The sequence below is a fragment of the Geotrypetes seraphini genome, chromosome 11 (assembly GCF_902459505.1).
Source record: "Geotrypetes seraphini chromosome 11, aGeoSer1.1, whole genome shotgun sequence".
NCBI classification, from domain to species: domain Eukaryota; kingdom Metazoa; phylum Chordata; class Amphibia; order Gymnophiona; family Dermophiidae; genus Geotrypetes; species Geotrypetes seraphini.
The window spans coordinates 116,789,559-117,318,532 of record NC_047094.1 but is presented as its reverse complement, the minus strand read 5'-3'; the positions used below and the strand labels follow the sequence as shown (position 1 = coordinate 117,318,532).

General features: G+C 43.6%; 4 protein-coding genes and 1 long non-coding RNA gene across 9 annotated transcripts; 2 read left to right on the top strand and 3 right to left on the bottom strand.

Annotated features, from left to right (window-relative positions):
* Window positions 1-24,419: 24,419 nt before the first annotated feature.
* LOC117345681 (apolipoprotein C-II-like) lies at window positions 24,420-50,896 on the bottom strand. Its single transcript, XM_033914693.1, has 4 exons — window positions 50,834-50,896; window positions 50,496-50,581; window positions 44,936-45,086; window positions 24,420-25,307 (listed from the first exon to the last, which is right to left on the bottom strand). Exons 2-4 carry the CDS (start codon window positions 50,545-50,547, stop codon window positions 25,220-25,222), a joined length of 291 nt encoding a protein of 96 aa, XP_033770584.1. The 5' UTR covers window positions 50,548-50,581; window positions 50,834-50,896; the 3' UTR covers window positions 24,420-25,219.
* A 56,291-nt stretch (window positions 50,897-107,187) lies between these two features.
* CXCR3 (C-X-C motif chemokine receptor 3) lies at window positions 107,188-109,137 on the top strand (the record flags this gene model as incomplete). Its single annotated transcript, XM_033962614.1, has 1 exon — window positions 107,188-109,137. A coding segment is annotated over one exon (960 nt), but the record flags the coding sequence as incomplete, so codon positions are not given.
* A 23,628-nt stretch (window positions 109,138-132,765) lies between these two features.
* LOC117369007 (nectin-2-like) lies at window positions 132,766-295,631 on the bottom strand. 4 transcript variants are annotated; one of them, XM_033962879.1, is made up of 9 exons: window positions 295,403-295,608; window positions 229,345-229,701; window positions 224,249-224,542; window positions 222,298-222,415; window positions 221,953-222,101; window positions 176,427-176,565; window positions 173,349-173,409; window positions 165,624-165,710; window positions 132,766-133,584 (listed from the first exon to the last, which is right to left on the bottom strand). In XM_033962879.1, the coding sequence occupies exons 1-9, from the start codon at window positions 295,506-295,508 to the stop codon at window positions 133,396-133,398; spliced, it is 1,500 nt and encodes a 499-aa protein (XP_033818770.1). In that variant the 5' UTR covers window positions 295,509-295,608; the 3' UTR covers window positions 132,766-133,395. The 4 variants fall into 4 exon arrangements, with proteins under 4 accessions (XP_033818770.1, XP_033818772.1, XP_033818773.1 ...); XM_033962881.1 differs by lacking the exon at window positions 295,403-295,608 and adding an exon at window positions 275,361-275,631; XM_033962882.1 differs by lacking the exon at window positions 295,403-295,608 and adding an exon at window positions 228,514-228,632 and having other exon boundaries at window positions 229,345-229,477.
* On the bottom strand, window positions 280,314-282,046 carry LOC117369008. Its single transcript, XR_004541058.1, has 3 exons — window positions 281,774-282,046; window positions 281,464-281,595; window positions 280,314-280,372 (listed from the first exon to the last, which is right to left on the bottom strand). It is a non-coding gene; the product is annotated as an uncharacterized LOC117369008 (long non-coding RNA).
* A 6-nt stretch (window positions 295,632-295,637) lies between the features above and the next one.
* On the top strand, window positions 295,638-523,531 carry ASXL1 (ASXL transcriptional regulator 1). Of its 2 annotated transcripts, none has more exons than XM_033962878.1 (12): window positions 295,638-296,227; window positions 328,552-328,634; window positions 349,580-349,688; window positions 363,837-363,960; window positions 364,893-364,990; window positions 383,203-383,296; window positions 420,086-420,220; window positions 420,521-420,684; window positions 433,055-433,151; window positions 448,287-448,392; window positions 486,225-486,822; window positions 519,867-523,531. In XM_033962878.1, the coding sequence occupies exons 1-12, from the start codon at window positions 296,171-296,173 to the stop codon at window positions 522,753-522,755; spliced, it is 4,554 nt and encodes a 1,517-aa protein (XP_033818769.1). In that variant the 5' UTR covers window positions 295,638-296,170; the 3' UTR covers window positions 522,756-523,531. The 2 variants fall into 2 exon arrangements, with proteins under 2 accessions (XP_033818769.1, XP_033818768.1); XM_033962877.1 differs by having other exon boundaries at window positions 363,834-363,960.
* The last annotated feature ends 5,443 nt before the right edge of the window (window positions 523,532-528,974 follow it).

The window sequence follows — 528,974 nt, the reverse complement described above, 5'->3', positions numbered from 1 at the left end:
GTCCTAAATACATATTTTGAACTAAAATCTAATATCTACAAAATCCTAAGTGGAGTAGAACAGGTACAAGTGGATCGATTTTTCACTCCGTCAAAAATTACAAAGACTAGGGGACACTCGAAGTTACAGGGAAATACTTTTTAAACCAATAGGAGGAAATTATTTTTCACTCAGAGAATAGTTAAGCTCTGGAAAGCGTTGCCAGAGGATGTGGTAAGAGCAGTTTTAAGAAAGGTTTGGACAAGTTCCTGGAGGAAAAGTCCGTAGTCTGTTATTGAGAAAGACATAGGGAAGCCACTGCTTGCCCTGTATCGATAGCATGGAATATTGCTACTCCTTGGGTTTTGGCCAGCTACTAGTGACCTGAATTGGCCATGGTGAGAACGGGCTACTGGGCTTGATGGACCATTGGTCTGACCCAGTAAGGCTATTCTTATTTTCTTATGTTCTACCATCCAGCTCAAAATATCAATTACTGTGTTCATGAACTTGTTCTATACCTCCAGTATTCTTTTTTTACAAAAATATTTCCTTGAATTTAAATAGCAAACTTTATTTACTAGCTATAATAGTGTAGCTCACTCACCTCATAGTTTTAAACTTGAACTTTCTGTCTAGAAGGCACAACAGGGCCTAGTTCAGTCTTCCTACTAGTCACCCACCCCCAGGCATATCTCTTCATTTGTAGTCTTATAATTTGCAATCAATCCTATAATACAAAGTGAGCAAACTGATTGTGATCTTGAAAATGGCTCTAAGAATTTTGATGAAATTGGGTCAATCTACAGTTTTCAGTGTGAAAGCAATTTAGCTTCCTCTCTTTGCAGTCCATTGGTCTTGGCCCATTGTTTTGGCCAATCAGGGACTTCCTTAGCCTCCTACCTAAGGAAGTCACTGATTGGCTCAGGCTCCTCCTTCGCCTAAAAGCCCTTGTTTTGAACATTTGGGGCTTAGGCTTTTTTCAGGTTGATTATATGGTATAAGTTTAGACGTAGTGGTGGTCTGGGCATTTAAACAGCTGAACGTAGAGGCAGGCCATTATAAAAAAAAACCTCCTTTTGGACGTTTATTTTGATAATGGATAGTTTCCCTGCTTCTACTTTCAACGTTTAAGGCCTTAAGCCAAAAGGGGACTTAGACGTTTTTTTTATTATGCCCCTCCACATTTCTAGGCATTTAAACTAGAAGGTGGGGGTGGTGTATGTATGAAGGACAATTATACAGACCACCCCCGGCAAAAGAAAAGATGTGATAGTAGTAAAGATTGCAACATAAACAATATCAGCAACTCATTTCACAGTATTGCAACGGAAAGTGAAACGAAACAAAAATCCATATGAAAAAGGAGAATATAGCTGGAAAGCGATGACCACAAATGCTCGCAGTCTAAGCAACAAAGTTCATGATCTGCAAGCCCTGATGTTAGAGGCAGATCTAGATATTGTCGCTATCACAGAGATAGTTCAGTGAATCACATGGATGGGATGCAAACATACCGGGATATAATCTTTTTAGGAAGGACAGAGATGGTCAAAAAGGTGGAGGAGTAGCTCTCTATGTAAAGATCAATATCAAGCGACTTAAATGCAAGGGACCTGGGGAGAGGAAGAAGCGATATGGATCGCTTTGAAAAGACCTTCGACTCAATCACAGAAAATTGATAAGGATCTGATTATGGATATCCAAAAGTTTGGAAGGAAAGAGGAGGTGCTGCTGTTGGGAGATTTCAACCTGCCGGATGCAGACTGGACTGTTCCATCTGCGGAATCGAAAAGAAGTAGAGAGATTGTGGATGCCTTTCAAGAGGCTCTGCTCAGACAAATGGGGACGGAACCCACAAGGGAAAAAGTGATATTGGATCTGGTCCTCACAAATGGAAAGAGTATCTCTAGAAACTCAAGCAGCAAAAATTGACCCCACCATCACCAAACTGATGATCAAAACAACAGACATCAAAGTGTTTCGGAAAGAAATCAAAACATTTCTTTTCAAAAAACATGTCCTTACTTAATATTCCCCTCCCCAATCGCACATGCACTCTCCCCAGCAAATGACACACTAGTCAACCCCTTGAACCTCATTTACCAAAAATATCCAAACTCCTAAATAAGCACCTCCCTTAGGTATCCATTTAACCTTCTCCTAAATAAGCATCTCCCTTAGGTATCCACTTAACTGATTCCTTCAAAGTTAGGTACCTCTCTTCAGTTGCCTATTTTGTTTTCCCCACTGAACCTTGTAACTACTTGAACTCTGTCAAGTTATTCTATCGATAAATCCAGATATCTTATACTTGTATTTCTATACCACAACATGTAATTTACTTAAATCGTTGTAATGTAATTCTCTCGGTAATGTCCTGATCTCTTTTAATTGTAATCCGCTTAGAACCGCAAGGCACAGGCGGAATAGAAATCACAAATGTAATGTAATGTAATGTTCAAGTGGGTGCTCACCTGGGAAGTAGCGATCATCAAATGGTTTGGTTTGATATAACGGCTAAAGTGGAGAACGGCCGCACATTACTTAAAGTCCTAGATTTCAAAGAACGGACTTTAATGCAATGGGAGAGTACCTGAAGAAAAAGCTGTTAGGATAGGAGGACATAAGAGAAGTGGAAAGACAGTGGTCTAAGCTGAAAGGAGTGATAAAAATGGCTATGGACCTTTATGTGAAGAAAATCAATAAAAACAACAGAAAAAGGAAGCCAATATGGTTCTCCAAACTAGTGGCGAAGAAAATAAAGGCGAAAGAGTTGGCGTTCGTGAAATATAAAAAAAAAAACCAAGAAGAGGAGTGCAGAAAGGACTACAGAGTGAAACTGAAAGAAGCCAAGAGAGAGATATGTCTGGCGAAAGCACAGGCGGAAGAACAAATGGCTAAAAATGTAAAAAAGGAGACAAAAATTTTTTCAAATATATTGGTGAAAGGAGGAAGATGAAAAATGGAATTGCTAAACTAAAAGATGCTGGGAACCGATATGTGGACAGTGATGAGGAAAAAGCAAATGTACTAAACAAATACTTCTGTTCTGTGTTCACAGAAGAAAATCCTGGAGAAGGACCGAGATTGTCTGGCAAAGTTACATGAGAAAATGGAGTAGATTCTGCGCCGTTCACGGAGGAGAGTATTTATGAGCAACTTGAAAACTGAAGGTGGACAAAGCAATGGGATCAGACGGGATCCATCCCAGGATACTAAAGGAGTTCAGAGAGGTTCTGGCAAGTCCTGGGAATTGGAGAAGAGCGGATGTGGTACCTATTCATAAAAGTGGTCACAGGGATGAAGCAGGAAACTACAGGCCAGTGAGCCTCACTTCAGTTGTTGGAAAAATAATGGAAGTGTTGCTGAAAGAAAGGATAGTGTAGTTCTTGAATCTAATGGGTTACAGGATCCAAGGCAACATGGCTTTACAAAAGGTAAATCGTGCCAAACGAACCTGATTGAATTTTTTGATTGGGTGACCAGAGAGCTGGATCGAGGACATATGCTAGATGTAATTTACTTGGATTTCAGCAAAGCCTTTGATACAGTTCCTCATAGGAGGCTGTTGAACAAACTTGAAGGGCTGAAGTTAGGACCCAAAGTGGTGAACTGGGTCAGAAACTGGCTGTCGGACAGACACCAGAGGGTGGTGGTTAATGGAAGTCGCTCGAAGGAAGGAAAGGTGACTAGTGGAGTCCCTCAGGGTTTGGTGCTGGGGCCAATCCTGTTCAATATGTTTGTGAGTGACATTGCTGAAGGGTTAGAAGGAAAAGTGTGCCTTTTTGCAGATGATACCAAGATTTGTAACAGAGTAGACACCGAAGAGGGAGTGGAAAATTTGAAAAAGGATCTGCAAAAGTTAGAGGAATGGTCTAATGTGTGGCAACTAAAATTCAATGCAAAGAAATGTAGAGTAATGCATTTGGGGATTAATAATCGGAAGGAACCGTATATGCTGGGAGGAGAGAAGCTGATATGCACGGACGGGGAGAGGGACCTTGGGGTGATAGTGTCCGAAGATCTAAAGGCAAAAAAACAGTGTGACAAAGCAGTGGCTGCTGCCAGAAGGATGCTGGGCTGTATAAAGAGAGGCATAGCCAGTAGAAGGAAGAAGATGTTGATACTCCTATACAGGTCATTAGTAAGGCCCCACTTGGAGTATTGTGTTCAGTTTTGGAGACCTTATCTGGCGAAGGATGTAAGAAGACTTGAAGTGGTCCAGAGGAGGGCGACGAAAATGATAGGAGGCTTGCGCCAGAAGACATATGAGGAGAGACTGGAAGCCCTGAATATGTATACCCTAGAGGAAAGGAGAGACAGGGAAGATATGATTCAGACGTTCATACTTGAAGGGTATTAACGTAGAACATAATCTTTTCCAGAGAAAGGAAAATGGTAAAACCAGAGGACATAATTTGAGGTTTAGGGGTGGTAGATTCAAAGGCAATGTTAGGAAATTCTACTTTACGGAGAGGGTGGTGGATGCCTGGAATGCGCTCCCGAGAGAGGTGGTGGAGAGTAAAACTGTGACATAAGAATATAAGCAGTGCCTCCGCCGGGTCAGACCATAGGTCCATCCTGCCTGGCAGTCCGCTCCCGCGGCGGCCCAAACAGGTCACGACCTGTCTGAATCACCAGAAGGGGCTCCCTTGCCACCTTGGTTTCTCATTGAAGTCCTATCTTCCCATCGAAGTCCTAACCCTCCAGTCTTGCACATGCACGACCTGGTTGGGTTTCTATACTTATTACCTGGTCAGCTTTCTATACTTGTGTTACATCCCAGCTCCTCCCTCAGTATCCCACGATCCCTTTATCCCTCAGGAATCCGTCCAATCCCTGTACCATACTCTGCCTGATCACTTCCTCCGGTAGCGCATTCCAAGTGTCCACGACCCTTTGGGTGAAAAAAAACTTCCTTGCATTTGTTTTGAACCTATCTCCCTTCAGTTTCTCCGAATGCCCCCTCGTACTTGTTGTCCCCTTCAGTCTGAAGAATCTGTCCCTATCCACCCTCTCTATGCCCCTCATGATCTTGAAGGTCTCTATCATATCTCCCCTGAGCCTCCTTTTTTCCAGAGAGAAGAGCCCCAGCCTATCCAACCTCTCGGCGTATGGGCAGTGTTCCAGCCCTTTTACCAGTTTCGTTGCTCTCCTTTGGACTCTCTCAAGTACTGCCATGTCCTTCTTGAGGTGCGGCGACCAATACTGAACGCAGTATTCCAGATGTGGATGCACCATCGCTCGATACAATGGCATGATGACTTCCCGCGTCCTGGTTGTTATGCCCCTCTTTATGATGCCCAGCATCCTGTTGGCTTTTTTCGAGGCTGCTGCGCACTGTGCAGATGGCTTCAGTGATGCATCCACCAGCACACCCAAGTCTCTCTCAAGTCTGCTGTCTCCCAACAATGCTCCCCCCCCCAATTTGTAGTTGAACAACGGGTTCTTTTTCCCTATATGCATGACCTTGCATTTTTCCACGTTAAAGCGCATTTGCCATTTGTTTGCCCAGTCTTCCAGCTTGTCCAGGTCCCTTTGCAGGTCCTCACACTCCTCCCTAGACCTAACTCTGCCGCACAGTTTGGTATCGTCTGCAAATTTTATAACCTCGCACTTTGCCTCCTTTTCCAGGTCATTGATAAATATGTTGAAGAGTAACGACCCCAGCACCGATCCCTGTGGCACACCGCTTGTGACTCCCCGCCAGTCAGAATATTGGCCCTTCACTCCAACCCTCTGCAGTCTACCTGACAACCAGTGCTTGATCCATCTGTGCACATCCCCCCCACCCCGTGGTTCCACAGCTTCCTAAGCAGCCTTTCATGTGGCACCTTGTCGAAAGCCTTTTGAAAATCGAGGTAAATGATGTCTATGGGTTCCCCATTGTCCACCCGACTGCTTATTCCCTCAAAGAAGTACAGAAGGTTCGTTAGGCACGACCTTCCCTTACAGAATCCGTGCTGGCTTGTTCTCAGTAGGCCATTCCTCTCGATGTGCTCGCAAATGCCGTCCTTGATCATAGCTTCCACCATCTTCCCTATAATTCAAGTCAGGCTCACCGGCCTGTAGTTCCCGGGGTCACCCCTCGATCCCTTCTTGAAGATAGGTGTGACATTCGCCAATTTCCAGTCCTCTGGTACCTCACCAGTTTTCAAGGATAGGTTGCAAACATGCTGGATTGTGCCCGCTATTTCTTGTCTTAGTTCCTTCAGAACCCTTGGGTGGATCCCGTCCGGGCCCGGTGATTTACCGCATTTTAACCTGTCTATCTATTTGAGGACATCCTCCTTACTTACCTCTATGTGCTCCAATTTTTCGGCTCCTCTGAGTCCGGTATATTAGATGTGTCTTCGCTCGTGAAAACCGACGAGAAGAACGTGTTCAACCTCTCAGCTACCTCTTTATCCTCCTTAATCACTCCCTTCCTATCCCCATCGTCCAACGGCCCCACCTTCTCTCTCGCAGGTCGCTTCCCCTTTACGTAACTAAAGAATGCCTTGAAGTTTTTCGCCTCCCTGGCCAGCCCCTCTTTGTATTCCCCTTTCGCTTTTCTAACCTCTCGGTGGCATTCCTTTTGGCATTTCCTGTGCGCCTGGTGATTTTCCTCCGTTGGGTCCTTTTTCCATCTCCGGAAGGATACTTTTGTGTCATTTATTGCCCTCTTTACTTCAGTTGACATCCAAACCGGGTCCTTTGATCGCTTGTTCTTGCAGCCTTTCCTGAAACTGGGGACGTACATTCTTTGTGCTTCCTGCAGGGTGACCCTGAATAGGGTCCAGGCGCTTCCCACAGTCTCCATCCTAAAGATGTTTCTGAGCTTCCTCCCCACCATTTCCCTCATAGCAACATAGTTCCCTTTCTTGAAGTTGAGCGCAGTTGTTGCGGTCCTCCTTACTATGGGTGTCATAAGAACATAAGAAGTTGCCTCCACTGGGTCAGACCGAGGTCCATCTCGCCCAGTGGTCCGCTCCCGCGGCGGCCCATCAGGTCTGCGACCTGTGAAGTGGTTTCTGACCACTTCTATAACCTACCTCAAGTTCTATCTGTACCCCTCTATCCCTTTATCCTCCAGGAACCTATCCAAACCTTTCTTGAATCCCTGTACAGAGTTCTGGCCTATCACTTCCTCCGGAAGCGCGTTCCATGTGTCTACCACCCTCTGCGTAAAAAAGAATTTTCTAGCATTTGTTCTAAACCTGTCCCCTTTCAACTTCTCCGAGTGACCCCTAGTGCTTGTGGCTCCTCTCAGTTTGAAGAATCTGTCCTTATTTACTCTCTCTATGCCCTTAAGGATTTTGAAGGTTTCTATCATGTCCCCTCTAAGTCTCCTCTTCTCCAGGGAGAACAGCCCCAGCATTTTTAACCTGTCAGCGTATGGAAAATTTTCCATACCTTTTATCAGCTTAGTCGCCCTCCTCTGCACTCCGAGTACCGCCATGTCCTTCTTGAGGTACGGCGACCAGTATTGAACACAGTACTCCAGGTGCGGGCGCACCATTGCGCGATACAGCGGCATGATGACTTCCTTCGTCCGGGTTGTGATACCCTTTTTGATGATGCCCAGCATTCTGTTTGCTTTCTTTGAGGCTGTCGCATATTGCGCCGATGGTTTCAGTGATGAGTCGACCATCACCCCCAGGTCCTTTTCTAGGTTACTCACCCCTAGCAGTGTTCCCCCCATTTTGTAGTTGAACATCGGGTTCTTTTTCCCTACATGCATGACCTTGCATTTCTCTACGTTAAAACTCATTTGCCACTTTTTTGCCCAGTCTTCCAGTCTCGTTAGGTCCTTTTGTAGGTCTTCGCAGTCTTCCGTGTTTCCAACCCTGCTGCAGAGTTTGGTGTCATCAGCAAATTTGATAACCTCACATTTTGTCCCCGTCTCCAGATCGTTAATAAATATGTTGAATAGTAGAGGTCCCAGCACCGACCCCTGCGGAACTCCGCTCGTGACCCATTGCCAATCTGAGTATTGGCCTTTGACTCCAACCCTCTGTTTCCTGCCCGCTAGCCAGTGTTTGATCCATCGGTAGATATCCCCTTGCACCCCGTGGTTCCACAGTTTTTTAAGTAGACGTTCGTGAGGTACCTTGTCGAAGGCTTTTTGGAAGTCAAGGTAAATGATGTCTATGGATTCACCCTTATCCATCTGACTGTTTATTCCCTCAAAGAAGTACAGCAAGTTCGTGAGGCACGACCTTCCCTTGCAGAAGCCATGCTGGCTCGCCTTCAGTTGTCCATTGTTTTTTATGTGTTCGCAGATTGTGTCCTTTACCATTGCTTCCATCATCTTTCCAGGAACCGAGGTCAAGCTCACAGGCCTGTAGTTTCCCGGGTCACCCCTTGATCCCTTCTTAAAGATGGGCGTGACATTTGCTATTTTCCAGTCCTCTGGGATCTCCCCAGTTTTTAGGGAGAGGTTACATATTTGGTGAAGTGTCTCTGCTATTTCGTTTCTCAGTTCTTTGGACTCTTTAGACGCAAGTTAGGCATGCTTTCTGCTTTTGCAATTATAATTCCTATAGTGAGTTTGAATAGGTTTTTTTAATCTTCTTTCTCCATCCTAATAAATTTAATAAGTCACCATATCAATAGAGCACATCAATATAAACATATTGCATGGATAACAAAGTACTTTTCTGCCCAAACAGTAATATGATTTACTCATTACATCACCTTTGGCTTTCCTGCTTAAAAAGAACCCCTGTTTTTTCTCAACAAACAGTGCTGCAATCAGCTCTTTCTTGAAAGCAAAGAAAGAACATGAAAACATATCATTATTGCACACATTACTTCATTTCTCAGCACTTAAAAAGAGAAAAACAAGATACAGACCTTAACATGCATTTTCCCTCATTGCAAAATGGAGCTCTTCAGCTTCATAAAGCTGACCTCATTGTGAGATCATCAAGCTGCACCTTCAAGGTAGTACGCCACAATTAAAAGATGTGCTGGGTGTAGAACTCACCACCTCTGTATGAATAACACAGGCTTTTAACCCATAGAGCTACAGCAGCTTCTACTTAGGTGGATCTCACTGCCCTTTCATATCATACTTGACTGACCTGCCTATGTATCATCTGATTAGCTATCATGTCATATTCAGCACAAAGAAAGCATATCTGGCTCACCAGGTTAATGCGCCGTGTCCATCTTCTCAAGCTCACCGGTTCAAATCCCACCTTCACTCATTTTAATAATGTCCTAACAGCTTCCTATTAGCTGTTATAAGAGGGTCTAGATCAGGGATCTCAAAGTCCCTCCTTGAGGGCCACAGTCGGGTTTTCAGGATTTCCCCAATGAATATGCATTGAAAGCAGTGCATGCACATAGATCTCATGCATATTCATTGGGGAAATCCTGAAAACACGACTGGATTGCGGTCCTCAAGGAGGGACTTTGAGACCCCTGGACTAGATGGTGGACTTTGCCATTTTTATGTGCACATTTCCCTTTCCAGGCAAACATATTTTCTCCTTACCATGGCTAGGACATTCTAAGCTGTCAAGGGAGGAAATTTTTCCTCTGACAGGAAGATGGCATTTGTGGTTCACCTGGTTAATGTGCTCTATTACAACTTGTCTATCTTTTCAAGCTCACCAGTTCAAATCCCACCCTCACCATCCCTCTTTTTCACAGCTTCCTATTAGCTCTCAAAGGAGTATATATATATGGTGGACTTAGCTGTTTTTCATCAGCATTGTGCATCAGATACATTCATCTGCTCTCAGCTATAAGCCATTGTGGTAGGAATGGATTTCCTGCTATGCAATATCCACACAGGGCAACAGATAGAAGAATTTAGTAAAACTTCAGAGGGCTTGGACAGGTATTGAATGACAGTAAATGGTTTTGAGATGTATCCTAGAGACATTCCTGTTGGTATATTCAGCTTGGCTGGTTGTGGTTTTATGCTGCAGGAGTGTGTGTTGGGGTGGGGGAGGGGGTTTAGAATGACAGACAACAGGCTGCTGAGAATTGCTGCAGATCATTTTAAAGATCAACTCAAATATGTTTAAGTAAAGGAATGGCTAAAGATTTTAAAGGTTTTCTGGTAGAAAAATGAGTATCAAATATTTGCTAACCGCACTTGAGACTTGAACCCCTGATGTATGGAAGACAAATGCAGTGCTTTAGGGCAGTGGTTCCCAACCCTGTCCTGGAGGAACACCAGGCCAATTGGGTTTTCAGGCTAGCCCTAATGAATATGCATGAAGCAAATTTGCATGCCTATCACTTCCATCATATGCAAATCTCTCTCATGCATATTCATTAGGGCTAGCCTGAAAACCTGATTGGCCTGGTGTTCCTCCAGGACAGGGTTGGGAATCACTGCTTTAGGGAATAGAGCTATAGAGGGAACTTCATTTAGAAGTTGGTAACAGAGCTTCTACAGACTAAGCAAATGACAAATGGCTTCTAGTAAAATCTTTGAGAAGGGAAGGAATTGATTCAAAGTCAGGACAGGTGTGTTTGCCCAAACCACACCTAAAGAACGCCCAATCAGATTTGAATGTTTTCTGGTGGGAAGTCCAAACGGTGCCTATGACATCAGAAGCTACTTAGGTATGCTTAGCATAAAGAGGTCCATCAGAGCAGTGTTTTTTCTTTTAGGGCTTCTATTGTGTATGTTATTGCTTATACTGATTTCTGAGACTTTACTTTTCTTGATTATCTTTTAACCTTTTCATTCCTATATCTGCCACAGCTCTCCATTTCATAGGACCATTAGCAGCTATAGTAATGTACAATTTTGATGTTTGTCTAACCTTTTACATCTTTCCAGGAACAAATCTAGGTGAGAATTATATCTTGGTAGCTATTTAGGTGTCTTTGTTAGAGAAAAGCTCAGGCAGAACTGATTTCTTCTTTTGGTGATTATCCATTCACTTTTTCTCCATTCCCCAGGGTCATTAGCAGGTCTGAGAATTAGTGATGATGATAATAATTGTTTCCAGGAGTCCTTGCTGAAAAGAAAACCCATGCTGTTTGAAACTTTGGTGCCAGCAAAATGGATATGCAAGTTACATGAAAATGTGAAACCTATAGCAGTGCTTTTCCTCATAGAGCTAAAGGTAAATCTTTTTAGAGTCATAATTGTTAGGTATCCATATTAGAAAAAGGGAACAGTGTTTTTTGTTTTGTTTTTTTGCTTCTGTTCATTCTAGCTGTTATTCTGAGAATGCTGCTTCTTATTTTTGCCACATATGTCTTCATTCCCCCCCCCCTCCCCCTTTCTCCTGATTTCAGGTTCCTAGCGTGGCCTTGTGTTTTTCCAAGAGGCCAGAGCTCAAGTACCAAAACAGAAAGAATAGGTGAGAATGATGTAGTGCAACCTTTCTTTGCCCTTGTGATGAATTAGCTAACATTTCACAATATTAACACGTGTCACACTTTTTTCCCCTTCACAGGTTTATAGGTTATAGAAGATTTAATGAGAAAACAGTAAATTGGTGCATTTTAGGCTCCCTTTTACAAAGAGAAATTAACCAACCAACTCTTCATTGTCTCAATCCATCTTCCTTTTTCTTCATCCATATCATTGAACTACATCTGCCTGATACTACACTTACATGCTGCTTTCCTGGACTGCAATTAAAATCTTATACCATTTTGCACCTTGTGCTTATTTATTCTTAGATTATACATCTCCATGCCTAGGAGGTAACACAATTACAGAGACTTATAAAGATCATCACACCTTTACTAAGTCACCTTGTTCTTATTTTGAAAGGGAATGACAGGACCCATTCAACAGTACCTCCAAAGAGAAAACCACACAGGAAACCTATAAACCAATATAAACTTTTTAAATAAAATATTTCAAATATATTTTTTTAAAACTTTGTAAGCAATAAAAAAAACTATTTACAGGGGGAAAGAGAGGGTGGGTCCCCCCAAGAGAAGCTTGAGCTACCTCAGGAGGAGTCGGGAGGTATGAAAAAGGCCAGTCATGGAGGGAACGCTGGCACATGGGTGGATGCATGCCCTCATTCCCCATCCTGGAGTCCAAGGGCATGCTCCACCCTAGCCAGGCGTTCCCTGCATGACTGGACCTCCCTAATTAGTGTTACCAAGGCCTTCTCTATAGCCGTCAACCTCTCCAACACAGTGTATTCAGAGGCAGGAGCCCCTACCCCTGGATCTCTCTGGGTTGGAAAGGTTGAGGGAGCATGGAGGAGACCACCCTCTTCCTGAGGCTGGTCATGCTGCTCTGGGGGGGAGAGAGCGAGGGAAGGGGATGGGGGTGGGGTGTAAAAACAGAAGGGGCGGAAAGGAGTGGGAAGGGGTGTGGAGGGGGGAAGGGGTGTGGGATGGCTGCTGCTGGGCCTCTGCCCTTGCCCAGGCCTCGCCCTCGGCTTCGGCCCTCTCCCAGGCCTCGGCCTCCTGGGCCTCAACCACTCCTTCTGGGCCTCCACTGCTGCTGGAGCCTCCCCCTCCTCAGCCTCTATGGCCTCCTCATGGCCGGCTCCTGGACTTTCAGGGGGTGTATTTACTGTAGCTGCTTCATCTAGACAGGAAGGAAATGGGATACCACCATCAGGTAGGTGAAGTACAGTTTTGAACATGACATGAAATATTAATAAAACTCCAAAGCATCCACCTCCTAGAAGGAAGTTTATTAACATTTGGGAGACAGGCAAGACTCTGTGACATCTGCAAGCCCTGCTGCTAGCTCTACTTGTGCCAAAGTAGTGCCTATTTGTGAGGAATGAGACAGAATTGTAAAGTCTTGACAATAGCCAATAGCAAATGGTGCAGTGCAAGTTCTGAGTTCTACTATTATACCTTGCCCACATCAAAGCAGCATGAAAAATAGAGGGTTTAAGTGAGAGGGGAGAAAGGGTGGGAAATTCTGGTGCTTGAGATCTCCTTGTAGGCAAGGTTTTCAGGATATGCATGAGAGAGATTTGGCTGCACTGCCTTCTTGGTATGCAAATCTCTCTCATGCATATTGTTTTAGGTGAGGCAAAATCTTTTCACATGATTTCATGAAAAAGCTATGACTACTGTGCTCTCTGAATTGTTTATAGTATTACTCATCAGCTTGCGCAGCAAGTTCCCGCCGCACCCACTGTAAAAAGCCCTGCTCCTCCCGTCTCAGGAGCTGGCCACGTTTGTGTAGGTCCTCCATCTGCATAATGGAGAAGGAGAGGGGGAGAGGGAGGATGAGTGTCATATTGCAGTGTGACCTAATAGTCTTATTTATGTCTTGACCTCTATAACACAGAAAAATGGGACAAGATATGCTGGCCTTCAGTGATATTAGGATAGGGAGGACACATGAATGTTGGCAGGCCACAATGCTGCAGCCTGGGCTGTAGAAATCAACATTAATAAATTTACGTTTGTACACCATTATGCCAATAGTTTAAATAAATGTATTCAGGCTTCTTATCCTGGTGTGGCAATTAAATGAGTTGGCCAGGATGAGAAGAAGCAGCATGGTTATGAACTTACAAGCTCAGGGTGCTGAGGGTGTGCTGCGGTAGATTGCTGTGTACATATGCCAAAGAGAAACTACAGGTACATATATGTAATCAGGCAGGCACTTTAATATTTAACATTTTTGATTTTTTTAAGTGGATGTTAATAAGTTTCTATTATATAGGGGCTGTTTGGTATCACTTGCATGTGGCACAAAGATTAAAAGCAGCACCTTGTGAATGAACATGATGAAGAACTGGAGGTTGTAAGTTCAAATCCCACTCTGCCACCTTTGAGGGGGTATTTGTAAAATGAACTATTTTGTACAGGTTTATATAAAGAAAATAGTTTAACATTTTTCTTTGTGATCACCGGAATATGAATACTTACATTCCTTGGAAAGGAAGCCAGTTGATTAAACCTCCTGGTTAGCCACTCCCAGGAAGCTCTATACTGGAGGAAGGTCCTCCTCCTTCCTGCCACCTTGAAGTAGTGATGTTCCTTGGAATCCTCAGTGCCAAAGTTGGAATTCCTCCTGGCTGCCATTTTTTGCAAAATGAATTGCGTTGTAAAAATCGGCGATTCTGTGACGTCACAATGCTGAAACGGCATGACATCACTCGGCGCTGCTTAGGCGTGCTTATAGATCTGCAGTAACGCCAATATTACAGCGCTACTGACACCGATCGTTAAGCACAAAGGACACCACATTTCCGCATACGACGCCTAAACAGAACAGAATCAAATTTTTACCTCATTCAGTAGCACAGTGGTTAGAATGAAAGTTAGCGTGTTTGCATGATCTTAGTTCGACTCCCTCAAGTCCTTCAGCTGACACAGTACTCATTTTAATAAAAATAGCATAATACAGACCAATCGCATCTAATTTTCATCTCAAACAGCACATTAGCAATACCAGACACAAAACATTACAAAAGTTGAATTTTCCAATGCAAGTCCCAGTCTCGCCTGCCTTTATTTTAACAACTCCCCTAACCCTAACCCTAACCCACGTTCATGCAAAAGCTTTGACAACGCCCATATATCGTCCAATCAGATTTGAATGTTTTGGTGGGAAGTTCTAACTGCGCCTATGACGTCAGACGCTAATTAGACGTGCTTAGTATATATAGGGCTCTAAAACAGCATATTTTTGTCTCCTTTAGACTCCCATGTGTTCATGCTTCTGGTGCTTGATTTGTGATATTGTGACTATGTGCTGTGATCTCACTGTTTCTTCTTTCCCCCATCTTCTCCCTTTTGTTGTATACTTGTCAGTTGGTGTCTTTGGTTTGGTGTTGGTTTGAGAGATGGCTGAATACTTTGAGTTTGTCTTACGTGTGGATGCCCACCATAGATTGTTGCGCAGAGGAAGGGGTCTGGCCCTGGCCCTGGGGCTTGGCCAGGTTAGAGGCAGAGGCCCAAGCCGACACCGATGCCAGGCCCCCAGGGTATATAGGCCCAGGGCGAACTTCCTTGATATGACAGATGATCAGTGTATTGGTCTCTTTCGATTTAATCGGGAGACCATAGTTCATCTATGTGAGCAACTGCAGGAGGATTTGGAGCGCACCACTCTTAGGGGATATTCCCTTCCAGTTTATGTACAAGTAACTACAGCCCTGGGGTTTTTGGCTACAGGAACCTTCCAAAGGCCCCTGGGAGCTGGGGCTGGCATCAGTCAACCTTCTGTATCCAGGGTCATCAATAAGTTTTTGGATGTCTTATCCAGTTTCCGATGAGTGAGGCAGAGCAGCAACGCACAATGAGGAGTTTTGAACAACTCTTACGTTTCCCCTCTGTCCTGGGAGCTATAGACTGCACACATGTAGCACTCAGACCACCTGCCGAGACTGAAAGGCAATTTAGGAACCGGAGGGCATATCATTAGAGGAATATGCAGGTGGTCTGTAGTGCTACCATGGAGGTGACGGATGTGTGTGCCAGCTTCCCAGGGTCCTGCCACGACGCTTATATCCTGGCCCACTCTGGCCTAGGTGGCAGGTTCCAGAGGGGAGAAATCCACGGTGGATGGCTGGTTGGTGAGTTAACATACTACTGCAAATAAAGTTTTGCTACATTAACCACCTTTCTCTCATTTTACCACAGGGTCATCACAAACTTTGGAGGATGATGCAGAACAATGGACAACAGATATGTGCCCCTTTTCTAATATTGTTTCTCCTTGCAGGTGATCGTGCCTATCCCCTGAGGGCATGGTTGATGACCCCAATTGTGCGTCCCCAACAGCCGGAGGAGGTGCGGTATAACTGGGCTCTGAACACCAGAAGGGCCATCGTAGAACGTGCGTTTGGGTTGCTCAAGTCCCGCTTTAGATGTCTCCACCGCTCAGGAGGGCAACTGCTCTACAGCCCCGACAAGATGTCCAAGATTGTTTGTTGCAGTGATGCATGCTACATAACCTAGTGGTGAGAAGAAGGATGCCAGACCCTCCTGAGCCGGTCCAAGACAGTGATGATGATGAGGACATCCAACCTAGACAGAGGCCTCTACCTGAGCAAGAGGAGCGTAGGAGAGGGCAGGTGGTCAGGGACCACCTAATAAGAGCCCATTTCTTGGGATAATGGTGAGTATATATATGTGAATCCCAAAGAGCTTCTCTCTCTCTGTCTGTCTCTGTCTCATGTGACTGAATGTGATCATGCCTCTTTCTCTAGGCAGCAGTTAAAGCTCAGATATCCCTGACCACCAAAGTAAGAAGTTATCGGTAGCAGCTAAAGTATTAAAGGTGGAATAATAGGTGAGAATCGAATATAGATATCTTTGTTTTTGGCCTGATTCACTATGTTGCTCCTGTATATCATTCCATTAGCAGGCTTTATGATGAATTGCCCATATTTCAAATAGCTAACAGCTTTCATACTCTTGTTGCAGGTTGGATGTCCAAGACTTTCATTGTCACCATACAAGGGTATCGTAATGTGCTTCTTGATGGCCTGGTAAGAGCTAGCAGTTTAGGACCTCTTGGTTTTTTGGTTTTTTACCAACAAGTCCTACCAACAACATGCTGGTGTTAGTTTAGCTTGATTGAACACCCCCTTAGTTTTAAGTATAAATCGCATCTATAGTTCTAAAAACCCTCTCTCAATAAACGTCTTTGGTAAGCTCAGAGAAAGCTGATTGGATGACCTATACTGCTAAAATGTTAAACTACAGCTATCAGAAGCCTATATGGTGTTCAGTTTTCCACTTCTTATAGGAGTTAATGATGGTATTGGTCTATCAGTTTCTGTGTAGCATAAGACTAAAGCACCCCCCCTTTTTCCATGCTGATAATTCAAGTTCAACTGAAGCTATAGGTTAACTGTAGGTGCTCTGACAGTTTGAGGTGGGGGACTTTTCCAATGTATTAACATGCTTCCCCTCTTTGCAGGTGTTCGGACCCAACTGACCTCCTCCTGTGGCTAGCATCTCATCGTGAAGCTGTTCCTGTGATACGGGCGGATCCTGTGACCTATTCCTGATACTTGTGCATAGGTAGGTATGAGACATTTGTGCTCACTTCCACTAACCTTCAACATTCCAAACAGTGTGTCTAGGTTCCTAGCTCTCATATGGACTCTGAAACAAGGAGGACGGCTTTTATTTCCCTTGCTTCAATGGCAGAAACCTCTGGCCTTTATTCTCTGACCTCCTTACTTCCCTTTCTTCCAGTGCAATGAAGAACATCCTACATCTCTGAATGCATCTTCCTTTTCCTACAACCTGCCTTATCCTACCGGGGGTCCATGAGGAAACCTTAATAATTAAAGCGCACTGACATTTTACCCTCTCCTCCTGTAGGCTGGCAGTTGATTTGGACCTAGGAGTGGCTTACTCTATATACCGATGTAGCTGTGATCCATCTCATCGAACTGCAGTTGCATGATGTTACACTTCCACACCGCTCCATCATCCTCTCCAGATTGGATTATTGCAATTCTATCTACCTCAGCCTAACCAAGAAAAGCCTCCACAGACTTCAGCGGATTCAGAACGCCGCAGCTAAGCTTGTTTTTGCGAAAAGCAAATTTGATCACGTCTCACCACTCCTGTCTAAGCTCCATTGGCTCCCAGTAATCCCCAGGATCCACTTCAAATGTGTGTGTCTGGCCTACAAGATCCTACATGGCATCCTTCCTGCCGTTATCCCTCTATCCTGGAACTCCCCAACCCCTACTTCCTCCAGATCCTCCCAAATTTTTAAACTATCCTTCCCTTCCATAAAAGGTATTTCCCATGTAGGCAAACTTGGGTCATCCCTCCCCTTTAGAATCACTGAGATCTGGAATAACCTCACCTCCCCTCTCCGAACCTCAAGCTCCCTCCAACTCTTCCGCAAACACCTAAAAACCTGGCTATTCTCAAAACTGTAACACTTCCCCCCTCTTAGGCCTCTCACCTTCCCCCTTTACACCTAACTCTTTAATCTCTCCACTGTAGTTCCTCTCTCATCTTTCTTCCTGTAAACCGTGCCGAGCTCCGCATTCGTGGAGATGGTGCGGTATATAAACCCAAGGTTTAGTTTAGTTTAGTTTAGAAAGTTGAAAAGTTACAAAAAAAGTTCCAACATTCTACTGATTTATCAAATTGTCCTGCGGATTTAACAGTCCAGACATTAGGATCAACATGTTCTTCTTTTAATATCCCATCAATAGAGTCAGTCAAGAAGATCTTAAGTAATGTTCATGTTACTGCATGTTCTTTGGATCTGATTCCTTCTCAATGGTTGAAGTTACCACACTTGGGACTATTGTCGACTATTCATTCGATTATATCTCAAAGCTTACAAACAGGTATTGTTTCATCAGGACTGAAAGAGGCTGGAGTTAAACCATGTTTAAAGAAGCTGAAAGCAGATTCTTTTTGCTTAAACAACTATCGCCCAGTTTCTATTTTGCCTTTTATTGTGAAATTATTGGCAAAAGTGGTTTTTGATCAATTTATAGAATCATGTTGAGTCTGTTAATGCCCTTCATTCAAGACAGTCAGGTTTTAGAATAGGACACAGTATGGAAACAATAGTGACAGCTTTGGTTAGCAAGCTTCAAAGTTTGAAGGTTTATTAAAAATTTGTTATGCCACTTAATCTAAAATTCAAAGCGGTGTACAATAAAATTCATTGTCAGTATATAATGACATAAACAATCACTATCAGCATACAATGACATAAAAACAATTGATTAGAAACAGAACTTATCCTTACGGGGGATTTGGCAGTAAAAACATATGTCAGTAAAAACAAACGTATATACACCAGACAAACAGAAGTAACAAGAAGAAAAAGGGAAGAAGTACAATCAGTAAAGGAAAGAACAAATAAGGTCGAATAACATTGCTTGTCTCGGACTTTTCCTCTGCATTTGATCTAATTAATCATTCACTGCTTCTAAATCAACTTCAGACATTGGACATTACAAACACAGTGTTTGAATGGTTTAAATCGTTCTTGTCAGATCACTCAAGCAAGTTGAATACATTTCAATTAATCATACACTAAAATGTGGTGTTCCACAAGGGTCAGTACTTTCTACTCTGTTGTTCAACTTGTTTCTTAGTCCATTAGCGTTACTTATACAATCTTGTAACATATGCTTTTTTTCTTATACTGATGATATATTGCTGGTTTATTATACTTCACCGAATTCATTGGATCTTTCTTCTTTACAGACTTGCTTATCAAAGATATCACTTTGGTTGGTCCTTAATCCCCCCCAAATACTATTTGATGGGTAACAGGTGAGAAATCAATTCCTTCTTTAATTCCCACACTTTGGAATAAACAAATCCAAGTAGTTGATTCATTCCATTATCTTGGAATAATTATTGATTCAGCGTTATCATTTACTGCATAGATAATAGCTGTGGTAAAATCTGGCTTTTATGCTCTACAAAGGCTTAAAGCGATTTTAAACTTTGTTTCTAAAGAATCTCTGTTGGAACTCTTCTATGCGTTTATAAATTCAAAATTGGATTTTTTAAAATCTTTATTGATTATCAAACTTCGATACAATACAAATGGTAAATCAGAAACTGCACAAAACACACTATTCACTATACAATTATTACATTAAACAATCATTTTCTCCCATCCTCATCTTCATTCTTAATATAATAATACATATGATGTGATTACAAATTATAAATAATTTAACTATTCAAAATTGGATTATTATAATGTGATCTATGAGGGTTTGCCCAAATCACAATTAAAACTTCTTCAGACATGCCAAAATACGACAGTGAGAATATTAAGTAATGCTCATAAATACGATCATGTAACACCTTTATTTAAACAATTTCATTAGTTACCTGTTTATTTTCAGTTACAGTTTAAAATCCTAACTTTGACACATAAAACTTTATATTCGGCTGTTCCTGATTATCTGGCAACTTTAATTATTCTATATTCTCAATCAAGGGCTCTCTAATCTGTAATAGATAATAGACTAGTGATTCCGCACCCTTTGAAAACAAAATGGGAGAGCACCTGAAATTCAGCATTTTTCGCCATTGCACCAGCACTATGGAATTCTTTACCTGTAAGTTTATGTTTAAAATCTTCATCTACTCTGTTTCATGTATTTCTGAAAACTTACCTCTTTGAACGAGCTTTTGCATAATTGTGAAAACTAATGGAGAGAACATTTTTGCTGTGTTGGGACTTTGAATGTTTTTAAGTTTCTTTGGTATGAATGTAGTATACTATCCTATTTTCAATGGCATTTTATTTTCATTTTATTGATGCATTTTATTGTAAACCACTATGAACTGTGCTGCACTAGGGCAGTATATTAAGTTCAATAAACGATTACCTTCAATAATCTTCTTTCTTTTAGTCCCTGAAGGATTCCATATAGCGCGCCCTCTCTGTGTAAGCTCAGTTGTTCAGAATCGCCTGCCTCATTCTGCCTCGGTTCTTCTCCTTACAGGCTTAAGGATCTTCCAGCCAGTTGACAGTTCCTGTGAGGAGTTCACTTTTCTGTGAGTTTTCATATTACTGATGGCTATTTCGTATTGGTGCTCATTGCACACAGCAGGTTAGTTCTACATTGTTCCTAAATGTTTTTCTATGTTGCCTTTTGTCTGTTTATTACTTGTTTTTATATTTTGCAGAGCAGACCATAAAAGAAATTATGTTGCTGGAGACAGTGGCGTACCAAGGGAAGGTCAGGGGGTGTGCACTGCCCCGGGTGCCAGCCCTAGTGGGGTGCATAGCCAGCCGGTCAGGGCCAGAACCTCCCACACTGCTCTAAACGGTACCTGTATCTCAGTGAGGCTGCCATACTTATTCCGAAGCAGAGTCGGCAGCCACGCTGAAGTGCAGGAAGGTCCTGCGATGACTGCTTCTGCTGCCTCTGCTCCGGAAGATGTAGGTGACGTTGGAGGGAGTGGACCGGTAGCCACAGTCATCGCGGGACCTTGCTGCAACTCCATGTGTCTGCCAGCCCACACCCTCTGACGTCACTTACGTTTTCCGGAGCAGAGGCAGCAGAAGCAGTCATCAAGGGACCCTGCTGGTTTGGAGGGAGAGAGGAGCATAGAAAGATGGTGGAGGGAAACAAGAGGGATCAGGCTGATATGGAAGGGTGGTGGAGGGAGAGAATGGGGGTCAGGGTAGTATGGAAGGGTGGTGGAGGGAGAGAAAGGGGCAGATGCTGATGGAATTAGTGTGCAGGGAAAGGAAAGAGACATAAGAAGGAAGGACACTGGATGGAATTGGGTTGGAGGGAAAGAAAGGGGGCAGATGTTAATGGAATTGGTGTGCAGGGAAAGGGGAGAGAGACATAAGGGGGAAGGATACTGGATGTAATTAGGTTGGAGGGAAGAAAAGGGGCAGATGCTGATGGAAGTGGGAAGAGGGGGAGGAGAGGGTGAAATGCCAGACCATGGGGGTGTGGGAGAGGGAAGGGAAGAAGAGGAAAGGAGAGAGATGTCAGAACATTGGAGGAGGGAAGGGAAGAGAAGAAGATGGATGCCAGACCAATGGGGGTGAAGGGAGAGATGGAAGGGGGAAGTTTCTGGAAGGGGAATAGAAGGAGAGAAGATGCCCTATAGAAGGAGCAGAGAGAGGGTAGACAGTGGATGAAAAGAAGAGAGTGTCAAGAAGATGAAGAAAGCAGAAACCAGAGAAGACAAGGTAGAAAAAAAAATTATATTTATTATTTTTTTATTGCTTTAGGTGAGATGCATCGCTGTTTCTGTGGTGTTGCATTGTATGCAGAGTCCAGCTACTTGATGGTTCAATATAACTTTTGCCTACGTATTTCTATATTAGCCCCCTTTTTACAAAACTGTAGAGCGTTTTTTAGCACTGCCCGTGGTGGTAACAGCTCTGATGCTCAGAATTCTATGAGAGTCTGAGCTGTTACCACCATGGCTAAAAACCACACTACAGTTTTGTAAAAGGGGGAGTTTGTGATTACATATTCCATACTAGGCGAAGGTGTGTTCTGTGTGTTTGAAAGACATAGTTTTCTGTTAGGACTGATCTGTACTAGTCTGGCTTGTTTAGTTTTACAATGGGTGTATTGATGTTGTACTGCTCACTGCAGTATGTAAAATGCTGCCTTTTCCTAGGTACACTCTTGTGTGATGTGTGGATTGCTACTAAAAATCATGTTTTTCATACAGATGGGGGGTGTCAAAAAAATGATGGGCCCCTGGTATCACACACACCACTGGCTGGGGAGGTACCCCCATGGATTGGTTCCAGTATAGTTGTTTGGCTTTGGGACTGAACTACCGGGGGCTCTAACTCTCTCTCTAAGATAGGAGGAGCACATATTCAGAAAAGTGTTCAGATTTCTGCAACTCCTGGATTGCGGGAAGGGATTAAAGACCTAAAGCAGTGTCTCTTAAACTGTGTACCATGGCAGAGATTCCGTGTGTGCCATGAGAGATTCCAGAATTTTACTTTACTTTTAAAAATTCCCTTAAGTATACACTAGAATAGATGACATGTACGTTGCATACGCAAGAATCTGTCAATGTTATGAGCACCTGTGTACATAAGGATACAACCGCCCAGACAATGTGATGTGATTGGTCCTTGAAAACTAATGGCAAACAATTTTAATTTTATTTTTTATGTAGTAGTTATCCTAACTTGAGCAACAAAGCAATCAAGGCTTTGTTATCGTTTGGATCTTCTTATCTTTGTTAACTCTGATTTTCAGCTCTGACAGAAATTAAATTACAAAAAAAAAGAATGACTGCAGATGGTGGATGATGAAATGTGCATTTGCTTGTCGATTATCGACAGGACTGGATTAATCAATAGGCCCAGTAGGCACATGCCTAGGGTCTGAAAGTGTGAGGGGGGCCCGCTGAAGGACGACTCACCTTGCCATTTTTTTAAACAGCAATGGCCCTCTCCCGGCATCAACGGCAACGGGCCCACCCCGCAGCAACGGCAACAGGCCCCCCCCCCCCGCAGCAACAGCAATGGACAGACCCCCCCCCGCAGCAACAGCAACGCAGCTGGATCTGTTACAGGAAGGTCCCGCAATGACTGCTTCTACCGGACCATCCCACTCCGACGTCACTTGCTCCGGAAGAAGTGACTTCGGAGTGGGATGGACTGGCAGAAGTAGTCATCATGTAACAGATTCGGCCGCATTGCTGTTGCTGCAGGGGGGGCCTGTTGCCGTTGCTGTAGGGGGGATCGTTGCCATGGGGGATAACCCGTTGCCATCAGCTATTCTAATGCTGCTTTCGGCAAAAGAGCTCAGCGGGCAGAGCCGGCAGCTGCAATGTTTGGAGGGGAGAGAGAAACGAGCATAGAAGGGTGGTGGAGGGAGAGAAAGGGGGTAGGGTGGTATGGAAGGGTTGTGAGAAGGACGGTATGGAAGGGTGGTGGAGGAAGAGAAAGGGGGCAGGGTGGTATGGAAGGGTGGTGGCGGAAGAGAAAGGGGGAAGTGTGGTATGGAAGGGTTGTGAGAAGGTTGGTATGGAAGGGTGGTGGAGGGAGAGAAAGGGGGCAGGGTGGTATGGAAGGGTTGTGAGAAGGATGGTATGGAAGGGTGGTGGAGGAAGAGAAAGGGGGCAGGGTGGTATGGAAGGGTGGTGGAGGAAGAAAAAGGGGGTAGGGTGGTATGGAAGGGTTGTGGGCAGGGTGGTGTGGAAGGGTGGTGAAGGAAGAGAAAGGGGGCAGGGTGGTGAGAAGGATGGTATGGAAGGGTGGTGGAGGAAGAGAAATGGCAGGGTGGTATGGAAGGGTTGTGAGAAGGATGGTATGGAAGGGTGGTGGACAATGAGAAAGGGGCAGGGTGGTATGGAAGGAGAGAATGGGGCTGATGGAATTGGTGTGCAGGAAAAGGGGAGAGATATAAGGGGAATAGAACAGGAATAGAGAGGAATAGAGCAAGCTTTAAACTAAGAAGAAGGGGAAAGCTGACAGTCGACCAGGTGTCGATGATTCGGAAGAAGGTATCCCAAGAAGATACTGAGTGGAAAAAATGCTGGGAACATTTGCTCCATTTAGTGTGCCAGAGCTAAAATGGTTTGAGAGACAGTGACCTAGAGTATGGAATCCTACAGGGACTAACAGAAAGGAGATTATCAAAGGTAAAAATCTAATCTTCCATTATTTGATCAGCATCTGATTATTATTGAAGGAAATGAGGGAAAAGATGAAAGAAAAGAAAAATCAGAGTATTAACATTAGGTTAAGGCAGATCCTGTTGGTCCACTAATAATGAAAGATGATTGAAATAACAAAGAGAAACAATGAGTAGAATAAGAATTATCTATTGAGAAATTTCAAAAATATTAGGGTAGATTTTCAAAGTGGTTGAGCTAAGTCAGTGGTCTCAAACTCACGGCCCGGGGGCCACATGCGGCCCACCAGGTACTGTTTTGAGGCCCTTGGTATGTTTATCATAATCACAAAAGTAAAATAAAAATTTTCTTGATCATATGTCTCTTTAGCTATAAATTACAATATTATTATTAAGACTTAGCCAAAAGTAAAGATTTATAAACTCTAAAGAGTTTTACCTCATGCAAAATTGTCATTTCTTTAATAAGACATTAACTATTTTTTTCTGAGGCCCTCTAAGTACCTACAAATCCAAAATATGGCCCTGCAAAGGGTTTGAGTTTGAAACCACTGAGCTAAGTAATCCAGGGGTTTAGTTTGGATTTGGGTACAGCCACAACTTAGCCATTTAGTGGTGATATTCAGTCCACTAACCAGCTAAGTAGGCAAATAAAGTTAAGACATCAAAAAGGCTGATTTAACTTTATGTACTGGTTTGAATATCGGCTAGTGCCTGGTTAACTTCCAGGTCAGTGCACATACCCAGATATTCTACTACTACTACCACTATTAATTTTTTCTAGCGTTCTACCAGACATACACAGTGCTGTACAGTCATGAAGGAGACAGTCCCTGCTCAAAAGAGCTTACAATCTAAACAGACAAACAGGATGTCAGGGTGAGGGATACAGTTAGGGGAGATGGTTAATCTGCTGGCTAGAGTGGTGAGCAGTTGGGAATAGAGTTATGGATTGAAGGCTATATCAAATAGGTTTTCAGTCTCAGCATGCAACAATATAAAGTCTACCAGGCAAATTACCCTATCCATTCAATATCAATTCAAAATTCGATGTCAGGAGTTGCACATGCCCCATCATTGACTATTTGGGATTAGTTTGGTTTGCCACTGTAAGTGGTTTAGAAGTTGCTTACCACTGTGGGCTGAATATTACCCCATTATGTAATCATTAAAGCATATTAAGGAACAGCAAAGAATAAAATTATTGTGATGTCAAAAAGAGTATGAAATAAGAGGTGTGGAGATCACTGTCCATACCACCAGTGATAAATCTGATCTGAGATAATATTGGTATATGGTCCAATGACACTTGTGCTCTTCTCAAAAGTTTCCCTGTGAACAAACACAATTAAGGATAAATCACAAAGATCTGGGAGGGGCATAGGTTGGTCATGAAAATTCCTACAAGTTTTAGATGCTCTGTTATAGAATACATTGATGGGGAGCAACATCCACTGCTTGGTGAAATGATTAGTTCAATGATAAGCTATTTTGTCAGTTTGCTGTCATTCTAAGCACCAAGGCTTTCCTTGTATTGAGGCAAAAATATCAGGTAAACACTGACCACCACAGGCCAAAGAGAATCTGGATAATTTAATGCTGGGCCTAATCCAGGCACTGGCATTGAATATCTGAGTCATTGCAGCCACTAGGAATTATCTAGGTTCACCCAATTTACAGACTGGTCCCTGGATAACAACCCAAATAAAATCAGGACAGTCTTTTTGCTGCCTTAACTTAATCTAAGGACTTGCCCAGTTAGTGTATTGAAAATTATCACTAACAGGGTAGTTCCCAGCTTTACACTAGATTCACTTCTGGACTGCTCCTATACTAACTGGATAGTGTTAGGGTAGTCTGCCTGGATATTCAGTGGCTTCCTCTGAGTAAGAGGGAAGTTATCAAAATGGGCTATAATTATGATGGCTTATTTTACTGTAAATTTGACTTCATTCCATAAAATGGGACCCATTTTAATTTGCATGTTGATAACCACCCCCTTAAGTGCTACTGAATATTAGGGTACAGCCCAGTCAGTCAGAGATAAACTAGTAGGTGCCTCTACTACCCTGTTATCTCCCTTTCAGTTTAGATCCTTTATACCAGGGGTGCCCACACTTTTTTGGCTTGCGAGCTACTTTTAAAATGACCAAGTCAAAATGATCTACCAACAATAAAATAAAAAAAAAACACAAAGCACACTATATGCAGAGAAAATGTTAATTATCATTTATATTTAGGAGGGGGGTTCAAAGAGGTCAAGGCAGATGACTAAAATATGCAATGTCACCACAGTAACAACTATACAAAAATAGACAAATATACCCCCTCCCCTTTTACAAAATCGCAATAGCGGTTTTAAGCACAGGGAGCTGTAAAAGGGGGCCATAGTACAAAATATAGACAGGAGATATAAATTCTCAAAATGGTCACATTTTGATTACTAAATTTTAAAATAAAATCATTTTTCCTACCTTTGCTGTCTGGTGATTTCATGAGTCTCTGGTTGCACTTCCTTCTTCTGACTGTAAATCCAATATTTCTTTCTTTCTGCCTCCTGCATGCTTCCTCTCCTCCAGACCTCATTTCATTCCCCAACCAACATCTCTCTCTGTTCCTCCATGGGTCCAACTTTTTCTTCCTCTCTCCATGCCCCCTCCCCTTTCTTTTTTTCTTTCTTTCTCTAACCCTGCCCCCTTTCTTTTTGTCTTTCTTTTTCTCTCCCTCCTCCTAAGCCACCGCCGCTGATTTCTTCCTGCTTTCCCAATGCCAGGCCAGGTGCATACAAGCCCGCGAGTCTCCCCCCCACCCCCCCACCCCAAATTGGCTGGCCAGGAACTTCCTCTCCAACGTCAGAATTGACATTGGGAGGAAGGCTTGTACACGCCTGGCCTTGCATCGGGGAAGCAGGGAGAACAGAACACAAAGGCAATGCGAGTCTATCACGGAGCCTGGATGAGCCTGGATGGGATCGACCTTTTGGGCAACCCCTGCTCTATACTTTAGAAAATGAAATATTTTTTGAAAATCAGCCCTTAGGGACCTATTAATAACTACTACAGTATTTCACTTTTGGGCATAGCCATAGTTGCAGTAAAATAATACACATACTAAACTAGTAGCCCACATTTATAAGTATGCCTGTAAATCTAAGAAAATTAATTTGCTAGTTTAGTTGCGTTTTAGATTTCTAATTTTTCCTATTTGTAGGTAAAAGATTTTCTACTGAAAATGTAGAAATCTAAATCTGTATTTAAATTTAAATATCTAAAACTTCCATAAGCACTTATGTAAAAAGCAGCAACAAACAAGTTATACTTTCAACTAGGGATAGGCTGAAACAAATATGTACACATTTAGTTGTCAAGGCAACTCACACTAATAATTGCCAATTAACAAGCAATTATTGGCACTAATTAGAATTTAACTCACAAACAATAAATATGACAATGCCAGAAAAAGCAGAAGCTGTATGCATCTTGACAAAAAGAACCGATAAAAAAAAATAATAATAATAAGGTAGAGGAGTATGAGATATACCTGAAAGAAGAAGAAAGCCCACTGTAAAACAGCAAGAAAAGAACTGTGGGTGGCCGAGGAGGGAACAGATAGCCGAGAGAACAAACAGACCCAGCAACCAGCTAAACAGTATTGTGCAAATAGTAGCTCTAGCTGCACGCTCAATTTATTAAAGCAAACAGCAGGGTCAAGAAGTCCAGGTACTGTAAAGTGAAGCAACTGAGCCAACAATGGCTAAGTAACAGCAACCAGTGTAAACTAATGAATCAGCAGAGCAATGAGGCACATATAGTGTCCAGTAAACTAAAGGAGCATGCTGTGAAAGCAACATTTTAGGAAAGTGCTAAGAATGATAGGCATAAAATAGTAATTCAGAAGATGTCCCTATAAACATAGTGCGTAGGATAGTATAGCATACTAGTTAATGATAAAAGAGAGAACCATATCGAAGGAAAAAAAAAAAAAAAAAAGAAGAGTCCCTGGTTGATCCAAAACCGCACCCCCCAAAAACTCAAGGCCCGCACAGCAGTAGGCCCGCCCGCGTCCCCCCTCCCCCACGGACTCCACGGAGCCGAGCCGCATCCCACACACCAAAAAAAAAAAAGAAATAACAATAATAATATAACTCTCTCCTACTGATTCTCTTTCGCTTACTTCTCCTTTCACCTCTCAGGAACTTACGGATGCCATTAACTCCATGGCTCCAAACAAATCTCCGGGTCCTGATGGCCTTACAATTGAATTCTACAAGGCCTTTTTGCCCATTCTACTTCCCTATATGCTACCTTTCTTTCACTTTTTATGTAATCAGGGTCATTCCACGGGTTCTTTTACTGAAGCTACCCTCATTGTTTTCCCTAAACCGGGCAAGGACCCCCAAGATGTTAAAAATTACCGCCCCCATCTCATTAATCAACGTCGATGCTAAAATTTTTGCCAAGATCCTCGCTTCCCGTCTACAATCGGTACTCCCTCTTCTTATCTCTCCGGACCAATCTGGTTTTTTTTAATAATCGCTACTCTTCTAATAATACCCGACTTTTATCTCATATTATCCATCATTCCACATCTCATTCAGACAGACTCTTAATTATGGCTCTTGATGCCGAAAAAGCCTTTGATCGTCTTGAATGGCCCTATCTTTTTCATGTTCTTCATTGGTATGGCTTTCCTGATTCCTTCTTATCTATGATTAAAGTTCTTTACTCTAACCCGACGACACGGATTATGATTAACGGACATCTTTCACAACCCTTCTCTCCATCCCGAGGCACGAGGCAGAGCTGCACCCTATCTCCCTTACTTTTCAATCTTGCCCTTGAACCACTGTTATCTGCTCTTCGGAATGATTCTCGGATAGATGGCTTCCATTATAATGACTTTTCAGTCAAGCTATCGGCATATGCTGATGATGTTCTTCTCTACGTCACTCCGGAGTCTCTCATCTTTGTTCTTGAACAAATTAACTGCTTTTCGGACATTTCTGGATACAAATTGAACGTCAACAAATATGAACTTCTGCCACTAAATTGTATCGATATTCAATCTGACTCCTCCCAATACGGTTTCATCTGGTCCCCCTCCAAGATCAAATATCTTGGACTGTATTTTGAGCCCTCTCTTGAATCCACTTCACGACTTAACTCTGACTATATCTTCTCTATTATTCGCTCTTGCACTTCTAGATGGTCTCCCCCTAAATCTCTCCTGGTTGGGTAGACTGTCTACAGTTCGCATCGGTTTAACCTCCGGGCAGTGTTCCCACCCTCCCACCCTACAATAATACGATCTAACACACGCCACTTCAGATCCTTTAACGTGTGGCCACAACTTATCCAGTGACGGACAAGCGGGGAGGATTCATTACGAGTATAGACTCTGGATTTGTGCTCTGTAAGACGAACCCGTATAGGGCGGGTCGTTCTGCCCACGTATAACTTGGGGCAGGGGCACTGGATTACGTATATAACATTCTCAGAGTTGCATGTGGTGTTAAGCTTGATCTTAAATATCTCCCCTGTACTAGGGTGGGTCCAATTTTCCCCAGTTATGGTGAAACTACACCATTGACATTGGCCACACGGGAGGTGACTCCCACCTTGGGAAAAACTTCCCACTGCCCGGAGGTTAAACCGATGCGAACTCCGGTGGATGTTCACTTTAGACACTATGTCCCCTAAGGGGCTTAATGAGTCCTCCGATTGGTTAGCTCAATCGGACCTTTAATTCCATGCTTTTCTCTTTAAATGCAGGCAAATTTGTTTATAGTATGACTTGATGAGTCCTCCCCCGGATATGTCGTCATTCAGGCGGGGGTTTTTAAGTCCAGAGTTTGGACGCCGCGGCTTGTCTTTTGATAAGCTTAGCGACGGTATGCAGTGTATGTTCACCTTAGTAGGTAAGCTATGATTTTGAAGTAATAGGAGGGCTATGTTTTTAGTAGTAGAATCTTTTTAGCGGAGTGCTAATCATGATGTTTTTTGGGTTTCAGCTTTCCTCATGTCGCCTTGACAAAGAACTCGAAATGCGTTGGCGTGCAGGATACCTGTAGAAGATACCCGAAGAGGAGGGGGGGTATTTTCTACCAGTGTCGGTGGGTGGACGAGAGGTGGAGGCATTATTAGACTCCGGGGCTGATCAGTCAATGATGGCCCATCAGTTCTGGTGGAAGGTGTTTCCCAGAGAGGGAGAAATGGGAGGCAAAGGAAAAGTTAGGATAAAGTGTATACATGGAGATACCAGACAATACCTGGTAAGACCTACCCTAAAAAGATACAGAGATACGGTGTATAGAATCTCTCTAGCCATTGTTCCTGAGGCCCCCTTTGAAATCATTTTAGGATGCAATTGGCAGGGGTTCCCGGAGGTTATAAAAGAGAAACAGTGCTTGGTTAATACGCGTTCACAGGCACCCATTGAAGATGGGGAGGAAACACAGTTAGGAGCGATTTTTCCCTTTACAGGAGAAGCATTTCAAGAAGCCCGGCAGAAAGGAATGCAAGACACGTGCTCAGAAAAGGAGGCAGCAGCAAAGGAGGGGTAGGGCAATGGGACAGGTGAGAAGGACTAAGGAGGTCCCATGGCTGCCCAGAGAAGTAATAGAAACTTTCCCTATCTTTAGAGCTGAACAAAAGGATGATCCTACCCTAAGGGAAGGATGGCAGAGAGCAGGAGATAGACAAGAAGGGGAAACCCGGTGGATGCGAAGACAGGGGCTGTTATATAAGGAAGGTCCTGGTAGTGTCCCGGGTAGTAAAGAACAGCAGCTGGTAGTGCCCCAAGGGTTTAGAAAACTGGTACTGAGGGTAGCTCATGACCACCCTTTATCAGGACATAAGGGGGCGGAGGCCACCTTTACCCAGGTGACTCAAAGATTCTTTTGGCTGGGGATTAGGCAGGAAGTGATAGAATTCTGTCGGTCCTGTCCGACCTGCCAGAAGCTGTCTTTGGCAAGGCCGGCTAGGGCACCACTCATACCCATTCTTATAATTGAAGAACCAGTAGGGCGTCTGGCGATGGATATAATAGGGCCCCTGGAAAAGACCCCTAGAGGTAATGCTTTCATTCTTGTGGTAATGGACGTAGCTACCCGTTTTCCTTGGGCATTTCCTCTCAGGAAAACGACATCCACGGCCATTATGAAGGAATTACTGGGTCTATTTTGTCTGGTAGGATTTCCCAGGGAGGTATTGACCGACCAGGGGAGCAATTTTCTATCAGCAGAGATGAAGTTGTTCTGGGAAGGGTTTGGTATTAGACACATCAAAACTTCCACTTACCACCTCCAGGCTAATGGTATGGTAGAAAGGTTTAATCAAACCCTCAAACAGATGCTTAAAAAAGGGGATAGGAGAGGAACCAAGGGATTGGGACCTACTAGTACCCTTCGTCTTTTTTGTTGCTCGAGAGAAAGTCCAAGACTCACTAGGCATAAGCCAATAGAACTAATGTTTGGGCGTTCCCCAAGGGGGGGTGCTAGACATGCTTAGGGACAAAAGGGACTTCCTGGAGGAAACAGAAAGTAATATTATAGCATATTTAGCATGGCTTAAGGAAGGGTTGAGGCGCACTCTGGTTCAGGGGAAGAAAAGTTTAGAGTGGAACCAACAGCGACAGAAGACCTATTACAATAGGAAAGCAAGGGCACATCAACTACAGGTGGGAGACCAGGTATTAATGTTAGTACTGACCGACTCTCACATATTCTTGGCCCAATGGAAAGGACCAGGGACGGTCACAGAAAAAATAGGGGACATGGATTATAGCGTAAAAGATAGGCGAGGGCGTGTGCAGACATACCATATTAACTTGCTCAAGCCCTGGAAAGATAGAGTGGCCCTTACACTACTCACATAGCAGGGGCAGGAGGATGACATGGGTCCACAGGTTGCAGAGTTTCACACACAAGGGGAGGTGAACATAGGAACAGACCTCTCCCAAAGGCAATTCCGTCAGGTGCAGGCAGTGGTCAGTCAATTTGGGGATGTGTTTTCCCCACTGCCTGGCAGGATGGAAGTGGTGGCTCATGATATTGTGACCAACCCAGGGAAGGTGATACAGGTATGCCCTTATAGATTGTCAGAGGAAAAGAAAATGTTGGTGGAAGTGTTAGTCCAGGAAATGCTCACCTTAGGGGTGATAGAGCCTTCGCAAAGCCCCTGGTACAGTCCAATTGTGATCGTCCCCAAGGCAGATGGGACACCCCGTTTCTGCATCAACTTTAGGCAACTGAATGAGGTGTCTCAGTTTGACGCATTCCCAATGCCAAGAGTCGATGAGCTGTTGGATAGACTAGGCCAGGCCCAGTTTTTGACAACCCTGGATCTTACAAAAGGGTACTGGCAGATTCCCCTCACAGAGTCCATGTGGCTGAAGACAGCGTTCAGCACCCCGTGGGGGTTGTTCCAGTAGTTCAGGTGCATGCCTTTTGGCCTTCACGGGGCAGCTACAACTTGCCAACGTTTAGTCCACGAGGTGCTCAGGGACCACCATGAGTACGCGGATACATACATTGATGACATCGTGATGCACTCCACAACGTGGGAACAACATCTAGTACACCTAGCTATGGTACTGAGAGCAGTAAGGAAGGCAGAGATGACAGTGAACCAAAAAAGTGTTTCCTAGCCCAACAGGAGGTTAAATATTTAGGGTACATTATAGGGAGGGGACACATAAGACCTATGGTAGATAAGGTCGAATGCATCTGGACCTATCCTCGTCCTAGCAATAAAAATCAGCTTAGAGCTTTCCTGGGGCTGATTGGTTATTATAGGCGATTCATCTCACATTTCTCAGCCCGGGTAGGGTCCCTCATGGACATGCTAAGGAAGGGAAGCCCAGAAACCATGAACATGCTAAGGAAGGAAAGCCTTCGAATCCCTGAGAGAAAGTCTGTATACACACCCAGTATTGAAGGCCATCGATTTCACTCAACCTTTGGTCTTACAGACAGATGCATCAGGGACAGGGCTAGGAGCAGTCCTTAGCCAGGAAAGTCAGGGGGTGGAACACCCATTTTGTACCTTAGCAGGAAACTTCACCCGAATGAATGCAAGTATGCAACTGTGGAACAAGAATGTTTGGCAGTGAAATGGGCAGTACAAATGTTGCAACATTACCTTCATGATAGGGAGTTCACATTGGTCACTGATCATGCAGCATTAAAGTGGCTAAATACCATGTGGAATAAAAATGCACGGCTTACCCGCTGGTATTTAGCACTGCAGGCATTCAAGTTACGGTGGTTCATAGGCCGGGGAAATTAAACACTAATGTAGATATCTTGTCCCGGATCCCAGAGAACACGGGGGGTTCTCCGACTTTAAGCAGGAGTCAGCTTTTAAGTGTGGGGGAATATGACAAACCCAAGTCCTTTTCGGGTCTTGTCTTTAACAAACCTGAATCCGTCCTGGGTTTTGTCCCAGAAATGAAAAGGAAACATGTAGGAGAGCTAATCAGGTGGAATGCCCTTTTACAGATTAGCTGACTATTGCTCAGATAGTGAGATGGAGTCAGAGGAGGCATGGAAAGAAATGGATAGGCAAGAAAGCTGTACCCAGTTCAAACCTGTTCCTGCCACTGCTAGAAGTTTGCTACTTTTTGAATAGCCTGTGCCGGTTAGAACTAGGGCTAGAAAGAATCCTGCCTGTAATCATAGGGAGCAGGCTAGTATGTGGAAGGCCCTTCCCCCACTCAGTCTGAGGGGAGTGGCTCTCCACAGGATAAAATGAGTCTCTTCAGAACAGGAAGAGGAAGGAGGCACACAGAAGAGAAGCAGCGAGGAGAGAGACAACCAGCAGGGGAGGATAAGTTCCTCTCTACCCTACCAGCAGTGGCTGGGGATATAGATTGGCAGATGACTGAAGCAGAGGAACTGGGTCCACCCTCTGTGCTTTGGGAGCAGGATCTTTTTTTTTAAATTCTTTATTTAAATTTTAAACAACAATTCACAAGCGTAATCTTGTTCCATGCAATACAGAGAAAGAAAACAGATTTCACCAAAATAATATATCAGATTTGAACAAAATATTTCAAATTTGAAATAAAACATTTTATCCCTTCCTTAGACCACAATGAAAGGGGTGTGATAATCATATAATATTGGAGACATAAATTAAAGAATTTAATTCAGAGGAAAAGGCTTAGTGAGGCACGGCTACCCTCTAATTATATTATATTCCATTCTACATCATACCTTGGTAATCTTTTAACTCTTAGTAATCTTTTTAACTCTTAGAAACTCCTTTAAATGTTCTGAAGAAAAGAAAACATATTTGACTCCCAAGTACCTTACCAAACATTTACAAGGGTAAGCTAGTAGAAATGTAGCACCCAATTTAAGAGTTTCTTGTCGTAAGGAAAGAAAATCTTTCCTTCGCTCCTGAGTCACTTTAGAGATGTCTGGATAAATCCAAATACGTTGTGCTCCAAATAATTTTTGAGAATTTTTAAAATATAATCTTAAGATCATATTTAAATCTTGCTCAAAAACAAAAGATATTAGAAGTGTGGCGGAATACCAGGTGAAGTTGGGAAATTCAGTATATGAAGATTCAATCTTCTGTTATAATTTTCAAATTGCTCTAATTTCCTATGTATAGAGGAATTATCTTTAATTATTGCTGTTTTAAACATTTGAAGCTGCTGTATATCCTCCTGTATCTGTTTGTTTTGGCTTGAGAAATCCAATTTAACTGAGTCAATAGTTTTAGTTAAAGTATCAATCTTAAAGTTAATATTTGTTACCTCCTCAGTGTTTTTAGCCATAGAAGCCTCCATACGTTGTAGAAGCAACCAAATGTCTCCCAAGGAAGCCTCCGTTGATGTTGGTGTAGATGTACTTGTTAGTTCTTTCAGCTTCCCTGCACTTGCTGGTTCCGGTTCAACGCCCTCACCGGGCAGCCCCATGGATTCCCTTCCGGGGTCATGACTCTCCCGCAGCTGAACTCCGGCAGTAGCTGGACACACGGGAGTGAATGGATCCGGAGGGGACAAAGATATTTCGCTCCCCGAAAGGGGGAAAAGCTCTCCACCGCCTTTTCCCAAAACCGGGTCACCTCCTCCGATAGCGTGGGTTGCTGTCGTTTGAGCCGCAAAAAAGCGGTCAACCGTTTGCTGGATGGCTTGCTGCATGGGTGTCGAAGAGAGGGCCGGCGAGGGAACGGCCCTCAACACCCCTTTCCTCTTCGGCGGCATCTGTGCTCAGGAAAAAGGTAAGAAGAAAAACGCCTGTAATCGTCCCGATCGTCCTGCTCCGCTTCACTGTGACTCACTCATCGCCGCCATTTTGTCACACCCCCCTTGGGAGCAGGATCTTGAAGAAGCCATGGACATTCAAGAAAGCTGGGTAGGAATTGAGTCTTACCCCATAGCCATAGAAGTGCAGTGAAACACAGGAGTTTGTTTTCTTCCTGCAGTTTTGAGCTCTCAAATTATCTGTATTTTGTTGTGAAAGAGTTTAGGGTCTCTCTGTAAGAATGAACTTTGCATTTTACCTTAAAGTCTTGAGGTTTGCTGCCAACAATTGTGTGTATGTTTTCTCAGCTACTTGCCAAGCTAGGACATTATGTTTCTCCTTCCCAGCTGTGTGTGATTGCTACAGCAATGTTTCAGGCGTGATTAACAGACCAAGTTCTGGCAGTGTTCTTATGTATAAACTGTATAGTAAATGCTGCAAGACTGAAATATAACTGCTCTGGTGAAGAGGACTGTTGAATTACCTGGATAAAGCCCAGAAGCAGGGGACTGTACTTACTCTAGTGCTGACAAACTGGAACACCCTGATTGTGATGTTTTTTTATGATTTCATGAAATGTATGGTTTCTTGCAACTGCCAGGCTGAAGCCTGTATTTTGATTTATTGGGCCAATGGCCAGAATAAAGCATTTTGTTTTTGCCATATCTGACTGGACCTCATTTCCTTGCATGCCCACTAGGCAGATACCTTGTCTGAATCAAGTCCTGAAGGGTCACTTAGTAGTAAGGGATATGCTGGCTCCGAGCTTTTGTCACCTTCCCGTGGGCTCGCTGCGCCTTGCAGGAGTGCGGGTGTGACAATATTTGATAATCTTCTTTCTATTAGTCCCTGGAGGATTCCATAAATTAGGTGTTCAATCCCAACCAGCAGTCCGGGTGTTGCAGAAATCCACATCTTTTCTGAACACATGCTCCACCCCCACCCCTAGGCTGCGAGTCAGCAAACAACCTTAGTTCAGTCCCAAAGCCAAGTACATACTTACAAATCTAGGACAAGGGGGTACGGGGGAGAATCCCCATCAACACAAGTAAATCATGAACTGGCTTGCTCTGCAAAATATTAACAAGTGAGAAACAGGCACAAAGGCAATTCAGAAAAACCATTGAGGAACAATGCAGTACTAACCTGCTGTGTGCAGCAAGCACTGCAAGAAAGGCCTTCAGTAATGTGTATACTCACAGAAACTCCCCACAGGATCTGGCAACTGGTTGTAAAATCTTCAAGCCTGTAATGAGAGTAACCGAGGCAGAAAAGAACAGGTTACTCCAAACAACTGAGTGAATACAGAGAGGGCAGGTCATATGGAATCCTCCAGGGACTAACAAAAAGAAGATTATTGAAGGTATGCACCTAATCTTCCATTCTGTTTCGTCCCTTCTGGATTCCATACACTAAATGACATACCAAAGACATGGTAGTTAAGGAGGGACAGAAGAGCCTGCCTTCAAATCCGAGGTCGAAAAATGGCATCAGAAAGTGCTTCCACAACAACTTGGTAAAACCGGGTAAAAGTATGAAGAGAGGATAAGAAATCGCCTTGGAAATTTCATCAGGATGAATCATGCAAAATGCTCCCCATGACGCAACCACACTTCTTGTTGAATGCTGTAAACGAGATCAGTGGCTGCATGCTGCAAACAATGTAAGTCACAGAAATGGCCATTGTAATCCTTTGATTGATCGAGGACTTGGACGCCAGCCTACCATGGTGAGGCGCAGCAGTGAGAACAAAAAAGGTGATCAAACAGCCTGAACTCAATTGTTCTTTCCAAATAAAGGAGCAAGACCCTCCGGAGCTTCAGGAAAACTGAAAACCTTCCTCTTCACAAACCCAGCACCCTAAGGACATGCACCCAGAAATGCCATTCAGAGTCAACACACCTACACCACCAACTCTCATTGGAGCTGCTTAGTGGATATATTTTTTGTCATGTCTATATTGTAAATTATGTAATCCATGTCCTGTCTTGATTATATTATAGATGTATTTGTAACCTGTTCTGGGCTCCTTTGGGAGGATAGGCTAAATAATTGAGCAAATAAATAAATAAGAACATAAGAATTGCCGCTGCTGGGTCAGACCAATGGTCCATCGTGCCCAGCAGTCCGCTCGTGAGGAGGCCCCTAGGTCACAGACCAATGCTCTAAATTAGTCCAGCCTCACCTGCGTACGTTCCAGTTTAGCAGGATCTTGTCCAACTCTGTCTTGAGTCCCTGGAGGGTGTTTTCCCCTATAACAGACTCCAGAAGAGCGTTCCAGTTTTCTACCACTCTCTGGGTGAAGAACTTCCTTATGTTTGTACAGAATCTATCCCCTTTCAACTTTAGAGAGTGCCCTATCGTTCTCACTACCTTGGCGAGGGTGAACAATCTATCTTTATCTGCTGTCTATTCCCTTCAGTATTTTGAATGTTTCAATCATGTCCTTTTCAGTCTCTTCTTTTCAAGGAAGAAGTGGCCCAGTTTCTCCAATCTCTCACTGTACGGCAACTCTTCCAGCCCCTTAACCATTTTAGACGCTCTTCTCTGGACCCTTTTGAGTAGTACCATGCCCTTCTTCATGTATGGCGACCAGTGCTGGATGCAGTTCTCCAGGTGAGTGCGCACCATGGCCCAGTACAGTGGCATGATAACCTTCTCCGATCTGTTCGTGATCACCTTCTTAATCATTCTAGCATTCTGTTCACCCTTTTCGCTGCCGCCACACATTGCACAGATGGCTTAATCGACTTGTCGATCAGAGTTCCCAAGTCTCTTTCCTGGGAGGTCTCTTCAAGTAACTTCCCAGACATCCTGTATTCGTGCATGAGATTTTTTTCCTGACATGCATCACTTTACACTTATCCACATTGAACCTCATTTGCCGTGTCGATGCCCATTTCTTGAGCTTGATTATGTCACGTTGCAGATCTTCACAATCCCCCTGTGTCTTCACCTCACTCGTCGTACCAATGTCCAGATCATTTATAAAGATGTTGAAGAGCACAGGTTCAAGCATTGAGCCCTGCGGCACCCCACTGGTGACGCTCTTCCAGTCAGAGTATTGTCCATTTATCCCCACTCTCTGTTTCCTGTGCTCCAGCCAGTATTTAATCCACGTGAGTATTTCACCCTCGATTCCATGGCTCATAATTTTATGAAGTAGTCGTTCATGTGGAACCATGTTGAATGCCTTCTGAAAATCCAGATATACAATGTCGACTGGGTCACCCTTGTCTATGTGCCTGTTTACTCCCTCGAAGAAGTGCAGCAAGTTCATCAAACAAGATCTGCTTTTGCTGAAACTGTGCTGGCTGGTCCTCATAAGACCGTGTCCTTCGAGGTGATCAATGATGCGGTCCTTTATCAGTGCCTCTATCATCTTTCCCGATACCGAGGTCAGACTCACTGGTCTGTAGTTTCCCAGATCTCCCCTCAAACCTTTTTTGAAGATTGGCGTAACATTTGCCACCTTCCAGTCTTCCGGAATCTTTCCCAATTTGATCAACAGATTGGCTATTAGTTGAAGCAGTTCAGCTATAGTCCCTTTCAGTTCCTTGATGACTCTCGGATGGATGCCATCCAGTACTGGGGATTTATCGCTCTTAAGCCTATTGATCTACCTGCATACCTCTTCTAGACTGAATGTCAACCCTGTCAGTTTCCTGTCTTCATGTCCAGCATATAGCCTGATGGGTTCCGGTATGCTGTGTATATTCTCTTCGGTAAATACAGAAGCAAAAAATATATAGATTTTGTACCTTGATGACTGTGTCCTTTAAAAGGGACCAAGCTTGCTCTAGTGTTTTTACAGTGCTTATCCTCTTCTTAATCTTCTTCCCCACCATGAGTCTCATCCCTTTGTAATTCCCTTTTCGGAAGTTCAGTGTCATGACCGTTGTTCTGGACTGATGTTTCGCCCCTGCGTCCAGGTCAAAGCAGATCTAATCTGTGCGCTCTGAACCTGTCGGATGAAATGCCGGCAACCTAACCTCATGATTGACTAGGAAAGCTGAGACCACTTGTGGCAAGAAGGAAGGTACAGTATGGAGAAAAACACCTGCATCTGAAACACGGAGAAAGGGTTGGAGCAGAAATCCTAAAATATACCACACTGAGACAATGGTTACCAGAAAACCTGTCTTTCAAAGGGGGTCTCACCACGGCCCTGTAAAATGATGTTAAGATTCCACAAAGGGAATTTTATACACCTGGTCACATCTGAAAGAGCAGTAAGCGAACTAGAGCCTCAGCACACTCGAAAATGTACAAAGCCTGCAACCTGAACTTTCAGGGAGGCCACTGCCAGCCTTCTGTCTAAACTCTCCAGAAGGAAAGCCAGAACTACCTAACTAGAAGCCTTCTCAGGCTCTACCCGATTCTTAGCACTCCACTATGAGAAAGCCTACCAGGCTTTGGCAGAAGAAGTTATAGCAGAGGGAATGAGTGCAAAAGAGTCGAGAAAACTACCTCCACATAGCTGCTCATCATCAAGGCTGAGTGTTAAGAGCCATGCCATAAGTCCAAAATGCCAAGGGTTCTCCATGAACACCATTCCTGACTGAGAAGATATAGAAAAAAGGGGACCAGAGCCTCGCATCCCACTAAAGACATACGAGAACTGCATTCAACGGGCGGCAAGGCCAATCCGGAGCCACTAGATATACCAGGCTGGGATGCATCATTGTCCGACAGAAGACCAGGCCAACCAGAGGCCATGGAAAGAACTCCATACAGGAACTCATGAGTCAGCCAGGGCAAAACCAAGGCTGTGCTGTTCATTGACCAAGAAGGCACCTGGCCTTCGAGATCTCTGCCAAAGCCAACAAGACCCTCTGAGACAAACCCCAACTTTTATAAGAGCAGACAGAATAGCTCGTGTGAGAGGAACCATGCTCCTGAGGCCAGGAGCTATCGGCCGAGGAAGATTTCCAGAACATTGTCAACTCTGGCCCCATGGGCCGCCAAGAAAGATAAAAGAAGCTCTTCTGTCCACAGGAATACCACCGAGCTTTCTGGTCCAAGAGAGAGAGCACTAGAGTTCCCTCGTGAAGTACATACACCATCGCCATGATGTCAAAGAAACTTGTACCGCTGGTCTTTCTAAAGGGGCTGGAGAACGAGTAGCAGCATCTGAATTTCCCGAAGCTCCAGAATATAGGTCAATCAACATTCTGGACCAGGAGTTCACTACCCCTGAATGGAGAGGGCCCCCCACAATGAGCCAGCAATTCAACAGGCTGGCATCCGTGCTTAGTTATCTACTCTGAAATCCAAAGAAGCTAGCCCTGGCTGAGAGCCATCTCCTGATGCCATGAGCTCAAATTGCTGTTAGTTAGCCCTGTCCAGGAGAGCGGCCTCTGAAGGTAGAAAACCTAGCGTAGATCACCACGATAGGAGGGACTCCCTTCAAGGGCGCATGGGTGCTCTGACCCAGGGGATCGCCTCCAAGGAGGCTACCTGAGACTCAGAACCTGCAGATAAAACCAGGCCAGTAGCCGGCCAAATCCAAGAGAATTCTATCTGTTGACAAAGTTTCTGTCTATGTGCCCTGAGAAGAAACACGCGACCCTGTCTGGAGATAAAGAGAAGCCCCAGAAACTCCAGCGACTGGGAAGACGCCAAACATCTCTTCCTGAACTTACCAATGCCTGCAGCAGAGACACTCCCATCCCCACCGCGCCTTCATACGCCCAATTTATACCCGAATCTCAAAATAAGAAATGTTAGGTAATAATTTATGAAGAAACAAAAAACAATGTGGAGAAATGATGTTCCTGAGATGGACTTTATTAATATTAAAATAATATTAAAACTTGGCAAACCACATAAAAACTCTAGGAAGCAGTCTGCTGAAAAGCTTTGGACCCTGGACCCAACACAGTCCGTGTTTTGACAAAATGTCTTCTTCAGGGGTCCCTATGAAATCCTATGGTAAAGATATGTGGATAAAAATGCCAGACGGAAATAAACTGTTCCATAGAAGCTGTGTGCAGGACATGGGCTCAAAAACATTTAATATGAGTACCTTGCAAATTTATGTGTAATTCAGAATTCCAGATTATGAATAGGGACGGTATTTTAACCTCCCTTGAATACCTTGTATGAACAATTTAGTTTTCATTTATCTTCACGGCCCTCAGAGATGCCACCAAGGGTTCAATAAAAGATCATAACCCCTGGCTTTATGCACCCAATCGTCACTGGGTCGGTTTAAATATAAAACTAGTTGAGTCTTAATGTGAATTATTTTGTGTTCTCTTATTGTTTTAATAACTTAAGGTTAATATCATAATTTGCTAAGAAGTTTTAAATCAATACTTAGCTTAACCAAGATGGTGGTTGACAAGGGATATAAAAGCCAACATGTTTCACCCGTAGAGGGGGTTTCCTCAGGGCTACTATCCCTTTTTAATACTGGCTTCTCACGACGTGACCACCCGATCAAAATTCTCAAGATCTCACAAATTACCTATGCTAGGTGGTGGAACCGGATTTGTTTGCTTTACAGATATGAGCTTATTACCAAAAACTCCAACTCTTTTATTTCTTTTAATAAGAAATAGTCGACTCTACAGTCACATGACCTAATGTCTATTCTAATTCTTTCCGATGATGTATGCATCTCTTATTTCTGCTCACTGTTATTTGTTTATATTGTATTTTATTGTTGGTTTAAATAAACTAAGACATTTAAAAAAATCAAAACTGTCAGAAGTAATTGTTGCTTTTTATGGGCACAGGTAACTTTTATGGGGGGGATGGGTAGGGACAGAGGAGATTCCTTGCGGGGGGTCGGATGGGGACAGAGGGGATTGCTCGTGGGAATGGGCGGGGATGGAGGGGATTCTGGTGGGGATGAGTGGAGATGGATGGGATAAAGATGGGGACGGGTGGGGATGGGCAAGGTTTCTGTCCCTGTGCAACACTCTAGTTCAAACTTATCAGATCCAGACAGTATTATGGAATTCTGAGCCACCTGTAATGCATACAAACATGTTGCTGGGAGACCCTAAAACACAAGATTACAATAATCCAGCCCAACAAGAACTACAGTCTGAATAACTTTCTTAAAATCATACATTGTCAAATATGATTGAAGCTGACTTATCTGCAATTTAAAATAAGTTTTTTGATTACACTTTGTATATGCAACCCAAAACTGAGTTGAGAATCCAACCAAACACCTAACTAGGTCGCACTTTTTACCTGGCATCCCTCCTGCCATTCGTTGGCATCAGGTGGCAGGAGGGAGTAGGTACCCCTCCTGCTATATTTAATAGTTTGATGGCTTCGGCAGGCAGCAGCGAGCAGGCAGCGGACAGCGGATGGAAGGGGGGCGTCTGGTGGCAGGAGGGAGTGGGCATCCCTCCTGCCATACTATTGGGGGCAGCAGCGGCAATGCCAGAAGGGAGTGGGCATCTCTCCTGCCATTTTTTGGGGTTCAGGAGGAGAGAGGGGGGCATCTTGTCAAGGGAGGCTTTTTTCTTTTTTAAAAATCTGGGCAGGTATTTTGCATGTATAATACATGCAAAATATCTGTGCCATAAAAAAAAAAAATGAAAATAAACTTGACAGAAGCCCTGACAGCAGAAAAATGAACCCCCCCCAGCAGAAGCCTAACAGCAGTGATAGGGGGTTCATTGAGTGATTGAGTTGGGGAGTTTGCATGTAAATGATTTGCACCTCCGTGCAAATCATTTGCATGCAAACAAGATAGTGAATCAATCGCTGTTTCTAAATCGGCTAGAGAATCGGCCAACAGTCGCTATCTTATAGTGAATCTGGGCTTAAGTCCCCTTTTGGTCTAAATCCCTAGGTGCAGAAAGTAGGCAAGAGGGAAATGTCCATTCTCAAAAAAAAATGTCCAAAATTAGTTGTTTGTTGTTTTTTTTTTTAGAATGACCTACTTCTACGTTAAGTATTTTAATCGCCCAGACCGTCACTATGTGTATACTTATAACACATTCCTGACCAAAAAATCGCCCAATACCCAAATGCCCAAAACAAGATCTTTTAGACTACCCCCTCCCCCCCCCCAAATCTTCTCTGGCAGGAGAGATGCCCAAACTTTCCTACTTTCCTACAACCTGCCCCAAATCTTCCCCGGCAGGAGAGTTGACCAATCCCCCAACACCTCGCGTGGTTACCAATTAATGGCAGGAGGGTGGCCAGTTCCTCCTGCCAGACAACCCCCCCAACACCCTGTGCGATTACCAATTTCCGGCAAGAGGGTACCCAATTCCTCCTGCCAGACAACCCCCCCAACACCCCGCACAATTACTGATTACCAGCAGGAGGGTGCCCATTTCCTCCTGCCGGACAGTCCCCCCAACACCCTGCACGATTACCAATTACCAGCAGGAGTGTGCCCAATCCCTCCTGCAGGACAACCCCCCAAACCCTCCGCTTTCCCTGACTGCGTATCCCCCCTGGACCCCCCCGGAATCCCCCAACTCCCCCCCTCCCGGATCAACCCTCTAACATTAATAGATGGCTGGACGGATGGGTCCATGGCCATCCGGCAGGCCCATCTTACTCTGAATGGCGTGCCTGCCCCTTCCCAGTGAATTGTGGGATGCACTAGGGAGGGGCTTAATTGGCCCAGGCACCTAATGCCCCCACCCATAGGAGGGGTCTTAGGTACCTGGGCCAACTGGAATTGACCCAGTTGCCTAAAGCCGCTCCTATGGGCGGGACCTAGGATTCAGTTAGCCCATGTGCCTAAGGTCCCGCCCATAGGGTGTGTGTGGAGGGGAGTCCAGGGGAGTGGGTGCATGATCAGGGGAAGGGGGTTTGGGGGTGTTGGGGGGTTGTCTGGCAGGAGGAATTGGGCACCCTTCTGCCGGTAATTGGTAATCACGGAGGGTGTTGTCCGGAAGGAGGGATTGGGAACCCTCCTGCCAGAGAGGTTCAGGGGGATCGCAGCAGGAGAGATTAGGCATCTCTCCTGCTGCGATCATTACTGGTGCAGGGGGACGGGTTGCCAGGGCCGCTGAGCTGATCACAGAACTTATACCTGTTTTGACTTGGCCTAATCAAAACGTATAAGTTCTGTCTGGCAACCTGTCAAAGTTTTTTGGTTATGGCTACCAGACAACTAAGTCTGGGTCGGCCCACCTCCCACTCTATCCACTCCTCCAAAAACACTCCTTTTCACTCTGGGCGTACAGAGGCAGTGGAAAGGCCTAAACTGGTTTTAAATACATCTACAACCAGTTTTGATTATTGGTACTTAGGTCGCTTTTTGGACTTTTTAAAAATTATTATTATGAGCCCCTTAGGCTCCATAATTTGGCTGAAGATAGGAATTCAGTTTATTTTTGAATATCAGGCCCATAATTTTTAGATGAATTTTTAACTGAAAACTTTGAAGTTTAATAAATAAACTCTGTTAAGACCTCTGAGTTTTCTTTTTGAAATCCCTCAGCTTGATACTCAACAGCGCTTATCCATATTGTAGTACCTATTAAACAGTTATATATGGATAATGCTACTCAAAATACTTACAGACTATCTAGGTGCTATCTAGTCATAACCAACTGTCCTGTTTCCAAGCCACTGGACTAGACAATCTATAAAAAGCCTCATCATAAGAAGTTCTATAAATTATATTATCATTTGGTACTATCAAGATATTAGTTATATGGTTACATCTGATGTGTGTATTCTCTAAAGCTTATGAATTGTTTGTATCACTCACTTGATTTTCGTGTCAATTTCAATGGATTTGGCTGTATTTATCCAATTCTGGGTTGTAGAACTCATTTGGGCCCAAAATCTCCAGGGCAGATCTTTTATTTGGTCTAGGTAAGAAGGAACCTCTTGCTCTTCTGCTCTGTTACCTTTGATCTCTACAGATACAGAAACAGATTATCTCTGATATAGCTTTTGAATAAATGCAATTTAAAAAAGAAGGAAAAAAAACAGATGAGCTCAACAAGGTTAGTAGCACTACTCAGAGAAAGGGAGAGATAAAAGCAAGAGAGGAACCCATTCTTGCAGAAGCTCTCCTAATGATCAGAGAAGTAGTAAAGCCAAACTTCAAATTCCACTGATGCCCCTTATGACCTAAAGTAAGTTACTTAACCATCCATTGCCTCTGTAAAATGTAATAGCCTCATGTTAGTGAAAATGAAAACAAATCAATTATTTTCAGTGGGATACAATATTCTAAAATAGCTGACCCCTCAATATTCAGCTGGCGACGGTCAGCATTGTTTAAAACTCTGACCATGGCCAGCTAAATTAGCTATACTCCTTTTCCTTAAACACAATAAGATAATCACTCATAACTGAATTTCAACAACCACAGTTTCGATTTTGCTTATGAATCTTGGTAGCTTTTTGTGCTCAGAATCATGAAGACAATAACTGGGGCGAAACCCCGACACTACTGTCTCACCACTCAATCATCGCATCTTAAAGCACCATTTGTAGATAGCATAAATATTTAAATTGAATGACTTGAAGTACCACTAAGGCAAGACTACTTCTTCATCTGTATAGGTTTAAACAAAACCATAACTTATCTTGTAGCTTGCGAGTGTCAGATTCCGATGTGACATGTTTCATATCTGCTTCAGGGAACCCACAAAATAGCGAGGTTTTTACTTATGAGCGGTATAGACTCATTGAAAGAACACTTTTTGCTTTACTGATTAACCTAACATATTTAGGCTTCCTCCTCTGATGACATTCAGAGGTTAATCAGTAAATCATAAAGTGTTCTTTCAGTGAGTCTACGCCGCTCATAAGTAAAAACTTCTCACAGACACCAAAATTCAATTTGTGCCTAAGATTCACAAGAATTTGGATGCTCCCCCGGGTAGACCAATTGTAAATACTATACACAGTATCCTTGAACCTTTATCCAAGTTTGTGGATACATTCCTCAAACGAGCAGCTATGCAAGTCTGATCTTATTTAAAAGACTTGTCTCATTTTCTTAGGACACTTACGGAAATCTCAAATCTACCCCAACAATTTTGGATGGTTACTTTAGACGTAGTGTCTCTGTATACCACAATTCCACAGGAGGGTGCTTTGGAGATCATTAGGGATTCCTTAATGGCGAGGGAAGGCCAACAAAGAATAATGACGGACTTTCTTCTCACCCTCGCTAAATGGGTGATTCAGGAAAATTATTTTACATTTGAAGGAGTATTTTATAAACAAGTTCAAGGGGTGGCGATGGGAGCCACTTTAGCTCCCTTGGTAGCTACCCTTTATGTAGGTAAATTTGAAGAACAAGTAGTCTACCTTTCAATACAGTATCACACTCATATTTTAATGTGGAAGAGGTTTTTGGATGACATATTTTTTCTATGCGATGGCAAAGAAGTAGAATTCTAAGAGTTTATATCTTGGATTAATACAAAAAACAAAAATTTACAGTTTACAGCAACTTATAATACCACAAGAATAGAATATTTGGACATTTTGGTCATTAGGGAGGGTAACCAATTTAACAGCACCTTATATAGAAAATCTGTAGCTCGGAACATTTTGTTACATTTTTCTAGTTTCCATCCATACAAACTCAAATACAGTCTCCCTGTTAGTCAATTCCTAATGACCCGGAAAATATGTTCGGATTTGGCAGAATTTAAGAGGGTGGCAGGAGACATTAGCCAACGGTTCCGTATGAGAGGGTATCCAGAAAAGTCTATATATCAAGCATACCAAAGACGGGACCTACTATTGCTAGATAAGTCTAGGGAAAATCAACTAGCAGCAGAGGAATTGAAATTGGTATGTGTGTTACCCTATTCAGATGCGGTCATGGTGGGTTATATCAGACAACATTGGCCCATATTGAGCAGTCTAAGAGGTTTGGATGAATTTCCTATGATTGCTTATACTAAGGGTAGGAAGATAGGTCAATTGTTAGAACAACGGGGGGATCCCATTCAAAAACATGGTTCCCATACCAAATGTTCATGTTGTCAATGGTGTGAGAAAACCATTGAGGGCACCCGGTGGCAAGACCCCCAGACCAAATTAATGGTATATGCCCGGGATAACACTAACTGTAAGACAGATTGGGTTATTTATATCATAGAGTGTCCCTGCCCTCTAGTATATGTGGGCCGTACAAAGCGACCTGTTCAGTTACGCCTGAACGAGCACAAATCTCTAATTTCCACAGACACCCTCTCAGCCCCTCTGGTCCAACATTGGAGATCGAAGAATCACTCAGTAGATCAAATCAAATGGAGAGTTATCGACAGCTTGAGGGACCAGAGGGGGGAGAAAAACAGGGAGGAAAGATTGAATTTTCTTGAACAGAGGTGGATATACCACCTCAATACAGTAATCCCCTTTGGTCTTAATTTAGAATTGGAATGGCTATCTTTAATATGAGGGGTCTTTCTTTTGGGGGTCTCCAATCTTTAGTTTTCAACAAGAAAGCAAGAATGGTATATAGGGGAGTGCTTTAGCAACATAGTTTTCGATAAACATTACCCCCCCGGCCAGTCTGATGGTATCGTCCTAGTGATGTCGCGCACAGCTGACCGGGAGGTATTTAGAATGGGGAGATGCATGCCGCGGCCATCTTGATAACAGGAACTCGGTGGTCGCGACATGGAAGATTAGCTTCACAAAGGTGAGAATCACATTTTTATATGTATTGACATAAGGATACAGTGAATATGTCGATTTGAAATGATAAATTTTATAAATTTCATTAATTACGAGGTTTTTCTTCATTGTAGGGATAGCAGCCCTGAAGAAACCCGAGGGGTGAAACAAGTCGGCTTTTATATCCCTTAGAATTCGACCACTTTAAGCTAAGTATTACAAAAATTACTAGCACAAAAGATATTTATTATAAATTATTTATTGTTTTGAAAGACATAATTACATTCAAAGAAAACATTATAAACCACTATAAGAGACCCGGTGAAGATTAAATGCATAAAGCCAGATACTATGAAACACACTTGAGTATCTTGGTGGCATTTCTGAGGGTCTGGTGACTAAAAATATTGTGATGGGGGTTAGGAGGTAGTCAAAGTTGGACTACTCTCGAAGTATCATACTCCTTTTCCTTAGCATACAATTGATACATACATAATCATGCCAATCTTCTTTACCACGAACCTCTTGCAGGTCTAGGGCACCTTGCTCTTCACATCCAGGCATGTCATGGCACTGATAAGTCTGTAATTTGGCCCTGTTGTTTCTGCATGATCATCCATATTTGGGTCCAATTTAAACATATGGCCATTGCCAGTCAGATAACAAACCAAAGGGTTTTTACTAATCTGAAATACAGTACTCCCCCGATATTCGCGGGGGTTCCGTTCTAGGAACACCCGAGAATCTTGAGAAACCGTGAATATGGTTTTTCATGGGGGAGACTGGAGAGGGCAGTGGGAGAGGCAGGAGAGAGCAGCCAGAGCAGCCGGAGCGCCAGTGAGTGCAGGAAATCACTCGCTGTATGCTCTGACCGCCTCTTCCTGCACTAAGTCGGGCCTTACCAATCAGGAGCTGCGTGTCAAAGCAGCTCCTGATTGGCTAAGGCCCGACTTAATACAGGAAGAGGCGGTCGGAGCATACAGGGAGTGATTTCCTGCACTCGCCGGCGCTCTGGCTGCTCTCTCCTGCCTCTCCCGCTGCCCTCTCCTTGTTGGCAGTTCGCGGGCGGAAAATACCACGAATGATCGGGACCGCGAACCACCAACCGTGAACGACCAGGGGAACACTGTACAACTAAATTAAGCAACTCAAGCCTGTCAGCCATTTCCAGAGGGAGACAATTTTTACCCTTGTCATCCATTTTAAAGTTAGCAACTGTCTCACTAATCCTGTTATCCCCAATTATAAAAGAATAAAATAAAAAATAATATTCCGGTACTTAGTTCCTTACAAGCTGTATGGGTATGGCATGGAATAGTGGTTGTACCAGCACACCTTGGAAATCAGGGCTGTTATTTGGACATGACCCATCACATTGTGGTCAGCATTTAAAAACATACAGACCGTTGCAGGCTGAAAATTCATCTTAACTTATGAACTTAAATGTTATGCTTATTAATTAAGGCCTTCCATTCATTTTTCTTTTATAAACCTAATTTTTTGAGGATAGTTCTGAAAATCAATGATAACTTTTTCCTTTGCTCTAAATCCAACTCTATTGCCACCTACCTATAAATTTAGAAGTTTAATAAAATTAGGAATCCACAACAGTAAACAACTTCTAAGTCACTCACAGCCACAGGCTGAACTAACCTCAGATATTCAATGCTGGGGGCCCCAGCACTGAATAGCTCGATTACTGTAGCAACCCAGAGGTTAACTGGGCACCAGCTGACCAGTTAACTTGGAGGATAAAGTTAGGACAGCATTTTTATTTTCCTCACTTTATTTGCCTAGGTTGTTAGGCAGTATAAAATTTTTTTAAATACCCTCCCCCCCCCCCCCCCCCCCCCACCCTTTTACAAAATTGTGATAGCGGTTTTTAGCACAGGCTGACTCTCTAAATGCTCTGCAATACTCCAGATGCTCATAAATACTTGCTGATTACTGGACTGAATATCACTGCGAATCAGCAAAGTAGTGGCTCTGCTCAAACTCTCTCCCCACTCCACTCAGTGGATACAAGGCAGGAGCCTATCTTGCCCATTTAAGCCCCTTTGAGTATTAATTTAGGTACGTAACTCTAATAAATTTTCTCGAAGAGATTGACCTAGGAGTATAAATCCTTTGAATATCAGGCCCTTGTAATCAACTCAAATAAAAATGTCTTAAAGTACATTAATGTCATTAACTCATTAATATATGTGAGAAAAAGAGGTCCTTGGAGGCAGCTGCTGCTGAGGGGTGTGAGCTAACTCCAAAAAATAGAATACTCTTTACAGCACTTCATAATGATACTATTTTTCCAATAGGGGTCATGGAATTTGAATTTCAAATTTCCTGGACTCCATTACTCTGAGCTGAAGGAACAACCTCTCTAAAAATCAGGCTTATGGCACCCTGGCATCTCGCTTGCTTTTATTGGAACTTTACTGGGCATTACACAAAAGCACCAGTGGAATTCCACCCCCATCCCAGGAAACAGATAGAAATATAATATGCAGAAAGTTAAAGAAAGTAATGAAGAGGGTGCACAGAAGACAGGGAGAGAGAAATGAACAGTCCATAAGCGATGGCGTCATTCAGTTTTTCCACAGGAACAGACAGTATTTTTTAAGCAAGGTCCAGACAAACAAATCATTAGCTCTGAAATGTAAATTATAAAATTATCCACCTACCGCAGCATAAAAACAGCAGGACCAAAAAAGCCAGAACAGGTTTCCAATTCATTGTTGAGAAACTGAGTTCAGAAAAAGATCTATTTCTGTAAAGGAATAATGAGGCATTGAGTTATTGAACTATTGGAGATTAGTACTGTGGTTTACGGTTTCAAGGATTTACTTATTGCAATTCTTGACAATATCTTCTTTGTTGGATAAATTACTCTGTGTGTCTAAGATGTTAAACCCTATAAAAACAAAATCACTTAGTAGTATATGCATTATCACAGTATTATGCCCTTCTGAAATTTCTGGTCCATGCACTGTAGCTTAGTCTCCTAGCTTCCTGCATTTACCGGCAAGTCCTCAAGATTTAGAGTCTGCAACCAACTTTGTTCAGAGTGCTTAGCCTTTGGTATGAAAAAAACAAATATGAAACACTGAATAAATGTAGTAGTCTATGCCACAGCTCTGATTTTAGGTCCTAAGTCCAAACAAACAGATAACATTGCTGACTTTACTAAAACTGATTTCCATGTCAGCTTCAAAGAATTCTAAAGGGGGCTGGATGACTCACTGTTAAACCATTAAATGCTTCAGCTTTCATGTCCACATGTCCATTTTCTTACCTTTTTCCTGTTCTTTGAGTATGTCATAATCAGTAATGTCATAGAGACAGATACCATATGCATATTCTGGTGCTACTTGATTCAGGGAAATATTTTTCGATTCAATTTGGCCTAGTGAATCGATTTTTCGATTTGATTCATTTTTCCTGCCTAATCAGGCTTTTTTTTTTTTTTTTTTAACATCATGGTGAGTTTATTTTGTAGCCTTTCCACCCACCCCATCCCATCCCCTTTACCCTCTCTAACTCCATGTCGGCGCTGTGGTGTAAACCATAGGCAGCGGAACGCTTTTTTGTTTGGGGGGGCCTGCAATCTCCACCCCAGACCCTGCCCCCATAATAGTACTAATTGCAATACCATTTTTCCATTCATTTTTCATATATACACACAATATAATCTTATTTACAATACATAAAGGTTAACCACAAAATTAAACTACGCAAAGCACACTATATATTTCTCAACATTCATTTCTACCAGAACACCTGGCCTTGGTCACACATGCAGAACACAGATAACCCTTATGCAAATACAGGACCAGAAACTAAAGTACTAATATATACAAACAAAACCCTAAGATGCAAGACTCTGCATGCAGTACAACCCCCAGAAAAATATAAACAAATGCATTTCTGAACAGTGCAAAATATAGACAGTAGATGTCATTTCTCAAAACTGACACAATTCAATTACTAAATTGAAAATAAAATCATTTCTCCTACCTTTGTTGCCTGTTGATTTTGGTTTTCAAACCATCTTTCCCAGTCTCTGGCTGCACGTCCTTCTGTCTGTGCTCTTAACTGTGTATCCAGGGCACCTTATCCATTTGCTGTTTTTCTTTCCTTCACTTTCTGCCAAACATCTTTAACATTCAACTTTCTTCCATTTTTCTGCTTTCCTCTCAAAATCTACTTTTCCATACCTTCCCTTCCCATCTATCCATGTGTACCATCTCCCTACTCCCCTATTCCCATCTATCCATAAGGAGCATTTCTTCTTATCTCTTCCCTGTTGCACCCATTGCTGTGCACCATCTTCTCCCTCTGTCTCCCCTTCCCCTCCATCCCTATGCACCATCTCATCCCTCTCCCATGGTCAGACATCTCTTGTCTTCCTCCTTCCCCCCTCATATGGTCTGGCATCTTTCTCCTCTCCTTCCCATAGCCTGGAGTCTCTCTCCTCTCCCATGGTCTGCATCTCTCTCTCCTTCTCCCCCCCTCTTCCCGAGGTCTAACAACTCTCTCCTCTCCTTTCTGCGGTCTGGCATCTCTTTCTCCCCCTCCTTCCCTTCCATTCTGTGGTCTGGCATCTCTCTCCCCTTCCTATCCCAGTGGTCTGACATCTCTCCCTTCTTTGGGTCATCTCTCTTCCCTCCCAGTGTAACATTTCTCCCTCCCTCCTCTCCACTACTATCATGTCCAACAATTCTCCCTCTTTCTTCCTTTCCCCATATACATCATCTCTCTTTCCCTCTCACACCACACACCTATGTCCAACAATTCTCCGTTCCTTTTCCCTCCCCCACCAGCATTTCCTTCTCTCCTTTCCCACTACTCCACCTGTGCAACATCTCTTTTCCTCCTTTCCTACCCCCCCAGCCCATGCATTTGTCTTTCCCAACCCTCTCCAACTACTCCAAGTACGTGCAGTATCTGTCTTTCCCAAACCCCTGAGCATCTGTCTTCCCTACCTTCCTAACTCCCTACCCCCTATACCCAGCCTCTCCCTGCCAGGCTCTGTACCCAGCCCCCTTCCCTCCCCCCTTTAGGCACTGCACCTAGCTCCCTCCCCCATCTCCCCCGAAAGGGCACTGCACCCAGCCCCCTTCCTTCCCTCCCCTGTCAGGCTCTGCACCCAGACCCCCACCTCCTGTCAGACTCTGCACACAGCCCCCCACCCCCTGTCAGACTCTACACCCTCCCTCCCCCCCGACTCTGCACCCAGGCACCTTCCCTCTCTATGCACTCTGCCCTGTCCTCCTATCTCCTCTGGCCTGGTGGTCGAGATGCAGCGAGCAGGAGCGAGCTTTCCAGCTCCTGTCCTGCTGCTAACCTGGCCGGTCACAGCTGGTTTCTTCGGCCGCTGAACGGCAATGTGCGGGAGTATGCTTTGATGCTCCTGCTCAGTGCTCAGTGGCTTCTTTGACTGGCTCCCATGAATTCTCGCAAAAAGTCAATGACATCATACAGTAAATTCACCACATGTAAAAGAACAGATACCGGACAAGTTAGGCTGTACAATATGAGAACATCAACAAAAAAGGGGAAACCCCCCCACTCCTCTCTTTCCACCCAAGAAAACCAATAACTCAAAAAGATGAGGTAATAGGAAAATGTTACTTATTCAAAAATCTGCTTCTCACTGTGGAATGAATTCCAAAACATGCTCAAAATTCCTCATACCTCTTTAACGTTCATGTTGTGAGCAACAACTCCAACCTGCTGCTCGCACCAGTGTCGGCTTTTCCTCTGACATCACTTCCTGGACCCGCACCTAGGAAGTGACATCAGAGGAAGTTCCGATGCTGGTGCAACAAGCAAGTTGGAGTTGCTGCTTGTGCTGCAAATATTATAGAGCTCTAGGGGGAAGGGACAGGATGCACGTGTGTGGCAGGAAAGGAGTGAATAAGCAAACGTTTCATCAAATTTTAAATAAAACTTGGAAAGGAGCTTTCATGAGCTGGTTAAGGACAATGTTAAGGTCCCTTGACATGGGGAGGTTTAACCAAGGGTTTTAGCAAAAGCAAATCTCTCATGAAGATAAGCTTATGAAGATAGGTCAGAGATAGGCTTACCTTTTACACAGCAATAAGCACTAATTACACTGAAAATCTGAGACCAGACTTGATTTTGAGACCAGATTTTGAGAGGTGTAGAAGGTATTCAAGTAGGTTCTATGTAAGAAAAGAGAGATCTAGGACCTTGCACTCACACTACTACTATTTATTATTTATAAAGAGATAACAGAGCCCTGATACAGAAACAAGGACAGCATATCGATGAACAGGCGGTGATCTACAGTGTCAAAGACTGCAGATAAATCAAGAAGAATGAAGACGGAATAGAGACCTTTGGATTTGACCAGGAGCAGGTTACTGGAGACTTTAGCAAGGGAAGTTTCCGTAGAATGAAGAGGGCAGAAACCCAATTGAAATGTGTTGAGCATAGCTCAAGATGAAAGAAAGTCAAGACAGTGGTGGTGAATAGTATATTTGAGTAGCTTGGATAAGAAGGGGAAGAGGAAGACTGGGCAATAATTGGAGGGGCAGGTAGAGTCAAGTGATGGTTTTTATGAAGTGGTGTAACTACGGCATGTTTGAAGGAGTCGGACACAGTTGCAGTGGAGAGCGATAGGTTGAGCATCCTTATACTAGATAGGCAGATAGAGGGGATAATAGAAGGAGATACAGACAGACAAACAGCAATCCTCCTCCAGTTGAGGAACCCTCCAAGAGGTTCAAGGAAGCAAATGCTATGCTGTCAACATCCGATTGTGAGTGCCAGAAACTGGAGATTGGTACCAGATTCCTTGTTCTGTATAATGAAGGTCAGAAAAAAGTTCCATCTCCATGGTTCTTCAGAGGATAACTCCAGAAGAACTGGAAACATATCTGTTGAGGCCAATAAGGGGTAATCAGAATTATGATTTCCCAGTCTTTTGCTTGAGTTTTAGTAAAGTCTTCTCTATGAGAGGAAAGGGAGAATACATATACATAAGACCTGTCCCCCCAATGCATGAGGAAGGAAATAATGAGTGACTTTGTGATTGTAAGGAGGGGCAAAAAGATCCACCGAGGGAGTACACTACTCTCAGAAAGTATCCCGAACAACATCCATACTGAGTGAGCACTCATGTAGTTGCATTATCCTGCTCAGTCTGTCAGTCAGGCTGTTAGACTTTTCTACCAGATAGGTGGCTTTGAAAATTATCCTGTTCTGAACAATTCAGTTCCACATCATGACACAGAGGTCATGAGGCCCTGCTTGTTGGTATAATACATCGCAACCTGGTTATCTGTTTGAATGAGCACAATTTGTTTTCACAGCTGATCCTTGAAAGCCTAAAGGAGCTCAGAGCTCCAGAAGGCTGATATGGAGTTCTTTCTCCGGATCTGACCAAGTTCCCCGAGTGTGGAGCCCGTCTAAGTGAGCTCAACACCTCAGGTTGGATATGTCCATTGTCAGCATCTTCCAGGGCTGAATGATTTGGAATGGAAGACCCACAGTCAAATTGGGCTGAATAGTTCACCAGAGGAAGGATTGGACCAATTCTGTGGATGATATTTGCAGGTTTCCTGAGGCTTGATATCATTGGAAAGCTGGAGTCCACTGAGCTGTTCTCATACAAAGGCATGTCAAGGGATGTAACATGCTTAGTGGACACTATACAGCCCAATAACCTCGATATTTCCCAAGCCATGACCTGCTGGCAGTTGCAAACCTGGGTGGCAAAAGTGACAAGAGCATCTGCCTGCACCAAAGGAATAAAAACTCACTCCTACACTGTATCTAGCAGGGTTCCTATTAACACCAGTGATCAGACGATACTTAGGGTCTGGCACCCTAATAGTTCTCCTCATAGACTCCAGAGCACCTTCCAACAATATGTTCTTCACCAGCCAATTATACAGGTAGGGAAACATATGGATTCCCAATCTACATGGCAACACTGAAACTATGGCTATTAATTTTGTTAAAATAGATTTACAAATTATTCAATTCGATATGCTACAACATTACAATATAATCTAAGCGGTTTACAATTTTAAATAAAACTACATATTGGAAAAGAACTCCATATATTAGCTAGAAAAGTCCCCAACCAAATACACAAAAAAACAAGTATTACTTTAAAAAAAAACACCTCTAAACCAATTCAAAGAGTGAACCTGGAAAGGTCTGCCTAAATAAATGTGGCTTAACCTGTTTCCAAAACAAGTTAAAGAACACCCTTCCCGCAAATAAGAAGGGAAAACTTGGACTTGATAAACAAATGATTTATTATGTGTACTGTGACAGGGAAGCCCCTGTCACTGGTTTAAAACCTGCTTTAAACCCTGCCACTAAAGAAAATGTGCCTTTTCCTAAGCCAAGGAAGCTGCCCATTAATCCTGTTCCAAGTGCTAGGATCAGACAGGCAGTGCAGAACAGAGAAGGGATGGCAGAGAGGAACAGAATACCTGTTCCAAGTTGCTATAATCCCTTTTATAAATCATCTGTTAATTCTCTAGCTAAACCTCTGGTCAGGCAATCTGACACAGTAAGGGTTAAGGAAAGGGGTGGAGCTGACAGGCAGAACTGGCTAGAGCAGGAGTAAAAGTTACACAGCAGAATAAATCAAGGCCAGCTGAGAACACCCACAAGCAATCAGGAACAAGGAGGGAAGGACGTTTCTCACAGAACAGGGAACTGAAGGCTAGGAGCTCTGTCTTACTGCCTTCTGCTATGAAACTCCCTGTCCCACAGCACTTCCATATTAACAAAACTTTGCTTTCCAAGCAGAGGCTAATTGGAAGGGAAAAGCTCCATGAGCAGGGCTTGACAAATGCTGCTTCAGAGATAGCCTGTATCCATCCAGCTTCAGAAATGAGGAATCTCTTATGGAGGTAGAGGGAGATATCTCTGAGGGAAATGAAATGGATTGCAGCCCTGAAGCCATGGACTATATGTCTGAATGCAGCATGAGTAAGGTGGCCATATGGCCCGTTTTGAATGGGACTGTCCCCTTTTTAGATCCTCTATATCTTTGTCCCCACGCACAACTTCAGGACGCCGAAATGTCCCGTTTTCAGGAATAGCGTCCCGAAGCTGTCCATGGGGACAGGTGATCGCTTCCCCTCTAATGCTGAAGCCTGCCCCCCCAGCTGCTGTAAGAAGGTAATTTAGATTCGCGGCTACAGGGCAGGGAGGATTGTCGGACCCGGGCTGTTATCGGTCGGTCGGGGAAGTGCCACAAAAGTAAGGGAACCTGGCCGGCTGTGCTGCAACCGGGGCGGGGCGGCCGCCCCTCTCTCTTGGTACCGCGAGGCTACTCTCCTTCTCCTTATCTGCCCTGCCTGCAGCACAGAGCCGAACGGAAGTCTTCCCGACGTCAGCGCTGACGTCGGAGGGAGGGAGGGCTTTGTTTAAGCTTTGTTTAAGCCCTCCCTCCCCTCCGACGTCAGCGCTGACGTCGGGAAGACTTCCGTTCGGCTCTGTGCTGCAAGCAGAGAAGGTAGGGAGAAGAAGAGCCGCGAACATCCAGAAGACTGAGCATCCAGCCCCGCAGGAGCCCCGCGACCCTCGGAGGCGTCCCCATGGGATCCCCGTGACCCTAGGGGGCGTCCCCACGGGATCCCCGTGACCCTAGGGGCGTCCCCGTGCAGCTCTCTAATGTAAAGTAAGGGCATGTAAACAGTACCCGGCGTATAAGACGACCCCCGACTTTGGGGAAGATTTTAAGGTACTGAAAAGTCATCTTATACGCCGGCAAATACGGTAATACAGAGCAAGGATCAACAAAACCCTTGTCTCCCCTCCCCTTCACATATATCCCCTCTACTATCAAGAAAACTGAATAAGCCAAATTATTACAGAATGCTACACAGAAATATCATGCTAACAGAATACCGCAGTCACACATAGCAGGAATAGGGTTAGGGGAGTGCAACTAGGGCAACTGCCCCCCTGGTCAGAGAGAGTCCTAAGCCACTGCCTGGACTTTGCAGTCCCCAGTTATGTCTAACACCAGCTCTAGAAGGATATATATTTCAAATCTGATATATTCTAATCACAAAATAGAAATACAATTATTTGTTTCTACCTTTTGTTGTCTCTGGTTTCTGCTTTCATCTTCTTTTCACTCTCTTCCTTCCAGCGTCTGCCCTCTCTGTCTCTTCAATCCAACATCTGCCCCTTACATCTACTGTCTGACCTCTCCCCCTTCCATATGGTATTTGTCTTCTTTCTATGCCCTCCTCCCCTTTCCATCCAGCCTATGCCCCTCTCTCCTTTTTACACGGGGCGGGGGGCGGGAGCCGGGAGCCAGGTTGCCAGCGCTAGGCTTACCCCTGGCCCCATCACAGAGCTCATTAGAGGGGCAGAGCTGACCTCAGAAACAGCAAGTAAGTTTTGGGTACCAGATCTAAGAGCCTACTGGCACATAAAGGCATCACCAACTTACACGATGGTAGCAAAACTGCAGACTGCATCACTATGGCCTCCTTTTACTAAACTGTGTTAGGCCATTAGCACATAGATTAGTACACAAGAACGGCCACGCAGCTACACGTTAGCAGGGTTAAAGTGTGCTACACGTTAGGAGGGTTAAAACCGCACATTAGGAGGGTTAAAGTATGTATTAGCCTGTGCTGATCCACGAGTTAATGCATAACTTGTACATAGGCAAAGATAGAGGCATGGCAGAGGTATGGTATAGCCGTGTACAAGAAAGTTTTAGTCACCACTGTGCGTGCTGTTAGCGCGTGAGATAACGCAGCTGGTTTTAACACCACGAAAAAGGGGTAATTAATAATATAACACCCTTCAATATGATAGATTTAGCTCCTTTACAGTCTTGTATCAATATGATTGATTGGTTAAATGAAAATAAATTGGTCTTGAATCCACAAAAAACAGTTGGGATGCGAGTCTTTAGTTCATCACAAATACAATCTTTGCCACTTGAAGTATTTAGGTGTCCATTTGGACTCTACACTCACATTTCACTTACAAATTTCATCAGTTGTGAAATCTTGTTTCTGTTCTTTACATAAGATTTGTTCTTGCATCGAGACATTGAGTTGTGAGTCTCTCATTTATGCACTAGTCACTTCCAAATTAGACTATTGCAACATTGTTTATGTTGGATTGACATCAGCTTCGATTAAGAAACTGCAAACTAGCTAAAATACACATTTCTCCTTTTTTAAAGGCATGTCACTGACTACCTGTTAAAATTCACCTTATGCATAAGCGTCTTTTTTCAACATCAAGTGTGTAGACCAAAGAACTCGGGCACTGCACAAGTAAAACGGTCAAAACAATACGACGGCCTCCTAGCCACTCAAGCTGCAAGAATGGATAACCAAATCTCCAACCTACTGTTAACCACCCCAGACTACAAGATTTTCAGAAAACAAATAAAAACTATACTCTTCAAGAAAGCCCTGAAACAGTCCTAACCACACCCACTCTTAAAACCCCTTACTCTTAACAACACTTTTACCTATCAAATGCTATCTAAAACCCATAATTTCACCATATTCTTACCTCCCAAAGACCTCCACTTCCCTTTGGTAACTCTTTATCCAATGTTTATTACCTTAAAAATTCTATGTCATCGCTTATTCTATTCCTTTTAATTTGTATGTAATTCCTGTTTTTTAGTTGGAATGTAATCCGCCTTGAACCGCAAGGTAATGGCGGAATAGAAATCACTAATGTAATGTAATGTAATGTAATATCAGAGATGTCTCTGTCCAAATTGCATTGTAAGCTCTGCTGAGCAGGGACCATCTTTTAAATGTTTTATGTACAGCACTGCATATGCTTCTCAGCACTATAGAAATGATAAATAGTAATAGTGAACAGCTCAATCTTGAACAGTAGAATACACTACAACTGTATATTCCCCCAGATATATTCCTTATTGAGGTTATATTGAAGAATTACTCATACTTTTGTCAACTGTCAGAAGTACAAAAACTCAAGGGAAGAGAATAAACCCAAAGTTTTGGTTGAGCTCAATGCTCAAATGTAGTTATGAACAGCACAGCTACACCCATCCATTCATTCATACATCACAGTCTTCCTGATCCTCAGAGGGGAGTAGTTTCATATCAGCCACTGGCTGTGATTCACCAGACAGAGTGTTAAAAGTGATCTATATATCTTTCTTTGTGGTTGACAGGCAAGGTCTTCCCCTTGCTGGGGTTTGTCTCAGTGATCTTGTGGGAGGCCATTCAGCTGAAGAAAGGGTTTGCCGGGCAGAGAAAGGCTGCTTTTAACATGATGTGGGCTAGAAATAAGCTACCTGCTGTGCTGTGGCTCAAGATTGGGATGGTGATGAGAGAGGGAAAGGTCCTGAGGAAATTTTGAGGACAGATGCTGTACCCTATGCGTGGAACAACCTGCCAGACTCAGTACATCAGGCCCTCACTTTAGTGTTTAGTCCAGGCTACAAGGGGACCTTTTTGAAGCTGCATTTAAGGCTAACCCTTGCAACCCATGTCTGTTGCTATTCCCACTTTACTCCCTACCTTATTCACCTCATATTTCCATGTATAGATAGTAAGTTCTTTGGAGTAGGGAGCATCTGTTGTGTGTTTGCTGTACAGTGGCGTGCAGGTCTCCTAGAGCTATAGAAACTATTAATAGTACTGGTAGATGGTGGACCTGGGGAAAAGGGTGAGGCAAGCAGCATGAGGTGGCAAACAGGAGAGGGGGGTGAGAAAGGCTAATGCAGAAGCTGTAAAGCGATAAGCTGTGGAGTGATAAGGGCATAAAAGAATGCGCGATAAGCTGTAGAGCAACATATTAACAGGGTAGACAAGGTGGGCAGGCCAGATACAAGGGCAAAAGAGAATGAGCGATAAGCTGTAGAGCAAGGCAAGAGGGAATTGGAACAGGAGAGAACAGGGTGAAAGGTGGTCAGTGGGAGATAAGGGAAAAGACACAGGGCCTGTTGGTAGCAGCCACAGGGAAGAGAGAGAGAGAGATGGTGAGTTTGCAGAGTGACAGAGGCAGACATGCAAGACCCTAGGTCAATTACTGTTGGAGGTGCTGGAGAGGGGGAGAAAATGTGGATAGATGGATGCATAGGGATACTAACATGATGCTGGAGATGGTTGGAAGATACAGGCCTAGGTGCCATGTCAAACATGGAGATAACAGTGTAACAGGAATTTTAAGGGCAGCCATGGAGGTGCATGGCAAAAGGGACAAATAAAATAAATGTCTGATGTTGAGGGACATGATAACACTGGTAGATCCTTTGGTGAAGAAGGGAGGGGTGGGGAGACTAGATATAGAAATACAAAGGACTGATGATGGACAGGAGGGGCTTAGACATACAGGAAATATTGATGGAGGGTCATGGAGAAAAAATGGGCAAAGAACAGGAGACCCAGCAGAGAGACCCTGGGACCAACACAACAATCACACAAGAAAGGTACACATGCAAAATCAGTGTCCACATTGGCAAATCCTCAAACTTTTCCTCTCCCCTGGACAGACCATTCCTTGATTAATCTAAACCTTCCCCAAAATCAACGCACTTCTCTATCCAATTTTCAAACATACAACACCTGTGACCACCAATATTATCAATACTCATCTGGAACTTCATATAGAAGAATTCTCTAATCTTACTCTCGATGAACAATCCATAACCTGGTACTGCAAAACACAACAAATGCTAGATTATTTAGCCCCCATTCATGTTCACACTAGCTCTTCTTCTTCAATTAAAAAACCATGGTACAGCCAGGAACTCTCTTTCCTTCGTCGTCAGCTACGCTCCTCTGAAAGACTTTGGAGACGTAAGCGCTCCCCATCCACACTAAAGAAATACAAAGAACAAGCTACTTTTTATAAGAAATCATTACAGGCAGCCAAGAAAAAATACTATGCCAACCATATAGCCCCTGCAAAAAACTCTTCAGCACTATATTCTATTGTTCGCTCACTCTCTCCATATGCCAGAAGAACCAACCAGAATCAACCTACAGCACAAGTCCTTGCTGAACATTTTGGCCAAAAGATCAAATGGGTACGAACGACACTGGTGAGCACGCCAATGTCTAAAACGCCTATTTCTCCTCTACCCAAATACTCACTTCCCTTCAGTTCTTTCTCTGTTTTCTGTTTACCTACACTTGATGAGCTGAAGGCTTTAACTCAGGGACTAAATCCAAGGAATAACTCTTTAGAAAATTTACCTCCTACTATCCTTAAAAATCATTTCAATATTTTTGGTCCATTTATACTTGACATGATTAATAAAAGCCTTTCCACCGGTCACATACCGCTTTCCTGGAAATCCGCTCTTGTATTTCCTAAACTTAAACAAATATATCTGGAAATCAAATCAATAATTACCGTCCTATCACTAATTTACCTTTTCTAGCTAAAATTATTGAAAAACTGGTCTTCAATCAACTGTCCAATTTTGTGGAAAAAACGAATGCTCTGCACCCCTACCAAACAGGTTTTCGGAAAAATCACTCTATTGAACTTTCTTACATCGGTTTAACAACCTCAATCCATTACTTTAAAAGACCATTGTAAATCCTCCATTCTGATTTCCTTAGACCTTACATCTGCTTTTGACACAATTGATCATTCCCTACTTCTTACACGACTAGAATCTATCAGCATCGCTGGTACAGTTTTGCAATGGTTTTCTTCTTATTTTCAGGATTGAAACTATAAAGTCAGTTTCAATGACTCTACTTCTTTCACCATTTACCAAAGCTATGGAGTCCCCCAAGGCTCAATTCTTTCTTCCCTTCTTTTTAATATATTTTTTACACCATTGCTTACTTTGGCCCAATCTATAGGTTTCACTATATTTACATATGCCAATGATATCCAACTTCTCCACCCCTTAAATCCCACATCACCTGATGAAATAACAGAAATCAATCAAAAACTCAATAAAATCAGTTTCTGGCTTCGGCATAACAAACTTTCACTGAACATCCTTAAAACTACTACTGTCCTTTTCTCGCTCTCTCCAGATGAACACTTATGTTTACCTATCTGTATCGATTCCTCCTCAATTCAAACGGATAGTAAAGTCAAACTTCTTGGAGTCATTTTAGACAAGGACCAACAAATTAGTGCAGTTATGCAGAAATGTTTTCATAAGCTTAGGCTCGCCATTCTATTTCTTCTTTTCTTAATCCCCCCTCTCAATATTCTAATTCACTCTCTTGTAATTTCAACCATTGATTATTGTAATGTTCTTTATCAAGGTATAACCCAGAAAGAACTCCGCCATCTACAACTATTGCAAAACATTGCTGTCAAATTAATCTATCATGCAAAAAAAATTAGATCAAGTCATTCCTCTCATCCGTAAAGCACATTGGCTACCTATCACTCATTGTCTCACTTATAAAATACTCCTCCTCACCTTTAAAACAAAAAACTCTAACCAACCAGCATTTATAAATAAACTTTTGATCCCACACTCATCATCCAGGACCCTCCGATCTAACAATCAAAACCTACTTTCCATACTATCAATACGCAAATTGTTTTACAATGCTACTTGTAAATCCATTGTTTCAGTTATTGCCCCTTCTTTGTGGAATGTCCTCCCATTAGATGTTCGATTAGAGAACTCGCTTGGAAAATTTAAAACCAAGCTCAAAAATTTTATCTTTAAAGATGCTTTTACTCTTTAGTACCAGCTTCCACTTTTCAAACTTCTAATTTCTGTGAAGCTCTGAAACATCAAACGCTTCTTCTGAAGCGATCCCCTCCCTAATGTCTTGCCACTCCCCTTTTACCTCCCCTTTTTATTAATTTTACTTTGATGTATTTTAAACAACTTCTTCTTTCCCAACTTCCCTTTTGTCTCATGTACGTTAATGTGAATTTGCCTAGTATTTTAATATATGACAAAATATTTTTGTTTTTATTTACCCATTTTAACAGTTGATTGATTAAATCTTAAAACCTTAAAACCTTACAAATGAAGGGCCGAGGTCCACTGAATTTATTATTTAAACGTGAAGGGATACGATGTGCATGCTCGACTTCAAAAGGTGTGAAAACTGAAGCGATAATATCTTAGGAATGAAATCCTCAATGAAATTAATATGATTAGCTCCTTAAGCTCCCTCCGGTAATCCAAGCAAATGAACATTATTTCACCTGCTACGATTACTCATTTCCTCCAACTCCTTATTCAATCTCAGAGCCATCTTATGCTACATTGATTTAATTTTTTCTCCACTCCTGTAACGCACAGCTCTAAATTTTCCATCCTGGACATGCATAAGAACATAAGAATTGCCGCTGCTGGGTCAGACCTGGGGGGTCCATTGTGCCCAGCAGTCAGCACACGCGGCGGCCCTCTGGTCAAAGACCAGCACCCTAACTGAGACTAGCCCTACCTGCGTATGTTCTGGTTCAGCAGGAACTTGTCTAACTTTGTCTTGAATCCCTGGAGGGTGTTTTCCCCTATGACAGACTCCGGAAGAGCGTTCCAGTTTTCTACCACTCTCTGGGTGAAGAACTTCCTTATGTTCGTACGGAATCTATCCCCTTTCAATTTTAGAGGGTGCCCTCTCGTTCTCCCTACCTTAGAGAGGGTGAACAACCTGCCTTATCTACTAAGTCTATTACCTTCAGTACCTTGAATGTTTCGATCATGCCCCCTCTCAATCTCCTCTGTTCGAGGGAGAAGAGGCCCAGTTTCTCTAATCTTACGCTGTACGGCAACTCCTCTAGCCTCTTAACCATCTTAGTCGCTCTTTTCTGGACCCTTTCAAGTGTCCTTCTTCATACACACCATGAGCTGTTTAGACATATTAGCCACCTCCGTTTGAAGACTGGTAACTTTAATATTAGTATCACCAGGCCAGGAAACATTAACAATTTCTAGATAAGAGCAATGATGAGGCAATCTTGTCGCTGCTCTGAGTGAATTTAGGTGCTTGCTGGTTATAAATAGGGTTCTTCTCACATATCACAGGATACACTTAACAATCATCTTCAATTAATTCCAATATAATTTTAATTTTAAAGTGAAGTGCTCAGACCACCAGCTTACATGCTCAATTAAACACAAGCATAGGCTAGTAAAGGAACCATCATTGCACTTACCGGTCCCAAACCACCAATATGTTCTTTATATTAAATTCACTGTTATTCCACAATAATGTTTACACATTACATATCTTATAATGTGTCATCCTGGTGTACTTGTTTTCGTTATAATGTGCCTGTGCTTGACTAGAATCTCCTCGTTAATCCCCAACACTGTGCACTGAGCCAGGCCGACTCGAATTTAACTATGAAAGCTTCCTCAGGTGGGGACACTACAATACAAATAAAACAGCACCATATTAAATCAAGTTTCAAGTTTATTAGGTTTTTATATACCACCTATCAAGATTATCTAAGCGGTTTTACAATCGGGTACTCAAGTATTTTTCCCTACCTGTCCCGGTGGGCTCATAATCTATCTAGCATACCTGAGGCTATGGAGGACTGAGTGACTTGCCCAAGGTCACAAGGAGCAGCGCGGGGTTTGAACCCACAACCCCAGGGTGCCAAATGATACCAAGTGTTTTCTTGATTTTTTCCAACTCTGAGTTGTGACTTAGAGATGCTGGAGATGTGTGAGTGCAGAAAAGGAAAGATACTGAATAACTGAGGGAGATAATCAAGGGAAGGGAAGATGCAGGGGACAGTGCTAAGGAGCAGCCAGCAGTTTTCCAAGTGCCGGCAATATTGCCAAAATTAGGACAGCTCATTGGCACTGAATATCAGACAGGACCCACTTAAAAAAACATTTGCAAATATCCCTCCAATCCCCCTTCCCACCCCACGATGAGGTCCATAAGCCCCCCTCCCAATTCCCCCATGCGATCTATAGCCCCCTCCACTTAAACAACATATTAATCACTATCTCTTCATTAAATACTATATTTAAATACACAATCTTATTATCTTTGTTTCCTGGCCTGTAGTTTCAAGGAGACTACCAAACTCCTGCCTGCTTTACACAGCACTACAGTGTCCCCCACACCTACTTATTCACTACAAATTCCACCCCTCGACTCCATCCATTGGTCAAACATTATCAATGTGATTTCATTGGTTTCCCAATGTTAAGACCGGGAGGCTCAAACCTGAAACCACTCGATCTCAGCGTTGAGCCCCCCATGGCTACAAGTTTGCCATTCATAAATATATCACTGTTCTCTCCTAAGCAAGGTAAATGACATATCTCCCCCTGCTGGGTTATTGTACTGACATATCACCGTATATTTAACCTCTTCAATTGTTTGTTGGAAGTCATACCAGTAAGAAACAATGGGGGCTTACAAACGCTTTCTCCTGTTATTGCTAAGGTGTTCCGCTATTCTCACTTTTATTACTCGAGCTGTGTGCCCAAAAAATGGTAGACACATGGCCCCACCTCACCCCCACTTCATTGTAACTCTGCCCTCACCCTAGCCAGGCCCTGCCCTCATAGGCAGCAGAACGCTTTTTTGTTTTGGGAGGCCTAAAAGCTCTGCCTCAAATCTGCCCAAGCTCTGCCCCCCATATAAGAGTACTTGTAAATGCCATTTCTTCCATTCATTTTTCATATACTGTACACACAATATAATCTTATTAACAATACATAATGGTAACCACAAAATTAAACTACATATAGCACAGTCATTTTCCCCTCCCCACCCTTGCACAGCATTTCTTCCTCTGTCCTCCACCCCCCATATGCAATGTCTCCCTCTCTTTCACTGTCCACCATCTCTCTCTCTCTCTCTCTCTCATTCCCTCCCTTGCTGCAAAAGGAGTAGGGAGAGAGAGAGGGAAGGAGGGAGGGATCCAGGATGCCTTTCTCCAACTCCCTTTACTGCCACATCCAACATTTCTCCCTCTCTTATCCCCTGAACTGTGTACAACATTTTTTGTCTCTGCCCACCAGCCCCATGCCCAACATTTCTCTTTTCACCTCTCTCCAGCACTATGCCACATCTTTTCCTCTATTTTCTCCACCACCATCCATTTCCAACATTCCTCCCTCTTGCATCCATTTCCATCTGTCCCATTGTTACCTCTCCACCACAACCAACATTTCTCTCTCTCAACTTCACTCCTCTCCCACCACCATGTCCAATAATTCTCTCCCTCCCAATTCTCCTCTTTCTTCCTTTCCCCATGTACACCATCTCTTTTCCTCTCACACCCATGTTCAACAATTCTCACTTTCTATTTCCTCCCCACCTCAGCATCTCTTTCCCTTCCTCCATCCAGAGTTCATATTTGAGGCTGCAGAAGTCTGCCTTGGTTTGTGGGCTTTGCTCATATAGCTATATGGCCCTCTAAATGTCCCTGTCTGTGTGTAGCCTTTGAGATTGAAATGCTCCCACTTATGAAGGAGAGAGACTTTAGTTAATAGGTAGAAAATGAGGTAAAGCGTGTTAGGCAAGAGTCACTGGCATAAAGAATACACTTGTGCCCACACTTGTCCACACTTTAAATACAAAGATTACTACCTGAACTTTAAAGGCAGAAGTTTAACAGGAAAAAATTTAAGAAGTTTGTTAGAAGAGCAGAGATGTCAGTTGCCAGTTCCAGTCCAGTGTGCACTGGGTCTTTCACCAGGGCAGAGACTGACAAGAAATAGAATTAAAAGCACAAAGGAAAAAAAGTAAAAGTTATTAGTACAGATGTGGTGTGTCTTAATGGAGTGACTGCTTTAACTTCAGACCATGCTTTTCTTCAGAGCAGCTCAAATATTCTTACATGCAACACACTCTAGCAAGCCTATAATAGCAAATCATAAAATGCAAACAGGTAAAACTACAAAGACTTTTGATAGTAAAATCTCACCAATTATAAACCCCAAAATATTACTGGAACTTTTCACACATGTGTCATCCAGTCTCAAACAATTTAAGGGTTCCAGAAGGTCTTTTGATTTCTATCTCACTCTGTCTATCAATCAAAAATACAAAGTTTATTGATAAGTAAAATTTCACCAAGTATAAAACCCCACAATATTACTGGAATTTTTCACCAGTGTATCATCCAGTCTAAAGCACAATCTAAGGCAGGGGTGTCCAATGTCGGTCCTCGAGGGCCGCAGTCCAGTCGGGTTTTCAGGATTTCCCCAGTGAATATGCATGAGATCTATTAGCATACAATGAAAGCAGTGCATGCAAATAGACCTCATGTATATTCATTGGGGAAATCCTGAAAACCCGACTGGACTGCGGCCCTCGAGGACCGACATTGGACACCCCTGATCTAAGGGTTTCCCAAGGTCTTTCGATTTCTATCTCACTCTGTCTATACTGCACAAGGCCTTTTGAATGGAAAATACCATCTCTCACCTTGTCTTATGCATCCAATAATCCTATTGCACAGTGCATACAAGAAAAAAATCCTGCCTATTCCATACAAGAAAAAAAAAATTGAATTCTACTTACCCAGATGAAATCGTCAGGAAGGACCAAGACAAGCCTCCAAAATGTAAGGCTGGCACATAGGAAACAGAGAGTGGGGATAAATGGACATTTTTTGGACTGGAAGAGCGTCGCCAATGGGGTGCTGCAGGGCTCGGTGCTTGGACCTGTGCTCTTCAACATCTTTATAAATGATCTGGACATAGGTATGATGAGCGAGGTGATTAAATTTGCGGATGATACAAAGTTATTCAGAGTAGTGAAGACGCAGGGGGATTGCAAAGATCTGGCTCGAGGAATGGACATCGACATGGCAGATGATGTTCAACGTGGATAAGTGTAAAGTGATGCATGTCGGTAACAAAAATCTCATGCACGAATACAGGATGTCCAGGGCAGTACTTGGAGAGACCTCCCAGGAAAGAGACTTGGGAATTCTGATTGATAAGTCGATGAAGCCGTCCACGCAATGTGTGGTGGCGGCGAAAAGGGCAAACAGAATGCTAGGAATGATAAAGAAGGGGATCATGAACAGATCGGAGAAGGTTATCATACCGCTGTACCGGGCCATGGTGCGTCCTCACCTGGAGTACTGTGTCCTGCACTGGTCACCGTACATGAAGAAGGACACGGTACTACTCAAAAGGGTCCAAAAAAGAGCAACTAAGATGGTTAAGAGGCTGGATGAGCTGCCGTACAGCGAAAGATTAAAGAAACTGGTCCTCTTCTCCCTCGAGCAGAGGAGATTGAGAGGGGACATAAAACATTCAAGGTATTGAAGAGTATAGACTTAGTAAATAAGGCAGGTTGTTCACCCTCTCCAAGGTGGGGAGAACGAGGGGGCACTCTCTAAAGTTGAAAGGGGATAGATTCCGTACAAATGTAAGGAAGTTCTTCTTCACCCAGAGAGTGGTGGAAAACTGGAACGCTCTTTCGGAGTCTGTCATAGGGGAAAACACCCTCCAGGGATTCAAGACAAAGTTAGACAAGTTCCTGCTGAACCGGAGCATACGCAGGTAGGGGTAGTCTCAGTTAGGGCGCTGGTCTTTGACCAGAGGGCCGCTGCATGAGTGGACTGCTGGGCACGATGGACCACTGGTCTGACCCAGCAGCGGCAATTCTTATGTTCTTATGCTCCTGCCAGCCAGTCTACCTGCTGCAAACCATTCCCCACCATCTACTCCTCCCCCCCCCCCCCATCTACTTTACATTTTTTGCAAATGTTGCTGGGTGGAGGAAACTTTATTTGGACACCTAAGTCGATGGATGTCCACACTGTGGACGCCTAAAGTTAGACATCCTTTACAGAATCTACCCCTTTGAATCTTTCAATTAGAGAATTCCCCTGTAGTCGGGTGATTAAGGAACAGGCCAAACTGAATATCAGTATTTTTAGATTTGTTCAAGCCTGTTTAGGGGGAAGTGTTCTTAATTGTTTCTCTCTAGGTGATGATTTTTATTGACACATCCTTTTTTTTTTTTTTTTTTTTAAATAAACATTAACCAATATTTTGTATTGTTCAGATAATTCTCATTCTTCAAACCCATATGGAATTACATCAACGTCTTAGCCGATATGACAGTATAACTATCCCAACATAAAAATTCCAACTAATATAAAATACTAGTAGGGGATAGAGCATTAGATACCTGACTAACCTGAAGACTTCTAGTGGGTAAAGTGTAGTAGATTAGTAATTCAAAACTCTTACTATATCACATAAGCATCTACGAACTCAGCCAAAATGGCAACTGCAAACTATCTACAGATAATACCGGGCATAGTCTATTTAATCTGTTACAGTACCAGTTCACCTCTCTTGGTATAGGCCAAGTAAGATGAACAAACCAATGGGTTCACCCCAATTCCTATACAACTGTTCCGAACTATGCCCACTACAAATCTCCATAGCAAACACCATTCACAAACCTTCCAAATCACACAGAAACAAGACCAAGAATAGAAGAATTCAAAAAAAGTTAAAATATACCGAAACCCCTATCATAACACACCAAGGGAATTTCAAGGGATATTACCTGAATGCCCGTTCCGTGAGAAACAAGGCACAGGTGATACATGACTGGATCGAACAAAAGAATCCAGCCCTCCTATTTGTAACTGAAACATTGATGGTCTCTGATACAGATGTCATAATGAAAGAAATGCTACCGCAGGGTTACAAAATCATTCCACTATCTAGAAGCTGGAAAAAAAGAGGGAGGTCTAGCAATAATCTTTAAAATATTCTTTGATTTTAGCAGGATAGATTTTAAAACTACAGAAGAATTGGAAATCCTAACTTGTAAGATCACTAATACTGAACTGGAAGAACCATTAGCTGTGACACTATTCTATATCCCCCCTACCAAAAAAAAATAGGCAAGAGCCAAAGAAGAATTCTTCAAATTCCTCATGGCTAACACCATAAGAGGACCATATAATCTGTTGTTGGGCGACATAAACATACATTTAGAACAAGTGGGAAAACCGGAAGTGATTGATGATTGAAATTGACACATTTCTAACTACCCTTGGCTTTACAATACCTGATACAGAGGAAACACATGAAAAGGGACATCAATTAGATATAGTCACTTTTTCTCACAAAGACATCCCAGAACCAAAAATACAATATTGTACATGAGCATGGGAGAAATGCACATGGTCAGATTATTATATTTGCAACTTTGATTTATGCTGGCAAAAGAAACAATCATTTGCAAAACACATAAGCAAAAATAGAAAGAAAATAAGTCACCAACAGAGGCATCATAAATCCAACTGATTTCTGGGCACATTATGAATTATATCCTAAAACTGAGGAAGAACAGGACTTCCCTACTATATGGGGAAAGTTCACCAAAGAAGTGTTAAACCAAATAGCACCAATTCAAACATACGTAAAGAAAGAGAGGGTATCAAAAGAGTAGTTCGATGCTGAACTACTAGTTCTCAATCAGGAACTCAGAAAACTAGAAAGAATATGGCTCAAAACAGACAAAGAGGAAGATAAAAAATACAGAACTCTGATAAAAGAAAAACGTTCTAAACACTACGCACAAAAAATAGGAACATCTAAAATAAATAGCAGAGAACTGTTTAAACTGGTGAATAGGCTAACAGACAGTACCCAGGTCCTGAAAAATAATAATGAACACATACCATCGGTCGACACCCTTGCCAGCTATTTCAACTAAAAAATTTAGATTTAAGAGCTACAATACCTACACCCACACTCGATTTCAAACTCCAGTTCAGACCGCAGGAAAGGATGCCCAGAGTTGACATGCTATGGGATCATTTTGAGCCCCCCCAATTGGCACCAATTCCTCACTTTGTTTAACAAATACTCCAAATCAAATTGCTTGCTAGATGAATGCCCAGCTAAGATCATGAAAGTTGCAGTACCTGAATTTAAAAGGGATCTATTTAACTGGATAACAACCACTCTCATAAGTGAGACATACCATGAGGAAATGGGACACATCCTGATCACACCCATCCCTAAATACCAGAAGAACTCAATTGCATTGACATCCAATTATAGACCCATAGCGAGTACCCCCTTATTCACCAAACTACTAGAAGGGTTGGTCAGCCTGGAACTAGCGAATCAGCTAGACAAATTTAACCTCCTCAGCGAACACCAATCAGGTTTCAGAAAGGATTCAGCACAGACAGAGTCTTAGGCTCAATCCTCAACCACCTATACGATCTCTTTAGTAAAGGTACCAGTGCTCTGATCTTACAACTAGATTTTAGCAGCGCATTTGACCTAGTAGGCCATGAAATAATGCTACATTGCCTAGACACAATGGGACTCTCAGGAAGAGTTTGGAACTGTTTCCAGAGCTTTCTAACCAAAAGATCATATCAAGTGGTCTGCGATGGGAAACACTCCAATTCTTGGAAAAACCCTTCGGGAGTACCTCAAGGTTCCCCTCTATCACCCACCTTATTTAATATCTACATTTCATCTTTAGGACACCTATTATAAAATCTAAACCTAAAATACTACATATATGCTGATGATATCTCTATTTTAGTCCCTCTGACTAACGTGAATAACGAAACTTTAAAACACATCTCCCATATCATGACTGAAATTGTATAATGGACTATCAATTTTAAATTGAAATTAAACACAGAAAAGACAAAAATTTTCTTGGCAAGCCCAAAGGACAAAATCACTATAACATCAATACACCTAAACGGTCACGATCACCCAATATCAAAAACTATAAAAATATTAGGAGTCACCTCAGACACCCACTTGACCTTGATCGAACACACGAACTTGGTGACAAAAAAGTGCTTCTTTACACTTTGGAAATTAAAAACCATCAAAAAATATTTTGACCCTCTATCTTTCAGACTACTGGTATAGTCTTTGATTCTATCCACTCTAGACTACTGCAACATCATTTATGTGGGTATACCTAAAAAAAAAAAAACATGAGAAAATTAAGAATAGTGCAAAACTCGGCTGTCCGCTTAATATTCGGACTAAAGAAAAACGAACACATTAGTCCTTACTACAAACTGCTACACTGGTTGCCAATGGAGGCACAAATAATATTCAAATTCTCTTGCTTTTGCTATAAACTGGTGTGGGGAATGGCCCCCTACCTATCTCTTACCACACTTCGAACTATACATCCCCACGAGGACAACCAGAAATCGCAATCTCTTTGCCTATCCAAAGATCACTAATTGCAAATATAGGTCCTTTCTGGACAGAACCTTTAAGTTTCAAGCTAGCAAACAGCAGACCTGGCTAGGCAATTACATCAATAGAGCCAGGTTAACCTACGGCGCCTTTCGGAAAGAAATTAAGACAGCTCTGTTCAATAGATTTATCTCCTAGTCAGAAACCCCCTCCCCCTTTTTTAAAAAAACTTTTATTCAACGTGTTGATATTGCGTATTCTCACTAATTGTATTCTGTATTCACTGACTGTTCAGTGACATCTTCATGTGGGAGGGGTATTTAAATTCTCAGAGTTAGCCCGCCGCGACTTGCTTTTTCTAGTCGGTTGGCGGTACGCTGTGTATGTCTGCAAATTCAAATATAAGTAAGTAATGTAAGTTTGATAAGAGGGGGGCAGTGACATCTTCGCCATTTGTACTATGAAATTCGCTGGTTGTCTGGCCTTCTTTACTGTAACATGTTGATATTGTGTTTCTCGCTAATTGTACTCTGCAGTCACTGACTGCTCAGTGACATCTTCCCTATTTGTATTCTGTAATTCGCTGATTGTCCAGCTCTCTTCAGTGTAAACTGCCTAGAAGTCGCAAGATTGTGGCGGTATAGAACATAAGCATTGCCTCTGCTGGGTCAGACCAGGGGTCCATCATGCCCGGCAGTCCGCTCCCGCGGCGGCCCCCCAGGTCCATGACCTGGAAGTGTTCCCTACCTAACCTAAAATATCCATACCCTATTTGCTCAATGTCCTGTAAGGTAACTCTATCTGTACCCTGTAATCCCCTTCGCTTCCAGGAAGTCATCCAGTCCCTTTTTGAACCCCAGAATTGTACTCTGTCTTATCACCTCTCCGGGAAGCGCGTTCCAGGTGTCCACCACCCTCTGAGTGAAGAAGAACTTCCTTGCATTCGTTATGAATCTGTCTCCTCTCAGTTTTTCTGAATGACCTCTTGTTTTAGTTGTCCCTGCTAGTCTAAAGAATCTGTCCCTCTCCACCTTCTCTATGCCTTTCATGATTTTATAAGTCTCTATCATGTCCCCTCTCAGTCTCCGCTTCTCCAGGGTAAAGAGCCCCAGCCTGTCTAACCGTTCGGCATATGAAAGGTTCTCCATACCCTTTATCATCCTCGTTGCCCTCCTCTGGACCCTCTCGAGTATTGCCATGTCCTTCCTGAGGTATGGTGACCAGTATTGGACGCAGTATTCCAGATGTGGGCGCACCATTGCTCGATACAGTGGCAGGATAACTTCCTTCGTTCTGGTAGTGATACCTTTTTTGATAATGCCCAACATTCTGTTCGCTTTTTTTGAGAAAAAATAGTTATTATTATTATTATTATTATATGAAGGCTCACTGTCTCCCCCTTTATAAAGTCGTGCAGCAAAAGCTTCAAAGCCATTTAAATCCTATGGTTTATCGATTTTATTTATTCAATTTTCTATACCGTTCTCCCAGGACAGCTCAGAGCGGTTTACATGAGTTTATTCAGGTACTCAAGCATTTTTCCCTGTCTGTCCCGGCGGGCTCACAATCTATCTAATGTTTCCTGTGTTTATGATTTTAGTCATACCAAAATTTTTTAATTTAATGTAACTGTTATGTTGTAATTGTTTTCTGTTGTTTTTTTATGATAAATATATGTTTATTTAACAGTTAACTTCTGACGTAGCCTATTTTTAGGTGAAACGTGGCCATATCAGGCATAGATTTTAATGCCTATTCTTCAATAAACTATCTGATTCTAATATTTGGTGTGTCTAGTCTGTTCCTTGTCTGCGGTTCTTTGACTTTATAATAAACAATGTGCCAAATAGGATACGTAATATAAAAAAAAATTGGTCTATGTGATTATGTACAAATTTCAGTTGTATGCACTCTAGATCAGGGTAATTCATTCTCTTACATTTCCCTTTTTTTGTTGCTAAAGGTCTCACCGGTACTTTGAGACTTAGAAGCAATTTGTAGCTCAAGTGGACAGCAAAATGAAAAGTAGAGAAAATATATTATCTGCTTCTGGTTATATGATATGAACTCTGAGCTGGAAGTTTGAAGTACATTTCTAATTTACAGTTGTCTTGTTCTGTACTGTTTCATCTTTGTGCCTCTTTGCATCAGGAGTTAACACCCAGACTGCACAAAGAAACAGGATGCCTTATTTATTCATTTTCACACCTTTTCTGCAGGCACAGCTGCTAAACTTTGTTTATCATCTTGTGGTTTCTGCTATAGTCTCACTTGTATTCTCTCTAACTCCAACATTACTAGTAAACAGGCTTTCAGAAAATACTCCCTGCCTTCATGAACAAGTTAGCAAGAAGGAAGTACATATATAGCACTTTAACTTCTTCTTACATAAGAACATAAAAATTACCATATTGGGGCAGACTGAAGGTCCATCAAGCCCACTATCTTGTTTCCAACAGTGGCCAACCCAAGTCAAAGGTATCTGACAAAATCCCAAGGAGTAAAACAGATTTTATTCTGCTTGTCCTAACTATAAGCAGTGGTTTTCCCCCAAGCCATCTCAATAATGGCCTATGGACTTCTCTTTTAGGAAATTATCCAAACCTTTTATAAACCCTGCTATGCTAATTGATTTCACCACATTCTCCAACAACGAATTCCAGAGTTTAATTACATGTTGAGTAAAGAAATATTTTCTCTGGTTTCTTTTAAATCTACTACTTCATCATATGCCCCCTAGGCCTAGTTTTTTTTGGAAACAGTAAACAAGCGATTCATATCTACCCTTTCCACTCCACACAGTATTTTATAGACCTCTATCATATCTTCCCTGAGCTGTCTCTTCTCCAAGCTGAAGAGCCCTAGCTGCTTTAGCCTTTCCTCATAGCGAAGTCATCTCATCCCTTTTATTATTTTCATCGTCATTCTCTGTACCTTTTCTAATTCTGCTGTATCTTTTGAGATATGGTGACCAGAATTGCATACAGTATTCAAGGTGCAGCCGTACCATACAACAATACAAACACATTATAATATTTTCATCTTTGTTTTTCATTCCTTTCCTGATAATTCCTTACATTCTATTTGCTTTCTTAGCCGCCACTGCACACTGAGCTGAGGGTTTCAACATATTCTTAATGACACCTAAATCCTTTTCCTGGTGGCAACTCCTAACAAGGAACCATGCATCACATAACTATAGTTCAGGTTCCGCTTTCCCACATGTATCACTTTGCACTTGCTCATATTAAATGCCATCTGCCATTTTGATGCTAAATTTCAAAAGGTCCTTGTGCAATTTTTTTCACAATCCTCTTGCAATTTAACTTTTAAAACTTTCTGTCATCAGCAAATTTAATTACCTCGCTAGTTATTGCAAACTTTCCAGCCGGCAGCACACTAAATCCAGTGCTCCAGCCGGAAGGCACCCAGAAGTCGACGTGATGACATCACATATGTGTGTGACATCATCTCATCAATATCCACACATGCGCAGAGGCCCTTCTGGCTGCGACCCCGCTGGTGGAGGGATCCGGGAGGTGCAGGGAGAGGAGGAGAGACGCCGGCCAGGAGGAGAGTCATCTGTGCCAACCAATTTCCTACAGGACGTGCCTCTCGCTATGAGAGACATGTCCTGTAGATAGGCAACTGGCGTGTGCAACTCTCCTCATCGCCAGTGTGTCGCGGCACACCAGAAATCTCTAGGTGGCATACAGTTTGCGATACACTGCTCTAGATCATTGATGAATATGTTAAAAATAAAAATTCCAGCACAGACCCCTGTGGAACCCCACTTTTTGCCCTATCCCATGACTTTCTAATTCCTCAGAAGTCTTTCAAGAGGTACTTTGTCAAATGGCTTTTGAAAAATCCAAATACACAATATCAATTGGCTCACCTTTTTCCACATGTTCATTCACCCCTTCATAGAAATGTAATAAATTGGTGAGGCAAGATTTTCCTTGACTAAATCCATGTTGGCTTTCTCTCATTGATCCATGCTCATGTATATGTTCTGTCATTTTGTTCTTTATAATACTCTCTACCATTTTGTCGGACTCAATAGTCTATAATTTCCCACATCGTGTTTGAGTTTTTATGGTTCAGCAGCATTGAATACCATTTCTGGCATCGGTAACTCCACCACATCTTCCTCAGTGAAGACCGAAGCAAGAATTCACTTAATCTCTCCATTATGGCCCCTTTTACCCCTCAGTTGTCTAGTGGTCCAATTGATTCTTATTCTGGCTTTTTGCTTTTAATATAACTTTGAATATTGCAATATTTGGACACTACGGGGCTCATAGTGAAAGGTCAGTTTGGGCAGCCAAAAAACCTAGAGACTTGAAGAAGGCACAGATAGTTTATTAGCATACGTATGCGACTCCCGAGCTCCAAGCTGGCTTCAGAAGTGCCGAAAACAGGACGTTACAGAGATATTTATACATTCTTCTGGCTATACAACTGAATTCTAGAAAAAAATTTTCACGTGTTACTTTTCTTAACAATCATTGGTCCTCAACTCACACTAGCAGGTCACTAGCAAGTCACTTATCTAGGCCCTGCAGTCTTTCTGTTGCATGTCGTTTATGCTGAGATAGCCATAAGAAGTTAGAATGTCCAAGCTAACACCCAGTACAGGCAGGCTAGAACATGAGATAAGTTAGGTCTGCAGCTAAACATAATTCAGCATTTTATTAAAGAGAAAACTTAGTTCAACACTTAGGAAAACCAGACCCAGACTCCTTCAGTACTTGGAAAACCAGTCCCAGACTCCTTCAATAGTAAAAAAAATAAAGACATCTAAAACTATCATAAGTCGGCACTTGGATGCCACCAGGACATCCAAGTGCCAATTTTTGAAGCCAACTTTCTGGACGTCTAGCTGTGCATCCAGAGGTCTAGGAGGCATTCTGAGAGGTGTATTATGGGTGGGATTTGGATGGGTTAGGCTTGGACATCTTGCGGTGATAATTGAATCTTTCCCAGGACATCCTAGATGGAACCTAAACATTTTGGGTTAGACCTATTTTAGAAGAATCCTAAGTGCCACAAGAGTACCTAAACTTACCAAATGACCACTGGAGGAATTAAGTAATGACCCATCCCACACTCCTCCAGTGATCACTAACCCACTTCCACCCCACAAAATCTAAATTAAACAGTACATATCTGTCTCTAGAACAATAGCACTTGGTACGGCAAAGCCTAATAGAGTAGCACACAGGTGTTTTAAATAGCCTGGTGGATGGGCTAGTGAACCATAGAGAAGACAACTCAGACCCAAAATCCACCGAAACCCTACTCTACTGCAATATAAGTGCTACCTGTAGCCATAAGAGCTATTGGGATGGTCGATAGGTGAGTATAGTAGGTTTTGGGGGAGTTTGGGGGACTCTTCATAAATTATAAGGGGGCAATGGTGAGATACATATCTGGCACCTTTTATGTGAAGTTCCCAGCAGTGCCCTCTAAGGTGTCCTGTTGGGATGTCTAAGTGGCCAGTTCATTACAATGTTGGCCCCTCACATGTCCAAATGAGTCTGGTTTTGGATGTTTTGGACTTGGACGTTTTTGTGGTTGAAAATGGGGTTTAAAGTTAGACGTCCTAAGGTTGGACATCCTGTATCGGCCAAGACGTCCAAGTAGGTATCTATAAATTTGTTTTTCAAAAATGGACATTTCTGTCTTGTGCGTTTTTAACCTGTCACCGTCTTGCAGGAAATGCCCAAATCGGGCTTAAACGTCTTTTTCAAAAATGGCCCTCCACACCTGTATGTTCTCTTCTAGTGACCATAGATGTCATTTCCTAATATGCTCATATTCTTATGGAAGGAACAATGAGGGTGATATGCAGACCATCGTAATCAGAGACATATGCCTGCTCAAATGTTCTTTAATTATCTGAAATTGGTATTATATTAGAGTTATTTCTGAGTTCAAATGCATTGTTTGAACAAATCCATGGAATTGCTATGGAAGCATCTTTTGGTGGCTTTATTTGTACTGGATTTTGAAGAACATGTAACACAGTAAATAATGGCAGAAAAAGATCCGCATGCTCTACCCAGTCTGCCCAACAAGGTACACCCACCACTCTGTGCAGGCCCCAGTCACCAATGTTCAAGTGCCAGTTATGAAGTCACCATTCAAACATTTTGGGGATGATACATGATTATAACCAAGATGTCTTAAGTTGCTAACAGTATTCAACTTAGTAGTCAAGATGTCTTCTCCTCCCCCCTAAGGGAAGTTAGGTTAATTTAGGCTTTGCTACAACACTGTCCAGACTAGGCCTGAACTTTTTTTTTTTAAGGAGAATTAAGTTGTCTGTATTATTGATCGAAGCTGGTGTACTGAAAAATATTGTAATGTGGAGTTAGACTGTTTATTCTAGGTGAGATCATGGGACAGAAGAACCATGGTGGAAGGTCATTTAGATCAGTGTTCTTCAACCTTTTTACACCTATGGACCAGCGTAAATAAAATAATTATTTTGTGGACCGGCAGTTGAAGAACACCGGTATATAAATGATGGGGTCTGGAGGATACTAGCATGGGAATTCTGAGCCCAGGACAGATGTTGTTGGGGAATGTAGCATCGGGAGAGTTTGGGAAGAGGTTTTTGGGAGTGGGAAGTGTTTGTGAGGGAGCAGAGAAGGAGGATAAGAGGCCAGAGTGAAGGAATTCGGGGGCGGAGTAGGGCTCCCACGCTGCCCGAAGTCACCGGGCCGAAGAGAGGAGCAACCCCAAAGACAGGGAGCTGCTTCTAAGGAGAGCGATGAGAGTCTCTGGACTTCGGGGGCGGAGCAACGGCTCCCACGCGGCCCGAAGTGGCAGTTGGAGTGAGGAGCAGCACCCGATGGCAGAGGTGCTGCTCTCGAAGAAAACTCGGTCCAGCAGGGGAATTCGGGGGCGAAGCAGGGCTCCCACGCTGCCCGAAGTCACCGGGCCGAAGAGAGGAGCAGCCCCGAAGACAGGGAACTGCTTCTGAGGAGAGCGATGAGAGTCTCTGGGCTTCGGGGGCGGAGCAATGGCTCCCACGCAGCCCGAAGTGGGGGTTGGAGTGAGGAGCAGCACTCGATGGCAGAGGTGCTGCTCTTGAAGAAAACTCGGTCCAGCAGGGGAATTCGGGGGCAGAGCAGGGCTCCCACGCTACCCGAAGTCACCGGGCCGAAGAGAGGAGCAGCCCCGAAGGCAGGGAGCTGCTTCTGAGGAGAGCGATGAGAGTCTCTGGGCTTCGAGGCGGAGCAACTCTCCCCAGGAACTCCTGCTGGTGGCTGGAGGGGGTCCAGTAAAGGCTGTGCGCCGTTGGCGCTTTAGATTTTTTTAATTCGGGTCCCCCGCTGGTCTGGGAGAGGGGCGGAACAAGGGCTCCCACGCTCAACTCTCCCCAGGAACTCCTGCTGGTGGCTGGAGGGGGGTCCGGTAAAGGCTGAACTAAATATGCTAACTAGAAATTTCAAAATTGATTTATTAATTAATTAAAAGATATGTGCTGGCAATCAATCACAGCATACTTCATGATTGTTCCATAAATTCATTTTCCGTTTAGCCTTAATAACAAATCAATCAATAAATACCTATGCTCAATTGAATATACTCAACATCATTGATTAATTTAGAAATCTTATTAGCCGATCATATGCTGGCAATTAGACTCAATAATGTGCTAGCAAATAGACTCAATCATGTGCTGGCAAATAGACTCAACTGCATTAATTCATTTAAAAGTCTTGCTTGCCAATCATGGGCTGGCAATCATTCATAATATACCTCATAACTATTCCATAAATTCATCTTCCTTTAAGCCTTAATAACGAATCAATCATCAAATCATAACTTCTTAAAATACCTATGCTCAATTAAATAGACTCAATAGCGGAGGGGGCGCTAGCGAGCAGCATAGGGAATGGCAAATATTCATCCATAAAAAAGAAATTTAACTTTTGCAGAAACTGCACCTCTAAGGTGATATTACTTATGGCTACATTGAAGGTGGGAAAAAGACACAAACCGGACCCTCCATCTCCTAAAAAACCGACGAAGGAAGGCGAAGAGGATGATAATATCATGGCTGAGTTTAAGGCCCTGCGGCTGCTGCTTACTGAAATGAAGGAAGATATTACTGAAATCAAAACGGATATAGCTGATATGAAGGAAGACTTGACACAATTTCAATCTCGAATCGAGTCAGTGGAAGCTAAACAGTTAGTACATCAGGAAAATATAAAATCACTACAGGCACAAGTTAAAAAGATTACTCAGCTGGAAAGAGACCTTGAGGAGGCTAATTTGAGGTCTCGTCGAAATAATATGAGAATTTGGGGGGTACCGGAAGGTCGGGAAGGTTCTGATATGATCCAATTTATGGAGAACTTTATCCTGAAAATACTGGATATCAAATTTACTAAAGAATTTGAAATTGACAGAGCACACAGAGTCCCATCACACATGCTCACTAATTCTCGTTATCCAAGACCTATTGTGCTTCGGTTACTCAGGTACAGCCAAGTACCTGAAATCATGATGAAAGCGAAGGCTAAAGCACCACTGAAATATGAAGGCTTTAATATATTATTTGTTCCAGATCTCAGCAAACGCACTGCTCAGCTAAGGAAACAGCTCTTTGCTTATAGACCAAAGCTGAAAGCCCTGAATGCAAAATATGGGCTCCTGTATCCTACACGAATGCGGATTACAATTCACAACTCTACAAAAGATTTCACTGACCCAACGGCTTTGGCTGAATACCTTGAAGAACTTCAGCTGTCTAATATAGACGAAGTGTGAGTAAATTGCTGTTGCCTGAATTCGACATGTGGTGCACTGACCTGTATTTCCATATCTCTCCACTCTCCTGTATAAGTATACCATATGTCTCCAATTGCCTGTCTGACCTGCACCTTCTGGGCTCCGTTTGACTGTGTAACATTTGCTGTGCGTTCTCTGCCTTTTTTCTTTATTTTTATTTTTTCTCTTTTGTGTATTTTTGAACTCCGGATCTGAATGTTAACGGATCTAATCTCATCGGTTTTTTCCAGTGTCTGCCCAATATTCTTTTCGCTTCACAATCCAACCGGCATCAATTTATTTTTATTTTTACTCGTGCCTTCTACAATCTTAAGATTTTACCAGTTTATTGTTGTTACTAAAGCACGGAGTTGCTGTTGGATATGGTTACATTGCTGTCACATGGCTTCCACTTCTTTCTCACAGGGGAGCAATGGCGGACGCCATGTGGTTTGAGTTCCTGCACAGTTCCTGCAAATTTCTTCGCTGGCTTTCGTGTCACAGCACTGCTTACAGCTCGATCTGCCGTTGGTAAACTACTGTCAGCATTGTTACACTGCTAGTCCTGCTTCTGTTGCCCCCTTGAATTTTATTTATGTCTTTATTTGTCTCTAAATCGACTTCTCATCTTGTCATCCTGGGATATTGTCTATCGCCACGTGGACCGTACGAGTCTTCAATTGTGGAGACTGTGGATTTTCAGATTAAAACTCTAGTTAATTATTAGCTGATGTTTTGCCAACAAATATGCACTCTGCGTGTCCGATTTTTTGACTTTTTATTATGCTGCAGCAATTACACGTGCCTGTGCTTTCTTTGCTCCTACTTTTGTTCTTTATCACCTCCATACGCTTTCACTTGTAATACCTGTTACCAATATTAATGCACTTCAGTGTCAATAATTTCCTAATATAGCTGGACTGCGAGTTTAGCAATTACAATATGTTCTGATATTTCATTAATTGGAGCCTAACCTTTTCATCCACAGATCTCAAATGTGTCTGAGCTTAGCCAGCTTTTCGTTGTACTATATATTAATTTATGCTTTTAACCCTATTAATTGTCTCCTCAGCTCCCATACCCATGAATTTTGATGGGTTATGTTCCCTAGCATTATTAACTTTTTATTTCTCTGATTTTCAATTTATTAATTGTCTTACTTGCACTCCTGCATATGAATTTAGGCAGGTACTGGTCTAAACAATATTTAAATTCTAGTATCAATGTGCTGCTAGGTTTATCCCTATACTATGATAGGAGGTGGTATTGACTGGAGTTCCACAATTCTTTTTAGCAACAATCAAATGTGCTGAGGCTTTGTATGGTTTTTATTATATTATATATTAATTTTGTGTTACTACTTTAGTTATATGTCCTTTCAGCACCCATACATATGTTTTTCATCTGGGGTAGATCTCAAGTACTATTAATTTTCTAGCACTAGTGGGATGCAAGTTTTTAAACTCAATGTAATTTGGTATCAAATTAGCTGGAAGACCACAATTTTTACTATGCAGCAATTCACTGTACCTATGCTTGGTCTGCTTGTTATTGTATTGGATATTAATTTTTAAGCTTTCTCTTAATTAATTGTCTTTTCCGCACCCGGGCATATGAATTACGTCTAATACTGATTTCTTGCATTATTAATTTTTGGTACCGATGTGTTGGTCTGCTTTTAATTTATTCTTTCTTATTTCTAAGCTTATAACTTAAGTTAATGTCTTCTCAGCACTCGTGCATATGAATTCTGGCTCGCACTGATTTTAAGCAGTATTAATTTTTTAGCACAGGTGTGCCGAGTGTTTTAAAATTCAATAAGATATGCTATGCTATTAATTGGAGTTACAAACTTTTATTCCGCAGCAATCAATTGTGTGTATGATTGGTCTGCTTTTCCTTTTATTATAATATATATTAATTTATAGGCTTTTCACTTAATTAGTTGTCTCCTCAGTACACTTGCACATGACCTCCGACTAGTGCTGATCTCAAGCACTATTATATCCCTGGGGCAAGTGTGCTGTGTGTTTTATAACTTAGTATATATAATATGCTATGATTTTAGTTGATGATCTAAATCTACTCAGCAGCAATCTAATGAGAATGTGCATGTTTTACCTTCAATTATGTTATATATTAATTGCTATTCTTTTGACTTACTTAAATGTTTTCCCAGCACTTCTGCATTTGATTTCGCCTAGTATAGCTCACGAGCTCTATTACTTTTCCTGTATAGTTGTGCTGTGGGTTTCATTATACAGTTTAATATGTTATGCCATTAATTGGAGGCTACCATTTTATTTGGCAGCTATTAATTGCAATATTTACTTATATTATATTCTATCTTATACAGTAATTATTATTATTATGCTTTTAACTTTCCCAATTGTTCCATTAACACTCGTGACTATGAATTTGACTGGTGTTGTTTTCAAGAATTATTACCTTTAAAGCACTGTTGAGCTTTACATACTCTTATGATTACTGATGTCAGCGCTCATGGTACACGGTTAATGTTGTTAATATTAGTGTGATATGTAGTGCTTTCCCAATGAGTTTATATCTTTCCTTGAGGTCATTCTGTCTGGTGCACTTCATTGTCCTCTACAATATGAGATACATCTCTAAAAGTCACTGCTTGGTTAACATTTCAATATTACCATTGATGGTATAGATCAGCGGTCTCAAAAACACGGCCCGTGGGCCGCATGTGGCTCTCCAGGTGCTATTTTGCGGCCCACGGTCTGGACACGATGATCAACTGTAAAGCAGCAGCAGCTCCTCGTGCATTTCTCTTCCCCCTTCCCTTTGTGGAGCAGCAGCGTGTCTGGCCGGCTCAAGTCGATCGATCCATACAAAGCCGTGGATGGCGGCTCCTTGCGCTATCCACTCCTGCATTGGAAGCCTCTCTGACGTCACAACATCAGAGAGGCTTCTGACGCAGGCACGGATCTCGTGAGGAGCCGCCACCCGCGGCTTTGAATGGAACGATCGATTGGGAGCCGGCCAGACACGCTGCTGCTACACAAGGAAGGGAACCTAAGGGGAGGGGAAAGAGAAATGCTCTGCTGCATATGGAAAGGAGGACCCTAGGGAAATGCTGCTGCTGCACAGGGAAAGGGAGAGGGAGGGAAGGGGGAAGAGAAATGCCTCTCCTGCACAGGAAATGGGGGGAGGGAAATGCTGCTTCTGCTGCTGCTGCATAGGGAAAGGGAGAGGGAGGGAAGGGGAAGAGAAATGCCTCTCCTGCACAGGAAAGGGGAAAGGGAAATGCTGCTTTTGTTGCTGCTGCACCCAATTGGGAAAAGAGAGGGAAGGAAGGAGAAGTAAGACAAGGGAGAGGAGAAGAACAAGAGATGCCAAGTTCATGGGAGGGAGGGAAGGAAAGGAGATATCAGACTATAGAGGGGGAGGGAGAGATGCCAGGGCAAGGGGGAGGGAAGGAGACAGATGCAAGACCAGGGAAAAGGAAAGAAGGAGGGAGGGAGAAAAGGAAGGAAAGAGATGTCAGACCATGGAAATAGGGATGGAAGAAGAGAGAGATAGAAGGAAAGGTAAGACATGGAAATGTAGATTTTGAAAAGAAAGCAGAAAAATTGAATATTAAGTTAATGTCAAAGATGGATGCAAGGCAGAAAGTGAAGACGGAGAGAAAAACAGTCAAAGGACAAGAAGGCGCTGGAAACATAGTTAAAAGCACAGAAAAATAAAGTCACCAGCCAACAAAGGTAGTGAAAATTATTTTATTTTCAATATAGTGATTGAAATGTGTCAGTTTTGAGAAAGAAAAGATATTAAACTTTAAATGTGAGGGCTGCAGAAAAAATAGTTAATTTCTTATTAAAGAAATGACAATTTTGCATATGGTAAAACTCTTTATCTATATATATAAAATCGGAGGTATGTATGTGTGTATGTATGTGTGTGTGTATGTGCCGCGATCACGCAAAAACGGCTTGCCCGATTTGAACGAAACTTGGTATGCAGATCCCTCACTACCTGGGGTGATATGTTCTGGGGGTCTCGCTGCCCACCTGCACACGTGGACGGAGCTACAAACTGAAAATCAGATTTCACCCATTCATGTCAATGGAAAAAATGTAAAAAGCTGCCAACGACAAAACGGCTTGCCCGATTTGAACGAAACTTGGTATGCAGATCCCTCACTACCTGGGGTGATATGTTCTGGGGGTCTCGCGGCCCTCCTGCACACATGGGCGGAGCTACAAACAGAAAATCAGATTTCACCCATTCATGTCAATGGCAAAAATGTAAAAATCTGCCAACGCAAAAACGGCTTGCCCGATTTGAACTAAACTTCGTATGCAGATCCCTCACTACCTGGGGTGATATGTTCTGGGGGTCTCGCGGCCCACCTGCACACGTGGGTGGAGCTACAAACAGAAAATCTGATTTCACCCATTCATGTCAATGGAAAAATTGTAAAAAGCTGCCAACGCAAAAACGGCTTGCTCGATTTGAACGAAACTTGCAACACATCTTCCTTTTCAGTTTAAGAGCTTGCAAATTCCAGTGAGACTTGCATTCTCTATCACAATCAACAAATCACAGGGACAGACTATTACATACTGTGGAGTGGATTTAAGATCCCCCTGTTTTTCCCATGGTCAACTCTATGTTGCTTGCTCAAGGGTGGGTTCACCCAAGAATTTATATGTTCTTGCTCCTGGAGTTGAAACTAAAAATGTTGTTTATAATCAAGTTTTGTGTTAGTTGTATTGTATTCATTTTGTCAAATATTTCACATTATAATTTGAATATTGTACTTTTTATAAAGCTGTAAAAAAATAATTTCATTCAACACTATAAAGTATCTTTATTTGAATCCATTTACAGTGTTATTGCTATAATTAAATACCCGTGCAACGCCGGGGCATCAGCTAGTAGTTTATATATCTTTCCTTTTAACTGTTAAAGGAAAGTTTTATAAACTATAAAGAGTTTTACCTCATGCAAAATTGTCATTTCTTTAATAAGACATTAACTATTTTTTCTGCGGCCCTCCAAGTACCTACAAATCCAAAATGTGGCCCCGCAAAGGGTTTGAGACCACTGGTATAGATCTATAACCAAGCACACTGCTCAAATCAGTTTAGACTATCGCACTTGTCACTGTACATGGACTTATATTCAGTATACTACAGGATTAGTGGTGTGAGCTCATGGGCATGTGGTCAATGCTGCAAGATTTATTGTTAACCAGTTTGATATTATCTGGAAAAGATGCTGTGAAGAAATCGGATGAATACTTTAAACTCATCCTGTTACCTAGGACTGCTGGATTGCTGCTGTGCTGTCCTTATCTTCTCGCTACCCGTAGAGTATGGTTGCTTCAGTCTTTTTCTGCAGTTTAGGGCGGAGAGGGGTGAAGCACTTGTTTTCAGTTGTGTGTATATTCAGCCTCATGGTATTGTCTAAAATATGTGTCACTGTACTTGTCTGTCAGCTTCTGGCTAGCTGGGACGGCATGGGGACTGAACATCCTATTGTGGTATCACATGTCTTTAAAATTTATTTCTCTCAATGTCAAAGGATTAAACAATCCGATTAAAAGAAAGAAAATATTAACTTACATATCACGTAAAACACCAGATATAGTTTTCTTTCAAGAAACACACCTCTCTAATTTTGAATCTATTAAACTAAAAACACCTTGGTCACTGCCAGTTTTCTACTCAGCGGCTCATAAGGGCAAGAATGGCACAGCCATTCTTATAAGAAATAGACCTGATTTAAAAGTTATAAATAAAAAAAATGACACAGTAGGTAGATGGATTGCATTACAAATACAAATTAAGGAACATACTATAACATTAATAAATGTATATGCCCCGAACATAGATGACCCCGAGTTCTATGATGAGGTACAGTCCACAGCATTAACTGACTCTTCCCGTTCACATATAATTGCAGGAGATTTTAATTTGGTACTAGAACCGTCCATAGACAGGAAATCTTCTGTTAAATATAAAACCACGAAAGCGTGGCATTCACTACATAATCTGATTTCTACACTTAACTTAGCTGATTCTTGGAGAATAACTCATCTTAATGAATCACAATATACGTTCTACTCTCCGCCGCATAATTCGTATTCCCGATTGGACTACTTTCTCATCAGTAAACCCCTAACGAAGAACATTTCTATGACCAAAATCAATGAAATCTCTATTTCGGACCATGCGGCAATAGAATTACACTTAATCGATATAGCACAAGATATCTCTAAATCTTCCTGGAGATTCAATAATGCGTTACTTGAGGACACTCAGTTCAAAGATTTGGTCACTTCAGCGTTACTAGAGTACTTTATCAACAATAAGGATGATCAAACTAGTAGGATATCTATATGGGATGCGCGTAAGGCTTACCTTCGAGGCGTTATCATAGCGTATCAGGCATCCAAAAAGAAAAATAATATGAAACACTTGTTAGAGTTGGAAAGGACAATTAAGGATCTGGAAATAGCACATCAACACAGACCCGACGATATGAAAACATTGAAAGAGCTTCGCGACATACGACTCAAATATAACTTATTACTAAGTACTCAAGCTGGTAATTCCGTATTTATGCAATCAGCGATTTACCACAGTAATAATAGGAGTGGACATCTTCTCGCTAATTATTTAAAGGTTCAAGAGGAGAGATCAACTATCAATGCTATTAAAGATAGTCAAGGGACCGTCCTAACGGAACCTGAGATGATTATTAATGAATTTAAGCAATTCTATGGTACGCTCTATAAAACGGAATTACCTACACAACAAGCTGAGTCGCTCTTGAATGACTCGTTTTCGCATCCTCTTGTATCCCAGGAGGATAATGAGATGCTCACAGCTCCACTTACACCCGAAAACATTTTAAATTCATTGCACGCAATGGCTAAAAAGAAAGCGCTGGGACCGGACAGTTTTACGGTTGAGTTTTACTGTACATTTCAGGAGATACTTGTCCCTGCCCTACTAGATTTATAAAATTATTTCCTTGATACTGGAAATGTTTCGGGGACCTTCACGGACGCAAGTATAATCGTATTACCTAAGCCTGGGAAGGACCCCCTATTGGTACAAAACTATAGGCCGTTGTCATTGATTAACGTTGACGCTAAAATATATGCCAAACTTATAGCCAATAGATTACAGCGTGTGTTACCTACAATTATAGGCCCTGAACAAAATGGTTTTATGGCGGGTCGTTTGGCTAGTGATAATACTAGGATTTTCACCTCCCTTATACATCATGCACAACACTCCACTCAGCCATATATAGCTTTAGCACTGGATGCTGAAAAGGCATTCGATCGAGTGGAGTGGAGTTTTTTATTTAAAGCTATGGCTTGGTTTGGCTTTAATGATCAGATTATAGCAATGATTACAGTACTATATTGTTCACCGACCACTGTACTTAAAATCAATAATATTCAATCCTCTTCATTTCGCCCTTCCAGAGGAACACGACAGGGATGTCCTCTTTCCCCTCTCTTGTTTAACATTGCCCTAGAACCCTTACTGATCTCTATATAGCAGAACTCTCAGATCTCTTGGATTCTATGTGGCAGTCTTGAACTTAAGATGTCTGTGTATGCGGATGATATACTGATATATACCAATCCCCAACCCCTTCCAGAGTTAATAAGGACTATCTCAGCATATTCAACATATTCTGGCTATAAATTAAACACTTCCAAAATGGAATTAATGCCACTCAATAAATATGTTATTAAGAATGATATAGTGGGATCCAACTTTCACTGGGCCAATACCAAATTAAATATCTGGGTTTAAATTTTGGAAATACAATTGAGGACACGATTACGTTTATATCTATTGATATCATAGATAACATCACTAGATTAACGAAAAGTTGGTCACCATTGAATCTTACATGGTGGGGGAGATTTGAGTCAATCAAAATGGTTATTACACCTAAAATTCTTTACCCTTTAAGTATGCTCTCAATTCTTTTCCCGAAAACATTCTACAATAGAATTGATTGATTATTGACTAAATTCCTCTGGAATAGCAAAGTACCCCGAATAGCTCTACATAAATTGAAACAGTCGCGACAGACTGGGGGTGTGAACTTCCCGGAATTTCTCGATTATCACTATGCTTTCCTTCTTAGACAATGCTCGCGGTGGATTCTTTCCTCTGTTCAAACCAAATGTCATGCACCCTGGATGGAACTAGATCGAGAATTATATCAGTGGATGAAATTGTCTTATTTACCTTTTGTGTCATCTACTGGGAGGATACGGAATAAAGATTATGTATTAGATTCCTATAAAATGGCTATTCAAATGGTGGAAAATTTTATGACTACTTCATAAAATCAGTAAATAAACGACAAAGAAACAATAAACCCCAATGGTTCACCGCGGAGATCTCGCACCTCATTAACGAGAAGAAAAAAGCGTTTCTCTCCTACAAGCGCACGGAAAAAAGAGAGGCAAAGATAGAATATAGGACCAGGTCTACAGTGGTCAAAATGGCAGTTAGGGAGGCAAAACTTCGAGTGGAGGAAATTCTGGCAAAAAACATTAAAAAGGGGGACAAATCCTTCTTCAGGTATATTAGTGACAGAAAAAGGAACACAGGTGGGATAGTACGCCTTAGAAGACCGGACGGAAGTTGCGTGGGAGCAGATTCCGATAAAGCCGAACTACTGAATGAATACTTCTGCTCAGTCTTCACCTGTGAGGCACCGGGACACGGTCCGCAGTTGAAGGCAACACAAAGCACAGAAGACCCGTTTCAGAATTTTGAGTTCACACCAGGTGAAGTTTACAGTGAACTGGCAAGACTCAAGGTGAACAAAGCCATGGGACCAAACAATTTGCACCCAAGAATGCTCAGAGAATTGAGCGATGTCCTGGTGAAACCGTTGGCTGAGCTATTCAATCTCTCCCTAAGTAAGGGGAAAGTTCCCCTGGACTGGAAATTAGCTAATGTCGTTCCTCTGCATAAAAAGGGTTGCAGGGCAGAGGCTGCGAATTATAGACCAGTGAGTCTCACATCAATAGTGTGCAAACTCATGGAAACACTAATTAAAAGCAAATTGGACACGATCTTGAATGAAGGGAATCTTCGGGATCCCAGTCAGCATGGATTCACCAAGGGTAGGTCCTGCCAATCCAATCTCATCAGCTTCTTTGACTGGGTAACAAGAAAGTTGGACTTGGGAGAGTCTTTGGACGTCGTGTACCTGGACTTCAGTAAAGCTTTTGACAGTGTCCCACACCGCAGGCTGCTAAGCAAGATGGAATCGATGGGGTTAGGAGAGACACTAACTGCATGGGTCAATGATTGGCTGAGTGGCAGACTTCAGAGGGTGGTGGTTAATGGTACCCTCTCTAAAACATCGGAGGTGACAGTGGAGTGCCGCAGGGCTCGGTCCTGGGTCCACTCCTTTTCAACATATTCATAGGGGATCTGACTCAAGGGCTTCAAGGTAAAATAACACTATTCGCCGATGACGCAAAACTATGTAATATAGTAAGTGAATGCAGTTTACAGAATTATATGGCGCAGGACCTACTTACATTGGAAAGTTGGTCCTCAACCTGGCAGCTAGGCTTCAATGCTAAGAAATGTAAGGTCATGCACCTCGGAAGCGGAAATCCATGCAGGACGTACTTCTTGAACGGAGAAACTTTAACTAGGATTTCAGCAGAACGAGATTTAGGAGTAATCATCAGTGCAGACATGAAAACTGCCAATCAAGTGGAGAAGGCTTCATCTAAGGCAAGGCAGATATTGGGTTGTATCAATAGAAGTTTCGTCAGCCGAAAGCCTGAAGTCATAATGCCATTGTACAGGGCCATGGTGAGACCTCATCTGGAGTACTGTGTGCAATTCTGGAGGCCACATTACAGTAAAGATGTGCGCAGAATTGAATCGGTTCAACGGACGGCCACCAGGATGATCTCGGGGCTCAAGGGTCTCTCGTACGAAGAGAGACTGAACAAATTGCAGCTCTACACTCTTGAGGAACATAGGGAGAGGGGAGACATGATCGAAACATTTAAGTACCTCACGGGACGTGTCGAAGTGGAAGATGATATTTTCTTTCTCAAGGGACCCTCGGCCACAAGAGGGCACCCGCTCAAACTCAGGGGCGGAAAATTTCATGGCGACACCAGAAAGTATTTCTTCACAGAGAGAGTGGTTGATCATTGGAACAAGCTTCCAGTGCAGGTGATCAAGGCAGACAGCGTGCCAGACTTTAAGAATAAATGGGATACCCATGTGGGATCCCTACGAGGGTCAAGATAAGGAAATTGGGTCATTAGGGCATAGACAGGGGGTGGGTAAGCAGAGTGGGCAGAATTGATGGGCTGTAGCCCTTTTCTGCCGTCATCTTCTATGTTTCTATGTTTCTATGAAGTGGAAGATGATATTTTCTTTCTCAAGGGACCCTCGGCCACAAGAGGGCACCTGCTCAAACTCAGGGATGGAAAATTTCATGGCGACACAAGAAAGTATTTCTTCACAGAGAGAGTGGTTGATCATTGGAACAAGCTTCCAGTGCAGGTGATCGAGGCAGACAGCGTGCCAGACTTTAAGAATAAATGGAATACCCATGTGGGATCCCTATGAGGGTAAAGATAAGAAAATTGGGTTATTAGGGCATAGACAGGGGGTGGGTAAGCAGAGTGGGCAGACTTGATGGGCTGTAGCCCTTTTCTGCCGTCATCTTCTATGTTTCTATGTTACTAAATGGAACAGATCTATGTATCTACCTTTATGGTGCAACCCGGACATTAAAATACAACAACATGTAGTTAGCTGGAAAACTTGGACATCCTCTGGCATTTGGACTCTAAATCATATCTTTGATGGGACTAGTTGGATACCCTACGACAAATTGTGCTCTCTGTTTAAATTACCGCCTTCGGGGTTTTTCCAATGGCTACAACTCAAACATGCACTTCATGACCTCATACATTCAAAAGATAGAATGTGGCTAGTACCGGATCTTTTAAGATTGCCTACCATAAAAAGGAAGCTTCCAACTGGTATAAAGTATTAAGACTTCACCAAGCACACACCCCAGATAAACTGGTGAATACCTGGCATGACGAGTTGAATATGGCTTTGGATTCAAAAGATTGGGAAGGTATATGGGCTATGCCATATAAAATTTCTAGATCGGCTGCTTTGTACCAATCTTATTTCTTGCTACACAGGGCGTACTGGACGCCACAAAAGTTATCAAAATTACAACATACAGATAAAACAGGTCTTTGCTGGTCTTGCAAACTATCCGTGGGGTCTTTGAAACATATGATTTTTGAGTGCCCTTTGCTGAAGGGCTTTTGAGCCAAGATTTGGTCTCATATTACCTCTCTAGTGGGTAGTACTATTCCACTCACATATGCATGCTTAATCACTACTATACATTCCACTCAAGACCCTTATATACATGAGAAGTACCACTCAATACAACTATTATTGTTAATTGCAATTTGTATTATTTTAGCCAATTGGAAAGATTTTTCTAATGTCTCATACACTGAGTGGTGGAACACTGTATGTTTGTACGCCCGCTATGAAAGGGTTGCTGCTGAACGTAATAACTCGCTCCGAAAGTTCACAAAAATGTGGGCACCACTGTCTAGTAAAGTAGCATTTGTGTTGCCCCCATGACTGTCCTGGTGGGCCAGACTTATGAATACAAGAATTGCCTTACTGTATCATCATACTGACATATCTGACTGTATGAACCATCTTATAACTTTATGTGACACCTTTTAATGTTACTATATCCTCTTATACTTGCGTGTTTACCTCAGACCTGTACACATGGCTGATAAGCTTGTTCGTTAGGTTATGTTATTATTCTTTGTTCTGTTTTTGATGACATGTCATGGACCGCCTGTACTTACAATCTGTGAGAACTTCTTATGTATATGAGGTCTATGCTTGTATTTCTATGACAACATGCTAATAAAACTGATTGAACTAAAAAAAAAAAAAATAGACTCAATAGCATTAATTCATCTAGAAGTCTCATTTAAACTACAAACTACTGAAACCAATAACTTGATAAAAACGTGAGTCACACGATTAAAAACAGATCAAAAAGTGCAATCAAACATTAATTCATTTAAAAGTCTTAATAAATTCCCAAACTGCTAAAACCAATGAATAAATGAAAACCGTTAACCCTTTCAGGACCATAAGGATGGTAGGCCAATTTTTGTGGTTTTGACGACATTTTTATGGTAAAAAGGGCTTGCAGATGACAAAAAATTGATTTTTTTTGTGAAATATCATTATTTAAAAAAAAAAAAATCACACTTCTGGCTTATGGACAGTGTGGCAAGTGAATCTTCTCGTCAATCTGGCAACGACGCTGATGAATGAATATCGGAACCAGTTTGTTTACATAAAGGCAGTATCATATGGAATCCGTACATATCAAATTTAGAACTGTAGACTATCCCAATCAAAATTTATAGGATTTTAAAGTTATGGGACAAATATGTCCCTTGGTCCTGAAAGGGTTAAACACCATATTATAAAACTGTCATAAGATAAGAAAGAGTGTATAAGCAGTGGGTCTCACGCCAAAAAATCTTACAGGGATCGGTACTGTTTTAAAACATACATCCCGGGCTTTCAACCATTTAACCCAAAGAAACTTTATCTACCAACCTTATTTTGGTGTCCTCATGATTCCGGGGCAGGAGCTATTGTGTGTAAGGCCGCCCTGATCGCGCGTCATTTATATTGCATAGCGCATGCGCAATCAACATACTGGCTATCTAGCACCCACGTGATGCGGAACTGTCCGCTGAAACTCCACGTCATTATAGTACATCGCGCCTGCGCATTAATAACCACAAACATTCTCAAGCCAATGACGGACTAGGGGTGTAGAAAAAATAAATATATAAAATTAGGCGCTAATGACATCCGCTAAAGTGCAAACTTATCTATATAAAAATAAAATTATATAAAGTGCACACATACCTATAAGGTGCAAAAGTGCCTATAAAGTGCATGAACTCCTTAAAAAATAACCGTATGCTACACAATACAGCACTAGTAAAAATATAAATATATAAATTTGTCCTTGCTTATATAATACTGGTGAACCAATGAAAGAAAAAGGGGGAAAACAGAACCCAAAAAAACAGACAAAAAACAAAAACAAAAAATCAAATGAAGGGTTTCCAATCAATGTATCCATTAAGTCCATTAGGCTCTACTGAATTCAATAAAAAAGTCCATTTGGTTTCTTTTTGTAGTAAATTTCTTCTCCTGTCACCACCTCTCTTACTTGGTTGTACATGATCTATCGCCATACATTTTAATTCTTCAAACTTATGTTGATATTCAATACAATGTTCCACCAGGGGCTCTGAAACCTTAGAACATTTAATGTTGGACTTGTGTTCCAACATTCTAGTTCTAAATGCTCTAGTGGTCATCCCCACATACAATTTGTCAGGAGGGATGGCTCACTTTGCTGGACTTCTCATCTGCATCCAAGACTCCAGGTTCCACTCCCAACCACACTGAAAAAGAACTTCTCTTCCAGCAAGCTATTCTCGGCAGATGCAAGAGCTCCTTCACCACTCCAACCAGAAGCAGTAATAAGAAGAAAGAACACATCTGGGCCTTAATCAGAGTGAGTTCATCTGATCCAGAGTCTGTAACATTATTTATTTTGTGATACATTCCCCTTGTGTAAAGATCCCTAAATTGAGAGCTAAAATTACTTCATTGCCTGCATAATATTATAAATAAACTTGCTCTGTAAAATAAGATTCTAATTCTTCCTTTATGCTCTAAGTATATTTCCATAAATATTATACATTGCTAGTTTATAGTGCAGGTGGTGCTATTCCCCAAATTAACATCAATATATATATAATTTCACATTACATATGGAGCAGACTACATGAACAATTTTAGTTATTTGTATGTTATCATAATGCAATTTTAGATAACCAATCGCCATGCATGCTTTTGTAAACTTAGCCAGTCCCTTCAAGAAAAAAAAAACCTGTCATTGCCTATACAGTAAGAGCTACAGTAGGTACACTTCCCCTCTCGTAGTGGTATAAATAGTAAGAATCTTTATTGGTGAGGGTTAAAACCACATACATATCAAAGAGTGTCTCAGTGTTGAACAGCTCACTTCACAGGGCTGAAACAGCTAAATCTACTTTCTCTAAGGAGAAAAGATTTCCACTATGGCTGATCTGGTATGTACATGAAAAGATTTATTTTTCTATCTATGTGCTGGATTTTAAAAAGAGAATAAATTGAGAGATTGCAGAGGCATTTTCTGTAAAGTTTGTAATGACAAATAAATATAACAAACAGTAAATATATGAATCAAAAAGTAGTGAATATGCTTAATTGCTATAGAGCAGGGGTGTCGAAGTCGGTCCTCGAGGGCCGCAATCCAGTCGGGTTTTCAAGATTTCCCCAATGAATATGCATGAGATCTATGTGCATGCACTGCTTTCAATGCATATTCATTGGGGAAATTCTGAAAACCCGACTGGATTGCGGCCCTCGAGGACCGACTTCGACACCTGTGCTATAGAGCTTCTTCTATTAAACTGCGTTAATAGAAGCCACGCTGCGTTAATGAGCCACGCTGAATGGCCCTCGCTGCTCCCGATGCTCATAGAGTTCCTATGAGCATTGGGAGCAGCATGGGCTATTCAGCGCAGCTCTCGGTGCTAAAAACTGCTAGCGTAGTTTAATAGAAGAGGGGAGCTAGTGTTATATAAGATTTTATATAGTTAGGCGGGAGATAAGGCATGTCTGGGGTGTGGAGGATTCTGTACTAAGTGTAGATACCAGTGTATGATTTTACTTTCTTGTCAGTGCCTGAGCCAATCAGCTGTGTGCCTAGGGATTGTAGGGATATGTATTTACAGGTGTGAAACACTCTGTATCTGGTCTTTAGGATTACATATTGGTAGAAAGAAGTTTCAAAAGACACTGAGCAGCTACATTTTTACTTTCCCACATTATGATGAAGACTTAGGGGCCATTTTACTAAAGCTTGTTGTGTGCTAATGAGCCACGTGGCAGTTAGCACATGCTAATAGCAATTAGTGTGCACCAAGCTTTAGTAAAAGTGCCCCTTTTACAAAGCTGCGCCTGCAGCTGCTGCTGCGGTAACTACCCTGAAGCCCATAGGGATTTAAAAGGCTTTGGGGTCATTGCCACGCAGCAGCCATTTACACGGCTTTGCAAAGGGGGGTAAGTTAGCACTGATTTTCAGTTCTAATCCACTAAGACTAGGCAGTCCCAAGATTAACTTTTTCTGTACTCAAGGCAGATATTCAAAATTACAACCACCCACCCACCCACTTTTTAAAAAATTTGTGAGGATGGGTATAGCATAGATGAGTGATACTGGAGCCTACTAGAGCTCTAAAGAATATGTATAAGTTATAAGATTTTATAATCTCTGTGCATAATTGTGTGCTTTGCTCCATTCTGCTCAAACTCCACTTATCTGTATGCCATCCCCTCCCCCCCATCAACGAACTTACTATTGATTCTACACGTATACTACTGTTTTAATTAGTCAACAAATGATTTTATATTGGAGTGAAATCTGGATTCTATATGATGAAATAGTATATTTTCCTTTCTAACATACCATACAAAATTAATTCAAACTGTAGTGTTACCTCAGGAATAGTAAAAATTATTCTTCCACTGTCAAGATACTTTATAAAATAACACCAAACCCTGCAAAATGACTTTCAGAACCTTCATAGCAAACTCACCAAACCATGACAGCTTTAGCTCACAGAATTCAAACAATCCTATCTTTGAGGAGACAATATTTTAGATATCACAGCAAGTTCTAGAGCATGAAAATGTCTCCTATTGGTAAAATAGAAGCAGGGCTGCAGTACTTGTAGAAAACTTCACTTAGTGACACAAGCAGAACATGGAGGATGGGGGATGGGATTTGATATACTACATGTACCTTTCTGTGGCTACATTTAAAGTGGTTTGCATATTATAATATAGGTACTTATTTTGTGGAGGGCTAAGTCAGTGATTCCCAACCCTGTCCTGGAGGAACACCAGGCCAATCGGGTTTTCAGGCTAGCCCTAATGAATATGCATGAGAGAGATTTGCATTTGATGGAAGTGATAGGCATGCAAATTTGGTTCATGCATATTCATTAGGGCTAGCCTGAAAACCCAATTGGCCTGGTGTTCCTCCAGGACAGGGTTGGGAACCACTGGGCTAAGTGACATGCCTAGCGTCACAAAGAGCTGCAGTGGGAATTGAAGTTCTCAGGTGTAACAACCCTGGTCGCCCTTGCCTTTGCTTCAGGCAACACCCACTTTTGGCCAGAAGAGAAGTTTTAAATTCAGGAAATTCACTCCAGGTTTTCATTCATTTCACAAAACACAGAAAGAACTAGACCAAAGTTCAGGTCAATTTATTATCTTGAAAGGAAAACAACTTCTAGCACAGTGGTCTCAAACTCAAACCCTTTGTAAGGCCACATTTTGGATTTGTAGGTACTTGAAGGGCCACAGAAAAAATAGTTAATGTCTTATTAAAGAAATGACAATATTGCATGAGGTAAAAAACTTTATAGTTTATAAATCTTTCCTTTTGGCTGTCTAAATAATAATATTGTAATTTATAGCTAAAGAGACATATGATCAAGAAACTATTTTATTTTACTTTTGTGATTATGGTAAACATACCGAGGGCCTCAAAATAGTACCTGGTCATTGCAACTGTTTCAATGCTGGTCATGCTCCATATAAGGTTACAAAAAATAAATAAATAAATGTTACAGTCTTGCAACTTCTTGTGTGAAAGTTTTTTTCTTTTTCAGGAGACCCGATCGGGTCTCCTGAAGAAGCAATTGAAACGGGGCCACGTAGAGACCCCTAACCCGCTATGAAGCTAAGTTATCAACTTACTTATAGCTCATAGAGTGATGTTTGCTTGTTGAACACGTAAAAAAAGAAAAAGAAAAAAACTTTCACACAAGAAGTTGCAAGACTGTAACATTTATTTTTTTTTTTTTGTAACCTTATATGGAGCGTGACCAGCATTGAAACAGTTGCAATGACTGGAAGGCAAACTCTGGTCCATCACTAGGGGGGAGCGTTCTTCCCTTGAAGAGTTTCACGTTTCTGAGCGACTCAAAATTTGTTGATCACAATCCATATTTAGGTTGCTCTGTTGAATGTGAGGTCAGTTTATATATCTTTTGATCCAAACATTTTACTGACTTCCACTAGTTTTTTAACTAGTATCACCCCTACGATTCCTGAAGCAAATTAAGTGGACTTTCAGCAAGGTTTATTTCCAGCACCTTTTTCAGGGGATTTCCACTCTCACTTCCTTAAAGGCAATTTCTTAATTTAAAAAAAACCAACCGGATTATTGTATTCTAACTTTCTTCTGACACAGTACCCAAATTAATGGTACCACAGCTTAAAGCAAATGTGGACCTCCCTGGCTGCAAGTGACAGAACTCTTTCTTAACTAAGAGGAGCCTTAAAAGCACAATGTCCATACTTTCACTTTCACTCCTGAGGCATGTTGCCTTCAGCATTGCCATCTTGCTAAGCTTCAGCATTTGAGTCTGGGAAACTGCTACGCTTTGTGCTAGGACTCCTTTTTTTTACCCCTTTCAGAATAATCCAAATCATAGCACCCAAGAAAAAGATCTAGATCTCATCGTAGACAATACATTGAAACCTTCTGCCCAATATGCAGCAGGGTCCAAAACAAACAAAATACTAGGAATTATTAGAAAAGGTATGGTAAATAAGATTATTATCCTAGGACAAGCAGGCAGCATATTCTCACATATGGGTGACATCATCCATGGATTATGAAAGTGAACAGTCATTTTAAGTTTTTAGAAATTTCGTGACTGCCCGCACAACGCATGCGCGAGTGCCTTCCCGTTTATTTCCTGTCTATTAGCCAATTTAGAGTACTCAAAAAAACATAGACATTTGGAGTTTTATCTATTATTTTATGAACTTTGTCTGTTATCAAATGTAGGACATGAGTGATTTATGCTTTTATTTTCATTTAATTATTCTTTACGAACTCCTATGTCTATTAATTTCCCCTGTTGTTTGGTTTGTGTGGAGCTTTTGGGGCTGACTCATGACAGTTTCAATGGCCACATAAGAAGTGTCTCAGAATCGAATACTGGTATCTTTACCCCCTATTCTCTAACCATCACCCATGTCATAGGTGACGGTTACAGAATTGCACCTCAAATGTTAAAAGTAGACGTGTCCAACTGAGCTGATAAGAACATAATATAAGACTTGCCGCTGCTGGGTCAGACCAGTGGTCCATCGTGCCCAGCAGTTTGCTCACACGGTGGCCCTTAGGTCAAAGGCCAGTGCCCTAACTGAGACTAGCCTTACCTGCGTACATTTCGGTTCAGCAGGAACTTATCTAACTTTGTCTTGAATCCCTGGAGTGTATTTTCCCTTATAACAGCATCTGGAAGCGCATTCCAGTTTTCTACTACTCTCCAGGTGAAGAAGAACTTCCTTACGTTTGTACAGAATCTATCCCCTTTTAACTTTAGAGAGTGTCCTCTCGTTCTCTCTACCTTGGACGAGGTAAACAACCTGTCTTTATCTACTAAGTCTATTCCCTTCATTATCTTGAATGTTTCAATCATGTCCCCTCTCAGTCTCCTTTTTTCAAGGGAGAAGAGGCCCAGTTTCTCTAATCTCTCACTGTACGGCAACTCCTCCAGCCTCTTAACCATTTTAGTCGCTCTTCTCTGGACCATTTCGAGTAGTACCGTGTGCTTCATTATATACGGCGGCCAGTGTTGGACGCAGTATTCCAGGTGAGGGCATACCATGGTCCGGTACAGCGGTATGATAACCTTCTCCGATCTGTTCATGATCCCCTTCATAATCATTCCTATCATTCTGTTCACCCTTTTCGCATTGCGTGGATGGCTTCATCGACTTGTCGACCAGTCTCTTTCCCTGGGGGTCTCTACTCGTCTAAACAACCTATCACTATCTACTACCTGCTATCAATTTCTCCTGGAAAAGTCCAGACTAACAATTGTAACTGGACACATTCCTGATTACATGTACTACAATGCTACTGGAAATGTCCAGTCCTCTAACTTGTAATCCGCTTAGAACCGCAAGGCACAAGCAGAATAGAAATCACTAATGTAATGTAATGTAATGTACTACACCGGACATCCTGTATTCGTTTATAAAATGTTTGTTACCGACATGCATCACCTTACACTTATCCACGTTAAACCTCATTTGCCATGTCGCGGCCCATTTCTTGAGCGTGTTTATGTAATGTTGCAGGTCTTCGCAATCCTCCTGCATCTTCACTACTCTGAATAACTTCGTATCATCCACAAATTTAATCACCTCACTTGTCGTACCAATTTCCAGGTTGTTTATAAATATGTTGAAAAGCACGGGTCCAAGCACCAAACCCTGCGGCGCTCCACTCGTAACACTTTTCCAGTCCGAGTATTGTTCATTTACACCCACTCTCTGTTTCCTATTCACCAGCCAGTTTTTAATCCACGTGAGTATTTCACCCTCAATTCCATGGCTCACAATTTTTTGAAGTAGTCATTCATGTGGAACCATCTCGAACGCCTTCTGAAAATATAGATATACAGTGTTGACCGGGTCACCCTTGTCTATCTGCCTGTTTACTCCCTCGAAGAAATGCAGTAAGTTCGTCAAGCAAGATCTTCCTTTGCTGAAGCCATACTGGCTGGTCCTCATCAGATCGTGTCCATCAAGGTGATCAATGATGCGGTCATTTATCAGCACCTCTACCATCTTTCCCGATACTGAGGTCAGACTCACCAGTCTGTAGTTTCCTGGATCTCCTGTCGAACCTTTCTTGAATCCTTCCCGATTTGATCGACAGATTAGCTATTAGTTGACGCAGTTCAGTTATAGCCCCTTTCAGTTCCTTGATAACCCTTGGATGGATGCCATCCAGTCCCGGGGATTTATTGTTTTTAAGCCTATCAATCTGCCTGCATACCTCTTCTAGACTGACCGTCAACCCTGTCAGTTTCCCGGTATGTTATGTATATCCTCTTCGGTACATACAGATTCAAAAAATGTGTTCAGTTTGTCAGCAATGGCTTTGTCCTCCTTTAGCAGTACCTTTATTCCATGGTCATCCAGCGACCCCACCGCTTCCTTCGCGGGTCGTTTCCCCTTAATATATCGAAAGAATGGCTTGAAGTTTTTCGCCTCCTTGGCTATTTTTTCCTCATAGTCCCTTTTAGCCCCTCTTACTGCCTTATGGCACCTGCTTTGGTGTTGTTTGAGCTTTTTCCAGTTTTCGTCCATTTTTTACTTTTTCCATTCCTTAAATGAAGTCTTCTTGATTCTGATCGCTTCCTTCACCACTACAGTGAGCCATGCTGGTTCCTTCTTCTTTTTCCTCTTGGATCCCTTGTTGATACACAGTATATATAGATTTTGCACCTCGGTGACTGTGTCCTTAAAAAGGAACCATGCTTGCTCTAGCATTTTTACAGTGCTTATCCTCTTTTTAATCTTCTTCCCCACCATGAGTCTCATCCCTTCGTAATTCCCTTTTTGGAAGTTTAGTGCCGTGGCCGTTATTCTCGATCGATGTTTCGCTCCCGTATCCAGGTCGAAGCGGATCATATTGTGATCACTGCTTTCCAGTGTCCCTTCTTCTTCTACACCTTGTGCCGGTCCTTGTAGTCCATTTAGAATTAAGTTCAGAATTGCATTTCCTCTTGTGTTTTCCTTGACAAGTTGTTCCAGGAAGTAATCGCCTTCTGCATCCAGGAACTTAGTCTCCCTACTACAGCCAGAGGTGCCTAGGTTCCAGTCTATCCCCGGATAATTGAAGTCACCCACGATAACTGCGTTGCCTCCCTTGCAGTTGTATTTAATCTCCATCAATATCTTTGGACTGCCCTGGGGGTCAGTAGTAGATGCCAATCTTCATTTCCATTCCATTTGTTTCTGGAATTTTGATCCATAGAGACTCTACCTTATTTTTCATTTCCAGCATGTTCTCTCCAGTAGACTCAATTCCCTCTTTGACATATAGGGCAATATCCCCCCTTTTTGGCTCACTTTGTCTCTGTGGTATAGCTTGTATCCTGGTAGCACAGTGTCCCAGACGTTTTCCTCATTCCACCAAGTTTCCGTGATGCCGATGATGTCAAGGTCATCTTTTTGTGCCATAGCTTCCAATTCCCCCATCTTATTTCTTAGGCTCCTTGCGTTCGTGTACATACACTTCAGTTTGCGGCCTGTTACTCTCTTGCATTTCCTTCCCACTTGTGTCCCTTTCGACCTATCAGGATTTCTGTCTTGCCTATGATTCGGTGAGTCTTCCCTGCTGTCTTCCTGCACGGTATCCTCTGGTTATACCAGTTCCCGAACCATCGACTCTCAGTCGACTGTTGGCTTTCCCCATCTTCCTAGTTGAAAAACATCTCAATTTCTCTCTTGATGTTGCTTGCAAGTAGCCTTGTTCTGTCTCCGCTGAGGTGGAGTCCATCCTTCCTGAAAAACTTGTTCTTCATCCAGAACATCGTCCATTTGTGCACAAAGTGGAATTCTTCTTCCTCACACCAGCGCTTCATCCACGCATTGACTGCTTGCAGCTCCATTTGCCTCTTCTCATCGGCCCTGGGTACCGGCAGGATCTCCGAGAACGCTACCCTCAGCGTTCTGGTCTTCAGCTTCCTTCCTAGCATCTGGAAATGGTCATTCAGTACTTCCCTGCTGCAGTTCCTGTTGCTCATGTTGTTTGCTCCCACATGGATCATGATTGCAGCAAAGGAATCCCTGATCAGCTGAGCTGGCAGGATTCCCCAAAGCCGCAGCTTCATGGTGTCCTGCCAGCTCAGCTGATCAGGGGGAAAATACCCCTACTGCAATCAGCTGAACCGACTGCACCTACAATACCCCCCAAATTGGCAGGAGGGATGCCCACTCCCACCTGCTGTTGGCCCCTTTGATCTCCCAAGCTTCCCTGTTGCAGATTGGCAGGACCAATGACCACTCCCTCCTACCAACACCCCTTAGAACCCCTGACACCTCCTCAACTGCTTACTAAACTAAACTAAACCTTAAGTTTAAATACCTCATCCTATCTATGAATATAGAGCCCGGCACGGTTTACAAGAGCTTAATAAAGGAAGGTATAACACATTGGGTTTGGTGGTTGAGTATAGGGGGGAAGAGAGCATTACATTTTTGTGAAAAGCCTAGTTTTCAGGTGCTTATGGAATAGTTGGAAGGAGACCTGATTCCGTAGTGGGGTAGTAATGTTATTCCAAAGCCCTGTGATTCTGAAGAAGAGAGATTTTCCCAATTTTCCCGCTTAGAGGATACCTTTTAGTGAGGGGAAGGATAGTTTAAGATTTTGGGTGGGCCTGGTGTTGTCAGGTCTTGAGGAGTTTCAAGATAGTGGGATTAGGGGAGGGAGGATGCTGTGTAGGATTTTAAAAGCTAGGCAGGAGCATTTAAAATGAACCCTGGAAATTATTTGGAGCCAGTGGAGTTTAGACAAAAGTGGGGAAACATGGTCAAATTTGTGTTTTGCGAAGATCAACTTGGCCGCAGTGTTCTGAATTAGTTGAAGTCTTTGAAGACCTTTTTTTAGTTAGACTTAGGTAGATGGAATTACAATAGTCTTTTTGGAAAGGATGATGGATTGAACAAGGATGGCAAAATGTTGTTGGCGGAAGCAGGATCTCACTTTCCTCAGCATGTGGAGGCTGAAAAAGCATGATTTTACCAGGGAGTTGAGGTGGTCGTTGAAGGAAAGAGAAGAGTCGATGATGATGCCTAGAAGTTTGTTTGAGAACTCAAGCAGCAATGTGGCGCCAGAGGGCAGTGCGAAGAGGGTGGGCAGCTGTTCTAATTTTGGACCGACCCAGAGAAGTTTCATTTTGGACTCGTTCAGTTTCATTTGAACTGAGAGGGACCAGGATTGGAGTTTTGTTATGCAGGTTGTTATGTTCTCAGAGAGGTTGGCATGGTTCGAGTCTGTCTCGAGAAGGACAAGGATGTCGTCAGCATAAGTATAGATTGTTTCAAGGGAAGATAGATGGAAGAGTTTCAGGGAAGACATGTAGATGTTGAAGAGAATAGGGGATAGGGGTGATCCAGGGCACATTTGCAGGATTTCAGTTTGAGGCAGAGTTTAGAGATCTGGGGTTCGGATACGAGTTCAAAAGTAGTCCAGGTTCTGTCTGCTGGGATAGGGTTAGAGTCGTTGGGGGCCAAAGAGTTGTAAGAGACTGCTGGAGGGAAGGAGCTCCTTATGGTAGTGATCTTTTCATTGAAGAATTATGCTAGTTTGTCTGCTGATGGAAAGGAGGGGGGAATGGTGGAGTCATTTTTAGAAGTTAAGGTGCGCCAGATATTAAATAGTGTGCTACTCTGGTTGTTGGATCTGGAAATTTTATCACAATAGAAGTTCTTCCTTGCTTTTTTTAGTACTGAGTTATAAAACTTGATATTGTCCCTCCAGGATTGTCTATCTGAAGGGGATTTGGATTTTTTCCATTTGCGCTCCAGTGTTCAACATTTCTGTTTACACCTCCAGCCCCCCTCAAACATTTAGAACCCCACCCTGCTACCCCCCAAACTCCAGACCCCCACCCCACATTCCTAAGTCCATCCTAACACCCCTGCACTTTTGTCAAAGAAAGGCTGGCCAGAGGTATGCTTACTCCCTCTGGCTAGCAGGCCCATCTCTTCAAAATGGAGGTTTAGGCCACAGCCATTGCATCCCAGTTATTTTGCAGAGGCAGGCCAGTCAGCTGGAGGGAGTAAGCATCCCTCCGGCCGGCCTTTCTTAAACAAAGTTACAGAGGACAGAAACCTATTCTGGAAAGGATGGAACCAGACATATTGGCATCAACATTTATAAAGGAGATAGAGCAAGGAAGCTGGGGAAGGCTGACAGTCGCTCAAAACAGCATGGTTCAGGACAAGGTATCTTTAAACGATATCATCATAAAAGGGAAGACAGAACATGATGATTGCGAGATTGCAATACAGGTCACAGTAGACCAGGTTTCCTTAAATTCAAAGCAGGCTGATTTTATCCATGCCAACTGCTGAGCAAATTGTAAATGGATATAACAAACATTGTTTGCCAGAAGCCTAGGATATAAGATAGGAGAGTTAGAATATATTGCACTAAATGAAAAGATAGATATAATAGTCATCTTTGAAACCTGGTGGAAGGAAGATAACCTAGTCATCTTTGAAACCTGGTGGAAGGAAGATAACCAATGGGACACTGTCATACCGGGGTACATACTGTACTGTAGTGGATTGAATCGGTGGAAGTGTAGCGTTTTATGTGAAGAAGGGCCTTGAATTGAATGGACTGAAAATTCTACAGGAGCAGAAGCACACCTTGGAATCCTTATGGGTAGAAATTCCATGTGTAAGGGGGAAAAGGATAGTGAAAGGAGTGTACTTCAATCCTCCAGACCAGATTCTGAAATGTAATCAGAAATTAGTGAGGCTAACAAACTTGGTAACACAATAATAATGGGTGATTGACTGGGAGAATGTAACATCAGGGCATGCTAAGGAAATCAAGGACTGCTTAATGGAGCAGCTAGTTCAGGAACCGACAAGAGGTGAAGCAGCTCTACAGAAAAAAAAAAAGGGAAAACTGAGTTAGAAAAAATGAAAAACAAACCAAACTTACCACAATGCAAAGAAATGCTATAAAACTGAAAGGCAAAGTCACAGCAGTACGCCATGGTAACATCCCAAAGAACAAGTACCTCAAAACAGCATGGACATGTGCTCAGCAAAACAAGTACGCAGCTGATAGTTTTGCATATTTAAAAATTCATGAATCGGACTCACAGTATGGACTTTGTTCATGTGGGTTGATATAATAAAGTTTCTGCATGAGTGGATAAAGCACTGGATAAAGATCCAAAAATACTTTATACAGCCTTAAACCTGTGCAATGATGATGATGCTGAGGATCAACAAAAGACCACTTTTAAGGTAAACTAGCATGGGGAGGGAGGTGATCACAGTTGGGGAGAAAGATGCTGGATTGCTCCAATGTGGTCCATGTGGAAGAGAGCAAAAGAGATGTTTGGAGGAGATAGGAGATACTGCAATGTGATTAATATTTTTTAATCACAATAATTAATGCATTAACTGCTGAGTTAAGTATGATTAACTTGCATCTCATATTCTTATGGAGAGCTGTGTACAAATGCTGTTATATAAATATTTTAGTCTAAATATATTATCTATTATATTCTTATTCTTCTTTTTCAGACGCTGGATTCCAAGATTATTTTGAATGATGAAGATTTTAATCCAATATTTGAAAACAGCAGCTACTATGAGTACCCTGACACTAACAGTTGCTGCCCTCTTCCTCCCTGCACAGTGTACAAAATTCAAGCTTTTGATAAAATCTTCCTTCCAATATTTTATACCTTGGTTTTCTTGTTGGGGTTATTTGGGAACTTTATAGTGATGGCTGTAATGATAAAGTACAAGCACACTTTGACAGCTACTGACATTTTCATTCTGCACCTTGCTATTGCAGACATCCTCCTGGTTCTGACACTTCCCTTCTGGGCAATCCAAGCTGTTTTAGGCTGGATTTTTGGTGATTTGTCTTGCAAAATTATTGGTTCTGTCTTTAAGATCAACTTCTATTCCAATATATTCCTGCTTGTCTGCATCAGTTTTGATCGCTATCTTTCCATTGTCCATGCTGTGCAAATGTATAAGAAACACAAGACACTGTTGGTGCATATGAGTTGCCTAGCTGTTTGGGGCTTCTGCTTCCTACTGTCTATCCCTGACTTGGTACTTCTTCAGTCAGTGAATGAAATCCGATACAATACCATTGAATGTCTGCATAACTTCAGTTCCAACACCGCTTATTACTGGAGGGCCACTTTACGCTTCCTATTCCATGTGGTGGGCTTTTTCCTGCCCTTGTGTGTTATGGTCTATTGCTATGTTAGGATCATTCTGACCTTGATGGGTTCTCAAGGCTTCCAGAAGCACAAAGCTATGAGAATTATTATTGCTGTGGTTATAACTTTTATTTTATGTTGGGCTCCATATAATGTGGTCCTTCTGACAGACACACTGATAAGTTTCAATGTACTCAACCAAAACTGTGATCTGGATACTCAGATTGATATTGGGAAATCTATCACCTCCAGCCTTGGTTATTTCCACTGCTGCCTGAACCCCTTTCTCTATGCTTTCATTGGAATCAAATTCAGGAACAACTTCCAGCTGCTCCTCAATCAGATTGGTTGTAAGTGTATGAAGAAACATGTGACACCACAGAAGAGAAATTCTACATGGTCTGAGTCTGGAGAGACAACATATTCTGCTTTATAAGTTGGACATAAATCTGTCAGAAAATTTTAGCTGAAAGCAGGTTCTAAATTGTGCAAGAACCTAGAAACCTGGAATTCAAGGCTTTACATTACATGCCCTTTGAGATTATGTAGTCCTTAAAATATCAATAAGCCCCAGCATGCTCAGATTGTTATATCAAAGATAGCATCAACTTATAAAAAAAGATAATGAATATAAGCATGTGAAATGTAACCTTTATTCAATGGTGGCACTGCACAACCTTCTATTTGCCAGATGTATTAAGTAGTAGGGATATGTTTCAATTTTTTTTTCCATTTTATTGTTTCTAATTTTTTTTAAAATTCATTTTGCTTTGCTTATTTTAAAATTAAAAAATATGGGGCAATATAAAAGAAATGGAAAACAATACAAAAAGAGGTCATCCCCTAAAAAATAAATATACCTTGCAAATAAAACAAGGCACTTCTTTGAGATCCCATCCCACAATAAAACAAAATGAGATGGTTTGCCAAGTCTTCCAGGGATAGAAACAATCCCTAGTCATTCCTATTTCACTGATGTAGCTTGTTAAAATAGTACCAACTGACATAAAGCTTGTGCCATTTTGAATATTTGCCATCCATTCACACATTCAAAATGTAGCAGTCTTGGATCCATGTGAGAAACAGTAGGAATGGAGAAATAACTACTTCTTGAAGGCTTGGCAGATAAAGGAGCTTTCCAAAAGCCAAGGGCTCTAACCCCACAATCTGCATTTTTTTCAGTAGACATTCAGGCCCTATACTGGCTTTTGTTCATTTTGTTTTCTAAGCACAAGAAAACAAAATGGGACGTTTTGTTAAAATGCTCTATCTCATTTCAAATGACTTCCCCACAGATATAAAATGGAAAGCCACTTTGGTTCATCTAATCCATTTGATAACAACATACCAACCTAGGAACACATGGAGGAAACCTTCTTTGAAAATTTGTATATAGCATCATTTTACAACTGTTAGAAAGTTTCTGCTGTGCAAAAACTGACTAGTGATATTAAATTGTTGAGATTGAGCTAATAATTCCATATCAAGTGTTTTTCTTTGTGGAAGTTTCTATTTGCTGATAATCTAGTGTCACAGATCAGTTGGGTTTTCAGGATATCTCTTGTTAATATGCACTAGATAAATTTACATATTATTGTATCCAAATTGCTTTCATGCATACTTGTCCTAAAATCTTTACCTCTGGATTGCGGAACTTGGCAGCATAAGGGATTGGCATTTCATATGCTAAATTTAGCAAAAACAATGGATGATCTGGCCTTTTCTGTCTCTTTGAATGCAGAGAAGGCCTTTGATCATGTGGAATGGACTTTCATGTATCAAACAATGGATTGGTTTAGTATAGAATCCAGATTTATTCAAATGATTCAAACCTTGTATAGTTCCCCTTCTGCCAGGCTATATATTAATGACACATTTTCTGAACGTTTTTGTCTGGGGAGAGGAGTTAGACAAGGATGTCCTTTATCTCCATTGCTTTTTTATATTGTTCTGGAACCCTTGTTGTTGACTATACAGCAGGAAAAGGAGGTACAGGGGATTCCTTATGCAGATCGGGAATATAAGATCTCTGCTTATGCAGATGATATCTTACTTCATTTGAAGAATCCTGAATCTACCATTCCGCATTTACTGGAATTGATAGATCAATTTGGTAAATTCTCTGGATACAAAATAAATTGAAGCAAATCAGAGGTTCTTCCGCTAAATGTGCATTGTATGAAAAGATTATTTGATTCATTCCCATTCCTTCGGAAGGAAGAGGGTATAAAGTATTTAGGTATCATGAAACTCTGGACGACACAATGACAGTAAATGAAAAATCTTTATTGCTGAAAGTCAAAGAAATGTGTGAGCATTGGAACCTTTTACATCTTTCTTGGTGGGGGAGGGTCCAAACTGTCAAGATGATGATTCTGCCTGTAGTTTGCTACCAAATGAGTATGTTGCCAGCAGTGTTCCCACTAAGCTGCGCTGGCGTGCGCTGGCGCACAAAATATTACATCGCAGCACACAAGTTTCACGTCACAGCGCACACTCGAGCGGAGGTGAGAGGAAGCGGCGGCGGTCTGCCCTGATCGCCTAAGATGCAGCAGCGGCGGCATCCCCGTAATTTACGGGGATCATGAAAGGAGCCGCCGCTGCTGCATCTTAGGCGATCAGGGCAGACCGCCGCCGCTTCCTCTCACCTCCGCTCGAGTGTGCGCTGTGACGTGAAACTTGTGCGCTGCGATGTAATATTTTGTGCGCCAGCGTGCGCCAGCGCAGCTTAGCGGGAACACTGGTTGCCAGTTTATTTTCAGGGATCCTTTTATAAGAAATTGAATGGCATTCTCACTAAATTTATTTGGCTGGGTAAAACTGCCAGAATTGCTTTAGTGTCCTTGCAAAAACCAATTGTGGCGAGTGGGGTAAATTTTCCCAATTCTATAGATACCATCAAGCTTTTATTATGCAGCAGGGTATGTATTGGATCTTTCCTGAACTCATGGAGCATCTTCCGGATTGGTTAATATTAGAATGGCAACTCCTGTCCCTATTGCGATTGTGTCACATTTTAAGTATCAAGTTACCTAGGATTTATAAGGACAATAGAATCTTATTTGCTACATGACAGACATTGAAATTTTTTAATAACTTAATACCTATTCCGATTCATTTATCCACGTGTCAGTCTTTGTGGTTGAACTCCAAGATTCAAATTGGTGAGTCTAAGATCCTCTGGAAGCACTGGCTGCAGGCAGGCATACGCACACTTGATGATATGTTATCAGATGGAAAGATGCATGACTTTTCATGACTGCAACAAACATTTGGTATTGCAAAGGGCTCCTTTTACTAAGGTGTGTTAGGACCTTAACACACAGAATAGCATGTGCTAGACCTTAACGCCAGCATTGAGCTGGCATTATTCTAGAACCGTACCACACGGTTTAGCGCGCGGTAATTTCGTGCATGCGCTAAAAATGCTAGCGCATCTTAGTAAAAGGAGCCCAAAGTTTCAAGTATATAAGTGGTTGCAGTTGAAGCAGGCCATTCAGAAGGGGTTCCCTGATTGGCGCAACTTAAAAACTCAGTATAGCATGTCGGGCCTGTGCTTCCAGACAGATTTGCTGGGGCATCAGGCAGCCAAGTGGTATAAATTAATATCTGAATTTTTGAATAAGAAACCAAAAACTAGTCTTAAAGACATTTGGAGCATTCAAGTTTCAAGTTTACCTTTATTTGATGAATCGCTTATCACAATATCTAAGCGATGTACAGTTAAAAACCATCAGAGTGTGGTAATACATTTAGTTTACAAAAATCACTTAATAGACAGACATACATTTAGTTTACAAAAAATCACTTAAGAGACCGACAAAGATTGACGAACAAGAAGGGGTGGGAAGAAAGGGGAGAAGTTACAATTTTGTTATCTGTTAGAGTTTGACATCAAAGGGTAAAAACACATTGGGTAGTAATGGGTTAAGATGAAAAAAAGAAGAGTACGGAAACCTAAAATGACTATGTTTTATAAGTCAAATGCGTCCTGGAATAAGTATGTTTTTAAAATTTTCTTAAACGCAACAAGGTCTGTTTCGTTTTTGATAAAGCATTGAGATAAAGCAGCAGATTTCTGCGTCTCAATGGCCACGAATTTGGACTTGGAGGATGAGATGTATAGCGTCAGCATCTATGAGACAAACATGGTGTTTTTTTTTTTGTTGCATAGAAGTTTTTGGACCCCTCTTAGATTACAAAAATTAGATAGTTTTAAGTCAAATAGATGCTGGCACTGTCTCGATATAGGGACACTGGATCATTTGCTGCTCTTTTGTCCCTTGATACTTGGCAATCCATTTGGGGTCAAATAAATAGAATACTGGAAGTTCCATTGGCATTGACGTATGATACAGTGCTGTTTGGTACATTATTGATGGCCATGAGTCCAATAACTCCATATAACAATAAACTAATTCTCATCATGACGGGAGTTGCCATACAGCTTATTTTGAAAAATTGGGACAGGTTAAACTATACTTTTTTGTGGGAATCCTTGTGCCAAACTTATAAATTTGAATATATGAGTGCACTACAATTGGGACACTCTGAAATTCAAAGAAATTTGGGACCCATTAACAAAATTTTGTAAAGATTGATTATTAGTTTTGCCCGTTGATTATACACATCCAGGAAGGGATATGTACTTAATTTATTTTTGAATTGTAATTTGTTTACTTTGACCATTTGTGCTATTCTTGATTGTTTTTATACTGTATGAAAGGGTGGGGGGGGGAGGGGGCAGGGATATGTACTTGTTATATCAATTGATGGAATTGAGTGCTGTCTATTTTGTAAACTGTTTGATAATATGTTGCACTTTGTGTTGGTTCTTAAAATGAATAAAGAGTTTTTAAAAAAAAATCTTTACTTCTGCTTAATAATTAATGATTATCCCAGAACAAGCAGGCAGCATATTCTCACATGTGGGTGATATCATCCACGGAGTCCTGGTACGGATATCTTTAAAAGTGCATCACCACTTTAAGAACTTAAGAAAGTTTGCAAACTACCTGCAAGCCTTCCCTTGGAGACTCAATGCAAAGTGACCTACGATGTTGATTGGAAAGCTGGCGGCATCTGAACTGGCTTACAAGACAGAGCAATGTCTCTTGATGCCTATATCGATGTCTTTAATGACGAAGGTTTCTGATCGATGCCCATGCTGGTCCTGAACAATCTTTCCTGTTGAAGTTCCACTTGGTGTTCGGGGCAAAGGGACTTGAAGCACCAACTGTTGGGAAGAGAAGTTGACCCTGCAATACGTTTTTTAAAGCCCATTTTTGTACAATCCCTCTGGAGTCTGAACTATCAGGTAATGTATCCATTCCAGCCTTGGCTGCAGAACTTAAAAATAACACCAACCCCCTCTGCGATGTCACCTGTGCGGCCACTCCCCTTGAAGTTCAGTTTGATTCTGCAGCCTTGCTGAGAACTTCTAGTTTTCTTCTGCGTGTGATTTTATTTCGCAATGCCTAGTCTTTTATTTTCTTTGGTACCGCGGATTTGCCCTCGTGCTGAGGATCAATTCTGTGCGAGTGATCCTTCGGTGGGAGATCGCAGACATTTTAAAGTTTGTCTGCTTCTGGAGGGTGCTCTGTGAGCCTGAAACTGCAGTAAGCCCTCTGGACAGCCTGCAGATTGAATCGGGTCTCCAGGTTCGGGAGCCATCTCTCCCCTGGTTCGTCCGCAAAGGGGTAGAGCATAGGCTGCTGCGGTTCCGAGGAGGTACGCTGGGATCAGAACCGCACCGCGCATCTTTCCTGATTTCCCTGAGGGGTCCTGGTGGTCGTGATCTGAGGTGACAGGGAAGTTGAGGCGGCCAGAAGTCTGAAATATCCAGTTTAATCAGCTCCTGAGGTAATGATCTCCCTATGCCTGTACTGTGTATTGCTGGCTGCCACCGAAATGCATTGCAGCACATGTCTGTGGTGTCTGTGAGCCACAGCCTTTGCCATTTGGGGGGGGGCTTCAAATTAGGGTTTTTGGGGGGTTTCCCTGTATGCCCTGGTCCCCCTACCTGTAAAATCCTAAAATCACCATTTTTAGGGTTTTCCTGCATTTTTAACGGCCGTTTTTCTGTCAAAATCAGCACCCGCGGTGGCCATCTTGGATTTTCTTAAAAGTTTTAAAAAGTATATTTTTGGGTCTTAGAAGCTTCGTTTTTGCTCCAAACTTCATAGATGGCCACCTCAGGACAGGATGGCGTGGATTTATGCCTTAGATGTGGCGGATGGCGGCTGGATTCGTGGCCGTTTATCCCGTGCGCCGTGGGCCACGAGGGGGGGTGAGACATGAGCAGATCACACGCTCCACTCCTCCTGAGAGGCCCTAATGCTCTTTCATTCCACCGGAGTGATTACTGCATCCGGGGCGCTTAAACTGTGCGCGGATGGCGTTTTTGTGAAACGCAAGTGCAGTTTCAGGAAAACGTCTCCACAGTCTGCTATTCCTGTGAGATCTGAGACGCACAAAGTGGTTCTGGCTGCCGGTGCCTGTTTTTCACCAGATTTTGGGGCTTTGAGGTATCTGACTGTAAAAAACAAAATTAAAAAAAAAACCCAGGAGTAAAAGGGGCTTTGCCTATTTCTCCCACTCAGACTCCAGTATAACAATCTGTTCCACTTTTGGATGCCAGCATGACGATTTGTTCCTTTACTGGGGTACCAGAAAGCAGGCTGCTCGTCCCTGTCCTTGCTTCTGGTTCGGTGTATGTGCCGTTGCTGTCGCCTGTTTCTTCGGCGGAAGCAGCAGATGTGGCTAACTTAGTGGATCTGGGTGTTACCCAGACCAGTGGGTTCCAAGACCTTACAGATCGCCAGGCGGAGTGCCGGCTCTTCAAGACTAGCCGCCTGCCTGTCTTTATTTTTGGGCTACTGTGAACACGTAACCTGGTTTTAGACAATGCGGTTCCAACAGTATGTACAGTTTGGAGTTCTATGCCTCCGCTGTCTGCCTCCTTGCTGCACGGCGGTTTTGGCAGAAGTGCTGTTAGAAGTATGGGAGTCCATGGAGGGTTTCCTTATACTTGAACTTGGCAAAGTTGTATCCCATGGCATCGGACTTCAACTAGAGACTGGTCCCGCTGACGATAGATTCAACTATGGCTCAGGTCGCTAAGCGTACCTCCTTTTCCTCAGATGGAGGACTTGTCCTGCAGGATGTTCAGGACTAATGATTGCATTTTGATCTCCAGCGTCGTTCTGTTTCCGCTACAGTGGGAGGGCGATCTGCGGCGGCCACTTTGTGGCCTGGGAATGTCTGAATTTTATTTGCATGAAACACTCTGTAGCATCTTGAACTAAGCTCGGAGCTTCTTCAGGCTCCGCTCAGCGAATGACTTGGATTCACCAGTGGTTGGGTGCTACTTTAGCTAAAGGCTCAGTGAGCAGGTTCCTTTTACGTGTTCGCTCCTGTTTGGCCACAGTTTGTACGCGAAATAGTAGTCTTGGAAGCAGGCGGACCCCCGACGCGCAGGGCCTGCCAGGACAAACAGATGGTCCGACAGACGAAAGTCGTTAGTGGCCTCCAGGTATCTCAAGAGAAGACGTTGGACATCCAGAGACCGCAGAACACGGTCCTGAGACTTGGAACCCAAAGGAACAAAGGCTGGCAACCAAACTTCATGGTTGATGTGGAAAGAAGAAACCACTTTCGGAAGAAATGAAGGCACAGTCCTCAAAATCACCGCCGACTCTGTAATACAGAGTAAAGGATCTCTGCATGACAAAGCCTGAAGCTCCGATATTCGCCGTACAGAAGTGATTGCCACCAGGAAGACGGTCTTAATGGTAAGATCTTTCAGAGAGATCGCATCCAGGGGTTCATAGGGCAGACGAGTCAGGGAGCGCAGGACCAAATTCAGGCTCCACGATGGACAAGGCAGTCACAAGGGAGGCCTCAGACCCAAACAGGAGAGCCCGCAATCTGAACACGGAGAGAAGAGACTGCCACACCCTTCCTGAGGCCATCCTGCAGGAAGTCCAGAACCTGAGCCACCTGTTCACTGAGGACGCCATCAGATAGAAGGTGGGATGCTCCCAGCGGCGCACTATGGCCCTGAAAGCCAGCTCGGACAGGAACCATTCTCCCTGGTCCAGAGTCTGACAACTGAGGAAGTCTCCCTGAACGTTGTTGACACCGACCACATGAGCCGCGGATAAGGCCAAGAGATGACGCTCCACCCATGCAAAAAGCATCCGAGCCTCCAATCCCAGCCGGGGACCCCTTGTGCCCCCTTGACGGTTGACATAGGCAACAGTCGTCGCATTGTCCGAGGACACATGGACAGCCTTCCTGTGGAGATTCACTTGGAACTGTATCAAAGCTAACCGGATCACTTGTAGCTCCAGCCAATTGATCGAGCATCGGCTCTCTCTCTGTGTCCAGTGACCCTGGACTGGGACGGACATGCAAACTGCTCCCCAACCAAAGAGACTCATGTTTGTAGTCAAGGTCACCCAATCCAAAACCCGCAGACCTGTGGAGAGAGTGACTGGGTCCAACCACCACAGCATACTGCTGCACGCCGCTGCCAACCAAGGCAGCTTCATCCCCAGTGCATCTCTTTTGGGATTCCACCTCAACAGAAGTGAAAACTGAAGAGGACACAGATGAGCTCTTGCCTATGGAATTATGTCTATGGTTGTCACCATGAGACCCAACACCTGCAGGTACTGTCAGAGCAGGGACAGCCAACATGTTCAAAATCGCATTCCTGAGTTTTAGTTTTCTGGATTCTGGAAGAAACACCCAGTTCAGACCCATGTTGAACCGGATATCCTGGGTCGGCACAAGGCAACTCTTCTTCAGATTGATCACCCATCCGAGACACTTCAGTAGAGACACCACCTGGTGAACCACCAAGCGGCCCTGCTTCCATGAGGGAGCTCTGATCAGCCAGTCGTCGAGGTACGGATGCACCAAAACACCCAGAGATCGCAGATGGGCACGCAGAGAAGCTGCAGAACAAACTGGGCAAGACAGGAAGCTCCTGGGCAGGTAGCCCAAAGGGGAGGCATCACCACTTTAAGAACGTAAGAAAGTCTGCAAACTACCCACAAGCACAAGTGCCTTCTCTTGAAGACTCGATACAAAGTGACCTACGATGATGATTGGGAAGCTAGTGGCTCTGAAATGGCTTACAAGATGGAGCGATGTCTCCTGATGCCGATGTCGATGTCTGACGACGAAGGTTTCTGATCGATGCCCATGCTAGTCCCGAACAATCTTTCCTGTTGAAGTTCCACTGGGTGTTCTGGGCAAAAGGACTTGAAGCACCAACTGCTGGGAAGAGAAGTTGACCCTGCAATACATTTTTTTAAAGCCCATTAGTGGCCTGAAAAATGGTCAAAAAGACTGCATTAGACAAAATGATGGCTGAGGAAAAATGAAGGTTTTGGCGGCTGAAGCTCCCAAGGAAAAAAAGAGAGGAAAAAATGTTCCTCTTTTTATTTTCTTTTAAAAGAAGTAAACTTAAATATAAACTAAGAAAAAAATGCGTGAGTGGGAAGGCAAATGGCAAAAAACTGAACAACGTTCAGAGACAAAACTTCTTAGCTCTATGGAAAACTAATTTTGACTTGCCTCAACCTCAAGATGTGCATCCTCATTGAGGTCACCTTCTTCGGGGCAAGCCGCGACACCGATAGTACTGGCAGATAAGCCAGAGGTACCATTGCTTTCTTTCTGGGTACAGCTCAATGCGCTGTTCTGAAAGGATTTGTTTATGTTTATTAAAAACTTTATATACCGCATAATAGCCAAAAAAAGGATCCAAGCGGTTTACAATATATATTTAAAAACAATTAGGAAAAGAACTCCATTCAAGAATTGTAATGTCATCTGCATAGCTATAGGACATGATGCCTTGTTTGTCCAGGTGGGTGCCGAGGGAGGCAGTGTAGAGGTTGAAGAGAGTAAGGGCTAGTGGGGATCCTTGGGTACGCCGCAGGGGTTGGCCCAGGGATCTGATTTTTCTTTATCTAATTTTACTCTGTATGTTCTGGATTTCAGGAATCCTTCAAACCAAGATTATACTTTATCTGTGATACCTATTGTGTCTAAAATTTGAAGTAGGATGGTATGGTCCACCAGGTTGAATGCTGCGGTCAGATCCAGTTGTATGAGCATCATTTTTTTCCCCTGTGCTGAGGTGTTGTCTTGCTGTGTCCATGAGGGATCCTAGTAGTGTCTCTGTGCTGAAGTTGGATCTGAAGCCAGATTGCATGGGGTGAAGTATGTTGTGGTCTTCTAGATAATTGGTGAGGAGTTTAGCTACTAGCCCTTCTATTATTTTGATATAGAGCGGTATCGAGGCAATGGGTCTGTAGTTGGAAGGTTGGTGTGTTGGTCCTTTTGGGTCTTTTAGGATCGGGGTGATGATGATTTCGCTAAGTTCAGTTGGGAAAAGGCCGTTAGTGAGCATAGTTTGTATCCACTGTAGGAGAAGAGCTCGGTATTCTGTTCTGGAAGTTTTTAGGAGATAAGGTGGACAGTGGATGAGGTCACAGGATGCATGGCTGTACTTTTTGTAGAATTTGTTGAGTTCGGGCCATTGTATGTGGACAGTGGATGAGGTCACAGGATGCGTGGCTGTACTTTTTGTAGAATTTGTTGAGTTCGGTCCATTGTATGTTGGAAAAGTGGGACCATATTCTGTCTGCTGCGGTAGAATTTTTTTCTGTGGGGTATATTGTGCATTCAATATAGTGGGTTGTGGTGTCATTTAGGGTAGCTCTGGCATTTGTAATTTTGTTCTGGAAGTGTTCTGCTAGTAGGGTAGCTGAGGGGGGGGTATTGTTCATGGTCAGGTAGGATTTTGTGTCAGTTAGGACTTAAGAACATAAGCAATGCCTCTGCTGGGTCAGACCTGAGGTCCATCGTGCCCAGCAGTCCGCTCACACGGCGGCCCAACAGGTCCAGGACCTGTGCAGTAATCCTCTATCTATACCCCTCTATCCCCTTTTCCAGCAGGAAATTGTCCAATCCTTTCTTAAACCCCAGTACCGTACTCTGCCCTATTACATCCTCTGGAGGCGCATTCCAGGTGTCCACCACACGTTGGGTTAAGAAGAACTTCCTAGCATTCGTTTTGAATCTGTCTCCTTTCAACTTTTCCAAATGCCCTCTTGTTCTTTTATTTTTTGAAAGTTTGAAGAATCTGTCCCTCTCTACTCTCTTTATGCTCTTCATGATTTTGTAAGTCTCTATCATATCCCCTCTAAGTCTCCTCTTCTCTAGGGAAAAGAGACACAGTTTCTCCAATTTTTCAGCATTTGAAAGGTTTTCCATCCCTTTTATCAGACGTGTCGCTCTCCTCTGAACCCTCTCGAGTAACGCCATATCCTTCTTAAGGTATGGCGACCATTATTGGACGCAATACTCCAGATGCGGACGCACCATCGCCTGATACAACAGCAAGATAACTTCTTTCGTTCTGGTTGTAATACCCTTCTTGATTATACCTAGCATTCTATTCGCTCTCTTAGCAGCTGCTGCGCACTTTTAGGATTTGAAATAGTTTTTTGGTGTCTTGGGTTTCTGTACCTATTAGGTTGGTGTAGTGTTAATTTTTTCCAGGTAGTTTTCATATGATCTAGGTTAGTTTTTCTCCATTTTCTTTCTAGTTGTCTACATTGTCTTTTGAGTATTAGTAGTTCGTTGTCAATCCATTCGTCTTTTGAGTATTAGTATTTCGTTGTTAGATCGTCTGCTGGTTCTAGTTTTGGTTTGCAATGGGGCTAGATCATCAAGGGTGTTGGTGCTCAATTTGTCCCAATGTGAAATGAAATCCTTGGGGTTGCATTCTTGGATTGTTTTGTCTATTTTAGTCCAGAATTTGGTGGGTTCGATTTGTTTACGTGATGTGTAGGTTACTTTTTTGGCTTTTGGTGTAGTTTTGTTTTTGGTCCAGTTGATGTTGAAGGTATATGTGTAGTGGTCTGACCAGAGGGAGCGAGACCATGATCCATTGGATGTACAAATTTCTGCTCTGTATGGTTGATGGATCATGAAGGCTGCAATGTCTAATTGGTGACCTTTCTCATGCGTGGTTTGTGAGTTTAATATTTGGAAGGATAAGGCATTGAGAAATGAGAGAAAATTATCTACTTGTTTGGAAGATTGGTCTTCAAGGTGTAGGTTTAGATCTCCTAGGATTAAGTTGTATGCTGCTGTTATTGAGTTTTGATATATGAAGTCTTCAAATTCAGGTCTTACAATATTCCAGTTTCCTGGTGTTATGTAGCAGAGCATGCAGTTTAGTGTGTCTTTTAGTGCAGTTCCTGAAAATTGGCAGGCTAAAAGGTCCATGTATGGGGTGGATGTTTTTTCAGTTATATTAAGGGTTAGGGTGTCTTTGGTTAAAATTGCTAATCCTCCTCCTCTTTTTTGTCTCTGCAGACCACTGTTATTTTGTATCCCTGTGGGCAGACTTCAGTTATTCTGGGGTCCGTGTCAGAGGTTAACCAGGTTTCTGTGAGGAAGAGGCAATCCAGGTTTTCATTTATTATCCAGTTTTTAGAAGGTCTGTTTTTGGGCCTATATTTATGTGGTGCCATTTTTGTGACATATAAGGTGCCCCACTGCTCTGTTGCCATGTCTGGGTGGCCAGCCCATCACAATGCTGGCCCATCACATGTCCAAATGGTCTTGTTTTGGGCGTTTGGGACTTAGATGAATTTTGGGTTGAAAATGTGGTATAAAGAAAGATGCACTGGCGGTCTGGATGATCAATGGCCTGGACGTCCAGATAGACGATTTTTGAAAAAAAAGAAAAAAAAAATTCTAGATGTATTTTTCGAGAATGGGCATTTTTCCACTGCTGACTTTGGGCATCTAGCGCCATATGTCTGAATCGGACCTAGACCCCTCCAAGCTTCCAGAAGGGAGACTACTAGTAGTTTTTTTTGCATTGATGTGCAGTGGTACCTTAAGGCAGTGATTTACTAAAGTCTTAGAAAATTAGTTTGTAAAGGATCTACCCCTGATCATGGAGGGGATCCCTAATATACACTCAAATTTCACTATGGATGATGTTGGGTGTGAGGTGAAGAGAAAAATAAAAGAGGTTGGCTCTTAGATTTTGGGGCTGATTTCTAGATTCAGTGAAAATCTGTTGAGACTTGACTTAGAATAGCACCTAGTGCAAGTAACTGCAGTTTTGTGGGAGAGTAGTATAATGGTTAGAGTACTGTACCAGGCTTACAACAAGAAAAGCCAGGTTTAAATCTCACTGCTCGATTCTTGTGATCTTAGGCAAGTCACTTAAACTTCGAGTGCCTCAAGTACTACATAAATATTCTGATTTCCCTAGGGAGACCCTAGTATACCTGAATGTAGCTTACCTAAAGCTACTACTGAGAAAGATGTCAGCTACATTAAAAAAAAGTTTTGGCACTTACGGTAATTGGATGCATGAGGGATGAGCTCCAGCAACCTTACAACAAAACTCAAACTTTGGCACTGGCAAAATCAAATAATTGGTATACAATCTTACGCAATATTGCTCTGCAATATGTCCTCTGCCAAACCTAGCAAATGGAAGAGCGCCGAACCCTCTTCTCCACTAAAGACTTCGGATGGCAAGATTGATGAATCATCGTCGGCCTCCATAATGGAGGAACTACGCTCAATACGGGAACTATTAATCGACACCAAGCAGGAGATTTCCGAGATGAGAGATGATCTTACCAACTTCATAGAGGAACTCCTCGATGTGAAACAACACACGGATACTTTGGAAACCAGAATGCAGTTGTTGGAAGACTCATTAAAGCTTCTCCACAAACAAACGCTGCGCATCTCCCATCTTGAGGATTTGATCAACCGTGTAAAACGTAATAGTTTACGTCTTCTTGGCCTCCCTGAGGGTCGTGAAGCTTGTGATATCACAGATTTTCTGGCGGTATTACTTCCACAAATCCTTAACTACTGGCAGACACGAAGCTGGATTTCGATATGGTTTTTACGGTTACGCAATACGTGGTGAGGCACAATAAATATCCAAGGCCAATTGTCATCACATTACTGCGTCAACAGCAAGTACAAGTAATAATGCAAAAGGCAAAACTTCATTCCCGACTCTATGAAGGAAACAAACTTTTATTCATCCCAGACTTCTCCAAGGAATCTGCAAAGAAAAGAAAACAACTCCTCTCCTACAGGTCCAAACTGCTAGCCATGGGCGCAAAATTTGACATGCTATACCTTGCACGCATGAGGGTCACGCACAACAACACCAAAGACTACTTCAATCCTACGGACCTGGCTGACTTCTTAGAATCTGTGACCCCTACAGCCATTGATAAGACCTGAACTAAATTACGCTGTATTTGGTGGTAATGCTGCTCTATCACAACTGCGTTTCATTTTTAAGATGTTGCTGGGTTAATTCCTGTTTGAGCATGCTGTTTTCCATTAATACCTTTCATTAGTGCTCACACTGAGTTTACTGTATCTGATGGTGTCCTTTTAAAATAATCATTTGTTAGCTGGTTGCCCTGCTCTCATAATGTCCTTTTCCTCCGCTTACTAACCCTTAGAGTGGTGTGAGTTTTTTCTCTTTCTAATGTTTTTTCATCGCTTGTAGGAACACTTGTTAATCTCTGGCATGTTCCTTTTATCTTTTCTTCTTCCCTTTTTCTTTTATTATTTTTCTCCTCTCACTGTGCTTCTGGCTGTTGCAATGCTGGTAACGCATGTTCAATTTTTGGTGTCAGTTTCACTTAACTATTCACATTCTCATCAGGAGCTTTCAATGCTGAACATAAGTGATAATTCTGGTACTATCTTACTATATTTTGACCAGGTTGCTTCTGTATTATTGCAATCTTATGCCATATGCTTGAATATATATAATAAGATTTTCTCCTTCTCTATACAATTCATATTATTAGTCATATGTGTTGGTTTGAACATGCTGCTGCAGATACTGTATGTTAGGTGGCATTATAAACCACAAACTCTGCCCTTGCTTACTAATGCCTACCTACAAGGTGTGTTTTTTGTGTTTTTTTCCCCTGCTATCCTGGTTATACAAACTGTTAATCCTTAGACCATTCTAGCACATTCTTGCATACGAATTCATGTGTTAATTATCATCTCCTCATCTTGTGTTATTATCACCTCACTATGTCTCTTCTCCTGGATGCTTTATTAGTGATCTGCCTTTCTGCGCCAAGTGGGTATACAATATTGAGCCTCCCTCTCCCTTACATGCAGCTATTATCCCACTTCAAATGTTATATCTATTGTGCCTGCTGACATGTCTATAAAATGCTTTTCTATGAATGTAAAAGGGTTCAATAACCCAATCAAATGAAACAAAATTCTAAAATACACAGATCAATATTGTCCTGACGTTTTCTATCAAGAAACACATCTTACAGCAACTGAGTCTCTCAAAATATCTCCCAAATGGGCATACTCGCCCCTTTTTTCACCAGCGATAGCAGGCGCAGATCAGATATTAAGATACTGTCTCCTACTACAGACACCATGGGCAGGTGGATAAAAGTGGATTTATCAATTGATTCATCCCTTCTCATTGTGATTAATATTTACGTTCCAAACATAGATGACCCAAGCTTTTCCGTTGCTATAACTGACCTGATATCCTCCCTCGGAAACACTCCCTGTGTTTTAGGAGGGGATTTTAATCAGATATTAGATCCAAATATAGATAGAAAGTCACGAGTGAAATATCGCACAACTAAATCCTGGCAAAGTATACAAGACCTAATGTGCCAAATGAAGCTCATTGATGCATGGAGACTTCTACATCAAAAAGAATCCACGTTTACGTTCTATTCACCCCCACATTCCTCATACTCCAGAATTGACTATTTTTTGACTAGTTACTCTCTATCTGCACAGGTTGAGTCAGCAGAAATCAATCCTATCACAATTTCTGACCATGCCGCAATATTGATCACCTTTAAAGGGATGGGCTCATCACGCGCTCAGAGGCTATGGAGATTCAACTCTTTTCTCTTCTATCCGATTCATCATTTATTGAGTATACTAATAAAAATAGCAGAGAATTTTTTGTCAACAACAAAGTCGAAGACACCTCATGGCAATGTACATGGGATGCATTCAAGTCGTACATAACGGGTACTATCATTGCCTATGTATCAAATAAAATCAAAACTGATAAATTGTCTCTTCACCTCCTAGAACAACATATCAAGGAAAATGAACGTTTACACCTAGCAGACTTGAACAATCTGGGTATTCGAACTAAGCTGCATAAATTGAGATATGAATACAATCTTCTTCTTAGCTCTACAGCCTCAAAAGAATTCTTTCTGAAATCTGCTCATTATTACTCATCGATGAACAAATGTGGTCATCACCTGGCTACCTACCTCAAACTACGCTCTGAAAAGACCACGATTCCAGCGATCAAGGACGCTTCTGGAAAGTTGTTATTAAACACAAAAGACATCTGCTCTCATTTTCACGCTTTCTACAAAGACTTATATACCTCTGAAACTCCTAATACAGAACTATTCAATTCATTTCTCCAGGACTTACCTCATCCAGTGCTTAATGAAGAGGAACAGTGGATTTTATCAGTACCAATCTCACAATCTCAAATAGAAGAGGCTCTTCTTTCTATGGCCAAGCAGAAATCGCCTGGCCCTGACGGCCTTACAACGGAATTCTATGTCACTTTTCGGGATGCCATCCTTCCTTTCCTAACAGACTACTTTTCACATCTGTCCATCTCTGGAACAGCATCTGGTTCTTTCACTGAAGCCTTAACCATCGTACTGCTTAAACCTGATAAAGATCCCCTGCAAGTGCACAACTACAGACCACTCTCATTAATAAATGTAAATGCCAAAATCTATGCCAAACTCCTTGCAATGAGACTGAATTCTGTTCTCTCCGACATTATTAACACGGATCAAAATGGTTTCATGATAGGTAGAGTGCCAAGTGACAACACAATACTTTTTACACATGTTATCCTTCAAGCTCAAAAATGCCAGGTGCCTATGGTCGCTATGGCTCTAGATGCGGAAAAGGCGTTCGATTGTGTTGAATGGGCCTTTCTTTTCAAAGCAATGAGATGGTTTGGCATTCCTGAAGTGTTTATCAAAATGGTAGGAGTACTTTATTCAAATCCATCTACTAAACTCCGAATTAATTATATATTTTCTGCCCCCTTTTAGCCATCAAGGGGTACCAGACAAGGATGTCCACTATCGCCTTTATTGTTCAACTTGGCGCTAGAACCTCTGTTGATTGCCATAAGACACAACCCGAACATCTATGGTCTCCAATTAGATGATCTGTCTATCAAACTCTCTGCGTACGCTGATGATGTTTTGATATATGCTTCACTTAACTCTATTCCACACATCTTACAAACAATCAAACAATATGCTCAGATCTCTGGTTACAAACTCAATATCTCAAAAACTGAGGTTATGCCACTTAACTTTCCGTGTAGTGACATTCTCACTCACCATAACCTCAAATATACTCCAACTAAATTGAGATATTTAGGAGTCTTTTTTGGCACTGATATTGCAGAAATACAGAATTATACCACTGACCGCATATTCCAAATAATCAAAGTTTTAACTGAATAATGGTCCCCGTTGAAATTGTCTTGGTGGGGTCGCCTAAACTCAATTAAAATGGTGATATCGCTGAAGATAACTTATCTCCTATCCATGCTTCCTTTGCTTCCTTTTCTTCTTCCCCCTACAACTTATGCCAAGATTGAATCTAAACTAACACAGTTCCTATGGAATAATAAAGTCCCCCGCATAGCACTGAAGAAATTGAAATGTTCAAGAGAAAATGGAGGTGTAAACTTTCCTAGTATGTATGATTATCACATAGCCTTCTTGGCTAAACAAGGTTCTCGTTGGCTTCTGGAACCCAATCAGCAGACCTATCCCACATGGCTAAAATTGAAGCATAAATTGGTAGAGAAAGATCGATTATATTATTTGACTTTTTTACCTACCACTAATATTAAAGTTGACAATGTTATCATACGCTCGACTAGATCTGCCTTACTAGAAATAGACATCTCAGAAATTAAATGGAATTCTACATATCTGATTCCGATATGGCATAATCCTCAGATGAAGATACAGGGCCAGCACATAGAATGGAAAACATGGATTAAGGCTGGTATTTGGTCTCTTACTCAGATAAAGATATTATTATCAAAGATTGTCTTCCCCAAGGATTCAAGATCTTATCCCTAGCCAGAACTTGGGGAAGGGGTGGAGGACTTGCAATAATCTACAGAGACCATCTAAACTGCACCACTCTCAACTCCAAATCTTCTCCCAACTCAGAAACACTAGCCATCTCACTAACCTCAAAGTCATTGGCCTCCTCCCTAACAATCACACTGTTCTATATCCCACCCAATAAATGGACTTTAGCCAAGGAGGACTTCGCAGAATGCCTACTAACTAACTCATTAGCAAGTCCATACAACCTATTATGCGGAGACATCAACATTCACCTGGAGCAGACAGACCAGCCAGATATATCAGACTTCTGGTCACTAATCTCCCAACTAGGATACTTCAAACCCCCGCCCACCAAAACCCACGAAAGAGGCCACCAACTAGACCTGGTGACATTCGCCACCAATGAGCAAACCGATCCCAAATTCCTCTGGAACCAAGACAACTGGTCTGACTCCCTATGGTCCGACCATAAACTATACAGCTTTTCCATTCACGGCCAACAAAAAACCACCAAAAACAGCAAAAAAAGAAACACCAAAACTCACACCTCCAGAGGTAAGATCGACCCGGTCGAATTCTGGTCCCACTATGAAACCACTGTTAAACAAAATGAAGAACTAGACCAACTTATGACCTCCTGGATCAAATTCTCACAGATCTTAGATGTAAACAAGGACAAAATCAACAAAATAACAAAATTCCAGTGATATAGAATATGCTGATATGGGGTGTCAGATTGACCACTTGAAGTGAAAAACACCTCAAAGGTCTGTCAATTCTTCATTTATCCCCTATATCTTTATCATAGTGATATTTTTTTGTACTTTTTTTGCGTTCATTTTTTTATATACTTTTATACTTAAATGCAATTTTCAACTATTCAAAATAAGTTACCTTTTACTATATAACTTAGCTTCTTTCAATTAGTTATTTAGGTCATGTTGTTTTGGATATGCTTTCTCCAGCGTTCAAAGTAGAACGCTCTCCTCTGCCAACGCGTTTCGCCGATCTTTATCAAGGCATGGGGCTCTAGGGAAAGCATACTATTAAAACCTACCATTAAAAACTTGAAAATTACTATTCAGTTACTATATTGAAAAACGTTATCATCAAGCACATACCTGTATCATTAAATGTTCCTAACTTTTGTGTAGGTTTTGGTAGGTTTTAATAGTATGCTTTGTGTGTTTTCCCTAGAGCCCCATGCCTTGATAAAGATCGGCGAAACGCGTTGGCAGAGGGGAGCGTTCTACTTTGAACGCTGGAGAAAGCATATCCAAAACAACATGATCTAAATAACTAATTGAAAGAAGCTAAGTTACCTTTTACTATATAACTTATTTTGAATAGTTGAAAATTGCATTTAAGTATAAAAGTATATAAAAAAATGAACGCTCCTGGATCAAAGACAGCACAAACATTCTAGATGAAATTGCCCCCATAAAAACACGTAGAATCAGAACTCCAAATCAAGAGGGATGGTTTGACTCAGAGCTACTACTGCTAAAAAAGGACCTTAGAAAATTAGAAAGAATTTGGATTAAATCTGGAACCCAGGAGCACAGAGTAGCATGGAGACTCAAACTAAAAAACTACAAAAACCTCATCACAGAAAAACAAAAAAATTTCTACGCCCACAAAATCAGAAATGTCACAATCAACAGTAGCAACCTCTTTAAACTGGTTAACGACCTCTACAACCTAGAGACACTCACCGATAACCATGATGACGAATCTTCATTAACCGCTAACACCCTAGCAGACTTCTTCAACTCTAAGACACAGAAACTAAGATCATCGTTAACTTCCTCCCCCAACCCCCACGGGGACTTCCCAATCCTACCAGACACAGACAGGACTACACGAGACCCAGGGTCCAGAACGGACCTAAGTTGGAATCAATTCACTACCATCGACTGGCACACCTTCAACAAATACTTTAACAAATACACCAACTCCTTCTGCAGACTGGATACCTGCCCCCCACACATTCTGAAAACAGCTCCGATCCACTTCAAAGCCAATATGCTGGCTTGGACAAACCGCCTTCTATCCACAGGGAGCTTTCCAGTAGAACAGGGCCACATTTCGATAACCCCAATCATAAAAAAACACAAAACAACCACCCAATTCACCGTCTAATTACAGACCAATTGCAAGTATCCCACTATTTACCAAAATAACTGAAGGGGTGGTAAACACCGAGCTAACCACATATCTGGAAAAATTCAACATCCTAAATGAAAATCAATCAGGTTTCCGCTCTGATCACAGTACCGAAACCATCATAGCCTCTTTACTAGACAACTTACACACACTCTTTAGCCAGGACTCCAGCGCATTGATCGCAACTCGCATCGAGCGCAACTCGACCTGAGCAGTGCTTTCGACTTAGTCGACCACAACATTCTCTTAGACTGCCTTGCATTCATCGGCATCTCCGGCCAGGTCCTCAACTGGTTCCAGGGATTCCTAAGAAACAGATCATACCGAGTATTTAAGAATGACTCCTATTCATACAGCTGGGAAAACTCCTGTGGGGTTCCGCAGGGCTCCCCCCTGTCCCCCACCCTGTTTAATGTCTACCTTGCCTCCCTGGGTAATCTTCTGCATAGCCACAAACTCAAATTCTTCATCTACGCTGATGACATCACAATAGTCATCCCGCTATCCAGCTTCACACCAGAATTCCTCACCTCCCTCTCAAATACACTCAACCAGATAGAACTTTGGATGCAATCCTACAGACTGAAACTAAACCCCAACAAAACAAAATTTTTCCTGGCTAGCCCCAAAGACAAAATCACAGACACCACAATTCAAGTAAAAGGATCGACCTTTCCCCTCGAACAAACCCTAAAAATACTAGGAGTCACACTGGACAAACACCTAACCCTGGAGAAGCATACCGACACTACAGTTAGGAAAAGCATCTCGGTGCTCTGGAAATTATGCACCATAAAAAAATATTTTGACGACACGTCATTCCGCCTCCTAGTGCAATCCTCCGTTCTCAGCATACTGGACTATTGTAATATCATTTACCTGAGCTCCACGAAGAAAACTACCAGAAGACTCAGAATGATCCAAAACACCGCTGTCCGCCTTATATTCGGCTTGAAAAAATGGGACCATGTTACCCCTTTCTACCACAAACTTCATTGGCTACCATTGGAATCCAGAGTCCTATTTAAATTTGCCTGTTTTTGCTACAAAACAGTATTCGGCCTAGCCCCAAACTACATCAACCCACACTTCATCCTGAATCACAGAAACAAGAACTCCCGCAGAATCCAGTTATTTGCTTTCCCCTCCCTAAAACTCTGTCACTCCAACAAATTCTTCGGCAAAACCCTCGCCTTTCAGGCCGCCAAGCTAAACCCATGGATAACCCAATTAATCCTCGAGGCTCCAACCTACCTCAGCTTTAGAAAACTACTCAAAACACACCTCTTCCAACGCCACGACACTTAAAGGCCCCCTCCCCAAAGAATCCCCCCTCCCCCCTTTTTCTTCCAACTCACCCCACCCCCACCCCCCCGATCCACCTTATCCTACTCCCTTATTTCATCTTCTCCGTTGCCTGCACCCCTGCTCATTTTAACACCTAACTCTATGCAATTCTGTTCAGTTATTACTTAACTGCATATAACTATGTTTAATTAATGTGATCCGCATGTAACGATGCATGTAACTATATTTAATTAATGTAAATCTGTTCAACTAATTCTTAACTGCATGTAATCCATGTTTAACTAATGTGAACCGCCTAGAACTCACTGGGTATGGCGGTATATAAGAATAAAGTTAAAAGTTATTACTCATTTATTGCAAGACAATAAATTAACAGACTTTGCTTCACTTATAACCAAATATGATCTCCCCTCTACCCAATTCTTTCAATGGCACCAGTTACACCATTGCCTTCAATCCCTTATGTCTAGAGTCCCCTTAACTTTAGCTACTCCTTCAATACTTCAATGGTGTGAGCTCTTCGGCTCGAATAAGGGTGAAGCCTCGACCTGGTATAAGCTCCTCAAGAAATCAAAATATGCACCTCCTTATGCGCTATACGACATTTGGTCTAGAGACACATCCTTTGACCTTAATGCAACTGAATGGAGAAACCTTTGGCTCAGCTCTGCTAGCTCACTACAATCTGCGGCAACTAAACAATTGACTGTTTCTCATCATAGAGCTTATTGGACTCCCTACAAACTTTCTAATGTCTCTTCATCTACTTCCAATATATGTTGGTCTTGCAATGAATGTATAGATACCCTAGATAATATGCTATTCTGTTGTAAACGCCTTCAACATTACTGGTCGGAAATCTGGAATACGATTGGTAACATACTTCCCATTACTGACAGCCTTTCCTATTCTATGATAATGTTTGGGAGAATAGCTTCAAGTACAATATTGGATAAATACAATGTGAGACTACTTAAGGCCTTATTACTGATTGCTTTTAAAACCATATTGTCCCACTGGAAAGACTTCTCCTTGAACTATAATGAATGGTGGAATACTGTCTGTCTGTTTGCCAATTACGAAAAAGCAGCAGCAGAAAGGATTAACACTTTTCCATCTTTCAATAAAGTATGGTCTAAAATATTGTCTTGCGATGCTACTGTTTGCCATTAAGCCTGGTTTTCCATGTTTCTTTTATTATGCAACATGCAATGTATGTTATATTGCTATGTAACATGCCATGTACTTTTTCACCTGCTTATCTTTCCTGCAAGCTGATGATATTCATGCATTTTCTGTTTTTCTTACCACAATGTTTTGTTTGTTTGAAAAATCTTCAATAAAAATTATTGAACAAAAAAAAAAAAGAAAGAAAGAAATGATTCACATTATTAGCATAACAACTATGAATCTTTTTCTCAAAGTGAAAGAAATTCAGTAGTTTTCATTGGATTGTGATGATCAGAATCAATTTCACAATAATGAGTTGATAGCATGACATGTGCAGTTTTGTAAATTTAAGTTGATGGTACAAAATCAGCCTTATGCTGGCAAGAGAACATCATGGACAAGGAGCATACAAAGCCAGCAGTAGTTATCTAGTCCAGGGCTGCCCAAGTCCGGTCCTCGAGATCTACTGGCAGGCCAGGTTTTCAGGATATCCGCAATGATTATGCATGAGAGAGATTTGCATACCAAGAAGGCAGTCCAGGCAAATCTCTCTCATGCATATTCATTGTGGATATCCTGAAAACCTGACCTGCCAGTAGATCTCGAGGACCGGACTTGGGCAGCCCTGATCTAGTCTTTAAGAGACCCTGTCTCTTTCCTTTTCATCCTCTTCAGGTACAACTAATACGCCTAAACAGTGAAGGGAATTTAATTGTTGTGTTGCTCCTCTTCCATGGGGGCACTACCATTTATAATTCACTAAATAATTTTCCAAATAAGCATCAATTTCCCCATAGACAATCCTTTGAAGATACTGTAGAGGTCAGTAGTGTGAGCTAGTAATTTGCTTACAGACATGAAATAGGTGTGCACTTGTAAACAATATAACTAATAAAGTGAATTTAAATAATAAACAATGTTTAAAAATCATTAAAAATGATTTTAAGAGTGCTCAGTGTGATATCTTATTCAAAACCAGCAGATTGTAAGAATGAAGATATATGATCTTTACATCATTGCACTCACCTCCCTACCAGCCCTAAACATCTTGTTGAATATAAACTGTTCAAGCAAACTTATAATAAAAGATGTATATAGATGAATACTTAGCTGAATTCACAAGATGTCAATTTGATTGAAAGATATTGTAAAGTTCACCACTCATGAATGAGTTTATTCAAAGAGTATTGTCTTTAAGGGCTGCTCGTTGATGTTAACTTATTTAGTGCAATGAATTATTCCATGTTGTTACTCCATGTTGTTATAGCTGGTTAGGAAATAGTATTGGATAAAGTGAGTCTCCACATCAACCACAAAAACCAAAATGAAAATCAACGTGTAGCTAAAACATCTTAGTCTGAAAGCTAAAGCAAAGTGTCCAACATTTCCTCATTTCCTCAACACCGATCGTGTTTCGCTTTAAATAGCATATAAGTTTGCTTGAACAGTTTATATTCAACAAGATGTTTAGGGCTGGTAGGGAGGTGAGAGCAATGATGTAAAGATCATATATCTTCATTCTTACAATCTGCTGGTTTTGAATAAGATATCACACTGAGCACTCTTAAAATCATTTTTAATGATTTTTAAACATTGTTTATTATTTAAATTCACTTTATTAGTTATATTGTTTAATTTGTGAATTGAGTTTAAAGATTTTTCTCCAACTTATTTAGATTTTGGTGCACTTGTAAACTACATATTAAGTTCTACATAAACCCTAACAAGCTTGACTTGTTTTCTCTCATTTCTACTGAGCAGATAAAGGTCTCTGGATCAATAACTTTTGCTTTAATGGTTCTACTTAGGGTTAACCTTACTGAGAAATGCATAGCCAGGATGCAAGGGGCTGCTAAGGATTTATACTGTCTTTGGATAGCAATAGAAGCAAAAGATATTGAAATTAAAATGGAAAACCACTCACATTAAACCAATTCAAGATGTTGCAATCTATACAGTCCTTAAAGTACAAATATGATTCTAATAATTTCTGAATCACTAAATCCAGCCTAGTTTTTTCACTTCCAGTAACTTGAGTGCTTTTGGTGTCTGTAGTCTCAGTGAAGAGACTCAAAAAGATAACTGGAAATTGATTTAGTTTTAAATATCAAGTCACCTTCTTGTCATTTACCTTCCCAGGCACTGCATCTCTTAACACCAAGGACAAGTCACCCAGACACAGACAAGTAATTTACAGTTTATGGAAAAGTTCACAGATATATCATGAGGCCAGAACCAATAGAGCTGTGGTATTAAAATCAAGTCAGATTCCTAATCTTAAAACATTATATAGTCCAGAGAGTACAGCTTCTAATGGTTTACTACATTAGAGACATATACTAGCAGCTATGAGTAAAATTGGTACTATGTGAAATTTAAACAAAACAAGGCAAGATGGACTATTCCTTTCAGAAACTGAAGCATCTCTGTAAAAAAGAAGTCCATTGGAAATATGTGCAGCAGCTTCTATCATGTTTTAATAAAATCACTCAAGGCTGGACATTTGCTTGTGTAATGCTGCTCTGCCAAAAAGAGGTACTTTTCCTCTTACTGTACAGAAAACACAAGACCAAACATAATGCTTTGTTTCTTTCCTTTCTATCCTCATCAGTTACAGAACCACAGAATAACTCCCAGCTGAAATGCAAGTTTTAAGGCTCTTCTCCATCATGCAATTTCAATAACTTCCAGGATGATGAATGCTTCTATGACACCTTGGTGTTACTTGCAAAATATAACAGCCACTTATTGATGTGTGCAGCTGTGGGAACTAAACAGACCAGAGCGCAGATGCAGGCTGAAGTTTGCTAGACATACATGGCTCTAGACATAACAAAACCCTTGTCTTCCTGACAGGAAACAGAGGCTGGGTATGACAATTCATTATAAATAGGGTTGATCTGCTCCAGATAGTCATCATCCATGTTGGGGTTGGGCATGCACCGGAAATCCATGCAATCCTCAGTTATCAGCACCTCTCGGTATTTGAGATGTTCCTGCAGGCAGGTAGCAGAAAATTATGAAAAAACAAGGAGATGCCTCTTCAAATACAACACTCACAAGATACCAAAGCTCCCCCATCCACCCCCAAAAGAGCTATATCTGCCACTTTCCAGCTCCCTTACTTTATGAACAGTGATTAACTGTACGATGAGAGTAAAATGTGCCTAGCTAGATTCTATGCTGTCTTCTATATTTTTACTGTAATAAGTCCTGGAATTCCTCGAATCTTAGTACCACCAGACCCACCCAAAAATCAAAACTATCCTTCCCCTCATTAAAAGGCATTTCCCACCCAGGAAAACTGGGGACTTCCCTCCTCCTCAGATTCACCGAGCTCTGGAATAACCTTACCTCCCCTCTTCGGAACCTGAGTGCTCTCCAACCCTTCCGTAAACATCTGAAAACCTGGCTTTTCCCAAAAATTTAATCACTCCCTCCTCATCTGTCATCCTAGCTCTTTAACATTCTTCTTTCCTCCGATCTTCATCTAACCCTTTCTCTGGAGTTCCTTTCTGATTACAATCCCTGTAAACCGTGCTGAGCTCTATCACCATGGAGATGGCGCGGTATACAAACCTAAGGTTTAGTTTAGTTTAAGTTAATCTCATACTCTGAGTCAACTTCTTCCCACTGGCACTTTAAATAGGAGGATGAAGGTCTCCCACCCACAGTATTCCACTCTCATTTCTTTTTTATTCTTACTACTACTAATCTTAGAACTTACAATCTAATCAAAACAGACAAGACAAGCAGGAGTTAGGGAATTTTTAAAGCAAACAAAGAAAAGGTCACCAAATTTCTCACAGAGGGAATGATAAAACACACATTAAATATAAGGGGTCAAGAATGTCTCTCCGTCTGGCTGACAAGTGACAAAATAACTAAAATTTAACAGACTGGAATCAAATTTAGTATGAAGAAGAAATATGGGGAAAATAAATATAAAAATCAAACATGGGTCAGCTCAGACTGGAGGTTCCAGAGAAATTAAGCCCCCCCTCCAAAAAAATGGCCCAATGCATCTTTATGACAGAGGCAGTTAAGAGTACAGCGTCTGCAGTGTACAATAATTCACCGTAACATAGTCACAAACAAAAAGTAAACTCCAGAAATGCACATATACACAACACCCAGACTTAGATGTGCACACTCACACAAAACAAAGCCTAGACACATGCATACAGAATTTAAGAACTGTCATACTGGGTCAAATGAAAGGTCCAGCAAGCCCAATATACTGTTTTCAACACTAGTCCATCCACATCATATGTACTTTGCAGGATCTTGAAGAGGAAAGAGTCCATGCTTAAATTTAGAGCAGATAAAGTAGGATGGGCAGTGTTGTTGATTTTTTTTTTTTAATTGCACCTCGTACTGTTACAGCGTATTGCAAAGTATGGCTATATATTTTTGTCAACCAGTGTGGCTCTGTTGCACCTTTCCTAGTGATATTTGGCAGTAGCAGTTGTTCAGTTGTGAGCCTTTGCCGGGCTCCAGATTGCCTGTTCTCACTGTTTCCTCCAAATAATGGGTGGAGGTTTTCCTCAGCATTTTTTTAGAGCACCATTTCATTTTGCCATTTATCTGGGAACCATTAAGAGGGGTGCTATAAGTGTATGCTCTTTATGGTGCATTTTTTCCAAGTTCTTTCATTATTGTTTTTCAAATTATATTTTCTTTTTTGTTACATTTTTTGGTGCTTGACGCATTTTCCAAATGGCTATGTCCTTTGTTTTATTCAATGTATGACTTAGATTTAGAAAAGGAAGCAAAAAGAGCCAAACAAAAGACCCAGCATGGATAACTAAAGAAGTGAAGAAAGCGATAGGCAATAAGAAAAATTCATTCCGGAAATCGAAAAAGGACAAAACTGGTGAGAACTGGAAAGAGCACAGGAAGCATCAAAAAGAATGTCACCTCATGGTTAGAAGAGCAAAAAGAGAATATGAAGAGAAGCTAGCCAGGGAAGCAGGAAATTTTAGACCGTTCTTCAGATATGTTAAAGGGAAGCAGCCGGCAAGGGAAGAGGTGGGTCCCCTAGATGACGGAGATAGGAAAGGAGTGGCGAAGGAGGAAAAAGAAGTGGCGGACAGACTAAACATGTTTTTTTTCGTCAGTATTTACAAAGGAGGACGCATCCAATGTGCCGGAACCTGAAAAAATCTTTTTTTTTTTTATTCTTTATTCATTTTCAAATTTACAGTAAGTGTAACAATATATCCAAACAAATTAACAATAAATATAACACTTAATAATCATCAATGGTACAAATAATATGCTCTTATCTCCCACCCTGCCCACCCATTCTTATCATATAATCAATACCTTATACAATATGTAACAATAAATTTACCCTCCCCTCCCCCCCTCACAATTAAATTTGTAAATTTAAGGGGAAAAAAAAAAATAAAATGTCATCTAATCGGTACAATACTTTGTAAATGGCTCCCACACATCCTGAAATTTCCTGAAAAAACCGTACTGTATTGCAATAAATCTTTCCATTTTATAAACATGACAAAAGGAAATCTACCAGAAATTATAATTTAATCTACTCCAATTTTTCCAATTATACGTAATTTGTTGAATGGCAACCCCAGTCATTATAAGTAATAATTTATTATTATTTGTAAAAATCTGACTTTTTGCTCTCATTGCCCTACCAAATAGCACAGTATCATATGATAATGCCACTGGGTTATCTAATAAACAATTAATTTGGTCCCAAATTGATTTCCAGAAATTCATAATAAATGGACAATAGAATAATAAGAACATAAGAAGTTGCCTCCGCTGGGTCAGACCAGAGGTCCATCGCGCCCAGCAGTCTGCTCCTGTGATGGACCATCAGGTTCATGACCTGTAAGGTGATCGGCGTCCAAGCCCTTTTAATCCCCTTATCCTTCTCTGTAAGCCCTTTCATAACTTATCTCTACCTCTATCTGTATCCCTCAACCCCTGTGTTCTTCAGGAATTTATCCAATCCTTCCTTGAAGCCCGGTAGGGTACTCTGTCCTATTATAACTCTGGAAGCGCGTTCCAGGTGTCCACTACCCTTTGAGTGAAAAAGAATTTCCTAGCATTGATTCTAAACCTGTCCCCTTTCAATTTCTCTGAGTGCCCCCTTGTTCTTGTGGTTCCCAATAGGCTGAAGAATCTGTCCCTTTCTACCTTCTCTATATCTTTCATGATCTCGAAAGTCTCTATCATGTTTCCTCTGAGTCTCTGCTTTTCCAGGGAGAAGAGCCCCAGCCTATCCAACCTGTCTGCATAGGAAAGGTTCTCCATCCCTTTTACCATTTTCGTCGCTCTCCTCTGAACCCTCTCAAGCATTGCCAACATTTATTAGACTTAGAGCTATCCAATTTTTGTAACCGAACAGGGGTCCATAATGCTCTATGTAACAGAAAAAACCAAGTTTGTCTCAGATGCCAACACTGTACATCTCATCCTCCAAGTCCAAATTCGTGGCCATTGAGACGCAGTAATTTGATGCTTGATCTCAATGCTCCAAATGTCTCTCAGACCAGTGTTTGGTTTCTTTTTAATAAATCCAGTCAGCAATTTATACCACTGGGTGGCCTGGTGACCCAAGAAGTCCGCCTAAACGCATACTCCATACTATATTGATTATTAAGGTTTTTCCAGTCAGGGAACCCCCGCCTGAATGGCATGCTTCAGTTGCAACCATCTAAAACTTTCTGATTTATTAAGGCCATATTTATGTGAAAATTCAAGCATTTTACCATTAGAGATAACATCATCTAATAAACATATTCCTGCTATCATCCAATGCTTCCAGGCAAGCCTTTCTCCGCCAATTTGAATCTTGGAGTTCAGCCATATAGATTGATTTGTAGATTTGTGAATTGGAATTGTTGTTAAATTACTTACATAATGCAATGTTTTCCATGTATCAGCTAATATTCTGTTATCTTTACTGTAACTAGGCATTTTGATACTGAGCACATGACAAAGGTGCAAAGGAGACATGAGTTGCCATTCAAGCCACAACCAATCTGGGAGTTTTTCCATGAGCTCTGGGAGGACCCAATACATACCCTGGCACAAAATATAGGCTTGATGATACCTATAAAAATTGGGAAAATTTACCCGTCCCTCTGAAATTGGCCTTTGTAAAGATACCAAGGCTACTCTGGGAGTTTTACCCAGCCAAATAAATTTTATGAGAATACTATTTAATTTTTTATAAAAGGGCCCTTGAAAATAAACCGGCAACATACCCATCTGATAACAAACCACAGGCAAGATCATCATCTTAATAGTTTGGACTCTCCCCCACCATGAAAGATGTAAAGGATTCCATTGCTCACACATTTCTGTGACCTTCTGTAATAACGATTTTACATTTATTTTTATTGTTTCTTCCATTGTATTTTTAATCCAAATACCTAAATATTTTATTCGATTTTACATTTATTTTTATTGTTTCTTCCATTGTATTTTTAATCCAAATACCTAAATATTTTATTCCATCTTCCCTCCATAGAAAGGGAAATGAATCAAACAAACCTTTTGTACAATGGACATTTGAGTGGAAGAATTTCTGTTTTACTCCAATTTATCTTGTAACCTGAAAATTTTCCAAATTTCTCAATCATTTCAAGTAAGCAAGGAATGGTTGTCTCAGGATTTCTCAAATAGAGCAATATATCATCTGGGTAAGACGAGACCTTATATTCCCGATCTCTACGAGGAATACCTGAATCTCATCTGCTTGCTGAATAGCTAGTAACAGGGGTTCCAATACAATATCAAAAAGCAGAGGAGATAAAGGACAGCCTTGTCTAACCCCCCTCTGCAACCTAAAGCCATCTGAGAAATTATTATTAATATACAATTTAGCAACAGGGGAGCTATACAATGTTTGAACCATTTGTATAAATCCTGAACCAATACCAAACCAATCCAACGCTTGATACATGAAGGTCCATTCAACACAATCAAAGGCCTTCTCTGCATCAAGGGATACAGAAAAAGCCAGATCATTTAAAGCTTTTGATAAATTCAACATATGCAAGAATGTCTTTGAGCAACGAATCCAGTTTGATGCATCCAATAATAAAAGGGAGAGCTTTACCCAAATGTATTGCTAAAGTTTTAGCTAAAAGTTTTCCATCAACATTAATTAAAGAAATAGGCCTGTAATTTGAAACCAGAGTGGGATCTTTATTTGGCTTTGGCAAGACTATAGTTAATGATTCCGCCATGGTACCTGTAATACAACCATTAGTTAGTTGATTTTGATATAAATTTAGTAAATATGGTAATAGAGTAATTTGGAATGATTTATAAAACTCTACTGTAAAACCATCTCCACCTGAAAGATCTGTATTCTTCTGAGCCTTATTTAGATAAAGAAAAAGATGGATTGGAATTTTTAAATTTAATCAAGGGGCCGAAAGTTCCTGAGCATATAAAAGAAAGTTTAGAAAAGCCAATATCAATTAAGGAATTGCAAGCAGCATTGAAGTCCCTTAGAGTTGGAACCTGAAAAAATCTTCAAAGGAGATCAAGCAGAAAAATTTAACATCCATGGAGGTTAGCCTTGAAGACGTATACAAGCAAGTTTCAAGTTTCAAGTTTATTAAAAGTTTGATTAATCGCTTAATCTACATTCTAAGCGATGTACATGTTATTAAAAATACAATAAAAAAGGGGAATCATATACTAAATAAGACTGAACACATTATTGACAGAAAAAATACAAAACGAGACAAAACATGATACATAAGGAAAAGGGGGGGTAAAAGTTACAATATATGTTAAAAATAGAAAAAAAAACAGGTAAGGAAAATACATGAGGAAGGGAAAAAACTGAGTACTTCAGTAAAAGATTAGAGGTAAAAGAATTGTTATTAATTTGTGTAGAGAGGATTAAATAGAAAAGGCATCTTTAAAGAGAAAACTCTTCAGGTTACCTTTGAATTTTTCTATGTTTGTTTCTTCCCTTAGATAGATAGGGAGAGAATTCCAGATTTGGGGTGCTGAAACAGAAAAGATAACTTGTCGTCGAGTATTTATGAATTTAAGAGAGGGGACCGATAGCAGATGTTGTTCTGTGGATCTTAATGTTCGATTAGTAGTATATGGAATCAAATATTTGTGAATGAATGCTGGGGTTTTGAAAAGAAGAGTTTTGTATGTAAGCAGGCATATTTTATAAGATAATCGGTGGGTGACTGGTAACCAATGTGCTTCCCTAAGAAGAGGTGTCACATGGTCAAATTTCCTTGCTTTTGTAATCAATTTTATAGAAGTGTTTTGAATAATCTGAAGGCGTTTAAGTTCCTTTTGAGCAATACCATTATACAGAGAATTACAATAATCTATTCTGGATAAAACGAAAGAATGGATAAGAATTTTAAGAGATTTTTCACAAAGAAATTGGGAAATAGAACGAATTTGTCTGAGCCTAAAAAAAGATAACTTGACGACACTGCTAATATGATCGTGAAAAGTGAGTTTATTATCAAATATAATCCCTAAGATTTTTATTTTTTTGACTTCTTGTAACGGGATGCCCTTGATAGTGATTGGGGAATTAATACTTAAATTATCTTTCCAGGGAAAGAGCATTATGTTTGATTTATTTATGTTCAACGCAAGCCGATTGAAATTTAACCAATCTGATATTTTTTCTAGTTTCGTGGTTATTGTTGAAATATCCAAAGGGTTATTAGTATCGATGGGATGTAATAATTGGATGTCATCGGCATAAGCAAAGACATTAAAACCGATGGACTGACATAGAGTAAGAAGTGGTGCAAGAAAAATATTGAATAGTAGTGGAGATAATATTGAACCTTGCGGAACACCGTATGTTAGAGAGACATTATTAGAAATTTCATTATTGAATAACACGGAAGATGTACGATCGGAAAAGTAAGATTGAAACCAGGAAAAAACCTGGTCCGAAACACCAATAGATTGAAGCCTGTTTAATAGAAGCTCATGGTCGATAGTGTCGAAAGCGGCTGAAAGGTCTAGTGAAATTAATAGAACTGACTGGTGGTGATCTAAGAAATAATGTATGGATGTGGTCATACCTAGTAATGAATATTCTGTTGAGTGGTGTTGCCTAAAGCCTGTCTGATTTGGGTGTAAAATATTGGTTTTTTCGATGAAATCTGATAACTGATTAAAAACTGAAAAAATCTTCAAAGGAGATCAAGCAGAAAAATTTAACATCCATGGAGGTTAGCCTTGAAGACGTATACAAGCAGATAAATAGATTAAAAACAGACAAATCTCCGGGCCCGGGCGGAATCCACCCTAGGGTATTGAAAGAACTAAAGGAGGAAATAGCGGAACTACTACAGCAGGTTTGTAATCTATCCTTGAAAACAGGCGTCAAACCGGAGGATTGGAAGATAGCTAATATTATGCCTCTTTAAAAAATGATCGAGAGGTGACCCGGGAAACTACAGAGTTTGACTTCGGTTCTGGGGAAGATGCGGAAGCGCTGATAAAAGGCAGCATCGATGAGCATCTAGAAAGGAATAAATTGTTGAAAACAAGCCAACATGGCTTCTGCAAGGGAAGATCGTGCCAAACGAACTTATTGCACTTCTTCGAAGGAATGAACAAATGGATAAAGGGGACCCCATAGACATCATATACTTAGATTTCCAAAAAGCCTTTGATAAGGTACCCAATGAACGCCTACTATGGAAACTGAAGAACCATGGGGTGGAAGGAGACGTACATAGATGGATCAAAAATTGATTGGAGGGTAGGAAGCAAAGGGTAGGAGTGAAGGGCCACTACGCGGACTGGCGGAGGGTCACGAGTGGTGTTCTGCAGGGGTCGGTACTCAGACCGCTGCTGTTCAATGTATTTATAAATGATCTAGAAACAGGGGCGAAGTGCGAAGTAATAAAATTCATGGACGACATCAAACTAGGAGTTAGGACTAAAGAGGACTGTGAAGATTTATAAAGGGACCTGAACAAACTAGGGGAGTGGGCGACGAGATGGCAGATGAAGTTTAATGTAGAAAAATGTAAAGTCTTGCATGTAGGAAACAGAAACCCAAAGTACAGCTATACGATGGGAGGGCTGGAAATGGGTGAAAGTACCCAAGAAAAGGACTTGGAGGTATTAGTGGACAACACAATGAAGCTGTCGGCACAGTGCGCAGCAGCCACTAAGAAGGCGAATAGAATGCTAGGTATAATCAAGAAAGGTATTACAACCAGAACGAAAGAAGTTATCCTGCCGTTGTATCGGGCGATGGTGCGCCTGCATCTGGAGTACTGCATCCAGTATTGGTCGCTGCACCTTAAGAAGGATATGGCGATACTCGAGAGGGTTCAGAAAAGAGCGACGCGATTGATAAAAGGGATGGAAAACCTTTCATATGCTGAAAGATTAGAGAAACTGGGGTTCTTTTCCCTGGAAAAGTGGAGACTTAGAGGGGATATGACAGAAACTTACAAGATCATGAAGGGCATAGAGAAAGTGGAGAGGGACAGATTCTTCAAACTTTCGATAAATACAAGAACGAGAGGGCATTCGGAAAATTAAGAGGGGACAGATTCAGAACCAATGCTAGGAAGTTCTTCACCCAAAGGGTGGTGGACACCTGAAATGTGCTTCCAGAGGGAGTGATAGGACAAAGTACGGTATTGGGGTTCACGAAGGGATTAGATAATTTCCTGAAGGAAAAAGGGATAGAAGGGTATAGATAGAGGGTTACTATACAGGTCCTGGACCTGTTGGGCCGCCACGTGAGCGGACTTCTGGGCATGATGGACCTCTGGTCTGACCCAGCTGAGGCACTTCTTATGTTCTTATGTTTTTTTCAGACACAGCACTTGGATCCCCTGAAGAAGCTTGCTTGTGAAACGGGTCCTGTTGGGAAATAAGTGCTGGTTTATGCTTAATTACATTCTTTATTGTATCACACATTGAATTGATATGAATACATTAAGGGGTGTTTTTTTTTTTTTGCCAAGGAAAGATATTTATTCCTTAAAAGAAGTGTTATCACACATAATGTAGTACACTCACACAGACCTGCTTCAGTTCCTTGCATTCCAACTATGCACCAGCACTCACTCCATAGCATTAACTCCTCTGGACTTCTGAGGATTTTTTTTCCTCCATTCTACAAATCTCCTTAAAAGACAACAAGCCAAGACCACCTTTATGAATTGATAAAGTCATTTTACATAAAGGGAGACGAGATCGTTTTCCTTGCCACAGAAACCCTCTAAGCATTTTATCCAATTGAGGCTCAACTTGTCATGTAAAAGCTAAAGGCAACATTTGTTAAATGTATAACCATCCATGTAAAATCATCATATTATAAAAGGGCAATGTGTCCCATTAGTGATATAGGAAAATTTTTCCATGTCAAAATCTTTGTTTTAGTCTTATCTAGTAAAGGCTGTACATTTACTTAATGATTCCTAAATATACTATTTTTTCTGATGTCCATGTTAAAGGAAAAGTACCAATCCATCATTTTGGTAATGTAGTTTGAAAAGGGAGAGCCATTGATTTTTGATAATTCAACTTAAAATCAGAATGAAAAACCATATTCAGCCAAAGCATCAAGTAAATGTGATAAGGATCTTTCTGGATCTGTTAAAATCAGCATAAGATCATCAGCAAAAGTCAGTACTTTCAATTCATGACCTTTAATACTAATACCCTTAACATGAACATCTCTTTTCAAAGTGCATAATAATGGCTCTAAATAGAGGAGAAACAATAGCGGGGATAAAGGGCATCCTTGGCGAGTTCCTCTCGATATTTTAAAGGGAGAAGAGAGAGTCCCATTTAGTAATATAAACGCCCGGGGATCTGCATATAGAGCTTATAAACTTCCTAAAAACCATCCAGAAAAACCAATATGACCGAAGCCTGAGAAGTTTAAGGTGGAGGATCCAATTTGAGCTCTTTAAGAACATCAGGAATGAAAAGATGAACAGAACCATGCTTATAAAAAGTCTGTGTACAGAAGGGTCATCACCCAAATCCGAACTCTCAGGGCAACCGAAATGACTAGACCCGCCCGGATCCAAAATAAAAGCAGTGCTGGGAAACAGCAGAGACATATCATCTTAATGGAAACTACTGCAATTGAGATCTACCACCGCAGGACGAGAGGGTTCTCAAACAGGAAGCTCTGCCACTGGCGCAACAGGCTGAGAAGGCCCTGATGTGCTTGCCGGTCGTGTCAAACGAGTGGGGTCTGTAGAATACACTTTCTAGAGAAGCCGAATACATTTTGGTGAAAAGCCACATCCTGCAACCATGGCAAGGATGTGTTGAGGCACATGTGCCCCACCAAAAGAGTCCCTAGACTCAGAACACAGGCGTTTTGCGCCAGACTCCAGAAGAACTGCTAGGTAATATTTTTTTCCCAAAGTCACAGACCCAGGCCGACTCCCGAGCCCTAGAGTATGTAGAGGAGGTGAATTCCGAAGTGACTTCCCACTCCCCTTACATGGATCTGGCGCCATCAATGCACACATCCAGCAGATTAGGGGCTGGGAGTCCATCCCAAATTATTTTTAAGCAAATTGAGGGGTATTGAGGCAGAAATAAAACTTTGAAAAAAAGATAATTGATAATCCAAGATGGCTGCCACCAGCGAATTAACGCCAAAAACGGCAAACATAAACAAGCCCCCCCCCCTAAAAAAAATAGCGATTTGGGGTCTGGGGAAGTGGGGGACCTGAACCCTACCATCTGAAACTGTGCAAAATGACTTAAAGCGTTCAACAAGCCACCCCCAAAGTTCCAATAGGAAATAATGGAGCGTTACTCACAGTTTTGTAGTGCCTTGCCTGTCAGCAGTTTTAACAGTAGCTGAATGGAGGAAAAGGATTTTCTGCCTCAGAAACTTCTCCAAATGACCAAAGTTGAAGATCTTCAGACTGCCAGTCGGCTAGACACCGACTATGACTTCCGACAGATCCTTGCCACATGGTCAGGGGTGGGAAAGACAGCCTGTATCTTGAAACCCTGAAACCCAGGTAGGTTTCACTCCAGATGCATACAGCCTGTGCTTAACACCCATGACAAGGTCAGTGGGCAAGCAAACTCCCAGGTGAAGGGACCCCGAGTTTAGGAAGGGTGGCACACAGCACGCTTGTTCCACAGATCCACCAAGTTTTTCCAGAAAGCATACTAACATTTCGAAATTTGAATGGTAAGAAATATGTCTGAGATTGGCTTGTCTGGAGTGATGTTAAACAAACATTATATTGTTTTCTCTGCCAATTATTTCGCAACAATCTGTGTTGCAACATTAGCTCCGCATCCAAATCTATGCTTGCATCATCAGAAGGATGGTCAGCTGCTGGAAAGTTGCAAAAATTGTTACATTACATTAGTGATTTTTATTCCGCCCTTACCTTGCAGTTCAAGACAGATTACAGAAGAGGATTTCTGGACATGTCCAGAGGTGTTACAGAGTAGAGCGGATTGCTTCAGAGGATTGCAATGTTTCATATGGTATTAGTTAGTCTTCATGGATTTCTTGACTAGCAGGGTTTTAATTTCTTTTCTGAAAGTTTTGTAGTCTGGGGTTGTGATTAGTAGATTGGAGAGTTGGTGGTCTAGTTTTGCTGCCTGTGTGGCTAAAAGGCCATCGTACAGTTTTTTTCCATTTGATGTCTCTGATTAGAGGGTATGTGAATGGTGTCTGGGTTCTCATGTGTCTGGTTGTGGTAGTTTGGATTAGGCAGTTGTCACCATTAGGCAGTTGGGCTGTCACCATTTATGGATTTAAATAATAGACAATAGAATTTAAAAATAGTATTCTTGCTTGAATTGGGAGCCAGTGTGAGTAGAGGTATGCCTCGGTGATGTGGTCGTGTTTTCTTCGTGAATAGATTAGTCTCAGAGCTGTGTTTTGTACTGTTTGTAGTTGTTTTATCATTGTTGCAGGGCAAGGGAGATATAGGATGTTACAGTAGTCAAGGAGACCTAGGACTAGGGACTGGACCATGAGCTGGAATTGTTTTCCGTCAAAGAATTTTCGAACTTGCCTTAGGTTTCTCATGACCATGAATGATTTCTGTATTGTTTTGTTGATTTGTGGTTGCATGGTGCAGCATCTGTCTATCGTCATTCTCAGAAGTTTTTAGAGTGGGTTGAATGCGGTATGCGATTGAGTTTATTACTAGGTTTGTTATGGTTGGGGTTTTATTTTTTTCGAGAAGTATGAATTTTGTTTTATCTGGGTTCAATTTTAGTTTGTGGTCTTTCATTCATGTTGCCACTGTTTCTGGAGTTCTGTGTAGTGTGTCAGTCATGGTGGGCGTTGGCTGATCAAAAGGAAGGAGAATGGTGATGTCGTCTGCATAGCCTAGTCAAGGTTCATAGACAGTGGAGCGCAAGACATCAGCGCGCTGACAATCCAGTGCCGACAATTCGGCGCAAGACAGAAGTACGCGGGGGAAAAAGTAATTTTTAAAGAGCTCCGACGGGGGTTTGGGGTGGCAACCCCCCCTCACTTTATTGGTTAGTGTTCGCGCTGCGGTTGGAGGGGGTTTGGGGGGTTGAAAACCTCCATTATAGCGAAAACAGTACTTTTTCTGATTTTTTTTTGAGAAAAGTTCTGTTTTCTCTATAATGTGGGGGTTTCACCCCCAAACCCCCCCCGCAACGGCAGCGTGAATACTAACCAATAAAGTGGGGGGGTTGCCACCCCAAACCCCCAGTCGGAGCTCTTTAAAAATTATTTTTTCCCCCGCACGCTTCTGTCTTCCGCCAAATTGTCGGCGATGGATTGTCGGCACGCTGGCATCTGGCGCACGATTATCCCGTCACCCTAGTCGAGGTCTGCATAATCGAGGTTTTGGCAGTCGGAGCTACTTTCTTCTTAAAATTTCCATGTAAATGCCTGATATCATATGGAAATGATAAATATGTGTTTTTTGATCCAGCCCAGGTAGAAGATTTTATTAAAGAGAAACCTTTGTTGAAAGTGTAATTCCTAATATTCAGTTTATTTTAGGAGGATGATGTATAATATATATAATAGCCATTTGCCTGTTCCTAGATAGTAGATAGAAAGATTTGCTTTGATGTTTTATTTGTACTGGCGATCAGCTTTAATGTGGACTAGGATATGATTGAAATAGTTTCCTTATATTATGTTAATTCCCGTTAAGGAATTTACATTTGTATTTTTGTGTTCATTCATGCATGTTTGTTACAAAGATATTGTAATGAATAATCTAATAAATAAAGAATTAAAAAAAAAAAAAAAGAAAGTCTTTATTTAGTTGCTTTCTAATATATGCTGAATATAAAATTATGTGTCCTCTCATGGTGGCCTTAAAGGCATCCCATAATGTTTCTATAGAGATTTCTTCCGAAGCATTGATCTGAAAAAATTCATTCATTTTCAACTGAAATTCTTCCATAAAGTTGGAATCTGCCAGCAATGCATTTATTGAACCTCCAAACAAGTCTATTATTCTCTTGTCCATCTATATCACATTCAATCCAAACACCCCCATGATCTGATAAAATAATTGGATCTATTGTTGCCTTTTTACTTGCTGAACTAAATTATCTGATATAAACACATAATCAATTCTTGAAAATGATTTATGAACATGGGAGCCAAATGAAAATTCCCGATCATTGATATGAAGAAGCCTCCAAATATCTTTTAAACCACAAGAATTTACCAAAGTATCCAAACCTAATGATTTTAATATTTTACTAGGTTTTTTATCCAGTACAGGATCTATTACTGCATTAAAGTCCCCTGCCAATTTAAATTGGAGGCAGATGATGGTAATATCAGCTATTGAAGGTTCTTAAAAAATTCAGCCTGATTCGAATTAGGTGCATATATATTAAACAGTAACAAGGTATCTTTCCCTGAGCTCATTTTCACTTGAATCCACCTTCCCAAGGGATCCACAGATATCATGTTAAATGTGGCCAAACATTTTTTATGTACCAAGATAGCAACTTCAGCTTTTTCCCCCTACAGCAGGGGCATAAAAACACTGTTTGACCCAATCCCCTTCTAACTTTCTTGATTCTACTGCAGATAAATGTTTCTTGAATAAAATATATATCCGCCCCCCTGCCTTTTCAGAAAAAATAATGTTTTCTTTCTCTTAATAGGGTGATTGAGGCCATTGACATTTAATGAATATATTGTCAGAGACATTTTATTATTCTATCTATATGGTACCAACCTAATTGACCTAAAATAAACTTCATCCATAGTAAGCTAAAAATCCTATTACACATCCATTCCCCCACCCCTCACTATATACCCTAACCCTCCCCTCAACACCCCCCATAAATAATGATTGCTTGAGAAAGCACATCAAGACAAGCAAACGAAAAGTCCCACCCAGCCACCTCCCCAACTTTTATCCATAAGCATCCCTTTGATTACATAATTATAAAATATACTTTACTCTAGTCACAACATCAGCTAATATTGGAACTATTATATTATTCTACTATTATTAAAGAATTAATAGGGACAATTCATATAGCTATAAAGATATAACTATTATATAAAACTTTCATTACATTACAATATTACATTCTATATAACTTAATAATCCAAAACAGCAGAGTATAATACCACATATGATGTTTTCCCCCTAAAATGCTTTGTTAAAAGTGTAATTAATATCCCAAAACTAATCTCTATTCTCAATAGAGCCCTCAAATCAATATTTCCTAAATTATATAAATCAAAAAGATCACATAAACAATTATACCTAAAGCATCTTAAATAACTAAAATTAAGCACTTATAATTTTCATTAGGTCTAACATATACAGTGGTGCCTCGCATAACGAACGCCTCACACAACGAACGCTTCACACAACGAACTTCATGTCTTGATTCACACAACGAACTTCGTTTCACACAACGAACTTCACACAACGAACTTCGTTTCACACAACGAACTTCGTTTCACACAACGAACTTCACACAACGAACTTCACACAACGAACTTCGTTTCACACAACGAACTTCGTTTCACACAACGAACTTCGTTTCACACAACGAACTTCGTTTCACACAACGAAGTCGCCCGAGCTGCCGATGTATTGCATCCTTCCGCGCAGGCAGTCGTTAGTCACTGCGCTTAACTGCCCTCTCTCACTGTATACAGTCGTCCTTTTAAGATAAACTCAATATTTTTTATATATCATGGCTTCTAAAAAAAGCAGGAAGGTGATTTCTGTTGAAATGAAGCGGGAAATAATTAGAAGGAGTGAATGTGGGGTAAAACAGTGTGACCTCGTCAAAGAGTTTGGCCTCAGCAAGACCACCATTTTCACCATTTTGACAAATTTATCTTTTTTTATGTCATCTTAGCATATTTTATGCTGCAGAACGAATTATTTTTTTTAACATGTATTGTTATGGGAAAACGCGTTTCACATAACGAACTTTTCGCATAACAAACTTGCTCCTGGAACGAATTAAGTTCGTTGTGTGAGGCACCACTGTAATTATTGAATAAAGTTTGAATTAAATTACCCCACAACAATGTAATTTATGACTAATAAAATAAATAATTCATTTAAAATAGTTATCAATTTGTTTAATTCATTAATAAATTAATATTAGTAACATCACTAATAACCCAAAACTCTCCCCATCTTATCAAAATGCGTTTAATAATGAAAAAATAGCACAAATATATTCAATTTAAAATAAAACATATACCAATATATTATATACAACTATATCATGAAAAATCCCCCCATAAAAACATGAATTAAATAACCTCTTCTAAATTCATCCCCTTTAAATTACTTACATTAAATACCCATTAAAAATGTACCTGCAAAAATCTTTGCAATAACACAATCATCCCAAAAATATTCCCCTTCCTCCCTCCTTCCCCTTTCCCTTCTTCCCTCCCATTCTCCTTCCTCCTTTTTTAATACTTATATCATTCATCTGTCAACCATTCAACATTCTATATTCTGTTAGTCTTCAGCACTTCCAGCCATCATTTTCCGATGTCACTCACAGAGATCCATTGTCACTCGCAAAGATTCAGAGATCTCCACTTGCTCCCAATAGTACTGGTAAATATTAGATTTATATGAGATTAGGCTAAAAGCCAGATGTTACCAAATATAAAACTTCAAAGTTAATACCGAACTGGCTACATCACAAAGATTGCTATTAATTTCACTATAATAGCCTCCATACTATATTCCAGTTTAGTAACAGAGCAATGGAAACCATTTGTACACTTCTTAGTGAGATCAACGGGACTGCAATCCACACAAGTTCCTTCAGCAACGCCTCCAAAATGCTTCCTGGCAAGTGCTGAAAACACCAGCTAAATTTTGCCCATTGTTTCTTTAACTGAAGATAAGCTGCATTCAGCTGTGTTCAGGACTGAGAAGAAAAGATTCAGGTTTTCACTTTTATTGAACTCTCAAAAACCTTTGAGCACTTGCGGACCTCACTTGCTGATTAGACCATCTGCAATTAGTTCATCTTCATTTGCAGTTCTACCCTCGAATATTTTCCCCAAGGTCGACGGATTCTTGTATTGAGCCAATCATTCAAGAGTTATCTTTCCTCTTTCTTTTTTCCACTGTATATACTGGAAGCGTTCTTGTCCTGTCATTATTAAAGCTAAAACTCCTGGTTTTTACACTCCTTATCTTCACCTTTACAGCCAAAGGTCCAGGATTCAATCTGGCCAGTACAAATCCCCTGCTTTTGAGGATTGCTGATGATAAATCTGGTGCTCTTTTTACTTAGCTCCTGTTCAGAATGCTTTGCAGTCATATATTATTCCTTTTCTTCATTCATTCTTGTTTCCAGCTTTGCCTTATTGTCCATGAAAATGGCAATCTGCATACGTTCCCCTCTGCCAAAGGTTAACAACTTATCTACAAAGTTAATGCATTCAAAACGCCAGTACGAAGTAAACAAATAGCTGGAAAAGTGCATTAATACATGTAAAAATCAAAATTCGAATTGACTCGTGCCAAACAGATATTCAAATATAAACATTCTAATGTAACAATTCATCACCACTTATATTAAGATCTGATTAATGAAATATTATTAAAAACCTTCAAAAAATAGTGTTACCAAACTTATCTTTTCAAATAACTGGCACTTTAAGAACATAAGAACAAAAGCAATGCCTCTGCTGGGTCAGACCTGAGGTCCATCATGCCCAGCAGTCCTCTCACGCGGCGGCCCAACAGGTCCAGGACCTGTGCAGTAATCCTCTATTTATACCCTTCTATCCCCTTTTCTAGCAGGAAATTGTCCAATCCTTTCTTAAACCCCAGTACTGTACTCTGCCCTATTATGCCCTCTGGAAGCACATTCCAGGTGTCCACCACTCGTTGGGTAAAGAAGAACTTCCTAGCATTCGTTTTGAATGTCCCCTTTCAACTAATCCGAATGTTCTCTTGCTCTTTTATTTTTTGAAAGTTTGAAGAATCTGTTCCTCTCTACGCCCTTCATGATCTTATAAGTCTCTATCATATCCCCTCTAAGTCTCCTCTTCTCCAGGGAAAAGAGACCCAGTTTCTCCATTCTCTCAGCGTATGAGAGGTTTTCCATCCCTTTTATCAGACGTGTCGCTCTCCTCTGAACCCTCTTGAGTAACGCCATATCCTTCTTAAGGTACGGCGACAAATATTGGACGCAGTATTCCAGATGCGGGCGCACCGTCGCCCGATACAACAGCAGGATAACTTCTTTCGTCTTGGTTGTAATACCCTTCTTGATTATACCTAGCATTCTATTTGCTTTCTTAGCGGCTGCTGCGCACTGTGCCATCGGCTTCATTGTCATGTCCACCATTACCACCAAGTCCCTTTCTTGGGTACTCTCATTCAATAACATCCCTCCCATCGTATAGTTGTACCTCGGGTTTCTGCTTCCAACATGCAATACTTTACATTTCTCAACGTTGAACTTCATCTGCCATCTCGCCGCCCATTCCCCTAGTTTGTTCAAGTCCCTTTGCAATTCTTCACATTCCTCTTTAATAATAATAATAATAACTTTATTTTTGTATACCGCAATACCACAAACAGTTCAGAGCGGTTTACAATGTTTTGTATCGTCCACAAATATTATTATCTCACACTTCGTCCCTGTTTCTAGATCATTTATGAATATATTAAATAGCAGCAGCCTGAGCACCAAGCCCTGCGGAACACCACTCGTGACCCTCATCCAGTCCGAGTAGTGGCCCTTCACCCCTACCCTTTGTTTCCTACCCGCCAACTAGTTTCTGATCCATTTATGTACGTCTACGTCCACCCCATGGTTCTTCAGTTTCCGGAGTAGACGCTCATGAGGCACCTTGTCAAAGGTTTTTTGGAAATCAAGGTATATGATGTCTATGGGGTCTCCTCTGTCCATCCGTTTGTTAATTTCTTCGAAGAAGTGCAATAAGTTAGTTAGGCACAATATCCCCCTGCAGAAACCATGTTGGCTTGTTATCAGAAGTTCGTTTCTTTCCAAATGTTCATCGATGTTTTCTTTTATCAGTGCTTCTGCCATTTTCCCCGGAACCGAGGTCAGACTCACCGGTCTGTAGTTTCCTGGGTCACCTCTTGATCCCTTTTTAAAGATGGGCGTGATGTTGGCTATCTTCCAATCCTCCGGGATCATGCCTGTTTTCAGGGATAGGTTGCAAATTTGCTGCAGTAGTTCCGCTATCTCCTCCTTTAATTCCTTCAAAACCCTTGGATGGATTCCGTCCAGACCCGGGGATTTGTCAGTTTTAAGTTTTTCTATCTGCCTGTGTACATTATCAAAGCTCACTTCCATGGATGTTAATTTTTCTGCTTGATTTCCATTGAAGAATTGCTCAGGTTCCGGTATGTTGGTTGCGTCTTCGTTTGGAAATACAGACGAAAAGAACATGTTAAGTCTTTCCGCGACTTCTTTCTCCTCCTTCACCACTCCCTTCCTGTCTCCTTCGTCCAGCGGTCCCACCTCCTCCCTAGCTGGCTGTTTCCCTTTAACATATCTGAAGAATGGTTTGAAATTTCGTGCCTCCCTAGCTAGCCTCTCTTCATACTCTCTTTTGGCTTTTCGAACCACACGGTGACATTCTTTTTGATACTTCATGTGCTCTTTCCAGTTCCCCTCAGTTTTGTCCTTTTTCCATTTCCTGAATGAATTTTTCTTATTGCCTATCGCTTCCTTCACTATTTTAGTCATCCATACCGGGTCTTTTGTTCAACTCTTTTTGCACCCCTTTCTGAATCTGGGGATGTACAGATTTTGTGCCTCGCTCACCGTGTCCTTAAAAAAAGACCAGGCATGTTCTACCGTTTGCCATTTCTTGGAAGTGTTCCTAAGTTTCTTCCTTACCATTTCTCTCATTGCTTCATAGTTTCCTTTCCTGAAGTTGAAAGTTGTCGCTATGGTTCTGTTTCCGTTCGGTATTCCTACTTCAACCTTGAACTTGATCATATTATGATCGCTGTTTCCCAACGGTCCCACTACTTCCACTTCTTTTGCAGGTCCCATTAGCCCATTTAAGATTAGATCCAGAGTGGCATTTCCTCTCGTCGGTTCTCTAACAAGCTGCTCCATGAAGCAATCTTGTATAGCCTCCAGGAATTCTGTCTCCCTAGCGCATCTTGAGCTTCCAAGACTCCAGTCTATCCCGGGGTAGTTGAAGTCTCCCATAATAACCGTGTAACCGCTTTTGCATTCTCGCTTCATCTCGGCATCCATTTCTTTATCGATATCTCCGGTTTGCCCGGGTGGACGATAGTATAGGCCCATCTTTATTTCATCCCCTTTCCTACCCGGTATTTTAACCCATAGCAATTCCAGTTTGTTAGTCGTCTCCGCTGTGTCCATTCTTGTCGATTGTATGCTTTCTTTTACGTATTGGGCTATTCCTCCTCCTTTCTGTCCTGACCTGTCTTGGCGATAGAGCTTGTACCCCGGCAGTGCTGTATCCCATTTGTTTTCCTCATTCCACCACGTTTCAGAGATTCCAATGATGTCTATGTCCTCTGCATTGGCCATGGCTTCTAGTTCCCCATTTTGTTTCTTAGGCTCCTTGCATTAGTATATATGCAATTTATATCCTGGCATTTTGTTGTCTTCATTTCCTTTCCCTGTGCTTCAGTCTTTAGTGTCTTCTCTTTTGTTACAATCTTTCTAATCTCCACTTGTGGGTTAGTTGACTCCTGTAATTTGTCCCTTGTTTCTTTCCAGCCTTTTTTCCCCTTAGTATCTTCACGGGATACCTTCTTCTGAATCGTCGACGCTAGGTCGACTGTCGGCTTTCCCCTTCCTCTTAGTTTAAAGCCTGTTCTATTCCTCTCTTGACATTGTTTGCTAGAAGTTTTGTTCCCGTCGCGCTCAGGTGCAGTCCATGTCTCCTGTAGAGCTTGCTCTTGCCCCAGAACATTGTCCAGTTCCTCACGAAGTGGAACCCTTCTTCCTCACACCATTTCCTCATCCACGCATCTATTGATTGTAGTTCCTCCTGCCTTTTCACATCTGCCCTCGGTACCGGTAGGATCTCTGAGAATGCTATCTTCTGGGTCCTCATCTTCAGCTTCCTTCCCAGAATCTTGAACTGTTCTATCAGCATGACTCTTCTGTAGTCTCTCCTGCTGACATCATTCGTCCCGATGTGGATCATTACCGCGGTCTCTTCAGTCTCCGCTCCTTCCAGGATCTTCCCAATTTTGTCCATGATGTCCTTGGTTCTTGTACCTGGAAGGCAGGTCACCAATCGATCCTCTCTTCCTCCTGCTATGTGGCTGTCCACATGCCTCAGTATTGAGTCTCCCACCAGGATCGCTGACTTTCCCTTCTTCAATTTTCATTTCGGTCTCAGGTCAATCTCCTCGGTGTGCTTCGCTCTCTCTACTTCTGGGCATCGATTATCCAATTCTTCCCCCTTGTGCAGTATTCCTCTGTGGGTGTCTTCTTTAAGGTCACCTGCTTCTTGCTCCCCCTTCCATGTTGGTGTTGGTGTAACTTCATCTCTCATCTGGAGTTCGTTCTCTTCCACCCTCTTCCTGTATGCTTCCTCAATGAATTCCTCGAGTTCCCTGACTTCGTTCTCGATGTGTCTCTCACTCCTGAAGTCTTCAAATGCCTTCATAGGGTCCACTGTGGTGTAAAGTCCTTCTAGCTCCGGTATCTTGTGCTCAAGTCGCTTAAGAAGAACATAAGAACATAAGAAGTTGCCTCCTCTGAGGCAGACCAGAGGTCCATCTCGCCCAGCGGTCTGCTCCCGCGGCGGCCCATCAGGCCCATTGCCTGAGCTGTGGTCCCTGACTAGCTCTATAACATATCTCTACTCCTATTCCTATAACCTACCTCTACTCCTATCCCTATAACCTATCTATACCCCTCAATCCCTTTGTCCTCTAGGAACCTATCCAAACCTTCTTTGAAGCCCTGTAATGTGCTCCTATCTACCACAGCCTCTGGAAGCACATTCCATGTATCCACCACCCTCTGGGTGAAAAAGAACTTCCTAGCGTTTGTTCTAAACCTGTCCCCTTTCAATTTCTCCGAGTGCCCCCTTGTACTTGTGGTTCCCCTTAATTTGAAAAATCTGTCCCTGTCTACTTTATCTATGCCTTTCAGGATCTTGAAGGTTTCTATCATGTCTCCCCTAAGTCTCTGCTTCTCCAGGGAGAACAGTCCTAACTGTTTCAATCTGTCAGTATATGAGAGATTTTCCATACCCTTTATCAGCTTAGTTGCTCTTCTCTGGACTCCCTCAAGTACTACCATATCATTCTTGAGGTATGGTGACCAGTACTGGACACAGTATTCCAGATGCGGCCGCACCATTGCATGATACAGTGGCAGGATGACTTCCTTCGTCCTGGTCGTGATACCCTTTTTAATGATACCCAACATTTTGTTTGCTTTCCTTGAGGCTGTGGCGCACTGTGCCGACGTCTTCAGTGTTGTGTCTACCATCACTCCCAGGTCTCTTTCAAGGTTACTTACCCCTAGTAGTGATCCCCCCCATTTTGTAAGTGAACATTGGGTTCTTTTTCCCCATATGCATGACCTTGCATTTCCCTATGTTGAAGCTCATTTGCCACTTTTTGGCCCACTCTTCCAGTGTCGTTAGATCCTTTTGGAGATCTTCGCAGTCTTCCATGGTTTTAACCCTGCTGTATAGTTTGGTGTCATCCGCAAATTTAATGACCTCACATTTTGTTCCCACTTCTAGGTCGTTTATGTAGATATTGAACAGGAGCAGTCCCAGCACTGATCCCTGCGGAACTCCGCTCGTGACCCATTTCCAGTCTGAGTAATGTCCCTTTATTCCAACCCTCTGCTTCCTGTCCGCCAGCCAGTTTTTGATCCATCGGTGGACCTCACCTTGCACCCCGTGGTTCCATATCTTCTTAAGCAGTCTTTTGTGTGGTACCTTGTCGAAGGCTTTTTGGAAGTCAAGGTACTTGGATAGGTACTTGGAAGACAAAGGGATTGAGGGATACAGATAAAAGTAGAGGTAGATTTTATGGATGGGATTAGAGGTAAGTTATAAAATTAATCAGGGATCACTGTTCAGGCACTAGGCCTGATGGGCCGCCACGGGAGCGGACCGCTGAGCAAGATGGACCTCTGGTCTGACTCAGCGGGGGCAACTTCTTATGTCCTTATAGATTCCCCTTTATCCACCTGGCTGTTTACCCCCTCAAAGAAGTACAATAAGTTTGTAAGGCATGACCTACCCTTGCAGAAGCCATGCTGACTCGACTCTAGCTGCTCATTGTTTTCAATGTGTTCACAGATGCTGTCCTTAACCAGCGCTTCCATCATCTTTCCCGGGACCGAGGTCAAGCTCACCGGCCTATAGTTTCCTGGGTCACCCCTTGAACCCTTCTTGAAGATGGGCGTGACATTTGCTATTTTCCAGTCATAAGAACATAAGAAGTTGCCCCCGCTGAGTCAGACCAGAGGTCCATCCTGCTCAGCGGTCCGCTCCCACGGCGGCCCATCAGGCCTAGTGCCTGAACAGTGGTCCCTGATTAATTTTGTAACTTACCTCTAATCCCATCCTTATAATCTACCTCTACTCTTATCTGTACCCCTCAATCCCTTTGTCTTCGAAGTACCTATCCAAAGCTTCTTTGAACCCCTGTAGCGTGCTCCTGTTTATCACATCCTCTGGTAGCACATACCATGTATCTACCACCCTCTGTGTGAAAAAGAACTTCCTGGCGTTTGTTCTAAACCTCTCCCCTTTCAGTTTCTCTGAATGCCCCCTTGTACTTGTTGATCCCCTTAATTTGAAAAATCTGTCCCTGTCTATTTTTTCTATGCCCTTCATGATCTTGAAGGTTTCTATCATGTCCCTTTCTATTTTTTCTATGCCCTTCATGATCTTGAAGGTTTCTATCATGTCTCCTCTAAGTCTCCGCTTTTCCAGGGAGAAAAGCCATAGCTTTTTCAGTCTGTCAGTATATGAGAGGTCCTCCATGCCCTTTATTAGCTTAGTTGCTCTTCTCTGGACCCTCTCAAGTACCTCCATGTCCTTCTTGAGGTACGGCGACCAGAACTGAACACAGTACTCCAGGTGCGGGCGCACCATAGCACGATACAGTGGCAGGATGACTTCCTTTGTCCTGGTCGTAATACCCTTCTTAATGATACCCAACATTCTGTTTGCTTTCCTTGAGGCCGTGGCACACTGCGCCGACGCCTTCAATGTTGTGTCTACCATCACTCCCAGGTCTCTTTCAAGGTCGCTCACCCCTAGCGCTGATCCCCCCCATTTTGTAAGTGAACATTGGGGTTTTTTTCCCTATATGCAAGACCTTGCATTTCTCTATGTTGAAACTCATTTGCCACTTTTTGGCCCACTTTTCCAGTGTTGTCAGATCTTTTTGGAGATCTTCGCAGTCCTCCATGTTATTGACCTTGCGATATAGTTTGGTATCATCCGCAAATTTAATAACCTCACACTTTGTTCCTGCCTCCAGGTCGTTAATGAATATATTGAATAGGAGCGGTCCCAGCACCGACCCCTGTGGAACTCCGCTCGTGACGCATTGCCAATTTGAGTAATGTCCCTTTACTCCAACCCTCTGTTTCTTGTCCGCCAGCCAGTTTTTGATCCATCGGTGGACCTCCCCTTGCACCCCATGGTTCCATAGCTTCCTTAGTAGTCTTTCATGTGGCACCTTGTTGAAGGCTTTTTGGAAGTCAAGGTAAATGATATCTATGGATTCCCCTTTATCCACCTGGCTGGTTACCCCCTCAAAGAAGTACAATAAGTTCGTGAGGCATGACCTATCCTTGCAGAAGCCATGCTGGCTCGACTTTAGCTGCCCATAGTTGTCGATGTGTTCCCAGATGCTGTCTTTAATCAGCGCTTCCATCATCTTTCCCGGGACCGAGGTCAAGCTCACCGGCTTGTAGTTTCCTGGGTCTCCCCTTGAGCCTTTCTTGAAGATGGGTGTGACATTTGCTATTTTCCAAACTTCCGGAATCTCTCCAGTCTTTAGGGATAGATTGCATATTTGTCGAAGTGGCTCAGCTAGTTCGTTCCTTAGTTCCTTGAGTACACTTGGGTGAATGCCATCCGGACCTGGCGATTTGTCGCTCTTTAGCCTGTCTATCTGCCTGAGGACATCCACCTTGCTCACCTCTAGCTGAACCAGATTTTCATCCTGCTCTCCTTTTACGATCTCCTCGGGCTCCGGAATGTTGGTTGTGTCCTCCCTCTTGAAAACTGACGTGAAGAACTTATTTAGCCTGTCAGCTATCTCCTTTTCCTCTTTTACCACTCCCTTTCTGTCCCCATCATCCAAGGGTCCCACTTCTTCCCTTGCTGGTTGCTTCCCCTTTACGTACCTGAAGAATGATTTGAAGTTTGTTGCTTCCCCTGCCAGTCTCTCTTCAAATTCTTTCTTTGCTTTCCTAACCACTCAATGACACTCCTTTTGGTGTTTTTTGTGTTCCTTTTGGTTCTCCTCTGTTTTGTCCTTTTTCCATTTTTTGAATGATGCTTTCTTGTCACTTATCGCCTTTTTCACTGCATTTGTTATCCAGACTGGGTTTTTTGTTCTATTTTTTTTTTGCACCCTTTCCTGTACTTGGGGATGCACAGGTTTTGTGCTTCGTGCACTGTGCCCTTGAGTATGGTCCAGGCATTTACTACGGACTCCATCTTCTTTGCGCTGTCGTTGAATTTCTTTCCCACCATTTTCCTCATGGCATCATAATTCCCTTTTTTGAAGTTAAGTGCAGTTGTTGTAGTTCTTTTCACCTTTGATGATCCAATTTCTAGCCTGTACTGGATCGTGTTGTGATCACTGTTTCCTAGCGGGGATAGTACCGCCACCTCCTTAGCGGGTCCCCTAGTCCGTTGAGGATCAGGTCAAGGGTGGCATCACCCCGTGTTGGTTCCATGACCAGCTGTTCCATGAAACAATCCCTCGTGACCTCCAGGAATTTGGTCTCCCTCATGCAGTTTGAGTGCCCAATACTCCAGTTTATTCCCGGGTAGTTGAAGTCTCCCATCACCACCACACTTCCGCTTTTGCATACCTGCCTCAGTTCAGCCTCCAGATCCTGGTCGATTTCTTCCGTTTGTCCAGGTGGGCGATAGTACAGACCCAATTTTATGTCTGCTCCAGTTCCTCCTGATAGTTAAGCTTAACCCATAGTGATTCCAAGTCGTCCGCCCTTACTGTTGTTTCCATCCTGGTTGAAGGTATAGAATCTTTTATATATAGCGCTATTCCTCCACCCTTTTTGTGTGACCTATCTCTACAGGAGAGATAGGTCACACAAAAAGGGTGGAGGAATAGCGCTATATATAAAAGATTCTATACCTTCAACCAGGATGGAAACAACAGTGAATCCTGGTAAAGCCACATCCCATTCATTGTCAATAGTCCATCACGTTTCTGTGACTCCAATTATGTCTATGCCCTTTTTGCTGGCTAGGATTTCCAGCTCTCCCATTTTAGCCCTTAGGCTCCTAGCATTAGTGTATAGGCAAAGTAAGTCCCATTTGTTCGTCTTTTTTGCTGTATGTCCTCGTGGTTTGGCGCTCCTGGCCCCCTCGTGAGTTGCCAGACCCCAAGCCTCGTCTCGGTCATCCTCCTCCTGTGGTATGTCTGTTTCGTCCTCAGCCTGTTCCCCTGTTTTTGGTTGTCCCTCTGGAATCCGTTGTTCTCTATTAGTGCTGCTTGCCAGTTTTATTCGTGCACTAGACCCCTGCAATTCTCCCTTAGGTCCATTTTCAAAATATTCCCATTCAGACCTGAGCCCTCTTTTACAGTGTCCTTGCTCAATATCTTTGGCCCGGGTCCCCTGCATTGCGTCCTTAGGTTCTTTTTCCAAAAGTTCCCTCCCAGTCCCAATCCCTTTTTTACAATGTCCTTGCTCTATGTCCATGGCCCTGGGCCCCTGTGTTGTATCCTTAGGTCCTTTTCCCAAAAGTTCCCACTCAGTCCCCAGCCCTCTTTTACAATGTCCCTGCTCAGTATCCTTACTTGATACTTTTGTCCGATGTGTCAGATCGACTGTCGGCTTTCCCCTCTTCCTCAGTTTAAAGCCAAATCAATGACGCTCTGGACGTTGCGTGCCAGCATCCTTGTCCCAGTCGTGCTCAGGTGCAGTCCGTCTCTCCTGTAGAGCTTATTCTTTCCCAGGAAGGTTGTCCAGTTCCGTGAAAAAAAGGAAACCCTCCTCCTCGCACCATCTCCTGAGCCAACCGTTTATTGCTTGTAGTTCGCTCTGCCTCCTTGCGTCCGCTCTAGGTACTGGCAGGATCTCTGAGAAGGCTATCTTCCTTGCCCTCAGTTTCAGTTTCCTCCCCAGGATCCTGAACTGATCGGTTAGTGCAGTCCTGATGTAGTCCCTCCTGCTGACGTCGTTGGTTCCAACATGGATTACTACAGCTGTCTCCTCCATCTCGGCCCCTTCCAGGATCCTCTCGATTCTGTCGGTGACGTCCTTCGTTCTTGCTCCCGGGAGACATGTCACTAGACGGTCCTCTCTCCCTCCAGCTATGTGACTGTCCACTCCTCTCAGGATTGAGTCTCCCACCAGATAGCAGATCTCCCCTTCTTCAAATGTCTCTCTGGTCTTAGGTCTGTATCGGTGGTGCAGTCCTCTAGTCCCTCCTCCAGGTTTTGTCGGGTCTCCTCCTCATCTGCCTGTCCAGATTCTCCGCAAGGTCCTACTCCCATGGCGTCTGGTGGATTTTGTCGTCCGTCTGTTAGCTCCCTCCTGATGTGCTTGTGGTCCTGAGCCTCCACCATCCTGCAGGCCTCCTCGATGAACTTCTCGAATTCCCTAACTTGCTCCGTGATGTGGTCCTCTCTGGCGGTGTCTTCCGTTGCCCAGCACTGCTCCTCTATGTTGCAGAGTCCCTCCAGTTCCTGTACTCGAACCTGCAGTCTCCCAACCTCCTTCTTCAGGCTATCCAGTTCCTGGCATTGACTGCATATGTACACCTGCCTCCCGGAGGGGAGGTAGTCATACATATGACATTCGATGCTACCCAGTATACTGGGTAGCTCTGCTGGGCTCCTACTGCCTCCATTTCTTCTATCCTGTTCCTATGTCCCACGGTGCGTATTGGTGGTGCCTGGTGCGCAGCTAGCTGAAAGAATAGAGAGAGAGAAGAGTGAGAAGAGTGAGAAGAGAAGAAAAGTACCTTAGTTAGATTTTTGCTGCTGGGCTGCCTGGGCTCCTTCTCAAGGCTCCTTCGCAAAGGCGCTCTCGCTAAGGCAAGCGCCTTTGCCGCTCGCCTTCGCCGCGCACCGAACGGCTGCGCGCCGTTGGCTCCTCCCCTTTTATGGGATGGATTGGCTGATGACATCGGGGGTAGGCGGAGCTATCTCTCGCCTCTTCCCCTGGGCTCTACTCTGCCCGTTTCGCCTTAGCCCCTCTCTTCTCCTTGTCCTAGCAGTCTCTGCACTCCTCCGATCTTTCTCTGCATTCCTCTGAACTCTCTCTGCATTCTCCGGTACTGCTCCTCTCCTCTCCGGTTTCTCTCTGCACTCCCCGGTACTCCTCCTCTCCTCTCCGGTCTCTCCCTGCACTCCCCGATATTTCTCCTCTCTGCTCTGGTCTCTCTCTGGTTCCCACGTGCTCGGCTCAGCCCTCCCAGCTACCTGCTGCAAGCCCGAGTGTTGGCTCCAGTGAGATCCCCGCTGTTGGCTCCTCCCCTTTTATGGGAGGGATCTCTCCAGTTTTTAAGGATAGGTTGCATATTTGTCGAAGTGGCTCTGCTATTTTGTTCCTTAGTTCCTTGAGTACCCTTGGGTGAATGCCGTCTGGACCCGGCGATTTGTCACTCTTTAGCCTGTCCATCTGCCTGAGGACATCCTCTTGGCTTACCTCTAATTTGACCAGCTTAACATCTTGGTCTCCATTTACGATCTCCTCTGGTTCCGGAATGTTGGTTGTGTCTTCCCTCGTGAAGACTGATGTGAAGAACTCATTTAACTTGTCCACTATCTCTTTTTCATTTTTTACCACTCCCTTTCTGTCTCCATCATCCAAGGGTCCTACTTCCTCCCTTGCCGGTTGCTTCCCCTTAATGTACCTGAAGAATGATTTGAAGTTTGTTGCTTCCCCCGCCAGTCTCTCTTCGTATTCTCTTTTTGCTTTTCTAACCACTTGGTGACACTCCCTTTGGTGTTCTTTGTGCTCCTTTTGGTTGTCCTTTGTTTGGTCTTTTTTCCATTTTTTGAACGATGCTTTCTTGTCACTTATCGCCTTCTTTACTGCATTTGTTATCCACACTGGGTTTTTTGTTCTATTTTTTTTGCACCCTTTCCTGAACTTGGGGACGCACAGGTTCTGTGCTTCGTGCACAGTGTCCTTGAGTAGGTTCCAGGCTTTTTCTACAGACTCCATCTTCCTTGTGTTGCCGTTGAGTTTCTTTCCCACCATTTTCCTCATGGCATCATAATTCCCTTTTTTGAAGTTGAGTGCCGTCGTTGTGGCTCTTTTCACCTTTGATGATCCAATTTCTAGCCTGCACTGGATCGTGTTGTGATTGCTGTTTCCTAGTGGGGCTAATACCGCCATCTCCTTTGCGGGTCCCCCTAGTCCATTGAAGATTAGGTCAAGAGTGGCATCTCCCCGTGTTGGTTCTGTGACCAGCTGTTCCATGAAACAGTCCCTCGTGACCTCCAGGAATTTGGTCTCCCTCGTGCAGTTTGAGTGCCCAATATTCCAGTCTATCCCAGGGTAGTTGAAGTCCCCCATTACCACCACACTTCCGCTTTTGCATACCTACCTCAGTTCAGCCTCCAGGTCCTGGTCGATTTCTTCTGGTTGTCCAGGTGGGCGGTAGTACAGACCCAATTTTATGTCTGCTCCAGTTCCTCCCGGTAGCTTAACCCATAGTGATTCCAAGCCATCCGCCCTTGCTGTTGTTTCCATCCTGGTTGAGGGTATGGAGTCTTTTATGTAAAGCGCTATTCCTCCACCCTTTTTATGTGTCCTGTCTCTCCTGTATAGTTTATACTGTACAGTATGATTTCCATGAGTGCCCCTCATGATTGCCAGATAAAAGAGGCCATATTTTGCCCCGAGCTGCCTTAGTTGTGGCCGGAGTAATAATCTGGTACAAAGATTATATTGGACCCTTGATATTTTAATTGCCTGTTTTCTTTGGCTATATGTAAAATTTCCAACTTGAAGGGAGAACTGTTGGGAAGAGAAAGGAAGAAATGGTAGACCTGGGGGAGGGAGGCAGGCAGGTAGGAGGAGAGATGGGGTGGGGGGCAGTTGAGAAGAGAAACAGAGAGACGATGGATCTGGGGATGGAAGGGAGGTAGGGAGAAATTTTAGGCCTTTGGATGGAAGGCAGAGAGATGCAGCATCTCTCTTTTTTCCCCCTCCATTTCATTGTTCAGCATCAGGGGGGAGGGAAGAAAAAAAACAGAAAAGAGAGGGAGCAAAATGTTGGACCATGGGGATAGAGGAGGAGAGATGGACCCATGGGAGGGCAGGAGGGAAGAGAGCTGGGAAAAGAAAGGGGATGGAAAGAAAGGGACAGGGAGTTATGGCCTGACCAATGAAGAGAGGGAGGGGGGATTCTGAAAGTCGTGTGCCATGTGAATGAGGTCAAAAGGGAGATGACAAGATGAGTGAGAGAGCAGTGAGCATAGTGGTAGAAATGTGGTAATGGGGAGTAAATAGCAGGAAATAGGAGGCTGGGAAAGGAGTGAGATGGGAAATGGGAGAAGATGGAGAATTGAGAGGTAGCTAATCATTTAAAAAGAAGGTTGAGAAAGAAAGCAAGATTTGAGTGGACAGAGGCAAAAAGAAAAAGTTAAGAAAGCCGAAAGGGAAAAATCAATACACTGGAGACAAACATAAGGAGAGAATGGAACAAGAGAGGAGAAAAAAATAAACAGCAGACACTGGAAAGAGAATTAGTTGAAGATAGACAAAAAGCAGAAAGAGAAACTGGAATCATGATGATGGAAAAACAAAATATCCAGACAACAAGATAGAAAAAAATTGTTTTATTTTGAATTTATTAACTGGAATGTGTTAGCTATGGGATATGTACATCACAATTATTTTTGTATTCAGTGGCGTAGTCATATACAGCTGATTTAGGGGAGGGACTGGAGCCCAAAATTAATGGATGGGTACCACAGTTTCTCCCCACTTGAGTGCAATTTACAAATACTTGAGCTATTGGGGATTCCCGAGCCCTGCCACCTGAAGACATCTTCCTCCAGTCTGGCAACCCGAAATCTCCAAGCTTTGCAGACAATGGCAATATCCTCAAGCTGCCACTGCTTTCATGCATGCATGAAAGCCAAGGAGGGGGGGGGGGCAGGGAGGAGGGAAGGCAGCAGTTCTGCAATATTGCTGCCAGCTGCAGAACTTGGGAAGTTGGAGGGGAGGAGGTGGCCATCAGTTGGTGAGGCTTGGGGGGATTCCTACTAGCTACAGCAGGGGAGATGTTCATTTTTGAGGGAGCCTAAGCCCAAAAAAGCAGTAATATTTGCCCTGACTGAACGATCCACCATGTGCACTGCTGACAGCTGATGCAGCATCCCCGCTCTGATGAGCTCACCTCTGAAGAGGCTCACTGTAGCTGTAATAGAAGTGAATGGGAAAACCAGGAGCGCACATCCCTGCTCATCAGAGTGGGGATGCGGAAGCCTGTGGCTGCTCCCACTGTCAGCGGTGCACATGGAGGATCACTCAGTCACGGTAAGCATTACTGCTTTTTTGGGTTCCTCTCCATAGTGTCCCTTTAATGAAAGTTTATTATTAGATACTTACATCTTCTATATTAGTGATTGCAAATTTGGGACCTGATCAGCCTTTTTTTTTGCTCATCAGCTAGTGTTAGTGCGGCCCCAGAAAATTTTTTTTCGTACAATGCAGCCCAGGGAAGCCAAAAGGTTGGACACCCCTGCCCTACTCCTTCACTGTGAGCAGGGAGGTGTAATTTTCATAGCATTCCAGGCTGCGCACCAACCCTTTTTCCCGCTCCTACTCCTTCACCATAAGCAGGGAGGAGTAATTTGCATAGCACCAAATTTGCACCACCAAATTTCCTCGTCCCGCCCCAACCGGCTACTTTTTCGTGCCACCCGACTGGAAAAAAATTCTGGGGAGAACACTGAAGAGTATCATCTTTATTCTTTTATTGAACTTTTTGGTGTCCTTTTCTAGTTTTAATTCCTTCGCAAGGGAGTTCCACCACATTGGAGCGATGTTAATGTTATTTTTATGTTTCATTTGTTATATTTATTAAAGGCAAAATATAAAAACCAAACCATGATCTGCACACTTTCCCCATTTGTTCTTCTTGTTTGTCTATGTCTTAAGTTTCAATTGAAAATCAGAGGAACTTTGTAAATGTTATTATGGCAGTGAGTTAATGTCACTTGTCTGCTTTGGGCCTATTACCTTCCCTTTTCATTCCCCCTCTCCTTCTTGCAGTTTAACTACAGAGTACAACAGATAGTTTCCCACTGCTGTTTTAATAAGGAGCTAACTTCCACATTGCAGAGTTATCAACTGCCACCATTTCCTCCTCACTTACCCCGTTGCTATTCTCCACCACACTGCTGGGCTCAAAAAGATCTGGCTTCAAAAGGACCTCTGTCCCAGTGTCTAGAGTTTTATCTTCCTGCAATAAGAGGGAAAATAAATATTATGGGAGCAAGTAGGTGCAACATAGAAATTAATAATAATAATAATAACTTTATTTTTATATACCGCCAACAATCTTGCGACTTCTAGGCGGTTTACAATTTAAGAAACTGTTTACAATAAAAGAAGCTGTAAATACAATAAAAATAAAGAGAAACTTTACGTACAGCGAGTTGAAGAGTATAGCAGTGAATATCTCGTACAACGAATTAAAGAGGTAGAGTGGGGAGAAGACGCTGGAAGGGAAGAAGACAGATGCTAGACTATGGGGGAGCGGAGGGAAGAAGATGGGTGCTAGACGGGGACGGTGACGGGGCGGTGAATGGGATGGCAGTGGCGGTGACGGGGCGGTGAAAGAGATGGCGGTGACGGGGCGGTGAAGGGAACGGCGGTGACGGGGCGGTGCAGAGGATGGTGGGCCGAGGACGGTGCAGTGACGGGGACAGATTTTTTCCCCGTGTCATTCTCTATAAAGTATAAAGACTATTGCAGTGATCTAGGTAAGGTAAGATAAATGCCTGAACAAGAAAGGAGAAGTGTTGATCAGTAAAGAATTATTTTATATTACATAATTGATGAAGTCTAAAGAACAGTTTCTACAATATGATTTATCTGGGGTTTAAAAGACAAGAGTCCAGAATGATACCTAAAACTAGCAGTATGTTCTACCTTTAAGGATAAATTTGTTGAGGACCCTGAGGTCCAAAATGGGTCGCAGGTCGCCCGTCTTCTTCGGAACAAGGAAGTACCGGGAGTAAAACCCCTGGTTCAATTGGTCTATAGGGACCGGCTCTACGGCCCAAAGCCGGAGCAAAGCCTGAGCTTCCTGAAGAAGAAGGGCGGTCTGAGTCAAGCTGGAAGGATACTCTCTTGGAGGGTGGTCCGGAGGGACCCGATGGAAATGAAGAGAGTATCCTTCCCTGATGATAGTAAGGACCCAGAGGTCGGATGTTATGGCCTCCCAGCGATGATAAAAATGATGGAGGCGTCCTACGATGGGAAAAACAGGAGGAGGCAGAACGAGGTTGGTTATGCCCTCGACGAAACAGTCAAAAAGGCTGAGTGGCCTTAGGGACAGCAGGCGACTGAGACTTCGGCTGACCCTTCTGAGGAGGCTGACGCTTCGCCGGTTGCCTCGCAGGCGGAGTTTGCCTCGGTTGATAACGCCGCTGATAAATCAACGGTGGACGAGAGGGTCGAGACTGTTGAGGCTTAGGCTTCGGCCTAAGAATGGACTGGAAGGACTTTTCATGATCAGACAATTTCTTCGTGACTGCCTCGATGGATTTGTCAAAAAGATCCGCCCCCGCACACGGGACGTTTGCCAGGCGGTCCTGAAGATTCGGGTCCATGTCAATGGTCCGCAACCAGGCCAACCGGCGCATCGCCACAGAGCAGGCTGCTGCTCGGGCCGAGAGCTCGAAAGCATCATAGGCAGATTGCATCAACTGAAGACGAAGCTGGGACAGCGAAGCAACCACTTCCTCAAACTCAAACCTAGCCTGGGACTCGATGTATGGTGTGAATTTCCGAAGCACAGGCAGAAAAAATTCCAAGTAGGCAGCAAAGTGGAAATTGTAATTCAGGACTCGGGACGTCATCATCGAATTCTGATAGATGCGTCGACCAAACTTATCCATGGTTCTGCCCTCGTGGCCCGGAGGTACTGAAGCATAGACCTGCCCAGGATGAGACCGCTTGAGCGAGGATTCGACCAGGAGGGACTGATGAGAAAGCTGAGGTCCCTCGAAGCCCTTATGATGCACCGTTCGGTATCGAGCATCCAATTTTCCAGGGACCGCAGGGATAGAGTAAGGAGACTCAAAGCACCTCATGAAGGTCTGGTCGAGGAGCTTGTGCAGAGGAAGGCGCAAGGACTCGGCCGGAGGACGAGGCAAGTGCATGGTATCGAGGTACTCCTTGGAGTATTGAGACCCAGCATCGAGAGTAATGTCCATGTCATCCGCCATCTGTCTGAGGAATGAGGAAAAAGACAGTTGGTCCGCCGTCGCCGGTTTACGAGAAGGACTAGAAGAAGACGAGGCTTCGGGCTCCATAGAGGCCTGTGAGCAACAGGGCGAGTAGAAAACCTCGGGGTCCTCAAACTCCGGGCCCAGAGGAGGAGACCCAGCCGAAGCAGCATACCCCATCCGAGACAATTTCTTCTGAGGCGAGACGGTCGAGTGTCGAGAGGAATGCTCGAAGAGTGTCTGGAACGATGCCCCTCTTGATGCCTGGAAGGGGATCGAGCCCGTCTGTGAGAAACCTGGTCAGACGCCTCCAAAGAGCCGATCGGACTCGATGCCGTCGATCGCAGAGGCGGAAGAGTCGATGCCTCCCCCGACGCCGCCCAAGCTTGATAGGGGGTTCGGAAGAACTCGTCCTGCTTCCTGCTATGCCCAGGACTGGGAGGCCTCGAAGGTGGACGCCACACTGAGTCATAGGGCGGGGTAACAGGTTCCAATGGAGGCAAATCGCTAAACGAGGCTTTCCTCGAGGGGATAGGCTCCAAGGGGGGCATGTCACTAAGGGAGGCCCTCTTCGAGGGAATCGGTTCCAAAGGAGGCATAGCACTAACCGAGGACCTCCTCGAGGACCCGGACACCGCTCGCCGCTCCTCCTCGCCGAGCAACGAGGTCGTGCGACGCGGCGGAGGAGGAGGGGGTGGTCCACCCCTCGGAACCGGAACCGGGAGGTCACCCTGGATCGAGGCAATCAGCCGGGGTCCCATGGTGTGCATGAGTTCCACAAACTGAGCCTCCAGAAGGGACTTCAACGAAGCCGATATGGAGGGATCCGCACCAAAAGGGGGCCCTTCCGCACGGTCTCTGCGCTCTTTCGGTATCGCGTGCTTCTGCTTGCCAGCCTTCGGCACTTTAAGCACCACCGGTGGAACTGTAGGTGTCGATACCTGCTCCGACGAGACGGAGGAAGGCACCGGCGCCGAAGTCGAGGCCGAAACCGGCGTGAACGATGCTGGTTTCAGGAGGCCCGAAGCAGCTGGGGAGGCAGCGGGCTTCGTCGACGGAGTCGAAGCACCAGTCGATGTCGATGTCGAAGCTGAAGGATCCAACGAAGCTTCCATCTTGAACATGGACTCCCACAGCAGACAGCGGCGCTTAAACGCTCTCGCCATCAAAGTGGAGCAAGGCCGGCACGATTTCGGGAAGTGATCCGGTCCCAGACACTGTAAGCAGCGTCGATGAGGGTCCTCCATTTTTCGAGTGCTCACCCTATTTCTCTTAAATGAAGTCTACCATATTCTCAATTTTTAAGAATCAGGAGAATATGTTCCTCCATTACTGATTTTAAGATACAGGCTAATGATTTGAAATGTAAATTTCTTCAAACGGGGTATCCCCCCCAAAATAGTTTCAGTGGCCTATAAAAGAGCACTTTACAGTCAGCGTGATGCTTGTTTGCTCCTAAACGCTCAGTAGATCAACAACTGGGGGAACAATGTGTGGTTACATACTCGAGTAAGAGTTATCAAATAGTTAGATCCCTTAGGAAACATTGGGATATCCTAAAAATATCGGGGACATTTAAGGATTACCAGCTAAGGATAGCATATCGCAGGAACCGCAATCTTAAAGAGATTCTGTGCCCCTCAATTTTGCCCATTTCTAAACCTATAGGGGATTCAGTTCATCTGGGACATCAGAAATGTGGGTCATGCCAAATGTGTGAAGTTATGTTGTGTACTGTGACATTTTGTAATCCTAGGGATGGGAAGTATTATAGTCTGAAACATGATTCTAATTGTAAAACATCGGGGATAATTTATATAATACAATGCCCATGTGATAGGCTGTATGTAGGATAGACCTCGAGAAAATTGAATATTCGCCTCACTGAACATAAAAGCAATATAAAAAATCGGAATATAGGGGCACAACTTTACATTTTAGCCACAACTTTACATCTTTAAAGGTGGTCATTATTGAAGTTATGACACCGGGGGTGCGAGGGGGTGATTTTAGACGCTTCCTGGCCCAACGTGAGTAGCGCTGGATCCACAGGTTGGATACCTTGAGCCCAAGGGGCTTAAACAAAAACATGGAGTGGCAACACTTTTATTAGGTGGAAGTAGTGTATTTCTTTTGTAGAATCTATGCATGAACAAGGAGGGAGGAGTCATGTTACGAAGCTCTGACGTTGCTAAGTCATTTGCTGAGCTTGTATAAATAAAAGACGTTGTCGCCATTTTAGGCTGGTTTGAAAATCTTGACGGCTGAATTGAGTGATGTGAGTAACTGTGTGTGTGTTTGAGCAGGTTCTAATTGTATAAGAAGCTAATTTAATTTTTCTAATCTATAGAGCTGTATACCGCAGTGCTGGCCCTGAAGCAGTGGACAAGTAACAAGTCCGCGAAACGCTGGCCGCGTCGGCATGTGTGTGATAAGCACTGCTTGAAAAGCATATCCAAAAACGAGCACTGTTTGAGATAAGTAGTTTGTCAACTTTTTCAAAATTTTGGAGAAGTGCACATGATTAAATAACAGTAATGCGGTTGAAATTGCAGAGACACTGGTGCGAATTTTAAAACGTTGATAATTTATTTAAAAAAAATAATTTTTTAATTCTTAAAAATTTAAAAATATTAATAAGAAATAATTAAGTTATATATGTGGCCAATGATTGGAGCAAGGAGCAAAGATACTACGCTGATCACTCTAGTTTGTGATAACACAACTGCGCGTAGGCTCCAGTTCTGAGGCCTGTGTAATGAAATGCACTTTTCTGGTTGAAGTGGTGTGTGTTATATTGTTTCTATTTCAACCCTTGTGGAACGCCAGATGGGTGGGATCCAGTTTTCAAAGTGTTCTAGAACCAGCATCCAGAAACCTCTTGCCTACTCTGAAAGGCACCGGGACCTCAAGAGACCCCTCCCAGAGAAAGGGAAGTGAGAGGAAAGAGACATGTGAAGGAGTGTCCTACAGGTTAGAGCACCTGAAGTTGTAAATTCGATTGCCTCAGCACCTAAGGTTGTGAGTTCAATTCCCACTGCAGCTCCTTGTGACTCTGGGCAAGTCACTTAACACTTCAATGCCCAAGGTAGGCACTTAACACTTCATTGCCCAAAGTACAAATAAGGACCTATCTAAAAATATGTAAACTGATTTGATTGTGTAAACCAGTGTTTCTCAACCTGTAGTACATGTACCTCAGGGGGGTAGTGGGCCACCATTTGGGGGTACGTGAGCTTGCCACCTCCTAGGATCTCTCCCTGCCTGCACCCCCCCCCCCGGTTGAATTCACTACAACCGCCAATTCCTCTCTGCCCCACCCCCAAAGCCAACCCTGCTACCTGGCACTCTCAACCCCCCCCCCCCCAATGCCGCAGCAACAGGAATGGGCCAGGCAGCAACTACACGCAGCCAGCCCACAAGCCTTGCCCCAACGTCAATTCTGATGTCGAAGACGTAGTTCTTGGCCAGCCAATTGCTGCCTGGCTGGCCCGAAACCTTCTTTCTAAAGTCAGAATTGGGAAGGCTTGAGGGCTGGCCGCATGCAGGTGCTGCCCATCTCTGTTACTGCAGTGGGGGTGGGAATGGAGCGTGTAGGGTGGCAGGGTTGGCTTCGGGGCTGGGGCAGCAGGGAGAAATCGGCGGTGATGGCTTCAGTGGGGAGGGCAGGGAGAGAGGAAGAAAAAGTTAGGGGGGAATGGAGTGTGTCGGGGCAGGGTCGGCTTTGGGGGTGAGGTGGGGAGGCAGAGAGAAATCGGTGGGGGGTCAGGCAGAAGAGAGGAAGAAAAAGTTGAACTCATGGAGGAACAGAGAGAGATGTTGGTTGGGGAATGGAATGAGGTCTGGAGGAGAGGAAGCAGCAGGAGGCAGAAAGAAAGAAATACTGGATGCACAGTCAGAAGAAAGTGCAACCAGAGACTCATGAAATCACCAGCCAACAAAGTTAGGAAAAATGATTTTTTTTTCTTCTATAGTTGTTACTGAGGTGACATTGCATATTTTAAAGTCATCTGCCTTGAACTCTTTGGAAAAACCCTCGAATATAAATGGTAATTAACATTTTTTCTTCGTACAGTGTGTTTGTGTTTTTTTAATTTTATGTTTACCATTATGTATTAATAAGATTATATTCTGTGTGTATATGAAAAATGGATGGAAGAAATTGCATTACAATTAGTACTATTATTATGGGAGAGGAGTCAGGGGCGGAGCTTGGGCGGGGGTACTCGGTTGGTATTTGTTAGGCTTAGGGGGTACTTGGCTTCAAAAAGTTGAGAAACACTGGTGCAAACCATACAGAAAAAGCAATATATCAAGTCCCATCTCCTTTACCTTTACTTGGACCTAGAGAGTCACGCAGGGATAGAAATCAAACCCGTCCCCATAAACTTCAGAAGTAGTTATTTCATGTAATTATGCTACTGAATTAAAGGCTCTAGTAGAGACCCATTTACAAATAAGCAAAGACACTTTATTAATTTGGAAATATTAATTGGGAAGAATACATACTTTATAAATGGGTCTTTGCCAGAGTCTCTAATATAAATACAAAATATAAATACTCCAGCTGATGAGGATCCTCAAGCTATGTGAGCTGAGCATTTCTTCTGAAGGTGGTTGGGGGTCCCTTTTGCCAAGCATGGTAGGCAGCAGTAACATCCCTGAATCACAGAAGCTGGTACCCCAGTGGCTCAGGGATGCTGCCATCGACTGCTACACTTGGTGGAGGGAAGTTCTGGTCACCTTTGTAGGAAGTTATCAGTTGGCAGTGCTTGGGGATTCCCACCAGCCACAGCAAGGGTCAGCAAGTACTTCAGTACTGGAGAAATAAAACCAGAAATGCATTTATTTTTCTTATGAACACAATACAAAGACATCTGCTATATACACTTCCCAAAGCTAACATATTTCAGTCAATAAATTCCTTTTTTTTAACCTTTATTGTCTGGAGATTTATTTTTCCACCAAGTTTTTCCCAGTTTCTCTTTTTTCTGCAAATTCTTCAAGTGGTTGCTGTCCATTGGTTCCTCCTAACATGGTCCAGCATTTCTCTCTTCCTTTCCTCCCATTGTACAGCATCCTCACTCGCTTCTATCCTGGATCATTCTCCCTCTTTTTCCCCTCTCCACTCCTGCACAGCATCCTCTCTCCTCCACCTCCATATGCAACATGTCTCCCTCTCTCTCTCACTATCCATCATCTCTCTTTTTCTCATTTCCTCCCTTTACTGCTACATCCAATATTTCTCCCCCTCTCATCCAGTGGATCATGTGCAGCATCTTTCATCCCTGCCTACCATGCTCATGCCCAACATTCCTCCTTCTATCACCTCTCTCCAGCACCATGCCACATCTCTCCTTCCATTCCCTCCGTGGTCATGAATGCACATCGCTACTCATACTAATTACGTTGTATTGTATTGGTGCAGACCACATTGGGTAGTTCTCTGATGGACCAGAAAGGCCATATATAAACCTCAGATTACAATAACAGAGACAAATAGAGCACAAAATCTAGAAAGAAATATTCAAAAAGACACATGGAAAGAAAACAGCAAAGAGAGAGAGATGTCCAGATACAGATGCATAGTGGATATTGTAATTTTCAAATGTTTAAAGGCAAAGACAATAGAGAAAGAGACAAACCTCTGTGGACTGCAGCTTCAACTCTGGTGGCGGAGGTCTGTAAGCCGGGGGACCTTCCAAACTAAAAAAATAGAAAACAAACAAAAATATTAATAGGTAAAATATTGGGGCACATGTAGGAAAAAACTCTATGGAATGTTTTTTTTGCTGGAGTTGTTGGAAGCATAAATTCCCTCTGGGAATGAATTTTTGCATTAAATTCAGCCTTAACTTGCTTTAGTGTCTCAGCAATGAGGAACCCCAGTAGAGATTTATATTGGTTCTGAATATTCCCCAAAAGAATGTAGGAGATACAATCAGGTTTGCTGTAGTAAAGATCAGGGAATAAGATATCCTTCTGAAGTAACATACTCATCACGTGCTGTCTGGTTTTTCTCTGTTTGCAGAACAAAATATTGAGAAATTGTGGGATTTTCAGGTGTGACAGGTGATATGAAAGCTGAGTTGCTGGATTAAAATAATACTAGGCTTCATGAATAAATCAAAACCAAGTGAACATAACGTAGATTGAAATTTGGGGGATTCAAATGAGAATTTAGAGAAAAGTGCATGAAACGTAATTAAAGATTAATATTTTTAATATACTTTAAGTGGTCCTTTTATTAAGGTGCGCTAGCCGTTTATGTGTGCGCTAAACGCTAATGCGTCCATTATATTCTATGGACAAGTTAGCACAGTGGTTCTTAACCTGGGTTCGACCGAACCCCAGGGGTTCGGTGAGTCAGTCTCACGGGTTCGGCGGAGGTCAAAACACACCTCCGACTCATATAGCGCTTCGGTCACGTTCAATCATCTATCAGTTATTCAGTGATTTTGATCAAGACTGATCGTGTACTCGGTTTCTTGATCTATCAATCTGTAACTAACGCCTTATATACATCAAACAATTCCTGATCAAAATTTGTGATTTAACTGATAGAAGATTGAACGTGACCGAAGCGCTTATGATTCGTGATGATACGCCCCGCTTGTCCATAATTGGCTGCAGGTGATCACGCAATATCGCTTGGCCTATCTGTGCTGCAGGGGATTTGATGCGCACAGTAGTCGAATTGTAACTGTTGTGATGGTACGTCGTGTGATATCTATCTTAATATTTTAATCCCTTATTAACTATGTCGAGCAAAATACGAAAGTGGTCGGACGAATATGTACAATATGGATTCATATGTATAACGGAACGTGATGGGAGTCAGCGTCCTAATTGCATGATTTGCAATGCCAAGTTGAGTAATTCTAGTCTAGCTCCGGCAAAACTAAGGGAATAAAGAAGGGTTCGGTGAACACGCATATGAAACTGGTGGGGTTCAGTACCTCCAACAAGGTTAAGAACCACTGAGTTAGCATTTAGCGCGTGCTAAATTGGCTAGTGTGCTTTAGTAAAAGGACTCCTAAATCTACACTCAAGCTTGTGTAAAGAAATTTTAAAAGGTTGTTTTTGTGATTGGTACTGGAAAGATGAAATCATGAGAATCCATTGTTCATTTACAGTTGCAAATGAAAAAGGATGCATGCAAAAGACGAGAGAGATTTCCTACAAAAAGCAGGAAACAGGCCTGTACAGAAATGATGTTCCCATAGGTCAACAGGTATAAAAGTTATTCAAAGGTTATAAGGAGAAAAAAGTAAAATACTGTCACCTACTGGGTTTAATGTGTAAGTGATTTTGCCAAACTTTACATTATACAATCAAACCTCGGTTTGCGAGTAACGTAGTTTGCGAGACCAGCAAAACACTCCCACAAATATTACCTCGCAAACCGAGCGCCGTCCCGATACATGAGTGAATTAAGCCGTCCGCCGTCCCGATAACGGAAGCAGTCTCCCCTACTCCTGACGCTCCCAGGATGCTCCCTTTGGCAATTGTCAGGTGTTCTTCTCGCGCGCATGTGCCTACGTTCCATGCAATCTTTCTCTCAACTCCCTCCCCTTCTGCCGCCAGTCGCACCCCCAGCCATGTGTGCTCACTTTTAACCAATGAGCATGGGCCGGTGAGCTGCGGCTGTGGCTGTATAGAAGCACACCCTAGAAATCAACGGAGAGGGAAGGTGCTGGTGAACTGTGGCTGTATAGGAGCACGCCCTAGAAATCAACGAAGAGGGAAGGTGTCTGTTCCTCTCTGCCTGGGAAATCTACTGTTCTCCGTGTTGCCTGGCTGTGATAAAGGACTGAGGAGGAGTGGATGCACCATGTCCACCAGCCCGGGACTGTCCTTTCCTGCAAGCCTCGCTGTCGGTGCCAGCAGTAGAAGAGAGGGGTTGGGGCTTCGTTGACTGTGCTGCTGAGAGGGGAGGGGAGGGGAGACATGCCGGTGAGGAACCAGTACAACCTGGTGGAGGACGGAGGAGATGCATTGTCCTGAAGCAGGGGGCAGCTATACGGGGACCCCAATGGAAGGAAGTGACTCTGCTGAAGGGGCTGCGGCACCTGGACATCATTCAGGCAGGTACCCACATCTGGGCCACCATAGAAAACCTATGGGGAAATTTGCTTTGATATATGAGTGCTTTGGATTATGAGCATGCTTCTGAAATGAATTATGCTCGTAAACCAAGGTACCACTGTATTTTACTTTTATCTGGAATACATACAGTTAATTGAATAATTACATTAAAAAATATATGTTTTTGTAAATGTACTAGGCACAGGATGTGCGTGCAAAGATAATGTGTATGCCATGTTTTAGTACTGTATTTTTGGGAATCCTGGCTACATTATTGACAAGGCCATTGTATGCTAATTGCTATAGAATGATGACAGGGAGAGTATAAATGTTTAAGAGTCCATAGCTTTTCTTTGGGAGAAAGGTATAGGAGATTTCAAAGGGTCTTCTTTTCTCCGCTGGATACAAAAGAATGTTATTATTTTTCTTTTACATCTTTTAAATAAATTTGAATATTCTGCTCATTATAGCACACAGCGTTTTGTGTCCAATTTATTCTAACAACCACCAACATGGAAAGTCTTCTCTTCTTCATAAGAGAGGAATTTTCATCCTGTGGAGCTTCTCCTGAACTTGCATCCAGATAAATAGCAGCCCCCTGGATAGGAATAATATATCATCCTGAAGTAACATACTCATCACATGATGTCTGGTTTTTCTGCTGCTGTTTGCAGATCAGCACCACGGTGATAACAGCAGTAATAACTACAATTGAGGCAATAATTCCACCGACGATACCACCTGTGGCTGTAGCTCCTGAATTGTCTGGAGATCCTGGAAATCAAAAGAGAGGACAGGTGTAAAATATATGTTGCATGCACCTAGAACATTAACAGGAAAGCATGATGTAACTTAGCAAATTAACATTGACAATGAGAAGCATTGATCTGTGAGCGCAAAACCCATGCAGATAAAGAGCAGACCATGCATACCAGGTGATGCAAATAGAGTAATTTGATTATTTTTCAATAAATCACTGATATTTGCATCATCTGGTTTGTATGGTCTGCTCCTTATCTGCATAACTTAGCAAATGAAGGCACACAAAAACCAAAATGGTCCATCTAATCTGCCCAGCAGTGATTTGTCCATAAAAATTTCCCCATGGAACTCCCTTTCTATGTGTCCTTCATCTAACTACTAAAATAGTATCAGTACCTTTTAGGATTCAGATCCACTGGTTTTAGGTTTGAAAATGCTGCTCCATACAAGGTTTTATGGAAGAAATGGTAAAATTTAATTCTTTTGAAACCCTGAAAAGAAAATAAGGGTTTCCTAAGCAAGGACTTCTTCTATTGGATCTCAATTAGATCCTGGCCCATATTGGCTAATTAAGGATTATGCTGAAGGGTTTCATTTCTTCAAGGAGGAGTAAAGTGGTAAAAGTTACTTTCAGGTGCCGAGGTGGTCTTGCAGCCCATCTGCATATTCCTCCTAGCATTTCCAGAGTGACTTGCAGGTCCACCCTGATCCATTTAGGGGCTCCATAGCAGGTGCTTATATACTCATATTACCCCTCTCCTCAAATCACTTCATTGGCTCCTTATCCAGTTCCATATACAGTTCAAACTCCACTTATTGACTTACAAGCAGATTCATTCTGCAGCTCCTCAGGGTCTCTTCTCATACTCCTCCCTTACAACTCCATTTATTGGGTAAGTCTCTCTTATCTGTACTCTTCTCCTCTACTACCAGCTTCAGACTCCGTCCCTTCTATCTTGCTACACTGTATGCCTGGAACACACTACCCAAGTCAGTAGGTCAAGTTCTGTCTCTGGCAATATTCTAATATAGGCTAAAAGCCTACTTTATCGAAGCTGCTTTTAACTCCCACTCACTTGTAAATTACTCATATTTGTTTAATCATTCTCTCTGTGAGAAACTCTATTTGTCCTGTTTATCTGATTTAATTAGAGCATAATATTTATTGTGTAGAAATTGTATTTTACATGTTTAATGTACAGCACTGTGTATGTCTAGCAGTACTATAGAAAACATAAGTACTGTAGTAATAATAAAAGTAGTTAATGTAGCTGAGTTTAAAAAGAAAAAGGGTTCAGACAAGTTATAGGAGGTAAAATCTATAAACCATAATTAAAGCAAACCTGGAGAAAGCCACTGCTAATCCCTGAAGTTAAGTAGTATGGAATCTTGTTCTTTTTGGGACTCTACAAGGTACTTGTGATCTACACTGGCCACTGTTAGAAAAAATATACATGGATACATAGAATTTTGGTCAAACCAAGTATGGTAACTTTTATATTTTTTCTGATAAACCTAGAAATTGTCAATCGTGCATACTTTTAACAAAGCAAAAATCCAGTCCCAATAGCTTAAAGCAGGGGTGCCCACACTTTTTGGGCTTGTGAGCTACTTTTAAAATGACCAAGTCAAAATGATCTACCAACAATAAAATTTTTTAAAAACACAAAGCACATTATACACAGAGAAAATGTTAATTATCATTTATATTCTGGGTTTTATTCAAAGAGGTCAAGGCAGATGACGCTATGCAATGTCACCTCAGTAACAACTACTGTATACAAAAATAGATAGAATATACCCCCTCCCTTTTTACTAAACCGTGATAGCGTATTCGGCATATATTAGGAGATTGTTAAAAAAGGAATTTACTAATTTGGAACAAAATATTAAGAATTTATAGTCACAATTGGCCTCGAATTGGGAACAAATTACTTTGCAGGCCCTCTTGAAAGCTAAATATAAATACAATGAGATTTCCTCACAATTGGCTAGGAAAGATTTGTTTTCTCAACAAGCTCTGTATTATGGAAACTTGAATAAAGCAGGAAGATTATTGGCTAATTATCTTAAGGCCAAAAAAAGGAAAGATTGTGGCCATTAAAGATGAGAAGGGTGAAACTCATTCTCAAATTGGACATACAGTCAAACCTCGGTTTGCGAGTGTTTTGCAAGACGAGCAAACCATTCCCGCAAATCATGCCTTGCAAACCGAGCATTGACTCGATTTGCGAGCCCCCCCTTGATCCAGCATCCCCCTCGCTAGTGTTGCCCCCCCCGGCACGCCCAAACACAATCCCTTACCCCAATCTGGCACCAGCACCAACGCACAGGACGTGCTGGTGCCCGAAGATCCTAACTCTTGCCTGGGCTAGGCCTTGAGCATCTGCGGATGCTCAAGGCCCTCTGGTTCTTTCTCTCTCCGAGATTTTCGATTGAGTAAAACAGGATTCTTTCTGTGGCATTTTTGCCACGAGTGTACCAGCTGCAGTGGAGAGTGTCCCCCCGCCAATGGAATCTGGCGAGTCTCGCCGGGGCTGAGAGGAGAACGGGAGCAGAGACGTGGTTTGAGCATTAGGAGCTCACAGTGGAAAGACAGAGCCTAGTTTGGGCACTGGGCCCCCCCCGGTGACTCATGGAGGAAATCGCTGCTCCCGGCATTGTACGGAGCAAATCGCAGATCAGGTTATTCACAGTTTATTATTTTTTTCAGGTCTATTTTACCGAAAACCCGTGAATAACATGCAAAAAGTTATTCGCGGTTTTTCGGTATTCATGGCTATGTTCTGCCCGCATCCCCCGCGAATACGGAGGGAGAAGTATAGTACTAGTGGGCTGTGCAGTCCCAAGTGCACTCAGTCTGCCAAATAGCCAAGCAGAACTAAGAAACTAATAAATGTGAATTATAACAGCAACAACATTCCCCACAGGAGGAACAACAAACAGAGAAAATACTGTAACATAGTAGCATAGTAAATGACGGTCCATCTAGTCTGCCCAACCTTTCATGCCCCATAAATTAATTTAGTTTAAATGGTCCTTTTTGTTAGATATTTCTGGGCCAGTAACCCAGAGCCCTGCCCAGTAGTGTGCTTAGGTTCCATCTACTGGAGTCTCCATCAAAGCTCGCTCCAGCCCATCTTAAATATCCCAGCCATCGAAACCCTCCCCAGCCTGTCCTCAACTGAATGTCCATATACGGGACACAGGCCGTGCAAGCCTGCCCAGTACTGGCCTTAGTTCTTTCAATATATACCCATTATTTTCTGATTAGAGATCCTCTGTGTTCATCCCACGCTCGTTTGAACTCTTGTCACCGTTTTCTTCTCCACCACCTCCCTCGGGAACGCATTCATTGCATCAACTACCCTCTCTGTAAAGAAAAATTTCCTAACATTACTCTTGAATCTACCACCCCTCAACCTCAAATTATGCCCTCTGGTTTTACCATTTTCCTTTCTCTGGAATAGATTTTGTTTTACGTTAATACCTTTCAAGTATTTGAACATCTGAATCATATCTCCCCTGTCCCTTTTTTCCTCTAGGGTATATATATTTAGGGCTTCCAGTCTCTCTTTATACGTCTTCTGGCACAAACCTCCTACCATTTTCGTTGCTTTCCTCTGGACCGCTTCAAATCTTTTAATGTCCTTCACCAGATAAGGTCTCCAAAATTGAACACAATACTCCAAGTGGGGCCTCACCATTAACCTGTACAGGGGCATCAACACCTTCTTTCTTCTACTCATCACACCTCTCTCTATACAGCCTAGCATCCTTCTGGCAACAGCCACTGCCTTACTACTTATTATTATCACAGCTCTTAAAAATAAATACAAATAAATATAATTATAATATTAATAGTGAGGTGTTCAGACCAATACCCGTGAATTCCGTGATCTCACCGAACTGGGGTACTTTGGGACCATCATAACACTTCTCTTGTCCCTTTGCCAGCCTCCTTCATTTATATATCTCAATGAGTCTTATTGTGTATACTTGTAAATAATCAAAATACACTTATCTTGATGACTACTTCAATAGGCTTGGCCTCATTCTCCTTAATTTCCAGCTGCGGTGAGATTAAAGTGCTTAATTCTTAAAGTGCTTGTGCTAATAGTGCTTGCTATCATCATCCGTGCTTGCTAAAATTGAATTTAAGCCCGGCCCCCCGACTCGAGTTTCGGGTCCTTCGTCAGGAGGGGTCCCTGTTAAAAACACAAATTTAATTAAAACCTACTTAAAACTTATAAATCTAAGCGGTACTAAATCTTTATATATTAATTTGGAACTCTCATTACTTGTCTCTTGGACTTAACTTTTAAATTCACACATTTTTAAACGTACCTATTCGGCTTACTTCTGCTGGGTAACCTTCGAAAAGAGCACGCTGAGGGTCTACTTTTTGCTTGCCTTATATATCCTCCGTATTGTTTTTAGTCCCTCCCCCTATAGTCACTGAATTCTAACCGGATGTGACGTATCGATCTTATCAAAAATTTTTTTACAAATTTAGCCATTCTATTTCTGAATTAAGACCATATGGATGCACAGTATTTTTATTGAAGATGAGACGTTGTTCTTTCTGCAGCAAGCTCTTTGTGATATCCCCTTCTTGAAAGTCTAAATGTATCAAGACCGTATATTTTAGGTCCTCCAGAGAGTGCGACTTTTGTAGCCAATGGGCTACCAATGGGGCAGTAATTCTTTCTTTTCTTATATTACTCAGATGTTCAGTTATTCTTGTTTTTATCATTCGACTGGTCTGACCAATAAAAAAGATAACAAGGCATTGGTGTGGTTACTTCTTCTTATGAAGAGGCTTAGCAACCAGTCTCTTCAGTGGTGACCCCGACGTTATCCACTAGGTGGCACTAGAGAGCTGTGAGAAAAGCTTTTGCTTTTTCTTCAGGGAAAAGCTTCTCTTTTTTCTCCACGTTCAGTCTTAGACTGCTCGTAGGTGTGCTAGCGCTATTTTTTCTTGTGTGTGATTACAGGGGAAACTGCACCAGACCTCCATAAGTATTCCTCCCAGCCATTGAAGCCCTTGCTTACTGAAACTTACTGAGCTTAGTCTTAGACGCCGCATCTGCCGACCACCCCCGAGCCACAGGGGGTGGGCCGTCACACCTAGAGCCATGGATTTGACTGAGGCACTCAACAGATCATACATGGCATCAGACAGAAAAGAAGCTCCCAGCTCAAGCTTAAGAACTTCCTGATCCACGAAGGACCAGTCAGCTACATCACAGTCAAGATCTCTCGCAGACCACTGGAAACAAGCCCGGGTCACCAGACCAACACAATTCACCACCTGGACAACCAGGGCAGTCACATCAAAACTGCATTTAAGTAGAGCTTCCATCTTACGGTTCTGAGGATCTCTCAGGGTCGAGCCACCTTTCACCAGCACAGTATGTCTGCATGCAACAGCTAAAACACTGCAAGCAATTTAAAGGTAACATAAGAACTGCGTCTGCTGGGTCAGACCAGTGGTCCATCTTGTCCAGCAGTCCACTCACGCGGCAGCCCTCAGGCCAAAGACCAGCGCCCTGAGACCTGCCCTACCTGAGTACGTTCTGGTTCAGCAGGAACTTGTCTAAATTTGTCTTGAATCCCTGGAGGGTGTTTTCCCCTATAACAGACTCCGGAAGAGCGTTCCAGTTCTCTACCACTTTCTAGGTGAAGAAGAACTTCCTTACATTCGTACGGAATCTATCCCCTTTCAATTTTAGAGAGTGACCTCTCATTCTCACTACCTTGGAACATAAGAACATAAGCAATGCCTCTGCTGGGTCAGACCTGACATCCATCATGCCCAGCAGTCCGCTCACGCAGCGGCCCAACTGGTCCAGGACCTGTGCAGTAATTCTCTATCTATACCCCTCTATCCCCTTTTCCAGCAGGAAATTGTCCAATCCTTTCTTGAACCCCAGTACCGTATTCTGCCCTATTACGCTCTCTGGAAGCGCATTCCTGGTGTCCACCACACGTTGGGTTAAGAAGAACTTCCTAGCATTCGTTTTGAATCTGTCCCCTTTCAACTTTTCTGAATGCCCTCTTGTTCTTTTATTATTCGAAAGTTTGAAGAATCTGTCCCTCTCTACTCTCTATGCCCTTCATGATCTTGTAAATGTCTATCATATCCCCTCTAAGTCTGCTCTTCTCCAGGGAAAAGAGACCCAGTTTCTCCAATCTTGCAACATATGAAAGGTTTTCCATCCCCTTTATCAGACGCATCGCTCTCCTCTGAACCCTCTCGAGTAACGCCATGTCCTTCTTAAGGTATGGTGACCAATATTGGATGCAGTATTCCAGATGCGGACGCACCATCGCCCGATACAATGGCAGGATAACTTCTTTCGTTCTGGTTGTAATACCCTTCTTGATTATGCCTAGCATTCTGTTTGCCTTCTTAGCGGCCGCTGCGCACTGTGCCGTCTGCTTCATTGTCATGTCCACCATTACCCCCAAGTCCCTTTCTTGGGTACTCTCATTTAATAACATCCCTCCCATCGGATAGTTGTACCTCGGGTTTCTGTTTCCCACATGTAATACTTTACATTTTTCAACGTTGAACTTCATCTGCCATCTCATAGTAACATAGTAACATAGTAGATGACGGCAGATAAAGACCCGAATGGTCCATCCAGTCTGCCCAACCTGATTCAATTTAAATTTTTTTTTTTTAAATTTTATTTTTTTTTAAATTTAAATTTTTTCTTCTTAGCTATTTCTGGGCAAGAATCCAAAGCTTTACCCAGTATTGTGCTTGGGTTCCAACTGCCAAAATCTCTGTTAAGACTTACTCCAGCCCATCTACACCCTCCCAGCCATTGAAGCCCTCCCCTGCCCATCCTCCACCAAACGGCCATACACAGACACAGATCGTGCAAGTCTGCCCAGTAACTGGCCTAGTTCAATATTTAATATTATTTTCTGATTCTAAATCTTCTGTGTTCATCCCACGCTTCTTTGAACTCAGTCACAGTTTTACTCTCCACCACCTCTCTCGGGAGCGCATTCCAGGCATCCACTACCCTCTCCGTAAAGTAGAATTTCCTAACATTGCCCCTGAATCTACCACCCCTCAACCTCAAATTATGTCCTCTGGTTTTACCATTTTCCTTTCTCTGGAAAAGATTTTGTTCTACGTTAATACCCTTCAAGTATTTGAACGTCTGAATCATATCTCCCCTGTCTCTCCTTTCCTCTAGGGTATACATATTCAGGGCTTCCAGTCTCTCCTCATACGTCTTCTGGCGCAAGCCTCCTATCATTTTCGTCGCCCTACTCTGGACCGCCTCAAGTCTTCTTACGTCTTTCGCCAGATATGGTCTCCAAAACTGAACACAATACTCCAAATGGGGCCTCACCAATGACCTGTACAGGGGCATCAACACCTTCTTCCTTCTACTGACTACGCCTCTCATCGCCCATTCCCCTAGTTTATTCAAGTCCCTTTGCAATTCTTCGCAGTCCTCTTTAGTCCGAGCTCCACTAAATAGTTTGGTGTCATCTGCAAATTTTATTATCTCACACTTCGTCCCTGTTTCTAGATCATTTATGAATATATTAAATAGCAGCGGCCCGAACACCGAGCCCTGCGAGACCCCACTCATGACCCTCCTCCAGTCCGAGTAGTGGCCCTTCATTCCTACCCACCAACCAGTTTCTGATCCATCTATGTACGTCTCCTTTCACCCCATGGTTCTTCAGTTTCCGGAGTAGGTGTTCATGGGGCACCTTGTCAAAGGCTTTTTGGAAATCTAGATTTATGATGTCTATGGGGTCTCCTTTGTCCATCCGTTTGTTAATTCCTTCGAAGAAGTGCAATAAGTTCGTTAGGCACGATCTCCCCTTGCAGATACCGTTTTGGCTGGTTATCAGAAGTTCATTTCTTTCAAAATGTTCATCGATGTAAATAACCTGTCCCTATCCACTAAGTTTATTCCCTTCAGTATCTTGAATGTTTCGATTATGTCCCCTCTCAATCTCCTCTGTTAGAGGGAGAAAAGGCCCAGTTTCTCTAATCTTTCACTATCTGGAATGGGGTAGAGTCTGGCCACAGGCAGTGTCAATCAAAAAAGTGCATCAAGAACATTCCACGGTGCATGCACCACATCCCGAATATCCTGATGCATAGGGAGAGTGGGATGCTGACTGGATCCTTCTAAAAATAGGGTCCACCACCCAAGGGGGTCCTTAGCTTCCTCTTCAAAGAGTAGAACTGAAGACACCTGAAGAATGAGCTCCTGCAACTCTTCCAGAGGAAAAATGTGCACAACATACGCATCCTTGCCAACCAGCACCTTAGAAAAAAAACTATATCCAAAACATCAGACCCCCTAACAGATCTGGAAAATGCTCCCCAAGATCCAAGTCCTCTTTCAGAGGAAACGGATTAACCAAAAAAGAATCCCTGTCCCAAGACACCCGTAGCTACTTGGATGATGGTCAAGAGGGCCGAATCGCAGGTCCTTAAACTCTGCCTGAAACTGAAATCTTGCAACTGTACCTTGGACCCATTCCCATCCTACCTATTTGAGAAAATTCCCGCACAGGCCATCTCATCTCTTACCAAACTTATAAACTCTGCCCTATTATCGGGCCTTTTCTCCCCAGAAATGGGACATATTGCGTTGACGCCCCTACTGAAAAAAGCTGACCTGGACCGCTCCAAACCATCCAACTATCGCCCAATAGTAAATACTCCTCTCCTAACCAAATTGCTAGAGTCTATTGTATCCTCCTAACTCTCATCCTACCTGGAAAGATGCTCTATTCTCCTACCCTATCCATATGGCTTTAGACCCAACTTCAGCACTGAATCCCTTTTGGCCTCACTAATCTCTAAGGTTCAACAACTTCATTCTCATAATAAATTCGCTGTTCTCCTTCAATTAGACCTTTCTGCAGCTTTCAACGTTGTCTATCATGATATTCTAGTCTTCCAACTCTCCGAGATAGGCATTAGCTCTACAGTCCTTGACTGGTTCTCGAACTTCTTACGTTTCTGTTCTTACACCGTTACCAAGAATGGCACCTCATCCTTCCCATGGAAACCAACATGTGGAGTCCCGCAAGGTTCCCCCCTATCTCCTATTTTTTCAACATTTATATGCCCTCCCTGACACTCCTCCACCTATCCCCCCCTAGAAATACTTTACACTTATGCCGATGACATCCTGGTCCTCCTCGAGACCGACTCGAACCTCACTAAACTCGCAGCGAACATCTCCTCATGCATAACGAACCTCCAATCTTGGGCCCTCACTGTACAAATGAAACTGAACGAGTCCAAAACAAAACTACTTTGGCTCGGCCCTAAATTAGACCAACTACCCATCTCAATTCCATTGTCCTCAGGCTCCTCACTACAGTTAGAGTTCTCAAGCAAAGTTCTGGGCATCACCATTGATTCCTCACTATCCTTCAATGACCACCTCAATTCCTTGATTAAAAAAATGCTTTTTTAGCCTTCACATGTTGAGGAAAGTTAGGTCCTGCTTCCATAAAAAACACTTTGCCGTCCTCGTACAATCCACCATCCTTTCCAGATTGGACTATTGCAACTCTATCTACTTAAGCCTAACAAAGAAAAGCCTCCATAGACTCCAACTAATCCAGAATACCGCGGCTAAGCTTATCTTCTCAAAAAGATAATTTGACCATGTCTCAACACTCCTGTCCAAGCTCCACTGGCTTCCTGTAATCTCCAGGGTCCACTTTAAATGTGCCTGCCTAACCTTCAAGATCCTACACGGCATCCTTCCTCCTTTTATCCCATTATCCTGGAACTCCTCAAATCCAAATTCCACCAGATCCGCCCAAAAACTAAAATTATCCTTCCCCTCTTTAAAAGGCATATCCCATGTTGGTAAACTAGGGTCTTCCCTCCCCTTCAGAATCACTGAGCTCTGGAATAATCTTACCTCCCCACTTCGTAACTTGAGCTCCCTTCAACTATTTCGTAAGCATCTGAAAACTTGGCTGTTCTCTAAAATGTAACTTTTCTTTCCCTCTCTGGTACACTAAGCCCTCTAACCTCTCTTTATACTTACTTCTATTCTATCCCAACTCCTGTAAACCGTGCCGAGCTCCACATTGTGGAGAAGATGCGGTATATAAACCCAAGGTTTAGTTTAGTTTAAAATGTAGTCAGTGCCACATGACACTCTAAACCAGGGATGTCAAACTCAATCACATAGGGGCCGAAATCTGAAAAAAAGGCTGCTAAGTCGCAGGCCAAATTTTTTTTTTTTTTTTTAGATACTTAGGGGTCCTTTTATTAAGGTACACTAACCGATTTAGCGCACACTAAATGCGCACCTTAATAAAAAGACCCCTTAGTCTTAGCAGAAGTATAGGGTTACAACTTCTCCAACCCCACGCTGGCTCTGTGATGTAAACAAAATAAATAAAAAAAGACTTTTCTTATCTCTTTTAGGTCCTAAACAAATTTTGGATTAGGCAGTCTGTTCTGATTTTGTGTATATGTGTGTGCTCTTGTTGAGGCGAAGGTGAATGAGAGGGTGTTGTGCATTATTATTCAATAATATAACTGCAGGGGCCTGGTAGCAAGGGAGTAGGGGTGGGGATGAGGGCAGAGAAGGTTGAGAAGCATGCAGGCAGGTGGGTGTTGAAATAATAAAAACTGTTCCCTGGAATGCATGAGGCTCCTGGACACACCATTGTAATAAATGAATAGAAAATGGAATGTGTGCCTCTCTTTGTGGGCCTCCCTGATCTCTCTCCTTCCCTTTAGGAAACCCCCAAAATACCTTTCCTCAGCTGCAGGTCTGCTTGGAACCTGACTCTGCAGGTTCACGCAGCCTGCAGAGGTCAGCTGTAGTGATCCTAGCAGGCCGCTGTAGCCTCAGCTGCACGTTCCCTCTGGCGCGGTCCCGCCCGCAGTCCCTTACGTCAGAGGAGGGGCAGAACCGCAGCTGAGGCTACGGCGGCCTGCAAGGATCGATACTGCCGACCAGTGATCCTCTGCAGGCCATGTGAACCTACAAATGTGGCGATTGTACCTGCGGGCCAGCTTTGGGGGAAATTTGAAATTGGCTGGCGGGCCAAATTTCAGTACCCCATGGGCCAGATTTGGCCCGCAGGCCATAGTTTGATATGTCTGCTCTAAACTGTACTCAGTGCCGGTATAGGTGGCAAGGCATACAGCTTAGGCTCCTCTAAACACAGAAAATCTGGTGAGCTGGGGAAGGGACTCGATCCTTTTGAGTGTGGCACCCCTGAAGAGGATCCCCCAAGCTCTCTCTGGACAGCAAAAGGGACCAGAAAAATTCCCTAACCAGATCCAACAGGCTCAAACAAATCTCAGCATAGACTGCACAACTTACCACTCCACCAGCTGGAGACTGAGAAAAGAATGACTATAAGAGGGACTGCACAGCCCACTTGTACTGTAGCCAGAAGTTAGTGTCTCAGTCTCCACCTGCTGGCAGAGGAGCATAAACCCATCTGTTTCTGTGCCAGTCTGGAGGGAAGCTAAAGAATGCTATATTTTTGGACACACATACAGAGCCTAATATCAAAAAAAGAGAAAAAAAAACTCTCACAAATATGTAATGTTACCCAAACAAAGATAGAAAGTTAATATGTCAATAGTGTAATCACAAGGAATAAAAAACCCTTGGTTTTGAGAAACTAATTCATAACTTATTTATTTATTCAAAAATTTATATACTGCATAAAAACTATGCGGTTTACAAAATTACATGCATACATATTAAAAATACAAAAACATGTTTTGACAGAACAAACACAATAAAATATTAACTAACAGTATCATTATTAAAACCTTTTTTCAAATTCATCCTAGAAGATGGAAAGACAAAATCCCATAAAGCACAATTACTTACCGTAACAGGTGTTATCCAGGGACAGCAGGCAGATATTCCCACATATGGGTGACGTCAACCACGGATCCCTGATGCGGACAGCTTCACAAGCAGACTTGCTTGAAGAACTTTTAGAAAGTTCGTGACTGCCGCACCGTGCATGCGCCTTCCCACCCAAGGTAGGGCGTGCGTCTCCTCAGCGTCTCCTCAGTTCAGATAGCTAGCTAAGAAGCCAACCAGGGGAGGTGGGTGGGTTGTAAGAATATCTGGCTGCTGTCCCTGGATAACACCTGTTATGGTAAGTAACTGTGCTTTATCCCAGGACAAGCAAGCAGCATATTCTCACATATGGGTGGGCTCCAAGCTAACCAGAATGGGATGGTGGGAGTGTTGGCAATTCAGGAGAATAAATTTTGTAATACAGCCTGGCCAATGTGGCCATCCCATCTGGAAAAAGAATCTAGACAATAAAGAGAGGTGAATGTATGAACTGAAGATCAAGTGACAGTTTTGCAGATTTCCTCAATAGGAGTAGATCTAAGGAAAGCTACAGATGCCACCATGGCTCTAACTTTATGAGCTGTGACTTTATGGCCTGTAGATGCAGTCCAGCATGAGTATAGCAGAAAGAGATGCAAGCAGCCAACCAGTTGGAGATGGTTCTCTTGGAAACTGGATGTCCCAATTTATTTAGATCAAAGGAGACAAAACGTTGAGAAGATCTTTGTGGCTTAGTCCTTTGTAAGTAGAAGGCCAAAGCACGCTTGCAGTCCAGAGTATGAAGAGCTGTTTCTCCAGGATGAGAATGAGGCTTTGGAAAAAACACTGGAAGAACAATGGATTGATTGAGATGAAATTTTGAAACTACTTTTGGTAAGAATTTAGGATGAGTATGGAGGAATACTGTAAAAGGTGGGTCCGCTACTAGAGCTTGTAGCTCACTGACTCTGCGAGCAGACGTGAGAGCAATAAGGAAGACCACTTTCCAAGTCAGATATTTCAGATGAGCTATAGACATTGGTTCAAATGGAGGCTTCAACTGAGCAAGAACAACATTGAGATCCCAAACCACGGGAGACAGTTTGAGAGGTGGCTTGGCATTGAAAAGTCTTTTCATAAATCTGGAAACTACAGGATGAACAGATAATGGTTTCCCCTCTAGTGGCTGATGGAAAGTAGCAATTGCACTGAGATGGACTCTAATGGATGTGGATTTGAGGCCTGAGTGAGATAAATGCAACAGGTAATCCAAAACTGAAGACAGATTGAGATAGATTGAGGCTCTTTGTGATGAAGAGCGCACCAAGCAGAAAACCTAGTCCATTTCTGATGGTAACATTGCCTAGTAGTAGGCTTTCTGGAAGCCTCTAAAATGTCTGCTACAGTTTGAGAGAACTGGAAATTGGCAGTTACGTTGAAAGGTACCAAGCTGTCAGGTGCAGAGACTGCAGGTTGGGATGAAGCAGAGACCCCTGACTGTGTCAACAGAGACAGAAAAACTGGTAGAAGTAGTGGCTCCCTGCTGCTGAGTTCAAGTAGAAGGAAGAACCACGGTTGTCTGGACCACTGAGGAGCTATGAGAATCATGGTGGCATGTCGTGTTTGAATTTGACGTGTGTCTTGAGAATGAGAGGAAATGGAGGAAATGCATGCAGAAACTGGTTTGTCCATTCCAGAAGAAAAGCATCTTCCTTGAGGCAATGAAGAGAGTATATCCTGGAGCAAAACTGAGACAGTTTGCGGTTTGAGATGCAAAGAGATCTATATGAGGAGTTCCCCACTGAGAAAATATGTGAAGCAGAGGTGAGGAATTAAGTGTCCATTTGTGAGACTGTAGAAGATGACTCAATTTGTCTGCTGAAAAGTTTTTCTCTTCTTGAATGTAGATGGCTTTCAGAAAAATGTTGTGAAGAATTGCCCAATTCCAAACCTTCTGAGCCTCCTGGCAAAGAGGAAGAGATCCTGTTCCTCCCTGCTTGTTGACATAGTACATGGCTACTTGATTGTCTGTACGAATGAGGACTACTTGATAGTAAAGAAGATGCTGAAAAGCTTTGAGAGCATTGAATATCGCTCTGAGTTCCAACAGATTTATGTGACACCAACAATCTGTGCTGGACCAATGCCCTCGAGTATGGAGATTATCAAGATGAGCCCCCCCAAGCATAGGTCAAAGAATCTGTCATGAGGACCTTCTGTTGAGAGCTCTGAAATCCAAGATAAGTCGTAGATCCCCCGTCTTCTTCGGGACAAGAAAATAACGGAAGTAAAATCCCATGCTCTGCTGTTCCAGCGGAACTTTCTCGATGGCATGGAGACGAAGCAGAGCTTGAGCTTCCTGAAGAAGGATGGTCTGCGACGGATTGGAAGGATACTCTCTTGGGGGAAGATCTGGTGGAACCTGGATGAAGTGAAGAGAGTAACCTTCCCTGATGATTGTGAGGACCCAGAGGTCGGATGTAATGAGCTCCCATCATTGGTAAAAATGATGGAGATGACCACCAATGGGGAGAGGAGAGGACAGAGGCAGAATGACTGAAGTTATGCTTTGTGTTAGATGGTCAAAAAGACTGAGAGGCCTTAGGTGCAGCAGGAGGCTGAGGTTTATGCTGCAGTTGTTGTTTCTTAGGAGATGGCCTTGAATAAGGTGCTGACTTTTGAGGATAATGTCTTTGGTACAATGGAGGAGGCCTATAACCCTTAGCGGTGAAAGGCTTTGGCCTTACTATGGAGGCAAACAACTCATGCTCAGATAAGCACTTTGTAGCTGCCTCAATAGAGTCATCAAACAACTCATTGCCCTGGCATGGGATGTTGGCCAGTCAATCTTGTACATTTGGGTCCATATTTACGATGCGGAGCCAGGCAAGACGGCGCATTGCCACCGAGAACACAGTGACTCTAGAGGACATCATATGCAGCTTGAACCATATGCATGTGAAGTTGACCCGGAGTGCGATGCATGTGTTGAAACTCTGGAAGTCGATGTTGAGGAAGATACTTGAAAAAATTAGGCATGGTATTAACCAAATGCTTCAGATAAGAAGTAAAGACAAAGTTGTAATTCAAAATTTGGTTTGTCATCCTCGAATTTTGATACAGCCAGCCAAACTTGTCCATAGTTCTTCCCTCTCAACCAGTAGGGATTGTGGCATAAACCTTGGCAAGATTAAATTTTCAAAGAGGATTCAACTAGAAGAGATTGATGTGATAGTTGAGACTTCTCAAATCCTTTACAATGAACCATCCGATATCAAGATTCCATCTTTGCTGGCACAGCAGGAACGGAGTATGGTGTATCAAGATTTCTTTTGAAAGTCTGAGAAAGAATGCAATTCATGTGTAATTTGAGAGAATCCCTAGGAGGATGAGACATACCCAGTACAGTTTTTCCATACCCAGTTTTTCCAAATATTCCTTAGAGTATTTTGAGTCAGATTCCAAAGTGATGTTAAGATCTTTACTCATTTGGCATAGAAATTTTGTACAAAACACCGGATCTGAAGAGGTATGACCTCATTGAGGAGAAGGTGTATGAGAACCCCTCGAGGTACCTTTCACAGCAGAGAACGAAGGTGAAGCCTCTGTGGAGTATTGATACCTGAGATCTGAATCCATAGGCAAAGATGCAGATGAATGCCCACTTCTGGAATTAGTCGAAGAAGCATAACGATTTTGTTTTGAAAAACCAGCTGGTGAAGAAAACCTCGCAGGAGAATAACTCAACTGACGAGAATGGTGAGGCTCCACAACAGATCTCCTCGACAAAGGAGTTGGTGGTCTCAAAGAGTCCTGATGCTTCGATAAACAAGGCCTGTCTCGAAAAGACCTGGGCCTCGATGAATGCCTCGACAAATGATGTGGGGAAGAACTATGCCTCGAATCACAGACCCGTGATTGAGTCGAACCCAGCCTCGAAGTTTCAAGTTTCAAGTTTTATTTTAATTTGATGAATCACTTATTTAGATTTACTTAGCGAAATACATTAATAAAAAATATAAGCATATATTTAGACACCATTTAAAATTTAAAATGATGGGGTTAGACCACAGGTGTCAAAGTCGGTCCTCGAGGGCCAGAATCCAGTCGGGTTTTCAGGATTTCCCCAATGAATCTGCATGAGATCTATTTGCATGCACTGCTTTCAATGCATATTCATTGGGGAAATCCAGAAAACCCGACTGGATTCCGGCCCTCGAGGAGGGACTTTGACACCCCTGGGTTAGACCAACAGACTTACAGACTAATCAATACACAAGGTAAAAGGGGACAGAACTACAATTCAATGCTTTAAAGTACAGAGGAGAACCATAGATGGAAAGAACATTAGGGAGAGAAAAGTGGAACCCTGGAAGGAAACTAATATAAGATTTGAACATAATTCAAAGATTAAAAGCATCTTTAAAAAGGAAACTCTAAGTTACTTTTAAAACGACTCAAATCATTTTCCTCTCTTACATGCTGAGGCAAAGTGTTCCAAAGTTGCGGAGCCATCACTGAAAACATATCATGTCGTTGAGTTCCGATAACTTTCAAAGAGGGGACTACTATGAGCTTTTGATTAGTAGACTGGAGAGAGCGCAACATACTATAAGGGATAAGTAATTTATTAATGAATTGAGGTTCATTAGTGGAAAGGGTTTTAAATATTAAGAGTAAAATTTTAAAAGTAATACGGTGGTTAATTGGGAGCCAGTGAGATTTAAACAGAAAAGGAGTAACATGATCATATTTTTTACCATTATGAATGAGTTTAACGGCAGTATTCTGAAGATGAATGTTGAGGAGTTCTCATCCTGTGCCTCGAAGAAGGCAATGCCTTATGTGTAGAAGTAGGACTGGAAGTCGGAGAGCGACATCCAGACACTGAGAAGGACTCAGCTCCTTGTGTAGAGGTATCTCGAGGCACTCTCAAGGACTCGACTCCTTGTATTATTGCTGAGTGCTCAGGCTGGACTTCAGGAAGCAGGGTCGAGGCAGGAGTCAAATTGGCAAGCATGTTACCAAACTCCTGATGCAGAATAGTTTCCAACAATCTGCAAAGCCAGCACCAAGACCACTGGATCTGGTACAATTGATGTGGTTATGGACTCCAAGGAAGACGACCTTGAGGAAGTGTTGCCTCGATTTTGATACAACAAAACAATACAAACTTCAAATGGTATTATATTCACAAAATATGAAACTATTGAAAACCATTTGCACAATATCAAAAATAGATACTACTTCTATATTCCAACTTTTTAATTAAATTCACTACTTAAATAATTGGATTTAATAGTATAGCTGTTGACTTTTAATCAAATTACATTAATTAACTTCTAATAAGCCTCAGACTTAGGAGTAGAGAGCTGCACGGGAACGGGGACGACAGGAATCCCGCGGTGCCCGCAGGGATCCCGCGGGTTCCCCCTTCGGGTCAAGGGGATCCAGTGGAGACGCCCCCTTGGGTCACGGGGATCCCATGGGGACGCCCCCTAGGGTCGCGGAGACGCCAACGAGGGTCGCGGGGTTCCTGCGGGGCTGGATGTATTCAGCTGCGAGGCTCGTCTCCCTACCTGCCCTCAGCCCTGCCGCACACAGCCGAACAGAAGTTTTCCTGATGTCAGCGCTGACGTCGGAGGGAGGGCTTAAGCAAAGCCCTCCCTCCCTCCGATGTCAGCGCTGACATCGTGAAGACTTCCGTTCGTGTGCTGCGGCTGGGCAGGCAGGGAAAAGGCATTGGTATAATGCGGGGGGCGGTCCCGGGGCGGGTGCAGCACAGCCAGCCAGGTCTCCCGACAGACAATAGGCCCGGTCCGTCAAACCTCCCTGCCCTGTAGTCGCGAATCTAAATTACTTTCTTACAGCAGCTTCAATACTCCAGCTGCTGTAAGAAGGTAATTTAGATTCGTGGCTACAAGGCAGGGAGGTTTGTTGGACCGGGCCTGTTCTGTTGTCAGTCGGGCAGGTAAGTGCCACAAAGGTAAGGGGCAGGGAGGGAGAAAGGGAGGAAAGGTGGAGTGGAGAGGAAAAGGCGCTTAAGGTAAAACTGAGGAGGGAGAAGAAGCTGAAAGCACTGGGGAAGACAAAGGGATGGAGAAGGACGCTGAAAGGACATGGGAAAGATGGGGGGGAAGGACGCTGAAAGGACATGGGGAAGACAGGGGGGAGAAGGACACTGAAAGTACATGTGGAAGACAGAGGGGGGAGTAGGATGCTGACAGAACATGGGGAAGATGGGGGGAGAAGGACGCTGAAAGGAAATGGGGAAGAGAGAGTGGGGAGAAGACGCTGGCAGGGAAGAAGACAGAGATGCCAGACTATGGGGGGAACGGAGGGAAGAAGATGGGCGCCGGATCAATTTGGAAGGGGGGAGAAAGGGAGAGGCACAGTAACAGAGCAAATGGAAGATGCAGAGAGAAGAGAGACAGTGGATGGAAGGAATTGAATGAGAACATGAGGAAAGCAGAAACCAGGCAATAAAGGTAGGAAAAAAATTCTTTTTTTTTTTTTTTTTGCTTCAGGATAAAGTAGTATATTAGTTGTGTTGATAAAAATTTATAAACATTAGAGGCTCTGGTAGAAACCCGTTTACAAAGTATGTATTCTTCCCAATTAATATTTCCAAATTAATAAAGTCTTTTTGCTTATTTGTAAATGGGTTTCTACCAGAGCCTTTAATTCAGTAGCATAATTAAATGAAATAACTTTCTGTAATTTATAGGGACAGGTAGGGACAGAGGGGATTCCTCGCGAGGACGGGTGGGGACGGAGGAGATTCCTCACGGGGACGGGTGGGGATGGGGGGATTCCTCGCGGGGACGGGTGGGATTCCTCACGGGGATGGGTGGGACTTTGGCAGGGACGGGTGGGATTTCTGTCCCCGCGCAACTCTCTACTTAGGAGAACATATTTCCCAAAATGGGATGACTTATTTGAGACACGTTTCCTGGATAGCCTTGGACCCACCGGTTCTAAGGGTGGCATGTCCAGAAGGGTTGACTTAGCTATCTTACCTGATGGAGACACTGAGGAAAACTGCTGCTCAGGAGAAGATTTAGCTGATTTCCCCGAAGACAAAGACTTCCCCATCGAGGAAGGTTTGAGCGAGGTCGAGGTTGAAGGTTTTGGCCCCGTAGAAGATTTTAATGGAGTCGAGGTCGGGGCCAGAATCAGGGTTGAGGTTTTGGTTGAAGACAGATCTATTTCCCTGAAGATTTTCTGAATCTGAACTCGAAAACGTTTAAGGGCTCGATTTTTAAGTGTAGTACAGCTGGCGCACGACTCCGGATGATAATCAGGTGCTAAACACTGTACACACTATTTGTGTGGGTCTGATATGGAGATCACGTGTTGACACCGGCTACACTTCTTGAACCCTGTGACCAGCCGAGACATGGAATGAAACATGGCCGCGGCTAAATCAAAGCCCGCAGGCTGAGGGCATGGAATAGGCCCCACCATGACACGATTTAAAAAACCCCAAAACAAACACTTTTTTAAACAAATACACAGATAAACACAACAACCCTGTAAAGCAGGGGTGTCAAAGTCCCTCCTCGAGGGCCGCAATCCGGTCGGGTTTTCAGGATTTCCCCAATATATGCATGAGATCTATTTGCATGCACTGCTTTCATTGTATGCTAACAGATCTCATGCATATTCATTGGGGAAATCCTGAAAACCCGACTAGATTGCAGCCTTCGAGGAGGGACTTTGACACCCCTGCTGTAAAGAAAATACACGAGCCTTGGTGAGAGAAGGCACGAGTAGAACTAACTCTTGTTCAGAGCCTTGAAACGAGTGCTTCTCAGCTCCACGGAAAACTTAGAGCTGAGGAGATGCGCATCCTACCTTGGGCAGGAAGGCACTCGTGCATGTGTGGTGCAGCAGTCGCAAACTTTCTAAAAGTTCTTCAACCAAGTCTGCTTGTGAAGCTGTCCGCATCAGGGCTCCGTGGTTGACGTCACCCATATGTGAGAATATGCTGCCTGCTTGTCCTGGGATAAAAATATTTACAGGACGGTAAGGCTTCAAAAGGAAAGAGCATTAGTACATGAAGGCATTGACAAATAATCCAGCATGTAGGAGCCTGACATACATGGTAACGCCATGTTTTCCAAGGAATAAATTATATTTCTACATATATCATGATTTTTATAATATGTCCATGATGAAGCAGTTATTGTGAAACGGATGAGCCGTCGGACTATACTTTAAAGATTTGATTAAGCACTTGACTTTAAAGATTGGACCAGAAAGACACTACAGCAGACTGAACTAAGGATTAGACTTTAAAGATTGGATTAAAAGAGATAGGACCAATCAATCAAAGTACTGAATTGGCCCATAAGGATCGGATCAACAGACTGATCCTTACAAGGACTTCTTTGGGGGGGGGGGGGGGGGTTGCCCTATTCCAACATAAAGTACCTTTTGGAACACTATGAATATGTGGATGTATGTTTTAAAATTTTAGTGATGTTTTCACTTGATATTTTTGCACATAATGAATTAAATTGTTAACTTATTAAAAAAAGGTTTAAATAATGAATTAGGTTCTCAAAACCAGGGGTCTTTTTTCCTTGTGATTACACTATTGACATACTGACTTTCTCTCTTTGTTTGAGTGATACACATACAGAGTACCAACTCCAAATACATAATAATGACCAAAATTGATAAAACATAAATTCAACCAAACTCCCAAGAAGCCACACTGCCTCCCTCACTCCCCCCTCCACGGTGTGGGTCTCTCTCCCTCCCTCCCCCCTCCGTGGTGGGTATATCTCTACCTCCCCCCACGGTGGGGTCTCCAACCCTCCCTCCCCATGGGCCCATGAAGTCACATCAGGGGGAAAACCAAGGCAGGCACGAAAAGCAGGTTACAGATGATGCTTGCCGCCAGATGAAAGGATGTGCCAGGCAATCTGTTGTCAGAAAATTGGTGGTGTACTTGTATCATTTAATGCTGTCTTGATTCATTTGCAAAGAAATACTACACTTAAATCATTCTAGATTTATTTCCTGGATATAAAGTCTGAAAAATCTCACTATTTGGTCTTCAATCTCACTCCTTGACAGGGTAAATCTCACTCTTTAGGTTAGTTCACCCTTGGTTATCTCTGTCCTTTGTCTAGTTATATCCCTCACTATAAGAATAAACTTATAGTGAGGGATATAACTAAATACTCAAATACTCAAATACTGAGGTCATTTTAATGAGAGTTGCTATCTTAGAAGCAGTCAATTATCTGTGACTAAGTTATATCCTTAGCTGTGTAAATTAGAATTGGGTAGACTGGATAGGCCAATTGTTCTCTATCTGCTATCATCTACTCTGTTATTACCATACTTAAAAACATTCTTTAAAAAAAAATTACCACTCTTAGGACAGACTAAATTTGTTGCATATCAATGGCATAAGTAAACTGGCTTCATGTTACAGCACTTGCTCTGTTTTCCCTAGCTGGTGACAGACTAAATTGTTCTGAATAAAGACTGAACATTTGGTTGAAAAGATGCCTTCTTGTCTTCTTGTTGTCTACCCATACTCTAAGGCAGGGGTGTCAAAGTCCCTCCTCGAGGGCCGGAATCCAGTCGGGTTTTTTGGATTTCCCCAATGAATATGCATTGAAAGCAGTGCATGCAAATAGATCTCATGCAGATTCATTGGGGAAATCCTGAAAACCCGACTGGATTCTGGCCCTCGAGGACCGACTTTGACACCTGTGCTCTAAGGCAAGGTGTTCTCCTGCTTGCCTGTCTTTTTCTCTACCAGAACAGGAAAACAAATGAGCACTCCCCTGAGCAAAGAAGACAGGATTTAAGAGCTGCATGCATGCTCGGAGTCTCATTTCTACAGTGATGTTTAGCAACAGGAAGGCACAGCATGCAGTTCAGCTAAGTCCCTGCACTATGAGCTGCTGGATTCAGATGCTGCATAAGCATCCCAAGTCATGCTACAATGATATTAATTACTTTCACTCCCACAAGTTTACTCCACTGTGCTAAGGGAGGGTGTATTGGCAGGATGACTGCAAGGTTATTCACAGGAGACAACAAAAAAAAAACCCCAACATTCTTCTGTATCAATGTTCACAAACAAAATGGAAAGGATAGCTTTCATGATGTATCTGAACCCATATGTCCCACAAAAAAATGTAATATCCCCAACATGTGTTTCCAAAAAGTATAAAAGGAAGTCCTCTATTCTGCAGTTCATGAAGAGCAAAGACTAACTCTCCCAAAAAGCATAATCAACAAGTTCCATTAAAACAAAGGATGTTGTAGTTCTGATCAGGTCATACATCAGCCCCTTTTGCTCCATACACACACGCATCCACCCAACTTGTTTAATCCCCAAAACTAGTTTCAATTCAACCAACCTCCCCACATCCACCCACAAAGTCTCAGGGCCTGCTGAGCTCAAACATAGACAGCTGTCTTCGAGATCATGGATCCATCATTCTGAGACTCCATATCATCATCAATGTAAGGACTATACCGAGGACTCTGGGGTCTCAACTGCAGCATGGGTCCCACTTCATTGCATCGCTCCTCCTCCTCCTCCAGAAAGGCTTGGTACTTCTCCTCCTCTTGGTGTGCATGGGCTAGTTGCTGCTGCTGCTGCTGCAGACCTGTGTCAGATGTTTTGAAAGATTTATCCAGCTCAAGATCCTCATGGTAAGCAAAGTCCTTAGTTGTAGCACTATTATCAAAGATCCGGGTCTTGGGGGTATAGAAGCTCTTGGCATTGCTCTCTCTCCTCTTCAATATGATGAAGACAAGGGCACCCAGCAGAAGCAGCACCAGGATCCCCCCGATTACACCACCAGCGATGACTCCAGTATTGCTCTGCTGCTGCATCAGGGCTCGCTCTAGATAAGAGAAATACACGTGTGGACAGATGTAAGAATCATACACACACACGTCCTCACAAATGCAAAGCCATGAAGCAGAAGCAGCACAGGTGGAGCTCCTTGGCTGACCTTCCCCAGCCCCAAAGAGCAAACTTGTTACTAAAGGTCCTAAATTAAAGACAGACATTCAGCTCATCTATGAAACATAGGTAAAGCATGCTCAAAATGTCCTTTTACAGGATCCTATGGCAGCCTAGATTCAATCTGTCAGAAACGCCCCTTAGAAATCTCATAATTTCCTATACCTTTTAATGTTTCCCTTAACACTGCCTCTCCCCCCCTCCCCAACACCCACACGCTATCAAGGTCAATGTATGCCAAAGTTCAAGACAGATCCTTTGCCAGCTGATCACCATGCACAGGATCCCAATGGATGTAGTATAGTCGCTACAACTTAAATGGACAGCTCTTCAAATATACAGACTAGCTTCAGTGTTAAGAGCCCCAGTGGCGTACCTAGCATATGTGACACCTGGGGCCCATCATTTTTTGGCACTCCCCCCCATCTGTACGAAAAACATAATTTTAGTAACAAGCCACACGTCTAGGAAAAGGCAGCATTTTACATATGCAGTGAGCAGTACAACATCAATACACCCATTGTAAAACTAAACAAGCCAGACTAGTACAGATCAATCCTACACCGTCAATCCTAACAGAAAACCATGTCTTTCGAACACACAGAACACAGAAAAAGCACAGTTACTTACCATAACAGTTGTTATCCAGGGACAGCAGGCAGCTATTCTCATAAGTGGGTGACGTCATCCGACGGAGCCTCGATGCGGACGCCTCACAAGCAGACTTGCATGAAGAAACTCGAAGTTTCGAGTCACCTGCACCACGCAGGGCGCGTCTCCTCAGTTCAGATAGCCAGCAGAGAAGCCAACCCGGGGAGGTTGGGTGGGATGTGAGAATAGCTGCCTGCTGTCCCTGGATAACAACTGTTACGGTAAGTAACTGTGCTTTATCCCAGGACAAGCAGGCAGGTATTCTCACAAGTGGGTGACCTCTAAGCTAACCAAAGAGGGATGGTAGGAGAGTTGGCAACCTAGGAGAATAAATTTTGTAATATTGTTTGGTCAAACTGTCCATCACGTCTGGAGAAAGTATCCAGACAATAGTGAGAAGTGAAGGTATGAACCGAGGACCAAGTAGCAGCTCTACAAATTTCCTGAATAGGTGTAGATCTGAGGAAAGCTACAGAAGCTGCCATTGCTCTGACCTTATGGGCTGTGACTTTATTGTGAAGGGGTAATCCAGCCTGGGCATAGCAGAAAGAGATACAAGCCGCCATCCAATTGGAGATGGTACGCTTAGAAATAGGATGTCCCAACTTGTTCGGATCAAAGGAGACAAAAAGTTGAGGAGCAGTTCTGTGTGGTTTGGTGCGTTCCAAGTAGAAGGCAAAAATACGTTTACAGTCCAGAGTATGAAGAGCTGAGATGAGAATGAGGCTTTGGAAAAAACACTGGAAGAACAATAGATTGGTTGAGATGAAATTCCGAGACCACTTTAGGAAGGAATTTCGGATGAGTGCGAAGAACCACCCTGTCATGATGGAACACTGTGAAAGGTGGGCAACCAACTCATGGAGCTCACTGACTCGTCGAGCAGAAGTGAGGCCAATGAGAAATACTACTTTCCAAGTGAGATACTTCAGATGAGCCTTGTCCATTGGTTCAAATGGAGGTTTCATCAGCTGAGTAAGAAAAATATTGAAGTCCCAAACCACAGGAGGCGGTTTGAGAGGAGGATTGACATTGAAAAGTACTTTCATGAATCTGTAAACCACAGGATGAGCAGAAAGGGGTTTCCCTTCAATAGGCTGATGGAAAGCAGCAATTGCACTAAGATGGACTCGTATCGATGTAGACTTGAGGCCAGAATGAGAAAGGTGCAAAAGATAGTCCAAAACTGAAAATAAGGAGGAATGTTGAGGCTCCTTATGATGAGAAAAACACCAAGTAGAAAATCTAGTCCATTTCTGGTGATAGCATTGTCTAGTAGTAGGCTTCCGTGAAGCTTCCAAAACATCCCTCACAGAAAACTGAGAGAACTGGAGAGGAGCTATGTTGAGAGGAACCAAGCTGTTAGGTGGAGAGACTGCAGGTTAGGATGAAGGAGAGATTCCTGATGCTGCGTAAGCAGAGAGTGAAAAACTGGTAGAAGGTATGGCTCCCTGCTGCTGAGTTGAAGGAGAAGGGAGTACCAGGGTTGTCTGGGCCACCAAGGAGCAACCAGAATCATAGTGGCATGGTCAGTCTTCAGCTTGACCAGCGTCTTTTGAATGAGAGAGAATGGAAGAAACGCATATAGAAAGAGATTCGTCCAGTTCAGAAGAAAAGCATCTACCTTGAGGCGATGAGGAGTGTAGATCCTGGAGCAGAACTGAGGCAGTTTGTAGTTGTGGGGGGCTGCAAAGAGGTCTATCTGAGGCGTTCCCCACTGAGAGAAGATGTGATGAAGGGGCGTGGAATGGAAAGTCCATTCGTGAGGCTGTAGAAGACGACTCAAGTTGTCCGCTAAGACATTGTCTGCCCCCTAAATGTAGACAGCTTTGAGGAAGGTGTTGTGGCGAATTGCCCAATCCCAAACTTTCAGAGCTTCCTGACAGAGGGAGGTAGATCCCGTGCCGCCCTGTTTGTTGACATAATACATGGCGACCTGATTGTCCATTCGAATGAGGACCTCACGGTCGTGAAAAAGATGCTGAAAAGCATTGAGAGTGTTGAAAATCGCCCTGAGTTCCAGCAGATTGATATGACACTGACGATCTGTACTGGTCCAATAGCCTTGAGTACGGAGACCATCTAGATGAGCCCCCCATGCATAAGTTGAAGAATCTGTCTGAGAACTAACTGATGGGGGGGGCGTGTGAAAAAGTAAGCCTCTGGATAGATTGGAAGTGAGCATCCACCAGCGAAGAGACTGTGTCAGAGCAGGAGTGACCTAGATGTGTCGAGTCAGAGGGTCGGAAACCTGCGTCCATTGAAATGCCAGGGTCCACTGAGGTATTCTGAGGTGAAGTCTGGCAAAAGGAGTCACGTGTACTGTGGAGGCCATGTGACCCAGAAGAACCATCATGTGTCTCGCCGAGATGGATGGGCGAGAGGAGACTGACGGACAAAGATGGAGAAGAGCTTCCAGACGTTGTGGAGGAAGGAACGCTGAGTTGGACTGTGTCCAGAACAGCTCCGATGAACAGAAGAGTCTGAGAAGGCTGTAGATGTGATTTTGGAAAGATGATTTCGAATCCCAGACTTTGCAGGAACCAGATAGTCTGCTGGGTCGCTACCATGACCCCTTGAGACGTGGAATCCTTGATGAGCCAGTCGTCAAGGTATGGAAATACTTGAAGACTATGGTTCCTGAGCGCTGTGGTCACCACTACCATGCACTTGGTGAAGACTGGGTGACGAGGCCAGGCCGAAAGGGAGTATTCTGTTCTGAAAATGCAGATTTCCGAAATCTGAGGTACTGACAGGAGGCCGGATGGATGGGAATGTGTGTGTAGGCCTCCTTGAGATCCAAAGAGCATAACCAGTTGTTTTGCTCGAGGAGGGGATAAAGAGATGCCAGGGTCAACATGCGAAATTTTTCTCTGACTAGAAATTTGTTGAGATCCAAAATAGGTCGCAAATCGCCCGTCTTCTTTGGAACAAGGAAGTACCGGGAGTAAAAACCCTTGTTCTGCTGAGCCAGAGGAACTGGCTCGATAGCTCGAAGCTGAAGCAGAACTTGAGCCTCTTGAAGAAGAAGGGATTGGAGGTCTGGGAGGGATTGGAAGGATACTCTCTTGGAGGATGCTCCGGAGGCACTTGATGGAATTGAAGAGAGTATCCCTCCCTGATCCCTCCCAGAGGTCGGTAGTAACCGTCGTCCATCGGTGGTAAAAATGATGGAGACGACCTCCAATAGGGGGAAAACGGGAAATGGCAGAACGACTGAGGTTATGCTCTATTCCAGGCAGTCAAAAAGGCTGAGGAGCCTTAGGTACAGCAGGTGGCTGAGGCTTTTGCTGCTTCTGTGGATGCTGCCTCTTGACAGGCTGACGAGTAGAAGGAGCCTGCTTTGGAGGAAAACGCCGCTGATAGATTTGAGAAGGGCGTGTAGGATAAGGAGGAGCCAGCTTCGGTTTCGGTCTGAGAACGGATACAAAAGACTTCTCATGGTCCGATAGTTTCTTGGTGGCTGCCTCTATAAACTCATCAAAGAGGTCATTGCCTGCGCAAGGAACATTAGCCAGCCGGTCCTATAGGTTAGGATCCATGTCGATAGTATGAAGCCAAGCATGACGTCGCATGGCCACAGAGCAAGCAGTAGCTCGAGCAGACAACTCGAAAGCATCATAGGATGACTGAAGAAGTTGCAGCCGGAGTTGTGACAAGGAAGCAAGGACTTCTTGGAACTTAAAGTGCATACGAGAATCCAGATAAGGCCTAAACTTTGGAAGAATGGAAAGAAACAACTCAAAATAGGTGATGAAATGAAAATTATAGTTGAGGACTCTGGAGGTCATCATCGAATTCTGGTAGATGCAACGACCAAATCTGTCCATCGTTTTACCTTCCCTTCCCGGAGGGATAGTAGCATACACCTGGGAAGGGTGAGATCTTTTCAAAGAAGATTTAACCAGAAGGGATTGGTGAGACAATTGAGTATTGTCAAACCCCTTATGATGTACCGTCCTATACCTAGAGTCCAATTTGCCTGGAACAGCTGGAATGGAATAAGGAGTTTCCAGACAGTGGACAAAGGTTTGATCCAAAAGCTTATGGAGAGGAAGCTTGAGAGATTCAGCCGGAGGTTGAGGGAGATGCATGGTCTCGAGATATTCCTTGGAGAACTTCGAGCCAGTAACTAATTGAATATCCAAGTCAACCGCCATCTGACGAAGGAAAGATGAAAAGGACAGCTGATCTGCTAAAGCCTGGCCTCGAGAAGGACTCAAGGACATCAAGGCAGCTTTGTCCAGTGAAGGAGGAGACCTGGATGAAGAAATATAAACCACCGGGTCCTTGAGGTCCGGAAGCAGAAGGATCGATGGAGGTGGTGGAGAAAACTGAAGAAAAGGCTGCTTGCGGTGAGGCGAGGCATGCGAGCTGTGCCTCGAAGCAGGCCTCGAGGATCGAGGAGAACGTGCCCTAGTCGAAGCCCCCAGAGAATGGATAGGGCTGGAGGCTGTGGAACAAAGCAGTGGAGGCTGAGAAGAGGAACCTCAATGCCCTCGCAAAGACTCTGCTCCTTGCTTCGAGTGTGAGGGTTCCAACGGAGGCACTGGCAAAGAATCTGCTCCTTGCTGTCCGTGCCCAGATGCCAGACCAGACACTCGCAGAGACTCTGCTCCCTGCAAAGAGTGTGCATGAGACTGAGATATAGGAGGCGGCTCGACCTCGCGGGAGACCGCGGTATGCCCAGGCTGGATTTGTGAGAGAAGCTTTGGCCCCATGGTAGTAAAGAGCTGAATGAACTGCTTCTCCAACAAGGTCTGGAACGAAGCCGGCAAGGATGGATCTGCGTCTCCAACGGGACCACCTGCACGGGCCTTGTGTTCCCTCGAGGCAATGTGAGAGTGCTTGGACTTAGAAGCCTTAGGCACTTTAAGCACCACCGTGGGAATGGGCTGCTGCCTTATCTGATCTGAAGAGACAGAGGAAGGCATCGCAGCAGGCGTCGAAGACAGAGCCGGTACAAACGAGGCAGGTTTGATGAGACTCGGAGTAGAAGCTGTGGAAGCCGGAATAGCTTCGGAGGAGGTCAAGGGCGAAGTACCCTTCAACGTGGAGAGCTCCATTGAAGACTTCATGCTGAAGAGCTGCTCCCACAGGATACAACGACGCCTAAAAGCACGAGACTTAAGTGTTGAGCAAGGCCGGCACAATTTCGGGAGATGTTGAGGCCCAAGACACCGAAGACAGCGTCGATGAGGGACCATGAGGGAAATCGCAAACTGGCATTGGAACACTTTTTAAAACCGGTTGCAGGCCGGGACATAGGCCGAAAAAGAGCCACCGCAAGATCGAAGCCGCGGGGCTGCGGCCACAAGGCCAGCCTGGTCAAACGAACGGAAGAATTTTTTTTTTTTTTAAAGAAAACAACAAAGAAAAAAACAGCGATTCATGACAAAAAGAACACAAAACCGCGGTCGAAAGAAGGCACAAGTGAAAATACTTCACGCAGAGTCAAAGACGGACTTCTCGGCTCCGCAGAAAAGTAAGAACTGAGGAGACGCGCCCTGCGCTGGGCGGGAAGGCACTCGTGCATGCGCGGTGCGAGTGACTCGAAACTTCGAGTTTCTTCAAGCAACTCTGCTTGTGAGGCGTCCACATTAGAAAGCTGCACGGGAACGGGGACGACGGGAATCCCGCGGGTTCCCCCTTCGGGTCACGGGGATCCCGTGGGGACGCCCCTAAGGTTGCGGGGATCCCGTGGGGACGCCCCCTAGGGTCGCGGGGATCCCATGGGGACGCCTCCGAGGGTCGCGGGGCTCCTGCGGGGCTGGATGTACTCAGTCTTCTGGATGTACGCGGCTCTTCTTCTCCCTACCTTCTCTGCTTGCAGCACAGAGCCGAACGGAAGTCTTCCCGACGTCAGCGCTGACGTCGGAGGGGAGGGAGGGCTTAAACAAAGCTTAAACAAAGCCCTCCCTCCCTCCGACATCAGCGCTGACGTCGGGAAGACTTCCGTTCGGCTCTGTGCTGCAGCAGGGCAGATAAGGAGAAGGAGAGTAACCTCGCGGTTCGAGTGGCTACCAAGGGAGGGGGGCGGTCCGCCCCGCCCCGCCCCGGTTGCAGCACAGCCGGCCAGGTCCCCTTACTTTTGTGGCACTTCCCCGACCGACCGATAACAGCCCGGGTCCGACAATCCTCCCTGCCCTGTAGCCGCAAATCTAAATTACCTTCTTACAGCAGCTGTAAGAAGGTAATTTAGATTCACGGTTAAGGGCAGGGAGGTTTGTCGGACCGGGGCTGTTGTCGGTCGGTCGGGGAAGTGCCACAAAAGTAAGGGGACCTGGCCGGCTGTGCTGCACCCGGGGCGGTAGAGAAGGAGGGGGGAGAAGGACGCTGAAAGGCCATGGTGAAGACAGGAGGGGGGGGAAGGACTCTGAAAGCACTTGAAGACAGAGGAGGGAGAAGGACGCTGAAAGCACATGGGGGAATACAAAGGGGTGGAGAAGGACGCTGAAAGGCCATGGGAAGGGCGGGGGGGGGAAGGACTCTGAAAGCACTTGTGGAAGACAGAGGGGGGAGAAGGATGCTGAAAGCACATGGGGAAGACAAAGGGGTGGAGAATGACGCTGAAAGGCCATGGGGAAGACAGAGAGGGAGAAGGACGCTGAAAGGACATGGGGAAGATGGGGGGGAGAAGGACACAAAGGAAATGAGGAAGAGAGAGTAGGGAGAAGACACTGGCAGGGAAGAAGACAGATGCCAGACTATGGGGGGAGCGGAGAGAAGAAGATGGGTGCCAGACCAATTTGGAAGGGGGAAGAAAGGGAGAGGCACAGTAACAGAGCAAATGGAAGATGCAGAAGGAAGAGAGACAGTGGATGGAAGGAATTGAATGAGAACATGAGGAAAGCAGAAACCAGGCAACAAAGGTAGGAAAAGAATTCTATTTCTTTTTTTTTTTTTTTTGCTTCAGGATAAAGTAGTATATTAGTTGTGTTGATAAAAATTTATAAACATTAGAGGCTCTGGTAGAAACCCGTTTACAAAGTATGTATTCTTCCCAATTAATATTTTCAAATTAATAAAGTCTTTTTGCTTATTTGTAAATGGGTTTCTACCAGAGCCTTTAATTCAGTAGCATAATTAAATGAAATAACTATTTCTGAAGTTTATAGGGATGGGCGGGGACGGAGGGGATTCCTCGCGGGGACGGGTGGGGACGGAGGGATTCCTCACGGGGACGGGTGGGGACGGGTGGGATTCCTCGTGGGGACGGGTGGGACTTTGGCGGGGACGGGTGGGGACGGGTGGGATTTCTGTCCCCGCGCAACTCTCTAGTCCACATCGAGGCTCCGTCAGATGGCGTCACCCACTTGTGAGAATACCTGCCTGCTTGTCCTGGGGTAACACCTTCGCCTAGTATGGAATATGTCATCACAAACTAACCCCTCCCCCTTTTACAAAACTGTAGTGTGGATTTTAGCCACGGTGGTAACAGCTGACGCTCATAGAATTCTGAGCATCAGAGCTGCTACCACCACGGCTGGCGCTAAAAAACACTCCACAGTTTTGTAAAAGAGGGGATAAAATAGAAATACATAAACAAAGGTTAAATTGAACCAGCAAGAAGCTGGATTCTGCATAAAATGCAACACCACAGAAACAGTGACACATGTCTCCTAAAGCAATAAATAAATAGAAAACTTTTGTTCTATCTTTGTCTTCTCTTGTTTCTGCTTTCCTCATCTTCTTGTTACTGTCTTCCTTCCATCCACTGTCTGCCATCTCTCTGCCCCTCCCTATATGGCACCTTCTCTCCTTCTATGCCCCTTCCAAAAACTGTATGCCTCCCCCTTCCATCTCTCCTTTCACCTCCATTGGTCTGGCATCTCTTTCCTCTCCACACCTCTCCTCTGCAATCCTTTTCCCTTTCTTCCCTCATTTTTCTTTTCAATTTATTTTCTGCATCTGTCTAGATTACGTTCTTATTACCCTCTCATCAATGTCCTTTTTTACTGTCTACCTAAAGCTTGCCACCTCTTTCCCTCAGCCCTCCAGTGTTTCCCTAACTCAATCCTTTTCTCCCCATCATGTGCCCTCCTTTTATTTATCCCCTCCTTTCATCATGTGCCCTCTTTCTCTACCCCTTCCAACTAGTACCTTCTCCTCTCTCTGTCCACTTCCATCGTCTGCTCCCCTCTTTCTCTCCTCCCATTTCCTTCCTGCATTTGCTCCCTTATCTCTCCCATCTGCACTTCCATCCAGCATAGACTCCCCCTCTACCCGCCACACTACCATCCAATGTCTGCCCTTTCTCACTCCATCCACCCCTCTTCAATCAGCATCTGCCCCCTTTTTTTTCCCTCCAATCCAATTCCATCCAGTATCCTTCCCCCTTATGTCTCTCTCCCCTTTCCCTGTATATCAATTCCATCAGCACTACCCTTCCATTCCACCCTGCCCTTTCTCTCCCTGCACCACTCTTTCATTCCAGCAGTCCTGCTTGTTTCTCGCGATGACTGTAGCTGCCGATCCACCCCACTCTGACATACTAGCTCTGAAGCAGAGTCGGCAGCCGCGTGCTTGAAGGTCTCGCGATGACTCCAGGCTTTGTTCCGGAAGAAGTAAGTTATGTCGGAGGGGGTTGACCTGGCAGACGCAGGGAGTTGCGGCAAGGACCCGCGATGACTGCGTCTGCTGGGTCCACACCCTCCAACATAACTTACTTCTTCCGGAGCAAAGTCATCAGGGGACCATCCTGCACCTCAGCGCAGCTGCCGACTCTACTCTAGAGCAGTGTTTTTCAACCTTTTTACCCCCCTTGGACCGGCAGAAATAAAAGAATTATTTTGTGGACCGGCAAACTACTAAGACTGAAATTCAAAAAACACATTTCCGCCTCATCTCTGCAAGCTCAGTCACAGCAAACTATCCGATCCCATCCGCACAAGTCTCAGTTATGATTTTATATTGAACCTATTTTATTAAAGTATAAAAAGAAACAATATTCTGTACAATTGTCATTTTATAAATATAAATATACAGAGCAAGGACCAACAAAACCCCTGTCTCCCCTCCCCTTCACATATATCCCCTCTACTATCAAGAAAACTGAACAAGCCAAATTATTATAGAATGCTACACAGAAATATTATGCTAACAGAATACTGCAGTCACACATGACAGTAATAGTGTTAGGGGAATGCCCCCTGGTCCGAGAGAGCCCTAAGCTAGCTGGAAGCTAAAGAAGCACTGCCTGGGCTTTGCAGTCCCCAGTTATGTCTCTAGCAGGATACATATTTCAAATCTGATATATTCTAATGACAAAATAGAAATAAAATGATTTTTTCTACCTTTTGTTGTCTCTGGTTTCTGCTTTTATCTTGCTTTTATCATGCTTTTATCATGCTTTTATCTTCTTTTCACTCTTTTCCTTCCAGCGTCTGCCCTGTCTCTTCAATCCAGCATCTGCCCGTTCCATCCACTGTCTGCCCTTTCCAGAAACTGTCTGTCTCCCCCTGCCATCTCTCCTTTAGGCGCCCCCCCTCTTTGGTCTGGCATCTATCATCTTCCCTCTGTTCCCTCATGGTATGGCAACTTTCTCCTTTCATTTCTCTTTCCCTCCCCACTGTGGTTTTTAGCATCTCTCTCTTCTCATTTCCTCCGCTCAGATCTGATATCTCTGTCTCCCTTCCCCGTTCTCTGGCATCTCTCTCTCTTCCCTTCTCTGGTCTTCCTTCTTTATTTTCTGCATCCGTCTAAATTAAATTCGTTCTTACTATGCAGTCCTCAAATTCCCTCTTCTCACTATGTCTACCCACAGCATGCCACCCCTTTCCTTCACCCTTCCACTATCTCACTAACTGTATCTTCTTCCCCCATCCAGCATATGTCCTTTTTCTTTATCCCTCCTTCCATCCAGTATGTGTTCTCTTTCTCCACTTCCATTCAGCATTTGCTCTCCCTTCTCCCCCCTTCCATCATCTGCCCCTTCTCCCCACTTCCATCATCTGCCCCTTCTCTCTCTTTCCCCCACTTCCATCATCTGCCCTCTTCTCTCTCCCCTTCTCTCTCTTTACCCCCACTTCCATTACCTGCCCTCTTCTCTCTCCCCACCTCCATCATCTGTCCCCTTCTCTCAATCTCTCCATCCATCACAGGCCCACCTTTCTCCCTTCTTCACCTTTCCGATTTTGGCAACAAGATCAGCAAGGCCCCCCCCTCCGCGACGGCACTCAGCAGCATTGTCGCCCCCCCCCCACCCTCCCCCGCAGCACTCAAGTTCGGCCTCCTTCTCCTGGCATCAACAGAACTTCAGATGGCAACAGGTGCTCAGTCAAAAGCTTCCCCTGACTCAGCTTCCTGTTTCCACCCAGGCAATTCATTCAAAGGGAAGCTTTTGACTGAGCACCTGTTGCCATCTGAAGTTCTGTTGATGCCGTGAGAAGGAGGCCAAAGTTGAGTGCTGTAGCGAGGGGGGGGGCGCCAATGCCACTGAGTGCCGTCGCCGTTGCAGCCCAGGAATTTTCCGGACCTAGCCGGCTGTGCACCCCCCCCCTAAGGCTGTACCCGGGGTGGACCACCCCCTGCCTCCCCCTTGGTACGCTACTGAAGAGCCCAATAGTAACATGTGTGCTCTCCAGGCCAATCCCATATTCTATAGACAACGAATGAAGCCCACATTTACTCAATATTAATCTCTCCACTGCAGGAAGACCAAAATATATTCCCTTCCTATTGAAAATCACAAGGCTCAGGAAGCAACAGTGGAACCAATATACTGTATACCACCTCCAACCTCCATAAAAACAAGAGGGATTCGGCAGCCCTACCACCATACCTCCCACTTTAGAAAGATCATCAAAAGGGTTTTGGTGGGCCCAATCTAACACCTGCCACTTCAACAAAAAGGAATTTGGTGACCCCCAATATATCAGCTCCCACCCCAATGAAACTCACTGACACTAACAAGAAAAACAACAAAACAACTTCTTATCCCTTTGAGTGATACAGGCCCTCAAAATAATTCTAAAATAATTTTTAAGGAAATGCCGAAAATAAGTGCCCAGCTTGGCAAAAACTTTCAATGTCATATAATGCAGCAGCCATATAATTCACCCCAGAGATGAGAAAATCCAAATCATGCAGCACCAGTGTAACTGCTCAGTGTTCCTTGAATTATCCAATAAATTCATATTTGTTTAGTCCATTGGTTGTCATCCCCTATATTTGATATAATACACATTATGCAAGTTAGATTCTTATTTTGTGCTTCTTGCACAGGAAACTTTTATAAATCATTTTTTAATGTGTTGTTTATTTTTTTTTAATCTTGTTTCCTCTAATTTTCTTTAAAACTACAAGGGTCAAGTCCTGCCTAGGCCTGCTCTGCTTTCTGAACTACAAGGGTCAGGTCCTGCCTGGGCCTGCTCTGCTTTCTGAATGGCTGTCGTCAGTTCTCGCGGGACTCGTAATAACTGACAGTAGCCATTCAGAAAGCAGAGCAGGCCTAGGCAGGAACGAGCTTCTGATCCCCATTGCTGCTGCCTGGCTCCCACTGTCGCCCACCCGCCGCCGCCTTCAACTTCATGCTCGGCCTCCTGCACGTCTTGCTGCCCTGCTTTTGTCAGGGGGCGCACAGGGGTAAATCAGTAGGGCCTGATCGAGGGGCAGGGGGAGCACAAAGCGTGCGGGCAGAAAACAAAGAGCAGAGCGAGGGAGGCTGCGTGGTTCTTCAGAGACACCGGGGGGGGACTGCAATACAATCCTGGGAGCTTTTGTCTGGAGAAGGGAAAGGTTGCAGCTTCTAGAGGTGGGGAGAGAAGGATCTTTTAATGCCGCTTGCATTGTTTCTTGTACTGGCAGGTCTTTCCATGAGGGGATGAGGAAGGAACAGAATACAGCATGTTCTACTTGGTCTGAAACCTCTATGCCAGGAAAGCACAGTTACTTACCGTAACAGGTGTTATCCAGGGACAGCAGGCAGATATTCTTAACTGATGGGTGACGGCACCGACGGAGCCCCGGTACGGACAATTTTAGAGTGATTGCACTCTAAGAACTTAGAAAGTTCCAGTAGGCCGCACCACGCATGCGCGAGTGCCTTCCCGCCCGACGGAGGCGCGCGGTCCCCAGTTAAGATAAGCCAGCTAAGAAGCCAACCCGGGGAGGAGGGTGGGACGTAAGAATATCTGCCTGCTGTCCCTGGATAACACCTGTTACGGTAAGTAACTGTGCTTTATCCCAGGACAAGCAGGCAGCATATTCTTAACTGATGGGTGACCTCCAAGCTAGAAAATAGAGGGATTGAGGGAAGGTTGGCCATTAGGAAAACAAATTTTGTAAAACAGATTGGCCGAAGTGTCCATCCCGTCTGGAGAATGCATCCAGACAATAATGAGATGTGAAAGTATGAACTGAGGACCAAGTAGCAGCCTTGCAGATTTCCTCAATAGGAGTGGAACGGAGGAAAGCTACAGATGCTGCCATAGCTCGAACCTTATGGGCCGTGACAGAACCTTCCAGTGTTAGTCCGGTCTGAGCATAACAGAATGAAATGCAAGCAGCGAGCCAATTGGATATTGTGCGTTTAGAAACAGGACGACCCAGCCTATTAGGGTCAAAAGACAGAAACAGTTGAGGGGAAGATCTGTGAGGCTTAGTGCGCTCTAAATAGTAAGTCAAAGCACGTTTACAGTCCAAAGTATGTAAAGCCTGCTCCCCTGGATGAGAATGAGGTTTCGGGAAGAAAACAGGTAAGACAATGGACTGGTTAAGGTGAAAGTCAGACACAACCTTAGGGAGAAACTTTGGATGGGTACGTAGAACCACCTTGTCATGGTGAAAAACAGTGAAAGGGGGATCGGCAACTAGTGCATGCAACTCACTGACCCTCCTGGCAGAGCTGAGGACAATAAGGAAGACCATTTTCCAAGTGAGAAATTTGAAATGAGCTGTGGCCAATGGTTCAAAAGGAGGCTTCATTAAGATCCCAGACCACAGGAGGGGCTTTGAGGGGTGGTTTCACATTGAAAAGCCCTCGCATGAATCTAGAAAATAAAGGATGAGCAGTAAGAGGTTTTCCGTGAACTGGCTCATGAAAAGCAGTAATGGCACTGAGGTGGACTCTGATAGAAGTAGATTTGAGACCAGAGTTAGACAAAGAAAGGAGATAATCCAACATCAGTTCTACTGCTAGGGAAGTTGTATCATGATGATGCAGAAGGCACCAGGAAGAAAACTGGGTCCACTTCTGTTGATAGCATTGAAGAGTGGCCGGTTTCCTGGAAGCATCAAGAATAGAGCGGACAGGCTGAGAAAGAAGTGAATGAGCCGAGGTCAGCCCGAGAGATACCAAGCTGTCAGGTGCAGAGATTGGAGGTTGGGATGAAGCAGGGACTGCTGATGTTGAGTAAGCAGAGAAGGAAACAGTGGTAGAAGTATGGGCTCCCTGGAACTGAGTTGAAGTAGAAGGGAGAACCAATGTTGCCTGGGCCACCGTGGAGCGATAAGAATCATGGTGGCTTGTTCTCTCTTGAGCTTGAATAAGGTTCGCAACATGAGAGGCAGAGGAGGAAATGCGTAAAGGAAGAGGTTGGTCCAATCCAGGAGAAACGCATCCGGTGCCAGACGGTGAGGGGAGTAGAATCTGGAGCAAAAGTGGGGCAGCTGATGATTGTGAGGAGGTGCAAAAAGGTATACCTGAGGAGTCTCCCATTGAGCGAAAATGGACTGGAGAGTCATGGGATCGAGAGTCCATTCGTGGGGTTGGAGAATTCTGCTGAGATTGTCCGCTAAGGAATTCTGCTCTCCCTGAATGTAGACAGCCTTCAGAAATAAATGGTGAGCTATCGCCCATGACCAAATCTTTTGGGCCTCCTGACAAAACAGGCGAGAGCCCGTCCCACCCTGCTTGTTGATGTAGTACATTGCAACTTGATTGTCGGTACATAGCAGGAGAACTTGAGGAAAGAGAAGATGCCGGAAAGCCTTGAGGGCATAAAACATCGCTCGGAGTTCCAGGAAATTGATGTGATGTTTCTTTTCCTGGGCAGTCCAAAGACCCTGAGTTTGGAATTCGTTCAAGTGAGCTCCCCAGGCATAGGGGGAGGCGGCGGTGGTGATGACCAAATGATGTGGAGGCAGATGGAACAGGAGGCCTCTGGAGAGATTGTAAGATGTCAACCACCATTGTAGAGATCGACAAAGAGATAATGTCACAGATATGTGTCGAGAGGAAGGATCCGTCGCCTGGGACCACTGGGTAGCAAGGGTCCATTGAGGAGTGAGTAAGTGAAGACGTGCGAAGGGGGTGACATGAACTGTTGAGGCCATGTGACCCAAGAGTATCATCATTTGTTTGGCAGAGATGGAGAGCTGTGGAAGCACCTGCTGACAGAGAAGAGTATGAAGGCGGTTGGATGGAAGAAATGCCCTCATGAGGACAGTGTCCAGGATCGCTCCTATGAATTGAAGCCGCTGAGTGGGGATAAGATGTGATTTGGGCAGATTGATTTTGAAACCCAGAAGTTGAAGAAAGAGGATGGTCTGGTTGGTGGCATGAAGCACTGCCTGAGAGGAAGGAGTTTTGTTTAACCAGTCGTCTAGATAAGGGAAGACCTGAAGATGGTGGGAGCGCAGAAAGGCGGCCAACACTATGAGACAGTTGGTGAATACCCTGGAAGAGGAGGCAAGGCCGAAGGGTAACACCTTGTATTGGTAATGGCAGCGATTGATCATGAAGCGGAGATACTGTCTGGACGCTAGGGTGATCGGAATGTGAGTGTAGGCCTCCTTGAGGTCGAGGGAGCATAGCCAGTCGCCCTGAGTGAGAAGAGGATAAAGTGTGGCCAGAGAAAGCATTTTGAACTTTTCCTTGACTAAACATTTGTTGAGATCTCGGAGATCTAGTATGGGTCTGAGGTCTCCTGTTTTTTTGGGAACCAGGAAATAGTGGGAGTAGAAACCCTGCCCATTCTGATCTAGAGGAACTTCCTCTATGGCATTCAGAAAAAGAAAGAATTGTACCTCCTGAAGGAGGAGGGAGGACTGAGGAGTGTTCAAAGCAGACTCTTTTGGGGGGCTTTGGATGGGAAAAGTCTGAAAGTTGAGAGAATAGCCATGGCGGATGATATTGAGAACCCACTGGTCTGAGGTGATGGTCTCTCAACAGCTGAGAAAAAAAGACAGACGTCCTCCTATAGGTTGAGACTGCTGGGCTGATGGAAGAAGGCTGGCTAGGCTCTGGAGAACGGAGTCAAAAGGGTTGAGTTGACTTTGGTGGAGGAGGAGGCTTCACCTGTTGCTGCTGTTGGGCATGAGGTGGCTGACGTTGTTGTGGACGTTGACATCTAGGTTGTTGGGAAGCCGATGGTAAGGGACGAGCAGAATAGCGCCACTGGTAAGCCGACTGCTGGCGGAAAGGTCGGGCAGGCGGAGGTTTCTTCTTATATTTAAGAAGTGTCTCCCAACGAGTCTCATGGGCAGAAAGCTTTTGAGTTGTGGAATCCATGGACTCGCCAAACAATTCATCACCTAAGCAGGGGGTGTTGGCAAGGCAGTCTTGGTGATTGGCATCGAGTTCGGAAACCCGAAGCCAAGCGAGACGTCTCATGGCAACCGCCATTGCTGTAGTTCTGGAGGTAAGCTCAAAGGTGTCGTAGATGGAACGCACCATGAATATACGCAGTTGCAACAAACTAGATGTGCAGTGAAGGAAAGAGGAAAGCTTCCTATCTGGGAGATATTTCTCGAAGGAGGAAAGCTGATGGATAAGTTGTTTCAGGTAAAAAGAAAAGTGAAAAGAATAGTTACCTGAATGGTTGGCAAGCATGGCATTTTGGTAAAGGCGTTTGCCAAACTTATCCATCGCTTTGCCCTCTCTGCCAGGAGGGACAGATGCATAGACATTAGCGCCAGTAGATTTCTTTAAGGTGGATTCTACTAGCAAAGATTCGTGAGGCAGTTGAGGTTTGTCAAATCCCGGAATGGGAATAACTTTATACAATGTGTCCAATTTGCGAGGAGCACCGGGTATGGTTAAGGGTGTCTCCAAATTTTTATAAAAGGTTTCCCTCAAAATATCGTGCAGAGGTAGTTTGAGAAATTCCTTGGGAGGCTGATCAAAGTCCAAAGCTTCAAGAAAAGCCTTGGACTTCTTGGACTCAGCCTCCAGAGGAATAGACAGGGACTCACACATCTCTTTTAGAAAAGAGATAAAGGAAGATGAATCCTGTTTATTTGAAGGATCACGGCCAGCAGGATCCTCTTCAGGGGAGGACGCTTCTTCCTCAGATACAAGAGGGTCTTCTGAGTCATCCCAAAGGTCAGGATCCCTGACTTGAGAAGCCCGACTCCGAGACTCCAGTGTCGAAGGCTCAAGATGTCGGGATTTACGCACCGACTACCCGGAGCGCTGAGAAGCGGTACCCAGGAAAGTCAGAGGTGGGCAGTGCCGAGAGGGGTCAGAGACCAGTGCGGGGTCAGATGGTTGTACCGCCCAATGAAGACCTCTGGGTTTGGCAGTCAATTCCAGCATGGAGACTGAAGCAGAGGAATATGCCGGTACCGACAGAGCAGCAGCCGACAATAAAGGCTGCTCCACGCCGGTACCGGTGGTTCAGACCGGACCGGAACTGGAAGGGTCGGTGCCAAGAGAGCAGGAAGGAGCTTCTGCAACTGCTCTTTAAGATGCACCTGAAGGACGGCTGCAATTTGCTCGTCCAAAGAGGGCACTGGTACCGCTTTCTTTTTCTGCGGTACCTGTGGTGCCGCTCGACGCCCAGAGGATGAGGAGGCAGATGAAGATGCACTCACCTCTATGGGGGCGGAGCGCTTGCGAGGACGCCTCGTGGTCGGCAGGATTGGACTCTCTGCCACAGCGACCGGAGGGCGTTCTAGCATGGAAGGCTTCTTAGCTGGCTTACCTGACTGGTGCGACGCCAGAGCAGTGTCACGCGGTGTCGATGAAGTGGGTGCCGGTTGCGAAGCTGTCGATGCCGGTGTCCATGACGAGGGATCAGTCATCGCGGCACCAAAAAGTAATTCTTGTTGAAGCTGCCTGCTTTTTAACATGTGCTTCTTTAAAGTAGCACAACGGGTGCAGGTGGAAGCCCTATGATCCGGACCCAGGCACTGTAAACACCAATTGTGCGGGTCGGTCAATGAAATGGGCCGTGCACACCGTTGGCACTTTTTGAATCCCGGCTGAGGGGGCATGAAAGTAAACATGGCCTCTGCCAAATCGAAAGCCGAGGCTTCGATGATGGCAACAGGCCACGCCGGGGCGAACCCGAGAAAAGAATGTAAGTGAGTTTTTTTGGGGTTTTTTTTTAAAAGAAAAACTAAAGAAAAGAAAGAAAATAAGGAAGAAACTCTTCCAAGACAAAAACCGCGTGAGCGGGAAGGCGAAAAAAGGGTTTTCAACGGCCGTTGAAAAAAACGCGTCTTCTTAGCTCCGCGGAAACTAAGAAACTGGGGATCGCGCGCCTCCATTGGGCGGGAAGGCACTCGCGCATGCGCGGTGCGGCCTACTGGAACTTTCTAAGTTCTTAGAGTGCAATCACTCTAAAATTGTCCGTACCGGGGCTCCGTCGGTGCCGTCACCCATCAGTTAAGAATATGCTGCCTGCTTGTCCTGGGATAAAACCATTTCCATAAGCTTTAGCAGCAGAGATACTTTAAAAGAGATCAGATAAGGGTAACTAATAGCCGACAACATTAACTCAGTCTAGCTACTATGGAGAAATTCTATAATGCGGCATCACTATTTGGACACTATAATAATGCAAGTAATGAGTCTCTCCACTGCTAACTCTAGACTGTCCCTTCTTTCTTGCTGTATGCCTGGAACAGGTTGACAGAGTCCATAGTCTGTTATTGAGAAAGACATGGGGGGGAGCCACTGCTTGCCCTGGATCAGTAGCACGTAATGTTGCTACTCTTTGATGTTCCGGAATCTTACTATTCTTTGAGATTCTGCCTGGAATCTTGATACTCTTTAGGGTTCTAGAATCTTTTGTTACTGGGGGTGTTTTTAAAAGATACGGGGGGATTAAAAAAGGTACTCGGGGAACAGGGTGCAGAGCCTGGCAAGGAGTGTGGGGTTGGGTGCAGAGCAGTGTTCCTTCTAAGGTGAGCGCATGAGCGGTCGCTCACTATTTTCAGTGGCGTCGCTCATACGTTTTCTCCTGTCGCTCACTCGAGGGCGGGCGGAGGTGAGAGGAAGCGGCGGATGCCTGTATTTTAAAGTTGAAAGATGCAGCGGCGGCTCCTCTCAAGATCCCCGACTGCATCGGACTTCCGACGCAGGTGGGGATTCGTGAGAGGAGCCGCTGCCATGTCTTCAGTGTCGTACTAAGGGGGGGGGGGGCGGTCCGCCCCGGTTGTGCACCCGCCCTAAGGCTGCAGTCAGAGAGAAAGTTCGGGCCAGCCAATCGCTGCCTGGCTGAGCAGAACTTCCTCTCCGACGGCAGAATTGACGTCAGGGGATTGCTGGTCAGCCCAGTGGGAAGCAGAGAGAGCTTGGGGCAGCCGCGGCGGTGGCTTTGGGGCCTGTTTCCCCCGATGGTTGCGGCAGTGGCTTTGGGGCCTGTTTCCCCCGATGGTGGCAGCAATAGCTTTGTGGAAGGTAGGGAGAAAGAAAGGGGGCAGGCAGGGAGACAGAAGGGAAACAGAAAAAAAGAAAGGGGGCATCAAGAGAGAAAAAAGAAAAAAAGGGCAGGAAGAGAGGAAGAAAAAGTTGGGGGAGGGAATGAGGTCTGGAGGAGAGGAAACATACAGGCTGAAAGAAGGGAAAAAAGATTGGATGCACAGTCAGAAGATGAAAGTACAACCAGAGACTCACCAGACAAGGTAGGAAAAATGATTTTATTTTAAATTTAGTGATCAAAATGTGTCTGAATTTATATATGCTGTCTATATTTTGCACTATGGCCCCCTTTTATTAAACCGCAATAGTGTTTTTTAGCGCATGGAGCCTATGAGCATCGAGAGCAGCGCTGGGCATTTAGCGCAGTTCCCTGCGTTAAAAACTGCTATTGTGGTTTAATAAAAAGGGAGGGGGGTATATTTGTCTATTTTTGTATGGTTGTTACTGAGGTGACAATGCATAGTCATCTGCTTTGACCTCTTTGAAAAAAACCCAGAATAGGAATGATAATTAACATTTTCTCAGCGTATAGTGCACTTTGTGTTTTTTAATTTTATTGTTGGTAGAACATTTTGACTTGGTCATTTTAAAGTAGCTCGCAAGCCCAAAACATTTGGACACCCCTGAGCTAGAGCGTTAAAGCTGTGTATTTCTATTTTATCCCCCCTTTTACAAAACTGTGGAGCGTTTTTTAGCGCCAGCAGTGGTGGTAGCAGCGTTGATGCTCAGAATTCTATGAGCGTCAGAGCTGTTGCTACCGTGGCTAAAATCCACACTACAGTTTTGTAAAAGGGGGAGGGGTTAGTTTGTGATGACATATTCCATACTAGGCAAAGGTGTTTTCTGTGTTCTGTGTGTTGTGGGTTCAAATCCCGCACTGCTCCTTGTGACCCTGGGCAAGTCACTTAATCCTCCATAGCCCTAGGTACGTTAGATAGATTGTGAGCCCGCCGGGACAGACAGGAAAATGCTTGAGTACCTGACTGTAAAAACCGCTTAGATAACCTTGATAGGCGGTATATTAAATCCTAATAAACTTGAAACTTGTTCGAAAGACATAGTTTTCTGTTAGGATTGACGGTGTAGGATTGATCTGTGCTGGTCTGGCTTGTTTAGATTTACAATGGGTGTATTGATGTACTGCTCACTGCAATATGTAAGATGCTGCCTTTTCCTAGGTACTCATATGTAATGTGTGGCTTGTTACTAAAAATCGTGTTTTTAGTACAGATGGGGGGGGGTTGCCAAAAAATGATGGACCCCGAGTGTTACATATGCTAGGTACGCCACTGTATATAAAGATACCAGAAAGCTGGCGAAGCAAAAACTTTAAGTAAATTGTTATTCTTCTAAGTTTTGACTATTTAACCCTCCCACAATCTCATTGGCACTCGTTTCAAGTTTATTGAGATTTTGATTTAAACGCAATATCAAATATTTTCAATGCGTATAACAAAAATAAATTTGGGGAAATAAATAAAACCATTTGAACAATAAACATACAAACATATCCATAGATGATTAAAAATACATAAGGAGTACAAGGATAAACTACATTTGTTTAAAAATGCGTCCTCCGTGCCTGCTCATAAATTTGTGGAGTATGTAACTTGTCGCTCATGCATATTTTTTTTTGCACACACGTCATCAATCCTTAGAGGGAACATTGGTGCAGAGCCTGATAGGGAGTGAGGGGGGCTGGGTGCAGAGCCTGGTATATATTAGTACACAATTTAGTTCAGAATGTTTTTTTTCTTGTTTTCCTACTCTAAATCTAGGGTACATCTTATGATCAGGTGCTTCTTATGGAGCAAAAAAATACGGTAGTTTCTCTGGTATGTTGTTCATTGCTGTCTCAGCTGCACTGTAACTTTCCTACATATTTTGTGACATAGTGTGCTAATATTGCCAAATGAAAGGATTATTGAATGTTAGAGATATGTTTGGTTTGTTAGGTTCTAACGTCTGTGTGATTGTTCCTTTTCAACAGATTGAGCAATACAGTTGTCAATATTACCAGCTGAGGGGATTATTGAATGTTTAAAGATATGTTTTGTTTGTTAGGTTTTTACATCTGTGTGTTTCGTATTGACGTACTCTACACAGCAACCTTTTACTGCCTTTCCATCTATAGTATTACCTTCTTTTTATGTGTTCTATTCTTCTTTTTTTTTTTTTAAACAGATGACCTACCGATTGCTTATATATCAAAATACAAGTTTGAGTACTTTTTGATCTGAATGTTTCCTTGGTAGGTACCGAGCACTGTTTCTTGTCACAGATGGCCGTTTTCACTTTGATTTTTATAATTGTTTTTATGTTATAATTTCAAATTTTTAAATGGGCTTATTTTTAATAGATATTTGTCTGATTTTGTTTTGCCAAATATGCAGTCACTTTTATGTACTGTATTTTATATGAGACTTTTGTACATTGTGTTTTACTTTGATAAATCTGTTTATTTATTTGTAGACTCCCGAAGAAGGTACTTTTTTTGGGGGTACCAAAACACTGGCTGTGTTGAGCCAATCAAATTGTACTACATTTGAATAAAGATTTCTCTAGATCAGTGTGTTGCAAACTGTGTGCACACTAGTGTGCCTCCTGAGATTTCAGGTGTGCCACGACACACTGGGGAGGAGGAGAGGCGCTGGCACATCCTGTAGACAATCAGCCGGCACCGGAGCCTCTCCTTCTCTCCGGCCCTCTTCCCCGCTGGCATCCCCCACTGGCAGCTCAGGGCCCATCTGGAGGGCCTTCACGTATGTGCAGACATCAAAATGATGACATCACGCAAGCGCATGATATCATCACGGCGACATCTGCACACTTCCGGATGCCTCGAACCGCGGCCACTATGTTTAGTGTGCCACAGCTTGGCAAAATTTGCAGGACACTGCTCTAGATGGTCATTATCCAGCAGCAAATAACTCACTTCCTGCAGTATAAGTAATTATGAATATAAATCCAAACCCAGAACTATCACCCTGACCCATTCATGCTAGAAACAACATGTGCACCTGCACCACTTCCCACAGGTATGTCAAGAAGAATTCTAGATTATCCTGAAACATATTTCATCTCAAGCTCATGCTGTAATGCTCATAGTTATATGGTCTACCTTTATCATAAGCACCATAGAACAATCATATAACAGCAGCTGGGGGGCGGGCAGTGGGGGAACAGAGTGGAAGGAGCTAGGACATGGAATGGGTACAAAACTCTCCTTATGTTTACAGATGGCTTATGCCCAGAAAAGAGTGTACTAGGGTAGTGAAACAAATAAAAAGGCCATAAAAATGGCATCTAACCTCTGACCAAGATGTTCAACTGACTGGAGCTGGTCCCCACAGCATTTGTTACTTGGCAGATAAATGTTGTATTCACTAGATTGTCCACTATCTTCACGACTAAGAGGTTGTTGATGACTTCCACTGTTCTGGGCAGGGGCCCATTTGTGCTGCATTGAATGAGACACAAAGAAAGATTTATAAAGTATCGCCAGCTAAGAAAATATCATGACCAGTTTCCATCAAAGACATCAAGACTTATAAAAGCAAAATAATTCTGTGCACATGGAGCATACTGGGTCACATCCATCATAAAATCACAGCTACCAATACTGTTTGATGCAGAGCCTTGGGAGTTGTATTCACCTTGACCAGTGGAAGTTTGTTGGTGGTGGATTCCCCTTAGCTATGCACTTGAGGTCTGCCTGAGTCCGGCTGATGTACCAATTATCATCATATCCCTCAATAGTTACCTCTGGAGGATCTGCATATAGGATGACACATATAAATAAAAATATTTAAAACAAGGTACAAAATATTTTCTTTAAAATTACCTTACATTATTGTATACTGTAAACCGCTGTGTCAATTTTTAACGAATGGTAATATCATATATTGAAGAAAGAATAATGCTCACTGATCTCAATGACTAATCTAATCTTGCAATCAAACTCTTTCTAAACTGTACAACTTAAGTTCATTCAGAGAACAGTAGCAGTGAAATGCAGATGTCAGGAAAGCCTATTCTGTGGGGGAGGTGGCCAGAGCTGAAGGACATGAAAATCCTTAGCACCAGGATCCAATTTCTAGCTGCCATGGCGATCTGGATTTGTTGAGCCCTAATTTAAGCATCTTTTTAGAGCAGTGGTCTCAAACTCAAACCCTTTGCAGGGCCACATTTTGGATTTGTAGGCACTTGCGAGGGCCTAAGAAAAAATAGTTAATGTCTTATTAAAGAAATTACAATTTTGCATGAGGTAGTTTATAGTTTATAAATTTTTTCTTTTGGCTAAATCTTAATAATAATATTGTAATTTATAGCTAAAAAGACATATGATCAAGAAACTGTTTTATTTTACTTTTGTGATTATGATAAATATACCGGGGGCCTCAAAATAGTACCTGGTGGGCCACAAGTTTCAGACCATTGTTTTAGAGGGTACAGTGCCCAATTTCCTATATCTAATATAATAAAACCCTAAGCCGTGCATGCGCACTCCCATCTGCATGCTCCCGTTTTCCGTGCGTTGTAGGGCACCGCAGGTAGGAGTGCGCATGCGCGCGCATCTCTCTCCCCCCCGAGGCGGATGTTGGTGGCTGCTGGCCGCGGCAGCTGTCAGCAGCTGGTGGCCGCGGCGGGCGAGCCCAGAGCCCAGATACTCCTGAAAAGGAAGGCAAAACAGAAGGTTCTGTATCGTCGTCTCTGAGTGGCAGAGATTGAAAGAAGAGGAGCAAGAAGCTGTAAGGTCACTGGAAGGAAAAAGAATAAAGGAATTGGCAGAAGAAGGAATTGTGGCTGAGAGTGAGGCTTGCTGGAGGCTGGCCTAGCAGACAGAAGGTGGTAGTCAAACACACTAAAGGACAGGGAGCTAGAGAGACAGATTTAAAGGAAAAAATGCACAAGGAGAGAGAGACACACAGAAAAAAAAAACCAACAAAAGGAGAGAGATAGGAAAAAAAGACAAGAGACACATACAGTAGCCAATGAGACAGATAGACAGACAGTAGCCAAGGAGACAGACAGAAAAACACAAAAGGAGAGAGATAGGAAAAAAAGACAGAGAGACATACAGCAGCCAATGAAACAGATAGACAGACAGTAGCCAAGGAGACAGACAGAAAAACACAAAAGGTGAGAGATAGGAAAAAAAGACAGAGAGACATACAGCAGCCAATGAGACAGATAGACAGACAGTAGCCAAGGAGACAGACAGAAAAACACAAAAGGAGAGAGATAGGAAAAAAAGACAGAGACACATACAGCAGCCAATGAAACAGATAGACAGACAGTAGCCAAGGAGACAGACAGAAAAACACAAAAGGTAAGAGATAGGAAAAAAAGACAGAGACACATACAGCAGCCAATGAGACAGATAGACAGACAGTAGCCAAGGAGACAGACAGAAAAACACAAAAGGAGAGAGATAGGAAATAAAGACAGAGACAAACAGCAGCCAATGAGACAGATAGACAGACAGTAGCCAAGGAGACAGACAGTAAATTGTTTTAACTCTTAAGTCTGCACATATATTCTAGCACCCGTTAATCTAACGGGCTTAAACACTAGTGTAGCATAAATGAACAAGGACGTACTTACACTGAATGGACAGTGTTATTGGAATCCTGTAGGGCTCCTTGCTTGTCTTATGAGTGATAACACAGATGACACTTTGGCCATTAGCTTGACTGCTAGGAACAATATTGTACTGGCTGGTAACAGTGACTGTGCCATCAGTGTTGTTGATCTGTGAAGTGGAAAAATTCCCAGAGAGGTTTGACTGCCATGTGATTTGAGGTGGAGGTCTCCCATCAGCTGAGATGCAAGTGGCTACAGTAGTCTCCGTATCATTGGCTGTAACAAGAATAGCTTGGGCACTGTTTCTAGGTTCAGCTGCAAAAGCAATAGAAATAGCATTATCAGAATTTGTTAGTATGTAAGTGTTCTTAATTTGTTGTCTAAAACCTACAGCAATCTGAATCTAAGCAGGTCTCAACTTACATTAAAGAGCCTCTTGATGCAACACAAAGCCACCTGACTTCATCACCAGATGATCTTATTTATTTGGATTTAGCTAACACCTTTTAATTTGTAGTTCAAGGAATGTTGCATTCAGGTAGGTTAGGTATTTCCTTGTGCTCAGGTTTGTACCCAATCCAATAGATGGTGAAGAGATTTACCCGGCATCAACAGAAGCCCTGCAGGAATTGAACTTTGGTTTCTCTGTTCTCAGCTTGCTGCTCTAACTACTCTTCTACTCTAGTAAGTCAAACTTTAGGCTATATATAATAAATGAGACTTGAATAAATTTACAAATGCCTCATCTCAAAATAGCACCATTCTTGAGGAAGTGACGTCACCAGGGAAGATGGTGAATCGGGGCTCCATCCCTTTGCCTAAGCAATTTTCCCAGAAACTAGCACTTTCTGCTCTCTCATCTGTGCCTTGTGGGTGGAGCGTGTGTCGACTGTCTTTGGGCTGCTGATGGCATCTAAGTGGCATACGGAGATAGATTGGCAGCCGAGTCAGGTGACAGAGAAGCCTGGGGCCTGGCCGCCAAAAGATGCATGTGTGCTTGGCTGGCAGCAATCATCTGATGAGCCAGTCCCCGAAGAGGATTCCACCCTGGGTGATGATGATCAGGCAGCACCGACAAAAGCAGATTTTCGGGATCTCCTTGTGGCAGTTAAATCAGAGATCTTGGGGGTGGCGGAGAAGATAAAGGAGGCAGTCCTGTAATTTTATCAGGTTTTGCGGAGCTCGGAAGTCATATTGATACGGTGGAAATGTGAGTTGACTCTTGTGAGGAGAAAGTTGGAGATGTGCAGCGCCGTGTGGAGGATCTGCGAGGCGAACTCTCAGACCTTATTAATAAAGTTGAAGATATGGAAAATCGGGCATGTCGTAACAATATTCGAGTGCGCAGAGTCCCTGACACGTCCCAATATAAGGATGCTAGAGCGGTGATCAGGAAGCTTGTTCATTGGATATTACAGGATGACAAAATGGATCCTGGGGTGGAAAGAGCGCACCGCTCCTTAGGCCCTAAAGTGGTTGATCGCCCAAAAGACATTGTTGTCTGTTTCCAGAATTTTGCTGTGAAGAAGAGACTCTTACGGAGGGCCCGTGACATGGGAGCTGTTAACTGGGAGAATAATCGCCTAAAACTTTATCAAGATCTCTAAACTAAACTAAACCTTAGGTTTGTAAACCGCATCCTCTCCACAATCGTAGAGCTCGGCACGGTTTACAGGAGCTGGGATAGAAAAGGAACTCCAATGAAGGGTTATAGGCCTTAGTATAAAGAATGTTTAGAGGAGCTTAGTATACCAGAGAGGGAGGAAGTATTACATTTTTGAGAATAGCCAAGTTTTCAGATGTTTTCGGAAAAGTTGGAGGGAGCTCAGATTCCGAAGTGGGGAGGTAAGGTTGTTCCAGAGCTCAGTGATTCTGAAGGAGAGGGAGGCCCCTAGTTTTCCTGCATGGGATATGCCTTTTAATGAGGGGAAGGATAGTTTTAATTTTTGGGTGGATCTGGTGGTATTAGGATTTGAGGAATTCCAAGAAAGTGGAATAAAGGGAGGAAGGATGCCGTGTAGGATCTTGAAAGTTAGGCAGGCACATTTAAAGTGGACCCTGGAGATTACTGGAAGTCAGTGAAGCTTGGACAGGAGCGGTGAGATATGGTCAAATTTACTTTTTGCGAAGATAAGCTTAGCCGCGGCATTCTAAATCCGCTGAAGGCTTTTCTTTGTTAGGCTTAAGTAGACAGAGTTGCAATAGTCCAGTCTGGAAAGGATGATGGATTGTACAAGGACGGCAAAGTGTTTTTGATGGAAGCAGGATCTCACTTTCCTCAGCATGTGAAGGCTGAAAAAGCATTTTTTTTAACCAAGGAATTGAGGTGGTCATTGAAGGACAATGTAGAGTCAATGATGATGCCCAGAACTTTACTTGAGAACTCAAGCTGCAATACTGTGGACAGTGGGATGAAGGTGGGTAGTTGGTCTAATTTTGGGCCGAGCCAAAGTAAGTTTTGTTTTGGACTCATTCAGTTTCATTTGTACGGTGAGGGCCCAGGATTGGAGGTTCATTATACATGAGGATATGTTCTCAGAGAGGTTAGCATAAATTTCCCTTTTGGGAGTCGATACGTAATTCTTTGTCTGTATTCTAGTGGATCGGATGATGTCCTGGGTCCCCACATTAGTGCATCCTGATCAGTTGGGACTTGTTAAGGGTAGTCAAGTAGGTAACAACATTAGGAGGGTGTTGAATCTGAAGGAGTCCTTCGCATGGGGGAGGAAGTGCTTTTTCTTGCAGTTGATGCGGAAAAAGCATTTGACCGTGTCTCTTGGCCATTTATGTTTCAAGTACTGGAACACTTTGGCTTTGGTCCCCGGTTGTTGGGGTGGATACATGTGCTCTATAACGATCCACTGGGTTGTGTTAAAGTAAATGGTTTCTATTCTGACCCCTTCTCTCTCACACAGGATATGAGGCAGGGTTGCCCCCTCTCCCCAGTGCTGTTTGCATTGGTGATTGAACTTTTGGCCCAACATATTAAATCTCTTGGGATGCAAGGGGTGTTTCTGTGGGAAATCAGGAATACAAGTTTGTTTGCCAATGATCTTTTGTTCATCCTTATTTCTCTGTGTATGTCCCTGCCTGGAGTTCAAGAACTTACGTTGTATGGTTCTCTTTTGGGGTTCCACGTCAATATGAGTAAATCTGAGCTGCTTCCCCTGAAAGTGAAGGTGAACTGCACCAGGCTTTTTCATTTTGTTGGGTCCAGGAGTCCCTGCCTTATCTAGGGATTCATTTGGGCTGCTCTATTCAGGATTTGTTTGCTTTAAATTATGTGCCATTGTTTTGGCAAATTCAATGAGACTTGGATAGATGGGAGGGGCTTTACTTTTCTTGGATTGGGCGCATGGAAGTAGTCAAGATGGTACTTCTCCCAAAGTTTCTGTTCTTGATTCAGGTTCTCCCTGTATGGGTGGGAAGGGGGGGGGTCTTGGAGACCCAGCAGAGATGACTCATGACCTTTATTTGGGGGCATAAGTGACCCAGGGTGGCTCGTAATGTTTTGTGCTTGGGTAAGAAATTGGGTTTTTTGGCAGTGCTGTTAGAATGGCAAGCCCAGGAATGCAAGCTGTGGGTGTTGCTTGAACAGGAAGGAGGTGGTGGGCTTCCCCTTTTGCATTTCCTTTGGCTGCCAGGGCGAGTGCAATCAGTCGGTGGTCTGGAAGTAGTCACTACTACTTTACAGGTGTTGGGTGCCACACACAGCTGTTTGTTGGGGGGACGAAAATACTCTTGGTTTACCCCTAATCAATACAACCCAGAATTTGTTCCAGGGGATAGGACGGGTGTTTTTGCACACTGGGTGTGGCAGGGTCTCGTGTGTGTGGATCAACTGATAGATAGTATTAGGGAAACTATTAGAACATTTGGTGATCTCCAGGTGCTTATGGGTTAGACTTCTGAGACTTATTTCCCTATTTCCAAGTTCAGCACTATATATGGACTTCTGGAATCTTTCACAAGCTTTCCCAGTGGAAGACTGCATTTGAACGGCTTTTGGGGCCAGTTGTACAGAAGGGAATTATTTCCAAGATTTACCAATGTTTGAATGTACGGGGAGGAGGGCTCTTAAAATGTATGTAAGCATGGGAGACTGATTTGGGTAAATCTATTTCGCAGCAAGATTGGGAGTTGCGGTAGAGGCATACGACCTTCCTGGGAATGGCTGTCCCTATTGTTGAGAATGGGTATAAGGTCCTCCTCTGCCGGTACCTGACTCCGGAGATGCTCGCTAAACTGCAGGGGAAAGAGCGGGGTTTGGGAAAGTTGGTACTTACTGTGGTGGAGTTGTTCATTGCTTCTCCCTTTTTGGACCTCTGTATTTCTGCTTTTGTCTAACATCTTGGGAGTGCCCACTCCTCCTTTGGCAGATATGGCCCTGCTGAAAATGTATGACCTGGCAAGGAAAGAGGGGGAGGTAGCCTTAAACTATTTCTGACAGCCGCCCTTGTGGTCATGGCTCAGTTTTGGAATTCGACCACCACCCCAGATTGGAAATTAGTTGTCTGCAAACTGAATGATTGGCATTTGCTTTATAAATTGACTGCACTGAAGTCTCATAAGTGGGGCAAATTCAATAGAGTCTGGAGATCTTTGAGCAAAGGACTTTTGTTCATGGTTAATATCTTTGTGTTCTTTACTTGAAATGGGGGGGAAGGGGGGGTTGGGTTGGGGGGAATTGGTTTTCTGTTACCGGTTACAATGTGGCATAGGAGTGGGACTGTGTCTAGTGACTGTTATGCCTTCTTTTGCTTTGGTTTATTATTAATGCTCTATACTTGCATATATTTTTTGTGATTGGAGTGGTACTGCTGATTTTTCAATAAAAGCGTTGATAATGAAACCAATCTCTGGCACCCAGACAAGCAGCTTTAGTGGGAGGAGGGAGGGGAAAAATGCTCAGAAAGATCATTGCCACTGCTAATAAATGCAGGGGTGTCTGATGCAGACAAAAAAGTGAGTCAGTGACTGAGCCAGGACAAACTCAGTCCAGGGGCTCCTAACTAGTAACATTCTGAACAGCTTTAGCACTACATTAACCTGCTATTCACATTTGTTTCTGGACCCTGACATAAATTATCCCATCCCATTAGCTGTAATATCCTTACCTAATAGGACCAGCTTGGTTTCTGCTTCTTCATTGCCATTTGGATATGTTGCAAACTCACAGATGTAGGTTCCTTCATCACCCATTTTCAAGGGTCTAATAACAAGTGAAGCATCCTTCAGTGATGGGGCCTGAAAGCTGAACCGCCCCTTCTTACCCTCCCATGGGTAGCTTTCACCATAGACAGGGTGAAAAACAGCTATGCTGATCTTCTTCCCAGTTACACTCTTCACCCAGGTGACTTGGCTGATATTGATTGAAGAGTTTGTGCCTGGGTTAAAGATACACTGCAGGACCACCTCTTGGCCTATGTAGCCAGTTGCCTCATCCCGGACTTTAACTCTCTGCCCATGAACAGCTGCAGCAAGAACAGCAAACTGGTTAAAAGAAAAGCAGAAAAAACCCTGTATCCCTAAAGATACATACATTGAAAAGATATCACCATGAATGTTCAGTCTCTTTCATCTCAAAAACGAAAAAGAAAGCACAACTCCACATGTGGAAATACAAGCCAAACAAAGTGGGGAAGAGACATCAGCCACAGAGACAATCAAATAATAAAAGCATCCTCTATAATAAAACCCTATGTGCACATATGCATTTACAAAGGCGTGATCCATGCCTCTGTGGCCATGTTCGATTTGCAGCGCGTGTGGCAGTTTGCGGCGCGTGCAGCGACTTGAGCGATGGTTTGTCTCCTGCGGTGTGGCGGCGGTAACAGGTGGAGGCAAGAGCAACAGCAGGAGGGTTCACACCTGAGAGCAACGGCAGAAGGGTGTTCTTCGGCCTGGACGAGGCGGACAAGGTGTGGATGCTGCGAGGCGTCAGCTGCTACTGCTGCACAGGGAAGTGGAGAGGGAAAGGGGGCTGCTTTGGGGGGAGGGGGAAGCTAGGGGGCAGGCAGCAATCTTAGTTTTCTCTGGAGGGGAGACAGAAGGGGGCCACGGAGAGACAGGCAGGCAATGCGCAACAGAGACAGACAGACAAGGGGCCAGGGAGAGACACACACAGAAAGAATGACAAACAGACAGGGGGACAGACAGACAGATAGCACCCAAAGAGAGAAAGGCAACGACCAAGGAGAGAGAGACAGACAGAGAGACAGACAATGGCCAATGAGAGAGAGAGACAGACAGAGAGACAGACAATGGCCAAGGAGAGAGAGAGACAGACAACGGCCAAGGAGATAGAGAGACAGACAGACAGAGAGATAGACAATGGCCAAGGAGAGAGAGAGACAGACAGACAGAGAGACAGACAATGGCCAAGGAGAGAGAGAGACAGACAACGGCCAAGGAGACAGAGAGACAGACAATGGCCATGGAGAGAGACAGACAGACAACGGCCAAGGAGAGAGACAGACAGACAGAGACAGACAACGGCCAAGGAGAGAGAGACAGACAACGGCCATGGAGAGAGAGACAGACAACAGCCAAGGAGAGAGAGAGAGAGACAGACAACAGCCAAGGAGAGAGAGAGAGAGAGAGAGAGAGACAGACAACAGCCAAGGAGAGAGAGACAGACAGAGACAGACAATGGCCAAAGAGAGAGATAGACAGACAGACAGACAACGGCCAAGGAGAGAGATAGACAGACAGACAGAGGCCAAGGAGAGAGAGAGACAGACAACGGCCAAGGAGAGAGAGAGAGAGAGAGAGAGACAGACAGACAACGGCCAAGGAGAGAGAGAGAGACAGACAGAGAGAAAGACAACGGCCAAGGAGAGAAAGACAGACAGGCAACGGCCAATGAGAGACAGACAGACAACGGCCAAGGAGAGACAGACAGACAACGGCCAAGGAGAGACAGACAGACAACGGCCAAGGAGAGACAGACAGACAACGGCCAAGGAGAGAGAGACAGACAGACACACAGAGGCCAAGGAGAGACAGACAGACAGACAGACAAACAGACAACGGCCAAGGAGAGGGAGAGACAGACAACAGCCAAGGAGAGAGAGACAGAAAGACAGACAGACAGACAACGGCAAAGGAGAGAGACAGACAGACAGGCAACGGCCAAGAATAGAGACAGACAGACAGGCAACGGCCAAGGAGAGGGAGAGACAGACAGACAACGGCCGAGGGTGAGAGAGAGACAAAAAGAAAGACAGACAGAGAGAGGCCGGCTAAGGAGAGAGAGAGAGAGAGACAGAAAGAAAGACAGACAGACAACGGCCAAGGGGAGAAAGACAGACAACGGCCAAGGAGAGAGAGAGACAGAAAGAAAGACAGACAACAGCCAAGGAGAGAGAAACAGAAAGAAAGACAGACAACGGCCAAGGAGAGAGAAAGAAAGACAGACAGACAACGGCCAAGGAGAGAGAGAGAGAAAGACAGACAACGGACAAGGAGAGAGAGAGAGAGAGAAAGACAGACAGACGACGGCCAAGGAGAGAGAGAGAGAGAGACTGAAAGAAAGACAGACAACGGCCGGCCAAGGAGAGAGCGAGAGAGAGACTGAAAGAAAAACAGACAACGGCCGGCCAAAGAGAGAGAGAGACTGAAAGAAAGACAGACAACGGCCAAGGAGAGAGAGAAAGAGAGAGTCAGAAAGACAGACAATGGCCAAGGTGAGAGAGAAAGAGACAGAAAGAAAGACAGACAACGGCCAAGGAGAGAGAGAGAGAGAAAGAGAGAAAGACAGACAACGGCCAAGGAGAGAGAGAGAGAAACAGAGAAAGACAGACAACGGCCAAGGAGAGAGAGAGAGAGAAAGAAAGACAGATAACGGCCAAGGAGAGAGAGAGAGACAGACAACAGCCAAGGAGAGAGAGAGAGAGAGACAGACAACGGCCAAGGAGAGAGAGAGAGACAGACAACGGCCAAGGAGAGAGAGAGAGAGACAGAAAGAAAGAAAAGACAGACAGACAGACAACGGCCAAGGAGAGAGAGAGAGACAGAAAGAAAAGACAGACATACAGACAATGGCCAAGGAGAGAGAGAGAGAGACAGAAAGAAAGACAGACAGACAACGGCCAAGGAGAGAGAGAGAGACAGAAAGAAAAGTCAGACAGACAACGGCCAAGGAGAGAGAGAGACAGAAAGAAAAGACAGACAGACAGATAACAGCCAAGGAGAGAGAGAGAGACAGAAAGAAAGACAGATAGACAAATAACGGCCAAGGAGAGAGAGAGAGACAGAAAGAAAGATAACGGCCAAGGAGAGAGAGAGAGACAGAAAGAAAAGACAGACAGACAACGGCCAAGGAGAGAGAGAGAGAGAGACAGAAAGAAAAGACAGACAGACAACGGCCAAGGAGAGAGAGAGAGAGAGAGAGACAGAAAGAAAAGACAGACAGATAGACAGACAACGGCCAAGGAAAGAGAGACAGAAAGAAAGACAGACAGACAACATCCAAGGAGAGAGAGACAGAAAGAAATAAAGTCAGACAGACAACTACCAATGAGAAAGAGAGACAGAAAGAAATAAAGTCAGACAGACAACGGCCAATGAGAAAGAGAGACAGAAAGAAATAAAGTCAGACAGGCAACGGCCAATGAGAAAGAGAGACAGAAAGAAATAAAGTCAGACAGACAATGGCCAATGAGAAAGAGAGACAGAAAGAAATAAAGTCAGACAGACAACGGCCAATGAGAAAGAGAGACAGAAAGAAATAAAGTCAGACAGAAAGCGGCCAAGGAGAGAGAAAGAAAGAAATAAAGAGACAGACACATCTATTCTAACACCCGTAAATGTAACAGGCTTAAAGACTAGTATATATATAAATAGCTAAATCATAAGGTAAGCTTCACAGAAAGTCTTTTAATTCTTTCTGTACTGGACCCCAACAAGGTCAGAGTTTCGGGTTGAAAGAGCCTTTCTCAGGGGAGTATACAGTAGATAAAATCTATAAGGCAAAACAGCAGAAATATAAAACAAATTTAACATTACAAAAATATGAATGTGTGTATATATAAAGAGAAAATGATCATAAATGGACTGTTAAACAAATGATCATAAAGAACAAAACAAATGACCATAAGAATAAAACCATACATGTCATAAATATAGAGTAATATATCATAAGAAATGCATATGCATATGAATGTACAAAAAAATAATTATAAACAATATATAAAATATTAATATGTACAAAAATATGGCACATACATATCACAGAAGTATATGTGTAAATTGGAACAAATATATCAAATGAACAAAATATATTACAGGACATACATATTATGAATAGCGCATGCTTATATATAAAATGTATTAGAGGGCATACAGATCATGAATAGTGCTTATAAATAAAATGAAATAAAATATCAAACACATTATCATTCAAAGTATACATGAAAATAAATAGATGTAAAAATTATCAAACATACCCAGTAGATAGCGCCAGTGTACTTGTAAAAAAGTACCATATTAATGAAGCAGTTAGAAAATACATATAAATGAAATGATAAACAGAAAACATAAAAACTAGCAGTGATACTACACAGGTGTTAGAAAGTTCCAAAACATGATATAAGAGCCAAGGTGTAAACGGCTAAAAGACACAGAAAGAGGGAACATCTAACACAGGGCTGCCCAAGTCCTGTCCGCGAGATCTACTGGGTGGCCAGGTTTTCAGGATATCCACAATAAATATGCTTGAGAGAGATTTGCCTGCACTGCCTTCTTGGTATACAAATTTCTCTCACATGCACATTCATTGTGGATATCCTGAAAACCTGGCTTGCCAGTAGATCTATAGGACTGGATTTGGGCAGCTCTGCTCCAAGAGATAGTGAGGTGACTTGCATGATTAAAATATGGGAAAATCTCTTCATTAAAAAGGTACCTCTCAATCCAATATTAAAAGCTTCCATGTTGTCCTGATGACAAGAAAAACAAAAGCCCTATTAGTTCCACTATTGGAGGACACAAAAAGCACAGTTACTTACCGTAACAGCTGTTATCCAGGGACAGCAGGCAGATATTCTCAACATGTGGGAGACATCATCCATGGAGCCCCATAGAGGACAGCCTCGCAAGCAGACTTGCTTGTAGAACTTTCAGAGAGTTCGCGAGTGCCTTCCCACCGTACATAGGTCGTGCGTCTCCTGTGAGGTACCTCAGTTCAGATAGCTAGCTAAGAAGCCAACCAGGGGAGGTGGGTGGGTTGTGAGAATATCTGCCTGCTGTCCCTGAATAACAACTGTTACGGTAAGCAACTGCGCTTTATCCCAGGACAAGCAGGCAGCATATTCTCAACATATGGGTGAACTCCAAGCTAACCAGAATGGGATGGTAGGAGAGTTGGCAATTTAGGAGAATAAATGTTGTAAAACTGGCCAAAATGGCCGTCCTGTCTGGAGAAAGTATCCAGATAATAATGAGAGGGGTGAATGTATGAACCGAGGACCAAATGGCAGCCTTGCAGGTTTCCTCAAAAGAAGTTGATCTGAGGAAAGCTACAGACGCCGCTATAGCTCTAACTTTATGGCCCGTGACTCAACCCTGCAGAGGGAGACTAGCTTGAGCATAGCAGAAAGAGATACAAGCTGCCATCCAGTTGGAGATGGTTCGCTTGGAAACAGGATGTAATGTAATGTAATGTAATTTATTTCTTATATACCGCTACATCAGTTAGGTTCTAAGCGGTTTGAAGAAAATATACATTAAGATTATAAATGAGAAGTAAGAAGGTACTTAAAAAATTCCCTTACTGTCCCAAAGGCTCACAATCTAACTAAAGTACCTGGAAATTAATAAAGAAGAGAAAATAAAAAATGGTTGAAAAAAGAAAAATTCTATGTGAACTTATAGGATGGAAATTAAACTGACAGTGAAGAACTGTATGAAAAATACATATGGAATGCAGTTAGAGAGGGTAGGTTACAATCTATTTATGGTATTTGTTTAATTGGAAGGTGTTAAGGTGGGTAATTTGGGGGAAGGTTATCTGAAGGTAGGTGAATCTTCTGGAGGTAAAAGAGGAGGGGTTAAGATATTTGGATGAATTTTTTGAAAAGCAGGGTTTTGATTTCTTTTCTGAATGTTTTGAAGTTGTCTGATATTGTCATAAGATTGGAGATGGAATGGTTGATTTTTGCTGCTTGTGTTGCCAGAAGGTTGTCAAACATTTTTTTGCGTTGTGTGCCTTTGAGTGGGGGGAAGGCGAAAGGGTTCGAGGTTCTTCTGTGTCTTGAGGTGGAGATTTGGTTTAAGCGGTTGTTTAGATAGGAGGGGGAAGAGCCGTGTAATGCTTTGAATATCAGGCAGTGGAATTTGAATTGGATTCGTGCTTGTATGGGTAACCAGTGAGAGTCTAAGAAGGCAGTTGTTATGTGATCATATTTTTTGAGTGAGTAGATCAATCTGAGGGCGGTGTTTTGTATGGGCTGGAGTTGTTTTATCATAGTGGCTGGACAAGGAAGATATAGGGAGTTGCAATAATCCAGCAGACCTAAGACTAGGGATTGGACGATTAGTCTAAATTGTGCTTGGTCAAAGAATTTTCTGATTTTACGGAGATTTCTCATGGTTAGAAAAGCTTTCTGGGTTGTTTTGTTGATCTGGGGCTGCATTGTGCAACATCTGTCTATTGTAACTCCTAGGAGTTTTAGTTCGGGTTGTATTGGGTATTTGGTATTTTTGATTTTCAGTTCAGTGATGGTAGGAGTTTGGGCTTTTTTGAGCAAAAGGAATTTTGTTTTTTTCAGAATTTAGTTTTAGTTTGTGATCCATCATCCATTTTTCTACTGTGTCTAAGGTTGTTTCTAGCTTTGTTGTGGTGGTGGTCTCTGATGGGTCGAAGGGGAGGATTATGGTGATGTCATCAACATAGCTGAAAGATGTGACATCTAGGGTATCTAGAGTGGCTCCTAGGGAGGAGATAAAGAGGTTGAAGAGCGTAGGTGAGAGAGGTGATCCTTGTGGAACTCCACAGGGATTTGTCCATGGTTCTGATTTGATATCATTGTATTTTACCCTGTAGGTTCTAGATTTGAGGAACCCCTGAAACCATTTGTAGACCTTGCCTGAGATTCCTATGGCGTCGAGAATTTGTAGTAATAAGGTGTGGTCAACTAGGTCAAATGCTGCGGAGAGGTCTAATTGTATTAATATCATTTTTTTTCCTTTACTGATGTGTTGTCGGGCTGTATCTAGTAATGTGACAAGTAGTGTTTCTGTACTATGGTTAGTTCGGAATCCTGATTGTGAGGGGTGGAGTAGGTTATGTTTTTCCAGATATTCGGTGAGGTATTGTGCCACTAGGCCTTCTATTATTTTAACGTACAATGGTATTGAAGCGATAGGTCTGTAGTTGGAGGGGCTATCTATTGGGCCTTTGTGATCCTTTATGATTGGAGTGATCTCTCCTAGGTCCTGTGGGAATTGGCCTTCTGTCAATGTGGTTTGAATCCATAGCATGAAGTTGGTTTTGAATGTGGTGGAGGCGTTTGATAATATGTAGGTGGGGCAATTATTTAGGTCACTGGAAGCATGGCTGTATTTATTGTAGAGTCGGTTCATATCCGACCAGACTAGAATTGGGAAATCGGACCAGCTTCTGTCTGCTACGATGGCTTCGCTAGTTGATGGGTTTGTTGTTATCTTTTCTAGATGGGTGTGTGTGTTGATAAATGTAGATCTGATATTGGTGATCTTGTTTTTGAAATGGTCTGCTAGGTGGATGGCTGTTGGTGGGTGGATACCTTGGGTGGAGAGGTAAGGTTTGGTATCTGTGAGGTTCTTTACTAGATTAAATAGCTTTTTTGTGTCTGGGGTTTTTTTGCCTATCATTTTGGAGTAGTAGGCTTTTCGTTTTTCCTTGAGTTTGGTTTTGTATTGATTAATTTGGTATCTCCATGCAGTTTTAGTGTGTTCTAAACTCTTGTTTTTTTTCCAGATGCCCCAACTTGTTAGGATCGAAGAAGATGAAAAGTTGAAGAGCCGTTCTGTGAGGTTGAGTGCGTTGCAAGTAGAAAGCCAAAGCACATTTACAGTCTAGAGTATGAAGCGCTATTTCTCCAGGATAAGAATGAGACTTTGGAAAAAACACTGGAAGGACAATGGATTGATTGAGATGAAATTCTGAAACCACTTTAGGTAAGAATTTAGGATGAATACGGAGGACCACCTTGTCATGATGAAATACTGTGAAAGGTGAATCTGCTACCAGAGCTTTAGTTTACTGATTCATCTAGCAGAGGTGAGTGCAATGAGAAACACCACTTTCTAAGTGAGATATTTAAGATGAGCCAATCTATTGGTTCAAATGGAGGTTTCATCAAGTGAGTAAGAACAAGATTGAGATCCCAAACCACCGGAGGCGGCTTGAGAGGTGGGTTGACATTGAAAAGTCCTTTCATAAATCTGGAAACCACAGGATGAGCAGAGAGGGGTTTCCCTTCAATAGGCTGATGAAAAGCAGCAATGGCACTTAGGTGGACTCTAATAGATGTGGATTTGAGGCCAGATTGAGACAAGTGCAGCAGGTAATCCAAAACTGAAGACAAGGAGGTAGATTGCGGCTCCCTGTGATGAGTAGTACACCAAGTAGAAAATCTAGTCCATTTCTGGGCATAACACTGCCTAATGGACGGCTTCCTGGAAGCCTCTAGAATGTCCTGTATAGATTGATGTGACACTGACGATCCGTGCTGGACCATTGGCCTTAAATACGGAGACCATCGAGATGAGCCCCCCCCAAGTGTAGGTCGAGGAATCTGTCATGAGAACCTTCTGATGAGGGTGTGTGTGAAATAACAAACTTCTGGAAAGATTGAAAGAGAGCATCCACCAGTGGAGAGACTATCTCAATGAAAAAGTCACTGTAATGTGTTGAGTGAGTGGGTCGCAAGCTTGCTGCCACTGAGAAGCCAGGGTCCACTGAGGAATTCTTGGGTGAAGTCTGGCAAAAGGAATCACGTGAACTGTAGAGGCCATGTGTCCAAGAAGAATCAACATCTGCCTTGCCGAGAGTGACTCGAGGGAAGATACTCGTTGACAAAGATGAATGAGAGCATCTTGATGTGGTTGAGGCAGGAATGCTCGGAGTTGAACAGTGTCCAGTATGGCTCCAATAAACTGTAGAGTTTGGGAGGGACGCAACTGGGACTTTGGAAAATTGATTTTGAACCCAAGACTTTGGAGAAACGCTATAGTCCATTGGGTCTCTACAATAACCTCCTGTTGAGATAATACTTTGATGAGCCAGTCGTCCAGATATGGAAAGACTTGAAGACCCCGCGTCTGTAGGGCAGCAGCAACCACCACCAGGCATTTGGTGAAGACTCTGGGGGATAAGGCGTGTCCGAAAGGAAGGACTCGGTACTGAAGATGAAGATTCCCCACCCGAAATCTTAGGAATCTGCGAGAGGCTGGATGAATTGGGATACGAGTATAAGCCTCTTTGAGATCTAGGGAGCATAACCAATCCCCTTGATCCATCAGGGGGTACAGTGTTGGAAGAGAGAGCATCCAAAACTTTTCTTTGACAAGAAATTTGTTGAGGGCTCTGAGGTCCAGGATAGGTCGCAAATCCCTTGTCTTCTTTGGGATTAGAAAATAACGGGAATAAAAGCCTGTGTCCCGTTGGGTCAAGGGGACCTCCTCGACAGCTCAAAGGCGAAGAAGAGCCTGAGCTTCCTGAAGAAGAAGGGGAAGTTGCGACCTGCTAGAAGGAAACTTTCTTGGAGGGAGATCTGGAGGAACTTGAAGAAATTGAAGTGAGTAACCCTCCTGGATGATGGTGAGAACCCAGAGGGCTGAGGTAATCTGCTCTCACTGTTGGTAAAAGTGATAGAGCTAACTTCCTATGGGTAGGAGAGAAGTCTGATGGATACAGGTGGACATTATGCTCAGACTTAGATTGTCAAAAAGACTGTGCCGGCTTGGCTGCAGCAGGAATCAGGGGTTTTTGTTGATGATGCTGTGGTTGTTTCCTAGCCGGAGGCCTGGAGAAAGCTGGAGTAGATTTCTGTGGATATCAACATGGAGGCAGTCTATAAGACTTGGAAGCTGGAGTTTTTGCCTTAGGTCAAATCAAAGAGACAAAGGACCGCTCATACTCTGAGAGACACTTAGTGGCAGCCTCAATGGAGTCATCAAAGAGCTCAATACCTTGGCACGGTAAATTGGCTAGACGATCCTGCAAGTTAGGGTCCATGTCCACAATGCGTAGCCAAGCCAGATGTCGCATTGCCACAGCAAAAGCAGTGACCCGAGATGACATTTGAAACGCATCATAAATGGCTTGAAGCATGAAGAGACATATTTGGGAGAGGGTCTGCTGAAGTTGTTGAAACATAGGCAACTGGTGTTCAGCCAAATCAGGAAAGAAGTAGGGCATGGTTTTAATGCAGTACTTTAGATAGGATGTGAACATGAAGTTGAAATTCAAGATCCTGTTTGCCATCATGGAATTCTGATATAGACGGCATCAAAATTTATCCATCGTGCGTCCCTCTCTGCCTGGAGGGACGGCAGCATAAACCTTGGTGGGATTAGATTTTTTAAGAGATGATTCCACCACTAAGGATTGGTGAGACAATTGCGGCTTATCAAACCCTTTACAAGGAACCGTGCGGTAACGAGATTCCATTTTAGAGGGATAGCTGGGATTGAATAAGGAGTCTCAAGATTCCTGAGAAAAGTTTGTTTCAAAACAGGATTCATATGCAGTCTCATAGTAGTATCCTTTGGCGGATGAGGCAATTCCATTTCAGCCAAATATTCAGGAGTATACTTAGACTCAGATTGAAGATCAATCTGAAGAGCCTTACTCATATCAAAAATGAATCTTGAAAAAGATGTGGATTTTGAAGCCGAAGATTCCTCAGGAGAAGTGGAGCGAGACCTAGGCGCCACTGAGTAAGAAGAAGCCTTCCTGGAATATTGAGAAGGAAGGTCTGTATCCAATGTAAGAATCACAGAAGAAGCTCCGCTGTGTGATATAGGCAGAGTCAGAGAATGCTTACGTTTAAGAAGCCTCGATGGAGAAGTCCCAGGAGTATGAGGAACTGAGAGCCTTGACTTGTGCCTCGTAGAGACAGGCAAAGGAGGATCCCTCTTAGATGGCCTCAAGAGAGGAGTTCGGGACCTGGATGTACCTCAAGGTGGAGAAGTACGAGGCGTTGAAAGCTTCGGAGTTTGAGACCTATGCCTAGGCTTGGAAGGGGTCTCAATGGGCCTCGACGAACGAGGCACAGGAGACTCTGTATTCTTCCGAGGAGACTCTTTAGTCTTCTTTGAAGTGAGGTGTCTCGAGGATGAGGAGTGCTTCGAATGAGGCCTCGGACGAGACTTCTCCCCTTTGTCTCGAACAGGTTGAGTAGCTGGAGACTCAGACCTGGAAGGATGAGGTGAGAAGCTCAGGCTGGCTCACAGAGAGCAGGATCGAGGCAGGGGCAAGCTTGGCCAAAACAGTGGTAAGTTGCGTGATCAGAATGGCTTGCAGCATGTCCTCGAAGACAGGCACCGATACCAATGACTCTGGTCTGAAAAGTGCAGCAGTGTGCTCCATAGAGGATGACCTCAAAGATGAGTATTCCCTGTTTGGAGGCACGCTTAGGCAGAGGTCTCATGGAGGCTGGCACGACTGCACTCATTGCCTGGATTGCCTGAGAATCAGTGAAAGGCTTCTTAGGTAGCGTACCTGGGGAGGGAAGAGCAGACTTGCTTGAGGACGAGACCTTTAGAGGCACAGCAGATGAGGCATTCAAGGACAAGGGCGGCTTGCTCGAGGTCGAGGACTTGGAAGATGAGGCCGCCATGGGGGTCGAGGCCTTCTCTGCAGACTGCTCCATAGGACCAAAGAGCTTCAGGATCTTAGCACGACGCCTCCGGAGAGCTCGTTTCTGAAGAGTAGCACAGTGCGGGCAGGACTCAGGACAATGTTCAGGTCCCAAGCACCTGATACATAAGGTGACCACACGTCCCGTATTAAACGGGACTGTCCCCTTTTTAGATCCCCTGTCCCGTTGTCCGCACGCACAGCTTTGGGACGCCGAAATGTCCCATTTTCAGGGATAGTGTCTCGAAGCTGTCCGTAGGGACAACAGGACAGGCAATTGCTTCCCCTCCCTCTAGCACTGAAGCCTGTCCCCCCCGGACCAGCCCCCACTGCTGCTGCCTACCGCTGCCTACCCCCTGGACTTCCCCTCACCTGCTTCTCCACCCCCCCCCCCCCCGGATCACTATTATTTTAAATGTTACGGCAGCTGCGGCACTGTATCCATCAGAGGAGACTTCTAACCTCGGCTTGCCCCGGAACTTTTACTGCAGCAGCCGCCTGCCTAGGTGGGAACAGGAAGTCGCTGTTGCAGTAAGAGTTCCGGGGCAGGCCAACGGCAGAAGTCTCCTCTGATGGATACAGCACCACGGCTGCCATAACATTTAAAATAATAGCAATCCGGGGGGGGGGAGCAGGTGTGGGGAAGTCCGGAGCTGCAGGGCCGACATTAGAGGGAGTGAGAGCTGATGGTCCCACTGGGGGAGGGAGGAAGGAAGAAGAGGAACCAAAGCATCGGCAATTTTGGGGGTGCAGGTGTGGGGAAGTCCGGAGCTGCAGGGGAGAGTGTTGCTGTACCCAACTGGAAGGAGAAGGAAGATAAGGGAGGGAATGAAAGGAGATGCCAGGGCATGGAGGAAAGGAGAAAGGTATGCCAGACGAAGGGGGAAAGGAAGGAGATGTCAGAGCACGGAAGGGGGAGGGAAAGATGAAAGAGCAGGAAAGGAGAGAGATGCCAGGGAATCAGGGAAGGGATGATGCCAGACCATGGGGTTGAAAGGAAAGAAAGGAGAAGAGAGAGATGCCAGAGCATAGGGATGGGGTGGTGACAGAGAGAGAAAAATGGAGAGGTGGCAGAGCTGAAATTAATCATGTACAAAGGAGAGAAGAGGCACAGGATAGATAGTTTATGGAAGGACCATAGAAAGAGGGAAGATGCCATATGGGAGAGAGAGAGAGAGAGAGAGAGAGAGCGGGCACTGGATGGAAAGGGCAGAGCGGGCAGTGAATGGAAGGGGCGAGACGGAGGGTGAACAGTAGAGCTGCCCGATTCAGGAAAAAAAAAATTAGATTCGATTCAATTCAGCCTATTGAATCGATTTTTCGATTCGATTTTCCTGCCCAATTGGGTGTTTTTTTAAAACATCCTGGTGGGTTTATTTTATAGTCTCTTCACCCCCTTTATAGCCTTTTCACCCCCTTTGCCCTCTCCTAACCACACTGGCGCCGTGGTGTAAACAAAATAAAGAAACAAAAAAGACTTTTCCTCTCTCTGTTAAATCCTAGCTCACGTTTGCGGTCTAACACCAGCTCTGGCAGGATACACGTTTCAAATCTGACATATTGTAATCACAAAACAAAAAATACAATTAGTTTTTCTACCTTTTGTTGTCTGGTCATTATTCAAATCTTATTGATCCCAGGCTCTGGTTGTCTTCTGATAACTTGCTTTCCAGGGTCTCCTTCTTTCTTCTTTCTCCATGCTAACCATCCATCTTCCATCTCTGTCCTCCCTTTCCGTTTCCCTTCTCTCCCCCGGAGGTCTGGCATCTTTCCTTTTTTTCATCTCCCTCCACAGATACACCTTTTCTTAACTACCCTTTCATCCAGCATCTCTCCCTCCTTCCCCACCACCCCAGGGTCCACCATCTCTCCCTTTCTGTTCCTTTCATCCATAAATCCCATTGTCCACCATCTCTCTCCCTCTCCTGTTTTTAGACCCATTATTTCTTCCCCCCCAAAGTCTGGCATATGCCCGTCTCTTTGAACCCCCCTCTTCCCTCCCTTCCTCCGTGTACTTCTACACCAGGGCCCCCTCCCCTGAACGTCTGCACCCCCCTGAAGGCCTACACCCCACCCCTGAAGGCCTGTACCCCACCCCTGAAGGCCAGCCTGTCCCCCCTGAAGGCCTGCACCCCACCCCTAAAGGCCTACATGTCCCCCTAAAGGCCTGCACCCCACCCCTGAAGGCCTAATGTCCCCCCTGAAGGCCTACACCTCACCCCTGAAGGCCTGCCTGTCCCTTCTGAAGGCCTGTACTCCCCCTAGAAGGCTGCACCCCCCCAAAGGCCTGTACCCCACCTGGAAGGCTGTATCCCCTGAAGACATGTACCACCCCCACAAAGGATTACACCCCCCTCCCATGAAGGACTATACCATGAAGGATGTTCAACTTATCTAAATTCAGCATCCTGCCCTGCAGAAGATCACCGCTGGCTCTAGCGATCTTTGTAAGCTGCCATACGACGTCTGAGTCGTCTTCTCTCTGCCGCGGTCCCACCCCTTCTCTGATGTCAGAGATGGGGCGGGACCGCAACAGAGAGAAGACGACTCGGACATCGTATGGCAGCTTACAAAGATCACTAGAGCCAGCTGCAATCTTCTTCTGCAGGGCAGGCTGCTGAATTTAGATAAGTTGCTGCGGGGAAGCCGGCACTAGCGGGGAAGCCACTTCCCGACTGACCCTCCTCACTCGCCCTGCAGCGCTGCCGCTCCTGCTTTAGGGGCGAAGGGGGAGGGTCATTCAACGAATCGGGAGGCCAATGTTTTTGCGTGGTAAATCGATTCAAATCGATTCACCTGAAGTGAATTGATTCGAATTGTGAATCGGGCAGCACTAGTGAAGGGATGGAAGGGGTAAAGAGAGGGAAACAGACACTGAATGGAAGTGTGGGGGAGAGGAGGGACAACCGCTGAATGGACGTGTGAGGGAGAGGGGGAGCAGATGTTGGAAGAAGTGGGAAGGAGAAAGAAAAAAGGGCACATGCTGGATTGAGGGAAGAGGACAGAGTTAGATACTGGAAAGGGTGAGGGAAAGAGGTGGCAAGCTATAGGTAGACACAGTGACAGAGGGAAATTGAGGACTGAATAGTAAAAAAGAATTTAGACAGAGGCAAAAAATAAATTGAGAAGGGAGACCAGGGAAGAACAGGAAGAAGGGAGCGGAGAGAAAGATACCAGAGCAGGGGGAAGGGAGGAGACAAATACCAGACCTGGGAGGAGGAAAAGAGAAAGGAGACAGATACTAGATCTGAAGGGAAAAAAGGAGGAGAGATATGATAAAATCTGCTGGGAGGGAGGAAGGAAAGAAGGAGAGAAAGAGGCAGAGAAAGGGGGGTTGGAAGCAGATTAGAAAGACTACAGAGAGAAAGGCCTGGACAAAAGGGGAAAGACAGGAGGCAGATGCAGGACTAAGGGAGGTTCAGACAGAGGGAGAGAGAGGGACACCTGGAACAAAGGTACAAAGGAGAACTGACACTAGATCTGGGGAGGTAATAGAGGGAAAAGAAAGAGAGAGACCTGGACCCAAAGGGGATGGGGCTGAATTGTGAAAGAAATGTTGGATACAAAAGAAAGAAAGATTGGATGCACAGTCAGAAGGAAGTGCAACCAAGAGACTCATGAAATCACCAGACAACAAATGTAGGAAAAATTATTTTATTTTCAATTTAGTAATCAAAATGTGTCTGTATTGAGAATTTATATCTGATGCCTATATTTTGCACTATATTTGTCTATTTTTCTATAGTTACTGAGGTGACACTGCATATTTTAAAGTAATCTGCCTTGACATCTTTGAAAAAAGTCCAAAACTCGTAAATGATAATTAACATTTTCTCTGCATACAGTGTGCTGTGTTTTTTAAATATATTTTATGTTTACCATTATGAATTAAGATTAGTACAAAACACCGCTGTTCGCTTAATCTTCAGACTGAGAAAAAAAGACCACATCAGCCCCTACTACAAAAAACTACACTGGTTACCAATAGAAGCGCAAATACTATTCAAATTTGCATGTATCTGTTTCAAACAAGTCTGGGGACTAGCACCTTCCTACCTGCAAACTCACTTCGTTCTAAAACTAAGAGTTCCAGAAGATTTAAAGGATTTATTTGAATGTGTTTTTTTTGGGTTTCTCTTTTGAAAGAAAAGGACTGTAGCCAGCTCAGGTAGTGGGGGTTCGCCTCACGTAATTTAGTGGTGGGATAGTGGGCCTTTTTGGCAGTTTGTCACCACGTGAAGTGCACTGCGTGACCAGTATTCAAGCTGCTGGAAAAATCACAGCCGTCGCTCTAACTAAAGCTGTAAGTGTCATATTCAAAGACTGTTTGCGTTTTGAATGTTTTTTTTTTCATTGCATGGAATAAGTATGGGCTGAAGCCAACAGCCTAAGTTTTGAAAAAGACTTGTACTTTGGGACATTTCCTCTTTGGGACAGTTTGCTGTTTTGGTTTTTTTTCTTTTTACTGTTGTTTTGGAACTATTTGCAAACGCAGAGAAACATCCTGACAAAACTTTGTGTTTATTGCAAGTGACAGAATAAATTCTGGTTTTTTATTTAAGAAACTGTACTTACCTGGTGTGGCAGTATTTCTCTTCCACTCTTTTCCCTTGTGCAGCTCATCGTGGCTCAGAAGAGCACAATTTTCTTGTCCCAGCCACTCAGGGCCCATTGTCCTAAGCCGGTTGGTGACAAAGTTGGTATCAGTTTTGGGATTTTTATTTTACTGTCTTTCTTGTTGGAGACTGTATGGAAGAAAATACTTAACCAGAGTTTGGAATTGAATGCAGAATTGGACCAGTGATTTGATTTTTGTTATTGTGATTTTTGGACTCGTGAAAAATCGTTGCCTGGAACTGAGAGCGGTGTAACAGGAGTAAAGACCTGGAAGGAAGCTGTGTCGGGGTCCGTGTTTCCAGAAGCTGAGGAAGCAGAACCGGAAGCTGAACCGGAGGGAGCCCAGCAGTGTTCCAAAACGACGTCCCAAGTTATTAATCCCAAAGGCTCAGACTCATCAGTTTGTCCGGTAAGGGTACCCTAGGCACAGCTGGTGGAGGATACTGGGATTGATAGAATTGCTGGGAGTCGGGAGTTGGGGGCTAGCGCTCTGGGGTGTGGGAACAAGGGAAAAAAAAAAAGTTCCACACTTGGGTTCTGTTTCTGTGCTTACTTTTCAGGGGCTCAATATCAATCGGTCAATGTCTCATCTATGTCAAAAGATGTTTTCTATATCCTAAGATTTTTTCGTTTTTTGGGGGGCTTCAGACATGCCAGTTGTTCGCCCCAATTTTTGGCGATACAATTATGGCTATGGCTGTGGCTTCTTTATTCGCCCACTTGCTCAAAGCTTTTGTCGTTTTTTATAGTTTTTTAAAAATATTTTCTGTGTTTTTTTATATAAAGTGCTTCATGCTTTCACAAATAATTGCAAAGAAATAACTTATCTTAAAAGAGTTCTTTCCTTGATAGGATCTTTGTTAGATCAAAAAATTTGAACATCGGGATGGTCTGTTAAAATTGAAAAAGGGGGACTTAATCTTGAAAAAGCCTCACGGCGAAACATGTCGATGTGACAGGTCCCTGACCCGATCCTATCAAGGAAACAACTCTTTTAAGATAAGTTATTTCTTTGCAATTATTTGTGAAAGCATGAAGCACTTTATATAAAAAACACAGAAAATATTTTAAAAAACTATAAAAAACGACAAAAGCTTTGAGCAAGTGGGTGAATGAAGAAGCCACAGCCATAGCCACTAAGATTGTTGTATCGCCAAAAATTGGGGCGAACAACTGGCATGTCTGAAGCCCCCAAAAAAACGAAAAAATCTTAGGATATAGAAAACATCTTTTGACATAGATGAGACATTGACCGATTGATATTGGGTATATTATACTGGCCAATGTTGGAGTATTGACTGATACATTTACTTTTCAGGGGCAGCATGGATCTGCAACAGTTATTCACGCAATCTTAGCTTCCAAACGTCAGAAACAGACTGAGGACCTGAAGGTCGTCTTGCAGGCCAACCAGGATCTCTGGAGAGCGAGCCAAGCTGAGACCGGTCGGCAGCATGAGGAGTTAATACACGCCATGGGAGAGCAGAGCAGGACATTTACACAGTTGCTACAAGGGACAACTACCAGTGGTCAGAGTGCAGTGTTGCCAGCCGGAACAGGAGGCCCGGTAGGATCAAACTCTTTTTCCAACATGCAATTGTGTAAAATGGGTCCTACAGATGCACCTGATGACTTCTTATTGGCGTTTGAAAGGATGGCGGTGGCCGCGGGCTGGCCAGAACAGCAGTGGGCCATGAGGCTGATACCGTGCCTCGCTGGAGCAGCGTTGGCCGCCTATCAGACTCTCAGCCCTGAGCTAGCCAGTAATTACAGTGCCATTAAGAATCATATCCTAGATTATTTAGGTTTTACACAAGAGCATTATAGGCAGGAATTTAGGAGTGCCCAACTGAAGGACGGGGAAAGGCCTAAAACGCTCCTACATAGATTGAGGAAGTTGGCTGAGCGGTGGCTACAACCCTGCCTGACAGATCCGCAGGCTATGCTAGCTGAGGTACTTCAGGAGCAATTCTTAGAGGCACTGCCAAAAAAACCTCAGGGCCTGGATCCAAAGGCAGGGGAGTAAACCACTAGGCCAGGTTATTGAATTAGCGGAGGCTTACATTGATTCCTCCACTTCCCTTGGGTCTGAAGGGGGCACACATGGGGGTACCTTTGTAAGGAGGGGACCATTGACTTCGGTAGGTGCCCATAGTAAGGCTCAGGAAAATAACCATGAACCTGTGAGGAAAGCGCAGGACACTGGGACGCCCAGTAAGAGGAATATAACCTGCTTTAGATGCGGGAAAACGGGTCATGTGCAAAAGCAATGTAGGGTCAAGTTGACGCTTACTACCTCATGGGGTGTTGAACGCTTGTTTAGTGGTTTGAGTTTCTGTCTATTGGAATTCTCCTGTTAGGATGGTGGGTTTTGTTTGTAATTGAACTAGTGGATGTGTTGGGTAGGTTGTTTGCTACTACCTTCCAACTGGAAATAAGGATTATCAATAGGATGATCTGGGTGTGCGTTTGTGGGATTAGTTTCATTCTGAAGGCTGGGTGGAGGTTATTAGAGGAAGCATGGTTCTCTATGATTAGGTGGTTGTTCTTGTGTTGTTTCCGGATGGATGGGAGTATGTGGTTTTTTTTGTTTATGTTTTTTTTTTGGGGGTGGGGAGGTGCTGTAGGGAGACTTTGAGTTGTGGAAAGAGTTGTTAGGAATGGATGCTGTAGTTGAGAGTGGTTTTGACGGAATTGGTAGGTCACTTGGTCGCTTCGCAAAGGCGTTCTCGCTAAGGCGAGCGCCTTTGACGCACGCCTTAGACGGCGTGCCTTCTATTGGCTCAGCGGTGCAATGTTGGGAGGGGAGGGGCAGAGTTCACTCCCATGCCCAGGGTGTGCTTTCCTCTACTCCTGCTCTGCCCCAGCTGCTCCCAATCTGTGGAGGAAGGTGGTGTGGTCCGATGCGAGGTAGGAGGAAGATAAAGTAAAAGACCACAGATGCTCCCATAGCCACTCCTTTCTTTTGAATGTAAAACGTATCACCAAATTTAAAGTAATTCTTATTGATGACAAAATTAGCCATATCTAACACTAGATTAAGGTGATTACCGAAACCTAAAGAGTGACTAAGGGAGTTTTTAACTGTTTGCAAAGCTTCTGTCTGAGGTACACTGGTATACAATGAGACGATATCCATGGTAACCAGCAAAACAGAGCTGGCTAAGTGGTATCATAATCTGCTGAAGTTGAGAAATGAATCTGTAGAATCTCATACATAAGATCTAATCTGATGTACCAAAGCATCTGTGGCTCCTTCGATTGCCTGCCTGTTCATGGCAGCCTTTGAGGAACAATATGTCTATCCCTCTAACTTGTTTTGCAATGTCCTGTACTGGAAAAGATACATTGACAATGTTTTTTTGGTCTGGTCAGGTTTTTACACAGATCTTCAGGTATTTTTAACCTACCTTAATCAGTGTAACATCAACGGACTCTAATTCTCTGCTTCATTATCGCAGCTACCATCCAATAACATTACGCAACAGTTTACCAACTGGTCAAATGCTACGTCTAAAATGCCTTTGTTCATCTAATACAGACTTTAAAGATCAGGTTCAAAGAATGACCTATAAATTTAGAGAGCATGGATATCCCTCCCAACAGCATTATTAAACGCGCTGCAAAACGTGCTTCTTGCACTGAATCTACTCACATGAGTACTAGTGATCAGAGACTCACTTGTGTCTTGCCCTTTTCTCCCTTATCTGGTATACTTCAAAAGATTATTACACGTCATTGGCAAATACTGGGATTTCACCCTGCGTTTGGAAACAAACCTAGATTTGCTTTCAATCGTTGGAAGAACTTAGGTGAACGTTTGAAATATCATCCTAATTACACTGAAATTGGCTCCCAGTTGGGGCATACCCCGTGTGGCTCATGTACATACTGCCAATATTCCTTAAATGTTCAGAATGTGTCTATTCCCAATGTGAACAATAACTTTGAATTACGTCAATCCACTAACTGCAACTCCATTCAGGTGATTTATGGCATCTTTTGTCCTTGCCGGAGGCTGTATATTGGGCAGACATAAAGAGCTATCAAAATCCGTATTGCCGAACATCTCAGCTGGATTAGAACTAAGAAAATTGAAGCTCCTCTTGTTGAGCACTGGGTCCAATTTCATCATTCCCTGGCTGATTTAAAATTCTGCGTGTTTAAACAGTGTTATCTGAAAAACGGGAGTGATATCTCTCAATTACTAACTTATCATGAGCAACAATTTATCTTTAAGTGGAATATGGTCATTCCTTATGGTCTCAATAGAGAGATTGAATGGCTTACATTACGTTAAATTATAATAATCTATAACAATTTATTTTCCCTTTTATTGTCTTTGAGGAAGTTACATCTTAAATCCTACTTTTTTGGTAAGGATACAAGTAAGGATCTAACTATTTTAAACCCTAAATCTAACTGGTATCCTCCAACACCGTTAGATGAAAATATAAAAATCTATAAAGAATGTGTTTTGAAGGAAATAGAAAGGAATAAGCCAAAATTTTTTAAGAAACATCATAATTTAACTAAAGAAGAAAAAGAAGCTTTGAATAGTTTAACTCAAGACCCTAATATTGTGATACGAAAAGCTGATAAAGGAGGAGCAGTAATAGTTCAGAACAAAATAGATTACCATAATGAAATTATGCATCAGCTAATGGATAAAGAAGTATATTTTAGAACAAAATTAGATCCCACAAAACGCCTTATTAGTAAGATTAAGACAATAATAACAAATGGGGCAGAAAGTGGTTTTCTCACAGATAGGGATAAAAGATATTTAATTAATGAACATCCGATTACACCCACATTTTATACTCTGCCTAAAATCCATAAGGACAATAAGAAGCCTCCAGGATGTCCAATTATGTCCTCTAAAGGATCGGTGTTAGAGCCTTTAGCAAGTTTTGTGAATTACTTTCTAAACCCTTTTGTTGAAAAAAGTCCCTCATATTAAAGATACTTGCCATGTACTGAATTTATTGTTGGAGATACCAGAAAATGAGTTTCCTTTCATAATGGTTACATGTGATGTGGTATCTCTTTATACATCAATTCCTCAAAATGAAGCCATTATGATTGCAAAAGAAAATTTAGATATGAGACCAAGGCCACATAAGATTCCTACAGAATTTTTAATGGAAATACTCAACATTGCAATGAAAGAAAATTATTTCCAGTATAATGATGAGTATTTTATACAAAAAAGAGGAGTGGCAATGGGAGCTACCTTTGCTCCCGCAATTGCTAATTAATTCATGACTAAATTTGAATTAGAATGGATTAACAATTCACCGTTTATTCAATATATTTACTTTTGGCGTAGATTTATAGACTCCAAAATTCCAAAAATAGAACTGACCTCGCATTCAAAATAGTAACCTAACTGTGGACCATGACTAACAACTTTTAAGTCACTCAGAAACGTGAAACTCTTCAAGGAAGGAATGCACCCTCCTAGAGATGAACCAGAGTTTGCCTTCCAGTCATTGCAACTGTTTCAATGCTGGTCACGCTCCATGGTTGGTTACAAAATAAATAAATAAAGGTTGTCACAGTCTTTCAAATGCTTATGTAGATTTATAGATGACATTTTTATGTTGTGGAAGGGACCGGTCCATCTTTTAGAAAGTTTCTTTAAATGGCTCAACTCATTTGATGATAATTTAAAATTTACTACACTATATTCAGCAAATATAATTAATTTTCTAGACTTAGAAATTATTCAAGAAGATAAGAAATTTATTACGGATGTGTTTATTAAAGAAACGGATAGGAATACATTTTTGATGTATGACAGTAACCATCCTAATAAATTAAAGAATAGTTTACCATACTCTCAATTTCTAAGATTAAAAAGAAATTGCACTAGAGATGAAGACTTTAAAAAACAGGGAAAGATTCTGGAGAGTAAATTATTGAGTAGAGGATACCCTAAAAAGGTCATTAAAAAAGCATTTAAGAGAGCAAAGTATTGTAATAGGGAATGGCTGCTGGCTGAAAAGGAAAAGGATGGAGAAACAGAAGATACGATCACATGTGTTATTAGATACAATGGTTTAAGTAATTTATTAACCACTACCTTACATAAATATTGGGACATTATTACAATGCATCCAGCAATGAGGAATCTGAAATTAAGAATAGCATTTTCAAGAGAAAAAAATTTAAAGGAAATCTTGAACGGGAGAGAACTCTTCAACCCAAAGAGATACGTTACCATCAGGTTTCTTTAAGTGCCTGTCATGTAGTATTTGTGGCATATGTACTCAAATGAAGATCTTCAAAAATCCAAAAGATAATAAAGAATATGTGAAATTATTTTTTAAACTGTAAATCGACATTTGTCATATTTGATGATCTGCCCCTGTAACAAGATATATGTTGGGATGACCACGAGATCATTAAAAACTAGGATATCGGAACATAAATCTAACATAAAATGTTCAAGATTATCTGAACCTTTGGTAGAACATTGTTTAGAATTTCATCATAAATTTGAAGACTTCAAGTGCGTTGCTTTGGACCATGTGGCACAAAATAAGAGAGGTGGCAATAGAAAAAATAGACTACTTCAGAAAGAAACCAAGTGGATTTTCTTGTTGAATACCTTGGAACCTAATGGGTTAAATTCAGACATTGACTGAAAACCATATATTTAATTATTTCTTTGTGGAGAAGAATTCACTCTGTGTTTTATTTTTGGCTAATTATCTTTATTTTTTGAAATTTCTCTTTGTTTGTTTCCTTTTTTCTTTTTCTTTTTTGCTGTTGCAAATTTGGTATGGTGAATTATTGTATGATGTATTTGCTTATTTTTGCATTGATGCATATATTATAAGTATAATGTTTTATTTAGAATGTGATTGTTTGGAAATATTAATCAGCTTCCCCCTCTTTTCAGCGCCCCACTTTAACTTGACTTGTTAGAATTTGGAACACAATAGAGGAGAGGTTGTTTTCCTTAAGTGCTTTTTTGTTTTTCGTTTTGAAATGATATTGATGCCATCACAGAAGAACGTGTTTTGTTTATAATAATGAAGTTTCAATCATTATTGAATGAGCGCATGCGCTGCTGCATCCGATAAGGTTTGGCTGTAAAAACAACAGCCTTAAAGGATAAGCAGGAACGTGTAAGAGGACGTAAACACGTCAGGCACCGGAAGTGAGCTGTAGTAGCGTCGGTGCTTATAAGGGAAGTCAACTTGAGGTTGAAATACTCCCGGCAGATCTAGCAGTCAAGAAGTGAGGATGCTGAAGAAAGGTGGGTAATTTTGATTGATGCGGTTTGAGCATTTTTTTTGTATGGATAGAACAGTAGTGTTAAGAGATTTAAGCAAGATTTGGTACGTTTTTAAATTAATGGGGCACTGTATGAGTTCGTTCAGCATGTAATATTGAATTGTTACAGGTAATCAGAATATGCTCATCTATTTTGGGAGTTTTAATGAGATTCCTTTAATGATATATGAAAGATTTAGCTCACATCAGAATTAGACTGGAACTTTAAGTGGGTTTTAAAGTTTATAATATTTGAGTTTTAAATCAAATTAACTGCATTTAGATAGCTGTAGTATTAAAGGCACAGTATGCACAATGGATTTTTAGAAAGATTTTATTTGTATGTTTGATATTTATAATTGAGGAATTTCATTTAAGGGATGTAATTGCACTGATTTAGCACTTTGTGATTTTGTTAACTAAAAGGAATTTTATAGTAATTATGGGAAGATTAATTGGAAATGATTTAAGTAATGTGATTGTTTTAGATAATGAAGTAAATATAAATTAAACTCATCGGATTTAGATGAAGTAGTTTTATTAGTTTGAGATTTATAAATTTAATTAGTTTTAATAGTATGGTTGATTATAAGGAAAGAGTTCATTAGTATGTTAGCATAAATTGAATTAAGTTAATCTACATTGTTAATTAAAAGGAATTTTATAGCAATTATAAGAAGATAAATTGGAATTGATTTCAGTAAATGTGGGATCAATTTAATTGCTTTAGGTAATTAAGTAAACATAAATTGAATTAAGTTAATTTACATTGTTAATTAAAAGGAATTTTATAGTAACTATGATAGATAAATTGGAAATGATTTCAGTAAATGTGGGATCAGTTTAACTGCTTTAGGTAATTAAGTAAGCAAACTGATTACCTGTAACAAAAGTATTGGGTGTAGATGAAGTAAGTTAATGATTTATTAATTTGAGATATTTATATTTAATTAGCTTCATTAGTATAGTTGATTCAAAGGAAGGAGTTCATGATAGTGTTAACATGAATTGAATAAAGTCATTCAGCATTTGATGAAGTGAATTGAAGATTTAATATGATTAAGTCTTCAAGTTTAGATGAATTGAATTAAGCTAATTAGTTTTAAGAGTAGTAAGTTATTTAATTTAAAATAAATGAATTTGATGAGTTTTTGAAGATAATATATAATGAATTATTAAATTTCCATGAGTTACATATAAATTATTAAGGAGTTCTTATTGTGTTTTAACATATTCAAATTAATGTGTATGGATTTATCTTTTTGAGACTTATAATTCAATTAGTTTCAATAACATGCTTGATTATAAAGAATGAGTTAATTATTGAGTTATTATAAGTTGAATTAAGTTGATTAGTATTTGATGAAGTAAATGAATGAGTAGTTATGAGTAAGTTATCAAGTTAGTCAATCATTATTGGATGAATTGATTATTAATTAAATTAGTTCATAATAGATGGACTTCATGACTCTTGAAGTATAATCAACTATACATAAAGTGTTTTAAAAAGTGTATTAATTAATGAGCTCTGATTGTTTTTTAGTATACTTATTGTACTTTTATATATATTTAATGTGTATGAATTGTATTTATTTATATTCTCAGGAACATTTAGTAATAATACTTCTCCATTGTAAGATTATTTATTTATTTATTTTGAATGAGAATTTGTGTGTTATGAATAGGGTTTGTTAGAATTTGAAAATTGTTTAAACAGTCTCATTAGAGTGAGAGATAAATTAGAGTGGATTAATAGATTTAGATATATTTTCTTATAAATTCTTAAAATTTTAGATATGTTGTACATGGAATCTTTTTGTATTATGCAGAGCGCCCACTGTGAACCCTTGAAAAAGCCCTGTCTGGGCGAAACGGGTCCTGTCGGGGACATGCTAGTATCTCTGCTGTATGGAAGAAAAATAAATGATTAAATTATTCCATATTTTTGGTTTGTCTTACTTCTGATATGACTCGAAGAGGACTGTTTACCTGAACCTTGAATGTACAATGTATTGGAGGTGGCTGCTCTAAATCGATAGATTCAGCCATACATCTCTTTCTCTAACGGTGTGAGGTGGAGTTTTGGACTTGTCCAATTTCATCATTCCCTGGCTGATTTAAAATTCTGCGTGTTTAAACAGTGTTATCTGAAAAACGGGGGTGATATCTCTCAATTACTAACTTATCATGAGCAACAATTTATCTTTAAGTGGAATATGGTCATTCCTTATGGTCTCAATAGAGAGATTGAATGGCTTACATTACATTAAATTATAATCTATAACAATTTATTTTCCCTTTTATTGTCTTGGTATGAGTATTAAAGCTTTTTCAGCTGCTTTTAGTCCTGCCTTAAGAAATTTAAACCGCTTCTGAACCGGTAGTGCAGAAGCCTTTTACTTCCGGTCCGGTTGCATCGGCAGTTGCCTTTGAATGTACGTGTGTCTCTCCTCCTTACCTGGTATGAGACCGCTATAATTTGTTATTTTCTTTCATAGTTATATTTAATACATTTGAGATTGTTTTTCTTTTGATTTTCTTCTCATTTTGTTCTGGTTTTAATCGGAGTTATATACTTGTATGTTCTCTATTTTTTAGCTGCTATCTTCCTCTTGAAAAAGAGATGTTTGAAACACGATCTGCGTTGAGGGAGTTGAATGTCATGAATTGACTTTTTATGAATTGCACTTGTCACCTTCAATGAATTCATGTTTGCATGTCTGCACTCCTTGCACTTGCACTTTGATTGATTCTTGATCTTCTGAGAGACTTGTGATATGAACATAGATGAACTTTCAAGCATTTAAAAGGACTTAACTGCAACTAACTTTTCAGCTACTTTTACTGGATGCTCTTCAGCGCCTGGAATATGGAATATTGGCTACTTTACTGACTGGGACTGCTTCCAGATAAGTTGATTCTTTATCTATTTGAAATATCTGTATGCTGCTGGTGTGGATCTCCAAGTTGTTTAAAAGACTGATATGATCTTTCTTTGTTGTTTCATTTTCCTTCTGGACTTTGTATGTATGTATGTTTGAGTCTATATAATATTGATTTTAAAGATTTGAATAAAATATGTATTAGGAGTCACGTGATGCTGTGAGCCGGCGCGCACGTAGCCTAGCCAGCTCCGGAGCTCGTTCCCCCCTTCCTCGTTAAAATCGGGACGAACGGCGAGCGCACGACAGCGAACTTCGGCGATTTGTGCGGGCCATTATATGGACAGATTCCTGACCGCGACCCAACCAGCCATGTCCTCTAAGTCGGCGAAAAAAGATAAGGACAAAAGTAAACTTACGGATGACAAGATGGCGGATCCCACAGGCGGCGTGCTGAAGCAGTTCACGCCGGAGACGCTGGCGGAACTGAAAGCTTTAATAACACAAGCGATTTCTCCGAGTATGGAGCAACTGTCTGCCCAATTAACAAAACTTGAAACAATAATGGAAGACCAGGCGGCCAGGGTGACAGTGCTGGAAGAACGTGTTTCCACAACGGAGGATGAGACACGTGTCCTCACAACGGACGTGGCACGCATGAAAGTGCAACTGGATCAACAGCAAGCCAAGCTGGAGGACCTTGAAAATAGGTCCCGAAGGGGGAATTTACGTTTTATGGGGTTCCCTGAGACGATTCCAGACTCCACTCTCCTATCTGTGCTGGAAACATGGCTAACCAACGAACTGCCTATGCCGACTAGCCTGGGCCCAGCACGCTTTGAACGGGTCCACCGTGTGGGACCTAGGTCCGGGAATGATCAGAGGCCCAGGGTAGTGATTGGAAAACTGCACAACTATAGACATAAGGTGGAGATACTCCGAGAATTCCGACTTAAAAGAGAAAACCTGACCTATGACTCTAACCCCATCCGTATCGGCCAGGACTACTCGGCTGCATTAACTGAAAAAAGGAAAGTATTTTACCCTCTCTGTAGGAGGCTGGCTGATCTTAAATGCCGCTTCCTCTTTCTCTATCCTGCTGTCCTGAAAATACAGCTAGAGGGTAAATGGCATGTGTTTGACTCAGAGATGTTGGCTGGGGACTTTATTAATAAGCTGGGGGCCCCTGGGTCATCAACGACCTGAACATATTGGACAAGGTTTACATACTTCTGTGGGCTTCGCCACGACAAGTCATGGTTAATGCTGTTTACCCAATTATGGGTCAATTTTCATGTTATGTATAAGGGGGGGACGAGTTTCCACGCATCATAGACGTGCTCTACCTTCCTGTATCGTAGTGCTGCAGGATGGGTCACTGTTTCGGGGGGGGAATTGGGGGGAAAAGGGGGGGATTGGGAAGGGAGGGGGGGGGTTTGAATGTTGGGAAGTGTGTACTTTTTGATCTATCCTCTCATGTGACATGGTTACGAAAAGTAGAGAATATGCATGGGTCCAATGTTGATTTCAGTGCTGGTGGTTCCTCAGGCGAGGGCTGGGCGCCTGGGGGATGTCAGGATACACTGCTGACCATGTTCTTTTTCGGTGGTCCCGATGAGTGGTAGGACATTTAGAATATTGTCCTGGAATGTCGGGGGCATAACTTCTCCAGTGAAGCGGACCAAGATCTTGAGCAGGTTAAAACATCACAAGGTAGATCTTGCCTGCTTGCAGGAAACACGATTAACTATGACTGAACATGCTAAATTACAAAAGGGCTGGGTGGGCCAGATTTTTTCTGCCTCGGCCACTACTAAACACGCTGGAGTGGCCCTCTTGGTGCGTAGAGGCTTTCCGGGACGGGTGGAACAGATACATGCAGATACACAGGGTAGAGCCCTACTTTGTAAGGTGACCACATCAGACAGGGTATTCCACATTCTCATAGCTTATGGCCCTAATCAATACGATCACAAATTCTTTCAGGGCCTGGTTACTTTAGGTCAACATGACCCTACAATACCGTTACTGATTTTGGGCGATTTTAATCAAGTTCTGGATCCGGAGCAGGATCGTACGGGGCCAGGCCTCAGCCAAAGCTTGCCTCCGAGCAAAGGCTTACCCTATTTGTGTGAGGCACTGGATCTTGTAGACCCTTGGAGATTATTACATCCACGAGAGAGGGACTTTACACATCAATCTCGGGCACACCAATCCTTTTCCAGAATAGATTACATTTTCGTCTCAAATTCATTATTTTCCCAGATTGAAGCCTCAGAGATAGGTCCCCTTTCCGTATCGGACCACTGCCCGATATGGGTAGATATACTTACTGACACATCTCCTATTTTTAGTGGGTGGCGGTTCCCATCTTATTTAGTGGATAATCAAGACTTTATAACATACCTAACGGAGAAATGGGAGGACTACCTTCGTTTTAATGCTCAGCATAGGGAGACACCTCTCTTATTTTGGGAAGCGGCCAAATCAGTTCTTAGAGGCGACATTATCGCCTATGTAGTGGCGTATCGAAAACGCGTATCTCAGGGCATTATACATCTTGAGCGGCAATGCAAGATGCTTAAGAAGCAACACCTAGCACATCCTACAAGAGGTTCTAATGAACTCTTGATATCAGCTCAGGCCGCCCTAAACTCTCTGATTCATGAACGAACAAAAAAACACTTATACTTCGTCCAACATAAATACTATAGATATGGGAACAAACCGGGTAGACTACTTGCATCACTCACCAAAGCTAGACGGCCTGATAGATATATTCCTTGTTTGCACTTACCTGATGGAACGAAGGTGACGGGCACAGGGGACATATCTGATAGTTTTCTGCGTTATTATAAACAATTTTACTCTTCGGTGGAGGGCACACGGGGACCGGAGGCGGGGGACTTCTTGGAGGATGCGGGGATGCCAAGATTGTCCTCTCCTATGCGTGCCGCTATAAATAGGCCAATACAGGGGAAGGAAATACAATCAGCTGTGAAGCAACTGAAAAATCGAACATCTCCGGGCCCTGATGGGTATTCCCCGGAATTTTATAAATTATTACTTACACAAATTTGTGGACCCTTGGAGGCATATTATCAAGCGGCAGAGGAGGAGGGAGCTTTTCCGGAGGGAGCAAACCATGCATACATAACATTAATTCCAAAACCGGGGAAAAGAGACACAGATATAGAATCTTATAGGCCCATATCTCTACTTAATGTAGATATTAAAATATTGGATAAGGTATTGGCCAATCGACTGGCACCACTGCTTCCCCAACTGATAGTTCCTGAACAGGTTGGCTTTGTCAAGCAGCGCCATTCGGTACTCAATGTACGAAGACTCTTGACGGCCATGCACAGAGCTCACATAACACACACAGATGGAATTTTGGTTAGCTTAGATGCGGCGAAAGCCTTTGATAAAGTCAACTGGAACTACCTATTCTCGGTACTTTCCTATATGGGTTTTACCGGTTGGTTTTATGATATGATACGATTGTTATATACGTCACCCACTGCCAGCATTCTGGTGAATGGTACGAAGACGCCGTCTTTTCAAATTGCGAGAGGTACGAGACAGGGTAGTCCTCTCTCTCCCATGTTGTTCTTGCTCTATCTGGATCCCTTCCTGAGAACACTGCAGAGAGATGATGGTATAGTGGGACTCCCGGAAGGAGACTCCCAGTTACGAGTATTGGCGTATGCTGATGATATGTTACTGACATTAGCCGACCCGCAGGATTCCCTGAAAAGAGCATTAGCCATCCTAGATGAATTTAGTCTATATTCGGGATTGATACTCAACCTGCAGAAATCATTGGCACTTCCTCTGTCTCGAGGACTCCCTGCCCAGTGGAGGGGACCTTTTCCATTACAATGGGCTACCACCTCTCTGAAATACTTAGGTATACAAATACCAATAGACATTACCAGCATATATTCAGTGAATGTCCTACCACTCATGACGCTTACACGACAGAAACTGTTACTTTGGAGGGACTTTCCGATATCACTCATGGGTAAAATTGCTTTATATAATATGGTGCTGTTGCCCCAGTGGCTCTATATATTTCAAATGCTCCCTATATTATTGTCTGTCAAACATGAGAGGGAGGTGGGGAAATACCTCACTTCTTACTTATGGAATGGGAAAAAGGCCAGAATTTCACTGTCAGTTTTGATGCTTCCCAGGGCGCAGGGGGGACTGGGTCTTCATAGTATACGACTGTTCTCTCAGGCGTGTCAAATGAGACACCTGAGTGATTGGTTCCGGGGGACTAGCCATTTTTCGGCTACTTCTTCGGAACTAGTCCTATGCTCCCCATACCACTTTAGCTATCTGCTGCACGCTTTGCGTCTCCCGGGGGGTCCACCACCTCTTGGAAAGTTTCTTTTTCAACCGTTACGTCAAGTGTGGAGACGTTTGTGTAAAATGCTAAAGATTAACCATACCGCTACAGCATACTTACCTTTCCTGGACAATCCAGACTTTCCACCTGGGACGTCTCGGTTTCCGATGTCTGTGTGGAAAACGTCAAACTTGCACTATATCTCACAGGTTGTAACAGCCCAGGGCATGGTGCCATCCTTTGCGGTAATGCAGACTGAATATAGTTGGACGCCTCGGGACTGGTTGGCATATGCTCAGATGACATCTTATGTCAGATCTCTCCCGCCGGAGGGGCTCACGAACCAATGTCAGGAGACAATTTCGGAAGCCTTATGTTTAACAGCACAGACACAAATCCCCTTGAAATTCCACTTACGCTTTTTACGGGACAGTCTGGGGTCAATCTCTTATGAAGCCTATGCGGCCCGCTGGACGGAGGATCTGGCCTGTGAGGTGACTGGCCATCATATACAACAGGGTCTTCACTCTATCCACTCTCTTACCTCACATGTGACCCTTATTGAAATGAACTATAAGTTCTACTTACGACTCTACAGATCACCAACGTACCTGTATCGAGCTAACCTCAGAACATCGGATACGTGTCTTAAATGCGCTCATCCAGGAGCAACGCTGGGACACCAGTTCTGGTCGTGTCCATTGATAGTGGACTTTTGGATTCAACTACAGCGGCATATTACTTCCATGTGGCATCAGGGATATGTCAGCCGTCCGGAATTGCTGTTCACGATGGACCCACTTCCTCGGGGGTCTCCGAGAGGTTTCCGAGGTTTTTTGGCCAGGACTTTCCTCATGGGAAAGAAAACTATACTACATTGCTGGATTGTATCAGACCCACCAACTTTGTCATTCTGGAGAATTCTTATGCTTCGTCAAGCCTCGATGGAGCGTATGTCCTTGACTTCATTGGACTCACCCAGAGGCCGGTTATTTAGTTCTGTTTGGGAACCATTCTGGTTAACATTGACTCATAAAGCACGAAGTCACTTATTGAATTTGTAATACTTCAATAGATGGAGGTTGATCATTGTTACTGTGGGATGTTGGGAGGGTGGGTGTTGGGGATAGGGAGGGGGAGGGTGGGGGGAGGATAATGGTTTGTCTTGTGTGATGCCATTTTCTTGTAAAATCAATAAACATATTTAAACATAAAAATATGTATTAGGAATTATGCTTATTATGGATTCTCTTTTACTGCCATTTCATATTTGTTGCTAACCCCTCCCCCCTTTCTAGTTTAACTGGCTCCATCTCTCACACGGGCTCAGTATTATGCTGTCAGTATTATCTTCTTCACATCGATTGCTGTCAGTATAAATGCCCCTCCTCCTATGAGTCCAACCAATTGATCATCTCCATGTTCGTTTTTGCATCACTTCTCCTCATTATTAACAGTACACTGGAGTGTGGCTCTCTTTCATTTTTGAGCTTGGAGCAAGACCATGTCACTTTGAGCGTGTCATTTTTTGGTAGATACTCTTGGTAAGTCCTTGCTTGTTTTGCAGATTTATTACTGTTTGATTATAATTTTACTTGCACTTATGGACACTGTTTTCCTCCACAAGCCTTGCAGGTTTAACTTTGCCCATTATGCTTCCGTCTATGTCACTCTTAATTGACCAGTTTTGTTTTGCCAGTAAAAAAAGGGAAACAAGCAGTGTGCCCCGCTTATTTACTCATACGGTGTAAAATCATATTGGTTTTTTGCAAAGTCATAACATTTTTTTTAACTAAGTTGCAATTCTAAATAAAGCGTTGGTTGTTATGCACATGGTTTTTTGTGCAAGACCTTTTAGACTGGTTTTATCTTGATCTCTAGTTTTTTTAACCAGGTTTTAACTGCTGTGAGTTTTTTGGTTGCGTGTTATGTTTTATAGGGGGCCTTTCATTTGTACCTTTTACCTCGTATCTCCTGGTTATTCTCAATTGAAATAGACATCATTAGGTGGTATTGGCACTAGATAGATCTTGTAGTGAAATTTCTCCCTTTTTTAGTGATCTGTTTTAACACTATATTTCATTATGAATTCACAGTTTTAATCCACAAGCTTACTTTTGGGATCAATAGGGTAAGCAATCCCTCCAAACTTAAATTTCTCCTTCCTTCTATTCTTTTTTTATTGCTCATTCAGCATTCACTTTTCTATCATCTCATCAAATTTTTATGCACATAGATGTATACTTGAAGTTGGGTGTTCTCACATTGTTCTTCCATGGTATCACACTAATACGGGTTTTTTGCATCCAAGATTTTAAATTCTCAATCCATTCTATTTACCTATTTCACATTTTATTAGCACAAATAAACACACAATTCACTCACTATTCACCTTATTTTTTTCATTATATTTTTTCACATAACATATCAGTCATATTTTCTTGTGACCATACACATTTTCTCCATAGGACCCCTGAAGAAGACAATTGTGTCAAAAGACGGACCGTGTAGGGTCCATATGTTTCTGGATGTATTTGAGGAAGAATTAAAGGGAAAAGATGGAGAAAAGACCTGTACAGGTGTACAAGTGAAGATCCTAAGACCTCCATCATACTGGAGGTGAAGATAGATACCTGTGAACCCTCAAATTGACAATGACATGATAATGATACATTAAGCCTAAAAAACACCCTAAACAAACTACTAGAAAGTCATATTTCTCTTTCTCTGCTAACATAAGAAGTTTTCGTGAGAAGCTCATCTTTAACCCAGAAACTAGTAAATATCTGCTGACAATGACAAACATTTAATTAGTGAGAAAAGAAATTAACACTATGAGAAGGAAATTAAAACAACTCCAGGTCAAGCTAACTTACCAAAAATTATATCAACCACAAGGATAAGAACTGATAACTGTGTAATCAAGCTCAGGAATAGGGGAGGGCCATGCTCGGAAATTATTGACCTTGGTATTAAAAGAGCATATGTCAGGGTATTAGTAAAGTCAGATTTGGCAATAGGAACTCATGCTTCAATATGACTCAGAAAGTATATGTGTTGACCAATTAATGAAATGCTAATTATGAATATCCAATAGAAATCAAGAACGTAGATTGTACTAATGTGGTCCTAAGTCGTTATGAATGTATAAAAGAAGCAGTTTATCCATGTACAGTGAGAATGGACACCAGGTATATGGAAGCCAGCATTCTGTAAATGATCCGTTAACTCAATTGGCTGTGATTTATCCTCTGTAAGCTGACTATTATTGATTACAAATAAATATATACAGCAAATTGGGTTGTTGTGTGAGGTCATTGATTGATGGAGACTTAGCAGCGGTTTCCATATTTATGTGGATTATTTGTTCATCTCAATAAAGCCATCTTGTACATTGACTCTCCACAACTTGTTTTCTCATGCTACAATAATAAAATATTAATAAATTGTAAAATATAAAGTAAAATCATCAGCTCATAAATAAAACTACATGTAAACCATTGGAGACAATCCTATGTAGCCTTCAATTTGTGGCTCAGTACTAGCAGTTTTGGATAATTGTGCACATTTGATTATCGGTATTTCCATATAGAACCAATACATTAATATTATAAATTTTAAGAACAGTAAAAACAATGATAGCAATAAAAATTGAATAATCATATCAATAGACTTAAAAGTAAATATAAAAAACCATTTCTAGTAAAGTTCAACACAGTGCCAATTTCAAACTTGCCATATACTGAACATACTCGTATAAAAATATTCAAATTGTAATAAGAGGAATAAGTGTAATAAAATTATGTACTAAATATATTTAACAGTAATAAATACTTAAAAGATGGAATATATAGTCCTCAGGTTGTCAAATGACATCACAAAAAAACCAAAAGGGGAGATTGCTGTTACCTGCCTGGTAAATGACACCGAGAGACTGTTTCCTGCCCTTCGGGGATGCGCTTAGTAAAGTTACCTGCTGGTGATTTTTGGAGCCAACCCCCGTGCAGGCACCTGCGGGGACGTTGGAACTGCGTCATCAGGATCCTTTCCTTGCCTCTTAAGAGACACTGCGGCTGTTTTCCCCTTTGGAGATTGCTGTTACCTGCCTGGTGAACGACACTGAGGGACTGTTTCCTGCCCTTCAGGGACACAGCGCTTAATAAAGTTACCTGCTAGTGACTTTTGGAGTCAACCCCCGTACCGCGGGGTATCTGCGGGGACGTCGGGACCGCGTCATCAGGGTCCTTTCCTTGCCTCTTAAGAGACGCTGCGGCTGTTTTCCCCTTCGGAGATTGCTGTTACCTGCTTGATGAACGACACTGAGGGACTGTTTCCTGCCCTTTGGGGACGCAGCACTTAGTAAAGTTACCTGCTGGTGACTTTTGGAGCCGACCCCATGCAGGCATCTGCGGGAACGTCGGGACCGCATCATCAGGGTCCTTTTCTTGCCTCTTAAGAGATGCTGCGGTGCGGCCACAGGGCGTGGCCTAAGGAGCATGCCAGGCCCCTTGGGAGCCCCTTTGGAGCCACATGGAGCGACTGGAGTAAAGGGTATATTATTATAGTTTAATTTCCTTTCTATTCAGATTATGAATATTATTTTCATTATTTATAATGGGAAAAAGAAAAGCGAAACTTATGAGTTCTACTCCAGTCCTAATGGGCCTGATTGACCACCATCTGTAACCTACTAATATTAATCCTGTGATGGTTAACGCAGCGTCAACATCTGGGGCATCTCTTAGCCCCTTGGATAGAATTCTTCCATTCCCTCCGGTGACTTCTTCCGAGGCTAACCTATCAGGTAGGCCTATTGAGTCTCTAGTAGAGCCTCAGCAGGGTTTGACATCAATTCTGAATTTTGGAGGCCTTAACCCTGCATGAGACTCAAGAGACTCCTCAAGAAATATCTCTTAAAGACCTTTGGTTGATTAATACTCATGTAGAGGGTTTGTTAAAGTCAGTGGCTACTCAGAATTTAAATTTTTCTCAGGAAGTAATTCAAAAGCTGGACAATAATGATGCAACTGTGAAGATTTTGGATTAACGTCTTGTAGCAATTGAATCTCAGACACTATCTTTGCAAACATTTTCAGCATCAGTTGTAAAAGATTCCTACATAGTACATTCTAAGTTTGAAATGTTTGAAAATGTATTAGGAGTTAAAAAATCTGCGTTTAGTTAATTTTCCAAGGACTCATTTGTTATAACCCGAAATCTTGCTTAGGAAATATTTCAAGGAAGTCCTCGGGATATCCAACGCTGATGTATTACCTATATCGACATGTTACTATATCCCACAAAAGAAGAAAATTCCATCTGAATTAGAAATAGAAGAACTTGCCCCCACAGAATTTGACCTTACAGGTTTTTTGGAAGACTCACAAGATACCATTTTGACTAGAGCTACATTACTTGTAAAATGTTTAAATGAATCTGACAAAACACTAATATTAAAAACTTATTTTCAAAATAAAAATAAGAAGTTCTGGTGGGACAATGTTTTGTTTTTCCCGGATGTTGCTAAGGCAACTCAATTTAAAAGAAAGGCATTTCTGACATTAAAATCTCGAGTACTGGCAATTAAAGCATCTTTTTACTTAGTTTCCATGTAAATGCATACTTAAATACCAGGATAAAGATTATATCTTTTGGGATCCTTTACAACTAGAGCAATTCTTACTATTTCAAGAAACTCATAAAATCATAAACTGATAACTACTGTTCTTTTGGAGTTACTTAAAAGATACCAGTGTATTGAGAATTCATAAAAGTAAAAGGTTTTTTTTTTTAATATTATTTGATTAGACTTTACTCTATTTGGAATCTCCTTAATTGTGATTGAAACTTTATTTTGATCTAGAATGGTAAATCTTTCTTAATGTAGGCTTGATGGAAATAATGTTTCTTTAACAATGTAAAAGATGTATTTCTTATTTGTTTGTTTTGAAAATTCTATTCTTGACTCTGTATAGAGACTATTTTGAAAATTATAAATTAAAAACCCCAAAGAATATATGCATGACCCATTGAATACATGAGTTTGACAATTACAAACCATTATGCACTGATAATTGCAAATATCTTTCAAATTCTTCAATAGAATGGTTCCATCCTACATGGCAAAAAAAACCTAATAATATACATCCCCAACCGACCCCTGCGATCACATGCCGAGAGAAGATTTCCACCTCACCGGCACAAATCCTCCTATTAGAAAGTGCCCACAAACACTCCTACTCACACTTCCTATCCAAATTATGGAACACAATCCCACCAACCATTAGATCACTGACAGGTTTACTAAACTTCAGGAAAGCAGTAAAAACCCACCTTTTTACCCGACTCTTGCAACACGCCCCTAAACTCTATTTCTACCTCAGCAAAATTATTCTGCAACACTGAATGTGCCCTCCACTTGACTTACAGGCAGGACTAAGTCTCGAGGCGCACACTCAGTGCGAAACTAAGCAAGATGTACTCAAACCATAAATGCCAAAATACTTCAGATGTATTGTAATTCTAGCTGCTTTACATTCTAGACAAGGACCTCACCTTTCATCAACAAGTTAGTACAGTTATGCAGAAATGTTTTCATAAGCTTAGGCTCATCCGTTCTATTACCTCTTTTCTTGATCCCTCCTCAATTAATATCCTGATTCACTCCCTAGTAATTTCAACTATAGATTACTGTAATGCCCTTTATCAAGGTATAACCCAGAAAGAAATCCGTTGTCTACAACTATTGCAAAACACTGCTGTTAAATTAATCTATCATGCAAAAATATTTGACCATGTCACCCCTCTGCTCCACAAAGTGCATTGGCTATTACTCATCGTCTCTCCTATAAAATACTCCTCCTCATTTTTAAAAACAAAAAAAACTCTAACCAACCGGCGTTCATAGATAAACTTTTGATCCCTTATTCATCATCCAGGACCCTCCAATCAAATAATCAAAATTTACTCTCCATACCATCAATACGGGAACTATTTTACGATACTACTCGCAAATCCATCTATCTTTTCAGTTACCACCCCCTCTCTGTGGAATGCCCTCCCATTAGACGTTCGATTAGAGAACTCGCTTGAAAAATTTAAAGCCAAACTTAAAACCTTCCTCTTTAAAGATGCCTTTATTTTTTAGTATTATCTTCAGCCTCCTAATTCCTTGATTCATGTGAAACTTTGAAACATCTAATACTTCTTTTGAAATGATTCCCCTCCTAATGTTTTTGGCACTCCCCATTTACCATCCTTTTTTATTAATTTTACTTCGATGTATTTTATACAACCTTTCCTGCCCCTACTTTCCTTCCATCTCATGTACGTTAATTCGAATTCGTCTAGTATTTTTAATATTTTATAAAATATTGCTTTTATTTACTTATTTTAATTGTCCTTACAATCTTTTCTTATTGTACACTGTCTAGACACTTGTTTTGATAAGACGGTATATCAAAAATAAAGAAACTTGAAACTTGATATAGGTTGCCATGCTACTGTGCTCAGCCCCCAAATCTTGTATTCTCCTCTCCATACAGTTCATAAGAATTATTCCTCTGCTTCTGTTCTTCCCTTTAATCTGCTGTTCTGAATATCTTATGTGAATTTGCATCCTTGTTGCTCATCGTTTTCCATGTTACTGTGCCCAGTACCCAAAACATGTACATAGGAATTTCTACTATTACTCTTCATTCTTTTGATTAGTTGTTCTGTTTATCTGCTGTACTGTATATGAAGTTGTAATCTTGTTGCTAAACCTTCTACTGTGTATGTAAACTTGTAACCCATTCTGGGCTAGAAATTCAACTAAATAAATAAACTACCCCGCGAATAGATTGCATATAAAGGTGGTGTGTGAAACATTCAAGAAGCATTAAAGATGGAAGGAACACAGCGGAACTATGCAATAAAATCCAACAAAATGCTAATTCCAAAAACATTATAAAAAGGATACCAGTTCCAAATCTTGGTTTAAACCATGAGGGCTTATTGTGTTGAGTTCAAAGATGATTCTTTGTTCTATCCTCAAAAATGCAAGATCTCATTTGCCACCTCTCCATTGTTGTCCTTGAACTTTGAAGACAAAGAACTTAAGGTCTTTAATTTGATGCTGGAAAGTGATCTAGTGGTTCACCAATGGAGCTGAACTAACTTGTCTTAAGATGCAGCTTCTATGTTCAATTATGCGTGTTCTTATTTTCCTTTTTGTTTTGCCCACAGAGCAAGTTGCATGGGCAAATGATATTGATGATGTGATCTAAGTGGAGATTGTCATAGAGTAGTGGCAGGTGGAGCATGCGTTACAAGGGGAATGTCCTGCATGTGTTACAATTCCTATATGTCTTGTTAGTAACGCTGAATCATCTTTGAACTCAACACAATAAGCTCTCATGGTTTAAACCAAGATTTGGAACTGGTATCCTTTTTATATTATTTTTGAAAATAGTATTTTATTGGATTATGCACATTTATAATGTAACTTTTATTATTCTATACATATGTCCTATCACTTTTACACTTCCTTTTTATTTTTATTTGTCTTTTGTTGGGGCCCCTCTGCTTTAATTTTGGTCCGCCTCGTGGGTTGGCTTTCTGCCACCGTCAACTCAGTTTTATTTTAGTTGGTAGTTTCAACACATATCATCTCCTGCTGCAGTTTTCACTTTTCCAAATACGCTTTTCTCACCACCTCTGTCCCTCCCCTTCGACTTCTTATTGGGACATGTCAGTGGTTTATGATTGGGACACGGTGTCCGGTTTCTTTTTTTTAAGTACCCTTGCCCATGCCAGCCCTCTTCACTGTTTGCAGGTTTTTCCATGAGAATTTGCCTTAGCCTTTCAGTTGGATTTCTACCCAAAGAAAGTTCCATTTTACCTCTTTATTCAGCGGTTTGTGTTCTTTAAGCTTTTGTTAGGATCTATTTGTTTATATTTTCAGCCTAAACACTTTACATATGCAATTTGTAGCTCCTACGGAACCTCAGCTGTGTCAACACAAACACAGGTCAGCCATGTTTTTTCTGTTTCACCCTTTAAGTGTTCGGCTTTCACTCTGCGTAGGTTTTTTTTTCTTCATTTTTCACGTTTCCTTTTTGCACTACACATCCAGGATTGACTATTTCATACTTTGTTTTATTCCTTCTTTTCACCTCACGTCCGCTCCAGTATGTTCTCTCTCTTTAGTTCATTTCTGAGATTTTTTTCTCTTTTTAGTTCATCCCAATGTCTCTTTCTTCCTTCTCTCTTAGTCCACTTCTTATTTATCTTTTTCATTTACTTATGTTTATAGTTTATCTATAAAAAAATTTTCTAAATCTTTTCATTTTTCCTCTAATTATTTTTGAGTGTATAATGTGAATTTCTGTTTTTCATGTTAATCATTCAGTCTTTTTCTGTTCACCTTAAGGACCCCTGAGGAAGGCAATCATTGCCGAAACATGGCCTGTGTAGGGTCAAGGTTCATATCAAGGTTCCAGTGTGCGTTTTGTTACCATTTTCAAAGAAGCATTGCAAATTTTATTTCCCATCTGACAAAGTACCACTTGAAAGACTTCTGAGGAAATTAGAAAGTCATAGGATAGGAGGTATTGTTCTATTATGGATTAAGAACTGGTTAAAAGACAGAAAACAGAGAGTCGGGTTAAATGGTCAATATTCTCAATGGAGAAGGGTAAATAGTGGGGTTTATTTATTTTAACATTTATATCCCGCTATCCAAAATCTATGCAGGTGGGTAACATCATCACATTCATAGGTCAAACAATACAAACACATAATACCATATTATTACCACACAACTTCAATCCAGTTACTTAAAACAAATAAAACAAGCTAACTAAACTAGAAACTGCCCAGAACCTGAAAGGCCTTTACAAAAAAGTAAGCCTCAAGTTTTACGAAAAGTCAGAAAAACAGGAACCAGGCGAAATGAGGGGTCTGCTGGGACCGCTGCTTTTTGATATATTTATCAATGATTTAGAGGGGTGTCAAACACAATCACATAAGGGGCCGAAATCTAAAACACAGGCTAAGTCGAGGGCCAAATTTTTTTTATTAAGATACTTATGCCTCTTTTTACGAAACTGCGATAGTTTCTAGTGCGTGGAACTGTGCTGAATGGCCCGCGCTGCTCCCAACGCTCACTGAGTTCCTATGAGTGTCAGGAGCAGCACGGGCCATTCAGCGTGGCTCTCCGCACTAGAAACTGCTATCTCAGTTTTGTAGAAGAGGGCATTAGTCTTAGTAGAATTATACTGTAGATCAGGGATGTCAAACTGAAATCACATAAGGGTGCCGAAATCTAAAACACAGGCTAAGTCATGGGCCAGATTTTTTTATTAGGATACTTACCCCCTCCTTTGCTGACACACAGCGTGGGCCCAAGCACTGGTGGCAGCTCCGATGCTTACAGGACTTCTGAGAGTCGGATCAATCGCCGACGACGGAGTCAAAACCCAAGCTAAGCGCCAGCAAAGGAGGGGGTTAGTCTTAGTAGAAGTATAGGGATAAAACCTCCAACTCCACACCGGCTACAAAATAAATAAAAAGACTTTTCCTCTCTTTTAGGTCCTAGTTCACGCTTGCTGTCTAACACCAGCTCTGGATACACATTTCAAATTTGACATATTGTAATCACAAAACAGAAAATAAAATTATTTTTTCTACCTTTTGTTGTCTGGTCATTTTGCTTTTAGTCCCAGTTTTTCTTTCTGATTTTGTCTATTTTCTAATTCTCTTTCCAGTGTCTGCTGTCCATTTTTTGTTTCCTTTCTTGCTCTTGTCCCTGTCACCAACATATTGATTTTTCCCTTTCAACTTTTCTCCTTTTTTCTTTTCTGCCTCTGTCCACTCAAATCTTGCCCTCTTTCTCATCCTTCTCCTTTTTAAATTTTCAGCTACCTATCAATTTTCCATCTTGTCTTATTCTGTAGCTCTCCCATCTCACTTCTTTCCTAGCCTCCTATTTCCTTCTATCTCTCCTCTCCTCTTGGTCCAACATTTTGCTAACAATGAGATGGAAGGAAAAAAAAAAAAAAAGAGATGCTGCATCTCTCTCTCCCTTCCCCCCAGGCCTAACATTTCTCCTTCCCTTCCAACTCCAGATCCAACTTCTCTCCCTTTCTCTTCCCAACTGTCTACCATCCCTTCTCTCCCCCTGCCTCCCTCCCTCCCCCCCAGCCATCATCTTTTTCCCTCTTCCTCCACACTACCCCAGCTCCAACCTCTCTCCCTTCTTCTTGCTCTCCTCACAGCCCAGCTTGCCTTTCCCTCCAGCGCCAGTCCCTCTCTCCTCTCAGCCCGGCATGTCTTTCCCTCTGGCACCAGTCCAATGTCGCCACCAAGCCAAGGAATCTGCCAGCCTCAATGATTCGGGAGTGTTGTACGTGGCTCCTCCTCCTGCTTTTCGTCTGCCACGGTCTGTCTCCATTGACACACAACTTCCTGTTTCCGCCCAGGTGGACCGTGGCAGACGGAAAGCAGGAGGACAAGCCATGAACACCACTGCTGAATCACTGCCAAAGCTGGCAGACTTTCAGGCATGACGGCAACGTCAGACTGGCGCAGGAAGGAGGACACGCTGGGCTCTGAGAAGGGGAGTTCGGGAGCATTGCTGCAGGCCACATAAAATGTGCTTCCAGAGGGCGTGATAGGACAGAGTACCCTGGTCAAGTCACTAATCCCCTCATTGCACCAGGTACACTAGAGTTTAAGCCCACAGGGACAGATAGGGAAATATGATAAAGTACCTGAATGTAAACCACTTAGGATATAAGTGGCATATAAATAAAATAATCAAAAAATATGTCTAAGTCCGATTTGGACTTAGGGCACTAGTTGCCCAAGTTGGCAGCAGTAAAATGTCCATTCTTGAAAAATACATCTTAAGCAGGGGTCTCAAAGTCCCTCCTTGAGGGCTGCAATCTAGTCGGGTTTTCAGGATTTTCCCAATGAATATGCATGAGATCTATGTGCATGCACTGATTTCAATGCATATTTATTGGGGAAATCCTGCAAACCCGACTAGATTGCGGCCCTCAAGGAGGGGCTTTGAGATCCCTGATCTAAAGTATACCTTTTTTCAAGAATCGTTCATCTGTACATTCAGGCATCTGATCGTCCAAGACCGCCACTATGCCTACCTTTATACCACATTCGTGACAAAATAATTCATCCAAGATCTCCTGGATGTGGGAGGGGCCAAAACAAAGACCTTCTGGATGTGGGAGGGGCCAGTCCTATAATGGATTGGCCACCCAGAAATGGCAACAGAGCAGTGGGGCACCTTAGAGTGCATTGCTGTGAACTTCACATAAAGAGTGCCAGATAAATATCTCACCAGAACTCCCATATAGGTTATGGTAAGCCTCTCAAAACCCACTATACACACCTATCCACAACTCGAATAGCCCTTATGGCTGTGGGTGATACCTATATGGTAGTAGAGTAGGGTTTTGGGGTGTTTTGGTGGGCTCACATTTTCCACATTAGAGTGGCTTATGGGCCTGGGTCCTCCTCTCTATGGGGGGTAGGCTAGTTAATCAGACTACTTAAGCCACCTCTATGCAGATCTACTAGGCTTTCCTATGACAGGTGCTGATGTTCCGGAGGCAGGTATGTACGTTTTTATTCTGATTTTTGTGGCGGTAAGAGGGGGAAAATAAACACAGAGGGAGTGTGTGAGGTCTTTATTTTGTCCCTGCAGTGGTTCTCTGGTCACTTTGGATACGTTTTGGGCACTTATACCTATTTTTTAGATCACCTAAGTCACAAAGTATAAGTTCCGTCTAAACGGTCTCGTCAAACTTTCGATTATCCCTGCTGTACAACTAAGTTTAGATCAATCCACATCCCACCTTAACCACTCCTCCAAAAATGCCCCTTTCTACTCTGGGCATACAGCAGGATTCAGAAGCCTAAAAAGTATCTGGGTACGTCTAAAAACCAGTTTTGATTATTGGCACTTGGACGACCTGTCTTTTTGATCATGCCGACTTGGGTGGGTTTTTAGATGTATTTCTGTTTCAATTATGAGCCCCTTAAATACCTCTGTGGCATAAAAGCACAAGAGGCGAGTCTCTGAACTAAAAGGATGCTCTGAAATGAAGGTAAAATGGATCAAACTCAAAAATAACCTAAGGACATACTTCATGGTAAGGGTGGCAAATTTGTAGAATGACCTCTCAGTGATGGTGAAAATGAAGACATCTAAGGAGGAGATACTAGATTGTGTGTATTGACAGACTGGATAGGCCTTATGGTATTTATATGCCTTCATTTTCTGTTTCTATGTATGTTCCTATATTTCAGTCAGAGGATGACGAGCATAGAGACAATACACAATGTTAGGACATAATGAAATGGTTGTCTTTATCTCTTACCTCTGTTTCTATTACAGTAAGTGCTCAGGAATGTGGAAAGTAGAGGTGAGGGGGAGGGAAACAGCACAGGTGGATAAAGCAAACATAGAAATCAATACAGAACTAGAGTGAATGATTAACACACTCCACAGAGAGAAATAAGGAAACCAAGATCCCAGCCTCCAATAGTTCTTCTTAGTTACCATAAGCAGCCTAGTCTCAGACCTTCAGTAAGTGAATAGTATTTTTTCTCATACACACCATTAGTCAGGCCAAACACTGCCAGCATTATATAGCATCAAACCTGTTTTACCACTAGTTTAAGGATCATTAAAACTTCACTAGAACTCAGTGGTGATTAACTAAGCAGGAGTAACTCATCAAGGTTATTAAGTCTACCCTCCACCCAGGCCTCTACTTTTTTGGCTCATCAGGTGAAATGCAAAGAGCTAAATTTAGCTCTTTGCATTTCACCTGATGAGCCAAAAAAGTAGGATTTATCCTAACCAAGTCACTTCATCACCTAAGCACACACCCTCACAGACACAGATATGAAATATGGGATAGGCGAATTCCCCTTAGAAAGGAAAATGAAAATAAATTTCCTGTTAAAGTCCCAACCTCCTTCTCATCTAAAAGCCCACCATGAGTCTTCAAGATGCAGTAACCCATCCTCTGCTGTCTCCTATTTACTCCCATTTTTTTCATATAAATATACTACTACTAATTATTTCTATAGTGCTACCAGACATACACAGTGATGCACAAAGACACAAAACACAGTCCCTGCTTGAAATAGCTTACAATCTAAACAGACAAACAGGATGTCATGGAAGAGTTAAGGGGAATGGTTAATCTGCTGGCTGGGTTGGAGGGGAGTACAGTTATGGATTGAAGGCTAAATCAAAAAGGTGGGATTTCAGTCTTCTTTTATTTCCATCTTGTAAGATGAATTTAAAAGAAGATTTTAATAATGATACCTTTAATGCCTTTTTGTATTTGTCTTGTTGAAACATGTTTAGCTATTTATTAAATATATATGCAATTTATAAATTTTTAAATAAATAAATATTCATTACTGCTATCATAGTTTTGACAACTGACTTAACCTGTGTTCCTAAACATGAAAAGAGATGAATTTAGCACTTCTAAAGATATCTATACCCATTGTATAATTTCTTCTACCAGAATCTCCCCAACCCTAAAATATCCTGTCTGTCGAAATAACATTATAAGCTCTTTTGAGCAGGGACCGTCTACTGAATGTTAAATAAATAGTAGCAGTAGTATCCAAGGAGAAAGCCTCTTGGCTCTGGAATTTGTGCTAGAGGAAGTCAAGTGGAATATCAGGACCGTAACCCTCCCCCCTTTTTCTATCACCATTATGAATTTCACATAGTCCAATATAAAAATACTTAATCCCAAAAGCTTCATTACCCACCGCAGTCTACCGTTGCTGATACTAATGGTATAGAAAATATTTTTTCTAAGATGTAAAAAGCAGCCACAGAACAGAAAAAGATCCCCACTCTTAGGGGAGGGAAAAGATCCTTAAGCACTTTCATATTCTAATTCTCCCAGTGGCTCATCAGTCAATAGATCTATTAGCCTCTTAAGCACCTAAAAACGAGTCTTCCTACTTGAGCCTGCAGAAACCGACTGTCGCCCAAGAAGCAAACTGGGTCCAAGCAAGTTAAGGGAAAGAGATAAGAAAACAACACAAAGAGATTAAATATAAAGACGAGTGGGGGAAGAGAGAACTATTAGGAGTACTCACCCCTACAGCAAGCAAAGAGAAGCAGCAGAACTTCGATAACCTTCTCCAATACTAAAATCATTGTTCAAGAGACTACTGAAAATACAAGGTTACAACGCAGCACCCAAAACAAAATCTCTCCAGCGGCCTCTCTTCCGGTCTCGGTAAAGGTGAGATCTCAGTTTCCCTCCCCGTCCGGGAATTGTATCCCTTCTGCTGACGTCATTCCCATACCACTCTTCTCTACAGTTTACATAGCAGGAGTAAGGAGTAGAGCTGCCTGTTTTTCATTCTTTTGTTTCTCTCGGGGTTCATTATTTCTTTCCCATCCAAATTCTGGTTCCTGTATCCCTTCATTGTCCCCTTTTCTTTCAGCCCTGCACTTGTGTTTTGTGTGCTAGGAACGTGTTTCTGATATCTTGTCCTCTCACTTCTGCTTATCTTCTAGCTTCTTTTCTTACGCAATTCCCCCTACTATTATTGGTGCTTTTTCTTTTACTCCTAAATTACTTGAGAGAAAGAAACCGTGCCCCATATTTTAACTCCTTCCTGGTTGGGAGGATTTATCTCCTTTTTGCTGTGCAAGGCTTGATTACATGTTAGTCTTGCTAACTCAATTGAAGTTGGAAACAGGAAAGTGATGTCAGAGGGAGGGATGAGGTCGACCCAAGAAGCAGTTAAAAGATCCTGCTAGCTACTGGCAAGAATGTGGAGAGGTACGGGTCAGAAGAAGAGATGTGCTGGTGCTCCTGCCAAGGAGGCACCTGGGGCACACCACCCCTCCCACCCCACACTATGACAGTGTTTTTCGCTATTCCGAGGACAAGTGTTCCTAAGGACATCTAAACAGTGTGATAAGGTGGTGGCTATAGCCAAAAGGATGCTAGGCTGTATAGAAAGAGGAATTGAAGGAGTCTGGGACTGTTTTTCCTAAGTGTTGAACTAAGTTTTCTCTTTAATAAAATGCTGAATTATGTTTAGTTGCAAACCTAACTTATCTCATGCTCTAGCCTGCCTGCACTGGGTGTTTTAGCTTGGACATTCTAGCTTCTTATGGCTATCTCAGCATACAATATTGTATTCTGCCCTCCTGGACATGTAACAGAAAGACTGCAAGGCTTAGATAAGTGCTAGTGTGAGCTTAGGACCAATGATTGTTAAGAAAAGTAACACGTGAAAAGTTTTTTCTAGAATTCAGTTGTATAGCCAGAAGAATGTATAAATATCTCTGAAACTTCCTGGTTTCGGAACTTCTGAAGCCAGCTTGGGGCTCAGGGGTCCATATATGTTGAATAAACATCTGTGCTTTCTTCAAGTCTCTGTGGCTGCCCAAAGTGACCTTTCATTTGGCGCCTGAACAGGGACTTGAAGGTCTTTTGACCACCGGCTACTCGATTGGTCACTTGTGTCTGGTCTGAAAACCGACCTGTCTGCTAAGCCAGCTGAATTCCTCTTGGAATTTGTAGACTTCGTGGCTCTGGCTGGCTCAACTGATTAATTGAGTCCTGGGTTAAAGTGCAGATATCTGTCTGGGGTTGGCCACCAAACTGGTAAGTGGAGGAATAGATCATTCCTCTCCTGTTTCTTTTCCGTTACTTTAGTAAATGACTTGATCCATCATTAAAACAGTGGGGAAGGATTCTAGGAACTGTGTTGTTTGGGAAACGAAACTGAACTAATCTGTAGATCAGAAGTTAGACAATAGACGTGAGCTGTTTGTATTTACTGGGCTCAGCATGATTCGGATGCATCCTTAAAAAAAAACAAAAAAAAAAACACAAAACGGTGTAGGTTGAACATTTCAGGAGTCAGGGAATTGGTTAGAACTGGCTATATTTCTATTGTGCTGTATTTGTACAGGAAGAAAATTGTACAAAAGTACAGAGATTGCTTTTTGCACGGACCGTTTACCTGCATGTATGTGTGGGATTTTTGTGTGTGCATGACATTCAAAATCCCCATCCTTTGTATTTCTATCCCGGGTTCCTTATGAGTTCTGTCTGTCCATTATGAATTTTTGTTCTCCATGTTTGTTTTATAAAGTATTTTTAGAATTGTGTAATGCCCTGAATGTCTGATTAGGTGATTAATCAACTTTTAATTACACTTGGCCTAACAAAGGTGGAGGTTAAGGCCCTGATTCTCCAAAAGTGCGTCCCGATTTTAGGCAGCTGTAGACGTCCTACAGCTGTCTAATCAGCCAATCGGGATGCACGTTTTTAAAAAAAAAATGTTCCCCAGGCAGGCCGCCCGGGAGAGGCGTCCTATACTAAACGCTGATTCTGTAACCGGCGTCTTTAGAAAATCGGGTTAAATTAGACGCAGCCGCTATACTTATGGCAGCAAGGGATCTCCCTGCTGCAATATGTATAGCGGCCGCGGTTGTTGCGGCCGCCTGTCCCATCACCGACAGGAGAATGCCTAACTCCTCCTGTCGGAACCCCAAGCCCCCTCCCCCCAAACTCGTAATCGCCGACAGGAGGATGCCCAACTCCTCCTGCCGGAAAGCCCAACGACCCCCCGCCCCAACTAATCTCCCTCCCCCAACTAACCTTTCAATGTTGGTCAGCTGGACGGGTCTTGCTGCCGTCCAGCCGACGGGTCTGCCTCGTGGAAATGAGACGGCACGCCCCTTCCCGGCCCATCCCCGCTAAATCTAAGGCCTGATTGGCCCAGGCTAGGCACCTTGGCCAATCAGGCCTTAGGATTAGTGGGGATGGGCGGACCCGCTATGCCTAAGGCCTGATTGGTCCAGGCTTCTACAGCGACAAGGATGATAAAGGGCATGGAAAACCTTTCATATGCTGGGGCTCTTTACCCTGGAAAAGTGGAGACTTAGAGAGGACATGATAGAGACTTATAAAATCATGAAAGGCATAGAGAAGGTGGAGAAGAACAGATTCTTAAGGCTAACCAGGCCAACGAAAACAAGGGGGCATTCAGAAAAATTGAAAGGAGACAGATTCAAAACGAAGTTCTTCTTCACTCAGAGGGTGATGGACACCTGGAATGCGCTCCCAGAGGAGGTGATAGGGCAAAGTACAATATTGGGCTTCAAAAAAGGATTGGATGACTTCCTGAAGGAGAAGGGGATTGAAGGGTATAGGTACAGGTACTAAATGAATAGGGAATAAACAATTTAGGTAAAGGACCACTTACAGGTCACGGACCTGGGGGGCCGCCGCAGGAGCAGACTGCTGGACATGATGGACCCCTGGTCTGACCCAGCAGAGGCAATGCTTATGTTCTTATAGCTGTTTGAGCATTGTTTGGTCTTTCGATAGACATGGTTTGGGCTTCAGGAAGACGTTAGTAGGATAGATGCTATTTAGGCACCCTTCTAGGTCATCCGTTGAGCTTTGTTTGGGCTTTAGATAGACCAGGGGTAGGGAACTCTGGTCCTCGAGAGCCGTATTCCAGTCGGGTTTTCAGGATTTCCGCAATGAATATGCATTGAAAGCAGTGCATACAAATAGATCTCCTGCATATTCATTGGGGGAAATCCTGAAAACCCAACTGGAATATGGCTCTCGAGGACCGGAGTTTCCTACCCCTGAGATAGACGTTTCTCTGAATGGGGTTTAGGCAGATTTTGGATGTTTCCAAAGTGATCTTCTAAATACAGTTCAGGCATTTTATTTTGTGATTCAGCCAACACATAAACAGGACACATCCATACAAGCATATTGAATTTAAAATTACCTAAAGAAGCAATGTTATTAGCTAATTACAGCACATGAAAATCACAGCTTTAGGTTTCAAGCTCCAAATAACACCTCCTTTCTCACTAAACTTTGCTACAATCAACTCATTCTTCAAAGCAAAGAAAGCTCATAACTTCATTTGGCAAAGCTTAAAACCAGAATAAAACACAGAACAGACCTGAATGTGGCTTCTAGCTCATTGCAAAGGTAGGTGTGAAGCTGCACATTGCTGACCTCATTGTGAGATCATCAAGGTGCACCTGCAAGGTACAATGCCACAAGTAAAAGATGGGCTGGGAGTTGAACTCACAAGCTCTGCAAGATCAGCACAGAGCTTTTACTCATTGAGCTACACCACCTTCCAGTCCAGTTTCTCTGACTCCCCTGTCATATCATAGCTTAGTGATCTGCTAAGGTATCATCTGCTTAGCTATCATATCACAGTTAGCTGAGACAAAAGACTGTTAGCTCAATGGCTTTAAAGCACTGGTTTCATTGGCCCAAATGCCAGAATCTCAAGTATGGTTGAATAAATGTGTCATGCAAACTCCACTTTTGGAATTGATTGCTTCTAGTATTGCTAGTGTTGTGCTGTTTGAGATGAAAATAAGATTTGATTGGTCTGTAGCTTGTAATTTTTATTAAAATGAGTATTGTGTCAGCTGAAGTACATGACGGAGTTGAACCCACACCAGGCTCACACGCCAACCTTCATTCTAACCGTTGTGCTACACAATGAGCCATAAAATCATAGTAATTCAGTTTTGGTTATACTGTTCCGTTTAGGCATCGTTACGGCAGTAACTATGGCATGGTTGCGGCTCTGTAGCAGAGCGGCCGAAAGCACGCCATAACGAGTGAAAGAAGCCATTTCTGGCTCACCAAGTTAATAATAATAATAACAGTTTATATACCGCAGGACCATGAAGTTCTATGCGGTTTACAATGAATTAGAAAGATTCTATGAATTAGAATGAATTACATTGAAATAAAAAGATTCAATGAGGTTTACAATGAATTAGAAGATTCTACAAATTGAATGGAACATTCATAGCTAGAGATTAGTGGTTAACAGTTTACGGGATCAGATTTGGGGGGTGAGATTGTGATGGGGCCGAATGTGCAGATTCGTTACCTAGGTACTTCAAGAACAGGTATGTTTTTAGATGTTTCCTAAATTTACCATAGTTATTTGCGTGTATAATTAGTTTTTCCAGGTCTTTGCCCCATGTGGCTGCTTGATACGATAGAAGTTGTTGATGGTGTCTCTTAAATTTACATCCTCTAGCCGATGGGGAAATGAACTTCAGGTGTGTTCTTCTCTTATGTCTGTTGGTTGAGAAGGAGAAGAGGTCAGTTATATATTTAGGGGCTAGACCGGATAGTACCTTGAAGCAGAGACATCCCAGCTTGAACTTCGCACGTGCCTCCATTGGCAGCCAGTGCAGGAGTCGGTAGGAAGGGGTTATGTGATCGGACTTCTTCAACCCAAAGATCAACCTGCTGCCACATTTTGTATCAGTTGTGGTCTCTGCATTTTCTTTTGGGAGATTGCCAGATGGGCAATGTTATAATAATCAAGACACCTTGTTGCACCTTATTCATCCTCTCCAGCTCTCATATAATCTCATTTTCTCAAATATTATGCTAGTTGCAGGCTGTGAGGCAGGAGACATGCCAGCTACCCCCTAAGGGCCTCCCCACTTCTCTCCTTTGCAGCCTGGGCCTCATGGAACACTAGATAAGACAAAGGTCAATGTGATGAAGTAGCTGAAGTGGTGCTTAAGGAAACACTAATGCCCGGCTGCTACTCAATGTAAACAAGCATAAGGTGAAAAATAGTTTAAGATTTGTATTGCACAGTCTAGGAAAGCAGCATGCAAGTGTAATATCAGGCAACTGCAGTTCGATGAGATGGATGACAGGTATGCAGAGTAAGCCACTCCTAGGTCCAAGTTGTTACTGTGGTAGTATTGTTAAGGTCCCATAATCTGTCCTGGTAGGAGAAGGCAGGCTTTAGAAAAAAGAAGATGGATTGAGACAAATTAAGAGTTTATTGGTGAGTTTTAGGCTCTCTTTTACAAAGGTGCGCTAAATCAACATATGCGCTATTAACGCATCCATAGGATAACATGCACGCATTAACATTTAGCTAACGGCGCCCTAAACAGCACCGCTTTAAGCACGTGGTAAATGTTAACACGTGCATGTTATCCTATGGACGCGTTAATAGTTAGCGCATGCGTTGATTTAGCGCACCTTTGTAAAAGAGAGCCTAAAGCTCACCAATTTACTGTTCTCTCAGAAAATCATCAATAACTACACCCGTCTGAAGGAAAAAAGTGTGAAACATGTTAGTATTGTGAAAATGTATATAATTCATTACAAGGGCAAACAAAGCAAAGGTACATCATTCTCACCTATTCTTTCTGTTTTGGTATTTGAGCTGCTGGCTTTTTGGCCAGGTGCAATCTGGTGTGCTGAACCCAGTTTGAACAGACCTGCTCTGGCCTCTGGGAAACACAAGGGGAGTCATTAGCGACTCTGGGAACCTAAAATCAGGAGAAAAGGGGGAAATGTTAGAAAGACATCTGTGGCAAAAATAAAAAACAGAAGTTGTGCGAGAATGTCACAGCACAGTCTCAAAATAACAGCTAGAATGAACAGAAGCACAAACACTTCCTTTTTATAATAAGGATGCCTAACAATTATGACTCTAAAAAGATTTACCTTTAGTTCTATGAGGAAAAGCACTGCTATAGGTTCTACATATTCATGTAACTTGCATATCCATTTTCCTAGCACCAAAGTTTCAAACAGCATGGGTGTTTTTTCAGGCAACACACCTGGAACCAAATTTTATCATCAATAATTCTCAGAGCTGCTAATGACCCTGTGGAATGGAGAGAGTTGTGGCAGATATCAGGGGGACAAAAAGTTAATGGAGAATCACCATAAGCAATAACACAGAATGGGATTCCAAAAGAAGAAATCAGTTCTGCCTGAGCTTTTATCTAATAAAGACACCTAAGTAGCTAGCAATATATCATTCTCACCTGGATTTGGTTTCTGAACTGCTAACAAGGAGTTCCTTGCATAGGTGCAGCATAGTCACCTGGAAAGATGAAAAAGGTTAGAAAGACATCAAAATTGCTAATTACTATAGCTGCTAATTGTCCTGTGGAATGGAGAGAGTTGTGGCAGAGATAGGAAAGAAAAGGTTAAAAGATAATCAAGAAAGGTAAGGTCTCAGAAATCAGCATAAGCAATAAGACAGAATAGGAGTCCTAAAATAGAAAACACCGCTCTGATGGACCTTCTTATACTAAGCATGCCTAAGTAGCATCTGACATCATAGGCACCATTAGGACTTCCCGCCAGAAAGCTTTCAAATATGATTGGGTGTGGTTTGGGCAAACACACCTGTACTGACTTTTAATCATTTATTTCACTTCTCAAAGCTTTGATAAGAAGCCATTTGTCTTCTGCTTAGTCTGTAGAGGCTCTGTTACCAAATTCTAAATGAAGTTCCCTCTATAGCTCTATGCCTTAAGGCACTGCTTTTATCTTCCATATGTTAGGGGTTTAAGTCTTGAGTGCGGTTAGCAAATATTTTATATTCATTTTTCTACCAGAAAACCTTCAAACTGGGCATTCCTTTGCTTAAACATATATGGGTTGAGCTTAAAAATTATCTGCAGCAATTCTCAGATGTCTAAAGCAGCCTGTTCTCTCATCTTAAATCCCCTCCCCCACTCCAACACACACTCCTCAGGCATAAAACCACACCCAGAATTCTAAAGCCAATCTGAATTTACCAACAGTAATGTCTCTAGGATACATCTCAAAACATGTACCTTCCTTCAACACCTGTCCAAGCCCTCTGAAGTTTTAGTAAACTTATACCTGTTGCCCTGTGTGGATTTTGCATAAAAAGAAATACATTCCTACCATAATGGCTTGTAGTTGAGAGCAGATGAATGTATCTGATGCACCTGTGCCTGCAAACTGCAGAATGCTGATGAAAAAAAGCAAAGTCCACCACTTATGAGAGCTGTTAAAATGAGTTAAGGTGAGGGTGGGATTTGAACCGGTGAACTGGAAAGAATAGACAAGATGCAACAAGGTGCTTTAACTTGGTGAGCCACAAATGACTTCTTTCAGTCAGTGGAGTGATTTCTTTCCATGAGAGCTTAGGATGCCCTAGCCATGGCAAGATCTAAATAAATGTGCCTGCAAATTGCACAAAGCTGTTGAAAAACAGCAAAGTCCACCATATATACACTCCTATGAGAGCTTAGGAAGTTGTTAAAATGAGTGAAGGTGAGGGTGAGATTTGAACCAGTGAGCTTTAGAAGATGGACAAGGTGCATTGACTTGGAGAGCCAGAAATGCTCTCTTTGTGATGACTGATATCATTCCTAAGCAGATGATACATAGGCAGGTCAGTAAGCTTTGATATGACAGGGGAGTCAGAGAAACTGGAGTGGAAGGTAGTGTAGCTCAATGTGTTAAAATCCTGTGCTGATCTTGCAGAGATTGTGAGATCAACACCCAGCACATCTTAATTGTGGCATTCTACCTTGCAGGTACACCTTGATGATCTCACAAAGAGGTCAGCTTTGTGCAGCTGTGCAGCTCCATTTTGCAATGAGGAAAAATGCATGTTAAGGTCTGCATCTGGTTTTTCTATTTTTAAGCTTTGAGAAAAGAAGTAATGTGTGCAATATTTGTATCTTTTTCATGTTCTTTCTTTGCTTTCAAACAAGAGCTTGTGATTGTAGCACAGTTTGGTAAGAAAAAAGGGGTTATTTTTAAGCAGGAAAGCCAAAGGTACTGTATTTAGAAAATCATCTTGCTGTTTGGACAGAAAAGTACTATGTTTTGCATGCAATATGTTTGTATTGATGTGCCCTATTGATATGGTGGCTTATTAAATCTATTAGGAGGAGAGAAAAAAGAGGAAAAAACAGATTCCTGAAGTCTATGTAGAAAATATAATTTCGGAAGCCCAAAGCAAGTCTATGTTCCGCCCATAGAAACTCACATTCAGCCCAAGCAGAAACCACACTTAGACCAGCTTTTCATTCGCTTTCAATTTCCACGATGTTTAGATGCAATCTGCCACCCAACTAGCTTCTATCTGGTGCCTTTCCTTAACCACGCCCACATTATGCCCTCGATATGCCCAAGTCTACATATTTGGACGCAACTTTTCCAAAAACTCGCATCTATATTCTGAGAACGCCTACCTGACACCTAACTCCGTCTAAGTCCCAATTAATGCTTGTTAAGACCCTTAAATCGCTCATTAACCACTTAAATCAGATGTCTAAACCACGCCTAAAGTTAGGCGAAGTTTGCAGAATCAGGGCCACAGAGTACATATTCTAATTCCTGTTTCAACTTAAGAAATAAATCATCAATAATAAGATGCAGGCAGCAGTCCAGCAGTAAGATGGGGGCTATCCAGTCTTTTGAACTATCATATATTTGATTATCTTCCAGTTGGTGAGAGGTTTTATATGTGTGCTCGGTGCAAAGAGATCCTAGCACTCAGGGAACGGGTCCGATCTCGAGACTAGAGTAGCAAACTTTGAGGAGCTAAGGAAGACAGAGAGGTACATAGAGGAGACCTACCAGGATGTTGTAGAAAAGTCCCACATCAAGTCTGGCAGCCTCTGTGCTACCTCAGAGGAGGGAGGTCTTCTTAAAGGAGAGCATCATGCTGGTGAAGTAGGAGGCAATCCTGTAGCTAGGACCTGCCCACCAGGGGATGCAATGTCCTCTAGCACTGAGGATGTGTCTCCAGGGGCTTCTGCCCAAGAGGGAAGGATTAGGACAGCCGTTATAGCTGGAAATTTGATCATTAGGCATGTAGATAGCTGGGTGGTTGGTGGACATGAGGATCACTTGGTCACTTGCCTGCCTGGTGCAAAAGTGGTAGATCTCACGTGCACCTAGATAAGATTTTAGACAATGCTGGGAAAGAATCTGCTGTTTTGATATATATATGGGGACCAATGACATAGGGAAAGGCGGTAGGGAGGTTCTGGAAGACAAATTTAGGCTCTTAGGTAGGAAGTTCAAATCCAGAACCTCCAGGGTAGCATTTTCAGAAGTGCTCCCTGTTTCACATGCAGGTCCCAAAAGACTAGCAGAGCTCCGGAGTCTCAATGCGTGGATAAGGAAGTGGTAGGAGTTTTAGGTAGGAGAGTTTTAGGTTTGTTAGGAACTGGGCGACATACTGGGAAAGGGGGAACCTATCCTGTACCACCATATCCACCTTAACTAGGGTGGAACCAGGCTGCTGGCATCAACATTTAAAAAGGAGATAGAGCAGCTTTTAAACTAGAAACTGGGGGAAGGCCAACAGTTGCTCAAAAGATCATGGTTTGGTGCAAGGTATCTTTAAAAGATATCATCGTAACAGAAAAGCAGAGCATCCTAATAAAGGCCACAGTAGATTAGGTTTCCTTAAATACAGAGTAGGCTGATTGTAAAGATTGCAAATTATCTATGCCAACTGCTGAGCAAATTGTAAATAGACATGACAAACATTTGAAATGTCTGTATGCAAATGCAAGAAGCCTAAGAAACAAGATGGGAGAGTTAGAATATATTGCACTAAATGAAAAGATAGATATAATAGGCATCTCTGAAACCTAGTGAAAGGAAAATTACCAATGGAACACTGTTACACCAGGATACAAGTTATATCGTAATGATAGGGTGGATCATATCAGTGGAGGCATAGTGTTATATGTTAAGAAGGGCCTCAAATGGACTCAAAATTCTACAAGAGCAGAAACACACCTTGGAATCCCTGTGGATAGAAATTCCATGTGTAAGGGGGAAAAGGATAGTGATAGGAGTGTACTACTGTCTGCCTGACCAGAATGAATGGACAGATGTTGAAATTTTATCAGAAATTATGGAGGCTAACAAACTGGGTAACAAAGACTAGGGGACACTCAATGAAGTTATAGGGACATACTTTTAAAATCAATAGGAGAAATATTTTTTCACTCAGAGAATAGTTAAGCTCTAGAATGCATTGCTAGAGGTTGTGGTAAGAGCAGATAGCGTAGCTGGTTTTAAGAAAGAGTTGGACAATTTCCTGGAGGAAAAGTCTGTTACTGAGAAATACATGGGGGAAACCACTGCTTGCCCTGGATCGGTAGCATGGAATATTGCTACTCTGTGGGTTTTGGCGAGGTACTAGTGACCTGGATTGGCCACCGTGAGACCAGGCTACTGGGCTTGATGGACCATTGGTCTGACCCAGTAGGGCTATTCTTATGTTCTTATGGGTGATTTCAACTACCCCAATATTAACTGGGTAAATGTATCATCAGGGCATGCTAAGGAGATAAAATTTCTTGATGACATCAAGGACTGCTGTATGAAGCAGCTGATTCAGGAACCGAGAGGAAGCAAAGCAATTCTAGATCTAGTTCTTAGTGAAGCACCTCCCCCTGTCATCCCCTTCAATCTGTCCTTCTGTTCCCTCTCCACCACCATATCCAACATTTCTTCTCTCCCCATGCATTTCTCTACCTCTTTCCTCTAATAGTTTGTCACTTCGCAACTTTTGCCATGATTTGTGTCTTTGTCTCTGCAATATTTTTTCAATAACTTTGACTAGTTAGTTAATTTTCAATAACTTTGATGTGTGTGACCAGGCGCAGCCAAGCTGGGCTCAGCAAGTGACCTAACCCAGTGCACACAAACCTCAGCCAAGCGATTTGCGAGGTTGTTTGGTAGCTTGGTACGGCTGAAAATAAGAGTTCAAAACTTTGGGTGCAATTTTCTTGGGTACTGTTTATTGTTTTACCAGCATAAACAAGTGTCAATAAATTCTCAGGTTTGTATCACCTTATGCTCAAGTCCAGCATTCACAAACCAAACAAAATTGCAGTTTAAGCCAAAAATATGCCAAAACATAAAAGCCTTATTTCAATAAAATGAAAGTTTTTTCTTCTGCCAGGCAAAGCTCCCATGGGGTTAGGCTTAATGCCCCAAGGGTGGGATCCTCTCCAAATAATTTTCCCTCAATGGAGCAGCTTGGAAAGATCCCCTCCCCAGATCCCAACAAAATGGCTGCCTGTGGCTTGTATTTAAAGTTCAAAACAAAACTTCAACATTTCCAATAAACTTGAGCAGACTTTACTTTTCCCTCCAGCTCCCTTATTAGCAATGGCTCTCAGTCTATGTCCATACCTTCAGAACAATGTTCCCTCTAAGCTGTGCACTTGTGCGCACAACTTGCCGAACCCGCGCATACAAATTAAAATAGCGCGCACAAAAAAATAAATTTTTGCCTAAAATGATTTTCACTGCTAAAATGAAATGTTGCAGAAGACCAGCGGTCTGATTTCCCATTTATCACATTTATTGAAGCGCTATAATATAAATTTTAAGTAATGAACGGAAGCTTTCCAGTCCTGATGAAATTAGGGTTCTTGTCGACAGTGTTGTGCTGGCCATTAAGATGAATATCTCAATGCTCTCTGTTCAAGATATCAATGAGCACATGGCGAAGTATGTTAGTATACCTGATAGCTGGAGAAGCAAAAACTATGCGTTTGAATTTCTTGGAATTATCAATGGCATCGTGCAAGATGATCGTATGGCAGACATTAAATTAGCAACATATCATACATTAACTGTTGATGAAAGCACAGACATTTCTGTCAACAAGTACTTAATACTCTACTTTAAGTATCGGCCAGTTAATTTAAATGAGTATAGGACATCACTTGGTGGGATGCTATAGTTGGAAGCATGTGATGCTACATCAATAGTAACAGCAATTAGGGAATTCTATAGGAAACATGAACTTGACCTGAATAAAATGGATATGTTCACCTCTGATGGTGCCTCTGTTATGTTGGGCAAAATAGATGGTGTTGCAGCACAGCTGAGAAAAGACATTCCACATTTAGTGCAGCAACATTGTGTTGCACATCAGAAAGATTTGGGACTTTCTGATTCATGGAAAGAAATAAAATTGATGAAAGTAGAAACTGTAATGAGAACTGTGTACACGGTGTTCTGTCGGTCTTCTACTAAACGATGCAAATTTCAAGAAATAGCAGATGCATCTGAATGTGAATCAATTGCTTTCAGACCTCTGAATGAAGTGCGTTGGTTATCTAGACACTGCACTTAAAGCAATTCAAAATTATGATCCCCTGTTAAAATATTTTGAAGAAGACAAAGATAATGATCCTATTGCAAAGTACTGCTATAAGAAGCTGAACAGTGAACAATTTCATATTACACTTGAAGTTTTGAATGATGTCTTATCAGACCTGGCTTCCTTAACCATGGCATTTCAAAAACGTGGTTTGACACCATTGGAAGCTTATCATCTTGCACAGGGTAAATTGAACAAACATCGAATGCAATATTTAGGCGACAAGGTTAAGTGGAGTGATAAAGTCAACAGTCTTTTTGACAACAGGATGAGGTCTGGAGAAAAAGTTTCAGTGGATACTAATTCCATATTAACCTTCATCAACACTGAACTTCTCTGAATAGGGAATTACGAAGGGATGAGACTCCTGGTGGGGAAGAAGATTAAGAAGAGGATAAACACTGTAAAAACGCTAGAGCAAGCTTGGTCCCTTTTTAAGGACACAGTCACCAAGGCGGAAAAACTATATATACCGCGTATCAGCAAGGGATCCAAGAGGAAAAAGAACAAAGAACCGGCGTGGCTCACTGTAGAGATGAAGGAAGCGATCAGAGACAAGAAAATTTAATTTAAGGAATGGAAAAGGTCAAAGACAGACGAAAACTGGAATAAACACAAACAACATCAACGCAGGTGCCATAAGGCAGTAAAAAGAGCCAACAGACTATGAGGAATAAATAGCCAAGGAGGCGAAAAACTTCAAGCCGTTCTTTCGATATAAAGGGTAAATGACCCATGAAGGAAGTGGTGGGACCGTTGGATGACCATGGAATAAAGGGAATGCTAAAGGAGGATAAAGCAATCGCCGACAAACTGAACACATTTTTTTGCGTCTGTATTTACCGAAGAAGATTTACACAGCATATCAGCATACCAGAACCCATCAGGCTATATGCTGGAAACGAAGACGGGAAACTGTCAGGGTTGACAGTCAGTCTAAAGGAGGTATGTAGGCAGATTGATAGGCTTAAGAGCGATAAATCCCCGGGTCATAAAGGAACTGAAAGGGACTATAGCTGGACTGCTTCAACTAATAGCCAATCTGTCAATCAAATCAGGAAAGATTCTGGAAGACTGGAAGGTGGCGAATGTTACGCCAATCTTCAAGAAAGGTTCAAAGGGAGATCCGGGAAACTACAGACCGGTGAATCTGACCTCGGTACCGGGAAATATGGTAGAGGCGCTGATAAAGGGCTACATCATTGATCACCTTGATGGACACAGGCTGATGAGGACCAGTCAACACGGTTTCAGCAAAGGCAGATCGTGTTTGATGAACTTACTGCACTTCTTTGAGGGAGTAAACAGGCAGATAGACAAGGGCGACCTGGTCAACATTGTATATCTGGATTTTCAGAAGGCGTTTGACAAGGTCCCACATGAACGACTACTTCGGAAAATTGCAAGCCATGGAACTGAGGGTGAAATATTCACATGGATTAAAAACTGGCTGGAGCATAGGAAACAGAGAGTGGGGGGTAAATGGACAATACTCGGACTGAAAGAGCGTCACCAGTGGGGTGCCACAGGGCTCGGTGCTTGGACCCGTGCTCTTCAACATCTTTATAAATGATCTAGACATTGGTACGACCAGTGAGGTGATTAAATTTGCGGACGATATTAAGTTATTCAGAGTAATGAAAACACAGGGGGATTGCGAAGATCTGCAATGTGACATAATCAAGCTCGAGAAATGGGCATCGACATGGTAAATGAGGTTCAACGTGGATAAGTGTAAAGTGATGCATGTAAAAATCTCATGAATACACTTCCTCCTCCCCATTCGCGGTTTCGGTAATCGCAATTTCACAAATTCACAATTTTTTTGGGAGGGGAAAAAAAGAACCCCTCCCCATAGTTTAGCCTTCCCCCCGGCATTATCTGGTGCTCTAGCGGGCTTTCGGGGCAGGAGGGATCTTCCTATGCTCCTGCCCCATGTAGATCGGCAATAGGAAATGGCTGTGGGGAGTTCCCGTTGTAGTCTCGAGAAACTACGGGAACTCACGGCAGCCATTTCCTATTGGCGATCTGCAAGGGGCAGGAGCGTAGGAAGATCGCTCCTGCCCCGAAAGCCCGTTAGACCACCAGGTAAGGTCAGGATGCCGGGGGGAAGGCGGGAGGGAGGCGGGGGTGGGTCAGAGCTGGACCAGAAGATATTCATAGTATTTCACCATTCATGGTCTGGCTCTGCCCCTATCCCCCGCGATTCCAGAGGGAGAAGTGTATAGGATGTCTGGGGCGGTACTTGGAGAGACCTCCCAAGAAAGAAACTTGGGAGTTCTGATTGACAAGTCAATGAAGCTGTCTGCAAAATGTGCAGTGGCGACGAAAAAGGTGAACAGAATGCTAGGAATGATAAAGAAGGGGGATCATGAACAGATCGGAGAAGGTTATCATGCTGCTGTACTGGGCCATGGTGCACCCTCACCTGGAGTACTGCGTCCAGCACTGGTCGCCGTACATGAAGGAGGACACGGTACTACTCAAAAGGGTCCAGAGAAGAGTGACTAAAATGGTTAAAGGGCTAGAGGAGTTGCCGTACAGTGAGATTGGAGAAACTGGGCCTCTTCTCCCTTGAAAAGAAGAGACTAAGAGGTGACATGATTGAAACATTCAAGATACTGAATCGAATAGATTTAGCAGATAAAGACACAATTCACACTCTCCAAGGTAGAGAGAATGAGAGGGCACTCCCTAAAGCTGGAAGGGGATAGATTCCGTAGAAAAGTAAGGAAGTTCTTCTTCACCCAGAGAGTGGTAGACAACTGGTACGCTCTTCCGGAGTCTGTTATAGGGGAAAACACCCTCCAGGAATTTAAGACAAAGTTGCACAATTTCCTGCTAAACTGGAACGTACACAGGTAAAGCTGGACTCATTTAGAGCACTGGTCTTTGACCTACGAGCCGCCACGTGAGCGGACTGCAGGGCAAGATGGACCACTGGTCTGACCTAGTAGCGGCAATTCTTATGTTCTTAAGTTCTTCCTTATCCCAAAGAAGTCTGATCCTAGACCTCAGAGCACTAAACAAGTGCCAGATGAAGGATAAATTGTGGATGTTCTCTCTGGGGAACCCTGTTACCTCTGTTAGAAAAGAACAACTGGCTATGCCCTCTACAGCATACACATATTTCTATTCTCCCTGCTCATAGAAAATACCTTTGCTTTTGTCTGGGAACATGCCACTTCCAGTACAAAGTCCTTGTGTTTGGGCTGGCATCATCAGCACCCAGAGTGATCACCAAGTGCTTGGTAGTAATGGCAGCGATACTTCGCTCATACAGCTTATATATTTTCCCTACTTAGACGACTGGTTGATCAAAGCCTCCACACTCCAACAGGCTCAGCTCCTGGGATTTGCAATCAATTATCCCAAATACCATCTGGAGCTCACTCAGGCTTTGGAATTTATTGGAGCACTTTGGGACACAAACCAGACATATGTTCTCCTCTCTCAGCAGAGACTCACTACACTACTTCATCTCTGCCAGGAAGTCTCTTCTCGTCACCACCTAACAGCACATCACATGTTATGACTTCTGGGTCACATGGCTTCCACAGTATATATGGTCCTGTCTTTACCTCTTACATCCTCAGTGGGTGTTATCCTCCCAATTGTCTCAAGTAACTGGTCTTCTATTCCAGCACTTCTCAGTGACCTTGCAGCTGAGAGGCTCTCATCTGTGGTGGATGTCTCCAACCAATCTCTTCAGAGGTCTCCTGTTTCAAGTACCACCTCATCAAAAGATTTTGATAACTGATACTTCCATGTTAGGATTGGGAGCTTACCTGGACGGTCTCCACACCCAGGGATCTTGGAGTTCTGTGGAGACACATTTTCACATCAACCTCCTGGAACTACGAGCAATTTGCGATCACATTCTAGGATCATCTCCTCAATTAAGCAGTACCGATTCGAACAGACAACCAAGTAGCTATGTACTACATTAACAAGAAGGGAAGAACAGGATCTCACTTCCTCTGGTCCTGGGCCATTTCTCGCAACATTTTCCTGAAAGCAGTATATCTAGCAGGAAAACAGAATGTATTGGCTGACAAACTGAGCTCAACACCTTCATCTTGCGACACGCTCCCAATTGCCTAGAAATGGATGCTTTTCTCCTCAAATGGTGAGGCAGGCTTCTGTATGCATTTCCTCTGATCCTTTTAATCAGGACAACACTGCTCATTCTTCACCAAGAATCAGCCACCATGATACTCATTACACCTCGGTGGCCAGGTAAACCTTGGTTCTCTCTCCTCCTACAAATGAGCAAACAGGAACCAATCATTCTGCAAATGTATCCGACACTATTAACACAGAACGAGGGCTCTCTACTGCATCCCAATCTTTTTAGCTCTCACAGTATGGTATGTCTCTATCAACCAGTAGATACTCTTTTACTGTCTGCACCAGTATCAGCTATCATTGAAGCCTCTAGGAAGCCTTCCATGCAGTGCTGCTACCACTTCAAGTGGACTAATTTTTCCTTCTAGTGTAGTGGCAAATCTCTGGATCCAATGACCTCTCCTCTTCTGTCCATATTGGTTGATCTCCTACACCTCTTCTGGCTTAAAGACTAATTCAGTGAGGGCTAATCTTAGTGCTATAAGTGTTTTCCACACACCTTTGAACAACAAGCACTTGGCAGTATCCTCTGATTTCTAGATTCATGAAAAGCCTTTACAATATTAAGTTGTCTCTGAAACTGCTTCCAATGGCTTGGGACCTTAATGTGGTGCTTTCAGCGCTCATGAAGGCTCCATTTGAACCATTGTCTGCTTCATCAATCAAGCACCTTACTTGGAAAGTGGTCTTCCTCATTGCTCTAATGTCATCTTGCCGAGTCAGTGAATTCCAGGTGTTAGTAGCGGATCCACTTTATACTACATTTTATCCTGACAAGGTGGATCTTCAAACTCATCCAAAATTCCTCCCAAAAGTTATTTTGGAGTTTTCAACCAGTTCATCAACCTTCCAATATTTTATCCAGAGTCGCATGCTCATTCTGATGAGGAAGCACTTCACACATTGGACTGCAAACATGCTCTAGCATGCTACATGGATAGAACCAGTCCTGAGCCAATCAAATGATGCACCGGGGCAGGGCCTAAAGCCCGCAGTTCAGAGGAGTCCAAACTTTTACAGGTAAGGGGAGGGGGGTCCGCATCCGATCCGCATCAGCTATTCCTGTCTATTGACCCAAACTGGGAACTCCTGTAATTTGAAAAGGTGGATCGGATCAGATCGTAAAATAGCCAATGGGCCATTTAGTGAATCGGGTGGATAGCAGAGATCATCGCTAAACCTAACTTAACTGGCAGCAGGTGGGAGGGCACCTGCGCATACACAGTACGGACATCTTTTGATTTCTTAAAGTGACTTTGGATGGTGCTGTCCAGGTTCTGTGGATGACCTCATCCACATGTGAGAATATAATAATAATAATAATAATAACTTTATTCTTCTATACCGCCACAATCTTGCGACTTCTAGGCGGTTTACAATCAAGAAAGCTGAACATTCAGCGAGTTATAATATGCAGATGATCAGAGGAAATACAGAGTGCAGAAATTTTAAGAAAGCAAAAATATATAGTTTGCTGACCGGATATGCAATCTAGGGAGGTCTGCTGTCTGCCTGGAGCCAGGATACGAGATGTCACCGCTAGTCTGGATAGACTACTCACGCCCCGAGACCACTTTCCTATGCTTCTTGTCCACATAGGAACCAACGACACTGCCAGGAACACACCGGAGACCATCACCAGAGAATTTGGAGCACTGGGTGAGAGGCTGAAGCGGACAGGAGCGCAGGTGGTTTTCTCATCGATCCTCCAAGTTAGAGGCAAGGGAAGAGCCAGAGATGAACGTATCCTGAGGACGAACGAGTGGCTACAGGGATGGTGCCGGGATATGAACTTCGGATTCCTAAACCATGGGGAAGCGCTACAAGGACTTCAGGGACCAGACGGACTCCATCTGACCAGTAGGGGTAAGAACATCTTCGGACACCGACTAGCCCGCCTGCTTCACAGGGCTTTAAACTAGGTAAGTCAGGGGAGGGTACCCATTCACATATTAGTGCAGAAAGGAATTATCCTGATGAGGTGAGTCGAATCTCCGCTTCCATGTCCAAGGTAAGTACCCACATTGCAAACAGTTCTTTAGGAGTCACACTGACTCGGGTAGGATATGCCTCACAGGGACTTAGCAAACACAAGATATGGAGGGCCATGTATGTCAATGCACACAGTTTAGGTAACAAAATTCTAGAATTGGAGGCTGAAATAAGGAATGCCAACCTAGATGTGGTGGCAATATCTGAAACTTGGTTCACAGACTCACATGGGTGGGATATGGCTATACCGAGCTACAATCTACTTCGTCAGGACAGAGAGGGCAGGTTAGGAGGGGGGGGGGGGGTAGCTCTATACATTAAAGAGGACATCAAAACCATCAGGATCACAGATGTCAAGTACACCGGGGAGTCCCTCCGGGTAATCCTGGCAAGAGGCAGAGAAAAATGCCTGTATCTAGGTGTGGTATACAGACTCCCCAAGACAACTGGAAGACATGGACGCAGAATTAATTGAAGACATAGAGAAGAATATCACTCTACGAGGAGAAGCTGTACTGCTAGGGGACTTCAATATGCCTGATGAGGGGTTCTTCTTCAGATGACCCACGGAGGAGATGGCGCTGCAGCACCCGGCACCCGACAGGTATAGACCCCGGGTTCTAGAACGAATCGTTGCTGTTGCCACTATTTTCTATGGGTAATTTGTTTTGATAAACGAGCATTCTGGATTACCAGCATGCTCCTGGAACGGATTATGCTCGTAATCCAAGGTATATGAAAAATGAATGGGAAAATGGTTTTAAAATTAGTACTATTCTGGGGGCGGGGTCTGACCCACCACTTAGCCCAGTGTTCTTCAACTGCAGGTCCACAAAATGATTATTTTATTTCCGCTGGTCCATAGGTGTCAAAAGATTGAAGACCACTGGTCCTCAGCGCAAACTCTCCTCCTTCAAGTCCTGAAATACTAGAAGCGGCGGCAGTCATGAGTCAGAAACCCCATCTCCCTCTCAAGAGCCCAAGCCCCGTAGCAGCTGAGACGTGAATCCTCCTCCCTCCCGCCCGCCCTTAAGTACCAAAGCGGCAGCAGTTCTGAGCCGCCAAGCCAGCCTTCCTCCAGCCCCGAAACAGCATAAGAAGGCGGCGGTCCTGAGCCGCGAACCCCTTCGCTTCCAGAGGCATTGCTCAAAACCATGCTCGTGACCAGTCTCTGGAGGGTCTTTTCTCTGAGGCTTTACTTCCGACGCGTTATTTTATATCGCGATATTTGTAGATACCACCCCCCACCATATTAAAAGCAGGGTCAACTGATACAGAATATAGAGATGGACTACATTGCATTGAATGAGGGGAAGTGTAGTTTATACTTAAATAAAACTCACGAGCGTCAAAATTAACTACATTTCCCAGCATACACTTTTGTTTTATTTTTGTAGAAATAAGATACAATTATTTGCAAAATACCCCCCCATGTGATTGCAGATTACAATGTTGGTAAGCGGAGGGCCTTTAGCCTGGGAAGCGTATAACAAAGCGGTAAAGGGCAGGGGATGTACTTCCTGTCAACTGTGCCCTTTGACCGCTGTGCTGTGTTATCTCGGGTCCCAAGCCTCGGTGGTAGTACGGCGGGGGTCCTGTGCATGGTTCTTTCGTTCTGTCTTATGCATGGTGATTCTCGCGCTTTCTCAAGGCCTTTTTCTTGTGTGTGGGATTATCTGTAAGTCTCGTGCGAAGTTGTTGCTGCACCTCGTTCTTGTTCGAGTTTTGGTCCTATCTTAACGGTTGGTGGTCAGGTCGCGTGCTGCTTTTTATTGGGACCAAGGCCTTGGGCGCCACAGAAGAAGATGAAGGACAAGCAGAAGAGGAAGAAAGAGCGCACGTGGGCTGAGGCGGCTCGGATGGTAACCGAATTCCAAATCTTTCAAGAACGGGGGGGGGGGAGGGGGCATTTCTGTGTTTGCGAAATATGGCGAGTACAATTATCCACTAGAAACGAGGGGTGAGGAAGGCGCATTATGGGAAAACCTGAACTAAAATAAGATTTTATATGTATCTTTATGTTCAAACTGCTGTGACTTAGCATTGTAGGCTCTCATTCTTAATGAAATTTAGATTTCATGGTGGTATCTCTAATATTTGATTCCAAAACTGAGCCTTGAAATACAATACTTACATATTAACATACTTTTTCACTCTTCTCCCCCCCCCCTTAGTAAGCGAAAAACACGATCTAACTTGAACGTTTTAATTATTTCCAGTAACTGGTTTCAGTGGGGTATCTGATTATAGTACCTAAAAAATGTCTCAGCATTTTCGGGTTTACCAAGATTCTGTATATTCAGTGGCGTACCTAGGGTATGTGGCACCCGGAGCCCATAATTTTTTGACCCCCCCCCCATGTAAAAAAATATTTTTTGTAATAACCATGAAACTGAATAAATGATCATAATAGAAACAGGCAGTGAAAATTTTCTTTTATTGAACCTCATATATGTAACCATTATTCCAAACATACCATAACATAAATTATGTCTGAATTGTCATGACATCAGAAGTACATATGGAGTAGTTGCAGGTGATGCTTGGGACAGTTCTGATTGTGTTAGTTCGGTTTTATGTGTTTTTTTAATAGAAGGGTTTTTATTTCTTTTTTGAAGGTTTTGTGGTCGAGGTCAATAGGTTGTAGAGTTGGGGGTCGAATGTTGCAGCTCAAATGGCTAGGAGGTTGTCGAACTGTTTTTTTTCTTTTGACGTTTTTGGTTGGAGGGTGTGTGAATGGTGCGTGAGTTCTCCTATGTCTGGTTGAAGTGGATTGAATTATTTAGCTGAAGAAATTAGTTACCCCCCCATTCCACACACATTAATTCTCTTCCATTTTTGTTCCCATTATAAAAAACACTGATAAGTTCTCAGAAAAAAAATACATTAAAATAAGAAGTGAAAACAAAGGCCCCTACAGATGAGAACATAACATAAGAATAGCCTAACTGGGTCAGACCAATGGTCCATCATGCCCAGTAATCCATTCTCATGGAAGCTAATCCAGGTCACTAGTACCTGGTCAAAACCCAAAGAGTAGCAACATTCCATGCTACTGATCCAGGGCAAGCAGATGTTTCCCCCATGTCTTAATAAGACTATGGACTTTTCCTCCAGGAATTTGTCCAAACCTTTCTTAAAACCAGCTACGCTATCTGCTTTTACCATAACTTCTGGCCACTTCATTTTTAAGCTGAGATCTTTCCTTCCAAACAGAGACTTTGCTAGATGTCAAATACAGCACAAGGTAACTTCACACGGACTTAGCTGTGCAGGAAATGTGAATCTCTTCATACACCCACCATATAGTGCAAAAATGTGCAAAGGTCTGGTTTTTTCTTTCGATCACTACATAGACTAATGCCACACAAGCAGCGCTGTTACAAACATATTCTGTAGGTCAGTGCTAAGGTTAACAAAGTTTCCTTCCTTGGACCAGAAGGAGATACTGACAAACCACTGGAAGAGATACCAAAACAACTACCCAGGAACAACACCTAAAGACCCACTCAGTGTGTGAACCAGTTGAGTGGAGTGGATTAACTGGGGGGTGGAAATGGGCCCGGAGTTTACTCAGCAGAATTTCCCAGATCACCTCTTCCTCTCAACACATTGACACGCTGCCACCACCACCACTAGGAACACCTCACCGGGTAGACCAGCAATGCTATAAACTTTATAAAACACATTATTATATTTTCTTATAAAGCACATATTTTATCTGAACTCTCTGACATTTTCAACCTTTCCATTCACAAAAATAGAAGGAAGAAAAGTTCCCATTTCCTGCTGTCTCATGTCCCCGGCCTATACAATATTTTTCTTCTGCAGAGTGCAGACCCTTCAAAAATCTGACCAAATCCTCATTTCACTTGCATTATAAAGTACTGAGGATGCCATCTCTCCCCAATCCCAGGTCCTAAAGTCTAAGACAGTAGCGCAAACTAGTGCTGCCAGATTCAGGAAAAAAAATTTCGATTCGATTCAGCCTACTGAATTGGTTTATCGATTTGATTTTCCTGCCCAATTGGTTTTTTTTTTTTCAAACATCCTGGTGGGTTTATTTTATAGCTTTTTCACCCCCCTTTGGCTTCTCCTAACCACACTGGCGCTGTGGTGTAAATAAAATAAAGAAACAAAAAGGACCTTTCCTCTCTCTGTTAAATCCTAGCTCACGTTTGCGGTCTAACACCAGCTCTGGCAGGATACACATTTCAAATCTGACATATTGTAATCACAAAACAGAAAATAAAATTAGTTTTTCTACCTTTTTGTTGTCTGGTTATTTTTCAAATCTTGTTGGTCCAAAGCTCTGGTTGTCTTCTGATAACTTGCTTGCCAGGGTCTCCTTCTTTCTCCGTGCTAACCATCCGTCTGCCATCTTTGTCCTCCCCTTCTGTTTCCCTTCTCTCCCCCGGATGTCTGGCATCTTTCCTTTTTTTGTCTCCCTCCACAGATCCACCTTTTCTTAACTACCCTTTCATCCAGCAGCTCTCCCTCCTTCCCCACCACCCCAGGGTCCACCATCTCTCCCTTTCTTTTCCCAACTACTCTCCTAACCAGTATCTCTATCCCCCCCCTCCACACCATCCCTTGTGTCCAACTTCTCTCCCTAAAACCCATGGTCCATCATCTCTCTCTCTCTCCTCTATTTTCAGACCCATTATTTCTTCCCACCCAAAGTCCGGCATATGCATGTCTCTTTGAACCCCTCCCCCTTCCCTCCGTGTACTTCTACACCAGGGCCCCCCCTCCCCTGAAGGTCTGTCCTCCCCTTAAAGGTCTGCATCCCACCCCTGAATGCCTGTCCCCCCCTTATTTCTGTTTTGTCCCCCCTCACCCCCCAGTCCAGTACCACCTTCTTTCTTTAACCCACCACCACTCTGTTTTCTCTCCTCTGTCAAACCTGCTTTTTATTTAGCGCCAGCTCCTTATTTCTGCTGTGTCCCACCCTCCCATACCTACTAAGTTGTGTCAGAGAGGTGGGATTGGACAAATAGAAGGAGCCAGCTCTCAGCCAACCTGTTATCGCTGCAGGGATTGCTAAAGAAAAAGCAGGTTTGATGGACCAAGGGAAAGAAGAGAAAGTAGTGGACTTGGTGGGGGGGGGGAGTGGTTAAGGAAAGAAGAGGGAGCAGCACTAGTTCCATTAGGAAGGAAAGAAGGGACAGGAGAAAGTCAATCATAGTACAAAGTTTGTGTTTTGTTTTTTAAACCCAACAACTTCTGGCTAAGCTTAGCCTATGGGCCAGTGATATCACAGGCAGGGGCATTTAGCACCTGCCTTACCTGGTCCATAGATTGAGTTGGACCCATTTGTAAACAGCAACAACAGACTGCAGCTACAGCCATACTGTATCATTCTCTATCGCGATGCCATACATCGAAAAAGCACAGTTACTTACCGTAACAGGTGTTATCTAGGGACAGCAGGCAGATATTCTCACATGTGGGTGACATCGGGGCTCCATGGATGACGTCACCCACATGTGAGAATGTGCTGCCTGCTTGTCCTGGGATAATGATTATTATGATTTCAGGCAGACTTAAAAGAAAGGCATTTTTTTTTACCGCATATAAAAAAAAAAAGGAATTTTTTTTCTCTGGTAATATACACAGTGGTGTACCAAGGGGTGGGGGGCGGTCCGCCCCGGGTGCCAAGCCTTGAGGGGGGTGCTCCCGGTCCGGTTCTCCCCCCTGCGCTGGGTGTCGCGTTTGGAAACAGCCTGCAGCAAGATCGCGATGCTAGCGATCTTTGCCTGCTTCGGCTGTTTCCTCCACCACGGTCCCGCCCCTCCTCTGACATCAGAGGAGGGGTGGGACCGCGGCGGAGGAAACAGCTGAAGCAAGCAAAGATCGCTGGCATCGCGCGATCATGCTGCAGGCTGTTTCCCCAGGGAAATGAAGCATGGAGACTGGGGGAATGAGCAGTGCTTCGTGGTGGTGGTGGTGGGGCCGAGCCGAGCGGTCCTTCGAGGTAGTGTGGGGGGGAGCAGCAGGCCTTCAGGGGGACAGGCCTTCATGAAGAACAGGCAGACAGGCCTTCATGAAGAACAGGCAGGCAAGCCTTCAAAGGGGGACAAGCCTTCGGGGGGTGCAGGCCTTCGGGGGGGGAGACAGGCCTTCAAGGGAGGGCACAGACCTTGGGGGGGGTGCAGGCCTTCGGGGGGGGCAGGCCTTCGGTGGGGGTGCAGGCTTTCACCCCTGAATGCCTGTCCCCCCCCCTTGAAGGCCTGCATCCCCTTCGATGGGGGGGCAGGCCTTCGGGGGGGGGACGGGCAAAGATCGCTAGCATCGCGATCTTGCTGCAGGCTGTTTCCAAACGCAACACCCGGCGCAGGGGGGAGAACCGGACCGGGAGCACCCCCTCAGGGCTTGGCACCCGGGGCGGACCGCCCCCCCCCCCCCCCCTTGGTACGCCACTGTGTATATTACCAGAGAAAAAAAATTCCTTTTTTTTTATATGCGGTAAAAAAAAATGCCTTTCTTTTAAGTCTGCCTGAAATCATAATAATCATTATCCCAGGAAAAGCAGGCAGCACATTCTCACATGTGGGTGACGTCATCCACGGAGCCCCGATGTCACCCACATGTGAGAATATCTGCCTGCTGTCCCTAGATAACACCTGTTACGGTAAGTAACTGTGCTTTTTCGATGTATGGCATCGCGATAGAGAATGATACAGTATGGCTGTAGCTGCAGTCTGTTGTTGCTGTTTACAAATGGGTCCAACTCAATCTATGGACCAGGTAAGGCAGGTGCTAAATGCCCCTGCCTGTGATATCACTGGCCCATAGGCTAAGCTTAGCCAGAAGTTGTTGGGTTTAAAAAACAAAACACAAACTTTGTACTATGATTGACTTTCTCCTGTCCCTTCTTTCCTTCCTAATGGAACTAGTGCTGCTCCCTCTTCTTTCCTTAACCACTCCCCCCCCCCCACCAAGTCCACTACTTTCTCTTCTTCTTTCCCTTGGTCCATCAAACCTGCTTTTTCTTTAGCAATCCCTGCAGCGATAACAGGTTGGCTGAGAGCTGGCTCCTTCTATTTGTCCAATCCCACCTCTCTGACACAACTTAGTAGGTATGGGAGGGTGGGACACAGCAGAAATAAGGAGCTGGCGCTAAATAAAAAGCAGGATTGACAGAGGAGAGAAAACAGAGTGGTGGTGGGTTAAAGAAAGAAGGTGGTACTGGACAGGGGGGTGAGGGGGGACAAAACAGAAATAAGGAGCTAACCCTAAATAAAAAGCAGGTTTGACAGACAGAGAAGAGAGTAGGACTGGGGGGGGTTGAGGATAGAAGGTGGTGCTGGTTCTGAGGGAAGGAGAGGACCTAGATTTGGGGAGGAGAAGGGAGATGTGCTGAATCCATGGGGGGGAGAGGGACTTTGGGAAGGGAATAGATCTGCAGGGGTAGGGTGATATTCTTATATAATCCTACTCTATTCCTGGACAAGTGGGTTGAGTACCTATTCTCACCAGACAGGCTTATAGGGAGATATAAATATTCAGTCATCAGTTCCTTCCCTCTCCTCTCAGCACCGCCTCCCATAGAATCAGTTTTAACCTATAAGCCAAAGAGAGGGAGCATGTCTTTAATGCTCATGTTTATTTTTCTTTAATGCCAGTATTATTCTTTTTGTGTATGTTTTGCGGTGTTTGCCACAGTGCTTCAGTGTTCCCTATGGGGGACTTCTTGGGCTGTGGGAGATCGCAGACTTTTGGGAAGTCTGCTTCCAGGGGCGTCGACTGCCTATTAATACACCCCCTGGACAGCCTGCTCCTTCATTCCGGGGCTCAGGGATCTGTCCTTTGGAGCATGCTCACCCCAGGTTTGTCCACTAGTGGGTGGGTGCAGGTTGCATAGGTCCGTGGAGGTGTGGCCAGAATCATAGCTGAAGGTGTTCCTCCGCATATTTGCTACAGTGATGTTCTCTGGTCAGTCAAGAGTCCAGTGCACAGACTTGTTGAGATAGAGAATCTCTCTGTGGGCTGTTCTAGCTATCTTTCCTGCAGTCTTTCGGCACCATGTGGCACAGTAAATACTGAATGTACAGGCTGTGTCGGAGATTTTTTTGGGGGAGGAGGGGGGCTGTCTCCAAAAATGGGTTTTGGGCAGTTTGGAGTGAGCCCTAAACTCCCTTCCCTAAAATCCTGAAATAGCCATCAATGTTCTCCCCAGAAATTTTTTCCATCCGGGTGGCATGAAAAAATAGCTGGGTGGAGCGTGATATGGAAATTTGGTGGTGGGGAAAATTAAATGTGTACTATTTTATTAGTTAATTATTATTATTTTCCAATGCTCAATATGACTTCCTTTTTTAAGGTTTGACACTTGTGCCAGAATATTTTTACTAAATTTAAGAAGTATCCAATTCTAGAAGTGAATAATTAGATATTCACCCTTTTTCACAGTTAAACCGCTCCCCCGATCCAGCAGGGGAGAATACTTTAAATATATATTTTTTATTTCTCTTGATACTTATTTTTTATCTCTATTTTTTATTTATTTTACTTATTTATTTTTAATTCTATCTTTAAATTTATTTATTCATTACTTGGTGGAATACTCATTTCTATCTCTATCTCTGTCTTTATATTTTATCTTTATTTTTCATAAATTGTCTCTTCAGGTACTTTAGTTAGATTGTGAGCCTTTGAGACAGTTAGGGAATTTCCAAGTATCTATCTTATTTATTTTTATTTGTTGGATCTTTTAATGCATTCATTTTTGTAAACCGCTTAGAAACCTCACGGTTATTAGCGGTATATAAGAATTAAATTAAATTAAAAAATTAAAATTTCAAATGGAATTCTGGTCACACTACGACATAACTTCTAGTTCAGACTCTTTCTCGGCGGACTCTTGGACTAACATGAGTATGCAGATATTAAACAAAATGGCCCCCACTAAATTAAGGAAAAAGAGAAACAAGAATCTGGATGGCTGGTATGATGCCGAGTTAGTGAATGTGAAATGGGAGTTACGCAAACTAGAAAGACAATGGTTGAAATCAAGGGACAGTGAAGGGAGAACGAACTGGAGACTAAAATTAAAAGAATACAAAATACTACTAATAAAGAAACGCACTAACTTTTATGCCCAAAAAATTGGCTCTCCGAACACTTATAGTAGAAATCTCTTTGAACTAATTAACAATCTCTACGACCTACAGCCCTTTTTCTGTTCGACCCTAGATTCCCCACCATCTGCAGACGCTCTGGCTGAATTCTTCAACAACAAAATCAATAATCTGAGATCCAAACTAACGGGCTCCAAATCTAACATTTCGAACTACCCAGTTGCCCAGTACAAAGATGAACCTAGGGTAGATATGTCCTGGAACATTTTTACCACTCAATCCTGGCAACAGTTCTGTAAACTCTATATGAAATACGTGGATTCCTATTGCAGATTAGACTGCTGCCCACCAAACATTATGAAAGTCGCTCCAGTCACCTTCAAAGCCAACTTATACAATTGGCTTTCCTCCCTATTACTAACTGGTACATTCCCTGAGGATCTAGGCCAGATTCTGATCACACCGATCGTAAAAAATCCTAAGGAATCTATCAAGTTAACATCAAATTACAGACCTATTACGAGTACCCCCTTATTCGTCAAGCTGATGGAAGGCCTGGTCAACCAAGAATTAGTAAAGTATTTGGACAAATTTAGCATACTACAAGACAATCAGTCAGGTTTTCGATCTGGATTTAGCACTGAAAAGGTCATTGCATCACTGCTAGATTTCCTTCATACCTTATTCAGTGCACTAGTTCTGCAATTAGACTTAAGTAGTGCCTTCAATTTGGTTGATCATGCTATTCTGATTGACTTTCTGGAGTCAATTAGTCTTTCAGGCAATGTGCTGAAATGGTTCCAGGGGTTTTTTGAGTAAAAGATCATATCAAGTCTATATTGACAACAAACATTCCTACAGCTGGGTAAACTCTTGCGGAGTCCCACAGGGCTCTCCTCTATCCTCTATATTTTTCAACATTTACCTTGCCTCATTGGGGAACGTACTGCAAAACTTAAAAGTTAAATTCTATATCTATGCAGACGATATCACGATAGTTCCCTAGCAACAGCAGCAGATGAATCCAGAGACCAATGGGATAGCCCACATCTACCAGCAGGCGGAGATAGAGAAACTGATTAACAGGTGGTCCTATTGGCTGGCACTCCTCCTGTTTATCCAGTATTCTCTATCTCCCAGCAGGAAAAAGTCGCTATTCAACTAGCTCCTGAATTCTGGCTGTGGCTGGAACTTTATTTTCTCCTGTTGAGGTTTCTCTTCAGTGAGACTGCCATTCTATTTCTCCTGTTGAGGTTTCTCTTCAGTGAGCTGGCAATGCTATTTCTCCTGTTGAGATTTTCTCTTCAGTGAGACAGGGGTGTCCGGCTGAACGGTGCCGGCTTTAGGGGTTACACCTAGGCCCCCCCAGGTCCCTGCCTCACCCTCCCTCCAGTGATAGAGGGTCTGACTGGGTCTCAATATTTTTCTTCTTTCCCTTCTCTGTAAAAAAAAAAAAAAAAAAAAGAGACCACGGTTCCTCCATTCTGCCTGGTTACTGCTGATCAACCAGATTTAACTGGCTTCAACCAGCCCTAACAACAAGTTTGTGAGTATGTCTGGCTTTTACGGTTGTTTGAACTTCAGGTTCTGTTTGGGAGTCTTAGTAATGTGGGTTCGGTCAACGTATGTTTAAGGCATGGATATTTTATTGAGGCTAAGTTTTATGACTAGAAATCCGTGGAGGGAGCCGGGACTTCCCGTCCTTTGCATGCACGCGCTTGGTTTCCTTGTTGGTTACAGCGCGGCAGTAGCGGTGCAATTTTATGCTCGCACTTGTTCTCATTGTTGGGTTTCAGTGCAGCAATAGTAATCCTGTTTATTCTGAGGCTCTCTTTCATCGGTGTTTGTCACAGCCATGTGCAGCTGATTGTGCAGATGCCGGTTTATAGCAGCATGAGATAGGACATGTTTTTTCCGGCGCTGTGGACCGTTCTTCTGGTTATTCCCTGAGTCTGATTTTATTTCTATGCAAGCCGTGGCAGGGTAAATTTTGCGGGGCTTGAATCCGACTATGTTTCTAGGAGCGTTGATGCAGCGGCCACGTGTCAGTGAGAATCAGGCGTGCGCTTGGGTCTCCGGCGATGGCGGGAGAGCTGCAGCGTTCCAGTAGTTTATTTCCAGCTGACTTTGGTCAGGGTATGCCGGAGCTTCTCTCCTTTCCGGTTCAGACAAGTTGTATTTGTTTCACCAGCTTTGGGAAAAGCTTGGGCAGCTTTATATGTCTATGTCTGTGTTCCTGCTGTACTCCCTTGAAGGAAGCTGCTTGTTTAATCAGACTCTGGGGTTAACACTCAAGGGGTTTACCAGAGAGACTCTGACCTGTGCTAGGTCACCTAGTCTCGGTTTGTCTCCGGACTCGGGCGACATACGGCAACTCACGGCACGGTGAGATCAGCAGTAAGATAGGGCCCTGTATTTCACACAGGTATCTCATTGTCTCTCTTGGGGTCCCTACAGATTGAGCCTTTGTCTGTTGGTAACTGTCCTTATTTGGGCCTCTGTACTGAGCTGCATGTGTCTAGTAGTGGCACAGGTTATATATGCCTAAAGGTAGTACAAACAGTTTCCAAGTTCGGGCTGTCTCTATGGGCATAATAACACTGCGCATCTTCCTGCGGCCAGGACTCTCTTTCTCTATTTCTGAGGGGCCCTGGACTTCAGATTTCCATGCTTATCACGCTGGTTTCTCCTGTCACCATTTTCTCATAGCACATGCTAGACGGGCCCCCCGACCAGACAGGAAGGGCTGTACAGCTCCTTTTAACCAGGAGCCAGTTACCTATTCTATCAAACCCGCGGAGGATCACGCGCTATGTGGCTGTTAGCCTCATCCCTGAAGCTCTCATTAGCGACGTGAGCTTTGTCTGATACCTGTAAGGATGCTGTTGTTTTCCACAGGGCGATAGATGCAACATCTTGATTGAGTCTAGTACGTATTCACTTTAAAGGACATACGTATTTCGCTCATGTTGCATGGGGTTAGTACTGTTTTCATGGTTCCAGTATATTCCTCTTTACATTGTGAAACTTGATTTTTCCAAGGAGAATCTTCTTGCAGATCCTACAGTATCATCCTGCCATTCCCTGACCTTCTGCACTTCATTCTGAGGGGATCTTGACTTCTTCCAATGACTCGTCAGGCTTTCTCATGAGGGAGAAGACGCTATAATGTCAAGTCAGGGGGCTGTGAAGTTTTTTCAGGATGCTTGCATCTTTGCATCCTCCTCAGGTTTCCAGTTCGTTCTTGGAGTCTCTATGTTTTGTTTTTCCCTTTTCAGTGTTACTGGTCCTCAGGACAGTTCTTGTAGTTCTTTGGGAACTAAGGGACGTTGTTTCACTTACTGCATGGTGCCCGAGATGGGGGCATTGGGCAGGCTGGATCCCATTCTGCTGAATTAGTTTCTCGGGGTTACACATTTCTGCAGACAACCTGGGAGTATATTTACATTTTCTCTGTGGACTCCGAATCGGCACTTGGTTTGCCTGCCTTTCTTGGAGCGGCACTTTCGGTTTTGGCACATGCCATTTCGCCTATCCAAGGCTTCACGAACGTTTTAGGTGATGTGGACGGTGGTACCGTTTTTGCGCTACCAGGCGATTCATCTAATTTCTTCTTGACTGCCTGCTTGATTCGGACGACTTCCAGTCGTGCCGTTTGACTGACACGAAAAGGGTAATATCTTTTCCTCAGTTGTTTACACGTGCATCTTCGAATTTGCACAGCACTCTTTTCTCCTGTACTATTTATAGGTATATCGGGGTGATTTTTTATTCATATAGGAGAGACATGTGTTTCTTTCCGGAGACTTGGGCGTGGGGTCTCGGCCTCAGATTGGTATTCTTCTTCGCTTACCATGACCAAGAATATGGGATTCTGTACAGTTTCTGGGATCCATATTGCTGACTCTACTGGGGACTTCGGCTTGCTTTCCCCTTCTTACGCTACAGCAGTCGCTTTTGTTCCGGTGGTTCCCGGTTTCTCAGGGCTCCAATTATTTGGTATGCTCCTCCTGCATCGCTCTGTATGATTTGGTGGCTCCGCGCAATTTCTCTTTTCAAGGCATGCCTCGGTCTTTGCTGGACTATCTCAGGACCACTGACCATCCCGGGCTGTCGGGTTGGGGGGCTCGGTGGCTTCCATCCTCAGCTCCAGGAGTCTGGTCTTCAGAGGCGACTCAGTACTTGTTCATTCTTCTACTCTTGAGCAGGGTCAGGCTACCTTTCTGGAGCTTCAGATCATTCTTCCAGATTGCCGCTGAGGGTCCTTTTGGTCAGTATTAGGATGGGGGTATTTCTCTACAGCTTGGGCAGTAGGTGTTGTACTCATTTGCAGGTGAAGTTGTTCTGCTTCAATGGGTGGACTCTCATCTTCGTCTTCTGTTGGCAGATCCTTTTATGGATCAGGATAAGAGTTTGGATAGACTTTCTCTCCATGGAATCTGAGCATGGCCCATTTCTTGCATGTTACAGTGTACAGCGCTATGTACACTCTGGAAAGTGTGCATATTAGTAATAGTGTAATCTTCTGCATCCTGGATATTGAGATTTGTGGCTCAGGCGTTCTAGCTCTTTTTATGAACGTGAGATCTCCTTGACCTAGACCTCATGGCCTCGTCTCTCAATTCTAAGCTTCCTAGCTTCTTTGGCGGGCCCAGGGAGTGGGAGTTAGAGGGGGTACCTGAATGGCTCCTTTCTTGCTTCTGCCTTCTCTTTTTCAGTGTTTTCCGCTGGCTGATGATGGCTTGCATTTGCCATCTCGAGCTCGCTTTCCGGGCACAGTATTTGTAGAATCTCTGGATTGGCGGCGCCATCCTTACTTTGCGGATTTGATGAGTCTTTCGACAGCCGGACTAAGAAGTTTCCTGGTATCTCCGGCTTTGCTTGCCTAGAGTCCGATCAACATGGATATTTGTACTACTTTAGTATTACGACCTAGTTTTTTTGAAAAATCTTGGCTGACGTTTAAGGATTATGCGAAGCAGGTTGTTTCTTCTCTTATCCAGGTGCTACGGACGTCTTCTCCTGTGGCTTCTGCTTCCTTTTTGAGGTTTTTCCTTTCTTGGGTGCTTCTTAACGTTTGAACCACTCCAGAGTTCCTTTTTGGCACAGGTGTATTGCCGAGGGCTTAGCGTTCAATTCCCTTCAGCTTCTAGTGCCATTCTTGGCTTGTTACAAGGGCTAGGTATATTGCTCTTCGCTTACTTCTCTGCTTCATGTATTTCAGTTCCTAAACAGAGTGCAGTATATTCATGCGCCTCTTAGAAAGCCCGGTTTGGAGTACAATCTTCACGTACTTCTTCTCAGTTTACCGAAGGCTTCCTTTCATCCTTGTCTTTTGGGACTCTAAAGGGCTGTGCCGTTGAACATGGGGTTTCTTGTGGCCATGGCTTCAGCTCTGCAGTTTTCTATGTTGCAGGCCTTGTTCAACGGGAATTCCTATTTCTGATTTCCGAAATATGGGGGTATCAGTTCGGATGGAATCACTATTTCTTTCTAGGGGGGTGTCATCCTTTCTTTTATGTCATGCTCACTTTTCCTTCCTTCTTCCTGGGAGGAGAAATTGGGAGCAGTGCTTTTATTCACTGCATTTTTGCGTTCTCCGTGAGCTCGGTTTCTAACGACTTTTAGTTGTTTATATCTCCTTTTTGTATTCTTCAAGGGATGCCTCAAACGTATGGCAGCGTCCGAAGCCTCCATCGCTCGATGGGTCCAGGAGGACATTCTTTATGCTTGCTTGCTGGCAGGGAAGCGGTTGGCGAAAGAACTTCATGACCATTCCGCTGGAGCGATGGCTACTTCTTGGGCTCGGCCCAGTGGTTTTTTCCTTGGAGGAGATTTGTCTCGTGGCTAATTGGTCTTCCGAGAGTGCTTTCTGTCCGCATTTCTGCTTGGATGTGGGGGTGCATGCGGTAGGGGTGTTTTGTGCTTCGGTTGTTGCGGAGGCGGCGTTTGCTTCCCACCCAGATTGAGGATTGCTTTGCTACATCCCATTGGTCTCTGGATTCATCTGCTGCTGTTGCTAGGGAAGGAAAAATTATGTTCTTACCTGTTAATTTTCTTTCCCTTAGACGCAGCAGATGAATCCAGAGCCCCACCCTTTCTGGATATTGTCTCTCAGTTTTTTCTTTTGCAACTTTCGCAGTTTGTTATTATGGCAGGTTGTTTTCTGTATTATTGCATTTTGAGATTTGTTATGGGAAAGAAGTTTTTTACATGCTATGCCTATTGATGGTTACGGATGCTTGGGCAAGGAGCTATACTGGATAAACAGGAGGAGTGCCAGCCAATAGGACCACCTGTTAATCAGTTTCTCTATCTCCGCCTGCTGGTAGATGTGTGCTATCCCATTGGTCTCTGGATTCATCTGCTGCGTCTAAGGGAAAGAAAATTAACAGGTAAGAGCATAATTTTTCCTTATTCCCCTTACTACCCTGACTTATGAGACAATGAATCAACTATCATCAATTATAAAGTAAATCGAATTATGGATGACAGAATTCAAATTGAAACTCAACTTAGACAAAACCAAATTTTTCCTGGCAAGCCCAAACGATAAAATTAAAGACTCATCAATCTTCTTGAATGGTCAGGTCTTCCCTATTGACCATTCCATAAAAATTCTGGGAGTGACTCTGGACTGCCACCTCACTCTAAACGCTCACATAGATTTACTGGTTAGAAAATGCTCCTCGATACTATGGAAAATCAGAACCATCAGAAAATACTCTGATGCAGCATTATTCCGCCTATTGGTTCAATCTTCCATCTTGAGCATTTCGACTATTGCAACATCATTTACTTAGGATCCTTCAAAAAAAACATTCTAAGACTCAGAGTTATTCAGAATTCAGCGGTTTGATTGATTTTTGGGCTAAAGAAATGGGAACAAATTAGTCCCTATTATCAAAAACTTCATTGGCTGCCCCTGGAAGCAAGAGTTCTGTTTAAATTTTTCTGTCTTTGTTACAAATCAATATTTGGTCTGGCCCCCATATACCTGGTTTCCCAATTTAATCTGGATAGTTCTATTAGGCTCACAAGTAGAATTCATCTGTTCACCTATCTGACAATTAAGGCCTGCCTTCCAGGCAGGCAAATGGAACGATTGGCTGGGTAAAATTATCACACATTTCTCATCCTATCTCAATTTTAGAAAATCTGTAAAAATGAATCTGTTTAATCGAATTGTAACCTAAGAATTTTCATAAACTTTCCTTTTCTTCCTTTCTGTAAGCTTGTATGCCTTTGTATTGTGACCACTTCACTGTTTGTTCAGTTCCTTTCGTTGTAAACTGCCTCGAATCATCATGGCTTATATTTGATAACAATATAGTGTAAAAATCTTCGCTGATTGGCCAGCACAAGGAGGCAGAGAGACCCTAACTGAGACTAGCCCTACCAGCACATGTTCTTGTTCAGCATGCAAATAGATCTCATGCATATTAATTGAGGAAATCCTGAAAACCTGACTGGAATACGGCTCTCGAGGACTGGGGTTTCCTACCCCGGTCTAAACACTCTATGCAGGCAGCAGAGTCTCTGCGAGTGTCAGGTCTGGCATCTAAACACGTAAAGCAAGGAGCAGATTCTTTGCAAGTGCCTCGGCAGGAATCCTCACACTCCATACAAGGAGCAGAGTCTTTGGGAGTGCTTCGAGGTTCCTCCATCAAGCCTCTGGAGCTTCGATCCACAGCCTCCAGTCCTATCCATTCTTTGGTGGCATCGGCTGCTTCCCTCTCCTGGGCGAAGTTTCCTCGATCTTCGAGATCTGCTTCCAAGCACCGTTCTCACCGACGATTGAGACCTTCATCGAGGCATCCTTCCGGGCATAGTTATTCTTCTAAAGAGCGTCTTTCTTCAACTAAGCCTCGATCTTCACCTACTTCTACTAGATCACCGACTCCTCGATCGAGGTCTCCACTTCCAAACCTTGAGGACTCGGCGGATTCGATTGCTTCATCCAAGTCTCCCTATTCTTTTGAGGCCTTTTTTCCAGCCGAAGCTTCATCTTCGATTCAGGCTGCCTTGACGACCTCGAGTCCTTCTCGAGGCAAGGCACTACCAGATCAGCTATCTTTCTCCTCGTCAGATGGCTGTTGACTTGGACCTTCAATTGGATGCTGGTTCCAAATACTCTAATGAGTATTTCAAAGTTATGCATCTTCCTCAACCTCCGGCAGAGTCACTTAAGCTTTCTCTTCACAAGCTTTTGTCTCAAACTTTTACCAGATGCCTGGAGACTCCTTATGCAATTCCAGCTGTTCCAGGCAAATTAGACTCCAAATATAAAACTCTCCATTGTAAAGGATTTGAGAATTCACAATTATCTCACCAATCCCTACCTGTGGAGTCATCCTTGAAGAGGTCCCATCCTTCCAAGGTTTATGCTACCGTTCCTCCTGGAAGAGAAGGGAAAACTATGGACAAATTTGGATGTCGCCTCTATCAAAATGCCATGATATCCTCTAAAGCAGTGTTTTTCAACCTTTTTATACCCGTGGACCGGCAGAAATAAAATCATTATTTTGTGGACTGGCAAACAACTAAGACTGAAATTTAAAAACACATTTCCGCCCCGTCTCCGCAAGCTCAGTCCCCACAAACCATCTGATCCCATCTGCACAAGCCTCAGTTATGATTTCATATTGAACATACTTTATTAAAATATAAAAAGAAACAATATTATGTACAATTATCATTTTATAAATATACAGAGCAAGGACCAACAAAACCCCTGTCTCCCCTCCCCTTCACATATATCTCCAATACTATCAAGAAAACTGAACAAGCCAAATTATTACAGAATGCTATACAGAAATATCATGCTAACAGAATACTGCAGTCACACATGACAGGAATAGTGTTAGTGGAGTACCCCCTGGTTAAAGATAGCCCTAAGCCAGCTGGAAGCTAAAGATGCACTGTCTGGGCTTTGCAGTCCCCAGTTATGTTTCTAGCAGGATATATATTTCAAATCTGATATATTCTAATGACAAAATAGAAATAAAATGATTTTTTTCTACCTTTTATTGTCTCTGGTTTCTGCTTTCATCTTCTTTTCACTCTTTTACTTCTAGCGTCTGCCCTGTCTCTTCAATCTAGCATCTTCCCATTACATCCACTGTCTGCTCTCTCCCCCTTCCATATGTATCTGATTTCTTTCTATGCCCCTCTCCATCCAGCCTGTGCCTCCCCTCTCCTTTTTATATCATTCATTCCAGCTTCACTGCTTTCTTCATTTTTATCTCTTCTACACCAGATCTAGCATCTTTATCCCTCTCTCATTTCTCTGCTGACCCCCTTTCCAGCATCAATCTCTCTCTACTTTCTCATTCCTCTCTATCCCCTTTCCCTCATCTGATCTCTCCATTCCACCCTGACCACTGACCACCTTACCCTCCTCTAATCTTCCTGCCAGCTGTTTCCTTCTTTTCTTACTTCTTCATTCCCTCCTCCCCCTATCCAACAGTTGCTCTCTTCCCATCCCTTTTCCTCCTCCCCTCCCAGCAGCATCTCTCCTTCTACCTCCCTCCAGGTCCAGTAGCAGCTCTGCCTTTATCCAGCAGCTTCCCAGCCTCCGGCTGTGGCTTCCTCTCCTTCCAGCAGCTCTCAGTACTTGCCTGCAGCAGTGATTTACTTAGGCAGCCTTGGGTCCGTTGCTGCCTCTGAGGAAAGAGGAAATTGCCGGTGAATCACTGCCCTGGCAAGTACAAGAGCTGCTGGGAGGGGAGACAGCCACTGTCGAAGGCTCCCCAGGATCTTGCTTCTGCGCACGCTGATCATCTCCCTCCACCTGTACCTGCAGCTTTCTCCCTTCCACCTGCACCTTCCCCTTAGCCCTCTTCAGCAACTTGGCAGGGGCGGCGATCTAGACAGGCTGCCGACGTCTGGACTTTCCCTCTCTGAGTCCCGCCTATTTTGTTTCAACTTCCTGTTTCCGAACAGGCGAGACTCACAGAGGGAAGGCCCCGACGTCGACAGCCTGTCTTGATCACCTGAGGCTGGGAGGAACAGCAGCCTTCCAACACTACTGCAGTCGGCAGGAAATTTAACCACCAACTCTATCTCGCCAGCCCTGTGCGGTCCGGCAGAAATTTTCTGCGGACCGGTGGTTGAAGAACAGTGCTCTAAAGTCCTCAATTACAATTTCCATTTTTTCACTTATTTTGAGTTCCTCATTGCTCTTTTGCCTAAATTTCTTAGTTATTTAGATACTCAAAAGCACTTTGAATTTCAAGAAGTCATCGCTTCTCTATCACAACTCAGATTACATCTACTTCGGTCTTCTTATGATGCCTTTGAGTTGTCTGCCCGGGCGGCTGCTTGTTCTGTAGCAATGCGTCGCCTTGCCTGGCTTCGTACCATTGACATGGATCCTAATCTTCAGGACCGCTTGGCTAATATTCCTTGTGCAGGCAATGACCTCTTCGATGAATCTATTGAGACAGCCACCAAGAAATTGTCTGAGCATGAAAAATCCTTTGCTTCTATTGTCAGACCTAAGCCAAAACCAGCTCCTGCAAGCCTGCACGCCCTCCTATTTTACTCTGAAGACGACTCCTTACACTCGCCCTCCTCCCAAGAAACAGCAGAATCAGAAGCAACAGAAATCTCAACCTTCTGCTGCACCTAAGGCTACGCAGCCTTTTTGACTGTTTAAAACAGAGCATAACCTCCACCGTTCTGTCTCTGAATTATCTTCCCCCTATTTGAGGTCGTCTCTATCATTTTTACCACCGATGGGAGACAATCACATCCAACCTCTGGGTGCTGTCAATTAGAGAATGACACGGGGAAAAAATCTGTCCCCGTCACTGTCCCGTCACCGCCATTCCCTTCACTGTCCCGTCACCGCCATTCGCTTCACCGTCCATATAAGCCTTAGTACTGCAATATTTAGCTTCTTCCTTTCTTATAAATGAAAGTTCTGGCTGCTGAACTAGAGAAAGAGATGTTCAGCTGGCAGGGCTTTGTTTATAAATTTTTATCAACACAACTAATATACTACTTTATCCTAAAGCAAAAAAAAAAAAAATAAATATAATTTTTTTTTCTACCTTTGTTGTCTGGTTTCTGCTTTCCACATCTTCTCATTCAATTCCTTGGATCCCTTCGGTGACTGGGCTGCCGGTCTTGATTGTAGTCTTCGCATTCCTCGTTCTTCCTGCCATTTCTAAGAAATAAATTTTTTTTTTTTTTTTTTAGATAGTTTGAAAGTGTGATAGTGAGAGTGGAAGGGGTAGTTTGAGAGTGGGAGGGATAGAGAGACTGGTAGGGTCTGCCTGATGTCTGGTATGAGAGGACTGTCTGCTTGTTGACTAGCTAGAAGGGTATGAGAGTTGAATAGAAAAGATAGTCTAAATGTTAAGTAGCTAGTTGTATGTGTGGAGTTCTTTCCCTTGGTGGTTGTCCGGAGCCCTCCCTTAAGGCCCTTCGCAAAGGCGCGTTGGCTCCTCCCCTTTTATGGGGGAGTTCAGCTGGTGACGTCGGGGGGTAGGCGGAGTTATCTCTCGCCTCTTCCCCTCGACTCCGCTCTCTCTGTTCTGCTTCCCCTCTGCTCTTTCCTCTCCGCTGTTGTCCCTCTGCTCAAACTGCCTCTCTCGGCTGCTATCTGCTTCCTTCTGCCTCTCTCCGCTGCTTCCTTCTGCCTCTCTCCGCTGCTTCCTTCTGCCTCTCTCCGCTGCTTCCTTCTGCCTCTCTCTGCTGCTATCTGCCTCTCTCTGCTGCTATCTGCCTCTCTCTGCTGCTATCTGCCTCTCTCTGCTGCTATTTGCTTTTACAGCTCAACTCCGTTCAGCTTCCTCCCACCGCCAAGAGCGTCGGGTCAAGTTGAGCTGCTCAGCACCGTCTAACCTCCAACAGCTGGCAGATAAAGACCCGAATGGTTCATCTAGTCTGTCCAACCTGATTCAATTTAAATTTTTTTCTTCTTCTTAGCTATTTATGGGCAAGAATCCAAAGCTCTGCCCGGTACTGTGCTTGGATTCCAACTATTGAAGTCTCCGTCAAAGCTCACTCCAGCCCATCCTCAACCAAAAGGCCATTAACAGACACAGACCATGCAAGTCTGCCCAGTACTGGCCTTAGTTCTTCAATATTTACTATTATTTTCTGAATCTAGATCAGACATGGGCAACTCTGGTCCTTGAGGGCCAGATTTGTAGGTACTTGGAGGGCCTCAGAAAAAAATAGTTAATGTCGTATTAAAGAAATGACAATTTTGCATGAGGTAAAACTTTTTATAGTTTATCAATCTTTCCTTTTGGCTAAGTTGTAATAATAATATTGTAATTTATAGCTAAACAGACATATGGTCAAGAAACTGTTTTGTTTTACTTTTGTGATTATGATAAACATACCAAGGGCCTCAAAATAGTACCTGGTGGGCCGCGAGTTTGAGACCACTAGTTTAGAATGTCTCACCTATTGCACTGGAAAAAGAAATTATGTACTTACCCTGGTAAGATGTTTTCCAGTAGATAGGTGAGGCATGCTAGACTCCCGCCCAGTCCTTACTGTGCCTGCCTCCTGTTTTCAGTCTGTTTATGCTTCTCTGAGCTGATTCTTGGATGCCTGTCAGCCTTTGGGGGTTGGGAAGAATTTGTATATATGTTTCAATTTATAGGGGAATAGTTTCTGAACTCCTTTGAAACCTGTGTTGGCAGTTAATTTTGCTGTTGAGTTCATTCTTGAGCAGAACAGCTTGTTTAAGCCTGTTACTACAGGTGCCTCTGCTTCACGTGTATTAGGTGGCTCTCAGTGCTTGGGTACTAACTGTAGGTGGAGCTAGAGAACCCAGTGAAGTACAGCAGAGGCAGGGTGAAAAATGTGGTATGGATTCCTTCTGCAGCTGCACGCGGCTATGGGGAAATAACCCATCTGTCTAGACTCTCACCTATCTACTAGAAAAGAGATTACCAGGGTAAGTAAATAATCTTTTTTTTCTCTGTATATTTGATAACTTGCTTCTTCACAGCAAAATATTATCTCTACAGACACATTCACATCTTTGAGAAATGCAAAACCAAGCATCTGTGAATATATTCTAGGTAAAAATATTGCCTGTGGCTTTATTAATTAATTTACCAAAAAATGAAACATTGCATGAATATACAGCCTCATACTACATGATTAGAAACTTATTCATATTTCATGATGAATAAATTTCAGTCTATAATCTTGAATCTTTAGATTTTTTTAAAATATCAGGCCTATAAAAAGGAAATAAAAAAAGCCTCCCGACCGGCACGGCACACCCCTCGTCCTGACACCCCCGTACTTAAAAGTTGGGAGCAGGAGGGATGATCAGTTCCTCCTGCTCCGTAGGCCTCCCTCCTGCGACCGGCACGGCCCACCCCCAGTCCGATACTTTCCGTACCTAAAAGTTGGGAGCAGGGGGGGTGCTCAGTCCCTCCTGCTCCGTAGGCCTCCCACCTCCCGATTGGCCTGGCCCACTCCCGGCCCGGCACCACCTTACCTCCAAGTTGGGAGCAGGAGGGTGCTCAGCCCCTCCTGCTCCTCCGATTTGAGGTCGGCCAGCTGTCTAGGCCTACCCCGAGATAGAGACCTCACACTCTATATACTAGTATCAATCAATAAGTATATTTATTAACAAATCAGTAACAGCTTACAAGAATAAATCATTCAGCATATAGAGTAACAGAATGTGATCTTCAGGCCTGAGGATCCTCTGATGTCTGTTCTACCTATTTCCTCTTACATGCCTGTTTTTATACATTTCTTGGTGGCCAGCACCACGTTGGTCTAAATCACATGATAAATCTTTATTGGTTATTTTCTTACACGTCATTACATTTGTCAATTCATTAATTGGTTCATAATATCTGTGTCATACCATATGCATGTCCTGTTTACCAGAAAACCTATCCTTTTCCCGCATATGTCCCTTTCATTTACCATATAAGCAATTCCGAGCCTAACCCCCCCTCTGCCTCACCATCATAAGACACGTCTTACTAAATGATATTCTCAAGAATTCTATTTTTTGACCAAATGTGATGTGCCCATCTTTTCATAATATCCTGCCAGGTGTGAAGCCCGATTGCATTGCCATGCAACAGAGTTAAGTTTTGCTTGCTTGTTCCTTCTTATAAGTTTCGCTTAGCCCCGCAGTTGGCTAAGCAGGCTATTTCCCAATCAGTATATGCCAGCTGGCAAATATAGTAAGAAATGTCTTTTAAATTGTTAATATACTGATTTATTAGTGTAGGAGGGAGAAAAAAGGGGATTTTCCTTCTTTGAGGTCCGGTTTCTTCACCTTTAGAATATCCAAAGGACTTAATTTCTTCACCTGTATCATACAAGGACTTTTATAAGCGTATTCTCTTTTATGCCAGAGTTTTCCGTGATTTTCTCCTTCCTCTCAGATTCCAGCGATGCGTCTGTCTGAGCCTTAGGCCCCGCCCCGGTACATCATGTGATGCACAGGGAGGAGCCTAAGGCCCTGATTGGCTCAGGCACCTCAGGCTCTTCCCCCCCCCCCTTGGGAGGAGCCTGAAGCACCCGAGCCAATCAGGGACTTCCTTAGGGCTGCCTGGGCCTTAGGCCCTGCCCCAGTGCATCATGTGATGTACAGGGCTGAGCCTAAGGAAGTCCCTGATTGGCTCAGGCACCTCAGGTCTCTCCCAAGGACATCCTTCCTACTATTTGTGGGGCGCCGGGGGTGATCGCGTTTGTACGGGAGGCCCTCAGCCATTTTTGACAGGTCTGCTTGTCTCTTCATATTTTATTTTTTTTTTTATGGAGCAGATATTTTGCATGTGTAACACACGCAAAATATGTGTGCCATGGAAATAAAATGAATAAAAAAGACAGGCAGGCCTGTGAAAAATCCTGCAGACCTTTCGGTAACTCAGTTATCGACAGGTCTGCAGCAGTTGGGTTTGACAATACTAAAACCCAATTCAAAATTGCCAAGCAATTGTTAGTGAATTAATTGCTTGGCTATTTTGCATGGGGTTTTACTAATTTACATGGGAGAATCGGGATTGGGTTGGAGGGAAATTGAGTCGCAAACCGATCGGTACACGATTGGTTTGCTTAGTGAATCTAGCCCTAAATAACTAAACTAGATATTTAACAAATGACAGACAAATAAACATGTGGCACACTTTTTAAATGTCAACTAAACATCCTCCCAAACTTGTAAAGGTAAATTAAGAAACTACCTGCAATGGTTTATCCTTGAGAAAGTCTTCCAACTGGACTGGATCAGTGTCCCAGACGTTTTCCTCAGTCCACCATGTTTCTGTGATGCCAATGATGTCAACGTTATCTTTTTGTGCCATATCTTCTAATTCACCCATCTTATTCTGTAGGCTCCCTGCGTTCATGTACATACACTTGAGTTTACAACCCGTTCCTTTTTTACATTTCCTTTTCAATCTGTCTTGCTTGTGATCCAGTGAGTCTTCCCCTATATCTTCCTGCACAGTATCCTTTGGTGAGTCTTCCCCTCTATCTTTCTGCATGGTATTCTCTGGGTGTACCAGTTCCCGAAGCATCGATTCTCTCTCTCAGTCGACTGTCGGCTTTCCCCTTCTACCTAGTTTAAAAACTTCTCAGCTTCTCTCTTGATGTTGTTTGCAAGTAGCCTCGTTCTGTCTCTGCTGAGGTAGAGTCTGTCCTTTCTGAATAGCTTGATCTTCCTCCAGAACATTGTCCAGTTGTGCACGATGTGGAACCCTTCTTCCTCACACCAGTGCCGTATCCACGCGTTGACTGCTTGCATCTCATCAGCCCTGGGTACCGGCAGGATCTCCAAGAATGCTATCCTCTGCATTCTGGTCTTCAGCTTCCTTCCTAGCATCCGGAACTGGCCCTTCAGTACTTCCCTGTTATAGTTCCTGTTGTTCACATTGTTCTTCCCCAAGTGGATCACCACCGCCATATCTTCCTCTTCCACGCTGTTGATGATCCTGTCGATGCGGTTCACTATATCTTCTACCTTGGCTCCTAATAGGCAGGTCTCCAGCCGATCCTGCCTTCCTCCCGCTATGTGGCTGTCGACTTGTCTGATGATGGAGTCCCCCACAACGACTGCTGTCCTCTCTATCTTCTCTTGCATCTCTAGCTGCAGGTCCGTGTCCCGCACCGGACTCGCCTTCTTGTGGGTCCCCTCCACTGTTTCCAGAGCTCGCTGCTGTGTCACCCATTTCTTCCTGGTGGTTGTCTGTCGGGTCCACACTCTCTGTAGGTGTATCTCGGCAGTTCCACTATTGCTGGTGATTTTCCATGGCCTCCCTGTATGCCTCCTCTATAAACTTCTCCAGCTCTTGGACTTCTTCCTCGATGGTGTCCTCTATCTTGATGTTCTCTGCATCTCTGTCTTCCTCCTCCACTGCTTGAAGTGCCTCCAATTCCAGTATTCTGCCCTCCAGGAGTCTGACTTGTTTCTTCAGGCTCTCCAGTTCTCCGCATTGAACGCATACGTAAGACCGCCTCCCAGAGGGGAGGTAGTCATACATATGGCAGACGGTGCAGAAAACTGGGTAGCACAACATCCTACCTCTGTCTGCTGCTTCCACTGCTGCCCGCTTGTCGGTTTACTGTGGATGTCTTCTGTGCCTACTGTCTGTTCTCTTTGCCTGCAGTGTCCTCTGTGTCTGCCTAGCTGTGTGTCCTCTGCGCCTGCTGTTGTCTCCTTCTCTCCTTTAGCGTCTCTTCTCAGGGAGCTTCGGTGGTCTACGTCAGGGGTGGGTGGGTGGAGCTAACTTTTTCCGGTTCCCTCCTGAAGTCTCCTGCCTCTTCTTCCCCCTCGTGCGCTTTTCTGTTCTTGCTTTCTGTTCTTGCTTCCCTCTCCCTCTTTCACTCTCTCCTGCTGCTTCCTTTCTCTTGCTTTCCTTCCTCCTCTTATCAGAGACGCTATCCCCCCCAATCTGCACCTTATTCCAGGCCACCGCCAAAGAAACAGGCTCAGCAGCAGCAGCAGCAGCAATGTCAGCGGAAGCTTTAGACACTGGCTGCAGCCAAGCCTACACAGCCTTTTTGACCATCTCAGTCAGAGCATTACATCAATCTCTCTGCCCCTATCTCCTCCTCTTCCCATCAAAGGTCATCTACATCATTTTTATCAACGATGGGAATTGATCACTTCTGACCTCTGGGTGCTCTCCATCATCAAGGAGGGTTATTTTCTTCATTTCCTTCAGATTCCATCAGACCACCAGCAGGAGAGTTTCCTATCGACATGATTTCAAACCTTCAGTTATCCCAGGACAAGCAGGCATGATATTCTCACATGTGGGTGACGTCATCTACGGAGCCCCGGCGCGGACAGCTTTTCAAGCAAACTTGATTGAAGTTTCAAGTTTGCACACTGCACCACGCATGTGCATGCCTTCTCGCCCACTAGAGGGCGCATCCCACCTCGTGGTCCTCAGTTCAAATTTTTCCGCGGAGCAAGAAAGCCCTGTGGATCTGAGCTCCAGTGTTTTTGCCTTCTAGCTGCCGCGTTTAGTTTGTTTTCCCCTTCGAATTAGTTCGCGGTGCTGTTTTTCTTTTCGGTTCTTTTCAAAAAAAAAAAAAAGTCTTTCGTTTTTCGTCGGGCTCCGGGGGCTCCCGGAAGCCGTGGCCGCGGGACGTCGGTACGTTCCCGGCCTTCTTCTTTTTCTTCGTGGATGTCCCGTCCTGTTACGGGATTCAAAAAGTGCAGCCGGTGTGAGAGGTTGCTTTCCATCACTGACCCTCACCGGTGGTGCATTGTCTGTCTTGGGCCCGAACATCCGACAGACTCGTGTGATCGCTGTGCTACCTTCCAAAACAGGGCCCTCCGTCGCCGTAAGGCCAGAATGGCGGAATTGTTCGCCGTCGACGCGCCGCCTAAGGCCTCGACGTCGGCCTCGGTTTCGGCCCCGGCCTTGACCTCGGCCTCGGCGTCCTCGGGGGCCTCGGCCTCGCCTCGGCCCTCTTCCTCGAAGGCGTCGTCAGTGAAGCAAGCTTCGGGTAAGTCCTCTGTTCCATCCCCTTCAGCAAAGAAGCCATCCTCGAGTCAGGCCAAGGCGGGTGGGTCGACCCCGGCCCCGCATCGGACCTCGACTCCGCACACCCCGAGGGAATACTCGAGACCGAGGTCGCCCTCCAGGGAGTGTGCCCCGGACTCGGAACTCCCCACCTTCGTGGGGATTCCGGCCTTCCAGGATCTCCTCCGAGCTCTGATCTCCTCGGAGCTGTCGGGAGCCCTGGAAGTGTTGCAGCGTGCTGCGGTTCCGGCGGCCTCGACCTCGGCCGGGGCGCCTTCGGTCTCGGAGGCCCCGACCTCGGCTCCCTCGGGAGCCCCGGCCTCGGCGACCTCGGTCTCGGGTACTGTGGCCCCGTTCACCTCGGTCTCGGCCCCGCCCCGGACCTCGACCTCGGGGGAACCCCCTGAGCGGAGTGTAAGGCCCAAAGAAAAGTTGCGCAGAGTGCGCCGTCTTTCCTCCTCTTCCTCCGGGTCTTCCAGGCACGCCTCGCCCTCGACGCGACCTCGGACGGGGCGTCGATCGAGGAAGTCTAAGCGGCCCCGAGGCTCGCCTCGGCGCGACCATTCCTCGTCGTTCGGGGGCGAGGCGCTGCAGGTGTCGGAGTTGCGCCTCGACAACCCGAGGCTCCTCCGCTCACCTCTTGGGAAGTCTTCCCGGGCCGCCTCGCCGAGGAAACGGGAGAGTGTCCCACGAACCCCGGGGTCCTCACCCAAGGGTTCTGCGAGGAGGATAACTTCCCCTTCCCCCTCGAGGGCCCTCGAGAGGGGATCCTGGGATTCGGGATCTGTTAGGGATCCTCATTATTCCCATGAGGCCTCCCCCCTCTCCTCGGTGGGGCGGTCGAGAACCCCGTCTCCCCAGGCTAGGCCGTCCTCATTTTCATCCTTCGTTCAGGACATGGCCCAAGCCCTGGGGATTGACCTGATGGTAGGTTCTCGGTATTCCAAAGAATTTTTGGAGGAACAGGACCTCCCCACTCCTAGAGAGGTGCCTAGACTCCCTCTCAACAGTGTCCTTCTGCAAACCTGGCTGAAGAACTTGTCAAACCCTCTTACAGTCACGTCTGTGCCTTCAAAAATGGAATCGAAGTATAGGACGATTCCCCCTAAAGGGTTCGATAAGGCGCAGCTCTCACACCAGTCTCTTCTGGTGGAGTCTGCTCTTAAAAAATCACAGCCCTCACGGGTTTCTGCGGCGGTTCCACCAGGCAGGGAGGGGCGGACCCTGGACAAGTTTGGCCGTCGCCTCTATTCAAATTCCCTGATGGCCACCAGGGTTCTAAATTACGCCTTCACCTTTTCCTCCTATTTGCGTGGTATGGTGAAGGACCTTCCTCAATATCGAAACTCGTTACCGGACTCCCAAAGAGCAGGATTCGATAAGTTTATGTCCAACCTGTCTCAACTGCGGTTGTACCTATTCCATGCAGTGTACGACGCCTTTGAGCTGGTTTCGAGGGTGTCGGCCCTCGCGGTGGCCATGCGCCGCTTGGCCTGGCTTCGCACCCTCGACATGGACCCAAACCTGCAGGAACGCCTGGCAGACTTGCCTTGTGTGGGGTCCGAGTTATTTGACGAGTCATTGGATGCGGCGACCAAGCGCTTGTCGGAGCAGGAGCGCTCTCTAGCATCCCTGGTCCGCCCCAAACCTAGGCCCCCGCCGCAGAAACCCTTCCGGCCTCCGCCGCGCCGATACCCTCAGAAGTCGACCCCGGCTTTCTCGAGACCGCCTCCGAGACGTCCGTCTCAGCGAGGCAGAGGGGGACAAACCCAAGCCCCGGCGCAGGGCCCTTCTAAGCCCGCGCCTTCCTTTTGACGGGCTGAGCGGACGGGGCGGGTTCCCCTCCGCACTTTCACAGGAACCCCTTCCTATCGGGGGCCGTCTTCGGTCCTTCCGGGAGGCATGGACCGGGATTACCTCAGACGCTTGGGTGCTCCGGATCGTCTCCGAGGGCTACTCGCTCAACTTTGTGTCCTCGCCACCGGACAGTCCCCCAAGTTCAGTCCCCTGCAATCGTTCGCAGCTACCGACCCTTATAACCGAAGCCAAAGCCCTCTTGAAGCTTCGGGCGGTCGAGCCGGTCCCCAAGGACCAGTGGGGTACGGGGTTTTACTCCCGCTACTTTTTGGTTCCAAAAAAGACCGGGGACCTACGCCCCATACTGGACCTCAGGAAGCTCAACAAATTCCTGGCCCGAGAGAAGTTTCGAATGCTATCTCTCCCGGTTTTGTATCCTCTCTTGGAGGAAGGGGACTGGATGTGCTCCCTCGACCTGAAGGAAGCATACACCCATGTTCCGGTGCACCCCGCCTGCCGAAGATTCTTACGATTCCAGGTGGGGGACCTCCACCTCCAGTACAGGGTTCTGCCCTTCGGCCTGGCCGCGTCCCCACGAGTATTCACGAAGTGCATGGTGGTGGTCGCGGCAGCCCTGAGGTCACGTGGACTCCATGTGTTCCCTTACCTGGACGATTGGCTCATCAAAGCCCCGACCAGGGAGGGGGTTATCTCAGCGACCCGACAGTCTATTGCCTTCCTGCAAACTCTCGGGTTCGAGATAAACTTTCCAAAGTCTCAGTTGAGGCCGTCTCAGTCTCTTCAATTCATAGGTGCGGTGCTGGACACGGTGCGCCTGCGCTCCTACCTGCCGACCCAGCGGTTGGAAGCCTTGGTACGGATGAGCCGCCAGGTCTCTCAACTATCGAGGGTGTCGGCCAAGCACATGATGATGCTGCTGGGCCATATGGCCTCGACGGTACATGTCACGCCGTTTGCGAGGCTACATCTGAGGATCCCTCAGTGGACCCTCGCGTCCCAGTGGCGTCAGGAGTGCGACCCGGTGTCTCGCCTCATTTCGGTGACTCCGCTTTTGCGGAAATCGCTGCGTTGGTGGACAGACTCTTCAAATCTGTCCATGGGGCTACTGTTCCGCACTCCGCCTTTTCACAAGGTCCTGACCACGGACTCCTCGGAGTACGCGTGGGGAGCCCATCTCGACGGTCTTCGCACGCAGGGCCTGTGGTCGGCAGAAGACCGTCGGTGTCATATCAACGTGCTGGAGCTGCGGGCCATCTTCCTAGCACTTCGAGCCTTCGTTCACATATTGCAGGACCAGGTGGTCCTCGTCCGCACGGACAATCAGGTGGCAATGTACTATGTGAACAAGCAGGGGGGAACGGGATCTTGGCCCCTCTGTTCCGAGGCTCTTCGCCTTTGGGAGTGGGCGGCCTCCCGGAACATCTTCCTCCGGGCGGTCTACATCCAAGGAGAACGGAATTGCCTGGCGGACAAACTCAGTCGACTTCTGCAACCGCACGAGTGGACCCTACACCCAGCAGTTCTACGCGAGGTTTTCGCTCGCTGGGGAACGCCACAGGTGGATCTGTTTGCCTCTCCGGAGACACACAAACTACCACTATATTGTTCTCGGATGTACTCGCGGGACCGTCTGGAAGCGGATGCCTTCCTACTAGACTGGGAAGGGAGGTTCCTGTATGCATTCCCTCCGTTCCCTCTGATCATGCGAACGTTGGTACACCTAAAATCGTCCACGGCCACGATGATTCTCATAGCACCTCGGTGGCCGCGTCAGCACTGGTTCTCCCTGCTGCTCCAGCTCAGTGCCAGGGAGCCTCTTCCCCTACCTGTCTCTCCTTCTCTGCTATCTCAGAGTCAAGGATCCATGTTACATCCCAATCTGCAGTCATTGCACCTGACAGCTTGGTTTCTTGTTCCCTGACTCCTCCGGACCTGTCTCAATCGGTGAGGGAGGTGTTGGAAGCCTCCCGCAAGATCTCGACGAGGCTTTGCTATGCGCAGAAATGGACCAGGTTTTCCACCTGGTGTTCGTCTTTTCACCTGGATCCGGTATCAGTTCCGGTATCCTCGGTTCTGGACTATTTATTTCATTTGTCGCGCTCTGGCTTGAAAACCACTTCGGTGCGGGTTCATCTCAGTGCGATTTCTGCTTTCCACCAACCTCTGGATGGACGCCCTATGTCTCTCCATCCCTTGGTGACACGCTTCATGAAAGGGTTACTCAGGGTTTGTCCCCCTCTTAAGCCTCCGTCTGTCGTGTGGAATTTGAATGTGGTCCTGGCTCAACTGATGAAACCCCCTTTTGAGCCACTCAACAAGTCCCTCTTGAAATTTCTGACTTGGAAGGTGGTGTTTCTGATCGCCCTCACCTCCGCCAGGCGGATTGGGGAGTTGCAAGCCTTAGTTGCGGACCCTCCTTTCACTGTCTTTCATCACGACAAGGTGGTTCTCCGCACCCATCCTAAGTTTTTACCTAAAGTTGTGTCTGACTTCCACCTCAATCAGTCCATTGTCCTTCCTGTGTTCTTCCCGAAGCCCCACTCCCATCCCGGCGAGACGGCGCTTCACACGCTTGACTGTAAGAGGGCGTTGGCATATTATCTTCAACGCACCAGGTCTCATCGGAAGGTTCCTCAATTGTTTTTGTCCTTCGATCCCAATCGATTAGGGCATCCAGTTTCCAAGCGCACTCTGTCTAACTGGTTGGCCGCTTGCATTTCCTTTTGCTACGCTCAGGCTGGCCTTCCTCCCCCGGGTCGAGTCACGGGGCACAAGGTCCGAGCAATGGCAGCTTCGATAGCCTTTCTCCGATCCACTCCGATGGAGGAAATATGTAAGGCTGCCACTTGGTCTTCGGTTCATACATTCACCTCTCATTACTGTCTGGACACTCTATCCAGGAGTGACGGCCGGTTTGGCCAGTCAGTTTTACAAAATCTGTTTTCCTAAATTGCCATCCTCCCACCTGCCCTGTTTTTGGTTAGCTTGGAGGTCACCCACATGTGAGAATATCATGCCTGCTTGTCCTGGGATAAAGCACAGTTACTTACCGTAACAGGTGTTATCCAGGGACAGCAGGCATATATTCTCACAACCCGCCCGCCTCCCCGGGGATGGCTTCCTTGCTAGTTATGGAACTGAGGACCACGAGGTGGGATGCGCCCTCTAGTGGGCGAGAAGGCATGCACATGCGTGGTGCAGTGTGCAAACTTGAAACTTCAATCAAGTTTGCTTGAAAAGCTGTCCGCGCCGGGGCTCCGTAGATGACGTCACCCACATGTGAGAATATATGCCTGCTGTCCCTGGATAACACCTGTTACGGTAAGTAACTGTGCTTTCTCTCAATCTGTCAGACATTTTAGATGTTTCCAGAAAACTTGCCCCAGACAATGTTACAACCAGAAGTGGACTAGGTTTTCTGCTTGGTGCGATATTCATCACAAAGAGCTTCAGTCTACCTCCTTGACTTAAGTTTTGGATTATTTCATATATCTCAATCTGGCCTCAAATCAACTTCAATTAGAGAGTCCATCAGCCACTAGAAGGGAAACCTCTTTCTGCCCATCCTGTGGTTTCCAAATTAATGAAAGTACTTTTCAATATCAAACCACCTCCAGTGGTTTGGGATCTCAATGTTCTTACTAAATTGTTGAAGCCTCCATTTGAACCAATGTCTATGGATCATCTGAAATATCTCACTTGGAATGTTGTCTTTCTCATCTCTGTCACTTCTGCTCGCAGAGTTAGTGAGCTGCAAGCTTTAGTAGCGGACCCACCTTTCACAGTATTCCATCACAACAAGGTGGTACTCTGTACTCATCCAAAATTCTTACCAAAGGTTGTTACAGAATTTCATCTCAATCAATCAATTGTGCTTCAAGTGTTTTTTCCCAAGCCTCATCCTCATCCTGGAGAATCAGCTCTTCGTACTCTGGACTGCAAGCATTCTTTGGCCTTCTATTTGCAAAGGACTAAGTCACACAGATCTTCTCCTCAACTTTTTGTCTCCTTTGATCCAAGTTGGGGCATCCTGTTTCCAAAATAACAAGCTCCAACTGGTTGGCTTCTTGTATCTCATTTTGTTATGCTCAGGCTGGTCTGCACATAGGGGGTTGAGTTACAGCTCACAAAATTAGAGCTATGGCAGCTTCAGTAGCTTTCCTTAGATCTACACCTATCGAGGAAATCTGCAAAGCGACCACTTGGTCCTCGGTTTATACATTCACCTCTCACTATTGTCTGGATTCTTTTTCTAGACGGGATGGCCATTTTGGCTAAACAGTATTACAAAATTTATTCTCCTAAACACCAACACTCCCACCATCCCATTCTGGTTAGCTTGGAGGTCACCCATATGTGAGAATGTGCTCCTGCATGTCCAGGGATAAAGCACAATTACTCACTTTAACAGGTGTTATCCAGGGACAGCAGGCAGATATTCTCACAACCCTCCCACCTCCCCTAACTATCTGAACTGAGAAGAAGCTGAGGAGACACACGCCTTATGGGCGGGAAGGCACTCGCACATGCGTGGTGCGACAGTCGCAAACTTTTTGAAGTTCTTCAAGCAAGATTGATTATGAAGCTGTCTGCATCGTCAACCATATGTGAGAATATCTGTCTGCTGTCCCTGGATAACACCTGTTAAGGTAAGTAACTGTGCTTTCTGGTCTGTGGAATGACTGTTAAATTCTTTTGAGATCTTTTTAAATCCCTTACCAGACTTATAAGCTGCTACAATCTTCTTTTTGAAGGCCTCAGACTGCTCTTTTGATCTCATCATGGTGTTCATTTTCACTGCAGCAGTCATGAGCAAACCAAACTAAATGTTTGAGGTTTAAGTAGGGCAAACCTTCAAAATGCTGAGTAACGATGTTCTAATTATGTGCATCTGATGTGATATACTTGTTTGTGATTTGAGCCACTTTAAGTGGGAGTATATATAGGGGTGTCCTAATTTATTCCTCAGAATACACATTTTTGTGGATATCTTTTGTTTCATGAATAAATCAAGGAAATTTTTTTCTTGTTTACCAAGAGCTCATACCTTCAGAATTACAGCAGTTGGATGAAATAAAGTAAAAGTAAATCATGCCATTCAAAAAAGAATTCTTGCCTAGGAAAGACAGGAAAATTAGATAGTTTTAATTCAGATTATTCACTAATAAATAATTTTCTTGTGTGTTTTGCAGTTCCTGTTGCATATGCTAAAAAGACACTCTATTAGAATAGCCTGAATGAAAGGTTGTTTTGGAGTATGTTCTGGGAATAACTCCCATTATTTGTGCTTTTATTCTCTTTCAGGTGCTGGAAAATTACTCTGATGCTCCCATGACCCCAAAACAAATTTTGCAAGTTATAGAAGCAGAAGGATTGAAGGAAATGAGGTAGTTTTTTGTGTTTTTGTGCGATGGTAGCTGGGTGAATATTTGTGGGGGTAAGCAAAGTCTGCTCATATCTCCAGGTAACTAAGGGGACTGAGCAGGCAGGCAAATATCACAGTTATGAATTTAGGAGAAAAAATACATTTATTTAGATAGTAGCTTTTAAGGTTACGTTTATATAATCTATTATCCCAGGACAAGCAGGCAGCCTATTCTCAACATGTGGGTGACGTCATCCAAGGAGTCCAGATGTGGACAGCTTCGCAAGCTGATTTGCTTGCAGAACTTAGTTTGCGATTGCAGCACCGCGCATGCGTGAGTGACATCCCGCCCAGGCAAGGGCTTGCGTCTCCTCAGTTCTCAGTTTTCTGCGGAGCCGAGAAGTCTTGTTTTCGATGCTCTGTGCTAGACTCAGTTCTAAACTTCAAGCCTTCTCTCACCACGGCTTGTGTTTTGTTATTTTTCAGGGTCGCTGTGTGTGTTGCTCGTTTTCATTTCTAAAAAAAATATAAAATGAAAAGACTTTAATTATTTTCTTTTGTCACGGCGGGGCCTGCTTTCTGGCCTCCGCTGGCAGGTTTCGGTTTCGCTGAAGCCATCTTTCCGTCTGTGTCCAGACTGGTCACAGGCTTCAAGAAGTGTAGCCGTTGCCAGCGCATGATCTCCCTCACTGACCCACATAGGTGGTGTATTCAGTGTTTGGGACCTGACCATCGTCCGGAGTCGTGTACTTGCTGTGTGCTACCCTTCAACCTCGAGCCCGCAAGCATCGTCGAGTTCAGGTGGAGAAACTTTTTGGCGTTATGGATCCCCTTGCCCTGGTCTCGACCTCGATCTTCCATCCGTTCAAGCTTACTGGGGTTCCGCCTTCTGCCTCAGCCTCGTCTTTGATCAAGCCTGCCTTGTTCGAAGGGACCTCGTCCTCGAGTAAATCTGCTATGTCTTCTCCTGATGAGACACTTGCCTCGCTGCCTCCCTCAGGTCAGGTGCCAGCAATGGTTATCAAGCTGTCTAAGAAGCATGTCTCCAAGTTGAAGAGTCGTTCTTCCTCGGAGACTGTTGCTACACCAAAAGTACCAGATCCTCCAGTCTCGGATTCACGTTTGGATCGTTAGTTGGGCAATATCCTTGCCAAACATACTCCTGCATCGACTCTGCTTCCTGCAGTCCAGCCTGAGCACTCAGCAATAACACCTGGAGTCAAGCCTTGGCTGAGCTTCGAGCTGAATCTCCTCACTCTGTACAAGGAGTCGAGTCCTTGGGAGTGCCTCAAGAGGATTCCACACTCTGTATGCAAGGAGTTGATTCTTTGCGAATGTCTCGTCTGGAGCATAAGCACGCTATTCAAGGAGCCGAGTCCTTGTCAGTGCCTTGAGATGCCTCGACACCAGGAGTTCAATCTCTTGTGGTGTCTCGATCTCCAGCCCTCGTTCCTCGCATAAGGCATCGCTCTTCCTGAGGTATAGGGCAAAGACTCCTTGACTTTCTTCTCTGCGAGACTTGCCTGGTTCGAGGCACAGTTCTCCACATCAGTCGAGGCATCCATCGAGGTATAGATCCTCGCTCTCTGTTCTTCGAGGCGCTTCAAGGTCACCTTCCCCTCGAGATCGGCCTACCTTGGAACAGATATCCTTCTTTTCTATGTCAAATGAGTAAGGAACTCAAGATTAATTTGGACTCTGATTCCAAATACACTACTGAGTAGTTACATTACATTACATTGGTGATTTCTATTCCGCCAATACCTTGCGGTTCAAGGCGGATTACATAAGAGTTGTCAGGAGGTAACAAGAAAAGCGGAGACTTAGAAGAGACATGATAGAAACCTTCAAGATCATGAAGGGTGTAGAAAAAGTAGACAGGGATAGATTTTTCAAATTATGGGGAACTACAAGTACAAGGGGGGCACTCAGAGATATTGAAAGGGGAAAGGTTTAGAACAAATGCCAGGAAGTTCTTTTTCACCCAGAGGGTGGTGGATACATGGAACGCGCTACCAGAGGATGTGATAAGCAGGAGCACGCTACAGGGCTTCAAAGAAGGATTGGATAGGTACCTGGAGGACAAAGGGATTGAGGGGTACAGATAGGAGTAGAGGTAGGTTATAGGGACAGGATTAGAGAGGTAAGTTACAAAATTAGTTTGGGACCACTGTTCAGGCAATAGGCCTGATGGGCCGCCGCGGGAGCGGACCGCTGGGCAAGATGGACCTCTGGTCTGTGTCAGCGGAGGCACCTTCTTATGTTCTTATGTAAGAGTTACATAAGAATTACATAAAGAGTTGTCGAGACCTTAAGGTGATACATCAGTGTTCTCCCCAGAAATTTTTTTCAGCCGGGTGACATGAAAAAGTAGCCGGGTGGGGCGGGATGGGGAAATTTGGTGGTGGGGAAAATTAACCCCCTCTTTTACTAAGGTGCGCTAGCATTTTTAGCGCGCGCAAACCCCTGCACTACATAGGAAAACTAGCGCCAACTCAATGCTGGCATTAGCATCTAGCGCGCATGGCAATTCCTCCGCGCGCTAAGCGCACACTAAAACCACTATCGGAACTTAGTAAAAGGAGCCCTAAATGTATACTATTTTTATTAGTTAATTATTATTATTATTTTCCAATGCTCAATATGACTTCCTTTTTTATGGTTTGACACTTGTACCAGAATATTTTTACTAAATTTAATAAGTATTTGCCCTCTTTCAAATGGTATAGAGGTCTAAAAAAGGGAAAGGCATTAATGAAGTCATTATTTCAATCTAGCCATTTATTTCTGCATGAATTTAAACAACTAAAAAAAAAAGATAAATATAGCTCATCCAGTCATACAAGAAATGACTGTACAGCAGGGGTGCCCACACTTTTTGGGCTTGCGAGCTACTTTTAAAATGACCAAGTCAAAATGATCTACCAACAATAAAATTAAAAAAAACCCACAAAGCACACTGTACGCAGAGAAAATGTTAATTATCATTTATATTCCGCGGGTTTTCAAAAAGGTCAAGGCAGACGATTCTATGCAATGTCACCTCAGGAACAACTATACAAAAATAGACAAATATACCCCCTCCCTTTTTACTAAATTGTAATACTGGTTTTTAGAGCAGGGAGATGCACTGAATGCCCTGCGCTGCTCTCGATGCTCATAGGCTCCCTGCGCTAAAAACCGCTATTGCGGTTTAGTAAAAGGGGGCCATAGTGCAAAATATAGACAGCAGATATAAATTCTTAAAACAGACATATTTTGATCACTAAACTGAAAATAAAATCATTTTTCCTACCTTTTTGTCTGGTGATTTCATGAGTCTCTGTTTGCACTTCCTTCTTCTGACTATAAATCCAATATTTTTTTCTTTCTGCCCCTCCCCTTTTCTTTCTGTCTCTCTTTCTTTATCACCCCCTGCCCCCCCCAAGCCATCGTGCCAATTTCTCCACTTCCCCGATTCTTTCCCTACCCCCTAAGCCACCATGCTGATTTCTCCCTGCTTCCACGAGCCAGACCAGGAATATACAAGCGCTGGACTCACAAGACTTCACCTCTGATGTCAATTCTTACGTCGGAGAGGAAGAGCCAGGCAGCGATTGGCTGGCCCAGAACTTCTTCTCTGACGTCAGAATTGACGTCAGAGGTGAAGTCTTATGAGTCCGGCGCTTGTACGCACCTGGCCTGGCTCAGGGAGGCAGGAAGAAAAAGATTGCCAAGGCAACGCGATTGACTCACATTGCCTTTGTGATCTACTGGTCGATCGCGCTCGACCATTTGGGCACCCCTGCTGTTATGGTATGGTATCCTGTCCTGACCTGAGGAAAGGGGTTTAGTCCTCAAAAAACTGCCTTATTTCCATTTCCTATTTATAAACTTTAATCAATAGATACAATACTACTTGATTCTACGTAAAGCAACAAAAAAAATTTTTTCTACCTTTTGTCGTTTCTGCTTTAATCATCTTGTCTTCACTCTTCTTTCTAGCCAGCATCTGTCCGCTCTGTCTTCCATGCAGCATCAGCCCCTTCCATCCACTGTCCACCCTCTCCCCGTTCCATATGGCATCTTCCCTCTTTTTATGCTCCTTCAATAAACTGTCTATCCTGTGCCCCTTTTCTTCTCCTTTGTACATGATTGATTTCAGCTCTGCCACCTCTCCATTTTTCTCTCTCTGTCAACACCCCGTCCCCTATGCTCTGGGAACTCTCTCTTCTCCTTTCTTTCCTTCGCACCCCACAGTCTGGTATCTTCCCTTCCCTGATTCTATGGCATCTCACTTCTTTCCTTTTCTTCCATCTCTCCTTCTCCCTCCATGCTCTGAAATCTTCTTCTTCCTTTCCCCCTTCCTTTTCCCTTGATTTGGCATACTTTCCTCCTTCCCTCCAATCCCTGGCATCTCGTTTCATTCCCTCCCTCATCTTCTTTCTCCCTCCAGTTGGGTGCAGCAAGTCTCTCCCCCTCTGCTCCCTTTCCTCCTTCTGTCACCCAAGGCCTGGCGTCATGAACTTCTTCAGGCAGCAGCATTCACAATTCGCTGCTGTTGCCAGCTTCGGGCCTTCTTCTCTGCCGGGGTCCTGCCTTCATAGAAACAGAAGTAGGCAGGACCCGGCAGCGAGAAAGGCCTGAAGTAAGCAAGAGCAAGTAAGCTTCCCTCCGTGGCAGGCCTATCTCCCGCATGCTCCGGTGCTCTAATGGTTCGTGCTGGCTTCTCTTCTCTACCCCCCCGACGTAACTTCCGGTTTCGGAGGGAAGCTGGGTTTTGTTTATTTTAAAGTCCGGCGGGAGTCTTTCGGCGGCTCTTCAGGCTGCGCGTTAAGTAGTGATGGCAGCAGGATTCGGCAGATGACAGCCGGGCGGTAATCTAAATTTGCTGGGCAGAGCGCCCGGCTGAAAAGCGCTGGGGAGAACACTGTACATGTTGAGTAATTAGAAGCATTTAAGATTTGTTATGAGTATAGAGTGGGTAGGTAGGGATTGGGTAGGAACTGGTCGTGTTAAATAGGTTTTATGTATTTTTTGAAGAGTAGGATTTTACTTTCTTTCTTGAAAGTTTTGTAGTCTGTGGTCGAGGACAACAGTTTGGTGATTTGTCTGTCCAGTTTAGCTGCTTTGGTGGCTATTAGGTTGTCATATAGTTTTCTTCGTTTGACATTTTTGGATGGTGGGTGTGTGAATAGTGAGTGAGTTTTCCTGTGCCTGGTTGAGGTGGATTGAGTTAGTCGGTTGTTCCAGTAGGTTGGGCTTTCTCCATTAATAGCCTTGAATAGTAGGCAGTAGAATTTGAAATGTACTCTTGCTTGTATTGGGAGCCAGTGTGAGTCATGGTATGCTTCTGTGATGTGGTCATATTTTTTCAATGAGTAGATAAGTCTTAGGGCTGTATTTTGTATTGTTTGTAATTGCTTTATCATGGTCGCTGGGCAGGGGAGGTATGTTGTAGTAGTCTATTAGTCCAAGGATAAGAGATTGTACCAAAAGTTGGAATTGTTTCCTGTCGAAGAATTTTCGGATTTGTCTTAGGTTTCTCATGGTCACGAATGATGCTTTTATTACTTTGTTGATTTGTGGTTGCATGATACAGCCTCTGTCAATCAGTACTAGAAGTTTTAGTGTGGGTTGAATGGGGTATGAGATTGAGTTTATTACTAGATTTGTTAAGGTTGGAGTTTTGTTGTTTTCTAGGAGGATGAAGTTTGTTTTGTCAGAGTTAAGTTTTAGTTTGTGCTCTGTCATCCATGTTGCTACTGTTTCGAGTGTTCTGTGTATTGCGCCTGTCATGGTGGGTTCTGGGTGGTCGAAGGGGAGGAGAATAGTGATGTCATCTGCATAGCTGTATGAGGTTATTAAATTACATTACATTACATTAGGGATTTCTATTCCGCCATTACCTTGCAGTTCAAGTAGGATCACAAAAGAATTATCAAGGATGTATTACAACAAAACTTGCCCAAAAAAAAAAAGTTTGGTCATTTTCAAAGAGAGTAAGAAATGAATATGGTTATTTGTTTGGGGTAGTTGGCTTTAGTGAGAGGTGGTGATTGAAACTTGCGGTTTCTTTTTTCAGGGCTTTCTTGAAGATTATAGTCTTTATTTCTTTTCTAAAAGTCTTGTAGTCGAGGAATGCTGTCAGTAGATTGGCGATTTGGTTGTTTAGTTTGGCTGATTGAGTGGCCAGGAGGTCATCAGATAGTTTTTTCTGTTTGACCTCCTTAATTGGAGGGTATGAGAAAGGGGTGTGAGTTTTCCTATGTCTGGTTGAGGTGTTGTGGATGAGGCTGTTATTCAGGTAGATTGGACTGTCTCTGTATAAAGTATTAAATAGTAGACAGTAGAATTTAAATTGTATTCTTGCTGGTATTGGAAGCCAATGTGATTTGAGATATGCTTCTGTAATGTGGTCATGTTTCTTCAATGAGTAGTTGAGTCAGTGCTATGTTTTGGATAGTTTGTAGTTGTTTTGTTATAGTTGCAGGGCAAGGGAGATAGAGGATGTTACAGTAGTCAAATAGGCCTAGTATTAGGGACTGAACTATAAGCTGGAATTGTGGTTTTTCAAAGAATTTTTGAATTTGTCTTAAGTTTCTCATGACTGAGAATGATTTTTGTATTGTTTTATTGATTTGCGGTTGCATGGTGCAGCATCTGTTGATTGTTATTCCTACTAATTTTAGAGTGGGTTTTATGGTATAGTTGATGGCGTTGATTTCAATGTTGATTATGGTTGGTATTTTGTTGTTTTCGAGGAGGATGAATTTAGTTTTGTCTGGGTTCAATTTCAGTTTGTAATCTTTCATCCAGGTTGCTACTGATTTTAGTGTTTGGTGTATTGTGTTTGTCATGGAGAGTTTTGGTTGATCGAAGGGTATGAGAATGGTGATGTCATCTGCATAGCTGTAGGAGGTTATGCCTTGTTTGTCCAGGTGTGAGCTGAGGGAGGCTGTATAGAGGTTGAAGAGAGTCAGTGATAGAGGGGATCCTTGGGGAACTCCGCAGGGGTTTGACCAAGGTTCAGATTTTTCTTTATCTGATTTTACTCTATAGGTTCTTGATTTAAGGAATCCTTCAAACCATGAGTATACTTTATCTGTGAAACCTATTGTATCTAGGATTTGTAGTAATATGTTATGATCCACCAAGTCGAATGCAGCTGTCAGGTCTAGTTTAGAGAGTTGCGCGGGCACAGAAATCCCACCTGTCCCCGCCAAAATCCCACTCGTCCCCGTGAGGAATCCCACCTGTCCCCGCGAGGAATCCCCTCTGTCCCCACCTGTCCCCGTGAGGAATCCCCTCCGTCCCTACCCATCCCCGTGAGGAATCTCCTCCGTCCCTGCCGATCCCTACAAACTTCAGAAATAGTTATTTCATTTAATTATGCTATTGAATTAAAGGCTCTGGTAGAAACCCATTTACAAATAAGCAAAGAGACTTTATTAATTTGGAAATATTAATTGGGAAGAATACATACTTTGTAAACGGGTTTCTACTAGAGCCTCTAATGTAAATATAAAATATAAATAAATACTCAGCCCACTGCCTTACTCATTAAGTTTACTTCTTCTTAACTTGTCAAACTTTTATTTTGTTTTTTACAAATCAGAGAGGACCAATCTTGCAATAGCATGTCTTTATATTCATTTCTTGAATAAAGAGACTTAGAATTACTGCTTACTATTTCCCTAATTAGGGCAGGAAAGAGGAGTAAGAGTGGTAGGTACAGTTAAGTGGAAGAAGGTCATGAAATATCCAGAGCCTTAACGATGGGCACTAAATGCCCTCTCTACCTCTGCCCTCCCCCTAAAAAAACTTCACTTAAAAAAAAAAAAAAGGTATCTGAACTAGTGGGGATCCTCAAGCACTACCACCTGAAGATATCACTAAAGGTACCTAGAAGACATCTATGTTCAGCAACAGCTTCTTAAATGGCTGACTCCAGCACCCTTGCATATGCATGGAAAAAAAAAGCATACAGGTCCATTTTCAGCAGCCATCAACTGCTAAGCTAAGATATTTATCAGTAATTGCAGGGTGATCTTTAGCTGGTGGGCCTTGGGGATCCGCACTAGCTACCACAACTTGTCACCTCTGGGAAAAGATTTTATGGCACAAAATCTATAGTTCTCTTTCTGGTCAAGAGGTCCCATAAACACATTCTTCTTCTAAACTGCTGAAGGGATACACAAATTTCTTCCCCTGAATTTTCATGATTTAATTCTTATACAGTACTTAGAAGACATTATAAATATATTGTTGGGTAGGTGAAACACATGCAGAGAGACTGAGAAGATAGCACTCAGACAGAAAGAAGGCTCTTACCATTTCATTTTTATCATATATTTATTACATAAATATATATAGTAAAATAGACCAGCAACAATTACCATAAAAATAGCTTTCTTTAAAATCCTGAAATTGCATGTTTACATAGACACTGTGATTGTCGAGCATGTCAGCGATCTTTGGAAAGAAAAAGCTGGGCTTCAATGGACGTGTCTTTACAAGTTGTGAGGGGGGCTGGGCTGAAGGCCCCATATCACTTGCTGCTAGGGTTGTCATCTCATCCTTGGGTCATCTAGAATTGACCCCCCTTAGAGATGCAGGTTTGTAGGTCTGAGGTTCCCATTAGATTTCCTAAGAAAATCAAACCTACAGCTTTCTGCATGGAATGGGGTAAATTAGCTCCATCCATTGAACTGGGGTAAGGTGGCAACCCTTCCTGCTGCTATTGGTATCCTTGTGCTCCTCTCAGTTTTCAGGGCAGCAGAAACACACACGGCACCAAGTCAAAAATCAGCTCAACATTGTCATTTTTAAAAATTACAAAAAAAAAATCTCTTAAGTTCGACCCTAGCCAAGTCTCCCTGTACTGCTGGAAGCAACTTGGTTAGCAAGATCTGATTTTATATAAACATGATAACCCTTGAATTTTTCCTACCTGCCCTGCCGCAGCACACAGCCGGACCGGGAGTTTTCCCGATGTCAGCACTGACGTCGGAGGGAGGGAGGGCTTTGCTTAAGCCCTCCCTCCGACATCAGGGGTGACATCGTGGAAGACATCCGGTCGGCTGTGTGCTGCGGCAGGGCAGGTAGGAAAAAGAAGACGAGCCTCGGGGCTCGAGTTTGCTTTGCATCTAACCCCACAGGATCCCCGCGACCCTAGTGGGTGTCCCCACGGGATCCACGTGACCCGAAGGGGGATCCCGCAGGATACCCGCGGGTCCTGCGGGATTTCCGTCGTCCCCGCTCCCGTGCAGCTCTCTAGTCTAGTTGTATGAGCATCTTTTTTTTCCTGTGCTAAGATGTTGTCTGACTGTGTCCAGGAGAGATCCTAGTAGTGTTTCTGTGCTGAAGTTGTTTCTGAAGCCAGATTGCGTGGGATGGGAGTATGTTTTGGTTTTCTAGGTAATTGGAGAGGAATTTGGCAACTAGTCCTTCTATTATTTTGACATAGAGGGGAATAGAGGCAATGGGTCTGTGGTTGGCTGTTTGGTCTATCGGTCCTTTGGGGTCTTTGAGGATCGGGGTGATGATGATTTCGCTGAGGTAGGTTGGGTAGTGTCCGTTTCTGAGCGAGATTTGTATCCAGTTTAGAAGAAGAGCGCGGAATTTTGTGCTGGATGTTTTTAGGAGATATGGTGGACAGTTGTTGAGATCACAGGATGCATGGCTGTATTTTTTGTAGTATTTGTTGAATTTGGGCCATTGAATGTTGGGGAATTGAGACCATATTCTGTCTGCTGCAGTAGAATCTCTATCTGTGGGGAGAATTGTGAATTTGTTAGGATGGGTAGAGGAGTCATTGAGGGTAGCTCTTGCATTAGTAATTTTATTTTGGAAGTGTTCTGCTAATAGTGTGGCTGAGGGGGTAGTAGTATTGTTAGTGGTCAGGTAGGGTTTGGTGTCAGTTAGGGTTTTTAGAATTTGGAATAGTTTTTTGCTGTCTTGGGGTTTCAGTGCCTATTAAGTTGGTGTAGTGTGCTTTTCTCTTGTCCTTTAATTGTGATTTGTATTGTTTGTTGGGTTTTTTCCAGGCAGATTTTATATGATCTGAGTTTGATTTTCTCCATTTCCTTTCTAGTTGTCTACATTGTCTTTTGAGTTGTAGCAGTTCGGAGACGAACCATTTATCTGGTTCTGGTTTGCAGTGGGGCTAGGTCTTCAAGGGTGTTGGAGCATAATCTTTCTCATTATAAGATGAAGTCCTCTGGGATGTTTTCTAGAATAGTTTCTTCTATTTTAGACCAGAATATGGAGGGTTCGATGAGTTTGCGTGATGTGTATGCTACTTTATTGAGTTTTGTTATAGTTTTTTTGTTTTTGGTCCAGTTGATGTTGAAAGAGTAAGTGTAGTGGTCTGACCAGATGGATCTAGACCATGTTCCATTAGATGTATGAATTTCTGATAAGGATGGTTGGTGGGTCATGAAGGCTGTGATATCAAGCTGGTGGCCTTTTTCATGAGTTGTTTGTGGATTTAGCATTTGGAAGTATAAGGCTTTGAGAAATGAGAGAAAGTTGTCTACTTGTTTGGATGATTGATCTTCTAGGTGTAGATTTAGGTCTCCTAGGAGTAGGTTGTAGGTTGCTATTAGTGAGTTTTGGTATATGAAGTCTTCCACTTCGGTTCTTGCTAAAGACCAGTTTCCCGGCGCTATGTAGCAGAGCATGCAGTTTAGTGTGTCTTTTAGTGTGGTGCTTGAGAGTTGGCAAGCTAATAGGTCCATGTATGGGTTAGATGTTTTTTCAATTATATTAAGGGTTAGGTCTTGTTTGATTAAGATTACTAGGCCTCCGCCTCTTTTTTTTTTTTCTCTGCAGACCACTGTAATTTTGTAACCTTGTGGGCAGACTTCAGTTATTCTAGGGTCTGTGTCGAAGGTTAGCCAGGTTTCTGTGAGGAAAAGACAGTCCAGGTTTTCGTGTTTTATCCAGGTTTTTATAAGCTCTGTTTTTGGACCTAGCGCTCTGATATTTAAGTAGGCGAATTTGAGTGTAGATATCTCTGTGTGATAGTTGTGAGTTGTGTTTGGATATATAAGTGATTTGGGGTGCCAGTGTGGTTTAGTCTTAGTGTGTGTTGGTCTTCTTCCCCATGCTGTGGTAATGGAGTGTAGAGTGTTAGATTATAGGTTTGGGTTTCTTTCACTTAACATTCTCCCCTATTTTGGAAGAGAAATTTATTTATATCTATAGCGGGTGTTGGGAGGAGATTATTTGCTGCTGGTTAAAAGAAGGATTAACAGTAGGAAGTGCTGGGCTCGTGAGGTTAGCTTCATTTTTTTTTTTTTGGTGGTTGGTTGTAGGTGATAGTTGGTGGAAGGGTCTTTGGTGGTTCGGCTGCTGATTTTCAGTTGTTTTTTACTTTTGGTAGTGTTATGGGAGTGGGTCACTTCTTGGTCGCTTCGCAAACACGCTCACTAAGGCGCCTTTGATGCGCGCCTTCGACAGCGTGCCGAATGGCATTGCACTGTTAGGCGCTGAGCCTTTTATTGGCTCAGCGTTGTCCCATCGGGTGGGGGAAGGGGTGGAGTGTGCTGAATCCAGCGATGTCGGGCCAGCAAGTAAATTAAATTATAAAAACAAAAAATGGTGCTGGGAAAATCGCTGAGCCTTCCAACTGGCTCAGCATTGTCCCATCGGGTGGGGGGAGGGGCGGAGTGTGCTCCCACGCCGGCAAGCCTTCCTGTCTGCTCCTAGATCCTATATAACCTAAAACCACTCAACCCAGCGGTATAAATAACTAAATCACAAAAAATATATGCAATACAGTACACATCAGTGTTACTAGCCCTTAAACTTTCAGGCTTTTTTGGGGGGCCTCAGAATCGGAGCCTACGCACAGATCACAGACTGAGATGATCCGCGTTGTGTTACCACTCCTGCTCCAATCATTGGCACACTTATAGTTGCTTTTTTTGTTTTTATAAAGCTTATTGTTTAAACCCTTCACCAAACAGTTCTGTAAATAAATAATTTCTTCAAAAACACTTAATATTCTTCAGCACTATTCCATGATAATGTGCACTTGTTTCTAGTATTTGAAAAAATAGACCAAAAACTTATCTCATTTCTAGCAGTCTTCACTGTTGGAGTATCTTTGGACACTAAATGTCATATCAAAATGCCTGTCTGCCGACGCGGCCAGCATTTTGTGGGAACTGTATTCATCCGCTGATTCAGGGCCACCAAGGCATTACCAATCAGAGGCTCAATCAACTCATTCAGTCGTAGATTTTCAAACCAAAATCTACGACTGAATGAGTTGATTAAGCCTCTGATTGGTAATGCCTTGTAGTTCTCGAAAGTTTGAAGAATCTGTCCCTCTCCACTTTCTCGATGCTCTTCATGATCTTGTAAGTCTCTATCATATCCCCTCTAAGTCTCCGCTTCTCCAGCGAAAAAAGCCCCAGTCTCTCCAATCTTTCAGCATATGAAAGGTTTTCTATACCTTTTATCAAACATGTCGCTCTCTTCTGAACCCTCTCGAGTATCACCATATCCTTCTTAGGTACGCCTCCACCTCCCTGCAGGAGCACCGCCCGATGCATTACTGAAGAAGTTAACAGTGTAGAAATCAAGGGACTGCTGGACCGGCGATGATGTCTCCGTGGGCAGAAGTGATGGTGTCGCCTTCACACTGATTTTTCGCTTCGAATGAGGCATTTTCAAAAAATAAGTTCAATGAAAGCTCTAGCAGTACTCAACTTCGAGACGCTTACAGCCTCAGTCCACCATCTTGATATGCCCGCCTTTTTCTTTTGGCAGAATGTCATCTCCTAGTGCTGACGGCAGCGCATGTGGCGGGTGTAAACAGTGTTCAAGCAGACATCCTCAGCAGACAGATTCTGGATCTGGGCAATGAGTCTTGTCTGTAGCGGCGTTCCAAGCAATAGTGGGGTGCTGCTTCGACCTCAAGGCCACAGAAAGAAACAAGAAAACAGATTGCATCTTCAGTTGAAGATCCAAGCCTGGAAGTAAGGGGATCGACAGTTTGGTGAAGCCATGACCTCAGGATATTCTCCTGTAAATCTTTGCTCCTTGGCCAATGATCGACTGAGTCATTTGACAGATTGCGGCTCATCCGGGCCGTGTCATTCTGGTGACTCCAGATTGGCCTCGCAGACCGTGGTGTGCAGATCTGATTGATCTGCTTAGGGGGCGCAGCCTTCGGCTGAGCCCCAGATCCAGACCTGTACATTCTGATCTCCATTGAGGCTCTGAATCACCTTGCTCTTACAGCATGGCTCTTGAGTGCGCAGCCTTAGAGCACAAAGGATATTCTGCTCTGGTTATTGATACTCTTCTCAAGTCTAAGAAGTCATTCATGGTTTCAGCTTATAGTAAGGCATGGAAGGCTTTCCAACATTGATGCACCCAGGACCGGGTGAACTCTTATTGAGCTCCAGTCTCGCTGATTCTCACCTTTCATCAGGCTGGTTTAGATAAAGGATTTGCTGTTGTTTCTCTTTAGGTCCAGGTGGCCAGGCTATCTTGTTCTAGATTCCCTTACCGTCGGTCCTCATCGGCATCTCATACTTATGTCGCTAGATTTCTGAAGGGGGCTCTTCTTGTCAGACTGCTGTTTAAGCAACTTAACCCTTTCTGGGACTTTAACCTGCTACTGTCTAGCCTTACCAAGGTTCCTTTTGAGCCACTTTGAGATGCTTCCCTCTTGGACTTGACACTCAAGACCGTTTTTCAGGTTGCCATTATTTTGGCGCGTCATGTGTTGGAACTACAAGCTTTGTCTTGCAGAGACCCTTTCCTCCATATTTCAGAGGCTGGGGTTTCCGTTTGGACATTTCCTTCCTTCCTGCCGAAGGTGGTTTCAGCTTTCCATGTTAATTAGGAAGTGTGTTTACCTGCCTTTCAACCTACACTTCCCTCCCCATTTGCGGTTTCTGCACTCGCGATTTCACATAATCGCGATTATCCCAGGACAAGCAGGCAGCATATTCTCACATGTGGGTGACGTCATCTATGGAGCCCCAACGCGGACAGCTTTTCAAGCAACCTTGATTGAAGTTTCAAGCTTGCTATGCTGCACCACGCATGTGCATGCCTTCTTGCCCACTAGAGGGCGCATCCCCACTTCGTGGTCCTCAGTGCTGTTTCTTCCGCGGAGCCAGAAGCCCTGTTGAGTTTTTGCTCCGTGCCTTTTTGCCTTCTGACACCGCGGCTGGGTTCTTTTTCTCGGTCGCTGTGCTTCTTTTATTGTTTTTATTCGTTCGTGTTGCCGAATTCGTCAAAAAAAAAAAAAAAAGTGTTCGTTCCAGGCTCCGGGGGCTCCCGGTAGCCGCGGCTGCGGGACCTCGGTCGTTCCCGGCCGTGTTTTTTGTTCATATCCCGTCCTCTGACGGGCTTTAAAAAGTGCACCCGGTGCGATCGGTTACTTTCCATCACCGATCCTCACCGGTGGTGCCTTGTCTGCCGGGGTGCGGATCACCCGACGGACTCTTGCACTAGGTGCTCCACTTTTCAGCCTCGAGCGCTCCGCCATCGGTGTGCCCGCATGGCCGAACTCTTTACTGTTGATCCTGCAGCGGGGATGGCCTCGACGTCAGCCTCGGCTTCGGCCCCGACCTCGACCTTGATGACCTCGACCTCGCCGTGGATGCCTTCTACTTCGAAGCCTGTGTCTGCGACGCTAAAGTCGGCCCCGGGTAAGTCTCCACTTCCTTCCTCTACTCCAGGGGCCTCGAAGAAGCCGTCCTCGGGCTCCTCGACGGGGGCGGGTGGGTCGTCCTCGGCCCCGCCCCGGGCGTCGAAGTCGGGTGCTCCGCGGGAATACTCGAGACTGAGGTCGCCCTCGAGGGAGCAACCGCCGGCCACGGACATGCCGTCCATGATGGCCATCCCAGTATTTCAGGACATGCTCCGGGCGCTTATCTCCTCGGAGCTGTCCTGTGCCCTGGCCCACCTGCAGCCGTCCTCGGCACCGGCTGCGACCCTGACCTCGGCTCCAACCTCGGTCCCCGTGGTTGTGCCTGCCTCGGCCTCGACTAGTGACCAGCCTGCGCGGAGCGTGCGTCCTCGGGACAAGGTGCGCCGGGTTCGCAGGATTTCCTCTTCCGAGTCCTCGACGGGGTCCTCCCGGGGTTCTTCGCCCTCGGGTCGGCCTCGGGCGAAGCGCCGATCCCGCAAGTCCAAGCATCCCCGTGGGTCGCCTCGGAGGCGCGGTCGTTCCTCACCGACCCGGGAGGCAGAGACCCTGCGGGTGTCGGATCTCAGCCTAACTAATCCGAGGCTGTTCCGTTCCCCGGCGGGGAAAGGATCGAGGGGTTCCTCCCCGAGGAGGAGTAAGGCTTCGGTACCCCGGGGACTTCCCCGAGGGGCTCCTCGGGGCTTCGGAGGTCTCCGACCCCGACGCGGTCCCTCGGGGTGGCTTCCTGAGGATCGGAGGCTGGTACGGGTCGTGAGCCCTGTTACTCACGCGAGGCTTCTCCGTCCTTCTCGGCGGCACGGGCCTCTCGCTCCCCTTCCCCCCCCTCGAGGCCCTCCTCGTTTTCGAGGTTTGTGGTGGATATGGGGAAGGCTTTGGACTTGGACTTGTTATCGGGGTCCCATTATTCCAAAGAATTTTTGGAGGAACAGGATTTACCCTCTCCTCCGAGGGAATCTCCGCGCCTGCCCTTAAACAAGATCCTGCAGCAGACTTCTTACGGAATCTGGATTCCCCCTATGCGGTCACGGCGGTCCCCTCTAAGATGGAGTCGAAGTACCGCACGATCCCCTGTAAGGGGTTCGAGAAGGCTCAATTGTCCCACCAGTCTTTGCTGGTGGAGTCGTCCTTGAAAAAATCTCAGCCTTCTCGGGTGTCCACGGTGGTTCCGCCCAGGCGGGAGGGGCGTACCCTCGATAAGTTTGGGCACCGCCTTTACCAAAACTCCATGATGGCGAACAGGGTGCTTAACTACGCATTTACCTTCTCTTCCTACCTGCGTCATCTCGTCAAGTCCATGCCCCGTTATCACGGGGTCATGCCCGACTCGCACAAGGGGGACTTTGGCAAGCTCATGGACAATTTGTCCCAGCTGCGCCTCTTTCTGTTCCATGCCGTCTACGACGCCTTTGAGTTGACATCCCGGGTCTCCGCGTTTGCGGTAGCTATGCGCCGCCTAGCGTGGCTGCGCATTGTGGACATGGACCCAAATCTGCAGGAGCGCCTGGCAAATCTGCCCTGTGTGGGCTCGGAGCTCTTCGACGAGTCTCTGGAGGCGGCTACTAAACGTCTCTCCAAACATGAGCGCTCCTTCGCCTCCCTTGTGCGCCCCAAGCGAAAGCGTTGACTCCGAAGCCATATCGCCCTCCACTGCGGCGTTATCCGCAGAAGTCTACGCCGGTGTTCTCCCGGCCTCCACCCAGGCGACCTCAGCAGGCCAGAGCTCACCAACAGAAGCCACAGACACAAGGGGCGTTTAAGCCTGCGCCGTCTTTTTGACGCTCTGAGCGGATGGAGGCGGGCCCCCTACGCACTTTCGTCGACCCCGTTGCCAGTCGGGGGTCGGTTGCGGGCTTTCTACCCCGCCTGGACTCTCATCACCACCGATGCCTGGGTTCTCCGAGTCATCTCGGAGGGTTACTCCCTCAACGTCAGGGATATTCCGCCGGACAGTCCGCCCAGCGCGTGTCCTTCCAACCGGACGCAACTTCCCCTTCTCCTCTCGGAAGCCAGGGCCTTGTTGAGTCTTCGGGCTGTGGAGCCGGTACCCCCCCGAACCAGCGGGGACAGGGGTTTTACTCCCATTATTTTTTGGTCCCGAAAAAAACAGGGGACTTGCGCCCCATTTTGGACCTCCGGAGGTTCAACAAGTTCCTTGTCAAGGAGAAGTTCCGGATGCTATCGCTTCCGGTCCTGTACCCATTGTTGGAGGAAGGGGACTGGATGTGCTCCCTGGACCTGAAGGAAGCTTATACTCATGTTCCGGTGCATCCTGCCTTCCGCAAGTTTTTACGATTCCAGGTGGGGAAGTTGCACCTTCAATACCGGGTCCTCCCCTTTGGCTTGGCTTCGTCCCCTCGAGTCTTCACGAAGTGTATGGTGGTAGCCGCGGCGGCCCTGCGATCCCAGGGTCTGCAGGTCTTTCCCTACCTGGATGATTGGCTGATCAAGGCTCCTTCCAGGGAGGGGGTTATCTTAGCGACCCGACAGACTATCATCTTCCTTCAACGTCTGGGGTTCGAAGTGAACTTCCCCAAGTCCCAATTGTGCCCTGCTCAATCCCTTCAGTTTATCGGGGCCGTGCTGGACACGGTTCGCCTCCGTTCGTTCCTCCGTCCTCCGCGGCTGGAGGCCCTGCTTCGACTCAGTCTCCAGATTTCGCTGCTGCCCTCAGTATCGGCGCAGCGTCTGATGATTCTGCTGGGCCACATGGCGTCGACGGTTCATGTCACGCCGTTTGCCCGCTTGCACCTGAGGATTCCTCAGTGGTCCTTTGCCTCCCAGTGGTGTCAGGAATGGGACCCGGTCTCCTGCCCTGTGACAGTGACTCCTTCCTCGAGACGCTCGCTCCATTGGTGAACCGACTCTTCCAATCTTTCCGGGGGTTTGCTCTTTCTCGTCCCTCCGCATCGCAAGATCCTGACCACGGACTCTTCGGAGTACGCGTGGGGGGCTCATCTCGACGGTCTACGGACTCAAGGCCTATGGTCGGCGGAGGACCGTCTTTGTCACATCAATGTCTTGGAGCTTCGTGCCATTTTTCTGGCTGCTCGAGCGTTCTGCCATCTGCTACGCGATCAGATAGTCCTGGTGCGGATGGACAATCAGGTGGCGATGTACTATGTGAACAAGCAAGGGGGGACGGGCTCTTGGTCCCTGTGCCTGGAGGCCCTGCGCCTTTGGGAGTGGGCGGTCTCTCAGAACATCTTCCTTCGGGCGGTTTACATTCAGGGGGAGAGAAACTGTCTGGCCGACAAACTCAGTCGTCTTCTCCAGCCGCACGAGTGGTCGCTCAACTCCCGAGTTCTGCAGGAGGTCTTCGACCGCTGGGGGACGCCTCAGGTGGATCTATTTGCCTCTCCAGAGACTCGCAAACTGCCTCTTTATTGTTCTCGGATGTACTCCCCAGACCGTCTCGAGGCCGATGCCTTTCTTCTCGACTGGGGAGGGAGGTTCCTTTATGTGTTTCCTCCTTTCCCTCTGATCTTGAGGACGTTGGTACATTTCAAATCGACCAGACCTGCTCCTTCAACTCAGTGTCAGGGAGCCTCTGCTTCTGCCGGTTTTTCCCTCTCTGCTGTCTCAGAGTCGGGGTTCGCTGTTGCATCCCAATCTTCAGTCCTTACATCTGACGGCTTGGTTCCTTTCCCCTTGACTTCAGTTCCTGTTTCTCAGTCTGTAAGGGAGGTTTTGGAAGCCTCGCGCAAGGTCTCGACTCGGCTTTGCTATTCCCAGAAGTGGACCAGATTTTCATCCTGGTGTTCCTCGCACCATCTGGATCCGAGCTCGGTTCCGGTGACTTCGGTCCTGGAATATTTGCTTCATTTGTCTCAGTCTGGGCTGAAGACGACTTCCATTCGGGTGCATCTCAGTGCTATTGCTGCTTTCCATCGGCATCTCGAGGGTAGGTCTCTCTCCCTTCATCCTCTGGTTACTCGTTTCATGAGGGGTCTTTTGAATGTTCATCCTCCTCTGAAACCTCCTCCTGTGGTTTGGGATCTTAATGTGGTTTTGGCTCAACTGATGAAGCCTCCTTTCGAGCCTATTGACAAATCTCATCTTAAGTTTCTCACTTGGAAAGTGATCTTTCTGCTTGCGCTCACGTCCGCTCGTCGGATTAGTGAGCTGCAGGCTTTGGTTGCGGACCCGCCTTTTACTGTGTTCCATCATGACAAGGTGGTTCTTCGCACCCATCCTAAATTTTTACCTAAGGTTGTGTCTGATTTCCACCTCAATCAGGCCATTGTTCTTCCGGTGTTTTTTCCGAAGCCCCACTCTCATCCTGGCGAGGTGGCGCTTCGCACGCTTGACTGTAAGAGGGCGTTGGCTTTTTATCTTCAACGCACTAAGTCTCATCGGAGGGTTCCTCAATTGTTTTTGTCCTTCGACCCTAATCGGTTAGGACGTTCTGTTTCCAAGCGCACCTTGTCCAACTGGTTGGCTGCTTGTATTTCTTTTTGCTACGCTCAGGCTGGTCTCACGCTCCATGGTCGAGTCACGGGGCATAAGGTCCGGGCTATGGCAGCTTCTGTGGCTTTCCTCCGGTCTACACCTGTTGAGGACATCTGCAAGGCTGCCACTTGGTTTTCGGTTCATACTTTCACCTCCCACTACTGTCTGGCTACTTTATCCAGGAGCGACGGCCGGTTTGGCCAGTCGGTTTTGCGTAACCTGTTTTCCTAAATTGCCATCCTCCCATCTGCCCTTTTTTGGTTGGCTTGGAGGTCACCCACATGTGAGAATATGCTGCCTGCTTGTCCTGGGATAAAGCACAGTTACTTACCGTAACAGGTGTTATCCAGGAACAGCAGGCAGATATTCTCACAACCCGCCCTCCTCCCCGGGGATGGCTTCTTTGCTGGCTATGGAACTGAGGACCACGAGGTGGGGATGCGCCCTCTAGTGGGCAAGAAGGCATGCACATGCGTGGTGCAGCATAGCAAGCTTGAAACTTCAATCAAGGTTGCTTGAAAAGCTGTCCGCATTGGGGCTCCGTAGATGACGTCACCCACATGTGAGAATATCTGCCTGCTGTCCCTGGATAACACCTTTACGGTAAGTCACTGTGCTTTTTTTTCTGGGGAGGGGGAAAATTAAAAAAAAACATATTTTTTACCTCCCTGCCACCTTCCCGGCCTTACCTGGTGGTCTAGCGGGCTTTCGGGGCAGGAGCGATCTTCCTATGCTCCTGCCCCGTGCAGATCGCCATGAGGAAATGGCTGTAGGGAGTTCCCGTCGTAGTCTCGAGAATCTGGTTCCAGGACACAAGATTGCCTGTTGAAAAAACTGGATGTGTGCAGAATTCTTCTGAGTAATCTGGAAGTCACTAACAAGTTTCATCTCTGAACATTTGTTTGTGCTGACTCATTCAATTAAGCGGAGTGCTCCCGCTTCCAAGGCCACGATTTCCAGATGGATCCGTAAGGCTATTTTGTCAACCTACATTCTTTCTGGGAAACAGTCCCCTGTTTCCGTCAAGGTACATTCTACCAGGAGTGTGGCTTCTTCTTGGGCTGAAGCTAGAGCTGTCTCCCCCAGGGTGATTTGCAGGGTGGCATCATGGTCTTCTCTTCACATGTTTGCCAAGTTTTACAGAGTGGATGTGGTAGCAAGACAGGGCTCTGCTTCTGAGTCCTCGGTGTTAAGTATTGGCACAGCAAACCCGCCCTAGCTTTTTGGGGACTGCTTTTGTACGTTTCATCTATTGCACTAGAAAAAGAGATTATGTACTTACCCTGGTAAGCTTTTTTTTCCAGTAGATAGGTGAGACATTATAGACTTCTGCCCAGTCATTATTGTGCCTGCCTACTTTTTTCAATCTGTTTGCTTCTCTGAGCTCATTCTTGGATGCCTGTCAGCCCTTGGGGGCTGGGAAGAATTTATATATATGTTTCAATTTGTAGCGGAGTATTTTCTGAGCGCCTTTGAAGCCTGTGTTGACGGTTAACTTTGCTGTTGAGTTGATTCTTGAGCAGAACAGTTTGTTTAAGCCTGTTGCTACAGGTGCCTCTACTTCACTTGTATTGGGTGGCTCTCAGTGCTTGGGTACTAACTGTAGGTGGAGCTAGAGAACCCAGTGAAGTACAGCTGAAGTAGAGTGGATTCCTTCTTCAGTTGCATGCGACTATGGGGAAATAACCCATCTGTCTAGAATGTCTCACTTATCTACTGGAAATAAAACTTAAATTACTGGTGTTCCTTGATAATTTTTGTGTTTGTCTGTGTGCTACGAGATGAAAATATTAAGAAATTGATTATTGCCTGCAATTTCCTTATCTCCTTACTTGCCTCTGATACCTTGCTTACAGTGGTGCTTCTCCCTTGGCTTGCCTGAATGCCATGTTACACTCCAATTCACGCGGAGCAGATGCAGTTTTCTACAAGTTGCCAGGGCGCATCAGCCTTTTCACTCTGAAGGTAGGGGTAAAACTTGTTGCTGTGATGTGCTTGGCACACCTAAAAATGTTATGTTGACAATAAAACTATAGGATCCCCCAAAAATCAGGGAAGCAAGTACAATCTAGTAGCACACTTCTAAAATTAAATATATAGTATACGCAAAAGAAATGGAAACTAGAAGTGGCTAATTCTTCATTTGTGTTACATTAAGTTGTTTGTGTAGTTTTCTAAACTTTATTTTGGAAAGTATTTACAATTCAAAAGTCAGTGTGATGATTAGAGGAGAAAAATATAGATGTTCATCTGTTAGGACTTGTCTCGTGGTCTGACATAAGTAATCTCTGAGCACTGAAGAAAAGGTTGTGTTAACCACAGTTATATGTCACACAAATGAAGAATTAGCCACTTCTAGTTTCTGTATCTTTTGCATAGACAATAAAACTACACTCCTCCCTCCTTATTCGCGGTTTCGGTACCCGCGGATTCAACTATTTGCGGTTTTTAGTGTGCTGGCTTCTGCCCCCAAATTACGTCATCCATGCCACCAACACCTATTCCAAATCAAGTAATGGGGTGTATACCTGCCATTGCAAAGGGGTGGGCTAAAGCCTCATTTCCACCTGGTCAAGTGCAAACGGGGCTCATCTCCGCCGGACCTTCACGTGCCAAGCGGCGGCAGTGGCTGCCCCCCTTGAGCTCTTGTTGCCATGGCCTGGACTGGAGCGCCGCCCAGCCATTGTCCGTGGCTCTGAGGAGAGGAGACCCGGAGGTAAGAGCGGCAGCTTGGTGGGGTGGAGGGGGTTGGAGTGATGTGACGGGAGTTGGCGGTGGGCTTCTCTCTCTCCCCTGCTCTATAGACGGGACCAGGATTAAGGAGAGACCCGAGCAGGCGGAAAGAGGAGGTGAATAACTTTCTCATATGTTATTTGCAGTTTTATCATATTCTCGACGGTTTTTAAAGAAAACCGCGAATAACATATGAGAAAGTTATTCACGGCTATGTTCTGCCCGTAACCACTGTGAATATGGAGAGAGGAGTGTATTATATTCCATAAAAATAATTTTTATTTTCCTAATTTTTATGCTTTGTCAATTGTGAAGTCTTAACTTTTCTGAAAAGTTTTCTATTTAGAAGACATATTGTAATGGCTTGAAGTAATAAAATGTAATTTCTAGTAACATGCTTCATCCAGAGCTTCAACACAGCATATGTGAAGAATTATATCAGAATAGGGCATCTTTGACATAGGCGGGTTAACTATGATATGCATTCTCTTTATCATATTTATAAGTGTAAAATTATTAGTGTGAAAGTACATTTAAAAATAACTAGCAGAGAAATTATTAAGACCAGCAGAAGTTAAAATAGAACTAGAAAGGTGAATATATAAGGAAATTTGGTTTGAAGTAGGCTGTTATTAAACCATTATCTAAGGAACTGGGTTATCAAAGTTTTATATTTGATATTGGGTGCAGGTTTTGAAATTCATTCTAATCCAAAGTTATAGAGAAGGAGGTTCTTTAGCAGTTTATGGCCACCTGTGAGAAAAATATGCTAATTGAAGGCAAACCAGCTGGATTTGGCGTTTTCCATAGTACTGAAATATTGTTTGTGACTATATTGAAGTATTTAGGTGTGATTTAGATGTAGCACTAATCCTTTTAGATTTTAGCACTATTCATCTTCTACTATAATGTGTTAATGGGAAGATTGGTAGGAATGGCATAGAGGGACCTATTAAGCAGGCTTAAACTTATTTTAAGCAGCTAGAGCAATTTGTTCATGTTGAGAAGAGTTCTAAAATCTCTGTTCTATGCCCTAGTGAAGAAGCCAACTAGGGGAGGTGGGCGAGTTGTGAGAATATCTGCCTACTGTCCCTGGATAATGCCTATTATCCCAGGACAAGCAGGCAGCCTATTCTCACATATGGGTGATGTCAACGACGGAGCCTCGAACTGGAAGCCTCGCAAGCAGAATTGCTTGTAGAAACTAGAAGTTTCGAGTCAGCTGCACCGCGCATGCGTGAGTGCCTTCCCGCCCAGCACAAGGCATGTCTCTTCAGTTCTCAGTTTTCCGTGGAGCCAAGAAGTCCATCTATGACTCTTTGTGTTCAACTTACTTACTTCGTGCCTTCTCTCACTGCGGTTTGTGTTATTTTTCTTCACGAATCGGGGCAGGCCGCTCAGCCGCAGCCTAGGGGCTTCGACCTTGCAGCGGCTGTTTTTCCTCCTTTGTCCCGGCCAACAACAGGCTTCAAGAAGTGTAGCCAGTGTCAGTGTGCGATTTCTCTTACGGACCCACACAGTAAGTGCCTCAAGTGCCTTGGGCCAGACCATCACCCGAAGTCGTGTGAGCGCTGTGCTATTCTTAAACTTTGAGCCCTTAAACGTCGTCTGCTTTCAGTGGAGAAGCTCTTCGGGGTGGATTCGACCACTTCCTCGACTCCGAAGCCGACCTCGGTCTCACCTTCGACTGAGGATCCTCCTGCCTCCACTTCTTCGACCTCAAGTCTCATCAGACCTTCTTCGTTTGCAGCGGCTCTTTCCTTGACAACGTCTGCTGTATCTTCCCATGTATCCTCAGGTCAGATAGCTCAGCAGAAAGTTCCAGCAGTGGTGCTTAAGGGATGCCTAAGACTTTCAAGTTGAAGCACATTTCCACTGCCTCTGTGGAACCTCCAGCCAAAGGAGGTGGTCTGGTTTCAGACGCGGATCTATCCTTGCCGGCTTCTTTCCAGACCATGTTAGAGCAGCAATTCATTCAGTTCCTCGCTAATATGGGAAAAGCTTGTTAGTTTAATCCATTCTGCAGACTCCCGCGAGGTTGAGCCTCTTCCTATGCCTCAGACTGAGATTACACACTTTATGCAGGGAGCAGAGTCTTTGCGAGTGTCTAGTCTGGCACCTTTGCACGTTAAGCAAGGAGCAGATTCTTTGCAAGTGCCTTGACAGGAATCCTCACACTCCATACAAGGAGCAGAGTCTTTGGGGGTGCATCGAGGATCCTTCATCAAGCCTCTGGAGCTTCGATCCACAGCTTCCAGCCCCATCCATTCCTTGGTGCCATCGACTTCTTCCATCTCCGGGGCGAAGTCTCGTCGAACTACGAGATGTGCTTCGAGCACCGTTCTTACCAACGTTTGAGGCCTTCATCGAGGCATACTTCCAGGCATAGCTCTTCTTCCAAAGAGCATCCTTCTTCAACTAAGCCTCGATCTATACCTTCCAGTTCTACTAGACACTGACTCCTCGATCGAGGTCTCCACTTCCAAACCTCGAGGACTCAGCGGCTTCGATTGATTCATCCAAGTCTCCCTATTCTTTTGATGCCTTTTTTCCAGCCGTAGCTTCTTCGACCCAAGCTGCCTCGATGACCTCGAGTCCTTCTCGAGGCAAGGCATTGGCGGATCAGCTTTCTTCTCCTCTTTTCTTCGTCAGATGGCTATAGACTTGGACCTTCAATTGGATGCTGGTTCCAAATATTCTAAGGAGTATCTCGAAGTCATGCATCTTCCTCAACCTCCGGCAGAGTCACTTAAGCTTCCTCTTCACAAGCTTTTGTCTCAGACTTTTACCAGATGCCTGGAGACTCCTTATGCAATTCCAGCTGTTCCAGGCAAATTGGACTTCAGATATAAAACTCTCCATTGCAAAGGATGTGAGAATTCACAATTATCTCACCAATCTCTACTTGTGGAGTCATCCTTGAAGAGGTCCCATCCTTCCAAGGTTTATGCTACCGTTCCTCCTGGAAGGGAAGGGAAAACTATGGACAAATTCGGACATCGAATCTATCAAAATGCCATGATGTCCTCTAAAGTCCTTAATTACAATTTTAATTTTATAACTTATTTTGAGTTCCTCATTGCTCTTTTGCCTAAATTTATCAGTTATTTAGATACTCAAAAGCACTTTGAATTTCAAGAAGTTATAGCTTTTCTATCACAACTCAGATTACATCTACTTCAGTCTTCTTATGATGCCTTTGAGTTGTCTGCCAGGGTGGCTGCTTGTTCTGTAGCAATGCGCTGCCTTGCTTGGCTTCATACCATTGACATGGATCCTAATCTTCAGGACCGCTTGGCTAATATTCCTTGTGCAGGCAATGACCTCTTCGATGAATCTATTGAGGCAGCCACCAAGAAATTGTCTGAGCATGAAAAATCCTTTGCTTCTATTGTTAGATCTAAGCCAAAGCCAGTTCCTGCCAAACCTGCATGCCCTCCTCCTATTTATCAGAGGTGTTTTGCTCTAAGAGCGGCTCCTTACACTCGCCCTCCTCTTAAGAAACAGGAGAATCAGAAGCAACAGAAACCTCAACCTTCTGCTGCACCTAAGGCTGCGCAGCCTTTTTGACTGTTTAAAACAGAGCATAACCTCCACCGTTCTGTCTCTGTCCTATCTTCCCCCTATTGGAGGTCGTCTCCATCATTTTTACCACCAGTGGGAGACAATCAAATCCGATCTCTGGGTGCTGTCAGTCATCAGGGAAGGATACTCTCTTCATTTCACTCAGGTTCACCAGAGCACCTTCCAAGAGAGTATCCTTCCAGTCCATCCCAGAGCGCCTTTCTTCTTCAGGAAGCTTAAGCTCTGCTTCGTCTCCATGCCATCGAACCAGTTCCTTTGGAACAGGAGAACAGGGGTTTTTACTCCCATTACTTCCTTGTTCCGAAGAAGATGGGCGATCTGCAACCCATTCTGGATTTCAGGGCTCTCAACAAATTTTAAGTCAAAGAAAAATTTTGCGTGTTATCCCTGGCATCCCTTTATCCCCTCCTAGATCAGAACGACTGGTTATGCTCTCTGGATCTCAAGGAGGCTTATACTCATATTCCCATTCATCTGGCCTCCCGCCAATATCTCAGATTTTGGGTGGGGAATCTGCATTATCAATACAGAGTGCTGCCCTTTGGCCTGGCTTCATCTCCCAGAGTGTTTACCAAGTGCCTGGTAGTGGTAGCCGCAAATCTCAGAAACCATGGTCTTCAGGTATTTCCCTACCTGGACGACTGGCTCATCAAAGATTCAACATCTCAAGGAGTATTGTAGCGACCCAACAGACTGTGTGGTTCCTACAGAGTTTGGGATTCGAAATCAACTTTCCCAAATCCCAACTTCAACCCTCTCAGAATCTACAGTTCATCGGAGCTGTTCTGGATACTATCCAACTCAGAGCATTCCTTCCATAACAACGTCTGGAAGTCCTCCTTCAACTTCTGTCATACAGTGTCTTCCCGCTCCTCTATGTCAGCGAGACACATGATGGTACTCTTAGGTCACATAACCTCTACAGTACACGTGACTCCTTTTGCCAGACTTGGTTTGCGACCCACTTTCTCGACACATTGCAGTCACTCCTTCATTGAGACAGTCTGTCCGCTGGTGGATGCTCTCTTCCAATTTCTCCTAAGGCTTGCTTTTTCAAATGCCTCCTCATCAGAAGGTCCTCACAACAGATTCCTCGACCTACGCTTGGGGTGCTCATCTCGATGGTCTCCGTACTCAAGGCCACTGGACCAGTACGGATCGTTGGTGTCACATCAATCTGTTGAAACTCAGAGTGATTTTCAATGCTCTCAAAGCTTTTCAACATCTTCAAGATCAGGTAGTCCTCATTCAGATGGACAACCAAGTCGCCATGTATTATGTCAACAAACAGGGAGGGACGGGATCTTCCTCCCTTTGTCAAGATGCTCTGAAAGTTTGGGACTGGGCAATCTGCCACAACACCTTCCTCAAAGCTGTCTACATCCAAGGGGCGAAAAATTGCTTGGCGGACAACTTGAGTTGTCTTCTGCAACCTCATGAATGGACACTCCATTCCTCACCTCTTCATCACAATTTTTCACAGTGGGGAATGCCTCAGATAGATCTCTTGCATCTCCCCACAACCACAAACTGCCTCAGTTCTGCTCCAGGATCTATTTTCCTCATCGCCTCGAGGCAGATGCTTTTATTCTGGAATGGATGAATCTCTTCCTGTATGCATTCCCTCTCATTCTCAAGACTCTTGTCAAGTTAAAGAACGACCATGCCACCATGACTCCGATTGCTCCTCGGTGGCCCAGACAACCTTGGTACTCCCTTTTACTTCAACTCAGCAGCAGGGAGCCATACCTTCTACCAGTTTTTCCATCTCTGCTTACATAGAGTCAGGGATCTCTGCTTCATCCCAATCCATGGTGAAGCCCCATCTGGAATACTGCGTACAATTCTGGAGGCCTCATTACCGCAAGGATGTACTGAGGCTTGAGTCAGTCCAGCGAATGGCCACCTGGATGGTCTCGGGACTCAAGGATCTCCCATACGAGGACCGGCTAGATAAATTACGGCTATACTCACTCGAGGAACGCAGAGAGAGGGGAGACATGATCGAGACGTTCAAATACCTCACGGGCCGTATCGAGGTAGAAGAAGATATCTTCTTTTTCAAAGGTCTGACGGCGACAAGAGGACATCCATGGAAAATCAGGGGCGGGAAATTGCACGGTGACATCAGGAAATACTTTTTCACCAAAAGAGTGGTTGATCGCTGGAATAGACTTCCACTTCAGGTGATCGAGGCAAGCAGCGTGCCTGATTTTAAGAAGAAATGGGATCATCACATGGGATCTCTACACAGAGTTAAATAGGGGAGGGTCATTAGGGTGGGCAGACTAGATGTGCCGCGGCCCTTATCTGCCGTCTTTTTCTATGTTTCTATGTTTCTAACCTGCAGTCTCTACACCTGATAGCTTGGTACCTCTCAACATAACTCCGCTTCAGTTTTCTTAACCTGTAAGAGACATTTTAGAGGCTTCTAGGAAACCTACCACTAGACAATGCTATCACCAAAAATGGACTAGATTTTCTACGTGGTGTTTTTCTCACGATAAGGAGTCTCAACATTCCTCCTGTCTTCTGTTTTAGACTACCTTTTGCACTTATCCACCTCTGGCCTCAAGTCTACATCGATCCGAGTCCATCTCAGTGCAATTGCTGCTTTCCATCAGCCTATTGAAGGAAAACCCCTCTCTGCTCATCCGGTGGTTTCCAGATTCATGAAAGGACTTTTCAATGTCAAACTTCCTCTCTAACCACCTCCAGTGGTTTGGGACCTCAATGTTGTTGCTCAATTGATGAAGTGTCCATTTGAACCAATGTCTACAGCTCATCTGAAGTATCTCACTTGGAAAGTGGTGTTTCTCATAGCTCTCACTTCTACTCAAGGAGTCAGTGAGCTGCAGGCTTTAGTTGCTGATCCACCTTTCACTGTGTTCTATCATGACAAGGTGGTTCTACGTACTCATCCTAAATTCCTACCTAAAGTGGTTTCGGAATTTCATCTCAACCAATCCATTGTTCTTCCAGTGTTCTTTGCAAAGCTTCATTCTCATCCTGGAGAATCAGCTCTTCATACTCTGGACTATAAACGTGCTTTAGCCTTCTATTTGGAACGCACCAAACCACACAGAACTGCTCCTCAACTTTTTGTCTCCTTCGATCCAAATGAATTGGGACATCCTATCTCTAAGCGTACCATCTCCAACTGGATGGCTGTTTGTATCTCTTTCTGATATTCCCAGGTTAGATTACCGCTACAGAGTAGAGTCACAGCCCATAAGTTCAGAGCAATGGCGGCTTCAGTAGCTTTCCTCAGATCTACACATTGAGGAAATTTGCAAGGCTGCTACATGGTCCTAGGTTCATACTTTCACTTTTCATTATTGTCTGGATGTTTTCTCCAGACGGGATGGCCTATTTGGCCAGACAGTATTACAAAATTTATTCTCCTAAACTGCCAACACTCCCACCATCCCATTTTGGTTAGCTTGGAGGTCACCCATATGTGAGAATAGGCTGCCTGCTTGTCCTGGGATAAAGCACAGTTACTTACCGTAACAAGGGTCTCTCGTACAAAGAGAGACTGAACAAATTGCAGCTCTACACTCTCGAGGAACGTAGGGAGAGGGGAGACATGATCGAAACATTTAAATACCTCACGGGACGTGTCGAAGTGGAAGATGATATTTTCTTTCTCAAGGGACCCTCGGCCACAAGAGGGCACCCGCTCAAACTCAGCGGCGGAAAATTTCATGGCGACACCAGAAAGTATTTCTTCACAGAGAGAGTGGTTGAGCATTGGAACAAGCTTCCAGTGCAGGTGATCGAGGCAGACAGCGTGTCAGACTTTAAGAATAAATGGGATACCCATGTGGGATCCCTACGAGGGTCAAGATAAGGAAATTGAGTCATTAGGGCATAGACAGGGGTGGGTAAGCAGAGTGGGCAGACTTGATGGGCTGTAGCCCTTTTCTGCCGTCATCTTCTATGTTTCTATGTGTTATCCAGGGACAGCAGGCAGCTATTCTCACAACCCACCCACCTCCCCTGGTTGGCTTCTCTGCTAGCTATCTGAACTGAGGAGACGCGCCCTGTGCTGGGTGGGTAGGCACTTGGGCATGCGCGGTGCGGCTGACTCGAAACTTCTAGTTTCTTCAAGCGAGTCTGCTTGCGAGGCTTCCGCATCGGGGCTCCGTCGATGACGCCACCCATATGTGAGAATAGCTGCCTGCTGTCCCTTGATAACACCTGTTACGGTAAGTAACTGTGCTTTACGGTAAGTAACTACGCTTTATCCTTAGACAAGCATGCAGCTCATTTTCATATGTGGGACTCGAAGATTCTCAATTTTCTTAGTCCAAGTTCTCCAGAAGTGTAAATCCACTATGAATAACTCATAAACTTAATTCCTTTTTGGTTACTATCTAAGGGGCTGAGCCTCAGATCCCCATGTGTTGTATGTTTCACAAGAAAGGGAATTAATCTCACTGGCTCATGTTACCCTCCTGCCCTGTTGTTAATCAAAAACACTTTTAGTTCTTAAACTTATGTTTTTTAAACAAGGATTTAACTTTTAGATCCTGGGCAGGGTGTTGTTGAAAATAGGCAGTGAAAATCGTTGTTCAATATTTCCTGCTGTCTCTGCGCTAGTCCCTTCGCCAACGTTAAGCTAGCTGTCCATTTCGCCCTCAGGCTTCGTCAGGGCTGTGGACCAGTATAATGTCTAAAAGAGAAAGAGCAATAGCAAGTTTCAACCAAGACTAGACAAATGCTGGGTTGCATCCGAAGAAGTTTTGTCAGCTGAAAGCCTGAAGTTATAATGCCGTTGTACAGGTCCATGCTGAAACCTCATCTGGAGTACTGTGTTCAGTATTGGAGGCCACATTATCAAAGGGATGTGAAGAGAATAGAATCGGTTCAACGAATGGCCACTAAGATGGTCTCAGGACTGAAGGATCTCCCATAAGAAGAACGTCTAAGCAGGCTGCAGTTATATTCTCTCGAGGAACGCGGAGAGAGGGGAGATAGATAGAGATGTTCAAATATCTAACAGGCTGTGCTGAGGTAGAGGAAGATATATTTTTCCTTACAAGTCCCACGGCAACAAGAGGGCATCCGCTCAAACTCAAGGGTGGGAGACTTCATTGCGACATCAGGAAGTACTTCTTCACCGAAAGGGTGGTTGATCGTTGAAATGGTCTTCCACGTCAGGTAGTCGAACCAGCAACGTGCTCGACTTCAAGAGACGATGAGATAAACATGTGGATTCACTCCAGGAAAATGCTTAGGGGAGGGTTCTTTTTAAGGGGAGGGATCTTTGAGTGGGCAGACTTGTTGGGCCGTTGGCCCTTTTCTGCCGTCATACTCTATGTATTCTATATATTCTATGTATTCTTTTTCTCTTACTTTTACTTACTTGCCTCCAAAAAGGTCTGTTGACCTTACAATAATCCCTTTCAGTTTTGCCCACTGCATTTCTACTCCTTCCAGACATTCCCATCCAGACAATTCCTTGATGTAATCCCCCCTTCCTTGTCATCAACAGCAGATGAATCCAGAGACTAGTGGGATCACGTCCAGTGTTCTCCCCAGAAATTTTTTCCAGCCGGATGGCACGATAAAGTAGCCAGGTAGGACAGGATGGGGAAATTTGGTGGTGCAAATTTGGTGCTATGCAAATTACTCCTCCTTGCTCACCTTACTTAATTACTCCACCTTTTAGCTTCCCTGGGCCGCATTGGATGAAAAAAAATTTCTGGGGCCGCACACTAGCTGATGAGCAAAAAAAGACCGAGCAGATCCCAAATTTGCAATCACTAATTTAGAAGATGTACGTATCTAATAATAAACCTTCATTTAAAGGGACACTGTGGAGAGGAATCCAAAAAAAGCAGTAATACTTACCTGACTGAGTGATCCCTCCACGTACACCGCTGACAGTGGGAGCAGCCACAGGCTTCCGTATCCCCACTCTGATGAGCAGGGATGCGCACTCCTGGTTTTCCCATTCACTTCTATTACAGCTACGGTGAGCCTCTTCAGAGGTGAGCCTCAACAGAGCGGGGATGCTGCATCAGCTGTTATTGACGCACATGGAGGATCGTTCAGTCAGGGTAAATATTACTGCTTTTTTGGGCCTCCCACTTTGAGCTTAGGCTCCCTCAAAAATGAACATCTCCCCTGCTGTAGCTAGTAGGGATCCTCAAGCCTCACCAACTGACAGCCATTTCCTCTCCCTCCAACTTCCCAAGTTCTGCAGCTGGCAGCAATATTGCAGAGCTGCTGCCTTCCCTCCTCCCTGCCCCCCCCCCACCTTAGCTTTCATGCATGCTTGAAAGCAGTGGCAGCTTGAGGATATTGCCATTGGCTGCAAAGCTTGGAGATTTTGGGTTGTCAGACTTGAGGAAGATTTCTTCAGGTGGCAGGGCTTGGGGATCCCCAATAGCTCTAGTATTTGTAAATTGCACTCAGGCGGGGAGAAACTTTGGTGCCCATCCACTAATTTTGGGCTCCAGTCCCTCCCCCAAATCAGCAGTTTATGACTACACCACTGAATACAAAAATAATTGTGATGCACATATCCCAAAGCTAACAAATTCCAGTTAATAAATTCAAAATAAAACAATTTTTTCTACCTTGTCTGAATGTTTTGTTTTTCCATCATCTTGGTCCCAGTTTCTCTTTCTGCTTTTTCTCTATCTTCAACTAATTCTCTTTCCAGTGTCTGCAGTCCATTTTTTTCTCCTTTTCTGTCGTTCCATCTCCAACATATTGATTTTTCTGTTTCAGCTTTCTTTTCCCTGGAGAAGAGGAGACTTAGAGGGGATATGATAGAGACTTACAAGATCATGAAGGGCATAGAGAGAGTAGAGAGGGACAGATTCTTCGAACTTTCGAAAAATAAGAGAACAAGAGGGCATTCGGAAAAGTTGAAAGGGGACAGATTCAAAACAAATGCTAGGAAGTTCTTCTTTACCCAACGTGTGGTGTACACCTGGAATGCGCTTCCAGAGGACGTTATAAGGCAGAGTACGGTACTGGGGTTCAAGAAAGGATTGGACAAATTCCTACTGGAAATGGGGATAGAGGGGTATAGATAGAAGATTACTGCACAGGTCCTGGACCTGTTGGGCCGCCGCGTGAGCGGACTGCTGGGCACGATGGACCTCAGGTCTGACCCAGCAGAGGCATTTCTTATGTTCTCCCTTCTGTGCCTCACTCTGGCGGGTAGTTTTTTGGCTGGCTCCCTTGCTTCAGTCATCCGTGGTCGATATTGGCTGCTCGTGCGTGATCTGCGGCTGTGTCAGAAGCGTCCCGTCTGACTTCACAACATCAGAGAGAAGGCTTCCGAAGCAGCTATGAATCGCATGTGAGGAGCCGATGCTGCCCGCGGATAACTGCAATAAGGGAGTCAGCCATAAAATAAACACTCACTGCTTTAGAGAGTGCCCTCTCGTTCTCCCTACCTTGAAGAGGGTGAACAATCTGTCTTTATCTACTAAGTTTATTCCCTTCAGTATCTTGAATGTTTCGATCATGTCCCCTCTGTCTCCTCTTTTCAAGGAAGAAGAGGCCCAGTTTCTCCAATCTCTCACTGTACGGCAACTCCTCCAGCCCTTAAACCATTTTAGTCGCTCTTCTCTGGACCCTTTCGTGTAGTACCGTGTCCTTTTCATGTAAGGTGACCAGTGCTGGACGCAGTACTCCAGGCGCACCATGGCCTGATACAGTGGCATGATAACCTTCTCCAATCTGTTTGTGATCCCCTTCTTTAATATTCCTAGCATTGTTTGCCCTTTTCGCCGCACATTGCGTGGACAGCTTCATCGACTTGTCAGTCAGAACTCCCGTCTCTTTCCTGGGGGGTCTCTCCAAGTACCGCCCCGGACATCCTATATTCGTGCATGAGATTTTTGTTACCGACATGCATCACTTTACATTTGCCATGTTGATGCCCATTTCTCGAGCTTGATTATGTCACGTTGCAGACCTTCGCAATCCCCATGTCTTCACTACTCTGAATAACTTTGTATCGTCCGCAAATTTTATCACCTCACTCGTGTCTTACCAATGTCCAGATCGTGTATAAAGATGTTGAAGAGCACAGGTCCAAGCACTAAGTCCTGCAGCTTTTGTGATGGTGGGGCCCCGAAGCCATCACAGATTTTTCTCCCGCTGGTCTGCTATGGTGCGTTGTGTTGGTTCCTGACCTTGAGAATCCAGTGAACTGTGTAGCTTGAGATCACCAGTACTAGGTTGGCATCCGGGGATCTTGGCAACCTGCCTTCAGTCCCAACCAGCTGTCCTTTGGCCGTTGGGATTACTTCAGATATGCTGAGGCAATAGAGCTGTTTCAGGGAATTGTCGGCCAAGCAATAATAATTCAAGCCAGAGTTCTATCAAACTTATTTGATTTTTGTTTTTCAGTTATTCCAGTTTGTGAATTACCGTATTTGCCGGCGTATAGGACGACTGGGCGTATAAGACGACCCCCCAACTTTCAGTTAAAAAATAGAGTTTTGTGTTATACTCGCCGTATAAGACGACCCCTTCTTCCGCACACCTTCTCTACCGCCCCGGGTGCAGCACAGCCGGCCAGGTTCCCTTACTTTTGTGGCACTTCCCCGACCGACCGACAACAGCCCCAGTCCGACAAACCTCCCTGCCCTTAACCGCGAATCTAAATTACCTTCTTACAGCTGCTGTAAGAAGGTATTTAGATTCGCGGCTACAGGGCAGGGAGGATTGTCGGACCCGGGCTGTTATCAGTCGGTCGGGGAAGTGCCACAAAAGTAAGGGAACCTGGCCGGCTGTGCTGCAACCGGGGCAGGGCGGCCGCCCCTCGAACCGCGAGGCTACTCTCCTTCTCCTTACCTGCCATGCCTGCAGCACAGAGCCGAACGGAAGTCTTCCCGACGTCAGCGCTGACGTCGGAGGGAGGGAGGGCTTTGTTTAAGCCCTCCCTCCCCTCCGACGTCAGCGCTGACGTCGGGAAGACTTCCGTTCGGCTCTGTGCTGCAAGCAGAGAAGGTAGGGAGAAGAAGAGCCGCGCGACTGAGTACATCCAGCCCCGCAAGTAAGGGCATGTAAACTGTACCCGGCGTATAAGACGACCCCCGACTTTGGGGATGATTTTAAGGTACTAAAAAGTCGTCTTATACGCCGGCAAATACGGTATATTAAATTTATTCTTTTCTTTTTTTTTACCCCTATTATTTTTATTTTATTTGAATTTCTTGGAATTCTATTGTTTAAGAGTTCCTCTATTTCATTCCATTTTACATATTACTTATTCATTTAGATGTTATTTGCATAGATTGTGCTCCTATCTGTAAAGTTAGGAATGTCTATGAAATATCTATTTTAATGCTAACAATTCTTTCTATTCTGTATTCTGTCATTGTTAATTTCTGTCTTTACTGTATTCTTTCCCTAACCGCCTAGAACCGAAAGGCATTGTGTGGTCTACAAATAAAGTATTATGTTATGTTATATTGTTGTTCCAGGCTGTTCCACTCCTTATAATAGTGATGTCACTGTAATAATCAAATTTCTGTGCCTTCTATCTGCTGGTCTAGGGAGACAACCAGAGATTTGAACTGGTCTAGCAGAATTCAAGAAAAGGAAATTAACATGTAGGAATTATTTTACCTTCTGTGATAAATGGTTGCTCCCTTTTTGCCTCTACTCGTCATTCCATTATAGCTTTTACACAGAATATCAATGACACCCAGATTATAAAATTTGATGTATGTGGTGTGGTTTTCTCATATGCTAGGCAGATACCCTATTGTGATATTTTGTTTTAATAATCATCACTTGGATTACATTGGATAGAAGGATGCCTTACCGTGGTCCCGCAGTTTGTCCATGCCACAGATAGATGATGAGCTGGATGATGCAGTTGATGGGGAAAGCTGTGAATCAACAGAAGCAAGCACTATGAGTGGTGGTGATAATGATGGTGAGTATCCAGGACCATTTGTCAATAGCTGGTGCTGAGCATGTTCTTTTTTTTTTTTTTTTTTTATATTATTTTTTATTTTCAAATTTTTCAGAAAGTGTACAACATGTTAAAATACAATTGATGAATATACAATAACACTTTTATATCTAATACATTATATTCTAAATATATTTTTATCCCCTCTCCCTCCCCCCACCCTTCTATTACTTTTCATTCATACATTGCATATTGTATATAATATTATAACATATTATGTAGAATTTATTTTCATTACCCCCCTCTATGTGTGTCATAAAAAAGATATTTAAAAGAAGAAAAGAAGAAGAAAAATCCTACTATTTATTCATTGCAATATTTTGTCAATGGCCCCCATATTTTTATAAATTTAGTATATGTCCCTCTTTGTATTGCTATTGTTCTTTCCATTTTAAATATATGACATATTGTATTCCACCAAAATGTATAATTTAGGTTGTTATAATTCTTCCAGTTGTTGGTTATATGCTGAATGGCAACCCCTGTCATAATTAATAAAAGCTTGTTATTTTCTGGTGAAATTTGACTTTTTTTTCTCATCATCATTCCAAATAATATTGTATCATATGATATTGCAATATGATTTTCCATCAATTTATTAATTTGTGGCCAAATTGAATTCCAAAAAGTTTTAATATTGTTCAAAAGCAGCAAAAAAAAGATTAAACTGCCCTTGTGTGAAGAATCAACAGAAACACAAGTAAGGCAGCAGCCACAAGATTATCACAAGAAAATTTATTCAATCCATCAAAAGATTGTTTGTGTATGTGTGTGTATTTGTTGGGTCTCATTGTAGATGCTGCTTATTGCTTGATTGAATAAATTATCCACTGCTTGCTTTGTGTTTGTGGTGAGTCATATTCACCGTGTGATGTAGCTTTTCCTTTCTTTAGGGTCACCTGATGAAACTTCTTCTAATGCGTCATGTTCTACTGAGTCTCAGAGCCAAATATTGCCGAGCACCAGAGCCTGCAGTAGACAATTATCACAGGTATGGTGGTGAGAGGTGGTGTATAGAAAGAAATGAAACTGAAGTCGAGATAAGCAGGGCTCATTATGAGTAAGAGAATTATTTCTAAAAACCTTATAAAATGCATATAAAACTGTGCATAGTATAAAACAGACCAAAATTAGAACAACCAGCAGTAGAAAAGCAATTTTAAAGATTTCTGTTTTCATTGTTTGCATATTTAGGGTCCTTATCACACACTTAAATTTTTAACTTTATTTTTATTGCTAATTTTCATATTTAGACAACTTCAAAACAATGTGTATACAGTATATCCGTATTGCAAGTAAAATAAGCTTCCATACTGACACTCCAGTCCAGTCTAGACACTTGGGTTATGTATGTTTATCAGCATATGGAACTACAAACAAAAGAAAAATCCAACAAAAACTGCAGCAAAACCAAGTAGCAAGCAAGAAACCAAAAACAACTGCAGACTATGTACGAGATGCAGGCACTGTTTATTTCAAACTCTAATGGTATATACAACCTTATTACCAATCAAGGGACCCAGTACGGTCCGTGTTTCGGTCAACACACCTTCTTCAGGGGTCCATGGTGGATAAGGTTTAGTAACAAACAGCATTAAAGGGAATAAACAAGTGCCCGTAAGAGTGTGGTGCTGGATTGTAAACAATGTTGCAATCACAACGTTGTTTACAATCCAGGACTACACTCTTACGGGCACTTGTTTTTGTATATACCATTAGAATTTGAAATAAACAGTGCCTGCATCTTGTACATAGTCTGCAGTTGTTTTTGGTTTCTTATCAGCATATGGAGACGGAGAATACTTGATTTTGAAATTGAGTTGGATCTACTTCTGACAGAATTCTGCACAAAAAAAATAAAAAATTCTGTGCATAAAATTAGCAAATTGTGCAAGTTTATTTGACAACATTTAAACAATATGTTTTTTTAATTATCTAGAATTTCAGTACAATTCAGTATTTTCATTAAATTATACTAGAGAAAACAGTCTTCAAATTTTTATTGCTTAGTGATTTTCTTCTAGCAGAAGGTATAAAATGAAACAGTGGAGTTGGAGATGAAATTTATTCAACTGAAGGCCCGTCTACACTGTGAATTAATAAAAAAAAAAATCCAGCTACCTGTTATGGTCAGCAATCTAAAAAACATGTCAAATATCAATTTTGTGGAATTTCCAACCAACAATGGGAAGATATGCAGTTTGCACAACTTTTTGAAACCTTTTCAGACAGGTTCAGCTGGTAGCAGAAGGCTAGGAGCCATTCAAATAGCACAAAATATTCAAGCTGTCAAAGAACTGGTCCTATGGAAACCATGTACTGCCCCCACCCCTCCTCGGATTGAAAATATTTTGAAGTGCTATTCAGTATACAATTAGGTTTCTCTAGGCCAATGGTTGTTCCAGTGCAATAGGTGAGACATTATAGACCAGTGGTCTCAAACTCGTGGCCCTGGGGCCATATGCGACCCCTCCAGGTACTATTTTGAGGGCCTTGGTATGCTTATCATAATCACAAAAGTAAAATAAAACAGATTCTTGATCATATGTCTCTTTAGCTATAAATTACAATATTATTATTAAGACAGCCAAAAGGAAAGATTTATAAACTATAAAGAGTTTTACCTCATGAAAAATTGGCATTTCTTTAATAAGATATTAACTATTTTTTCTGAGGCCCTCCAAGTATCTACAAATCCAAAATGTGGCCCTGCAAAGGGTTTGAGTTTGAGCCCACTGTTATAGACCATAGGGGTTATTTCCCTTTACCTGCATGGACTGCAGAAGGTTTTCCACTCTGCCTTTAGAGTACTTCACAGGCTAGATTAGCTCTTACCATCAGTCAGTACCCAAGCATGAAAGGACACTCACATCCGGTGGTCCATAGGGGTGGAGGCATAGTCAGACAGGGGTGTTTGACTAGTAGCCCAAAGAACAGCTTGAAAGATGAATTTCCAGCAATTTGACAATGAATTCTGAACCGGCCATTGAAAATGTTGGAGGCATCAGGAACTTATCTGTGTATGGTGTCTGTGAGTAGAGCTCACAGGCTTAGCAAAAATCCATCTTTTAAAATTTAATTTCGAGGGGTTTTGAAAGTTTCCTAGTGTTCCTCTATGTTCCCCCAACTGAAATATATTATTATTGTAATTTTTAAAGTTTCAGAAATGTAATCTATGGTGCGTTTTTGAAGTAAATTCAGGGTCCATCGGACATTTTTTTTAATGGCCATTTTGAATTTTTAATGGGCTTTTTTCAACTTTTCCCTGCTTATGTAAAATTCAAAATTTTGCCAGGAAAACTGCTGGAATGGAGTCCTTAGGGTCTCCTTGTGTGGATTCATGCCAAATTTGGAAAAATATTGCCACATTTAGAGTGTTTTGCGCCACGTGGCACAGTTGGGGTGAACAGAAGCAGGTGAACACGCTCAGCTAGCCCAGTGGTAGGCAAACTCATTAGTCAAAAGAGCCATAGATCAGCAGTACAACAATTAAAATTTCTTTTGAGAATCATACCCTGTGCCCGCTTGTGCTACGATGGCTATGTGAACCCGCTTGCTCGCACGTAGTCAAAATCGATTCATGGCAGAGCCTAGAGAATGAACAAAGAATCCACTCTTTAAAATCACAATCTAAATTCATTCAATATTATGTCAATGTAATCTAAATATACCAATGTCAATTCATGATGTATAATATAAATACTTAAATACTTTATTTCTAACATCATCAATTCATTAAAAAACGAGCATACATACTAACATACATCTAAACATTGAAAAAAGGACAAAAGAAATATTAAACGAGGCAAAGGAATCCAATAATTCACTTTTTTGCACTTGCACTTTATCAATTCTGATGACTTGGGATTAGTCTGCACATGAACTTTTTATAACTTTTCCTCTATTGGATGGCTCAGGACTCCGATTTGCTTCGTTGGCTTTGCTATTGAAGGCTATATAAGCTGAAGTTTGGACCAATTTGAGTTAAGTGATTTTTGAAAAAATGACTATATAATGAATTATTGGATTCCTTTGCCTGCAAGGATTACTAGATGTCTTTCAGCAGCTCCCCCCCCCCCTTACCTTCATGGCCAAGTCAAAACTATCTACCAACAATAAAATTTTAAAAAACACAAAGCACTCTATATGAAGAGAAAATGTTAATTATCATTTATATTCCGCAGGTTTTCAAAGAGGTCAAAGCAGATGACTTTATGCACCTCAGTAACACCTCAGATGACTTTATGTCACCTCAGTAACAACTATACAAAAATAGACAAATATACCACCTCCCTTTTTACTAAACGCGATAGCGGTTTTTAGCGCAGGGAGCTGCGCTGAATGCCCTGCGCTTCTCTCGATGCTCATAGACTCCCTGCGCTAAAAACTGCTATTGCAGTTTAGTAAAAGAGGGCCATAGTGCAAAATATAAACAGCAGATATAAATTCTCAAAATGGACACATTTTGATCACTAAATTGAAAATAAAATCATTTTTCCTACCTTTGTTGTTTGGTAATTTCATCAGTCCCTGGTTGCAGTTTATTCTGACTGTGCATCCAATATTTCTTCCCTTCTTTCAGCCTTTCCTGTATGCTTCCTCTCCTCCAGATCTAATTCCCTCCCTCAGCTTTTTCTTTCTTTCACCTTTCTTTCTCTCTCCGTGCCCCCTTTCTTTCTTTCTTTCTTTCTGTGTCTGTCTTTTTCCATGCTCCCTTTCTGTCTACCTATCATTCTCTCTCCATGCCCCCTTTCTGTCTGTCTCCCTATCTTTCTCTCTCCCGTCTCCCTGCCCCCCCCCCTTTCTTTCTCCCTGCTCTACACTGGGGAATAGGCTGCCACCGCCGCCATTGGGGAACAGGCCGCTGCTGAGTTCTGAGCTCTCCCTGCTTCCCTTCCCTGTAAAGAGGACGCTGATTAGCCGGGCCAACCAATCTTCCCCACCCGAAGTCAAGTCTAACATCGGAGAGGAAGTTCCGGGCCAGCCAGGCAGCGATTGGCTGGCCCAGAACTTCCTCTCCGATGTCAGAATTGACTGGTGCAAAGGTTGGTTGGCCTGGCACTTCAGCGTCCTCTTTACGGGGAAGGGAAGCAGGGTGGGCACCCCTGCTCTGCAAGCTGAGCCGCATGCTGCACTCAAGTGGCTAAAGAGCCGCGGTTTACCGACCACTGAGCTAGCCCATTGGGGCGGCCAAATTTATTTTTGGGACTTGGTTGTTTGGCTTTGTCCCACTGCGAGACGGATTCTCCGCAACCTAAGAAGCACCAGTGAGAGTCATCTAAGGTGCTTCAATGCCCCAGGGTCCAGATGCCTTCTCGGAGTTCTTGAAATTTTTATGGTCCGAATTTCAATTCGTGCCATTTTTATGGTCCGATTTTCAATCAGGGGGTTCGGCTGTTGGATGTTCGTCCGTTGCCCTTCCGCCGTTGCACAGCGCCGTTATTTCTTCGGGGACTTCAGTCTCTCAGACTGCTCCAGCTGTTTCACAGTCAGTTCAGGAGACTATAGCGGCGGATCTGGATCTCGGTGGTCATTTATTCCCCGGATTCGAGGATCCGGATTGATACTGGATCCGTGGATCCCTTAGGGGCTCCGGATTCTTGAGAAGACCTGACTGTGTTACCCTTGTTTAAAGTTGCGTCACTCCCTGACTTGATTGCTGAATCTTTAAAGTAATTGGACTTGGATGACAAGCCCACTACTGCCTCTTCCACTTCTCCATGGCTCTGCAGTACGTTCAGAAATTTAATCACCTCACTCGTCATACCAATGTCCAGATCGTTTATAAAGATGTTGAAGAGCACAGGTCCAAGCACAGAGCCCTGCGGCACCCTGCTGGTGACGCTCTTCCAGTCTGAGAATTGTCCATTTACCCCAACTCTCTGTTTCCTATGCTCCAGCCAGTTTTTAATCCACGTGAGTATTTCACCTTCAATTCCATGGCATGCAATTTTCCGAAGTAGTCGTTCATGTGGAACTTTGTCGAACGCCTTCCGAAAATCAGCTTTCTCACTGCTCCTCTGCTCTGCTCTCTCACTGCTCCTCCGCTCTGTCTCGCTGCTTCCTCCACTCCTCCTTACTGCCAAGTGCTCGGCTCAGCCCTCCCAACTACCTGCTGGAAGCCCGAGTGCTGGCCCCAAGAAGTAACCTGCTGCTAACTCATAGAAACATGATGGCAGATAAAGGCCAAATGGCTCATCCAAACTGCCCATTCACAGTAACTATTATCTCTTCCTCTCTCCCTCTCTCTAAGAGATCCCACGTGCCTATCCCATGCTTTCTTGAATTCAGAGACGGTCTCTGTCTCCGCCACCTGTTCGGGAGACTGTTCCACACATCTACCACTCTTTCCGTATAAAAGTATTTCCTTGGATTACAACTGAGCCTTTCACCTGTTAACTTCATCCAAAGCCCTCTCATTCCAGAGCTTCTTTTCAAATAAAAGACTTGACTTGTGTGCATTTATACCACGTAGGTATTTAAACATGTCTATTATATCTCCTCCCACCTTTCTTCCAAAGCAGGGCTGTGGAGTCGGTAGATAAATGTTCTGACTCCGACTCCTCAGTTTTTTGTACTTCAGACTCCGACTCCAGGTACCCAAAATTTCCTCCGACTCCGACTCCACAGCACTGGTTAATTTTCAGATCGTTAAAATGGAATGTCAAGTTGAGAGAAATGAGCATTTTCGACACCACCTTCTTTTTGCTTTTAATCAAGGTTCTAAGGCCACAGAAGCTGCTCGCAACATTTGTGCTGTGTATATAGTGGGTGCTATAGCTGAAAGAATCGCTCGTGATTGGTATGCCAAGTTCAAAAATGGAGTCGGTAGATAAATGTTCCGACTCAGACTCCTCAGTTTTTTGTACTTCTGACTCCGACTCCAGGTACCCGAAATTTCCTCTGACTCCGACTCCTCGACTCCACAGCCCTGCTCCAAAGTATACATATTGAAATCTTTAAATCTGTCCCCATATGCCTTATGACGAAGACCGCACACCATTTTAGTAGCCTTCCTCTGGACCGACTCCATCCTTTTTATATCTTTTGAAGGTGCGGTCTCCAGAATTGCACACAGTATTCAAATGAGGTCTTGGCAGAGTCTTATACAGAGGCATCATTACCTACTTTTTCCTACTGGCCATACCTCTCCCTTGCCATCACCTTTTCATTCTGTTTGGCCACCGTAAGATCATCACATACAATCACACCCAAATCCCATTGTTCTGTCATGCACATTAATTCTTCACCCCCTAAATTGTACCATTCCTTTGGGCTTTTGCAGTCCAAATGCATGACCTTGCATTTCTTAACATTAAATTTTAGTTCACAGATTTCAGACCATTCTTCATTAGGTCTTTCTTCAAGTTATTCACACCATCCATGTTGCCTCGGATCCTGTAACCCAAATCATTTATATACCACATCTTCCTCGCAGTTCTGTGCAGTTCACAATTTCTAAGATACTGCATAATTTCTCAGTGAAATATAGTTCAGCCTATTTAGGTACTTTTCTGAATAATTATGGTCTTTAATTTCCTAAAACTTAAATATGAGTCAGATCTTAGCATCAATGTGCCAAAATTATGATCCTAAAAAGCCGCCTGATAAGCCAGAATTTGATTAAAAAATCTTTTATATTGGCTCTCCTTTACTGATGGAAATTCAAATAATCGAGAGCAAGGCTGCCCAATTCTGGTCTTTGAGAGCTACTGGCAGGCCAGGTTTTCAGGATATCAACAATGAATATGCAAGAGAGAGATTTGCCTGCACTGCCTTTTTGGTATGCAAATCTCTCTCATGCGTGTTCATTGTTGATATCCTGAAAACCTGGCCTGCCAGTAGATCTTGAGGACTAGAATTGGGCAGCCCTAATCTAGAACCTCGTATAGAATGCAAGGTACCTGCAAACTTAAAATGATCGGAGCCAGACCATTTATTATTTTATAACATGGAGGGGGGAGGAAAGGGGCCAATTTGTGGCTCATCTCCAGTAGTTTTCCCTTGAGTGCCCATTTTCCTTTTTCCTCCCTGGTAACAGCTTTAAAAAATAAATCCTCTAGGGCTGTAATTTTTGCTGGTTGAGAGGTGTTGAATTCTGGCTGTACCGATGGTCCTCCAGTTCTGACCCATTCAACTGGTGCAAGCTGGTAATTGAGGCTGGGAAGCATGAGTATGCAGTCCAGGCCATTTTCAAATCATGGCAGCCGTGAAATGAGTTTGTATTCCCCTGCTAGAAAGCTGAATGACATAAAGGTCCAGAAATAATAATAATAATTTTATTCTTATATACCGCCAAAGCCATGATAGTTCGAGGCAGTTTACAACAAGAAGCATTGGATAATCAGCAAAGAGGTCACAATTCAAAGTCATCAATACAATCTTACATAATGGAAGTGGAAAGCTATATAGTTCTTAAGATTACTGGTTGAATTAGCAGAGCTATAAAAATTCTTAGTTTACAAATCGATTGAACAATTTTCTAAAATTGAAGTAGGTTGAGGAGTGCGTGATAACGTTACTCAGCCAAACGTTCCATTTGCCTGCCTGGAAGGCAAGGGTTCTGGCTAGGAATCTTTTGTAGTGGCAGGCCTTTATTGTTGAATAGATGAACAGATGTATTCTTCGTGTGGGTCTAATAGAACTTGCCAGGCTAAATTGGGAAACTAGGTAAGTGGGGGCCAGACCTAATATTGATTTATAACACAGACAAGAGAACTTAAACAGAATTCGTGCCTCCAGGGGCAGCCAATGGAGTTTTTGATAATAGGGGCTTATGTGTTCCCATTTCTTCAGCCCAAAAATCAGTCGAACTGCTGAATTTTCAATGACTGAGTTTAAGAATGTTTTTTTTTTGAAGGATCCCAAGTAAATGATGTTGCAATAATCTAGTATACTTAAGATGGAAGATTGAACCAGTAAGCGGAAAGATGTTGCATCAAAGTATTTTCTGATGGTTCTGAGTTTCCATAGTAATGAGAAGCATATTTTAACCAATAAATCTGTGTGAGCATTTAGAGTGAGGTGGCAGTCCAGAGTCACTCCCAGAATTTTTATGGAGTGGTCAATAGGGAAGACCTGACCATTCAAGGAGATCGATGAGTCTTTGATTTTGTCGTTAGGGCTTGCCAGGAAAAATTTAGTTTTATCTGTATTGAGCTTCAATTTGAATTCGGTCAACCATAGTTTAATTTGCTCTAGAATGGATGATAGATGAATCTTTGTTTCAGAGGTCAGATTAGTAAGGGGAATAACTATGGTGATATCATCAGCATAGATATAAAATTTAACTTTTAAGCTTTGTAGTAAGTTCCCCAGTAAGGCAAGGTAGATGTTGAACAATGTAGGGGATAGAGGAGAGCCCTGCGGGGCTCGTGTTCCTTCAAGATAGGCTAAAAAAGGGTCTAGCTGTTGACTCTCTGAGAGTTCAAAATTGCCGGTCGGTCTGGTTTTAGTTCTAAGGCTCTGAGAAGCTCTTTGGTCACTCATCTGGATGTTGTAAAGTTCCTTAGGGGTGCATTGCACTTTGTCCCCTGCTGCAGCTACCCTGTCAGACTTAGAATCTCAATCTGGTTCTCCGGTCACTTGCTTGTCCATCCTATGAACCTCTGGAACAGGCATCCTTAATGGATCTCACTGTTAAAACAGTTTTCCTGGTGACTATAACTTCAGTCCACAGGGTTTCTGAAATTCAGGCTTTATCCTGCAGAGATCCTTTCTAAAGATTACGAATTCCAGCATGTTTCTGTACACTGTTCCCTCCTTTCTCCCAAAGGTGCTCTCTAGTTTCCACATCAAACAGGAGGGTCCTGCTGCCTTCTTTTACTCCCTTGGGATTGAGAAAGCATGACCAAGTGCTGAGGTCGCTGGATGTGCACAAATTTTAGTTATGGTACTTGGAAGTTACAAATGAGTTTTGGGTGTCTGACCATCTGTTCATACTGGTGGGTTCCGCCCGTAAGTGGAGGCCATTTCAAAAGCCACTATTTCAAATTGGATCCCTATGGCTATTTCATCTGCCTATATTACTGCCAGAAAGAAGTTCCCACTTTCTGTGAGGGCTCATTCTGTTAGAGGCATTTTACTTCTCGTGGGCAGAGTTGTCAGCAATTTTTCTTGAGATTTGCAGAGCTGTTACCTGGCCTCCTTGCATACTTTTATAGGATTGTTTATAGGAAGTTTTATAGGATTGAAGTGACAACCACGCAGGATGCTAATTTTGATTCTTCAGTTTTGGCAATAGGCTCATCGGTCCCACCTTGATTCTACAGGATTGCTCTGTTAAGACCCATTTGTCCAGGAATAGAACCGTATTGTACAAGAACAAAAGATTGGGTTCTTACCTATACTCATCTTCTTTCTTGTAAATCCACACTCTATTCCTGGAACCCGCCTTGAGAGTTGCTAATTCGCCGATTGTCTGCCTCGATAAGAATACCTGTTCCTAAAGTATCTAGACAACTGATCCTCTCTTCTCTCTCCCCTCTATAGCGATTAACTTGTTCTATTGATCACTCTCTCCTCAAAAATGGATTTCCTGTCCTATTAACCCTCTTTCTTCCTCCCCTCTTAAAGTCAATCAATTTGTACCTTTGCTTAATGTTGTAAACCGCATAGAACTTCACAGTATTGCGGTATATAAGCTGTTATTATTATTATTATTTCCTGACCAGCCTTTCTAAGATTACCATCTGAACAAGTTATGCACTTTGCCTTGGGGGTCCCTAACTGTGGCGCCCCCTTCTGTAAGTGCAGGCTGCGTCTCCTTATAGCACAGTTTCTTTTAGGTTTATACTGTTTGTTGACCTGTTTCAATTGTCCCTCGGTGCCTATCTTCCTACAGTTTTGCAGATGACATCACCATTCTCATACCTTTTGATCAACCAAAGCCCTCCATGACAGATGCACTACACCAAACACTTGAAACCGTAGTGGCTTGGATGAAAGATCACAAACTGAAACTGAACCCAGACAAAACAAAATTCATCCGCCTCGAAAATAACAAAATACCAACCATAACCAACATAGAAATCAATGCAATTAACTACCCCATACAACCCACCCTAAAACTACTAGGAATAACAATAGACAGATGCTGCACCATGCAACCACAAATCAATGAAATAATACAGAAATCATTTGCAGTTATGAGAAACTTAAGAAATCATTTGCAGTTATGAGAAACTTAAGAAATCATTTGCAGTTATGAGAAACTTAAGACAAGTCAGAAAATTCTTAGTACAATCACTAATACTAGGACTACTAGACTATTGCAACATCATCTATCTCCTGTGCCCTGCTACAATAACAAAACAACTACAAAAAATTCAAAACACAGCTCTAAGACTCATCTACTCATTGAGGAAACACGACCACATCACAGAGATATACCTCAACTCTCACTGGCTTCCAATTCCAGCAAGAATACTATTCAAATTCTACTGTCTACTGTTTAAAACTTTAAACGGAGATAGCCCAACCTACTTGAACAATCGACTCATCCAAACCACCTCAACCAGACATAGGAAAACTCACACCCAATTCACACACCCGCCAATCAAAGAAGTTAAACGGAAAAAACTATATGATGGCCTCCTAGCCACTCAAGCAGCAAAAATAGACAACCAAATCACCAGCCTTCTGATAATGACCCCAGATTACAAAACTTTCAGAAAAGAAATAGACTATACTTTTCAAAAAATCCCTGAAAAAGTCCTAACCTCTCAAGCTTCCTTCTTTCATCCCTCTAACCCCCTGAACCCCCAAATCAACTTGCTCTACTCTTTTTTTCCCCAAAACGGACCAGAAATCTTTTTGTAAAACACTCTCTAACTCTTTTGTAATCCACCTTGAACCGCAAGGTAACGGCGGAATAGAAATCCCTAATGTAATGTAATAATTATGAAATCTCATATTATTGCAAAACTCTTTTATTGGTCAAAAACACAATCAAAATCAACAAACCAATAAATACAGCAAGACCAAATTTTCAATACCAAAAAAAAATAAATTCTCCCCCCCAAATAAAAAAATATTAAAAAAAAAAAAAAAGGGGGGCATGGAATTTCAGAAGAGCACAGGACATAAACCATACCAAAAATATGCAATCAAACATTCAATACATGGCTACGAGCATACCCGGTCAAAGAAGCCCAAAAGGGCTCCCAAGTAAGTTGAAATTGACGGCCCTTCATAGAAGTTGGAGGAAGTGCTTCTAACCAATGGACTAAAATCGCTTTCTTCCCAAATAATAAGGCACGCTTCAAAAAAGAACGAAGGCCTCTCGGAACAGGATGAGCCAAGGCAGAAGAAGTGAAGAGCATCTTTGGATGCGGTAAACAACGAGTGTCCCAAAGCTGAGCAATATGTTGATGAATAATCTTCCAAAAACGCAAAACCACAGGACAAAAATAAAACATATGCCCTAAAGAAGCATTCATTCCCCCATATTTAGGACAACAAGAATCCTGACGAAGTGCTGCCCGATATGCTCTGGCAGGAGATATATAAACCCGCAAAAGCAATTTATATTGCAATTCAATTAATGGAATAGAAGCCCAGGACTGCTTAAAAGACTTCAAAGTTCCTTGAAGCAGTTCTGCAGAAATAGAGATACCCAAATCCACAGACCAACGCTCACTCAAAGATTTAAAATCAAAACTAGGTGCTTCTTCCAATAAAAATTTGTGATAAAATCGCAAAGGAATCATGGATTGGGCCTCCAAACAATAAGCGTCCTACAAAGAATCAAAAACAATCTTGGTTAAAGTCACCACAGGCAAAGAACATACATAATGTTGCAACTGCAAATAAGGAAAAATATCATTAGGTCGAAGCCCATAGTTCTGAACCAGTATTTGGTAGGAATACATCCTGCCCGCTGAGGAAAGGACATGATGTAAGTAAACTAAGCCTTTGTCTGACCATGAATCAAACAAAGACGTTTCCATCCCAGGACAAAATTGCGGGTTTCCCTTGATCGTCAACAAGGGAGAGCTAACTGAAGAAAGCTTCAAATATGCACAAGTCCATTGCCAAGCCTTCCGAACCGAAGAATAAACAGGATAAGTAGCCAACACAAATTGCAAATACTGATCCGGAGCATGCAAAAGCGAACTAACAGAATAAGGAGCAAGAAGTTCCAACTCCACATCAGTATAAGAAAAATAAGAAGTCCTGCGGAACCAATCATTTAAATGTCTCAATTGACAGGCCATAGCAAAAGTCTGAATATTAAGTAATCCCAATCCTCCCTTATCCCGAGGCATAGTCAGAGTCACATAGGAAATACGAGCACGTTTACCCCCCCAACAAAAAAACGCTGAATAGCCCTACGGAGTCGGAGATGATATGCAGACGAGCACAATAACGGAAGCATTTGAAAGAAATATAACCATTGAGGTACCACAATCATATTATATAAAGCTATGCGACCCATCAAGGAGAGTGGAAACAATTGCCACATACGCAACTTAGTTTCAGTAGCCACAAGCAACGGCTCCAAATTAATCGAGGCCAATGCCGCCAAATCCCCAGAAAACCAAAGACCCAAATACTTAAGTTTACCATCCGCCCATTTAAGAAGAAATAAACCCTCCCAATCAGTCTGCACCGACGAAGGAATCACTAAAACTTCCGACTTATGAGCATTTAAACGATAACCAGAATAATAACCAAATTCCCCCAAAACACCCAAGGCCTGCTGTAATGAAGAACGAACATTAGTCAAAACCAAAAGAATATCATCAGCAAATGCCAAAGATTTGACATCCTAAACGAAACATCCTCCACAGATGGATCCTTCTGCAAGGTTCTCAACAAGGGCTCCAGATACAACAAAAACAACGGAGATAAAGGACACCCTTGTCGAGTTCCTCTACAAATAGAAAAGGCAGCAGTAACACTACCATTAACCAAAAGAGCTGCCGAAGGGGAAGAATAAAAAGCGCCCAATGCCCGCCGAAACCGCCCCTGAAAACCCATATAATCTAAGACGCGGAACAAGTAGGACCAACTAACTTGATCAAAAGCCTTTTCCGCGTCCAATCCCACTAAAAGTAATGGTTCTTGAATATGTAAACAATGGGCTACAGATAACAACACCTTTCGCACATTAACAACCGACTGCCTTCCCCGCACAAATCTCACCTGTTCCGGACAGATATAACGTGGCAAAAGAAGTGCCAATCTAGTCGCCAAAATCCGGGCTAAAATTTTTAAATCAACATTAATAAGGGAAATAGAGCGATAAGAATCAGGGCAATGTGCAGGTTTACCCGGTTTAAGTAACAAAGTAATCAAAGCTCGGTTAGTATGAGTAGGAAAACCTCCCACTGCAATACCCGCATCATAATAGTCTACCAATGGGGCCGGTACTAAATGAGATACCAATTTATAGAAATCCGGAGAATAACCATCCAGACCAGGAGCCGTACCATGTTTCATGGCCTTTATAACTTTCTGTACTTCCAAACACGAAATGGGACCATTCAATGCCACCAAATCACCATCTTGCAGGCGAGGCAACCCAGCATCCAACAAATACTCCTCCAAAGGCGGACCCAAATCTAGAGGTTCCTCAACATAAAACTTACTAAAATAATCCAAAAAAATCACTGCAATATCTGGAGTAGAAGTCACACGAGCACCCCTAACAGATTCCAAAACGGAAATAAAACCCGGCCTCCGTGAAGAACGCAAAATCTGAGCCAAAAGACGACCTGGTTTATTACCATATTTATGATAAGTGTGCACCCTAAAATAAAAAAATTGTTTCACTCTATCGTATAATAAAGCACTCAGAGCCGCCCGTGAGGACAAATAATTTTCCTTATTTTGTGCCGTAGGAGAAGAAATAAAAATCGATTTAAATCGCCTACACTTACGCTCCAAAGTAATAATACCTTGAACAATACGTTTTTTCCTAGCTACCGTATAGGAAATAATATCTCCCCGTAAAACCACCTTCAAGGTTTCCCAATAGAGCAATGGATCATTCCGATGTTGAGCATTAAAATGCTCAAACTCCTCCCATTTATTATGAAGATAAGTTTGGAAATGAGAATCGGAAACCAAATAAATAGGAAAACGCCAAGAACGATAAGCGGCTGGACCCCCTGGAATCTTCAAATCTGTCCAGATCAACGAGTGGTCTGAACACGCTGAAGAACCAATAACAGCCTCAGAAACATACAGAAACGAATCAGATGACAAAAAAACATAATCTATCCGAGACCATGTTCCATGCGCCCATGATAAGTGAGTGTAATCTAAGTCAAAGGGATGTAATAAGCGCCAGGGATCCAAAAGTTGTAAAGCCATAGTAAAAAATGGTAGCCCCTTGTTACGACCCAATGCTGGCTGTCTATGTCCCTGTGAGCGATCCACACCGGGATCCATCACAAGATTAAAATTCCCAGCTACCACAAGAGATTGCCCCAAATATGGGGAAACCAAGCCAATTAGTTTTTGAAAAAATGCATGCTCATATTCATTAGGGGCATAGACCGCCAGCAAATACCAATTCCTATTATGGCACGTAATATGTAACAATAAGTATCGACCATAAGGGTCCGAGGCAAGGCAATGAACCTGGCATTGGAGTTGCTTTCGAATCAGGACCGCAACACCACAACCTTTTCTATATTGATTGGAAGCAAAAAACACTTGGCCCACCCAATCTCTTCGCAATTTAGCATGTTCCAAAGAAGACAATTTAGTTTCAACTATACAAGCAATATCAACTGCACTGCGGTTCAGGTAAGTCAAAATTTTTGATCGTTTAATAGGAGAATTAAGGCCTGAAACATTCCATGAGGCCAACCTGAGTGTATCATTGGTCTTTGACAAAGGCATTAAGAGCAGGGAAAGAAAAAAGAACACCAAGAAAAAAAACTAAATAAAGACCTCTCAGACCCCAGGCCCTGTCCAAGAGATCCAATAAAGAACAATTAAAAGGCCACCCTTCAAAGAGTTCCCCGCTCCCACTCCCCACCACAACCATGCCCAAACAAAAAGAAAAACAAAAAAGAAATCCAAAAAACCCTCAAAAACCCCACCAAAATAAATCATTCCCCACAAACACCCACACACTCCCCCATACACTACAAACAACCACATCTCCCACCCATCCCCCAATCCATACCCACAGAAAGACTAACCCCTCACAGCCCCCACCGTAACCAAAACTGGCTAAGATGAGTGCAAAATCACGATCAGACACTACAGGGATCTCCGGCACCATCCACCCAAGTAACCCCTGGAACCAATAGCAAAGGACCCAACAGAATAGAAATCCTCCAAACAGCTGTAAAGAAGTACAAACTAAACAGCAATCATTATAAGTCCACACTTGGTCCTGGTAAAGAATTAATAAAATCCTCAGCCTTGCCAGGCACATCAAAAACGTGCCATTGTTCCTCAGAGAAAATCTTTAATAAAGCTGGATAAAGAAACATAAATTTGTTCTTACGGTCCACCAGCTTAGAACAAATAGGATGGAATGGGCGACGTTTATCCAAAAGTGCAACAGAAAAATCTTCAAAGAAACGCACAGGCTTATCTTCATAGTGGATCTCTCCCCTTTTTGCTTTATACTGACGCATAACTGTGGCTTTATGGAGATAATTATGAAATTTGACCATCACCAGCCGCGAGCGAGACTCCCCATCACGGCGTTGGCCCAGCCTGTGCGCCTGCTCCAAGCGCAGCACTCCCAAATCAGGGGAAAAAACAAAAGTACGTTGCAACCACTGTTCAAGTTCCCCCAATAAGGCTGTCTCCGTCACTGATTCCGGCAGCCCTAAAATGCGCAAATTGCCCCGGCGGGATCGATTCTCCAAATCATCCAGTTGTGCCGCCTGAGACCGGGTCAACACCTGCAAAGCATGAAGATCAGCCTGCAAACTCCGAGAATCATCTTCAATCACCGAAACTCTGGCTTTCAACTCGGTAGTGCGGCGGGTAGTGTCAGTAAGCAATTGTTCATCCGAGCCATAGAACCCGAAAGCTGTTCAAATTGCGGCTCCAAAGCTGCCACCATCGCAGAGGTCAGATCTGCCAGTGCCGAATCAGTGAATTGAGAGACCGCGCCACAAGGCCTCTCCACCGTTTTGTCCTCTGGGAGTTTTGCACGATCTTTTTTTGCCCCTTTCGCCACCATCACAGGACCTGGCGACAAAGTAAGAAATCTGTCCATAGACCAGGCCACAAGAAATACCAGGTCCCAGAGTCCAACAACAAAAGATACCGAAAAAAGGGCGAAATGGCGCCGGAGAAATCCCGAGCAGGGCTGAAAGACGTCCCTCCCTGTTCACAGCATCACGTGACTCCATGAAATTTCATATTATGAGTAGGTTAGACTTGTTTCTTGGAGAGTTTCCCCGTACCCCTCCCTTTTGTCTGTATCCTCTGCAGGTGTCACAGTCTGCTTTTGTATGAACTGGAAACCAGAGGGCAGTCCTGAGGTAAGAGGGGAGATTCAGAAATATGCAAACAAAGCTTCTTACAAACAGTCTTGTGACATGGGATGAATAACTTACTTGTCCAGAAATGTGTGGATTTAAAAGAAATAAGATTAGCAAAGGTAAGAACCTAATCTTTTGTTAGCACATAACTTCAAGCTGTTATCTTTGGGTCAGTCATGCAATGATTATTCAGCACTGATGGGCAAGGTTAGTGTATCGATAGGGCTGCATAAATAGCTGTCCTATCTTTGTGCTAGCTGATGCCTAGTTACTGCTGAATATCAGCTTAACTGGGCATGACCAGCCTGCGAAAACACAGATATTCAGTGCTGCTTGCCAGAAATGGCCTGCCAGGATCATCATGCTACCCGCTGCCATCTGAAAATTGCCCGGTTTGAGTCCAGACAGCCTATTTAAAAAGTGGCACTTGAATGAATAAACTGGTTCTAGATTTGCAAGATGAGTGTTCTGTGGTGTCATTCTAATGTTCATAATTTGTAACAAAAGTTCCCAGACTGGTTTATAATTCAAATAGTATTGCAAGATTCATTGCTGGGGCTTATAATAAAGGCCCAGATTCACTAAAGATAGTGACTTAATCGCTGTTGGCCGATTCTTTGGCCGATTTTCAAACAGCGATTGATTCGTTATCAAGTTTGCATGCCAGTGATCAATCAGGGACTTCCTTAGATTTCCTTAGGCTTCTCCCTAAGCAAGTCCATGATTGGCTTAGACACCTCAGGCCCCTCCCAAGGTGCCTGAGCCAATCAGGGCCTTAGGCCCCTCCCCGTGCATCATATGATGCACCGGGGAGGGGCCTAAGTCCCGCATTGCGCAGGAGGTGGCCGGAAGAGCAGGAGGATCTGCCTGGGCACCCCTCCTGCTTCTAACTTAAAGGCATCCCTCCTGCCAGGTTTTTTCAAGGGAGAGAGGTATTTGCGGGCAGGAGGGAGTGGGCATCCTTCCTGCCTTTTTCTTTGGAGTGGAAGGTAGAGGGCCTCCCTCCTGCCATATTTTTGGGGTTCAGGTGGGTTCAGCAGGGAAGGCTGGAGGTGGGGGATTTTTAAAAAAATATATATATATATTTTTTTTTGGGGGGGGGGGACCAGATATTTTGCATGTGTAATACATGCAAAATATCAGTGCCACTTTTTTAAAAAAATGAACTCCGCGCCCCCAGCAGACCTGTCAGTAACAGTTACAGCAGTCGGTAACACAGTTCTACAGCAGTCGGGTTTTAGAATTGTAAAACTTGATACAAAATAGCCAAGCAAATGTTAGTGTTAGCAAATGTTGCTTGGCTATTTTGCATGGGATTTTATAAATTTGTATGGCCGGATCGGAAAATGGGCAATCGAGGGGGAAAACATGCGGTGGGCTGTTTTGTGAATTGGGTCGGTTAGTAGCGATGATCGCTGACTTTAGTGAATCTGAGCCAAAGTCCTTTCTCTCTCCCATGGACCTCTCTTTGACCAACAACAGTCAGCAGCAGTTGATGCAGAGTCTGTAAGGACTTTACTCTTGCTGCTAATGATCCCGGCTACTATTGCTGGTAAATGGAAAGCAGGGAGGGGTCACAAAGAGTAGTAGCACTTGTTTTGGTTATTATCTGTCTCGGTTCTATGAATTTTTAAGTGATAATTTGAAGTTGTACTAAAAAAATGTTTTAGTACAGATTCTTGATACAATATTTTGTGTGCAATTTTTATATCTTTGTACATTTTCCTCTGAAATATAGACAAGCAAACTGAAGAAAAAGACTGAAGTGATGTTACCTAGAGTTGTGCTGACTCCTTTGAAAGTGAATGGCACACAGGTAGAGTCTGCTTCAGGTGAGTAGCTTCTCACCAGGCTGTTTGTTCTTATCTGAGAGAGGTAGAAAAAGGTTAAACTGAGGTAATATTTAAGGAAACAAACATAAATGAAATGGTTAATATTGAAGTGAATATTAACACTGCTGCAGTGTGTACTGAGTCATAAAAGAGAGATTAGCATGATGAGGGAAAATTCTGTTAGATTCAACCATACTGTGAGAAACCCACTCTCCCAACACATAGCGTGTGACGAAAGAAGGAAGAGGATCTCAGAAACCAGCTTGGTAATTGGTAAATGAACCTAAGCCAAGACTTACAAGGTTCCACATTTCAATCAGTCTCCCAGAAGAGATGGTGGAGACAGAGGCTGTGTCTGAATTCAAAAGGGCTTGAGATAGACACATGGGATCACTCGGAGAGAGAAAGAGATAATGGTTACTGTGAATGGGCAGACTAAATGGGCCATTTGACTTTTATCTGCCATAATGTTTATATGATCCTTAAAACTATTTAAATTATTCCTAAAAATTTTGAAGAAACTCATTCGTTTTACATTCTTAGTTTCCAAAACATGTATCAAATAAAGATGTTTTATCACTTATCTTCAGTTTGATTATACAGGCTGCCTGTATTATCAAACTGAAGATAAGATATAAAACATCTTTATTTGATATATGTTTTGGAAGTTAAGAAAGTAAAACAAATGAGTTTCTTTAAATTTTTAGGAATAGTTTAAATAAATAGTTTTAAAGAGTGAATACTCAAGATTTGTAATAGGAAGGAGGAGGGCACAAAGATTGATGATTGACATGTGGAACCTTGTAAGTCATGGCTTAGGTTAATTTACAATTACAAAGCTGGTTTCTGAGATACTTTTCCTCCTTTCGTCCCACTCTGTGTTAAGAGAGTGGGCTTCTCACTATATGGTTGTAATTTTTCCATATTGATCTCACTTACCATCTATTTGAAAAGCAGTGTGTAACTAAAATTCTGTTAGGTTTTCTGGATTCAGTATGCTAGGTGTTCAATTGCCTCCCGCAAACTGGGAGTTGCAGAAATCCAAACACTTTTTTGAGCACCTTAGAGAGAGAGTTACAGTCCCCTGCAGTTTCAATTTCTGCAAGCAATCCATGCAGAAGTCTGTTGGATATGTTCTGCATATTTGTCTTAATTTTTCTCTTAAAGTTATTTTTTTTTTTTCGGTGGCTTAAGTGCCTTGAGAGCCTGTGCGGTGTCCTCTTCCAGAGGAAAGGATGCTGTCCCGCAGAATTGGACTGCTGCTTCACAGAGAAGCTTTGGTGGATCTGTGTAGCCAGCCTTCTTGTTCCACCCTTCTCAGATTTGAGGTCCATTCCCCTGGGAGTTTGCTTGCCATCTGACACTGTTGGGGGTTTAAGCGCATGCTATATGTATCCTAAGTAAAAATTTCCCTCCGAATTTCAGGGCACAGGGTTTCAGGGTATTTCCCGGTCGCGTGGATAGTTTCCATTGTGGTGGAAATTACAGTCTGTGTCCATTTGACTGGCAATCTGAAGATCTTCGTTTGGTCATTTGGAGCAATTTCTGAGACAGAAAATCCTTTTCCTCCATTCAGCTGCAGTGTAACAGCTGTCAGGCAGGCACTTCACAGACTGTTAAGTATACCTCAATTATTTCCTATGGGAACTTTGGGAGTGGTGTGTACGACTCTGTAAAATGCATTTTTTGTAGTTTCTTACGGTAGGATTCAGGTCTCCCACCTCCTCAAACTAGCTATTTTTTATTTTTGGATTTTCTTTATTTTTGCTGTGTTTGGTGTGAATTTGCTGACGGGTGCCATTTTGAATTTTTATCAATTTTCTTTTCAAAGTTTTATTTCTGCCTCAAAACCTCTCAATTCAATTAAAAATCATTTAGGATGAACTCCCCAGCCCCTATTCTGAAACGGGCTTCAGCAGATACTCCTTATACTTCATCGTGCCAAAGTACAGCTCAGAGGACTGGAGGCCCGTTCTGGATCTAAAGTCAATCAGTCACTTCCTGTGGATTCCTTGTTTCTGAATGGACATCATGCGCACAGTCATTGCTGCTGTACCTCCTTGGGAGTTTCAAGCATCATTGGATCTCACAGAAGCTTACCTCCATATTCCAATAATTTCAGAGCATCACAGTTTTCTGCATTTCCATGGTCTGCAACAGCATATCCAGTTTGCAGCTCTTCCCTTTGGGTTTGCGACAGCTCCCCGCACTTTTACCAAAGTGATGGTAGTTGTAGCGGCTTTTCTCTGCAGGCAGGGTGTCCAGGTCCATCCTTTCTTGGATGACTGATTGATCCAGGCTCTGTTTTAACACAAGTGCGCACATGCAGTGGAGACAGTGGTCTCTTTGTTACAGGGCTTGGGTTGGATTGTCAACTTCAAAAAGAGCCAGTTGACTTCATCATAGACCTTGGAGTATCTGGGCCTTCTCTTTGACACCTGGCAGGGTCGTGTGTTTCTTTCCTAGCTAGGCAGTCCGAAACTTCAGCAGCAGATCAGAGATCTCCTGAAACTTCTAGCTACCATGCCCTTACATTATATGCAGATGCTGGGGTCTATGGCATCCTCCTTGGAGGCGGTCCTCTGGGCCAGAGCTCACATGCACCCTCTATAGGAGTCCCTCATCTTTCTATGGTCTCCGCAAGGTCATCCCCTTCAGATGCTGCTCCCCAGGACGGAACCAGCGTGCAGAAGTCTGCACTGGTGGCTTCAGGGGGAGGCTCTCCACTAGGGCAAGTTTCTTCGGGTCTTAGAATGATTAACTCTTATGATGGATGCAAGATTGTCGGGTTGGGGTGCTCAGTGAAGGGACCACTTCATACAGGGGCAGTGGACTCCTCGTCAGAGATGTTGGCCGATCAATCGTTTGCAGCTTCAGGCAATTCACCTAGCATTACTCGCTCTCCAGCCCGCTCTGGAAAGCGGTGCGAGTGTTCTCAGACAATGCCATAGCAGTGTCTTATGTAATTCGGCAAGAGATCACCAGAAGCACGCTCCTTTGGACCAGGAGGTCACATGCTGTTTCACTGGGCAGAGTTACATCTTCTGTCTCTCGGCGGTTCATGTGGCTGGAGTTGACAATGTGCATGCAGGCAGACTTCCTCAGTCAACAAGGGAGAATGGGTCCCTCTTGTGGAAAGCTTTTTTGTCTGTCTGTACAGTGCTGGGGTTGGCCCCAGATGGACTTGATGGCTTCAGCAGAGAGCTCAAAGGTCAGGTGCTTCTTCAGTTGAAGAACAGAGCATGAAAGCCTAAAACTGGATGCCTTGGTTCAGCTCTGGCTGGCTTACCAGCTCATTTGTGTTCCCTCTGTGGCCTCTGGTTGTTTGAGTCATCCGCTGGATAGCGATGCATCCCAGCTTCGTGATTCTAATTGCTCTGGACTTGCCTCATCATCCGAGGTTTGCAGATCTCATCTGTCTTCAGTAGGACAGGAAGCTTACGCTCTCTCTTCCTCGAAACCTTCTTAGTGAGGGTCCGGTGCCCATGGAGATTCACAGCAATTTAGTCTTATGGAATTGGCTCTTGACCGCTCAACCTCGAGTTGCGGTTATTCAGAGGAGGTCCTCTCGATCTTGAAGTCCAAGAAACCCTAAACTATGGCTTCCTATGCCTCAGCCTGGAAGGCTTTCCAACTGTGGTGTGCTAAGGACGAGGTGGAGCCTGAACAGGCTCCCATTTTAGTGGTCCTGGCTTTTCTTCAAGCAGGCTTAGATAAGGTTTAGTGGTGGCCTCCTTTAAAGTTCTCACAGCAGGCTTTTTGTGCTTCAGGGCATGTAGGGATTCCAGTTCGCTTCCTGCTCATCTGGATGTGACCAGGTTTCTGAGATGGGCACATCGTTTGTATAATCCTTTGTGGGATCTTACCATCATTCTACAGGGCTTTGTGGAAGCCCCATTTGAGCCACTGAAGGCTGCTACTCTTCTGGGTCTTATTCTCAGACTGTCTTTCTGGTCACCTTTGTCTTTGCATAACATATTTCAGAGCTTCAAGCTCTTTCATACGGAGACCCTGTATTCATCTAACAGACATCTGAGTTGTTCTCCGTACTGTACCTTCCTTTCTACCGATGGTAGTTTCTTCTTTCCATGTCACCCAGGAGGTTCATTTGCTTTTGTTTCATTCCACAGGCTCAGATTGCAAGGATTAGATATTACGCAAGTTGGATATCAAGGGAGTCTTGCTCCATTTTTGGAGAGGACTAATGATTGCCAGCTATCTGATCACCTCTTTGTCCTGACTGTTCCACCTAGGTGTCTATGACCTCGATCGCCCAATGGATTCATATGGCCATTTCCTTGGCTTATATCAACAGCGGCAAGTTGCCGCCGGTTTCCCTTCAGGCCCACTCCACTAGAAGTGTTGCTGCTTCATAAGAACATAAGAAGTTGCCTCCGCTGAGTCAGACCAGAGGTCCATCTCGCCCAGCGGTCCGCTCTCGCGGCGGCCCATCAGACGGAGTCTTGTGTGTTTTCTCTAGATGACATTTACAGGGTGGCTCCTTGGTCTTCTCTTCCTACCTTTACCTGTTTTTTTTCCAGGTGGATGTGACAGCTCGCTCTGATGCTGCTTTTGGGACCTCATTGTTGCGGGCAGACTCTTCTGTCCCTCCCTATACACTGCCATTGCTTTTGTTTGTTACCTAGCATGCTGAATCCATAAGGGACATAACAGAATGTAAGATTAGGTTTTAACCTTGGATAATCTTCTTTGTGTTAGTCCCTGGAGGGTTCAGTACGGCCCACCCTCTGACTTGTTCTGAATTTCCTGCTTTCTGCCTCACTTATTCTCCTTCCAGGCTTAAAGATCTTCCAGCCAGTTGACGGATCCTGTGGGAGGTTTTCCACCTCTGTGAGTATGCATTACTGAAGGCTATCTCATGTGGATGCTCGTTGCACAGAGCAGGTTAGTTCTACATTGTTCCCCACTGTTTTTCTGTATTGCCTTTGTGCCTGTGTATTGCTTGTTTTCATGTTTTGCAGTGCAGATCAGTTCAGAAATTATGTTGCTGGGGAGCTTCCCCAATACCCCTTCCTTGTCATGGATTTGTTCAGGTATGTTACTTGGCTTTGGGACTGAACTTCAGTTGGCTTTAACTCTTTCTCTCTAAGGTGGGAAGAGTGTGTATTCATAAAAGTATTTGGATTTCTGCAACTCCCGGATTGTGGGAACGGATTGAACACCTAACGTACTGAATCCTCCTAGGACTAACAGAAGATTATCAAAGGTGAAAACCTAATTCCGTATCGCCTGATAGACTGGTACAGTTTTTCATTGATGGATTAAATTTCACTGTGACCAGCAGGTGGAGACTAAGACCAAACTTTGATTGTAGTATATTAGCTGAGGCTCCCCCTCCTAACCCAGTCTTTTCTCAGTCTCCAGCGGGTGAGATAGGACTATTAAGGCTACCCCTGGTTAGCACTGTTGGATATTGCTTAGGATTCCTGGTCCCCTTTTTGGTGCTGGACGGAGCTTGGATGGGTCCTGTTTGAGAGTTTGTCTGACCTCGGGGGTGTTAAACCCGGCAGGTCTCGTGCTGAGTCCCTCTCCTGTCTTCATCTACCTCCCCACGTTTTTGTAGAGGTGCCTCAGTTGGCAGCCTGGCCACCTATAAGAGCCAGTGGAGTCTGTTCTGGAAAAAAAAATCCTGAGGCTGTGCTGGTTAAAGGGCTCTTTTCCCCTTTGAAATTGCTGTCTTTACTGTTTTTCTCATCTAACCGGCACTTATTTTATAGCTAAGTAGCATTTTAGCACAATGAGCAGTTTGCATGGGAAAAAGTGCTGGTTGTGCTCCAGATGCGAGGCACTCGCAACCAACCTGTGCTAGCATTGTACAGGCCGGAGCGGTGGGGGATCCTCATTGGCATCGGGTGCTGGTGTCTAAGGAACCCTGCTGCAAGTGCCTCATGAGTCAGCAGCTGATTGCGGGGAAGCCCGTGCTTCCCCCAACGCCCACGCAGTAGTTTCTCGATGGTCAGGGTAAAAATTATTCCCTTACCACTGAAGTGGCTGGGGACTATGATTTAGCAACCATCCTGAAGGTCTTCTAAATTCTATACAAATTGCTCAAAATGAGTGATTGAAGGTAGGAAGATCTTCTAGAATATTGGGAATAATTTTAGATTCCATTTTGTTTTTGAAACATAGATAATCTGTTTATCTATGTTTTTCAAACAGGCAATAAAGATCAATCCGAGTATATTTTCATGATCAGAATTTTGAATTGTTGGTTCAGAATGTGATTGTCCCATTTAGATTATTGTAATCTTCTATATCAGAGTTTGTCAGTTAAACTAAGACACTGACTTGCAATTGCTGCAAAATATGGCAGTGAGATTAATTTTTAAATAAGGTAAATTTTGCCATGTTTCTGCTCTGTTTAAGTTATATTGGCTGCCATTATAAGTTAGAACTTTTATGTTTAAATCTGTTTTATTAATTTGAAGAAATACACCAAACAAATAACCATCAATCCAGAAACATAAGTACAAAACAACTCCACCTCACCCACCCACCCACCCAAGGGAACAACCACACCAAGGTCCCTTATATCATTAACATTAATATGCCATATGGGTTAGTTCAGTAGTCTACTGCGCACAGTGGGTAACAAAGTTGAACGAAAAGGTATCCAGCACCGGATATAAAAGGAGCCTTGCTTAGAGTCCATATCACCAACCATCTGGTGCTCATATCCCGCCAGCTGGATCAACTGGGATCGCCAGTGCGATATCGTGGGAGTATGTGGAGACAACCAGCATTGAAGAATAGTTTTGAGTCCCATAAAGATAGCTTTGTGTACAAATGCAGCAGCACCCGGCTTAACAGGGACCAAGGAAAGATTTAAAATGAAAAGAAAAGTGACTGTGGGCATCCAAGTGTAATGCCATATAGACTGGATGTGCAAGCAAATACTTTTCCAATAAGCCCGAATACCCGGGCACAACCAAAACATATGGCCCAAGGTGGCTCTGGGAGACGCACATCTAGGGCAACTGTCCGTAGAGCTAACTTGCGCTTTGTAGGCTCGAACAGGCGCAAAATAAGCCCGAATCAAAAATTTCTAGTACCTCTCCTTGTCCGCTGCTGATACCAAGAGTTTGGCCCCCAGTAGAACACTCCACTTTAGCATAGCCGGAGTAATTTGTATCCATAAATCCCGAGTCCACTGGGCTGCCAAAGTAGGATAATCCAATTCTCCCGCCAGCTCCTGAAGAAATCGGTGTTGAAAATGCAAGGGTATGGGCACCTGTGCAGTCAAACAAAAGGATTCAGACAATTTCTCCCGAATCTCCTCTGATAAAGCTGAGCCAGGGAGAGAGTGAACATAATGGTGCAATTGTCTGTAAAAGAACCAGTCCGTTGCTGCTAGAGTAAAAGAGTCTTGTAATGTCTGAAATGATTGAATCGTGCCATTGGGCTGTAAGACTTGAGATAAATAAAACAAGCCCCTCTTGGACCACAAATTGAGAGCTCCATGACTGATGCCAGGGAGGAAATCCCCATTGCCAGTTATAGGTAAACAAGGGGGTCACATCAAATCGAACACCCAATTGAGTACAGAGTTGCCTCCAAACCCTATGCACTGGTGATAACAAATCCCCATAATGCAAAACTCTAGGAGGCAGACTCTTCACATGCAGCAAGTAACTAAAATGGTAAGGAACAAAAGCTAGACACTCCACCCCAGTAGCTGAAAAATGGGAGGTTCCACAAAACCAGTTAGTCACATGCCGAAGTTGACAAGCCACATTAAGCCTGCCCAGGTGCAATAACCCCAGACCCCCCTGAGCAAAAGGTAGAGTAAGAGTACGTAAAGGAATCCTAGATCGTCTACCACTCCATAAAAACAAAAGTAAAGATCTATGAAACAATCGGAAATGACATCGCTTAAGAAGTAAGGGCAAAGTCTGGAGAAGGTAGAGCCATTGAGGGATCACCATCATATTATACAGAGCTATTTTACCCAGGAGGGTCAAAGGGTAGGATTGCCAAGCCTGCAGTCTTTGTCCAGTTGTAGTTAACAAAGGGAGAATGTTAAGAGAGTAAAGTGTAGTCAAATCCCATGGTAGAAGGATGCCTAAATAACGGATGGAAGAAGAGGCAACGGAAAAGTACCCTCCCAAGTGTCACGAACTGCCTGTTGTAAGGAAAGCACCAAAGACTTATGTGGGTTCAGTGTCAGACCAGAAAATAAATGAAACTCATCCAGAAGCTCCAAAGCGCGGGTCAGGGATTGTTGCGGCCGTGCCAGGGCCAGCAATAGGTCGTCCGCAAATGCTAACACCCGCAATTGGGAAGAGCCCTCCGATAATCCAACCTAGTCATCATCCCTCAGGATCGTTCGGAGAAGTGGCTCCAAGTATAATAGAAAGAGTAAGGGGGATAGAGGACAACCCTGACGCGTCCCTCGACCAACCGCAAAGGAGCGCATGGGGATCCCATTCACCAAGATAGATGCCAGTGGGGCTGAGTATAACGCCTGTAGGGAGTTATCGAACCCGCCTCCTATGCCCACATACTCCAGGACTCGGAAAAGATAAGGCCAGAGAACCTGGTCAAACGCCTTGGCGGCATCCAAGCTCGCAAGAATTCCTGGGATTGATTTCGATTGGGCTCTAGACATAGCCAACAATACTCTCCGAACGTTCACTACTGAATGTCTGCCTTGTACAAAGCCAACCTGCTCGGGAGATATAACATGAGGCAAGAGAGGCGTCAAACTAACAAGCTAACAAATGAGCCAAAATTTTTAGATCTACATTATTGAGGGAAATGGGACGATAAGATTCGACTTCATCTCTAGACTTACCAGGCTTGGGGAGCAACGTGATAGTAGCGGCATTTGCGTAAGCTGGAAACGACCCAGTCTCTGAAGCCGTAACAAAAAATTCAATTGAAAACCCATCAGGGCCCGGAGCCGTACAAGAGCGCAAGTTCTTTATCGTCTTTTGGATCTCCGTGCCCTGTATAGGCCGATTGAAAGCTTGTCTCTGCAGGCCTGTGAATTTTGACATGCCCGCATCTTCTATGTAATCCAGAACATCGGGACCACAATAGGGGCCTGGACTAGCGTAAAACTTCGAAAAATGGCAATAAAAAGCCTCCGCAATGTCTTCCGGCTTCGTGTAGTAAGAGTTCTGGCCTTTTCGAATTCGTGAGATATATCTATCATCCTGCCAATTCTTAGTTAGAGTGGCCAACATTTTGTCCATCTTGTTCCCATAACAATAATACCTATACTTCCGATATAAGAGCGAGCGCTTAGTACGATCATGTAGCAAGGCATTTAGGGCAACCTGGCCGAGTGAAGTTCTTCCCGTAAAGCAGGAGTAGAATGTCGTAAATATCTAGCTTTCAATTGAGAGTAATGTTTTTCCAAGCGAATAATACCATTCGAAATACGTTTGCAACGGGCTGCCATATAAGATATAATATGCCCTCGAAGAACAACCTTGGCCGTTTCCCAGAAAAGGGCTGAGTCAGATTGGTATTGGCCATTAGTCAAGAGATAATCATCCCAACATTTACGCAAGTAAGCGAGAAAATCAGGATCAGCCTGCAAATACGATGGGAAATGCCAATGATAGGTCCCCCGAGGAGAAATACCCTAGGAAATATCCACCCAAATGAGGCAGTGGTCAGACACCTCCATGGGTCCAATAGTAGCCTCTGCTACCCGGGAGAATAAGGATTCTGAAATCAAAAGAAAATCTCCCAGATCCCTCTCCTCCACCAACTCAGGAAGGCCCACAAATTGAAGGTTGTTTCTCCGGGACCTATTTTCAAGATCATCTACCTTCGCCTTGAGGTCCACCAGGGCTGTCGTATAAGCTGCTTACTCTTGGGATATCCGTTGCACAAAGTCCTCCATGTTATCCCAGGACAAGCAGGCACAATATTCTCACACATGGGTGATGTTACTGACGGAGCCCCAGCACGGACCACTTCAAAAGTGCATCGCCATTTTAAAACTTTAGAAAGTTTGCGATAGCCTGCACCGTGTATGCACGAGTGCCTTCCCGCCCGATGTAGGCGTGCGGTCCCTTCAGTTTCTTAGTCTCCGCGGAGCTAAGAAGTCACGTCGCAACGGCCGTTCAGGTATTTTTTGTCTTTCGCTGCCTTCCCGCTCTCGCGGAATATGACTTTTTGTCACTTTTTTCTTTATTATTTTCATCCGTTGAAAAAAAACAAACAAAAAAACAAAACAAAACCCGAAAACATCAAACTTTGTTTTTCCCTGTCGCAGCTTCCGGCTGGTGGGGCCTCCTGTCCCATCTTGGCCTCTGATTTCTATTTTGTGGACACCATCTTTCTGTCCATGTCACACCCGCAGACAGGATTTTAAAAGTGCGTTCGTTGTGCTCGGCCCATTTCGGTTACAGATTCACACCACTGGGTGCCTTTAGTGCCTAGGGCCTGAGCACCGCCCGGAGACTTGTACGTACGCGATGTTCTTCACTTCAGAAGTGGACATTAAAAAACCGTCTCCTTCAACAGAAAATCCTATTCGGTGCCGCTATGGAAGGAGAGCAGGCACAATTAACAACTCCCTCAGTGCCGACCAAGAAGACACTGCAATCTTAGATGCCGGTGGAATCTTCTCTGGTGTCGCAACCTGCTATAGGTAAGCTGGCTAAGAAGCCTCCTTCTGCTGACTCTGGGGCTAAGGTCAAACAGGCATTGAGTCAAGTCATGCCGACCTTAAAAAAGTCCCGTAAGCACCCAGTGCCGATTTTGGTGAATGCCTCAACATTGGCCTCCTCATCACCGGAGCGCAGCACCATCGATAACGGCTAAAAAGCAAACGGTACCAGTGCTCTCATTGACACAAAAAATAGACAATTTGCTTTGGGAGGAATTGGGTGAATATTTTCACATGCTCGTTCCCTCCCAATTCATGCCACTCTCGACACCGCTTTCTCAAGGTCAGTCGACACTGGCTTTTCCAATGACAGTTCAATCTCAGCCTATAGCATTACCGATTGAAATACATACTGCTTTGGTACGCAGGCCTTTGACGAAAGAGTCAATATCTCTTCCTCAATACCAACTGTCTTCTGCTCCATCTTCTCTTGAGGTGACTCCGGTATGGTCTGGCAAGGCCTCTCTCAAACTGAAGAACATAGAGCCCTCGACACTGAGTCACCAGAAACTACTTCATTCTGTTCAGGACTCTGACTTGTTTGGAGACTCGGACCAGGAGCTACTTACATCTGATGATGAGGACTCAGACACTTCAGCTTCTCCTCAGCATACCACTCAAACTCCTGCGTTCACAGAAAGATCAACTTTCTCCAGATTTCTCTGGAAGATGGCTGAGGACCTCACCATCCCTCTACAAGCTGATTGCAGATTCAGTAAACAATTCTTGGAAACCTTGGATTATGAGCATCCCCCCAAGGAGATGCTACGTCTCCTTCTTCATGACATGTTACGTGAGAATTTTTACAAAAACTTGGAGACCCTGCTTTCCATCCTTGTGGCTCCTAGAAAGCTGGACTCATTATATAAAGTAGTACCCATCCCTGGTTTTGACAAACCACAACTTTCTCATGAGTCCCTTGTGGTTGAGTCAACCTTAAAGAAGTCAGCAGGTCAGTCTTTATGCTTCTGTTCCTCCTACCAGAGAGGGTATGACAATGGATAAATTTGGCAAGAACCTCTTTCAAAATGCCATGCTTGCCAATCAAGCAGGAAATTATTCCTTCTATTTTTCTTGCTACCTGAAACATCTGGTAAATTCCAGCATTTCAGAATCTGATAGTTTCTGTATTATAACTAAGAAAGTATATAGTTCAATCAGTCTGATACATTCGAACTAAACTCTCGAACAGCAACCATGTCAGTAGCTATGTACCATCTTGCTTGGCTTAGGGTCTCTGAGCTTGATGTTAACCATCAGGACTGTTTGGCAAATGCTCTGTGCTTGGGGGATGAACCTTTTGGCCCATCTAAGGATACTGCCTCCCAAAAATTATCCACCCATGAAACCAGGTGGGATGTCATAGTCAAACCTAAGAAAAAACCTCAACCATCTTGCAGTTTCAAATCAGGCTCTTCCTATCAGCTCAGATTCTCTGCCAAGCCTGCTTCACCTGCTGTTCAGCCTAGGAGGCAAAAATAACAGCAACGTCAACAACAACCTAAACAACAGGCTGCTCAGCAGAAACCCTTGCAGCCTTTTTGACATGTTCCTCAAGAGCACAGCCATGGTTCCTGTTCTTCAGCAGTTGCCTCAGCCCATCGGAGGATGACTCCAACATTTCATCACTCATTGGGAGCGTATCACGACCAATCTCTGGGTATTGTCTATCATTCGCGTCAGAGTTACACCCTCCATTTCCACCATCTGCCTCCAAACCATCCGTTAGGAGAGTCTGTTTCAAACCTTGCCCAGTCCTCCCTTCTTCAGGAGGTTCAGTCCCTTCTCCTGCTGAATGCCATCAAGGAAGTTCCCCTATCTCAGCAGGGGCAGGGATTCTACTCCCACTACTTCTTGATTCCCAAGAAGACGGGAGGACTGTGTCTCATTTTGGATCTCTAGTCAAAGAGAAATTCCGTATGCTCTCCCTGGCTCTTCTTTATCCTCTGCTCGACCGCAACGACTGGCTATGCTCTCTAGATCTCAAGGAAGCCTATACCCATATCCCAATTCATCAGGCTTTGCGTCATATCTCTACTTCCAAGTCAATCAGCGACATTATCAATACAAGGTCCTTCCTTTCAGCCTAGCTTCGTCCCTTGGAGTCTTCACCAAGTGTCTCATCATAGTTGCTGCGTCTCTTTGATCACACAGTCTGCAAGTCTTCCCTTACTTGGATGATTGGCTAATCAAAGCTCTGTCATCCCAGCTGGTGGCTCTGCACACAACTTGGACTATATCCTTCCTTCAGCTTCTGGGATTCGAAGTCAATTTCCCAAAATCCTATTTGCTCCCTACTCAACATCTGTAATTCATTTGAGTAATCCTGAATACAACTCAGAGCTTTTCTTCCTCCGGATCATATGCACTCTATTCTTCACCTTTGTCAACGGATGTTTCAAAGCCAAATTTTCTGGGCGAGAAACATGATGATTCTTCTCGGTCACATGGCTTCCACGGTCCATGTGACACCCTTGGCACGACTGCATATGCGCATTCATCAGTGGACCCTGGCATCCCAGTGGTCTCAATTGACAGATCGCCTGTCTCAGCATATCTCTGTAACATCATCTCTTCTGTAGTCGCTTCAATAGTGGATGACCTCTTCCAATCTATGCAGAGGTCTCCTCTTTCATTTACCTCATCATCATCAAGTACTAACGACAGATGTGTGTCTGTATGCATGGGGAGCTCACATGGGAGGCCTACAAACACAAGGTCTCTGGTCTCACAAGGATCGACAGTTTAACATCAATCTCCTAGAATTGCAAGCCATATATTATTACTTTACATTAGGGATTTCTATTCCACCATTACCTTGCAGTTCAAGGCGGATTACAAAAGATTTATCAAGGAAGTATTACAAAAAGATCTTACCAAAAAGAGATTTGGTCATTTTCAAAGAGAGTAAGAAATGAGTTTGGTTATTTGTTTAGGATAGTTGGCTTTAGTGAGAGGCGGTGTTTGATACTTGCAGTGTTATTTCTTTTTCAGGGATTTCTTGAATAGTATGGTCTTCATTTCTTTTCTAAAAGTTTTGTAGTCTAGGGATGCTGTCAGTAGATTGGTGATTTGATTGTCTAGTTTGGCTGCTTGAGGGGCTAGTAGGCCATCATATAGTTTTTTCCGTTTGATCTCCTTAATTGGGGGGTATGAGAATGGGGTGTGAGTTTTCCTATGTCTGGTTGAGGTGTTGTGGATGAGGCGGTTGTTCAGGTAGTTTGGACTGTCTCCGTATAAAGTCTTAAATAGTAGACAGTAGAATTTAAATTGTATTCTTGCTGGGATTGGAAGCTAGTGCGATTTGAGATATGTTTCTGTAATGTGGTCATGTTTCTTAAATGAGTCTTAGTGCTGTGTTTTGGAATGTTTGTAGTTTTGTTATTGTTTCAGGGCAGGAGAGATAGAGGATATTACAGTAGCCTAGTAGGCCTAGTATTAGGGACTGTACTATGAGCTGGAATTGTGATTTGTCGAAGAATTTCTGAACTTGTCTTAAGTTTCTCATGATTGAGAATGATTTTTGTATTGTTTTATTGATTTGCGGTTGCATGATGCAGCATCTGTCGATTGTAATTCCTACTAATTTTAGAGTGGGTTTTATGGGGTAGTTGATTGCATTGATTTCAATGTTGATTATGGTTGGTATTTTGTTGTTTTCAAGGAAGATGAATTTAGTTTTGTCTGGGTTCAATTTCAGTTTGTGATCTTTCATCCAGGTCACTACTGATTTTAGTGTTTGGTGTATTGTTTCTGTCATGGAGGGTTTTGGTTGATCGAAGGGTACGAGAATGGTGATTTGTCGAAGAATTTCTGAACTTGTCTTAAGTTTCTCATGATTGAGAATGATTTTTGTATTGTTTTATTGATTTGCGGTTGCATGATGCAGCATCTGTCGATTGTAATTCCTACTAATTTTAGAGTGGGTTTTATGGGGTAGTTGATTGCATTGATTTCAATGTTGATTATGGTTGGTATTTTGTTGTTTTCAAGGAAGATGAATTTAGTTTTGTCTGGGTTCAATTTCAGTTTGTGATCTTTCATCCAGGTCACTACTGATTTTAGTGTTTGGTGTATTGTTTCTGTCATGGAGGGTTTTGGTTGATCGAAGGGTACGAGAATGGTGATGTCATCTGCATAGCTGTATGAGGTTATGCCTTGTTTGTCCAGGTGGGAGCTAAGGGAGAATGTATAGAGGTTGAAGAGTGTAGGAGATAGAGGGGATCCCTGGGGAACTCCACAGGGGGTTTGACCAAGGTTCTGATTTTTCTTTGTCTGATTTTACTCTATAGGTTCTTGATTTTAGGAATCCTTCAAACCACGAGTATACTTTATCTGTGATACCTATTGTATCTAAGATTTGTAGTAGGATGCTATGGTCCACCAGGTCGAATGCAGCGGTCAGGTCTAGTTGTATGAGCATCATTTTTTTTCCTGTTTTCCTGCTAAGATGTTGTCTGGCTGTGTCTTAAGAGAGATCCTAGTAGTGTTTTTGTGCTAAAGTTGGTTCTGAAGCCGGGTGGGATGGAGTATGTTTTGGTTTTCTAGGTAATTGGGGAGGAATTTGGCAACTAGTCCTTCTATTATTTTGACATAGAGTGGAATAGAGGCAATGGGTCTGTAGTTGGATGTTTGGTCTATTGGTCCTTTAGGGTCTTTGAGGATCGGGGTGATGATGATTTCACTGAGGTTAGTAGGGTAATGGCCGCTTATGAGCGTGATTTGCATTCATTTTAGAAGAAAAGCACAGAATTTTGTGCTGGATGTTTTTAGGAGATATGGTGGACAGATGTTGAGGTCACAGGATGCATGGCTGTATTTTTTGTTGAATTGGGCCATTGAATGTTGGGGAATTGAGACCATATTCTGTCTGCTGTTGTTGAATCTATCTGTGGGGAGAATTGAGAGTTCGGTAAGAGGGGTAGAGGTATCATTGAGAGTAGCTCTTGCATTTGTAATTTTATTTTGTTCTGCTAATAGTGTGGCTGAGGGAGTAGTGGTATTGTGAGTGGTCAGGTAAGGTTTGGTGTCTGTTAGGTTTTTTAGAATTTGGAATAGTTTTTTGGTGTCTTGGGTTTCAGTGCCTATTAGGTTGGTGTAGTGTGCTTTTCTCTTGTCCTTTAATTGTGATTTGTATTGTTTGCTGATTTTTTTTCCAGGCGGATTTTGTATGATCTGAGTTCATTTTCTCCATTTTCTTTCTAGTCGTCTACATTGTCTTTTGAGTTGTAGCAATTCAGAGTCGAACCATTGATCTGATCTTCTGCTGGTTCTGGTTTTGGTTTGCAATGGGGCTAGTTCTTCAAGGGTGTTGATGCATAATCTTTCCCATTGTGAGATAAAGTCCTCGGGGTTATTTTCTTGAATTGTTTCATCTATTTTAGTCCAGATTTGGAGGGTTCGATGTGTTTGCGTGAGGTGTATGTTACTTTATTGAGTTTTGTTATGGTTTTTTTTTTTTTTTGGTCCAGTTGATGTTGAAGGTATAAGTGTAGTGGTCTGACCAGATGGATTTGGACCATAGATGTATGAATTTCTGTTAGGGATGGTTGGTGGGTCATAAAGGCTGCAATATCAAGTTGGTGGCCTTTTTCATGAGTAGTTTGTGGATTTAGCATTTGGAAGGATAAGGCTTTGAGAAATGAGAGAAAGTTGTCTACTTGTTTGGATGATTGGTCTTCAAGATGTAAGTTTAGGTCTCCTAGGAATAGGTTATTATTAGTGAGTTTTGGTATATGAAGTCTTCCACTTCACTTCTTGCTATAGACTAGTTTCCCGGGGCTATGTAACAGAGCATGCAGTTTAGTGTGTCTTTTAGTGTGGTGCTTGAGAGTTGGCAGGCTAATAGGTCCATGTATGGGTTAGATGTTTTTTTCAATTATATTAAAGGTTAGTTCTTATTTGATTAAGATTGCTAGTCCTCCGCCTCTTTTTTTCTCTCTTTAGACTACCGTTATTTTGTATCCTTGTGGGCAGACTTCAGTTATTCTGGGATCTTTGTTGGAAGTTAACCAGGTTTCTCTGAGGAAAAGACAGTCCAGGTTTATGTGTGTTATCTAGGTTTTTATAAGGTTTGTTTTTGGACCTAGCACTCTGATGTTTAAGTAGGTGCATTTGAGTGTGGTTATCTCTGTGTGATAGTTATGAGTTGTATTTGGGTATATAAGTGATTTAGGGTGCTGGCGTGGTTTAGTCTTAGTGTGTGTTGGTCTTCTTCTCCATTCTGTGGTAATGGAATGTTGAGTGTTAGATTGTAGGTTTGAATTTCTGTCAATTGAAGTTCTCCTATTTGGGAGGAGAGTTTTGTTTATATCTGTAGCGGGTGTTGGGAGGTTATTTGCTGTTGTCTTCCAGCTGGTTAAAAGAAGGATTATCAGTAGGAAGTGCTGGGCACGTGATGTTAGCTTCATTTTTGGTGATTGGAGGTAGGTAATAGATGGTGTGGGGGGGATCTTTGGTGATTTGTCTGTTGTTTTACAGTAGGTTTTACTTTTGGTAGTGTTGTGGGGGTGAGTCGTTTCTTGGTCGCTTCGCAAAGGCGCTCGCTAACGAGCGCCTTCAGCAGCACACCGAATGGCTCTCAAAGCTTTCCAGCATCGTCTGTGCCCTCAAGTCCTCCTCCTTCGCACAGACAATCAAGTAGCAATGTACTACATAAACAAGCAAGGAGGCAAGGGCTTAATCTTGTTATGTCAGGAGGCCTAAAAGATCTGGACTTGGGTGACCGCTCGCAACCTCTTCTTGAAGGCTGTCTGCATTTAAGGGGAGAAGAATTCCCTAGCATACAACCTCAGCAGAATTCTTCAACCTCACGAATGGACTCTCAGTGGGGCACTCCTCAAGTGGACTTATTTGCAGCTCCCCACAGCCACAAGTTGCCCCAGTTTTGCTCCAGCCTTTACTCTCCTCACCGTCTGGAAGCTGATGCATAGAGCGGCCCTTGCTGCAGGGGATTTCCGCCCCCCCCCCCCCGGGTATTGTGACTATGATGTATCAGGTATATTTGTTTTTAAAAAATAGTCCATGCCTGTGACTCCCCTCAGAAGCCAGCCCAGCAAGTAGGCTCTCCTCCTTCACTGGATTCCAGCACGCCGCTAAATCTTATTTCCTCTTCCTTTTCATAGGAATAAGGGTAAGACTTATATTAACTTTAATTAAATCCTGGTGCCTAAGACATAGGGTGACTAAAGTAGGGAAAATCCTAATAAAAATCCTGTGTTTTAGGGTAGCCACTGATTTGGTATAGAGCCCGCATTTTTGTTTAAAATCCTGTGGTTTAGGGTGGTATTTCTGACTTACTAGTTTTCAGCTATTGTGTCTGCTGATTAGGTGGAGAAGGGAGGGGCTCTGATTTACTACTAAGGTTAACTGCATTATCTTTGGGACAGTGAACATAAGAACATAAGAAACGCCCTCACCGGATCAGACCTAGGTCCATCTAGTCCAGCGATCCGCACACGCGGAGGCCCAGTTAGGTGCTCCCTGTTGGAGACCTGGATTTCCCGTATCACCGGATATGATTTGCAAGAAGGTGTGCATCCAACTTGCGCTTGAAACCTTGAACACTGGTCTCTGCGACAAGCTCCTCTGGGAGAGCATTCCAAGCGCTCACCACTCGCTGTATGAAACAGAACTTCCTGACATATGTCCTGAACCTGCTGCCACACAGTTTCAGGCTGTGACCTCTTGTCCGTGTCACATCTGAAAATGTCAGTAATGCTTCTTCCTGGTCTATTATGTCAAATCCTTTTAATATTTTAAAAGTCTCTATCAAATCCCCTCTCAATCTTCTCTTTTTGAGGGTGAACAGTCTCAGTTTTCTGAGGCGTTCATGGTAGCTCAAATTCTCCATACCTTTGACTAGTTTCGTGGCTCGCCTCTGCACCCTCTCCAGCAGAGTTATATCCTTCTTGAGATATGGAGACCAGTGTTGGACACAGTATTCCAAGTGTGGTCTAACCATTGCTCTGTAAAGTGGCATTATGACGTCCTCCGACCTGCTCGTGATCCCCTTTTTAATCATGCCCAACATCCTGTTTGCTTTCTTTGCTGCCGCCGCGCATTGAGCCGATGGTTTTAGGGTTTTATCTATCAGGACCCCCAAGTCCCTTTCTTGTTCACATTTGGCTAATGTCACACCCAATATTCTATATTCATATTCTTTGTTTTTCTTTCCCAAATGCATCACCTTGCATTTGTCTATATTGAAATTCATTTGCCACTTTATCGCCCATTTTTCCAGCTGGTTCAAATCCTTCTGAAGATCCTCGCACTCCCTTGGAGAGCCAACCCCCCGACATAATTTTGTATCATCTGCAAACTTGATTATGTTGCATGTCGTTTCCTCTTCAAGGTCATTTATAAAAATATTGAACAAGATGGGCCCCAAAACTGAGCCCTGGGGCACGCCGCTAGTCACCTTCTCCCAATCCGAGAATTTCCCATTTATGATCACCCTCTGTTTTCTGTTCTCTAGCCATTTGCCAATCCATCTGTGCACTTCTCCTCCTATTCCATGACTTAGTAATTTACTCATAAGCCTTGCGTGCGGGACCTTGTCAAACGCTTTCTGGAAGTCCAAGTAAATTATGTCCACTGGTTCTCCAGTATCGATTTGTTTGTTTACCTTGTCAAAAAATTGAAGCAAATTTGTCAAGTGCTGTGAAAAAGTCTGCCCTGTGAACTTCTAAAAGCTAAGTTACTCAGCATTTCATATTCTGCTCTTTTCACTGTTTTTCTGCATTATATCTGCTTAATTTCTCTTCTTCTCCCTGTTTCTTACATAAAAAAACAAAAAAAAGCACAAAAAATAAATCCTTCTCTTTCCTTTGTTAAATCTTATTTCCGCTTTCCCTTCATATGAATAAGGGTAAGACTTATAGTCCTACCAACCCCAGGGACCACTTTTCATATATAGAGACCCAAATAATCAGGACTACTCAAATCAAGTCTCTTCACAACCAATCAAGATGACCTTTATTCTAAGCAATCACTGTGGTGCTTTAATTCCAAGACACACTATTTGGAGGCTTAAGGCTTGCCCCATCTGTCTTCAACTTGCTAGTATTAAGAAGGAGCTCTGCAAACTTAAACAGGAATTGAATATAATTAAAGCAGCTTCCATCACTCCACAAATTCATACCAACTTACCACCTCTACCTCAAAGAATAAAACAGCCCAGGAATAAATGGGTCACAGTAGGCTCAGGAAGATTGCGACATGTAACACAGAAATATCCACCTTCACTAATATTACTTCTACAGAATTCCTTCGCTCCACTAGTGCACTGCGATACTCAAGAAAACAGAAGGGAAGTGGGACTGGAACCAATGAAGGTAACTCAAGAGAACAAGCGCACCCTAAGCACAAATAAAAAAGCCAAAAACAGAAAACTATTACTGTTGGGGGATTCCATCATCAGAGGCATTAACCTTGGAACACAAGGCGAGGAGACCAAAATAGTGAAATGTCTTCCAGGATCCTCAGCTACCAGGAGTTCCAGGCAAATACAAATTATAATTAAGGAAGAAACTAAGGATTTTAACACTGATGTTGTTATCCATCTGGGAACAAATGACCTGGCCAACAACTCCACACTTGCAGCACAGAAAGCTTTTCGAGAGCTTGGTGAGGGCTTGAAACCTTTTGCAAAGACTTTAGCTTTTTCTGAAATACTGCCTGCAAATGGAAAGGGAAAGCAAAGAGTGAAAAACACAGAGGAATTTAATAGGTAGCTCAAAGCCTGGTGTCATCAAGAAGGCTTCAGGTACAAAGGAGGATGGGGAAATACAAGGAAAGACAAGAAGCTATATTGCACTGATAGGCTACATATTACTACAGCAGGAAAAAGAAACCTTGCAGAGAAATTTAGACAATATGTTTCTAGGTATTTAAACTAAAGGTGGGGGTGATGTATGTATGAAGGACAATTATAGAGACCACCCCCGGCAAAAGAAAAGATGTGATAGTAGTAAAGATTGCAACATAAACAATATCAGCAACTCATTTCTTAGTATTGCAACGGAAAGTGAAACGAAACGAAAATCCATACGAAAAATGAGATTACCGCTGAAAAATAGCTGGAAAGCGATGACCACTAATGCTCACAGTCTAAGCAACAAAGTTCATGATCTGCAAGCCCTGATGTTAGAGGCAGATCTAGATATCGTCACTATTACAGAGACATGGTTCAGTGAATCACATGGATGGGATGCAAACATACCGGGATATAATCTTTTTAGGAAGGACAGAGATGGTCAAAAAGGTGGAGGAGTAGCTCTCTATGTAAAGATCAATATCCAAGCGACCGAAATGCAAGGGACCTGGGGAGAGGAAGAAGCGATATGGGTAGCTCTGAAAAGAGAAGATGGAACTTCTATCTACGTGGGTGTAGTCTACAGACCTCCGACTCAGTCGCAGCAAATTGATAAGGATCTGATTGTGGATATCCAAAAGTTTGGAAGGAAAGAGGAGATTCTGCTGTTCGGAGATTTCAACCTGCTGGATGCGGACTGGAATGTTCCGTCTGCGGAATCGGAAAGAAGTAGGGAGATTGTGGATGCCTTTCAAGAGGCTCTGCTCAGACAAATAGTGACGGAACCCACAAGGGAAAAAGCGATATTGGATCTGGTCCTCACAAATGGAGAGAGTATCTCTAATGTTTGAGTGGGTGTGCACCTGGGAAGTAGCGATCATCAAACGGTTTGGTTTGATTTAACGGCTAAAGTGGAGAGTGGCCACATGATACTTAAAGTCCTAGATTTCAAACGTATGGACTTTAATGCAATGGGAGAGCACCTGAAGAAAGAGCTGTTAGGATGGGAGGACATAAGAGAAGTGGTCTAAGCTGAAAGGAGCGATAAAAATGGCTACGGCCCTTTATGTGAAGAAAATCAATAAAAACAAGAGAAAAAGGAAGCTGATATGGTTCTCCAAACTAGTGGCGCAGAAAATAAAGAGTTGGTGTTCGTGGAATATAAAAAACCCAAGAAGAGGAGTGCAGAAAGGACTACAGGGTGAAACTGAATGAAGCCAAGAGAGAAATACGTCTGGTGAAAGCACAGGCGGAAGAACAAATGGCTAAAAATGTAAAAAAGGAGACAAAAATTTTTCAGATATATTAGTGAAAGGAGGAAGTTGAAAAATGGAATTGCTAAACTGAAAGATGCTGGGAACTGATATGTGGAGAATGATGAGGAAAAAGCAAATGTTCTAAACAAATACTTTTGTTCTGTGTTCACAGAAGAAAATCCTGGAGAAAGACCAAGATTGTCTGGCAAAGTTACACGAGAAAATGGAGTAGATTCTGCGCCATTCACAGAGGAGAGTGTTTGAGCAACTTGAAAAACTGAAGGTGGACAAAGCGAAGGGACCAGACGGGATCCATCTCAGGATCCTAAGGGAGCTCAGAGAGGTTCTGGTGAGTCCTATAAAGACTTGTTTAACAAATCTTTGGAGATGGGAGTGATTCCTGGGGATTGGAGGAGAGCGGATGTGGTCCCTATTCATAAAAGTGGTCACAGGGATGAAGCAGGAAACTTCAGGCCGGTGAGCCTCACTTCAGTTGTTGGAAAAATAATGGAAGTGTTGCTGAAAGAAAGGATAGTGTACTTCCTTGAATCTAATGGGTTACAGGATCCGAGGCAACATGGCTTTACAAAAAGTAAATCGTGCCAAACGAACCTGATAGAATTTTTTGATTGGGTGACCAGAGAGCTGGATTGAGGACATATGCTAGATGTAATTTACTTAAATTTCAGTAAAGCCTTTGATACAGTTCCTCATAGGAGGCTGTTGAACAACTTGAAGGGCTGAAATTAGGACCCAAAGTGGTGAGCTGGGTTAGAAATTGGCTGTCGGACAGACGCCAGAGGGTGGTGGTTAATGGAAGTCGCTCGGAGGAAGGAAAGGTGAGTAGTAGAGGGTTCGATGCTGGGGCCAATCCTTGTTCAATATATTTGTGAGTGACATTGCTGAAGGGTTAGAAGGAAAAGTGTACCTTTTGCAGATGATACCAAGATTTGTAACAGAGTAGACACCGAAGAGGGAGTGGAAAATATGAAAAAGGATCTGCAAAAGTTAGAGGAATGGTCTAATGCCTGGCAACTAAAATTTAATGCAAAGAAATGCAGAGTAATGCATTTGGAGATTAATAATCGGAAGGAACCGTATATGCTGGGAGGAGAGAAGGTGATATGCACGGAAGGGGAGAGGGACCTTGGGGTGATAGTGTCCGAAGATCTAAAGGCGAAAAAACAGTGTGACAAGGCAGTGGCTGCTGCGAGAAGGATGCTGGGTTGTATAAAGAGAGGCGTAGCCAGTAGAAGGAAGAAGGTGTTGATGCCCCTGTACAGGTCATTGGTAAGGCCCCACTTGGAGTATTGTGTTCAGTTTTGGAGACCGTATCTGGCGAAGGATGTAAGAATACTTGAAGCGGTCCAGAGGAGGGCGACGAAAATGATAGGAGGCTTGCGCCAGAAGACGTATGAGGAGAGGCTGGAAGCCCTGAATATCTATACCCTAGAGGAAAGGAGAGACAGGGGAGATATAATTCAGACGTTCAAATACTTGAAGGGTATTAACGTAGAACAAAATCTTTTCCAGAGAAAGGAAAATGGTAAAACCAGAGGACATAATTTGAGGTTGAGGGGTGATAGATTCAAAGGCAATGTTAGGAAATTCTACTTTACGGAGAGGGTGGGGGGATGCCTGGAATGCGCTCCCGAGAGAGGTGGTGGAGAGTAAAACTGTGACTGAGTTCAAAGAAGTGTGGGATGAACACAGATCTAGAATCAGAAAATAATATTAAAAATTGAACTAAGGCCAGTACTGGGCAGACTTGCACGGTCTGTATCTGTATATGGCTGTTTGGTGGAGGATGGGCTAGGGAGGGCTTCAATGGCTGGGAGGGCTAGAGTAGGTTTTAATGGAAATTTCAGCAGTAGGAACCCAAGCACAGTACCGGGTGGAGCTTTGGATTCTTGCCCAGAAAAAGCTAAGAAGAGAAAATTACAAAAATTTAAATTGAATCAGGTTGGACAGACTGGATGGACCATTTATCTGCCATCATCTACTATGTTATGTTACTATGATGGAGACCCCAGAGAATAGGCAGGCGATGCCTGCCATTACGTCCGCAGCTCTTTGCATCCCTCTGTTGCCTCAGGACATCTTGGCAGCGTCAGCTAATGTGGCTAACCTAGCTAACCTTCGTGATCAAGATAAGTGTGGGCCCGAGACCTGGCGGAGGACCCGTATGTATGCAGACTGTTCCAGTCAAGCCGTCTTGCCAATTTCATTTCCGAATTTCTGCAGGACTTGAACCTGCATTCGGATCAACCTGCCGATGTGGAATGTTCACTGATGAGTGACCAAAGTCCGCTCTCCGCCTCCTTTCCTGATAATTTGGATCTGGTCCTGATCTTTACAGAGGTCTGGGATAACCCGAAGGTTCCCCTGAAATGTGCTAGAGCCATAGCGAGGTTGTATCCCATGGCACCAGTGTTTTCTACACGTTTCACTTCGCTGTAGGTAGATTCAGCCGTAGCTCAGGTCACTGTGCGCACTTCTCTACCCTCAGATGGAGGGGTGGTCCTGAAGGATGTTCAGGACAGGCGAGTGGATTTATCCTTACCATCACCTAAGCTCGTCCTTCTAAGCTTCGCCATGATCCTGATGAAGTAGTCCTCTGGTATCTTGATTTTCAGATTTCTGGAGTGGATTATCTGGCGGACACCTTATATGACATAATGAAGGTCTTTAAAAAACTGTGAGCTTATTCTGTGCACGCCAGAAGAATGTTGTGGATATGTCAGTGGTCGGGGAATTCTTGCTCCAAGGCCACTCTTAGCAGACTGCCCTTTCTAGGTGGTCTTCTGTTAAGGGCAGTGTACAGAACAGTAAGCCTAAGCTCCTGCTAGGCAACAAGCCTTGCACTGCTAAGGGTACAGGGCAACCTAATTTTTGTCCCTTTCAGAGTGCAATTGCTATTTAGTAAAGGTCTAGACGACCTCATGGCTAGTATGCAAGACCATAGACCCAAGTCCTTACCCGATGACAGGCCCCGGACCTCTTGAGGCCTGGAGCATTCTAGCTTTTGTGCCTACAGATATGAGGAAAACAGACTCCCTAATTCTGTGTAAATAAAAGCTTATTCTCCTACTTCCCAGGCTGCTTGTTAACATTTGTGTGACTCTTGTTTGGGTAACTGGGCAACAGCTGTTACACAAGTATAAACAATAAAATAAGGAAAGAAAAGACTTAAATTTTTTTCCATATCATCAGTCTTTTTTACTGCTCAGTACCATCCCATTGAGCCTCTCATATCTTACATTATCCTAACAAACAAGAGCAGTGTTCTCTTCAGAAATTTTTTAAAACCGGGTGGCATGAAAAAGTCGCCTGATGGGGTGGGACGGGGAAATTTGGTGGTTAGAATAGGGTCATTAAATCCAGTGGCGTACCTAGTATATATGACAGCCAGTGCTAATCATTTTTAACAACCCTCTCCTCTATATAAAAAAGTTATTTTTTAGTAATAATCCATGAGTCACACAACAAGGGTACACCTAGGACAAGGCAGCATCTTAAACACTGCAGTGAGCACTAGAACACCAACACACACACTGTAAAACTAAACAAACCAGATCCTGCACAATCAATTGATCCTGTACAGTCGATGCGAACAGAAAACCATGTCCTTTTCATACACATAGAACACAGATACACCCTTGCCCAATATGGAATAATCACAAACTAAAAATAAAAATATGTAGACAAAAATTAAACTGAACCACCAAGAAACCAGAATCTGCCACCACAGAAACAGTGACACTTGTCCCCTAATACTGTGCAAAATATAAAGATAGTAAATGTAAATTTGAAAAAACTGATACATAGCAATCACTTTACAAATTAACAAATAAAAATAAAACATAAATTGAAGATAAGAATATACCATTTTATTGGGCTAATCAATTTTTCAATTAACTTTCAGAGGCCACAGCCTCCTTCTTCAGGTCAATATAGTATACTGTCGTTACATTATACTGTCCTGATCTGAGAAAGGGGGTTTTGGTCTCTAAAAGTTAGTAAAAAATGTATTAAAATAAGTCCAGTAAAAAGATTACCTTATTTTCTGTTTCTAAAAGTTTTATCAATACAACTACAATATTATTTTATTCTAAAGCAACCAAAAAATCTTTTTTCTATCTTTTGTCGTTTCTGCTTTAATCATCTTGTCTTCACTTTCTTCTTTCTAGCCAGCATCTGTCCTCTCTCTGTCTTCCATGCAGCATCAGCCCTTTCCATTCACTGTCTGCCCTCTCCCTGTTCCATATGGTATCTTCCCTCTTTCTATGCTCCTTCCATAAACTTTCTATCCTGTGCCCCGTCTCTCCTTTGTACATGATTGATTTCAGCTTTGCCAGCTCTCCATTTTTCTCTCTCTGTCACCACCTGCTCTGGCATCTCTCTCTTCTCCTTTCTTTCCTTCCCACCCCACGGGCTGGCATCTCTGTCTCCTTCCTTCCCTGATTCCCTGGCATCTCTCTCCTTTTCTTCCATCTCTCCCTCCCCCTCCATGCCCTGGCATCTCCTTTCATTCCTTCCTTTGCCACCCTCCCCCATCTTCCTTCTCCCTTTCTTTCTCCCTCCAGTTGCGTGCAGCAATTCTCTCCACCCTCTGCTCCCTTTCCTCCTTCTGTCACCCCATCCCCGGTCATGAACTTCTTCGGGCAGCAGCATTCACAATTTGCTGCTGTTGCCGGCTTCGAGCCTTCTCTGTTGGATTCTACCTTCATGGAAACAGGAATTAGGCAGGACTCGGCAGAGAAAAAGGCCTGAAGCTGGCAACAGCAGCAAATTGTAAACACTGCCCAAAGAAGTTAATGACGCTAGGCCTTGGATCAACCAGAGCAGCCCACTTCTCCCCCCCCCACTCTGCTGACCCTCCTATCTCTCCCTTCCATGTGAACCCCACCGTGAAATGACCGACAAACCTCCCTCCAAGAGCATTGGCAGCTGCAGCAATCTAAACAGTTATAGCTATAATACCAAGAAAATTGCTTCATTAATAAAAAATAATAGCAAATTTTAAGAAAAATGGAGCTTTGTAATCAGTGACTTTGAGGGACCCCAGGAAGGGCTTTCAAATTTTTTTAAAAAATTATTTTCTGATCAAGTACAATCAAATTCATGGGGAAAACTTCAATTCAGTTTTTCCAACTTTAGATTTTTCTGAACAGCCTTTGAAAGCAGACATGGAAGATTGGCTCAGCCTTCTGGACAGGACAATGTGATGGTGACACTTCTCACTCAGTTTGTGGGAGGAAGGCCCAGCTGTGAAAAGGAGGAGCAGGAAAAAGGGAGTGGGGGGCTCTGAAAATGACAATGAAGATAAAGTAAATTCTGTAGTGACAGTTAAGGAGAGGTAAAAGATTGCTCAGTTTGGCTCTTCTGAGCTGTCAAAAAAAAAAAAATAAAATAAAAACCCTAGCTGAAATAACTACCAAGAAAACAGCAGTATTAACAAGGGGGCTTGCAAGAATTTCCATTAAGATGGCAATTCGTTAGTGCACTTTTTAAACGAATTATTTATAGCAGTACAGCCACTCTGCTCACACTTTTATTTTGAAATTCAGCTAGTTATAAGTAATAAAAACTCCATATACACCCCAACAACCCCACGGGGCCTGATACCTTCTCACTCTGGCCACTTTCTATCCCCACTCTCGCGCTTCACGTGCACATGCGTTGTAGAAGTGATTGAGCTCGCCGGTCTCACCAAAGTCCAGTTTGTTGAAGTGCAGCAGCTCCAGGGCGGCTGTCACACTCTCGCATGCCTCCCGCAGGCACTGCAGCACCACCGCTGGGCTCACCTCATTGATTACATAAGGCCACCATCATCCTCCTCCTGCTGCTACTGCCTGCGCCAGTAAAGTGCTGGCTGTGGTAACCACAGCCGATGGCCCCTCACTGCACCACTTCATAAAAACTAAGGAGCGATGTAGAGAAGTGCTGCCGGGTCCTGCCTTTGCGGAAACAGAAAGTAGGCAGGACCCAGCAGCAAGAGCAACAAATTGTAAGTTTCCCGCCTTAGCCCGTAGCGAACTCATGCTCCAGGGCTCTGACATGTGTGCCGGTTTCCCTTCTCTTCCCCCCTCCCCGCCCCGTACATAACTTCCGGTTTCAGAGGGAAGAGAAGGGAAGCCGGCACGCACATGTTGAGAGCCCTGAAGCAAGCGTTCGCTACAGGCTAAGGCGGGAGACAGGTTAGTGAAGCATTTGCTCTTCTTGCTGCCGGGTCCTGCCTACTTTCTGTTTCTGCGAAGGCAGGACCCGGCAGCATTTCCCCCAATAGAGCTCCGGAGCATAAGCTCGCTACGGGCTGAAATCTCCAAGCCGTTTTTTTTTTTGTTTTTTTTTAAATGTTCAGCAGTGGCGGAAGCAGCAGATGATAGCCGGGCGCTTGTCTAAATTAGCTGGGTGGACCGCCCAGCTAAAAGGCCCTAAGGAGAACACTGAAGAGGTCTTCCAAATGAACAGGATCCTGGAAAACACAGTTACTCTGATAACTAACAATACCTTAAAACATCTCTTCACTTATGGAGATTAAGGAAATCTTTATGACCAGGGATCTAGTCTCTCCTCAACTAGAAGGAGACACTGTCTTAGGCAACCTAGAATTCTGAGGAGTCACAGACACATTTCAACACTGGAGTCACAAGTGTGTATTCTAAGAAACAATATTGAGCTTATTGGTAGGACAGTGGAGATCCATTCATTTGCCAAAATTTTAGAAAAGACTGTGTGTGGTTTCATCTTTTTTGCACAATACACAGGCTTTACTTGTTTAAAAACAGCCTGAAAACCCACCTTTTTAATATAGCCTTCAATCTATAATACTACTCCCCACTTCCCTCCAACCCAGCCAGCAGATTAACCATTCTTCTTAACTGTATTCCATGACATCTTGTTTGTCTTTAGATTGTAAGCTCTTTCGAACAGGGACTGAGTTCTTTGTGATTCTGTACAGTACTGCGTACATCTGGTAGCTCTATAGAAATAATTACTAATAGTAGTAAATTTATAGTAGTAGTAGAATAAGAACTTGCTGTCTTGGTGGTTGTTTGATAAAATTACATTATCCCAGTACAAACAGGCAGCATATTCTCACAAATGGGTGACGTCACCGACGGAGCCCCAGTACGGACACTTCAAAAGTGCATCACCACTTTAATTTCTTACAAAGTTCGCAATAGCCCGCACCACGCATGCGCGAGTGCCATGCATGCGCGATCCCTCAATTTCTTAGTTTCCGCGGAGCTAAGAAGTTGCGTTTCAATGGTCGTTGAAATTTTTTCTGCCTTCCTACTCTCACGGTTTATGACTTTCAGTCTTTTTTATTTTTACTTAGTTCATTAAAAATAAATGTAAAAATCTTACTTTTTTCACCGTTGGCGGGTTTCTGGCCCGGTGGGGCCTCTTCATCCACCTCAACCATCCTATTCAATTTGGCTGAGGCGGTATTCTCGTCTATGGGTTTCAAAAAGTGCAGTTGCTGTGCTCGGGCTATTTCTGTGACTGACCCTCACCATTGGTGTCTCCAGTGTTTGGAGCCCGAGCACCGTCCTGAAACTTGCATGTGCTGCACTTCTTTATAGAAAAGAACTTTGAAAAATTGTCTTCTTCAGCTGTGACAGCTTTTCAGTGATGCCATGGAAGGGGAGTCGACATCGACCACACCGGCTAAGATGACACAAAAACTTTCGATGCCAGCAGAATCACCGACGTCGACTCTGTGTCGTAGTATACCATCTCTTTGGGTAAGTAAGCTAAGAAGCCTTCCCCTTCCCTTTCTGGGACACAGGTCAAAGCTGCATTGAATCAAGTCATGCTGTCCTCGAAGAAGTCCCATAAGCGCATGGTCCTGATCTCGGTGAGTTGCCTCTACATCGGCTTCCTCATCACTGGACCATGCCGCTGCACCCTCGGTACCGGCAAAAAAGCCTACACCTCCCGTACCGGTACTAACCCTTAAGCAAAAAATTTATGCTTTGCTTAGGGAAGAGCTCAGTGAGCGTTTCCGGATGCTAGTTCTGACACAGCTTTTGACGGTGTCGACACTGACTCTTCTGGTGCATGTCCAGTCTGAGCATATCACGACACCGACCACGACATCAAGATCCATCCTGCCGTTCCAGGTCTCTGTCATGGGTGTCAAAGCAGAAATCATCTCGACACCAGTCTTCATCTACTCAGTCATCGAGGGCTACCATACCTGTCAAGTCTGGTAAGGTGTCTTGCAAGCACAAGCATACTTACACCCCCACACCAGACTGGCACCAATCTCGCCATCAGTCCCCATTGATGTTACAAGACTCGGATTTGTTAGGAGATTCTGATCCTCTATGACTGTCCACGACTGAGGCTGATTCTTCTGCATCATGTTCTCCACGAAGATCTCCCACTAGAGCGTTTTCCCCATCGGAGAAAATTTATTTTTCAAAATCTATTCGTCAGATGGGGAAAGATCTCTCCATTACTTTGGAAGCCGATTCTAAATATAGTAAAGAATATTTAGAGACCAACCTCCCAAAGAGATGTTAAAATTACCATTACATGGCATCTTACAGGAAACTTTTTATTAGAATTTTGAGACTCCTCTTTCTATAACGGTCGCACCTAAAAAACTTGAGTCTCTTTATAAGGTGGTGGCTCTTCCGGGGCTTGACAAACAGCAATTGCCCCATGAATCCCTTGTTGTAGAGTCCACTCTCAAGAAATCATCTGCAACTAGTGTCTATGCTTCCATCCCTCCTGGCAGAGAAGGCCATGCCATGGATAAATTTGGCAAAAGTCTGTACCAAAACTCAATGCTTGCCAACAGAGCAGGAAATTACAATTTTTATTTTTCCTATTACTTGAAACACCTGGTTAAGCAGTTTTCAGCATACAAGAAATACATTCCTGCCCGCAGGACCAGGGGTTTCCAACATTTTGTCTCCACCATCTTGCAGTTGTGGAAGTACATGGTACGTTCAGCTTATGACACGTTTGAGCTCACTTCTAGAGCGGCTGCCATGTCAGTGGTCATGAGACATCTGCCTGGCTCCGAGTGTCTGACCTCGACATTAACCACCAGGACCGTCTTGCTAATGCTTCATGTCTAGGTGACAAACTTTTCAGAGACTCCACTGACACAGCTACGCCGAAGCTTTTGGCTCATGAGACCAGATGGAACACTTTGGTCAAACCTCAAAAGAAATCACCTGCCTATTGACAATTTAAACCTACTCCTTCATACCAACGCAGGTTTTCTGCCAAGGCTTCTGCTCCTGCTCGACCTCCACCAAAGAGGCAAAAGCAACAACCACGTCAGGCTAAGCCCTAACCGGCTGCTCAGCTAAAACCTGCTCAGCCTTTTTGACTTGTTCCTACAGAGCATAGCCTACAGAGCACTACTGCAACCTCTCCCACAACTTCAATATTACATCAATTGTTGGGAGCTTATCACCTCCGATCTCTGGGTGTTAAACATAATTCGCCAGGGCTATATTCTTCACTTCCACACCCTCCCTCCAGATCATCCGCCAAGAGAATCTGCTTCCAATCCTTCGCAGTCCTCTCTCCTTCTTCAGAAGGTTCAATCCCTGCTTCTCCTCAATGCTATCGAGAATGTTCCTCTCCTACAGCAAACTCGGGGATTTTATTCCTGCTACTTCTTAGTTCCAAAAAAAGACAGGAGGACTTCATCCATTTCTGGATCTCGGAGACCTAAACAAATTTCTGGTCAAGGAAAAATTCCACATACTCTCTCTAGCCATTCTTTATCCCCTCTTGGCTCAAAATAACTGGCTATGCTCTCTGGATTGCAAGGAAATCTATACTCATATACCAATGGCCACAGCTCGTCTCAAGTTTCTCACCTGGAAAGTTGTTTTTCTCATATCTGTCACTTCAGCTAGGAGAGTCAGTGAGCTGCAAGAGTTAGTGGCAGATCCACCGTTCACAGTTTTTTACCATGACAAAGTGGTTCTGCGCACACATCCCAAGTTTCTGCTGAAAGTTGTTACTGAGTTTCATCTCGATCAGTAAATTGTTCTTCCAGTTTTTTTTCCCCTAAACTCATTCTCATGCAGGAGAAACGGCACTTCAAACTCTGGACTGTAAGCGTGCTTTGGCCTATTATGTCATCAAACAAAGAGGGCTTTTTTGGGGAACAACTAATAAATTAATCAAACCACTTTTTTCGCACCTACTGTATCACAAACTCTGAATGTCTTGTTATCAGATATAGCTAATATATTATGTAAGCTGGTCACATAGTAATCCAACTTCCCATACCAACTTTCCCAAGTAATGAATAAACTAGGAGGATGAAGTATCATAAATAGGCTTTAAGCTCAGTACATAGAACCTCTTATAACACCTGTATATGTTATTTCAAGTCCTTATCAGTGCCATATAATCATTTGCGTCAATCCTCCACCCTACCCTTAAATCTCCCTTGCTGTTTTATTTAACTATAACTAGGGTTAAAAAGTATAAATTTAATATTTTATTGTTTTTAATCCTCAAAATACTGGAGCACATATTAGAAAAATGTATCTGTAGACAAAATGTAATCAATATAATCAGTAAAAGAAGCAGCAACACTTATCTAGATGGCCACTTGCCAGAGCCAGCGTTGGTAGGTATCTCCAAAAATACCCAAAGATCTGTTTTGTCCAGAACGTTTCAGCTATGCAAAATCCTTCTTCGGGGGGCTATATACCATGTTGCTGAACTGCAAACAATCGATAAACAAATATCAACAAAAAATCACCTATTCACAATACCACTCAACATTCTCATACACTCGACCTTGCAAAACAAAACTTACCCTAGTTAGAAGCCCTTAATAAATAACACACACCGCAAGTTCCGGAGTCAACATACATTGTGAGAACATCCAGTCCTAGTTGAAAAAACATAATGGGTAACTGCGTACCAATCATAGAAAAATTGCCTAACTCTCAAGCAAGATACAACCAAACCATAATGGATATACAGCTACAGTCAAGCTACAAAGTGCGCCGAAATTAAAACGCTAAATACTAAACAGACTGCACCTTACTAGTAACAAATGACTAACATGGACTGTACCGTCGTATTCCATGTCACAACGCGCTGTCTGCTGCAATAAATCTGCGGATACAAAAGCATGGCGTCAGTGCCACGCCATTTAAATGCATTCGAGGCAGCCCAATGAGAAACGTCACAACGCCACAGTGTCATGATGTCGGCCAAACCAATTAACAGAACTGGTTGGAGGAGCTGCAAAATAGACACAACTACGTACTTCATGAACCTTGATAATCCATTCACCATGGGCCATACACAGAATTCATGCATACTTAATAATGCTTCCACAGTATCTGGAAACCTACTGTGAAAACAGATTCAACACAGTTGCAACTTTTAATGCACCAAACGTGCAAGTGTGAAGAAACAATCCAGAATCACACATTCGGTACCAAACAATTCAAAGTTCAAGGAACACACGTGCATGTGTGTGCAACCCATATTGACTGTTGCAAGCTTAGTCAAAACCAAAATAATGATTTGACCAGTTAATGCATTGACATAAGAACATAAGAATAGCCTTACTGGGTCAGACCAATGGTCCATCACGCCCAATAGCCCGTTCTCACGGTGGCCAATCCAGGACTTTTACAAACTTGTTAGAGACCCTTAATAATGATGATATAACCTAATAAAGCTATATCACAGATCCCATTCTCTATTCAAACCTGCGGGAGACAGAGTATTTAAAGTGAATATCCACCACTTTTCCTTTCTCAAAAGCGCAGCATTTAAATCTCTGCCCCTTTTGGATAGAGTTCTGATCTCAAGAACCACAAATTTCAGGTCTTCAAAACCGTGGTTAAATTCTAGGCAATGTAATACCAAAGGGGCCGCAATCTCACTGCGTCTCAGATGGGACCTGTGCTCTATAAGTCATAATTTAAGAACACGTGTATTTTTACCTATATACACCAACCCACACGGGCACCAAATGGCATATACAACCTGTACCATTAAGCATGTCGACTGATGATGTGATAGTATGCCCATTTAGTTGTAATGTGTGGCCAGCGAACGAACAGTTACATAAACCGCACTGTCCACATGGGAAATGGCCCAAGGGTCTGTCGGTATGTATGCTATCTGATGTAATTTGAAGAAAAGAGGGTGATAGGATCTCTTTCAGATTCCTACCCCTGGTGTAGGCAAATTGGGGGGAGGGTTCCTGAAATATACCATGGAGTTGTACTATATGCCAAAACTTTAGTATACTTCACCTTATTGTTTGAATACCAGACACATATGGAAGAACACAAGTGACACGACTTGCCATAGAACTTTGTTGCGGATGTAGAAGGTAAGTCCTTTCTGACCATCTAGCTCATTTATATGCTCTTTTTGTAACAGAATTTGGATACCCTCGTAACAAAAATCTCTGCTTGGAATTCAAACTCTTCAGTTGAAGAGCAGATTCTACATAATCTAAGGAATTGTCCAACTGGGATATTTTGCCCGAGATGGAGAGGATGATGACTTGTATAGTGGAGCACAGTGTTTCTATCAGTAGGTTTTCTAAAGATAGTATATGAAAAACCTTTGGGACTTCATATAATCAGTAGATCTAAAAAAAAAAAAAAAAAGATTTGCTGCAGATGGGTCTGAAAAGTAAACCTAAGGTTAATATCACATTGATTCAGCCACTCAAAAAACATCTTCAATTGAATGCTGCTGCCTTGCCATACAATAAAAACATCATCAATGAACCGTTTCCAAAATAATATATGTGATTTCCATGGAGTTGACTGCAAAAACATCTCCTCGAATGCGCCAACATACAAATTGACCCCATGGTGGTTCCCTATTATATCGACAGGACAAAGCCAAATCGAACATCTCCCCAATTCTTTGTCTCTTTTGATCCTAATACGTTGAGGCATCCTATTTCCAAGTGAACGATTTCCAACTGGCTGCCTTTATATTGTTCCGTTATGCTCAGGCTGGACTGCAACTGGAGAGTCGTGTCATAGCCTACAAGGTTTGAGCTATGGCAGCTTCTGTAGCTTTCCTTAGATCTACTCCTATTGAGGAATTCTGTAAAGCTGCCACCTGGTTCTCGGTTCATACCTTCACCTCACATTATTTTCTGGAATCTTTTTCCAGATGGGATAAGCACTTTGGCCAGTCAGTATTACATTTATTTTCTTAAAAGCCAACACTCCCATCATCTCATTCTAGTTAGCTTGGAGGTCACCCATGTGTGAGAATATGCTGCCTGCTTGTCCTGGATAAAGCACAGTTACTTACCGTAACGGATGTTATCCAGGGACAGCAGGCAGGTATTCTCACAACCCACCCACATTCCCTGGTTGGCTTCTTAGCTGGCTTATCTGAACTGAGGGACCGCGCACCTACATCGGGCAGGAAGGCACTCGTGCATGCGTGGTGCGGGCTATTGCTAACTTTCTAAGAAATTTAAGTTGCAAGACACTTTTGAAGTGTCCATACTGGGGCTTCGTCGGTGACGTCACCCATGTGTGAGAATATCTGCTTGCTGTCTCTGGATAACACCCATTACAGTAAGCAACTTTGATTTACTTACCTATAGCAGATATTTTTCATGGTACAAGTCCTCATATACCCACTCGCCTCTCCAAGCAGTTGTATTCTATTCTTAACTAATAATTAGATTGAGATTGGTCCTGTGTAACATTTCATATTGTGTCCCTTATCTATGGAACTCTCTTCCATGCCTTCATCAAGTTGTCATCCTCAGAATTCAAGAGTGTATTAAGGCTGGCTTTTTGAGTTTGCTTAGGTTCCTCGCTCCCTTTTGTTTTAACCAGTTTGTTTACTTTTCTTAAATTTATTGTAGTTCTAGCCTGTTCCCTTCTGTGCATTGTGAGTCTGTCTTGGTCCATGTAACTTGTTTCATATGTTCATGTTTTTTTTATATTCCTGTATTTTAATGTACATCACCTGGAACCCATGATAGGCGATTAATCAAATTATTAATAAACTTGAAATTTGTTTTTAGATGTGTTATTTGTGCAACTTCTCTATTACCTATGCTGCTCTTTTCTTTTCCCTTTTACTATATACATAGTAACATAGTAGATGACGGCAGATAAAGACCCGAATGGTCCATCCAGTCTGCCCAACCTGATTCAATTTAAATTTTTTATTTTTATTTTTTTTCTTCTTAGCTATTTCTGGGCTAGAATCCAAAGCTTTACCCGGTACTATGCTTGGGTTCCAACTGCCGAAATCTCTGTTAAGACTTACTCCAGCCCATCTACACCCTCCCAGCCATTGAAGCCCTCCCCTGCCCATCCTCCACCAAACGGCCATACACAGACACAGACCGTACAAGTCTGCCCAGTAACTGGCCTAGTTCAATATTTAATATTATTTTCTGATTCTAAATCTTCTGTGTTCATCCCACGCTTCTTTGAACTCAGTCACAGTTTTACTCTCCACCACCTCTCTCGGGAGCGCATTCCAGGCATCCACCACCCTCTCCGTAAAGTAGAATTTCCTAACATTGCCCCTGAATCTACCACCCCTCAACCTCAAATTATGTCCTCTGGTTTTACCATTTTCCTTTCTCTGGAAAAGATTTTGTTCTACATTAATACCCTTTAACTATTTGAACGTCTGAATCATATCTCCCCTGTCTCTCCTTTCCTCAAGGGTATACATATTCAGGGCTTCCAGTCTCTCCTCATACGTCTTCTGGCGCAAGCCTCCTATCATTTTCGTCGCCCTCCTCTGGACATATAATTTCAAGCTTTCCCTTTCTGACTCTTTATTGAACACCACCATGCTAGCCTTTGATTTTTAAGGATGATCTATCAAATGTGAATTTTTTTTAAAACCCCCAAAAATATTAGTATCACATCACCCATGCTGTGAAGACTTGAGCCCTGCTGTCCATAGAGAATACCTGCTCTATGGGTAAGTGACTTGGTTTCTTCTCACCAATGTGTAGTTTCTTCTTTTGAAGTTACTCTTGGAGGTAATAATTGAGCCTTGTATGCTTCATATGATAGATTTCTGTTTTATTTGTGTTTTAGCTTTCACAGGCATACATGCTGATGGGATGAGCAGCACATCAAGCATCAACTATAATGTTTTGCCAATGTGTAGTTCCAGCTTGCTTAGCAGTACTCCTCTACCTCACTTGCAAAGCATAAAGAAAACTTCAGGAGGTAAGATTTTAAATTAAAGGGAAGCAAAAGATAGATGTCATAAATTGTCAGTCGTAAGCGGGTATGCCCCAGTGCTCAGTGAAAGATGACTAATATTATGTTACAGAAGTAATAGTTGGTTATTTGGCAGTGAGTAGAAGCAGCTATTTCTTCAAAGTATATGTATAAACAGAAATAATGTAATACAGGAAAATCTGCTGTGTTTTGATCTGGATGAGGGTCATGAAGTGCAGTTGCCCGATTTGATCTGAATTCGTAAAGAGGAAAATTCAATTTTGGTTTTCTGTTCTGAATTTACAGGGCAAGTGAAGCGAAGCAGAGTGGAAGAGATTGATTTTGAAACTCCAGGATCCATCCTTGTGAACACAAATCTACGTGCACTGTTAAATCTTCGAAATTTCAGTATTCTGCCATCCCACTGTCAGCAACAGCTGCTGTTGCTTCTACCAGAGGTTGATAGACAGGTAGGAAATAAAAAAGAAGACTGCCTGTTGGGGTACAAGAAGAATGTGGGAGTTGGTGGGGGCAGCCTGACAAGGATATGATTTTATAGATTTCTCTGTGCTGCAAGGGCCAGCAAAGGAAAGTGAACATTAGAAACATAGAAACATAGAAATTGATGGCAGAAAAGGGCCATAGCCCATCGAGTCTGCCCATACCAATGACCCACTCCCTGATTCTTACTCTTCTAGAGATCCCACATGAATATCCCATTTTCTCTTGAAATCTAACACGCTGCTGGCCTCAATCACCCGCTGAGGCAGCTCGTTCCAATGATCTACTACCCTTTCAGTGAAGAAGTACTTCCTAGCATCACCCTGAAATTTCCCTCCCCTGATTTTCAGCGAGTGTCCTCTGGTTACCGAGGGCCCTGTAAGACTGAAGATATCATCTTTCACCTCTATACGCCCAGTAATATATTTAAAGGTCTCAATCATGTCCCCTCTCTCTCTTCGCTCCTCCAGTGAGTACATCCGCAGTTTCCTCAACCTTTCTTCATACGTGAGTTCCCCGAGCCCCAAAACCATCCTGGTAGCCATTCACTGAACCGACTCAATTCTCAACACATCTTTCCGGTAGTGCGGTCTCCAGAATTGAACACAATACTCGAGATGAGGTCTCACCATGGATCTGTACAGTGGCATTATGACTTCAGGCTTTCTGCTGACAAAACCCCTACGAATACATCCCATCATTTGTCTTGCCTTGGATGAAGCCTTCTCTACTTGATTGGCAGCCTTCATATCGTCGCTAATGATCACTCCTAAATCACGTTCCACCGTGGTCCTGGACAAGGTTTCACCATTTAGTGTGTAAGTTCTGTGCGGATTTTTTTTGCCTAGGTGCATTACTTTACATTTTTTAGCATTGAAGCCCAGCTGCCAAGTTGATGACCACTGTTCAAGCTGTCTTAGGTCCTGCGTCATAAAGTCAGGCACACTGCTTTTGCCAACTATGTTGCATAGTTTGGCATCGTCGGCAAACAGTGATACTTTTCCTCTAAGTCCTTGGGTCAAATCTCCTATGAATAAATTGAATAGAATCGGCCCTAAGACGGAGCCCTGAGGTACTCCACTCATCACTGCTGACGTTTTGGAGGGGGTACCGTTTGTAACAGTAGTTCTGTTGCAAAGACAGGATTCTGTACTATAGCTGTTCCTTTCCCTTAGTTGCGATCTTTTCAGAAAAGTATCAAATCTTCCAACTCCTCTCCTTCCAACAACTCCCCTTCAGTTTTAACTTCTGCAAGCAAACTCAGAAGGTGTGTTCTGATCTGTTCTTTTTCTTATTTTCTGTTATTTTTGCCATCGGTTTTCTATTTTACTGTATGTCTTCAGTACTCAGAGGTCCCATTCTTGAGCTTACTCTGTCGGGAAAAAGACGCAGTCCCACATGGGAGGACTACTGCTTGCAAGTCAGTCTCACGCTGAGTACCTGTGGAGCCAGCCTGCTTTATGTCCCTTCAGGAGCTCAGAGTTCATTCCCCTGGTAGTTTGCTCGCCTGCTGATTTATCAGGGGCTTGAGTGTAGGCTGTGGGGGCCCCTGTGTAACAATCCTCATGGTATCTGAGAGCTGGCTGTGAATTTTTCTCCCATTATGTCGTATAGATTTTTTTTTTTTTTTTTTGGAGGAGGAGGGGGGGGGCGTCCATGGTTGGGGTTTGTCTGACCAGCAGCCAGAAGATCTCCAGTGATGGATTAGTTCCTGGCACTTTCTGAAGCAGAAATCCTTTCCCTGTAGGCAGACTGCTGCAAGCTAACAGGCATTAGAAGTCACAGTGAGTAGTACTCATTATTCCCTATAGGGAAAACTGGGGGGAAAGGTGGTGGGTCTGTAAAAGCCAGTTTTGAGGGTTTCTGGGGTTAGAGTTAGGTTTCTCCACTTCCAAAACCCTTTTTTTGACATATGTTTTTTTAGATAAGCTCCCACAGCTGGCACAGTTTTTCTTATAATAGCCATCCTGGATTTATAGTGACTTTTTTTTTGTGCCCTTTTATCTTCCTCAAAATCCCTCGTTTTGCCTAGGGATCACCTGTAATGGATTCCCTAGGCCAATCTAACCCTAATGCATGTCTTTTTTTAATGCAGATTTGCTGAATGAGGAGTGGCCAAGTTCTAAGTGCTGCAGAGTTTGGGAGGAAGGGGTGGGAGCTTTGGGCTCAGCCTCTCAATTCCTCCAGGCTAGCACCCCAAAAGGCTCAGTTGTTGGGGAAAAGATCCTGTCCAGAGGCTGCACAGAAAGAGGGGGTGAAATGCAATCACGCGGAGGAGGCATTGTTCCCCCTAGTCAGGGATTTTGCAGGGATCCTTGGGGTCTCTAGTCTAAGGATTCTCAAATATTGTCAGTCTCTTGTGGAAAGCCTACTTAACAAGACCGGGAAGCGCTGCACTGCCTGTGAGCACGCCAGCACCAATACATGGGGATTCACATCCTAAATGGATCTCTCTGCCTCAAAACATGCTGACTCCTAGTGTTGATGATCATTCAGAGCAGAATTGGGAGGACTGGAAGTCTTTTTCCGTGCTTTTATTATTGCAAGGATCCGCTGCATTCTTGGATGATTTGCAGTCCCTTTCGGGACAGGAGGTCAGGAGGCTGTGATGGCTGTTGATCACGGAGATGTTCCCTCAGTGGGATTCCTTTTCAAATAGGTTTCCATTTCACATGTCATTTCTGACACTCTCTATGCGTTGAACCTGGAACCCCAGCAGCCTTCCTCCTCTGTGTTCTGTTATGAGTGGAACTATTGCACAGACTATCTTTTAATCCAGCTCATCCAGAAATCACCTCCTTAGTCAGTACTAATGAGAGTCACCTGAAGGTGGCCAACTGTTTTCACATTCCTCAATTCCTAATTCCACCAGATCCTCCCAAATATTAAAACTATCCTTCCCTTCTATAAAAGGTATATCCCATGCAGGAAAACTAGGGACATCCCTCCCCTTTAGATTCACTGAGCTCTGGAATAACCTCCCCTCCCCTCTCCGAAACTCAAGCTCCCTCCAACTTTTCCGTAAACATCTGAAAACTTGGCTATTCTCAAAAATGTAACACTTCCTCCCTTTCCGGTATCTTACACCCATCTAAATCTTCTTTACACTTAATCCTTTAACCCTCCATTGGAGTTCCTTTCCATCCCAACTCCTGTAAACCGTGCCGAGCTCTACAATTTCTGAGATGGTGTGGTATACAAACCTAAGGTTTAATTTAGTTTAGTTTAGCCCAAAGTGGATTCCACCTTAGAGCAAGTGACTAACCGCACCTCCATAATGAGGGAGGAGTGATGACAAAGGAAGCACAAGACTGTAAGGTGGACATGGTCCTTATAAAACAGTTTGATGCGCTAGCTTTGTGCATCAAAATGATATCAGCTGCTTTCCTTGTGACCTGTCATAACATATTGTTGAGTAGTCCTTCGAAACTGGGGGAAACCTATCCCCTCGTGATTATGCAAGGAGTGGATTTATATGGCTGATGCTCTCTAAAGCTGATGCGGTCTAAAGCTGGTTGATGCGGAGAATATGTGTCTGCTAAACTAAAGGGGGACGTCCTTGATAAAGCCTATTGCAGGCAAAACACAGTTCTATGTCAAATTGACCCCCTTCCACGTAGACTAAGATAAGTATAACTTAACTCTAATAATACTTTTCTACTTTAAATTATTTTAAGATATTATATTTATTACAAAGACAGATGACGATTCTAGTGCTGATATGCCAGATGTATAAAGTTTAATGATCATGCTGGCTGCACCGCTGAGGTCTAAGAGGGAACTGATCTAAGGCATTCTATGTGACTGTGATGCTCTCTATGACATAATTGCTATCATGAGCAAAGTTTTGGCTTATTCCATTTCTGTCCGCCAAATGCTCTGGATCAGACAGTGGACGGGCAATTCAGCTTTCAAGGCCACTTTCAGCAGCACTTTAAGGGGCAGATGCTTTTTGGCAAAATTACCGTTTAAGGGGCAGATGCTATTTGGCAAAGGCATGGACAACCTTATGGTCAGTGTGGCGAATTACCATTCAAAATCCCTCCCCAACTGTAGGGGTCGTCATCCTACCAGAGGCGACAGAGGCAATTTTCGTACCCCTCAGAATTCCCGCCAGTTTTCCTCAGGTTCCTCTTCCTAGAGGTCCTTCCAGGGGTGCAGACATTACATTACATTAGTTTCTTTTATTCCACCAATGCCTTGTGGTTCTAGGCGGATTACAAATGGATGAGATTCTGGTCATATCCAGAAGATTACAAGGAAGCTATTGGTTAGAACATTTAGAGTCTGGTGATGGAGTGAGGTTCTTGGTTTTATCGTAAGAATGTCTTAATATATTTCTTGAATAACCTGGTTTTTATTTCCCTCCTAAAGGTTTTGTAGTTTGGCGCTGGGATTAGTAAATTGGAGATGTGGCTGTCTAGTTTCGCTGCTTGTGTGACGAGTAGTCCATTGTGTGTATTTTTCCACTGAATGCCTTTGATTGGGGGGTGGGTGAAGGGTGTCTTGAGTTCTCCTTGGTCTGGAAGACTTGTTCCAAGTTGGGCGAGTGTTCAGGTAGGATGGTCCATTGCCATGCAGGGTTTTGAAGAGCATACAGTAGAATTTTAAAAGTATTTGTGCTTCTACAGGTAGCCAGTGTGTGTTTTGATAGGCGGCAGTGATGTGGTTGTACTTCTTCAGTGAGTAAATCAGTCTGACGGCTGTGTATATTGAGTAGTTATTAGTTCATTTGGCCAGAGTTGGAAATTACAGGCACTAGCAATCCTTGGATTCACTTGGTGGTTCAGCCAACAAAAAGCCACAATGATGCCAGGTCGTTGGTCACCCTCCTCCCCCCCCTACACACAACATTGGCGGGTGGCTGTTGGCTTTTTGGAGGGAATGGGAACAGATCTTATCAGATTATTTGGTTCTGGACATTATTTGGGAGGGAAACAAGATCGAGTTTTTTCATCCCCCATCAGTCGTGAATGAGATTTTTGTTCCCGACATGCATCACTTTGCACTTATCCACATTCAAGTTTTATTAGGATTTTATATACCGCCTATCAAGGTTATCTAAGCGGTTTTACAATCAGGTACTCATTGAACCTCATTTGCCATGTCGCCCATTTCTCAAGCTTGATTATGTCACGTTGGAGATGTTCACAATCCCCCTCTCTTCACTACTCTGTATAATTTTGTATCGTCCGCAAATTTAATCACCTCACTTGTCATACCAATGTCCAGATCAATTGTAAAGATGTTGAAGAGTACAGGTCCAAGCACTGAGCCCTGCGGCACTCCGTTGGTGACACTCTTCCAGTCTGAGAATTGTCCATTTACCCCCGCTCTCTGTTTCCTATGCTCCTGACAGTTTTTAATCCACGTGAGTATTTCACCTTCGATTCCATGGCATGCAATTTTCCGAAGTAATCGTTCATGTGGAACTTTGTCGAACACCTTCTGAAAATCCAGATATACAATGTCGACTGGGTCGCCCTTGTCTACCCACCTGTTTACTCCCTCGAAGAAGTGCAGCAAGTTTGTCAGGCAAGATCTGCCTTTACTGAAACTATGTTGGCTGGTTCTCATCAGATCATGTCCGTCAAGGTGATCAATGATGCGGTCCTTTATCAGCGCCTCTACCATCTTTCCCGGTACCGAGGTCAGACTCACCGGTCTGTAGTTTCCTGGATCTCCCCTCAAACCTTTTTTGAAGATCGGCGTAACATTCGCCACCTTCCAGTCTTCTGGAATCTTTCCCGATTTGATCGACAGATTGGCTGTTAGCTGAAGCAGTTCAGCTATAGTCCCTTTCAGTTCCTTGACGACCCTCGGATGGATGCCATCCGGTCCCGGGGATTTATCGCTCTTAAGCCTATCAATCTGCTTGCATACCTCTTCTAGACTGACCGTCAACCCTGTCAGTTTCCCATCTTTGTTTCCAGTATATAGCCTGATGCTTTGTATATCCTCTTCGGTAAATACAGACGCAAAAAATGTGTTCAGTTTGTCGGCGATTTCTCCTTTACCACTCCCTTTATTCCGCAGTCATCCAACGGCCCTACCGCTTCCCTCGCGGGTCATTTCCCCTTAATATATCGAAAGAATGGCTTGAAGTTTTTCACCTCCTTGGCTATTTTTTCCTCATAGTCTCTTTTGGCCCCTTTTACCCCCTTATGGCATCTGCGTTGATGTTGTTTGTGCTTATTCCAGTTTTCATCCGTTTTTGACCTTCTGCTCTTGCTAGCCTGATCAGCAGCGAAAGATGAGGAGTATTGGAGGAAAGAATAGTTAGGATAAGCTAGAGATAGATTTTGAAAGAATCTGGATGAATTTGAGTGCATCTGAAAGGGGAGTTAGGAAGTAAAGGATGCATGCTTATGTATATTGGCACCGAGGATATGGGGGTAAAGCAATGCTACCTATAGCAGGTGTTCTCTGCTGGATGATAGGATGCTTATTCTGACTGACGGGGTGACATCACTAACAGAGCCTCAACACAGAGGCTCCACATCATTGTGTTTCTAGAAGCATCATACCACTCATGCACACATTGTACCACTCACTGTCATCACGTTGGATCAGGCAATCTATATAATAGCGGATAGAATGCAACTACAAGGGGAGGTGGGTGGGGCAGTCAGTATAAGCTTCCTACTGTCCTTGGAGACCTGCTACAAGTGAGTAACTTTGCTTTCTCCAAGGACAGACAGGATGCAGTATTCTGACTGATGGAAATCCCTAGCTATCAGGTTATCCAACAAGAAAAAAATGGGGAAGATATGGCCTGCAACAAATAATGCCTACAGAGCAATGTAGGAACTATAAATAATAGTTCTAATATTTTTTTTGAGGACAGCCTGAAAATGAAACAAATGGGACAAGGGGAGTGGTGTTGGTTTCTAGACCTTGAATAAATTCATCACATCTTCCCAGCGTCTGGATGTTAATGTGTAGACTGAGGACCATGTTGCAGTTCTGCATATCTCCTCTAAAGAGGCCGATCTCAAATGAGATACCAGTGCTGCCATGGCTCAAATTAAGCCGTGACATGACCCTATTGCAGTGCTCTTCAATGCAAGGACCGTTAGCCAACGGTGGCCTGTGCAGTCTTTTTAATTTTGTTTTTATTTTGCCATCAAACGTTGGGTACCTCTCTCACACTCCTTCCTCCTTACCTTGCACAGTCCCAGCATTGGTCATGCTGGCCCTCCCTCCTTAAGTTTATCGTGCTCCTCCAAGCCTGCCTGCCTTCCTCCTGCCCACCCCGTGGTCTTCCACATTTAATCCTCTTTCTAGTAGTGATTTTGTTAGATATTCTCTCAACAACTTCATGTAGAAGAACATAAGAATTGCCCTACTGGGACAGACTTAAGGTCTATTAAGCCCAGTACCCTGTTTCTAACAGTGGCTAACCCAGGTCACAGGTACCTGGCAAGATCCCAAGGAGTAAAACAGATTTTATTCTGCTTATCCTAGGAATAAGCAGTGGATTTCCCCAAACCATCTCAATAATGGCCTATGGAGTTCTCTTTTAGGAAATTATCCAAACCTTTTTTTAAACTCTGTTGCACTAACTGATTTCACCACATAGACTACATTAATTTAGTCCAATAAAAAAAGGTATTTTTTTCCTTTGTTTTTGTTTTATTTCTACATATCACATTCTTCGGCAATGGATTCCAGAGTTTAATAACACGTGGAAAGAAATATTTTCTCTGGTTTGTTTTAAATCTACTACTTAGCAGCTTCATTGTATGTCCCCCTAGTCCTAGTGTCTTTGGAAACAGTAAACTAGTTATTCACATCTACCCATTCCAGTGCAATAGGGATGGTATGCTGAACAAAAGGTCTTGCTTCCATCCATTGCAGAAGATACTGATCACTGTTTTCAGTACCTCCTCCTCCTTCCTTCTTTCCATTGCGCTCAGTCAGTTATTACTTCTGCACATGAGCCTGCAGAAGCAACTTTGATCTGCTCAGTCTTTTTTGTTTTTCATGTAATTTTTGCATTTTTTTTTGCGTGATTTTGTGTTCCTAATCAACTCCAGTGCCTGCCTAGCCTGCATGAGAGGAAAGGGAATGAGAATGGTGGACTTGTATACTGCCTTTTTGTTGCTTTGGCATTTCAAATCTAAAGCGGTGGGCACTGGAGGATTAAGTGACTTGCCCAGGGTCACAAGGAGCAGCACTGGGATCTGATCTCACAACCTCTGGGTGCAGAGGCATCAGCTCAACCAGTTTGCCCCGCCCTTTGGTCCACAGGTAGATCCTGCAGGTGACCTGCTCAGCCAGCCTGCTGGAACTATGGAGCTCAGCGGTTTTCCCTTGCTGTTTGCTCTCTCCTCGACTTGAGTGTAGTGCAGGCTGTACGGGTAACAATTGCATTTCTTCAGAATGTACCCGTATCAGCTGCTCTTTCCTCCCCCTTTTTGTGACGTTTGGATCCTGGTCCCGAGGGTTGAGGCTCAGTCCAGCTGTGGCCCGACTGGCAGCTGAAGAGTCAGAAGAGGCAGCTTTCCTGGTGGCAGAGGTCCTTTCCTTATTCCAGCTACCATGAGAGGAGTTGTGGCAGGCTGCAGCACAATCTTCCCAGCATCTGGTCTGTGAGTAGGGTTGTCACAGCCCAAAAACAGTTGCGGGGGATGTCTAAAATTGTGATTTATGAGGCTATATATTAATGTAGCTTTGTTCCCCTATCACAAAAATCCTAAAATCACTGGTTTTTTTTTTTTTTTTTTTTTAGATCTTCCGATGGAGTTATAGCCATTTTTTCAGCAGGAAATTCTGGCGGCAGGCATCTTTGATTTTTCCCGATTTGATTTCTAAATTCTCAAACTTTTTCAAAAAGCCTTGTTTTTAATGTTCAACAATTTTTATTGAGTTTTAAAAATATAATATACATAACAAAAATCTTACAAAGAATATCATCTCAACTCAGTTAATACATTGTAGATATATAAAATAAAAAAAATCAATCAATTATTATTACAATACAGACACGATAAAGTACCTCCCAACACTCCCTCCTCCCTTCCCAACCCCTCTCCACTCATCCCATTTCCAAATATTACTAATAAATAGTGCTTCACTTTATGATTACAAATGTAATGAGTTCACTACAAAACTGCGTGCTCTGACTGATAATTGCTGTATATAAGGGTCCCAGATCATCCAAAATTTACTCTGTTTTATTTTAAGATGGGGCGGCCACCCTAGCTTCCATAATCATAAGAGCATGAAATTCTGCCCTCCAATGCCAAAATGAGGGTGGACTTTCTTCCAACCAATGTTGTAAAATACATTTTTGATCTATAATAAATGATTTACGAAATACAGTGGTACCTCGGTTTATGAGTGCACCGGTTTGCGAGTGTTTTGCAAGACGAGCAAAACATTTGTAAAATCGGCACCTCAGAAACTAAGCTTGCCTTGATTTGCGAGCAGCGCCCCCCACGATCCGGCACCCTCCCCCCTGCGATCCAGCATCCCCCTGCTCGCGTCGCATCCCCCTGCCTTGATCTGAAATCCCGTGAACACGCTGCCTACCCCATCTGGCCACTGGCACCAACGCACAGGACATACCAGTGCCCGAAGATCTGCGTCCTCTTTTTGCTGGGCCTTGTGCATCTGCGCATGCTCAAGGCCTTCGAGTTCACGTTTTCTCCGAGACTTGGGAGTTCTGATCGACAAGTCGATGAAGCTGTCTGCACAATGTGTGATGGCAGCGAAAAGGGCGAACAGAATTCTAGGAATGATTAAGAAGGGGATCACGAACAGATCGGAGAAGGTTATCATGCTGCTGTACCATGGTGTGCCCTCACCTGGAGTACTGCATCCAGCACTGTTCGCCATACATGAAGAAGGACACAGTACTACTTGAAAGGGTCCAGAGAAGAGTGACCAAAATGATTAAGAGGCTGGAGGAGTTGCTGTACAGGGAGAGAATGGAGAAACTGGGCCTCTTCTCTCTTGAAAAGAGGAGACTGAGAGGGGACATGATCAAAACATTCAAAATACTGAAGGGAATAGACTTAGGAGATAAAGACAGATTGTTCACCCTCTCCAAGGTAGGGAGAACAAGAGGGCACTCTCTAAAGTTGAAAGGCAATAGATTCCATACAAATGTAAGGAAGTTCTTCTTCACCCAGAGAGTGGTAGAAAACTGGAATGCTCTTCTGGAGCCCGTTATAGGGGAAAACAGCCTCCATGGTTTCAAGATAAAGTTGGACAAGTTCCTGCTAATCTGGAACGTACGCAGGTGAGGCTGGACTCATTTAGAGCATTGGTCTTTGACCTGAGGGCCGCCGCATGAGTGGACTGCTGGACACGATGGACCACTGGTCTGACCCAGCAGCGGCAATTCTTATGTTCGTATGTTAACCCTCCTCTTGAAGTGGATTCTTGGTCCTCTATGCTCTTTACGCCTGACTTTGTGAACTTGCTCTGGCAGTCCTATATCGGCGGCGTTATGGCACCTTCTGGGTTAGCTGGAGAGTGACCACTTCTGCAGCCTCCCTGTATTCTAGCATCTGTTTTTCCATGGAGGCCCATGTCTCCCCTGGACACCGACAGCTGGTCAGACAGGATTCTTGAGGAGAATGATCTGGATGCTTATCCTCTTTCCCAAGGAGATGACTTGGTTAGAGACAATGCGAGAATGGTCAGTGTGGATCCAGGGCAAGAACCCCTCAGTTTGTAGGCTGTTCAAGTCTGCTGCTCTGATGGATCTGCTCTTTGAGTCTCTGAAGGAGCTCAACTTCCCACTGTTCTGTGTTGAGCGGGGTCCTCTCTCAGCCTACTGCCTTTTCCTGGCACCTGGATATTAAAGTCCTAATTTCTGAGCACTGGGAGATCCAATGTCCAAGCTAATTCCTATGGATCAGAAGTTCCAGCAAATGTTTGTTATGCCTAAAGTGGACTCTCTGGTGGCTCAGGTGACTAAGTGCACATCCCTTCCCAGTGAGGGGAGTATAGTGCTTAAGGATCAACAGGATTACAAACTGGACATGTTGCTCAAGAGGTAGTTTGATGCCTTGTCTCTGACTGTGAGGGTCACTGCAGTAGCCTCCTTTGTGGCTCAAGTGTGCCACTCTTGATTATTTGATCAGACTCTGTACCTTCTGATCTTCCTTCCCAGCTGCTGCTGATGGGAGTGGACTATGTGGCTAATACCTTGTATGATCTTCTGAGGGTAGTGGGGGGGGGGGGGGGAGTGCAGTCCTTCAAGGGGTAGTGCAGGCCTTCAGGGGGGGAGTCAACCTTTGAGGGGGAATGTGCAGACCTTCAGGGGGGGTCAGGCCTTCGGGGGAGGGGGGCTGTATAATAAAAAAATATTTGAACATAAATACAAAGTACACTCGGTGTGTGTGTGTATATATATATATATATATATATATGTTTAGCATTTTTATTGTCGGTAGATCATTTTGACTTGGTCATTTTAAAAGTAGCTCGCAAGCCCAAAAAGTGTGGGCACCCCTGGCTTAGGGAGTTGAAGTTGGAGCCTCAGCTGCCTTCCATCTCACAGTACACGGCCATGAGCAGCACAAATGCTCGGACCACCTTTTTTCCCTTTCATCCAGACATTACCTTGTTGGCCATAGAGCAGTAGGAGACTCTAGAAGCTTGGAAAATTATGTCTGATTTTAACTGCTAATCTTATCTTGACTGGCGCTGAATATCTGCACCTAACCGGATATGTTGCAAGATATAGCTGGTTTAACAACAGCCACTAACTGAAAATTCAGCAGGAGATAACCATTATTTTCCATTCTATATTCACAGTTATCCGCAAAAGCACTATTTATGGCAGTTCCTGACTGGTTAAATAATGCTGAATATTGGGGATATATTTATAATACAGTTGGACATTTCTCTAGTATCCCTGTGGCTGTTAGAATTTTTTTAACAATGGGCAAGAAGGGACACTGTTTGCTTTATAATGTATACACTTTTCAAGGAGCATGTGCAGAACCATTTTTAACACATGCTCTTTGTAAATCTACATTTCATGAACTTAAAAACAAACAAACAAAAGACATGGGACAGACAGTTTTCACAAATAGGAAGCAGAAAGGGGGAACGATGGTGATGGTTGGTGGGTAGAGGGGTAGAGTAATATGATGGGCTTGAGCTTAGAAGCAGGGGTGAACAGATTGTTGGGGCTTTTTTTTTACTGAGGGAGATGGCAAAGAGCAGAGTAAGTTGGGGAATTCTGAGTACAGGGCTTGGGTTGAGGGGGGAGGAAATGATGAAGGGGTTGGAGATGGGGTTGAAATGAAGTCTATACTAGATTATTTACTTCCAAGATATATAACTTTTGTATATTCATTGTGCTTTCTTTTCTAGATTGGAAATGATGGGCAGCTGCGTTTAAGTAGCAATGCACTAAATAATGAGTTCTTTACACATGCAGCTCAGAGCTGGCAAGAGCGTTTAGCTGATGGTATGTATCTTTGGGTTTCTGGCAGCTACTTGGATCTACAGTTTTTGAAGCACCATTAAATCTTTAGGGTGCTTGCTTTGTTTTTATAAAAGTAAATTGAAAAAATGAATTAAAGGAGATGGCTCAATGAAAGTGTGGTGTATAGCAGTGTTTTTCAACTTTTTCAAGCCAAGTACTCCCTAAGACTAATAAATATCAACCAAGTATCCCCACCCAAGCTCCACCCCAGACCCCACCCCCATAATAATAGTACTAATTGTAATGCAATTTCTTCCATCCATTTTTCATATACAAACAATATAATCTTAATACATAATGGAAACCACAAAATTAAAAAAAAAAGCACGCTGTACGCAGAGAAAATATTAATTATCATTTATACTCGGGTTTTTGGGGTTTTTTTTTCCAGAGGTCAAGGCAGATGACTAAAATATGCAATGTCACCTCAGTAACAACTATAGAAAAATAGACAAATATAGTACAAAATATAGACAGCAGATATAAATTCTCAAAACTGACACATTTTGATCACTAAATTGAAAATAAAATCATTTTTCCTACCTTTGCTGTCTGGTGATTTAATGAGTCTCTGGTTGCACTTCCTTCTGACTGCATCCAATATTTCTTTTTTTTCTGCCTTCTGTATGCTTCCTCTCCTCAAGACCTCATTCCATTCCCCAACCAACATATCTATCTCTCCATGAGTCCAACTTTTCTTCCTCTCTTCTCCTTCTCTCTCTAATTCTCTCCCCTGGGGAAAGTGAGAGCGATCCAGGATGCATCTCTCACACTCCCTCTATTGCCACATCCAACATTTCTTCCTCCATTCTAAAAGTCCAACATCTCTTTCTACAAGTCCAACATCTCTTTCTCTGTGTTCCAGCCCTCATTCCCTCCCCCGACCAACATCTTTTTCTCTCCCTCCATGAGTTCAAATTTTTACTCTCTGCCATCTCCCCCTTCCCCTGAGTGTGACATGTCTCCTTTCTTCCCTCCCCATCCATCTCTCCATGTCCAACACTTTCTGTCTACTGCACACTTCCTCTCTTCTGGACCTCATTTCCTTCCGCAATTAACATCTCTCTCTGTCCCTCCATAAGTACAACATTTCTTCCTTTCTCCTCCACCTCTATTGGCAACAAGTCTCCCTCTCTATCTCACTGTCCATCTGTCTTGAGAGATCCAGGCATCTCTCCCACCCCCCTCTACTATCACATCCAACATTTCTCCCTCTCTCATCCCCCAGATCATGTGCAGCATTTTTCACCACTGCCCACCAACCCCATGCCCATTTTGCCTTCTATCACCCCTCTCCAGCACAATGCTACATCTCTCCCTCCATCACTATGCCCAACATTCCTCCCCCTTTCAATCCTCTTCAATCTGTCCCTCTGTTCCCTTCCCACCACCATATCCACCATTTCTCCATCTCATCCATCTCTCCCTCATGCATCTCCCTCTTCTCTCTCTATGACCAATTTCCCTTTCTTCCTTTCCCTATGTGTCACCATCTTTCCCTCTCACTCACACACTCATACCCAACAATTCTCCTTTTCTATTCCCTCCCTCCTATGTCTCAAGTTAATGCCCCTTCCTCTTTTCTTTGTCCCATGTTCATGCTCTCTCCCATCAGTGTCGAGTTCGTGCCCTCTCCCTGCACATAAGTAGCTGCCCGTCAATAGAAGCCGCTGCTGCCTCTGAGGATCTCGCCTTCCTGCCCATCCTCTGCTGCAGCCGGATATCTCTCCCTCCCTGCCTGCCTACCCATCCTCCCCCCCAAAAACCGACCCAGTTCTTGTTGGAGCTGCACTCGCTCCTTCTGTCTTCAGTGAGGAAGGCGCAAGCAGCGATTCACACTCTTCACATTTCTGGGTCTGCTACTTACATGCAACTTGTGAATCGCTGCTTGCGCCATCCATGCAAGGAGTGTTACTGAAGAAGCAAGTACAGCTCAAAGAAGGTGGGGCTTCAGGGGGGGGCCGTGGAGAGGCAGAGATCGCCGAAAGCAGCTTCAGCAGGGGGTGGGGGTAATAAGCAGGAATGCGGGATCCCCACCGGCAGCCACCTCTATGGACAGGTGGAAATTGACAGCTAAGCCACATACTCCCAACAAGTGGCCCAAGTATCCCCAAGGGTACACGTACCGTGAGTTGAGAAACATTGGTGTATAGCATGTGAAAAGTCCATAGATTGATCCTTGAATTGTGATTCTGCTATTTGTAAGTTAGGGAAGCCCTGGAGGGAGTGATCTGTCAATGCTCAAAAGTGAGATCTAATGGCTGGTTTCAAGGATCCATGATTGTATGATTCCTAGATGAGCAATATCACTGCATTGTATACAGGCATGTAATTTGGAGGATATAGTTCAAGGTAGTTGCAAATGAAGTCTCATAGCACTGGGATTCCAACTTTGGTTTTTATTGATCTTGAGGCCCAAAGGATTGAAACTCCAAGATCATCCTTTGTGAAAATACCAGGATGTATTCTCCATTATCTCTGGTACAGTTATAGATATTACTGTATATACTTGAATATAAAACTAGATTTTTGAGCCAAAGAAATGGCCCAAAAATGTGGATTTTGGTTTATATTTGAGTCTTCCTCCACTCAGACCCATTACTCCCTAGGTCTGCAGGTCCAGAGGTGAGCCAGGGCAAGAGCTCTGTCCCATGGAGTCTCGCTATTCAAATGGCTGAAGTAAGTTCCCACAGTGGTTGCTATGTTTATCGTATATACTCGAATATAAACCGAGATTTTTTGGGCCCAAAAATGGGGTTCTCGGTTTATGTTCAATTCTCCTTTGGATGAAGATACTTTTTTTCCTCCTCTTCCTACCCGATGACCAACAGTACTATTTTCCACCCCTCTAGATGGCCGGCACTGCTATTCTCCACCCTTCCCATCCGATGACCAGCACTGCTATTCCTACTGATGACTATTGTTATCTCCTCCTCCCACACCCCTCACCTCTTGTTGTCCAGCACTCCTATCCTCCACTACCCGCTCCTTCCTGCCCCAGTCTGACATCGCACTTACAGTCCAGATGCTCCAGAAGCCGATACTCTGTGTTGGGCTGAAGGACCTTGAGCGTCTGCACGTGCTCAAAGCTTGCTGGCTCCCGCCCTCTCCGGGATTCTTGAAGGGAGTCCAGCAAGCCTTGAGCATGCGCAGACACTCAAGGCCCTTCAGCCCGGCACAGAGCATTGGCGTTGGCTTCTGGAGCATCTGGACTGTAAGTGCATTAGGCGGCCTTGGAAACAGAGTTAAGAGCACAGATGGAACAAGATGACCAGAAAAATAAAATCATCAGATAACAAAGATAGGAAAATGGTTTTTATTTTCAATTTAGTGATTGAAATATATTAACTGAAAACTTACATCTGTTGTTTTTATATTTTGGACTGTTCAGGAAGAAATGCATTTCTTTCTATTTCTCTTGTGGTGTACTGTGTGTAGAATATTGCATATTAGGGTTTCATTTGTGTAGTTTCAAGTTTTATTCAAAATTTGATTAATCGCCTAAACAAAGTTTCAAGGCGATGAACAATAAAATATAACCAACATAAGAACATAAGCAGTGCCTCTGCTGGGTCAGACCAGACTAGGTCCATCATGCCCAGCAGTCCGCTCACGCGGCAGCCCATCAGGTTCAGGACCGGTATAGTAATCCTCTATCTATACCCTTCAATCCCCTTTTCCTTCAGGAAATCATCTAATCCTTTCTTGAACCCCAATACCGTACTCTGTCCTATCACACCCTCTGGAAGCGCATTCCAGGTGTCCACCACCCTTTAGGAGAAGAGTAACTTCCTAGCATTGGTTCTAAATCTGTCCCCTCTTAATTTTTCTAAATGCCCTCTCGTTCTTGTAGTTTTCGAAAGTTTGAAGAATTTGTCCCTCTCTACTTTCTCTATGCTCTTTATGATCTTGTAAGTCTCTATCATGTCCCCTCTAAGTCTCTGCTTCTCCAGGGAAAAGAGCCCCAGTTTCTCCAACCTTTCAGCTTATGAAAGGTTTTCCATACCTTTTATCAATCGTGTTGCTCTTCACTGGACCCTCTCGAGTATCGCCATATCCTTCTTAAGGTATGGCGACCAATATTGGACGCAGTACTCCAGATGAGGGCGCACCATCGCCTGATACAACGGCAGGATAACTTCTTTCGTTCTGGTTGTAATACCTTTCTTGATAATACCTAGCATTCTATTTGCCTTCTTAGAGGCAGCTGCGCACTGTGCCAATGGCTTCATTGTCTTGTCCACTGTTACTCCCAGGTCCATTTCTAGGGGACTTTCATCCATTACCAGCCCTCCCACCGTGTAGCTGTACTTCGGGTTACTGTTTCCTACATGCAAAACTTTATATTTCTCTACATTAAACTTCATCTGTCATCTCGTCGCCCACTCTTCTAATTTGTTCAGGTCCCTTTGTAAATCCTCACAGTTCTCTTTAGTCCCAACTCCACTAAATAGTTTGGTGTTGTCTGCGAATTTTATTACTTCGCACTTCATCCCTATTTCTAGATCATTTATAAATACATTGAACAGCAGTGGTCGGAGTACCGACCCCTGTGGAACACCACTCGTGACCCTCCTCCAGTCCAAGTAGTGGCCCTTCACTCCTACGCTTTGCTTTCTACCCTCCAACCAATTTTTGATCCATCTGTGTAGTTTTCCTTCCACCCCATGGTTTTTCAGTTTCCATAGTAGGCGTTCATGGGGTACCTTGTCAAAGGCTTTTTGGAAATCTAAGTATACGATGTCTATGGGGTCCCCTTTGTCCATCCGTTTGTTTGTTCCTTTGAAGAAGTGCAGTAAGTTCGTTAGGCATGATCTTCCCTTGCAGAAGCCATGTTGGCTTGTTTTCATCAGTTTATTCCTTTCTAGATGCCCATCGATACTGTCTTTTATCAGTGCTTCCGCCATCTTCCCCGGAGCCGAAGTAAAACTTACCGGTCTGTAGTTCCCCGGGTCACCTCGCGATCCTTTCTTAAAGATGGGCGTAACATTGGCTATCCTCCAATCCTCCGGGATCACACCTTTTTTCAGGGATAGATTACAAATCTGCTGTAGTAGTTCCACTATTTCCTCCTTTAGTTCTTTCAGTACCCTGGGGTGGATTCCGTCCAGGCCCGGAGATTTGTCAGTTTTTAATCTATCTATCTGCTTGTGTACGTCTTCAAGGCTTACCTCCATGGATGTTAATTTTTCTGCTTGATCTCCTTTGAAGATTTTTTCAGGTTCCGGCACATTGGATGTGTCTTTTTTTGTAAATACTGACGAAAAGAACATGTTTAGTCTTCACCACTCCTTTCCTATCTCCATCATCCAGCGGTCCCACCTCCTCCCTTGCCGGCTGCTTCCCTTTAACATATTTAATTTAATTTAATTTCTTATATATCGCTAGTCTGTTAGGTTCGAAGTGGTTTACAGAAAATATACATTAAAGGATGCAATAAGATAAGATAGGTAAAGATAGGTACTTTGAAATTCCCTTACTGTCCCGAAGGCTCACAATCTAACTAAAGTACTTGAGAACAAACAAATTAGTAAATAATAGAGAGGTAAATAAAGATAGAGGAAAAAAATGAGATATGAAGCATCCTAACAAGAATACTTTGAACTCTTAATACCATACTTTTAAAGCAAAATGTACAATCCAAAATAATAACGTAATGGGAAAAAAAAAACAAAAAACTAAATTAGATAAAAATATAATTTTAAGAATTAAAATATAGAAATGTAAAAAGAAAAATAAACATTAGAAGTGAGGGAAAAAAGGTAAAGGAAGGAATATGAATAGAATGGAATGAGAAACCGTTAAACAATAGAATCCTGAGGAAATTTAAATGAAAACTAAACAACTAAATAAAAAAAGAAAAAGATATAATATGCACAATGGAATAAAAGTTAGGAAGGACTTAATTTCATTTCCATCGATCATCAATGTCATCATCCCTAATGCTTTAGCCGTTTCAGCCAGACAACCGCCATCATCGGCCTCGGCACATCAGCGATGGGTCCACTTTTTCAAAACAGTGAGAAACATCTCTCGATTTTCCGGCTTACTGTCCATTACATTCAACAGCTCTCAGATCTTCCAGCTCCAATTTTCCGCTCCTTAGTCCGAACTATGCAACTCACTCAACCAGCCCTCACACTTGATGGCGCCGTCCCTCACAACAGCACTCCAAGCTGGCTGCGGGACATCAGGCGCAGTGAGACTCCAGGCATGATGAAAAGCCAATCTCCGGATCTCCCGTCCTACTGATGTCGCACTGTCAGTAGAAAATCCGAAGCTGCATCGCTGCAGGAAGCCAGAGTCCACGCCGATCACCTCAAACATGGCGCATCCGCCTCGACAACCGCCTCCACTCAACGACTCAGTCATCCTCCGTCATCCTCGGCAACGCTCCCCCTCCAGTTCTCCACCATCAGCCCTACTCGCCATGGATCGGTCGCCAGGCACAGCTCAGGATCTCCATTGTGCAGTAAATATCAGGTGAGAAAGAGGCCAGCCGCCAGGCACAGCTCAGGATCGCCAAAGGTGCAGGAATACCAGGTGAGAACAAGGCCTTTCTGACAGACCGAGAACAACGGTCAAATCAGAACCGTCGGATCAAAGTCCACAAGTGAAGTCCCAACCAGTATAAAAAAATCAAAGAAGATTAAAAAATAACACAGATAAAAATAACAATTAAATAAACAAAAACAGCAGGAAAACCAAAAATAAAAAGAAATAAAAGAGAACAAAGGGAGACAGCACAAATGGTGACTTAATCGGCTGCCATCTTGTTAGAATCAGTCTGACATATCTGAAGAACGGGTTGAAATTTCATGCTTCCCTGGCTTGCCTCTCTTCATATTCTCTCTTTGCTTTTCTCACCACGAGGTGACATTCTTTTTGATGCTTCCTGTGCTCTTTCCAGTTCTCCTCGGTTTTGTCCTTTTTCTATTTCCAGAATGAATTCTTATCTCCTATCGCTTTCTTCACTTCTTTAGTTATCCACGCCGGGTCTTTTGTTCGGCTCTTTTTGCATCCTTTTCTAAATCTGGGAATATACAGATTTTGCGACTTGCTCACGGTGTCCTTGAATAAAGGTCAGGCTTGCTCTACAGTCTGCGATTTCTTAGTGCTGTTCCTAAGTTTCTTCCTTACCATTACTCTCATCGCTTTGTAGTTTTCTTTCTTGAAGTTAAACGTTGTCGCTGTGGTTCTCTTTCCCTTCGATATTCCTATTTCAACCTTGAACTTGATCATATTGTGATCGCTGTTTCCCAACGGTCCCACTACTTCCACTTCCTTTGCATGTCCTCTTAGCCCATTGAGGATTATATCCAGAGTGGTATTCCCTCTCGTCGGTTTTCTGACAAGCTGCTCCATGAAGCAGTCCTGTATAGCCTCCAGGAATCCGGTCTCCCTAGCGCATTTTGAGTTTCCAAGACTCCAGTCTATCTCGGGGTAGTTGAAGTCTCCCATAACAATCATGTTACCGCTTTTGCATTCGCGCTTCATCTCGGCTTTCATTTCTTCATCGTTTGCTTCAGTTTGCCCAGGTGGACGATAGTACAGGCCCATCCTTATCTCGGTCCCTTTCAATGTTCCCTCTAAGCTGAGCGCATGAGCGATCGCTCACTATTTTCATTGGTGTCACTCATAATTTTTCTCGTGTCGCTCAGTAAAATACGCGGAGCGGCTTCTAAAACTGCACTATAACAATCTTGCGCAATAAAAGTTCTTGTCAAAGCAACTTACTCGGTAGTGATTATATTGAATTACTTTAAATATCAAAGAATTCATTATTTTTAAATAATTCATGGCCATGTCTAAGCGGCGAGCTGAGGAAAGTTTATGTAACACAGGCAAGAAGAGATGCTTGGGTTTTAAAACAGAGTGGTTGACTGAATGATATGTTGAAACGGATTTACCGCATGGCACCTCCCAGCACGTGCTACTTGGGGAAATTTTTTATCACTTAGAAACTGATGGTGTTAAGTGCAAAATTTGCATGAAAGCGGAATACAATAGCGACTGGACATCAGGAGAAACATGGACCGATTGGAAAGTTGATCATTTAAAATGGCATTTGAGGCAAAAATCGCACATTGAAGCAGTCACAAAACTGAAAAGCAGAAGTCTGATGAAAAGCATGCTGACAGAATCGAAAGAACATCGTGAAAACAGAAAATAATTAGTTAATCGGCAACAAGCGACTCCTGATGTGGTAAAGATACTCATTGATAACGTTTTACTTGCTGTTAAAATAAATTCTTCAATGCTATCGGTGCAAGCATTTCATGACATGTTGCGAAATATGTAAAGATACCAGAAAGCTGGCGAAGCAAAAACTATGCCTTTGAATTTGTTGAGTGTATAAATTCAACCATTAGGTCGGAAATATTATTGGAGATTAAAAATGCAGCTTACCATACCTTGATCATGGACGAATCAACTGATATCTCAGTTTCCAAAATGTTAGTTCTGTACATGAAATTTAGAAATGCCAATAATTCAGTCCATAAAACTGAATTTGCTGGAATTGTTAAATTAACAGCTTGTGATAGCTTGTCAATCCTTGGAGCCATTCAGAAATTTTATACAGACAACGAATTAGATTTGAACAAGATGGTTATGTTTACCTCTGATAGAGCCTCAGTTATGCTAGGCAAGCATTTCTTCGCCAGTTAATTCCACATTTGTCTGAACAACACTGTGTGGCACACAGAGAGGATTTGGAAATAGATGATGCATGGAAAGATATACCATTGATGAAGGAGATAGAAACTCTGCTGAGAACTGTTTACACAATTTTCTGCAGATCATCTGTCAAGAAGGATAAATTTAAGACATTGGCCAAAGCTGCTGAAGCAGAAGTGATTGCATTCAGACCACTCAACAAAGTTCGGTGGTTATCTAGGCATTTTGTTGTCAATGCTTTGGTTTTGAACTATGATATTTTAGTGGAATACTGTAGAAAACAGGTTGATGAGAATAATGACCCGGTCCATAAATACTGCCTAGAGAAACTACAGAATCCAGAACACCATGTTGCAATTACAATATTGAATGATGTATTATCAGAATTAAGCGACTTGTGTAAACTTTTTCAAAAAAGTTTGCTGTCTACTGTGGAAGCCTTTCAGTTTGCAAAGGCAAAAATAAAGAAACTCAGATCACAGTATCTTTGAGAGAAACCTCACTACACCGAAAATGCCAGCCATTTGCTTTCGTCATTTCAGCACCCAGTGAACACAAAGTCAATAATTAAGTTCATTCAGCAGACATGTGAACATTTGGATAATAGATTTCCAGATGAGGAATTACAAGATTGGGCAGTATTTGACAAAGAATGTTTTTCAACAGCTGTGAACTTAGAGGATTTTACATTTGGTCTTAAGCAGATGAAGAGGCTTGGAAACCGATACCATGTTCTTCTGGAAAAAGACAACGAAGCATTCCAGAAAGAACTTTGTAAGCAGTTTCCAGCATTTAAATTGATTGTTAATGAGAAATTGCAAACTGGAGCAGTTAAGACATTTGCAGATCTAGTTGCATTCACAAAACAGCAGGATCAACTTCAAGACTTATTTTTGCTTCTGGATATCTGCGGTACATTCCAGGCTTCAAGTGCTGACTGTGAAAGAGGATTCAGTTTGATGATCAACATAAAGACAAAGGACAGAAATAGACTAGATGTTGAGCATCTGGACAATTTAATGAGAATAAAGCTCTTTTTAAATTATGGACAAACTGTAAATGCTGAAAAGGTCTACAGTGTTTGGAAAACTGAAAAGAATCAAAGAGAATATTTGTGAAGATTGAAGAACTGATGATATTACATAATTAAAAAAACTTTAAGTAAATTGTTATTCTTCTAAGTTTTGAGTATTTAACCCTCCCACAATCTCACGGGCACTCGTCCTCCGTGCCTGCTCATAAATTTGTGGAATATGTAACTTGTCGCTCATGCATATTTTTTTTTTTTTGTACACACCTCATCAATCCTTAGAGGGAACATTGGTCCCTTTTCCTTCCCGGTATTTTAATCCTTAGTGATTCCAATTTGTTGGTCGCCGCCGCTGTGTCCACTCTGGTTGAATGTATGTTATCCTTTATGTATAGGGCTATTCCTCCTCCTTTCTGACCTGTCCTGTCTGCGCGATAGAGTTTGTACCCCGGCAGTGCTATGTCCCATTTGTTTTCTTCATTCCACCATGTTTCAGAGACCCCAATGATGTCTAGGTTCTCTTTTTTGACCATGACTTCTAATTCTCCCATTTTATTCCTTAGACTCCTTGCGTTAGTATACATGCAATTTAAGTCCTGGTATTTTTCTGTCTTCTTTTTCTTTTCCAGTGCTACAATCTTCTTATCATACTCTCCTTGATCTGTCAACTCTTGTCTTTTGCCCATTGTGTCTTCCCAGTATTTTCCCACTCAGTATCCTCTCGGGATACCTTCTTCCGAATTGTCGACACTTGGTCTACTGTCGGCTTTCCCCTTCTTCTTAGTTTAAAGCCTGCTCTATTCCTCTCCTGATGTCGTTTGCTAGAAGTCTAGTTCCCGCTGCGCTCAGGTGCAGTCCATCTCTCCTGAAGAGCTTGCTCTTGCCCCAAAACGATGTCCAGTTCCTCATGAAGTGGAACCCCTCTTCCTCACACCATCTCCTCATCCATGCATTTATTGACTGTAGTTCCGTCTGCCTGTTCACATCTGCCCTCGGTACTGGTAGGATCTCTGAAAAAGTTATCTTCTGAGTCCTCATCTTCAACTTTCTTCCCAGTGTCTTAAACTGTTCGATCAGTGCATTTCTACTGTAGTCTCTCCTGCTGACATCTTTGTCCCGATGTGGATCATCACTGTGGTCTCTTCTGTCTGTGTTCCTTCTAGGATCTTTTCAATTTTGTCAACGATGTCTTTTGTTCTTGCTCCTGGGAGGCAGGTCACTAGTCGATCCTCTCTCCCTCCTGCTATATGGCTATCCACTTGCCTTAGGATTGAGTCTCCCACTAGGATCGCAGACTTTCCCTTCTTCAGTTTTCGCTCGGTTGCAGGTCTATGTCCTCTGTGTGCTTCGGTGCTTCTTCTTCTAGGCATCGGCAAGATGTTGCCTCCCCTTCCTGCGGGGTTCCTCTGTGGGTTTCTTCCTTGGCATCATCTTCCTCTTGTTCACCATTCCATGTGGGTGTATCTTTATCTTTCCTCTGATGTTCGTGTTCTTCCACCCTCCTCCTGTAGGCCTCCTCAATGAACTCCTCGAGCTCTCTGACTTCTTCCTCATGTGTCTCTCTCTCTCATGAAGTTTTCAGCTGTCTTGATTGAGTTTTCTGCGATGTAAAGTCTTCCAGTTCATGTATCCTGTCCTTCAGTTGCCTAACTTCTTTCTTCAAGCTTTTCAGCTCCTAACACTGACCGCATACATATGACTGCCTCCCCGAGGGGAGGTAATCGTACTTAGGGCAGACTGTGCAGAACACTGGAAAGCTCATCTTCTGGATTCCCTCTGCTTCCATTGCTGCGTGCCTTTTTTGGAGTACTTTCTATTATTGCACTGGTACCTTTTTGCTTGTGTGTGTGTGTGTATTGTCTTCTTGTGTGTGTGTGTGTTCTCTTCTGTGCCTGCTGCTTGCTACTTCCCTATTCCCTCTGCGTTTGCTCTGGCTTACCTCTGCGTCTGCTCTGGCTTTCCTCTGCCTCTGCTCTGGCTTTCCTTTGCGTCTGCTCTGGCTTTCCTTTGCGTCTGCTCTGGCTTTCCTCTGTGTCTGCTCTGGCTTCCCTCTGTGATTGCTCTGGCTTTCCTCTGCATCTGCCGCGGTTGTTCTGCTTGTTGCGCAGTGACTCGCCCCTTCTTAAGGCCCTTCGCAAAGGCGCTCTCGCTAATGCGAACACCTTTGCCGCTCGCCTTCAACATGCGCCGAACGGCTAAGCGCCGTTGGCTCTGTCCCTTTTAAGGCGGAGCTTCTAGGTCTGACGTCAGAGGGGTGGACGGAGCTACCTCTCGCCACTACCCCTCACTCTGTTCCTCTGTGCCCTCCTGGCTACTCTTCCTCTCCTCTCCCCTGCTCCGGAGTCTCTCTCCTGCCTCTCTCACTCGGTTGCTGCAATTTTTTAAAGACCAACATTTAGGGATTTACTAAACAGTGACTAGAGACTTACTGGTACAATGGGGTAATATAGGGAAGAACTACAATATAATAATAGGAAAGAACATAAAAGGGAAAATAATACTATTAGTTTGTGGGTTTGTATTTGAAAAAGGTTTTGTTTTTTTGCATGTGTGACTGAGGCCAGGTATTCTGGTGGGGATGACAAATGACACTCACATCCCAAATTTTTAACCTTGGTTTATATTAGAGTGAACCTTTTTTCCTCCTTTTGGGAGGGAAAGATTATCTCGGTTTATATTCGGATTGGTTTATATTTGAGTATATACAGTACAGTGGTGCCTCACACAACGAACTTAATTGGTTCCAGGAGCAAGTTTGTTATGCGAAAAGTTCATTATATGAAACGCGTTTTCCCATAACAATACATGTTAAAAAAAATAATTCGTTCTGTAGCATAAAATATGCTAAGATGACATAAAAAAAGATAAATTTTTTGTTATTATTTTTATTTAGATACATCTAAAAACATAATTGTTATTTTAAAACTAACACACATTTTTTAAATTTAAAGACAGACTAAGTAGAGTCTACCGAATCTTGCACATCTTCATCCATTTTCTGCTTTTTGGCCGATGGTTTCATGAAAAACCTGTCCAAAGTCGTTTGTTTTTCTCTTTTCTCCAACATCTGCTGGAAATAACGGACAAGAGTATCGGAGTAAAGATCGTTGATCCTGTTTGCTTCAGCTGAATCAGGATAGTGGGCATTGTTAAACTCCTGAACTGCTTTCCATTTGACCAGGATGTTCTTGATGTCAGCAGTTGGGATTGGTTGATTGTTTGATTGTTGCTCCTCGTCATCAGATGACGCTTCCCTTTGAGCATTGTCCTGTTGCTGGACCAGAAGTGCTTGGAGCTCTTCAGTTGTCAGCTCTTCTTTGTGTTCCTCAATAAGCTCCTCTACATCCTCTTCCTCTACCTCTAATTCCAACCTTTGGGCCACTGTGATGATGACCTTCACCACTTCTGTGTCATCAACTACTGCTTCTTCCTGGGTCCACGAAGGCACAAGCATCTTCCAAGCAGAAATTAGGGTCCTTTGTGACACTTCTTCCCAGGCCTTCTGTATAAGTCATATTGCCATAAGGACATCAAATTTCTCCTTCCAAAACTTTCGGACAGTCATATTGTCTCCACCAAACTCGCATTCTTCAAACACCTTATTAAAGAGGGCACTAGTGTAGAGTTTTTTAAAGTTCGCAATAACTTGCTGATCCATTGGCTGAATAATGGATGTGGTGTTTGGTGGCAAATACTGCACCTTGATAAAAGGATAATTTTCCTGCAATATTTCCTCTAGGTCTTTTGGGTGAGAAGGGGCATTGTCAAGTATCAGAAGGGCTTTGAGCGGTAGTTCTTTTTCCAGCAAGAATTTCTTCACGGCAGGAGCAAAGGTTTCCAGAATCCATTCGTTGAAGATAACTTGGGTCACCCATGCTTTTTGATTGGACTTCCAATGGACGGGCAGTTTGGACTTAATAACGTTATTTTTCTTGAAAATTCTTGGATTTTCAGAGTGATAAACCAATAGAGGTTTGATCTTGAGGTCTCCGCTAGCATTAGACGAAAACATAAGGGTAAGTCTGTCCTTCATGGCTTTGTGTCCTGGCAATTTCTTCTCCTCTTTTGTAATGAAGGTTCTGCTCGGCATTCTTTTCCAGAAAAGACCCGTTTCATCGGCATTGAACACCTGTTGTGGGCAGTATCCTTCATCCTTAATACATTTTTGAAAGTTAATAGAGAACTTTTCTGCTTCTTTCTTGTCAGCACTGCCAGCCTCACCATGCATAGTAACGCTGTGGATTCCACACCTTTTCTTAAATCTAAAAAACCACCCCCTGCTGGCTTTGAAGTCTTCTTCATTAGCTTGATTGCTGCTACTTCCAGGGACGTTTTTCTTTAGATCGTCATAAATTCTCTTGGCTTTGTGACAGATAATATCTTGGATTGTTACGTCACCTTTCACCTGCCTGTCCTTAATCCAAATTGCTAATAGCCTCTCCATTTCCTCGTGGATTGAAGACCTATGTTTTTCATGAAATAGTTTTGATACTCCTTTGGCTACTTTGGCTGATTTTATTGCATCCTTATTTGTCAAAATGGTGAAAATGGTGGTTTTGCTGAGGCCAAACTCTTTGACGAGGTCACACTGTTTTACCCCACATTCACTCCTTCTAATTATTTCCCGTTTAATTTCAACAGAAATCACCTTCCTGCTTTTTTTAGAAGCCATGATATACTGTATAAACAATAATTTTACAGTGAGAGAGGGCAGAGTCTCAGCGGCAAAAACTGGGACTTAACTGTTCATTTTTTTTTTTTTTCTAGCATCGGGGAAGCTGGCGAGAGTAGCTCTGTCCCCCCCCAACGCATCAGCAGTAGGCGCCGGGCCCCTGCGAGCCGACGGTCCGCCACTGCACAGGGAGCCAGGCGGAGAGAGGGCAGTTAAGCGCAGTGCCTGCGCGGAAGGATGCAGCTCGGGCGACTTCGTTGTGTGAAACGAAGTTCGTTGTAGGAAGCAAGACATGAAGTTCGTTGTGCGCAGCGTTCGCTGTGCGAGGCGTTCGTTATGCGAGGCACCACTGTATTTACTGCCTTTTCATGAAGAGATTCACTCAAAGCAGTTAAATACACCGAATAGTAATCAGATACTTTTTTATCTGTTCTGCAGACTCATATTCTAACTGTGGTGCCTGGGACAATGAAGGGATTAACCACTAGGCCACTCGCTCCCAAGACTGACATGAGTTCAGTTTCTATTTGATTCATCCTTTCTTTCCCCTTTTTTTGGGTGAAAAAGATTACCTTGGTTTATATTTGGGTATATATGATAAGCCCCATATACAGTAAGACCCCCCTTGAGAAGGGAACTAGCCACTCTACCTGATTGTTACTTGTTTTGAACTTGGATTTGAAAAGGCAACTAAATGTAAAATCTAAATCTACAATTACACTGATTTCTTTTGTAGGCGAGTTCACTCATGAAATGCAGGTTCGGTTACGTCAGGAAATGGAGAAAGAGAAGAAGGTTGAAGCCTGGAAAGGGAAGTTTTTTGAAGATTACTATGGCCAAAAGTAAGAGATTTATTAATTTTTCTTTTAAGCATTATAAAGTCAAGTGGAAGCAAAAGCATTTATATCTGAAAACATTTCCATCTACACTAGAAATTTTCAATCTTCAGTTTTCCCTTCATTTAAGGAACTTTCTCATCACATATCCTGATGGCACTGATTCAGATTTTCACTTTCAAAGATTTCTAGTAGAGTTACACTGGGCACCCACCATAGTTCTGCATGTTTTGTTTGTTTTGTTTTTATTTTTGGTAATCCCTAGACAACTTTCTTTAAACTAAGAGCAACTTTCTAAATTATGTAGTGTTTCACTGGCTTTGTTTGTGTGTCTTATGTGATTATTTTTTTTCCCCCTTCTAGTTTAATTTTTTTAGTTACAAAGTTTCATTGTCATTCCCATGTCAAACTCAGATTTCCTAATTTTGTGAGCCTTTTTATTCGGTCCCTCTTTTCTTCTGGGGCTGTTCTGACTTCTTTTGATTTTTTTTCTGACATGACTTGAGGGCATGATCAGTTATATGAAGTTCTTGGACCATGGTCAGAAAATGTCCTTCAAAGTTTCATATGGTCACCTTCAAGTACAGTAAAACCTTGGTTTGTGAGCATAATTTGTTCTGAAAACATGCTTGTAATCCAAAACACTTGTATATCAAAGCGAATTTCCCCATAAGAAATAATGGAAACTCTGTAACCCAAAAACTTTAGTGCAAAATACTTTATGCAAAATACTGATATTGTGGAATCGAGTTTAGCGTATTTGGTGGATGCCTTATATGATATTATTCTGGCTTCTGCGAAACAGATGTCTCTTTCAGTGGTTTCTCGCAGATCTTTGTGGCTCTATAACTGGGCGGTGGATGTGGCTTCCAAACTTAGGCTCGTAAAGCTCTCTTTTAAAGGTCAACCCAGAGACCGGGGTCAAGTTCGCTGGCGAGAGAAGTTGCAGTCTCAAGTTCGTCGGCTTCTCCAGTCACCCAGACCGAGGGATTGGGATTATGTGCAAGTTCTGGGATCAATGGTAGTGGCTCTGGAGGTGGTGCCCGCTTACACATGAGACCGTTGCAGCAATCCATTCTCTCACGATGGTCCCCAGTGTCTCAGGACTACAATCGTCTTCAGTGGACTTCTCAAGTGTCGCTCGGAATGCGTTGGTGGCTCAGCGAGATCAATCTGTTCAAAGGAATGCCACTTGCAACACCGGACTAGATCATAGTCACGACAGATGCCTGTCTGCTGGGATGGGGAACTCAGTGCCTTCAATCTTCAGCGCAGGGAGTCTGGTCTCAGGAGGAGGCTCAGTGGTCGATCAATATGTTAGAGTTGAGAGCGATCAGGCTAGTACTTCAAGCGTTTCAGTCCATGATTCAGGACCGACCGACAAGGGTCTTTTCGGACAGTGTCACGGCGGTGGCTTATATCAACCGACAAGGAGGTACACGAAGTCCTCAATTAGCCAGCGAGACAGTGGTACTGCTTTGATGGGCGGAAGTTCATCTTCCTCTTCTCTCGGCGGCACACATTGCGGGAAAGGCAAATGTTCAGACAGACTTACTCACAGAAATCTTCTAGATCCCATGGAATGGGAACTCTCCACTCAGGCATTCGACCTGCTAGTTCAGAGGTGGGGTCTTCAGAGATAGATCTCATGGCCTCATCTCAAAATGCGAAGATTCCTCGGTTCTTCAGCAGACGCAGGGAGCAGGCGTCTGAGGGGATAGACGCATTGGGTCTTGCATGTCCTCCGAGTTGTCTACTTTATGTGTTTCCTCCTTGGCCGATGATAGGTCGGGTGTTACATCACATAACTCGCTTTCCGGGCACAGTGATCCTGGTAGCTCCGGATTGGCCGTGTCATCCATGGTATGCGGACATGATGTGTCGGGTTGACATTTCTGGTGACTCAGGACTTATTAACTCAGGGTCCAATTTGCATGGAAAATCCATCCCACTTTGATCTTACGGCCTGGCTCTTAAGGGCGTGGCTGAGACATAGGGGATATTCAGAGCAGGTTATTTCCACTCTTCGAGCCAAAAAGAGATCTACCTCTGCCTCGTATGCTAGAGTCTGGCTGGTTTTCAATTCTTGGAATGCTACTCGGGGTCTTTCGCCCTTCCAGGCTTCTCTGTCTAATATTCTTTCCTTTTTGCAGGATGGCGTAGCCAAAGGGTTGGCCTATAATTCATTTAAGGTTCAGGTGGCGGCCATTGCTTGTTACAGAGGCCAGGTATCTCATTCTACTCTGGCATCTCAGCCTGATGTAGTTCGATTCCTGAAAGGTGTACACCATATTCGGCCACCTGTTAAGAAGACCTGTCCAGAGTGGAGTCTTAAAATTGTCCTTGGGGGTTTACAGAAATCCCCGTTTGAACCGTTATCCAAAGCAACTCTAAAGGATGTAACGTTGAAAACGGTGTTTCTAATGGCAATGGCTTCAGCCAGACACCAGCACGCCGACAATCGAGCGCTGACAATTCGGTGCAAGAAAGAAGCGCGCCACGGGAAAACTTAGTTTGAAAGAGCTCCGATGGGGGGTGGGAGGAACCCCTCCACACTTTACTGCATAGTGTTTGCGCTGCCGTTGGGGGGGGTGTGGGGTGTGCAACTCCCTACATTATGGAGAAAACGGAACTTTTCCTGAAAAAAATCAGAAAAAGTTCCATTTTCTCTATAATGGAGGGTTCCAACATGCACTTCCCCCCCCCCCCCAACAGCAGCGCGAACACTATACAGTAAAGTGTGCGGGAGGGGTCCCCACTCACCCCGCTTTCGGAGCTCTTTAAAACTCAAGTTTTCCCACGGCGCGCTTCTTTCTTGCGCTGAATTGTCAGCACTCGATTGTCGGCGCGCTGGTGTCTCGTGCACGACTATGAACCCTTTTTTGCGCATTTCAGATTCAGGGGTGTTTGTTCAGATGGTACCGTTGTTTCTTCCTAAGGTGGTATCTTCCTTTCATGTGAACCAGTATCTCTTCCTTCCTGCTTTTTGGAAGGAGGACTGGGGGGAGTGATTCTCTTCTTTGCGTTTCCTAGATGTGCGTAGAATTATTCTACATTATTTACAGGTGACTAATGATTTTTGTCATTCGGACTACCTCTTTGTGTTATTCGCGGGACGCAACAAAGGTATGGCAGTGTCCAAAGCTTTCATCGCTCGTTGGGTCAAAGAGACCATTTTTTCTGCTTACTTGCTGGCAGGGAAGCGGTTGCCAGAAGAGCTTCATGCCCATTCAACCAGAGCAATGGCTACCTCTTAGGCCGAATCCAGGGGTCTTTCCTTGGAGGAGATTTGTCATGTGGCTACTTGTTCTTCTAAGAATACCTTTTCTAAGCATTACTGGTTGGATGTGGCAGCACGTGCGGAGACTGGATTTGGGGCTTCGGTCATTGCGGAGGCTTCCTTTGCTTCCCACCCAGATTGAGGATTGCTTTGCTACATCCCACTGGTCTCTGGATTCATCTGCTGCTGTTGCTAAGGAAGGAAAAATTATGTTCTTACCTGTTAATTTTCTTTCCTTTAGACGCAGCAGATGAATCCAAAGCCCCACCCTTCTGAATATGGTCTGTCAGTTTCTCTATTACAAGTTTAAGTTTTGTTATTGTTGGTAGTTGTATTCTGGATTTTAGCCTTTGCAGTTTGTAATGTTTAAATATATTTATTAGTTTTCAATTTTGTGCCAGCAAACAGAACGGAAGCTATTAACTGAATTCTTTTAATTGTGCACAAAATACACCTGTACCCCCGACCTCCCCCCAGTCCCACAAACCCACACATTATTTGCATGTCATGAGCACCAAAAAGCGAGACGAGAAAATCATAAGTTCAAAAGTCTACCACGGGCATGAGGAGTAAGGTCCATCCAAAAGTGTTCCCAAATAGAGCAAAAACGACGTCCTAGATTGGAATCCAGGTCATAGAAATATAGAAAGATGACGGCAGATAAGGGCCATAGCCCATCAAGTCTGCCCACACTATTTACCCACCCTCTTAAATCTACTGACCCCCTAAAGAATAATTGTAATTATACTGTCACTCTACTGACCCGCTCATTCAGTCCTAGTGACCCTATCCCTTGGCATGACCTCGTAGGGATCCCACATAGGTATCCCATTTGTTCTTGAAGTCTGAGATGCTGCGCGCCTCGACCACCTGCACTGGAAGCTCGTTCCAATGCTCAATCACTCTCTCCGTGAAGAAGTATTTCCTGGTGTCTCCACGGAACTTCCCTCCCCTGAGCTTGAGCGGATGTCCTCTTGTGGTCGAGGGTCCCCTGAGAAGAAAGATATCATCTTCCACCTCTACCCGTCCCGTGATGTACTTAAATGTCTCAATCATGTCTCCCCTCTCCCTACGCTCCTCGAGAGTGTAGAGCTGCAATTTGCTCAGTCTTTCTTCGTACGGGAGACCCTTTAGCCCCGAGACCATCCTGGTGGCCATCCGCTGAACCGATTCAACTCTGAGCACATCCTTACGGTAATGTGGCCTCCAGAATTGAACACAGTATTCCAGATGCGGTCTCACCATGGCTCTGTACAGTGGCATCATGACTTCAGGTTTCCTGTTGACGAAGCTTCTCTTGATACAGCCTATCATTTGCCGTGCTTTAGATGAAGCCTTCTCCACTTGAGTGGATGCTTTCATGTCAGCACTGATGATTACTCCTAAGTCTCGTTCTGCCGTAGTCCTGGCTAAAGTTTCTCCATTCAGGGTGTAAGTTCTGCAAGGATTTCCGTTGCCGAGATGCATGACCTTACATTTCTTGGCATTGAAGCCCAGCTGCCAGATCAAGGACCAACTTTCTAAAGTGCGCAGGTCTTGCTCCATAGCATCCTGAAGATTATAGCCGTTTACTACATTGCATAGTTTGGCGTCATCAGCGAATAAGGTTACCTTGCCTTGGAGCCCTTGAGTCAGATCCCTAATGAATATGTTGAAGAGGAGTGGGCCCAGGACCGAACCCTGTGGCACTCCGCTGGTCACCTCTGACATTTTAGAAAGGGTACCGTTGACCACCACCCTCTGAAGTCTGCCACTAAGCCAATCTTTAACCCATGCAGTTAGTCTCTCCTAATCCCATAGATTTCATCTTGTTCAGCAGCCTGCGGTGTGGGACGCTGTCAAACGCTTTGCTGAAGTCCAGGTACACGACGTCCAGGGACTCTCCTGAGTCTAGTCTTCTTGTTACCCAGTCAAAGAAGCTTATTAGATTGGACTGGCATGACCTACCCTTGGTGAATCCATGTTGGCTGGGATCCCGGAGATTTCCCTCGTTCAGGATCGTATCTAATTTATACTTAATTAGTGTTTCCATGAGTTTGCACACTATTGAGGTGAGGCTTACCGGTCTATAGTTCGCAGCCTCAGCCTTGCAACCCTTTTATGTAGAGGAACGACGTTGGCTGTTTTCCAGTCCAACGGAACTTTCCCCGTACTTAGTGAGAGATTGAAGAGCACCGCCAACGGTTCTGCCAGGACATCTCTCAATTCTCTGAGCACTCTTGGGTGTAAATTGTCCGGTCCCATGGCCTTGTTTACCTTTAGCCTTGCCAGTTCGTTGTAGACGTCCCCAGGAGTGAACTCAAAGTTCTGAAACGGGTCATCCACGTCTTGTATTATCATCAACTGTGGTCCGTGTCCCGGTGCTTCGCAGGTGAAGACTGAGCAGAAATATTCATTTAGTAGTTCTGCTTTTTCTGAATCCGCCACCGCGTAGTTTCCGTCCGGTTGTCTAAGGCGTACTATACCGTCTGTGTTCCTTTTCCTATCGCTGATATACCTAAAAAAGGATTTGTCCCCTTTTTTAATGTTTTTTGCCAGAGTTTCTTCCACTCAACGTTTGGCCTCCCTAACTGCTGTTTTGACCACTGCCGATCTGGTCTTATATTCTACTTTAGTTTCTCCTCTCTGGGTGCGTTTGTAGGAAAGAAATGCTTTTTTCTTCTCCTTAATGAGGAGTGAGATCTCTTCAGTGAACCATTGGGGTTTGTTGTTTCTTTGCCGTTTATCTACTGATTTTATGTAGCGATTAGTTGCTTCGTGTATGGATGATTTCAGGTACGACCACATAGTTTCCACATTGCCGGTCTCTGCTTGGTCCTGTAACGTCTGATGAACGTGATCTCCCATACGTGCGAAGTCGGCGCCCCGAAAGTTGAGCACCTTTGTTTTTGTAATTGATTTAGGGGATCCTTTCCCAATGTTGAACCATACCATGTTATGGTCGCTGGAGGCTAGCGTATCTCCTACCGAGACCTCTGAGATGCTTTCCCCGTTTGTGAGTACCAGGTCTAGGATCGTCTGGGCCCTAGTGGGCTCCGTTACCATCTGTCTGAGATGTACTCCTTTTATGGAGTTCAGAAGCCTCCTGCTGCTGCTGGTTGCTGCTGAAAATGTGTTCCAGTCTGCGTCAGGCATGTTGAAGTCCCCTAGCAGCACAGTGTCACCCCGTAGAGTTATATTCTCTATGTCTTCAATTAATTCTGCGTCCATGTTTTCCGGTTGTCTTGGAGGTCTGTATACCACACCAAGATACAGGCATTTTTTACTACCTCGTGCCAGGTTAACCCAGAGGGACTCCCCGGTATACACCAATTTGCCCACGCTCTAGGGAAGCTTGTACAATCATCAGCGATCTCCATTGGGCATAAGTGGGTGGTTCATCTGACAACCAGTTAGTCAAAATAACTTTCTTACCAGGAAGCATCACCCTGGCAATAAAAGCTGATGTTCCTTTAGGTTTCGGTGTTGTGATAATATAATGTCCAAAGAGTGCTCTCGGGGCTGGTGTCCATTGCCGGCCCCACAGGGATGTAGTATAGTTATCCAAGCGTAGCCAGAACTGAAAAATATGTGCACAAGACCAGAACATGTGCCCCAAAGAGGCAGTGGCACCACTACATTTAGGGAAAGTATGAACTGGAGTGATACCCATCAGATAGGCTCGCATGGGAGATATAAAAACACGTAATATGAACTTTAGTTGGAGTTCCCAATGTAGTACGTTAGCAGATATCCGTCTCATGTTTTTGAGCACTGTTTGTACTTGCAGTGCCGTCAAGGAACACTGCAAATTCTCTGCCCACAAAGCTGCTACAATGTCTAAATTAGGGCCTGGTTGAGCGTCCCATAAGCCCACGATGAAATCGCAATGGGATCAGTTGTGCGGAGAGACTAAAAAGTTCAGAGAGGGTCTCTCGGCAATCCCCCACCAAATGGCATGCTGGTAAGGAGTGAACATAGTGTCGAACTTGGTAGTAAGCAAAAATATTCATAGCTGGCAAGTCGAATGTGTTTTGTAAGGAAGCAAAAGAAGCCAGACGACCCGCTTCATTGAATAGCTGAAATATGTACTGTAGTCCCTGAGTGGACCAGCGTCTGAAAGTCTCATTTTGAAGGCCCGGTAAAAAGTCACAATTGCCTTGAATCGGTAAGTATGAAGAATATACAGATGATATCTTAGCACATTTGCACACCCAGCACCACGCCCTCCTTGCCAGGGTGAAAACAGGATAATGTACCACCAGGGAATGAAAAACTGCAGCAGAAGAGTGTAAAAAACAACTAATATGATAAGGAGCTAACAAAGACAATTCTAATCGAGTGGCAGTAAAATAAGAGGTTTCTCTAAACCAGTCTAAGCCAGAGCATACCATAATATATTCGATAATCCATAGCCACCCCTATCCCATGGAAGGCACATCCTAGAGTGAGTCATGCGGGGTTGTTTGCCTCCCCATATATAGCATTGAAGCCCTCTAGTAAGTTGGAGGATGTGAGTATGAGATAATAAAAGAGGAAGTACATGGAACCTATAAAACCATTTTGAGAATACCATGTTAAACAAAGCCACGCGTCCCGCTACTGACAGTGGGAATGTGGCCCAGAACTGAAGATGCCTCAAAGTGTCATCCAATAATGGAGCTATGTTACGCTTATATAAAGTAGTGAGATCACGTGGTATCCACATCGATGTTGTCGCCCATGTGAATGGAAAATCACCAGCCCAGGTTTCCTGCAGGGAAGACGGGATCGCCAAAGCTGTGGATTTTTGGAAATTTAGGGAGAAACCCGAGTAAAAATGAAATTCCTCAAGTGATTGTAGAAGATAAGTGATAGAGGTACGTGGGTGTGCTAGAGTAAAAAGTAAATTGTCCGCAAAAGCCAAGACTTTTATTGCAAGATCTGGAAAGGCTATCATTATATCCCAGGGTCTCTGAGAACCGTTCGTAAGAATGATTTTAAGTATAACAAAAAGAGAAGGGGCGATAAGGGGCAGCCCTGTCTGGTTCTCCGTTCGATGGGGAAGGCCTCAATGATAACATCATTGACTAGTAAACAAGCCCTGGGGACGCATACAACGTTGGTATTGCCTGTGCATACCACCCCGTCATCCCCATATAGTCCAGCACCCCAAATAAAGAAGAACATAAGAATTGCCGCAGCTGGGTCAGACCAGCGGTCCATCGCGCCCAGCAGTCCGCTCACGCGGCGGCCCCCAGGTCAAAGACCTGTGCCCTAACCGAGACCAGCCCTACCTGCGTTCGTTCTGGTTCAGCAAGAACTTGTCCAACCTTGTCTTGAATCCCTGGAGGGTGTTTTCCCCTATAACAGCCTCTGGAAGAGCATTCCAGCTCTCCACCACTCTCTGGGTGAAGAAGAACTTCCTTACGTTTGTACGGAATCTATCTCCTTTTAACTTTAGAGAGTGCCCTCTCGTCCTCTCTACCTTGGAGAGGGTGAACAATCTGTCTTTATCTACTGAATCTAATCCCTTCATTATCTTGAATGTTTCGATCATGTCCCCTCTCAAATCTCCTCTTTTCAAGGGAGAATAGGCCCAGCTTCTCTAATCTCTCATTGTACGGCAGCTCCTCCAACCCCTTAACCATTTTAGTTGCTCTTCTCTGGACCCTTTCGAGTAGTGCCATGTCCTTCTTCATGTACGGCGACCAGTGCTGGACGCAGTATTCCAGGTGAGGGCGTACCATGGCCCGGTACAGCGGCATGATTACCTTCTCCGATCTATTCGTGATTCCCTTCTTAATCATTCCTAGCATTCTGTTCGCCCTTTTCGCTGCCACCGCACATTGTGCAGATGGCTTCATCGACTTGTCAATCAGTACTCCCAAGTCCCTTTCCTGGGGGGTCTCCCCAAGTACCGCCCCGGACATCCTGTATTTGTGCATGGGATTTTTGATACCAACATGCATTACTTTACACTTATCCATGTTGAACCTCATTTGCCATGTTGTTGCCCATTTCTCGAGCATGGTTATGTCATGTTGCAGATCTTCACAGTCCCCCTGCGTCTTCACTACTCTGAATAACTTCGTATCATCCGCAAATTTAATCACCTCACTCATCGTACCTATTTCCAGATCATTTATGAATATGTTGAAGAGCACGGGTCCAGATCAATTGTAAAGATGTTGAAGAGTACAGGTCTAAGCACAGAGCCCTGCGGCACCCCACTGGTGATGTTCTTCCAGTCCGAGTATTGTCCATTTACCCCCACTCTCTGTTTCCTATCCGTTAGCCAGTTTCTAATCCACGTGAGTAGTTCACCCTCTATTCCATGGCTCTTAATTTTCCGAAGAAGTCGTTCATGCGGAACCTTGTCGAACGCCTTCTGAAAATCCAGATATATAATGTCGACTGGGTCACCCTTGTCTATCTCCTTATTGACTCCCTCGAAGAAGTGCAGCAGGTTCGTCAAGCAAGATCGTCCTTTGCTGAAGCAGTGCTGACTGGTCTTCATCAGATTGTGTCCGTCTAGGTGATCAATGATGCGGTCTTTTATCAGCGCCTCTATCATCTTTCCCGGTACCGAGGTCAGACTTACCGGTCTGTAGTTTCCCGGATCTCCCCTTGAACCTTTTTTGAAGATTGGCGTAACATTCGCCACCTTCCAGTCTTCCGGAATCTTTCCCGATTTGATCAACAGGTTGGCTATTAGTTGAAGTAGTTCAGCTATTGTCCCTTTCAGTTCCTTAATGACACTAGGATGGATGCCATCCGGTCCCGGAGATTTGTCGCTCTTAAGCCTATCAATCTGCCTGCATACTTATTCTAGACTGACCGTCATCCTTGTCAGTTTCCCGTCTTCAGCTCCAGCATATAGTCTGTTGGGTTCCGGTATGTTGTGTATATCTTCTTTGGTAAACACAGACGCAAAAAATGTGTTCAGTTTATCAGCAATGGCTTTGTCCTCCTTTAGCACTCCGTTTATTCCATTATCATCCAACGGTCCCACCGCTTCCTTTACGGGTCGTTTCCCCTTAATATATCGAAAGAATGGCTTGAAGTTTTTTGCCTCCTTGGCTATTTTTTCCTCGTAGTCTTTTTTGGCCCCTTTTACCGCTTTATGGCACTTGCGTTGATGCTGTTTGTGCTTTTTCCAGTTTTAGTCCGTTTTTGACCTTTTCCATTCATTAAATTAAGTCTTCTTTTCTCTGATCGCTTCCTTCACCACAACAGTGAGCCACGCCGGTTCTTTGTTCTTTTTGCTCTTGGATCCCTTATTGATACGCGGTATATATTGATTTTGTGCCTCGGTGATTGTGCCTTTAAAAAGGGACCATGCCTGCTCTAGCGTTTTAACAGCACTTATCCTCTTCTTGATCTTCTTCCCCACCATGAGTCTCATCCTTCGTAGTTCCCTTTTCGAAAGTTAAGTGCCGTGGCAGTTGTTCTGGATCGATGTCTTGTCCCTGCATCTATGTTGAAGTGGATCATATTGTGATCACTGGTTCCCAGAATCCCCTCTACTTCTACATCTTGCGCCTGTCCTCGTAGTCCATTTAGAATCAAGTCCAGAATTGCATTTCCTCTTGTATTTTCCTTGACAAGTTGTTCCAGGAAACAATCGCCTACAGCATCCAGGAACTTGGTCTCCCTACCATAGCCGGAGGTACCTAGGTTCCAGTCTATTCCCGGATAGTTGAAATCCCCCATGATAACTGCATTGCCTCCCCTGCAGTTGCGTTTGATCTCATCTATCATTTCTCCATCAATTTCTTCGGACTGCCCTGGGGGTCGATAGTAGATGCCGATCTTCATTTCCAATCCATTGGCTCCCGGAATTTTGACCCATAGAGACTCTAACTTACTCGTCATTTCAGGCGTGTTCTCTCCAGTAGATTTGATTCCTTCTTTGACATATAGGGCAACACCCCCACCTTTTTGTCCCACTCTGTCTCTGCGGTATAGTTTGTATCCTGGTAGCACAGTGTCCCAGACGTTTTCTTCAGTCCACCATGTTTCCGTGATGCCGATGATGTCAATATTACCATTTTGTGCCACAGCTTCTAATTCACCCATCTTGTTTCTTAGGCTCCTTGCGTTCGTGTACATACACTTGAGTTTGTGGCCTGTTCCTTTATTGCATTTCCTATACCCTTGCGTCTCTTTAGATCTGTCTTGCCTGAGATCCGGTGAATCATCCCGACTATCTTCCTGCACGGTATCCTCTGGGTATACCGGTTCCCGAATCATCGACTCTCTCTCTTGGTCGACTGTCGGCTTTCCCCTTTTTCCTAGTTTAAAAACTTCTCAATTTCTCTCTTGATGTTGCTTGCAAGTAGCCTTGTTCCATCTCTGCTGAGATGGAGTCCATCCTTCCTGTATAGCTTGGTCTACCCCCAGAACATCGTCCAGTTGCATACAAAGTGGAATCCTTCTTCCTCACACCAGCGCCTCATCCACGCGTTGACTGCTTGCAGCTCCATCTGCCTTTTCTCATCAGCCCTGGGTACAGGCAGGATCTCCGAGAACGCTACCCAATCTACTTGATCAAAGGCTTTCACCGCATCTAAGCTAAGAAGTATCATGGGCATTTCTTTGGTCTGAGCGTGCGCCAGCGACAAAAGGGCCCTACGAACATTTTGGGCCACCTGGCGGCCCTTCACAAAGCCCACCTGCTCCTGACCAATAAGTCTTGGAAGAATATTAGCTAATCTATCCGCTAGGAGTTTAGCCAAGATTTTAATGTCTACGTTCAAAAGGGAAATAGGGCGATAAGAGTCTGAGGAAGTCGCCTCCTTTGCAGTTTGTTAATGGAAAGAAGTTTTTTACATGCTCAATAATTCCTAGTTCCGAATGCTTGGGCAAGGAGCGATCAGGGCTGTGGAGTCGGTAGATAAATGTTCCGACTCTGACTCCTCAGTTTTTTGTACTTCAGACTCCAACTCCAGGTACCCAAAATTTCCTCCGACTCCACAGCACTGGTTAATTTTCAGATCGAATGGAATGTCAAGTTGAGAGAAATGAGCATTTTCGACACCACCTTCTTTTTGCTTTTAATCAAGGTTCTAAGGCCACAGAAGCTGCTCGCAACATTTGTGCTGTGTATATAGTGGGTGCTATAGCTGAAAGAATCGCTCGTGATTGGTATGCCAAGTTCAAAAATGGAGTCGGTAGATAAATGTTTCGACTCCGACTCCTCAGTTTTTTGTACTTCTGACTCCGACTCCGACTCCAGTACCCAAAATTGACTCCGACTCCTCGACTCCGACTCCACAGCCCTGGGAGCGATACTGAAGATACAGGAGGCATGCCAACCAATAGGACCACCTGTTAATCAGTTTCTCTATCTCCACCTGCTGGTAGATGTCTGCTATCCCACTGGTCTCTGGATTCATCTGCTGCATCTAAAGGAAAGAAAATTAACAGGTAAGAACATAATTTTTCCTTCTGCTCTCCCCATTATATTAGTTTAATTTGATGTAATTTTGTCCCCTTTTCAGGTAAATTGGTGCTTGGAGCAATTTGAAGCTCTGCCTTCTTGAGAATTTACAGATTTTGGTCTGTAGCTGACAGGCCAATCCCTCTGGGTACCTGGTAGCCAGCATGCATAGTTTCTATGGAGCTCAGGGCTGTCACTAAGGTGGTCTCACTTCCTGTTAATCAGAAGTCGAACACAGGCTGTTAGGCACCCTTAGGAGGCTCAGCGAGGTCTCACAGAAAGCTGGTTGTGTCATCGTACCTCCGCCCGTCCCAGTGCACATTTGTTGGTCCACATGGCACAGATAGGGGGGTGGGGGAGCAGCAGCATCCAGCTTAGCCCCTCCCCTTCTGAAGTAGTTTACCAAATGCTCATCTAGCCCGGCACGGTGGCCTTCATGACTTTCTGGGCTTGACAAGGCTGGTAATTCCATCCAAAAAAAAAAGAAAACCAAAAAAAACCCAAAAAAAACTCTGTGGAGTGACGATGTTCCTAAATGGACTTTATTTGAAAGTATCAAAGTTCCAAAGGTACACTAAAATCATCCACATAAAATAATTCCATCCACATAAAAGTAAATCATCCACATAAAAGCCTTAAAGGACCTAGTCCGCTAGGGATACAGGACCCAATACGGTCCGCGTTTCGACAAAAAGTCTTCTTCAGGAGTCCCTGGGGGTCCTATAAAGGTATGTACGTGGGAAACAATTGAGTGGTGAACCGGAAGTGAGACACTGCTTGCATTTGCAATGGAAAAAGCAATTCCAACCGCCAGGCTGCTAATCTTTCGCAGCTTAGGAAACGCAAATTTTAGTCACCTTAGAGTGACTGTGCCCCAGGAGCTGGATAATTTTCTGAATTTTTGAAATTTTGTGGTCTGCATCTCAGAACCGGTGTTCTCTCCCTGCGCAGTCCCAATCCATCTCCATGGCATCTCTCAGTGGCATTGCTCCTTTGGAAATGTCTTCAGTTCACCCTGCCATTGTGCTTGCTCTGCCTGACCGTGATCTGGGGGATCCTAATGCACATTACATTGGTGTCTTCTATCCCGCCAATACCTTTCAGTTCTAAGTGGTTTACAACAAGAGTTGGCCTGGGCATTTCCAGGGAGAATACATGGTTAATAGATGTAGTATGCGTCGGGATCTGTGGAGGGTCGATTAGGTTTAGTTAGATCATTTTATAAATTTCTTTAATAGAAACGTTTTAAGTTCTTTCCTAAATGTTTTGTAGTTGGGCGTTATAGTCAGCAGATTGGAGAGGTCTAGTTTTGCTGCTCTGGTGGCTAATAGTCTGCCTCCCCATCAGAAAGTTCTCACTACAGATTCATCAACTTGTGCTTGGGCTCATCTGGATGGCCTGTGCACTCAAGGTCTCTGGACCTCCATAGATCGGCACCATCATATAAATCTATTGTAACTCAGAGCAATTTTCAATACTCTCAAAGCTTTTCAGCATCTCATACAAGTTCAAGTTCTTCTTGTCCGGACAGACAATCAAGTAGCAATGTACTATGTAAACAAGCAGGGAGGAACATGGTCTCTCTTTCTCTGTCAGGAGGCTCAAAAGATTTGGAATTGGGCAATTCCTCACATCTTTCTCAAAGCTGTTTACATTCAAGGGGAAAAGAATTCTCTTGTAGACAAGCTCAGTCACATTCTTCAACCACACGAATGGACTCTGAATTCAGCATCTCTCCATTCCATTTTCTCCCATTGGGGAACACCTCAAGTTTATCTTTTTGCGTCTCCCCACAATCACAAGCTACCCCGCTTTTGCTCCCGGCTCTACTCATCTCATTGCCTAGAAGCGGACGCTTTACTCCTAGATTGGACAAACAAATTCCTTTATGCGTTTCCACCTTTTCCTCTTGTTCTCAGAACACTTGTCAAGCTCAAGCAGGGGAGGGAGAAGAGGCCCAGTTTCTCTAGTCTCTCATTGAACGGCATCTCCTCCAGTCCCTTAACCATTTTTGTCACTCTTCTCTGGACCCTTTTGAGTCCTTTTTCATGTATGGCAACCAGTTTTGGACACAGTATTCCAGGTGAAGGCATACCATGGCCCGGTTCAGCGGCATGATAACCTTCTCTGATCTGTTTGTGATCCTCTTCTTAATCATTCCTAGCATTTATTTGCCCTTTTCACCGCTGCCGCTTGGTACCTCTCGGGCTGACTTCTGCTGATCTTCACCTCTCTCCGCCTTTTCGACTAATCTTAGAAGCTTCCAGAAAACAGTCCATTCAACAATATTATCACATCAAAAGCGGACAAAGTTTTCTTCGTGGTGTCGTCTTCATCATGAACAACCGAACTCCATCTCGGTTTCTCGAATCTTGGATTATCTTCTTCATTTGTCTGACTCTGGATTCAAATCTACATCTATTAGAGTTCATCTCAGTGCAATTACAGCCTTTCATCAGTCAGTGGACGGTAAACATCTCACTGCCCATCCTCTCATTTCCAGATTCATGAAAGGGCTTTTCAATGTCAAACCACCTCCAGTGGTATGGGGTCTCAATGTGGTTATTGCTAAATTGATGAAGCCTCCATTTGAACCAATGTCTATGGCTCATCTTAAATACCTTGCATGGAAAGTCATCTTCCTCATTTCTCTCACTTCTGCCAGAAGGGTGAGTGAACTTCAAGCTTTGGTGGTGGATCCACCATTCACAGTGTTCCACCATGACAAGGTTGTACTTCGCACTTATCCAAAGTTCTTACCAAAGGTTTTTACTGAATCTCATCTCAATCAGTTGATTGTGCTTCCAGTATTTTTTCCAAAGCCTCATTCTCATCCTGGACTGGTGGCTCAACTCTTCATACTCTGGACTACAAATGAGCCTTAACTTACTATTTGTAAATGACTAAATCACATAGATCATCTCCCCAGCTTTTTGTCAATTTTGATCCTAACAAGTTGGGGCATCCTGTTTCCAAGAGAATATTTCCAACTGGTTAGCTGCATGCATCTCATTCTGTTATGCTCAGGCTGGGCTGCAACTGGAGAGTCGGGTAACAGCCCATAAAGTTTGAGCTATGGTAGCTTCAGTAGCTTTTCTCCGTTCCACTCCTTTAGAAGTTTCAAGTTTTATTTAAAATTTGATATACGCGCATTGTCATAATTTCAAAGTTTATTACAAATCTATAAAATCAGGGGAACAATAATATACATGGACAAAATTTGAACAAACATAAATAACAGGACTGATACAAAAGGAGGAGGGGAGGAACTACAAATGTTATAGTAAAGAGAGAACAAATAAGGATAAGCACAACGGGGCAGGTTTGGGAGACTAATAATGATAAAAGAGGAAAAAAAAGAAGTTAAAGAGCCTCTAAAAAGGGACTTGATCTTTGAGGCTAAAAATGATTTGAGTGGAAATATGCTCTTGTTCAACGAAATTAAGTCTCAAAGGCAACCCTATTTTAAAAAACATTTTAGGGAGCCTTTGAATCTATCCAATGTTTCATTATGTAGATATCCCGGTAGGGCGTTCCACAGCTGCAGTCCTGTCACAGAGAAAATTGTTGACCACCTTGTGCCAATAATTTTCAGAGAAAGAACGGTAAGCAGATGATGTTCTGTCGATCTTAGTGTTCTCGACGTATAAGGTATGAGAAAGCGGTCGAGAAATATCAGAGACTTTGTAAGTCGAATTTTGAAAATTAGTAATGCTATTTTTAATTTTATTATTTTGAAAAATGTTTTTATTGGAGCAACAAGAATGCACATCTCTGCGAAGATAACAAGAATGTATAATAAACATAGTAAGCAACAGCGTAAAAACACAAGCATGGAAGCTTGAGGTGGAATTGTTAAATGTGACTTTTGCAAAACAATCTGAGGAGTATGAATGGAACCAACATAATACCTGATCAGAGATACCAATAGAAGCTAATCTACTAATGATGGTCAATCGTATCACAGGTCGAGGATAAATCTAGAGCGATCAGAACAGACTTGTGATGGTCTAGGAAATATTGAATGGTGGTGGCTAAGCCTAGCAAAGAGTGCAGAGGCGAGTACGAAGCTAGTAGAAGGTATGGAAAATTTGAGCTACAAAGAATGCCTCATTAAACTGGGCTTATTCACCCTTGAGAAGAGAAGACTGCGAGGGGATATGATAGAGATTTATAAAATAATAAAAGGATTCGACAAAATAGAGTGAGAAGCATCTTTATTCAAGTTGTCAAATGTGAATCAGACAAGAGGCCATGGACTGAAGTTGAGAGGCGACAGGCTCAGGACAAATACCAGGAAGTTCTGTTTCACGCAGCGTGTGGTGGACACTTGGAATGCTCTCCCGGAGGAGGTTGTGACAGAAACAACCATTCTGGGTTTTAAGGGCAAGTTGGATGCACACCTTCTTGCAAATCACATTGATGGATACGGATAAACAGGTCTTCATCGGGGAACATCTGGCTTGGCCTCCGTGTGTGCGGGTCACCGGACTGGATGGACCAGTGGTCTGATTCGGTGAAGGCGTTTCTTATGTTCTTATGTAAGTGATTGATCCGAAAACCAGTCTGGTTGGGGTGTAGAACGTGTGTTTTTTTAATTAAGTTAGTTATTTGGTTAAAAACTACCTTCTCTGTTAGCTTAGCAAGAAAGGGAATGTTAGTATTGGACGGTAGTTAGCTTCATTTGCAGCCGACTCACCATGATTCTTAATGATGGGGCGGATTAGTAATTCTTTCCATTCCTGAGGAATGGAACCAAAGACTTTTAGACTAATTTTAATCAAAGTTTGGATAAATGGGCGGAAGAAAGAGTAATGACACTTTAGGAGAAAAGGGGGGATTGAATCCGAGTTCATCCCCTTGGTGTTGAAATTCTGAAGCAATCTTTTATGATCTTGCAAGGATGGAATTAAATTAAATTATAATTTCTGGTGGAATTCCTTATGTCAGGTTTATAAAATGGAGAGATTTATAGCAATACAGAGTGATTCTTTCAGGAAATTTCAGGATGTGTGGGAGCCATTTATAAAGTATTGTACCGATTAGATGGCATTTTATTTATTTATTTATTTTTTTCCCACTTAAATTTACAAGTTCGATTGTGAGGGGGGATGGAAGGGTAAATTTATGTTACATATTGTATAAGGTATTGATTATATGATAAGAAAGGTTGGGAAGGGTTGGAGTTAAGAACATATCATTTGTACCATTGATTATTATCTAATATAATAAAATGGTAGGACGCGCATGCGCACTAAAAAAATCGTGTTCCCTGATCCATCGCGAAAACACGATTGCGCATGCGCGGGTTTTACGTCACCACTTGCTCGCGGCGGCTTTCAAATAATAAAAAAAAATTACAGAGCTGCGGCGGCCTTCCTCACCGTGAATGGTAACGGCTCCTCTCTCGAACTGCACCAGGATCGAGAGAGGAGCTGCAGCGCCGGCTTTCAACTTAAAACAAACAAAAAAAAGAAACCCAACTGGAGATCGGCGCTCTCATCCGCTCCCACTGTGCAAACCCCCCCCCCCCATGGGAGGATGCGCCACAGCAAAGTGCTGCACAGGTACTGGAGGGGGAGAGACATATCGCTTCTGCACCGGTACAAACATCCCTCCAGCGTTGGCAGTCGCTGCACGTTAAACAGGCTGCTTCGGGCTTTCTCCTGCAGTTGAGTCCCTTTGCCGCATCACTGATGACGTCATCAATGACGCAACAGAGAGACTCAACGGCAGAAGAAAGCCGAAGCAGCCTGTTTAACGTGCTGCGGCTGTCAACGCTGGAGGAAGGTTTGATATTAAAGTCATCTTGCTGGGAGGGTCGCAGAGTCAGCGGGGGTTGGGCTGGGAGGGGAGAGAAGCGTCTGCCTCGGGTGCTTCAGGCAGCAGCAGCGTTTACAATTCGCTGCTGTTGCTGGCTTCAGGCCTTCCTCTCTGGCCGGTCCTGCCTAATTCCTGTTTTCATGAAGACAGGACCGGCCAGAGAGAAAGACCTGAAGCCAGCAACAGCAATGAATTGTGAATGCTGCTGCTGACCAATGAAGTAGTTAAATGAGGAAAGGGAGCAGAGGGGGAGAGAATGGCTTGGAGGGAAGGAGGAAGGTATGCCAGACCAAGGCAAAAGGAAGGAGGAGATGGAGAGAGGCCATATGGGAGAGAAAGAGAGAGATGGAAAGAGAAGAGAGGGCAGTGAATGGAAGGGGCAACATAGAGGGTGAACAGTATTCTAGCACCCGTTAATGTAACGGGCTTAAAGACTAGTTAAGTGATATAATTATTGTTAATTTGTTTGAATATATTACACTTATTGTAAATTTGAAAATGAATAAAGAATTGGGAAAAAAAAAAAAGGATGGAATATTAAAGTTGGTACATTTTGACACAGGGAGAGTGGAGCCTTGTAAGAAGTTTTTTTGTTTTTTTTTTAAATTCTGTCTTATTTTGTTGACTTTTTAACAAAATAATTTGCTAGATTTTGTGCCCGTAGGTTTGGAGACCGGGGATGATTCATCATTAACTTTAGGGGCTGTTATGGATTTTATAATAGAGAAAAGAGTGGAGGAGTCTTTGGCCTTAGAGATGGGTTTAAAGTAGTAGGTTTTTTTTTTTTGCTTGGTTTATTTTGCATTATAGTAGTGCATCTGCTCTCTATATTTATTTAGATTTTCAGTAGTTTTCATTTTTCTCCGTTTTCATTCTAAGGCTTTAAGTTGTTTTTTAATTAACACGAGTTCGGCCGTGAACCAGGGATTCCTAAGTCTTTTAGGGCTGATTGTCTTAACACAAAGTGGGGCAAGATTATCTAGTAAGTTTTTAGATGTGACGTTTCATGCTTCCTTTTTGTTTTTTTAGTGATAAATGATTAAAATCTTCCATTTTTAATGAGAAACATGAAGTGATATCTGGAAGATTGAACATACTAAAATCTCGGTATGAAACTTTTTGAAGAATTGCTGGCTATTGTGGGTTTCAGGCAATATTTAAGAATAGTCAATGAGTGGTCTGACCAGGGAACTGGATTAATCAAAGGTTTTGAAAAGCTATAAGTTTGAAGTTTAGGGACCAAAATCGTATCTGAAGTATGACCTGCTATATGAGTTAGGTCTGTAATCAAGGAGGTGAAATTGACATTTGCAACTAGATGTAGGAGTTCAGAGGTAAGTGGATTCCCCTTGTCTTCTAGGTGGATGTTGAAGTCTCCGAGTAGCATAGTATTAGAGGAAGAAGAGGTGAAGTAAAAAATCAGAGCTTGCAAACAATCAAAGATTCCACAACTTACCGGAGGAGGAATGTAGAGAAGCAAGATGTCGGTCTGGGGGGAAGTGTTAACCTTGAAGTGTAAGTATTCAATCGGAGAGTCTGAAGGGGAGAGTTCTTCTTTAGATAGCAAAGTGTCTATAGATTACAGCTAATCCTCCTCCTTTTTTACCTAAACGATGGTTGAAAATATAAGAAAAAACAAAAGTGCAAGCAAAGATATGCCTCATCTCCTTTAGTGAGCCCGGTTTTGATTATACAAAGAAGAATTCTGAGTGATGGCAACCTTTATGATATGAAACTTACTTTTAATAGATCTGGCATTTATTAGTCCTAAGGTAATATTCCTAGGCTCGGATGAATTTAGTGTAGATCAATATTAGATATGTAGGAACCAGAGAGAAAAATCTACACACTATATATAATAACTCTGTTGTACACTCAAATTATTGAAATAAGGACCAGTGGTCAGTGTTCAACTCACCAGACCCGATCGCTAATCAATATTAATCTAATTTTGCTTTTGAAGAGGAGGGGCCTTAGATCCCTGTGCGCTGCCAGCAGTAAACTTATCAGCTGCACTGGAAAGGGAAACAACCTCATCGGCCTCCCTCCTCCTCCTGTCTAATATATTAATCTCCAATAGTTAGTAGTCAAAAAATCTTTAAACTTAGCTTAGGCAGGGATAGTCCAAAAAACTGAGTTGTTTCAGTGGAAATATTGCTGTCCTGACTGGTCCGCTCTCGCCAACGTATAGCTAGCTGACGTTTCGCTATATGGCTGCGTCAGGGCGTGGACTCCTGTATAGAAAAAACACAGAGATCGGGTCTGGTGAGTGGAACACTAACCAATGGTCCTTATTTCAATAATTTGAGTGTACAACAGAGAGTTATTATATATAGTATGAATTTAGTGTAGCCCTGGGAATTTCAGTATAATTTGATGGACAATGAGATGTTAACTTACCACTGTTGGAGGTCTATTACCCTAAATTACAAGGATCTGAGATGATGGATGATCCATGCTGAAGTGTAACACAAGAATAAGGGGTATAAGGGTAAAAAGGAAGGGGCTTGCTTTCAGTAGGGTTGCGCACTTAAGGAGTGCACAAAGGAGTGCATTAAGGAGAGCAATTTAAAGAACATGTACCAGAAGTGGTTTGCAGGAGAGTTCAGCTCTTCGCAGCAGCAGATCAAAGGGAGGCTTGGAAAGATCTGAAAAGAAAAGGTTAGAAGGGGATACAAAACATTAATAAAACAACAATATGAACAAAGTAAAATACAAATTGGTATTCAACGTGGAGAGTGAGGCAGAGTGCTCTAGAGCTGTGCAGCAATGAGTTGTCAAGCGTGTGCAGCAAGGGAGAGCAATTTAAAGAACATGTATCAGAAGTGGTTTGCTAAAATCTAAATACACCACATCTAGTGCACCCCATCTATCCAATTCTCTGGTCACCAAGTCAAAGAAATTGATCAGATTTGTCTGGCAAGACCTACCTCTAATGAATCCATGTTGCCTCCATTCTTGTAATCCACAGGATTCTAGAAACTTCACCATTCTCTGCTTTAAAAGCGTTTCCATTAATTTGCTTACCACAGAAGTCAGACTTACTGGCCTGTAATTCCTTACTTCTTCCTTACTTCCACTTTCGTGGAGAGGAATCACACCTGCCCTTCTCCAGTCTTCTGAGCGGTATCGATTCCCTTTAGTTCATGGGAGCATCGACAGTTGATCGATCTCATCACCAGCGTTATTGGCATTTTCAGCATTGAGTTACTTGATGCATGCCTATCATTGACATCATCTATCATCAATGCAGGTTGTCAATTTTGAAGTGCTGGCTCACTGGGGTTTTCAATGCTTCAGGCTTCAACACCTGTAGCACCTAGGGTACCTGCTTCATAGCCCTTAGTACCGGTACAATTTCCCACCGTATGGCGAATGACTGACCATCGGCTTAAAATAATTTTGACCTCGATGCCTCTACTTTACCTTTGGTACCGACACAGCTTTAGAATTGGACTCTGCTTGGTACCGATCCATCTTGCTCTGTTATTTACCTGCATCGAGATTCTGTACCACTGGTATGTTTTCCTCAGTACAATTGCTGCTCATGTATCTTACACTCAGTGATTGGTACCGGTATTTCCATGTCTTCCTCAGTACCGTTCTGACCGTACCAGAATACAAGCCTGTCTTGGTCTTGATAAACTGCAATGGTCACATTAGTCTTTTCTGGTTAAATCTACCCTTGAAAGCCTCCCGCTCCAGAGTCTATGCCATTGTACCACCAGGACATGATGGCTGGACTGTGGATAAATCTTGATGCCATCTTTGTCGCATTGTTTGTTTTTTTATTTTCTTTCTGTCTTTGTGCATCCAAGGATGGTGTACAGATGGATGTCCTATTCTACCCATCATAACAACTTGATTTCTTGCAAGTTTTTGAACAGAGGGCTCCACTCGAGGTGTAGACTTTGATCTCCTCCTCTTTGGAAACATTTTTCTTCATCATTGACTCCATCTCTGTTGACAATGGATGCCACCTGGGTATACAGCCTCTACAGTGGATTAATTTGTCTTTCGCAGTTGTCGATCAGAGTGGACACAGCAGCGACAGCTGACAAATTGGAATCACTATGGGTTAAAATACCAGGAGGGAATGGGCCCAAGATAAAGAAGGGTCTGTACTATCGTCTACCTGGGCAAACCGAAGTAAACGATGAAGAAATGGAAGCTGAGATGAGGCGGGAATGCAAAAATGGTAACACCATTGTTATGGGAGACTTCAACTATCCCGGGATAGACAGGAGTCTTGGATACTCAAAATGCGCTAGGGAAAACGGATTCCTGGAGGCTATACAGGACTGCTTCATGGAGCAGTTTGTCAGAGAACCGATGAGAAGGAATGCCACTCTGGACCTAATCCTCAATGGGCTAAGAGGACCTGCAAAGGAAGTGGAAGTAGTGGGACCATTAGGAAACTGCGATCACAATATGATCCAGTTCAAAGTCGAAGTAGGAACATCAAAGGGGAAGAGAACCACAGTGACCACTTTTAACTTCAAGAAAGGAAACTACGAAGCATTGAGAGTAATGGTAAGAAAGAAACTTAGAAACAACTCAAAGAAATTGCAGACTGTGGAGCAAGCCTGGTCTTTATTTAAGGACTTGGTGAGCGAAGCGCAAAATCTGTATATCCCCAGATTTTGAAAAGGATGCAAAAAGAACCAAACAAAAGACTCAGCGTGGATAACTAAAGAAGTGAAGAAAGCAATAGGAGATAAGAAAAATTAATTCTGGAGGTGGAAAAAGGACAAAACCAGAGAGAACTGGAAAGAGCACAGGAAGCATCAAAAAGAATGTCACCGAGTGATTAGAAGAGCAAAAAGAGAATATGAAAAGAGGCTAGCCAGGAAAGCATGACATTTCAAACCGTTCTTCAGATAGTTAAAGGGAAGCAGCCGGCAAGGGAGGAGGTGGGACTGCTGGATAGGAAGGGAGTGGTGAAGGAGGAAAAAGAAGTGGCGGATAGACTAAACAGGTTCTTTTCGTCAGTATTTATAAGAGAGGACACATCCAACGTGCCGGAGCCTGAAAAAATCTTCAAAGGAGAACAAGCAGAAAAATTAACATCTATGGAGGTAAGCCTTGAAGACGTACACAAGCAGATAGATAGATTAAAAACTGACAAATCTCCAGGCCCGGACGGAATCCACCCTAGAGTATTAAAAGAACTAAAGGAAGAAGTAGCGGAATTACTACAGCAGGTTTGTAATCTATCCCTAAAAACAGGGGTGATCCCAGAGGATTGGAAGATAGCAGATGTTACACCCATCTTTAAAAAAGGATCGAGAGGTGACCTGGGGAACTACAGACCGGTAAGTCTGACTTTGGTCCCGGGGAAGATGGCGGAAGCGCTGATAAAAGACAGCATCAATGAGCATCTAGAAAGGAACAAACTGATGAAAACAAGCCAACATGGCTTCTGCAAGGGAAGATCGTGCCTCAGGAACTTACTGCACTTCTTCGAAAGAATTAACAAACAAATGGATGAAAGGGCCCCCATAGACATCGTATACTTGGATTTACAAAAAGCCTTCGACAAGGTACCCGTGAAAGCCTACTACGGAAACTAGAGTACCATGGGGTGGAAGGAGACGTACATAGAAGGATCAAAAATTGATTGGCGGGTAGGAGTGAAGAGCTACTACTCGGACTGGAGAAGGGCCACGAGAGGTGTTCCGCAGGGGACCACTGCTGTTCAATATATTTATTAATGACCTAGACACAGGGACGAAGTGCGAAGTTATAAAATTCACAGACGACACAAACTTTTTAGTGGGGTTAGGACTAAGGAGGAATGTGAAGATTTACAAAGAGACCTGAACAAACTGGGAGAGTGGGTGAATAAATGGCAGATGAACTTTAATGTAGAGAAATGTAAAGTCTTACATGTAGGAAACAGAAACCCGATGTACAGCTATACGATGGGAGGGCTGGTAATGGGTGAAAGTAGCCTAGAGAAGGACTTAAGGATACTTGTGGACAAAACAATGAAGCCATCGGAACAGTGCGCAGTGGCCTCTAAGTAGGCGAACAGAATGCTAGGTATTATCAAGAAAGGTATTACAACCAAAACGAAGGACGTTATCCTGCCGTTGTATCGGACGATGGTGTACTCGCATCTGGAGTACTGTGTCCAATATTGGTCGCCGTACCTTAAGAAAGATATGGCGATGCTCGAGAGGGTTCAGGAAAGAGCGACGCGCTTGATAAAAGGTATGGAAAACCTTTCATATGCTGAAAGATTGGAGAAACTGGGGCTCTTTTCCCTAGAAAAGCGGAGACTTAGAGGGGACGTAATAGAGACTTACAAGATCATGAAGGGCATAGAGAAAGTGGAGAGGGATAGATTCTTCAAACTTTTGAAAACTACAAAAATGAGAGGGATTTGGAAAAATGAAAAGGGGACAGATTCAGAACCAATTCTAGGAAGTTCTTCTTCACCAAAGGGTGGTGGACACCTAGAATGTGCTTCCAGATGGTGTGATAGGACAGAGTACGCTATTGGGTTTCAAGAAGGGATTAGATGATTTCCTGAAGGAAAAGGGGATAGAAGAGTATAGATAGAGGATTATACAGATCCTGGACCTGATGGGCCGCCGCGTGAGCAGACTGCTGGGCGCGATGGACCTCCGGTCTGACCCAGCAGAGGCACTGCTTATGTTCTGCTACAACAGATTACACTCTCCATTATGTTCCACATCTGGATACTTTTTATTCTATGATATTCGCAGATCTTTTCATTAGTCTTCTATTGCGCTTAAAACACACCTCATTCAGCTTTTAGTCTGTGATGAACCTCCCCAGTAGATTCTTACATCGCGTCTTCACAATCTGTCAAAGATGTTCAGTTTCACAGCTGGCAGATATCTCTCCCTATCGCCATACCTACACTGAAGATTTCTACTCTTCAAAATTTGAACTACCGTTCTACCATCAGTGTTGCTATCCCTGTCAAATAGACTGCAGGATGTTCTCCATTCTTTCTTGAGGTTTCCATACTTCCCTTAAAGAATATATGAAGAAAACTTCAATTCCTTCATTATTCTAATGAGCTTAGAGCAGTGTCCTTCAACCTTTTTACACCTATGGACCGGCAGAAATAAAAGAATTATTTTGTGGACCAGCATCGGTCTGTGGACCGGCAGTTCAAGAATGCTGGGCTAAGTCGTGGGCCAGACCCCGTCCCCCATAATAGTACTAATTGTAACACTATTTTTTCCATTCATTTTTCACAGATACACAATATAATCTTATTAACAACACATAATGGTTAACCACAAAATTAAACTACACAAAGCACACTGACAGCAGATGTAAATTCTCAAAATTGACATAATTCAATTACTAAATAAAAAAATAAAATCATTCCCCCCTCACCTTTGTTCTCTCCCTCCCTCCATGCTATGCCTTACCTTTTGGCCTGCTCCTGCCTGGCAATTTTATGCCACCTCCGGTGTTATCTTCAGGCCGGCTCCCTCTTCCTCACTGATGCAATGCACAAAGCTGTAGACAGCGGCAACTTGCGCGTCCCGTGCCTCATCTGGAAGCCTTCCCTCTGATGTTGCAACGTCAGAAAGAAAGCTTCCAGTTCATGCGCAGGACGCATGTAGAAGCCACTGCCCATGGCTTTGTGCACTGAATCAGTGAGGAAGAGGGAGCTGGCTCAAAGATATTGCCGCATCAGTCGCACTGTGGACCGGTGGATGAAGAACACTGTTTTGGGCGGATGCATGTGCTGGCCCTGTGGACCGGCACCGGTCCACGGACCGGTGGTTGAAGAACAGTGGCTTAGAGGACTGGGACTAGCTGTAAGGGAGGAGGAGGTCACTAACATATCCTATTAAGGATGATATTACACCTTTTAAGTCTAACTGGTATTTTTTTCTTGTCTAGCAGCAAAATTTCTAGACCTTGTATTCTCCTCTGATTATTCCTTTGTACTAACTTGCATCTATTATGTAGCATGTCATATGCTCTCTTCACAGTTTCTCCATTCCTCTTCTGTTTGTATCAGGAAAGGAAACTCCGTTATTACCAGTGCCTTTTTTTTCTCTTTTATAAAGTCTTACTTTATTTCTCTAAATGTCTGTCATATATTTCTCAACTTCATGGCTCGCTAATAAGTATAGCTAGCATTTCCCAAATTTTTCTTTTTACTACATTGTTAAAAAAAACAAAAAAAAGTTCACCCCAGGAGGATGGTATGCCTCACTGGTGGAGCTGCTGCCCCTATGCCAAAGGTTGTGCCAGTGTTTCTCAGTAATGCTCCTTGTGACTCTACGCAGGTTACTTCATTCAAATGACAGAATGCCCTCAATGGCTCATTTTCCTTTATTCCCTTTGGGTCAGTCGAGTTTTTCTCCATTGTATTTTCTAACAATAATGCTTTCTATTCTTTTTTTCTTTCTGACCCCTCCGTTATTTTCGCTTATGGCACTCCATTCTCTGGAAATTTCAGACTAACCCAGTACTTGTTAGATTTTGGGGAGGTTTTACACTCTAGGGTACTAGAGGGTTTTTTTCCCTGTTGTGGCTCTTTGGGCCTCTGGCTTTTCTCTAACCTCTCTGTATGTCCTCTTTCATGCTTACAACCTTTCATGCATTCAGTGGAAGAGTGGTCTGGAGCTTGGGGCAGCTGTCTCAGCACCCTGAGGTTCTGAGTTCAACTCCCAGTGCAGCTGCTTGTACCTCTGGGCAGGTCACTTAACATTTCACTGCCCAGATAGTTATCCCTACGCACTGCTATATTGGATTTTAATTTCTGTAGTGCTGTTTTTCTATTTTTCAAACACAACATACTTTCTTTCCACTATTGGCCTTCATGTTCCCCACTACTATTCTGTCTCCTACATTTGAGGGTATACCCACATTCTCTCATCACCACAGCCACTCATGGCAAAGTGGTTTAAGTGTTGAACTTATCTCATAGAAATGTGCTTCCTTGGGTTTGAGCCCCACTCCTAGTATTTTAAATTTCCCTTAGGATTGTAAGGTTTTTCTGATTTTTCTAATTCTTCATGGCCACCTCCATTCTTTCATGGCCTTGATCTCTTCTCCTGTTTCTACATAGCCATTTGCAAAATGCGCTTTTTTTTTTTTTTTTTTTTTACAATATTTTATTGGATTTTTCAAATACAAAAATGTACAATTAAAACGCCGAGAAAGGTTCGAGGGGAGATCCGGGAAACTATAAACCAGTGAGTCTGACTTTGGTGCCGGGAAAGATGGTAGAGGCGCTGATAAAGGACCACGTCATCGATCACCTTGACGGACACAAACTGATGAGGACCAGCCAGCACAGCTTCAGCAAAGGAAGATCTTTCTTAACAAACTTACTGCACTTCTTCGAGGGAGTAAATAGGCAGATAGATAAGGGTGACCCAGTCGACATCGTATATCTAGATTTTCAGAAGGCGTTAGACAAAGTCTCGCATGAACGTCTACTTCAAAAAGTTGCAAGCCATGGAATCGAGGGTGATTAAAAACTGGTTGGCGGATAGGAAACTAGAGTGGGGTAAATGGACAATACTCGGACTGGAAAAGCGTCACAAGTGGAGTGCTGCAGGGTTCGGTGTTTGGGCCTGTGCTCTTCAACATGTTTAGAAACGACCTAGAAATTGGCACGAATAAGGTGATTAAATTCATGGACAATACAAAGTTATTCAGAGCAGTGAGGACAAAGAAGGATTGCAAAAATCTACAATGAGACATAAACACACTGGAGAAATGGACCGCGAAATGGCAAATGAGGTTCAACGTGGATAAGTGCAAGGTGATGCATGTCGGTAACAAAAATCATATGCACGAATACAGGATGTCCGGTGCTATACTCAGAGAGAGCCCCCAGGAAAGAGACTTGGGAGTACTTGTAGACAAGTCAATGAAATCGTCTGCGTAATGTGTGACGGTGGCGGCGAAAAGAGCAAGCTGAATGCTAGTAATGATTAAGAAGGGGATCACAAACAGATCTGAGGTTATCATGCCGTTGTACCAGGCCATGGTATGCCCCGCCTGGAATACTGCATCCAGCACTGGTCACCGTACATGAAGCTTCTTGAATGAGCTTCTGGAGGGCGTGATAGAACAGAGTACGGTATTGGTGTTCAAGAAGGGATTGGACAATTTTCTGCTAGAAAAGGGGATAGAGGGGTATAGATAAAGGATTATTATACAGGTCCTGGACCTGTTGGGCCGCCGCGTGAGCAGACTGCTGGGCACGATGGACCTCGGGTCTGACCCAGCAGAGGCACTGCTTATGTTCTTAAGAAGGACACAGTACTACTTGAAAGGGTCCAGAGAAGAGCGACAAAAATGGATAAGGGACTGGAGGAGTTGCCATACAATGAGAGGCTAGCGAAACTGGGCTTCTTCTCCCTTGAAAAGAGGAGACTGAGAGGGGACATTATCAAAACATTCAAGATATTGAAGGGAATTGACTTAGTAGAGAAAGAGAGATTGTTCACCCTCTCCAAGAGAATGAGAGGGCAATCGCTAAAGTTAAAAGGGGATAGATTCCATACAAACGTAAGGAAGTTCTTCTTCACCCAGAGAGTGGTAGAAATCTTGAACGCTCTTCCAGAGGCTGTTATAGGGGAAAGCACCCTTCAGGGATTCAAGAAAAGGTTAAATAAGTTCCTGCTGGACCAGAACATACGCAGGTAAGGCTATACTCAAATAGGGCACTGGTCTTTGACCTAAGTGCCGCCGCGTGAGCAGACTGCTGGGAACGATGGACCACAGGTTTGACCCAGCAGCGGCAAATCTTATGTTCTTACTACAATAATATATTACTACAATAAATTAAGCTGCATATTCTCAAAACATAATAGTCAATTAAGGTAATCATTTGAATCCTTACAAAACTCATCTAAGTGGGCCCACATTTGAGTAAAATTAGAAATATTATTTTGCTGGAATGCTATTATTTCTTATCAGAGATGATTCCACCATTCAAGAAAGTTAAGCTTAGAATTATCTTTCCAATTACATATAATGTGACGAATGGTTAACGCAATCATAGAATCAAAGAGTTTTTTGAATGATGTTGGTAGCGAGATATCTGGGTTTGATGAATGTAGCATGATAGATTTATAAGACAAAAATAACATATCATTCATATGCATTATGGCTTGAATTCTGGACCAAATTCCCGACCAGTAAATTTGCATGTTAGGACATGTATAAAGAAATAAAAGAGAGTCCCAGGTTGCTGACGACAAGACCAACACATTTCCGAAGATGAATGTAATACTCTTGCCATTTTAGTAGGAGTCCAATAAGCTTTAAGTAAGGTAAAATAGGTGGATTGGCAAATAGAAGCCGACATAGTGGGTCTAGCTAAGTGTGTCCAAAATGATTTCTAGTCCATTTCCCCAGGATTTATATTTAGATCTACTGACCATATATCATCAAAGAGGGGGACGTCTTTCTCTCTATCAACCTCTCTCAAGATTTTATAAAGTTTTGATGCTTTTTTTTTTTTTTACCTAACCTTAAAGATCCTATAAACTTAGAGAAGTTGGGGAGACCAGTTGCCTCCATATATGTAAATAATAAAGAATTAAGAGGTATTGAGACATTGTGCCAATAATTATAATCTAAACCAGTATACTCCAAAATAAGTTCTAATTCATTTACTGAAAATAATCTACCTTCGATGGTTAAGTGAGAAAAAGCCCAAATGTTCTTAGATTGACATACCTCCTTTATATCTGATAGAATTCGATAATCAAAGATACTGCTGAACCACAGAGGGATGTGGTTCCTCCCTGAAATCTCCATTAATAGATTTGTAGAATGAGAAAATATTGAGGGCTGAAGATTTAAGTATTCTTAAAGTAGCATTAAATGGATATTTGTCCATGAATGGCAACAAATGTATGGGTTTTGGAAAGATTAACATTTTTTCAAATGTTAGCCATCTGGGGACATTCCAATTATCAAAGTTCTGAAACCAAAATAATCCCTGAGCAAGCCTGAATGCTAAGTGATACCTTTTAAAATCCATTCTCTTATATAAACCAGCTGAGGGAACTTAGCAGATCCAAGATGGCCGCAATGGTTTGACTGCGGGAAGACACTATCAACAGTTTTCCTCTACTTGACGCGTTTTAGCGCGTTCTACTTCGATCTTGATGCCGAAGAGAAGAGGCAAGAGCGCCGGTGGAGCCTCATGGCGTCCGGAGACCTCTCCTTCGGTGACCATTGATGAACTGTTGAGGCGTCTGCAGCAGGAGTGAATAACGCCGGGGAATCGCCTGCGGGAGGTTCCGGCTGGGAGTGAAGCCGTTGTACACCTCCATGGGCTAGATGCAACCCTGAGCCCTGACGCGAGAGCCCCGCCTCCATAGCCGCAGGGATCCAGCTCACCAAAGGAAGACAGTATGGCCGAAGAGCTAGACTTGCTCTCCCAGGAGGCTTTGCTGAGCCAGGCAACAGAAGACATCGAATCCGCAGCAGGAACACCATTGGAGCAAGCAGAGAGACAAAGTGGAATAGATAGGAACCCTGTGACTGAAGGAATTCAGCCAATACATTCAGGTACTTTATATTTTTGTTATCCTAAACCCACCAATGTAACCCTGGATTCATTGTGGGACTTAGTCATAACTTTGGGACAATCACTATCTCCACAAATAAGGGAACTGGAAAAAGAATGTCAGAACAGAAGGAAGAATTTATAAACTTCAAACAAGATACCCTTATAACGAAAAATAAAGTAGATAAAATGGAGAAAGAGCTTATGGAAGCGAAACAAGTATAAACTACCCTTATTAGGGATAACACTAATATGAGAAGGAAAATTGAAAATTTGGAAAATAATTCACGCTCCGCTAATTTGAGACTATTAAATTTTCCTAAAGTTCCAACTATTTCCCCGAAAGAAATGTTGAAAAAATATCTTATGGAAATATTTAATATCTCGGAAGATATACTTCCTCCTTTTGTACAAATATTTTATATACCAACGAAAGAACAAGAAGATATTCCTCAAAAACAGGATTTGCAAATGGATACTACTGCAATCTTGGAAACATCATTGAAGGATATAGTAAAACCTGCAACACTTATAATAACAGTGGCTTTATTGCCTGATAAAGACTGGTTATTGAAGATGTTTTTCAAAAATAGACATAAAGAATTTATGGGATTAAAAATACAAATGTTCCCGGATGTGACTAAGGACACCCAAAAACGTAGACAACAATTTCTTCTTAAGCCAGGAGTAACAATGATGGGGGTTGTTTGTATTTTGCGATATCCCTGTAAATGTATTGTTAAATATAAAACTAATACATATGTATTCTTCGAACCGTCTCAGTTAACAAGCTTCCTGTCTATGAAACGCTTTAAAGGGGGGAAAGAATAACATCTCTAACTAAGTTAATAGAAGACTCCTATTACTGCAGTTAGATACTCGAAATTCCTATTAAATGTTACGTATATATTTGTTCACTCAATAAGAATCTTGGATCTAATATTTGGGATTTAAAGTATTGATTTAAGATTTGTATTTTCTAATTGCTCTCTATATTTTGTTTAAAATTATTTCTGTTTCTTTCTCAATATTCTGTACAAGAAGTTTTCTTGGAAAAATTTAAAATCAATCAATAAATAATAATAATAAACCAGCTGAGAATGGAAACTGTTTCATAATAAAAAATATAATTACGTTTTGGAGCTAGTACCATTTTAATAGCCTCAGCTCTACCCCACCAAGAAAGAAAAAGGGGAGGCCAGGACTTTAGCATATTTGTCATTCTATTATAAATTTAGAGGCATTGTTCTATGAACCGTAGAACTATAACATATGCCCAGATATTTGATCTTATCAGGCTCCCATTTAAAAGAGAAATAAGAGATATGATGTTTTAGTACATGAGGAGTCAAGGGCAATAGCGATGATTTACTGCAGTTCATTTTATATCCAGAGAAAATTGAAAACTCATTAATACAAGATAATAAATGAGACATTGAGTCTACAAAGATGTATATTATTATGTCATCTGCATATATTGAAAATTTAAAGGAGGAATCATTGATGGAAATACTTCTAATAGCGTGATTTTTCCCTAATAGCAATTGCTGAGGGTTTGAGAGCTAAATTAAACAAAAGAGGAGAGAGTGGACAGCCTTGTTTGGTACCTCTTTTCAGAGCCATTAATTAAGATGGAGGCTTGGGGATTATTGTATAGAACCCTAATTATACGAATAAAATTTTGTCTAAAGCCAAACCATACCAAGACATTAAAAAGGTAATCCCAATTGATCCTGTCAAAGGCCTTTTCGGTGTCTAATGAAAGTGCTACCAAAGAATCCCTAGAATTAGTAACTTGAGCTATTATCCTATATAATAAAACCCTAGCCGCGCATGCGCATTCTTACCTGCGTGCTTCCGTGATCTGTGATCAGTAAGTCCGTGGCCAGCAGGAGTGCATATGTGGCGGCCAGACAAATCGGAAAGCGAAGAAACACAGCACAGCCCTCACGCCCTCACTCACTGCCCAAACCAGCTACTTTTAAGCCTCCTCCTTCCCGGCTCACCCACGTTTAAATTCAGAGAAAAGCACTGCACCGTGCTACCGCTGGCCTCGCCGTCTTCTGTCCACTCTCTGACTACTTCCTGTTTCCGCTAGGGTTGGCCGGAGTGGATAGAAGACGCTGAAGCCAGCGGTAGCGCGGTGCAGCACTTTTCTCTGAATTTAAACGCGGCGGCTGGGAAGGGGGCGGCGGGAAATGCTGCTGCTGCACAGGGAAGGCCGGGAAATGCTGCTGCTGCACAGGGAAGGGTGGGAGGGAAATGCTGCTGCTGCACAGGGAAGTGGAGGGGACGGAAAGGGAAAGGGGGCCTGGGAGCAATCTTGGTTTGCTTTGGGGGAGGGGAGACAGAAGGGGGGCCATGGAGAGATAGAAAGACAGGCAGGCAGGCAGCACATTAGAACAAAAGACAGACACACAGAAAGACAGCAGGCAGGGAGAGAGACAGAAAGAAAGAAAGAAAGACAGACAGGGTGCCAGAGAGAGAACCAGAAAGAAAGAAGGACAGACAGCGGGAGGGAGAAAGACAGACAGAAAGAAAGGAAGAGAGAGACAGAGGCAGGGAGAGACACAGAAAGTAAGAAAGAAAGACAGACAGACATATATTCTAGCATCCGTTAATGTAACCGGCTTAAACACTAGTATTCCATAAGAGATGAGAATTATCACAGGGATATCTATTGATAGTAAACCCATTTTGGTCTCTATGTAGTAAAGATGCGAAACTCCTCTAATGCACGAGCACATAATGACATATGGTGCACTTCTGTGGGCTCCAACCTCGACACCTTGTATTGTGAGTTTGGGCCCTGAGCTTTCCCTGTGACCATTTACAAGTCACATGGGGTTTCTTGACTCTTTCTGTTTCTAAAACTTCACTCAGATATACAGTTCTGGTATTTGGATTAAACCGCCAAGATTCAGGTTCCAGGTCACTTCTGGTAAATACATAATTTTTCCCATACTAAAGGCTATGTCTTTTCTGTCTTGATTATCTTCATAACTATTTTTCCCAGCCATCCAATCACTCCGAACTTTGCTTCCATTGGACCACTTTTCTTTTTGCCTTTACTCCTCTTCTAATTGCATCCACATTTTTGGTTGCTCTCTTCATTGCACCTTTCCTACTGATTCTTTGAATGGGAAAAGGTCTTATTTTCCTCATTCTCATTTTGATGTCTAAGCTCTGTACTGTTTCTCTCAGTACAGCCTGTAGCCAGATTTTTCACAAATAATCACATGTTCTTCTCTCTTAATTTTTGAACCTTACAAGATATTCCAGAGCTCTCACACAGCTTCCTGGCAGAACTGTTCATATGTGCTTAATCCTTAGTCAGATAGTCTTTCTTTTCAGTTCTCTGCTAAAGCCCATAGTACAAAATTTCTCTCCTTTCTATGCTTTTCTTCCCGGTTTCATCCACATTTGTCTATTCAATGGGAATCATTCTTTCTTTTCTTTTTCCCTCTCATTTTCTCATTTACTTTTTCCCCTCTCATTTTCTGTCTTCTCAAGAGGAAACATATGGCTTTCTGGCACTCCTTTATGTGCTATTCTTTTCTCCTTGAGTCCTTCTAATGTCTTCCTGAATTATATTCAGTCGGCTGCCGTTCTTAGGTCGTCTTCGTTTTTTAGAGCCTCCCTACACGTTGCTGTTCTTATCTTATTACCCTTTCCTCTTTCGGAGGATGGGTAGTATGCTTCTTATTATCGGAGGACGGGTAGTATGCCTCTTATTTCTCTCTTCCTTTTCTTCCCTTGCCCTGCCTGCTCGCATAAGACAATATATATATATATATATATATATACCTTTTGAGCGGAGACCTTCCTATTAGTGTTTTATTTAGAGGCCAACACTCTCTCCATCCCATTTCATAAGCTAGGGATTCCCACATGTGAGAATATGCTTCCTGCTTGTCCTGAGATAAAGCACAGTTACTTTACCATAAGAGGTGTTATCCAGGACAGCAGGCAGATATTCTCACATCCCACCCACCTCCCTTGGTTTGCTTCTTCACTTGGACATAGGATTGAAGACCTCATAAGCAGGAAAGCACTCGTGCATGCATGGTGCGGGCAGTCCTAAAGCTTCTAAAACTTAAAGTGACAGTACATTTTTACACTGTTTGTACCGGGCTTTGTGGATGACATCACCCACATGGGAGAATATCTACCTACTGTCCCCGGATAACACCTGTTACAGTAAATAACTGTGCTATCTGTGTTGTCTTTTGCATGTTTATTACTTGTTTTTATATTTTGCAGAGCAGACCATACCAGAAATTGTTTATGTTGCCGGATTGGTTCCAGTATAGTTGCTTGGCTTTGGGACTGAATTTTAGGGGGCTCTAACTCTCTAAGATAGGAGGAGCACATATGCAGAAAAGTGTTTGTATTTCTGCAATTCCCGTATTGCGGGAAAGGATTGAATATCTAGAATTATGGAATCCTACAGGGACTAACAGAAAGAAGACAAAGGTAAAACCCTAATCTTCCATTCTACTCACTCCTCAACAAGAAACCTTTATCTGTTCATCCCTTAATAGTTTGATTCATGAAAAGCCTATTTCACACAAAACCACATCTAAAATCTCCACCTTTTGCTTTGGATCTCAATGTGGTTCTTTCTATTCTCATGAAATCTCCTTTTGACCCACTTGTATCTTGTTCTTTGAAACTTCTCACTTGGAAGGTTGTTTTGCTTAGCACCTTCACATCTGCTTGCCATATAAGTGAACTTCAAGTTCTTGTTTCAGATTCTCCCTACACAAGATTCTATCATGATAGAATAGTTCTCCAAACACATTCAAAATTCTACCCTAAAGTTGTTTCAGAATTCCTTCTCAACCAAGTCATATTTCTGCCTGTTTTCTTTCTTAAGCCACATTCCCATTCTGGAGAAGCAGCACTTGTATACCTTACACTGCATACATGCTTTAACCTACTACCTGGAGTGGACTTAGCCTCATAGGAAATTCTCCCAGCTCTTTATAGCTTTTGACCCTACTATTTATTTATTTATTTTGATTTCTATCCCATTCTCCTGGGAGCTCAGAACGGGTTACAATTGACATTCACAATAAAGTTACAGGACAAAAAAATTATAGGCATTTGAAGAAGAGTCAGTTGGGAAAACGTAGAGAGAGAAGGGGGAGAAAGGAGCAAGGGAAGCATGGGAAGGGAGGAGGTAAGAGGAGGGCAGAGAAGGGGATTCCTCCTCCCTGGTCTGCCGCTCGCCCACTGCTGCCCACAACTCCTTGAAGCCTTCCTTCCTCCCTGCTGCGCCGATTCCTCCTCCCTGGTCCGCCAACAGGCACTGCCACCACTGCAGAATGACCCCTCTGAGCTCCACCACCTCTCCCTCCCCTGGAACTAGACTTTTTAGCAGGCGCCATAAGGAGCACAAAAAAACCCTTCACCAAACCCCAACCTACCAACACCCCATTACCCCAAATAACCAGAAGCTCACCTCCAAGGCCATGCGCCACCAGTGCAACTAACAAACACCCCCACCGAACTTGCCAAGGAACGGGCTGTCATGATCCTCAAGGCCACAGCTCCTGTACTCCTGAACCGCAGCACGCACCCAACTCCGAAGCAGCTGCCTACGCAGTAAAACAGTTGACTCCTGCTGCCACAACTCCACAAAGGGCTGGCGGCGTGCAATCGGACCCACAAGCCTTCCTTCGACGTCAATTCTGACGTCGGAGATAAGGTCCGGCCCAGCAATTGGCTGGCCCGGACCTTCTCTCCGCCATCAGAATTGATGTTGAGTCAAGATTTGTGGGCCTGATTGCACACTGCCGGCTTTTCTCTTCCTTTCCTGCAACAGGTAAGAGGGCAGTGAGCAGCACTAGCTGCAAAGGGGGGAGGGGGGCACGAGCAGCAGCAGAACGGCGAGGGGGACAGAGGTGTATTCGCTCCATAAGATGCACCCCCCTTTCCACCCCTTTTTTGGGGGTGGAAAAAGTGCATCTTATGGAGTGAAAAATACGGTATTTAAAAATTTTCTATATTGCTTAAGAACTGAACGGTTCACACGAGTTAAAACAAACATAATAATTATGACAAACTAAAATCATGAAATCAACAGGGGAGAGCTATCTTCTTTTCCAAAGGACAACATCTGAGCTATGGCTGCCTCAGTAGCTCATTTCCACTCTACATCTATTGACATCTGCAAAGTGTCTACTTGGTCCTCAGTCTATACCTTTACTTCTCATTATTATTTAGAACACAACTCCAAAAGAGAGTCAGTTCTACCAGCTTTCCTTCCAGCTCTGTTGGGTTTCACCGGGCTCATGTTTATTCAGTATTAAGCCACTTCAAGAGACATGAACCTGGCGGCTTGGGAATCCCACATGTGGAAACATTAGGCTTGTTTGTCCTTGGACAAAGCAAAGATATTTACCTATAGCAGGTGTTCTCTGAGGACAGCAGACATAAATTCCCACAACCTGCCCACCTCCCCTAGTTGGCTTCTTAGCTTTTTAGTAAACTGTTGGTCCCAAATGCCAATGTTGAGTGAGAAGACACTGCACGTACAGTGTGGGCACTGCCTAAAGATTTAAAGTGACAATGCACTTGGCAGTGTCTGTACTGGGTTCTGTGGATGACATCCATATGAGAAAATTTATACCTGCTTTTTCCATTAGTATCAATGCTTGTAGAGATTTTGTAAAGCATAAAATAGTATTCTTACTAGAACTCTTCTGTTTCACATAGTTTTGTTCCAGCTTAATGGGACCTTTCAAGGTTCCTCATATATAACTTTGTTTTTTGTTCCTTTGCAGGTTGGGTTTGACTAAAGAGGAGATGCAGCATCCTTCAGATGATACTGAAAATGTATCTGAGTTGTGCATCGAAGCAGAAGCACTGAGGCATTCACATGCTTCATCTGGGAGACTGCGAGAGGATCACTTCATGAAATATTCCTGGCCAGAACTTGGGAGCAAAGCTGGGAAGAACTTGGATAAAGTGGAAAAATCTGAAGAGTCAGAAACATTAGCAGATCAAATATATTTTCGTTTGGACAATGCCCAACCTAAGGAGAGTAAGGAAGAATTTTGTAGTAGTTCTTGCCTAAAATCTGCAGTACCCAAATTTGAAAATTCTGATATTTTAAAGAGGTCCTCACATGAGCTAGAAAGACTTGCCATTACTTCCTCATCCTTTGAATGTGGATGTAATATTTCCTGCATCTCTCAAGAGAATTTGAAGCTAGAATCCAAAGACCAGAAGAGAGGATGCTTTGAGCAAACAGCTTCCTCTTCCTTCCCTGAAAAGAAGCCACGGCTTGAAGATCGTCAGTCCTTTCGTAACACAATTAAGAGCGTATACACAGAAAAGCTGCAGCCTACTAAAGAGGAGCCCCGAGTTCCACCTATCAGGGTAAGACAATATTTTATGGGAGACTTTATGCCAGGAGACAGGATAGTAAGTGTAATATACTGTATTAGTATAGCCTCTTGCCTAGTAAAGTGCTTGTTATAGTGAAGTTATCCAATGATTCTCTGAGGACAAGCAGGATGTGGTGATATCATCTGAGGGACTGCATTTTCTTAAAATTTTATTTGTAATTCATTAGGTGATTACAATTTAGGAATTTTATTTGATGATGCTCTTTCTTTTGAACTTTAGATAGGCTAAGTACTAAAGAGAGGCTATTACTGGCTTAGAGGTATTTGTTTAGACAGTAAGACCTTAAATTTTGATTCTATCCATACTTTAATCCATGCCTTTATGATCTCAAGGTTAGATTATTGTAATTCAATATACTGTGGAGTTAATGTGGTATTACTGTGTAGATTACAGACACTGCAAAATTCAGCAGTGAGGCTTCTTTTTAGGGCTAAAGCATATGATCATAGGTTGGTACTTACTTCACCAAAAATGTCTCATTATGAATCATCTTGTAAAATCTGCATTTTTCTTTTTATCACCATTTTTATGGAATAATATTCCACAAGATATCTGTAATGAACTTTCATTTCCAAAATGTCTTTGTTGAATTTTTTTTTTAATTTGGCACTTAGTTTAATTTGGCACTTAGTTTGAGTTAAATTTCCCTCTTCCCCCCCCCCCATCCGCAAACGACTTAGCCGAATTTTTCAATGAAAAGATTTCCACCATAAGGAGTTCTTTCCTCCCAGTAGTCTCTTACAACTTTCTACCTCCCAACGATTCCAACCCTATCCCCGCTGATAGATCCTGGACTACCTTTGAACTCGTATCTGATCCCCAGATCTCTAAACTCTGTCTCAAACTGAAATCCTGCAAATGCATCCTAGATCCTTTCCCCTCCCACCTTTACGAAAACATTCCTGCGCAGGCCATCTCCTCCCTTACTAGACTTATTAATTCTGCTTTACTATCAGGCCTGTTCTCCACAGAAATGGGACACATTGCCTTGTCACCTATTCTGAAAAAAGCCAACCTCGACCCTTCCTTACCATCTAACTACTACCCCATATCCCTCTACTTACTAAACTTCTAGAAGCCATAGTTGCTACCCAGCTCTCTTCCTACCTCGAGAGATTTTCCATTCTCCATCCCTACCAATATGGCCCAGACCCAGCTTCAGCACCGAATCCCTCCTAATTTCCCTAATTTCAAAGGTGCAACAATTACATTCGCGTAACAAATTTGCTGTCCTATTACAATTCGATCTTTCTGCTGCTTTTGATGTCGTCCACCACGACATACTACTTTACCAACTTTCCGAGATAGGAATTGACTCCACCGTCCTTAAAGTGGTTCCCAGACTTCTTACGCTCTCGCTCCTACATCGTCAACACAAATGGCACCATGTCCACTGCTTGGACACCATCTTGCGGTGTCCCTCAGGGATCACCCCTATCCCCTATTCTCTTTAACATCTATATATCCTCCCTGAAACTCCTTCAACTATCCCCCCTTGAAACAATCTACACATACGCGAGACAGACCAGAACCTCACCAACCTCCATGAGAACATTACAGCTTGCATAATGAGACTCCGCTCCTGGTCCCTCTCGGTACAGATGAAACTAAATGAATCAAAAACAAAATTACTCTGGCTCGGCCCAAAATTAGAACACCTGCCCACTCTCTTTGCATTACCCTCAGGCGATGCACTGCAGCTTGAATTCTCATGCAAGGTCCTTGGCATCATTATCGATTCTTCTCTCTCCATCAATGACCATCTCAACTCCTTGGCAAAATCATGCTTTTTCAGCCTCCACATGCTAAGAAAAGTAAGATCCTACTTCTGCCAACAACATTTTGCCGTCCTTGTCCAATCCATCATCCTCTCCAAACTAGATTACTACAATGCCATCTACTTAAGCCTATCAAAAAAAGTCTTCAAAGACTCCAGCTAATTCAGAATACTGCAGCCAAATTGATCTTTACAAAACGCAAATCTGACCATGTCTCCCCACTCCTTGCCAAACTTAATTGGCTCCCAATGATCTCCAGAATCCATTTCAAATGTTCCTGCCTGGCTTTTAAGATCATTCACAACATCCTTCCTCCCCTTATCCCACTATCTTACCACTCCTCAAGTCCCAACTCCTCCAGAACCGCCCAAAAGTATAAACTAGCCTTCCCCTCTACTCAGCATTCACTATTCCCTTCTCTTCAAAATCACAGGACTTTGGAACGACCTCACCATCCCGCTGTGGAACCTGGGCTCCCTCCAATTTTTCCGCAAACAACTGAAAACTTGGCTTTTCACCAAATTGTAATTCTATCCTCCCCCCTTTTTCTTCCCTTCTACATATAAGTTCATGTAAACCTTTTCCTTCTCTACCTATATTTTTAAGTTCTTGTAAATCGTGTCGAGCTTCATATTCGTGGAGATGATGCGGTATATAAACTTAAGGTTTGGTTTAGATTAGATTAGATTAAATTTCATTTTGTTGGTGAAGATGAGAAGGCTATTGACAGGAGATCATAGCAAAAAATAAAGGGGTTTTCTTTTTTTTTTTTAATGTAAGGTTAAGTCTTTTTTTTTTTTGATAATGGTATTCTTTTCTTGTTCTTAATTATTTTTTTAAATTTTGTAAGCCATATTGATCTGTTGTAAATTGCAGGATATCAAATTTAAATAAACATAAACAATTTTTTGGATGGAGTTGTCCTTTCCACCCGCACTACAACTCCTTGTGACTCTGAGCAAGTCACCTAAACAAGTGTTTCTCAACACCAGACTACCAGAATCACAGATGTTAGATACTCCGGGGAATCCCTCTGGGTGAACCTGGCCAGAGGGAACAAAAATTGCTTATACCTTGGTGTGGTATATAGACCTCCTAGACAACAGGAAGACAAGGACATAGAACTGATCGAGGATATAGAGAACATCACTTTGCGCGGGGACACAGTTCTGCTAGGAGACTTCAACATGCCCGATGCAGATTGGAACACACTCTCTGCGACTACCTCTGGCAGCAGAAGAATATTAACCTCCATAAAGGCAGCACGACTCAAACAAATGGTACTGGAGCCCACTAGAAACCAGGCGATACTAGACCTGGTACTCACCAACGGAGACAGCGTCACAGAAGTATTGGTAGGAGATACGCTGGCCTCCAGCGACCATAACATGGTATGGCTTAACCTCAGATGGGGTTTCTCTAGATCAAATACAGTGACGAGAGTCCTCAACTTTAAAGGCACAGACTTCGAACACATGGGAGATTTTGTCCACCGGGAGCAGCAAAACCAAGCACAAACCGACAACGTGGAGAATATGTGGTCGACTCTGAAATCCACCCTGCATGAAGCAACAAATCGCTATGTAAAAACGGTCAGCAAAAGTCGGAGAAACAAGAGACCCCAGTGGTTCAGTACTGAAATTTCGGACCTCGTTAAGGAGAAGAAAAAAGCATTTATCGCCTACAAACATTTAGGAAAGCAGGAGGCAAAAGAAGACTATCAGGACAGGTCTAAAGCTCTCAAGAAGGCAGTCAGAGAGGCCAAGCTCCAAATAGAGGAGAATCTAGCACGGAACATTAAGAAAGGGGATAAATCCTTCTTTAGGTATATTAGTGATAGGAAAAGAAACAAAGATGGGATAGAACGACTCAGGAAATCGGACGGGAATTATGCAGAATCGGATTCCACTAAGGCCGAGCTACTAAATGAATACTTCTGCTCGGTTTTCACCTTTGAGGCACCGGGATCCGGTCCACTTTTACAGACAAGGGAAAGCCAGAAAGACCCGTTTCAAGACTTCAAGTTTACGCCCAGTAGCGTCTACTGCGAACTTTCAAGACTCAAAGTGAACAAAGCCATGGGACCAGACAACCTACACCCCAGGGTGCTCAGAGAGTTGAGTGAAGTCCTGGCGGAACCATTGTCTGTGCTCTTCAATCTCTCCCTAAGCACGGGAAGAGTCCCCTTGGACTGGAAAACAGCTAACGTTATTCCACTCCACAAAAAGGGCTGCAGGACAGAGACGGCAAATTACAGACCGGTAAGTCTCACATCCATAGTATGCAAGCTCATGGAAACACTGATCAAACAGAAACTTGATACAATACTGGATGAAGAAAATCTACGTGATCCCCATCAACATGGATTTACCAAGGGCAGGTCCTACCAATCAAATCTGATTAGCTTCTTCAACTGGGTAACAAGACAACTGGATGCCGGGGAGTCCCTGGACGTAGTGTATTTGGACTTCAGCAAAGCTTTTGATAGCGTCCCACACCGCAGGTTATTGAACAAGTTGAAATCGCTGGGATTAGGGGAAACACTAGCTGCATGGGTTAAGGATTGGCTGAGCGGTAGAATTCAGAGGGTGATGGTACATGGTACCCCATCCAAAACATCAGATGTGACCAGTGGAGTGCCACAAGGCTCGGTCTTAGGTCCAATCCTATTCAACATATTCATAAGTAATATGACCCAAGGGCTCAGAGGAAAAATATCATTGTTCGCCGATGACGCCAAACTGTGCAACATAGTAGGTAAAAGCACTATGCCTGACAGTATGACGCAGGACCTACTACTATTAGAACAATGGTCATCGACTTGGCAGCTCAACTTCAATGCTAAAAAATGCAAAGTGATGCACCTGGGTAAAAGAAATCTGTGCAGGACTTACACGTTAAATGGTGAGACCTTATTTAGGAAGAACGGGAACGGAAGAACGGGATTTAGGAGTAATCATTAGTGATGACATGAAAACTGCCAATCAAGTGGAAAAGGCTTCCTCCAAGGCAAGGCAAATGATGGGTTGTATCCGTAGAGGTTTTATCAGCAGGATGCCAGAGGTCATAATGCCACTGTACAGGTCCATGGTGAGACCTCATTTGGAATATTGTGTTCAATTCTGGAGACCACATTACCAGAAAGATGTGCTGAGAGTTGAGTCAGTTCAGCGGATGGCCACCAGGATGGTCTCGGGGCTCAAGGATCTTCCATATGAAGTAAGGCTGAATAAATTGCAGCTGTACTCACTTGAAGAACGAAGAGAGAGAGGAGACATGATTGAGACATTTAAATATATCACGGGTCGTATCGAGGTGGAAGAGGATATCTTTCGTCTTATGGGACCTTCGTCCACCAGAGGGCATCCGCTGAAAATCAGGGGAGGGAAATTTCATGGGGACTCCAGAAAGTATTTCTTCACTGAGAAGGTGGTCGATCATTGGAATGAACTCCCACGGCAGGTGATTGAGGCCAACAGCGTGGCAGATTTCAAAAATAAATGGGATATTCATGTGGGATCTCTAATGAGGTAAGGGCAGGAGGTTGGTGAGCAAACTCATGGGGGAAGGGTCACTGGAGTGGGCAGACTTGATGGGCTTTGGCCCTTTTCTGCCGTCATTTTTCTATGTTTCTATGTAACACGCAGTACGAATACCCGTAGGGGTATGCAAGCTGCTTGTAGGGGGTACGCGGTGCTGACGCTTTATGTCTCCCAACTTCCTTCTCATCGTGTATATGCAGCGCCGGCACTGTATGTCTCCCTCCTGTCGTCGCGTGTCTCCCGTCTTCTCTCCCCAGTCTCCCTCCTCCCCCGAGCAGCAACAGCTCACTGTGTGACCTTTGCTAGGCTAGCCTGCCGCCAACAAAAGAGGAAGTTGCAACATTGGAGGTGAGCCTGACTAGCAAAGGCCCCAAGTCTGCCTGATGGACTCGCTGGCTCAGCAGTACTTCTCCTCTCCTTAGCGGCAGCTCACTGCATGCTTTTAACTTACACAGCTGCTGCTGGCTTTAGTTTAGCTGCGGTTCCATCAGGCAGCCTTGGGGCCTTTGCTAGGCTGGACTGCCTCCGGCAAAAGAGGAAGTTGCATCATTGGAGGCAGGCTGGCCTAGCAAAGGTCCATGAGGCTGCCTGATGGAACCATGGTTAAACGCTAGCGGCAGCTGCATAGGGAAGGTAGAAGCACACAGTGAGCTGCCGCTGAGGAGAGGTACTGCTGGACATGGGGAATGGAGAAGGGGAACTGCTGGACATGGGGAGAAAGAGAGGTGCTGCTGGACAAGGGGGAGGGAAAGGGAAGGAAGAAGAGGTGCTGCTGGACCTGGCAGAAAGGGAGGGGAAGATGACGGTGTTGCAGGACTTGAAGGAGAAGGGGAGGGAAAGGAAATGTACTGCATGCTGGAGGGGAGAGTGAGATGGTGCATGGGGAGAGAGCATATTAGTTGTGAGTGGGAATGGGGGAGGGAAGGAAAGAAAATTATTGCAGGATGAGTGAGAGTGATGAGAGAGGGAGAAATGGGCATGGTGTGGAGGAGAGGGAGAAATGGGGCACGGGGAACATAAGAACTGCCGCTGCTGAGTCAGACTAGTGGTCTATCTTGCCCAGCAATAATAATAATAATAACTTTATTTTTGTATACCGCCATACCCTGAAGAGTTCTAGGCTGTTCACATTGGTTAGACAGAGATTACAGTGGTCTATCTTGCCCAGCAATCCGCTCACGCGGTGGCAATGGCGTACCTAGCATATGTGACACCCGGGGCCCATCATTTATTGACCCCCCCAACTGTATGAAAACATGATTTTTAGTAACAATCCACACATAATACATGAGTACCTAAGAAAAGGGAGCATCTTACATACTGCAATGAGCAGTACATCAATACACCCTTTGTAAAACTAAACAAGCCAGACTAGTACAGATCAATCCTGCAGTCAATCCTAACAAAAAACCATGTCTTTCGAACACACAAAACACCTTCGCCTAGTATGGAATATGTAATCACAAACTAACCCCTCCCTCTTTTACAAAACTGTAGTGTGGATTTTAGCCACGGAGGTAACAACTCTGACACTCATAGAATTCTGAGCATCAGAGCTGCTACTACCACGGCTGGTGCTAAAAAACGCTCCACAGTTTTGTAAAAAGGGGAGATAAAATAGAAATACATAGACAAAGGTTAAATTGAACCAGCAAGAAGCTGGACTCTGCATACAATGCACCACAGAAACAGTGACACATGTCTCCTAAAGCAATAAATAAATAGAAAATTTTTTTCTACCTTTGTCTTCTGTGGTTTCTGCTTTCCTCATCTTCTTGTAACTCTCTTCCTTCCATCCACTGTCTGCCGTCTCTCTTCACCTATATGGCATCTTCTCTCCTATGCCCCGTCCAGAAACTATGCCTCCCCCTTCCATCTCGCCTTTCACCCCCATTGGTCTGGCATCTCTCTCCTCTCCTTCCCTCTCCCATACCTCTCTTCTGCAACCCCTTTTTTCCCTCATTTTCCTTTTCAATTTATTTTCTGCATCTATCTAGATTACGTTCTTTATCCCAGGACAAGCAGGCAGGTATTCTCACTAGTGGATGATGTCATCCGACGAAGCCCTGATGCGGACGTCTCACAAGCATACTTGCTTGTAGAAACTTTAGAAGTTTCGAGTCGCCCACACCGCGCATGCGCGAGTGCCTTCCCGCTCGATGCACCGGGCGTGTCTCCTCAGTTCTTACTTTTCCGTGGAGCCGAGAAGTCAGTCTTCGACTCTCTGCATGAAGTAACTTCCCTTGTGCCTTCTAAGTCCGCGGTTTTGGGTTCTTTTACCTCAGAATTGTTGATTTTCGTCGTATTTTATTGTTTTTCAAAAAAAATAAAATAAAATAAAATTTTTTTTTCCTTCTGTTCGACTAGGCAGGCCATGTGGTCGCAGCCCCGCGGCTTCGACCTAGCGGCGGAGCTTTTTCGGCCAGCGCGCAATTTCGCTGACGGACCCTCATCGATGCTGTCTGCAGTGTCTCGGGCCTCAACACCTTCCGAAATCGTGCCGGCCTTGCTCCACACTTACACCACGTGCATTTAAACGTTGGAGCTGACCTCATCGAAGAGCGCCAAGCCTTCGACTTCCGCCTCGACTCTTCCATCTTCCACCTCTGCGGCCCCGAGTCTCCTCAAGCCTGCTTTGTTTGTGCCAGCTTCGACTTCGCCGCCGGCTGCAGCGTCTTCCTCTGCCTCCTCAGATCAGGTAGCTAAGCAGCCCATTCCCCCTGTGGTGCTCAAGGTGCCCAAGGCTTCTAAGTCCAAGCACCCGGGTGGCAGGGATCCCGATGTCCGTGCAGGAGGTCCCATCTCGGATGCGGATCCCTCCTTGCCGGCGTCGTTCCAGACCTTGCTGGAGAAGCAGTTCATTGAGCTCTTTACTACCATGGGGCCGAAGCTTCTTTCCCAAATCTAGCCTGGGCACGCGGGGGCCTCCCGCGAGGTCAAGCCGCCTCCGGTGCCTCCTCGTACACTCTCGCTGCAGGGAGCCGAATCTCTGCGAGTGTCTGGTCTGGCATCGATGCATGCATCGCAAGAAGCAGAGTCTTTGCCCATGCCTTCCTTGGAAATGCCTCAGTTGGAACCGATTCCCTCAATGCCGGGAGCCGAGTCTCTGCGAGGGCCTCCTCCGGACCCGATGCCCTCGATGCCGAGCCTCGAGGCTTGGCGAATGCCTCGAGATGCGTCTACTCAGCCACCTCTGCTTCGATCCACCGCCTCCAGTCCCATTCATTCGCTGGAAGCCTTGTCGGTGCCTCGTTCGCCTCGACGGTCGAGGCCGACTTCCAGGCACAGTTTGGGTTGTAGCTCGAGGCATTCATCGAGCCGTGGCTCGCCTCGATGGAAGCAGCCTTTCATCGAATATTTGCCTCAGGAGTCTTCACCTCCTCCTATGCCGGAGCTCGAAGACACTTTGGGATCTTTTTCTCCCTGCCGATCCCCAGCCTCATTGGACCTGGAGGCCTCATCATCCTCGAGTTCTTCTCGAGGCCCGGTGCTGCTGACCAGCTGTCGTTTTCCTCTTTCCTGCGACAGATGGCTGTAGATTTGGACATTACCCTGGACACGGGGTCCAAATTTTCAAAGGAATATTTGGAGACGATGCATCTCCCTCAACCACCTGCGGAATCCCTCCGGCTTCCTTTGCATAAGCTGCTGGACCAGACCTTCATGCGCTGCTTTGAGACTCCTTACTCCATCCCAGCTGTTCTGGGTAAATTGGATGCCAGATACCGCACGGTTCACAACAAGGGATTCGATGGGGCTCTGCTCTCTCATCAGTCTATGCTGGTGGAATCTTCCCTGAAGCGGTCTCGCCCTTCCCAGGTCTATGCCATCGTTCCACCTGGCCGGGAGGGCAAGACCATGGACAGATTTGGCAGGCGCATCTACCAGAACTCGATGATGGCCTCTCGAGTCCTCAATTACAGTTTTCATTTTGCCACCTACTTCGAGTTTTTCCTCTCAGTTCTGCAAAAGTTTCTGCCATATTTGGACTCCCAAACTCGCTTCGAGTACTCGGAGGTTCTGGCTTCGTTATCCCAACTGAGGCTCCAGATGATGCAGTCTTCTTACGACGCTTTTGAGCTCTCAGCGAGGGCTGCTGTTTGTTCGGTGGCCATGCAATGCCTGGCGTGGCTTCGAACCATCGATATGGACCCGAATCTTCAGGACAGGCTGGCTAACGTCCCATGTGCTGGAGCCGACCTCTTCGATGAGTCCATCGAAGCGGCGACCAAGAAGCTAGAAACATAGAAAGATGACGGCAGAAAAGAGCTATAGCCCATCAAGTCTGCCCACTCTACTGACCCACCCAATTTAGTCTGTGTGCTAATGACCCAACTCTTTAACTCGACCTTCGTAGTGATCCCACGTAGGTGTCCCATTTATTCTTAAAGTCAGGCACGCTAGTGGCCTCGACCACCTGCACTGGAAGCTGTCGGACAATGAGAAGTCTTTCCAGTCCATTCTCCGTCCGAAGCCCAAGCCTGCTCCTCCTCTTCTATCACGCCCGCCTATGATCTATCAGCGGCGTTACCCACCGAAACAGGCACCTACCATCCGTCAGCCTGTTAAGAGACAGCACACGCCAAAGCAGCAGAAAAAAACTTCCATGTCTGCTGTACCCAAGGCTCCTCGGCCTTTTTGGTTGTCTCATAGAGAGCATAACTACCATCGTTCTGCCCTCCCCTGTTTTTCCCATCGGAGGTCGTCTCCATCATTTTTACCATCGATGGATGACTATCACCACCGACCTCTGGGTCCTTTCCATCGTAAGGGAGGGATACTCTCTTCAGTTCCATCAAGTTTCTCTGGAACATTCTCCAAGAGAGTATCCTTCCAACTTAACCTAGACCGCCCTTCTTCTTCAGGAAGCTCAGGCTTTGCTCCGGCTTCGGGCTGTTGAGCCGGTCCCTTTGGACCAACGGAACAAAAGTTTTTCCTCCCGGTACTTCCTTGTTCCGAAGAAGACGGGCGATCTGCGTCCTATTTTGGACCTCAGGGTACTCAACAAGTTTCTGGTCGAAGAGAAGTTTTGCATGTTAACTTTGGCTTCTCTCTATCCCCTCCTCGAGCAGAATGACTGATTATGCTCTCTGGATCTCAAGGAGGCTTACACTCATATTCCCATCCATCCGGCCTCCCGTCAATACCTCAGATTTCGGGTGGGACATCTTCATCTTCAATACCGAGTGCTTCCTTGCGGCCTGGCTTCGTCTCCCAGAGTCTTCACCAAGTGCCTGGTTGTGGTGGCCGCAGCACTCAGGACCCACGGTCTCCAGGTGTTTCCCTACCTCGACGACTGGCTCATCAAGGATTCCACATCTCCGGGAGTCGTCCAGGCAACCCAAAGGACGATCTGGTTCCTGCAGAGTCTGGGGTTCGAAATCAACTTTACTAAATCCCATCTGCAACCTTCCCAGACTCTTCCCTTCATTGGAGCTGTTCTGGATACCATTCAACTCCAGACTTTCCTTCCTCCGCAATGCCTGGATGCCCTTCTTCGTCTTTGTCATTCAGTGTCCTCTTGCTCGTCCGTCTCGGCGAGACACATGATTGTTCTTCTAGGCCAGTGTTTTTCAACCTTTTTTGGGCAAAGGCACACTTGTTTCATGAAAAAAATCACGAGGCACACCACCATTAGAAAATGTTTAAAAATTTAACTCTGTGCCTATATTGACTATATATAAAGTAATTCTCTTGAATAGGAATCAAATAAACACAAAGAAAGTATTTTATAATGCTGCCACCGCCAACAACACCGTTGGCGGCGGTGGCACTCAAGTGGCTAAAGAGCCGCAGTTTGCCGGCCTAGGGACAACACTGGAGGGTGGCCAGCTGTGCACCCCCTTGGGACGTAAACCCGGGGTGGGGCAGACCGCCCCCCCCCCACCCTGGTATGCCACTATCTGTACCTCACTCCCTCTCTATGACCAAAAATTCTCCTTTCTTCTATTCCCCGTGTACACAACCATCTCTTTCCCTCCCTTCCTCTCTCCAAAGTCCATGCCTTCTGTGTCCAAAAACGCATTCCCTCCCCCACCTCAGCATCTCTTTCCCTCCCTTCCTCTCTCCCAAGTCCATTTCTTCTGTGTTCAAAAACGCATTCCCTCCCCCACCTCAGCATCTCTTTCCCTCCCTTCCTCTCTCCCAAGTTCATGCCTTGTGTCCAAAACGCACTCCCTTCCCCCTTTTGTGTTCCGTGTTTGCCTCCCAGCCCATCTTTGCAACTTTCTCAGCAAAACGAAGCTCAAGCCGCAAGGCTTGTCTTCTGCTTCCTGCCTGCCCTGCCGCGCACCAATAGCCGAACGGAAGTATTCTCCGACGTCAGCGCTGACGTCGGAGGGCAGGCTTTGCTTAAGCCCTCCCTCCGACGTTAGCGCTGACATCAGGGAACGCTTGCGATCGGCTATATGTTAGCTGCAGGGCAGGCAGGAACAGAAGACGAGCCTCGCGGCTCGAGATGTATTGAACTCCGCGGGTCCCCCGTCCAGCTCTCTCCTGTCCACGTGGGGCGGATCGCCCCTCTCCCTAGACTGGTGGTACTGCCCTGATGGCGGCCCTGACCGTACGGCACACCAGGCAACATCTCGCGGCACACTAGTGTGCCGCGGAACAGCGGTTGAAAAACGCTGTTCTAGGCCACATGGCCTCTACAGTACACGTGACTCCTTTTGCCAGACTTCACCTCAGAATTCCTCAGTGGACCCTGGCATCTCAATGGACGCAGGTATCCGACCCTCTGACTCGCCACATTCAGGTCACTCCTGCTCTGATACAGTCTCTTCGCTGGTGGATGCTCTCTTCTAATCTCTCCAGAGGTTTGCTGTTTCACATGCCTCCCCATCAAAAGGTTCTCACGACCGACTCCTCGACCTATGCTTGGGGGGGCTCATCTGGATGATCTATGCACTCAGGGCTATTGGACCAGTGCGGATCGCCTGTGTCACATCAATCTACTGGAACTCAGAGCGATTTTCAATGCTCTCAATGCTTTTCAGCATCTCCTCCACGACATGGTGGTTCTCATTCGCACAGACAACCAGGTCGCCATGTATTATGTCAACAAACAGGGAGGCACGGGATCGGCCTCCCTCTGTCAGGAAGCTCTGAAGGTCTGGGATTGGGCAATTCGCCATAACACCTTCCTCAAAGCTGTTTACATTCAGGGGGCGGACAATGCCTTAGCGGACAACTTGAATCGTCTTCTACAGCCTCACGAATGGACTCTCCATTCCACGCCCCTTCATCACATCTTCTCTCTGTGGGGAACGCCTCAGATAGACCTCTTTGCAGCCCCTCACAACTTCAAACTGCCTCAGTTCTGCTCCAGGATCTACACTCCTCACCGCCTCGAGGCAGATGCTTTTCTTCTGGACTGGAGGAATCTCTTTCTGTATGCGTTTCCTCCATTTCCTCTCATTCAAAAGACTCTGGTCAAGCTCAAGTCTGATCGGGCCACCATGATTCTGATTGTTCCTCGGATGCCCAAACAACCTTGGTACTCCCTTCTACTTCAGCTGAGCAGCAGGGAGCCCTTCCTTCTACCAATGTTTCCATCTCGGGAGAGAACATGTGAGGGAGGGTTGGGGGAGAGATGGACTGTGGGTGGGAAAAGAGGTATATCACACTTGCGGGAAGGGGCGAGGAGAAAGAGAAAAAGCGTGCAGAAGGCAGAAATTTTGGACTCATGGAGAGAGGGAGAGATGAACAGGGTGGGCAGAAAGAAGGGAAGGAAAAATGTCACACTCGGGAAGGGGGATGAGGGCAGAGAGTAAAAAGTTGGACTCATGGAGGGGAGAGAGAATGAAGACTGGAGGAGAGGAAGCATGCAGGAGGCAGAGAGAAATAAATATTGGCTGCACAATCAGAAAGAAGTGCAACCAGAGACTCATGAAATCACCAGACAACAAAGGTAGGAAAAATGATTTTATTTTCAATTTAGTGATCAAAATGTCAGTTTTGAGAATTTATATCTGCTGTCTATATTTTGCAATATATTTCTCTATTTTTCTTTAGTTGTTACTGAGATGACATTGCAAGTTTTAAAGTCATCTGCCTTGACCTCTTTGAAAACCCTCCCAAATATAAATGACAATTAAGATTTTCTCTGCGTACACTGTTTTTTGAGGGGGGGGGGGGTTAATTTTGTGGTTGCCATTATGTATTAATAAGATTACACTTCTCCCTCTGAATCCGTGGATTCGGTTATTCGCGATTTTTTTTACAAACAACCTATTTTCATTTTTGGGCTATTTTTAAGCCATCCAAGCCTCCCCAGAACCTTACTTGGTGGTCTAGCAAAGAAGCGGGGCAGGAGCGATCTTCCTATGCTCCTGCCTCGTGCAGAGCCATCATCAGAATGGCTGCCTGGGTTTCCCGTTGTAGTCTCAAGACCTAACCCCTGTGAATACCGAGGGAGAAGTGTATATTGCATGTATATGAAAAAGTGGATAGAAGAAATTACATTACAATTAGTACTATTATTATGGGGGTGGGGTCAGGCGGAGCTTGGATGGGGATTGATATTTGTTAGACTTAGGGGGTACTTGGCTTGAAGAAGTTAAAACACTGACCCTAACCCTTCATTGCCCAGAGTCACAAGGAGCTGTGGTGGGGGAAAATAAGTAATATACCTTTACAGTACAATAGGTATGTCATTCTGAATAAGTGTCTTATCTCACCATGGCCGTGAGCTATATGTAGAAGGAATCCACATCTGGATTTTTTCTGTGATTCTCCTCCTTTACCAGGAGCTCTACTGCCTCCTGCAGTTTTTCCTTGTGCATGCAAGCTGGAAGGAGTGTATCTGTTATGTTCTTCCCTTTTCTTATTTTATTTGGTGTTTTCTGCTATATGTTATGTCCCTTCCAGATTCCATATGCTAGGTGTTCAATCCCAACTTGCATTCCGGGAGTTGCAGAAATCCACAACTTTTCTGAGCAAATGCTCCACCCCTTAGCCTGAGAGCTAGTAAACATATCCAGTTACAATTTCTGCAAGCAGTCCATGCAGAAGTCTTTTGCAGTTGCTCTGCTTCTATTTCTTATTTTTTCGCTTAAAGTTCTTTTCTCAGTGGCTTCAGTGTCTTGAGGCCCCTTCCTGGTGTTCCCTTTTTGGAGGAAAGCACGCAGTCCTGCAGTGCCAGACTGCTGCTTCACAGAGAAGCTCTGGTGGATCTGTGGAGCCAGCCTGCTGTATGTCACCATTTATAGAATCTGGGTCTCTTCCCCTGGGAGTCTGCTTGTCGGTAATCTTGTCGCAGCTTTCAAGCGCAAGCTGTATGCATCTGGAGCAAAACCCACCGAGTTTCAAGGCGCTTGCTGCCTTTCCCGCCCCAACCACGTGGATGAGGTGGATGTCATATTCGGTGTCTGGACAGCTGGCAGTCTTAATATCTCAAGTCTGGAACCATTTGGAGCTGTTTCTGAATCAGGAAATACTTTTCTTCCACTCTGCTATTTACAGCTAATGACAGTCTGGCACTGCATACTGTGAGTAAATCTCCATTATCTCCTTTGGTAACTTTGGGGATGGCTTGTAAAACAATTTTAAAATAATTTTTCACAGTTTCTGAGGGTAGGGATCAGGTCCCTCACCTCCCCAGACACCAAATCTCTATTTTTTATTTTCAGTTTTTGTTTATTTTTGGATTAAAAAAGCAATTTTTTTTTTCTAATTTTTATTTATGCCTCAGAAACCCCTAGATTTGACACAAAATCATTTGGGATGGGTTCCCCAGCCTCTAATCTGTTGAATGTGGACATTGATTGCACTGGATTGGCGCCAGATCAGCGATTGTGTTCTTTGTGCCGTAGTGCACTAGGGAAGGGGCGGGAGCTTCAGATTATGCCTCCTCCAAGTAATCTTGGGCTAGTGAGCCAGCCTAGGTCCATGCTTTCCGAATAAAATCTTACCCAGAGGCCGTCCTGGAGTGTGGCGCAAAAACACCTGCGTTCGTGTCTTGGGGCTCTTTTGGTGTAGCGCATGTATCTCAACCCTGCCATGGTTTCGGAGAGTGGACCTTATCACTGGATTTTATTTGGCTCTTCTGAAAGTGTATTTCTCATATGTCGCTTGTTTGACGCAGCCGGCGGGCGCGTCGGGGCTTTTTCAGTCTGTTGTGAATGTGGCAAAGCTTCCTGTTCGGGAGCCCTCCTTATCTTATTTGGTGCTTTTTACCTTTTATTCAGTGTTCTGAGCTTATCGCCTTTAGTTTCGGCTCTGCAATCAATGTCCACATTCATTGATTGCACTGGATTGGCGCCAGATCAGCGATTGTGTTCTTTGTGCCGTAGTGCACTGGAGAAGGGGCGGGAGCTTCAGATTATGCCTCCTCCAAGGTCTGCAGCTGACAGACCAATCCCTGGTGGTACCTGTTAGCCAGCCTGCACAAGTATTTTTGGAGCTCGGGGCCATATCCACTTTCAGTCCCTTACCTACTTCTTAGCAGGGGTTCGAGCGCAGTCTATTAGGCATCTGTAGGAGACTCAGCAGTGTCTTGCAGGATGTCGGCTGCATTTTTCGCCTCCCCCATTCTAGTAGCACATCTGTTGGTCTGCAAGGGGTGTTCAAGGACTAGTTAAAAGCCCACCTCTTTGAGAGTGCTTTCGACTCCTAACTCTTTTCACCTTGGTTTCTACACCCCCAACCCTATATGTCATGTCAGCCTGTCCAATTTAGATTGTAAGTTCTTCTGAGAAGGGACTGTTTATAAATGTCAGAATGTACACAACTGTGTACGCCTTTCACCGCTATACAGTGATACCTCGGTTTACGAGTGTTTTGCAAGACGAGCAAAACATTTGCAAAATCAGCACCTCAGAAACAGAGCGTGCCTCGATTTTATGAGCGCCCCCCCGCGATCCGGCACCTCCCCCCCCCACCGCGATCTGGCATCCCCCAGGCACCCACCCAATCACATTCCTTACCCCATTTGGCACCGGCACCAATGAACAGGACATACCGGTGCCGGTGCCCGAAGATCTGCCTTCTTCTTTGCGCTGGGCCTTGAGCATCTGCGCATGCTCAAGGCCTTCGGGTTCCCGTTCTCTCCAAGAATCTCAGAGAGAACGGGAACCCAAAGGCCTTGAGCATGTGCAGATGCTCAAGGCCCAGCGCAAAGAAGAAGGCCATTCTTCGTGCACCGGCTTGTCCTGTGCGTTGGTACCGGCTCCAAATGGGGGTAAGGAATGTGATCTTGGGTGCCTGGAGAATGCTGGATCGCGGCGGGGGGGGGGGGGGCACACGAGCAGGGGGGATGGCGGATCAGCAGGGGGGGCCTTCATTATCGGAGGGAGCAAGTGCTTATCTGGTGACTTTAGGTGGGTTTATGTGACTTAGATCATGTTGTACAAGGTTTGTCACAACGTCCAAGTTCTGTCTAGGCTCTGTTGTAAAACTTTCGGTTATACATGCTCTACGACTAAGTCTAAGCTGGCCCACGTCCCGCCCAACTCCCGCCCTCGACACTCCTCCTGAAATGCCCTGTTTAGCTTTGGTCGTTCAGCCTAGGTCGTTTTTAAATATGTCCAAAACCCAATTTTATTATTGGCACTTGGACGTTTTTGACTTATGATCGTCCAAGTGCTGACTTAGGCCGGTTTTTGCTCTTTCAATTATGAGCCCCATAGTCATATAGTTTACTTGCTTCACTGTTTTACAACAGTTATAATAAGCAGCTCCCTATTCCTGAGCTACAGGATGGGAGTCTATGGCAGTGGTGAATGAGCCAGCACTACTGGGCTGCTGGCACAGGTAACCATGAGGATGAGACAGAACAATTTATACTTTTGTGCAGCAAGTTCTTTAGCAAGGTACACGGACAGTTTTACAGCATTAGGCAGGAGACAGTAAATACTGGTTCGCAAAGCTGATTTCAGTCCAAACTGTGCTGGTGTTTAACAAAGAAAACTTAGCAGTTTTAAACCCAGAGATTTCAATATGTTTCTGAGAAGCATGCAGGCTAAATGCAATTAATAGGCTGCTATAGTAACCACTATCAGATGATGTTTTCACACGGAGATCTGTGCACAGTGAATCAGAGAAACAAACAGGCTGCTTCCTGCTCAGCATTTGGCTCAATTTAGTCACTGTTTTGTACAGTGAAGGATACTGTCCCTTTGCTTAGAGCATAGAGGAAAAGTGCAGAAAACTTTACAGTCCAAAATTACCCTCTCTGGTAGCCCACACAGTCTGCTTACCAGAGGAAAAAAAACAGCCATGGAAAACATCCAATAGACTCACGTTTGTTTCAAGCCACTTCCATTTGCTCTGGCCAAACCTCAGCTGTAGCATTGCTGTCTTCCCATATCATATCCTCACTCAGCTCTGAGGAACAGACTCCTGAAGGAAGGTTTCCTTCACCTTGCTCATCTCTCATTTCCTAGTCAGGGCTGCCTGCCTGGTCTGGTCAGTCCCATTCTGAGCTTCCTGTCTCTCCTCCTGTCCTGCCTTCCTCTGCTCTTTGCTGAGCCTTGCTTTAAGCTGAGGAAAAAAAAAACACATCCCCTTGGCTTCATCTTCCTCTGCCTGGGACGTTTTTCTGAGGGAGAACTGTCTTTCTGTTTTCTGCCTTACAGGAACTGGATAATAGTATGGCAGAGATTTCCTGCTTTGCTTTGCCTTACGTAAGGCAAACCTTTCCTGTTTTGTCTCAGCCTCATCTTCACTGCACATAGGGTAGTCAGCTAAATTACTGTCATGGGCTCTGACCTGGTCTGCCCTTCTGCACCGTGGTTTGTATGTTTTCCTATATTTTCCTGTGATAAACCTCGGGTCTGCAGTAGGTTTGTCATAAAGTGAAGAGAGATAGTGAGGGGCAGCTGAGTGAGTTCATTTGTAGATCAGTAAGAGGAGTTTGAATTGTAGTCTGAAACAGATGGGAAGCCAATGAAGTGACTTTAAGAGAGGAGTAACGTGAGTAAAATGGCTCTCCCAGAATATGAATTGTGCAGCTGAATTCTGGATGGATTGGAGGGGAGCGAGATTGCTAAGCGGAAGCCTTAAGAGTAGTGAGTTGCAGTAGTCTAAGCACGTGGTGTTGAGAAACTGAATAAATTTTTATCCCAGAACAAGCAGGCAGCATATTCTCACATGTGGGTGACATCATCCACCGAGCACCAGTACTGACACTTTAAAAATGCATTGCCACTTTAAGAAATTTAGAAAGTTTGTGATAGCCCCTACTGCACATGCACGAGTGCCTTCCCACCGGACGTAAGCGTGCGGCTCCTCAGTTCTGTTTTTTCCATGGAGCTTCTTTACCCAGAGGGTGGTGGACACCTGGAATGCGCTTCCAGAGGGGGTGGTTGAGCAGAGTACGGTTTTGGGTTTCAAAAAGGGATTGGACGAATTCCTGAGGGGTAAGGGAATCCAGGGGTACAATTAGAGGGTTACTATACAAGACAAAATGCTCTTGAGTAATAGATCACTACAGGTCATTGACCTGGGGGGCCGCCGCGGGAGCGGACTGCTGGGCATGATGGACCTATGGTCTGACTCGGCAGAGGCCATGCTTATGTGCTTATGTGTTCTTCAAAAGTTCTTCGTTTCGCCTTGCCTTCCCGCTCGCGCTTTATTTTATTTTTTTATTATTTAGTTAATTTTACCCTCAGTTTTAAAAAAAAAAAAGTTTCGGGAGTTTTAATTCCCTTTTGTCAGCCGTCTGGAGGTTTGACCAGCGGGGCCTTTTCCACACTTCAGCCAGTTTAATTTGGCGGAAGTGGTCTTCCCGTCGATGACACACCCGGTGATCGGTTTTAAAAAGTGCGACCAATGTTCTCAGATTATTTCAATCACGGACCCTCACAACTGGTGTCTACAGTGTCTGGGTCCAGAGCACCGGGTTAAATCTTGCGTGCGTTTTTCATCTCTACAGAAGGGCACCATTCGAAGCTGCATTTTGCAGCAAGAAAAGTTGTTAGGTGTTGGCAGGGAGGGAGATTTATCATCGACACCATCTACATCAAAGGCCGCAATGATGAAGACAACAATATCCGATGCATCATCGACCCCGGTGTCACAGGTCATCACTTCATCTGGTAAACCAGCTAAAAAGCTAACAGCTTTCCCAGACGGGGTTGCAGGTCACTAAGGCATTGAGTCAATTCATGCCTTCCAAGTGAAAACCCCTTATGTGACTTGTTCCAACATTGAGAGGTGCATTATTATCTGAGTCATCCTCTCCGGAACGAGTCACAGCACCGTTGGTACCAGCGACTAAGCCAAAGGTACCAGTGCCTTCTTTTCAACAGAAGCTCGATGCTCTGTTTCATGAGGAGTTTGGAGATAAGTTTAATCTTTTGACCCTGACACCGACTCTTCCGGTATCAGCCCAGCCTGAGCCTAACACTGAAGGTCTTCTGGCACAATCGATGCTCCATCGATGCAATGCAATGGATCTCGACACCGCTCAAATTCATCTAGTCCTGCATCGAAGCATCGTTCCTCCAGACATCGTTCCACCTCCTCAAAGCCTCATTCTTCATCTTTGAGACAGTCTAGCAGGAGTTCCTATAAATCCATGCTTATGTTTCTCATAAACATAAGCATTCTAAGGAATACTCAATACAGGACCGGCACCGGTCCAAGCATCATTCTCCTTCTGTCCTTGTTGATTTTGATCTACAGGATGACTCAAATCCGGATCCTTCTCCTTCAACTACCGAAGCCAATGACTCTCCTGCATCGAGGTCTCCTAAACACTCTCCAGTTAGAGCGTCTTCTACAGAGAGGTTTTCCCTTATTCGGAAATTGGACTCTCTATAAAATTATTACAATTCCAGGGTTTGACAAACCTCAACTGCTTCATCAATCCTTGGTTGTGGAGTCCACTTTAAAGAAATCCACTCCATCCAAGATCTGTGCTTCAGTCCCCCAGGCCAGGAGGGATGGACTATGGACAGATTTGGCAGAAGGCTCTAGCAAAATTCTATGTTAGCCAATTGAGCCAATTACAACTTCTATTTTTCTTGCTATTTGAAACATCTCGTGAAGCAATTTCCTGGTTTTAAAAAAATATCTTCCTTCTCATAAATGGAAAGATTTTCAGCACTTTGTTAGCACTGTCACTCAGTTGATGAAGTATATGGTTCGCTCAGCTTATGATGTTTTCAAACTCACTTCCAGGGCCTCTTCTATGTCTGTGGCCATGAGAAGATTTGTCATGGCTCAGGGTTTCAGATATGGATGTTAACATTCAAGACAGATTAGCAAATGTCCCTTGCTAGGGAGATGAGCTTTTGGGGGATTCCATCAATACCGCTACTCAAAAGCTCATTACGCATGAAACACAATGAGATACCTTGGTTAAATATCAGTGTCGTTTTTCAGCAAAATCTTTTGCTCCTGCCAGGCCAAAACAGAAGAAACAAAAACAGCAACATCCTAAAAATTCTCAGATGTCTGCTGCTGCTAAATCTACTCAGTCTTTTTGACCAACTAATCAAGCGCATAGTTGCAATCCCAATACGTCAGTCTCTTCCTCAGCCAATTGTTCATCGTTAGGAGGTAATCACCTCTGATCTATGGGTTCTGCAGATCATTCGAGAGGGTTACTCTTTTCATTTTCTAACTGTCCCTCCAGATCATCCTCCAAAAGAGTCTGCTTCCAACCCTCACCAGTCCTCCCTTCTTCTTCAGATTGATCCCTACTACTCCTAAATGCCATTGAGGAGGGTTCCTGTGGATCAGCAACATCAGGGGTTTTACTCCTGTTATTTTCTAGTCTCTGACCTATTTTAGATTTTAGAGACCTCAGTAAGTTTCTTGTCAAGAGAAGTTTTGCATGATGTCTCTAGCCACTCTATATCCCCTCTTGGATCACAATGATTGGCTATGCTCTCTGGATCTCAAGGAAGACTTCACTCATATCCCGATTCACCTGGCTTCCAGGAAATACCTTAGATTTCAAGTGGCCCATCACCACTATCAATACAAGGTTCTCCCTTTGGTCTGGCATCATCTCCCAGAGTCTTTACCAAGTGCCTGGTGGTAGTGGCTGCCGGCCCTGAAATCTCAGGGTCTTCAAGTCTTCCCCTATCTAGACGACTGGCTCATGAAAGGCCCTTCATGTCAAGCTGTGCTTCTAGCGACGAATTGCACCATGCTCTTTCTCCAGAGCTTGGGGTTCGAAATCAACTTTCACAAGTCCCAGCTTCATCCGTTTCAGAAGCTCTAGTTCATTGGACCATCTTCTATGTAATATTGAATTATACTGGATCAAAAAACAACCAAAAATGAAACCCAGGAACAATTTTATTTTTTATTTTTTTATAAAATCTTTATTAATTTCAGAACTGATACAAAGTGCAAACAATATACATTCAGATGAAACATAAAACAGCACTTATAGTCAAACAAATATCCCTCCTTCCTCCCTCTCTCCCTCTCTGGATGTGTGTAAAAATCATCTAGGAATTAGGGGATTAATCAATTAGTTAGTCTTTTGTTTAACAAATGCCTCTAATGGACCCCATATTTCTCTAAACCTTTTATTTTTTTCCCAATTGTTCTGCATTCATTCTTTCATATCTGTAATACAAAGTGTTTCCCACCAAAAAAAAAAAATTAATCTATCCCAATTCTTCCAATTTCTTGTTATCATTTGCATGGCCACCCCGTCATAATCTGAAGAAATCTACATTTATGTGTATCAACTGGACACTTAGATTTCAACAATGTCCCAAAAAGAACCACGTCGTAAGACAATGGTACAGAGACACCAAGTATCATATTAATTTTTCCCCATATTGATTTCCAAAAATTGAGTATCAAGGCACAATAAAATAACAAATTATCCAGTGTCCCTATTTCAAGATGACAGTGCCAGCATCTATTTGACTTTGAACTATCTAACTTTTGTAAACTAACTGGGATCCAAAAAATTCTATATAACAAGAAAAACCAAGTTTGTCTCATAGATGCTGAACAATTTTAAAGAAAAACTATTTGCACAAGAGGACAACTGAACCCAGTAAAATTTTGGTCACATTATAGCTTAATATCTAACTCAGTTTTTGATCCAAACTTCATTTTAGGATGGAAAACTTTATCAATCAGGTTTTAAATGATATTACATCTCTGAAAGAAAAGACAATGTTTATCTGACAGCTGGTATGATTCTGATTTAATGGTTTTAAAGCAAGAACTACGTAAATTGGAAAGAACATGGTACAAATCAGGGAAAGGTTAAAGAATACTAAAGGTTAAAGAATACAAAAGAATGATTAAAAAAAGCATTGCAAACACTATTCTCAAAAAATTAATTCTCCCACTTTAAATAGTAAAGAACTTTTCAGAATAGTCAATTCCTTGTTTGATATTGATTCACCCAGAGACTTTCAAACCACTGCTACGAATTTAGCTGACTTTTTTGGTACAAAATCCACAAATTGAAATCATCTCTTGTAGATTCAAGCACAGACCCACCAACCACTCTAATTGCCTTAGAAAAAGAAGGTTCAGCCAATGACATGATATGTAACCATTTTGAAAATCCAGATTGGAACCAATTTCTCAAGCTTTACTCAAAATATGTAAAATCCAACTACCTATTGGAAGAAGGGGAAAGCCGACAGTCGACCGAGAGTTGATGGTTCGGGAACCGGTATAGCTAGAGGATACCGTGCAGGAAGATAGCAGGGAAGACTCACCGGATCATAGGCAAGATAGAAATCCTGATGGATCAAAAAGGACACAAGAGGGAAGAAATTGCAAGAAATTAACAGGCCGCAAACTCAAGTGTATGTACACAAATGCAAGAAGACTAAGAAATAAGATAGGAGAATTGGAAGCTATGGCACAAAAAAATAACCTTGACACCATCAGCGTCATGGAAACATGGTGGAACGAGGAAAACGCCTGGGACACTGTGCTACCGGGATACAAGCTATACCGCAGAGACAGAGTAGCTCAAAAAGGTGGGGGTATTGTCCTATACATCAAAGAAGAAATTGAGTCTACTGGAGAGAACACGCCAGAAATGAAACATAAAGTAGAGTCTCTATGGGCCAAAATTCCGGGAACAAAAGGAACGGAAACGAAGGTAGGCATCTACTACTGACCCCAGGACAGTCCAAAGAAATTGATGGAGAGATGACGGACGAGATTAAACAGAACTGCAAGGGAGGCAACACAGTTATCATGGATGACTTCAATTATCCGGGGATAGACTGGAACCTAGGCACCTCCGGCTGTGGTAGGGAGTCCAAGTTCCTGTAGGCGATTGCTTCCTGGAACAACTTGTCGAGGAAAATATGAGAGGAAATGCAATTCTGGACTTAATTCTAAATGGACTGCGAGGACTGGCGCAAGGTGTAGAAGTAGAAGGGATGCTGGGAAGCAGTGATCACAATATCATCTGCTTTGACCTGGACACAGGGGCAAAACATCGATCCAGAACGTCGGCCACGGCACTGAACTTCCGAAAATGGAATTACGAAGGGATGAAACTCATGGTGGGGAAGATTAAGAAGAAGATAAGCACTGTAAAAACACTAGAGCAAGCATGGTCCCTTTTAAAGGACACAGTCACCGAGGAGCAAAATATATATATATATACCGCATATCAACAAGGGATCCAAGAGGAAAAAGAACAAGGAACCGGTGTGGCTCACTGTATATATGAAGGAAGCGATCAGAGACAAGACTTCGTTTAAGGAATGGAAAAGGTCAAAAACGGATGAAAACTGGAAAAAGCACAAACAACATCAAAGCAGATGCCACAAGGTGGTAAGAAGTGCCAGAAGAGACTATAAGGAAAAAATAGCCAAGGAGGCAAAAAACTTCAAGCCATTCTTTCGATATATTAAGGGGAAATAACCCGCAAAGGAAACGGTGGGGCCATTGGATGACCATGGAATAAAGGGAGTGCTAAAGGAGAACAAAGCCATCGCTGACAAACTGAACACATTTTTTGCGTCTGTATTTACCGAAGAGGGTATACACAACATATCGGAGGCTGGTAGACTATACACAGGAAATGAGGACGGGAAACTGACAGGGTTGACGGTCAGTCTAGAAGAGGTATGCAGGCAGACTGATAGGCTTAAAAATGATAAATTCCCGGGACCAGATGGCATCCATCCGAGAGTAATCAAGGAACTGCTTCAACTAATAGCCAAACTGTCGATCAAATGGGAAGGATTCCAGAAGACTGGAAAGTGGTTAATGTCACGCCAATCTTCAAGAAAAGCTCAAGGGGAGATCCGGGATACTACAAACCGGTGAGTCTGACCTCAGTACTGGGAAAGATGGTAGAGACGCTGATAAAGAAACACATCATTGATCACCTTGACAGATATGATCTGATGAGGACCAGCCAGCACGGCTTCAGCAAGGGAAAATCTTGCTTGACGAACTTGCTGCACTTCTTCGAGGGAATAAACAGGCAGATAGAAAAGGGCGAGCCGGTCGTCATTCTATATCTGGATTTTCAGAAGGCGTTCGACAAGGTCCCGCATGAACGACTGCTTCGAAAAATTGCGAGCCATGGAATCGAGGGTGAAATATTCATGTGGATTAAAAACTGGTTGGCGGATAGGAAACAGAGATTGGGGGTAAATGGACAATACTGGGACTGGAAAAGCGTCATGAGTGGAGTTCTGCAGGGTTCGGTGCTTGGACCCGTACTCTTCAATATATTTATAAATGACCTGGAAATTGGTACGACTAGCGAAGTGATTAAATTTGCGGACGATCCAAAGTTATTCAGAGTAGTGAAGACGCAGAAGGATTGCGAAGACCTGCAACGTGACATAAACACGCTCAAGAAATGGGCCGTGATATGGCAAATGAGGTTTAACATGGATAAGTGTAAGGTGATGCATGTCGGTAACAAAAATCTTATACACGAATACAGGATGTCTGGTGCGGTATTCAGACTTACCCCCCAGGAAAGAGTCTTGGAAGTACTGGTCGACAAGTCGATGAAGCCGTCCGCGCAATGCATGGCGGCTACGAAAAGAGCAAACAGAATGCTAGGAATGATTAAAAAGGGGATCACGAACAGATTGGAGAAGATTATCATGCCGCTGTACCGGGCCATGGTACACTCCCACCTGGAATACTGCATCCAGCACTGGTCACCGTACATGAAATAGGACACTGTACAGCTCTAAAGGGTCCAGAGAAGAGTTACTAAAATGATTAAGGGGCTGGAGGAGTTGCCGTATAGTGAGAGATTAGAGAAACTGGGCCTCTTCTCCCTTGAGAAGAGGCGATTGTGAGGGGACATGATCGAAACATTCAAGATAATGAAGGGAATAAACTTAGTAGATAGAGACAGGTTGTTCACCCTCTCCAAGGTAGAGAGAACGAGAGGACACTCTCTAAAGCTACAAACGTAAGGAAGTTCTTCTTCACCCAGAGAGTGGTGGAAAACTGGAATGCTCTTCTGGAGGCTGTTATAGGGGGAAATACCCTCCAGGGATTCAAGATAAAGTTAGACAAGTTCCTGCTGAACCAGAACGTATGCAGGTAAGACTAGTCTCAGTTAGGGCACTGGTCTTTGACCTAAAGGCTGCCGCGTGAGCAGTCTGCTGGGCACGATGGACCACTGGTCTGACCCAGCAGTGTCAATTCTTATGTTCTTAACTGTCCACCATCTATTATGAAATCTACTCCCATCTCCTTCAAAGCGGAACTTTTTAAGTGGGTTTCTTCATGTATGTGTACTGGCAAATTTCTGGTGGAACTTGATCATATCCTTGTGACTCCCATTATCAAAAACTCTAAAGAGTCGGTTTTCCTTGACTGCCAACTACAGACCTATTGCCAACATACCATTTTTTATTAAGCTAATGGAAGGACTGATTAACAATGATCCTATGCAATACTTAGAGAAGTTCAGCATTCTTCACGACTCAGTCTTTCTTTCATCAAATTACAGTACCGAAACAGTTTTAGCTTCCATGACTGACCACCTTTTCCATTTGTTCTCCCAGGCACTGCAATTCGACTTGAGCAGCGCCTTTGACCTCGTCGATCATGACATTTTGCTCAGCTGCCTTGATTCCATCGGCATTTCTGGACAGGTACTAAATTGGTTCACAGGTTTCCTACAACATCGTAGCTACCAAGTTTACAGTGAAGGAACTTTCTCACAGGCTTGGTGTAATCCCTGTGGAGTGCCACAGGGCTCCCCACTATCCCCTTCACTTTTCAATATCTACATAGCATCATTGGGAAATATGTTATCCGACTTAAAACTGAAATTGTACATATACGCGGTTGACATTACAATTATCATTCCCATAACCTCACTGACCCAAGAAATAGAACAATTCATCTCATCTGTCCTCACCAAGGTAGAACAATAGACCACAAAATTCAAACTAAATTAAATCCAGAAAAAACTAAGATTTTCCTGGCAAGTCCCAATAATAAGATCACGAATACCTCTCTGAGACTAAATGGGTCAGATTACCGAATTAACCCTACAATCAAAATCATTGGCGTCACCTTTGACCGAAGCTTGACTTTTGAAAACCACACTAATGCTCAGGTTAAAAAATGTTTTTTCACTCTATGGAAACTTCTTATCATCAAATATTTTAATTTCTTCTCTTTTCGGTTGCTGGTCCAATCTCTGATCTTAAGTACCTTAGACTACTGTAATATTATATACTTGGGATCTTTCAAGAAAACCATTAAACAACTGAAAATCATTCAAAACGCTGCAGTTCGTCTCATTTATGGCCTCAAGAAATCAGACCATGTAAGCCAGAGATCTCAAAGTCCCTCCTTGAGGGCCGCAATCCAATCGGATTTTCAGGATTTCCCCAATGAATATGCATTGAAAGCAGTGCATGCACATAGATCTCATGCATATTCATTGGGGAAATCCTGAAAACCCGCCTGGATTGTGACCTTCAATGAGGGACTTTGAGACCCCTGATGTAAGCCCATACTACAAAAAACTACACTGGCTGCCTGTGGAAGCAAGGGTTATTTTTAAGTTTGCTTGCCTTTGCTTCAAAACCAAAACAGGATCATCCCCAATCTATCTGTCTCATCATTTCGAATTTCCAGGCACAACCTGTATATGCAGTATGTTCGCTTTTCCATCCTTGAAGGGCTGTATCTACAAGAGATTCCTTGACGGAACATTATCATTCCAAGCAGGCAAATAGAACAAATGTTTAACCAACTTTATCTCAAATGCACTTTCTTATCAAACTTTCAGGAAGTCAATCAAAACTTATCTCTTTGATAAGTTTCTCTGACCCCACTCCTACCTTGATGTACTTCTAGACCACTTCCAGATAAATTTGACCAATCTTAACATACTAATGCATCCTAACATACTAATGTAAATTTGAAAAGCTTTATGTCATATCGCTGTTTGTATACAGCTTTTTCCTCTGTAAACTGCTTTGAACTGTTTGTGGTATAGCGATATATAAAAATAAAGTAGTTGTTATTATTCTCTGCTCTACCCCTATTGATGATATCTGTAAAGCTGCTACTTGGTCCTCGGTTCATACTTTCACCTCTCATTACTATCTGGAATCTTTTTCCAGATGGGATGGGCACTTCGACCAAGCAGTATTGCAAAATTTGTTTTCCTAAAGGCCAACCTTCCCCCCATCCCATTCTGGTTAGCATGGAGGTCACCCATATGTGAAAATATGCTGCCTGCTTGTCCTGGGATAAAGCACAGTTACTTACTATAACAGGTGTTATCCAGGGACAGAAGGCAGATATTCACACAACCCACCCACCTTCTGTGGTTGACTTCTTAGCTGGCTTACTGAACTGAGGAGTTGCATGCCTACTTCGGGCAGGAAGGCATTCGCACATGCGTAGTGTGGCTCATCTTGCCGCAATTGTTATCGTTGCGCGGCCGGGGGCGGGCGTTGCTGGCTGAGCGGCGCCAGCTGCACGTGCTTTTCACATGCTACGGTGACATCTCGCTGACGGTGCAAGGCTTTCAGCAGCTCCTGCGTAGCATCAGTTTGGGGCAAGTCAAGTGGCTACCGGGGGAAGAGGAGGAGGAAGATGCCTGGCATCGGGGCTGGCACCACGGCAGCCATGGCTCTGGCTGCCCGGCTCCTGTTGCCCACAGCAGCTTGGATCTGGTAGCGCCCACAAGCCCCGAACTGCTAACCAGTCACAACTATCCCAAGGCCATTACAGCTGGAGCCCCAGGAGGTGAGACGCCGAGTGACACTGTGACTAAACTGATTCATTATTTGCCTGTGACTTTCTGGTATTTAGGATTAACTCTTTCCATTCAACCCTTGACTTTAAACACACAAGTCTGGAAGTCTAAGCACATTTATTTATTTATTTATGTTTACAGGCATTTGGGAACATAAAACATAGTAAAAGCTACTTCCGACCGGTGATAGGACAAAAGCGCGTGAGACTTCGGCGCGCCCACATTTCAGCATAGACAAATCGGTGCTAGACCCCAGTGTGCCGCCTAAAAAGTTACTTTTAAAGAGCTCTGACGGGGGTGTAGGGGGGGGAACATCCCCACTTTACTTCATACTTTTCGCGCTGCTGTTGGGGGGGTGTCATAGAGAAAACTGAACTTTTTCCTTAAAAAATCAGGAAAAAATTAAGTTTACTCTATAATGGAGGGTTCCAACTCCATAACCCCCCCCAATGGTAGCGCAAACAGTATGAAGTAAACTAGGGGGGTTTCCCACTCACACCCCACGTCATAGCTCCTTAAAAGTACAGTGGTACCTCGGTTTACGAGTGCACCGGTTTGCGAGTGTTTTGCAAGACGGGCAAACATTTGCAAAATTGGTGCCTCGGAAACCGAGCATGGCTCGATTTACGAGCCCCCCCCCCCAGCGATCTGGCACCCTCCCCCCGCGATCCGGCACCCCCCCCAATGCAATTGGGCACCCCCGCCACGTTCTGAACGTGAACTCGCAGGCCTTGAGCATGCGCAGATGCTCAAGGCCCAGCAGACGAGGAGGCCGATCTTCAGGGTTCCCAGATGAGGGGAAGAAGTGGCGGGAGGGTGCCCAATCGTGTCGGGGGGGGGGGGTGGGTGTGTGTGCCGGATCGTGTCGGGGGGGGGGGGTGCCCTATCGCGTCGGGGGGGGTGCCGGATCGCAGAGGGGTGCCGGATCGCAGGGGAGCAATGCCGGTTCTCGGGGGGGGGGGGAACGCATCAAAGCGAGTTTCCATTATTTCCTATGGGGAAACTCGCTTTGATAAAACAAGCATTTTGGATTACGAGCATTCTCCTGGAACGGATTATGCTCGTAATCCAAGGTACCACTGTAACTTTTTAGGCGGCGTGCTGGAGTCTTGTGCTGATTTGTCTGCATGGAAATGATGGCGCGCTGAAGTCCTGCGCGTGAATGACTATGACCTGTTGTGACCTTGCCCTCCCCCTCCCGAAAAAAAGATTCTGCAGTGGGAGGGTCGTAACTGGTGTTATTTAATAGAGCAGGGATTGGATGCTTGAAGAATGTGATAATTTTTAACTGCCCAGTGTGGGCTGTAAACAGTGTATAGGCGATATGAGGTTTTAAGGCATTATGGTCTTAGATATGCTGATATGTTGGAGGCAAGGAATGGGAAAATGTTTCTGTGCTTAGTTTTATAGTTTATCTGTGGCAGGTTGGTACAGCATGGACAAGGATGCCTGGCGTAGACAAGTGCATTAGACTATGACATCTGTGTTTTGAATGGTGTACAAAGTTGTAACGTGGAAGGATGGGCTGTTTAGGGAGATAGAGGAAAAACTAAACCCTGAGCACGTTTTTTGAAGAATATGTTTTGTTGGGGGGTTTTCTGAGTACCATGAATAGAACTAGTGCTCTGCTGCACCTGAATGAACATGTTTTCTCCTTAATATCCTTTGAATATTCAAGAAAGGTATTGTTTTCCTAGTATGATGCAGTTGCAGTGCTGTAGAGAAACACTTTTCTAGATTATACATCTTATTGTTTGGGTGTGTATTGGGGGAGGCTTATCCTTGCTTTTAAAGTTGGACTTATAAATGTATTCTGTATTATTATTATTTTTGTATTAATAGGATTTTTATAATTTTGACATTGGGGAGGAGTATTTTAATGGTTGTACAGTAGGGTTGTGTGTACATGAAAAATGAATGGAAGAAATTGCATTACAATTAGTACTATTATAATGGGAGTGGGGTCAGGGACGGAGCTTGGACTGAGGTACTCAGTTGGTATTTGTTAGACTTAGGGGGGTACTTGGCTTGAAGAAGTTGAGAAACATTGGTCTCTAGGTGATTAGTATGGAGTTCACTCAGTAAGGGTCCCTTTTACAAAGCCATAGTAGCAATTCTCCCATGGCAAATGCACCAAAGTCCATTCAATTCCTATAGGCTTCAGTGCATTTGCTGTGGCAGAATTGCTATTGCAGCTTTGTATAAGGAGCCCTAAGGCAGGAACTACTGTCTCTGTGCTTTGTCTTAAAACACAGATTGCTGGGGATTAAAAGCATTAACTGATTCAACATGAGTTTGAAGTTGGTTGAATACCACTCTCAAGTATGGTAGTTTTGAAAGAAATGGAAGGTTTGATACTGGCCAGCAGTTATTCAGAATAAGAGGATCTTCATTACTGGAACACTGCTTAAGTGTCAAACCTTAAAAAAGAAAGTCATATTGAGCATTGGAAAATAATTAATAACAATTAACTAATAAAAATAGTGCACATTTAGTGATCTTTTTACTAAGGCGTGCTAGCTGTTTTAGCGCACACTAAACGTTAATGCATCCATAAACTATAATGGACACGTTAGCGTTTAGCGTGTGTTAAAATGGCTAGCAAGCCTTAGTAAAAGGACCTTTTCATTTTCCCCATCCCGCCCTACCCGGCTACTTTTTCATGCCACCCGGCTGGAAAAAATTTCTGGGGAGAACACTGAGTAGTCTCGGTCTTTCATGTCAACCAGGAGGTTAGTTTGCCTGCTTTTCATCCAACAGGTTCAGAGTGCAAAGATCAAATCTTATGCAAATTGGATGTCTGGAGGGTCTTGCTCCATTATTTGGAGAGGACTAATGAGTTCAGGCTGTCTGATCTCCTTTTTATTCTAACTTCTGCGCTTTGCTGTGGTAGGCTGGTGTCTCAGGTCCTCAATCACTCGATGTATTTGAATGGCCATTTCTGTGACTTACATCGCCTGCAACATGCAGGAGCCAATTTTGCTTAAAGTACTCTTGACGAGAAGTGTGACTGCATCATGGGCGGAATCTCGCATGATTTATACTGATGAACTTTGCAGGGCGGCTACTTGAGCCTCTCTTCATACTTATACCCAGTTTTACCGAGTGGTTGTGGCAGCGCATTCTGATGCCATTTTTCAGGACCTCGGGTTTGAGGGCAGGCTCTTCTGTCCCTCACTAGCTAATATAGCTTTGGTAGCATATGGAAGATTAAGTTTATGCATTCCATAATCTTCTTTCTGTTAGTCCCTGGAGGATTCCATAAGATCCGCCCTCTCTGTATTCACTCAGTTGTTTGGAGTAGCCTGCTCCTTTCTGCCTCAGTTACTCTCATTACAGGCTTGAAGATTTTCCAGCCAGTTGCCAGATCCAGTGGGGAATTTCTGTGAGTATGCACAGTACCGAAGACTTTTCTTAGGGTGCTTACTGCACACTGCAGGTCAGTACTACATTGTTCCTTAATGTTTTTCTGCCTATGTGCCCGTTATCACTTGTTAATATTTTTTAGAGCAAACCAGTTCATGAATTTCTTCTGTTGATGAGGATTCTCCTGTGTCCTTGTCATGGATTTGTACAGGTATGTTGCTTGGCTTTGGAACTTAACTGGATTTGTTTACCAGCTCTTAGGCTAAGGGGGTGGAGTATGTAGTATGTGCTCAGAAAAGTTGTGGATTTCTGCAATACCCAGACTGCGGGTTGGGATTGAACACCTAGCATATGGAACACCTAGCATATGGAATCCTCCACGGACTAACAAAAGATTATCGAAGGTATAAATCTAATCTTCCAATGCAGAGCATGATACTCTGAAGGTGACATCTATTCTGATGCCGGTAAGCCTCGAACCAATAGAGAGCTAGCTAAAAAATTCTGCATGGTTTTGTTTGACACCCTAGGGAACATCAACATAAAATTTTGTTCAATTTGGAGGAGATCAAGCATGGACCCCTTGCCCATTTGATGTGGAATGACCCTCATTATTTTTAGTGCAGATTTTTACTTTGTTTCATTTTGCTTATAATTAGCTTAATATAGGGTCATCCGGATTTACCCGGATATGTCCTTTTTTTAGAGGGCATGTCCAGACGTATAGACAGCTTTTCAAACCCGGCACTTTATCCGGGTTTTGAAAAGCAGATTGTGCCAGGAGAGGCATCCGCGCATGCCCTCCCGACCAAGATGAGCAGGCTGAGGGGGGCAAGGTTGGGGCATGGTGTGGGCGTAACGGGGCGGGGATGGGTAGAACTGGGCAGACCTGGGGGCAGGTCTATGGGTCCGGATTTTACATATGCAAAATCTGGTAGCCCTAGCTTAATACATCAGGAGATAAAGGTAAAATGTGGAAGTACAAGAATGTTTAAAAAATTCTAATGTTAGATTTCAGTGCAGCTGTATTACATTCGATTGGTGACTGGAGAATCCTGAAATTGTATAATAAAAATTTCAGACTGGCGTAACCTTTAAGTTGTGATCTCCATTGTACTTGTAGACCTTTAATGTGTGTCAAATGTTTTAGTAGTTTTGTCTTTTTTCCAGATTCAACTTTCACGAATCAAACCACCTTGGGTGGTTAAGGGACAGCCAGCATATCAGATGTACCCCAGAATCATCTCAAACCATAAGCCCACAAGATGGGGACAGACTGGAGCCAGGACCTTTACCAACATTAAAGCTGAAACTCAGACAGGGGCAGCAGCCTCTACCATTGGAGGAGGTGATGGTTCGGGAGGAGGCGGCAGCACAAATGGAGGGGGAGGATTGCAACAGTTCTCTAATCTTACAAAAACAGGAGCATCAAAGAGAACGTATGGAACGTGTGAACCAAATTTTAAGCGAACACAATTATTGTCGTCCTATTGCATAGCTACAGAAAAAACTAATAGAAGAACAATTATAAAACCACTAAAAATCAACTGGACTGTGCATGAAAACCATTATTCTGTTAATGAGGATAAATTCACACTGGGGAAAGCTACAAGCCTTGTTGAATTGAGGGTAGAAACAAACACAGATGTACTGTTTATTGTTTTGTTTGTCACTAGTCAATTGTTTGCATCAAGAGAAATATCTGGTAAAGAGAACGAAGTTGCAAAAGAAATCTATAATCCTGAAACACTATCTTCTTTCCTTCTGACCAGTAGATATCCCTCCATGCCAGATACTGTTTCCCAAGAAGAGCAAGTACATTACATTACAGTAACTATAAACCAGGGAAGTATCTATAATTGCTATATAAATGGGAGATCAATAAGTAGTCTTGTGGGACATATCAGTGTTGTATCAACAAAGAAGAAAATTTCAACTTTCAAGCATAGCCATATATTTTATGGAAAATATGCCTCACTTGTTGGTTGCACTGGCTTTGCAACTATCTTTGGTTCTATGCCAGATACTAAACACTGGGAGCCATTTAATGAAGTCCAACTTACTGAATTTGACTTTACAGCTGTTGTGTATCTAGCTATCAAAGACTCAATTGCTAATGATAATGATGGTGATGATGCAATATTAACAAAAATACTAAAGAACTGGCCAAAATGTGATTGTAAGGAAAAGATGGTGCCTGCTAATGTACAAATTAGGAAAAGAAATGCTGGTGCCTTTCAAATGGAGTCCAGTTCATTATATTATGTCATTAATACTGTTAGTATTTGGGATGTTACAGATACCTCAAAAGACTTTGTGTTACAATTTGAAGATTCACCCCTGGAAGAAGGGAAATGTGTTAGTCAACAGGTATTGAGGGAAATGAGTAGACACGGATGCTTAGAGACTTGGGGTATGGCAAATGACACAATGGATAGTCCATCGGGAAATGTAGCGGTTGATGTGTGTTATGAAACCTCTGACTTGAAGAACCCTATCAGAAATATAGTAAATGTAAATCATTTCAAACCTTTTATACAAATAGATGAAATGAAACAAGCCTGCCTAGTACATCTTACTCAGTTGGTTTCAATGCGAATACTAGAAAATAGAGAGGAATCTCTGAGATGGATGATTAATTTGTTTATTCCTCAGAGAATTGTAAATCCTCTAAACCATACTAATACTGCAAACCAGCCAAAGTCTGCACATTCTGTCAAGTTGTGTTCATCAGTTGAAAGTAGGAGCCCATTATTTGCACCTTTTCTACAAGGCAGCCTTTATCCAGATAATGTTTTACCTCAAATATCCTCTAGAACAAGGCAAGAAATGCCTCCATTTTCTCTCTGTTTGGCTGTGGACAGCTACAGTGTAAAAAACAAGAGACACAACAGTGGCACCAGAGTAAAAGTACCCTCATGGGGATTAGGGCAAGCAAACAAATGTAATTTTGGAGGAATTCATCTTGATCTCTACTGCTGCCTACAGTCTTCAACAGACTCGGCTCAAAAAAACTACTATGATGTAATAAAAGTATTTCTTGAATTGGAAGGGTTTATGAACCAGTCTGGGGTTTCAGGAATTATTCCCCATATAAGTTCAAGTCTCTGTTCACAAGAATTATTATTGTGTTCTTTCAACTTTGAAGTTCAAGAAATTTTCTCACCTCCTTTAGCATGTATTCAACAGCTACCTTATGATAGAGAAAAGGGTAAAAGTCCTGTTAATGCTGGAGAATTAACAATTTCCAGTGGTGTGCCTCTAAGCATAACTTCTATTCCTAATTTGAGCAGTGAGACCTCAATTGATAAAAGCTACTCTGTGATACTAGAGGAAAAAATTATCACCATGGTCTACTCTGGTAGTACTTCAAGTCCAGCATTTAACAAGGAAGTTTCACAATCAGTGCAGGAAACAGTTTCTTGCCCTACAAAACAAGTTTTGTCAGGTAGCAGGCTAGTATGTCAGAAAGAAGGCCAACCAACACAAGAAGAATTGTTGCTAAAGCCATACCTAAATTGCCTAGACTCGAGAAAAAGTAAGGTGATTCCTGGTTGTCAAGGTTCAGTCCAAATTAACATGGTGAGTTGGAAGGAGATGATAGATGAGATCTTTAAGCTAAGAGAAAACTTTCAAAGTATGCCCTTGATTTTGAACTTGCCACTTTTCAAACGATCCAGATCCACTGCTAAAAAACTCCAACACCCACTGTCACCTTCATTTGTACTTAAGATGAATATCAAAGAAATTTTGTACAGAAAGCTCTGGAAACTGCATCTTAACTCCACAGGTTATAATTATGCAGCTGATAATCCTGTTGAAAGATTCCATAAGAACTTTGCTTGGAGTGTGAAAGAGCTTGGCCATAAAGCAAAATTTACAGCTACCAATGCCCCCTATTCAGTCCAAGTGTTTGTTAAAAACAGTGGTGTGAAGCAGATCTCGATGCAGTCCTCTTGCATCTTGAAAGTCATGATTGTGTGTATTAGATGTGGGGCATTCTGCCATAACAATTGTATAGGACCCTCCAAGCTTTGTGTAAGCCTTATGGTAAGATAATAAATAATGTCTATATTTTATGTGTGGACTCTAATATACTGTTCTGATTGCTGATGGGAAAGTCTGTCTGTTTTCCTAATCAAAATCTTTCTAATTTCAAATAAGTTTATATGCATTGTTCTGGGGGTTTGAAGTAGAATTTTACCATGTGTAATGGGTTTGATAGATTAACCTTGCAGTGTTACATTTGACAAGTCAAAGACAATTTGTGCAAGGAATTTTATAATGGAGAAGAGCATTTGAGTTTTTGTAAGCCTTAGGCAAACTTTCTCTGCTTAGGTGAAAGCTGAGAGACTAGAGCACAGATTGTTTTTCACTGCCTTTTAGTGAAATTGTGGAGAGATCTCAAGCTGAATATGATAATCTGTTGGAAAAACCCTTGCATAAAATGAAGTTTGTAGATGCATATACCACAGCTTCTATATACTGTATCTGTTATTTGGAAAGAAGTGGTTCATAAAGAGGAATTGAGACATTTTATAAATTGAGATGAAAAGGGAGGAGGAGTGTAGGAGATTCTGCCAACACAACTATTCAGGCAATCAGTATGTTATGTTTAATTTACTTGGATATAGGCATTTTGCATCTTTTCACACTTTACCTAAAAACACTTAAATAAGAGCTGCCTTAGCTGTATAAGTTTCTATTTCAACCCTGTTCATTTTCAGATATATAAAAAGTTAAATCCTTACTGCAAGTACCTTGTGCATTCTATTTTCTGTGTATTTATCATGTATAATATTGCATAGTTTCATAAATACATACTATATCTGCCACTTATTTTTATTTTGTTTATTTGTAGTACAGTTATGTTGATGTTAGTTTCAGTGCAGTGAAGAATAGCCAGATATAATATACAACCATATCCATCTCCTTTATCTTGTGCTGTTTTAATCCACACTGAACACAGTAGAAAGTCTCTTGTCTAAAGCCAACAAATGATTCTACAGGCAGTTGAGTAGGAAAAAGGTCAATTCATGCTAACAAACTCTTGGCTGCTCAGTATGATCCTCATATACACCTGGAAGCAAAACCAAAAGAAGGAAATACCCCACATTGATCACAAAAGTGAGGTAAGGAAAAGGAACCACTGTGGACCTTCCAACCAGTGATATTTGTTTCTGCACTTCATCAAAGTGTTCATGTTGCACAAATATGAAAACTTGACTTGGCCGTGTTTCAACAAAACATTGCATATGCCAGGAGTCCAAATATGCAATAAATGTATCATTTTGCATTTGACAAGTGAAAAAACTAAGGAACAGTGACTATTGTTTTCAGTAGTCTGATCATCAACCATCTTTTCTGAGCAAACAAGCTGCTGTGGGAGAACCCATTTTGGTTTTTTTTTGCTGAACATTGGTGGGTTTTCCCAAAGCAGCTTGGTTATCAGACAGCTGAAACCTAATGGTCATAGCTCCTTAGCTTTTTTATTTTTTTTTACACTTATTATATATATCTACGTGCAAAGTGATACATTTATTAAATGTTTGGACTCCTCATGCAGTCAGTGTTTTGCCAAAACAGCCTTGTTGAGTCAACATATTTGTGCCAAATGAAAATTTTGATGACATGAAGAAATAAATATCAATGGGAACTCCACTAACTTGAAACATGAGGACTTTGCTGGCCAGACTTTACAGTAGATATCCTACAAACAACAGGGTGGTTGGATAGGATGAAGTGAGTTTAGATGGCAACTTCAGCAGTTGGAACCTAGAACAATACCAGGTATGGCCCAGAAATATCAAAGAAGAGACAAGTTAATTTAATCATGTATTTTTAATGAGAATAACCAAGAGGCAGACTGGATGGACCGTTCAGATCTTTATCTGCCGTCAATTACTATGACTGGAAAATTCATGTTGGCTTCTTTACCTTACCTCACTTTTGTGCTGCCTCAAATACACCTAGCTTACTAACCACTTAATTAATTTCCCTACTTTCCCATACCTAACCCCTAAGGGATTTTTTCCCTGGAACACTCAGAGGGGGCATAATCAAAAATGTGCCTAGGTCTGAGGTTGAATGTTTTCTGCAAGACGTCATCAAACCTAACAGGAAAAATGTCCATTTTCAAAGCTGCTAAATGTCTATCTTTTATTTTTTTAAATGAGCTAGGTATAAGTTTTGGTCCTTAGGATTTCTACCTTTTTTGCCCATTTTAAAAAAATAAAAAGTCCACGCAAAAAAAACATACAAAAGTAAGTTTTGTAGACATACCCACCAAACTATCTTGTCTGATCACAGTAGTAGGAATCCCCATCAGTTGAGCCAGTTTCGGGATTCCTGGCTGTTCAGCTGATGGAGATTCCCCCTACCAAGATCAGCTGAGCCCTACACCCCTCCCCCCAACATCCCATGACATCCCAGACCTCCCCTGACATAGCCTGACATCTGTCCCCCTCCACATCACCCTAACATTCCTGGGCCCCTTTCCAATCAGGGTTTTTTCCCCTTCCTACTGCATCCCAAGATGAATTGGGAGGGGGAAACCCCATCATTTGCAGCATGTGGGCCCTGTAGGCAGGAAGGATTGAGCTTCCCTCCTGTGTTTTTTCTTCCGAAGGTATGGGGGAGAGATTCTGGGAATGTGAGAGGGGGCCCAGGAATATGGGGGGTGGAGATGTCGGGTCATGTTGGAGATCCGGGATGTCAGGAGGAGGATGTGGGGGAGGTCCAGGAGGAGGGGTATAGGGCTCAGCGCCTCAGTTGATCCTGGCAGGGGGAATACCCATCAGCTGAGCCCCCAGGAATCCCCAAAACTGGCTCAGCTGATAGGGATACCTTCTGCCACAATCAGCTGATGGGAAGCCTACATTTTGGAGTTTTGGGGGGGTTGCTCTTTGGGTGGTGAGAAGGGATCGTGACCACTGGCAGAATAAGGGGAGGTCATCTTAAATCCTCCAGTGGTCTTGTCAATTTGGACACCTTTGTGGAACTTAGACACAACTCAAAACAGGCCTAACTGCCAGCTTCTAAAGTTCCCTCTAGGAAAGCTTTGATTATGGCTGGGGTGCATCCAGGTTGAAGCCCGCCCAATTCCCACCCATAACACACCTCCCAACACGCTCCTTTGTTCTCTGGACGCACAGCAGCTTAGAAGTTCTGCTGCACGTCCAGTGCCGACTTAGGCTGGTTTTTGGACATTTTTAAGTTTTGATTATGAACCCCTCGGTTTTTATTTTCAGCACAGGGGTTTTCATTTGCTGAGTTTTGCTTTTTCTCATTCCTATTTTTTTTTATTATGAATTGTATTTGGTGGCCCTGTTTCTCTCAAAATCAGATAGGTAAGAAGGTTTTAAAGAAGTCTTGTATGTGGATGAAAAGTCTCACCGATCTTTGATAGAATGGGCATATTATAGTATGTGCTGTAGGCCCCAAATGATATCTATCAAAATGTATTTGTAGGTGAAGAAAATGGAGAATTGCAAACTGCAGGACTTCCTGTTCTCACAAACAACTTATTTTAGGAAGAAGATGGACTTGATATAAGAACATATGAAGTTGCCTCCACTGGGTCAGACCAGAGGTCCATCGCGCCCAGCGGTCCGCTCCCGCGGCGGCCCATCAGGTCCATGACCTGTGAAGTGGTTCCTGACCATTTCTATAATCTACCTCTACTTCTATCTGTACCCCTCAATCCCCTTATCCTTTAAGAACCTATCTAAACCTTCCTTGAACCCCTGTAATGTGCTCTGGCATATCACAACCTCCGAAAGCGCATATGAAACTGGATTCAATGTAAATAAATGAATCACACTAAGAGAAATACAGAAGCTCTCCTGCCACAGATGAGACCTCTCAGAAGAGACCTTTAGAAACATTACCCCAAAATCAGATACCTATGTTAATCTCTTACGGTCGGATCTATGACAATTGGTAGGAAGATTTTACTAACTGTTACCCTACCAATTGTTGTCCTACCCCCACTCTCCCCCCGCGCAAGAATCAGCAGCTTGCCAGTATGGGGGCAATGCTCCCAACCCCCCCAGAACAAATAGCTCGGCGGCAACCCCTCCGGAAGACCCCCATCCTCCCAGAAGAAAAGAATCTCACCCCACTTTGGAAGAAGTAGTGCGTAGGCCTACTCCTTTTCTTCCTCCTCCTGTAGAGTTGTTCACATATCAACAAGCAATGACTGACCTGGAATCATTCCCTCTGACATTAAAAGGAATCTCCCTCCATGCAGAGTGAGCCTCTGACTTCAGCGGGAATGCTGGGTCAGTCGCTGCTCACGGATTTCTACATGGACCTTATAACCAGCAAGGAAGAGAAGGAGTAGATCTTTGTGGAGAGGTACAACAATCCATGGGAGGGGGGCTCTCTTAAAAAATACTAGGAATAGGGGACATGCAATGAAGTCACTAAGTAGTAGAGTTAAAACAAACCGGAGAAAATATTTCTTCACACAACCTGTAATTAAACTCTGGAATTTGTTGTCGACAAATGTGGTGAAATCAGCTTAGCGGGGTTTAAAAAAGGCTTGGATACTTTCCTAAAAGAGAAGTCTATAGGCCATTATTGATATGACTTGGGGAAATACACTGCTTATTCCTAGGATATGCAGCATAAAATCTGTTTTACTACTTGGGATCTGTGATGGCCACTGTTGGAAACAGGATACTGGGCTTAATGGTCCTTCGGTCTGTCCCAGTAAGGCAATTCTTATGTTTTTATGACACAAAGAGGTACATATCATGGGAGAGGCCCCCCCTATGGGAGGGCCTCCAGTTCCGATGCAGTAGGCCTACACAGAGAGGTAAAAAATACCAATGGGAGGGGGCATGAAGAGGTGAAGAGGTACAAAAAACCCATGGGAGGGGGACACGAAGAGGTACATACAATGGGAGGGCCTCACATTCCGACACAGTAGGCCTACATGGAGAGGTACGAAAAAAAGTGGGAGGGAGGAATAAAGAGATACCTGTAATAGGTAGGGCGATAATTGATAGGAAGACAATTGGTAGAATTTTCTTATCAATTGTCGTATCCTAGGAATTGTCTTCCTACCAATTGTCTGGATTCCCTTAGGGATATAGTTAAGGGGCTGGAAGAGTTGCCGTACAGTGAGAGATTAGAAAAACTGGGCCTCTTCTCCCTTGAAAAAAGGGAGACCGAGAGGGGACATGATCGAAACATTCAAGATAATGAAGGGAATAGACTTAGTAGATAAAGACAGGTTGTTCAACCTCTCCAAGGTGGAGAGAATGAGAGGGCACATCTGACAAACATATCTGACTCCAAAATATCCTGGGAGGCCAGCAGGCAGGACTGCAGGAACCAGAGCCCCGATCCAGCAGGGCATGCGAGCGTTTGTGCGCCACCACACCTCCCGACCCAGAGGGGATAAGATTGAAAAAGGACAGCGGCGCCAACGGCCCTGCCCCGGCTTGCGCCTTTGCGAGAGACCAAGCAAAGAGTCCGAAACTGTCCGGAGAATAGGAAGAGCCAGAGCGGAGAGCCTGAGTCCGAGTCCACTTGATAAGTATAATAACTAATAACCGCAACAGCTTGCATGATAACTGTGCTATACTTATTTGTACCTCAATCTGTGCTATACTTATTTGTACCGCAAACTGTGCTATACTTATTTGTACCTCAATCTGTGCTATACTTATTTGTACTGCAAATTGTTCTATACTTATTTGTACCGCAACCTGTGCTATATTTAACAAACAAGGAAAAAAATCTTATTAGATTAGAACAGCTACATTTTAATTTTGATATACATGTTTGTACCCCAAATGGGTTATGCGACAATCACTGAAAGTATCTTAGTAGACTAGAATCAAGATATTACGCATTGAGACTAGATTAATCTTCAAACTATACAGAATCTCAACAGTTATAAAATACCCCTAGGGGCAAGACCATCTGATACCGAACTACCTTAAGGCCTCCACTAGGTAAAACTAACCAGATTTGTTAACTCAGCCAAAATGAAGGCTGCAAATAATATACAGATAACATTGTGCATAATTTACTTAATCTGCTACAGAAGCCGGTGTAACAATGAAAGGCCCCCAGAACCAATACCAGTCCATATCTCTTGGCATAGGCCACTTAAGTTGAGCAAACCAACTGGCTCACCCCAATTCCTATACAACTGTTCAGAACTTGGCCCATTACAAATCCCCATAGCAAACCCCATTCACAAATCTTCCAAACAGCACAGAACCAAGACCAAAAATAGAAGTAATTTAAAAAATTGAAATA

Coding starts and splice junctions, on each gene's coding strand:
- ASXL1 (XM_033962877.1), top strand. CDS start 296,171: ATGAAGGACAAGCAGAAGAGGAAGAAAGAGCGCACGTGGGCTGAGGCG. Junction 328,635..349,579: donor GAAGGATTGAAGGAAATGAG/GTAGTTTTTTGT, acceptor CCTTGCTTACAG/TGGTGCTTCTCCCTTGGCTT. Junction 349,689..363,833: donor TCAGCCTTTTCACTCTGAAG/GTAGGGGTAAAA, acceptor TACATTGGATAG/AAGGATGCCTTACCGTGGTC.
- LOC117345681 (XM_033914693.1), bottom strand. CDS start 50,547: ATGAATTGGAAACCTGTTCTGGCTTTTTTGGTCCTGCTGTTTTTATGC. Junction 45,087..50,495: donor CCTGCTGTTTTTATGCTGCG/GTAGGTGGATAA, acceptor CTGTATCTGTAG/AGATCAAAGGTAACAGAGCA. Junction 25,308..44,935: donor GAAATTGACACGAAAATCAA/GTGAGTGATACA, acceptor GTTTGTTCACAG/GGAAACTTTTGAGAAGAGCA.
- LOC117369007 (XM_033962879.1), bottom strand. CDS start 295,508: ATGCCTCTGGAAGCGAAGGGGTTCGCGGCTCAGGACCGCCGCCTTCTT. Junction 176,566..221,952: donor GTTGAACATCTTGGTCAGAG/GTTAGATGCCAT, acceptor TTTGATTTCCAG/GATCTCCAGACAATTCAGGA. Junction 165,711..173,348: donor TGAAGCTGCAGTCCACAGAG/GTTTGTCTCTTT, acceptor CTCTTATTGCAG/GAAGATAAAACTCTAGACAC.